Source organism: Perissodus microlepis, chromosome 12 (assembly GCF_051167445.1).
Source record: "Perissodus microlepis isolate ML-2025 ecotype Zambia chromosome 12, ASM5116744v1, whole genome shotgun sequence".
Classification (NCBI taxonomy): Eukaryota; Metazoa; Chordata; class Actinopteri; order Cichliformes; family Cichlidae; genus Perissodus; species Perissodus microlepis.
Window position 1 is genome coordinate 14,394,385 of NC_140472.1, and position 576,716 is coordinate 14,971,100.

Below are 576,716 nucleotides of genomic sequence, written 5' to 3' on the forward strand. Positions count from 1 at the left end.
TGGTCTGGAGCATTCAGGTGTGTGTTAATGTCTAAGCCAATTCACCCCAAGTAAGAGAGGCGAAACCACGTGTGCAATGAGAGAAAGAGAAACTGCAACAAACCCAGGAGCTGCATCTCCAAATCAAGTATGATGTATTTGGAAAAGTTACCAGGAGACAGTGTCTTGTCTCTAAAAAGAGAAGGACAGGATGGCTTTGGTTTGCAAAGCTGCATCCAGACAAACCACAAGACTTCTTTGTGGCAGAAGGCTGCCCCTCCCTGAGCCTGGTTCTGCTGAAGGTTTCTTCCTGTTGAAAGGGAGTTTTTCCTTCACACTGTTGCCAAGTACTTGCTCATATGCGGGTCGTTTGATTTTTGAGGTTATTCTAGGGTCTTTACCTTATAATGCAAAGCACTTTAAGGGGACTATTGTTGTGATTTGGCACTAAATAAATAAAATTGAATTGAATTGACACAATGTCCTTTGGGCAGATGAGACCAAAGTGGAGCTCTTTGGCCACAGTGCACAGCACTGTGTTTGGCAAAAGTCACAAACACAGCAAATGTCCACAAACACCTCAGATGAACTGTCAAGCACGGTGGTGGAGAGGAGACGACTTGGACAATTTGCAGTCGCTGACTCAACCATGGAGTCCTCTGTATACAAGTATGCTAGTCAAATATGAAGCCATATTTTTTTTCACAGGGCTAGATGTTCAGTACAGCGGAGAAAGTGCCTTCAAGCGTGATTGTGATTATTGTTATTACAGCATTTATAATTTATTTATTCTACAGTATTTTGATCTTTGTGGCCCATTGTACTAGTAAATCCACACTCTGCAGTTTGCCTTGTGTTGCATTTCCTGGTAATTAAAGCTTTGCTATCGTGACTTGATTAAAAAACTTTAAATTAACTGAATTTGGAGCACCTTCATAACACCCGAAACACACATCTCTTATAATGTTCTTATCAACTTTTTTTTAAAAATGTAACGCAATTCTGAAAATATACTGTGAGGATTTAAAAAAGGAACAAAAAACACTTTCCTGTCAGTCTCAAACAAATAGTGAAAAACCTTTGATTTATGACCTCCCTGGACAGAAAACAGACTGAAATCATAATATGTCAATTAAGTTAAAATGTTAGCTTGGTGTAATTAAATACACATACAGCCACAGTGAGTGTGCAGATCTTCATAATGCTTTGAGTGTAAAGAGTGTAGCTCCAAGAGATCTGGTTTCAAAAAAAGAGTAAGGGATTTTTACAAATACAACTATTTGTGTGGCATAAAAAAGAATAAAAAATACAAATGCGAAAGTTCAAACATGATTTTACTTTTTGTTTTTTAGAATCTATTACATTTGCTGTCTCAAAAATACTTTCAAATTATGAGTTCAGTGTCAAATTGTTATTGGACAGAGATGAAGCAGTTTTGTTTCTGACATCTTTGTTTCTGACTCTAAGAACAACAAATAGCTCATTTTGTTCTCTGTTTGTCTTGCTCTGCCTTTTTTTTTTTTACCCAGGGGAAAATGACGAGGAAGTCTCACACCAGAAGAGTTCTGACCCCACTGTGCACGGAAATTAAGGTAGGAACGATACTCCCAGTTTCCCCGAATATTTTAAATACTAAAAAGACAAAAAACAAACAAACATTTCATTTCTAATAGTCATTTCTAATAACTCGTGCCTGCCTTGTTTCTACACATCAATGATCAAAAATCATGACGAAAACAAAGAAATATACAATTAAACTGACTGTTTGGTTGAACTGATTGATAGAATAATGAATGAGAGGTTCGAGCTCAGCAACCCTCACTCCAGTCCTGCAGTGATACATTGTGTTTCCTAATGCAGCTTAATCACGATAAAAGCCTAATTAGTAATGTTAATGCAGTGTTGATTAAAGAAGGAATATAGTTTTCTAGTAAAGAGACTGAAGTGTTTCTGTTTCTCAGGCTACAAATGCTTATTATCCACTTGCTCATCAACAAAAATTAAGACAAGAGTGTAATGCCTCGTTAAGAAAGTCTAACCACCACCAGTAGCTGTTTATAATATTAGGAAATAACAAGTTTTTCTCAGCTAATGGCAACTCCTTTAACCCTCATCTCCCGCTTCTCCTTCTATTCTACTCCGAGCCTGTTTGCAGTGTTAAAAGAATAAAACACAGACAGTCAAAGTCACAATCGCGCAGCATTTTCTGCTGTGCTAATAGGTCAGTTAGACTTTTAACATTGCAAACATACCTTAGATAACACAATGTGCCACTAAAATACAGCGTTTGCTGGTTAATTTATTGTAATTTAAAACATTTCTAATCAATAAATATTATCTTAAATAAATTAAATGATGTTCTTTCAAAAACAGGTTCGCCCCCCCCAAAATATTTAGAGCATTACATTTAATAAAAATGTCTATTGATTAAAAAACAAAACAGATCAGCGTGAGGTCTTAGAATTATTTATTCACATTCTGAAGGAGAAAAAAAGTTTGTTCACTTATTAATATTACTAATTTGTACTACTGAATTTAAATATAAATATGTAATAAAAGTTACGTTATGGTGAACATGACAATTGAATTCTGTAGAAACACATGAATAAATTAATTACAGAATATTAAAGAGTCTCTTCAGGCTTTTGGTCTGAAAGAGTTTCCTGCAACTTTAAATTAACGTCAGTGTGGGTCAGAGATTTGTCTGTATGTTACACATACGTATATTTTATGAGAATTGCCCTTTTCTTTGGGACAAACACCGTGGCGAACATTTTGTGCAAAATCATTTCAAATTTTCTTATTTACGAAACCCCCCAGCACTGAGTGAATGACAGATAATTTGATTGTCAGGAGAAGAGAAATAATTTGTTCTTCAAACATAAGTGTTTCAAAGCCAGATCATTTCCTTTAAAATGCTCATTACTTCAGCAGCTCTGCTACTACTGCTTGGACAATTTTAATAATTGTATTGATGTCTGTAGGAACAGTAATTCTGCCATTAACAGACCGAACACAAGAAAGTAATTTCTTTTTTAAACTCTGACAATTAGTAGTTGTTTAGGAGATCAGACACTAACTGAGCAAAGTGTTCTTTCACACCCTCGGCTAATGGTAGCCCCTCGCGAGGGCATGCTTTGCTCTTTTGTTTATGTAACTGGTTAGAGTCTGAGCCTGACACTTCACGTACAACCCCGTAAAAAAGTATTCTGCCACTTGGAGACTTTAAAAGCCTTTCCAACATGTTGCTTGTTTAATGAGATGACCTCGAACTGATGGGTACATTTTGATAAGACAAACAACTCTGTTAATTACTTGGTTTTGGGAAATTTTCACATCCATCTGACACGAGTTGAACTGAACAAGAAGCACAGGTTGTCCTCTGCATATCTTACTTTCTTTTTTTTTGCGGCACTTAGTACATCACTTATAATTTTTGTTGTTAAATCTTTTTCATGCTGTGTAAGAAGATGTGATCACCTGCCATATATGAAGATTTGTTTCTTAGTAACTCTTATCAGTAAAGTTTCCTGTACAAGAAAAAACACAGAAAACACGGCTCTGTAGGATTGTGTGTATGTGGATGCAACTGTGTAGCCTTTCATGGGAAGAGTGAACATGATCAGAGTTGTTAGGTTAGTAACCTTAGCAACGAGAAGATGTGAAAAGGAATCCTGAGAATGGAGACGTGCCACATATAGCATGTTAACACTTAAGTTACATTAAAAAACCTTTCTCATTCTCTCAGACGCTTTCATTCTTAGGCCATCGTGGTTTAGAAAGCTGCCAGGTTAATGAAAGTCAAATGGTTTGTATGATCTTGGTCTCAGTTCTTGGACGTTAAACCAAATAAACAAAGAGATGCTGAGCTGACTGAGCTGGTAGGCTGTCAGGTTCCTCTGAGATCAGGTTTGTGGCTGTTTGTCCTCTAGACGGTTACATTTCATTCACATTTCTTCGAGTGATTTTCACCTTCTAGTTTTGCTTTTTTGTGAGATAAAACTGTAACTGTTGTTTGGTTTTAGTTGTAGCTTCTAACCAACAGCATGCCTTTTAATCAACTACATACATCAAAGAAGTGCCAAGAACATAGCCGTGAGTCTTTGTGAGTATTTTCTTACTTTTTTTAGGAACACAGTAAACACGAATATCACTTGTTTCTTTTGACTAGAAATTGCAACCAAAAACAGTGCAGTGTGCATTTTTCATACTCCGAATCTTAGCAATAGCAATTTAAACACCTGAGTGCAAACAAATTATGTCTGGATACACAATGCAAATGTTACTCAAAAGACTGAGTGATGTACAAATTACTTCTTACTTTTTAAGAAAGTAATGATACTTATTATTCTCTGAAGAGAACAGTTTGTTCCCTGACAAGGTTTGAAATGCGCTGCCATGCTATTACTGGTTAACAATACAAAGAAGATTAGACTACAGTCCACCTCTTAATGAGGCTGCACAGAGCTTTCTTTTAATGTTTACGTAAGAACAGAAAGCTGACAAAAATTTAAAAACAAGCCCGAAGAGCACTTCACAATGATCAAAAATTGGCAGTTGCGCAGAGATTGCATTGAATTTTTTTTTACTTTTAGCAACTGGTTGCTAGTAGTTGTAACAAGCAGCTAGTTGCCCAGAGGTTGAGTGTTCAACAACCTCAATCTATGGGCCTTTCACAAGGAAATTGCAAAGGTTACCTGATGGGATGCGACCTGTCTTCAAACAATCACAGCTGGATTCAGACTGGCTAAATTAGCCCAGATTTAGCCAAGAAGACACACATCCAATCTCAGACACATTTGGGAAAGCTTGTAAATAATTGTCTAATTGATAAATCGATTCAACTGGTTCCCTTCTGGTTGGATACCTGTTTAAAAACTAGGTTGCTGAGTCCCTTTGGCATTTTACAGTTAAATCGCTTTCCTGCAGCAACTACGTCACTGTTTATCGAGGAATTTGTGTTCCTCTATCCTTCTCTAACCTCTAATCTGCAAGGTTACGGCTGGACTGTGAATGCAAGTAATTAATATGAATTTCTGCTCATGTAGATGACAATAAATTTACAACTGGTAGCAGGCTGTCTCTATCTTATTGTTGTTTAATGGCTGTCTTGAAGAACCAAAGTCGCTTTGAAGATGGAAGCTGACTACAGGTGCTCACAAACCCGATCCTTACCCTCAGAGCAGCCATTTTTCAAGTTCATTACACGTGGTTGCAGTATTATTATTATTTTTTTGAGCCAGAATCTTCAACCACTACTTTCCCGAGTGTGACTGTAGCATTAGCACCAGTTTCTGTCCAGGTCATAACTTTACCGTTATGATCTTTTCCATTCATGCAATAATAATAAATGTAATGTCCATGCCTCTGCCCCATCAAAAGTTATAGACTGCTCCAACATTTTTCTTGCAGGCTGCACAAAAACTGAAATCAGTTGATTTTAAAAAGTATTTTAAAAAGTGTGCAGGAAAAAGGAGACATAATGTTTTTTTTCCCCTTCTTATCGGTCAATAACTGGTGAACCCCTGAAGCACAAGTAAAGCCAACTCTGTGATTACTCTGTATTACATTGCAACACATTACATAGTTTGAATTGAAGGCACTCTGTGCTTTTTAAATTTTGAAATGCTGACTTTTGGAGGAGGGGAAATAGGCTGATGTGAGCTAGGCTAGTAGGCTAGTAGAAGTTGTTAAATCCACTCAACTTCTCTCAATTTCAGATGAATCCAGTGTGTTTATACAAAACATGCCTACCACCCTTTCTTTCTTTAAAGAAAGGGCGTGTGTGTGTGTGTGTGTGTGTGCTTTTACCTCAGCAAAGCAAGGTTCCATTGGTTTTCATTGCACAAAAGACAACATTTATTTTTTTCTTTATAAACTAAAAGTAATATGTTTTTTATTGCTTTAGGAGAAAAAGGTCACCATTTCCAGTCATCTTTTATTCATACATCCCACTAAAACAGACATTTACATATCATATATTTTTGCATAACCTGGAATAACATTTCCATAAATCAATATATGCATATATTATGCAGTATGTTTACATTACCCGTCATATTTATTTTTCCAAAGCTTGCATTCATTTGAAACCAGTAAAAAGCAGACAAATCTCAGCGGCGAGTAGGACTGAAGTAGCTTAGATATTTGCTTTTTCTTGAGTTAGGTTAGATAAAAGCAATGCAATAAATAAATAAATAAATACTAGGCTTTGGGCTTTTCATGGCTGAAACTTTGGTCAGTTTTGGCTCTGGGATAAAATTATGTATACAAACAAAGACAGCAGCTAGCAATGTAGGCTGGCTGCTGTTTAGTTTACACAGTTCAATTAAGATCAAATCAAGAGAAAGACAACCAAGAACTTTTAAAAAATACATTATACTACTTATATTAAGCAGGTTACTCATTCATATTTGTTAGCTTTATCTATACTAACCGCTCCTGTGATGGGATTTCATTTAACTCCTCCTTTCAAAATGATGTGAAAATTAGCTTTAACTGACTCACTGATAGTGAATTTTATGTCTGGTGTAATAGTTTGCTTCAGATAATACTAAACACTATTAAATTAACAAACTGAAGTTAATTTAGTTGACTTTTGAAATGTGAAAGCTTAACTAAATAAAGTTAGTTAAGTGTGCGTAACTTTAGTGCATTTACACAGAATCGTCAAACTGTTAAGAGACGTTTGTGTAGCTGAATTCAGTCTAACACTGAAACAAGCGGCCTGCTGTGTTTTACTGTGAGCTAAATATTATTAAATATTTTCCTTATGCTCTGAAAGAAAGCACATTAGTGTTTTATGCACAGCTTTCAATATAATATACAAATTCTTGGTGAGAGCCTACAGGCCATTTTCTCTAATAGTTTGAATGATCAAAAACAGATTCACAACATAAAATTCTCTATAAAACAGAAAAACCAGTTAGATTTATATGAAAGAGGAGAAGCTGGGACCTGTGAAGGCTTTGACATTTCTGCTTGAATGCCTTTTTGTTTTCTTGCAACTTTCAAATTGATTGACAAATTGTTTAAGCTATAGAAGTGCAACGACTTTTTGTTGTTTGATAAGACTGAATCAATGGTATACTCTAACAATCTAGCACGTACACTCTGACATTTCCTTTTAGCTTTTCTGATCAAACATGTCATAACTGGCAAAATGTACATCACGTGGCTTTGAGTTGTTCACCAATAACATTGAGGGCTGGCTTTAATATCCTTTTGTTGTCATCATTTGTTTGACCTGAACTGGTGATGGTGTGTTTTTTGCTCCAAAAGATGCCGTCTCTCGGTCTTACTCCTTCTTCTGCTCTCCCACTCACTTGCTCCCTGTACCTCCTCTCAACCTTCAGGGGCTCTCTGCCTTGCTGTCTCTTACTTCTCAGTAAGACTCTCTATCTCTCGCTCGCACGCGTAAACGCCGGAGCGTCCTCCCAGGTGGTGAGCGGTTGCTGGGAGCGACTGCAACAATGTCCCCGGTGTTCAGACACTGTCACCTCTTTTTACTGTGCATCCCCCCGTTTCCGTCCCGTTATCTTACTTAATCCCTCTCTGCCCGTCTCTCTCTATATCTCTCATATTATTTTTTGACCCAGAATAATTTTGTGCTTTTCTCCTTTTGCCAAATATAGTTTGTGGCATATTAGACTTGCTGTCATGCTGTTTCTCCACTACTGCACTGGAAAAATGGACTCAAATCTTTACCGTCTCTCAACTCCACTGCGTGGCATGTCTTTTAACACTTCTGAAGCCTTTGAGTGAGAAGTGTGAGAGTGGAGGAGGATGATGATGATGGAGAAGAAGAAGAAGGAGACCATGACTCTTGGTTTTATTTGGCGACACTTTTTGTTCTACAACAAAGAAGCCAAGGCTGTGCCATGAACTGTAAACCATGTGCATAAAGTACCAAAAGAGAAGAAGAAGAGGGGGGGACACACATGCGCCACACACAGAGGAGAGAGTGACAAGCTGAATGAAAGATTGGGGAAGCAAGACAAGCAGGAGAGGGAGGGAATGGAGGTTTTAGTAGCTGTGTGTATTCAAAGCACAGTGTTCACAGTAAGAGAGTGACTTACTGAACAGGGTGTCTGTTTCTGTGCCTCTCAGTCAGCTTTAAGCAGCTCTGCGCAATGCTCAACAGGAACCCTGCACTCCTGAGACTCTTGCTTGTCTCTTCGTTTTTCCTTGTGTGCTAGCCTTTTTTTTAACCTCTCTCCACCTGCCTAGCTGTCATCTCCTCTCCCCACCTCTCCTCCTTGTTGTTATTTCATCTCTTTCACCAGGATCTGAATATTGTACTCCCTGACCCCCTCCTCCTCCCTCTCTCTTTCTCTCTCCCTCTCTCCTTCTATTGCCTTGTTTCCCTATTTTTCACTCTCTCTCTCTCTCTCCCTGCGAGGAGGGAAAACGGCATCAACGGCTGAGCCACAGTAACAGCACATGCAACAGGGTGCAGGCAGCACCTTCTGCTTCACCACCTTCCTCTCTGACTCTCGCTCCCTGCCAGAGGAAAGCCACAGAGAAGAGAAAGAAGAGCACAGGAGTGAAGCCGTGCAGGTGAAGATCTGTTGCGCAACAGATAAGAAGAAGAGAGAGAAAAAAGTGACATTAACAGGGAGACAGGAGTCAGAAATTTACCCAGTCTTAAGACTTAAGGAAAAAGGGAGCAACAGAGGGAGACAGGGGCTGTTCAGTGGGTAGTTGAGAATGAAGTGAAGATGCCACCTGTGGCACTAGTTTGAATCAAGAACAGCCTCCTCTAGTCTGCGTGGCTGCCCTACTTGCCACATCTGTTGACTACATTTTTAACACTAATGGCTTCCAAGAAGAAGTGGGCAGAGCGGAGGGAGTTAAGACGGGAGCGGCCGTTCTCCACCCGGGATGATTCATCTGTTGCATCCGGGACATCTGGGCCAGGACGTCCCACCACCAGGGGGCGTTTCTCAGAGTCGTGGAAGAGGCTCAGCTCCAGAGGGGGGTCCACCAAGAGGGGGGTACTCAACTCTCAGCAGCCACCGGTAAGATGTTTCGAGGCCCCCGCTACTGGTTCCCCCAAAGATTAATCGATGATCTGGGTGCTGGGAGGGGAAATGGGACAGGAAAGGCTGCTGTTAAGCACCTGTGAGAGATCAGGAGGTAATTGGGGTAAAGGAATTTGTAATACTAATTTAACCAATCAAATGTACCAGTTTAGTAGTAGGGACTCAAGTAACAGCAGACCTTTTACACTTCTTGAGTGGTAAAAAAACATTTAGCGTGTAGGTAGGTTGCTGTTTTTGCCACAGAGTAGTTGTTTTTTTAGCTTTATAGTCTGCCATTACCTGTTACCTTGGAAACCACATGCAGCAGTCAGAATAGCTTTATTATATTCATATTGACTTTACATTTATACACATCCTCTAAATCACACAAACATATAAGATCACTTACTGGTTATGGCTTAAAGCTGCCACTTTTTTCTTTAACTTTACTGGCAGTCTTCTGCAGGAGCACCACAGTGCCTGCGTTTCCGGCACATAATTAGCAAAATGTCCAAAGGACCAGTCCGTAAAAACCCAGAATACCCAGTGGATGTGTAATGGGACAAAGGAAAAGAACTGCACATGCAATAGTGATTCAAACAAATGAAATAACTTACCTTGTGTATTGAACCAAACAAGAGACCAGCCTTGAGGACAGTGCCATTTGGAAGTTTTTGCAGGTATCAGCTTTATGACTATAAAAATAGATATTTCAATCTTGGTAACACTTTATAATAACCCTCAGCAACCAAGTTTAGCAAATATTTCTCTCACAGTGAAATCAGTTTTCTTGCTCTACTTGCATATTATGTGTATAAATGTATACACTATATTAGAGGATCTGTTAACATTATGTAGATGAATATTAATGTTTATGTGGCTCACTTGTCAAGGCTGTGAACCTGCAGAAGAGCTTGTGTGATTCTGTGCGAAACCAATGGGTTTGAATGACAGCAGCATTTGGGAATGATAATGGACTCAGTAATTACATTTTTTCTTTTATAGAGTTACAATGACATTTGGAAATCATTATTCTGTATTGTATTATATTACACAAGCTTAGGATCAAGTAACAATACTGATGGTTATTAAACAGCTTTAATATTTCACTGTTTCCTCACAGCAAACTGTTTGCTAAATCTTAATTATCCATTAACAACATATTAACGATGGCAACTACAAAGTGTAACCTCCATCTTAATAGCCTCTTCGGAAATGGCCTACGCATAATACAATATTCCTGTGGATTAGCATTACTTTACAATTTATGAATAATCCAGGAGACAGAATTAAATTATCACTGAAATTCAGACTCTTACTGTTCTCTATTCTTCATTTCTTATTTCCATTTTTCTGCTTGTCTTCTTGTTCCGCTTCAAAGTGCCAGGATGCTTGTGTACTCCGTCTTATGGCAGCACCTGTCAAGCTAGTGGGAAAAATCTTCTCCATAGTCACTGCAGCAGTGATGAAACTTCTGGGTAATATGATTCTTAGGGATGCAGGGTCCGGTTCACACTATTTTCCGAAATACAGATCTTCTTTGATGTCTATGGATTTGGATGAGAGCAGCTAAAGCCATCGGTTAGCCGAACTATCGTGCTTAGCCAATCTGTGGCGTGATTTGGCAGCAGTTCCTGCAGTTGGAGATGTGCACAGATGGAGATACTAGATCTGTTTCCAGTTTCTCAGCTCCAGTAACCAGTACGATTTAATATTGCACACAAAAAAACTCAAAGGAAATGGAGCTTTTATTTATTTATTTTTTGGCCACATGGACTTAAAGGTAGTGAGCGGCTATACAGTTTTGTTCCACGTGGGCTTAGAGATCATCTGAATATATGGAAAAAGCTCATTTCATAACATTAAAGCCATTATATATTCTCCTGATTGTGTCTCATGTGCACAGCATTAGCTTCTCTTGGTCATTTGGGATTTGAGTTGCTTGGATATGAACCACTGTGTCATACTACACTGCAACACCACTGCTAGTGTCACATCATTAGTCATCCATAATGGCTGCTGTAGGTGTGTGTGTTTGTGTGCCTTTTTATAGAGCGAGTGAGCGATCCTGTGTGTGACTAACTAAATGAGTGGGACAGACAGTGAAGAATAGAAATAGTGACAGATGAAGAATTACTCACCTAACATCCAATATTTTGTAATTATTCTGAATGGATGAAAGACAGGAGAATTAGAGGCCAGGGAAGACCAGGAGAATGAGGCATTTAAAAAAAAAAAAATTCACCACAGCATTGTGGATTTAAGTGTATTTCTTGAAATCTCGAGTAAATGTCTGCATACTAAATGGAAAAAAAAACTTACAAAAAAGGCGAATAAGGCAACCAGCTGCAAAGCCTTTATCAAACTAAGAGATGACATCTTCTGCCAACTTAGGTTAAGAAGTTCAGTCAAAGTGCTTTCATGAGCCTGTCAAATGTAATATTCCTGCTCAGGCCTTCCTGTCTGCTTAAGTTAAAATGACTTATGCTATTAAGTTACAGACTTTTTTTTAACACTTCTTATTTCAGCATGTAACCAAGTGTTTGGAGTGTTACTTTTATGCTTATTTTTTAACGTATTACCCGTAGAAGTTAATTTGTTCCAGATATTACATTACTTTTTCATTTCTTTTGTGTTATGTATTTAAGTATAACCTCAAAGCTGACTGCACAAACAGCACAGTGCATTTCGTTATGATACTACAAGTTGATCCTTCCTTTTGTTACTTGTTATAAATCAAACTGTGGCTTCTTGGTTGGGGTCAGCATACACTTAGTTTAACCATCACCCTGTGCCTAGATTATTATTATTTTATTTTTTTGCATAGAAATTGAAATTTAATATATTGCCTTGGCAGATGCAGACGAGACATTAGATGTATTGGTATATGTTTCTAGCATGGGTACAGTTTTCAATTTGTGGTCACATTGTTGTTCTTTTTCACAGCTCTTAGAATCCTCAGACATTTTTCTCCTATTTTCTGCACAAATGATCACTGCCACCTTTTCTTCACATCAATCTATCGAACTCATCCAGTTCATGTGCTGGAGGCTATTTGGGCTGTCATGGTAAAAGGCAGGGTACACCCAAACACAGAAAGACAGACACCCATTCATGCCAAAATTCAAACCTATGGCCAGTTGAGAATCATGAGTTAACCTAAGACGGATATGTTTGCAAGAACTTAGTGAGCCCACTCGTGCAAACTCCACACCAGAAAGACCCCAGGCGATCAGTGGATCTGAATACTTCTTGCTGTGAGCCAACAGTGATAACCACCTCACCACTGTGTTGCTTTTATTTATATAAAACTGTAAGAAATAAAACAAAACAAAAAAACAATAAAGGAACACATTTTGAATCTCATATCTTTCAAAGGTATTTCTAAAAATACTGACGCGAGCCTGTGCTACCCCTCAGCCTCCTAGAAGATGCACCTTTGGTATAAATTTGAAAATCCTACATTGTTTAATTCTCAAGTTATCGGATTCACAAACTTGTCCACACCACCCACCGACCATCTGCCCGCCTGGCTGGCTGACAACAATATCCCGTCAACCTTTTACAGCTGAGGGGTAAAAATGGCTTTAAAAAAAGATTTTTTTTTAGGATTGCTTTAGAGGTCAGACTGTAAATTTGGTAGTTAGGTTGGTGCAAAACTAAATATAACATACTTTTTAAAAATGAGATATTTCTGATTTTTAATTTGCTGGCAACAGTTTCATTTAACAAAGAAGGTACTGACTCTTTAGGTTCAGTTCAGGCCACGCCCACATATGATTTGTGATCTACACCAGCGGTCTCAAACTCATTATGATGCATGCTCTTTATACAGACAAATATATTCTTAAAAAGTTGACATCCATCTAAAAATAGATAGATTATGAGAAACATGTTTAATATAAACATTAATTCTCCACAGTTTCCACATTTGTCAGTCTACTGTTATTACAAAGACTTAATACAAAGGAACATGCGTAACCATCATACTTCAAGCTAAGGCCATACCATACCATACACTTTATTTAAAAATCACTTATTTATAAAGGGCTAACCAAAGTCCTGTACAATATCATATATGTATAAAAGACAAACACAGGCCAAGTAAAAGAAGAAGTTAAAAAATAACAGAGGATATAAAAAGTAAGCTAAGAGCAACATCTCACGATTTTGGCCTTGGGTAATGCTGCTTTCAGTAAGAGGGCTATAAAAGTGATGATAATTCAGCCTCATGCTAGTATGAAAACAACTGTTTGAGCAATCCCTTCATGATGTGATCTCAGTCATTTGCAACACAGTGTCAAGTGAAGCGCAAAATATAGCGAGCCAAAGTCCAAAAATGATGCTAACTTTCTTAACGTCCTTTCTTCTGGATCTGTACGTATTTATGTTAGTGAAACATGCATGCTTATGTTTATGCGTATGGCTATAAAAGTGAGTGCAGCGTGTTATGTTGTCTGGCTGTAGCAGGTTCAAACTACAGCTTCTGCTCAGCTGTATAAATTCTCATTATATAATTGCAGAGAGAGCCAGCAGGCACGCAATCAGAACCCAGAAACTACGTTAATTAAAGTGCAGCTGCTAATTAATATTATTGATCACACCTGCACCAGCACCAAAAACATGTCTGAGCAGTATCCACCGATGCCTTTCTACAAATAAAGCTGCATATTGGGTGTTTATACTCATCGATGCACTTTAAGCCTGCACTTTAAAGATTGCTGCAGCCACTTTTTTAATGTGCATATGTTTGGTGGCTTCATCACCATATGTTAAATTATGCATTCATGCTGGATTTGGTGTAAATGGTTCGGTACAAGCTTCTCTCCTCTTTCACAGAAAAAGACTTGATACAGTTGGAGTTGTTACTTCGTATCTAGCCCAGCTTTTCACAGCCACACAAATTTCACACCAAATTAGGTTTGGAGCTATTGCTTAAATTTCCCTATGCACAAGTCTGTAGAGATTAAGTGTGTGATACACTGTTTCTCTCAATTTGGGTCTTTCTTTATTGCCATGCGAATGCCCTGCAGTTCACGAAGCCATCTGTGGATCATAGAGACAGTCTGCTTGGTAAAGCTAGAGAAGTCCCACATCTCTTTTAAAGGTCCACGGGGATGGTTTTTTTCTCAGGTTTCCAATATCTGTGTGATGTCTGTTTGAGTGTAGCTTCTGTGTATTTTAATATGTGAACCGTGTGAGAATATATGAGGAGTCTCCTTTTGAGGATATGGCAATTTGAGATGGGATGGTAGTGTCAAAGCCTCTCAGCTTGTACCATCACTATCATGCTTTGGTTGTAATGAGCCTCATCTCATGCCACAGTGGGACCATACTGTCTGTAAAACAGATATTACCCCCCTCCCTTGATCACCCTTGCCCCCAGAGCAAGACATCAAAAGCTCCCAGAGCTCATTTGACTCTTTTTCTTATAGGTCTTTAGCTGCTCTGATGGGACACATTGGTGCTTACTATGTGTTTCTGGAGATTTATTTGATGTTAAGAAATAGAAAAAAAGAAAAAGAAAGTTACACCAAACATCAGATAGCTTTTTAAATGGAAACCTGGCAGCTTTGGTCACAGCAGGAAACTGTTTTAGTGCAAAAGACCTACTACATTTTTCCATGAGTCACTCTGTCGTCTGTATATACTCTGTATATATCCCAGCTTCTAGCAAATCATTTTTTCACACAAAACTGGTACATAATGATGTTACTGAGATTGTAAGTTAAGATTTTATTTTCTATTTTTTTCCCATAATTTTAAGCGTTGATGTAAAAGCAAACACAGGTCGATCACGCAGCCTCGGTCGGTGCAACCGAACTTACATCACTGTAAAAATGTCCTGCTTGCATACAACAGTCATGCGAACAAATCAAGTTCTTCTCGTGTTTGTAGGAGAAACAGATGCAGATTTTGATGTTTCCATCTCTATGCTTCATGTTTTAATTTGTCTCGTTCAGCTTCTACCATCCTAACCGTGTAGTTCGAAGTCCTCACTTGAAACCTCGCTGTTTTATTCTTTTCATTTAATGGTTCGTGCTGTGCCATTCTCTCTCTCTGCACTCATACTAGTTGACTGTATTTCACAATGGGTTATAAAAAAAGTTGCATCTGGTAATTCTCTACAGCTATTCCTGCTGCTATTTCCCTCCAGGCTTTTTTTTTATTGTTATTTTGCTGCAGTGTTGGGCACAGGGTCTGCCTGTGCCCAACACTGCTTTTGCATAGAAATCACCCAACAAATAACCTGCATGATAATCTGCCAGATAAGATATGTGATCATGACTGGCTCCAGCATCCAGGCCTCCGGGCCCTCAGTCAGCAGTCTGGTCACTGGGGAGGCGACGTGTGCGAGGAATCTGAATCAAGGCAGGAGGTGTGTGCTAGGCAATTAAAAAAATCCTCTCATGTTATCTCCTGTGGTTGCTTGGCAAGAATTTAAGCAAATTTTGCATTAGCTGTTTCATTCATGGGCCTATGAGTCCTTCAGTGTGATAGCCAAGAGTTTAGAATTAAGAGGCTGCATGAATATGGATAATCGCCTCACAGAACTAAAAAGGTACAGCTAACTGCTTAGCATTGCTAACTGTGGTAGATGCTTTTACAAAAGTTTTTTTATGGAAGCTTGTTTCCACCAAAAAAACAAAACAAACAAACAAAAAGACATTCATAGCTGAAATTTCATGGCAATAAATAAAATTTCAAGAAACTAACTTTAGCTGAGCGACTTGGGACGCTCTGTGAAGCTTACTTACCGGGAAGCATAAGGCATCAGTTGGGGGTGGAGTTTTGTCGCCATCCTGCTAGGTGGGTGGCCACTCTGCTTAACTCGAGAACAGGGCAACATTGGATGTTGAAATTCATACCATAGGTGCATCTACTAAAAACCTCTGACATGTTCCAATCTCAGTGACCTTGAACTCAAAGTCAAGGTCAGAGGTCAGCTTTTCCATAAAACAAATTATTTCCTAAAATTTTGTTGCTTTTTTAGTAAAGTTTTATGATAAAAGTTCCACTTTTAGGTTAAGGTTTAATCACTTGCACTGAAAGTGCCCGATTTCTTTTTATATGTTCACATTTTCCTTTTTTAAATTTCAAAAGTATCTTCATAAGAGGTTATGGAGTTTAATCATACAAATAGTTTTTGAGACCACTGTTACTAACAGCTTCACTGCTTCATTAAATTCTTTTGGAAAAGAGTAAATGTTCACCAAATAGCTCCACATCACAGTTGTGTTAGCCGGGCAGTATTTCAGGCTTATTTTTTTTAATGCTTCATCTTCAGCTTGTGTTGGATTCTCATTAAAATTAAGTCAAGTATAATAATGCTTCTGAGGCAGAGGTCATAAAAGAGGGAAAGCTTTCACAGTTCCTATGGAAACAGTGTGTTTCGATTACTTTTTCCCCTTTTTTTAAGCAGTGCTTTAGAACAAAAGTCTCTGTCTCACAAACTTCTTTGTGTTTTCTGCTCCATTGCACAAACACTCAAAATATTAAAAATAAGATCAGAAGACAGGTTAGTGCTGTTTGCCTCTTCAAGCTATTTTTACAGTTAAAGACAGACACTTAACGATTAAATGCAAATAGCTGTATTTTTGACATTGATTGGAAACACGTTCAGTTTAATACTGGTAGCTGTTTGGATCCAAAACTCAATGAGAGAGTAAAAGCTTTGATTACCTTCTTAAACATTTCAAGTTTTGAGTGATTATGTGATTTTTTTGCAACTTTTTTGCTAAAGGTGGTCAGTCTTTCTTCTGCTTCACATAAAACGTCTCATTTTTACCTACATTTGCATCCTAGGTACAGTTTTCTGGTATTGATTCTAATATCGCTGGGAGGCACTTACTGATCTTTTTAAGGGATGATGTGTTTTTTTATTTTATATTCATAAATAAGATGCACTTTTTATTTTGTCTTGGCTCTCCTGGGCTCACTTTAAGTGTTGCCATGTTTTTGAGAGTCCTAATCTTCTTTGTACTAATGTAGCAAAGAAGATTCAGCCTTCAGGTTATGATGCTGTGTGAGTGTCGCAAAGACATCATGATGAAAAGAAGAGCTACATAGCTCCCTTTGCTGACTGAATACACTGTCTGGTTATATTAAGTTATAAATGATGCAAACCATCTCAGTTGGCTGCTTGTGAATCTGATATGTGCCTTATCTTGCAAATTTGTTTTGTGCTTTCATGGTTTGTGCTTTGAAGTTCTCTCAGTGTAGCTGTTCAATAAGTGCAGGTGATTAACAAAATGTGACACTCATGCAAAATCAATTGAGCAAATATTTTAGTGCTGTGGTGATACTAGTGCCCCCTTGTGGCTCCTACAGTGAAAGAAAGAGATTAAAAGACCATTCAGCAGACAATTATTTGACATTTATTTTCCTAACTACTTTTGTAATTGTGTGAGATATTGGCTTTATTTGATTGGAAGGCTAACAATAGCTGATTCACTGATATGCGTGGGCGATGTGGTGGGTTACCACTGCAAGGTAGCGCTAAGACCAAGTGTGAAGAAGGATGATTTGTGCAGATGTTCTGGTAATGGCAATTGCATTTGCACCCTGTTGTTGTCTCAGCAACACTTTTTGTCGCTTCTGGTCACTTAACAAGCTTCTTGTTTTTCCAAGCTTCTGACCTTTCCATTTTCAATGCTAACCCGAGCTAGCAGCATTCTTAGTTTCATTCCAGAAAACAGGTTTTAATAAATTACTATTCATGTTATGCATAATGTATAGTACCCCTGCTCTATATTGGCAGATACCCAGTATTTTTTTAAATTCTTTTCATAGAAATGTTTCATTCTACAGTAAGGTGAGAACCACAGCTTCTTTGTAAACCACTGGCCTATTGTAGTACAACTCATGTTAATTAAATAGAAATTACACAGCAAGGGGAAGGGGGAAATGAGGCGGCCATCTGGAGAAAGGCTAGTGGGTGGCAGATGGACAGAGACAGATGTGGGAAATGTGAAAACAGCAGTCCCCACACCACTCTCAAACCGGCATAGTCTGGCAACAAGTTGCTGACTGGGAATTAGCTGTCAAGCAGCCCTGGTTTGTACACAAAATGTAAACAGAGGTAAAACATCCTCTTGTTGATCAAGGAATCATTAATTTAAGAAACAATGACAAGAACAACAACCTGTTCTTGTAATGCAATAATAGATTTAAATTTAAGTAGTCCATCACGTTCATAAGCACCTCTTACTGAGTCTGTGCTGTTCTTGCTACCTCTGAAGCTGTCCTTTTCTTTCATAACCACGTTCTCTTGTTTGTTTGTTTGTTTTTTAGATATTATTATTTTTATTTTTTTTTCCAAAACTCACGAGTCTCACATGTTAAGACTTTGAAATGGGAAAACTTCAACTGAAAGATCAGATTCTTTTTTAAGCTAATTTACGCTCTTTAGACCTAGAACATGACATAAACACAATAAAGGACCTACTCACTCCTCTTTGATGTTTTCCGTCTCGTCGTTCCTGTCCTCATCATCACCTGCCTAAATAAATAAATAAATAAATGGACAAGATGAGATGGCACCCTATGGTGAGATTGCACCAGCTGTCACTGCATCATAAGATGACCTTGTGAAGATCTACGTAGCTCATAGGCTATATAATGCCAGAACTGGGGAAAGAAAGGTCATGAGGAGCCCAGCCCACCAAGAAAATGACGTGCTTATCTTTTAAAGTTTTATTTTAGAGTCCATCTAAATTGAAAATCTGAAACAACTGAGTAATTGGTCTATTTTGGTAAGTGTCATAGCATGTTTGAGACCTTCGTTTCACTTTCTGTTAGCGGCAGTCATGAATCAGAAGAATCCTGTGGCTGGGCTGCTGGCATGCCAGCGCAGCTAAGTCCTCAACGTTTTAATCTGCTTAACACACTTTTCAGACCAGTAGTACAAATAAGCTGGTTATTTGATGGCAGGGAAGGTGTGTATGTGTGGAGGGTGTTGACTGACATCCATAGCAACAGTAGCATGGAAACAGCCTAAAGTATCATGTGGAGTTTGTTTAAGAAGTGAACACTGTGGGAGGTGTCAGATAGTGGGAGAACGTGCTGCGGAGACAAAGCATCTTTTGGGAGGATAAAAGCAGTTATTTGTACGTGATTGTGTTCGTGTGTGTACGTGAGACAGAGCAGGAGAGGGAGTTTGTGACACAGATGGAGCTTTAAGTGCCAGAGGATTGAGTAGGCAGGCAGGGTAAATTTGAAACATCTCAAAGTGTTTGGTCTTACAAATAAAAGTTGAACATTTAACGACTTTTTTATTTTGTTTTATTTTTTTAACTGCCTCTGTGCCTCTGACAGCTGTGGCAGTGTTTTCAACTTGTTTACTGTGAGTATGTCTGCTAAATTAATGTGGAAATGACCATAACTCTAATTACAATGTGGAGCGGGATATAAAACCTGATTTAAAAAAAAATAGATAAAAGTTGTTTACTTTTAGCATCATATATGCCTCAATCCTGAGCGTGGAGACTGTGCAAGTCTCATCGCACCACAACACAGTTTATGAAAACAGTGAGCCAGTATCTGCACGTTCACTCAAATAACAAGTCAGGGTTTGCTTATGTTTCCCCGAGGTGGGAGTCTCGCCGTGTTGCACACTTCTTGAAGATGACTTTTTCCATGTATAAGGTGGATGTAGCTTCTGATACAGAAAAAAAACCTTGCACCTGCAGTTTTTCAACTGCCAAAAGGGGTCGACTCTTCTATTTGAAGTCCAGCTGTGGAGAAATGCATTAAAAAAAAACTAATTTCTAGTTTTCCAAGCCAAAACATTGCTCCATGTGGACATTATGACCCTGTTCCAGTCACAAAGACGGTCATGTAGGATGGATTTTAGGGCAGGCTTAGCTTGTGATTGACATGTCACAAACCAGCGTTTATTCTTCGATTTTGCAGTCAGACTCCTCTTCCTTCACTCCTCACCCCTCATGTGCTATTTGAAAAGAGGAACATGGTGATGTCAAAGACTCTCATCTCAAGGCTTCATCACAAAACTAACACATTGTTAACAAACATCATGGCTGCATCCATCGTTAAATGGTGATAGCACAATATTCTGCAGAAATACCTTCACTGCCATTATTGAACTATTGAATTGAATGAGATATTTCTATATACTGCAACGTCAGTCGGAAGAAGCAAGTGCAAGTCTGTAATTTATTTATTTTTAATTGACATTTTGGAATCACTATACAATACCATCAACTTCAGCAATTTGTCACTACATATATTTTTCTTTTTTTTCTATATTTAAACAACTAAAATATCCATACAAAAAGAATGAAAGAAGAAGAAGAAAAAAAAGAAAAGAAAAAGACGCAAAACAGGAATCAATAAATAAATAAATAAATTAATTAAAAAAATGTAGGGAGTGTGTTTTTGTTTCCATTAATATAACTAATATTTCCTCTAGTCTTCTAATAGTTAACAAAGTTAAAATCTAAAGCAAAAGCAAAAACTGGCCTTTAGTCCATCCATTTCTTCCATCGTGATACAAACAGGTCCCTCTGTAATTACAAGTCTATAATTTGGTTGCTGTCACACACATTTTGGAGGTGTGGTAAGACCCTTTTGTTGAAGTGTGTCTCTGGAGATGTTCTCCCTGGAAACCATTCAGAAGGATGATGTGAATGGTGAACTTTTCGTGCCAGGGAATTGAAAGGGCAAAAATGAACTGCTGCCATGGATAGAAAAAGAGAGGGAGAAGAAAAGCAAGATGACAGGGTATGATAAGGTTGCATGGCATACTATTGTTGCTGTGTCAGTGATTCCTCAACTCTCCTTGATGAGGCAATGACCGCGGTGGGCACGACGCGCATTATCTGCATATTTGGAGAGATTATATGTGTGGAAGCTGCCTGATTGAAGGCGTATCCTGACCTCAAAAACTCTCATTTCGATTGCTTCAGTTTGACTCCAGTTGAGTCTTTGTTATGCAGCCCGCCAAGGTCCTCTGAACTATAAGTGAGTTTGCCTGCACTGTCTGCTTTTGTCTAGATAAATTGCTATAAATAGAAAACAGGAGCTGACAGATTTTATTTTTTTTTGTAGATAAAATACCACACCATACACCACGGAGTGCTTCTCATTTATCGCAGTCTTCTAAATGCCATGCAGACAAGAACACATGGGTGACAAGGAAAATATGTGATCAGAAGTCATCAAAATTGTAGCTTTAATAGGGCTTTTATGTATCGCTTCTTCTTTCTCACTGATCCACCCATCAACTCCTCACCGCTCTTTTTTCTCCATTTGATTTTACAGAGACGTGGAGGTGTTATGGCACTTCAGTAATACTTTCTGCAAAGCTTTTGGATCATCGTTGACATTTACTGTGAAAGAGCACTGCGAATTAGATTGGGGAGATCTTTTTCAGGTTACTTTGTCTATACTTTGTGCAGCTTGCCTTTCAGGCTTGTGCAGTAGAGTGGCAGAAATTCAGAAGTGAAATAACTGGCGCATGCACAGCTTCACGCTGAAACAGAAAGAAATGAAGCAAAAGAAAAAGGAAACAAAATGTTAAAAACATTAAAAAGACACGCGACCTCAAAATTACTGAAATAATTAATCAGATACACTTGTGATTGTTATTATTAGTGCAGGATAGAGTAAAGGCATGCTTAAACACAAGGCATTGTGACTTGCCAAAGCAATATATAGCCTCTTAAAAATGAACATGCTTTGAGTCGCTCCCCTTATGGATTTGTCAGATTACTGGCATGGGTCCTGATCAAAGCTTTTTTAAACCCGCCTCTAAGCAGCCTCGCTCTGAATTCCTTCCGCTAATTTATCCTCGCTGAGACAGAGGAGGAGAGGAACAGAAGTGGAGCAAGAGAGGCAGACAGAAGTGTTTCAGAGATGCTCAGTCATGCCTCGGCAAAAACAGCTTCCATTAGTGCCCAGCTCATATTAGATTAGAGTTTTTCTGAATGCTGAAAGAAATTATAAGTCTTAATTTTTCATTTCCCTTCCTCTTTTTAGAGAAATCATTAGTGTTTTTTTAATGTGTTAGGGTGCCATGTATTGATTTGATGAACAGGGCCCGACAGACAGTGAAATCTCTGCTGGCCTCTTGGTCTTAATTTATTTATTTTTTTTGCATATTTGTCACATTTGCATGTTTTAGATCATCAAATTTCAATATCTGATAAATATCATATTAATGTGATTGGCCAGTCATATTATGTGGTCATACTATAAATAGTAGCTGGTATCTGGGTTTGATCAGTTTAATCGGGCAATGCCGTTTCTGAGAAAAACAAAACAAAACAAAAAACAGCCAATCGGAAGCTTCTGCGGCTACAGCCTGTAATCACACCTGTTTACCACCGAGTGAAATAACTGAACTTATAGGTAATATTATAGTGTGACTATACAATCCGATTGGCCATCAACCAGCAATTAGCAATGCAACATTAAATCAAATATTCATTCTGCTACACATGGAAGAGTGGTGAACTTTCCCAGGATTGGCCAGCCTACCAAAATTACTCCAAGAGCGCATTGGTGACTCATCCAGGAGGTCACAAAAGAATCCAGAACAACATGTACAGAACTGCAGGCCTCACTTGCCTCAGTTAAGGTCAAAGTTCATAATTCAATAAACAGAAAAAGAGACTGGGCAAAAAAAAGGTGAAATCCACCGCTGACCAAAAAGAACACAAAGGTTCGCCTCACGTTCCCCCCCAAAATATCAATGATCCTCAAGATCAAATACTGCATTTTGCGTGCACTCGGGTTATTTTTGTCTAATATTAAAATTTTTTGAAGCCTGTAAGTGCGACAAAATATGCAGAAAAATACAAAATCAGGATCAATCAAACACTTTTTCACAGCACTGTACGTTTTAGCCCTGAATGTCAGCATTCAAGCTTTCTCCCAGAATTTGAAGGTAGAAGTGATACCCCTCTGGCAAACACATAAACCCAAACAAATAAAAAGCACTTTGATAAAACTGGTAAAATGCAATCTTTAAACCAACCTCAGCCATTTTTAGGTTAAAATGTGAGTATAGGTGTTGATTATCAGACGAGCTTGAGGCTGGTCTTTGAACAGCATCGCAGCTTTGAGTTTGAGTCTGTTTGGTAGAGCTGGTTTATGTGACTTTGTTCTATTTCTGGACATTTCAAAGAGTTTTTCTGATTAATTACCCAGTAAATGTACAGTGGGATCAATCAGTCATCACTGCCTGCTGTGGGTCACACATCTCATCTTGTTATCAGTGTAGAAAGTAGCTAACTGTTTAAACATTCACCCTATTTAGACTTCGCCATGTGATGTTTGCCTCTGCTGATTATCCCTGATGCTTAGGATTATATTTAATGGAACTATAATAATTTCTCATGACATTTGCTGGAATATTTCCTCCATAATATGCTCCAGGAAGCATCAGAGTGTAATTGGTATGCTGACATCGATAAAGTTAAATAGCACGTATTCAGGCTACGTAAAGCATCTAATAAAATGGTTGCCAAATCTAGAATTAGGAAAACATATAATAGGGAGCTCTGTCTTTTTTTATGTAAATGTGGATGTATTTTTTTTATGTAAATTTTGTCATCTTTGATTTAGGATCTGTTGATCTGAAACCCGTGTTGCACCCTCGCTTTGAACTGTGGCTTTGAAGCTATTCCGTCTGATGCCGTGAGTCTGGGCTTTGAGGCTGAGTGTATCCTCCTATGTGTCTCCTGGTTTAGTGGTGCTTGTGGCAATAATGATTGCGATAAAAGCCATTACCAGGGGCCCCGGGCCCACTGGGCTGCAGGTCTAGCTTTATTACTCTGACCCATAGGATGGTAATTACGCTACGTCTATGTTGCTACGGCAACGTGGAGGTTCTCCACAGCTAATGCAAAATTTATGTCAGGGGAGTGTGGCATTTTGTGTTTATACACATTGTTGCAGGCAAGCGTTGAGTCTTGTATGTGTGCATGTGTGTCACTTCTGAGAGCTCATTTCAAAGACAGAGGCAAAATGCAGGAAGTTGACCCATTATTTGTAGTGTCCATTATTTCACCTCACTGGTTCCAGCCACACAGCTGGGTACTAATGCCTGAAACATTTCAAACAACAAACCACATCAGATGCTCTCAGATTCCTGAACTAAACTGATCCGAGCACCCGGGGTGAATCATTTCATCAAAGTCTGCTTATAGTACAGCGGTTTTTGGATTAGTTTCATAAACTACGGCTTCTGTGATATACTGAATAACATTACAATATCTGTTACATACAGCTCTGAAAATTTTTCAGGCTGTAAAAGTTTTGCTAAAAGTTTCTCAACTTGATCCTGGATTGAATTAATGAATCAAAAGTCTAGTAAAGCCACAGAGAGTGCTGCAGAATGAGGCTTCAGGTTTAAGACAGCAGACTATTCCACGGCACTGGGGTGCAATGAGTGACTGTTCATTATAGTGGCTCCTGACACTGAGCCGTGTCTGCATTGCTCTGTTGACTCAGAAGATTAGATCGGCAAGCACTAAGGCTAATCTGACATTTATAGATTTCTCTGAGCCTGCATTCGTGTGTGTGTGTGTGTGTGTGTATGTGTGTGTGCACTAGCTCTCCTTTGAGCACTGAACTGACGGGGACTTGTGGGCTTCAGGTATTACCAGATGGGCCGATCTGTTGTCTCGAGATTGAGTGTGTCCCTTTAAAGAGAGAGAGGGAACACCAGATCACCTATGATACAAACAGATGTTGCAGATGGATCCTCCTCGCTCAGGTTCTCATGTGCACAAAGCGACCTTCTATTTTCTTACCTGCTGTTTTCTTTTCGTGATCTGACTGCAGCAAAAAGACCGGAGACTTTATGTTTTTGTGTTGCCCGTATGTCCCATTTGTGTGACTGTGATATCTCTCATCACTGTGAAGGAGTTTCTTCAGATTTGGTGCAAATGTTCACTCGGGCTCAAGGAGAAACTGAGTACATGGTGGCTGAGAACAAGATATTTTTGGGGCGTTACTCATGGAGAATTACATTAATTCACATTTATTAGGTGTAATAAAAACAAGAAAACACAAATATTTTATGAAATCTGTTAAGAACTTGTTCAAAAGTAAAAAATTATATTATTATTTTTTAGGTAAATAACAAACAGAATTGACATTTTTATACCCAAATATGATCCGGCACACTGGAAGTCAGAAATTAATCAAACGTTACATTAATAAAATTCATTTTTTTCTGCTCAGTAATGCAAGCGTTTGGCATCTAAATCAATGATTTTCAATTTTTAGTATTAAAAGTATCATTTCGGTTAAAGAGGTTGCACATACATGGTATATTAACCATTCCTGAAACATGAAAAAAATATTTTAGTAATTAACAATAATTTTAATTTAGAGCAGCTGTGGCATAAAACTTCTAGTGTGTGCTGGGCTAATAAATTTGGTAGGACTGAAAATTTCTAACTCTGGTGTTGTCACAGGAATAAATGGCATTAATTTATATTTGAGTTTGTTTTTAGATGATGTAGCCCAGCAGAAGGCCACAGGTTTCCAGTATGATGCAATGTCCTTTAAACTGGCCACATTCACTCCACCATAGCCCAGATAACCTCTGACATACAGCAGGTCCTAATATAACTCTGATGCACATCACATGTTGACGTTGCATGTCTTTCATTGTAAAGCTTCCACCATTTACCACCAATTTCAGCCACTTTTAGTTTAAACACTTTAGCTTTTGCATGAGAAAAAACTGTGATGCACCTGCGGTTTGCAGTTTCTCTACATTCAGCCCTGCCAATTTAAACTAGGAGTGACAGTCTGCTGCACCACTATGAAAAAAAGTCTCAAAAATTCCTTTCACATACACCAAAATAAGTGGTCACACAATATTTCCACCCATTGTATTTAATTATATTATGCCTTTAAATGCTATTTTTTTTATTAGTACCCCTAAAAGAGTTAAAGATAGGGACTATAAAATGAGGTTGTTAAACACCAAATAAAAACACAGGTAATAACCTTCCTAGACTATTTTAACAGATTGAGATGAAAATTTATAATGATAGTTTGAATCCCTTCAGCAGCTTTTATGCATCCATATTCTGCATAAGAGCTCTCTATATATGAAATAAGTGTCTCTCTGCCATGCCCTCTCTGGTTTCTGTCCATTACCCATTTTATTCGCTCTTTGCTTTTATACTTTCCTCTCTAATTCTCCCTCAGAGGGGCTGCAGAGAAGTTCTCTCGCCATGTTCTTTGTCACACTTGTCTGCTTCATTGAACGTTAAAAAAACTCCCCCAGATCTACTTTTTGAGGAACTTGAAGCTTAACGCTAGACATTTTTAGATCTGGGCTAGAATTTGATGTTTTTCATTGATTTATCGTGGAGTTTTTTTTTAACAGGTCTTCACCATATATTCAGTCTTCCTATACTCACTGCCCTCTGTGTAAAACTCTGACAGTGTGAAATCCCTAAAAACCTCAAACCACAAGGGCACAAACAAAAGCACATGATGTACTTTCTATATTGAACTAGTGCTGAAAGGAAGATGTTGTATTGTTCATAGCCCCATGCTAGATTTTGGTCAAATTGAGCTGTGGTGCATGACAAAAGCAGGGAGGATTTCAGATCAGTCAGATGACAATGATGCCTGTGTCCCCGGGTTAATACAACATTTTTGCCAGGCAGATCTTTTTGATATACCAAGCACTTAAAAGAGGGTGAAAGCAACACAGAGGTAATCTGCTCTGCATATGAATGCCTCAAGCATGTGATGCATCAGATATACAGAATAGTCTTAGACAAACCATTCGGTCACATACCAAAACATACCACTGGTGTTAAGAGTGAAATTAATAAAGAGTAGCTGTTTATGTACTTGGGTTTGTAAGTACTTTATGGAGTAAGTACTCTGTCATCAATTGGATGTGCGTTACAGCCAAATAAGAATAATTCATCAGCATCAAAAACCTCTGACTATGTATGCATAATATTCACTTATTAGTTGGCATATTGAGGTACTACAGACCAACTCTTTCCCCAAAACCACAGATTTGAGTGCTGCTCTGTGTCAGTTTGAAATTTATGCTACAGCTGGAATGACACATATGCACAAATACAATTCCTGATGTGCACTTACACATTAATTCTTTCATGCAATTTGCATACACATTCTCACTGAACATGCTGCCTGCTTTAATTTAATTGCCATATGTCTTGTGAACTCCTTTTTTTAACCTTTACACACATGAAGTGACTGCTGTGGAATTAAGAAATCACCTTAGTTGTGTTTTGTTATATCATAGTTTAAAAGGCTTTTGGGAGGATCACCTTGTAGCTTCTAATTAGTGCTTGCGCCGATCATTTAATGAAAGCCAAATTAATGAAGGACATTATGTTGTCTTTTTATGCACTGGAGGTTATAGACAATTTTTCCTCCTCTGTATTTAAAAGTAGTGGAAAGAAATCTGCACTGAGTCTACTGAAAGTGTATGCAGTTTAGCATATATTTGACAATGCTTGTTTGTATACTGAAGCGATTTCAGCAAACTTTCACAACAACAACTAAAAAAAAATATGACTGTCTCATCCAGGGATGCTTTACAGTGAAAACTGTGAAAGTTGGCTGCTATGCAAGAAGAAATTAATCGTGTGCGTTTGGCGTATCGTGCATTTAAAAGCTGCTTTTCTTTTTGGCACACTTGATGTGACACAATGCAGTGCAGCTACGGTGATATAAATTAAAGAATGGATTTAATGTACTGAGTGTAAGATGCAATATCTCACCCATAAACCTAATGATGCTTGTCCCTATTCTGCAAGCATGTAGTCGTGAGAGATTTTGTCTTTTTACTACATTCTATTATGGGTAATGTCAAATGCCACATAAATTATTTCTACTGCAGAGAAAAGAGGATTGACTCTCGCTGTTCCTCTTTTACTAACTCACAGCATGCAGCAATGTGCGCTAAACTAAAAGGCTGAATTTACCTCGAGCAGCGACTGTTTAAGTTCTTTGCACCTCTCAACTCCATCATTAATTGCTTTATTCCATTTTTTCCCATAGTTTTCTCTTCATTCCCATACAGTTTTCAACAATGGATTTTGTATTGCATCCCTGTCATATCTATTTATCCATTAATCCTCACCTTCATATAAATGTTTCTTTTTCTGCTTTCACAGCTGTCCTATCAGTGTCGCTTGTGTATCTTCTACTAGACATTTAGCTCTTAGTCCCAACTCTCCAACTTAGCTGTTACAAGTAACGTAAAGGTTGCTAGTTTGACCACCCACTTCTGTCTTTTTTGCATCCATTTATCCAGTTCAGGGTCACATAATGCAAAAATCACAGCTGCATTTAGGCATGTAGACAACGTCAAGTTTGTTTTAATGTTTGGTATCAAAAGTGGGAAGACTGTCATTTGAATGTGGTATTAGATGGGCTGAAAGCATGGATCCATCCCGTCAGTGTCAATGGTTGTTGATGGTGTAAGGGGGTGGGGGAGATTTTCCTGACACACTTTTCACCCCTTAGTACCAGTATGCCACAGCTTACCTGAATATTATTGCTGACCATTTCCTTCCCTTTATGATCAAAGTATATCCATCTTCTGATGACTGCCTCTAGCAGGGTAACACACCATGTCACAAAGCTCAGATCATCTCAAACTGGTTTCTTGAACTTGACAATGACTGCACTCTACTCAAATGGCCTCCACAGTCAGCAGATCTCAAACCAATAGAGCACCTTTGGGATGTGGTGGAATGGAAGATTCATGTATGTGCAAGAGCTGTGTGATGCTGTCACGTCAATATGGAGTAAAATTGATGAGGAATGTTTCCAGCAGCGTGTCAAATATAAGCCATGAAGAATTAAGGCAGGTCAAAAGGCAAAAGGGGCTCCTAAGTGATACTAGCAAGGTGTAACTAATGAAGTGGCCAGTGAGTGTAAATCCCAGCCAAACATTATGGCGTTATTCCATCCTGGAAGAGTCTATGGTACATGAATTGGACCATAGCTTCTGCAGTAAGTTAAAAAAGAAAAAGAAAAAATAAGCTTGTTTTCAGTAGCCAGAATGAGCATGCTAGCAATCAAGCTAGCATTAGCTGCTAATTTAATTTGTGACTGCACACAATTTATCTAACTTTTTTGAGCAAATTTGACTCGTTGTTGCTGTGATAAAAAGAATTTAAAGTTTGATGAGTCATTTTAAGAACAGAAAGCTGAGCTACTTTTGACATTTACCAGTTTTATTAAACTTCTGAGGACTCTCCTCAGATAAAGATTCATGTTCAGGTAAATTGGTTTTGGCAGGTGCTGTCCATAAGCTGATGAATCTAAATAATAAACGGGATCTTTGTTGACCTGAAATAACATTATGCTAAGCTGTGATAAGGCGGTTGCTACCTGAACAGTCCCTACAGGTCATTATTTTTAATCAGTGCCATCTTCTCACTCTGTTACCTCTGGCTTATCCGATAATGTTTATCAACAGCCGTTTGGACCTGCCAATAATATTTAGCAGCACTGCTCGAGGCCTAAATACCAGAGATGAAATATGCAGCGCTGATTTTAGGGGATGTGAAGACAGATATGCAACACATTTTGAGTCAGCTAATATCAGTTTAAGAGGGCTAGTAACCTTAGAAAACCACCTACAGTAGAGTGTGAATATTTAAGTGACTGGCTCGTGAGTGATGGTGAGTGGAGAATGGAGAATTTCCCCCAAATGTGGAGAAAAGAACACATTTTGAGAGCAGTGGTGTGAATATGTGTGAGCTTGTGTACGTGCGGTTCCATCCCACAGGCTAATAATCATTGCTTCTCTCCAGATGGAGGAGTGTACCCAACTCAGCAGAAGTCTTCCTGCCTCTTCGGGGCAAAGACAGTGGGGGGGGTAGTAGTGTGTGTGTGTGTGTGTGTGTGTGTGTGTGTGTGTGTGTGTGTGTGTGTTTGAGTGCATATAATGTGAAATACTGAACTGTCATTTACTGAAAATCCTCCAGGACATGAGTATCTCACGGAGAAGAAGGATGGGAAGCCAAATTAGAAAGTGGCTTTGTTAACACATACCTTCAGTTAACAGTGCCTTAGTGTGCACATCTTTATTGTGAGTCCAGTACTATATATAATTTGTTGCCATCATTGATCCAGAACTGAACTGCGACCCTCATTTTCTGTCCTCACAGAGAAAGAAAGCTGCTGCAACAAGAAGTGAGATCCTGTTTTGCCTCATCTTTGCATAAATACAATCACAGTTATCGTAGTTAGTTGGTTAATATTAGGAGAGGATGCTTTTTCCCAGTATTGTAGTTTGTAACTGTATTACAGTTTCAGTTCTAAAACCTGGAAGACCAAGTAAAACTGAGACAAACCTTCAGAAGAAAGTAAATTTCCTTAATTTATTCCAGCCTTCATGCTAACCTTTCAGTTTTCTGTTCTGGTTTGGCTCAAGCGGGAACTTTATAGAATAAAGTTCAATGGTAGATTGAACAAGAGGGACACAGTTGTACAATCTACGTTTTGTTTGAACATGATGATGGTGGTATTGTTTATATGCACTCCTCTTCATGCACTCCACCTCGAAGCCTCTTGAGTCTGTGCATCACTGTGCATTGTGATTTCTGAGAGGTTTTTGTTTACTTACTCACCACTGTATGAAAAAGTGGTATGCTTCCCTCTGTTTATTTACTGCACAGATTGTGTGGTTACTTTTTCTCCTTGCTTGAATACAAATACAGAACTAACAACGTACAGCTTTATCTCTTATTCACACTGAACCTGGAAAAGGTGGATTTTAATACTTTTGCTGCATATAAATTGATCAAGCCACAAAAAAATCTTTTACAAGTTGGTAACTGTGTAAATCTGCAACTGCTCTTTGAACATGCCTCGCTTGAACGAGAGATCTCAATGAGCACTTTAAAAGCACTTTAAAGTAATTATATTGATATTAACATGCAGGAGCTGAAGTGCATTGCCATTAATCTCCTGACTTCAGTTACATAATGTTTTATAGAAGAAAGTACCTCTACAAACATTATGCAAAGCTATCTAATCTATCTCATTCACTGAGCAACATTTATTGATATTCACTCCTTTTACAAGCACTTTTTGCACAATACCAGCACAAAGGATTTATTTTTCCAGTGTGTGACGAGCAGCTCTGGGCTTTGGCTGAATGACAGGTGGAAATGGGCTTCTCTCACACTCCTATCACAGTGCTGACTGGTGATGTCAAAAGGGCTACCTGTGGCAGAGATGTCCCTGAGAATAAATGGGTTACAGAACACCCACTCAGTGCTATTACTACCACTGCTTGTGGGTTGTGATGAAATGATTCAATCAGCAGTGCACTCACATTTACCCATGCTTGCTTATACATAATACCACCTAAAATCACATCTACAAGCGCTAAAACGCGATGATTTAGGCTAACACATTAGTCATGCTGTGTCTACAGAGCAGCATCTGATGCCAGTATATTGTGTTATTTCTATATATAAAAAAGAAACCATGCTGACCTCAGTTTCAACTTCTCTGGAGATAAGTTACCTCATAAAACTCCTATATCGAGCTAAATCTAAAAATGTGAGTGATATTTATTGTTTGCCTTCACAATCTGATACAAGCGCTCAGTGCTGAAGGACTTAAGTGATTCACAGTAAATTGCCTTCTTCGTCTTGCCAAGTTAAGTTCCCACTGGGAGAAATGAATCACTGCGAGAGAATTAAGTCTCGTCTTGTCTGGTCCTCTCCTGTGCCAGAGCTATAATACCTTTTTAACGTCATGATAATTAGTGTAGCCATGCAGAATTAGAGGATGAAACAAACAAGACGCTCTCTGTTGTGTGTGTTGAACAGCTGCCCTCTTTTGGTAGCACTGTGCACTCTCCCTTTATCTTCAGAAATATAAGACTCAACTTCCTCCTCCTAGCATCCTTAGATGTTTAGTAATTAAAAAAAAAGAGGCAGATAGTCTTGTTTTGTTGCAGTAAAGTAGCAGAGATTTTCAGCGGTTCAGTTGAGTTAGGGGAGTACAAGTCATGTGTTTGGATGCTGGGTATGAGATGGGTATTGTGCATTAGAAGGTTGCCATCTAGAGGCAGGATACAGACAGTGCATGGGTCTGAACTCAGCTGTGTTGGTTGAATCATTTCATGAGATGAGATGAAGAAGCGTGTGAAGCGAGAGGGCTAGAGGGGAAAAGACACTCTTTGCCTTCCTGTACTACAGCCTCCTTACTGCCTCACAAGCACAACTGCACACACAGGCGTAAACACACACGTGTACGGTTGATAGACAGATACCTCAGAGGTCTCGGCAGTCCTCAGGGCGGCCAGTGGTCGGTGACGTGGACGCGCTTAATGTCAGTGCTTAACTGTCAGGATGAAACACCTACTAACCGGGAGCTGGTGACTCAAGAGAATTGTTAGCCATAACTAAATTTAAAAGAGCAAGGCGTTCTCTACCGTCAGGGATGTATTTAATTCATGCCAGCGACATGCACTTTAAAACAAATTGTGACAGTGTGTCATTTGTGTTTTCTCATATTGTTTGACCTTTAATTTAGGAGAAGAAATGAAAACCTGTGACTTTTTTTTCTCTGTTTTGCTTTCAGGGTACCCTCAACAGTATTTCCTGCTTCACTGAATGCTTTACTTTCATGTGAGCCTCCTTTTACCCCTAGGTTCTCCTTTTCAAAAGCTTGAAAGCAAGGCAGACTGCTCCCTCGCCATATATATATATATATCCTGTGTCCACATTAAAAGATGCCGCTCTTACTTACTTACCCGCACTGTACACATACATTTGAAAAGTCTCGGCTCATCCGTGCTGCACAGTTACTCTCAGGCATTTTGACGTCGATCAGGTATAGTCATTAATTTGAGACATTTTTAAACAATGACAACATGCAGCACATCAAACACGAGGCGTGATGCTATGTCATCAACACCTCTGAAGCCTTTATGCTTTATTTTCCCTCTCACACTTATTCAACAAGTCCAAACCTGTCAATTCGGTCGCAAAGAGAACTGTTAATTTTAGTCATATCTTCTGTTTTGACAAGCTTTTAGGTGTTTGAGCTGCGCGCATCAGCAATTAGCTGGAGACAAGCAGTCCTGATTGTCCAGAAATAGAAGAGATGAGGCAAAAATAGATGTCTCTTTTTATTTATTTATTTATCTATCTTTGTCAGTGTGCTTCAACAAAAGCTGCACTTCACTGATAAGATTTTCTATTGTCAATCTGCTTTAGATTGCTGCAGCTTTATAGATTAGTGATGTGAACCAGTGGCTTTGACACAGTGCAGCTCTCCCTCAGCCCCGAGACAATGAGAATAATCAATTAGCCTTTAATCAAAGCCCATAAGGATTTTGTAGTAATGACAAATATCGTACGTGTGGTGTAAAATATCCACAGACATTTACGCCAAAGATGCTGAACCAATGTAAAATGCAGATTTCATATTGTAAGTTGTAAACTCGTTTGTATATCAGCGGGGACCGTCACTTGAGAAGTCTCTGTTGCACTGATCACAGGGATCAGTCATCAGTAGTTTGTAATGAACTTAACGATCTTGTTGAAGATTTTGTTTTTAAGCTCACATCATCCAAAAAAAGAAAAAAAAATCATACTTTCTTCTCATAGACTGAATGCAATAAACAAATTAGCTTACACTATTAGTATAATTGCAGCATAACATTTATGCCAATACATCAAAATGAAGAAAATGAAATGTATCAAACCCAGAGGGAGGCGTGTTGGGACGCTGCGAGGCGTTAAAAATGAGTTTATGCAATACGACAGTCACATCAGCGTTCCTCTCTTTAACATTGTTTTCAAGCCACTTTAGAGATTTTTGTGCACAAACATGATGCCTGACATGTGAATTCCTAAGTAGGTCGTACTCCCCTCCACAGCCGCAGAGCCAAGTTGCTCAGTGTGCTTCCATCTTCAAGCTCCATCTGAATTCACTCTATAAGGCACAGCTTTGACTTCGCTTCATCCATTTCCCCTTTTACCACCATACAGTTCCCTCTCTTCCCATTTTCTCCATCTTGCTTTCTCTGTGTGTCTTTCCATCCTTCCTCTTTTTTTATTTCTCTTTTCTTTTTTGTTCACCCCCATGCACAGAACCAACCTCCTTCTCCTGCATGGCACCCCCTCCTATCTCCATAGTTTCAATTTCATCTTGTTCATCAGTTTTATTGGATTTTAATTGGTTTTTCCCTTTGTCTCTCTCCCACTCTTCCTCTCCCTCTTTCTCCCTGACACTCTCTCTCTTCCATTCTCTCTGTTTTCATCTTGGAGACAGTGGTGTGCATGCAGCCTCAAATCTAAGTCACTGCCTGTCAGGCTGCTCCGTTTATGCGCTCTGCGACTCTCTTTTCCTCTCCTCTCTCCTCAGTGCTGTGCTGCACTGCATTCCTCGTCTCTCCTCTGCCCACATCTCCATCTCTCCTCATTCTCGTTCTCTTTTCCCTCTTCCTCTACCTGCATCTCTCTCACCCTATGCGCTCTTCTCCCTGTTGTGCATTGCTGCGCTCTGCTCCGCTGTTTGGGAAAATACTCTACCATCTCATTTTTTTCGCGCCAGAGCTGAGTGCACTTCAGCTACTGGTGGAAGAGGAATTAGATGCTCATGGAGCTCCAGGTTTGACTTCCCTTGGATTCCTTGGATCTGTGTGAGCTGGAGAGGAGGAGAGGGCAGGAAGGGAAGGAGAAAGGGGGCAGAAAGCTGCTCAGGTGAGAGCTTCGTGTGCTTGTGGAAGTAAAGGCTTAAAGGTGGTGGTGCTGGTGACGTTGGTTGGGGTTAGTGGCTGATGGTTGTCCGTCAAGGGTCATGCCCTGGGACTTGCGTGCTTTTCGGCAGTTGGAGTTGGAGACCCTCTCCCATTTTTGTCCCCCTTGTGGGGTAACATTGATCCTGGTGCCGGGAAAAACTGCCGGGCACCAGTGGCTGAACCGTGAAGAGTGGACACCATGAACCAGCTGGATGCACCGCGGCCACTGAACTGGACCATCAGAAAACTGTGCCATGCAGCCTTCCTACCATCTGTACGCCTGCTAAAGGTAAAAGAACATGAAATTTAAAAAAATAGATGCCTGGAGAGATTTTGTTAAATATGTCATGCAGTCCTCCTGCTATCCTGATGCTTTTCCAAAAGAACATAAGTAGAAAGAGGTGTGAGGGCACAAAATGAATGCTGAAGAAGCCGCTGTGCTTTTTGGTGCATATATCAGTGGATGCAATGCAGTCATTAAGAAGTAATAGAGGGGATAATGTTGTTAAAAATGAAGAGAAGTGTGGCAAAGCTGCCGGTGTAACACTCTTAGAGGGAAGCTTAAAGGTTTTGGAAGTAGATGGCTGTGCAAAGTGGATGCGCAAAGAGTGGAGGATAAAAATGGAGATGGGAAAAGCGAGAGCATGATGCTACAGAGGCACGGATGAGAGAGTGGGATAGAGAAATTAAAGAAGTGTGATAAAAGAGAAAATGCAAATAATTTAATTATTATTTTGCTGATAGCCAAAAAAAAGAGAGAAAGAAACCGAGAGAGAGCGAGGAGGAGATGGAAAGACATCAGAGAGGGATCCAGTCTTAAAATAGCAAGAGGGTTACACAGAGGGTGAAGGTGGAAGCATGAAATGTCGACATAAAGTGAGCGAGAAAAGGGGATGTGAGAAGGGAAAAGAAAAGGTAGATGACAAACTGAGGAGGCATGTAACGAGTTAAGAGAGGATTTGTGGGAATGGGTGAGCGGGAATGTAAAATTGGAGGTGGCAGACATGACTGAGGAGCTTTAGCAAAGAAGTGACAACAGAAGACAGATTTTAAAATGAATTCTGCCATGTACCTCGATGTAAAGAAGTTAGAATTAAACAGGTTTATTTGTTTTTTGGTGAACAAGTGTAAATTCATCTGTGTGCCTGAGCATGTGTGGCTGCCTTTGTGTAAGTGTGATTTGTAGCCTCTGCAAATCTACAGTGCAGTCTTTATAACGCTTGCTTACCAACATTTGTTACCTAAATCCTATTTTTTATGCACTTCTGTGCTTTCATAAGCCAGTTACAGGCACTCTGTAAGACGGTCTATTGTCAGAGGTCTTGAATGGCTCTTCTTCAATGTCCTTTGATCTAGCTTTATCAAAGTGTCTCACACAACAGTATTGCTGTGATGTTGAACCACACAGCCAGCAAAATCATTGTATGTGCATTAGGATGTTTTGTGTGTGTGTGTGTGTGTGTGTGTGTGTGTGTGTGTGTGTGTGTGTGTGTGTGTGTTTTAGCATGTGTTGTGAAACTTTACATGGGTTTAGGTTTAGGCAATTTTATTTCAAGAGTGAAACATTTGTGTAAGTGAAAACACTCCAAACATCAGTGAATTGATACAAATGTTTTTGGTGGAACATTTCTTCTTATTCGTGGAAACACTTGCCAAATAGATTTTTAGACTCAAGAGTTTCACTTCTGGATTAGAAGAAATAATATTTTACCCACCTAAGCTTTATCTGGCTGTAGCAGAGGATGGAAAGTGAGACTTTTTGAATTTCGTGTAACAAATGATTCCCTGGGTCATCCAATAGCTAATCAGGACATATTTTTATCTTAAAAAGCACAGACTGTATGTGAAAGATCCAAGTAGTCACCAGGTCTAAAAAGAAAACCATTTCTTTCTAATGACCAGCAGGGGTGCTCTTCTGGTTCCAAGAAGAAGTCTGATTGTGAAGAAGTATGATTGTAAAGAAATCTTTGAGGAAGTGATTTTAATTCCTACTGGATTTGTTACCCCAGTTAACATGTTCCAGATGAGTTTATGGTCTCAAGATTGAGTTTCAAATCTTTTTAAATACAGCACGATATTCATTTTTGCACACTCTGGTCACATTTAGTGCAAAATAGATGATAAACTTTAGAGTTGGTGAGTTTTCAGTCATTTTCACCCATAGTATTTAGTTTTAATCCCAAAACGATGACAGCCAAAATGCCGAACTCAAGGCTTCTTATTTGTAGTCTACAAACCAATAGTTGATGTTGTGGTGGCACTGTATGTCTTTCATACAAAGATCCTTCGTATGTACACTTAAGAATTACCTTCTCGATATTTTGTACAAAGTGCCTCACTTTGAGCGGATCTTTGCTTCAGGATGAGTCCTATAAATAGTGCTGCTTTTGAGCAGCTGAGTTTTCATTTTTGAGGTTATGTTTACAGGCATCAACAAACACAGCTGATCCTTTTGCCTCACCTGTACTGGCACCATGGATGAAGCTATACTACAGAGGATTACGGTTCCTGCAACTACTGAAACAGTTTATGTGAATCCTCCCAGGGAGACATCAGGCTGTCAGTATGAAATTAACCTAATAACCTTTTATTATTGTTGGAAATTTCTGCTTGGCAAGCACTTTCCTTGCAGGCCTCTCTAACTGACCTGCCCCCTGCTGCTAAATGCATACTTAAATTCATGTGTGTGTGACTACAATTTTTATAGGCTGCCAGAGATGTCTCCATGTGTGGGCACAGTGGTGTTTATGCATAGGTGTATAAACATATAGTTATCGACACTGCAGCAAACAGGTACTAGTGCTGGGTTGTGTGAACAGCGAGTGGGATTAACCATGGAACATTTTTCCATATGAAGCTTCCCTCTTACCTCTAGCCTTTCCATGCACAGGCGTACTCTTTCAGTGTGTTTCATTGTATAAAACCAGAAGTTGTTTTTTTTTTTTTTTTTTTAAATAAATCTAAAATCTTGTTTTCTTTAGTTAGTTTAGTTTGGTTTTACAAACATGCTTCTACATGCTACAAACTTTCACAATCCGTGTCTTCTCGAAGCTAACCAGTGATGCAATAACATGTAATTTCTGCAAATAGAAACCTAACCTGCTGACATACCTCTAGCTTGGGTATCTTTTATGGTCTGGTGTGGAAATTGAGTCATACAAAACACAGATTGTTGCCCCATGTGAAACTTGCTCTTTTATGTGGACTGATATGAAAGCCCTCTTATGCCGGTTATGGTTTGCGATACAGGTTTAATAATATATTTGTCTCTGTCAGAGCCTTTGTTTCTCTCTCAAAACGATCACATCTTTGCAACATTGAACTTTTTACAAGTGCAAGCCTGGGATTTTGTGTAGACTTTGTTGGATAAAGTGTGAAAAAGGAAAATAATATTAGACAGAAAATTGGAAATCTTGTTTAGTGTTCTGTGCAGCTGTAATCCTCAGCTTGTTTCACACGTGTACCTTTATCTGTTCTTTTCATCATGACAGCCTTTCTTATCTTCCACATGTTTGATTGTGTGCTTTGTACTTTACTTTTGTTCATAATGGGATATATAACAAGCTTTTCCCTCTTAGTTTTTTTGTTGATGTGTTATATTTCCATTATATTCATGCGTCCTCTTGGGTTATAGGATGTAAAAGAGCCGCAACATATATTAAATAATTCTCTTCATGAAGTCGTCAATTTCCAGTGGTCATCCCATCATTGCCTAATTTTGCCTCTTTTCTTTTTCGCTTCCTTTTTTATTCTGTTGCTTCTCATAATCACAAAGCATAGATAACACTCCTATCTTATGCAAAATAAATGGAGGATGGCATGTGCTGCTAAAAAAATTTCTAAAAATAAATCTGTTACATAAAAAGGTACACTGTTGTAGAATGTCTAGTTTGGCTGTGAGGAGTGGCTATGTTTGGGAGTTCTTTTAAACAGTAAAAATAGAATTTAAAAATAAAACGACTGATATGAATGTGACACGTGCAATATTCAGTATACATACACACACACACACACACACACACACACATATATATATATATATATATATATATAAGGACGAAAGTGGCCACTGTCACCCATAGGTGGCACCACCAATTTTTGTATCTACAGTAATTCCAGTAAAGGAGATACAATAAATCTCAATCACAGAGATTAGCCCTTTTTAAATAAATGACATATGAAGTACCCTCTTCCTCACACATACTTTTAGTGTACGTGTGTGTGTGTGTGTGTGTGTGTGTGTGCCTCTCTTAAATGTAAGATGATAGTTGGAGCTGCTGAAGTGTTTAAACTGAATTTTTACTGACTGCTCTGAGTGTTTGCATCAGACTCCCTCAGTATAAAACACGTTGTGCCTCATTTCCATATCCTGATAAATCATACAGATTGGGTCGGCAGGGATTCTTCCAATTACCAAGCTCTGATTATCTGATTAAAATTTTCATGGTTAATGACACCCGTAATACGCGCAATACATCAGGCTCTTTGTGTGCATTTTGTTGTTACCAGGTTTATTTAAACTGGGGAAATGTGCATAACATGGCATTGTAAAAAAAGGACTAATAATTTGCTCTTTATCTTTTTCTTTGTCTGTGCAGGTAAACATAAAAATATTGTTTCTTATAGTTTTTACAAATGTAGTCAAGTTAGTTGACTAAACTAAATACAAAAGCGTTGTTTTCACAAGTACTTCAAGGCGAGGGTGTGCTCAGTCAGTCTTCTTTCTCCCAAAGTAACCAAACCCGTCTTCTCATACTTTCACACATCCTGACAGTTGCTAGTGTGTTGACCAAATGCTACTTGAGTGTTGAATGAAACTGGAGGAAACAGCATGTTGTCACACACGCCTAAGGGGAGGGTCCTCCCCCCCCTTTTTTTTTCTCACTTTCGTTCTCCTGGTCTAAACAGGCCTCAGAGTTGCAGGATGTCTCAAAGCTTGCCCTTGTTTATGTCTCAATTACCCAGCAAATGCTGCAGTTGTAAGATTTCAATTAAAACATTATCATCCTAATGAGCCAAAACGAGAACATAAGCTGCCAATTAACACCTCATTCCTTTTATTCAGGCGCACAAAGGCTATATTTCCTATTTGGCACGCTTCCACGCAGCATCATAGGTAGTTAAAACCGCTGTCGGTAAATTTGTATTTTTAGGCTTTTTCTAAATATTTGGATCTTTAAACAAGAGACCAGCTTGAGGAAACAATGCATTCTTTTTTCAATCGAAAAATGCACTTGTCCTGAATAAATACAACAGATAGTACACGAGTCTACCTACCAGTCAGCTGCTGAATAATGTATGAGATTTGATGCTAAAAGGACCTGCAGTTTCAGAATAAATGTATAATTTCGCAAACCACCTCCAGCTTTTACTGTTGAAAATCCCCACGTGCTAGTGAACAAACATCAGTGACACACGCACAAAATAATGATAATCGCATCCTGCTATTCACCGGTCACACTTTGACACAAGCAGTAGAGTTATGAACTCAAAACATTGACCTTTGGCCCGTAAACTTACATGTGGGAAATATATGCCAGCGGTGATGGAGGGGGGGCCATTTAAGTATGTATGAGGACAATAAGTCATGAATGCTCCTCATGCGCTTCACGAACTTTGCATACACGGTTAGAAAGTCTGACACTGTACTCAGAGAATTTGTATTCTGTAATGTTTATGTGTACATCAGGTTGCTTTATGCATTGAGTTTGCAGCTGCTGAATTTCACGCTCACCTTATACAGCTGCAGGTTTATTTTATGCTGCAACCATTCGACAGTGTGCAGATATGGAGCGAGAGAAAGCAGGGAGAAGGGGAATTGAATTTGCAACTTTACAAACTCAGCAACATTACTGTTGGCATGAATTTGTACTTATTCCTTCTAGTAAATTATTTATTTAGAGGAAAAAGCATCTTTTTTTCTAGGCCTTGCCAAGAGTCACAGAAGAATATCTGCTGTATACCACTACCATATCGACCTAATAAGTAGATGAGATTTACATGAAGATCAGGAATCATGGGGGAAAAACAAAAGCAAGTCTGGCTCTGTGTAAATGAGAAAAACAATTAAATAAATAAAACTACTGACTCCTTTAGAGTTTACTAAATAGCACTTTTGTTTTTTGTATCTCTTTGCAATTAACTGGTTTCATGCAGACCTTGTTTGTGATTTCAGAGAGTGTCTGTCTGAGTGGCAGTCACCCACCCCTCCTGCACATCCATCACCAAGACTGGACCACTTTCCATCACTATTCATCACCCATCCACCCTCCACCTGCTTATACTGAAACAAGAAATTGACATGTTTTGTTACGTACGGATGTACCGAAAATAATATCGATTGAATGTTGCGAGGTTTTGGCAACCGGTCCAAACAGTTGGTTTGGCCCCCTTCAAAGGTGTTACCTGTCAGTATGCAGAACTAGTGCGATAAATCACTTTAACAAGGCGTGTTTGTTTGGATTACTGGATATGTCAGTATGCATGGATGCTTGGGAGGTGGGGGGTGATTTGCAATCAATAGCGGTTGTATCAATAGGTCAACAGTGAATCAATAAATACTCAATGCATTTACATTTTCACATTCGCTCACGTAATTGCCAGGGGTGTTAGGATCATGAAATGCCAATGTGAGGTGTGAGGGCAAGATGGAAAAACGAAACTAAAATTAGAGCCTGTATAATCATCTGAGAGCTTCTCCCTTATTGTTACTCAAGTGTGTGTAATCAATCAAGTGTTGCTCGGGTTGAATTGAAGCCATACAATCAGCTCTACTTTCACAGTGCAAGTGACATTCAGTCAGATTAGTCTCAAGTTTTTAAATCAGCACCACGGACAGCTCAGCAGGTCACACTCTCATCTGAAACTCTGCAGGGACACACAGTCCAAATCATGGCCACATTTTATTTGATTTTTTATTCACTCGAGCCCTGATAGCATCTATTCTATCTTACCAACAGTTTATATGAATTAACAACTATATATATATATATATATATATATATATATATATATATATATATATATATATATATATATAGGATCTCTCCTGTACATGGATGACATCAAGCTGTATGCCAAGAGTGAACGAGACATCGATTCACTGATCCACACTACCAGGCTATACAGCAATGACATTGGAATGTCGTTCGGACTGGAGAAGTGTAGTCGAATGGTAACGAAGAGAGGGAAGGTAGTCAGAACTGAGGGGATTGAACTACCAGAAGGCAACATTGCAGACATAGAGGACAGTTACAAGTACCTGGGGATCCCGCAGGCGAATGGGAACCATGAAGAGGCCGCTAGAAAGGCTGCAACCACCAAGTACCTGCAGAGGGTCAGGCAAGTCCTGAGGAGTCAGCTGAACGGTAAGAACAAGATCCGGGCCATCAACACCTACGCCCTGCCCGTGATCAGGTACCCTGCTGGGGTAATAGGCTGGCCAAAGGAGGAGATAGAAGCCACTGACATAAAGACAAGAAAGCTCCTTACCATGCATGGAGGGTTTCACCCCAAGTCCAGCACCCTGAGGCTGTACGCTAAGCGGAAGGAAGGGGGCCGGGGACTGGTGAGTGTCAGCACCACAGTCCAGGATGAGACAACGAACATCCAAGAATACATTGGGAAGATGGCCCCAACTGACCGAGTGCTCAGTGAATACCTCAGGCAGCAGAAACCCAAGAAAGAGGAGGGAGACGAGGAACCATCATGGAAGGACAGGGCCCTGCACGGTATGTACCACCGGCAGATAGAGGAGGTGGCTGACATCCAGAAATCCTACCAGTGGCTGGACAAAGCTGGACTGAAAGACAGCACAGAGGCACTAATCATGGCAGCACAAGAACAAGCTCTGAGTACAAGATCCATAGAGGCTGGGGTCTATCACACCAGGCAAGACCCCAGGTGCAGGCTGTGTAAAGATGCTCCAGAGACAATCCAGCACATAACAGCAGGGTGCAAGATGCTAGCAGGCAAGGCATACATGGAACGCCATAACCAAGTGGCCGGCATAGTGTACAGGAACATCTGTGCCGAGTATAACCTGGAAGTCCCGAGGTCAAAATGGGAGATGCCCCCAAGGGTGGTGGAGAATGACCGAGCTAAGATCCTGTGGGACTTCCAGATACAGACGGACAAAATGGTGGTGGCTAACCAACCGGACATAGTGGTGGTAGACAAACAGAAGAAGACGGCCGTAGTGATCGATGTAGCGGTTCCGAATGACAGCAATATCAGGAAGAAGGAACACGAGAAGCTGGAGAAATACCAAGGGCTCAGAGAAGAGCTCGAGAGGATGTGGAGGGTGAAGGTGACGGTGGTCCCCGTGGTAATCGGAGCACTAGGTGCGGTGACTCCCAAGCTAGGCGAGTGGCTCCAGCAGATCCCGGGAACAACATCGGAGATCTCTGTCCAGAAGAGTGCAGTCCTAGGAACAGCTAAGATACTGCGCAGGACCCTCAAGCTCCCAGGCCTCTGGTAGAGGACCCGAGCTTGAAGGATAAACCGCCCGCAGGGGCGAGATGGGTGTTTTTTATAACTGCACTGTTCCTTTATTTAGAGTTAAATAATGTGATTGGGTAGAGCAGATGCGCTCAACTAATCTTTCTTTCTTAATCTTTCTTGTATAATACAGACTATAATATAACTAGAATGATGCAGATTTCAGTGTCAATTTCAATGGGTGTGAGTTACAAACATGCAAAAATGGCCTTATTAAAGTCTGCACTGACAGTGTCACCTGTTTAAACCTCTGACAAACTCATGGGAATGGCCGTGTAGGCATTGCTGTCTATGCATGTCTGAGCGTGTGGTAGTCTATGAATAATTGATACGGCCTTGGTAATTGTGGCATGTATCTTTGTGTGTATATGAAAGGCTGAGTCATGTTTGTAAGATTAGAACCTATTACACAGGCTGTGCAAGCCACTTGTTCATTGGGGAACATTAGTGTGAGCTGTTCATTCTTTCAGTTCAACACTCAAAAACTTGATAGAGAATTATTATTTTTCGCAGCCAACCTGCCCGCTTGCTAAAATTGAGGTGCCATTTATCATGCAAAGGCAACAGACTGAGTGGATTGAATGTTATTGTTTTCACACTGTGCATATTGGCTGATTTGATATTTTTCTCAGGTGCATGCGGTGATATCGCTTGCATAAGCAGTTACAGTAATTTAACCTTTATCATTGTAAGAAATCAAATAAAAACAGAAACTGTTTTTCTTGTTATTTTTTACTCCGTTTGTATTAGACTACATATGCACATATGGTGAAACTTGAGCGAACATTCATCATTGTGAAGCTTTTTCTTGAACTTTAACAACATAATCAAAAAAGAGTCTTCACACAGCAACACAGTGTGACCGTTATTGAAAAGACATCTAGCACCTTGATTGTTGTGTTGGAGAGCTGAAGCTGCAGTGCGGCAACCAGATGAAGCATAGGTAATACGGCGTCTTTATTTATGAAAAGTATTTAAAGATAATACAATTGTCTTAATAGGAAGCAAATTTTAACACAAAGCTTTCATCAGTGAGAACAGAGTGCTCTCTGTCTGTCATGCCTTTGCGCTGAGCATCAGCTCTCCCTCTTCTTTCTCTCTGTCCTGCTCTCATTGTTTTCTCCCTACTTCTTCATCTGCCACTCTAATAAGTATCCTCACAGACTCTGTCTCTTCATCTCAACTCAGCTCACCAAAAAGAAAAAAAAAGCCATCTTGTCATGTTACTTGGCTGCTGTTTTTTCATCATTTTGCTTTATTTTTAAAGCTAGAACTTGTCACAAGTGGATACTTGTTCAGGATCCCTTAGCAACACAATTTATTGCACTAGGTGTCCTTGGATGAATTTGTTTCTATGCAGAATTATATGTTAACCCAAAGCACTGTCTTTTCTTTTCCAACTAAACACCTGTTAACGAAAACAAAATTAAACTAACTACAGTCTTGAAATGTCCTCCACACTAACCCCGACCTGCCTCTTTAACCCATCTTTGTCTCTTAAAAAAATGAGTGTTTGCTCTCTGTTTTCAATATTGCTCCAACCTGTGCATGACTCCATCTGTGCCAAAGGATGCCAGTGGCTCTGAGAAGGCATCAACATATGACACCCTGGGAATAATAACATCTTGGATAGATTGACAGGCATATGCTTTGATGGAGCATTCACATTTTCCTGCATGGAAGCAGTTCAATACTTCACAAATCGATGGCTTCTCATGTATGTGCATGAATTATAAACCAAAGGGCAGGCATTTAGCTCACTGTAGGTAAAATAACGAATGTAACCGTGTGCTGTGAGCTTACGATTTGTCAGATTTTCAGTATGTTTTATTCAAACTAGCAGAGCTATGCATTTCCTGTTGTTTCCAGCCTTTATCCCATGTTAAACTGATAGCTATGTTACGCTGGCCACATAAAGTGCTAAACTGTTCTCATTTATATTGGTCAATTTGCAATGGAATACTTTCCACCCAGCATGATTTTCTGCAGTTTAAATGTCTAATTTTGTTTCAGGCACTCAGATTTATTAATACTCCAAAATTGTTGTGTTGTTCAGCTGTCCAGCACCCTGCTGCGCTGCACAGTGACTGGAAGTTTGATAGGTCATTGGTCATGTTTCATACACCTTTCTAGACCTCCCTCTGAATTTAGTAATCCTTTAATCAAGGTTAAATAAGGTGTACTTGTTTAAGATTACTTGCTGGGGAGGAAGTGGGGAATTTTTCTTCTCTCTGTAGGAATTTTTCTCTATTTGTGATGATCATTTTTCAGCACCACTTCCCGCTGCCTGCACAGTATTTCCTCCCTCACTCCCCACCTCCTCTCTGTTTTTAGGTCTTTGTCAGCAGCTGTGTCTCTCCCTGTATCCATCTCCCAGCAGCACTTTTTCTCCAGTTTGTATGTTGTTCAAAGGAGTATTTTTGTGTTGCCAATCTTACTCAGGTCATTAGCTGCGAGTGGTGGCATATTAAGTTGTACTGGGGAAGCTGAATGCTTCCTCCAAAATGATACCCTGTGTTTTCATTCACGGATCATCAGACGAACACAGGAACCCCAGAACATAATACACATGGTGCCAAACATTATGCACACACCGGTACACCCATTCGGTTAACCAAAACAAGCAAACCAGAGAGACAATATTGTTTTATAGCTCATGTGCAATTAGCTTTCTTCTGGCTTAGAGGTTTAAGAGGACTTTTTATAGACGTGAATTTCCTCTCTAGCAAGATGGAGGAAATTGGGAAGAAGACAGTGGAAGAATTAGGCCCTTTTTCCCCTTAGCTACAATGACACACACATGCACTCATGTGCAAGAATACAAAAACCTATGCAGTTTGCACATGACTGCCTGTGGACAAGAAGGGTCTGAAGATCAGCTGTAACACTAAGTTTCTTTTTTTTTTAAATAAACTCGATTCCTGCAGGTCACTGTGAGCCTTGAAGGAACGACAGCTGCACGTTTGCAAACTGTCCTCTCCTTTTCTGTTTCCCACTCTAACTTTCCTTTCCTTCATCTCAGCCTTTATCTCTATGGTGCCGTCTCCTTTCCTTCCCCTCAGCCTCTCGCTGTCCATCTCTCTACCTTTTGTCCCCTTTAAATGGAATGAGCAGCTCTAAATCTCATGGCACTGCTAAGAGGACGGCACCCTGGGGATGTCCACCAGCTGCAGTCTGTGAATGTGCATGTGTGTGTGCCACTGTACTCCTTTTCCCAAGTGCATGGCTAGGTACAACTTCACCATCTGTTGAAAATATTCTGGATGGAGATGTGTATGAATGGGACTGGGAAAAAAAGGGAGTCAATGTGGAGGTGTACAAAAAAAAAGTGGGGAAAGACCCATTTTATCACAGCTGTAAATGGGAGGGTGCGCATGTATGAGGATGTGTGTGTTTTTGTGACATAGAGAGGGAGGATGGTAATTTGGGCTGAAGTTGTGTACGTGAAGGACATCAGAGGGAGATGTGTAAAAATGTGCCTGTGTGTGTATGACTGTAAATTGGATACTGGGACATGGAAAATGAAAGTGAACGGCATGGCCACACAGAGCTATTTTTGTCCTCCCATCTATCTCTCAGTCTCACACTCTCATGTCTGGATTCCTCTCACCCCCTCCTTCTCCCTAAACTTTACTCCCTTTTTTTCCTCTTCTTGTCATCTCTGTCCTCTTGCCCCTTCTCCAATATATCTGATACATCTGTTGCCACATAAGCCTAGTCAAACCACTCCATCCTCAGTATCCCAACTTTTAAGGATCAGTCACACTTTCATCATCTGCTGTTGTCACAGCTCTATCCTGCAGGAATAACTGCCCTTTTAGATAAAACAAAAAATTTGGCTGCTCCACTTTGGGTGCCAAAATATTGTTGTTGTTTTTTTTCAAAAAAAAAGTTTTTTAAAATTATCTGTGCACTCTGTCTTTTACATGCCCTGCAAAATTTAGCATTTCAGTGTATTATTTTCTGTCTAACCCAATTTTACTATTAAGTCATGTAATCAGTTTTTTCTTCGTGTTCACACAGTACTGAAGTAACACTGTTGTAAACCCCCGAGGAGAATTCTTTGGAAAATTCTGCAGTAGTTTATGCAGGATTTCCCTCCACTTCTTTTCATCTTTTTTTTTTTCAATTCCTGCAGCCGACAGCTCAGTTACGGTATATTAATCTGTATCTATAAAAATTCAATTTCTTCCTCTGCTACAGTGAGACATGAGTTTTGTGCAAGGAGAAATGAGGGTCACTCTGCTTGACCAGATAAGTAGCAGATTAGCGGAGAGATAAAGGAGAAAATCGGAATACAGTGATAAAGTCTTTCGCATGAACAGTGACTGCATGAAGCTATTTCAGTTTGTGTTTCACAGAAAGGCTTTTAAGTGTGTGATTGCTTTGAATGATGGTCCCCATGTGCCGATATAACACAAAGCATGGGTTGCCATTTGTGAATGCAGTTCTATGAAGCGCAAAGATCATTGTATACAGTGATCAGCATTGCTCTCTACAGCTGTACAGTTCATCTTTTTGTTCTTAAATACTTTGTGCAGCGCAGACATACAGTATGGATGTTCGAACATTGTGCCTCCCTTTTGAGTGCGCAACAACAGAGGCAGAACATCAAGAGGATTATATACTCTGTGAGGACAACTAGAGACTTAAGACAGCACTGCTCGCTCTGCATGCCTTTCAGTGTGTTCCCAAAAGGCAGGAGGAAAGTAGAATGCATCACTTTCCCAAAGAAAAAGAGAGAGAGGGAGAATGGGTGGTGAAGGGGGACAGGGAGAAATAAGAAAAGACACAATAAGAGATGGAAAATAAGGGGAAATGCTGTGCCAGGATAAAGGAATGAATGAGCAGATGGAAGGAGGAAAAGAAAATAGGATGCAGGAAGTCTGTGTATTGGTGAATGTGTGCCCGGTGTTCTGTGGGATTGCTGGCAGGTGCTGTGGCCGCTGATCGCACGAGCCCCAGTCCTGCCAGCAGCCTTATGTAATGAAGCTTTATCTCTGCCACTCCACAAGGGTGAGAGGCACTGCGGCACAGTGCCATGAAGAAATATCGAGCTGGAGGTCATTAATGAAGAACATTAATGAGAATTGCCTGTTCAGTTTCTCATTTTTTTCCTTAATTAGATTGGTCGCCGAACCCTTAGTAAAGTACTGACCACTGATTGGTTATGAAATCAGACATTTCATGAACTTCAGCCAGTAAACGAGTTTTATTGACTCCTGTATACAGTCCAGTGCCAGTTATTGAAATGATAATAAGCAGTAATGTGACAGCACAGGACCCTGCAGTCAACACGAAGCCAGTAAACCATGAAATTACACAAAAGGAGTCCTCTTTTTCTCCATATTGAACAGTGTTGATATATACTGTGTTTTAGAGCATATAAATATACTGATCATACATTCAGAGGTTTTAATTATGTGTCAGTTAGCTTATAGGTTAGCAGACTTGTTATAGTTGTGTTAATTCTTATTTTGCTTTTACTTGTTGTATTCAATTCATTTTAGTTTTACCTTTTTGAACATTTTTATTGTTAGTTTTATTCTTCTTAATTAATATTGAATGGAAGGCATATGCCAAAGGCAAGATTTAAGAAAATCTGAAGAAATCGAAGAAGAGAATTTATGAACAAAAGATAAACCTTGGTTTACTTGTGGTAGAAAAGTCAGCTAGCGGCAGGTAACACAACCCTTACAAATAAAAGTCAAGACATAAGACCAGAATAAACAGATCGACACAACAAAGAACTGAGTAGAGACACTAAAAGCTATAAATACACAATGTAATTAGGGAAATGGGAAATACCAGAGTACACAACTGCAATCAGTCAGGGAAAACAAACAAGGGAAGCAAAACAGTGCACATAAGAGTCTAACAAAATAAAACAGGAAATAGCTAAATATGGAAACATCTAAGATGCAAACAGAGCCACAGAAAACACACAGGGCATAAAAACTGCAACTTAGGGAATAAACTCTCTTCAAAAAAAAGCAATTCGAATCATCCACAATGCAGGTTATAGGGAACATACAAACTCACTATTTTTGCAGTCTGAAATATTGAAAATTGACGATATAGTGAAATTCCAAACAGCACAAATTCTATTCAAAGCAAAAAATGCCAGGTAATATTCAGAGTATGTTTTTTTTGAAAGAAGGAAGTTATAATTTAAGGGGTTTTTGTTACTTCAAAACAATGAAGGTACGTACTACAAGAAAAGGCTTTTGTGTTTCTGTTCATGGAGTGAAACTATGGAACAGTCTGAATATGGAATTAAAGCAATGTCCAAACATAAAACTGTTCAAAAAGAGTTATAAAAATATGATCTTCTCGAACTATAAAGAAAAGGAAAATATTTAAATTAAGTGAATGTCTCTATTTAAAAAACAAACAAACAAACAAAAAACTCATGATGTGATATTATAGTATATAGTATATCAGAAATCTGTTCACTATTTTTATTACAAATTATATCAGTAAGGAAGCTGACTAAATATTCACTGATAATTTATGGCAAAGGGGTGGGATTAAATAAGTGTATACTTCTTCCCACTCCCTTTCAACATGTAAATTAATCAGAACGTTTTGTTTTTTTTTTGTATGTAATTTGTATAGCATTTTTTTCTTTCTTATTTTCTTTTCTAAATGTACTTGTATATTGTTCACATGTTGAAATAAATTACCAATCAATCAATCAATCAATCAATCAATCAATAAACTGATAATTATAATAATGGAGTACAAAAGAAGGCATAATTAAAACTGAGAAAAGAAAAGAATCATAGAAATTAAAAAGAGATAGAAATGACAATACAAACTTGAAATGATGTCAACAAAGAACAAACCATGTTGAAAATGTAACAATAAACAGAACTAACATAGTAAAATGCAGAAAAACAGCACAATAACACAGGTAATACAATACAAATGCAACAGATTACATTACAGGCATGTCATTCATCATTTCATTCATCTAGTTTAAGTTTTTGGTTTTTAGTTGGTTTTAGTTAACTATGATAATCTTGTAGATTAATAAGGTTTTCAGAATAAAGACAGAGGTTTCTGAGGCATGAAGGTGGATCTATGTTTACCTGAAACAGCCTGTTGCACCTCACCACCATCTCCAGTGGAGGTTTTCTCCAGTGGTGTCAGGTATATATTTACATTGCATAAGCAAACCTGTTGAGCAGTATTAGTAACACCATGGAAAAAAGACACAAAGCTGCTTGGAACAGTATATGAAAGTGAATTTATTGATTTACATCTGTTTCAGCTGCTTAAGTATGCCTTTTTATGCTTGGTACTAATTTCCTGCCAAGTTACTTTCACACTATTAAAACAGTTTCCAGGAGATTTTATTGGTGCCTACCTTCATTTTGGGACCATGCCAAGTGTAAATGCACCTCTTTAAATGAAGCCAATTAAGGTTGAAGTTAAAGCGCATCTGATGGTGGTAGTAACTGTAAAAATACACATGAGTATTGAAAATGCATTGACTTATAATAAAAATATTTTAACTCTGGACTTTACAGGTTTTACTGAAGCATTCATTTAACCAGTTACTTCATGCTATTATAATTTTGGTGTATTCTTCATAGCTCCTCGCCTGCGCCTCCTAAATGAAGTAGGCGGCTCTTTTCATTGGTCAGTTTTTGCAGAAGAATAGCAAAATGACACATAAAACACCCACTTTTAGTGAAGTGCTCACAGAACCTGATGAAGACTGTTTTGGTAAATAAAGAATACTGAGGTTTTAAGGTTTTGTTAAGTCAGTTAATACAAATAATGCACAGTTATGTCAAACTGACTTTGCAGTATAGCACACAGAATAATATGCAGGTGAGACCTTTGAAGGTAAAGCAGGAAAACACACATGGTGCATTACTTCAGGTTTTCTGGTTGTTCTTTTTGGGTTGTGAATTCAAATGCTATATTTTAAGAGCCAACAATTCTCACACACAAATTTCAGCCATCCTCCTTCAGGTCTAGGTAAAGGGACAGGAGGATTTTCAAACATTGCACGGTCGAGTGGAGATGGGTTGAAGCAGAAAAATAAGTCCTTGTTTTTAGTTGTCGATCAGGAGAGGTCATATTCAGTACATACGGTACTGGAGCGTGTAGAACTGCTGCGATTCACATTATTCATCTGTTTCTTTCCATCCCTTTTTGGGATTTAATGTATGCCTTTACCTCGGGGTGGATGTTGCCCCATATTTGAGTTTTAGCCATGATATTGGCCCTTTTCCTGATATAGTTTGCAAGTCCTGCAGAAGCAGCTATCTTTCCCTAAAGTCTGTATGTATTATTCGCCTTGTGACAACCCCCATTAGCTCTGTTGACTCACTTCTTCTGTTATTATGTAATCTCTATTTGTCGTACTCTTTAGTTTCTTCAAGTTTCTGCCCTTTTCTCTATTACACTAAAGTTTAACTAGGTAATAACGTACCTGGATATGTATACCATTAATATGCTGCTACTGGAGTGACATTTTTTGTGCCTTTTTACAGACTACCTGTCAGTATTTCTCAGTGACTACTTGAGTTAAGTGGATAAATAGATCGGCTATAGGTGATTGGTTCAGTCCATCAACTGTAATTATTTTGCAGGGTTTTGCCTCCCATTGAACTGACAGTTGAACATTTTTAACATATCGCTCACCCATACCGCCCACCCGTGCACTAAACCTCACTTTGTGTATTAAATCTGGGCTTTTGAACTGTGTTTCCTGTTGTGATTCCTGCTTTTGAGTCTATTTTTTGGGTCATGAGCTGCTACACTGTTAAAGAGGGTCAGGTGCTTAACAGTAGCAGCTGCCAAGAGTGGCAGACAAAGAAAGCCTAGACCTCAGAGAGGCTGTAAATGAGAGTAGCTATTTGGGGAAACCTCACACTCCACAGCTTTTCACCACAGGTGCAGCGAGAGACATACATGACTCATTTTATGGTCAGACACCAGCTCATAAGTACGCATGAGGATGCAAAGTACACATCCACTGAGAGATGTGCATACATTAATGTCTATGTGTGTAAATTTGGATGTCAAGTGAAAATACTGTGCATGCCCCCACAAGCCCAGACATGCATGGGAGCAGACACACAGTATAGCCCATATTTGCATGTTTGTATGGAGACATTGTTCCCCTATGAATTAAATAGATTGATAGAACGGGGTAGATGGCTGAGATGGGAATAGGGGGAAGAAAAGCAATTAAAGTGGCAGTTGAATGGTTATTGGTGTAGCAGAGCATTGGATGAGACATTCACTGGCTTAATTATGCTAAGACGTTACCACGATGACACACCAGGTATTATGACACACTAGGATAGCCAGGAACATGTGAAGTTTCAGTGTGATCTGCTCATGGGTGTATAAAGAAAAGAGCCGCCATTCAGCCTTGTTGCTTCTCAGTGGTTACATGTGTTACTGCAGTTTTTGCGTCCAGTATCCACCCGCTGTTTTACATCCATGAATCTGACTCTACTGTACATCATATGTAGATTAAAAAACCCAAACCTATTGATTTCTCTTCTGCGCATAACCTTCTCTTTATTCCACACAGTGTACAACACAGACAAAGCTTCCAGGTCAAAAGAAATGAAGCCAAACACGGAAGTACCTTAAACCTGATGGCCACCAGATGGCGATAGATGTGGTCGCAAAAAGACTTTTGCTTCTTTAGAAGTCTATGCTTTCTGTTGTGACCTTTAACCTCTATCAACACTTTCCTGCTGAGTTTATGGGCTCTGTCATTCATTTTGGGTCATATGAAATACAAAATTGGTCACACTATGTTTCAAAATGAAAGATTATTTGTGGTATGAAACCACACGGTCATTGGTCATTACCCAATGAATATGTAATTTCACAGTTACATCCATTTTTTAAAAACTAAATGGTAAATGTACTGGTTCTTTTACAGTGTTATACTACTCTACCTGAGCACTCAAAGTGCTTTATCCAACATGCCTATGTCACCTGTTCACAAAAGGACTTTTTTCTACACTTAAGTGCTGAATGTTAAACAGAAGGAGCAAATATTGGGAAAAAAATCATGTGCTTTTCAAATCATCCTTGTTATCAAGTTCTTATTTAATGATATAATTGATAGTAAGAACAAAACTAGGCTGATTGGTTTGTATGTATGTAAATAATAAAGTATTAGTAAAAAAGTATATAAATGCATCTTAAAGTGTCAAATTCCAGCACTTGAATCTACTTTAAGTTATACTGTGGAATTTCCAGGCTGGATTCAGTATCCCTCTCTCTCAAGTGCTCCTTATTGCGCACATGTCCCTACATCTCAGTTTTTGTGGGCTGACAGCCTGACAGCAAGAGTAAAAAAAAAATGAGCCTAAAGGAAAGGAAAGAAAAAATATGAGTGCTAGAGAAGTGCTTCAACAATGGAAAGTGAGGGTTAAAATCGGCCCATTTTCAGGAAGATGGAGAAGCAGAGAGACTTTAAGGACTGAAGACACTAATGAGTTGCTGAGAGAATGAGGCGATAAGTCAGGAAGGGAGTGAAAAGGTCTGTTGTAAAGCAGCAAAAAAATAGGAAGAGCACACGCAAACAATGTGATTAGTAAGAGAGCCTCCGAACAGAGAGGACACTGAATAAGAGTGGGAACCCCTGATCCTTTGCCAACCGTTTTTGCCTTATCAGGCTGGTCCAGACATGGGAGAAAATCACGTACCCGCAATGCGCTGTGACTGTTGCCCATTCTCCTGGAAAGTGCCCCTAACCCTGTCCTATCAGCTCAGAGGTCGACTGCCAGTGCTAGTGGCTCTTCATCGTTGGCTCTTCATCTTTAGGTGCTGAGCTCAGCAAACATAAAAGCCCACAGATGCATTCACAGTATGGGCAGACACATGTATATCAACTAGAGTCAACAATCAACGATTGAAAGTTGAGTTCAGATCACGATACCGTCTACATCATTGTCTCAGTTGGCAGCTCAGATTAGATGCACATATACATGTAAAAACACAAGAGTGGTTTTCTCCTCTTTGCTTCAGGTCAATAATAATAATATAAATCAGGTTCAAACCATTTGGAAGCATTGCAGAATTTTCAGGAGAAGAATTAGAGGTTTTCAATCACACAAAATGGTGCTATCTTGATACTCACAGGCACAAATGGACACTCAGAGAGATAAGTATGCATGCATATGCACCAGTCAGTCAGATAAAGAACCCAGCTGCACTGACTTACAGCCGCTGGCAAATGTTGAGGCAAGCTGATGAGTGTACTGTCTAAATGCACACATTACTTAGTGCCACTACATTTATCACAGGGCCTGTTTAGTGACTTGTGATTTGCAGTGCCCACTTACTTTGTGTGTTTGTGCGCACACACTACTCTTTGTATGGGACCAAGGAAGGTTTTAGTGAGTGTGACTTTCACTGATGACTGACATTGATGAGGCCGTTGATGAGTTTGATGAGCTTGTGCAGCCATTTCTCCATTCGAAGGGAGAAAGCCAGCAGACTATGTTATGTCATTTCAACTTGACACAGGCGTGAAAAATTAACATAAAAGGCTTTCAAATCATTCTTCTTCCATTTAAAATTAGATATTGTACACGGTATGAGAGCAAGAAATAGACAGAGCGGGGTGTGGATTAACTTCTGTTCAGCGTGTGCAAAACTGTGAATGTGCTGACTCGAAACTCCGTGGAAATTACATTAAGACGAGATGAGATTCTCTGTTTGCAACAAGCCCCCCCCCCAAAAAAAAGTCGAGAAAAAGCAGCATATCTCTAGTGAAAAGACGAAGGAAGATGTATTGTGCTTGTGATCATATACATGCTTTCTTTAAACTTAAATCTTATTACTGCGTAAGTGTTTGCTTCTCAGGATAGATGATTGCATGGCATAGAATCGATTTGGGGCAAGTGAGTTGTTGATGTCCTCGTGTTTCTGCCCATCTGTTGTGGTTTAACCTGTCTTGCTACTGTAGCCCACATGTTCCTGTCTGTTCCTCCTTCTCTCTGAAGCACACCTGTCTGAAGGAGAAACAGCATGTTCGATAATTGTAAAATCTTTCAAAATATGTTGAAGTTACACATTTTTAATATATAATATTCCCTCTTTTTAAGCTGCCAAAGCTACCATTTTGTTTTTGCTTCCTTTAACATTTGATTGACATGAAATGCATGAAAATGACAAATTTGTCATGACACATTTTAGAAGTGCCTACAAGAAAACTGGCAATGGCTATGATCCCAGTATAACATTACGCTTCTTTATAACATGCATATTGAAATAAACAGTCTTAGACATGTTTTTTTCTTCTAAAAAAAGGACCATTCAGACTCATTCTTCCAACCACAATTTATCCCATCAATGGAAAAAAACACCTCTGTGCCCTGTGTAATACTGCTGCATCACCTCGCCTGTTTACCTGTTGCTATGTGTGGAGGAGCTGCCTGAGCCCCACCAATAGTGAATATTGGTGGAGACAAGAGCACAAAAAGCAGCTTAGACAGAAATAACAGCAAAACAAACCTCATTGTTTACAACAAAACAAAAAAGATGTCCAAACAACAGACACAGCTTCTTTCTTGGTCACAAGTTATTTTAGTCTCTCTTTTCTTCGTCCTTTGTCTTTCTTTACTGTTTTTTAATATAACGATGAAGCTTTACACAGCTGTTAACTGATAGAGCTGATCAAGGCGAGCAATTCCACTTCCCAGTAATCCTATTGTACAGAAATTGGCTGCAATGCAACCAGTGTGGGGTGGAGGCTGCATGACGATAGTCCTAAATGAATACAAGTGATTTAGAGAAACATCTAAAACAATAGACAAAGTAGGACACTATTTATATTGGTTTTAAAAGTACAGCAACAATATCCCTGTAATTTCCATTATAAGGATGACTATTTTGCCCATAAACCACTAACATTCGGCTAATGCATGCCATGTCTATTTCTAAACTAGACCTTAAAAGCACAATTAAACTACAGCAGAAGCATGCATACAGTTTGTGTACTGCACTAAAAGCTGATTTTTGTGGTGGCTACTGATTGACTACTGCTAGAAGATATCTGAATGTTATAGAGTGGCTCATGGTGCTGGCAAATCCCTAATACTTAGAGAAACATATTTTATTACAATCAAAACCCTGAAAAATGCAAAAATAGGCTCATATTCAATCCATCCATCTATCCATCCATTTTCTTCTGGTTATTCGGTCGCAGGAGCAGCAGCCTAAGCAGAGAAGCCCAGCTCTCCCTCTACCCAGCCACCTCCTCTAGCCTGTCCGGGGGAGAACATTGGTGTTCCCACGCCAGCCGAGAGATATAATCTTTTCAGTGTGTCGTGGGGCTGCCCGGGGCCTCCTCCTGGTGGAACATGCCTAGGGCACCTCACCCAACATCTAAGACACCTGCCTGAACCACCTCAACTGGCTCCTTTCGATGTGGAAGAGTAGTGGCTCTACTCTGAGCCCCTTCCGAATGGCTGAACTCCTCATCCTATCTCTAATGGAGAGGCCATCTACCCAGGAGAAAGCTCATTTCCGTCACTTGTATCCATGATCTTGTTCTTGGACTCCCTGTGGGGCTTGGTTCCCCTCTGGTGTCCACCATCTGGTTTGTGGGTTACCACCACAACAGGCACCAACCACCTTGTAGCCACAGATCAGTGCAGCTGCTTCAGCAATGGAGGTGCTGAACATGGTCCAGTCAGACTCAATGTTCCCAGTCTCCCTCGGAATGCAGGCCGTTGCTCTCAATAACGCCCCAACTGCTGTTGCCCACACGAGTGTTGAAGTCTCCCAGTGGGACGACAGAGTCCCCAGGTGGAGCACCCACAATCACCCCTCCCAGGGACTCCAAAAAGGCCGGGTACTCTAAACTGTAATTTGGCACATAAGCATAGACATCAGACCCATTCCCCGACCCAGAGGTTTAGGGAACAAACCCTCTTGTCCACCGTGAAAAACTCCAACATAATTATTGTTTCAGTCTCTTAGATCAAGAACACGATGAAAATAGTAAGAAGGAAAACGTTTACCAGCTACAGCTCCATTATCTCATGAGAAACCTGATGAAATCTGAAGTCAACAGAGTGGGGCTGTACATAATACGAATGGTACCAGGCTTGTTAGCAGTGCCCAGCATGCTCATTGGTAGTGTAGTTTTGTAAATGTCCAAAATAATGTACTTAAGTTTCATAAATTATTAAAGAGAGTTAAATGTGTATCATATGTGTTGTTTTGTACAAGTTATATTAGAATTGTGAATAAGAGGTTAAGCAGATAATATAGCTAACGAGTCAATATTCCCCTCAGTGGTTCTGGTGGTTAATTAGAGAGAAATGATAGATTCAAACCAATGAAAAGCCCCAGTGGCTATTTTGTCCATCCATCAGTATTTGAAAAGATTGTATCATGTATGAAATTATAACTGGCTTGCAGGAGTTAAAGTTTGCTTGGCCAAAAGCATCAACAGTTATTAGGTAAAACATATTTTGGGCTTCGTCAAGATTAAATCTTAAGTAACTTCACGGTATCAAATTTGGTTTTGACAGATAAAATCATACGTAGTGGAAACTGACATGGTGCTTTGAAACTGGCACAATCACATGAATTCTAAGGCCAATTCATGGCAATTGTATGCATGGTTCAAAAATGAGGTGTATAAACGCACCACTGCTTTGACTCGCAGGTGGTGCCAGAGTGCTCAAGGCCCAGACATGATGAAAATCACACAATGTTCCCAATCAGTGTGCCAAATTTCCAAACGTTTTACCACAAATTCAAATATTTGAAGGAAAAAGAAGAGGAAATACGCTCACTAAATGAAAAGACTGTGGAGGCCTACGGAGTTTTTTTCTGCTTGGCACCATGTTACACATTTTTCTAACCTAAAATGTCATTTGATGTAGAAAGAGATTTTTTACACAAGCTCGATGAGGTTCAGTAGACAGCAGCAGAGAAAGGGAGTGAAGGAATACAATAGAACATCAAGTCCACTTTGATTGTGGAGCATGTGAGTGTGGGGCCAGTGCTGATTGCCTGATTATTTAGTTAATGGTGCTGTCCTCTGAGACCCAGCTGGCCTGACAGTTCATTTCACTGGACTGGTTCTAAGTTAACAAAAGGAATGTGTCCCCTTTTTGCTGACTTTTAAAAAAGTTATACAGGTAAAAGAAGTTAAATAATGTGCTTCCTTAGAGGCCAAAGTTTTAAACTCATCTGACAGATTATTATTGACCCATTTGTTAGAGTATGAACCGAGCACTGACACTGTAAGTGCATCTACGGCCTGCAGAGTGAACCCTGTTTGTTGCAGCTCTCTCCAACCACACGATCATCCCACCGTTATGCGGTTAGAGATGAGAAATACTTATTTCCCCCATATTAGCAAATTCTTTGGTTACAACAGTTAAAACAACGACTAACTCATTAACCCTTCATTCACTGCTGTTACTGCACCTGTCTCTTCACAACATTAAAACCACTGACCAGGTGTAGTAAATAACATGGAACATCTTGTTACAGTACAGCACCATGTCCTGCAAGGAGACACTGGGTCCTGACACCTAGACACAGATCAAACATGTGTAACATAGTAGCACTTGGGGTGGACCTACAATATATGTTCCAGTGGTTTTAATGCTGTAGCTGATCTCTCTTTATTATCCCTCTCGCTGTTACTACCCCTCTTTCTCCTTGGCTCACTAATTAAAAGGAATTTGTATGCTTTGACTCCGGGAGATTTTTCTTGCTGAGGTAATGATTTGTAAATACAGGCCATTTACTGTACCATCCACTACCTTTTTGTCCAATTAGAGGGCTTGACACAAATCCCTGCTGAGCAGGGACAAATGGCAAACAAAGTGGTAATTATCTTCAAAAGCAGTTAAGACGGTGCTGGCGGTGAAATTGTGATTGTTAAGAAAAGATTCATGTGCAACACATATCAAAACCGTGGACCAGAAATTCCCACGGAAATATACAGCATTCTGTATAGATGTTATTTATAGCATTATTATTCTGGCGTATTTTCATTACTGCGATTTTGCTGAGGGGCATCATTCTCGGGTCTGAGTGAGATAGAAAAGCATAGATGAAGAAAAGGAATAAATAAATAGTCATGTGCTTAATGTTAATGTAAGCATCTGATGTTTGAGTAAGAATCCATATGGTCCCCCACAAGCTGAACCCTGAAGACTGGGCCTGTATTGAGGATGTGAATGTGTTGTGTCTGGTAGATCCTGGAGTACATCGTTGGATAAAGACCCGGAAATCATGATGTTAAAAGAAAATAAAAAATAGCCCTAAGTATACAGCAAACAGAAATCAAATGCATGTTGATGCATGCCTGTCTGTGTGAGTGTGCATCGTTATGTGCATGTATCACAGTGAGCGTGCAAGGTTATTTTGTGCCAGGGTTTTTGTCCTCATTAGCCTGTCATGTCTGTAGTTAAACAAAGCATTGCCCCTGCCCATCCAATTAGACTTAGATTCCCGCAGCACACCGACGACGACACGTGAACAGACACTCCATTAACACTGATAGAGATGGATGGGAAGGGACAAGAGACGGGAGAAAGGGGAGATTTTTAGCCTTCCTCTAGCTTTTTTTTCCCAAAGCCTTCCTTTCAAGGCATCATTAGCTGACACAAAGTCGATCAAGTTGTGCATTCAGTGAGAGATATGAATATCACTAGAAGAATTTGGCCTGCTCGGTAGTTTAACATGTCTCACTTGAGTGATTTTCATGTTTGCTTATAATATGTAGCCTACAGGGAGACACAGACCCAAACAGCCAATGATAGCACACAACATATTTAATAAATTCTACTTGCAGTGCAGTTTTAAATCCTTTATTCGATAAATCTTTGTTCTAGACTGGTGCCAGTGCCCACTGTTATATTTATCTATAGGAGATGCCTATGTTGTGTGGATGATGAGTATTGAGCTTGTGATCTGGGAGTTTTTATAGTTTTTTTTTTCTCAGGGAAATATTGATGTATTTTCAGGACGATGCTGTAAAGGTTTGCTGCTCGAGCGAGATCTTGTGGGAGTGTGAGAGAATTCTGAAATTGTGTTAAAACTGCAAAACAAAATTAGAGGGTTATAGTTTAGATTTTCCTGAGCAAAAATTCTGAAGTCTGGTAATGCTGCTAAACTGCTACTTGTCGAAGTGCATCACTGTCAGTGCCGAATGCTATTTCCTCTAGACAGAATTAGAGAAGAGCAAATACAGATGGATCAAAGGAAACGACACAAAATTATTAAGTGAATCCCATTTAGAGCATGCTGAAATGGCCTTAAAGTGTAGGTGGGGCAAATCATTTTAATGAGCGTTGCTATTCTTCCTCTTCCCACAGCCTCTCTTAAAGGCCAGGGTTCATCTTGATTTAGCTGACAGGCTCTTGTTGTGAGTGTGTTTGGGCAAGGCTGAGCACAGGGCGATCGGTCCACTGATTCCCACAGCAAGAGAAAATCCACCTACAGTTTAGTACTGTGTGCACTGGACTGAACCTGCTAATAGAAGCTCGGAATGCTCTTCGTGATGTCTTAAGAAAGCAGATAAGAAAGAAACAAAAATTACATTGCATGATATTCAAATTCAAAACAGGGCAAGGGTTAGGGGGTGGAGGAGGGAGTACAGTCCTGGCGAGCCCCCACCACCTCCCACCCCACACAAATGGGTAAACAGTTAAGAAAATGGATAAGTGGATGTATGTATGGATGAATGGCTGGAGAGAGAATTGTGTAAATTAGGTGAACAAAGGTAAATGCCAAATGCTGAACATCTGGCTGGCAATTATTTTGTTGTATTGCCGTTGTATTACCGAACATCTCAGTAATAAATAAAGGGATCTCTGTGTGTCTGCTGTCCGTTCAGCCTGCCTACTTCAAATGTAGCAGCTGTAGTGCCCGAGGAAGTGCCGTGTCAAGTATAGATGAACAGCACTTTTTGTTGTCGGATTTCCTCTTTCATTCTTATATTGATACACACCTCCTGGGAGACTTGTACTGCGCCAACACTGAGGAAACTAGGAGACAAGCCCAGCCATAAATTACATCAAAACATAGTAGAGTTTCATATACTGTGCTGAAATACATTGTGAGCACAGGAACTGGGCACACAGTTTCATGCCTGCTCATAGGTTTCTTGGAGCAGTGCCTGGAAAATACTGGACAGATCTGATGTAAATGAAGAGAAGAGGAAAAAACAGACAAAGGCAGAAATTATCTGACACCACAGAAAGGGTGTGTGTTTGTGTGTGAGTATTCTTAAAAGTATTGGAGTGCTTGAGTGTGTTTAGCTAATACAGCCCCAATTCCCAAACAGTTGGGACGATGTGTTAAATGTAAATATTAGCCGAATGCCATGATTTGCAAATTGCTTTGAGGCAACTGAGGTTGTTTTTTGGCACTATATGAATGAAAGTGAATCGAATTGAAATCTCACAATCCCATATCCTATTCACAATAGCATATGCAAAACACATCAAATGTTTAAAATGAGAAAAACGTACCATGTTAAGAAAAATAATGGCTCAGCAACATGCCCCCAAAAAGCTGGGACAGGGACATCTTTACCACTGTGTATCATCCATTGTTCTTTTAACAACAGCCCATAAACCTCTGGAAGTTTAGGAGACCAGCTGTTGCACTTTTGGGAGAGGGATGCTCTCTGATAGAGGATTCTAGCTGCTCAAGAGTCCTGGATCCTCTTTTTGTTTTCAGTTGCTGGAGGGTTTGGACTGCAGGCAGGCCAGTTCTTCATGCTTCTTACTGTAAAGCCATGCTGTTTTAATAGATGCAGTATACAGTTTTAACATTGTCCTGCTGAAATATGTAGCAACTGAAAAAGACATTATCTGAATGGGAGCACATGTTGCTCTACAATCTCTATTTACCTTTTAGCATCGATGGTCTCCAGATGCCTGTTCCATAGACACTAATGCACCCCCATACAATCAGAGATGCAGGCTTTTGAACTGAGTGCTGTCCCTCTCCTCTGTAGTCCAGAGGACATGGCATTCATGTTTCCACAAAAGGAATTTCACATTTTGATTTATCTGAACACAAAACAGTTTTCTGCATTGCTTCAGTTCATTTCATTCAAGTCAGTAGTATTTTTTTGGATCGTGTTCACGTATGACTTCTTCATTGCATGAAAGGGTTTTACCCGATGTGGTTGGCACAGTGAACTGTGTTCACAGATAATGATTAGTGGAAGTGTTCCTGAGCCTATGCAATGACTTCCATGAGAGAATCATGCCTGTTTTTAATGCAGTGCCGTCTGAGAGCCGGACGATCACGGGCATCCAGTATTGATTTTCAGCTTTGCCACTTACGCACAAAGAACAAGTATGAAAGCTAAGACCAAATCTAGATTGGAAATGTTATTACGATATTATATGTATCGTATTGTTACATTATGATACATTATATGTATCATCTATATGTATTATAAATGATGGATATTGAAAGTCTTCCCAATATTACTTTTAAAATTATTCTGAAACATTTCCACAATTTCTAGATGCATTTTTTTCTGGCAGTTTTCATCTTTACTTCTGAGTAACTGTCTCTCTAAGATTGCAATCATGTTACTGACCTGTTTCCAATTAACCTGATTAGCTGCAAAATGTTCCTCCAGCTGTCTCTCTTTAGTACCTCTTACTTTTCCAGCCTTTTGTGGTCCCCATTCCAACATTTTTGTATGTGTTCACCCCGTCAAATTCAAAAGGAGCCTGCTTTTTCCATGAAATAGTAAAATAGCCCAGTTTAAACACCTGATATATTTTCTGTGTTGTACTGTGAATAAATTAGCAAATCACTGCATGCGTACACAGATTTTACACAATGTGCCAACCATTTAGGTGGGGTTGTAATGTAAGATGAACTAAAAATTATTGTTAAAGAGGCTGTTTGGTGCTTTTGTAGCGCAGGATGTGTCAGATCCAAAAAAAACAGATTTATATATTTGTCAGTGATCTACAACATGTTGTTTAAATTCTAGGTCTAGTCAAGTAACACAAAGTTGGCGGCTGAATTCAGAAATCTGACAATCAGATGAAAATAGGACATGAATCTCTGATATGAATTAAATGTTATGCTTTCAGTGACCTAGTGCAAGTAGTTGTTAGACCGACTGCAGTCTCTCTCTTAGACAGTTTGCAAAGGTTTGCAGATAACCATCAACTAATTCATAAATGCACAAAGATCACTTACACGTTCCAATCAATCAGAATTAGTCTGTCCTGAGAGCAACTCAACTGGTTGCCAGCTGCCGAGCACCTGTGTCATTTTACTGTCATCCTGCATCAACTACGTCTGAATTTGGGGAGGAAATTTTGCATTTCTGTTTCAAATTTATCAGGTTCTGGCTTGACTCTAAATATAAGTCGTTGATGTCTGTTCAGTATGAATTTCTGTGTATGTGGACGGCAACAGATTTGCACCAGCGGATCACAGGTGATTGTGGTATTATCAGAAACAGATTGCATGTAATTGCAAACCTGATCCCATTCAATCATATTGCAGATTCATATTGCGTCTTATTGCAGTCTTGACGCTACAAAGTCACTTTGAGGACAACAACTGACTGTGAAGGGTATAAGATCCGGTCCCAGTCGGCAAAGAAACCATTTCTAAAGCAACAGGATCAGAAGTTCATTGCTTCCTGTTGAAATAATTTTGTTCTGTTTTCCCTAGTGTGACCTTAACTGCTCTCCTGTCTTAGCAAATGCAGTCTTGACCCAAAGAAATCTGTCTGCTTCACAATTGTTGCTAGAGTTCTGCCAAAGGGTTTAGTGTCACCTGGATATGTAACAGGCATAAAGCTCCCAAGTCATTAATTATCAACATTCTTCCCCTGGATGACAGCTAGGAGAACAGACATTTCTACTTAGACACTCTAGCCTCAGTCGCATAAGATCTACCCACCACATCCTAGAGACTCACCTCTCTGAGCTGCAGTATGCCCTTGCTAATCTAAGCCCAGCTCAGTTGCACTGAGCCTCCTCCTCATTAGACACAGCGGTGTAACACAGTTTTAAGTTTAGTCTGAAACTCAGCAGCCTGAGAGGCTGCAAACAGCACCACCCCAACACACATTATGTCAGTAGGAGACAATCTTATGCAACATTTGAAGAAATTATGTAAAAGTCATGACTGAACAGTTTTCAGGCATTTTCCGCAAGCTGCCCCCTGTCAGCCTCACCAGCCTCCTCTCATCCCCTTTCCTGTGCCTGTTGCTCTGGCCCATCTGCTTTACAGTCACCACTCCTCAGGGTGCTTCTTGTTTTGGCCTCCTACATTTGCGAACAAGGAAAACATTTAATTTTATAATTTTTTCCCTCTAAAAATAGTTTGACTTGTTTGTGGTGGCATAAAATACATCCAAGCCTTTCGACAGCATTTGATCAGCTCTTGTCTGGACAAAAAACAAGTCTTTGTCTTTGAGGAGTGGTGTTAGGAAGCAGGCGAGCGCTAGCATTGATAAAACTGTCAGATTTAATTGATTGTGTCACATGTGGCACTGTGGTCACTCCCAGCTAAAAGGTGGCCTCAGTGTCATAACTAGAGACATCCTCACAGCTTTAATTCATCTTGAAAGCTTAGCCACAGCTTCCATAACATGACGGTTGCTTAAATATCAAAACATTTTTTGCCTCAGCACAGCTGGGCAGCACTTAGCTGCTTCTGTGACAACTTATCCAGTCTCTCTGAATACTACATGGGGTCATTCTGACCTTCTATCTCACTCCCAGACAACAATGAACACTCTGCTAATGAAAGGCACACAGAGAAATTAATTCATTTTAAAGAGGTTGTTATCAGCTTTCCTTTTGGCATATCCCGCCATCGCTATGATTGGGGAAAAAAGGCTTTGTTAAGTTTTGAAACAAAGTTCCTAGAAAGTCAAAGATGCCTGTGTCTCAGAAGCACAGTAAAACTCTTTTCTGCAGAACTCTGCTGGCTCTCTGGAAATGTGGAAAAAAGACGTGCACACAGAGAGAGGCAGGTAATCATAAAGGTTGGAAGAGTTTGTCTGTGCCGTATGTGCAACCCAGTGAAGTGTGTCCTAAGATATGCACAGGTTCCATATAAATTGGACAAGTGCAGCTTGTGGAGCAATGAACAACTGTGTGGAGAGATTAAAAGCAAGTAACAAAAGTTGCATTGTTTGTTATCATCTTAGTCTAATGCAGACCGTCCCAAAGTGTGTGTGTGTGGCGCAGAGCCATTGCAGGGGGGGCGCGGTATGAAAAGGGGGGGAAGAAAAGACAAAACGCTTGGACACTGCTAGCACGGGGCGCCCACAGAAATGCAAAGCAGGAGATGAAGCATCGCTGAATATGTTTCCAAACCAACTTCATTCTAAGCCAAAGACTAGAAAATATGGTGAAGCATATCTTCCCTTTGGTTTCACCTGCACAAGTGCCAATTTAGGTCTCCCCTGCAAAATTGGTTTTCCCTGCGTCGGGAGCAGCGCTGGGCTCTCCAAATCAGGGACAAACAGTATCCTACAGCTGTTTATGTTTTTAAACCCATTTTGCACAGAGAGGCATTTTTTGAAAAATGCATTGATAGCAATGTTGAATATTATTACACATACAGTAAAATAATCACACCGTGACTCCTCAGCCTTTCTAAATAGAGGGACAGTAACTGCGTTTGTATATGTTAGCGTGTAAAACCTGAAGACAGTAAGATTAACAGTATTTCGTCTCTATCTGCCATTCTGCAATTTATCTCATGTAAACAATAACGTGGCGCACAGCGTGACGTGAAAAAAGGCACATACCTTTGACGTTGCGTGACGAACTCTGTATTCCTCGTCCACACGTAAACGGGAAAAAAGGAGTTTTAAAAAATCTCAGTTTTCAGTGATTCGAAACGCTGTTTACGTGTGGACGAAACAGCTGCGTTTTCAAAAATACCCGTGTAGGTGCGGACGTAGCGTAATAGAGTTAGTAGTTTACTTTCTTACTACCTGTAATTTATTGCAGGTTACTTGTATTTGCTTAATTGTTTACTAAATGTTTGAGGTGTGAAAGAAACCGCAATGGATGCACGCGCGAGAAAGGGGGGGGGGGGGGCAACATTTTTCTTGTAAAACAAAGGGGGGCCTAGCAAAAAAGTTTGGGAACCACTGGTCTAATGATTGTAGCATATACTCAAACTCCTCATAAACATGTTAATCAATCTGAGTGAAATTTGCTATGTAAACTGCTCAGGGTACCTGGATTAATGGCACTCTTCAATCCTTACAGATTACATGCATTATGTGTAGTAGCTGATCTCAAAACAAACAGCGACATTACATGTAGATTGTTCTTTGTAAATACATTTGGTAAACAATTTTTAGTATAGAAAAGAATAAATGTTTTGCACACTGCAGAACTCCAATTTCATTATTTATTGCATGTAGTATTATATGATGTTTCGAGTACGCCTACTATTTATCAGACATAGAAACAACTTTTAGTTCAGCGTGACTGGAATGTGTTGTCAGGCATATCTGTTAATAAGTGTTCATCAAACCGAGACCCTATTAGTCCCTTTAAATAGTTGCTTTGTCTTATTCAATGACTATGTAGCTTGCAAAGAAGAAGAAGAAAAATATGTATTTAATCATATTAGGAACAGACATTTTGCCTTCTGACTGTACACAGTGATATAATGAAGATAAAAAGAATAACAGGATAAAATTAATTTACATATCTGTGTTTTAATATGTGAGTGAGTTGAACAAGCTCCGTAGGCCTGACAGGGAATTTATAATTAATTCTGTCCCTTAATGCCTCACTTCACTTGTAAGTCCATCAGATTTCTACGTCCGTCTGTCTGTGTCGCTGTCTCTATCTGTATGTTACCACAAACAGTCCCATACATTAAAAGGAGGAGACCCTGGGTGAAACAAGGGGTAATGCACACTTATAAAGACACAGAGAGGGTCAATAGGATTAGCATTGTAGCTCTGACCAAAGATTCAATACCAAGTCTCCTTGCAAACACAAACAAAGTAGCTCTTACCCACACGTGATTTATTGTCTACAGCTCCCATACAGAAAACCTTTTTATTTTTCAGTTTTATGGCCTGTCAATCCTTAAAACAACATGTATTACTGAAAATATAATGCATCTAAAAAGGAACAGGAGGTCTATAAGTCATGTGTGAACTACATCTTCATTCAGTTCACCTGGATTTTAGTTTTTTGTATGTGCGCGTCTGTGTGGTTTTTTTTTTTGCTCTTTAGTACATTCGCAAAAAATAATAAAATCTACCGTCGATTGTTAAACACATTTGCATTTATTTTGTTTCGACAAAGCTGATGTGTGACAGGCTGTTCACCAAACACTGATAGAGCTGTGTGCACCCAGATCTGTCAGCACCATTACTCGTCTGACAGCTAATCCTCAGGCTGATAACAAATCACCATAGTATGCGCCTTCCATGGAAAAGAGCATGTCACAGAAATGTCAACATGGAATAATTTGTTAAACTTTGAAGCTTATGTAATGGTAATACTCAACTTAGGGCCTGAGAGCCGCCGGCCAATGTCAAATTTACTAAATAAAATTGTCTGAGGAAGTACCAGTTATGCTTAATGTTGTATAAAAATTTTAATATGTAAGCAAAGACTATGCAACTAAGATGTAGTTGCATCTGTGGTGAATGCAATACAGTATATCAGTTAATACTGATAAAAGAGCTCGCTACGACTTTTTTTGTTGTTTCGAATGATAAATATTATTGTTTCTCTATTAACTGTCCGTCTTCCTCTTGTCATTTTCCAAAAGTATCCCTTGGGCAAAAGAGGTAAGCACAAAACAAGTTATCCCTGAAATATCAGCTTCCTCTGTAATTACAAAAAAATTGCATAACACAAAAAAGTTTTTAGTGTGACAGTGAAGCAACAATGAGATAATAAGAAGCCCGCAGGATTTTTATTTATGATTTTTCTTCAGTTTTGTGCACAAATGTCTTACCAACTGATCTGGCATCAGTGATTTAGTTTAGAAATAAAGAAAAATGAATGAAAGCACAAAAAAGTTCCAACCTTTCTTTTAAAGCTTTTACTCTTTTTTTTTTCAAAAATGTTATCACATTTTAATTCCAGTTCTTTGGTCACAGTCTGTGTTGTTTTAATAGATTACGGGGCCATTTATGATGGGAAGGTCTATCAGATACCACCGGACGTATAGAATCACAGTGGATAAATGAGCCGCTGGCCTCTTCATTTGCTTTTTATCAGTATTAAAGTTCCTTCTTTTTATAAGTCATTTCCATTTGCCTGTCAGAAAGAAAACAAAAATGTTTGTAGGCAAATGTGTAAATATCCTTTGGTACCTTTTTCTCTGTATGCGTGTGCTGCTGTATCCAGACATCACCACTCCGGTTCCTAAGCTATGCCTGAGGGGGCTATGGGAGGGGGGGGAGCACCGGAAGAATGACGGGGATCTTCCTAGTTTTCAGTAACCATGGTAACAACATCCTGCCCTACCAGGATCTATGTCAGTGGCGCTGAGATGGGCTACAGAGACATGGAAGAACTGGAAGATGGAGGGAATAAGAAGGACCAAAAGAATCAACAGGAATTGTTTGGTTTACCTCTTTGAGCCTGACTTTACTGTACAACGTATTGTGCTTTGACGTAACTGTTGTTTAGACTTATTTAGAGCTTTATTAATAATTAAACAGAATTTCAACATGAATTTCATGGAGATGAAATTGTGACTTCCTTCCTCTTTTCATGTGTAAGTTGACTCCGTTTCAATTATGGGAGTCTGATCAAGTTTACCAAACAGCTTATCGATCCAAAGCACTGATGGAAGCTGTAATCTATGATTCAGATTGGGTGCAGGGATTCAAATCTTATGCAGGACACTGTTTTTATGGTGTAGTGGCAAGGTCTAGTTTTACTAGTTTTGGTAGAGGCACTGTGTGTTATTTCCTTGTGTCTACGTGTGTGTGTTTGTGTGTTGTGAAATAATGCTGAAGGCACGCCAGAAGAGGAAACTTGTCAGCTGTTCCTGCTGCGCTGAAAACAACGGGGAGACAGACAGATGGGGGGGGGGGGAGATGGATATTGGTGTGTCTTAATGTTTGTGTGTGTGTGTGTGTGTGTGTGCGTCTTCTGTATTTGTGCAACGTTGCGAGTGTGAGAAATGGATAGAGCTTCTCATTTCTCCATCAGCTCAGTAACCAAAAATACACGTTCGAGTGTGCTGAAAGGAATCCGTACGACGCTGCTCGTGTTTCCAACAATGAGATGTTGTGTCGAGGAAATAATTTGTCTTTTGTTCGATGCTTAGACACAGGCACGCTCTTAAAAAGAAGTCATTTCTTTTCCATTTATTCCGTAACAAAACATTTTCCTTCTCAATAGTTCCCTCGCTTATTATAGCTTCAATGTTTCATTAAACCTATTGATCACACGACTATGTCAAATTAGAGCTCAGACAGTTATGCATGATTAATTTATTTTGTAACGAGTCTAGCAATTTTAGAAAAAATTATTTATTTATTAATTTTAAAGCCTTTTAAAATACTTAACAATGAGATTCCCAACAAGCAGATTTTGAGTTTCAGTAGGGAAGCCGCGTCACCGTTTGATCGCTGCACTGGCTCACAGCATTAAAAATGAATCAATGGATATGTACACTTGACCTCAGAAATACATGCATTATATTAGTGGGATAGTGAGAAACTGAAAGGACAATGTAAGGAGAACAGATAGGTTCACAGGGAAATACTATGAGCCTTTATGGCATTTTCCTTTTATCTGCCACCTCTTTCTCTCTGTCTTGTGTTCCAATCCACAGACACACATATTTTAACCTCTCTGTTGGCTGGAATGTTTTGGTCACATGAGAAGCAATTTCACAGCTGACGGTCTGAACCACCTCAGCACCTGAAACTTCATTAGGCACACTGGAGCTGGTCTGCTGTGCGCACATAGACACACGCACATAACTTGGCATGGCGAGGCGCTGCAGCTCATGTTCTGGTCTCAAATGTGGCACTTCATAATAATGGCGGTGACATGTTGAGTGCCCAGCTCATATTGCCAGTGGTGTGGTAAACAACATATCACTTTGTGCAACAGCAAAAGCCACAAAGCAATGACGGGTACAGCACTGTTGGACAGGTGGAGATACAGATAAGATAAAGCACGTGCAGAGAAAGAGAACTAGTGTAGTCGCTGGGTGACGATATCTGATTGTCACCCACAACTCGAAATTTCTTCAGTGATTTAAAACAGGTCTTGTTCAAAGGGCCCTGGAGCCATGTACAACAAGCAACTATTCAGAGCACCACAGTCAGATTTAAAGAGAGCATATAAAAGATGGACGCACCATCTTATAGACTTAAGTTGAGCAATTGCTTTCTTGGTGTTTTGGAACCAGATGTAACAAGCAAGAGGTGATGTGAAATTCGGAAACTTGAATATAATAATAAGTACCGATAAAAGAATAAAGGTGATAGAACAGAGAAAATAAACAAGACAACTAAACTAAACTACATAAAAGCACTACAAAAATGCGTATACCAAAGTGATTCTGCGAACCTTTTCTTCTCAGGCAACTCATTCAAGGGGGCCTAATGGCGTAAGCACAATCAACCTAGGTCCCACCTGAGGATCAAAAACTGATCATATCCTCATTTTTGCTATGTTGGTTGGGACCACATCTAGACATCCTCTGGACTACACTGTGAGTAGGCCACTCTCACACAATTGAAGATTATGTATCAGAATTTCAGGAGCGGGAACACGCCTCCAAACACTCTCCTTCCGGCCCTCATCTATATAGGTTCTCCCAGTTCTGCAAGCTGTCATTCTCGTTTACATGCCCCACGCTCCTTCCCCTTTTCAATTCTTTAACTTCTTCACTTCTGTTTAGTACATGGGGATCTGCCAGGCCCGGGAGCCGTCGCCAGTCCCCTTCGAGGCCTTCCCCAAACCACAGCTGAATTCATGTCCAAGCATTCACCTTTACCTACTAAAACGCTGTCAAACATAAAATGAGGACGTGGGCCCAGCTAGTGAATAGTAAGTTGCTAATCACAACGTGGGTCTACCACAACCATACCCTACTTCATCCTCCTTTTTGACTTTAATAGAGAATATATTTTACAAAATGAATCTCTCCACATGTCCTCACCCAGGGGGCATCCTTATCAGATAACCAAACCTCCTCAACTGGCTCCTTTCGATGTGGAGGAGCAGCGGCTCTACTCTGAGCCTCTCCCGGATGGCTAAACTTCTCACCCTATCTCTAAGGGAGAGGCCAGCCACCCTTCGGAGGAAACCCATTTCCGCCGCTTTTATCCGCAATCGTGTTGCTCATGACCATAGGTGAGGGTAGGGACGTAGATTGACCGGTAAATCGAGAGCTTTGCTTTTACACTCAACTCTGTCTTCAACACAATGGAATCGGTACAGCGTCCGCATCACTGCAGCCACAGCACAAATCCGTCTGTCAATCTCCGACTCCCTTCTCCCATCACTCGTGAACAAGACCCCGAGATACTTAATCTCCTGCACTTGGGGCAAGAACTCATCCAATGTTTATACAATCTGACTTATTTATGCAATCACTGCTGGCCATTAGAACGAATGCAGGTTTGCTTCACATCATGAGTAATAATACTCGTCGACCATTTAGGGTTAGAGAGAAAATCCAGATGGTTCCTGATTTTGCTCCTGGTGTTAAAGTTTTAAGACATGGACACGATGGGTTCATGTTTCAGACCCAGAAGCTATGACTACCTTTTAGTCTTTAGTCTACTGACAGAAAGTCATGTTGATATTAACTTTCTAACCAGCTATATGTCAAAGTTCTGATAAACAGTGACTGCCAGTAAACTTGCCATAAAATTACAGATACGTTTAGATAACATTGATATTGTATGTGAATATATGCAAATATAAATTAACATTTGTTAAACATTGAAAATAATTTGCTTAACTGCTCTTAGCATCTGCTTAACATCCTCTGTGTTACCTTCAATTGATGTTGGTGGGACAAATGCATCACTCAGTAGTTGGTTAGTTGGCTTGAAAAACAAAACCGCTAAGAAATCTGAAAAATGCCAACAGAACACAGAAATGTGCGACACCCAGTGCGGTACGGTATCAGTGAAATCTAAAACTACAGATCAAACCTGAATGAAAGCCCATCTGAAAAAGTACAAACTTGGTCTTTTTCCTCTTTCCTTCTTTCATTCGTTCTATGGGCTGCCATCGTTTCCTTCAGCCTACACTCTCGACGCATGTCAGTCAGTCCCCAGTTAAATAAAATGACAAGTCATCATTAGACCGACTGCATCTAACCGGCTGCTTGCTGCGCTTGTCATTCACTCTGACTTGTTGCCTTTCACTCTCTCCCTCATCACTCTGCGTCTCTGCTGGCTTCCCGTTTCTTATTGGGTGAAGATTCTCACTTTTCTGCCCTCATCTGGACGCACATAAACCAGATGAACTCATGTTTCCTTTCATCTGTCTGTCAGTTTATTACCCCTCCCTCCACCCGCTTCTCTTTTGCTCATTTTTCACCTTCATTTTAGCAGCCATGAGGAGGCATTAGTGCACTTTTCATAAATCTAAACCTGAATTCCCCCAACCAATATCTGCAAATTAAATTAAAAAAACAAGAAGCTACAAACATGACTAAAATCCAGCTTTTTTCATATAGTATGAACATAAACACACACAGCTGTGATAACTGTGCTCGAAATTGCTGTCTCTTGCCTGTACAATCTCTCACCATTCCTTGGCTTTACTCACTGAGGGTCTCATGCGACATTTTGACCCTCATAACTCACACACATGCTCCCTGACACAATTCAATTTACAGCACATCCTCTCTCTCTCTCTTCTGTCTTACTGTACACCCTTTATCTTTAACCACCACTGCCTCACCCACGCTCACCCGATATCTCCCGCATCGCCTACATCTGCTTCCATCTTCCCCGCTCCCTACCTCTTCATCGACTCTGATGCTGAAATCAGCCCCCTGTCTCCACCCCCCCCCCCTCTGTCGCAGACAGAATGACCATGCCAGTGTTGATTAGAGCCCGCATGGCCAGATGCTCAACTAGGCTTAGCACAGGCCTGTGGGAACGAGTACTGCTTATTCTAGCCTCAGGAGATGGATTGAAAATGACGGGACCTAAAACAAGCAAGCATTGTCTTGTTACCCTCACATATTCAACACACACGCACAGGCACACAAGTCATCGCATGTAATATATAGCAGACGAGTTTTATTCCTAACGAATGTGATAATTACTAATGTTACAGACTTATTGTTGTTTAAGTGTACAAGTACACATGTTCAGTTCCCTGTGATTAATTTAAATATCTAGTTTATCCTTTAAAAAAATGAGGACAAGCATTAATGCATTTGAACTGTTTTCACAGTTCTTTTATCCATGAAAAAAGAAGCAAATTATTCTACAAGCAAAGTTTAAAAATTGCTTTAAAGAATATATGCAGACTATAGTGAGGGATAGTTGTGATATAATGTTCTCTTTTTGTGAAAACGCCCCACTCCTTGAGTCCGATTCAGGTGATTTTTGGAGCACATATTGCTACAGCACTAAACACTGCCATCTCACCAAGACAGTAATTTATTGTAGATCAGATATGGTTAATACCACTGAGCTTATAATTACAGTATCTCTAGCTGTACCCATATCAGTGATGTGGATATTCCCTATTTTTAAAAATCACAACATGATTTCTTGATGTCATATGAACATGGACCACAGTGGGAATGTGCACTCAGGCCAATATCACAGAAACCCATTAGTACATGAAATGTTGTGGAGGGTTATTTATGTATTTTTTGAGGGTTATTTAGAATTTTTATTCAATTTTATATAAATCAGACCCGGGACAAACTTAAATAAATAAAATATGTGCTCCTGTAAGAGTTTTACTGTCTGCACTCTTGTAGGACGTCACATAGCTGCAGTAGAATCAATATATTTGATTCAGGTCATTACATAAATCGTAACCTGTCGTAAGTCTTTCATCGGGATGGCAGAAATCCCATTCCAGTTCATTTCAGTGAAGGTCTCCTCAAGGCCATTGAGTTTAAAAATCAGTGACAGATGAGGCTGATCTGGTATTAGCTACCCAGAAAGATTATAGATAATCGACTTACATTATGTAAACCGACACTGGAGCTGGAAATCAGTGTATTAAGCAGTCTGCCTAATTTATAGTGCCTTCTACTGAAGAGTGCTATTATAATTAAAAGTGCTGAAATGTGCATAAGCATTAGGATAAGATTTTTAAGGCTTTTGAATAATTTCTTTGAAAGCAGCCAGTGTAGAGGAAAAACAAGCCAGATTTCAAAGAGTAAAGTGCTTTGTTTGCCCTTTTTTGTCAGGTGGATAATAAATACAATATGCGCTGTTAGGCAATCCAGAAAGCACTGATAGTCTTGTTATACAGTACCTCAAGTTTGGATGCATTGTGTGTAATTAAAACAATTCCCAGTGGCACCTAAGGAATTACAGGATTTAAACAAGTGTTCTGTGTTTACCTTTGGTGCTTATTAATGTTTGGAGTTTTCCTAAGATATGTTTTAAACTTGTTTCATGGTTCTAATTGGACAGCATAGGGAGCATGATGAAACTGTTGGCAATTGCCTGAAGGGGCGGAAATCCTCTGTCTTGTATTCACAAGCTAATTATACTTTCTGTCAGATACTATGAGAAGTCAGAGTACTGTCTATATTTCCCACAAAATTCCTGCATACAGGGACTATGACAGTGCACAGTGAGCAGACGGGCGACAGAGAGAGAAAGTTCAGTTTGAGCTGCTCTGAATTTGCCTGTGTGTTGTGCAATTTTCTATAATAGTGGAAGGAGAGCAGTGGAACAAATCTGGAAATGTCTTTTTGGGATTCAGGTTCTTCTGTTATAGGACACACCAGTGCAAAAAAACAAAACACTTTGGTTATCTTGTGTGTTTTACATAAGATAGTGGAAGCGACTACGAGATGTTGATCAGAGATGTACATGTGCAGTGTTGGTTTATTTTCTCTAACTTTAGTATAGTTAAAAGTACACATAGAGGCAGCTGATGGTAGCCGCTCATACCTGAACTAATGAATAACTAAGTCAAAATAATCAAACCTACTGGAGCACTGGGAATGCATGAATGCACAAATTATTACTGACGTTCCTGTAACTCAGCTCGGTTACTCTGTTGCCATTTTTCAGTTTTCATCTTTTGCATCTCTCTTTAGCTGGAAAATGCTGAAACACGTGGAAAACTCACTTGGTATGTAAATGTGTGGCAGACCGAAACCATGCATGCGTACATGCTGCCTGCGCTCTTGGCTACTCTGATGCAGACACCGGAAGATATAACTGGTGTCTGCATCAGGTTAGTGAGTGCTGCCTCACTTCACTTCCTCTCCTTGACAAGACCTGCCTTTGGAGGCACTGACCTCATCTTTATTACAAGTACAAGGAGCTGGCATTGGTTTTTGGGGGGCTGGGTCAGTTGTTAAGTTACAGTCAAGTGTTGTTTACCAGTGAAATAACTCTTGATCTTTCAGAGATCACTGTGCCTGTGGGATTAGTTATAGTGTTAATGGTGTTCAGCTTATCCTTGTTGTATAGGTTAAAGATACCTCAGAGACAGGCAGAGAAGTACAGATACCTGTGTTAAAAAATACTCCAGTACTGAAGCAACTTTTTTACTCAAGTAAAAGTGAAAATCTACTGGACAAAACTACCCAGTATATTCATGCGACATTTGAATAACCCACAGTTAGTATAGCTTAATTTGTTTTGCAGGACGTTTCACAAAATGAAAACAATGAATTTGAACGTTGATAAAGTGTTGAATTTGAAATTACCTGACTCTTTAAAAAACACTCCCTTAATTCTTTCTCCTCTTCTGTAGTGCTAGCTAGATTCTGAACTTACGGAAACCTGCACTGCTTCCGGTCCACTTTAACTCCTAAGTATAAATGCTATTAATGATGCTATTGATGTAAATGTAAGGAGTGGAAATGACAGACCTTTTTTTTAATGTAGGGAGTGAAAATAGAAAGGTTTCAGAAAAAGTATAGATACCTGAAAATTATTGTCAAGTACAGTATTTGTAAGTATTTGTACTTCGTTACTTCCCACCTCTGGAGACCGGGATCTAACATATGCTATTAGGTGATCAGCATGCTCAATCTACATTACTAGATTTTGTTTGAATTTGTTTCAACCTCACTCTGTACTATACTGATAGTCTGTACTATATCTTAATTAGCTTTTGCATCCTACACGCTTTCATTTGAATTTCATCGGTGTGTAAAAGCATCCCACTCACACCCAGTGTGCTCAATGGATTTGAGGGGACAAGCCAAATGACCTCTGCTGCTCATTTCATTCATCAGATGGAGAATCTGAAAGGAAGGTACCCGTCTAGTCCATTAGAGGCTCGTTATTTGGCAGGACCTTCAAATGTCTGTGTGAACCACTATTTACAGTCAACAAAACCAGCAGGCATCGATTTTCTGATTTCTTCACATAGAAGCATGAAATCTTACAGGAAAAAAATGGCAAATGTGATGTTATTGTCAACAAGTATCTCGGAAAGGTTTTTCACTTTGCTTTGTTAGATGTGAAAAATCCCCAGATTTATTCCAGCAGACAATATTACATATATCAAAATAGTGTTGCCTACATATAAAAAAACGAAAAATCAATTTATGCACTGTGTTAAGGAGACGTTTTGACACTGAAAATGCAGAATAGAACTTTCAGCAGGATAGGTTTGTTTAATTGGACCCAACCTGCGATAGATGTGCTGGATCAGAATGAATTGGATTAAATGTAATTGAAATCACACATTAGTTTTGTAAAGGAAGATCATTTTTTTCAGTGTTTAATTAAATGTGCCTCTCAATATCTGGATATATAATAGCATATAACTGAGTTGTATACTCTCATCCAAATATCAAATAGCATTAGTAACCAACATTGCTCTATATGCAGTACAAGAAGCTCAGGTACATGGCCAGTTGTCATTGCCAGTTTGCAGGGGCAGCAGTCTAAGCAGAGATACCTGGCCACTTCCTTCAGTTTGTCTGGGGAATACCAGCCAAGAGATATAATCTCTCCAGTACATCTTGTATCTGCCCCAGGGCCTCCTCCTGCCAGGTCATGCCTGAAACATCTCGTTTAGGAAGCGCCCACGAGGAAGCCCAGTCAGATGCGTGAACCACCTCAACTGGCTCCTTTCCATGTGGAGGACTCGTGGCTCTACTCTGAGTCCCTCTCAGATGACCAAGCTGCTCACCTTATTGCTAAGTGACAGCCCGGCTACCCTTCAAAGGATGTTCATGTATCAGCAATCGTACTCCTTTGGTCACTACTATTAACTCAGATTCTTTTGTCCCCGTGATAGAACAGAGAAAACCGACTCATAGTGTGTTAAAACATTTATATTTCTTTTTATTCAATCATCTTCCGGAAGAGAGAGACCCCTGCACAGCTCAAACGCCAGTTGCAAGAGCTCTAACATTTTTAGCTCAACATGTGTCTTATATGGTGTGATTTCTGTACGTCAGACGTCACACACGTCACACACAGTTTCAAACATTGCTTATATGGAAAGTTCCTCCTTTCTGTGTCTTTATCTATTAATATGCCTGTGCACTAAAACTTCCTGTTTTTCAGTCTGGCTGAGCTGGCTGGCATGTGAGTCAAAAGTGGCCTTGCTCTACAAGCCTTCATTATTAAAGTACATAAAACAATCTAATAGGAAAATAAGGATACTAAGGATATTGATTTCATGACACTACCCACACACAACTCGTGACCATAGGTGAGTGGGGGAATGTGTGATACGTAAAAATAGATACAAAGGAAAACGACATGCAGGGATTCAGAGTAGATGTTTTAATCAGGCTGAACTTCTGAATGTTGTAAATGTTGTAAAATTGTTGGGACTACACCTCAGTGAAACTTCAGAACAGCCTTGTTTCTGATTATTTTGCTTAGATCCACATTTTGTTGTTGTCTTTAAAATAAGCAACATGACCATTTTTTGGAAAGTACATTCTCATTCCCAACTGTGTTTTGTCCTGCTTGTGCATTGATAACTTAATTTACTTGAGATTACAGTCTTATGTGCCCAGTTTCCCCTGCCGCTCAAGGTAATTAAACCTGGTGTGTATTATCTACACTTCCCTTAATCCTCTTTATGAAAACTGGTTGGAAAATGCCCTCGCACTCCAAAAAAGCACCAGGAAAACTGCAGGTGGAAGGGAAAAACTCATGTACAACTCTGTGTGTGTCTGGGTGTTTGTCACTGAGGACAAAATAAGGATGGTGAGCAGGCCTAGACGAATGTCATATTTCTCCACCTAATAGGCTGTCCTGCCATTCAGACACTCCACTGGGTCTTGATCTCTGACAGAAATGTAGCTAAGGGACACACGCACACATACACATAAAAACCGTATCTCCAACCTAAATTTGAAGCTTAAACAGGTGAGGTACTGAAGAGGAGTGGATGTGCTCACTGTTTCTGAGAAAGGACACGGACTTTTGAATATTTGACAGAGGTCAGACACTCGTGGTATTTCTTGTAACTAGTTAGCTAGCTGGTTTCTGATGTAGGATTGTTTTAAAATTATTTTATTCCAGTCCTCAGTTTGTTAACTTAGCAGAGACTGTGGATACACACTATTGCACACACTCAAGTGACTAAGCCAAAATAATAAATATTACTAATCATACACTTTACGATTAAAAACAGGCTTAAAACACACTTACACTTTCAAATTTGATGGGTTTTCTTTGAAAGACATTTCTTGTCACAGTGAAAAAGGAAAATAAAATAATATGAATGTGAAAACAGAGCCATGTCCCCATAACACGAGTGAAATACCCGCCCACACATCCACACGCCTGCATGCAAACACACACTAACACACACGCACACACATTCCAGCAATGATATCAGTCCCTGAGTAGATCAGTTGCCCGTGGACAGAGAGGTTGCCTCATCAGGTGTGCTCTGGTCAAGTTATTTTAGTTGCTTCTAGTTTTTTGGGCAGGATCATGTCTCTAACACCAACATCAACACTGACTATGAAGGAAAGGCCACAACAGTGCAGCACATCAAACAATACAGGTGAGTTAACAAATCCAGACACATGTGCGTCACACTCTTGTTCTTAAAAACCCCTAAATAGCAGCCTGACCTTTATTTTTTTATTTTTATCATTGATGCACTTTTTTTTGATGTTTATTTGCATCAACTTCTCTCTTTTTTTAAACTCTATTTGTGGAGATTCTATTTAGATCCTATTCTGGCTGAAAAACTGAAAACGGTGCCATGTGTCAAAGATAACTGAGCACATTAAAACTCACACAATATCCTATTTAAATCTTTACATTGGTATTCTCTAGTTGTCTAATTTTAAATTAAATGTGGGAACGATACGAACGAGAACTCAATTAATTATGTAATTAAGCTGTTATTTCTACCTTAAATTGTTTTGCTTTCAACTTAAGATATGAAGCCTTAATCTTTCGTTATAATCAAAAATGTGGCCTGATTGTAACTCATCTTGATTGCATCATATATTTGATCAGCATCTACTGACATTTTTTTTTTCCAAAATGCAATATCTTTTTGAGTTATGTCATTTCTGTAAAATCAAAGTAAACCAAAAGTAGAGATCAGCTTTTCCACTTTCTTTCTTTCATCTCTGAACTGGCAGTATAAATAAATTCATTGTGAGGCACCGAAGAGGTCCACAAAGAGTCGAAGATAAAGATTTAAAGCAGTCTAGGAAGAAAAGCAATGGCGATATATTTAATGTTAAAACATTCTCTGTATACAGTCCACTAGCTCACCTGTATGCTCAAATAAGAGCTGAGTCATTTGTGTGCGTTAAGAGGAAAAGATAAAGAAAAGGGAGCGAGCGGACAGATTAGGTGGCTGATTGGATATGGTTCTCAATTCAGCTCCCTGCCAGTGCCAATAACAAAGAAGAGACACAATAGTAAGGGAGCTGGATGAGAGGACAGAGAGAAGAGGGTGTAGGTGGTGGAAGTGTATTGGAGTCAAGGACCCTCACAGACTGTCAAATGCTGCACACTTGCTGCATGTCAGGCCCGAGACACACATGCATGCATAAGAATCAGTCCAATATTTTGCTAGACATGTCTGTGTGTGCGTGTGTACAAGTGTTCCTTGGCGATAAATCTTAATTACACAATGGAGTGCAGGCCATGTGCCATCTCATCACACCATGTCAAATCTCATAAGCAACACAAAAGAATAGAAGAGGAAGAGCAAGAGCAAGAAAAACAGATGCAAGCAAATGTGTAGCTGGTATGTGAAGAAAGAAGGAAATTCAGACCTGCACAGGGGGGATCCAGGGGGAAGACAATCTTTGTATTGGATCCTCTTGGGTAGACCCACTCTGGTCATTACTTCTAAAACCAGAAACTCACCAGCAGCCAATTTTGTGTTGCTGCTGGTGATTTTGCAATCAGTTCAGTCAATATTAACAATTCTAAAAACAAAACATGTAACCGATCTATTTTGTGCCAAGGGTAGCTGGCGGATGAATACACAGGTTTAGAATGTGAGAAAGAATGGGGCTGGGGGTGTTGTTGTGGCCCGCTGAGTCATCGTGGCTGGGTGATCTGTAAAAAGCAGCCCCATCAGCCCCCCAGAGTAATGGTTAATCGTGGGAAGTCTGGTGTTAGGGTAAGTGTGGCTGTGTGCAGGCCCGGCCTGATTGTGGACAGTTGCGGTGGGTTTTGCCGTACCTTGGTGTGACAGGGCCAGTCAGGCGGATGGGGCGTGTGTTGTTGTGGGGAAAGCCCTGTACAAGCAGCTCTTTGCTCTGCTGGCTGGGAGAAAAGCTGGGGCAGCTCTCCCAGAGTAGAAAAAAAAAAAGCTCTGTTCTTTTGTTTTCATGGCCGTTCTGCTCCCTCTGCTCTGTGAGTTTGGGTATCTCATCTGCTTGGCTGAATGACATTCGGTCCTGTTCTGGACCTCTGGTGTCTCCACAAAACTTCCCGTAGTCTCTTCCTAGAAACTTTTACTTCCAAAGTTAAAATACAATTACAATAAAAGGGAAAGCAAAGACATTGATCTCTTTTGGCGTGGCATTAAAATGTATCTAGCTTGTAACGAATCAATGAAGGGACACTTAAGCTGACATGCCGATAATCATCTTGTAGTAGCAACGTGATAGAAAGCAGACACACACACACAGGAAAATACCACCAGAAAACAGCAGTGTTTTCCCTTATAGTGCTGAGGGGGATTTTCAAAGCAAATGTCAAAAAAGATTTAGTTATTTCGCCTTGTGACATTTCACGGTACCTGTTAGCCGTCTTACTTTTTATATATTGTGAAAATACAACATTATTATTTACAGGTCACTGTAACCTCTGCCAGAAATTGTTCAGTGCTATCACAACTCTGAGGTTGCTATGGGTCGGTATTTAATCATGCTTCAATGTGTGGAAGTATCTACTGTATATAGATGTGTGGCAGATTAGGAGGCAGAGCGGTTCATATGCTAATCACAAGGTCAGGGATTCGATCATCAGCTCCTCCTCAATGTACATGTGGAAATGCCCTTGGACAACATGATGAACCCAAAAAACTACCTTTGATACATCCATCAATGTGTGTATGTGTGTGTGTGTATGTGATCTTAATATTTTTTTTAAAAAAGCAATAATTATGCCTTGTAGTGTAAAGTGATTTGAGTGTTCGCTAAGACCAGAAAAAGCACTTTAATAATTTCTCTTCCTGTGCTGCACATGTGGTTCCACTGTGTGTCTGTCATGTCTTTAGCGAGGTAATTAACTCCAGTCAGACACTCTGTCACTCAGACACGGAGCACATGTGTCTCACAAAAGCCTCATTTCACAGGCTGCTTCAAATCAGACGTAGAAACATCTACCCACACTTTTTCAAACAAATGTGCACCCATACATGAAGCTGGAATATACTCACACTAAGCTGGCTACACATATGCACGTCTAAGGACTAGACCTCTGACATAGTTTACCGCTTCAGTGCATTTATCATCCCTTTTCGACATCCAAGCACTTCATCTCATCTGGTTTGAGATCTAGCCACTGAGTAACATAAAACATTTCTCTATCCGAGTGTCAGTGTTTGAATAATGGGTCAGGGACTACATCTGTCTTTGTGTGTGTGCTGCGTCTGCATATGTGTGTCATTCCACTGTGCTGTGATTTCCGTTCTTGAACAAGGTTGAGATGTTTTTTAAGTATTTTTAAGGCATTTGTTCCAAGGTCCTATTTTGTATGCTCTGTTTGCCATGCAACAAAGCAGGACTCTGAGCTCTTGATGGACTAATGTAAGGCTGTTTTTGCTGTGTGTCACTTCTCCATGTTCAATCCTTGGCTCCTTTATTTGACACTGACTTCTTTTGTCTTGTTTTTGTTGCAGGCACAGAAATCGTGGATAGAAAGAGCATTCAGCAAGAGAGAATGTGTTCATATCATAGTGAGCGCCAAAGACCCCCATAGGTGAGTACAGAAAAGGGATATTAGAAAGTGTTAACCAAAAATCTTTACATCTTTAATCTTTACAATCCTTTGCATCATTGTAGAATTTGTTGTTTTGCTGTTGACCTTTTAAAACATGGAGAGTAACTCTGACACTGCAGGCAAGAGCTTCGCATTAATGAACCAAAACACTGACATTATGCATTTTAAAACACAAATAGGGAATTTAAAGGTACAGTTGTTTTCTGCGGATAATAATAATAGTAATGATAATCATTATTATTATTATAAAGAATGTTATATTTATAGTCACAGTTCTGCCTAATCTCACTTTATGTATGTGACTAGAGACTAGCCACATGTATAGTACATCAAAGAAGAAGGGAACACGCTCAGACTCCAGTTATGAAAGATCATACCTATGTTTTATCTTCTGAAAAGGAGTCCCCTTCACCAAAGAAGTGAAAAAGCAAAGGAAAGAGACAACATGACCAGCATCTGAATAAAATATCATCCTCTCCCTACTCACCTCCAGCCTCATCTCCTGAACTGAAATCGGGGCTCTTACACACAAAAACGTGCATAGACATGCTTATTTGTTCCTGATATTGTTACAGTTACTCATTGTCAGCAGGTTAAACATGTGACCCTCCGGTCTCTGGACAGATGACAACAAGATAGCTAAACAACAGCAACAACAGCTATAAGCTAACATTATGTGAGCTAACATTAAACTCAAGTGTTCTAAAAAAAATCATACTTTGCCTTTGATAATCTGATTACATTATCACCTAGAATTAAAGTTTATTCTATTATTAAGTGTCGGAGTCCAAAAATGACAGATTTATTGTTTCCCTGGCTTGCGGCAACAAACAAATGCCAACAGCAGCTAACAGAACAGATGCTAACAGCAGCTAACAGAACAGATGCTAACAGCAGCTAACAGAACCGAGGCTAACAGCAGCAAAAACATCAATGCTTACTGACAAAAAAGTTTTAAAGCCTTGTTGAAATTCAACATTAACCACAGTAGATAGACATGTTACTTAGATAAACATCAGACTTACAGCCTACACTCACTGCAGATGAGCAGCAGCCAGAGTTGTTTGTCCTGTAGTGGACACCATAGACAGGATTACACACTTGAATTGATAGAGGTAAGAAACAGAACTCAGCTGACTGCCATCTGCAATATTCTGACATCTAGTGAGACTAGACAATGTAAAATTAAGGTCTAGACCAATTCATGAAGACAGTAACATATTCTACATTGATGTAAAAGAATATTTAGGAAGAGCTCCTTATCACTCTGGCATAGTCTATGTCAAAGTACATTTATGAGGGCTTTGTTTACATAATACAGCGCTATAACAGCACTGTAATGATAACAGCACTTTAGAACAATTTGACTCAGTGTGATAAATTCACAATTACCATCACATTCATTTTTCATTTTGTTTTACAATCTCACTGTCACCTTGAGATTATCAAAATCATTAGAAAACCTGATGTTATTTTTGCTGGAAGACAAACTCCCTCAATTCTCCTGCATGTACTATCAGGTGCCACACACACGTACACACACACACACACACACACACACACACACAGGAAATGCCACAGTTTGTTTGGTACGGAAATTTTGCATTACTAGAGGAAAACGAGTGAAAGCCAGAAGCAAGACGAAGGAAAAAAGATGTTCCTCAAGATCAAATCAGCTCATTCTTTTTAGTCAGAGACACTTGTGCTCATGCGTGAGGAAGAGGAAGGCAAAGTACCTTTGGTAAGACATGATGGAAACATGAAGTGATAATCGCAGTCTCCTGCCTCCGTTCCTCCCTGGGCTCCCTCTTCATCCTGTAAGATTTAAACACAGAATATAAAAGCGGCATTCAGCACTTGTGAATAAGAATGTACGCAAGCATCATAACTGGCATTTTGCTAACTCTTGTAGTTGCTGAGAGGGAAAAGGAAGTAAAAGCGACAGGTACAGAAAACAGAAAGGGATGGAGCTGAGAAAATTTAGCAAAAGCCCACAAATTCTTCCACTCATCTGCAACATAGCCACAGAGCCTAGCCTGATTCACACCTTCCCAGAAATATAACTAAATGCAACAGTTGGGTTTGCTTCCTTTAATTTTAATAAGCTGTGTAAACATGGTGCAGGCTATAGTTGTACTTGGCTTGCTTACAAGGCTAATACAATTGCACAGATTCTATCAGTGTAGACATGCACCTCTTTCTTGGTTTGATAGTTTTTGATGATCTGTGTGTAGACTTAATTACCACTAAAGCTTTTCCCGTGTTTCAGCAAGAGAACTGTTGTTCAGTATGGATCAGCTACAAGATCACCTCAGTTCCATCCATGGAGGCAGAGCAATGCAGGCTCAAACATAACGGCAAACAGCCACTTGCACAAAATTTAATATTTGCTCCTCTGTTATTCTATGCAGGACTATAAATCAAGCTTAATAAAGAGATGAAAGTTGGACGGCATGCTATCCCTTCAGCCATGCCCACCTTTTATTGCTAGATACATACTATGGCAGCTCTCACGCTCTTTTCTCCCCCCGCTCTCAGTCACACACAATCTGTCTCTTACTCTCCTTTTTCTTCTTCCTGCTCGGGGCTTGCACTTCTCAAGATTTCAATTATTCTCTGCAAAGGACTGTGTAATATACCGGTCTTATACTCACTCTTACTTTCTCCTCTTTTTCAGGTGCTGTTGTGGTCGTCTAATAGGTCAGCATGTGGGCTTGCCACCGGGCATCTCATCTAGTCAGAATGATAAGGCAGAGCGTTTGGCCAAGAATGACAGCCTGTCGGAGAAGTGGTCAATCAGCAAACACACGCAGCTCAGCCCCACTGATGCCTTCGGCACCATTGAGTTCCAGGGAGGAGGACACTCCAACAAAGCCATGGTGACTCTCTTTACACAGTGTTGCATTTTATTAGTCTTCTTCTTCAGCATGCTGCCCACACAAAGCTTGAGCTTTATGGTACTGGTCAACGTGATTGTTTTGAGCATTAGGGCACCTAAATAAAAGGAGTCACTATTCTGTTGTTATTTCATGCAGCACTGACCTCAGCCGTTGCAACTCATGTTTCCGTTAAGACTCGAGAACCTTTGGTGACACATATCTGAGTGCACCAGCGCAGGAAATCTACTTTGTGTAGCTTTAAGAGTGCATTTGTATGCTTTACTGAGCTATTTTAAAGGCTATAGTTAACCTCCTAAGACAAGAAAGAAGAGAGTAGAGGATTTAGATATCCTAAAATATACCTCCAAACAGTACAAAGGAACCTAACCTCTGATGAAAGTGCTCTCTTCTGGAAATAAGAAAATAAATGTAATACAGTAATGATGTTGAGCACATGCTTTTTTATGAAAAATGGCCACATAAATTGATTATAGAGATAGTAAAGACTGAGTAATTCAAGAAGAGGATTTCAAAAATATTCAGAAAGTGATGAAAGCTGAAAGTGCATAATGTGATCTAAAGATATTCTTCAAAGCTTCAGTAAATATGTTGTGTGACAGCACGCAGGTACAGAGGAGGAAACTGTTTGATTCCTAGATAACTGAAATACTTTTTTTCTGAATGGAAGATGTAACACAGCTGAAAATAGATGAATAGTTGCGGGTTGCTGAATAAAAAATGACATTGACAAGAGGACTCATCAGGGCTCATTGTATGCATTATGGAGAATGACAAATGTGTCCAATCAGAAGACCTGGAGATAACTGAGGAATCAATCAAATTACTGGAATTATTGTGGAAATATGTGTAATTATTGCTTTAAAAGACTTAAGTGTTATGAGTGTTAGCAGACTGCATTTTGCCTGATTAATTGATCCATCCCTAATGTGATCTGATGGTACGTTTTATTCACAAAGTCACAAACTATGATAACTACACTAAGAAAGTCATATCACACTTTACTGCAGCAATCTGGGAATTCAGATGATTAAACCCAAATTATGTCTGATTTTTTTTCCCAGTGTTAAATTATTCATCCAGACACATGTCAGGTTGGCTTTCTGAGGGTGCATTAGAGGGATAAACAGATGCTCCATAATGCATGTGGTTCTTCAATCATAGCAAACATCTGCTCAATACGTCTTCTAACTTGAGAAATGAAATTCATACGCATAGACACACATGAAACACCAATGCTTTTTATGTTATCACACACACAAGTCGTCACAGCGGTGAAATACTTCGTCCCCAAGACACCATATACCTGAATGTAATGCAGAAAGTCGTGGTAAAAACAAAGTACACCGTATGTCAATTCTAAGGTTTTACATATCCAGACAAAATAAAATTATCTCGACTGTAGCTGGTTTTAAAATGAGCGAAATACAACCTCTGATGAACTATAATGTATTTATTTAACAACTAAGCCAAAAACCGAAATTATACTGCCATGTTGTTTTTATACAGAAGAGGCTTTCTCCTGGAAAACTGTCGAAATAAGTCATACTTGTTTCATCTTCTTCTTATTACTTGTCATGAACTTTAATATTTAACATGCTAAGTGAAGCCTGTAGAGTCTGAGATGTAGCTGTTTCAGTATCTAGTATTGCACAATTATCTATATAAATATTGATTTATGCACAGCAATAAATCTGCCAGTTAACCTAGCTTAGCTTATTTGATGATTCTAAATTGGTCATAGGTGTGAATGTGAGTGCGAATGATTGTCTGTCGCTCTGTGTTAGCCCTGCAACAGACTGGTGACTGGTTCAGGGTTTAACCTGCCCCCTGCCCTATGGTGGCTCGGATAGGCTCCAACCCCATGTAATCCTGAATGAGATAAGCGGAAGAGGATGAATAGATGGATAGAAATAATAACACAGTGCAATATGTCATGTTTTACTTTTCATCTGAGGTTGTATTTTACCTCATTTTACCTCATTCGCCTCTGTCAGTGCGCCCCAGGGTGGCTGTGGCTACAATGTAGCTTGCCATCACCAGTGTGTGAATGTATGTGTGAATGGGTGGATGACTGGATGTGTAAAGCGCTATACAAATACAGGCCATTTACCATTTTAAGACACATAACCTTTTTTTTCTTTTTACCACATTTGTATGTATTGCTTTATTTCACTGACACGCTTCATGCTGTTTGCAGTACGTACGAGTGTCTTATGACACTAAGCCTGACCTGCTGCTCCACCTGATGACCAAGGAGTGGCAGCTGGAACTGCCCAAGCTGCTCATCTCAGTCCACGGGGGCCTGCAGAACTTTGAATTGCAGCCCAAACTCAAGCAGGTCTTTGGCAAAGGGCTCATCAAGGCTGCCATGACAACAGGGGCCTGGATATTCACTGGAGGAGTCAACACGGGTAAACCACGGGTTTTGATTTATGAAGACAAACTTAAAAACTTTCATGTTTGCAAAACAGAGAGATTGCATACAGCCTTGCACAGCCGTCTTCCTTTTTATAAAAATTAAGTGGGCACTTCTATTTGGGGTATGATGAGTGTGTTCAAGTCTTTATCGTAAGTTATCAGCTATTAAATAACCATTTGTCAAGTGTGTCTAGGCTCTAAAGCTGTTCAGCCACTGGATCACTGTAAAATGGCTGTGAGCACACAGTGAAAGTATGTCAAGTAGTCTAGACTGCTTTTTAATGACTTAAACCTGATGACAGGGTGGCTCGTTCAGATTAAGAGTTATTATTCCAGTATTAGTTGCATGAGAGAAGGCCTGAAATTTAGGACGATCAAAATCTTAAACTTGTCAAGCATTCTTACTTTTTGAACAAAGTAATAAAACGTTCTAGCTTAGTAATAGTCCATATGGACCCAAGAGAATAGAAACAAAATATAGAGTGCTAACTAATTAATACAGAAATTTTTGCTGTTACAGTGTAGAGGAATCAGTTACAGTGTAGAGAAATCACAGAGATGTCTGCTTTAAGGAAGCAGTCTTCTAAGGCTAAGGAAGTCTCCTAGTCTTGGTGCTGAGTTTTTTTTTGTTTGTTTTTTGTTTTGGATGATTTTGGCTCAGAGCAGAGTAAGTGAGGAGCTCAGAGGACTGGATGTTGAATGCTGAGGTTGGAAGGGTGAAACTGTGAAAAAGTCCAAGTTTCAAAGCTTGAAGAAATAAGACTGTGCAACAGTGTAAGCGGTGAAACAAGATTGGTTGGATGGATACAGGAAGCCAGAGTGTTAGCTGGCAGACTGGAAGCACATGAATTATTCATAAATATGCTGTTGCCATGTATATAGAAAGAGGCCTCAGCGAGTAAACTGGAGCTCCACTAACGCTCTGAACAAGCGCACATTACACATTCATATAGTACTTTTGTCTATGGGGGGAAATGTGTCTTATCTTATCAGCTTCACTTTGCCTTCAGTAAGGAAGTTAACTGTTATTTTTACCTTGTATTGTTTCCAGGGCACAAAAAGAGATGCTATTTAAGTATCTTAGATTGTATTTAGCGCACTTAAAATAAGATAAAAAGGCAGCAGAATAATGTTTAAATAGGAGAGATCAGGACAGACAAAAAGAAATACACGCTGGATGACGTAGAGTGCGCGCACTTGAATACAGAAAGGAGTAGAAAGTAAGATTTAGTGACAGAATGGGTGCAGGAGGAGAAAAGAGGAAGAGAGGCCTGAATAATGGATAGCTGGATTGGAGGGACAGTGTGTGGAGGTGGAGAAAAGAATGAATGTCAGCTGGAGAGATGAGATAAGATGGCCCCCAGGTCTGACTGCTGCTCCCCTGAGGACAACTACTACAAGCCGAGAGCTACAACCTGGCTGTGTTTAAGTGTGTATGTGTGCGTTTGTGTTTGTGTGTGTTAACACTGGCTCCACACAGTTGTCTTGTGTGCTTAACAGATTCTTTTTATCTATCTCAGCAGTGTACGTAATTATCTGACTGGCTGTGTATTGATTGTGACAAAACATCTTTCTCTCTGTCTGTCTCTTAAAAGCCCTGAATATTCATGCACACATGCCTATGTCCACACACAGGTGTGATTCGCCACGTGGGTGATGCACTGAAAGACCACGCCTCCAAGTCAAGGGGAAAGATATGCACCATTGGTATTGCTCCATGGGGCATCGTAGAAAATCAAGAGGACCTTGTTGGCAAAGATGTAAGTCTGTGAAGATAGATAGATAGACAGACAGACAGACAGACAGATAGACAGATAGACAGACAGACAGACAGACAGATAGGTCTTTAGGGTAGATAGAGTAGATAGGGCTGAGGCTATAAAGTGCTATTGACAGCTTATTCACTGAGATGCTGAGTAAGCCAATAAACACTCCTTCACAGTGAGCTGGACAGCTGGGGAAACCAAATGAGACCCATGCTGACTCAGTGAAATCTCTGGGAATCAGTGTTACGCTACTGTTAAAATTTCATCATCAAAATGTCCCGCTCTCTGTCCCTCTGAATAAGTCAGGCAGAACCAATTAATGTTGGTGACTGAAATGAGCTGATTAAGTGCCGAGGTTCTTTCTTCATGCGTGATTGGTTTTAGCTGTCTATATACGACCAGATGAGTTTACCTCAAAGTGTCAGACAGTGTTGTGGTATTATATATATCTGAGAAACTTTGGAGAAACTGAAAGTTTAATTTCAGCAGCAGTACAATGAAAGTTATGTTAATAATTATTGGATACATGGCAACTCCAAATCCAAAAAATGATTAGAGCTGATGGTCCCTGTCACAGCTGTCACAGGGCAAAAGGGGAGGTATACTAATGAGGGGTCACCGTCCACACAACCATAAATGTGTCTTTGGGACAACCCCCCCCGCTGACTAGGACCTTCTTGCTTTAGGCAACAGTTACAACCACTGCACTGTCACCACCAGTATACCAGAGTGATGCTAATTTTTGTAATTACTAAATAAATTATCTACCATTGACTTGACAATATGCTCAGCATCCAGGTGCTTGAGTAATCTATTACTCTTGAAAGACTCACATGAGACAGGTTTTTTACCTGTCTCTGTTCATCCTACTCGTGATTTCACTGCGAGCATTTTCTCTGTGATAGTCTCCCTCTGCTGTAACACTTCTTTCAGTTGCTCCCTCATTCGCAAGGGGTCACAACAGCAGATGGTTCCACATAGTTGATTTGGTAGTTTTTCATGTCAGATGCTCTTCCTGACCCAACCTTCCTAGTGATGTCTGTCTTAAACTGGGGATCTTTTTTGCATCTGCACCATGGAGCCATTATAGTATCACACTGCTTGAGAAATGCTAATGTCTTTAAAAATCTATGGCCCAGCTTGTAGCATAGGATATCCATCAAGTCTCAAATCACAACCCAAGCTCACCCCACATGAAATGCTTACGGTTATTTTACTCATATTTCTTAAAGCTTTGGGCAGCAATGCTCTCTTGAGGCATACATTCAACTTTAGATGCAAAAGCAAAAGTAGTGAAAACCTCTTGAGAACAGGAGCAGGCCGTAATTTTATATTTGTATTCTAAGAAAGGTGCAGTGTTTGCATAGTTGTTAAATATTGACTTCTTTTGGCCAGGTGGTGCGTCCATACCAGACCATGTCCAACCCGATGAGCAAGTTGACGGTTCTTAACAGTCTCCACTCCCACTTCATCCTGGCGGACAACGGCACCACAGGAAAGTATGGTGCTGAGGTCAAATTGCGACGTCAGCTAGAGAAACATATCTCCCTGCAGAAGATCAACACACGTGAGTGAAATTTATCGCATCTTTCAGTCTGAGCCAAGCTGACCTATTTACCCGACATTAGTGTTGGTGTTTTTAAATATTGCGGCGAGTGATAACGGCATCATGAAACTGTAATCCCCGCTTTATCAGCGACACCTCTGTGGGTTACTTGGGTTCACTCTAGTTTGTAGACTAAAATTATCGTTACCTGCTTTATAGTGAGCACATGCTGTCAGAAGGTGTATTTTTAGCCAGGTAGATATAACTTCGTAAGCCTTTTAAAGTGTCCTTCCCTTCAGGTTATTTTTTTTCTTTCAAAGCTTCTTGACAGCTCCGATTAACTCTTTCCTCAAATAAATCTGCTTGATAATCTGTGGGGTTTTTTTTTCTTTTGCTCTTTGGTGCCTACAGCTATCAAGCCAGCTGGCAAACACAGGCACAGTGGCAAGCACAGAACTACAACATATGTAGACATACAGTATACATGACTGTAAATACATGTACATACAGTAATGTATCCTTACACTACCACTGGGGGAAGGAAAAAGCTTGATCACACTGTTTTTGGTTGTTTACTTACCTTTCTTTGTACTGAATAGTGCATGATACACATGTTAAGCTGCTGGCTTTGCTGTACAGACAACAGTTTCTTTTTATAATTTTTTTCACATAAATCAAATTGCATTAGCACAAAAATCCTAATTTCACTGTATTCTTTATTTTTGTGAAGCTCGAATTAGTTGCACCAAAAGCGTCCTGTGCTCACAAAGGGTAGCAAGTACAAATACTTGTTCATGTGCCCAAAAACACAAGCTTTAATTTTTTTTTCAGTGTATTTTTGAGTCGGCATATTTGCCTTTGTGCAGCGTGTTCATCCGGCACTGAGTCCTTGTCGCATTGCATTTCTCTGTTTTCAATTTTCACATTATACCTTAGCTAGAAACTGAATGGATTTACATGAATACAAAACGCATTTCTCTGTCTTTTTCTATCTCACCCTCCTCTTCTCGCGCTCTGTCATACACAGACACAAGCAAAGCAAAATCACACATAAACCTCTGTGATATCCTTTAAATATATTTCTCAATAGCCTAATGCAGTATTGTTTTGATTGAGCCAGGAGCAAACCTAAGTCAGATAAATGTTGTTTGCAACCGGGATTTATTTGCTATTACCTTCTTTTGCTGTCAGGGTAAAACCATTTTGAAATTATTTCCTCGGGGTTCGGTTGACATGAATGCACGCACTTTTACACTAGTGCTTTTTGTAAAACTCAGGAAGTGGGTGCGTTGCCACAGAGTCGAGTGCCGTGATTCAGATCTTCTCTTTGTCAGCACCAGTTTTATCCGCTGTCAGATGCCTCATTGATGTTTGCTGATAGCGAGCTTGCAAGGAGATGTTAAATGTCATTTTCATTCTTAGAAGAAGTGTTAACACTACCACATCCCTCCTAATCCTCTAACTTCAAGGTTATTAGAAATATTCCTGGTGTTAAAGGGACAAAGCGGTGTACGTTCATCATCCAGCCATGTGACCTATGGACTTCCCTTTGTCATCCTATGCCTGGATTAATACAAAAGGGGCTGGGAAGGCAAAGGGACGGCCAGTTGTCATGCAAGCATCTAATGTACCACCGCTGATTTAAATCCTTTCTGCAGCTGTTAGCTGTATTTCCAAGATGAGTACTAATGTTTATTAGTTATTACCAGTTGTTAGTTATAGGTAACCAGTGACCTGCTGACTACCCACAGAGCCATAACCCACAGACTATCGCTGAAAATAATCCGTACTGCCTGAGGTTGCACTGATAGCCACCTTCAGCTTTAGCTGAAGTTAAACCTGCCACTCATCCTGGCAACTTGCCTGTTGAGGTGAAGTCCTCTATCAAAGGGAATCCACCGCCTTAATCAAAATCACATGAAAACCTATACTTCTATAGTGACTTGGTACTTTTATCTTTGACTGTCAAAGTGAGCTCTTATTAAGTCTTATGCATACACACACAGAGACACACATATGCATATATACATATACAAGATAATAACTGTATAGTGCTGTGAATAGTATTTACCCCCTTCTTCATTTCTTAGTTCTTTGCAGTAAATTATTTCATTTATTGTGGGGAAAAAAGCTATCCAAACCAATCTGACCCAATTTGAAAAAGTAATTGTCCCTGGGCAAAAATGGCATCCCTGAGAGAGTTGCAAGGAGAAAACCCAAAATTCCTCACAGTGATGTGAAAGGCTCATTGCCAGTTATCACAAACACTTGATTGCAGTTCTTCCTGCCGATGGTGGCACAACCAGTTAGCAGGTTTAGCCAGGTACATTTGGATTGCTTTCTCACTTAATAGATGAAATCATCTTTTAAAAACTGAATTTTGAATTTACTCTAATATTAATAGTATGTCTATTTTTTTTGCTGATCTGAAACATTTAAATGTGCCAAATATGTGAAAAACAAAGAAAGGAGGCAAATAGTTTTTCATGGCACGGAAGCTTTTCAATGTCCAGTTTGGGAAATTCAGGAAGTCCAAGCAATTACCCTTCTGGTAATAGCAAGTTGTTTAATGTTTCAGAATTGCTAAAAAAACAAAACAAAAAAAACAATGATTGAAAAAAGAAATTAAGGAAAGTGAAAAATGAATACTGAATATATTCAATCCTCTTAACATGAGAAAGTCCAGAAACAAATCCACTCAGTTATAGAGTGAAGAGTTATATTATACTGAATCGTGTTGTTACCTCTTTATTCACCAGTGTCAGGCTTGCGGACAAAGGCCATTTCTTGACTTGATCACCTGTCCATAGTCACTGGATGACTGCATCAATTTTCCTCACAGCAGGTACCCCTGTGGGATCCACGTGTGCCCTGAGGTGTTGTCAAAGAAAGAAAGATAAAAAAAAAAAGTGAAGGGGAGAAAACAGCAGTTAAGTTTAAATGGCCATGCTTGTGGGTTTTAGACCACGTGTAACCACCAGATCTCTCTTTTTCCCCCACATAGTCCCAAACATTGCACACAACACAAGATGAAAGAAGTGTGGTGGATAGATATGCGTAATCTTCCCCTGTGGTATTTTTGTGATGTCTGGGCAATCCTGTAGCTAATCCTACTGCGCCTGTGTGTGAATATCCATGAAACAGCTATAACCATGTGACTGCCAGAAATGCTGTAGCAATCAAATTGGCTCCACAATATTCTAACATTTTGTTTAAATTATGGGAATCAGTGCTTTACAACAAATCTATGGGTGTTTTTGTCTGGTTACCCTCTTACAAAAAGGTTATAATCTAAAACAGGTCAATTCCTGTTGCCGTAAGAGCACATTTGAGTCAAAAACTGCAGGACCAGTAACACATGTCAAAAATCGTTGTGCAGGTGCTCCTCCTCTTAACAACCACTTTTGGTAACACAACTAGTGTTTTTCCTTTGCTTAATTTATCCTCCATTTTTTGCTGAATATTTGATGTTGTAAAGGTTGGAATGCAGACAAAAATCTAAAAGCAGTATCTCTGGCTGTGTGTAAACAAAATAAAAGTCCTAAGACATGAAACATGGCTTCAAAGGCTGTAAATATGGTGGTTGGAGCCAGAACGCTAGAGCACTAGAGTGACACTAGAGTGTCAAACTCGTGTTATGTCATGGATGATGTAGCTCAATTTGATCTCAAGCGGGCTAGGGTAGAAAAACCATTGTACTGTAAGGACGCACAAGTACAATCAGAGAGCACTAGAGTCAATGCTGAGTACTACTGTATCAATGGGCTTCTCATTAGTTGGCTAGCTAGACGAGGATGGAGCTCAGGCAACATAGGATATTTCCCATGTGAACAGAGGTACAGATTACCCAGTGAACGTTGATAAATGAAAGTAAACAAATGTTGTTTTTGGAAAAAAAAGAACTTTATATATATACTCTCTCAGTTACTCTTACACTGGAGCATTTCTTTCTCCTGCTTTTCATTCCCAAGTAGACAATGTCAAACTGTAAGATGAGGAAATCAATAAAATGATTGGCACCATTCAACACTGTTGATTCACCGCTGCACAGCTCTTTTGATGTGTCTGTGGCCTTGGCTGTAATGCTTTTTAATCACTGCCTCACAGACAGAAGTGCAGAACGAGCCCGAGAGGAGAGTGGGAAAATTAATACAGAGAAAAAGGATTAAGGGCAGGGAGAGAAGGAAGAAAACTAAATAAAGTGCAAAGGAGGTAAGAAACAGCTGAGGATGCAGGCAGTGAGGCAAGGTGTTATCTGTGTTTGCTTTGATGAAAAATTGGGATGTAAAAGGAGGAAAAACGTGGTGTGATAAAATATCAAAACAGGCCTCATCCATTAATATAGAGAAAAATAAGAGAGCCCTTCATCTTATTTGCTGCATTCGTTACGTGACAATTTAAAACTGAATCCACACACCAGGAAAAAAGTTATTAATTTGTGCAAGTTCAGATGCGGTCAGTGACAATGAACGACTGGCCTTGAACGTGCCCTCTTGCTTTTCACCTAAATTACTTGGTGTATTGAAATAGATGCATTCATGTAGATACTGTGTTAACCTTCACCTGCCCTCCTATTACAGTGATTTAATTAATCACAGCACACGTAAAAGAAATAGTTGGGGGTAATTGAATTCAGAAGCCATAAGGCTTTGCATTGCAGATTAGCCTTGACACTGTGACCTCCATCAGCAAATATTGAAGGAATTGTAGTTACACTGTGGCACATGGGAAGTCAATGAGTTTGTACTGTTCTGTGTTCACTGTAAATGCCTGGACAAACTCTTTCAGAATATGATCCTTTTTAATGCCAAGTGTGCATATGGGCATCTAGAATATGAATTAGAAATGATACCATTTACAGATTGTAATAGATCAAATAAAGCACTAATAGAAGATTGAATTATATGGAAATGTGCATAATTATAATGATCAAATATAAATGTTTAAATTTCTTTTAAATGTTTAGAATTGAATCATTAATTCTCTTTCACAGCCTCTCTGGCCGGTGGTCAGTGAATTGGCACGGTGTGTGTGGATCAATAGATAATCTATTTTCAGGCAATATGAGTAAAAACTGACGAGAGACATTGTGTAGGGACAATTGAAGTCACTGCGGGTAAGGTGTGTTCATGCATGAATGCGTACACAAAACATGTCAAAAATGATAACCAAGAACTGCCAGAGTGTTCAACCCTGTGGTGGAGAGATAACAGAGTCAGTAGTGGGTAGGATACAAAACTTGCTCCAGGTATGGTTCCAAGTTGAGGATGTACATGGATGACGACATGTTATGTGGTGTGGAAAGAATTTGACTGCACAATCAATAGTGTGAAATGTAGTAAATGTCTTTTGGAACAGTAGGTGGGTTAAAAACAATGGTGGCACAGTCAGAAATGTCACAGTGGACGGGTTACGAACCTACGGAGTCCCTCTGATGACATGGTCCAAAAAATAAATAAATTGTGGCCTAGGGCTGCCACAAACGATTATTTTGATAGTCGACTAGTCACCGATTAATTTTGCGATTAGTCGACTAATCAGATCATCATCCATTGGACGTAAAACTACAGCTTATTGCACCAGCAGCATCTGCTCTTATATAACTATCATTAGCTTACAGCTTTAAGTGTTTAAGTTGCTAACTAAAAATAAAGACAAGATGATAGTTTATTAAATTTTAATGAAATTTGCAGATTGTTTAGGTGAAGTTTAATAAACTCAGCCGTCTGCTCCTTGATATCTAACATATAACGGGACACCGGAGTAAATTCTGGAGCATCTCACACTTCTGATAATCAGCTGTCTGCCTGACGTTTATTCAGCTGTGTAAAAACTATAACTTTGATCTCAGCCAAACCGATTTACTCAGGAACAAATAAAATACTAAAAAAAGCCAAACAATAAAATATTTAAGTTATCTAAGTGACTTATATATGTTTAACCTGAGTAGCGAAAGACGGAGGTGGGTTTGAAGCCGGGAGTCCGGTGTTCTCACGACTCTAGTGAGCCTTGCCCCGGCTAGCTATCGAGCTAGTGGGTAACAGACGTCTCTGAAAACGTCGGAGCGCTTTTGAAAATATGTGGTGTCTTAATAAACTGAGCAGATATTTGAGGTTTACACAGCTACATTCTCGCCTGAAAATATGTTAAACGTTTATTTTGTGACCCAGAAAGAATAATAAGAGTAACATTAAAACTAACTAGCTGCCGCCATTGTTGGAAACTGAGCTGGGCTGCGCTATGAATTCTGGGACAGAGCTACTTCTTCTTCTTCGGGGTTTAACGGCAGCTGGCATCCTTGTACATGCAGTGCTGCCATCTTCTGTTTCAGTCCGTTATTACACTCTTAAATCCTACTACTTATTCCTGCGTCTTTTGTGATCTTACAAAGCTTCAAACGATGCGTCGACTATTAAATTAGTCGTCGACGATTTTGATAGTCGACGTAATCGTGACTAGTCGACTAATCGTGGCAGCCCTATTGTGGCCACAAAATAGTACTTCGTGGGCACAAAATGGGTATAATGTGCCCACGAAATACTTATTTGTGGCCACGAAATACTATTTTGAGGGCACGAAATAGGTATAACGTGCGCACGAAATGCTAATTTGTGGGCACGAAACACTTGACCGATAACCGTGATCCTTCCCAGACCCTTGCAGTTGGTTGACAATAAAATCTGTCCCGGCGTCCAGGTCGTACTTACGTCTGTAAAGCAACTGGGCTCTCAATTATAATAATTGCTATATAGCTTTTGCACTGTCCACTTCTGCTGTGACAAAACAAATTTCCCACGTGTGGGACTAATAAAGGTTATCTTATCTAATTTTATCTTATCTTATCTTATCTTAATATGCTGTTTAAATGTCTCTCCGTAATAATGGTTCCTTGCATTGCCAGGCTTTTCAAAATGCATTTGTAGCTCATTCCCAGCCTAAAATAAAAGTCAGTCATACTGTCTCTGTCCATGGTGTATAGGTTTAGCCTACTCTTATGCTTATGTCTCTACGCAGCTGTCCAGGAATTGTATCAATATGGTGTGCGCACGTTATCTATTTCATTGCCACAAATGCGTAATTCGTTTGCCACGTTATACTCAATTCGTGCCCACAAATTAGCATTTCGTGCGCACGTTATACCTATTTCGTGCCCTCGAAATAGTATTTCGTGGGCACAAATAAGTATTTCGTGGGCATGTTATACTATTTCGAGGGCACGAAGTAGTATTTTGTGGCCACAATTTATTTATTTTTTGGACCATGTCATCAGAGGGGCTCCGTACGAACCAGACTAATTCAGACAAAAAGCAAATTTTATTTTATTAGTAAAAAAAAACCAAGTTGAATAAAGGTTGGTGAAACAGAATCAATCAACTCTTTTTTATTTTTCTCAAAAAATAAATACGTTTTCTTAACGGCCGACTGAATTTGTCATATAGTGTGAAGTGGAATATATCCTGGACTGTTCAGCTAAAACAGTTATTTAAACCTAAACAGTCAATTTAGAGTACTCAATTAAAGCTACAGTAAGTCAGGTATTATTTTTTAGGTTATTTATCAGAAAAAAAACCCAATGTTGGACTCATAAAATGATTGGTTGAGCAACACTTGCTAATATTAGCTAGTAAGCTAATAATATATTACATTTTCACTCTGATAAACAGTTTCATTACATGTTCACATCATATGAGCATGTCCGAGTCCTGCATTCATGTGCTACCTGCAAAGTGTCCTACAACGTTAGACCGACTTCAAAAAAAGTTTCACTAACGTTGACTAACAGCTACAAAAGCAGCAGCTAACGGAGCAGATGCTAACAGCAGACAAAACAGCAGTGCATACCAGCAAAAAAGTTCAACATATCATCAACAACTCACCTCAGTATCACTGTCATCTGACAGAAAGGAGATTCACTGACTCATCTTATCATGTTTCTTTCACAAAGTTTTTTAGCCTCCTTCAAAGTAAAGAGACATGAAAAAGATAAACTGACAGCTGCGCTAAACAGCGGACTCACAGCCTAGACTCACTACAGAAAAATGGTAGCCAGAGTTGTTTGTCTCACAGGGGGCACCATAGTTTTGATCATGCACTTAAATTGGGACAGGTAAAAACAACAGATCTCACATGACTGCAATGCACTGGCTGTTGAGAATTTACACACTGTAACTTTAAGCTACCCAGACAGAACCCACACATGCACAGGGAGAACATGCACACATGCGTGGCAGTGCAGTGGTTAGTACTGTACTACCGCTGGTTAACACTTATTTTTCCAGTGAAAAATCTCATTCAATTAATTTCACTCCATATTTTTCCCCTCGTTGTCCACACCTACAGACGTGGGGCCTGCCTCACAGTTTGGGAACTGTTGCTTCAGTGAAACAGGGAGAACAACATCTAATTTCATTTGAGTCATTTCAGCTGTCATTCTCATAGGGTACAGACCCTGTAAGTGGCTATTTATAAAGAATGCTTCCTGACATAGACACACTCAGAAGGGCGACACATACGTATTCATCTTGAAGAGACAGAAGCATTTACGCCATTTAAGCATCTGTCTTAAATGCCTGAGGTGATTTTATCCAGTTCAAATCAAGTTCCTCGGGGGCAAAATGCAAAATATTGTTCAGGAATATAATCAGCACTTAAAGAAATGAGGCTTGAATTTATAATTGACCGAGCTGTAGATGTTTAGGTACAAATCAACACACAGATCAACCCCAATTACTGTGTTTTCTGGTCAGTGAAAACACATTTTTAGCTGAGTGCTGGTGTAAAACTCACTCTGGCTCATTAATTCTAATATTTCTAATAAAAATAAAAAGATATGTGATTACATCTGAGCTGCTTCAAGAAGGTTAAAGACTAAATATTTGAGATTTTGAGAGAAGCTTTGACCTTTTAAGCATACCATCTGACATTTTGTGCTATAGCTTGTCAAGTTAGGTTCTCATATCTGTTTCTGATGTTTAAGTGTGTCAGTGTGTGTTGAAGGAATTTACTTTTTTTATTTTTGGTTTCTTTTATTGGTGTAGGGTGGTGGTGTGAGGTGAGAAGACAAGGGCCCACATACTGTAGCACACCTCCTCCAGTCATGCTGATGCTAATTTGACACATACAAGGACAAACTCGCAAACGCCAACGCACACGCAGACACTCACGCGGCGGATGAGTCATTGCTGGATCCTTAATTAGGACCATTTAAGCATGTTATGTGTATCTTGCTTACACGTTGCTCTTTACCTCGCTAATTCCTTCAGTTCCTCATTACTTCCTCGTCTTCCAGACTGGATATATATTTAGAAAATTACAGCGTTGGACTCCCTCCCCCCTTTCTTTGGCTACTTCTACTTTTTTCACACTCTTTCAGAGTAGTCTCGCTCTTGAAAAGTAAGGTGTGGGCAGTGGATTAAAATTATATTTGATATATGAGAGACATGGCAGCCAAAGAGAGACTGGGGATTTTTACACTTTGTTATCTGATATTAGCGTGTGTGAAGTGTGCATGGATACAGTCAGTACTTTGAAACAGACAGTACAAAGGGGGAATATATTATGTGTATATCTATATTATATGATATATATAAATAGGATTGAATAACTTCACTGTTTAACTATCGTCAACATCAAAGTCCAATTAAAAAAAACAAAAGCTTGTAATATTGTTGATATAAAACTTGCTACAGTTACAGAACTGAACAACAGACGGCTAAAAAGACATGAGCCTCAGTTTCTGCTGCAACATCTGGGTGGATCCATCTGGATCCATCAACAGTTCAGGCTGAGTATTCAGACACTGCAGATCTACTGGGATTTTCCCACACATCCATCTCTGGCGTTCAAAATCTCCAGCTCTCTGTATATAGCAACAATAACCCAGATAACAATTTGTTACAATCAAGGTATGCATAAAAGTCGAACCTCAGTTGGCACACAGTAGCAGAAAACCACACAGTCAGCTAAGAACAGGAAACTGAGGTTACAATTGATACAGGCTTACCAAAACTGAGCAATAGACGATTAGAAAAACATTGCTTGGTCTGAATAGATAATAGATATGATTAGTAGGGTCAGAATTTGCCATTAACAACACAAAAACAGGGATTTATCCTGCTTTGTTTTATTAGTGGTTCATGCTCGTGGTGGTGTAATGATGTAGGGGATATTTTCTTGCCCATTTCTTGACCCTTATCATTTAAACACCACATCTTACCTGGATATTGTTCCTTTATGAGGCTTTATGTGTACCCATCTTCAGATAGCTGCTTTCAGCAGGATAATGCAGCATGTCATAAAACTCAAATCATGTCGATCTGGTTTTGTGAACATGACAGCAAGTTCACTCTACTCAAATGGCATCCACAATCACCAGATCTCAATCTGATAGAGAACCTTTGGGATGTGGTAAAACGGGAGAGTCACGTCATGGATGTGCAGCTGACAAGTCTGCAGCATGTCAGTATGGACCAAAATGTCAGATGTGTGTCTCCTGCTCCTTGTCAGATCTATGCCACAAAGAGTTAAAGCAGTTCTGAAGGAAACAAACAGTAGTTTCTGTCAAGACGTTATGTGGTTTTTTAGGGTCCCACTTCAATTTTAGGATAGTTTACTGCATTTAAGGATTCAGGGAATTCCCATCATTTAAACATAGACACAAAAACCTAAGCCTAGATATAAGTCACTTTCTAAAATTCAGCAACAGTGCTACATGTTGCCAACACCTGCACATTTGTCTCTGTACCTGGATCGTGCACGCAGCATCTGAGGACTCCACAATCTACGTTTGTCTCACCCTAGCAGCACTTGTCCCTCTCCTCCTCCTTCAGTTCACCCCATCATAAACTCATCATCATATTCTGTTTGTGGCCTTTTCACATGTGTCACATGCCGTGTCTTGGCTTTTTGCGGAGCTGAAATAACTCCACACATGACTCCGCTGATGATCATCAACTGAGTGAGAGAGCACACATGATGCATTTATACAGCCGTATTTAACAATCAAAGGATTGCATTTAAAAAGTACAATCACTGTATCTCAGCAGAGCATTAGCATTTCTAAATTTAAGGATTCAGTTTCAACCACATTAATATAGATGATATCCACAGACAGAGAAATATTATAGAAAAATAACGAGGTAATGTCAATACTGCTTTTCACTGACATTAGAAACAGCCTCTCTGGCAACATGCTTTAAAGCAGGGGTGGGGAACTCCAGGCCTCAAGGGCCGGTGTCCTGCAGGTTTTAGATATCATTCTGGGTCAACACACCTGACTCAAATGACTAGTTCATTACCCGGCCTCTGGAGAACTTCATGACAGATTGAGGAGGTAATTTAGCCATTTAAATCAGCTGTGTTGGCTCATGGGCACATCTAAAACCTGCAGGACACTGGCTCTTGAGGCCTGGAGTTCCCTCACCCCAGCTTTAAAGAATCTTCTCAGATGCCTGATTCATACCTCCCAATCCTGTGTATTAATGCATCGAAAACCATTTTTTCTACGTAAGATAACAGATCTTGCAGGGAACAAAGTTACTCTGTAAGGCATAGCAATTGGAGGTATAATAGCAGGAATGGTGGCTCCATGCCCGGATGGGTTGTAAGCTACTTTAGGACTGGAAGAAAAAGGTACACTCTGAATAGATGTGTTTTACAAACCAATTTTGTTTTTTTTCACAAGCTAATAGATGGTTGTCAGACTATGTTATCACTGACTTTTTATGCCTTTATTCAAAGTCCATGTCAAACATTAGGTGAAATCTGTGTTTTAAAAACTACTTAGAACACTTGTAAAAATGCAGCGCATAATATGTTCAATTTTAATGCATTTTCTGCATAAACTCAGGGACAAAAGATTGGATACATGTGAAAATTTCAAATTACATTTGTAACTTTTTTCTTTTTGATTTTTCACAAGTTGTGTTCAAATTCACAGAAAATGTGTGACACATGAACCAACACATTTTTTAAACACATCATTTCTAAGAGTATAGTCTTAGAGGAAACACGTGCTGTTTTGTTCCATTTGATAACCTGGAGACTGTAGTAAGCAATTTTTTTTTAAAATTAAACAATATCTATCTATATAAATATCTATATAAATATCATGGAAGGTCCCACCCAGAACTGACACAGATGAGCTTAAGAGGAAGATGGATTTGGCCATCAGAGCCAATCAAAACCAAGCCGCTGAACAGAAAATGGGATTAAATCTCAGCAACTGTTCCAGGTACTTAAACGAGATTTCCTTCCTACTGACTCTATTTGAAAGGTGCTGCTATGATATCAGTCATGGGTTACTGACAAGCAGGGGATTGATGTCACTGAGAAAATGAGAGACACATGCTCATATGGTTGTCAGTCATAAGGTAGGGTCACTCCAGACCGTGTCCTGCTTTATCATTCTTTTTTACTTTAACCAGGACCACAATTTACAGAAAGCACATCATGCATCATCAGCACATCACAATTTACCCTCTTCATTTTAACAATATGTGAAAAATACAGTTTTCCACAATGACTTATTTTGAGAGGACAAACCCAGTACTAAAAGACTGTTAATTTAAAAAAACAAAAACAAAAACAAACCAATGCCAAAGCAATAAATACTCTAAAGTTTGATCCTATTTTTTTTTTAAAGAAAGTAGGAGAAAAAAAAAGAAAAGAAATACTGTAAATCAGAGGCCAAAAGTCATCCTAAAATGTTCCATCGACTTTAGGCTAGTTAGCCAAAAGAGAATTTGTGGTTTGTCTGTCTTTGTGACTCTATTTGTGTGAGTGGTTGTGTGTGGTTGTGTGCACACAGGCAGAATTTCCTCCTACCAATTAGCCATGACACAGCTGTGCTTTTCCCTCCTCATCTGCTCCTTGGTGGGTTTCAGTTGAACAATAATGTACTTTAGATGGTGCAGCGTTGCCTCCAAAGCTCAGCAGTCATCAATATCAATGCATGATCTGACACTTGCGTGCACACCACACACACACACACACACACACACACACACACACACACACACACACACACACACACACACACACACACACACACACACAGATAACAACAGAAATTGGCATTAAAAAAAATGGAAGAATCAAATGTAACAAGGAAGCCATTAGTCTGCTCCTCTCTCTGCTCTATTGATGTATGGTCATGAGATGTGTTGTGGCACAGTGACGTTGTACCTCTTTGAAGTAGGCAAGGACCCGAAAATATTCTCTTTATGTAACTGTCCCTGTTGTAAGGCCATACAAGGCTGTGTGAGGCAAAGCGTGATGGTGGGTCGACTTCTGACTATGCACTTGCTCTTGTGTTTGCGAGAGTGTGTGCATGCCCCATGTGCGCATGCATTTGTATGTGCCTGTCTGCCTGCTTGTTTGAGAGACAGACCATGCTCTTTCCTCCGTGAATTATGCAGAGCAGGGTGAGGATGCTGGGCGGGTAGGATCAGGCAGTTACACAGCTTTTGAATTAGAAGGGTCTAAACAGCCGCCATAAAACACAACCGCATGGAGCAGAACGGGAGGGAGAGGATGAGACCGGAGTGGCAACTGAAAGAACTTTAGGAAGAGAGGATGTGAGACACAGAGGAGAGGAAGGGGGCTTGGGACGTGGATTGGACTTAGACCACTAAAAGGGGAAAGAATATAAGGGAGTAAGAGAGAATGAGACTCTGGGGTTTATAGGGTTTTATAGTGGTTTAAGGGGGGATGTTCTGTGGTCGACTATGAAATGGGGAGGAAACCATAAGCATTAAAGAGAGGAACAGACAAAAGTAGTAAATTTCTCTGAGACTTTTGTGATATAACTTTGAAATTTACAAATTTAACTGCAGTTTTTACAGTGTTCTCCCATATGTCTCACTGCATATAGAAAACACACCTGAAAATTATGAAATATTACCCTGAAAAGCCATGATTAAGAGACAAAGATCTCTGTTGTGAGAACAGGGATCACTGAAACACTTCCTCTGTTTCTCTCTCTCTCTCTCACACTCACACTCACACACACACACACACACACACACACACACACACACACTGTGCCTGTCTCTCTCGCTCTCTCTCTATATGTGTGGCAAGGAACACAAAGCACTAAGTGGGATGGATATTTTTGGTTCAGCTGCTTTTTTGACAACTTCTCTCCCATGATTAGAAAGTGACACAAAAATAGTCATGTGGCATCACAAGTATTAAATTTAGAACACTTTTTCCAATTATAGATCCAGGTTTACACAAGTAGTGAAGCCTATTTATTTTTATATTTTTCCTCTGTTCAATACCCATCTTCTTTCCCTCTTTACTTTTTTGTCCTTTTTGAGGGCCAGGCAGTGCATCAGAGGCAACCATTTCTACCTTTTCTCATCTTCTTCTTCCTCTTTGTTCTTCTGCCAGAGTATCTGTATTGTAGAGAAGTTTAGAAAATAGATTTTTAGATAGTTCCCCGATTCCTTTCAATAACTTTCATTTCTGGACCGTGAGTGCTCGAGTATCAGGTCAAACATGGAGGTGTGTTACTGCACAGAGCTGAGACTGTGAAAATGAGGAACTGTCGGGGGCTTTTCATCCAGCTAAAGCTCAAAGCATAATATGGTGTGAATGTCGGCCATATTGGTTTTCATAAAGAATTTAATTGAATTCAGTCTTATCAAACTGGGAACACATGATCTTCATACCAAATCACATAAAAGTTATAATATGGATTTTTGTTTTTTTAAAAGCTTTTCCCAGCCAAGCTGTCTAAGAAGCAAGGTTATATCCCAAAAAGACTTTTGTCCTCTGCCAGTGCCAAACTTGGTAGATCTATCTAACAGACTCCAAGTGGTTCTTTCAAATGGAGAATCCTCTTCACACACTAAGGTTAATTATGGAGTTCCACAGGGTTCCATGCTGGGACCAGTTCTGATTACAGTTTACATGTTTTCTTTTTCCTCTAGGCATTATCATTAGAAGGCATAGCATACATCCACACTGGTATTCAAATGATACCCAGCTTTATCTATCCATGAAGCCAGATAATACACACCGATAGTTAAACTACAGGAATGGTTTAAAGACAAAAAGACCCTATTTGAGGAAGCACAAAGAAATTGCAGCATGTGTTGGTATTAGCCTTAAAAATAGTTCTGGTACCTGGCAATACTACCAGAGGTTCCAGGGCTGAGTCTTCATTGATATACGAGTCTTTTTTTCCTTTAAGCTTGACTCAGTGCAGTCCTTCACACGCTTTGGTTTCTGTCACTTCCACAGTCACATTAACATTACCCTAAAAATTATTTTTTCCGTTGTATTTTGTGACATTTTGTTTTATTCAACTTCCATTGTGTTTTATGTGCTTTTGCAGCTTTTTTTCTATTTCTGGGTGTTTTCTGAAGTTGCAGTGCTTTTGACCTCTCAGGGTCACCGTACAGATTATCGTCAGAAAGCATATCACATGGTTATTAGATTTTGAAACCGTCGAAAAAGGAAACCAAACCGGAAGTGTGATCATATATCAAACATTGTTTTTATGTGCTGACACTAAACTGAATATATATATTGTTGCCTGAAGTTTTTTTTTTCATGAAAGCCTCATTTGACTACCAAATCAGTGCTTACAGCGCTTTAACTATAATTATACTGTACATATTTAGATGGAGTTTATAGCTAAGCTGAACTGCTTGGCTGCCTATGGCTGCTTGTAGCTATATTTCTGTTTTGTTCTTCTATTCTTTCACTCTTTACCCTCCTGTTTCTCCTGCTGCCACTTGTTTTCACGTGTAGGTATCGGTCAGGGTGTGCCAGTGGTGGCACTGATCGTAGAAGGGGGTCCTAATGTGATCTCTATAGTGCTGGAGTACCTCAGGGACACTCCTCCAGTTCCTGTGGTGGTGTGCGACGGCAGCGGCAGAGCCTCTGACATCTTGGCCTTCGGACATAAATACTCAGAGGAGGGAGGGTATGCACTCACATGTACACATTTTACAGGAGTGGAACGGCAAGCATGAATAGCGTATGAAAAAATTGGATGCACTGTAGATGTCAAGGGATTGTTTTAGATCAAAATATCTTTGAATATTTATGTGAGTTTGTATGCAGAAACTTGGGGAAAAAATGAAACTTGCTTTAATAAAACACAAATGTGAGAATTTACATTTCAACAAAGACTCAAGAGATTTGGTAGCTAAGAGTTCCAGTCAGCCTTGGTTTAACCTTCTGATATAATTTGCCTGTTTTCCTATCACTCTGGCCCTGTTCTTGATACTCTCTTTTCTTTTTCCACACCTTTCTGCCTCTGCAGCATAATTAATGAGTCTCTAAGAGACCAGTTGCTGGTGACCATTCAGAAGACTTTCACCTACAGCCGCTCACAGGCTCAACATCTGTTCATCATTCTCATGGAGTGCATGAAGAAGAAGGAACTGGTGAGTCACTCCTTCTCAAACACTCCTTATGCATTTGCACATATACATTGTGGTAAACACATTGATGCAGAGCTGCAAATGCATATGTGCTGATGGAGGAAATGCAAGCTGATGAGCAAAATATACACGATACATTAAAGCACAGGCAACCTGACACAGAAACACACAACATTCAGATACACTATTAAACAACTTATAACATAGTTATCACTATTCACCTCCATAAAGATGCCCCAAAATGAACAAATATGGATTTGTCTAATGAAATGTTTACATCATGAAACTGAAGCACTTATTTCTCCATCTTTTATGTATGTAAAACATGTCATGTCAAGTAGATGTAAATGTATTCAGATGACGTTCAGGACCAAATGGCCTTCACCTTGAGAATCTGTGCCCCTTTTTAATGCATTCCACGAGAACAAATGTCTTGTGAAGGAATGCAGTCACACACATCCTTTACTCCTGGGAAGGAGTCCCAGTCCCTTTGAGAGCAGTCACATGACGCAAAGGTCTTATTAATGCTGTTAAATACTGTCTGTGGAGTAGGAATGTCTATCTGTGTGTATCTGTATATAATTATGTCTACACATCTACTAATGAAAAGTCATTTGCACTGCTCATTTCTTTAGCAAAAACAGAGAAAATTAGCATAACTTTCTGAAATGTGTTAACAGTGAACATTATTGAATGTTCCTGAAAAACTCAACCTAAATGTTCCTAATTAAAAGAAATGACACCACTGGGCAGCCTATTACATACACTGCTATACCCAAGGACTCTGTAGTGGTCCAACTCAACTGTGCATCCTGTTCCTGAGAACATCAGCTTAACTTTAAAAAGTTATGTTAAGCCAAAACGCACAAATTAACCAGACTGTTTTGTTAATAAATGTGTTCAAAAGACTGGATCATAAATGAGGAGGTCAGTAAAGCAAGGCAGCTGGTATAGTGTAGTGTTGTGTTAGTTGTAGTTATATGTTTATGCTCTGTCTAATGTTTTCTGTTTTTATTTTTTTTTTAGTTATATCCAGTAAAAAAACATTTTAAAAAAATCTGACATTTCATTCCTCAACATTTATTTCTAAAGCTATTTAAATCTTACTGAAGATGGAGAGGTGAGAGTTATTGTTCAGACTAAGTAATTTCACTTCAGTTTTGTATTGAAATCAAATATTATACAGTACAGGGCAAAAGGCTTGAGCCACTGCTTATGTCTTTTTTCTTTTCCAGGAAAATGGGAAAATGGTGCAATGATTTATTGAAACATGTGCAAATTGTACGGTATGCAATATAAAATTCTAATGAGATGGAAAATCGATATTTGGTATGAACACCTTTATGCTTTAACACAGTGTATAATGTTATAAAATTGTATGTTATAGAGAGAAACCCATCAATTTCCTGTAAGTAAGCACTTGGTGACACATGACAAGGCAAACATAAATATCCCTATTTACAGTAATTTTATGGTGAATCATTTTAAGCTAACCTTCTACCCACTCACATATATGCAATTGTGGCAAGGCTTGCAGTTTTGCAGGGTAGATAAGACATGCTGCGAGTAAAAGTGTGCCACAATGTTACACCCAATCTACATGCACTCCTGCACAACCTTACACTCACTTTACAGCATAACACTGCAATATATTCACTCTGATACAAAAACACCCAGAAGCAGTACTAAGTCATTTGCTACTTGGTTGCTTTTGCCCCAATTTGGTTTAAACATAGTTCACTAGATGTTTTGTAAGGAAGGGAGTGTTTGCCAGATCAGTGATTTTTGGGACTGCTGGCTGATCGTGGCATTTTGCCTTTTAATTTGTAATCAGTATCATGCACACACACACACACACTTTTCTTTACTTTAGTAAAATGCTTGAGCTTGAATCCAACACATATTTTGTGATTCAGTCAGTGTAATAATTACATTAAGTCAAAATCTATAGATATAGTACATGCACACACATAGTATACATGTAGCATTTTTGCAGGCAGCTCAGCTTTGGTCATGGCTGTGCAGCGTGTAAGTGGATTGATTACACCCTCAATGGGGTTCCAGTGGCTGACTGATGCTCAAATTAATAGATCCTCTGAACATAGTATACAAAAGCAGAACAATGACATGTGAATCATTCAGCAGGAGCAACTGTAAGGCCCAGATAATCCAACGCAGCCTCTCCCTGAACTCACAAAACTGTTATAAAAAAGGGCATCTTTGCAGTGCTGTCGGTCCACAAGCAGGACAGTCATTGTGATCTCCACACTACTGGATGAGTTAAACATTATTTATATAGCAGCTGTCATTTCACCAGATGCACAGGTTAGTCCAGATCAAAGCACTTCACAGGTTATTGACAAACTAGTAATTAAAGCGTGAAACCAATCTAATAAAAGAATTAAAGAAAATAAGAGCGCAAGAATAATTCATTTTATTTTCATTTAATTTCACAGAACTTTATTAATCCTGAAAGAAATTCATGCTCAGCTGCTCCCACACACAATAAAACAATCCCTCAATAAAAAAAAATCATAAAGTGAATATAAAAATAACTGAAAATGTGAATTAAAGGATTTTAAGGTAAAAAAATAAGAAATATATAACCAGAAATAATTAATAATAACAATAATTCTAATAATTCTAATATATATTCTAATATATATATATATATATATATATATATATATATATATATATATATATATATATGTATATATATATATATATATATATATATATATATATATATACACATATATATATGAGGTAAGTAATTTCTATAAACCACACTAAAAAGCCGGCATAAAGAGGTACTTTTTGTTTTTTAAAGACTTCCAGCTGCTCTCAGATCCTCTGGCACACTGGCTTGGGGCAAAAAAAAATACGCTAAAAGCTGTCTCGCTGAAGGTTTTTCTTCTGCACTTTGGAACAACTGAAGGACTTGTGCCAGAGGACATTGAGAGTCATACTGCTTCAGACTAAGTATATGAGCCATAAATACTGAAGCAATTCCACAAATTTCTTTGAACCAAGTTAAAGAATTTTAAAATAAATACAGAAACTGACAGTCAACCAAAGTAAGGTCTTAAAGTGTTCTGTCTTTAAACACTTGACTGCAGAGTTTCTGAATCACCTGCAGTCAAGTTATAACAGCATTTGGGTTTAGCAGAACATTCCAGTCCTGTTTGATATACACACATCCATAAGTTTCTCTGTGGCACTTAGAAAATATTTATGAGCTAATAAAAGGAAGATTAGGAAAGAGACCCTACATAAGATCTAAGTTATAGATTTTTGTTTCCTGCTTGTTGGCTCGGGGCAAGTCCAGGAGAATGAAATTTTTTGACTTGTTTCACTCTCTGAACTTAAGAACCTATAAATAAACATTTATTTTGGTTCACTTTTATCCAACTTGAGCTTTAATGAGTTTGATGATATCTGGACAAAAATATATAAAACACAATTTGAAATGCAACCAATTGGTCGTCATCAGATGCAGGGGTAATAAACCTTCTGTGTAAACCTGTGCGTGTAACTGATGCATCTTTAGGCTTAATGGAAGAAAAAACTAAACAGAAAGACATAATCATCCTTGGCTTGTAATCTTAACAGTGCAATTCAACATTTATTAAGGACATAAAAGTTTGATTAAAAAAGTTGGCTTTTGTATTTCCCAGCAATTTCTGAATCTCTCATAAAAGTGTAGTTTTTGTAGACCATCTGCCATACAGAGAGTATCAAAGGTGTTTTTTTGAAAGGAGAGAAATGGATATGGTTATCTCTCTGCTGTCTATTACCTTTCTGTTTCTCTTACTGTGATGATTTTACCACCCTCCCAACTTGCCAAACTAATAGGCATCACATGAGCTTCCCTTCCACTCGCGCTCACAGCATGTCTCTGCAGAATGCATTTCAGGCTGCATTTTTCAGCTGCTTTCTTCACGAGTATATGACAGAACAGATGCTTCCCTATTTCTGCCCAGCTGCCTATAAAGACATCGTAATAGTTCACGTTTTACTTGCTCTAAACACTAACCTAAAGTGTACTTTTAGCTCTCCGGGCTTTTCTTCACCATGTGTTTTACAAATACAGTACAATTATTGTGTTGTGTGTTTTGAGCTCTGCCAAACACAACTGATCTGCAGCTCAGTAATATGCCTCCAGCTATACATCCAGCTTTTCCACTAACCTGCTGCTTATGTGATGCGTTGAGTATCGACTGAAAACTCTTAACTTTATTGTACCGTTAATAATGAGTTTTGACACCTCAGTATATATCAATAAAAAGGTGTTTTGACAACCATTAGAAGGGTCCAGGTTTTTCCAAGAGCAGCTACATAAGAAGAAACCACCCTCACTAACTTCTGATGATGCACACCCAGGTATTTGTTCTGTAAGCAGGCTTGAAATGTGATAGAAACCGTTCACTTTTCTAAGGAAATATTTGAAACTCAGATTTTCTTTTCTAGCCATATGCAAACTGCACAAAAACCACTCACTTGATAAAGATAGAAAGATAGAAAGCTGTGGTACATCTCTCCTTAAAGATCTGTCTGTATGCGAACTCTGTAGAACCACAAACTATTACAATTACTATTTACCAAGTGCACTAAGTATAATGTGGTATTACAGTGATTATTCAGCACCCATAGAATTAGGTAGTATCCAACACCCACGGGAGTAGTCAGATCACACAACAAGCTTGTCGTCATATCCGAAGCAGTAGCGAGTTAATCCTGAGTCTTTGCACTGGTCTGAAAGGGGCAAGTGTGGAAGAGAAAGACAAAGAACAATTGTGAGTCTATATGGCTCTCTGCCAGAAGGCCTTTGCTTTGATTTTTGACTCTGTGGCAGAGACACCCAAGTAGAAAAGATCTAGACCGCAGGTGACTGGCTGTGTGTGTGTGTGTAGTGAAGAGGTCTAGTGAAGAGAAACAGGAAGACCAAAGAAAGGCTGTGTCTTATTTTGTTTTACCTTATTTTCAGCATGTTGGTTTATTTATGTGGACAGTTTGTGCTTCAGTCATTTTCTTGTTGGCTCTCCTTTGTTTATTGCACTTAATGTTTTTTATACTGTATGAAGAGGACCTAAAGTACACACTTTTTCAAGACATTTTTGCCACGCTGGAATGAAGACAAGGTAGTTTAGGGGTAAAGTTAATTGGTGACTAATATGCACCTTTTGAGTTAGATGTAAATTGCTCTCACATGAAATTTATTGCATACACTCACCAGCCACTTCCTTTAGTTGCGTCTTGTTTGTACTGGGTTGGATACCCTTTTGCTTTCAGACCTGTTTTAAATCTTCATGACATAGATTCAACAATCTGCTGGGAGGACGCCTTAGCGTGGACTCAACTCAAAAGTGGACTTTCTGGTCCACGTTGAGATGATGGCATCTCACTGTTGCTGCAGATGTGAGATATGTAGAAGCCATTAGAATGCAGTGAACTCATTATCATGTTCAAGAGACCAGTTTAAAGTTTTTTGGGCCTTATAGCATGGCACCTCATAATGCTAGAAGTAGCCATCAGAAAGGTACAGTTTGGCCATAAAGGGATGCATGTGGTCAGCAACAACACTCAGGCTGACTGTGGTGTTTGAACAAAGCTCAGTTGGTACTAAGAAGAAGTATGCTGACAAAATATCCCCCATACCCTCAGGCCACCAGCATCTGTGTGATCTATACAAGGCAGGGTGGATCCCTGGTTTCATGTTTCCTGTTTCCATTTCCTGTTCTTAACTGACAGGAGTGGCACTCGTGTGGTTTTCTGCTACTGTGGGCCCTTCTTCACTTGTGCATTCCGATTCTGCATACCTTGGTTGTTGCAAGTGATCTTTGAGTGATCCTTGACTTCCTATCAGGTCAAAGCAGTCTGGCCATTATCTCTGACCTCTGATCAACATGGCAGTTTTGCTCAGAGAACATCTGCTCACTGGATATTTTTTCTTTCTCACACCCTTGTCTGTAAACCCTAGAGATGGAGGTGTGGGAAAATCCCAGTAGATCAGCAGTTTCTGAAACACTCAGGCCAGCCTATCTTGCACTAACAGCCATACCATGTTCAAAGTCACTTAAATCATCATTCTTGCCATTCCAAACCTGAGTTTGAACTTCAGCAGGTTATTTTGACCATATCTATATGTCTACATGCATTAAAATGCTGGCATTGGCTGATTAGCTATTAGCATTAATGAGCAGTTGAACAGGTGTAGCTAATGAAGGTGTAGCTAATGAAGTTTGCTTATGCACTGTCAATGCACTTAGTGCATTGACAGACGTCAAGCTCTATGTCACTTTTTAACGTGTCTTGGTGAAGAACAAGAGTTAGGTAGGTGGGGGATCCTTAATATATATCACTGCAGCGTAGTTGCATGAAAGGATTCACCTCAGACTTCCCAAATTTATCTTTATTGTAACTCACACTGCTGTTAGTGCTTTACAACCCACAGGCTTTTTAAAATGTCATTATTCTGGACAGAATAACTGGACAGAATTAATCTCTGCCTTTGAAATAAAATGAGGGTCAGGCCTGTCTGCTGGGTGGTTTTCTGGGGGACTTATTTCCTATAAGACTTAGAGACATTTGGGATTGGTCAACATCTGTCCAGCAGATGAATTAGGAAGCCTTTCAGGCTCCCTGTCCTAGTGCATGTAGCACTCTGCAGTAATAGTAGAGCTGGTAAACTCTGAGAGAAACTGTAGCATAACCATAAATAACTGCAAAATGGCTCTCACTCTGTGCTGGGATAAAACAAGGGCACTTAAATAAGGGACATACATAAAATGCTTTGATTTCTTATTTATGCATTTTTTTTCTCTTGTTGATCTTGGTTGATGATAAATATCTCACACCTGTGACTTTAGTGACATGAACACATGACAGGACATAGCGCTGAGCCAGCCATAGAGTGGTGTTTCTTGCTTTCATGGCACCAACCAGAAGAGATTTAAGGCTGAAGCACAAAAAAGAGTTTATATTAAACTGCCAACTACATATTTTTTACTTATTATTGCTGTTCTGTATCATTAATCTTTTTATCATCAGTGTCATTATTTTCTTATATATTATATTAAATTCTCTATCAGATGAACATTAAAACCACCTGCCTTATGAAGTCTAGGTGAACTAACAGTGCTTTGGACAGCACATCCCACAGTAACATCCACATGAATGACAGAACCCTGGGATTCCCAGCAGGTCATTGCATTGTAATGGGAGGATGGGACTAGACACTGACTGTGTCAGTTGGGTTAATGTTGTGTGATTGGTGTGATTACTGCACCCCCCACCCCAGCCCACTTGGCTGTCAGAGTATGTCCAAGCTTTGTATAAATAAAAGTAAAACCATCTCTGTTTCTTTAATTCGGATTAAGTATTGAGGAGGAACCACCAGCTCACAATGTTCCTCCACAGTCCTTACAAGAGATACTAAGAAAGAGTAGGAGGAAAATGAGAGCAAACGAGCGACTTAAATAGACCATGAGAGAGAGGGAGAGGGCAAGTGGGAGGGAACATGGTAGGGACAGATGGAGGGAAAGAGGAGGGGATGTAGAGAGGGATGAGACAGGGGGAAAAATGGTTTGGCTATATAGCAAATGGAAAATGAGGTACGCAGAGAGTTTGAGGCACAAACAGAGGGAGACAATTCCTTGGTTCATTATCAGCAGGGCAGTTTATCAGTTTAAAATTTCATGAGTAGAGAAACTTATTTCCCTCGTTCCTCTGTTTCTCGCTGTACTGAAAGCTATTGGTTTATGGTTTCTCCCAGAAAGAAAGAAATATACATGTAAATAATTTATGCTTAAAATTCATCCAGATGAAACCATTAGCAGAGTTTTGTCAGACTTGAACTTTTACCATTGTTATTGCGTGAGCCGCAGAAGACGATTCGGAAACCCGTGATTGTGTGTTTGGCCAGTGTCAGCAGGGTCTTTGCCTGTTAAATGAAGATGAATGTTTTGCAATCAGCTCGGCTCGCTGGAGTATGAAGAGCTGTTTTCTGATCCTCAGGGTATGCAGCATAGCACCTCTGAAGATGCAAGAATCCTGCCTGTTCCTCTTTAATTTCACATATCAATCTTCAATTTGCCAACACGACATCTCGCTCCTTCTGGCTTCCATTTGCTTCACGCACGCTTCCTCTTTCCTGCCGCCTTTTCTCTCAATCCCTGCCTCCACTTGTCTCCCTCTTCTTGTCATTAATGCATCTTTTCTTAGTTCCTCTATTCTTGTCAAAAGACAGCTGGAATCCACAACAGATGGGTGAATTTATGCCTTGAGTGGAAGAGCAAAAATATTGAAACTGTGTCTACCACTGTGCTAAAGTTGTTTGCTCCCAGTAAGTACTCAAGAGCGTCTTTCAGTGTATGAGGTGAGAAAAAGGAAAAGCTGCCTGTTTACTTTCGCTCACATTTACTGATGACTCTCTGTGGGATTGCTGAGATTAAAGCAGCCTTGCATTGTCTCAGAGGATATGTAGCTCAGCTTCTGAGCAGCAGTTCCCCAGCCATAGCAGGTAGCTCATATGCGCGGGGTCACCTTGGGGATGTAATTGGAGGGAGTGACGAGGGATGAGGCAGTGGGCAAAGGATGAAGGGGCAGCATGCCAGTGAGAGGCTGCTGTAAGATTAGTGATTGACAAAAAGATGCTGGGTGGAAGAGAGAGCAGAAGCTATAATCATCGTTCATCTACCACATTATCTTTCATTGTAGTCCTGAAGGAATTTGACCAAGAGTCATGTGTGTGTGTGTCAGGGAGTGATTGTAGGGGAATTCTTCAACCCACTAATGATAACTACAGGGTATAATGGACAAAAAGCCAGATTGGTTGAAATTAGACACGCACCCAAACACACCCTTAACAGCTGTAGATCTAGCTGCCCTCTCTGCCTTCAGATATTCTTTCCCTTTTGTCAGTATGAGCAGTTATTTCTGTAAATCACGTTGTCAGAAGGTCACACATTTCACATACGCCATTTGACTTTTTCAAGCCTCTACACAGGAGCACAGATGAGACTAATCAGTCTCTTAAACACAAAGTCATGCACGCACACTTGGAAAGACTTTAACATGGGATCTACAGATGGCTCCCTAAATGTGTTGTCAGTGTCTATTAGAGTGCAGGCAATGAGTCTGGCATTGTGGCAAATGATGCTCAAGCCACTGGCCACACTATGAAAATGCACACAGGTGCACTGTAACTCCAGGAAGCTAATGAAATTACGCTCTGCACCAGCGACTCACTGGTATCAAGAAGATCTCAATCGATACCTTCACATCTCATTACACTTCTATTTCACCTCCGGAAAGACCCCATGATTAGATGGGCACATGACCACCACATGCACATGAGCATGCACGCACCTAAAAGCTACCCTTATTAGCAATTAGTTTTTGTTCAAATTAGCAAAGAGCCAATAAAAACAGATAATGTAAAATATCAATGTGGACTTGAATTACTTTCACTTAGCGTGAAAGCGGGAACGAGACATAGAGGGATAAAGAGGAGGGTTAGCCTACAACATTGCAGCATTGCCCAAGGGATGCAGCGGCAACAGCAGCAGCAAAGACTGCGGATTCCCGGAGCCCCACGAAATGAAGGCATTTGGGGTGGGGGTGGGGGTGTAGATGGGAAAGAAGATGTGCTGCGGGGAGGGAGGTGGGAGGAGATGGATGGCTGGTTGTAAGGGATTAGAGGAATAGCTCATCAAGCATTCAGAACACGGATTCTCTCATGCTCCCACAAGGTGCCTTTCACACATGCACACATATGAGCACGTGTGCCCACACGCTAACGCCATTACGTGTGCGCTGTTGCTATTTCTGACTTTAAAAAAAATCAAGAAAACCCACAGCATTTCTCAAATTACCCTCTCAGCTGACTTTAGCTCGCATCCATCGCACCATTTGTTCATTCTCACACATGATGTAAAATATGCAGCAAATAAAGATCTAAACTGGGCAGTGAGTAAAATATTCCCTTTAAGCCTAATCTGAAAAGTGTACGACACAGCGGAAAAAAAGACCAGAATGAACTGTGTTAGGGGAGAAAACCTGCAGTTCTTATTCATTTGAACCTCCTCCCTTTCGTGTTTTTACTCGTTCTCCTCAGTTGCCTCCTCAGCAAATCCCTTCATTCCCTCTTTCCAGTGAACAGGCTGCTTGTGGAGTTCTCTCTATAAGAGCCAAGAGAGAGGGGGACTACCGTACAGTACATGAGAGGATTTCGTCAGCTCTCCCCTTTTCCTCCACCAAGCACCTCAGCAGAAGTGTTTTTAGTGAAGCAGTTTAATCCAGCAAATAAGAGCACACACAATGTAGCTATATTACTTTCTTTATATGCTATGAGCATACATTAAGACATTTGCTCCAACAAGAATCAAATGACTCAAAACTAAAGCTGCTTTGCTTTCACAGGAACAACCTCACCTCACTCCCAGATGCTCTCGCTTTTCTGTCTCCTTGACTTTCTTCTGTGTGTGTGTGTGTCATTGTCTGGTCATTGTCTCACAGATAACAGTTTTCCGGATGGGATCGGAGGGTCATCAAGACATCGACCTTGCCATTCTCACTGCATTACTCAAAGGTGAGTATGTTGGTACGTGTGTGTGTTTGGTGTTTGTTGAAGCATGAGTCCACAGTGAGTGACTTCAATTTCACTCCTCAAATGTTGTTATTTGGCAGTTTCTTTACATGAAAGGAAGATGACTGTTTCAGAAAGCGTTCCTTCCTCATACACTGTTCCAGTTACTTGCTCAAATCACACAGGTTTCTGTGGTTACACCTCGTAGCTCTGGAATAAAACACAGAGAAATCTGTGCGTATTCTTCCATTTAGTATTTTTTGATAATAGCAAATTTTATATTATTTTATCAGTTGCTTTCGATCCAGTACAGAAGTGAGAAATGGGTAGACATTTTGTATTCGCCTTATCGTCAAGTTTGCATCCAGCAGTTATAGATGACCGACTTTTCACCTTGCTAATTTTTTTTTCTTTTTTAGTTTTTGTGATAATTCCACTGAATGCTGGTTCGGCCTACACACTTGTTATACAGAGATGATGAAATATTATTGTTAGGTGATCGTGTTCAGCTGCACGTTAACATAAATGTCTCATCAGCCAGTCACATGGCAGCAACGCAATGCTTTTAGGTGTATAGACAGAGTCAAGACGACCTGCTGAAGTTCAGCCTGAGCATCATAACAGGAAACAAAGGTTTAACATTTAAGTGACTTTGTGTCATGGTTGTTGGAAAAAGACGGGCTGGACTGAGTATTTCAGGTGAGCTGAATTTCTCTGGGTGAAAATTCCCTGTTGATCCCAGAGATCAGAGCAGAATGGACAGACTGCTTCAAGCTGATTGGAAGCCAACAATAAATCACATAATGATTATACAGCCAACGTGTACAGAAGAACACTTTAAAACGTAAGACACATCAAATCTGGTAGCAGATGGTTTTCCAGAAGCAGAAGACCAGGTGCCTGTCAGCTCAGAACATCAACAGTTACCCCAGAATTGTGTCTATAGATATGACAAACTTTGCCTGTTATGTTGAGTCTAGATTTCTGCCAAAACATTCTGATGGTAGAGTCAGAATTTGACGTAAACAGCATGAAAGCATTGAGCCTTCCTGCCTTTTATCAATGGATCAGTCTGCTGGTGCTGGTATAATAGTGTGGCGGTATTTTCTTGGCTTGCTTGGTGCCCCTTAGTACCAGCTGAGCATGGTTTAAATGGCACAAGCCACCTAAGTATTGTTGCCGAAAATGCCCATCCCTTTATGACCACATGCAGTATAAAGCATCTTCTGATGGCTGCTTTCAGCATGATGACACGTCACAAAGCTCAAATCGCCTCAAACTTTTTTCTTGAACATGACAATGAGTTCAGTGTATCCAAATGGTCTCCACAGTCACCAGATCTAAATCCAATAGAGCATCTTTGGGATCTGGTGAAACGGAAGATTCACATCATCGATGTGCAGCCAGCAAATCTGTAGCAACTATGCTATCGTGTCAATATGGACCAAAATCTCTGAGGAGTATTTCCAGCACCTTGTTGAATATATGCAATAATGAATTCAGTCAGTCCTGAAAGCAAAAGGTGGTCAGATCTAATGCTATCAAGGTGTAACTAACAAAGTGAGTGGTGAGTGTATATTTAGGTGTCTAATTGTTTAAGTAATTACTTAAACATAAGGGGGTTGCAGCTCTAGTTTCCCAACAGCTACAGTATTAAAGCCATTACAGGCAGGCTTACAGTGAGCTCAGCTTTCTCATTTTGTATGCTAATTAAAAACCTGAGATAAAAATAACACCTGTAAAATCATCAATTAGCGCAAACACAGCTGCTCATTACCTCTGTGGCCAGAGACAAGTAATTCCAGGATGACACTGCCAGTCCTCGGTAAATGCCCTGTCTTTTGTGGCATTTTCTTTGAAGAATATATTTGCATTTAAGTTGCACTTATGAAATACATTTTCATGAGGTAAAAAAGTTCTTTGTGAAAGCCATATATCATCTAAGCACAGCTCATGTTGTAAAATATCTTATATTTACACATGTACAGAACTTTGTGGCATGGCCATTCAAGGGCTGCTGTCATGGCCAAAAGATTTGGACCACGAGGAGTTTAAACTCTCTTTTAAAGGAGAAACACTGAGTACTCTGGGACTGCACGTCAGATCACCTTATAAAATATCTCATAAATTGCTCCTCAGAGACAAACTAATAGTGATTTAAAGGCTCATATCCTTGTTGTTTCCTCCTCCATTTATCACACTGCAACGCATTCTATTTAATCAGCATGACAACATGAGGACTGACACTGAAATATGCACAAAGAAACACTGAAGAACAAACCATTATGACCAGCCCTGCGTCATGTGCTGTTGGTCTTTGCTGTGACAGTAAAACACTTCACACCCACTGAGTTATGGACTACAAGACTTCTAAAGTAGCTCTGGCACTGAGAAGTTTACATTTTTAGGGTATATCCCACAACAGCCCTTTCCTGTTTAATGGTTTGTTCCTCTCCAAATCACTGTTTGTAAGTATTCATTAATACTGGCCATGAATGATTCACAAGTACTGCCATTTTTGAGATGCTCTGAACAGTTGTCTGGGCACAAAAATTTGGAACTTGGAAAAAAAATGCTCAGTCTTTTACAACTTCCCATTCTCCTAGATCCAATACATTGACTGTGAGTGGACATAATGCTTTGGTTTATGAGCGTACAGTTGTAAAAAGGCTCATATTCAAGCTGTTCTGTAACAAATTCCTGTACATTTGTTAATAATAATGAAAAATTACCAACATAAACCACACACACACACGAGTGGGAGAGAGAGGGGATCCATGGATCCATTTGCTCAATTGGTTGTTCAGCAGGTTGTATTGATTGTGGTTTCTGTTGCTTCTTCTATGCTCACAGGAGATTGCATGCATTTTCTCTTCCTGTCACACACACACACACACACACACACACACACACACATACACACACACACACACACACACACACACACACACATACACACACACACACACACACACACACACACACTAGAGACTAGAAGTACAGACATCATGCCTGCATGCCAAGGATCAGTGATTCCTGTGGGAGTGCTTAGAAATTCAACACATATGATTGGCTGTCTCAGGAATTGTTCCCTAGAGGAACATGCCAGTCCACAGACAAGGAAAAAGTGCAAAAGAGTAGCTTGCAGTGATGATGAATTTCTTTGGCCCATCCATTAATTATCTGCATTCCAAACTCTTTTTCTCCCATTCTGTTACCTTTTCTATATATACATAAGGTTATTGTGTTTAATGAGATCTGCTATTCATGTCTATTCACATTGTTAGAGAAGCTTTTGTGAATAAGTGAAGGAAGAATGTGAAATCAAAGAGCAAAAAGGCAAAATAGCAAAAAGAACATAATTAAAAAGAAATTAGAAAAATTAAGAATGAGTTAGGGGCAAAACTGTCTTATGGTCAACAGCACGGGGGCCATTTCAGATGCAATTCTCATTCTGCAGCTGCATGAATGAGATGTGTTCAAGGCTTTTAGTGTAAAATGAAATCGGTCACATCCTGCCTGAGAGCTTTTTAAAACACTGGATTAGACTCCTTCGCCAAGGAACTAAGCCACTGCCTGGGGCTCAACAAAAAAAACAAAACATCACAGTCAGGAATGCACAGAGTGGAGCGAACTGAGCAAGAATCGAAGAAAGAGAATTTAAGGGGTGAGCGCGAGCCTCTGTAAGAAAGATAGAAAGATTAAAAGAAGTGGAAGGAGACATCGCAGAGAGGAAACAACAACTACACACAGATGGTGCAAGTGTGGTGAGGTGGGAGTAATTGATGGCCTGCTGTCTGGGGTAGTCAATATCCTAAAGATTGGGTACACAAAGTCAGTTGACTTCAGTCCAACCCTGCAGGCAGAGAGAATGAAGTCACAGGCCTTTGATAAAGCAGGACCTCCTTTCCTTTTAATATATACATATATCCCCTAAAACTCCTATTAGTGGGCACTGCTTATTATCAGTAGGACTCAGTCAGAACTCACTCCATTAAGCTCTAGTGATGCAGCACAAGCCTTGAAGTCAGAGAGAGCAGGCTGTAAAGTGATGATATTGGGATTCTTAATACAAATCACACCATCTTGTCAAACCGGGGATATTATTGTGCTTTAACTTACAGTTGATTTGTCAGAAGGCTAAAAAAATCAATTTCTTCCTTTGTGTTTTTCTTGTTTTCTGTTTGCACTACGCTAAAGTATTGTTGGGAACAGCAAGCTGTGATCTTGAATTACATCTCATTAGTCAGCATTTGCTGAAATGTGTTGGTACAAACAGGTACAACGACAAAAAATAATATCTCTCATGGACTGACTGTCTAGTCACTTCAAATGCTGTAAGTGCTTTTTTTTTAATGCAACCTTGAAAAACTGAGTTAATTCCAAAATATTAGACGACAGAAAACAAGAGGGGAGAGAAAAAGGAAATGACAGGAGTCCATGAATACATTCGAACCACAGTGCAATTCCATTATGATATTAATTTCAGTCACAGTCACCATTTAGAGAAAAATAGCTCAACAGATTTACACAAATCTTGTAAACAAGGTATTTTTTTCCACCCAGCATTACACTCAATTTAATCCACTCACACTCTTTTGTTATTATTATTATCATTTTAATCTTGCATTTGTATACAGTGGAGTTCTTTTACTTTGTCCTCTAGTTATGTTACTGATATGTTTTCTGGAGTATCGAAGTGAAGGATCAGAGTACTGTAAATGTTTTTGGACACAGAAATCAAAGGAAAAATGTGTAGTCCACATTTTCTGCAGGGATGAGTTAGAGTGTTAAAGAAATGCTTATATCAGTGAGCATAGACGGGTTCTTCTGTTTTACAGACGACAAGCGCAGCAAAGGCACAATACTATTCAAAAGAGCTTCAAGTAGACCAAACCTTCGTCTTGTCACAATAACATTTTGCAGTTTAGCCAAGCACTTCAGCAAAATAATTCATGAGCGTTAACCTTGGCAGTCCCACTGCAGCACTTTACAAATATACAAATTCTGCAGAGTAATAAATCAACACAATGTCCATTTAGAATAATCATAAAAAATTATTTATTTTGGTTGACTCTGACATATTAATGTTGGTATATTGATCAAAGATATAGATGTGGCAGTGAGGATATACTAGAATATATACATATATTTTTAGCTGTTTTTCTCCTAAAGAAAAACTTGTATGTGTAACAATCCATACCAGGTGCTAATGCTTCAGCCCCAGATCAGCTGAGTTTGGCTTTGGCGTGGAACAGAGTGGACATCGCACGGAGTCAGATCTTCATCTACGGACAGCAGTGGCCTGTAAGAAGCAGATACAGTATAAACCAGAATATATGTGATGTATATGTGATATATACATACTGTGTTATTACTTATATTCACAGGATGTTTGAACCTGATTTATTCGCACTGATGCGATGAAACAGGCTGTTAAAAAAAACTGTGTCTCAACTCTGAGTTTCACAGTAGTTGAATTTGAACTTAATGCTAATACTGCTCTAATAATTATAACAATAATAGCTCATGATGCTCAAAGTTGTTTACATGAGAAGAAATACTTGATACAGTTCTTGTGTATAGGATGTGATATCACTGTATACTGTGTATGTCCTAGGTTGGTTCCCTGGAGCAGGCGATGCTGGATGCCTTAGTTCTGGACAGAGTTGACTTTGTCAAGCTACTGATTGAAAATGGAGTCAGCATGCACCGTTTCCTCACTCTTTCCAGGCTGGAGGAGCTCTATAACACGGTAATGACAAGCATAAAGTGTTGAAAACACGCTTTAAAAAACAAACAAACCTCATTCTGTTACTTTTTTCTTTCTTTCAACAGCGCCATGGACCATCAAACACGCTGTACCACCTCGTCAGAGATGTCAAAAAGGTATGACCATCACTGCCGTCCCAGTAGCTCTGTTGCTGTTCAGTATGGGAATGTGGTATATTAAAGAAGACAAGTTTGACTCCATAGAGTTGCAGTTGCTTTTTTTGTGGTGTGTGTTGTTATGCTGTTTGCATCACTCCGTATATATCTACATTTTGCACTAGTTGCTGTAAACTGCAAATAGATGCCGGCCGGCTTTTCTTTTTCAGCTGGAGTTGCGGGCTGCAGTGGCTGTGTAGTGCTGTGCACGACTCTCATCCCTCTCATGATTCCTCAGTTTACTCCTTTCTTTATCAAAGGCACACACCACCACGGTAAACAAACACTACATGTATTAAATATTGTTTTATCCGCAGAACTCGGAGCAATACTGAGCAAAGTGAGACCACAATGGAAATGCTGCAAGGCTGAAGAGCTTAGTAGTCCCACAGTTTGTTTTAGTTTTAACTTGTATTTTAAATGGCCTGTAACTTGATTTCTTGAATAGTGATAGTTGAGACACAAGGTGATTCAGAGAGCTTACGGGGGGTGATAGAAAAACACATTTATAACATTTAAATAAGGGATATCAAAGTCATTTTACATTGTGGGCCACATGTCCCCACTTACGTGATCTTACGTGGGCCGACCAGTGTGAAGAAGTGTAACTACACATTTAATCTGTGAGATATTTTAATATAGGAAAAAGAAGTGTAATTTCAGCAGCACGTCTCAGTTTTTGTACATGATAAAGAAATGCTGCTTCAGTACATTAAAAAATGTGTCCGCATGACTTTGGGCTTAAATTGTAAGGAAAAAATGTGTAAAATGATAGAAAAAGCTCTGGCATGTCATTGCCTACACAGGGTTTTTTTTTCTTTTCCTCTGAAACCAGTGTAAAATCTGATTTATTTATTTTTTTTAATGTTTACTATATATTAGATAGCAAAAAAACCCCAAAAAAAACCTTCTATGGTGCCTTAAAATTGCTCATGATAAAAGGTGACAGCATATATTTTACATTCAGCACATATTATAGTTTTGAGAGATGATAGAGAGGTCAACAACCATTACCATTAGCATGGAGACATGCTCATTAATTATAGTGTTACTAATTGCAGTGACGCCACATGCGCCTCTGAAAGTATCTGTAATCTCCCCTCCTTTACTTCTTCCCCTATCTTTGCACAAACTTCGATCTCATGCTGGTGTAGAAAGCAGGAACACGCAGCGTACAGTAACTGCCATCTCACTGCACCATTTCACCAATGTGCAAAACATACACTGTAGTGCATGGCATAACGTTACCATCTCCTTTCTGCAGAGCTGTGTGTAATTGCAATAGTGTTGCTGAGTGTTTGTGTGTCACTGTTCTATCATGGTATGGTGCTAATTAGATTTAAATTTAGATCTTCATGTCATAGCTGCTTCCTTTCTTTCTCATTGGTCTTTGAAGACTATTAGGCTTTACCGCTGGCATTTAATGGCTATTAATTAGATTTAAATTGCAGGTATTTTGCTAATATCAGCGCTATGGGTGAATGCAGGCTGTATTCAAGTTCAGTCTGCAGATCAAGAAAAGGGATCGTCATAGAAATGGGTTTCTGTACTACACCTAGTAAATAATCAAATGAATAGCAGAGTAAATGAACATTGTAGCTTTATGTACAGTTTGTGGCTTTAGTGTTGCTTTTCAAACAGAGGTTGGGAAGGCATCCTAATGTAGTAGCAGTGTGCTTTTTACCCTCAGTTTGCTTTGCTATTTACAAACTGAGAGCTCAGGCGATAGCTAAGAAGGGTAAGAAATGTGGATCCAGTACACAGCACAGTATATATTTCACCAATGTCTTTACAATTATCATCAGAGAGGTTCACATAGTTTGACAAAAGGTACCTTTGTCAAAGCACCTGGTTTAAACTATAGCCGTAAATGTTAGAGGCAAATTTCAGTTAATCATTAGTATGTCCGCTATGACTCAAAGCTAACTACACAAGAATATTAAGAACTGTTCTGTAAGAGCTCATAGTGTATTCATAGAAGCTATTAGCTTGACCTTTAACACCAATTACAGGAGGGATCAACAGCTACTTGCTGGTACATGTGTATATACTGCACATTCATTTATTAGTGTAAGAGAGTGGAGAACAATTATTATTGAAGTTATTTTTTTTTAAAAAGTACATGCCATGACTTTTCCAACATCATTGATCCTCTTTGAAAATTTGTCTTCAGGTAAAGGTGATAAAGTCAAACAAACAACATGCTAGTGCATCTCAAAAACTTATCATAGTGTGAAAAAGTTCCCTTTTTGTTTTTATTTTCCTATTATGGCTTATAGCTCGTGAAAATACTAATTAAAATATTTAATTTCAGATTTGAGCAAATCACTATTCAAACAGTATAAATACAGTATAAATATTTGTGAGAGCAACCACAATCACAGAGACGCCTGCTGACTTAGCAGTTGTCCAGATAACTTTCCACAAGGAGGGTAAGCCTCAGAAAAGGCTGCCTGTTTGCAGAGTGCTGTAGCAAAGCACATTAATGAAGAGTTGCCTGGAAAGGAAAAGTTAACAAAAACAGAAATGAGAAGACTGTCAAGAAAAGTCAGTTTAGCAACTTGGGAAAGCTTCACAAGGACTGGACAAAGGCTGGTATCAGTGCATCAAGAGCACCACGCACAGATGTTTTTAGGAAAAGGTTTTCAACTGTTACATTTCTAATATCAACCCACTCCTGAACAAGAGACAATATTAGAAGTCTCTTACCTGGCCCAAGGAGAAAAAAAGAACTGGATGGTTGCTCAGAAGTGCAAAGTTCTTTTTTTTTTTTAGATGAAAGTAAATTTTGTATTAGATTTAGAAATCAAGGTCAAGGAGTCTGAAGAGAGGCACAGAATCCAAGCTGTCTGAAGTCCAGTGTGAAGTTTCTGCAGTCTGTGATGATTTGGGATCATCTGCAGTTGTTGGTTGTCGTCGGTGGATTGTGTTTTATCAAGTCCAAAGTCAACACAGCCATCTACCAGGAGATTTTAGAGCATTTCATGCTTCCATCTTCATGGAAATGCTTATTACTTTTCATTTTCCAGCAGCACTTAGCATCTGACTTGAAATAATTTACTTTACATTTAAATTAAAGTTTACCTGTTTGAATTAAATTACAATGAAAAATACGTTTTTCACAATACTCTCATTTTTTGAGATGCATTAGCAGAGTCCAGTCCAGAGTCCTGTAAATACCTACAAGTCTAACAAGGGACATAAAAAGGTCTCTAAATTGTTTGAATTAAATCGTTCAACTGGGCAGCCTCAGTAAATTTAGGCAGTGAGCAGTCTCAGTTAACTGCCTCCAAATATTTTGTCACATGAACTGTGACAGAAGAAGAATGGGGCTGAATTCTTCCACAGCAATGTGAAAGACTGATGAACTCATTTAGAAAACTATTACTTGAACTTAAGCAGTTCTACAAGATTCAGAATCATGGGGTGCATTTAGTTTTTCACAGGTTTGTATAGGTAAAAGATTTTTGGAGTAATGTTCTCTGGTCTCAGATTTGAATTGCATCAAAAAAAAAAAAATTGTGGGAGAAATTTGAAACGGTGACTGCAAGAAAACGGAAAGATTTATGCCTTTAAATTTACAAATTCCCTTGAGCACACAGAGGTTAATCCTATTTAAGTCTTTTGTGTTGGGTTTTTTGTACTTACTTTTACCACAGAAGAATATCAAGTAATTGTTAGCAATTAAATGTTAGAAAAGATAAAGAAACCACATTTTAGACTCAAATGCTTTCTCATTTACAAGTGCTAAAAAAGTCAACAGTTTCTAGTGGATATACTTATTTTCATCCATGAAACAGTGATGAGTAGCACACAGTGGATTTCTAGGATACCACATCTGATTGAAGAACAGTCACGACAGGTAACTGGTGTCTCAAAGGAGCAGTGGCTGCCAGGGTAATTGCTGCAGGGTTGATGTTGAGGGCATGAGGAGGAGTAGCGAGTGTCGACATGGTTATAGTCCACATGTGAAGGTGCTTCTGTTTCAATAGTGAGTCTCACCTTCCATGTTAATAGCTGTCCGTCTTTCTTTCCACTCTCTTCCAGGCTAATGAGTCATTTATACTTTCCTTCTCCTTTCTTCTCCTCGAGACTGCATTGAACCTCACTGTGAAGATCTCATTATATGCCTAAATGCAAATTATGACAAATCATTCACTTTTTTTTTTTTACATGCTTTGTAATTGTCCTCAGAAATTACACTCTCTAATTCACGCGGCACCTGAGATTTAATTCTCTCCTCATTTTCAGCTCCTTTATTGAATATAAAAGACTTGCACTTTGGGGCTTTATCGTGTCACATGTAGAAAGAGTAATAGGATCCCTGAAACTGTGATCCTTTTTTTAAAAAAAAACAACCATTTTTTCATTTTTTTTGCTTACAGTATTGATAAAACTGTTTCATGTTTCTACATGGAAAACAAGACCCATGTAAATATCAAAAGCCAAACAGAACAACAGTCTGGTTGAGACAACAATTTATTAAAGAGACTGGAAGAGAGATCTTGCCCGAGAGTTTCTGTGTATCTCATTTCTCCTGCTCTTGCTGATCATGCCGTTTATTCACTGACATTATGTGTTCTTTCCAAGCAAGAGTATCCAGGGTTCAGTTGGATCTACTTCAAGGTGAATCAGATAATCAAGTTTTCTTTCATAGCCAAAAACAGTTTGATATGGATTTTGTGCAGTGAGTGTATATGGCTGTGTGATTTTGTTTTGTACTCTTGTTTCCCTTCGTGTTAATCAGTCGGTGTGGGTCGTTGCCTGTTAACCCTGTTTGGTTTTTAGGGAAACCTGCCCCCGGACTACCGGATCAGCCTCATTGACATTGGACTGGTCATTGAATACCTCATGGGCGGGGCATATCGGTGTAACTACACCAGGAAGAGGTTCCGAACTCTATACCATAACCTCTTCGGACCCAAGAGGGTGAGTGAATGAGTCTCACCTGAATTATCCTCTTAGTGTTTAATCAATTTCAGATCTACTGTCATTAATCCAAGGAGCAGCACCAGCTAAATGAGCCTCATTATCAAAGGATGAGAGGATAATAACAGCAAATTGCAGTATATTTCTTATACTAACATAGTTATCAGAGAGTCTAAAGGTCAGCTGCGCTTTGCGGATGGTAATTAATTAACTTTTGGATGCAAGTTTTGATGATTTTAACCTGACAAATGGCAGAAAAGGAGATCTGCAGTGGGACGTCAGTGAGACACGTGACTTTTTTTGGACAAAAAGATGGGAGCGGTTTTTAGTAATTTTGTTTTTTATCAATACCAATTCCAGAAAAACATTAGTCTGAAAGTACAGCAGAAAAATAGGTAGGAATAAAAATGACTGAGTCCAACATTTATGCTGCACTTTTTGAATTTATCACAAAAATCCCCCCACGGTCACAGCAGAGGGACTCTTCTCCCTGAGCCTGGTTCTGCTGGAGACTTCTTTCTGTTAAAAGGGAGTTTTTCCTTCCCAGTGTCACCAAGCCTGTGATTTGGTGCTATCTAAATATATCTAAGTGCATAATTACTTATGTAAGTGTAATTGCCTGAAATTAGAAAAAGGCACCAATATGTTTAAGGGATTGATTTTGGGTTTCAACGGAGAAGAATTTAGTTAATATGCACATACTTACACAAATTTAGCTTTTATTTGTGTGTTAGGGTGCTGTTGATCAGCACAGGTTAAATATATGAGCATTGCTTCCCCTGTTATTCATTTAAACATCAAGTAAAGTAGGAACACAGCATGCCCTATCATAAGCCTAATGCAACAAATCATCTTTGTGTAGCAGTTGCTCTTCATTATGTGCCGTCATCATCATCAAACTGCACACAGTTCATTACAACCCCACCAGCAAGTTATCTTGGTGATTAGTACACACAACCAAAGTGACAAAGTGATCTCTGAAATCGTGCTTTGTTTGATGGTTGTGTTTTATACTGCTGCACATGTTGCACATTATATACATTTCACATTCTGTTTTCTCATTCTGCCTCGAAAACCTGCACACTTGTGAGGAAAATGTAAACATGCATAACTGTATAAAACACAGTACTTAATGATGCACTTTGGTATTTGCACATTCAGTCGTGTGATTGTGAGCGTTGTGTGCAAGTGTGTATGTGAACCTTTGTGCATCTGTTTATCTTACTGTACAAGACTGCATGGTAGCCACAAAGCAGCTGGAAAGGCACAGATAACGTTTGAGGTAAGAAACAGGAGAGACAGAGCAAGAAGGCAAAATGAGAGACAAAGAAAGACAGAGTCACCTCCACTTTAACTGGGATTTTCTAGATCAAGTGAATGCACAGCCACATAGTTATGTGCATGCACACATAAACACATGTTAAGGAAGAACAAAGTCTTGAAATAGATGTAGATATCAGAATCCCCACAAGAGATTTGGGTTATTTTTATCAACTCAGATGATGGCTCATGAATACATAATTCATACATGCTCTGCTTTAATGCAGATACACAGTACTGTACCAGATCTACAAATATAAATTCATTTAATACATGCAAGCAAAAAAGGATTGGATATTATTGCCATATATACAGTCTCTCAAATGAGCACAAAGTGCTATCCCTAAGTATCGGTTCCATTTTGAAGCATGCAAATAAAAGTCAGTGATTTACTCTGTTTAAAGGATCTTCATGGCCTGTAAGTCTTGTGCTTAAAAAGTGAAGTGTGCTATAAAATACATTCAACAAGGTCTCGCTGTGTGTTAATGTTTCTTTTTCATTTCTAGCCCAAGGCTCTGAAACTGCTGGGGATGGAGGTGAGTCTTGATCCAATCATGGTTGTTATTTAGTCATTCCTTCACTGTTCCTATCCCTTATCTCTCAAGCCTCCTCACTTAACTGATCTACAGTTTACTCATCTAAATAAGTGTGCTCATGTGTGCCGTGTGCCTCTCAGTCAATGAAGGGAAGCTCTAGATGTATATTTAATCTATTTTGCTGGTTAATTTTATACATTTCTGAGTCAGCTGAGGGCTTTTCACACAAACAGCCAATAAAACAAAACAAAGTCATTTTGCTTTACAGCTTTTTCTCAGATTTATGGACTTTTTAAAAAGCTGGAGACTCATGCTCCAGACAGTTTAAATGCATATATATCTTGCAGTACATTTCAAAGCAGTCCTGCTGTATTCAGCTGAATAAGCTATGGATGACCTGATCAGATTTATGTGGTGTGTGGTGTAATTTCTTAAAGCTTCACAAAGCTGAGTTCCTCAGAGGTATTTATACACATGGAACAAACATTCCTTTGTTTTTCTGTATGTTGTGAATTTATCCCCCATGTGTCGGTGTGTGTTCTCTGTTGTTTTTGCCACGCTATTACCTTTCTATCTTCACAAAGCCTATTTATCATCTAGCCAGTATGTATGTCAGAAATACTGCTGTTAAAGGGTGACAGCTGTGATCCCTGAAGGGTTTCTTTTTTAATACTTGCAATCATTTCAAGCATTGCGATAATTTCATTTCTGAATATCACTGAAATTTGCTAGCTTATACCAGATATTTGTCACTATCTGTAATTGCTGAATATTTTACTGCTCTGCAATCTTTTATGTCCAGCTGATCTCTTGCACTGAAAGTTATTTTTCAAATGGATTTAGCGGTTTTCAACAGTCTAAATGTGAAATTATGTCATTTAATGACTGACTGGCAGCAGCTATGTCTCCAGAGACAGAGAGCCAACTTGGTGAAAAGCCAATAAATTTACCTCTTGTAAGGTTTTTTGCTATTAATTGAACTGAAACTATATTATAAAGAAGTTAAATTATGTTTAAAATCTTGTGGAGATGTACATGAGCCTATACCCGCTCTGCGTTATCTAGAGTGTTTAGTATTTGGCACATTGTGCTCTAGCTTGTCTCTTCAAAATATGACTTTCCAAGCATTTATAGAAGATCAGTTTAGGCGTCTAGATGCAGTCGAACCAAAGTGTTCTTCAGAGGTTTACATCATGTAAAACTTTCAAATTTCTTGGGTGACACTTGTGATCAGTATTTACAATCCAAACCGCATATATGCATAATGTTTTCCTTCTATACAGAAAAGATCTGAAAAATCCCTGAGAAATACTTTTATACAGATGCTTCTGTTTTCCCTTCAATTTCACATGTTATTGATCCCCACTAGGATGACATGCCAATCCGGAGAGGTCGTCAGAAGACGACACGTAAACGAGAGGAAGAGGTGGACATCGATTTGGACGACCCAGAAATCAACCACTTCCCTTTCCCCTTCCACGAGCTGATGGTGTGGGCTGTGCTCATGAAACGTCAGAAGATGGCGCTGTTCTTTTGGCAGCATGGTGAAGAGGCCATGGCCAAGGCCTTGGTGGCATGTAAGCTTTGTAAGGCCATGGCACACGAAGCATCTGAGAACGACATGGTGGATGACATCTCCCAGGAACTAAACCACAACTCTCGGTGGGTGACATGATATATTTTCATGTTATCCCAATCTCTCTCCGTCTGGCTCACTCTTTATCTTTCCCTCCCTCTGCGAGCTTATGTGGTTTAAACAGGAGATTCAAGTATAGTTTTATATATAAATAATGTATATTGTAGTACTTAGAAGAGCTGGAAAACATGGAAACATGCTGTAAATGATTAATGTAACGCTGAGCTAAGTGTCTAGACAAGCGCGCCTACCTCATACATCAGTATATGTAGGTGGATGCACATACACACATGCCTTCCCTCATACAAACTGACCTGTTTCAGACTAGCTCTCATGGGATGTAAGTGACACACATAAAAAGATCTAATAACATGCATCACCATTAGTTAAGGATGGGCATGTGAGATTGAGGTAATGCCTGAGATTAGCACACACATTTGAAAAGATAACCTTGTAACTGACATATTTGAAGTTAACTTTCCAGACAAAATTTGGATTCCTGAGTGAGTTTGTATCATATTTGGCGTCATATTCAATCATATTCAGGATCATATTCAATTATGAACTAAACATTTTTTATCCATCCTTTGTACGTGAAGCCACTAATGCTGATATATATATGTGTATATATATATATGTGTATATATATATATATAAATATATATATATATATATATATATATATATATATATAATAAAAAAAAATTTAGTTCATAATTGAATGTGATGCTGTAAAAAATGAATGTCCTGAAATGAAGGTATGAAAAAAGTATTGTGTAGGATTTTGGAACCCAATTAAAATTGTGATATAAGCGATGGTACTGGTACAGATGTTCCTTTGAACATCTGAGAAAACTGTTGTGTTTCTGCATGTATTTGTGTTGGCCACATCATATTTCTTTCATTTATCAAAGATATGTTGCATTTAATATTATCCTTGTAAGTCATCTAAACATTCACCTTGTAACCAATTCACACCGCACAGTTTTTATGTTTGTACATGTGTTTTATGCCATAATAATACCCTCAGACTTGGGGCCAGATGGCCAGCAGTGTTATGACCAGTTGAATAACATTTTCACTTTTAGACAAAGTATATTACTGTCTTGGTTCATGACTCAGTGTGCTTGTATACATACTTTATATATTTTCCCAGAGAGTTTGGCCAGCTGGCTGTGGAGCTCCTAGACCAGTCCTATAAACAGGATGAGCAGATGGCCATGAAGCTGCTGACATACGAGCTGAAGAACTGGAGCAATGCCACCTGCCTGCAGCTGGCTGTAGCAGCCAAACATAGAGATTTCATCGCTCACACCTGCAGTCAGATGCTGCTGACCGACATGTGGATGGGACGCCTGCGCATGCGCAAGAACTCAGGGCTGAAGGTAGTACACGTCGGGTAGATGGTTGAGTTGAAGAGTCTGTGCATTTAAAAGCAATGTCCTTCTCTAGTGTAAGAGATTCATGGTTGTATCCCCTCAGACTGCCTGTAAAGTAATGAGAAACCCTGTCACCTCCCTGGGAAACTTTAGAGGTGGCCCAAATTGCTCCAGTGTATCTGCTGAGTAGTTTACATAGAAATGAAGGGTGTGTGGGGATGTAAAGCAGAGATTACCTATCAGTTACTCTGTAGGTGATACACCTGCGTAAGAAGTAAAACCTGCCTGTAGTCAGCATAGCACATAAAATATAAATATACCGTAACTTTCAAGTAATTTAAAAGCAGTATTGCCATGATGTAGCTTGTCTGTCAGAGTGCTGCCATGCATATTTTTCAGCTATAAGATGGATAATCTGTACGTAGCTTGGTCATGCTTCAGAGATTTTTTTAAACTCTTGAATATCTCTTATGAGTTATAGGCTGCAGAAGATGTGTACAAGTGGAAGTGGAGGAAGTCTATAATGAGGACATAATATACAATGATGTAGTTATGTCCTTGTTTCATCTTGTGCACGCTGTGTGCATGTTTATCCTCACTACATACAATTGGCCTGAACCATACGAGTGAAAAATTAACCTAATCCAGAAAGTTCTGTTCACGGGGAATTAAAAAGGTCAAATGAGGAACATGCTGAAGGGGCTATGATGAGTCATTGTTCAGGATTTAGAGTGCGTGCTGGACTGTGAGGAGTAGGCAGGTCACCACTGGCGGTAAAAAGAGTACGCTATCCACACCTGCCTTTCAGTTTAGCAAAGACTTACTATTACTATTACTTATCAGATGGCTAGATACTGGACAAATCTGAACCTACACCTGGATTGGTTAATACCAGAAAATTATGTAATATCAGATGTTTCGTGTTCTCAGTCACTTTGGTTTTCCAGGGTGACCAGCGACACTATTTCATAGCAGATTAACATCTTAGGGTGAGTTTATGTAGGTGAAATGATGTACTGTACTTAAAGATCAACCCAGTCAAGGTTGCTTGTGATGGTGGGAGGAATGGCCATCCAGAGAAACGAGGTTTATTGGACAATAATAAGCTCGACACTGTCAGTGTGATCAGTGCCGGACTGCTGGCTGAACTTCTGCCACAACTTAATTAGTATAAGCCTTCAAAGCCATCTTTTTAGGTCAGAGGGGACGGGAGAACTGAACTTAATTTAGTCACAAAAAAAATGAAATGGAGTGCAATGTATTTTACATTGACGCTCGTGCGGTGAACACCCCTTTTAAGTCAAGGAAAAGCTTTTAGTTAAGACTGGTGGTTAAGATTTGAGCAAAATTTGCTCATGTGGGTCTCCAAGACATCTGGTGGCAGAGTGATAGGCAGGGAGCTGCTCAGTTCAGAGTTTAGACTTATTTATGCTGAAGAGTTGCACTGGGATTTGCTGAAGGCTGAGATCACACTCATTCATACACCAAGCGAGGGGAGTGATGGGTCCGGCTTTCTAGCATCTCAGAGCGAGAGGATACTGCAAGTGCTTTAAGTGTGATTTGGCCTTTGCAGGAGAGCGAGAGAGAGAGCGCGAAAGAGAGATAGAGAGAGCCCTACTAAGGCAAACTCACTGGAGCAGTAAGACAGAAAGAAAAAAAAGTGGAAAAAACAAACAAACCGAGATGCATCAAGGAGTTTGTGAAATACAGAGAGTATCATTGTTAAAAATGTTGTCATAATCATCCGTGTGCACAGCTTTTGAATTTATTTATATCACAACTGGAAACTGGAAAGATTCTATTTTTTATTTTATTTTATTTAGGACAGTGCATGTTAATGAACATAAATGTAAAAAAAAAATTACATGAATGTAAACATACCAGATTATAGCGGACTGTAAGCTGTACACTGCTTTCTTTTTCTTTTTTACTGTGAAGCACTTTGGTTTTAAACATGCTATATAAACAGACTTTACTTATTTACCTTATACATCAGTAAGTAATGGTGCGGTTGCCTTAAACACCCTCATAAAATCGGGGATACTACCTGCTTTACTGTGATCCTTTTCATATTCTATATTTAATCCATGCTACTCATCTAACCATCTAACTTTACTGACAGCTATTTTGGTAAATTATTGTATCCGATTTTAATCTTAGCCCTTAACATATTTATGACGAAACAAACAAAAACTAAAATTTCACTCTTAAGAAAAAGATAACTCATTACCCTGATTTTCATCTTTTTCTCTTATTCATTACTTCCCACTGTGATCGCGTTTGACTTGCTCTTGCTTGCCTATTAGCTGCTGAAGTGTTTACAGCACAGCTGCCCTTTTTTTTATAGCCACTCCAGATGCGTGTGTCCCCGTCATCCATCTTGGCAGCACGGGATTCTTGCTGCATGTCCTTGTCTAATGCCTTTATAATTGACCTCCACCGTTAGACTAGCTGTTGTAAATACCACAGCTTTGTCATTCAGCTAAGTGCAGGTCAGGACACGATTGGGAGGTGTTCGTGAGAGCAAATGCTTTATTATGTGAGGTTCACATGTGTAAAATAGAGCGATTTTGAAGTTTTTTTTGCTCCAGAGTCTTTGTGTCCTAATTTCCATGGTGCCTCTCATGAAACTATAGCATAACACTCTGTGATTTGTCACTTCCAGCTCTTCCCTCCACATCCACTTCCTGTCTCCCTCATTTGATCACACAGGTAATATTAGGGCTGCTGCTGCCACCATCGATCCTGAGTCTGGAATTCAAGAACAAGGACGAGATGTCCTACATGCCCCAGGATCAGGAGGCCTACCTGCAGGAGAAGGAGGAGGAGGAGCCTGAAAAACCAGTGAAGGAGAAGGAGGAGGAAGACATGGAGTTCACAGTAAGATCTTACTGTGAGACGCAGTACAACTCCGTGGTGAGAGAACCCACCTCAGCCCTGCATAGTCAGAATCGATACACATATTCAGACCATGCACACACAAACACACACGCTTTGTTCGATCTTAAAACTGCACCCAACCCTGACACTGTTTCCTTTTGTAAATATCTCTTGTGGGCAAGTTTTTAAACAATGTCGGTGCTGTCCACAATGAGATGACGCTACACACACTCAGACACGGATATATGCACACAGTTCTCCACGCACACATATTTGTTTCCCTATTCTGGCCAGCTGGACACTTCCTGCCAAATTGGCCTTTCTGTTTCTCATCGTCTCAGCAAAGACATGATTGTGGAGTTGTAGCGTCTCAGTCTGTCGCCGCTTGTGGGTTCCCTCGTGTATCTTTCTCTTTCCGTCTATCTTCTCCTCTGTTTCTCTCTCAGCCTCCCCCCCCCCCCCCCCCCCCCCCCTTCCCTTCTCTCTCATTCTCAGCCCAGCTCTCTCTTTGCTTCTTTATTACTTTTGCTTTCTATCTTTTTTCCTGCAAATCTCTCCCTCCCTCTTTCCCCCTCTCTCTTTCTCTCTCTCTCTGGTTCTTTCTCTCTTTTTCCCTTTTTCTTCAAGCTCAGGTCTGATTGAGGTACAGTACTGTATGCTAGCCAATTGCTTCCCCTCACTCTCTACCATCAGTGATGGCTTGCTGCAGCATACCACTCAGCATGGCGGCTGCTGAGCATGGGAGGCCCAGGCTTTTGCATTATATAACCATGTCCGCCTGCTGCTGCAGAGCTTAAATCATGCAAAGTCTGAGCACCTTCTCCCAGCTCACAGCAGAAGAGTTGGTCCATCTGCATAGACACAAAAAGTACCGAAGAATTAGAACTCGCTCCATTTCAGTCCAGGTCAGTTCTAGCGACGATGCCAGGGTCCAGCTTGTGTGTTCGAATGAAGACTGGAATTTGAAAATCAATTTCAATGCACAAACTGAATCCGTGGCCGTCGCGTGAAGCGGCTGAACTGAAGTTGAATGCCTTCCAGCACCACTGTGCATATTTTCCATCTTGCATTGAGCAAGCCAGCAAGCCAGTGCAAACATTCACGAAACGGGTCTTTTTTTTACACTTGCAGTCCTTGAGGCACTCTGGCGTTAAACAAAGATTCCCCGCTGCTAGAGGATGTACTTGTAAAGAGCCCCTTCCTGTTGCCCTGGCTTCTGACTGCACAAATGCAGCGTCACTTACTTATGAATCACACAAAGATTCATACATATATACACGGACTGCTACACCACAGAGGGAGATTGTATTTTCATGATATGATGATCAGATGCTTGGCATAGAACACACTGTAATGGATGTAAAAGCCTGTCTGATAGCTAAAATGCATGTTTAGTGCAGTTAAGGCATGGTGTGATTTACACACTGGCGTCTGAATTTGTTCATCCCGAAGGCCCTGTCTGTGTGTGCCTTGGAGAAAACTTTAGCTCTATATGTTTCACATATTTGGGGCATAAAACAAAATAGAAATCCTCTAGTTCTTACTAAAAGTGCTCCTTTTCTTCTAATTTCATAGAGGTGGTTTTTATGACGAGTCTACCTATTCAAAGCCCTGGGATGTACACCGACTCCTCATTGCATATTTGAACCATTTAGACCAGCTTTAAAACTTTAAACGTTGCCCAGGTCTGTTACGCTTGTCGACTTAGAATACAATTCCTCTCAGAGGTCTGGTGTTGCTTTGACATTAAGACCATGACCCATAAAAAAGTGGGCTCCGAACCCTCTCTCATGGATAAGGAAATGTGTCACAGATTGAAGTGAGATATCTATGTCTTATCTTTCCTTTTTTCTGTCTTCTTCCTGTCAGTACCTTGTCTCTTTTTTGCCTCCTAATTGTTGTCTGAGACACAATCCATGAGTGTCCATGTCTGCGTAATACTCTGTTACCAGCCTTCCAGCCTTCACCCAAACTCCACCTCAAACACACATTTCACATTTTGGAATGATTGCATTGCTTGTGCTTGCTTCTTTAATTATGATATTAAAACAGTGCTGTAGCCCATAATTTAACCCTCTCCCCCCTTCTCCCTTTTCTCTGTTATTCAACTCTTCCTCCTCCATCCCAAATACTCATCCTCCTATCCATCCTTCCTCTGCATCTCTACCGACTCCTCCTCCCCCACCTTTCCCATCCATCACATTTCCCTCTTCCCACACTCTCCATACTTTAAATCCTCACACCTCTCACTCCTTCCTCCCTCGCTCCATGTGGGGTTTGCATTCGCCCAGGCAATGCTGGGCAAAGTAACCACAGAGACATCCAGAAAGAAGGATGTTGAGGAGGTTCAGAACCGCCACCGCCTTATCCCCATGGGACGCAAGATATACGAGTTCTACAATGCACCAATTGTCAAGTTCTGGTTCCATACGGTCAGTGTCGGTTTCAGCAGCACCACCTACATGCTCTGCTTCCTGTTGCTACTGTCACTGCTTACTGTATTTCTGCAACAGCATCAAAAGCCTCTACTTTCATGCTGCCTCCATTGTCATTAACCTCCCGTTCCAACCTGACATTGCCTGGCTTGACGCTGTGGGAAAGTATAGTATGAAGTAGATCTGGAGGCTGATGGAAGCAGCATTGAGAGAAAAGTATAGGAGGATGAGGGTGGGTAAGGAATTGAATCACACAAGAAGGCTTTTTATTGACAGTGTGAATATTGACTAAAGTTTCTGGGCCATTGCCACTAGGTTAACTACTGCAATATATAAATATTAAATTAAGCTTTGGATTTTTCAATTATCTGTTTTAATAGAGCAGCTTACATGTAGAATCTGTAACTGTTTATGTATAGCTTGTGTGGTACAGTATCTGCCTATGAGCGTGTGTGCTTTGTTTGATTCTGGCTCATTTATTATTTTTCCTTACCCTATCTTGGGTTGCCTCAATTTGCTTGCCCAGTGAAAACATCTCTTTTGCACCGGCAGGGATTTCGCTGTTTATTTATGCAGAGAAAATATTTTCACTGCTCTTTGTTTCATCCTGTTTTCCTCTCTCTGGCTATTCGCTCTCCTTCTCTTCTCCACCCCCCACCGTCTTACCCCACTTCTCCTTTCTGCCCTTCAGGTTAAAGAGAAATACTCTGTGGTGCCTTTCAACTATTGCAGATGTGTTCTCTGAGCCAAAATGGAGTTTTTAGTCTTGTTCCCAATTTAGATTTATACCTATGACCTGATGTGTGCTGTCCAGGTTTAATAATTAGCTATTGTGTGAAGCAAATGTGCATGTGTAGAATGAACATTGGTAGAATGCTTGTTTTGCAGATGGAAAAAAATATGCGTATAACCAGAAAGCCAACATGTTTTTTAAAAGATTCAGGAGACACATAATGGAGGTACCTTGACCCCAAATATCTTTTATCAAAGCCTGAAAACTGCATTAATGGGAGTTGCAATGAGGGTCAGGACTTCACTCAATATGTGTTTAATTTAGGCAAAACCCCTTTCACTGAATCTGTTTGCAGTGAGATAATTGATCTTCATTCGTGTAAAGTTTGCTAATGTGTCTGAAGCGCACAAACTCATAACCATGCTGATTTTTCTCTGCTGTTGCATCACTATGCAGATGGCATATGTGGGCTACCTGATGCTGTTCAACTACATTGTCCTGGTCAAGATGGACTTGTGGCCTTCTCCTCAAGAGTGGATTGTTATCGCTTACATCTTCACCAATGGCATAGAGAAGATGAGAGAGGTACAATAGACTATACATGTAGACCTGTAGTGACCTCTCTAAGCAAGTCTTCCCTACCGGCCAGCCAACTGAAGACACAAAGTGTCTCCGGCAGCTTATTTAGTGAGTTCAGTGGTGGAGGGCAAAGGCTAAGCATGATGTCCATATCATCTAAGTCTCATAGCAAATAGGTAAAATGTACATATATCAGAGAAATAGAAGTAAAAGAGTGTTTCAAAGGGGAGGAGAATGGTAGTGGAGATGCAGGCAGGCCACAGAAATGGGAAAACCATGAAAGAAAAACAGTAAAGTGAATAGAATATAAAGGTATGTGGCCATATTATGTTCATCCTCTGTGGCTTTGTTTGTACTGTAAGTATATGAAATGCATTCATCATTGTGTCAGCTCATTCTGAGCTGTTAGATTCTCCGATAGGTGAACTCATGCTGCCCTCTTATGGTGGTTGTGATAGAGTGCATATTTCTGTTGTGCTATTTTTGTCACTATTTAGGGTCACTGTTTATTTTACCCTTTAGCGTCTATATTTAATTAATGCCATTTTCTGTCATCTCTGCATTACAGCATCCACATTTCTGTTCATTTTCCTCTGATCGCTGTTTAGATCCTGATGTCTGAGCCGGGGAAGTTGTTACAGAAGGTGAAGGTGTGGCTTCAGGAGTACTGGAACATCACAGACCTCATGGCCATCCTCATATTCTCTGTTGGCATGGTGCTGCGTCTCCAGGAGCCACCGCTCATGAGTTATGGACGGGTGATTTACTGTGTCAACATCATCTATTGGTACATCCGGCTGCTCGACATCTTCGGAGTCAACAAGTACCTGGGTCCCTATGTGATGATGATCGGCAAGATGGTGAGAAGAGGCAGGGGAAGTCAACTCTGTGTGTTTAGGCATCCCTCTTATAATCTGCAGTGTTTTTCATATTTTCCTTCCATTATCTGGCCTTCATGTCTATCTGTTTACCCTCTGACTTTGCCCAACATGATCTATACTGACTGTAACAGCTTACTGAGTTTGATGATTACAAAGGTTTAATCTGTAAGCGGTAAACAAGCTTCTGTGCCTCTTAACTTTATTGTTTGATCGTAGAGAGCTCAAGATCAGAGCCGATGCAGACATGGAGATAAAACAACGGGGGGAGGGGGATCAAAGAGCCAGTTCTGTATCTTTCTGATCCTCGACCATCCTGGGCATGTCCCTGTTTACCGCTGGACGCAGACTCTTTGATATAAAAATCAGCAGTTAGTTAGAGTTACTTAAATTGACAGTGATTTACTCAAATAATTTGCATATGTGACGAGCAGGTTTGAAGTCAAAGTTTTTCACAGGCATAAACAGGGGTTTTTTTCTGGCTCTGAACAAGCCTCAGGGGACTGACTACACATGCAAGCACTTCCTGTCCACATACAGTAAAGACAAATGAGTGTGTTTCACCTAATTTAATATAAATATTTTTAGATTTATCTTATTATCTGAGTAATTGAGTCATTTTTTTTAATTACACCACCACTGCTTTTACTTGGGCTCAGGTTTAACCATCTGAGGTGCCAAGCACTTATCTATGCAGGCTAATAAAGCTAATAAAGAAATGTAAAAATTGCATTGTAGTTACAGCCAAAAGTAACAACTGTGTTCTTACTAGTTTTGATGCTTTATTCTGCTTATAAGTGTGCCTTGCACTTTTCTTTCTTTTTAGTAATAACAACTTTGGTGACAGCTGTAGCTCCAAATTTGCTTTAACAGGGTATCTGAATGCAAGATGAGTGACAGTCTGAGTGCATCAAAAAAATGCACAAAAGTGTTCGAAGGATAAATAAGCCCAAAGGGAGAGTGTCCCCTTCAGCACTGAAAGTGCTCAGAGATTGCTCTAAATTAAATGCATTTTAAATATTGACTTCAGGCTTCGTTCCAAAACAAGTTAAATTAAATTTCAGTTGACCAACTTAGGCTGGGAAGAATAGTAATCAAAAAATGCAAATGCAGACCAACTGATTTTCCTGCAGTGACAGACACCGCTCATTACCTATTTCCCCATCCAGTGTCATTATTTTCAAAATATCCTGTCCTCGTTTTCTCTTTCCTTTAACCACTCACCTCTTCCCTTCTCCTCTGCCTCTCTCCCTCTGTCAGATGATCGACATGATGTATTTTGTGATCATCATGTTGGTGGTGCTGATGAGTTTTGGGGTGGCACGTCAGGCCATTCTCAACCCTAACGAAGACCCATCCTGGATGTTAGCCAGGAACATCTTCTTCATGCCTTACTGGATGATCTACGGAGAGGTGTTTGCCGACCAGATTGACCGTAAGTTCAGGGGCGAGAGTGTAAGCTGTTAGACAAAATGCGTTTTTGTAAGGAGGAAGGAGGGAGGAATGACGGAAGCAGTATGACTGAAAACACCAGTCTCAGTATGAAATTAGATTTCATTTTTACTCATTTCTTCACAGCTTGAACTATTACTTGAAGATGTTTGTGTGTGCGCGCGCATGTGTGTGAGTGTGTGTGTGTAACACATACATAATAAAACTGTTTTCCTCAGAGACTAATTGCATCTGCAGTCATGTAGAGAGTGTGACATTCTGACTCAATAAATTATAAATAGACTGTGAGAAGTGTGTATGTGGAAATGTCCAGAGAGCGAGAGTGCGTGTTGTGTGCTGCTCCGTTCTTATCTTTTTGTGTGGTAATATTTGGTGGTGTGTACAGAATGTGAGGAGTGGCCCAAAGAGAAGAGATCTGAAATAATGTTTTCATTCTTTGTTTCAGATATGCATAGTAGGAAGGTACAGCAAAGGCTGAATGAAAAACTCTGGCTGGTCGAAAATTACTTACGCACTCATGGAACCTGGCGTAATAATGGTCCATCCCACATTGCCCAATGCAGTCAAAATCCCAGTAAATCTATAGCTATAGAACTTAATTTAACCACATGTACCTCTCCCACCTCTCCTTCATCATCGTCACATTAATGCCATGTCATGCCCACTGCTACCACTAGAGAACCACTTGATACAAAAGTGTGCATGCAGCTCCATGCTCTAAGGCTGAAGTTGCCCTCATGTGTTGGCATCTTGGGTCAGCTACTGAATATCAGCAGTGTTTTCTACAAATAACAGAGCGGATTTTAAAAGAATCCAAAACTCCTGATTCCCTGACACTATCAGTCTTCTCCAGATCTTTTATTGAGACAACTAGTAGCTTGACCTAAGGCCATATCCTGCAAGCAACTTTAGACTCACAAATTTTTGCACTGGCTGGCAAATGGTAATGTTACATGGCAGCAGCACTATTCAAATGTGTCTGGTCTTTGTTTTTGGTAGGCTTTCACATCAGGAGGAAATATCAAAGTTTAAAATTTGATATTCCTTTGATGTTTCTTATCCTCTCGTTGTTATTCGATTTTTAATTCGTCCCATTTGAAGAAGTGACCCTGCCATGACAACTCCATCTGTCACATTAAACCATGTCACCCTCCCCTTACGCCGGCTCAGCTTCTCACTGAAGCAATTGCAACATTGGAGAAATATTTCAGCCGATAAATCCGACATTTAACGTGACTAAGCACTAAGACTCAAACGCTAATACGACATCACGCAGGAATAAAAACAAAAGCATCCACACATCAGCACCACAACATATTTATTAACCACCTCTCATCATCTATAATCTGTTTTTTCAAGTGGTTCAGTTGTCAGAGTTTTTAAATCCAAATTTTTTGGAAGGTTAAAAAAAATTAAATGGAAAAATTACTTCAGTTCTCTGTCTTTGGGCTGCATTGCGTGAAACAATTGAGCACCAAGCAATGATGAGTATGAGTAGAATGAATCTCAAAAGCAAACAAACCAACAACAAATGCTGAATGTTCCCCAGATAAGCCACAGCAACTGAACCATCACAGATGGAAAAAACATTCTAAATACATCTCAAATGATTCAGAACAGTCAACCATTGCTGAATGAAGCTATGGCTCGCATATGTCACAATATATTTTAAACACGGACGACATGTTTAAATATATTGTAAACGCAAACTGTGGTGACACATGACAAATGTGTTTTTTTTCTGTGTATGTGTGTATTTTGTTATCAGATGCACATCTGTGTACATAAACCCCTACCATTATGATTTCCACTCTCTCCTACCGCCACTTTAAGAAAAGAAGCATAATGATGAATTATGCTTCTTGTTTGTTTGCAAAATAAGGAAAAGTGCATTTTTTTAAAAAAGAAAAAAGTATTTTGAGGTCTGCTTGTCTCTTTTAGTTGATCGATTATACATTTGAATGTTTGATAGTTTCTTCAATTTTCTTAGTTTTGCTTTATTTTAATTCTGATTATATACAGCATCATCTGTTTGTTATCTGTTATGTGTCTGCATGTATTTCATTTATTTTTCGTGCAAAACTTTCTTCTGAAATATTATTAATGATGAATGGATGTCTTTATCTAAAGATATAGTTTGCCTTCTACTAACTTGTTCGCTTGTTTGTATTTATTTTGTGGTGATGTGCAGCCCCCTGTGGGCAGAACATCACTACAGAGGACGGTGTGGTGGTGGCTCTGCCTCCGTGCAAGACGGGTGCCTGGATTGTTCCAGCGATCATGGCCTGCTATCTGCTGGTGGCCAACATACTCCTGGTTAACCTGCTCATTGCTGTGTTCAAGTACGTAAAACCCTCCAATAGTTTTAGCTTTTGCACTTTAAGTAGACACCGCAGTGTTTTAGAAATGCAGCGAAGCACAAAACTCAGTTATTTTTGGCTGCATGAAGGCAGAAATTATTTATTCTTGTTTTATTATTTATTTATTTATTGATGGGTTTTTTTCCTCATATTCCAAAAAATGGCATCACATGTAACTTGTATTTGGGCACTTCTAAGAGGCTGGTAGCTAATTATAGTATCACAATGGGATGGTGCTTTTTCCACATGGACATTATCAGACTAATGGTCGGTTGCTGCTCTTTTATATAATCAATGAAGAAAATGCAGTCGTCCTCTTCTCTGCATTAGTGTTATTACAAAAAAAGCAGACAATATAAGACACAACAGTTAAACTGAAGGTTTAGTCAGATTTTCTCCTCAAAACTCTCTTGATTCGGTTTATTTTAGCTTACAGCAGATGTAATCTTTCTCGGCTTGTATGGCGTCTCTGTCTGTGATTGTCTGTAGTAATACATTCTTCGAGGTCAAGTCCATCTCCAACCAGGTGTGGAAATTTCAGCGCTACCAGCTCATTATGACCTTCCATGAACGTCCGGTCCTTCCTCCACCTCTCATCATATTCAGCCACATAACTATGGTCCTCAAGCACCTGTGTTGTCGATGGCGCAAGCATGATGACGATGAAAGGGACTATGGACTGAGTGAGTTGCACATATACAATAACAAGCTTTTTGTAATAGAACTCGTTACATTTTTTCCATTTTAGTGCAATAAAAGTGTCTGCTTACGAAAAAAGAAATCTCTTCAGTATTTCTGAATAGTTAGCGTTAACACACTCAATCCCTTTCATCCACAGAGCTTTTCATCACAGAAGACGAACTGAAGAAAGTCCATGATTTTGAGGAGCAGTGTATAGAGGAGTACTTCAGAGAGAAAGATGACAGATTCCACTCCTCCAATGATGAGAGAATCAGAGTCACTTCTGAAAGGTCAGACATGGCTGCACTTAAAAGCAGTGTCCGTATTAAAACCATCAAACAATAGAAATATGGAACATATTTCAATACTCATTTCCATTTTTCTTTTTCTGTACAATGGCCAAGAGAGCCCAACGCACTCTAGCAAAAGAAACTAAGGGCAAAGAGAGAAAAGAAGCTGATCAATCTGATAACACAAAAGTGCATTTAGAATTTCATTTGGCGTACAGAAATGTGTAGCTAAGAACACACACTGTTTTCGCCTCTCTACTCTACCCCCTCCAGTGCTTTTATGATGTTTTTCTCTCATTTCTGTCTTCTCTGTCAGGGTGGAGAATATGGCGATGCGTTTAGAGGAAGTCAATGAGAGGGAACACTTCATGAAGGCATCACTACAGACTGTTGATATTCGTCTGGCCCAAATGGAAGAGCTAATTGGACGAATTACTGTAGCGCTGGAGCGCATGACTGGTGTCGAGCGCGGGGAGGTCCAAAAAGCACGTTCTCGGACTTCGTCTGACTGCACAGACTCTGCATACATACTCCGCCAGGCTGAGTGCCCTGAAGCCGCATACATTCTCCGTCAAAGCAGCTTTAACAGCACAGAGGGGAACTGCTACCGCCTGCAGGAGGCTCTAGAGGGAACAGCTGAGGGTTCCATGTCTCCTCCTTCGCCCACTGGCATAGCAACACGGACCAGAAGTCATTCATTTTATGTTGGAGCTGGTCGTGCTGCTGAACGGGGAAGTAGAGCTGAGCGAGCTGAAAGCTTCTTCAAAGACCGCTCCCTCAGTCTCCACAGAGCCAACAGCTCACAATCTGTGTCCTCAGCTGCCGGCCCCAAGGAGTCTAAGCCCCTCCCACTGGCGACGTTATCGGTCTCCCAGCAGCACCGTCCGTCATCCTGCATTGATATCTATGTCTCAACGTCTGAAGAGGTGGGGCCTGCGGAGGTCTTTCTAGATCCTCTCCGTATGGTCCCACCTCTCCAGAGAGACTCCTCGCTGCAGTCAGATATAATAGAGACGGTGCTGCCTGGAGGCCGGGAGTTCAGCAGCGCTGCCACCAGCGGTTTGGGCGACAGACACTCGGAGGGCGGTGCAGGCAGCAGCGGAACTGCTGGAGCTATGTTTGATGACAGTGCTGCAGCTGATTTGTCATTATGCTCAGCACATCTCTTACCAGACAGCACTTTACCTCCTTGGGATATGGAACCATCCCCACCTCCCTCAGCAGGGCTGCTCGAACGTTCTAAGAGCAGCCGCTACCTCTCTACCGCAGGCACGGGATTCCTGGATGAGCCTCCTCTGGTCAAGTCACACAGCCTCATGTTCACACCAAGAAGCTGTTATGGTGGGATTGGGGCCGGAGTCCAGGTAAAGGCCGCGGAGTACACCAGCATCACTGACTGCATCGATACACGCTGCGTCTCATCTCCATACACCCCCGCAGAACGCTCGCAGTCACCTGGAGGTTCCACTTCATTCCCCTTTGATAAGCCGTCGGACGTTGGTTCCTCTCATCCAGAGAGAGAGGCAGAGCTTAGTCACACAGAGTCTGATCCTGAGGACCCTGATGACCTGGTTCCACCCCCTGATACCCCTCGGCTAGGGGTCCTAGGTGGGCCCAGTGGGGCCCCTCTCTGCTCCCCCTTCTCCAAGCTGGAGCGAGCAAACAGCTGCTCGTCAGACGACTCCCATCCTTCGCTCACGCTGGCTCCTCCGCACCGGAAGAGCCTGTCGGTGAGTGAGAGGATGGAGAGAGGACCGGGTCTGGGGGCAGACAGGGGGCCTGGGCCTGGGGGGCGGGGTCTGGCAGGAACCAGAAACCCCTTCCTCAGGAGCAAGTCTGGAGCAAGGCCTGACACAGCCAAAACTGACAGCCTCTCAATGAGGAAGCTGGCAGCTCCGTCGGCTTTCCGCAGCTTCGATAGACAAAACTACACGTGACGAGGATGTGTAAGTGCACTTGCACACTGTTAGGACCAGAGAGGAGTATTGTGAGGGCCGAGGGCTAAAGTGATAGCAGGGTGAAGTTGCCCTTAGATGCTAATCTGGATGAGATCTAAGGTTGTTTTTTTCCCCCGCATTATAATCTCAGATTAGAAAAATGTATTCATAGGCAGTATTGAAGGGCAGCTTTACTCTGAATCATGAATCTGCAGAGAAGGATTGGAGTTATAGGGGTCCTACTGTACACCAGTCAAAACAAAGAGCTATGAATCTAGACTAGTTTTTACCTCTTGTAGCTAAGTAACTCTCAGTTTGGTGTTATGGCAATGGAAGGTGTATTCGTACTGTATGTCTTCCACCCACCACCTTTACTTCAAGTAGACATCTTTCACTGTGTTACATCACATATCAGTCACACTAGTCACACACAAAGTATACTGTTACTCCTAGCAGCTTTATATGGTAGACACTGTCAAGTCTGAGAGGCCAAGGGAGAGGAGAAAGAAAGAAAAGACACCCACCTCTTTTGCCAACATAGAGTCATTACTACTGCAAAACCTTACCTTCAAATACATTTTCCCTGCTTCATATAATCCTAACTCGCATAAACTCAACCCAGAAAGACACTAACATTTCTGGCCACTTTGTGAAGAGATCAGAAGTCTTTGGACTTCACTGCACTTCAAATTACCTCTAAGTACTCAATCTTTCACATAATAAATAAATATTTCATTTTTGAAGGATACAGTTCTTTCTCTTCTGTTTGTATATTGTAGCATCAGAGAGGAAACGGCTAAAGCACTCATCTTTGCCAGAAACAAAGCAGCATTTGAACACACTGCAGTCAAAAAGTCGGCATGCCACCGTGTATCTCCTGCGGCCGTGCTTGAGGCACTGTCCTGAGGCATCATGTAAGGGCGTGAAAGAGAAAGGCGCTCTGCGTATGGTGACATCCTCATGTTTATCCGCGCACACACTTGGTCAGTGAAATCCTACATATCACTTGGAGAGATACCTTAGTTTATACCTGACTCCAGAGAGCTTTTACAAGTGCAATTGCAATAGATGGGGACAAGGGGGCGTTATGAGCCTGTGTGAGAAGCAACGCTTGCTGGGCAAACCTGATGTGAACCTTAGTTGCCCGCACCTGACACCAAAAATCTTTTCACTCAAAGAATCGTAGCTCTCTTGTAGCCCAGCCCTCTTCCTTCAGGTTTCGGCAGTGGCATTATTTTTGAAATGGTTTTTACATCCGCCTGCACCTAACAGATCCGTCCTTCATCTATCCAATAACTGTCATCCATTTGTTTTTCTCCTTTCATTCTTTTTTTTAATTGAATTCAAAGCAGGTCACTGCAAAAAGAGGCTTATTTTAAAAAACACACAAAAAAGCAGTTGCCTAATACTAAAACAAATGTTGAAATAAGCATACAGATCATATTGAAGGACCTTGAATTTATTTCTGATTGATTTATATTTGGAAAAGCTTCGGAATGAGTTGCCAAGTATACACATTCTAGCTGAGATTTATTAAGAAAGACATGCATTTTAAAGCGGCATGAAGGAGGAAACATAGGGTCATTAATATTAAAAGATGAAAGCCAGATCAGTGTTTTTAAAAAAGTTCTCATTTTTTTTATTGTAAAGAAAGAAGTCTGAAAAAGAAGATGTCTTTTTCCGATAGCTTTGTAAAGACAAAATAGCTTCAATCAATAGAATTCTTACTGATTTTTAATGTTTGTTTTTATATTTTCTCACTCTTATGATTCAGTTTTAATCATGTTGCTCTTCTTTTGAGATTGATTCTATTTATTGACATTTTCTTGCTCCTTATTGATAATTGCAGTAAATGCCTGTTTGAATTACAAAAATCAATATTTATATCTTCTCAGTGATATTTTTGTCGAGTATTTTCTAATTAAGCTTTTCAATTTAATAAAAGATGACCATCTACATGCACTAAATGACGATGTATTATATTATTTATTAAATATATAGACTTGTCTGATATAATGTACATTTCGATCATATTTAAAGTATTTAAAGTAGTTTTTATTGTATGTTTTATCAACCAGCTTATGAGAATTTTCTAATGTTGACAAGGCAATACATAGTTGCCAGTATACCAAACTTAGGGTGCCTTTTGGGCATGGATGGAGTATGTGGGGACTGAAGTGATTCATAAATCTGTGAATTTCCTCTTTTCATCTTTGTCTTCTGTTGTCAAGAGGCCAAAAAATCAGTGGTTATGTTCTCACAGACATTTGTTGTTCTCTTTGGACACATCTGATGTACAGAGTGGGGGAATTGTTGTTATCTGTAAACTGTATCATTGCTTGTATGGGTATTTATTTGAATTTCTTCACCAGAACACATAAAAGATCTCACTGACAACAATAGCTTTGGAGGATAAGAAAAAAACCAAACCTGCGCAAGAAAACGAGGGTGAGGATGTAATATAAACAGTAGGTGTCATTGCAGTAACTGGTCTGTCTTGCTCAAATTGGATTAAATCATGTGGTACTACCCAAATCTAATGATCCAGGACTGTTAAAAGCCCCCAGGTGATGTCTCTTAATTTGAGAGCTACAAAAGACATTAAACAACTGTGGTCCTGGGCAAAGCGCCACACCACGTGACCAGTTACCTGACTTTTCTAGGTAGAATCTGGAGATTGTCCCTTTAACCTTGTAATCACAACAGAAGTTGCAGTTAACCCCAATTGTGTGCAGTGGCTGGATGGCAAACCTAAAAGATGAGAGTTTTAATTTCCTCAACACATATGTAAGTCATAGCATAGTTTAAAGATGAAGGTCAGTGCTCAGGGACAACATTACCCCAGTGATGCAAGATGGAAAGTTAATCGTTGAAAGAAAGAAAGAAAGAGTCCAGTATAATCACTGTGCTTAATGAGTCTAACCCAGAATCTTTTTGATCATAGAAAAACTATATATTTTTGTGTTTAGGTGTTCAGAAATGGCAATACAATGCATGAATGTCTTCATACCTGATCAACTTGTTCTACCACAAAAGTTGAAAACACCAACAGTACAAACAAAAGTGAGGAATGTTTTTGCAGTCATGCTTAGTTGACTCTTGCATTTTGAACCAAACCGAACTCTGTTAAACCAAATGGAAACACGCTGAGTCACAGCTGTTGCAGACGGGATTAACTAGGCAGAGGTCACCTCAGTCGTTGCAGGGCCAGTCAGAAAACAAGATGGCCGCGTTGGAATGAAAGTTTATGCCCTGCTATTTGACCTTACATTCTCTTTTATTCTTTTCAAAGTTCCTTATCCTCATATACGAGAGAGCATACATGTCCAAGGCATGTAGAAACTCATTAAGGTTTGTACATGATTGTGTTTGCGATATGCTGACGAGACTGTTGTGGAAGGTACTGACAGGAGGCATGCGTGTGTGCGTATGTTTGTACGTGCGTTTAATTAAATGAATCGGAAGTGTAGATGACACTAATAACTGGGAGGCATGCCAACACAACACAACCCAACAGAATCTTAATGTACAGTATTTTTTAAATATTTTACTACACTGTCTCTTAAAGTTTTGGGGAATCATGAGCATATGTGATAATAATAATCAACAGATTTGCTTCCCTCCTATGAAACCTGTGACTCGTAAGCTTTAGAGTATCACGCACATGTTTTTTCTGCAATAACTTCTGATGTTGTTCGACTAAAAGGGACTTATCCCTCTACTGGTCACACTTTCTTTAATGTCCTTTAAATGCATGCAGTTCTTCCACTCAGAGTGTACAGAGATGATGTGTAATGATGACTGAGAGAAAGATAGAGAGAGATTATAATATGAAATTAAAGTAGTGAGTATTTGGATGCAAATACAAATCTGTATTCTTCAATGTGAATAGGATCATGTCTGGCATGCATTGTTAAATAAACAATTAAATAGATTTGTGTCTTGTCTGTTTTTAATTCATGTGGATACTCAAGCAACGAATGACAGCACACTGAGTGTCCTCAACACTACCAGCTGCTTTGGATGGTTTACCACAGGTATTTAAATGCATCCATCTGCACTGCTCCTTGCATCTTCACCATTAACACCCACCTTCCTCTTGCCTACCTGTGTCTTGCTTCTACTGACTTTCTCCCCTCTTCAGAAAAGGAGAATGAAAGTTCCTACACTTGCTACACATTATAACACCCCAATATCTGATTGGGACAATGATTTAAACTCTGAAGTTAAACGGCTACAGGAACATCAGCATCTTTGACTCCCTTATGATGTATCTCACCTCAATTTTATTTATATGGCACTAAATCACAACAGCGGTCACCTCAAGGAGCTTGCCCACTGCGCAAAGTGACATCGGCGTGACAAGTGATGGATCAATATAGACATGATCTGCACGTCTATCCGACATCCAGTGTTTGGTGGGCGATATTGTAAAGACCCTACAGTAGTAGAGTGAGAAAAGCAGCACGGGCTTATTGCTCAGGCTACCCTTAACCCTCTTAAGGGAACCCAGGCTTCAGGATCCAGCCCTAACTAAGCTTTATCAAAAGGAAAGTTTTAAGTGTAACCTTAAAAACAGAGTGTCTGTCTCCTGAATCCAAACTGGGAGTTGGTCCCACAGAAGAATACCTTGAAAGCTTCTAGTTTTAAGCAGAAACGAATCAAAAAACAAACAAACAAAAAGTCTTTGTAGAATACATAAGGCAACAAAGGCTCATAAAGCACTGGAGCACATCAAGCTGTTCTGTAGATATGGCAACACACCCCTGCATTGACTGTCCTTTGTAAAACTTCTTACACTGCCATAAAAACACAGGCTGGAACTGGTCCCAGAGTATAAATGGTTTTCACACACTTTCTTCAGCTGTAATAGAAATTCTTCAGTAAACAGCTGAGTACTGAGTACTTGAATATATTTATGTCATATTGGCCAGGGCCTGCATGACACCTGTGGTTTATACAAACGTGGTTTTACATATTAATTGTGAAGGTTTTACACTCCCTGCCGTGCCCGCGCTGTGCCTGTAGTCCACCGGCTCTCCTCCAGTCTTCCGGGCTGTGAGTGTTTGGAAACCGGGGAGGGGCGGGGTAGCCTATATTAGCACAAGGGAGAGGGCCAGCAGTGGTGCGTCAGCTCATACTCCGCACGTGGAAGGGAACATTTTGTACTGAGATTATGCGCGCGCCCTCCTCCTCCTCCACCACCTCTCGGTTACATGACACGCACGCGCTCACACACTTTAAAAAAAACAACCTTTGCCGCAATCGCCGTACAAGACACCACAACAACATGACCCAGATGCACCGTGCACTATTGAACTCTTAGTACGTTAGTGCGAGGAGGAAGCGGGGAGCAGCAACTGCGGCAGCCGAGGAATCGCCTCCTCTTCCCCAGAAATGTTTACAGCTCTGCTGCAGGAGGAGTGGGAGGGTGGCTGCAGAGACTACACTCGTCTGGCCAAGACCCTAGTTTCAACCAGATTTTTGTTCCTGGAAATCTGGGGGTTCTGCTGGAGCAAAATGGGGCGGAGTTCCAGCATGGGGCGATCGTGGAAAAAGAGCAAGAAGTCCTCGTACAGTTTTATTCTGTGATGCAGAAAATAGAACTTATTGTTATGTTATTTCTGTGCAGTTGGCTTGAATCCTACTCCCTCATAATTCTTGTTTTTCATATTGATTCAACACAGGACATATGAATCTATATGAGCTATATCTATATATATATATCCATGCAGCAGAGGGGCAGTAAGCTTCGTCTGAATTATGTATTTTTGTTGTCATTTACATTGTGACAGCCGCCAGCTTGGTATGGTAGTATGGGGGTCACACCAGCATAAACCATGTTTGTCACCAGGCAAAGTTCAAATCCATATTTTGAGAACACCGAGTCCTGTCCTATAAAAACGAAGGACCATACCTCTCTGTGGGCAAACAGAAAAACAAAACCAAGGAAGAACATGTGTCCAACTATTGACTACAAAGTTCACGTCAGGGAGAACTATCAAGAGCTCACATTGCTCAATCCCTGCACCCCCTAAGCTGAGGATTTTCTAGGAACTTTGACCAGAAGTGAACCACCCCCTGCACTTTTTAACTAAAGGGGTCTTATTTCACTTTTAAGTGGGCTGGCAGTATTATACTCATTCCTTTTCTTCTTTTTTCTTTTTTTTAAGCAAACTTTTAAGAGACAGTGGGAAACATGTAGTCTGAAAATGTTGAGGCGCAAGGGAAAGGTGCTGCCTCATTTAGTTCATAGTGAATAGTAACTTGGCAGGATTAAGAAACACATAGTTCTAGGGTGAGCGTAAACTAAGGAAACTATCAGAATGTAAACATTAAAAATGTTTTTATAAAGTCACGGGAAAAAGTGTGACTGTAAGAAAAACAGTAGCTTTATCTTAGATGTCTTTATCTCACGAAACAAGCTTACATGTCAATATTTCAGCCCTCTAAAGTGGAACTTGTAAATATTCAGCAGCTGTAAAAACACGGGGGCAAACTATAACCACAAGCCATTTTTTCCATACATAACAGAGCATTCATAATTTTACATATATATATATATATATATATATATATATATATATATATATATATATATATATGCTGTATGTTACTGTGTAGGGTAGGAAATTACTGAAGTGTTTTGTACACATTACACAGGTCAAATTAGGTGGGATCACCGAATGATGAAAGAGACAAGTGACTGAAGCATCATCCAGAAAAGAGGAAAGGACACCATTTATTGCACTCAAAACTTAAACTTCAGAGAAATAAATTTGTAATTATTATTAAACTTGTTATTAAAAAGGCATGTAATTATGAATCTGACCAAATACAACCAATGTTCATTATTCATTTTCCATGTATTTATTAGCCAAAATCACAAAGGGTTGGATTTTTGTTTTTAATGACGACACTTTTACGTATCTACATATAGATCTACACCTACATGGACTTATATTTTTTTTAATGATTCTTCAAATCCATTTTTACACTCTAACAACCATATTTACCATTTTCCTTAAGTCCCTGAAGGTAACATGAGTGTGGTCTTGCCCTTTTCACCAATCCCAGTCTTGTGATTAGTCGAGGGTCTTTTCACTCACTCTAGTCAATAGGCAGTCCCCCAAAACCGAGTCACGTTTCTTCTCACCCAATCACAGTCCAGTTTAATTATGACACAGTGGGATTCCGCGAAATTGTTTCTTGGAGTTGAACTAAAGTGCTGCTCTCTGTAAAATAGGACAAGTTGACCCGTGTGTGTCTGCGCACAGGGAGGTGGACACAATAGCGCCGTGGGTAAACGCTGTGATTTTGATTTGTCCGTTAGAATTAAAAGGATCTGGAGGGAGAAAGAGAAAGGAGGTTAGAGAAAGGAGGAACCGGGGAACATTTTCAAAGCGCTATCTTTCCTGAGCGGGGCGTTTATTTATCCGCCGCGCAACCCCGACAAGAAAAGCGCAGTCTGCGCGAAGTGGTCACATTGAAGACGACACGTGTGGATGATTAACCGCATGTTTCCTGGGAGGACTGCGGACTGATTACTGTATCCGCGTTGTCGGATAGTTTTTCCTCGCCTCTCAAGATATATTGTTTTGCTTCTCTCCTCCCGGCTCTGCTTTAGGGATCGTGATGTCGTCGGAAGTCGACGTCTCTGCAGACCGCGTCCCCAGCCGACCACCGCCGGGGCGGATGGAGGACGTACTGAAAGAGAGCCAGGAGAACAGGACTTTACTGATGGTGGCGAGGATTTTGCTGGACTTGAACAAATGCAGCCCCAACGCTGTCAGCGCCGGAGAAAACAGATGTCTCGGGGGAAGCGAAGCCGGCGCGCAAGAGAAAGCGGAGTGGGGGAGTCGGCTGAGCTGCGGGGACATCCGCGGCTCTCCGGCCAGCCAAGCCAAACATCCCCGGAACACGAAGGCGGCGGCGGCGGGGAGACTGCCGTGCTCCGAGAAGAGACACTGCTGCCCTTTTGCTGGCTGCGGGAAGATGTACGGCAAGTCGTCCCACCTTAAAGCCCATCTTCGGGTACATACCGGTAAGTAGAGTGAGAGGGGATGGGGTGCTTGCTGGGTGCTTAGGCGACACACCTACGATACCAACAGCTCTGCGTCACTTCGACCCTTTTTCGTATTTTTCTTATTTATGACGTAAGACTCTTAACCGAGAAAGTAAGAGTAAGTAAGAGTAAAACGTGACGGACTAGAGTCCAGACCTGTGTCCCGTGTTGTGAGACTTTTAGGGGCGTGACCACGTGTTTCTGCAAAATCACATTATAGGAAAGGTGGTCTCATGATCGCCTACTTGTGGGAGGGGGTGTGACTCACCGGGACATATTGGACCAGAGGCTGGCAGAGAGGTGGAGAGGCAAGGGGGAGGAAATCTTTGTTTTAACGTCCTGTGGACACGCGGCCAGAGTGCGATCTTGGGTAAACACCACGTGCGGGACGCCCATATTTGCGAAGCTTTATTGTTGAGATGTAATAAATGACGCCGGAGCATTGGGCATCATGAGACCCAATAACGCCTCTAATGATTTTAGCTTTGTGTTCCTACCACCACTCTTCATCATACAGCACTGGCAGTCGGAGTAACAGTGGAAGAACATCTGCCGACACATTAAATGGGTCGTGATTCACACGCGGGTCACTGCGACACTGTTGTCCCCACGTGTTCTTGTCCGGAGGTAACGCACACTGCGCCACCATTTCCTCATACGTCATCCACCTCCACTCCCCTCGCGTGGGGTTGTAAACAAGAGCTGACATGTGGTTCTGCTCAGCACGTGGAAGCGCTGTTGAGGGGGTAATGTGCCCTGTTTCACCTCAGGGCTATCTTGACTGACTGCTCCGATGTCAACATGTTATTGTTCTTAGCAGCAGTCTTTCAGCAGATCTTAGTTTCGCTCCAGACCGCAGCCTGTGTCTTATTTTCACTCCCCCTTCTCACACGTGATTAATCTCGCAAATGTGTGTCTGTGCTTTAATTTTGATTGTTTCTTCTTATCACAATAAGTTTTTTCATCCGCTCTGATTGTTGCTATGCAGAATACAGCCTCCAAGTCCTCTGGGTCCTCTGTGTTTTTCATATTCTCATACTTGTGTAAATGCAAAGCAGGTGCCACAGGAGACTTTGATCTCTCAGGGATCTTTTTTTTTAATCATTTTGATTTTTTTTTATGTTTTGTAAAATAAGTATTAAAAAAGTATTTGTTCACTCACAGCAAACTCAAAGTAGGTCCTATAATAGATTTCACAAAAAAAAAGTCGACTCTTAGTTTGTTTTCTTTTTAGAAGGAAAGAAAATATGCAAATGTAACATGATGACATGATTGATTTTGTGGCGAGGAAGGAGTGGTTTGGGTTGGTTAATATGAATAGTTGTAAATGTACAAAAACAAAAACTGGGTGTGTTTCCCTCAGGTGAGCGCCCCTTTGAGTGTACCTGGGCAGGCTGCGGCAAGAAGTTCTCCCGATCGGACGAGCTCACCCGTCACTATCGCACGCACACAGGCGAAAAGCGCTTCAACTGTCCGATGTGTGACAAGTGCTTCATGAGGAGCGACCACCTGAAGAAACACGCCCGGCGACATCCAGGCTTTCATCCCAGCATGCTCCAGGGCTCTGGCGCAGCCAAGAGAAGGCGTTGCTCCGTGTCCGTGTCCTCCTCTGATTCTGGAGACCGAAGCCCCACTGGGGTGTGAGACACACCCACATACTGTACATGCGCACACAAAGGTACATACTGCACATACAGAGGCATACACAGACATCCACACCCGCGTGTGGAGCCTGTACCTTTTCTACAAATCCTGTCGAGCCAGACAACCAGCCAGACCACAATTCAGAGTTTACTACACATGTAAACGAAGCAAACATGACAAATCTGACTGTAATCACACTAGAACTTCTCCTCTCATTCCCTGAGGTGATTGTTATTTATTAAGGGTTATTTCAGGGAAGTTCAGTTCTTCTTCAACTTTATTGTGTGTTGTCAAAAAAATAATAATTTTTTCTTGAAAGAATCTGCCGTCCAAGTGGAAACCATGTACCCATAAAGTGTTTGACAAACACTGCATGAGTTCACTTTGCATCGCAGACTTCCCTTGCAAATGAAGAGAATGGGAAGAACGCAAGTCCTTATATTCCTAGCGCTTAAAGAAGTTCTGGAAATAGTCCTTTAATGAATATTGTTATTGCACACATAGACTTATGCACACTTGAACAGTTGCTTTTCAGCCAGGATAATGCAAATGCACAACACAGCAGTATTATCATGTAAATAGATCAAACTAACTTCAGATGGGTGATATACTAAGTCTAGTGTAGTTACATGTTATTAGAGAGTAATAAGAAAACTATACTATAGAAAAATATAGAGCCTGTTTATTTAATTTCACACATTTTGCCATGGACTTCAGGTATAATCAGGTGTGTTATGAGCTTGTAGGGATAAGCAGTGTGTTTCCTGTGTTGAAACACACACATTGCAATTAAATGCACCAATATACCTTTATAGTACCTTGTCGAGGCCATAATACACAAGCAAATCTCAGCATTTGTGTTGTTTCTTAGTAATGCTTGAAAACATAACAGGGTAAAACCTTTTAGACGATAACGTGGTAATATTTTTTTCACTTACTGTTTAAACACTACTCGGTGTTCTGACCACAGTGATTTATGTTTAGTAAAAGTCCGTGCCTTTTGACGGTTTTGTGGCAGAGGGGAATTTCTACGTTTTTCAATACTACCTGAATTAACATCGTCAGATTCTTTGTGTTGCTGTTCAGTAATACTTTAAAGCTCAACGACTGTCTTCAAATGCCAAGAGTGCCAGTTTTGTTTGGACTGCATTTTTTTTTTTAAATCAGGGAATAATGTGATGTGTGGACACATGACTTAAAATTACACCCCCTGGTGTTGACATGGAAGCACAACATTTCTCGTAGGATAGAGTCCTAATTATTATTATTATTATTGTTATTTTTATTCTTATTGTTTGTCCTTCCATTTGAGGAGTGCTTTCTTGATTAGTTCAACAAATTCCATCATGTAGCATGTTTGTATGTATTTTCTTTGGTACAGTGTATGTTTTATTTGTCTGGGGATCTTTTATAATATTACAAATGGAATGAGAGGTCTTATTAAGCCACTACAGGAGCCAGATGAATTATTATTGATGTCATTAGTTTTCTTTTGTACTTGTCACGCGATGCATTCAAATGTCCAAATAGAGTCTGTAGCTTGTAGAATACAAACTACATATATTTGTGAAGTGAAATGCTTATTTTATTTTATTTTTCTTCTTTTCTGGCATTATGATGACTGTGATTGGATGCTGGTGCCTTTCAGGTTGAAGCCCTTACTTCTGATGCTACTGTACTGTAATCAGGGACTGTCAATGCAAATCCATGCTATTGCAATACACATACCTGTGTAATAATTGTTGCTCAAATGTTTTAACATTAAAATTATCCTTTTGGGGGTTTTTTTCTTTTTAAGCATTCGCCTCTTTCTTCTTTTTCGCGTCTCACACCCATAGTCACACTATGCAGCCATTATTATATATTACCATAATAAATTATGAATAATGTTATTATGGATAACCAAGCACATCAGACGCTGTTTCATTTGCATTTTGTTTATTTGTCGTTTTCATACACTGCACATAACATTGTTAAATACTGTAATGGAAGTGTTTACGTTACAAGAAAATCTTTTTTTTTTCTTTTTAAAAAAAGAAAAGAAAAGAAAAACAGTTATCACTTGTGTCTAAATGTAAAAAGAAAAAAAGCAGAACTTCTTAGACAGCAAATGCTCTTCAAATAAACTAATCAAGATGGAACACAGACATCTTTTAAGTTTTTTCTATACTTAAGGCATACTCTAATTGCAAATCAACAGCTAATTTAGAGGAGAGAGAGTCGTAAATGAAGGGCATTAGTGCTCCAAGTCAACGATCCTTGATGTTGCAATAAACGATTTCCATTCTGTTTGAAACAGAAATCGATGCTGTCTCACTTATTATTTTGGCATTGTAGGTCTTTATGCATGCATATGCATGTATGTGTGTTGAGTCATCTTTCTAAGATGTATACCACGAAGCAAATTCAACATAGCCAGGCTATCTTTGTGTTAGTTGGCTTGACAAAACCTAAAATGCCACAACAGTGGCTGTCAGCTGCCTTTGTTAAGTCTGGCTTTTGTTTTTTTGCGATCAGCAGTATTTACCATGGTGATTTAGTCAGGTTAAAAGAAAGCAACCTTTCTAACACTGAAATCTCTGACTTTAAGCTTAAGATAGCTCATTAATCTCACTTCGAAGTACACCTCCTCTGGTGTGTGAACCTGTGTTCACCTAATGATCTGTGGCACTGACACAGAAATGGGAAGGAGGGTGTCCGGTGATCATCAGGTTGCTTTGGCCTTGATAACGTGGGGATCAGAGCAAGAAACAATATGTAATCATCCCTTTCTACACAGTTCATTTTCACTGCTCTGCAGGAAACAGTACAATGATAAGGGCTCCCCAAAAAAGTAAAAAGCAAAATGTGCAAATTGAAAACAATGCAACAACAGTAGCGTGTGATTGCACAAATTAACTGTGGTGCAAAAAAGCTACTTGCTCATTATTTACCATTGGATTATTCAGTCAGATGCTCTTCATGCAGTTTGTTCCTCAGCTATTCGATTTCATACAGTCACTCCTAAACTCTGTGATACCACATCTCTCTTTGCCATTTAGGCAAAGAGAGCAGAAGTACTGAAGGTGGTGTTAATGAGTGCAATGACCTTGTCTGTGCTACATATTAACCCCTTAAGGTACAACAACAATACAGTTTCCTCTGTTTGGAGAATCAGACTTCTACGACACAATCAAATATCTGAGCATCAGCACATTCAATTTTAATTATCCCTCAGGTTAAAAAAGTAAGCGTTTAAATAAAAAAACAACAACTAACAAACAAACTAGAAAATAAAATATATATATATGCAACTCAGAATTCAGGTAAACAGAACAGCTGAGTCAGTTATGATAATGTTTCTTATTCTTCTGGGAAACTGAAATCACTTTAGAGCATCAAACAAACTTTTCTTTTTTGTCAGCTTTTATCAGTGTGTTATGTTAAATCATATTGACTAGGAGAAGAGCTCTCAAACACAAGTGCAAGTCCTACCATAGGAGGAAACCACCACTTTACTAATCTTTTTATTACATATTGATTAATTTCAAATATGTTCATTCTCCTAGATTTTAAACCAAGGTTTCTATAAGGTAATTTGATTATTTGTTGTTGTCAATATCATCATAGCACTTACGATATTCTAACAAGATCTCACTGTCGCCACTGTCATGGCGAAGTAAAGTCACAGCAGATAAAGACGGGAGGGCAGGGGAGCTCATGTTGTGTGGAAAAGAGCAGGGGGGGGCAGAAGGCTGGAAAGGCAGAGTTACTGTATTTGACAGGTGCTAGAGGAGGTTGCCTGGCAGCACATGCAGGTAGGGTTAACTGATTTGGGTGGGATCAGATCCAGGTCCTCATCATCTGGGATTTCGTCAAGGCGGTAGCCATCTTTCAGCAGCTGAATGTTCAAATCTTGATTGATTTGCTGAAAAATGAGAGGACACAGAGAGAGGTCAGTGAGTTACAGCATCATTTACTAACCCTTGGGTTGCAGATCACCGGGCTGCAGAGCTTTTGCAAAAGCTGGAATGTGCCAAAAGTACTGAAGACCAAAGATGTAACTTTATGTGCTGATTCCCTTCCTGTTACACAACGAATTACTAAAATCATGTGACTCTAGTGAAAAAATAGTGGTGGACATGAGTTTACATCCACTCATCATGGGCGTGAAGGTCATGGTAAGAAAGAGTGACCTTTATCCTTTAGATCCAGATGTACAGCTGACTCCTGTCCTGTCGAGGTGGCTCTTCTATGTGGCTGTTTGGTTTGTCTAATGTAGAAGACTGAGAACTCCTCATTACACTGCATAGTATACACTACGTTGTTTAGTTTGTGTTTGGGAGAGTTGTCCTTGGGACAAACCATTATGATGATGATGATCCTAATTCGAGGAGGCCAATGTTCACATTTTGGACAGAGAAGACAGCTGGTTTGAAAGAGGATAAAAGATGGCCTCATCTATGTCCACTGTGAACGATCATCTTTGAACAGAGGGGGTGGCTTACGACACCAGCTGTCTGCCACCTACAATCCAGTTTTGAGATCTGTTCCCAGATGCCTTAACGCCCACTCACATCTTGCATCAGGTGATCTCAATGGTTCAAATGATAGGGTGAAGCAAGATCTCACAATCGTTGCACCCAAAACCTCTTCTGATAATGACCCACACCCTTTTCACATCTTGGTTCATGTGATGAGGCACATGATCAATAGTGGGTCAATGACCCTCTTAAGGGACAACTCCCACTCCCACTTCCACAAGCTCCTTAGAGTTCTTTTGGAGTCATTTACATTTCTGGTTTGCTGGCACAGATCCGGCTTTTAAGCATAGTCAACATATTTTCGAACAGACTGGGATTGGGGCTTTGGGAATACCATTGCAGAAGCTTAATGTTAACCTGCTTTTTCCACTCCAAATTCAGTTTTGATGCGTTTGGGATCATTGTCTTTTTGGAAAACCCAGTGTGTGTTTAATTTTCAACTGCATAGCTTTTGATTTGCGGTGAAGTTTAAGAAAATGGAAGTTGTTTTCCATTATTTCACTTCGTGCAATATACCAGTTCCTCTGACAGCAAAACAGCCCCGGAGCATGATGCTACCACCACCATGTTTGACAGCTGGTACAGTGTTCTTAGGTTTGAAAGCCTGAATCTACAATCTACAGTTCTTCTTAGATTTTCGCTGAGTTCTTTGGAAATCTGAGTATTGATCAGTCCAGTGACTGCTGTTAAACAAAACGTGTTTAGGATGGCAAACAGAAACTACCATTTGTAGTCAATATATGCTGTATAATCATTCCACCCTGGAAACGTTTATAGAAATATATGGGCTCAAATTGTGGTCATAAATATTTTGTACTTGTAAATCAGTTTTGTATGTGTAAAAAGAATTTGTGTGTGCATAAAAAAGATTTGTGTGTGGACATAGCCAAAAAATACTTGTGAAACTCTGCACTCAGGTTTCAACTTACAAGTACAGATTTTGACCCTATTTTTCTTCCTTTCAGCTGATTGGTCAATGTCAGGTCAATCACAAATTTAACTATCGAATCAGAGAACAGATGGGTTTGGTTGTCGGAGGGGCACTTTTTTGAACTGCAGGTCCTTGAAGGGTAATACAGTTTGAATCTTTTTTACGCACACACAAATCCTGATTTACCAGTACAAAATATTTATGACCACAATTTGAGCCCATAGAAATACCATGACATGATGAGTAGACGTAAACATCTGGTAGGCTCGTCTAATCTGTGTTTTTATTTATTTATTTTGTTGAACTAGCTGTTTAATGTTTGACAGTCTCAGACAGCTTATTGAGATAGTGTACTTCTTCGCTTTACTGCAGAAAATTAGGTGAGAGGATTAGTGCCACTCTCGTATGTATAAGAAAAACTTAACTCAAGTTAGCAGGCAGGTATTTTAATTTATCATAAAGGAGAGATATTTGTGAGAGCAGCTACAGGCTCAGCAGAAAGGTAACAAAATCTACACCTCAAAAGTTTAATAATTGGCATGTTTTATCTAGTTTGTATGATGTACTGAATGACCCAACCTTTAAAACCATTCTTATATGTGCTCAGGTTATCTAATTCCTGTGAGTGTCCACTGATTACCAGCAAAAGGTCCATTATTTCCTAAAATGTTGAGAATCCCTTTAAACATTTTAGGAGTTTCTTTGCAAAAAGCAGGAAAAGTGTGTGTTTGGGTTTTAATTTTAATGCTAATTGTTTGGTCCTTAAAACACTGCTCCAGGAAATCATTCGTGCAAACTGCATGGTTGGGAACATACGAGTTGGAGGAAAGTAAAATTCCAAAGCACACAGGAGGACAGGTAGGGAAAAGAAAAGAGAAAAATAGATATGTTTATATAAATCACTGGTAAATCAAAATCTGATTGTACTAATGCAATAAAACATTAACATTAACAACAAACATTAGGACTGTCTATGCTCGTGATTTAGACTGGTTAAAAGTTCGAGTGGTAACCATGGCAAAGTGAGATTGGGCACTTTCACAGATGGCTGGAAGCATCATCACTTGGAGCGTGATAACTGCTGTTCCTGCTGTGATTTTTTTAAATAACCAAAATAATTCCTTTGTTTGCACAAAAAGTGTGCAGTCATTTTATCTATATGCTGTTCTGCACTCTATCAACAATAAGCACAACAGACAACCTCTGTTTGGCCTGCAGTGGAAACAGTAACTGTATATGTACTTGTTACACCCAGGTTAGCTGGAACTAAGAGAGAAAATAAGTGCTTTAAAGTATGTAACGTGTATTAGCTATTCATTTCTGACAGCATGTTGGAATTAGGATCTGAGACTGTAAAACTCACCCTACAAAACCCACAAGCTTAGACTCGTCACAGACAGGTTATAAATATGAGGATGTGTCTGCGATTTGCACTTATAGTGGCAGCAGCGTTACAAACAAGATTTGCAGGAGCAGACATGCAGATATCACATTTCATTTGTATCCAGCTTTGTGTCTAATAGACATTTGTCTGCAGATATATCTGCAGTGTAATCATGCGCTTGCAGGGCGTGTACATGCCCACAGAATTGCCATAGATAGTTTTAACACTGGCTTGTAAAACCCTAACACTTAGCCTCTTAATAATTATGGAAGATGGGGGGAAATATGAGAGTAAATACAAGGGGGTGGGATGCACTGATATTTGCTGAAGCACAAGCTCTTACCTCGGCTGAAGAGTATCCCGACGAGGAGTATCTAGACATGTCAAAGTCATCGTCACTGAAACAGAAAAACACAGGATACTATATTAATATCATTAATGTTTGCTTATGTGCTTCTCAGAAAGAAATATGTTTGTGTGTTCACCTGTCTGTATCTAGGGCCACCAAAGGCTTCTCATCCGGGCTCTGGTCTAAAGACGAATAGCCTTTATTGGGAACTACCAACCTGCATTGAGGGGAAAAGAGAGAGAGTTGAGATCAGGCACAGAGGAGGAAAAAACAGTTTCACAAGCTGTGAGAAGTGAGCAAAAACAGGCCTGGCAGAGATGTTGAAATAAATGAAAAGTAGGCCTGGAGGCAGCGTCACAGCTGAATCACTGGAACAACAGAAGCGTGAAAGCAGTATAATGTCTAACTTCAGACATCTTACAAACCCTACATCAGTACGACTCTTTTTTGTACAGCCTTAAAACATATTTTTGTTTCCACACATGGCACATTTAGAAAGAACAAAATAAGCTTAATTTCTACATTTGAAATACTGTCACACCTAAGGATCTTTATTTGTATTTTTCTGTGGCTTCACTTCAGGTTGGATCATTACAATTGTTACAGTACTCGTATACTTAAAAATACTACAGTTACACAATTACACCACATGAATCTCTTTCAACACGTAAATTGCACTGTATGAGGTTTGCTGTGAGAAACTTCTAAGTACTGAGATTTTGTTTATCAATAACAACCAGCCAACAGAAGTCCTTCTTGTAATTTCTGGACTGACCCCACGATGAGACTGCTCGCTTCTTACCGTGTTCTGGCCATGACATTGTTCTTCTTGGGCTGCTGGTTGACCGGACTACCTACAGCGTTGCCGTTCTTCAGCGAGCCCTTCCTAGCCAGCTCTCTCTGTTTCTCTGTGTAAGGAACACAGAAGCAGGCAAAGGCATAAAGGTTGAGCTTTGAACAATAAATGATCTGTATAAGAGTGACGGAATAAGTTTAGCTAGTAAACTACAGTAAGGTAAAGTAATACTTGAGTTAAATGTTGCAAATATGCACGCATGTTCATGTTTACTTTATTTAGGCACACTTATGAGAATCAGGTGTGATGACCTGATTTAGTTGAATTCTATATTAAGTCAATCTTTACTTTAAGAAGACTGAGATGGCATTTCTTACTTAAGAAGACAAAGTTTTGTTAAGCTGTGCAGCAGAGTAACAGACGTGACTTCAGGGCGGATCAGTTTCTGCTCACTGGGGAGATTTGCTTCAATGATCAGCTGACCAAAGAGTGCTGATTGTTGCTGTGTGAGCTTAGAGGACTGTTAAATTTGTTTAACATATTACAATTCAAAGGCCTAAAAGTAAAACGTATTCAGAAACTTTGCATGTGACATCAAAAACTGGAACATCCCCCTTTCGGCATCAGCTACTGCTGAACTAAAATCTAAAAACATTTGAATGTCAATGTATTTTCTTAACCACTTATAGGCTGGGGTTGTAGGCGAGGCTGATGCCTATCTCAGCTGACAACGAGAACAAGAGTACACCCCGGAGAGTTGCAAGCTCCTCACAGGGCTAATACAAAGAGACAAACAACTCTGCACACTAACACCTTCACCTACTGTCAATTTAGGTTCACCATTTGATCCATGCAGTCACTGGGAGAACCTGCAAACTCCACACAGAGAGGCCTGGCTCACCAGCATTTTTCAAACTTGACCCTTCTTGCTGTGAGGAATCTGCACCAAATACGTTTTTACATGACATATAGATGTAGATTGTATTTTTGTTTTGCTTGTTTTTTTATCTCAAGGTCACAAAAGCAAAGTGATGAATTTAACAAACATGCACACCTAATGAAATCAACATAGTTGCCAAGGTAGTTTTTATAACAATGTTTAATTGGACGAAGGACCAAGAAACGGCGAGAGAGAGAAGATAGCGGTAACGTATACATAACTGTAGCTGTACAGCCTAAAAAAAGAGCTTTGACTAACAGAGTAGCTCACTAATTCTTAGATATTATTGACTCTGAGTAAACATACAGTAGCAAACAGTAAAAAAAAAAAACATTAAAAACTATGTGCTCCTGCTCGCCACTGGACTCTGTCCAAGGTGCTGAAATGAATCTTTAAGAACTGTGGCTTTCTATAAAGACGGCATGAGAGGGGCCAGAGAGGCTGTTATTCCCTGCCTTGAGGTTGGGTTTTGGGAACATGCAATTGGCCTTTTGTTAAAAATAATAAACTAAAAGATTAGTGGACAGATTCTAAACATAATCAGCAGATTCATGAATAAAGACAATAATCTGTAGCTGCGGCCCTATTTCAGTAGTAACCACATTAGTTTTTACTTAGCAAGGCATCAAGAATAATTATAGAGGCCAATGTGCCATTAATTAAAATGCCTCAGCACAGCTATACAGTATCTATGCTGATTCCTTTACGATCTGTGTCTACAGACTACGCACCATTTTGTGTTTGACAGTCAATCAAACAACACTCCAACAACCACAGATGGACAGATAGACATTTAGCCTGCAGTTAAAACTGTATCTCTCACCTATTTTCATCTGCAAAGGTGAAGGTTTGTAGTTTATAGTGACAGGCTCCCCCTCTCTGGTGTCTGAGTCAGCCTCTGAAGCTGTGGACGAGGCAGGGTCCTGGACACAAGGAAGTGCAGAGATGTGTTTTACTGAGGCAGCAATGAATAATGAATGTCGTTTTGTAATGCAGAGTAATACCCACCATAGCTAAGCAACGGGAATAAATGGTAATAAACACAGATCTGTGATTTGTGCCAGCAGTCTTCAAATAAATGTGCATCTTACAACCAGAGAGCAAAGGCAAGAGGGATGAAAGGCTTTATAAACAACAACAAATGAGGAACGGTGGGGACTTGTGGTGTGGGGGCACCTGGAGACAGCAGGTCAGGTTGCTTTAGTCTAGTCTGGTTCCCCAGCGGCCCCGGCGGCGGGCAGCAGAGGCCGCCCTGCAGGCTGCAGTAACCCCGGGCCCCGCTACAGGCCACGGAGCGCTCCGTTAAACCGTTTACACTGAGATTTGTATGTAAAGGCGAACCTTTAATGGCACATACAAACATATACAAGCGATAAGGAGCCCCCCGCTAATCCCGTCAAAGTGACGCAAGTGGCGTCGATACCAGAGTAACTTGCTGCATGGATGCTGAGGATGCAGCAGCAGCAGTGCTGGGATGGGATGCTTGTTTTCGCCAGACATGACGGATGCTGCGCAGCAGACCGGACGCTGTTTGCGTTATGCCGAGCGACAAAAACAAACAAACAAACAACCAAACAAACAAAACACAACAAAGCTTGTTGGTGAACAAAATCCACGTCCCCTCGTGTATTCCGCCGTCGTTTATTCGATTTCACTCCGTGAAAGCAGCCGGGAAACTTGATGGAGAACGTTCTAATGGCAGCCCACATCAAGCAGCATTACACATGGCAGGTGATGCGATTGTCGGGGTCTCAGTCTATGAATGGCAAGGCCTCAAACACTACACAAGTATGCGCGGTTGTAATGTCATTTTTAATTAAACAAGGCAAACAGATCAAGCGCCGCCGGTCATTTCCAGACTGTTCTAGACTTACCAGCGGCTGCATCTCAGCCTGCATCTCCGCCTCCTGTACAGCACTCGGCACTTGAAATCTGTCTATTTCTTCCATCATTTTGGCAACGCGCCTCTTCCCTCCCTTCTCCTCCAAAGTGAACGATGGTAGCGGATCCTTTCGACGAGTTATCGCCGAGATCGTAAGTGATCTCCGATTTCTAATAATATTTGTAGTTTTCCGGTGGAGAACTACATCCCAGCAGGCAGTATGTCGGCGATGGTGTGACCAGTTGGATGACGGTGACTCCACCACCCACTTCCGGGTCTGGCATCCCAAAATAGGGTACGGGGACCCAAGAGGGTCTTCCAAAGAGGGTTAGTATGGTCCCCAACAAAGTGTGCAGTTGGAGGATTATGTGAATGACTCGTTACACAGTATATGAGTATTTCCCCTTTTCTTGTTATTCACTCGATATTTGCCATGTATAGACCTGCTCAGGCACAATCTCTAAAGAATTGTTTAAGTTTAAATATTAGTACATTTGCTCTTTAATAACTTTAATAACTAATAAATTACTTTAATAATTCTTCCGAATCACTATTTCAGTATTAAAATATTCAATTTTTTTATTTAGTAAATTACTGGAGAACCTACATAAATGAACTAAAATATATATTAAGAAATAATAAGCTGTCATTCCTGTTGGACAACATTTCCCACCCCATGCAGGAGACTCACAGCACTGAGCAGCTCCTTCAGTGGCAGGTTGCAGCACCCACGATGTGGGACAGAGAGATTTCACAGGGCTTTCCTTCCAGCTGCTGTCAGACTCTGCAGATGATCACACAGGTGCAGACAGACACACACGCACATCCCATACAGAATTGTAACTGTCTCCCTGATGTGCAGTATTACCAAGTGCAATTTTTTCCTACTATAACAGAGCATTTTATTCTATTTTGTACAGTATTTTATTCTATTGTATATAGTATTTATTAGTATTTAAATAGTATTAGTATTTATTCGTGTTTTATAGTATGTTATTCTATTTTATCTTACCCTATTCTATTGTGTTTTTCTTAACTTTTACTGCTTTTAAACTTGTACTTTGTGCCGTGACCAAAACCAAAAAATTTCCTACGTGTGAGACTAATAAAGTCTTATCTTATCTTATCTTATTTTATCTTATAAAATTATAAAATAATGGAAGCACCAAGTGTCAGCTTGATGGTTTTGTCAATATAGAGAGAAATCAGTGGGAGGTTGTGTCCTATAAAAAACAGTGTCCCAAATGCAGTGATTCAAAACTAGTAGCTGGCTGCTAAGTGTGATTTTTCATATACTAAAAAGCAAACATGTGGCAGAGCACTGCTTCATTTAAATGGAAGTGGAGTTGGATGGCACTATGAACGGTAAAGAGGTTATCATGCAAGAGGAAAACAAAATCAGAAAGTTATAATAGCTGCCTTGTTTTCCTAAATAAGGAGGCATGTGTTCATTAACAGAAAAGCAATGATCAGGAGACAACTAAACAGTGGTCTTTTGGAGTGTTTTGGATATGTTTCCCTTTCAAAGGTAAAGAAATTACTGGAGCTCTAAAAAACAAACAAGCAAACAAACAAACAAAAACTATGAACATATGGGGAAAAGTTCTTTGTCTTCGTAAAATACAAAAACAACTTTGATATAATGATGGAAAGAACTGTTCAGAGTGAACTCATGTCTTGCATGTCATTATTATTTACCCACTCGCTGAGCATGACATGTGCAGATATGAAAGGGAATTCTTTGTACTAAAAATTAGCCAAATGCATCACATTTCACTGGATGATGGATCAGTAATAAACATATCGATACGAGCATAGGCATAAAGAAACAGTCAAAGCTACCAAAGAGCTTTTCATGTTTAAAAAGGTAAAATATGTTTTAAATGACTGCAGCAAACATCTGAGTTCATTCTCACTGAGTTGCATTTCACTTACTGGGCACCAGTCTATAGCCAGAGGGACCACAAAATAAGTAAAAAGAAGCATGTCTGTACAAAGCAGATGGTTATCTCCAGTTACATCTATAAGTGTTTAGACAAAGACTTTTTTCTTTGTGTAATTTTGTCTCTGTACAACACCACAGTGGATTTTAAATCAAATAATCAATGCATGATTAAAGTGCAGATTTTCTCATTTTTAAAAGGTATTCCATTGAGTGTTTAGGAATTACAACAGATTAATACATAGTAAACATGATTGTTTGTGAGTCTCACTGCCTGCATTTATGTCTACAGTAACTGAAAAGAATGTGCTATTGAAATAAGATCAGGTCATTGGGCTGGCTATTGTATCATATTTCTTTGCCTTGAGTAACTCTTGTGTTTGCAGTATGCTTTAGCTCATTATCTATTAACCCAACCCTGGTTTCTAAATCCTTTTTCTATTCATGTGAATGTCTCTTGATTGTAGATCTCACCTCCTTGGGAGTGTTTCTGACTTGGTTAGATGTTGTAAAGGGGTTTTTCTTAACCAAGCAAAGAATTCGCAAGGTCTGTGGTCTTTCAGACCTTTTGGTGTTGCTGAGTATTCCTTCTTTTGAGGACTGTAGCAGATTGTTTTTGCTGTCTCTCTTATAGATTTATTTGGTTTAGTCAGTCACGATGGCCTCTTTCACCTGCACTGACATTTTTTTGGAGTTGTTAAGAGTTCAAGTGAAAAGTTCAGTACTTGGAATCTACTCTGGATTTTTTTATCTACTTACCTGGCCATAAACGTCTTGTCTGTAAATTGTTCCAAGTGCTTCTGAGCCTTTAATGCATAAAAAGGGCTTTTGTTCCTAAACACGTAATGCAATAATTTTGTTGAATCCCTGTACTTAAAGCTAAAAGTCTTCACTTCAATTATATATTGATTTAAAATCCTTGTGGCCATGTATGGAGGCAAAATTACAAAAACTCTACATTGTACATATAATTATGCAAATATCCAAGAAAACCTGACAGTAATATAATTTCACAAAACAAAAAGCAGTGAAATTTAACGAATCAGAATTAATCCAGTACAACTCTGAGGTATTCTGCTACTTCACTTAAGTACTTTCACTCCAGGCTTCTTGAAATACAAATATAATGAAATTTTAAAGTAGTCTGTAGAGGTAATAGACTTAATAAGTTATTACCTTAACACATGATCTTGTTAGTGGCTGATACTTTTGATGCTTTAAATACGTTAATTAAAAAACACATATTAAACAGAATCCAAATGCAGAGCCTTTAGTGGGAAGTCATTTTTATAAGCTGCATATTTAATTTGTGGATTAAGGTCTCGTCTACGTGGAACTAACTACAGCTTGAAAATTTAAAACAGTTATTTTGGGTCTCTAAACTGCCAAACTTCTGTCCTTTACCTGTAAAAATCCCTGGCAACAATTCCTTTGCATAGTGTAAGTTGTTAAATTAATTACAAAAATAAATAAGCCTTGTATTTTTAATTAGCGTTCTTCCTCCATGCCTGGATGACAACAAATTTTGACAAATAGAAAGAGCATCACGCAACTTTAAATAGCCTTCGCTGAATGAAACAATCAAATCGCCTTCGTGGAGCCCATAAATTATACATTCTTAGGAAAATAACCTCTGGATAATGATGGCTTGCCAGCAGACCATGCCACTCGTTCTCAGTAAAAGTCACTGACACGTCTGACTGCATATTGTCCTTACCTGGAAATACCAGCAGAGAGCAGCAATAGTATGCTCTGCTGCACAGTAATAGAGAAGGATCGTTGCAGCAATCATCCACTGTACAGTCAAAAGGGGAAGGAAGCCCACATTAAAGGTTGAGCCAGCAGGTGGCAGTCTATATCTACAGAAGACAGGGCCACAGGCTACATGGAGGATGAATGACAATGAGATGTGTGCAGGGTCAAGTGGGTTGTAGCATTTTATTCTGATAAATCCAAGCGTTTTGAGGTCCTTCCCAGCTAATCTGCTTATCTGTGTGGCTTTCTTAGTTTGAACAGTATAAGGTGCGATTAATTTCTGAGGCACAAAATGAAAAAGGTATAATTGAAAATTAATGAAAGGATAAAAAATGTATATATATGATTCTTATTTATCTTCTTGCTCTTCTGTTCCTCTTGAGTTCACACACACTCACCTCTGTTCCATTGTGTTTGCTGTTTCTTGCATACTGATGCTATGCCCATCAACAGCATTATATGAGGTTGTTTCACTCTATAATTAGACCTCTTTTGACAGAGTAAACATTCCTATTGACTAAATTGAACTAAATTGCTACCATTTCAATGTCAGAGCCGCACAGTTGTCAAAGTCTATTTAATGGTTGTATGTCTCTGTGCATTTAATGGTGTTGAGTGACTTTATCAGGGTCCTGGCATGAAGTTCTAATTAGGTGTGATTCGGAGTTTGTCATGAATTATTCATGCACAAGAACAGTAATACAAAACACACGCATACACATACACACTCGCACTGCTCACTTTATGGCATGGATTCATACTTTCAGCCACCTGAAAGGCTTTATTTGAAGCCGCTAAATTAAATGATAGATTACATAAGATTCTGAGATCTGAAAGAAACCCCACAAAATTTTTGGCCATGCAGCATCCAAATTATAGATTAACATTTGATCCTTTGGCGATTGCTCTGCAGCACACAGAGAGACACACATTTAGACGTAGCCACTAGCAATGACTCAGTGTGCCCTGATGTGGGTTATGCAACCCCTCCAGCAGTGCAGATGGAGTTGCAGATTACTGGTCCCTCATATATTTATTAGTAAGCTCTCCGTCTCTGATATTTGCAGCTATCATTATATAACACCATGTTGAGTTCAGTGACCCTCTTCCATCTCCGCTACAACTGGAAGATGGAGGGAATTTGCTGCTGTGTGATGCAGCATGATGAGAGTGATGCAGAGTTCAGTGGCTATCTTCAATCTCAACTCGATGAACTCACAGTAAGCACCAAATCTGAGATTAATGAATCAGTGTAAGTATGACAGTCAGGAGATGGACGACTGGATGAACGATTAGTGAATGCCTTTGTTTATTGATAATAAGCATTGTCAGTTATGGTAGTGAATGCCTTCAATGGTCTTGAAGAGAAAAATCACATTTAAAAACATCAGTGCAGTAGTTCAGACAATGTGTGAGTCAGACCGTGCTGACCTTCATCATCCAAGCAGCTCACTGTGGGGTAGATCGCTGGATCTTTTCTGGCCAGTTTGCCAAACTTTGGCATTCGTCTCGTTAGATGGGAAACAAATAAGGGAAAGCCTGCCAAAGAGACAGCGATAGAGAGGGAAACTGGCAGGCAGATAAATAGGAGTGAAGCAGATAAACACTGCACAGCTGATGAGCGGCTTCAAGTCATCAGCCCATCTGCCTCACATGTGCTATAAACCAATGTATTTACACATGTGCACACATGTAATCGCAGCTTTTGTCTCTCAAGCACGCACACACTAATCTGACATTTAGTTAATATATAGAGAGATTTTTAATCTCTTCTCAGAAGATCTGACAAATGCATGACTCTTTTTAATCTTGCAAAAATCAGGGTTCTCCTTTCATGTTGCATTTAAGGTATAAAAGCACCATGACTATAATTATTCCAGTAGAAATTCAGTTTTACATATGTAACAAAAAAGTACTCAGTATGGCATATAGGAAGAATGAACTACATTACTGATACAAAGGATCCACAAACGTCTTTAGTGTGTCTGTTTAATGCTGAAAATGGAAAAGGTGGACTGGCTCATGATTATTTTATATATAGTTGGCTTAATGTACAACAATTTAGCCTATTAAATTTTCTTATGCCCGTTTGTTGTTTCTTCAGTTTACGGTGGAGCAGAAGATTCTAAATATTGCACATAGCATGAGTACAGTATTTTGGTAAGGCAACGTAGTTTTTTTTCTACTCGTGCCCTTTAGTGTGCTGAAGCCATACGGAGAAAAATAATGACCAAAATATAAGAAACACCATATAATGATGTTAATTGTCACTCAAAGAAAAATGTAACCATAGTAAGCACTCACAAGTTCCCCAACCCCACGGCCGTTATAATGATGCTGGATTGTGGTTACAAGATAAGAATTACACACTTGTAGTTCACTAACAACAGGATGTGGGTCACTGCTGAGGTCAGTGTGTTCCACATTGATTACTTCAGTGCAGGAGGTTGAAGTCAATTGTTATTTTAATTCAAGCACTAATGTTTAAATAATTTGGAGGGGAAATGACGGTGATACACACTGAAAGGGCAGAGCAACACTGATTGCAGACCACATTAGTTAGAAACAAGAGTAAATGAGTTTATTGTTGATACAAAATAGACTGTCAAGATTGCATGGCACGGAGGACAATGGCATTAATCTGTAAGGCAGCAACAAATGATTAATTTCAAGATCAGCTATTCTTTTGAATGTTGTTTGAGTGATCATTTAGTTCATTACAAAAAAAAGAAAAAGAAAAAAAGAAGCATATTCAGTACCAAAGATAACTTAATCTCATCGTGTGGCAAACATAAAACAAAGCTGCTTAATTCACAATGATGCTGAATGATACTGCGATTGCTTTTTTGTCCATCTCTCATTTTCCTTAAGTACCCATCCAGCAGGGATTGCTGGAGCCTACCTCAGCTGTCATAGGGAATCTGGGTGCACCCTGAACAGGTCACCAGTTTCACTTTCACACCTTTGGAAAATGTAGAATGAACCTAATGTGGGTGTATTTGGAAGCCAAGGGAAGCTGTGACACTCAGTTCAGGGTCAATCACATGAAATATAAAAATCTTCACATATAAGAAGCTGCATTATAATTTGAATTTATATGATTCAGAAATATTCCAGAATTGAGCCACTAATCAATCCAGCAAGTGTAACAGCATCAGCATTATCATTTGTACAAGTATCCTCTTTAAATTAAGTAGAACACAAAAGACAAAATCATATATGTATTATTAAGTTAACCTGAGATCCTAAACTACAAAATAAAAGCATTAAAACACAGAGCCCTCTCAATAGTTGAAACAATATCTATTGTGTGCATACATATATGCATATACGTTTTGTCATTTTGCCAGTCAGTCTGTTGGCTCTTATCTCTCTTCCATCCGCAACATAATCTTTATATCACACAGCTAACAGCTGGAGAACATCCACTACAATAAACACACTGCTCACTCCTGTTCTGTAAGTCGTGTCATTTCCGATGATGGCTGCTTATAAACATTTTGGAGAAACCCACAGAATGAAAGCGAGGCACACCAGGACACGAGTAACGCATTTTACTGTTACATTTAATCCCGTGGGAGTTGGATCAGTGGAAGCAGAGACTTGTGTGTCAAACAGGGAGACTATCAAACAGGGCCCTCGAGCTTTCTTTTCTGTCAACAACACATCAAAGGATCCCCTTTCCTATCCTACCCTTGCACTTCATCAATCCCCACCAAATATAAACCAAACTTTATCTCTGTCTGTCTTGACTGACACACATCCTCCAGCTACACCTTTCTTCTTTCTGCCTCGTTTGGGTTTTCAGTGTCTACCTGTCGTGTTTCTGCTGCTCTGTTGCTGGCATCATTAGTGTGCAGCTATGGGGAAAAAAATATCCCAGCTGCTGTTGCTTTTTCTCTTTACTACTAAAAATGTGATTTTATGTCTTTGTGCCTCTCGACCAACGTTGTCACCTCAGTTCCTCTCTCCCAGTTAACTTTGCTGTTCGTCCTCCACATCTGCTCTGTGGCTTCAGATGGAGGGTTGAAAAGGAACGGAGCAGAGGAGGAGATCATGGTGAATCTGTGCCGAGCAAAACCAAACTGACTGACAGATGGACAGTCCCCGCGACGCACAGCAGAGATAAGAGGATTGGGCCCGCTTGTTGTTGTTGGTCTTGCCACAACTCTTAATGCAGTTAGCTTACTCTGAGCTTCACTCACTGGCACAGTCAAGATGCAGAGATGTAAACAGTGATTTATGTAACACAAAAGGAGATACCGACGGAATGTAACGGCATGCATATATGATATCCAGCTCCATTAGAGTTCATACCTATGGGTCTCGATTAGGCTGCAGTCAGCATATACTTCTGTTCATCCTTCTTCTGCTCCAGCTTTGCTGCAAAAGCAGGCACTTTCTCTTGGTGTGAAGGTACTTTGCAGGCCTTGTAGAGGATGACAAAGAGGATGACGATGAGAAAGCCTACCACAGAGTTGCAAACGATGGCTACGATGCTCCATATAGACAGGCCATTTCTCAGTTCATGCTCCATGGCAGGTGGGACAGTGGTCTCCAAGATCCTGGTGGTCAGCCTGAGGTCTGTTAGATACCCCAGCTCCACAAATTATCCCTGAAAAGAAAGGAAATGCATAACGTGAACACGGTCAATCCATATTTCATGCACTTTTGCCAGTACACACACAAGCTGCGACACACTTGGCTGCAGTTAACCTGCCTATCATATGAGCATGCTGCTTCCATGAACGAGGTCAGCTCAGTAAAGATCATTTCCTCTGACAACTTAGACTGTAGGCCAAGGTGGTTCATTCCTGCAGGTGTTATATATGGAACAACCTACATATGTATCAAACAGGCTTTTTTCTATGTTGAAAGTGTTATTTCAGTGTTAAATAAGGGACCTTACAGAATATTTTCATAAAGATACACAATGGAGTATTATTATTTCTTAGTGCTACTAATGTGAAGGAAAAGTGTCAGACAGATGCAGAGAAAAAGCATTGTAGGACCACTGTTAAATTTGAATAATCAGTGTGTAACAGGAGGGCATTACGGGACAAGAAACTCTCTTTGTGTGTCACAACATCCTTTTTTATCAGTTTCCTTTATACTGGCTGAGAGCAAAGAGGTTATTAAGCTGATAAAGAAGGTGCGGGTAAGCACTTTTTCTTGCTGAATTATTGTGGATGAGTTTTAGCATTGATGTGTTTTCAGGAGGAATATGTGGGAATATAGTTGCCAGTTTTGTGGCTGATATTAAATGGGTCACTGAGGTGTACTGGTGTGTGTGTGAGAGAGAGACTGACAGAGTGAAGGGGGGGAGAGAAGCCAGTTCAAGCATGAGATGGAGGGTGTGAATATTTTCCCTCTCAGAGTTTAACAGATAAAAACTTGAGCTCATCTCCCCACTTCTATACCTCTCTCCCTTCCCTCTAATGCATTTCTAATGAGACCACATATTTCCTCTTCTCCCCAACTGAGGGCAATACCACAACAGTCCAAGCCTACTGTTGAGAACTCATTTCAAAGTTATCCTTCCTTTTATAGGCATTTTATGACCAAGCCAAATAAAGATGGATAGCTACAAGATACAGTAGATGACAGTGATACATTTGATCTTCTTTCCAACACACAAAGCTGGTTTCACTTTGCACCAGATGGGTCCCTCTCAGGATGCTGGTGGGGCTACTGTGGGGAAAATTATCCTCATAATGACTAACTGGGACAACTGTCAATAAAACTGCCCGCACAGTTTTTCAGGATATTTCCAAAACAACCCGAGGAAGTAGGGCTGTGCGATATGACCAAAATCTAAGAATTCTATCGTCCTGATAACGATATAAATCACAAAAATGTAAGATTTTCTGTAAATTCTGTGACTCTCGGGCAGCTCGACTTGCGGGAAGTGTTTCCAGCTGCGCGTCATGTACCTGGAGTCGAGTGTTTTAACAGACGCATGAAACTACACATTTTTAGACATAGGTTGTAACGGCCGCCGTTTTCTTTGTGAGTATTTATTACACGGCGTGCTGCGGGGAAAAGCCTGTTCTAACGTTTGACTCTAAGGTTTATTTTTTAGCACCTGGCGGCTCTTTTTTACTTCTCATCCGTAAATAATCTGCTCTTTCACGTGATTCAGTTTATTTTGAAAAGTCTCAACAGGATCTTGAGCTTTATTGTGAAAGGTTTATGTGGAACATAAACAAGCGGACACGCGATGGTGTTACTGTCGTTGTTGTTAACCACAACACATAAAAACAGGCGCTTGTCCATCCGTAGTGTGGTTATATAAAATATAAGAGAAAGAGAGAACTTTAAGAAATTAATATAGCCACTACAGTGACCATCAAAACGGTGAAAAAATATTGCTGTAAACAGTTTATTTTGCGACAGCAGGAAACAAACAATAGCATAAAATGAAACATAGACGTTTTTATATCATCATCTGATATATATTGTTATATCGAACAGCCCTAGGAGGAAGGGTTTCTTTTTTCCCCACAACACAAAGTGTGACTACTGGCTTTACATTTCCAATCAGAGCCAAAGCGAGGAATTTGTAGGTTATTAGATAGCAGTAGAATGTGATGGGGAAGAGTCTGCATGTGTCTACTAGAGAGGGGGGAAAATCAAATGAGTGTGAGCAATATATTAGATCAGAGCACTGCATGCTTATGTTAATTTCAGACAATCACTGGTGCATATAACAAGAGGAGTCATGTTGTTATTCATTATCACTAATATAACACATTTTCATAACTCATACTTCCCAGAGAAGGTAATTGTGGTCCATGTCTTACTAAATACATGGGTAATTTGTTCTCATTAGAAAGATGAATACATTTTAATAGCAAAGCTGGAAGAAAGCAAAGGCATTCAAAAATAAAAGAAATATATCTGTAAGTATTGACAGGCTGTGACCTTCAGGTCCTTAAATGGCACTGCAATGCAAAGAGCCATCAGTAGGCTTTAGAAACACTTCTAAACAACACAAATTGTTGCTGCATCCTCATGTGAAAGTTCAAACTTTGCCACATGAAAAGAAAAAACAATATAAACTAGGTTAAAATTTAGCTGACTTCTCTAGGTGTGAGCTCATTTTGGATTGACTGAGGCAAAGTGGAAAACTGTCCTCTGGTCGGCCAATCAAAACTTTAGAATTCTTGAAAAAATACACATCGAGCTCCAGGCTGAATCACTCAGCTTACTTTCATCATACAGCTCAAAAGCAAGAGATTGTGAGACGATGAGGCTGCATTAGTGCACATGGTTTGGGTAACTTGGCCATCTGTAAGCCCCATTCACTTTTAAATACACAGCTTTTGGAGCAGCACATTTTGCCATTAAAGCTTTCTTGGGAAAGCATTGCTTATTTCAGCAAGACAGTCCCAAACCACATTCTGCATGTTGTACAGCAGGAGATGAGCTCTACTGCCCAAGAGTCTTGGTGCTAAGCTAGCCTTCCTATTTTTCCCCACCAGTCAACGACTGAAAAAGTCTCAGGTTTTATCAAGGTAAAATAGGTCAAATGAGGCACCTAACTGTTAAGCATTTGGTATCCAATATCAATCAAGAATGGGAAAACATTTGTCTTTCAAAATTGATCTCTTAGGCTCTCCGGTTCTTACAGAAGAGGTGATGCAACACACTGATAAACATGGCAATAAAAACTTTGAAATTCCTTTTGAAAAAAAAAAAAAAAAAAAAAGGACTCTGCGCTCCAGGCTGAAGAGGAAAAAGGACCATGGCCTACTCCGCCAGAGGCATATTTACCAATCCAGTGGGCCAGCTTGTTTAAAACACATATTGCATCATCAAATTCAAAACGACCACATGTTTTTCGGATAGCCTTAATATTTAGAATTTTTAAAATCTAATTTTATTTTCAATATATTAAAAAAATATATATATATAGAACTCGAGAAAACATACGTATTTTAGGTTTAACATAAACGCGCACAATCAATATAAAGATAACTATAGTATGCAATGTCTCTGAGCTCTGTGACTCAGAAAAGAGTTAAGATTTAAGTCTGAAACCAGAGTAATTCAACAGTTCAGTAGAGCCTCCAGGTTGTGTGTACTCTGTGAATGGTGTCACATACAGGCCTTTTGCGGCAAAATGCAAATAATCTGATGCAAATGTATGAAAATACGGCATGCTTACAATATCAAACAAGAGGACAGTGTAGGCACGAACAAAAACAAACAGAGACACCACATGGAAAACAGAAGATTACTTATGCATAATGCATCACCTGGCAGCAGACTAGCCGAATGAGCGACCCCCCACCCTCGTATCCTGTGTCTGAAGTTCCTAAAAAAAAAAACCAACAACAACAAAAAAAAACCAAACAAACAAACAAAAAAACACTTAATACAGCAGCCTACCTGACACTCCAATCGGAAGCCTGGAGTCCACGCATTTGTTGTCTTGGTGCGCACCACAAGAGCAAAACGGATTATAAGGAATGACTTCCAAATCTTCAGCAAGTTCACCGCGACGTTTCTAAAAAAAAAAAAAAAGGGAACTTTTGCCCCGAAGTAGGTCACCAAACTGTGAGCCCGGGGGCGTAGTTCAGCAGCAACCGCCGTGGGCCTGGTCACTAGCGGACTTTCAGACTTGTAATCAAGTCGGTTAGTGACTGACTGCTGACAGGCGCAGGGCGACAGAGCGGAGATGCTTCTGTCATTATGGCTGCTCGTCATCCCCGCCTGCCCCTCCCCTTTCCTCCCCTCCCTCAACCTGTTACTACAGACTATTTATAAAAACGCTCCTGGAACATCCCATCAAGGGCTTTCCCCCCGTCACAACGGTGAAGATCCAGTGGGTGCACAGTGCAAGAGGTTCAGCCTAAACAATCAGTGACAAGACAGTGCAATGCAATAAAAGAGATCTGGTCTGGATGAAAGGACAGAACTTCGGTCTAGCTGCTGGAACTTTGCAAAGAAGTTAGGACAGTTTGAAAGAATCTTTTGACAAAATCTGAGAGTGTTGTTAAAAATATGCTTTACTTATAGAGATACACAATAAAGCTGCAGCTATATTCTAATATTAATGTTTTTACTGTATATGGATTAGGAGTAGTTGGTTAACTGCAGTCAGTCACAACTACCTACTAAAAAGCATGCAACTGAGCAGAAGCCACACAGACCTTAAATTCGTTGACTCCATTTTCCTCATTGGTATTCAGCACAACAGCAGGGTGTCCCTGGGGGATTCTGCTCTATTCTCTCGGTCTCCCTCTCATCCACGGTATGTGTGTAAACACTTGTCCGTCCTTCTTTTTTGGAATGAAGGACATCTTTGAAAAAGTGAGGGCATTTTGGCCCAACAGTGCCGAGTATGTTAGGGTTTGGGTGATCATTTGGTAATTGTGACGGTTAGGGATAAAGGGTAAGGAGCAACAGGGAATGTCACTGTGTGTCTTCACAAAGACTGAAAGCCACGTGTGTGTGTGAAAGATGGGAGGGAGCTATCCTGACCCAGAGTTCAGACAGACACAAAGAAATCTTTTGTGGTCCCACGCTCACTCTCACTGCCGGTTGCACAGAGAAGTTTTTCAGGGGAACAAATCCAGACTGCAGTAGTTTAATCAGTGGCTCATACACTGCTGCACATTTAAGCTATATTTCAAGTACTGAACAGGGGATGGCAGTGTAATAACTGCTACAAGATCTAGTTGATAAATGGAATTAAAATGGAATTAAATACAGCAGCAAATGTGCTAAAGATGTGATTCATCCTGGAGCATCACATGCTACCTGTCATGTTTGAAAGTTTTTATTAATAATAGTCAAGATTTATTGCTTTCATCTAGTTATTACATTTTTAGTCCATTCATGTCATGTCATGTGTAACTATCTATAGCTGATTTGATGTTGTGATATTCCTCCGCTACATTAGCTTGATTATTACAATAATGAATAACAATTATATTTGTGGGTTTTAGTTGTACACTGTATTAAAAAATCGGTATACCCTTAGAGTTGCCTTATCATGTATATTTTTAAGGATCACTAAATTAGTGTAGGCTCAGCCTACATGGGACCTTGGAGGAAATAATTAGAATGGATCACAGGCTGATGCTTCATGTGAAAGCCCCAAAAGATGTGTGATTCATTACATCAGAGATGAGATCAAATACAGCCTGAGAATCATGGATATGCAGCAAAACAGTGCCTTCATGTCTGTGCTTCTGTCTGCTCTTTACACACACACACACACACACACACACACACGAATTCATTATTACTCACTCTTGCAGGACGTGTCATGTCTAATGAATGCGTCACAGGCGTTCACATTACCTCCATTAACCTGCCAAAGCTTATAAGTGTGTGCGTATGTGTGTGTCTCGCCAATGTGACAGAGAGAGGGAGAGAGAGAAAAGAAAGAAAGAGTGAAACAGAAAAGACAGTAGTGAGAAGCAATTAATTTTTTTTTTAATCTTCCCCTCCCAACCCAATCCAACCCCATCTTTCTCTCATTACTGCTTCTATCATCTCATCACAGCATAAACAAAAGACAGAATCTTAACTTTTTTTTTCATTCTGGCCTTCTTCATTTTCAGAGCACTGTTTTTAATGAAGAAATTCCCAGCAGAGTATTGCGGTCCCCTGTGCTTAAAATACAGGATAGAGTATCAAACCAGGACAGGTTCTTGCAGGATTAATAGATTCTTTTTTCTTCTTCTTCACAACAAATATCAGTCACTTACTCTCAATATGAAAGTTGCTATTTAAAATATCACTGCATATTTATTTTTATGAATCACATGCTTGACTACAGTGAGCTATTTGAGGGAAATATCTTGTGTTTGCTGCGTTTGTTCCAGGCATAAACAATACACAGAATCCTGCTTTGGAAAGCTGTCAGAACCAATTTAACCTATCAAGAGTGTACGAGGACACCTGCTGGACGACGGGTGACATTGTTTCCATGCCTGGCAAACTTTTATGAACAGGGTAAAATAATTTGCTGTAGAGATGCCCAGTTTCTTTCTTTTTCTTTCTTTTATTTTTCTCTCTTTTTTTTTTAAATGAAATTTGGATTCGAGTTTGTCAGACCTGAGTGTGCTTTAATGTGATGGGTATTGAAATAAAATAACACACAAAATACATGCAGCTCTCCAGGTCTTTTTTTAAAAATGTATTTATTGCAGTCTTCCTTAGTTGCTCATCATAACCTGCAAGAAGGAATGAGTCATTACTTAAAATAGGAAAAGAGGAAAGAGAATTAGAACAAGAGATGTTCGTTTACAAGCAGCTGTGGTTCTGTGCGTGCATGTCTCCTTTACCTGGTCAATCCAGTCGTTGAAGGCAGAGACTCTGGTGAAGACAGTGGGTTTCTTCTGATAGTTGCAGCCAAGGGCGGACACGAAGCTAGCAATACCGTGCACCTCCCAGACACCTTCAGCGTTCTGACAGTTCAGAGGGCCACCGGAGTCACCCTGGAGAAAGTAGGGAATAGACATAGAAGTAGATAGAGAAGATCTAATGTTTTGTGCATTTTATTAAACTATTGTATGGTATGGCAGAAAATAACTGCAATCAGGACTGTTGTTTTACTAGTTAGGATTGAAATGTTATTTTTTTAAAAAGTCAGTTCTTGTCAGCTAGAACATAGAATCTCTGAAAAATGTGATTACTTGTGTATATTTGTAGTTGAACACATTACATTCAAATTTGCTTTGAGTTTTCAACACACGATAGAAAACAGCTCTTCCCATGTACACAAACACACACAGTGCAAACTTACGTTGCATCCAGCCACAATTCCATCTCCGCCAGCACACACCATGGTGGTCCTTACAGCGATACCCCACCAGTCAGATTGGGAGCAGGTGGCATAGTCTGCCACAGGCATCAAAGCTTGCTGCAGCTTATCAGCTATGGGGCCTCCGGCTAAGACACACAGGCAGAGCCTACATCATTCACATACACCGGCCTGCAGTCAAAGCTGATTTACAGCATTTCTTAAAGCGTCAAATTCACTGTCTGACCCACATTTTTCAATTTAGGAATAATCCTCCTCCCTAAAACTTCCAGCAAAAAATATCATGCATGTGATTTTCATCTGAACTTTGGAGGTTTCCTTGGGTTACCCCAATCAGATATGCTTACTCACAGCTCGTTATAAATCCATGCATCTCACAGATGCACTAAATGCTCTAAAGGACAATAAAATATCCCGTAGATACCAAACTAAGAAAAAAACCAAAAACAAAGTAAATATCTCAACAGACACATAAACATAGCTCAGCCTTCTTTAAACAGCGACTTACTGTACAGTCTTCCCCATCCAGTGATGTAGCAGGGGTAGAGGTTGGACAAGACAGTGCCAGCAGGGGGGATACATGCCAACTGCACCTGGTCGCTCAAAGTCGCAGACTCTGACAGTTTGATCAGGGCGATATCGTTACTGCAAGAGAGACAGAGGGAGAGAGACTGTGTGAGGGGTTCGTACTGACAGGCAATTTAAAATCATCCTCCCTAGCAAAAAGCAAAGAGAGCGAAACACAGGCAGATAAGATAATGGGAAAGAGTACAGTTTGTATTCCTGCGTCCTTTCTGTTTGCTATTACTGTATGTCTAAAAATACTGAATAATTAATGTATTCAATTACAATCTTTACAATCTTTGAACTCTATTGCAGGAAAAAGTCATCTTGTTTTTTTAAAGAAAATTAACCAATATAATAGTATTTTTAAATGGTTCAGTCTTTTTTTCTCATTTACTCAGCAGATTTTTGACATGTATAAAAATGTCGACATTCTTCATGGATATGATTTAGACTGAAGCAAGTAAATGTAATTCGAGCCCTGTTCCCATACGCTATATTGATACACTTTTACAGAGATTATGATGTACTATATGTAGGAGACTGTCTTTGCTCTCAGTATTGTGAGGTGGTGATTGTGTTACCCGAAGGCCACAAAGATAGGGTTCCATTTCTCATGGACAATAATCTTCTCAGGCAGGATAGCCTTGGAGCCAGCCTCTTCCTCCACCAGGTTGTATTTGCCCACATACACCCTGTAGGACAACGCGGTACTGTGGGAGAGAGCAGAATGTCAAGGCTGGAGTCTACCAGACAGAGGAGTTTGTGCAAATAGCTGAATAGTGCGCTGATTGGTTGAATTGAATTCCCACAGGATTTAATGTGGGGTTGGGGACCAGAATTAAATTTGTCCACTGGTGGTTGTGTTTTTGTGTTTTGTGTCTTTGTATTCCTCTGCTGCTCATACTTAATGCAGTGAGCAGCAGTCATGACCCAGTTGGCAGCAATCAGAGTTCCCCCACAAGTGTGCCTCCACTCGCCGTCCTTGTCATACTGCAGGGAGATCTGGAGGTGAAGAAAGGACAGCAAAAAGGACGGAGTATAAGCAGCAGGTTGCTGATGAATAGATGGACTGCATTGTCTGCAGATTAAATTCAAAAGCCACTCTTTTAATTAGAGGATTTCCAATAGCCAGTGGGTATGACAACAAATAAGCCAGATGCTCTACCCATGAGGTTTGCCGGTAAGTATAAAAACACAGACAGATGTGTACATATTAGCCTACCTGCCAGGGCCAGCTGTGAGGCCTGGCATCGACTCCGTTGACCACACGGGAAGTCAGGGGCGTAATGGGTGGTGTACCACACCCAAGGGCTGGACGAAGAGGGGATAGAAGTGAGCTTTAGAGACACGGGAAAAACTTTTAAACTGCATCATTTTTCTTTTTGATAAAGGACCGCAGGGGGGCGAACTCCCTGTGTGGTAATGAGCAGGCACGTATCCGCGCTTACATTACTTGCAAAACGGCAGAAACAATTACACACAGAATTAGAAAATGCCAGATGTTCTTACCGCCAGCAATGAGCACTGAGGCCAGCACAATGGGGATCATGTTGATTGATGCTTCTGCTGAGGGACAAGAGGACACACGTTCTCTTTTAAACTTTCCCCCATAGGCAACGTCTGCTCTGAATGCAGCAACACGTACTACCATTGGTTTGCCTGCACCTCTCCGGGATGAAGATGGACCAATGGCAAAGAGGGTCAGTGTTTGTCTGCGTGGCTGACGGATCACACAGGTGTGTTTTCAGGAACATTTCCCATGGCCTTCCTGTAGGATTACAACAGGTACAATGTACAGAAACCATGTATGCACAAGAGTGCCAAGAGTTTTCTCATTCATAAAAGGAAAGTGTGTTTAAGTTTGTAAATACTGAAGGTACATTCACCTCTGTAGCATTATGATTCTGCATTGAAATTCACCTTTACACTTTCTGTGATTAAAACCTTTTCCCTGAAAGCTGGAATTAAATGCTTGCATAACACCATGGGAAGCCGACATCTGGCACTAGCTTGTTTTCTCAGAATTGAAACACACACACACACACACATGCAAAAAAAAAAATCAAGTTAAGAAGCATGAGTAAGGTAAAGGACAACAAAGTTATGAGAAACAGATGTTGTCATTGATGCAGAAAATATTGATGGCTGCGTTACAGTCTTTTCTTACACCACAAACAGCTCTAATGCAAATTCTGCAGCGTCAGAAACACAAGACACATTGGCCATATGTATGAGCATATATGTCAGCTCAGCATCTTTCAGGTTTGAACAGTCTTGCTGTAGCTATGCTGTATATCAGCTGTTGTGAAGTTAAATGTACTGATGAAAACACCGACCCACCTCGTTACGATAACTTGAATGAATGGATAGAACCTGAATAAATTATGAGACTTGGAGGACACAGACACAACTTCTGTGATATGAAAGTGTCTGGGGTGACTCAGTGGGCAGACACACTAAATCTGTCTAGGTAGGTTTTACGTACTGTTATGTGGCACAATAAAAAGTTTGGCGGTTGCTGCCAGTTTGCAGCAAAAAAAAGTGTCAAGAAATAGAATCGAAATAGAAAATAGAAAAGATGTCGGCGTTCATATGCTTCTGATAAGAGAACCTGAAATAGATTCAGAAATTATTTAGGCTACATGAGTCCTGTCTTACATTTGAGACTTCCTGAAGCAAACACTGTGCTGTAATCAAAATCAATGTCACACTACTTCAGATGGCAGACTGGACTTCTTGCTCGTGAATCATTTAGTTTCCTGGTTCACCACTAGATGGGACAATTTATCTGCTTAGACACCAAACTGATCTACAGTCATTTATTTAAAAAAAAAAAAAAAAAAGGAAAGAAAGAAGAATAACAGAAAATCATGCTGTACTTGATTATGTATGCATTTGTAATGTGAGTCATTCAGAAAATCAACTTCTGTGAAGTGGTTCTGAAAAAGAGGTCAGACAAGACTTGGAGACTGACAGTGATAGTAAGACATATTTGTTCTCCACTGAGAACACCTTTGCCATGAACATGTGCAACTCGTAACAACACTTGAACCTACAGAAACAACTTTTCTTAAAAGTTGGGTTACAGCTGCTCATTTAGAGTTTACAAGAGAAGCAAATTCTCCATGGGAAGAAATAAAAAACACTTGAAAGGCAACTACAGCAAACAAGCTTAGACATCCCCGGCTTATGTGTGCTTGTGTTTGCGTGCATGTCTGAGTGTGTTGGCGCGAGTGTAAGTGCACCTTAGTGTGTGTGTGTGAGAACTCCTCTACAGCTATCATATGTATTTATATATATAATTATTTGAAAATCTAATTAAAATCACCCTTCTAATTAAAAAAAACATTGTTATACTTATTACAAGCCAGTGTCCAAAGCAGATGCCTCCTTTCCCCTTCCATTTTCTGATTAAACCTCTTGTATTCATTAATTTGATAGTGGCAAGATAATGAAGTGAGGTGGATGTTGAAGTGATACAGCTGTACAGAACAGGGGGGGGGGAAGAGATTGTTAAAAAATGTGCATGAATAATAATGTAGTTTCTGTAGGAAAACACATAGACCTGACCTGAACTCTTACCCGCCTTTTTATTTAGCCCAAAACCTCTGATCACCCAAATATACTCCCTACCACTAACGCCTGTTTATACGAAGTAGAAGGTAGCCTGTCGTGTGCTGAGACGAGGCTCACTGCTTTTATGGCTGAGGAAAGCACAACACCTCGTTTACTGGAACCCCACCCACCCACCCCTTTCCTCACCCCAGTCCTGGGGGTTTGTAACAGATACAGTTCAGACCGCTTCCCCCCATCAGAAGTACAGCTGAACTCCGAATGACACCGAGTGCGAGGTTTATGGTTGGTTTGTGTCACACTGGGGCAGTAAACACTGCACTGGCCATTGCCGTTGTCAAGTGGCACAAACAAGAGACATTTTTCAGTAATGTATAAATATTATTGTGTGCTTTTGGCTGCAGCCAGCTGTGTGGTTTTTGAACTAATTTTCTCTTGCATACCTCTGTCACTGGTATGTGGTATGCCTGTATGAGTGTGTCTTTTGGTTTGTAGCAATAGTTCAGCCCAGTCTGAACCCACTAATGTCCCAAATGTTTAGCTTTCTGCATTTAAAAAAATACACAGCTGTACTTTCCAGTGGCTGCCTTAGTTGCCATAGGCAGAGTGCTTTGAGCCAGAGGGCTCAAGTAAATCTGTCGGCTGTCTGCTGCTGATTTGCTTTTATTGCTGATGTTACCAGAAGCCCTTCCCTGCTTTCTCGTTTGGGTTGATTGTTGCATGTTTATTTTATTTCTGTGTCTTTGTTTACTGCGGGTTTAAAATTCATTGCTAACTGTGCTTTAATACTCCCAGGACGGGGAATACTAATTTCATTAATTCTCGTGAGCACATCATGACCCAACTGGTCTTACAGGTCTTGCACATACTTGCCTGCTCTCGCATTTTCAGTGTTAGAATGAAGAGGAGTAGTGGGAATTGGTGCCGTCTATTAAGATCTGTTTACAGCGTTCATATGTTCTTCACCTAATTTTGCATTTGTGTCCAGTATGTTTATGTCATTACAGTTTACACTCACTGCTCATAGCCTCTATCAAACATGGTATTTTAAACATGCTGCATATTCCTGCATAAAACATCTCCCAAAACATCTTTTGCACTCGTATCTGCACGTTAATTCTGAGTAATTTATTTTTTGGGCCACTGAGTCTTTTTAGAGCAAGAATGGAACATCGTACATGCAGCTACCACTGGAATTACACTAAAAATATTCCTCATCACCTTTGTTTATACACATACTTTTGCAGTCGGCACCAGTGTATTGCAATCTCTAGTTTCATCAGTCTACATGAAAGAGATAACAAGCAGTGTAACCTACTGCTACGTATAATAACATTTACAATAATTACAGACATTTTATATAATTTGATTTTAGTACAAATACACAGGGACCTTGACTGCATTGGAAAACACACATTATGTGAAGCTATGCAGAGCAGAACAGGATCAGATGAAAGCAGTAAACATGCTCTCACTATGGGCAGTGGCACAGACATTTACAGTATTAATAAAAAACAGGATCATAACGTTACGTGGCTTTTTCAGTTCATGAGCTTATCCTTTTTGACTGATTTCACACCCAGAGCAGCTCATTTCATTTCATTTCATTTCATTCATTTGATTGTATGTAGGTAAATAGTGAAAATGTTTTTTGTCTGTTTGCTACTCTTATGATATCAAGGCTAAACTATTATGAAGATGACCATGTTTTGCTTTTTTCCTGCTCCACTTGTTAATGATTTACTAGACTTGTATTCTGCTAGTATTGTATTGTTTAGTGCGTGGATTCGGTTATTTAACAAGGGTCCAAAGGTTGAAGGTTTTTCTCCTGCACTGCATAAATCCTGTGTTTTTCTCTGCTCAAACACAGACCAACAAGCCATGTCCAAGACCGCAGAGCCCCAAACACGCAGCTGTGAGTAGAAACCTCTTTCCGATAATGTAGCCTGAAGATGTGCACATATGCGTAAGAAGAATGAAATGGGACTGAACCCGTTCTTTTCCTGATATATTTTATTGCATTATAAAATATGTAATAGCTCTGCGTTTAGTAACTGGTGAATTGAGCTCACTCCAGCCTGTTTTCTACATAAACACTAAAACCTCGAAGCCCTTACAAGAGGCTGCTTTTTGTTACCCGTGACTAAGAACAGAAGTAAATCAAAATCTCAAGTACAATAAAAAAACAAATGTGTCGAGATATGTGGCGCTATTAGACTTTGTTGCCTCCGCCTTTTACAAAAGAGAGGCAGTTTGATAGCATCAAATGTTAAAAAAAAAAAGCCTTTCCATACGGTTCCACACAAAATATAGGTGTGCATTCAGTTAATGCAGTTAGGCCTGCTAGTCATAATGTTGCATTTCGAAATCAGAGCTGCAAGTTACAAAAAGACGTGCTGGCATTTTGTATTGTTCCTGCTCCAAGGACTGCTGAAGCAGAGCTGGTAAAAGAATACGCACAATGTCTCATTAACAGCTTTTAGTCATTCTCAGCTGTTAACTCGAAGAGCGGCTGACAGGCCCCTACACAGTGACAAAAAAAAGAGAAAAGAACATAAATTAAAAAGATGTGCAGGATTATAGCAGCAAATTCTAACGAGGTCATTCATTTGTATCCTGACTGTACTGTTGGTGCTAGAAGGGAAACAATTCATTAAAGAAATAGCTGTTGCAAATAAACTACTGTTGCACTTATCCCCAAAAAAAAAGAAAAGAAAGAAAAAGAAATATATATTTAAATATATATAAAAAGAAAAAAGTAATACCTGAAGCTATTATCAACAACAGTTCTGGGCTTGCCAGTGCTGCTGTTTTGTTTTCAAGAAACTTAATTTTGAATGTAGCAGTAGGAAGCTCAGAAAATAGCCTCCTAAAAATGACAGACACACATTTAGGCGTCATTTGCAATGCTGTTGTAATCACATTCGAAACCCACCCAAATCAACATAGTAAGAGATTGTTAAAGCCTACTGTGGTTATATCTCCCATCACACATTCCCATTTTTATTGCCTGTTGTATTCGTGTGACAGCAATGAGCGAAATTCTCGCTCTGCTGATTTGTCGCAATAACGTGGTCAGGAAAACTGCGATATTGTACGCTAAGCTCAGCATGGCGCCCCGCGCTGAACCCTGAGTGTTTTGCTTTTGCTAATCACGTCACTCTCATATATATTTTACAGTTCCCATTATGAGGAGAGATATGAGGTAGCGAACAGGAATGGGTTATTGAATAACAGATAAGACAGGCAGTGCAGGTGTCATTTGTAGTGCATGACCCCAGAGAGCCGTGTTTTCATACTAGCAGGAGCTGTTAAAGCACAAACCGTCTCCTATCAGAGATAATGAATGTTTCACAAAACCACTTCCCTTCACATGCAGAGTTTAAATGTTTGAATTGAGGATAACCAAACACCGGAAGAGCCAACAAAGGACATGCAAGATGGAGTTGTTTACACAATTATCTCACAATAAATAAAGGTTTGCTAATTAGTCACATCCAAGGCCCCCAGTTAATGTCATCACATGGTTTACGGAAAGGATCTAACCTCACTTTCTCCTTCAGAGTCGTTTAAGAAATGCAAGTCTGCAGCAACATGTTACCCACCAGTGAACCCCTATGTGCATACGACCAGTAATATAGAACACAGTGTATACTATAATGTGCTTTACCAGCCTTTCAGTGCTTCTTCTCTCCTCCCTCACTATCCAGTAGGCAGAGATGTCCACAGGCCAGTGGACTCGAGTGCTTGGCGCCTCTGGTCCGTTCTGCAGAGGAAACCCCCGACCCCATCCCTACAACCATAAAGGGAACAATTCCACCTTGGATCAATGGGAGCTTTCTGAGAAATGGTCCTGGGAAATTTGAATTTGGAACAGACAGGTATTTGAGGAACACTATGAAAAAAAACCCATGTATTATCATGGTAGATTGTAAACACATCCCTGTACTGTAGATAGAAAAGATAGTTTTCCCTCAGTGTTTGTTGAATACGACACCGATTCCTCAAATAATCCTTTTTTTCCACTCTCTTCTGTCTCATAATTCTCACAACATTCCCTCTACTTTGTCTTACATGAATATCCTGCCGGGAAATTAATTCTCTTTTTCGCTCTCAGATACACCCACTGGTTTGATGGCATGGCCATGATGCACAGGTTCCACATCCGTGAGGGCAATGTCACTTACAGCAGCCGCTTTCTTAGGAGTGACTCATTTGTCGAAAACTCAGAGAAGAACCGCATCGTGGTTTCAGAGTTTGGGACATTAGCCATGCCTGATCCCTGCAAGAACATCTTTGCACGCTTCTTGTCACGCTTTCAGACTCCGAGTACGTGCGTCTTCTTTACATATTGCATTTTCCCGTGTGTACTCTGCTTCTGCAGTGTTGTAGCACTAGCGTTGCCAAATACAGTGTTACACCATTTACTATATCAGGTTACCAGCACAAAGTAAAAATCAAACAAAAAAATACGTGAGAAGAAAGGTATATATGGATATTCTTTCTTCAGCGCCCAGGTTCTTGACTCCACAGCAAAAGGCTTTTGCAGACAAATGAAAGCTGGGACGTTACATTGTGTTTTTTATTGAGGTAAAAAGAACACAAGTCAATATTTGCGAGTTTGGATCTTGTCGTGTGTATGCTGTAAGGGAATGGGGATCAAAAGGATGGCATAAAGTGCTCTGCCAAAGAGCTGCATTTGATATGTTTTGTCTCCCAGAGCCAACAGATAATGCCAATGTGAACTTTGTCAAGTACAAGGGGGACTATTACGTGAGTACAGAAACCAAGTACATGAGGAGAGTAAATCCACAAAGCCTGGAGACAAAAGAGAAAGTGAGTCAGTGAGAAATGTGTCTTTTGACTGCATCTTCCAGCTTTTCTATAGCGAGGTCAATGACCAGAATGGTGTGTATGTTATTTTATTTATAAGGTGGACTGGAGTCAGTATATCGCTGTCAACTCAGCTTCAGCCCATCCACACTACGACCGCGATGGTTCCACGTACAACATGGGCAACTCATACAGCAGAAGTGGTAACCTGTCTTTGCTCTTTCCTTCTCAGTAGTTTACTATGTTGAGCTATGATTGGAATTTATATGATGTTCACACCCCAAAAGCCACATTCCTGTAATGCATCTATATCCTCCTACTTGCCACACACACGCACACGTTTATTTCCTTCCAACAGTGGTCCCACAATAATCTCCTGTTTGTAAACTCCCTGTGGGTGTTATATACCAGGTATTAATAGGATAATCTCTGGTGACAACTTTACAAAGCCTTGTAAAGCCCTATTGACAACCATAAAATGCCATATCTGGTCCATTTTCTCTCCAACTTTCATCTTCTGAGTTCTCCAAAGCAATACTTTGCACCATCTGGTTTCAGGGTTCCTGCCATCAAAGTACTCAATCGCTTCAGTCGCCCCCTCCAAAGATTTTCCTCTTACCCCTTCCTGCAGCAAACATCAACCGCTGCCCTTTAGGGAGTCACTTTGATTTCAACACGTGCATAGTTCCTCGGGGCCTCTCATTCATTTTTCACTTGCTTTCACTTGCATCATCCCCCACCCTTGCTTCTTGTTACAATCAACCTTGAAAGCTTGTGTGACTCTGGCAATCCCCCCATGTCAGCATTAAATAGCATTTTCTTTTTGGGATCAACTGTCCCACAAACAGCAACATTCGACTCCACACAGAAGCTGCTGTGTGGTTTTGCTGGGTGTTATGGCAGAAGGTGGTTCTATGCTAAACAGCCTTTTACCTTCAGTCAAAATCAGCCTCAGCTTGACTTTATGCAATCTACTCAATAGTAATGCAGTCCTTCTATGAGGGCATGGGTGGAAAGAAATCTTTGTGGGGCGACCGTGGCTCAGGGGGTTGGGAAGCGCATCTGTAATCGGAAGGTTGCTGGTTTGATCTCCGGGCTCTCTGTCCTGGTCGTTGTGTCCTTGGGCAAGACACTTTACCCTACTGCCTACTGGTGTTGGCCAGAGGGGCCAATGGCGCGATATGGCAGCCTCGCTTCTGTCAGTCTGCCCCAGGGCAGCTGTGGCTACAACCGTAGCTTGCCAGTGTGTGAATGCGAGAGTGAATGAATAGTAGTGTTGTAAAGCGCTTCGGGTGCCTTGAAAAGCGCTATATAAATCCAATCCATTATCATTATTATTATTCTCACTCATTCTGACAACTGTATTTAATATAATGATGACAGGTCAAAGCAGCTCCCACCTTTATGCTTTGTCTAACCACGCTACATTCAGAACATGAACATCTTCTCATTTCCATTTTCAGCCTGCTTTTTCCAGTTTTCGACATGTTTCTTCTTTTTCCATGCCGGTCTGCTCTTGTTAGTTAAAATGAGTACTGTAAAGTTTATCTGAGCTGCATCATCATTATCTGCATCGTTACCTCAGCGTCAAAAGCCTCTTTCAAGCGCTCACTGTCTCCAATTAACTTTTGATGTCCTCTTCATCTTCATCACACTCAGTTCAGAATATCCGCACAACCACCTGACACATGCACGTCAATCCATTCGATCCAGGCCACCGTCTCTGTGCAACAGACCTTCACCACTGTGCTTACTTTCTCAGTTAAGGAGAGTTACACTGTCATAATATTAAGTAAAGGCAGTGGTTTGTTAAAGTTACTGCACTAATTGCTCAGAAGTCTCTCCAGTTTTCTAAATCTCAGCGCGCTTCACCTTTCAGGCTTCGTACTGACCCACAGTTCAGCCTGCCCAATATGTCCATTTTTGTCAAGTCATCACTTTCGCTGGAATTAGTATTTTGGTATTTCTTTGCTGATTGGAACAACCACATCTGCTTCCCCTTCCAGATCACTTAATCAAGGGTCGCTGGTCTTCCGAAGCCTGCCAGTTATACTCTTGCACTCTATGCCATGAACTGCCACTGATCCTCAAAGAGGACTTCAGGCTTGATGACTCCAGTTCATTTGTCATCTTTACTATCAATATTTTTTGTTGCTGGTTTTTGATGATGAAGATGATAGATGAAATAGGGCTGGTGTTTGGGGTGGTCCTTGCTTGTAAATTGTCTGTATGCCGGCTAAAGATAAACCTCAAGATCTTTAAAGTTCTGTCCTCAGGTTTGTCTCTATGGGTTTACGCTTTGAAATAAAGTCAGCCTAATAACACAAGGTGATTTTGGACATTCTTTAGGATTTTTCTACAACATCATCCGTGTGCCTCCTCCTGAGGAGAAGGCAGCAATGGAGGACTCAGCCGACCTGAGTGGAGCCAAAGTGATCTGCTCCATCCCTGCAGCTGATCCCAGGAAGCCTTCCTATTTCCACAGCTTTGGTGAGAAACACACTACAGCATAATAAAGAGTCCCCCACTCCTCGCTTTTTCAAGTTGTCTGCATGCTGGATGTAAACTGAAGTGAAATTAATGAATTCTGGGAGAGTTTTTGCTTTTTTTCCAGCACTGGCTGGGTGAATCTACTTCAGTGAAACTTTTTAATACTCTTATTAATCACTGATTTTAATTCCAGTCTCGCCCTCCTTTTTGTCATTCACAGTTCCTTTGTCTTTCCTTTCAGCTCTCTGTATCTCTCCTCTTTTTAATTCTACCTCCAAGTTTCACACTTTTTTCAGCGAAGTATTTACTGTAGTTCTTTCCACGGCTTAAATCTGACAGGACTGCTAACAAGACAGCTATAATTTGCATGTTAATGTTTCATTGTTTGTTGTCCAAATGTTATTCAGCTTCTGCTTGTCTACACACTCACCGGTGTCTTACTTACAACTAACTAGCGCCAGGCTGGACCCTCTTTGCCACCAGAACTGTCTGAATTCTTCATTGCATAGATTCAACAAGGTGCTGGTGTGGTGACCCACTAGAAGGCTCCACTCAGACCCAAGCCTGGAGGTGGGATTCTGTTGTGTTTGGACGCGATATGCTGAGTTGATGTCTGGAGGTGAATAAAGTTGGAGTGGAAAACTAGACCTCCTGTGTCGTGTGTCCCATGCGATGCTCAGTTGGTACTAAGGGCCCCAACATGTGTGATGAAACTATTCCACAGCACTGACATCAGCCTGAATCATTCATGCGGACAAGCTGGACCTATGCTGTCATGCTGTTGCGCTCAACTCTGACCCTACGGTCCAAATGTTGCAGCAGAAATTGAGACTTTTGTCCAATTTCGGTAACCCTGTGCAAATTGTAGCCTCATCATGCTGTTCTTAGCTGACAGAAGCTTAGCTTATAAGTGGTTATCTTAGTTACTGGTGCTTTCTTATGAGTTGGAAGCAGTCTGGTCATTCTCCACTGACCTCTGACATTTTCCCCAGAAAATCGCCACTATTTGGATGCTTGTGTGGGAAAGACCCAGAAGATGAGAAGTTTCTGATAAAAACAGGCCAGCCCGTCAATGACCATGTCACATTCAAAGTCACTTAAATCACCTTTCTTCCTAATTCTGATTTGAACTATTGAATGTTTTGCTGCCTTATGATTGGCAGATGAGTTAACAAGCAGTTGAACAGGCCAACCTAACTATGGGGCTGTGAGTGTAGATATCTGTAAAAGATCTATAAGAATACTGTTGACCATTTATGGAAAACCATATTTGGTGAAAATTGTGATGAGGGGTAGGATCTGCGGGGAGAACAAATTCCTCTTATAAACAAACACTGGGTGTGAGTAACGTCAATATCATAAAAAGCTTTGCATGCAATATGAAGGTTATTGTTGTGGAGGAAGGTTTAGCAGGCTAATGACTGTGTGAAAACGAGTTGGGTTAATATGACTACACAGACCATGATTAGATGTTAACAATCAGCTGAAGCAAACAGTTTATAAATAAGCTACTGATAATTAAACTTAAGCTGACACTAGCTAATGAAAGCCTCATTCTTTGGTTGCTCTAACCCAGTCTTGCCCCACTTGGCTTGTACATTGCTTCAGTTCCCTGATTATATCTATGTCTATATTACTGGCAGCCCACCCATGTGCTGGCAGACTTTCAGACACCAAGAAGTCCCACAAGTGTGGGAACATTGTTCAGCAATCCAGGTTGCGCGCCACATCTCTTGGTAGAGTTGCTGGATGCTTATGTTTAGTGTTTATGTGCAAAAGCAAATGTCTTGGTGCTAGACTTGAACGTAATGTTTCGGTTACATGCAGGTACATACTGATGGTTGATAAACTAAAGGGAAAACAGGACCCTTTAACACCTATTGGTAGAAATCTGGTGGCTCTGTTATACCGTGGGGGTGTTTCCCGGCATGGTGTGGGTCCACTTGTCTTCTTAGAGTGAAAGTGATAAGAGATTTTTTAGTTTTGTGATTATTGTTTAGTTGTAGCTTTATGTCCCCCCTCTCTCACTCTCCTTTTAAGGAAATGTTTAAGTTTCTATACATACCAAGCTGCCTCCTGTTTCAGCAGATAAGCGAACAGTTTTTCTTCTATTATGGAAATGTTTTTGTATACTGAACCTGAAAGCTCACTTGGAGTATAAATAAAGAATGCGCTGAGAGCCCTGCGCGGTTTTTCTGTCACATCTGTTGTGCGCACTTTGAAAGCAGAGCAGATCGGACCGTGACCGCCCATGTGCATGTAAAAAATTAGATATCTGAGTGTGACTTCATTTGCCTTTCTAATAATTTTCTCTTCACAGAAAGGTAGCTTCAAATCTAAAACAAGTTGTTTTTAGGGCTCTTTACCTTTATTCTGTGAATAAACACTTCCATCTATATGACAATAGTCTCTTCAAGGAACATATTAAAATTATGTGAATGCTATTTTGTCAGTGATTTTTGACAAAATGGTTGTGGTGGTGGTGCTTTTAAAAGAATTGTATCCTGTCACTCCAGTAGAGCACCACAGCAGTGGTAGAACCCATGCCAAGGAGCATTCAAGTTACCAATATGATTTTTGCTAGTTTTTCCTGTAATTTGTCACCAGTCTGTAAATAACTGATGAAATAACGTGAGAGTTTTAGTCTTAGTTTCCCCAAAACAGCACTGATTAGTTACACTACACCTGCAACAAACAGTAGAATTCATTGTTAAACCATGCACACGACACCAAGCTAAATCATTTATGTGTCTTTTAATGCAGCCACTTCTTACTGTGTGTGCCTCCCTCTCTAGTCATGTCGGAGAACTATATTGTGTTTGTCGAGCAGCCAATCAAGATAGACCTGCTGAAGTTCATGCTGTACAAAATACAGGGGAAGAGCTTTAGCAAAGTCATGACCTGGGAGCCTCAGCATGCAACAATCTTCCATCTGGTCAACAGACACACCGGAAAGGTGACATATATTATAACACATATTTACCGTATACAATCTAGGGCAAAACAGGAAACACACAATCACAACCAGCTGCCGAGGAGTCGGAACAGGAAAAAAAAGGAAAGCTGTAAGCTGATCTCTTCATGCACTATTACATTTTTTTCATATTTATTTTGATGAAACTACACTCTGATGGTGTAGCCTTTCCTCGTGTGTTGTTGCTCTCAATTTTTTCATCTCATTACACAGCATACCCATTAAGCATATAATAACAAACTTTCAAAATGATAAGGTGCAACTCAATAACATTCGTGCCAAGCAGGGAGCTTGTCTTCAATTGTGAAAAAACATCACATCACCTCGTTTGTCTTTTATTTTTTTTTAACTTTGTCTTGTTTTCTTGATATTGTACGAATCTGAGTCCTCACTGGTTGATGTTTCTGGTCTGACAGAAGAGTGAAGTGAAGTACTATACAGGACCCATGTTTACGCTCCATCAAATCAACGCTTTTGAGGACAGTGGGTTCTTGGTTATGGACATGTGCTGTGGGGACGATGGCGAGCTCATTGGGGAGTTCACGCTGGAGAACCTCCGAAGAAATTCAGGAGAGGAACTAGACGAGGTAAATGCCTTGAGTTTGTTAGTTTGTTATCAGTGAACAGCTCAGATTGAAATGCTGGCTTTTACCAAAACAACAACATGAGTGACTTCCACATAATGGTGTTTTTGTATCCATCATTGTTCAGCTAGTACTTTGTTTTGCATTCATAACATTACCCTCATCCACCCTGAAACCTAAAATATGAATCAGCGAGGATTTGTGGAGGATTTGTCTGTTTCTTGGGCATAGACTGTTCAATTGCCTCTGATGTTTTCTTCTTTTTTTTTTTCTTCCTCTTCTTCTTATTTGTCAGTTTCCAAAGAAATAGACTTTGGAAATATCTGTGATTTCAAATGTGGTGGAGTGTATTACTTTCATCAAAACATAGGAACATGGTTTTGTGACAGTACTTTGTATCTGTTTGGCTGTGATTGTTCCTGAGGTTGTGTCGCACCTTTTATTCAAACACAGATACTTGGGTTTTTTTTTTTCATATCCCTCTGATTTCTTTTGGCAGTTTTATAACTCATTGTGCAGAAACCTTCCAAGAAGATATGTCCTGCCTCTGACCGTGGATGAACAAACTCCTGCAGATGAAAATCTTATCACTTTGCATAACTGCAAAGCCACGGCGAGGATGACAAAACCTGGAGAGGTAGGAGCCAATAGCATGCATTTCCTGCCTTTAGTAGTAATATTTTTAACAGTACATTACTGGTTGTACTGGGAACAGGTGAAGACGGAGGCCTATAATCATGATGAATACAACCAATTTACTCCCACACATTCTCATCAATTATCCAGCGTGATGAAAGTTACTTTCTGCAAGAGAGTAATTTCATGAGTTACAGCAGATAAAAATGATGTGTCCACTATTCAGGTGAATAATTAGAGTTTAACGGCTTATGTATCCTCACGCATACTCGCTCTCCAACGCTTTCTTACAGCAGAATAAAGCTGAAAGAAAAATGTGATCTTTTAGTTGTCATGACTACCTGTATGACACTGTCCTCCGTTGTTGTTGCGAGAGTGCATGCAGCAACTGAAAAACATCTGTTAAAGTGCTCATGCGACCAGAGTCACAGAAAAAAAAAGATAAAAGAAAACTGAGAAAAATATTGCTTGCTCGTTGCACGTGACGTTACATTTATTTCTAAAGTAAAATGAAGAGAAATTCATTTATTGTTAACTAATGGATGCTCTGGCCCTTTTGCGGGAATCCATTAATTTCCCTGTCAGAGAGAACAATGCTGTACTGATTTGCAGGACCAAGGAAATCATGTCTGTCACTATGTCTCAATTTTTGGCTAAAGTCTTTCACTGATTTGAGCAAAACCCTCATCCTGCAGGTTTACATGACCCACGAGGAGCTTCACAATGATGAGCTGCTGCAGTTCGGTGGCCTTGAGTTCCCTCAGATCAATTATCACCAGTTCAATGGCAGGCCTTACTGCTACTTCTACTCCTGTGGCTTTGGACACGTTTTCAGTGACTCCCTGCTCAAGATGGACGTCCACACCAAGGAGCTTAAGGTTTTCTATCAGTCAAAGGGTACACTTAGAGAAACCTCATTGTTAACTGAGCCAGGTATTACCACATCAAAGCTATTTCTACTTCTGTTTCTTTATCATAGCGAGGGCAGCAGTAGGTTGTGTGAGTTGGTTTTCTAACATGAAAAAGTTGAGAGTAAGGGGTATGTTTATGTGATCTTCCCCTGTCTAGGCGTGGCGTTATCCCGGCTTGTACCCGTCTGAGCCTGTCTTTGTTGCTTCGCCTAAAGCTACTGAGGAAGATGATGGAGTTGTCTTGTCTGTCATCATCACGCCCAGAGAAGTAATTGAAACCATTTATCTGAGAGAGATATTCACCTTTTATGGTATTTGTGCGTCACTGTTACAGACAAAAAAGGCTAAAATTAGTTTGTCAACACAATAAAAATGAGCAGACAACTGTGAAAATGTATGTGGCCCGGATATGGCCATTTGTATTTTCTTCTAGGCTAGCCTGACTGATCCAACCAGGGTGAGTGTGGGGCTAGATGCCATGTGCTTTACAATATTTTAAGAAACGCGTGGCCCATACAACATTTGACTGTGCCATAAACTTATCCAGAAGGGCCAAAAGTAGTCAAAATAATACCAAAATGTGCTACCTGAGTCCACACGGTGACGTCTATATGACTGTGAGTCATTTACCTTCACAGAGTGTTTCTTATATTGTAATGCTTACTCTGAGTTTCTTTAATCTTGCCTGTGGCAATACTACACTAAACACTTTTAAACAATAAAAGCTAAATTGAAAAACCCATTGTGGAAACTAACTGGATCTAAACTGAATTTGAAAAGAAAACACACACATATAAAAAACTAATGAAGAATATAAACAGAAATTGGGTGTATACAATGAAATTTATAGAGGAAAAAATATACATAATAACAAACAAACTTTGTTATACTCTTATTGCAACCTGAGCAGACATATATTTTTACTATGCATGGGAGAAGACAAATGCTTTGGTGCTCTTGGTATCATTATAGCAAGAAGGGAGATCTGTGACCTTTTTTTTCCCCTTCCAATAACATAATCTTCCTCCTCTGTATCTGTTTCCAGGAGAAAAGTACTTTCCTGCTTGTTCTGGATGCCAAGACCTTCTCTGAGCTGGGCAGAGCGGAGGTCCCTGTCAATATCCCATATGGGACCCATGGTGTGTTTAACGAGATGGGCTAGATTTGCCACTCTCTACAACTCTGTGGTAAATTGCTGAAATTGAACCAGCAACCAGCCACTTTATCCACAAAATAGAAAATCTCTGTCGATGTCGTTCCCTGTAAAACTCCTGAACTGTAAAAGACAGAAAGAAATAAGAGCTTGGAAAAACTGCACACTCATGCCATTTGTTTGTGCCTCCTTGATGGGAATAGGTGCATGTCCCCACCGTGTGCTGCCATTACTGTTAGAAAGATGGCAATCTTTAGGAGGCTAACAAGACAGAGAGCCCAGCATGGCATCGGAACACTGATATAGTTTGTCCTCTATGTGTCCTCGTGATCTCTTGTAAGAATTTCAAATTGTGCTTTCCTTTCAGTGCATACATTCAAATAAAATATGTTTCCCTTTTTTTTCGGTTAAAGTGTTTTTGCATCATCATACCACTGGAAACGCTATACTCCCAGGGAGAACAGAACAGCACTTAGGATACATAAAAATGCATCAGAGGAAATTCAATTTCTGTCAAAGTAATGTGATAGAAATGGACAACGTCTGAAATGCCTGGAAAACAAATGGAACTAACTGGTCGATAGCCTCCAGAGAGTCTAGCGGAGGTCACATCAGAAATTTGGTGTTGTCCATCCAAAACAAAACCCCAAACAAAGTTGTCATACGCATAAACACTAACATTTAGGACTTTGCATAGAGTGGCTTGTTATTTCATTCTATTAAGCCACGAGCCGAACAGAACAGTGCAATACACAGACTCTACCCACTGTGTGAAGTGGCCTACTATAGCGGCACTTGTCTCGCCACAATTGACTTTAATGATACTTATTTCATTGGCAATTTTCCCTCTTACATTAATTTGAATGGGCTGATTTGAACTGAATTTAGGCTCTGCAGCTGGAAGCTGTGGCGTTTCAACTATATTATGAACTATACAAATTTTCCCTTTGACTAAAATCGACTTTTAGTCAAGAGTTTTGCAAAGGTAATTTGCAACAGCAGGTCCCAACCTTAAATAATTTATGGCTGTATGGTACACAAGCAGAGGTTTCATCTTCAGTGTCTCTTATTTCACCAAGTGGAATAAGATAGGATGGGATAAAGCTATAGTTTGCTGTTTGAAATAATTTAACACAGGGAATTGAAATCACTTACATTTTTGTCATGTTCCTCTGCTCAGCTGCAGCTGTGTCTTTTAATAAGCATGCTGTACATGTCTCCCAAGATACACATTAATTAGCCTATAATTCCTAATCTAATCAGTCATGCTTAACCTTTTCGAGTGCCTGCCTGTGTACGTGCGTGCAAGTGTGAGCATAAGAGATGCTCAACTTTATTAGTACTCACTCCACCGGCAGCGACCAGCAGAGAGTGATCCAGCGACCTTTGCACTCAAATGAATCTTGGGTTAAATGTTTCATTAACCAAAAACGCAGCTGAAGCAAATCTCCATCCAATTTACCAAATGACAAAGACAAAATCATCATCATGGCTCATTCAAGGTACAATATAGATTACACTTTGGTGGCCAAATGTGCCAGATTCATGTGGGTAGAGCCCAACGGTCATTAGGAGGACACTAAACATGATAAACAAACATGCTAGCATTCAAGTTTGTCTTCCCTGCTGTCAAGGTGACAGCTTTCAACTCTCTGAGCTCTTATTTGACCCACGAGAGTAAGCAGTAACTCACTCTGAACCCCCTTGCTGTCTCACTAAGCACAAGTTATTGCCTTAACTTTGAGTGTTATCTGTATCATTATTTCATATCCCATGAATTCATAATGATATCATCTATATTCACCATATTAGAGTCACTTCTAAAAGATAGGGAGTGATTTCCCTCAGTAGTGAGAACCATGTCTACTATATCCAGATTTGTCATTCTCCATCTTCACGGTCTTGAGCCATGTTGTGGGAGCCCAGTTATTTGACATATAGATTACGCACATCTCTGCACGCATCTGTCTACATGCTCTCTCGCTCTGCACTGCATATAAGTATGAGCCTATATAAAAGATAGCACAATTATAGACGCATGCAATTGTGTAAAAAAAACCACGATAAAATTGCAAATGCCTTATGAAGTCAGAATGGAGCAATTAAATACCCCTAGAGGAGCTGAATCATGCAATGTCAAGAAGAAGAAGAAAAAAAGAAAGCGAGGGGAGGATTTATCCACATTGCACTATTGTGGATAGACATAATATGAAGCCTCAATAAGACTTCACGTTTGTTTTTTTATTCAGTACATCCACTGCTAATGTTTCTTTCTTGATTTCATGCCTTTTTTGTTTTATTATAAATGCCTTCGTCCTCGCGAGCCTGCTACTCAAGAAACTGTAGCCTTCATCCAGTTTATGCATGCGATCTTTGGTGAGAAATCACTGTTTGCTTCTCAGCTAAAATAAAGGGATGAAATTGCTCTGGTATTTGAAATAGATGCACGAAAGGCAAAAGGTTGCCATTTTAAGATGAAATATACACTTCCACTTAAAAAACATTTGAGGAATAGTCTCCAGCAGCCACTGCAGCTCTAATTCAGGACAGTTTCTGGATACTCATGATGGTGGATGATGCCTTACAGTGTCCTCATAATGACAGCGACTTCATACTCGAGAGATGAGAATAAGCCCGGGCCGATATAGGCAGAATGAGGCTGATGTTGCCATTATAACGGCAAGCTGTTTTCCCTCTTGGATGAAAGCCTGGGATGACAGTCAGACATCATTATGAGCCAGTGGCCTTGCAGTTTGTCACTGTCACAACCTCTAAATAGAGACTTTGTTTTCAAGATTTGTAAAGATTTATGACATTATGGGCACTATTTAGGCGATGATGCACAACAAAGTCATTTTATTTAATGTGAAGCCACTTTGTAAAATGGCAGATTCTGCTGCTTGTGCGCTTAGCTATTTCCTCAGAGCATGACTATAATACGAGACATTGTGGTTATTTTCCCTTTCAAATCTTTCTCCGGAAAAAACCCAGATATGGTGTGAAGTGTTGAAATGAATGGCGACATTCTCATCATCATTGCAGCGTCCACCTTTTGATCCCAAATCCTAAAAATCAGACCTCAAATTTCTGTGGTTTGTAGAACCCAAGCCTAGATGTCAGCCAAAAAAATGAATTGACCTGGTGACCTTGCAAAAATTCTTGAATAAAAGATTCCCTGTGTGCTGGCTGCCTTACTGTGATTGAAAAAAGCCAAGGTATTTATTATTCCTTCATAATTCTTTCCTTGATCAGTTGCAGTTGTGGCCTCGCTTCCCTTCAGCTGCACATTGAACAGAACTGTAAAGAATCTCTTATGGAAAAAAGATGGTATTCGTGTAAGAGGGATATTATGAAACGCATTCATTGTTGCATTAAAAGCATACGCTTTTAAACACTGGGGCCTGTAGCACCACGTGGAATCAAAGACATACCACACAGCTCAGGTGAGGTCCCTATAATTTCACATACCGTGGACCAGAGGTTAAAGGAATATTGATAATTGCTCTGTGGGATAACATTAATTATGGTCCTCTATGACCGCGTGCCTTCCAGTGAAATCACTCACCAGCAGCGCCCTCTGCTGGCCCACGGGAGCCCCCGCTTTATAAAGTGCTGCGATGCCTCGACACGCATGCAGTCAGTGGAAAAGAAGCGTTCCCTCCCTTCTTGAGCGCGCAGCTTTTTGAGGGAGCCACCGGTGAGGGGGAAAAAACCAGTCAGCGTTTTGTAGCACTTTCAGATGAGTTCTTCTGCCTCCTTAGAGATACTGACATAGCTATCACAGACCGCTTTGCGCCAGTTTAAGGACTGTTTTAGGGACAATTTGTCTACAAGGGCCAACTGGAGCGGGCAGCTCTTATAATGCGGAGAGATCAAGTCTCAGTAGTTTGTCGGTATGAACGCAGCGCAGACGGACCCTGAGTAACTGCTCTTACGGATTGACTGCTTGTTTGAATGCCATTTGATCTTTTTTTCCCAGTGTCAAGGAATTCTTTCCTTTGTCGTGATTAGTCCATTATTAAGATATAAAATAAAATTGTGGATTACTTTTTTGGGGATTCGAGGATATTTTCGGAGCTGCATGTTTCTTTTAAAATTTTAATGAGGGTTTTTTACTGTTATCCTGCGCCTGGGTCACGGATCCGGAGAGGGGAATTAATCCTTGAAAAGGTGGAAATATTCGTGTAATTCTAGCACAACTCATCCTTCTTGCGGCTGAGTCCAAAATGAAGTCTGTCACTGTGTGGATGTGCGTCTGCACCCTTGTTCTGCTCCCAGGTAAGAAGTTCCATTTGAGAATCACTCTCAGCCGTGCACATTAGGACATTAGTGATGATGTATACAACTGTGGCAGGGATTTTCTGTTATTTTACCACTTTAAAAATAATAATAATACTGGAGTTGTTGTAGAACAGCAGGTAATCCCCTCTTTAAAAATAAAAATAAAGATGAATTATGTATAGCTGGTATCTGATGGCTTTCTTCTTATATTGGGTTTGATTTTGATTAGACTATGTTCGATTTTCACCCAAAGCTACAAACCGAACTTGGTCTATGCGAGTGAGTCGTTTGCAGCCCACATAGCACACTCACAGCTTCCACAGTGGAAGAAGAGCTCATTATTGTAACGAGAAATCACAGCTTTCAGTCAGCCATAAATATTGCACAAGATTAATATATATATATTTTGCTAGTTGGTTGAACATGACGGAATCCACCATCACAAATCGTCATCACCATCATTATGATCACACTAGCATTATCAGTATGTTCCCCCAAACGCATGCATTCGCATTTAAATGACATACCTGACGGGCTGACTGACAGCCCCACAATAATTTAACGTTTAACTTTATGTAAGTCTTTTCTGACCCGCTGCTCTCCGGCTGATGTTGTTCTTCCCCTGATCTAAATGCACAACATCCCCACAAGGGGTCTCTCTTGTCATTTCACCAGAACTCTGTGTACTGCGCTTCGTGTGTGAAGGTGCATTTCAATCTCAAACTCTTGTCAAATGGCAACACTGGAGTCTTGCTCTGTGGATTACTGTTTACTCTGTGTAAGCTCATTTTCTGCTCACCTAGATGCAAATTAAGCGTAGTCCTTGGCATGATTAATTAGATATTATTCAGTGATCGGATATTCCTTTGGTTAGATTTAATAAGAATCTGAGTCTAGTTCTCTTCTGCTGCATTATATGCACCAAAAACCTGTCTCTGTAAGCACGTAAATAATCCACTATAAAGTAAACGAGACATAGCAAAACACTGCATAGAGGAGTGTATGAGCAATGTGCACCGGAGGAATAACTAACTGGCTTGCTAAAAGATGCCTGGGCAGGTATGGGCCTACAATAGGCTGCAAATCTGGTTTGTTCCCACATACAACTTGTTGCATAAATGGAACAGAGGATAAAGCATGAAGATAGATAGACAGATACTAGCACACATAAAACACTAAACCCCCAAACATTAATTTGCAGTTTCCCGGTCACCATTCAGTTTTTACCACCACATATTTTTCTTTCTCTCCACATAGATGAGGCAGCAGGTTCCTGGGGTGTTCCCTCAGCTTTGCCCGTGTCTTTGGCTAATAGTGCTCCAGGATCTTCAAGCATCAAATCTGGGCCTGGAGCTCAGCCAGAATGGGTGAACTGCATCGAGGCAAGTGAAATGTGTAACCAGGACCCTCAGTGCAGCTCTTGGTACCGAGTGATGCGCCAGTGCCTTGTGGGCAAGGAGAAAGATGCCATGCTAGATAACAACAGGGAGTGCCAGGCTGCTCTGGAAGTGCTGCTGGTTAGCCCTCTGTATAACTGCCGTTGCAAGAGGTCCTTGAAGACGGAGCAGCAGTGTCTACAGATCTACTGGTCTATAAACATGGGACGCAATGAAGGTAGGAGGCAGGTGCTTTCAAGGTCTCACAAAATTCATACTACCAAATTTTAACTATACATTTTGTGAGCAATATAATAGAGGTCTACAGTGCCCCTCTTATCCCACCTTCAGTTCTTTTGCGTGAGCTCTGTGGTCATGTACAGCAAGATGCAAGTAAAAGCAGCTGTTTATTATCCTGTGAATGATATGCAGCAGACTTTCATTGATAGCTATATATGTGACTCACAGTCTAGAGGATTCTGACATTTATTTTTTTATGAATCTACTGACGTCGAGTACCAGTTAGTTTGTTTTCCGAGCAAAGACAAGAAGTAACCACACCCACTGTTGATGCCCTATTCCCCAGCGCCCTCTTACAGGGATACCCAGAAGCCCCTGATGAAAAATATATGCTTTCCTACTTTCCACACCCTCTCAGATGTAATGGAGCTATAATGGAATTACATTAGATGGACATGTTATGGTAGACTTATTGGTTTTCACCTAAAGTGTTCCATTTTACCTTGTAATTACTTTACAATCATATAGCACAGTGGTCCTTATGTGTCCACTTTTGTGGGACATAAAATCACACTCAAAGGCTGATTTGTTGAAACCCCTTTTTTAAGACAAGCTTCCTGGATTTTGATTTGAGATATCCTAAACCTAAAGCTTTAAAGTTGTGATACACAGAAATAGAACATAGAAAAACAATCCACACCAGAATATAAAATCAGAGAGCCCTACCTACATCTTTCCCCTCTCAGGCCAACGCCAGTGTGATTGGACAAAATTAAAAAAAACATCACTTACATCACTTGACAGTCAAAGTACCAGAATGTCCTCCAGTTTACCCATTTTACTGCCATGCCTTAGTTCTTGTTTGGTCATTTTCCCTCTATACAATACTTTATATTACCTCAACAGATCTGATTTGAAGATTTCTGCAATTGACCAAAGTTTACATACAGAATTAATTTCTTAAAACATAAGAAAAGAGGCCGGACGTGTGCAGAAGCTTAATACCCTCTCAGATTATATCAGTTACCATATGCTCAAAGTTTTGTATGTGCTTTTCTTGTCCAGTGTCACTAAAAGTGTGTTTCTCATTCCACATCAATGGTAAAAAGCACGCAAGCCTTATATTAGGACAAATCTGTCTGCTGGAGATGCACCACCCTAGAGATCAGCCTAAAGGGGAACCGTAACCCAAGTGTGACATTTGTTAATACATGTGATCAAAGTCTATTTGGCAGATCCCAAGCGTCCATGTAAGCATGCAGCACATAACGTACTCAGCTGTTTTGACACGTGGGGTAATGGTGGAGACATTTCAAAGTCTCCGAGCTTTGAGCATTTTGGGCTTTTGTGTGGTGATCTGTGAAGTGATTCGCCAGGCTGACTACTCATAGCGCCAGTTACACTTCATCAGACTTGTGGCAGCAGAGGGTCCCTGACATGAGTTCAAGGGAAATGTGATGACATGGATGTTCCTCAGGCCCTGTGTCTCGCTTCCTGTCTTCTTCTCTTTTTCTAAATGTAATGATCTTTCTGTTCTCCCACTGCACCTCATTTGTGCCCCCACTTTCTCCTTTCCCCAACAAATAGCCGCACCAGTCAATGGGTTTGAATGCGTCATGTAAGTTGCCTGGGTTGTCAAGAATAGAGACCTCCCATGCCTCCAGTGTGTCCTTCATAGAGCATGTGCATCTGAAGAATACTTTCAGCAGTGACCCATTTTGGTCCTGTCACCCTTAGAGATAAAACCTGCTTTAACGCAAACAAAAAGCTCTTACAGTGCAGCTTTAATCTAATCACGATCCATTGTGCAGTCAAGCAGGCTTTTGTTAACTGGAAACAATCTGTGTACAACATCCATCTCTGGAAACAAACACGAAAAGCTGAATCCCAGCAGACCCTCATGAAGTGGTGCTAAACCACTTAAAAACTGTGTGGATAAAACAGGATGGTTTGATGTCATGTAGCTTATAGTGTTATGTAGCTTTGGAAAATTTCTTTGCTGCATTAATACGGAGAGACAATTGGAGAAGAGAGAAACATCTGAATAGAAATGGACTTGGATTCAAAGAAATGTAGCTAGACAAGGTCAAAGGATATGAATGGCCAACAGGAAGAGAGATGAGATTTTTAAAGTGCTGTGTAATTTCTACTGATGTGATGAGCATGGATACGGCATAGAGAATGTGTTTAATACTTTGTCAATACACAAAGGTCAATATATATATATTTATATCTCAGAAAGTGTAGGAATCGATAAAGAAATCTTATTGTAGCTAGAATTTGCTATGTTTTGCATGAACTGTGTTAGCCAGGGACATGAACCTGGCCTGCAGGCTTGAGAGCTAAACCATTTTATCAGTGAAGAGAAAGCTGATGAGGACCAAGGATGGACTGGGATTGACACAACATCCTGCTCTCCTTTCACAAACCTCCCACAGATACTTCACTGCCTCAGGAAAGGTTAACCCACCATCCCAGCTTTCTGGGAGTAAAGACCTCTTCTCAATATATAATTGTAAATATATAAATATAATTATATGTATATAATTTAAAATTAAATGTGTGGTCTTAAGTCACAAAAGACTGTTTCGTGATCCCAATACCTGACAGTGGTTTGATGCACAGCCTAGGATCTGTGACCCCCTACTTACTTTAGCCCTCCATACGAGTGTCTGTGAAGTAATTCCAGGGATGTATTTAGTTACATCTACAGTAAGTAGCTGCTTTGAAAAGGTTAACGTAGAACAAGGAGTTTTTTCTTCTACTGCTCACCAGAATAAAACATATTTGTAACCAAAAAGCATTTTGTTCACTCTGTTGAGTCAGTTGCATTTTCTAAAGCTTGTAAATGCCTTGAAGGGAAATGTTTTATCTTTGTACTTTATAGATCATAGCAGTATTATTGCTTATCAGCTATATGAGTGAGTTGGTCTACCCTACCAACAGGTTCTCTGATATGGAACTGCTTGGAAAATGGGAAATAGGTGCTGGGATTTATTGAAACATGCAGACATACATGAAATACAGTGACAAAAGCAGAGTTTTTACAATTCTAACAAGCTTGAAAGTCTATATTTGGTAAGACCACCTTTATTTGTCAACACAGCCTGAACTCTCTTAGGCAAGCTTTTTTTTGTCATTTATTTCTTTAAGTAGTCTTCAGAAATAGATATCCAGGCTTCTTGAAGGACATTCACAGCTTTTTTGGATGCAGGTTGCATTTTGTTTCATTCTCTGTCAAGAGGATCCCATACTGCGTCAATAATGTTCAGATCCAGATTTTTGGGGAGGCCAATCCATGACTGATAGTGTTCACTTGTGAGTTTTCTTTTTCTGTCCAAGTATGTTTTTACTGCATTGACAGTATGTTTGGGATCTTTGACTGTCACTGTTGTAACTAACCCTAACCCGCACAACATGTCGATATATATGTCAGGTTTTTGGCTCTTTGGGAATCACTTTGTTGGTGTTAAAATACCAGAGCAATACCTACAAACCTGAGAAAATAGCTCAAAGAAGACATCGTTTGTGCAGAGATCGTGTCCTTGTGCCAGAGAGGCTGACCAGACAGCAACCAACACTCAGGCCCAGCAAAAGCATATTAGCCAGGAAGAGCTTTACTCACTGTCCATGATGGTTTGTTGCTAAAAGACTCCAAATTGGTCATCCCAACGGTCATGCCTGAGAAGCAGTATGGTGGCCAGGCATAGGCAGACAAATAGGTGAATTGGTGAGAAACAACATGTCTCAAAGAACGTGTAACCCTAGTAGAGCTACTGATGCCCAGTGAGCTTCTAGACAGGCCTTGGCAGAAAGTGGCTGGAGATTTGTTCAACTTGAATGGCAGCAACTATCTATTAGTGAGCCCATATACCCACACTTTTGGAGTTTTGGTATTTCCTTGTAGACTATTTGAAATATCAAGCAAACTACCTGGTTTGCATTTGTCTTACATTCTTAAAATCTACTAAAAATTGTTTTTGTTTCACTCTCAGCTGTCAGTTAGTCCTCAGGAAACCATAAACCACCAAATGCAAATTTCAGCATCAAAGTCACAGAACCACTAAACTTATTAAAATTTAGCCTCTACAACACATGAATGTGTGGACAAAATTTAAGCATACACACACAAACACACAAATCGCTGATATGTGAAAAACCTTTTTGATGTGTGTGGAAAATATCTGTGTGTGTGAGAGAAAACAGACCTCAAACCACTGAAAGAAGCATGTCTGCAGACATAAAGATAATGAAGAGATGCTGCTGCTGGGAAAGTGTACGAAATAGATAAAAATCATTTCATCCATGCATATATGTGTTACTGAGATGAAGACACAAACATGTGAACGTCTCTTTCTAGAATGGCAGATTATGCAGTCAAAGAGAAAAAGACTTCAGCATGAAAACAGTGTGCCTGCCCAACATCCACACTTTTGAAACTCTGTAATCTATTAAATGTGTGTGCTGCGACGTTATTTCGCAGGCAAAGACATACTTTTGAAATTGCACTTACATCTTAAAGCATTTTCATGCTTTTCATGTTTTGGTTATTAAATGTGAATGTTTACCTCTTTACTTTTAAAGAAAGATAGGCCATTGTAACGCTTGAGATCAAAGCTGGGCCGTATGCAGCTACCTTGGATCTAAATGGACAGAGATCAGGTTAAAGAAGTCTGAATTCAATAGTCAGAAGATGCTTTGACTGAACTATATGAGGCCCAGTCATGCTTTATAATCTCTTCTTTTTAGAAATCTCTTTAACTAGCAGCATATCTATCCAAGATATGCTAATATGTAAGAATTTGTACCAATGTGAGACGAAATGGAGCTCAAACCACTGAAACCAACGTGTCTTCATACAGATAATGAAGACTAACGAAGAGACAATGAAAACATAACATAAGATAAAATGGTGTGTTTTTATCTGTCCAGATAAATATGGCCTAAACTGTATTTTGTGTGGATGGTTTCCACGTAGGTCTTAGATGGATTAACAATTATGGTAGCTACCTGTTAAGTCAATTGTTGAAAACAATGTAAAAAAGAAAAAGGTGTGTGAGAGTGTGCGCAGTCACTCAGACACACACACACACACACACACACACACACACACACAACAGACAATTATTCTGTTTTTTATTTGAGATTCCTGAGTTTAGACATTTAAAACACATAATTCCACTCTTCAAGTGGTTAAAGAATATGAGCTTTCAATATTCATTCAGACTTTTTGTCATTATTTTTGTCATTAGTCAGGCCTATGTACGTTTAAAAGATATTCAGCTACTTTCCAGCTTTGAAACTTCGTCTTCTGTGTGAATTTTAACTTTCTAACTGTTAAGCACTTTGACTTTCAGGGGACTGATTCTGTGTATTTCAGCTCATTCTCTCATTAGCATTCTCTAATTTATTATGACTTTAGGTTGCCGGTTCGAGCCCCGGCTCAGACAGTCTCGGTCGTTGTGTCCTTGGGCAAGACACTTCACCTACCGCCTACTGGTGATGGCCAGAGGGGCCGATGGCGCAATATGGCAGCCTCGCCTCTGTCAGTCTGCCCCAGGGCAGCTGTGGCTACAACTGTAGCTTGCCTCCACCAGTGTATGAATGTGAGAGTGAATGAATAGTGGCATTGTAAAGCTCTTTGAGGGGTCCTGAAAAGCGCTATATAAATGCAATCCATTATTATTATTATTATGTATTTTATTTTTATGGTGCAGTGGCTGTGGTCCTTATGGCCAGTATTGGGTTACATCAAATGTAGTAGACTAATTTGCATTTAAGCTGATGATGCTTAGATTAATTCACTGAATTACACCCCTATGCCATCTGTATACAGTCTAGTGTAAAGATAATATACACTATACAGTGTAGGGAGTGGAAATCAGCTAAGACAGAATTTCTGTACTTTTGCAACCAAAATATAATTTTATGTCTGTTAAACTGTGTTATCTTCGACATTGATGTAGATTCAGGTAAAGAGATGGGAACAAACTGTGTGTTTTTGTGACAGGCTGCTAGTAAGGAAGTGTCTAAAAACTGGTTCTTTGCTAAGTTATCTGTTGTGCGTAGACACAGCACTGCTTCATCGCATAAGTGAGGTGAGTTTTCTATGCTTCAGTGATTCATAGGTCAATGTCAAGTGGCTTAACAAACAAAAGAAAAAAAATATGCCTCTAAAAGTGTGTGTGTGTTTTCACCTCCCTGAGAAATTAGTATTGGCATCAGCATAAAGAATGTAGACCTCATTAATTACAACAACAGCAAGCATTGATACATTGTGCTTATTTTCAACAAATCTCTTACAGTGCTGACAGTTTGGGGCTTTTACTGCTCTCTACATCTGGTTTCATAACTGCCTATCTCTTGTATTGAAGATTATTTTGTTTGACTACATTGGACTTTTCATTAATCTCAAAAATCTTGTACAGTAAAGCTGCTGCAGATTCAGATATTAGATTTGTGATACATATTTAATAACTTCCAAGATTCATAGTGAAAGCGTGTTCACGATGGTTCCTAAAATTTTAGGAAATTTGAGAAATTTTAGGACTTTATTTTCAGTAATCATATCATATTTAGGGAATAGCATAACTGGTCCTCAAACTTGACACAGTTATGTTGTTTCTTGTGTTACCTAAGTCCTTCAGTTATCTGTAAAATGTGCAGAGGCAAAGCCATCAAAAGACCTTGGTTTGTGTGGGAGAAAACAAGCTTCCCAACGAAGGTCACGTTTTTCATCACTGACAGTTGAAGCCATCAAATGTTGGTGCGGCTCTGGATTATGGCAGAAATCCTGGAAATCCAGATGGTAGCCAGTGATAGTACTTTTTGTCTAATAAATGTTACTGTGGGTGATATTTGATGCTTCTCCTCTGTTGTTCAAACATTCAAAAATATGTATCTGTGTGATGATGTTTTTTCCTGTAATAACGATGTAGACTCACTAACAAAGAAAAAAGAAAGAAAACACCAGCTGCTATGTTTTCACCTTGGATTCATTGAGGACAATAAGGGAATATTGGATGTTTTCGTTTGTTTTTTTAGTTAACCAGTAGCCAAGCAACAACAGTCAGTAAGTGTAATGTCTGGTTTGTGCTGCCACTTATTTCAGACTGATGATGGGGTTCATGCTTTAGCCCTCAGTGTTAAACTGTGCGACATCCACCCTTTCGCACTTCTCTCACATAGCTCTGTCAGCCTTAAAACTGAAAATGTTGACGTATTTGACACTATACCCAGAGACTTTAAAGTTAAACATTGACCAAGTCAAACCCAGACTCACCATGAGATAGCCTGACGGAAAGGCCGTCAAGCTGAAGTATGTTCTGTGTCCATGAGATGTGACTGTAAATTACAATCCAAGTGAGTGTGACCAGTGTTTCAAAGTTGACAATGCGTGAGAAAAAAGTGTGCCGAGGCTGAGAAAACATACAAAGTGCCTCGACAAAGTGACAACAATATGATTCATAACCGTCATCTAGTGCTGCTTGATGTGTCTTCTTGAAATATCCGCAAGCTGACACATCTCAGCGGGTGTTTAACTACACTTCTGAAACATTTTACTTTTCACACCATGTCCTTACCCTTGTGAATGTGGTGGAATAACAAGGCCATGAAGCTAGAATGTGAGGCCAAGTCAAGTCAAGTCATCTTTATTTATATAGCACATTTAAAAGACATCAAGTGTCGGCCAAAGTGCTGAACAGAGGGATAATATAATAAAAGAATTAAAATAGAAAGAAAACATTTTAAAAAAGAATTGTAAGACATGTAAGAGTATATAGCATATAATGTACATGCAAATATGCACATACATATACAAAACTGTACACATTCACACACAAGCACACATATGTGAACATAACGTATATACACATACAACACCATCCAATAAGATAAGAGACCAAATAGACAAAATAAAAAAGATATCAAAGAGATCCAAAAGCCTTGGAAAATAAGTAGGTCTTGAGATTCGATTTAAAGACTTCCAAGGATGAAGAGAATTTTATGAAGGGGGGAAGACTATTCCAGAGTCTCGGGGCGGCAATGGAGAAAGCCCTGTCCCCTCTAGATTTGAGCTGGAAGCGTGGAACTGATAAAACCATCTGACTGGAGGAGCGCAGAGATCGAGTGGGTAAGTGCAGGCTAAGAAGATCTGAAATGTAACCTGGAGCCAAACCATGGAGAACTTTAAAAACAAATAGTAAAACCTTAAAATCGATTCTATGTTTAACTGGTAGCTAATGTAGAGATGCGAGTACTAGGGTAATATTCTCTCTCTTTCTAGTACCCGTCAGGAGCCTTGTGGCTGCATTTTGAACAAGTTGCAGGCGGTTCAGGCTTGAGTGACAAATGCCTAAATAGAGAGAGTTACAATAGTCAAGACGTGACGTTATGAAAGCATGGATAACAGTTTCCAGGTCTTTAGATGACAGGATATTTTTGAGTTTAGAAATGCTCCTGAGTTGGAAAAAACTGCCACATCTCCCATTATTCTAGTCTGCCTCCGTTTGTCTTAAAATCTTGAAAATCTTTTTTAATCATCGGTGGTAGGGTAAATGGTGTCATGTTAATTGTGTTTTCTCACAAAAGATGGCAGCTGAATTCAATGCGTCAGTGCAACTGTCCTTAATGGATAATGGATGGATTCTGCTCTGAATGGGCCCGTGTCAGTGCAAGGCGAGTGAATCTGAGCAGGACTCTTGAATCCATAAAAGAAGTAATTAAGAAAGAATTGTTGGCTGCTACACAGGGGAATATTGCATAGGTGGCTCTCAATTATGCTCCGGGGCTCGTGTGAATATTGCACAATTGAAGATTTAAACAATAAGTTCCATACCTCTAACATACACATTTTTTCCCCAGCCTCAGCTGTGAAATCACGCCCTGGCCCTCAAAGCAGGAGCCTTTGTGAATATCATTCATAGCAATTTAATTAGCTAACTTTCTCTTCAGTGAGAGGAAGGAGTGCTCCATTAGTTTGTTCCAGCTCATTGTGAGACGAGTCTTTACATGAAATGACGAGAATGCCGCAATTTTGCCGAGTGATTTATTTTCTCCATTTTTATGAACGTCAGCATTGCAAAGGTCACTTCCTTAATATGTCGCTACATCATTCTAATGCCACAGGGCGGCCCCTAATGCTGTGGGACGTTACACGAAATGGACAGTGTGAGAATGCCGTGGACATCATGGTAGACTTCGGTGGTGAAGAGGAGTAATGGAGAGAGCAAGAGAAAAGACAGGAGGCGAGGGCAAGAAGCGAGGACGGGATGGTAGATAAATAATGAGGGAGTAAGGAAACTTAAGAGAGAAACGGAAAAGGAGTGAGAAGAAGAGAGAGAGCGTCATGGAGGGTGCTACAGGAGGAAGGGGGGTGGCGGTTGCACAGGTACACAGTATTCCTGGGTGAAACCATCATTACTATGAGCAATGGTGGCAGTCACTGGCCATTACCTTAGCCATCCACTGTCATAAGCAGAACATTTTTCCAGCCTGCCCTGCATGTCAGGGTATACGGCGAGCAGGCTCTTGCATGCTGAATGTGTCCTCTTTGCTTTCTCCCTCCCTGAGCTGGAGACCCGTACGGTACTCACTAGGTAGCCGCTTCATCATCAGAGGAAGGGACCTGTCGATAGATCCTGTGTGTGATCAATACGGTCATTCACAGCTTCCCCTCCTTGTCCTTTTCATCCTTCCTTCTCCCCTAGCATCTTTCATCCCCAAATGTGAAAGGGATCAGTAAAATAGGATGACAAAACAGGCACTGTTTGTCCTGGTAAATCTGTCTAATGATTTTCTATACTGTAAGGTGAACTGGCCGAAAATTACTCCCATTCACTTTGAGCCTAGTATAGAGTGTGACAGTGCAGCTGAAATGAGGGCCGGGTAGTGGGGTTTAGATTAGCCTTTTATAGCGGAGTGAGTTCTCTAGGTTCTCTATCAGAGGCGGGAGTGAGTGGCGGGGCTTTCTGCTCTTTGAATACTGTCATGATGTGGGCATTAAGACTCACTCCTGCAGAAAGGTTCACAGAGGTGCTGAATGAATGCGCATCATAGAAGTCAACTACGAGGCCTCTTTTTCTCTCTATCGCTCGCCTTTAACTCTGCTCATAAAATAGCTACTTGCGTTTTTCCCTCTATCTTCCATATAGAGGAATTTAAAGCAGAAGAAACGAGTCGTATGTTTTATATAGCCATACTTAATAACCAGATTGTCTATACAGCAGCTCTAAATATCTTTCCAGTAAGTATTTATGTTGCTTCATATTGAGTATTTAAGTCTTACTATTGTAAAATTGGAACTTGTATCACCTACAAAGTGTGTGAAAGGATTAGTCACTGTTTTTCCCTATCAATATTCAACATTTAGCACCTGGCGCCAAGCATAGGGATGATTTAGGTAAGTGAGAGTGGAACGCTTTTTTTATCAACATTGCATTCACATAGCCAAAGGGAAGGCTGAAAAAACTCAACATTCATTTTTTTCTCTCTCTTTTTTTAGCTATATTTGCCCAACACGCCACGCTGGATTGAAATTGTGACTTGAAATATTATTCTGAGCTAATACCAATATTCTATTTGTATGGTTCGAAATTGAGTTTAAAATGTCAACATAACTTCAAAAGCTGAGCTGTTAACAGAATATACCCTTCAACTTTTGTTTTGTTAAGTGCAATTTTTAAAAAATGCGTTTGTGGTACAACTTGTCTTTGTCGAGATGAACACATAATAGGAGGAAATATTAATGCATTTTATTATAATGTGATTTAAAAAGGTGTTTTTTCTTATTAATTTATAAAAGTATTCTCTAAGATATGTAAGGAGCCCAGGCTGGCACGCCTAAACTCCACAGACAGCTCATTTACAAACTTTTCAAGCTCTGACAGCAGAGGCTTGGTTACATGCAAGCTGAGCATGTGCAGCAGCCTGCAGAGCTCTGCAGAAGACGTCCAACTGTGCTCCAGGCCGTGCAATGAGTTTGCAATTAGTCTAAGATATAGTTTTGTTGCATATTCTTATTATATGAGTGGGAGATAATATGTGTGCAGTGTAAATGGGTGTTTCCTGCAACACAAACAGAGAACAAGGTGAAATGAATATTAAACTGATGGACAATAACTAAAGGGAAACCATTAAAAACAGATGGTGAACGATTTCTAGCTTCTAGCCATAAACCATTTGCCAAGAATGTCACGAAAAAACCATAGGATAGTTTCCACCTCAAGAGTTCAACTTCATTGATAATGTATATGAAAAGAAAGAGTGATGTACCTAATAGCTTTGTAAGACCCCTTATGGCAGCTAACAGCCCTGTGAACCCACCGGAAGGCATTATTTTTCTCATGCTGTAACTAGGGAAGGGCTGATTGTCTTTCATGCTCCATACTGTCAGAGCAAATGAAGTCAAACGGAGGCTTAATTACAGCGATAACTTGTTGCCCTGCGGCTAAAAAACATCTGATCACTAAACAGCTGGGAGGAATTTTCTATTACTTGATGAATGCGTAATTGGGTCCAGGGTGACTGTCAAAGAGCAGTTTTCTTTAAGTACAACAAGGCCTCCTGCTGTGGGATTTCTCAGTCCTAAGGGTGTGTGTGAGATTATATTGTGTTTTGCAGTTTTATGATTTAGTACGGCTTGTACCATCCATTAGCTGCAGCTACTGTTGTGGGTTCACATTATTCTTCCACCAAGGCAAAAGCTGAGGTGGATGTATGCGATCAGAGCCATCTTTCTGTCTGTTTGTTCCTAGTAAGATTACACAAACCTGTCCAAGTGAATTTAATGAGCCATGAAGGTAAAGCATAAGCCAAAGAGGATCCTACTAAATTTAGTCGTAGATTCAGATCGCTTTTAAAAATGACCTTGGTGGATCTTGATCTTTGTGAGTGCCCTTATAGGATCAGTACAGTACACACTGCACAGACACACTCTGTAAAATTTAACGTGCCTAAAATGGCTTGACTCTCGGCTGCCTGTGAAGCTTTCCTACAATGTAAGAAGCTGCCTGAACAAAATAGTAAGCAACCTAATAACAAGTTGTTTTGCTTGTGGCAAAAGATAGGACATGCCTTTTTCCATTTGGCTCTGTTCAGTGCAAAGCATTCAATTTTTCTGTACATTATTTCCTTCTTTTTTCTTCTTTTTTTTAAATGCACAATAGCGGTAGGTGCTGCTAAAAAAACATGGAAGGGTGGTAAAGGTGGTTGTTTGCTGTGTAGGTGGTAGTCTTGAACTCTTGAAAGGCTTCAGAGCATTATAGCTTTTGAAGGTAATTGTTGTAATTAGACATACTGCGAGATCTCAAGTTCTGGAATCTCCCGAGTCCTTCTGTCTTGATAGAAATGTAAGGACAAGCATGAACAGAGTTGTGAGTGATGCAACTGTGGATAAAAAACACCATACAGTACATCGGAAAGCAGAACTTAGAGTTCTCTATCTCCATGTTATCTATCTATCTATCTATCTATCTATCTATCTATCTATCTATCTATCTATCTATCTATCTATCTATCTATCTATCTATCTATCTATCTATCTATCTATCTATCTATCTATCTATCTTAGAGTGAATATGTGTTTCTGTATGGACACTTTGAGGATTTAGGTAGTTTAGTCTTTCAAAGGGTTTTCTGCCCCCAATTGTGCTGCTTCTTTCTTCCTCTGCAATTTTGTGCATCTTTTCTTTTCTATTCTTTGTGTGTCCCCCCCAGCACTTTTTTCTTTCTCTCAAACAAATGTGAGATCCTGAACTGAGCAACATGTCAATAGCTGTGTGTGCTCAAAAAGTGGCCGGCTGAGCTACTCTTTTTTTCTTATGATTGCCAGTTCTGATGAAGAGGGGTCATGCAGACATATATAGAAAGCAGTGACTGCAGATATGCACTGGTCTGAGTCGGGGTGGTCTTTAATCTGCAGAAAAATGGAGGAAAAATCCCATTAGTAATTCAGCTTTTCCCTGTTATTAAAATTTAGCTAATCTGTGTGCATGTGCACATATTTTTGCTAAGGGGTGAGGGTTTAACAAATTTATCTTTCATGCCAATGGATATGATCACAAAGCCAGTGTTATCATGGTTGTATTGCTGTCTGCTGATTATTATTATCCAACGATTCATACACTTTCTTGACCATCAATCCATTCATTGTCTTCCACTTATCCAAGCGAGGGGTTTGGAGATTATCACAACTGTCACAGGGTTAGAGGTGGGTTTATGCCTTGGACAGGATGCCAGTCCATCACAGTGCTAACACAGAGAGAAAGACAACCGTTCACGCTCACATTTACACCTACGGCCAATTTAAAATGTTGAAAGTTGGACTAAATATCTACTCCAAAGACTCCAGAGTCCAGACAGGTCCAAGGCAGCTGGCAGATTTGAGGAAATGACCTTCTCACTGTGAGGCAACAGTGATAAACACTGTGTCACTTTACCTTCTGGTTATCATCATTTGAATTATTGCTTATTGCTTATTATAATTTGCTGTGCAAAGAAGACATAAATACCTCAGTAATAGCAATAATATGTCATACAGGCATACACGCACACACACAGCTTTCTACAATAGTCTTACCTATTATCACAGCAGTTAGCTGAAAGCATTTTTTCAGATTGTATCACATTTTTCTGAAATGCTCGAAGAGCGTGCTGATAAACAAAATGCACCATATCTATTGATTGGATCTACTGATTGGTTGTCCTAGAAGCGTAGTCTTTTACCAACAGGTTACGGATTTTCTCATTTGTAGCAGCAGGCCCCCAAGCCTTCCTCATAACACCCTCACTGTGTTTCTGTTAGGATCCGAATGCAAAGCTATTACACACTGGAGGGTTTGTCTCAATCACACTGAATGGCTATGAATTTTAAATGTGGGATTAGGGCCTACAGAGAAGCAGGCACATGGGAGAGACTCAGTCAGTTGAGTGCTAATTTTATTTTTTATTTATTTATTTATTTTCATAAAAACAGCTCAGACAACACATTGTTAACAGGAAAGATGCATTGCTTATGCTTTAGTCCTTCAGCTGCTCCCCCAAATCAAACCAAAGCAGGCACAAATGCTCCACAAGCAAAGAATTTGATGATGACAAACATCTCTTTTCCTGTCGTGGAGAATCAGAAAATATATTAAGTAAAAATTAAAACAGCAACAGATGCAATCTTGCAAGAGAAATGTCCTTTATTGCAGAGGAGCTGAGCCACCCCCACAGGGGAATGACCAAAGATAAAGACCTTTTTTCTTTTATACAATATTCAAAACAAGTAAACATTCTTGGAGCTTGGAAGCAATTTGTCATTATCTTATGATATTTACTGCACATCAATTTTCCCTTTTCTTAGAGATTCTCAGAAATGGAATCATGTTCTTGGCAGTTGGACGCAGTAACATTTTCTTTCATTAACTCTCTTTAAGCATAGTCCGTTGAGTTGAAGTGACCGAGGAAGGAATATGCTCGTTTCCTGTTATTCCCCTAACTGCATTCCTTCCCCAAATTATTTTAGCACATCCACAAACAGAATATGAAAATATGACCATACATGGAAAAGATGAGTATTGAGAAACATAATCATTGTTGAGGATGAAAAATGTGTAAAACAGTTGTTGGTCAAAAATATATTGCTCAAGGATAATGCTACATTTAAATCAAAGCCATGCTTTCAAATATCTGTTAAAATCAAATCAAAAGAGTTTATTGTTAGTGGTTCTTTGTGTGAGTCAGTAAAGTTTGAGATATGGATTGAATCTTGCTTTATTTTGTGTATATTCTGTGTTATTGGGGGTAAGATGAATTCCTATGTATTGTATATTTTCTGATGATTCAGTTAATTGTAGAGCTGTGGTCTTTTTGAGCAATAACTAATCTTTTTTTTCATCCTTACTGTTGTTTTAGATGAAGACATGGAAGACTTATCTCCATATGAACCTGTTGCACCCAACTGGCACCCTGACACAAGCCGTTTGGCTTCCATCTCTTCAGGTATCACAGCATTGATCTTAACAAAATGATGAATTTATAATAATGCCCATTTCTTAGGGGATTTTGATTTCTTATTTCTTTTTTTAAGCGTTAACATGCCAGGTTTGTTGATTATGATTTTGATTATGATTATGATGATGGCATATGGCAACAAAAATCTACTTTTCTTTAACCCCAAATATTATTTTTTACATTAAAAGAATTTACTAAACTAAACTTAACAGCTCCCGAAATGCACGATTTTCTCTTACTTAAACAACTGAAAACTGTAATACTGGAGTTTCTGTACACCCATCATTACCTAACAAAAGCAGTGTATATGCAATAGATATGTACAACAAAACTAATGTCAGCTACATCAGTTACATCATTTTCCAGTATGTTTCTAACTTCACCAGGCACACAATTCCTCTGTATTTACTTGTTTCTATAATTTTCCTTTTACTTTTATTTGATCCTTGATCCTTTGCTCATACAGAGGCTGCTAGCTTCTGGCTGACTCTGAGCGCTGGATAGCTTTAGCCACTTTTCCTTTGTTAGCGTCTTTAAAATGTCCATTCTAGATCAGGTTGATTTAAGTCTTTTTAGGTTTGTTGTTACAAATGTTTTACTGGTGGTCTCTTCACAGTTTACTTGGTGAACTTTGTGCTCACAAGTATTTATTAGTGTAGGTGTGCATGTTGCGCATGCAAGAAAGAGACTGACTTATAACTGGACATACGTGAGCCACCTGTCCTGGCTGAGAATGCAGAACACTGAATGATTGTGGTTCCTGATTGGTGTCTAATAATAATAATACTGGAAATGTTACGTTAATAGCTGTTCTGGAGAGAATGCAATATAAGTTTAATAGGGCCTAAAAAATGTGCAGTGGGCTACTCGTTCCTCATTGGCCATCTACCAGTTATCTGTCCTTGCCTTTGGATAAATTGGGTGCTTATTGTTTAAGCTGTCCAGCATACAGTGGTTTTTTTGGCCGTGTGTGCTAAAGTATACACTTTCAGTGCACCACCCCACAGCTATTGATTGTGCGTTCAGTTTGATTTCCTCTTTGGTTTACTAATTAAACAGCATGGCCCTCAACAGAAGAGCTTTAGCTTCTCTAATGCACTAGTTACTATGGCCACTCTATCAGTAATCAGTGCAGATCTTAAAAGACACCGATATAATAATAAATGCATTGCAGAGAAGCATGTATTAGTATAGACGTTACTGGACACAAAAGGATTTCTGTTTAATGCTGGAGCTATAGGCTACACTCACTTGAAAATTCAGTCATTTTCTTTCATTCAGTTCTGACAGAAATTTACAGATTATGTTCCTTTTCGGGGGTTTTTTTCTTTTTAGCCAAAAGCTATCTACGAACACTGAAGACTGCACATTTTCCTTTTCTCTTTGCTGATGTATCTTCCTTTGTTTTATAACTGGGAGGTACAAGAAAGACACGCTTTTTGCATAATCCCCTTAGCTTTAAATCAGTAGTGCCTTACTTGTTTTTGAAAATAGGTTTGTTTGATATATTGAAAAAGGGAGACCAGAATATATAAAAGTGCTGGCTTTGATTAGTTTGGAGTTTTTAGAGATGATAGAAAACTGCCTTCCCTGTTTTAAGTACATCTAAAAAATTCTGAAAATGCATACTTCTGCCAAGGCTGCACAAACCTCAAAATTTGTTACTTGAATAACAGAAAATGTGACTGAAACATGCACATATGTTTATGGTTCTATAAAGTCATCCTGATTTATTATTGGTTTTAGTTTGGCTTTAGATTAAAAAAAAATGAAATCAAGCTCATGACAGTTGAATTATGATATTTTCAGTTTATGTTGTTCTTGCACCTCCTATAGGCAAAATACCATTAAATATTAATTTCATCTATATAGCACACATTCACAACAGCAGTTATTTCAGTGCAGTATATTTTAAGGTTGAGATGTTGCAATATTATACAAAGCTACCCAACAATTCTGTGCGAGTTCGTTGGCTAGGGATAGTGAAAGGCGAAACCAAAAAGAAGAATGTTGCAAAACAAAATAATAACACTTGTCAGAGTGGTGGGATCAATAATGGGAGATCGGAATCAATTAAACATCAAAAAGTATACTAGTAATGCTGCAAGTCTTTGCTCAGGCTTGGCTTCACTTTCTGATGTAAAAAATGTTAGAAAACTAAAGCTAAAAAGGTAGTCATATTTATGATACCATAATGACAATAAAAAACTATGTCGATATGAGAGTCAAGAGTCAATCAATTACATGCAAAGAGTAATGCCATTTTAGTTCAAATTTAGTAATAAGAGTTTAAAAAAGGGGGGGACGTGAATAAGGGGTCTTTGGATGTCTTTAGGTCACAACAGCATTAAATTTCACTAATCGTGGTATGAAGTACAGAATAACTGAGAAGGGGGTATAACTTAAGAGGGAAATGGAATTTAAAAATACAAAGTGCTAGAACAACTCTAAAAAGTATGTCTATCTCTAAAGCAGGAATTAAATTATGGAACAGTCTAACAGAAGAAACCAAAGAAAGTAACAACATAAACCAGTTTAAAATGAAATATAAAAAAACATTTTTAACAAATATAAGAATGAAGAAAACAGGGTTAACCCAGGGCGGTAATGTTGTTCGTAATAGTGTTTTAGTTTGTTTGTCTCATAATTTGTGAATCTGCAAACGTTACCACTTTATTTGTTTTGTTTGTTTGTTTTGTCCTTGCTTCACTTTTGCTTCATATGTTGTTTGTTTAATTGAAGGCTAAAAGAAAATTATATCAATGAGAGGTAAGATTTGAGGAGGTAGGGACTAATAAGTGTATACCTCTGCCTACTCCTTTGCAAACAAAAGAATGGAATGACATTTTGTAATGATTGTGAAGGCACATGTTTGAAATAAAACTGAACTGAACTGAACTTGCAAAAATACCGCAAAGGAAAAAGTAACTGAAGAAAATTGCCATTAAAAAATGAAGTTTTAAATCATTGTAGTGTCTGTGTGTGTGTGTGTGTGTGTGTGTGTGTGTGTGTGTGTGTGTGTGTGTGTGTGTGTGTGTGTGTGTGTGTGTGTATGAAATACTATTCAGTTGAGTGATAATTAATGGAATTGCGTGTCAATTCCATTAATTAGCTTTTTGATTTACTTCCTCACTCATCCCACTGTTTGTCATTTTCCTCTTTATCATTACAAGGTACTTAATTTTGTTTACTTAAACATCATTCATTTAAAAACTGCCGACATGAGGAATCATGAAATTGAGTCTGATTGTTGTGTGAGTCTGTTAAAGCATGTGAATGTTTTTCATAAAAAACATAAATAAGATATAAATAGAATATCAACATCCAGCATCAGCATAAACATGTGCTCTGTTAATTGGGCTCAGCCTACTGGCTGACACTACACATAGCTGTTACATGATGCTTTGCTTGAAGTCAAATGAAACTCAGAGTTTTGTTTGCTGAATAAAATAACTTTGTTTACCAAATGTTTATCATATCTAGTTCATTGTTCAAGCAAGAGGAGCCAAATATAAAAGCACGTAGACTGAAGAAAATGTTCAATTTTAATGAAAAATATAAATATATATAAAAGATTTGGAGGAATTACCTGAAAAGAGACATGCAGGGTGCATGCATACAAATTGGGAGATACACACAGGGAATCATAAGAGAGAAAAGAGAAAAACACAAAGAAAGTGAAAAAAAAAACCAGGCTCATGGCCATCACATTTCTGCCATCTTCCTAGTTGTTTAATATTCACGGTTCTGTTTTAATTAGCTTTATTATTGTAATTTAGAAACCCACAATATTTGTTTGTGTCTATAATAATAACCAAGTACATATAAATCCGCCTCTGTGTTCATGTTTTTTGATTCAAGCTCAAAGAGTACACAGTGTTGTCATTCAAGTCATGTAGACTCATTACTAATTGTGATGTTAACCACAGTTGGAAGTAGAAATAACCAATCTCAGCTCACACCATGAAAACAGTGTGACTTTAATACATATATAAATTATTATTAGCTTGAGAATTTCCCAGTTTAAACAACTTTATTGTCACTTATGGCTAATTAATAATAATAGTGTACAATTAAATATACATTGATTAGTTTTTAATTATGTCTTCTAACTAACTGATGAATTCTCATAAATTTAAAATTATTTCACTAGTGAGGAATGACTGCTGGTCTGTGGAAGCCATGATGTTGCCCTGCGATCTTGAATACAGTGGTGAAGATAGACATTGTTGTTCCACCTAATCGTGATTCATGTATGTAGCTAGAGAAGATGGTACAAATTTCAATTTGATTTAGGATACGAAGGATCATACCTATATTTTTTTAATCTTGGAAGGGGGTCCAAAAATACAAAAAAAGACAACACTACCGCCATCTTAATAAAATCTTATCCTCTTCTTTTTTCCTCACTTAAAGCCTCATTTCCTGAACTGAATTCAGGGTTGTAATACTCAAAAACTTTTATAAACAGACTTATTTATTCCCAATATTATGACAGTTACCTATTTTGAGCAAATTAGACATGCAATCCTCACATCTGCCAGACTGCTGACAACAAGCTAACTAAACAAACAACTGGTTATAAGCTCACATTATTCCAGCTAATGTTAGGCTCAGATATCCTAAAAATCGTATAAATCGTATGATCACATTCTCACATTGTATGAGAAAGTGTCAGAGTCCAACAATGTTAGAGCAACTTCAAAGAAAGTTTTACTAATGTCGGCTAACAGAGGCTAACAGCAGCTAACAGGGGAAAGAACAGCAGCACTTACCTACAGAAAAGTTTTCTTGTTAAGATATCCTTAACAAATCACCTCAGTGTCACTGTTAGTGGACAAAAGTGAGATTCACTGACTCACTGACTCGTATTGGACTACTTCCACAAAGTTTTACAGCCTCGAGAGCAAATTGGCATAGACACATATTGACAGCTGAGGTAAACTGCAGACTGACAGCTTCACTGCAGATGAACAACAGCCAGAGTTATCTGTCCTACAGCAGCTACCGTAGCTGGGATTATGCACCTGAATTGAGGGGTAAAAAAAAACTCTCATTTGACGGGTCTGCAAATCACTGACATCTAGTGGAGAGATTTTCCCGTAATGTACTTTTAAGAGTGATAACTTGTTGTGAGCTAATTCTTTTTTGTCAAAAACATAATAAAACATGCAAGGTTACAAAAAATGAATGAATAAAGAAAGAAAGAAAAGTTAACAGCTTACAAGTCCAACTCCCTTCCTGAAAGAAAATACAGTACAATGCACCTAGACATATTAAGATACAACAGGGACTCATTACTCTATCCATTTTTGCTTCAGCTGTTTCCTCTACTCGCTTCAAGGTGAAATATTGGATTTGCTCTCCAAAATCTGTTTAGCCGCAAGCTTTCCTCATTATTTATCATTTCTGAGGGCAGGGTAATTGATTGTGGCACTGACAGAAAACCACAGGCAAACAGATAAGTAATTACACACTTCTTTTATGGAAATACTTCTCCCTTTGATTGCTAAACCAAACAAAAGTATTCATAATCATGTCTATAAATGTTCAACTATATAGAGACTTGGGGAATATATGATATCTGGTTAGGATTGTTCTCAGATGAGAACAGGGAAATCTACACCCTCCAAGAGGAAAGGTAGAAAATTGAAAAATAATCTCTGCTATTTTAAAAGTTTTTGTGTGGAAGGGAGATAAGGGACATAAGTAGTGCTAGAATAAAAGAAGAATTCTGTACTACTATATGCACTCACACTGAATTAAAATGAAACAGAACATATGGAGACTGTTTCTGCATTGCCCCGAGTGATACCTGGAAAACTATTTCACACAAGCTGCTCCTTTTAATGGGACTGTGTAGATATAGCCTGATTTTGCATATGCACATGCAGGTTGCTTGCATTGTACACACAGAGACAAAAAAGACAAAGAGCAAATAGCAAATTTAATCCTGTGGGATCTGTCCCTTGAAATAAGGTCAGTGACTATACTTTTGCCTGTCCATATTTCTTTTTCAGCAACAGTGATGACAATGTACTCGAGTATGGTTTCATCAGAAACACAGAGATGAATTGTGCTCTTCTTGCCCTGGCTTTGCTGGCACTGTGCACCTGCATCAGCAATGTTTCATCACCTTAGTGCTCAGCACAGTTGCATCTCGGGCTGAATAAAGTGTCCTTGTCAACACCAGTCTCTTTGCTGTGATGGCAGTATGGTGGCATTTACTAAATCCTCCTTTCCTCCGCTGCCATGCACCATTCATCACAAAAGAGGGATGGTGATTATAGGTTAGTACTAATTTGTAACGTGACAGGCTATAAGCATGCCTCATCACAAAAATGCATATTTTGACTTTGACAGTTTTTGCTGATACTTTAAGGTGGACATAATTATTGCGATGTCACATATCATGTACTGAAGCCCCCTCGAACAAAAGATGGTTGTCAGTCACAAGGTAGGGCAGCCAAGATGAAGCTTACCCTGCACGTTGTATTCAGAAAGACAACTGAGACCATAAACTCATCATGAAATCTTATCTTTATCACCAAGGGCGATCGTGGCTCAAAAGTTGGCAGTTCGTCTTGTAATTGGAAGGTTGCTGGTTCGAGCCCCGGCTCCGACAGTCTCGGTCGTTGTGTCCTTGGGCAAGACACTTCACCTGTTGCCTACTGGTGGTGGTCAGAGGGCCCGGTGGTACCAGTGTCCGGCAGCCTCGCCTCTGTCAGTGCGCCCCAGGGCAGCTGTGGCTACAATGTAGCTTGCCATCACCTTTGTGTGAATGGGTGGATGACTGAATATAGTGTAAAGCACTTTGGGGTCCTTAGGGACTAAGTAAAACGTTATACAAATACAGGCCATTTACCATTTGAGGTTATAGAAGAAGTGGGCAGAGGGGTAATTTTCCTGTAGACAGCCATACAACTTGACTTATTTGTAACCAGAGCAGTCTCCTCCTGGTGGCCATTTCTTAGAATGCAGGTTTAAGTCACTTTGATGTTGGCTTTTGGCTGACAGTAAGCTTACTTTGAAAAAAAATTATAGTGGGGGGAAAAAGACAGTATAGTGATCGGATTAATTAAAAATAATGCTTTTTAAATGTGCCAATGAGGAAATTAGGTTAGCAATAAAGTTCTTCCTTGACCTTGTCACTGCTTTAAAGGTACATCTAGTTGTATTTAATGTGACACAGCATAGCTTGGCATAGTTTAACTTTCCTCATCTAGCTGATACAAACATGCTCCCTGTCACATCCATCAAGTTCAGTGTCAGATAGATTTTGCCACATTTTGGCGCAGAGACCAGGTCTGGCTCCTGCAGTCTGGTTTCTGTCACAAGGTATGATACCTCCCCCCTGCACACCTGTCCACATTAAGCTTAAGCAGTCAGGTTATTGGCAGATATTTTTCACTCCTATGACTAATGACACAGGCAATGCTGTCAGTTCAGGGCAGAGGTTATGGTTACCTCATGACGGAGATGATATATTGAAAGGGAGCCAGGTTTGTATAGGGGAGCAGTGGAAGTGTTCCTTTGTAGAGCAGGAAAGCTATGGAAAGTATTTTCCTTTGGGAGTGCTTTTGACAGCTTCAGTGAATGCAGTATGGCCAGCATTCATGCTAAACTTGTATTCTTAACCTGCTTAGTTGGTAGAAACTCATAGTTGTGAAAATGTATGAAAATTTGTAAAAATAAAATAATGATCTAGGCAAAATACTTTAAAGAGAAGTTAAAGAAGGAATATAAGTCCCCTACAGACATGCACTCTTCTGATGATTAATTTTCTATTAATCATCAAAAATTTGAATGTGCTTTTCTGGAAAAGGTTACACCACCTTAGCAACCCAGTATCGTGGGAAACCGTGTAATAGACCGGGTCCATTTCACGCTTTGCATCTCCAAAACGTGAAATGGACATGCTTGCAGAAGTTGCATTACTATATGCCAAATTTGCATTACCAGCAGGGGAAGATAATATATTTAAAGCCGCAAAGTCGGTAGTGAGCAAAAAAACTCGTATTAAGTACATTCCAGTATCCTTAATTGTCAGAATCGATTAAGGTAGGGGGGGTAATATGTATATACATGTAAATGTGTTAATAATTTCTGTTTAAACACTTTAAACACCGTGATTATTTTCATGCTGAAATAAAATATCTCCCTCTGCAGATTACTGTAACTTACTACAAATTCTGCATTTCTGAGGAAGCTGAGTAATCTTGTCTGATACGGGATTTAAGCTGTTCAACAGTTCTGGGTTGTTCTTTGTTGATGTTCTCATTTCATGTTTTCAGCTGGTCAAAGGTCTGGACTGCAGGCACGCAGGTTTAGCACCCAGACCCCACTGCTATGAAACCTCGCTACTGCAGTAGAGACAGTATGTGGTTTAGCATGTTGCTCTACTTACCTTTGTACAAATCTGTACGTAACTTTCAGCACCCATGGTGTCCTTCCAAATGTGCCAGTAACATAGACTCTGATGCACCCCATACAATCAGAGATGCTGGCCTTTGAACTGAATGCTGATAACAACCTGGATTCTTTTACTTTGTAGTCTGGAAGAAAGTGTCCATGTTTTCCAAAAAAGAATTTCACTTTTGGTTTTGTCTGGCCACCAAACCGTTTTACACATCTCCCCAGTTCATTTTAAATGAGCTTTGGCCAAAAGAAGACAGCAGTGTTTCTGGATCATGTTCACATGTGGCCTCTTCTTTGCATGAAAGAGCTTTAACCTGCCTTTGTGGATGGCACAGTGAACTGTGTTCACAGACAGTAATTTCTGGAAGTGTTTCAGAGCCCAGGAAGTGATTTCCATGACAAAATATACTTGTTTTTAATCCACTGCTGTCCGAGGGCTCATGGACATCTAGTACTGATATCTGGCCTTCTCGTATCATTTGATGCTATTATGTCCTGTTAATGGTGAGATATTCAAAGTCCAGCTCAGTGAACCTTGGCTGATCTTTACTTCTGAGAAACTTTGCCTCTCTCAAACTCAATCATGCTACTGACCTGTTTCCAATTAACCTAATTGGCTGAAAAATTTTTGTACAACTTACTTTTACAAGCCTTTTGTTCTGCCCTTCTCAGCTTTTTTTTAAATGTGTCACTATCATTAAATTTAAAATGGCCAAGATTTTTATGGAAATGCAAACATTTCTGAGTTTAAACATTTGATATATTTTCTATGTTAAATTGTGATTAAAAATATGCGTTTATGAGCTTTGTAATTCATTGCATTCTGTTTTTCTTTACATTTTACAGTGACCCTGTGCACAGTGACCCTGTATTAAGGTTATGTTTAGATTTATGTGTCACCTTTAGTATACCAGAAGGATGACTGCATGATGAATGCATTAACAGCTAACTGGGCATGTCTCTCCTGCCATTGTTTTTGAAAATTCCCCCAAACCTAAGTTTCTCAAATTACAGCCCACAGTGGCCCTTTTTATTCACGTTATAACAATACGAGAATTCACTTTCATGTATCCGCGGTTCATGTCAAACTGTGACAGTTCAAAGAAACTAATCAAGCGTTTGTATTAAATTTCATCTCTTTTGTCATTTGACATGTAACACTGAAAAATATGGCCGCTTTTAGGAAATGTTAACAGCCCAGTCAATAATGGTTAAACAGTTCTTTTTTAATTATACTGCTGATAGAAGCTGTCAATTCCTCTGAACAGACACATTTTCTAATTGAAAATCAAAATCTAACTTAAAGTTTGATGTACATTTTTGGCTTCATAAACTGGCACACCTTGCCCTAAATACTAATCTCGCGAGAAGAAAGCATTTGCTATTAGACACCCAAATTTGCTCCTGTGAGATAGAGACTGAAAAAAAAATCATAAGTATTGATATTTTTTTAACAGGAGCTGTAGTTAGTTTTTAGCTTCCAGCTGTTAACAGAAGTCTTTTTCGAGAGTGAGACAGCTGGGTGCATTCACACATTGTGGCACAAGAGCTGTAACACCATTAATTACTTCCTTAGTAATAATAAGAATTTTTTTCTCAGAAACTGCATGGATTGGGATTTAAAAGTAACTGACAATGTGAACATCACTTCAGGCAGGTGAGCTGACATGCAAACCTCCAGTTTATAAGCTACAGTATCATAATTACGGTTTGATCTGTCAGTATGTGTCACACGATTCAGTGTCAGATTTTACGCATTGCGCAGAATATGATGCAAGTGTTGTAGCTCGTTCCTTCACTGTGGTCGGTGTGTCTGAATTAAGCTGTGAAGGACATTGAAGTAAGCATGAACCTCTGAATGACAGAATGTCCTCACTTTCCCAGCAGTGATAGGGCTCTCAAAAGCCCTTTTGAGATATATCATCGTACCATAAGTTATGCAACATAATATATATTTCAGCTAATATATAGAGTGGCCTAACAAGTCATTAGGCATGAGAGAAAGTGATTAATCAGTTGCAGCTCTGTTTTCTATGGCAGCATCTGAGCTGAAAACAATTTCTGTGACAGAAAAAAAAAGCTTGTGCTAGAAAATTAAAGGACGTATAAAGGATGCACTTCACAGATGCTATCAGGTCAACAACAACAAAAAGACTGAGTAAATATGCAAGATGTGTAATAACAATATTGTTTAAGCACAATCATCTGCATAATAAACTAGTCATTATTCATCTTACACCTGCTCTGATTTTTTTGCTCATCTGCTCTAAATCTGACTCGAGACAGATTTAGTTTAGCACATCATGAGCAAATCAGTCAATGCTTTACACTTTTCAAACTTTTAATTTGAAGTCATAAATTGCCTTACTTGTAAAACATATTAACCACATGATCTTCAGTAGAAAGCTTGGACACAAAGGTACATCGGGACTTACATGCACATAAACAGCAGTATGTGCATGTAGTGTTTTTTTTTTTTTTTGTCCCTAGAAGGATCTTCATCATCAAATGATAGGGGAAGCTAAGTGAGTCTTACCCTGAGGAAATCTGTTGATAATCAGTTTTCAATCCAAATCCAATCCTCTTTAGGTCTCTAAGAGTTGAGTCCCAAGTAATAAGAAATGCATACTTTCCCTGTTCTAATCAAATTCTGCTGAGCACCACAGGGAATCTAGCAAATCAAAGAAAGAGGGGGGCAACAGGAAGACACTTTTTTATTTGTTTATCAACCCACACTTACCAGTAACAGACAAACCAATGCTCCAGCGAGTTCTGCTAGTTCAGAGAGGGAATCTGCTTCTGCCGATATAATTGTTTTAAGGACACTTACTGTACCTTTTAACCTGCTGATCACTATGCTGATTAAAGCTGCAACAGATAACGTTTTCTTTTCTATACCAATACCGGCTCTGTACATTGAACCAGAGTTGTGATCCATAACCTCTGTTTTCTCAGTTACAACTCCAAAGACCTGTCCTCAGATCAATAAGACACCAGGTGCGAAGGTGGGAGAGAGAATCCCCTCTCCAAAGCCCAGATGAATGGCGTATCACACACAGGATGCAAAGATATCATTGACCGTAACTGTTAATATGCTCCTTGTGAAATATATTCTGCTCTCAGTGACTCGGTGGTGAGTTAATTAACTTATTAGGAACAGAGGGTAGCAGCGAATCCTGCACTGAGAGGTTCCTGCAGGAATTAAGTTTAACATCCCTTAGTTAGACCTTGTAACTCTCTGCACTAAGCCTCTCACCTCTCGGCTCCGTGGGCCTACCATCCAATTAAATCCAGAAAGCTGTTTCTACAGCTGAGGAAAAGGGAACGGGGCAACAGTCCTGCTCAGCATGCTGTTGAAGTGTTTGACATTTTCACATTGTCCTCATACACCCTATAACAATTACTATTAGATACACAAACACTAAGTAATGGTGGGTGAGGTGGGGGGTGTTAGAATGTATCTTTGCATGTGTTTGTTAGTGAAAGATTCGTTTTGTGCACGCTTGCTGTTGTGCCTCCATGCATATATATTACTTTGTTTATATGCTTCATTATTCTGTGTGGATTTTCTAATCAGTTCACCCTCACTCCAGCCAGAGCTTGTCTCTCTCTGGGTCAGTAATGAGAGTTGTTCCAGGCACACTTATCAGATGCCCTTTTTAATAGTCAGCGTTTTATTAACAAGTCAGAAATAAATAACAGTAAACAGCAATGTTTCAGTTTGTTAGTAAGTTTTGTTATTGCCCCCTTGTGTGCTGGTAATGACGAGACAAGAAGATTCTTGATACAATATTGGCCAGGCTGACCTAAATACACTTTTGTTAGACTTGAACAAATTCTGCATCAGAGCCAGTGAAGACTACAGGTGGTAGACTCAAGGGTCACTGAGCGTTTTCATACTAGGAAACGTCACTTGAAGGCAACAGAAACATCTCAAGTATTTAGAAGTGTGTTTGCCATGATTTAGAAATCCTTTGGATATCACTTTCCCACCTCCACTCACACACATTTATTCTCACATAAAGGTAGGTAGTCCTGCTTCTATGTGATTATACAAGATCTCCTCTTTTTAGCAATTTCTCCATGATACCAGGGGACATTCAGCTGATCCGTAAGAATGATGACATCTACATGTTTAACTTGGCTAAAAGGGCTTTGGGAGATGATGTTGTAGATTTGGTGCACCATCTTCCTCCATATAGAAAACCCCACTGCGACATGGAGAATAGAACTAATGACTGATGAGCCCTTTGACACAGAAATGCTTGACATGCTCCTCGGGGTCCAGACTAAAGACTTCCCTAACAAGCTCTCGCGCGCTCACCCAGGGCTGTATTAAATCCAAACTTTGGCACCTTTCCTAATTACTGAGAACATACCCAGAGCCAAGAGCTTCTTGCTAACCTGGGCTGAACTTCCTTCTGCAGCGTAGTGTCCCTTGAGTATAGGATGATATATGAAATGCAGAATTCAAATTAGGCTGACGGAGAGCAATTACTGGGGAAAGAAGATCGCTTCCTCTTTGGGGAAGAAGTATCAAAATCATGATACTGATTACACGAATGTTTTATCCACTTCCTTGCATTTATACAAGCTCTGTCCACTCCTTGTTCTCTCTCTCGCTTTTTATTATGCCCCTTTTTTCTTTATTTCTCACTGAACCAAAGGTCTTAAGTAATTTTGTTTCTCTCCATCTGTCTTCCTGTAGATGTCTCCTATCGCACATTTTATCCCCCTGCATCCTTCTCTTTAGTCTTTTCCTTATCTTTCCTTCTTTGCCCGCGTGTGCTATACGTGCAGAAAGAATAGATGGTTGTTTGCACCACATTGCCATCAGTGGAGCCTTGTTTATGATGCCCACAGTGTACAGATCCTTATTAAAAGCCCATTAACAGTCAAACAGCAAGATCGCAAAGTGACGACAGCGCTTTGAGAGTTTTTGACAGCGAACCGGAGCACGACGTCTAAGACACACGTTCTTTACGACACAAAACAGTCATTTAAAGATGATTTCAAACGTTTGCATCCCTCAGTTCAATTTAATACATGGCATTTGTCCTGCACTTGCGCGCTTAAAACATCCCCACAGACACGATCGTGCAGCCAGAAGGCAGCACAATATTTACGACTTGTTTTGTCCTTAATGACACTGATTGCATTTCTAGTATCTACAATAATAATCAGCCAGTGCAACCCATCCACTTGTCTGTCATTCAGTTGGCGTCCTCGCTCACTCATTAATGTATGGTACGACAACTAACAAGGTAAGTTAATAGATAGGTGTTGATTATTGTGACGGTGAGAGCTGTTGATTGCACTGCTGATGGGCTGGGTTAATTATTCTGAGCAAATGTCGCGCATCTCTGCTGAATTAGGATGACTTAATTGAAAGCTCTCCAGCCTGTCTCTGTAAGTGGCTGTCCAATCTGTTATTCTCTGTCCTCCCATTTCATCTTTCTATCTGTCATGATCAGCTCCTGTAATCAACTGCTCAAGCATTCTCTTCCCTCTTAAAGCTTTTTCCATTTTTGCACGTCTCGTATCATTAGCTTATCAACATCTTTCGCCTCACATTATAGCAGAATGTGTTTGCTGAAAACTTCCATTGTAATGCACTTGGAAAATCAATTATGACTCTGTAGAACAACACCGAAACATTTCCCCTCCCATCTTCAACTCAATGCTTCCTTCCTCTTCCCCTCCCACTCTTGCTATCATCCTGTTTGTGTGTAAGCACGTCAGAGCCATCAAGTGGGCTTCGTATCTTATGTTCGCCCCAGGACATCTTTTTGGGTTGTGCACTAAATTCAATCTCAGTTCCCCAATCAAAGGTAGTAAAAAAAAAACAGCAACAAAAAAAACCCTTCCATCGCTACAGCCTCCAAAGCGGCTTCGGCCCTGCTTGGTCAGATAAATCTTAGTAGCTCATCCTTCTCCTATTTTCTTTTCATCCCGGACCCCCTCAGTGGCCTACATTAAAGCCTGGAGATGGCCAGGAGAGATTTAGAAGTTGTAAACTCCCAGTGTAATGTAGCCTGAACCACTAGAAAGCCACCCCGCTAAACTCTCCCCCACCCCCGCCCCTCAGGCCCTCTTCAGCCAAGCTTGGCTCAGCTCTTGTTTCATGTCTCAGTATATTCACAGATCAACTAAGTCACATAAGTAAACGATCTGAGCGCAACTCCGTCTGCCTTTCAGTCACTTAGACTAACAAATAGTGAGGGTGCTATGCTGTCTGACATCTGCTGAGGAGTGTTTATCCTCTCCCCTTTAGAGAGTGCAAAGATAAATAAGATGATTCAAGTATATTTTAATATCGGTTTGTCGGGTTAATGCTTTCAATATTTGAACAGAGAAGAAAAGCTTTCCCCCCAGTCTGTGACAAATAAGGACATTTCTCTTAACACCCGGACCGTTTATCAGCGCGCTTGCTACATTAACCTTGATTCATCTAAATGAAAGCCCTGGTTAGCTGAAAGCTAGATTGAACGTGCTTTCTTCTTTCTGTGATGAACCCCTGATATTCTACTTCTGTTATTCTTCAGTGGGTATGAGTTTTGGTTTATCTGATGTGATCTGAAACGACAAAATCATTAATTTGGTGGGCCTGCTTATTTTTCCCCTGTGTCGCGATGTGATTCTATGTATCCCCATTTCTAGGATTGATAATGTGCGATGCACCACTTGGAAACAACACAAGTTCTGTAGCACACACCTCTAAAATAAATGGTCTTCTTCCTGCTCCGGGCTGTCTGATAGACACAGAGTGAGATTGGTTCTGCTGAATAAGAGATGAATCTCTCTGAGTGTCACCAAGCCGCCACGACCTCTGAAATATCATTATCTACAGGGTAGGCAGGTTAACTTCTCTAATATACCCTGAATACAAGAGAGGGGTGCCACACGTGAACATGAACCTGCTTTATTACTGTTATATCTCAGAAAAGCATGTTTTGTTTTTTTTACTGCAGCTGTGGTATATCTGAGGACATCCTCCTAACATAACTAATGATGTAATCTTTTTTCTACGTGTGTGCTGACCAGTGATTGCACTGTCTTAGTTTGTGATGACACTAGAAATAAATGAGGGGACTCGATCTTAGATTAGTGGATTAAGCGTGAAGGGTTTACAGCAGCCATTTCAAGTGCTTGAGCTTACCATGTCTGGAGCAGATGCTACAGTATTTACTGCTATTTCCCACTTGCCAGCATTCACATAAATAAAAGCTCTTGTCAATATTTTCCCAGGGACGCCAGCTTGCTTTACATTTCTCCATTAAACTAATGAGTATGATAGAAGAGTCCTTGTTTGCTACATTTGTTAAATAACTTAAAATTGTAACTATTATTAGTGTTAAATTGAGGTAAATATTGTGATGTACTAAAATGATGGTAATCGTGCCATGCTGTTATCTAGAAACAGATCATTTATCCGTCCATTTGGAATCATATATTAATTTATTCATATTTCACTCAAGGTCTGAAACAGACTAAATCAATAATTCAGTTGGAGTGAATGGAGCTGGCTGCTAGTATCCCTCTGGTGGCTTACTGTTGGTAGGAGAAACAGAGGAACATAGTCAGAGATTCAAGGATTACTGTTTTGTTTGTTCATGGTACTTTGCAGCCAAGCCAAATCTAAACGATATCAGATTAATGATGTTGAGTCAGAGGCTCAGTGGAAAGATTTTTATTCCTCTCAGTTCTCGCACAGATGCTTGGTCAAGACAGGTAGCATACTGGGTAATGCTTTACAGCAACTGTGTCAGAGTACAAGTAAAATCTGAAAATGGGGACGTTTAATAAAGCATTTCTTTAAAACGCAAAGATGATGGGAAGCCCGAGAAGCCTCGAGAAAAATAAGTACATCATCACCAGTGGGTTTCAGCTTTTCCACATCCAGTCAATCTGCTGTTATTATAACGAAATGCTACGGCCATAAAGCAGAGAAACACGTCAGCGTGGCTCCTTGGCTTAATCATCCTCAGTGTGTGGTGTTACGGACAATCGGTAATGTCTTTGTCAGTAAGAGAGCAGTAAAACTGATGATGATTCTGGCTCAGAAGAAATTAACAGTCACACTCACAACGGGATCCGTTCTTGAAGACTTCCAGCTCAAACCTTTCTTGACCCTGTTACAGAAACTCCAACAATTAGGCCCCTCCCACCCTTCAGAAATTTTAACAAATCCCATTGGATACAAAGCCGTCCACTGGGATTGGACGCTTTGGCAGCCCAGTTATGCTTGACAACCTCACTTAAGATCATTTTTTCAGCTGGCACGGTTGAAATCTTTCAATTCTCCACTGCTGTCCTTACTGTTTGCCATTTAACGTGTCATTGTGAGAGAGTGTGCGTTTACTAAAATATTACAATCTAAAGATAAGATGTATGTTTTTTGTTCATTTAGTTTGTAATGCATTTCACAAATGCATTTTTATTAATGTTGTGAGGATACCTTTGTGTAAATGTGGAGCTATAAAAAGGTGACGATTCTTTCAGTGAAAACATGTTTTACTAATAAAAATATTTTTTAAAAGTTTGCAGTGACATGACGTGAAGGCTTTTACTTCTTTTTAATTGAAATGTTTTCTACCCAAAGACAGGACATGTGACACTTTACATCTTTTAAACGTTTTTTCTCTTTGGGCTTAATAAACTGACAGAGTTCTCTTTCTTGTATTTTTATGAACAGCAGCCGTCACAGTGACCCAGAAAGGTTTCCACTGTCCTGATACAGAGAGGGACTGCAACCCCTGCCTTGATGCAGCCAAAGCATGCAACTTAAATGGGAGCTGCAAGAGGCAACGTGCTTCTTACATCAACATATGCAGCAAAGCAGACTTCAAACCGGGAGAAACTTGCAGCAGGAAGCGCTGCCATAAGGCCCTGAGGACTTTCTTAGACCGAGTGCCCAGTGAGTTCACCCACCGGCTGCTCTTCTGCCCCTGCCAGACTACAGGCTGCGCTGAGCGACGCAGGCAAACAATTGTGCCCGACTGCTCCTATAAAGATAAGGAGAAACCCAACTGTCTGGAGCTACGGAAGGTCTGTCACCAGGACCCTCTGTGCAGGTGATGGAAACAGACAGGGTTGGGGTGGCGGGTTTGGGTATATATAATGGCCAGAAGAACATTTTTCTGTGCAGTATGTGGCTAGTGTTAGAAGTGCTGTGAAAAAGTATTTGCCCCTTCCTGATCTTTTTTTCTTTTGTCACACTTAGATGTTTCAGATTATTAAACAAATTTTAATATTAGTCAAAGATAACCAGAGGAAATACAAAATTTTGTTTTTAAATAATGATTTTATTCATTAAAAAAGCTTTCCAATCCTTCTGAGTCCTGTGTAAAAAAGTAATTACCTGTCTGAATCAAGAAATCATTTAAATAGAGCCTGTCTGACAAAGTGAAGCAGGCTAAAAGATCTCAGAAAGAAACACATCATGCCACGTTCTAAAGAAAGTGAGTCACTGACATCTATCAGTCTTGAAAGGGTTACAAAGTAATTTCTAAGCCTTTGGGACTGCAGTGAACCACAGTGAGAGTCATTATTCACAAATGGAGAAAACGGTGAAGCTTCCCAGCAGTGGACGGCCTTCCAAAATTTCTCCAAGACGATGATCGAAGATCAGTGACTCATCCAGGGAGTCACAAAAGAACCCAGACCAACATGTAAAGAACTGCAGGCCTAACTCGCCTCAGTTAAGGTCAGAGTTCATGATTCAAAAATAAGATAGAGACTGGGCAAAAATGGCATCCATGGGAAAGTTTAAGGAGAAAACCACGGCTGACCAAAAACAACACAAAGCTCGTCTCACATATGCCAAAAATATTCTGATGAAAACATTCGGTGGACTGATGACACAAAAGATGAAGGTTTTTGGAAGGTCTGAGTCACATTGCATCTGGTGTAAAACTAACAGCATTTCATAACAAATCATCATAGCAATAGTCAAACATGGTGGTGGTAGTGTGATGGTCTGAGGCTGCTTTGCTTCTCCATCACCAGGAAGATTTGTTCTCATTGAAGGAACCATGAACTCTGCTCTCTACCAGAAAATCCAGGATGTCTGGCCATCATGTTGTGCCCTGAAGCTCAAGCTCACTTAGGTTAGCGCAGCAAAGATACAAAACACAACAGCATGTCCACCTCTGAATAGCTTGGTTTAGGAGTGGCCTACTGCTACTGAGATTCTTTGGCATGAACTCAAACGCATCATTCATGCTTGAAAACCCTTCAGTGTGGCCATGAACAATGTTGTCAAGAAGAGAGCCAGTTATCGCAAATGCTTGATTATAGTTCTTGGTACCAAGGGTGGCACAAACAGTTATATGGTTTAAGGGGCAAATAGTTTGTCACACAGGCCCAAGTAGGATTGGATAGCTTCTTTCCTTTAAAAAATTACATCATCATCATTTGAAAACTGCATTTCATATTTACTCAGTTTATCAAATATTAAGGTTTGTTTAATGATCTGAAACAATACGAAATCAAGTAGCTCTGTATATGGATGAGGATACATGTTTCTGTGTTAGCAAACCGGCTTTGGTTATTTGACTGAAAGATCTGGCTCATCTGGTTCATAATAATCGGGAATTAATGGACAAGTAAAAATGAAGCACTGAATTAGTGCATTGTTTTCGACAGCTTTTTCTGTCTTCCAATGCCATATCTTAAAGGTTTTTTTTTTTGTTCTGCCCTACGTTTGCCAGTAACATTAATGAGACTTTAAGGGAAGCTGTGGCTATTAGATGCAGGATGAAGATGTGAGGCAAAGTTGGAGGAACAGTGCTTAATTAAGCTGAACAAAACATTAGTGAATCACTCTGGCTGCGTGGGGCATCTATTGGATTCAGAGGCCAGATTCAATTCACTTCCACCCAGCCGTGGCATGTTTCTTTGTGTTAGTGCCACTGAAAGCAGGTGAAGCACAACAGTTGTTGCCAAATCAGCTGTCAAGCTCTTTTCATTCTTTTTTTTTAACCTCCGTACCGTGTGCTACATCTGGCCATCAACAAGCTTCATGCCCAGCCAGTTGTAGAAGTACTCTGAATTCATTTGTCTAATAGAATAAAAAATTCCAGTAATTTTAAGCATTTAAAAACTCATTTATGAGCCTAATGGGCTTCAACCAATCATTAGACCCTTGAAAGCTCACTGCTAAAAATAATACTCGTGATATGAAAATTAACAGAAGGGAAAACTTTTGGCTACTTTTTCATTTTCCAGTGTGACAAGTGATTAGGCAGCTGATAGAAGTCTCCTTTCAATTATATTACAAGTGAAAATAACTCGTTTGTTATCTACTCAGGATCCCTGAAACTCAGAAACAGCCTCTTCTTTAAAAAAGTATTTTTTTTTAAATAATTAATGCTTTAATCTTTGTGGTTTTTGTGTCCGAAACAAATACCACAACATTGAAAAAAATCACTTAAAGCATCTTTAAAAACCTCATCCGCTAATCTCCTTATTAAAAAACGTCGTAGGTGTGAAAGTCAAAGTGACACACTGTTTTTCTCACTTTTGGGAAATCTCGACACACGCGCTTATATTCTTAAAAAGAAGAATGATACCATTGCAAACACTGAAATTAGTCGAGCTAATGATGCACAGCATTTTTGGAGAGCAGCATTTCTCTGAATGTTCGCTTCCAACCTTGTTCCTCAGAGGTGAGCAGCCTTCGAGTCGAGTGTTAATGGCAAAAACATAATTTCTCTCCACCAACACTAAATCCAATCGCACTGTTAAAGTAGTGAAAGTCTATCACCTCTCCTCCAATTTATGATTGTCTCGATAATTACCTGCTTGCCTGCTTTGTGTAATCTGTTTTCAGGCTGAGTTGCTTTCTTTGACCTTTAGACCCTGAGGTGTCTGTGCTGTGTGCCTCCTTATTGAGAAAGATGAAATAGAACGTTAAAGCTCATTATCTGTTGCTGCGTAATGCCCCACCGAGGTCAACAGCTCGATGAGCGCGTACGCACTCACACAGCGTGGACGCACCTGTGTATCGACAGAGCAATTCAGGAGCTGCACATGCACACGCAGATCCTCGCGTACAACCAATTTGAGCTTGAACGTAATTCTGATAATCCACTGTTTGTGCATTCCCCTGCAGTGAATAAGTGCTGCCATGCAAGAGAATGTCACTACGATTCAATTACAGCGGGCTGACACTGTTCTCAAATTGGTGCTCTTTTTTTTCCTGCTGTGGGATGTCCGTTATCACGCCGTCCTGCGACGTATTCCTCTGTCTGTTGCGTGATGTCACACGTTACAGGATCGCTATATGTCCTTAAAGACTGTGGAAACATTTAGCTTTTTTATTTGATCTGATAATTCAGTAGAATATTAAGACATCACCCTCTTAATTAACACTTGTTCAGTCGCTCTCTAATTTACTATTATCGAGTATGCTGTATAAGCAGAATGATAAAACTTTGTCATGCTAATGAAGACGAAGTCCCCAGTTTGCGGTATGTTTTGCGAAATCCTGGTGATAATCACAATGAACAGTCTTCGAAGGAGCCCTCTTTTTAAACACAGAATGCAGCAGTGCCTCGGCAGAGGAAACTTTCATTGGCTCCCTTCTTCCCTCTCAGAGATTTGTTGATAAAACCAGCGGAAGATCACTCAAAGACAGGCCTGTGTTCCCCGGGGATGCCTGTCTGACGCCAAACGGGGGATGTGCAGCAAGCCCAAACCTATTTCGTTTTAACACAAGGGACAGTTTGAGTTAGGGAGGAGGGAGAGATAATGAGACGGAGAGAGGAGGAGGAGGAAGAGGAGGGTCTCAGAATCGATTTGGGCCGCACAACTATACTGCAGTAGGTTGGAGGTCAGTGGTTTGGTCACACGGCTGTGGATCTCTGCAGCAGACTCCACAGGCCATTTCAAATTCAAGCATAGCTCCCTGAAATATACTCTGCTAAAGAAGGGTCACAGCTCAAAACACACCCTCATCTATTTTATTATTTATTCTAAACTCTTAAAGACTGCAATTTCCTACTTTACACTAATAAAAAGCCCTCAGCTACTTTATTTTTGGAGTTTTACCTTGAGCGTGTTGGATGCCAAATTGGCGACGATTTTACCTTTGGGGACTATTCAGATCGCTGCAGGTGGAGCCTAGAGCTCAATCAAACAAAGACTAAATATTTGAAAAGATTTCAAATAGCTAATCTTGGCTTGGGCTTAGATGGCATATTGCTCTGGAAGATTTCCTTCTCTTCCTCGTCTCTGAGGAGGCAATTGTTGACATACCCTGGGGCTGTAGATGGACAGAGAACAAGCATTAAATGGAGCAGCTCTTATTTCTTACAGCTTGTTGTACTTCCACCACAGTTATTACATTATTACCTTCCATAATCCTGCGCAGGGAGACAAAAACAGATTTTTTTTCCCTATTTCCCTTGCTTCCTCTCCTCTCTACTTCTCTACCTTGTGGTATCGCAATCCTTCCTGTGGATCCAACAGCTATTCATTTGGGACTGCCGAGTCCTCAGAGTGACAATAGGCTATATTTGGATGCACTGTTTTGGGGTACTGTAGTGTGTGTGTGTGTAAGTGTGTGTGCACATGTATTCATTCAGAGAAATTCCCTGTCCATTTCCATGTCACCTTATGCAACACAAGCTCAATGAAGCCCATCCCAAAGAGCACTGAGCTGTGTATGTGTACTGTATTGATTGTCTAGGCGATCAATGCAACACTTTTATCTTTGATTTATTTCCCCTGGTCTTCAGGCTCACTGGGTGCTCTTTGATTGAGTTCTTTGGCCACTGGGTTTCAAAGTGGGCAGCAGAGAGAGACAATCGATCCCTGTACAGGTAACCTGACCCAGTTTGAGAGAAATAGTGTTATCAGTCTACTTTTGCTTACAGAAAAAAAACAGGGTATTGCATCCTCCCCCCCTCTCACACATACACACAGAGCCCTGAATCAACAGTCTTCTCTGTTGCATCCAACAATTTAAGCCTCCACTGCAGGAGAACAGCGTAGGGGGAATGACTGCCCCACATGGCATTAACCTGAAGTTTCTGAGATGAAGCTGAAAGAAATCGCAATGCTGTTGCCCTTTTATCTGCAGTTTTGCTCTCACACATTCTCTCACATACACCTTTGTTCTCTTGCACTTGTGAGGAACCTCACCATGATCCCTGGTCTCTAATCCTTAGCTTTCCAGTCACACGTAGGTCAGTTCTGCAGTTTTAATAAGCATCCAACACGTATATGCGTGGAAGCTGTTTTCTCTGAAAATGAAGTAATACAACATCTACAGGAACAGCGGCCACAGAGATATAATAACTATTTCTCAGGAACATGACTACTACAGTGTGTATGGGAATATGTATGTATGTATTAATCTGTTAAATGGTCCATTATGTTCACATTTATTTGGTAACTTAGCTTTCTCCTCCAGATGCTTTAAAGCTAAAACAATTAGCTGAAAAACATAAAATCCCTCTGAGGTAAGTGGAGCAAAGTCTGGTGATAATTCTCTGTGGTTTTATCACTACTCCCTACCTATTTACTCCAGCAGTTCTATGTAGTTAAAGCAGTAGCTTTCTAGAACACCAACCGGCATGATGTAGCTTTAATATTATTCTACTTTCTGGTCCACTTGGTGTCTACTTGTTAGACATTCAAACATGGTGGAGATATTGTGATGGTCTGAGGCTGTTATGTCACTTCAGGACCTGGACGACTATAACTGAAGGAATCATGACTTCGGCTCACGACAGAGATTGAAATGCAGTTTCATTCACCTCTGAGTCTCTCAAAGAAAACAAAATGAAGGCTTCTGAGTGGCCTAGTCGGGTTTGTATTTGTGGGAGGGGGTGTTACGGCCCTAGCAGGGCCTCCTCCTGAAGGTGCCAGTGTGGGCGTGTCCCACTACCTCTTCTGCCTGAGGTGCCACCTTTTCCCTTTTGTGCAGCTGACTCTCGTCAGTAATCAAGGAGATTTAAGCCCAGGGAAAGGTGAGCTCTGGGCCAGAGTGCCAGAGTGCGGTTGCAGCTAGTGAAATGTGTGTGGTTGTGGTGTTTGCAGCTAGTGAGCTGTGTGTGTTTGTGAGTGGTTACAGCTAGTGAGCTGTGTTATTGTGGTTTGCAGCTAGTGAGCTACTCTCTTTCTTTTTGGCTTACGTTTTACTTTATTGACCAACGCCTGAGTTTTGTTTGTTTTCTTAAATGGTGATAGCGGCTTGTCCGTCTCTTTTAGTTGGTATTAATAGAAACTTTAATAAAACTCTTTAATTTAACCCTTTTGCCTCCTTGACTCCTTTTTCTGACCCGGTCACTTTTTGTTACTTCCCCCTCACCGCCTAGACCCCTCAGGGGAACGTAACAGTCCCCAACACACGAGCCACAGACCGGTAGTGGTCCGTGAGTCGTTTGGTACCAGGCCACAAGACGCTGCTAATAAAGTTACACAATTACACAGTGAATTAGAATGTATTATTATATTTACAAAATACCACAGTTTGTGTCTTGGTCGTATCATTTTATTTTGTTGTATTTATCCGCGACACCTTAAAGGCCGGTCCGTGAAAATATTGTCTGTGGTGCAAAAAAAGTTGGGGACCACTGGCCTAGTCAAAGTCTGGAGCTGAAGCCAACTCCAGTGTAGCTGAATTAAAATGATTCCCCAAAGAAGAGCAATGTGAAAATTTCACAGCGATGTGAAAGACTCACACTGGTATCTCAAACACTTGAGTGCAGTTCTTGCTCCCAAGGGTGGCCCAACCTTTTATTGGGTTTTTGATTTGAATAGCCATGAATAGATTTATTCCTTTAATAAATGAAATCATTGTTTAAAAACTGCATTTTGTATTTACTTGGATTATCCTTGCCTAATATTAAAATGAGTTTCGTGATCTTAAATATATGCTAAACAATAAGAAATCAAGAAAGCAAATACTTTTTTCACAGCACTGTACCTTGTAGTGTAGGGGCAATAACAAGTTTGTGCAAAACAACAGAGGGTATGCAGATAAAATTGACATTTCTTTGACTGTGCTGGACTGTGGCCTACTTGCCACTATAGAAAGTTTAATACTTAAGTGTATACAGGATTGATTAGCTGTGCAACAACAAACTAAACAAACTAAAATGGAAGAAGAAATACTTAATGAATGAAGCAAGGCAGCTAAAACACCTTCTATGTAAGTTTGTATTCTGTATCATTGTATCCATAAGTCTAATTATGACTTATATTGCAGATTTAAATCTAAATCCATTCTTACAGGTAAAACTAAGGTTAATCTCTTTAACACTACTGAAGAAGAAAGGACTGACTGAGCTGTCCTCGCTTTCCAGAATTTTTCCCACTCTCAACATCTGAGGACAGCGTATAAAAGCATACGCGTAGACAGAAGATCTTCCTTACTTATCCTCAAAAGTCTGGGCTCAAGGCAATACCTGGACTCTGTCTTTTTTCTGGTAACATTACAAGCCATCGAAGTGAATGTCTTTTCTGATAGTGTTAAGCTGGCTTTGCAAGCAAAGCGTGTGTCAATTGGCGACCTTTTCCTTGTGCATAGTACAGTTTGTGGCTTTAATCAGGCATCGGCTTCAGCGGATACGTGCTTAGCTTGCTGGATACACATGAGAGCACCACAAGGAGTGAAAGAGAAGTAAAAGAGAGTATAAGAGAGTAAGAGAGGTAGAGGGAGCGAGATGGGGGACTCAGTGGAACAAAAAGAGTTGTGCATTTCATTCCAATGTATGGATTAGTAAATGCATTTACTTTCCTAATTCTAATCTCGGAGGGAACATGGTATAACGGAAAGCTGTAGTGATTACTAAATGTTCTCGGACCAGAGAAACTTTCCATAGCTATAAGTACAGCCGGGGGAAGTAACCCTTTCTTGTGTATGAGCTGGAGATGATTATATTGCTTGCAACTTTGCTTTAAGGGTCCTTTTTAGTTCCTCTTTCAGCGTAGGTACTCCTTGAGTGTGCTCCCGTGGTACCATATCTATTATTAATGCCAACATTATCAATAGGGCTTCCGATTTATCTACTGTACGATCGCTGTGTGGTTTTGAATGTGTCAATTAAGGCCGACTCGTTCACTTCTTAATCACTGTTACTTTCAGATTCTCTTTATACTTACAGAGACTTGCTAAAAGCTGCTGCATGTAACTATAAACATTTCCACTGAATCATTTTGCATGTGGCTGATCGTTATTTAATTATTGGTAACAACTGCACATCAGCATTTTGCTTTTTTTTTTAGGAAAATGAATCTACTTGTTTGATGTGTTCACTTTGACTGGTTTGTTTGTCTTTTGGAAACTCAAACAAGTACAACTTTAAACAAACTATTCACTTTTTATCAAAACCCACACTGCTGGACAGCGTGTGCCATATATCAAACATCTTTCAAAATTCTATTTTGTTTTATTTATATATTGCTCGTTCACATCTCAAGACATTTTGCAATATGTTGTAAGTTAAATATGGGCCTCTACAATATTAGATAAGGAACCCCAACATTTCAGCTTTGCCCATTGAGGAAGCCCATGACAAATGGAGAGGAATGTCTCATTTTAAACAGAAAGAGATCTTTAGCAGAGCTAGACTCACAGAGGAAAAGCTATCTGTAACAACCATTTTGGGGCTGTGGGGAAAGCGAGCACAGAGCAGAGGAGGACAGAGCGAAGGAAACAACAGGAGAAAACAGAGTGAAGAGAGTAGTTGAGAAGCACTCCTCAGTGCATCATGGGAAGTCTTCCAACATCCTGAGCCTTTAGCAGTTTAACTAAGGGGTGGTTCGGTGTCACCTGATCCAACCCTAAATATAAGCTTCACAAAAAAGGAAAGTTTTAAGCTGATTATTAAAAGTAGAGAGGGCGCCTGTCTCCTCAACCCGAGCTTGGAGCTGGTTCCATGGGAGAGGGGTCTGATAGTTGAAGGCTCTACATCCTATTGTACTTTTAGTCTGAGAGCAAAGTGCTCTGTTGGGATGATATGGTACTACAAGGTCTTTAATATGTAATGGGGCCTTATCAGAGAGGAGAAAGATCTTTTAATTGAATTCTGGATTTAACAGGAAGCCAATGAAGAGTACGTAGCTTTCTTGTCCCTGTCAATACTCTGCAGTGTTTTGGATTAACTGAAGTCTTTTTAGGAAGCTTTTAGGACAATGTGGTGATAATAGGGAATTACAGTATTTCAGGTTAGAAACAGCAAATCCATAGACTAGTTTTTCAGTATAATTCTGAGACAGGATGTTTGTAATTTTGCCAATATTAAGTTTCTTTTATATTCTTCAACTCACAACAACAGTTGTCTCAAGGTGCTTCATACTGTAAGGCAGCAGTCCCCGACCTTTTTTGCGCCATGGACCAGTTTATGTCCGACAATAATTTCACGGACCAGCCTTAAATGTGTTGGATAAATACAACAAAATAGAACCAGTACCGGTACAAAAACAGAAGATTTATTCATAACACACGGGAAAAGACCCAGGGAAACCGAGTTAATGATAAAAACGATTAAAAAATAACACTAAAAACCCTGAAAACCATAAATTTCACACCAGCAAACGACTCACGGGCCAGTACCCGTCCGTGGCCCGGGGGTTGGGGACTGCTGCTGTAAGGTCCACAACGTACAATATTAGAAGAAAAAGCAAGTATTACACAATCCCCTATGTGCAAGCACGTGGCAGCAGTGGAAAGGAAAAAGAGTTTAATAATTACTAATGATTAAATGCAATAGTGGTGTTTAAACACAGGGAGGGCGAAAAGAGAAGTAACGCTCAGTGCATCATGGGAAGCCCCCCCGGCAGCTTAAGTCTATTGCAGCATAACTAAGGGATGGTTCAAGGTTCCTTACAGTGGTGCCAAAGGCCGAGGTAAGAGGCCAGCGAAGTATGTGGTTAGTCACAGTGTGTCTCTGGTTTTTAGAGCTGAATACAATCATTTCAGTTTTGCCAAATTTATAACTTCCCTTAACTGATTGCACTTAACAGAGGCAACAAAACAGAAAACATATTGTCAGACTTCCCTTGATGTATTGTCAGAGTTATTACTCACCATGGAAGAAAGAAAACACACTTGATGGGAACTTGGTATGTGTCTTTAAATGAAGTCATAGTCGTTACTTTTCATAATAACAAAATCAAATCTAACGGTGACAAAGGTATTATTGAATTGAATATTACTCCTGCAGACTTACGCAGTAATTAATCTCTCTGTCACTGGGAGCAGATTGCTTTGTAATGTCACCGGTACAAAATGGGTTCACCAGCAGTGTTTGTACATTCAATCAAAATCCAACTCTTTAAACTGAGCAAATGCAGAAGAAAATCAAATCTATCTTTGAAAATTCTGATATTGATTCTTCTTCATATGTTAAGATCCAATAACTCAGCACTGCTAGTTTACAGTTTTGTGACCTGTACAATGACTTTCAATGCATGAGAAACTGAGGCGGTAAAATAAGCACTGATATTAAAGCCAGTTTCCTTTTCAACAAGCATTAGTATCGTCCATACGCAGCTCTCTTCAGATGGTCTATCAGATTTCAAATGGTTTTGATCTTCTGGTTAATAATGCAGGACAAACTGTGTCACCAGCCAGTTTTTGTTGGTTTCAATTCTCTGCTGAGTAAGGGGTAGAAAGGTTGTTTCATTTGACAGCTAAGCTAAACTGCCTTGCGCTTTGACTCAATGCCATCTGTGCACAGTTGGCCTTTTAAAGCATTGACTAGGAATCCCAGTGAGTACAGTAGATCTAAATGAGGCAGGCCTCTGTCCAGACACATTTTGGAGAAAATAGCAATGGCTGAAACAGACCGTCACCTCTGACTAGCGCCATCTCAGGGTCACCGGCAGAAGCGTAGGGAGAGAAAGCAGGAAAAGGAGACACTGCAAATTGTCTGTTAGTCGTAAGAAAAAATAACTCTGACAGATGTTATTCTATTTTAATCAAAATATATTCATAGCACTCCACTCACAAGGTAAGTGCTTCATTGTTAGGAGTTTCATAATAGTTTTTTGTCATGTATTGAGCGGTGCAGAATAAAAGAGTGTCAAAACGGTTTAATTGTGAAGAAGAAAAAAAACAACAACATTGCCGGGCCGCATTGTTTGCTTTGGCGTTTAACAGCTAGTGACAAAAGAACTGCTGAGTGCTGTCGACCGAACCACGGTCAAATTTACATGCCATGAATTTGCACATGAGCACCTCTAGCTCATGGCAATTGGTTTACACAAAAGTGACAACAGGACATTAATGAAGAAGGAGAAGAGAGGAGAAGCGAGGAGAAGATAAGGTCAGATGAAGAAAAAAAAGAGGCGAGGTAGCAGAGGGGAAACATCTTTTGTTTTTTTCTTATTTGCTTCATGTAAGAGATATTATGTTGGCAGCTATTGTGTCATGGTTATTGTTATGCTTTCTGTAGATGACTGAGCGATATGGTCTCTAAAGACTCTCTAGGCTAAAGACTGTGGGAAGCGATAAGAGTGAAAAGCCATAATTTCACATTTAACAGAAAGTATCATCCGTAGAAAAAAAACTCATAATTGTAGACAGAGCACAGAGGGGACATTCTCCAAACCAGCTAGGACTCTCAATGAACTGTTGTTTTTCAAATGAAGCTATTAGAAGACTTTGGAGTTTGATAACTGTTTTTCCTTGTTCCTCTCCTCCTTCGCAAGGAAATGGTTTCCAAGACTGACACTCATCTGATTTAAGTCACATTGTTTGTCATGGGCATCGAGTGATAGGAATAAGAATCCATATAAAAAGCCATTAGTTTTCTATTACTGCCAAGCTGGATGGACAGGCACTCAGCGCTCAGCCGAATCACTGTGTTTAAAGTGTCAGGTTGGTTGAAAGAAGTCTACCTCTGTGGGGGCTCCCCCTGCCACTTCCCTGGGGGCTGAGTGGCTGAAATGACCATAAAACTCTGTTGAGCTAGACAGCCTGTAATTTCAGCAGTGAGAGGCGCTTTGCCGAGGTATAATGGAAAGCCCGTGGAAGCCATGAAATGCGCTGCATCCTGGTGTTGGAACACCATTGTCTGAACACTCAGGACACCTCTCTAAACTTTAAATTACTGTTTTTAAGCCATCATTGTCTGAAAAAGCTCTGCTTCTAAAAAGAAACACGGTGCTTGTTCAGTTTCTTTAATCTTCCGTGGTCTTTGCCATTCTTACAGAAATCTGACGTTCACATTCTGTATTAGTACAAAAGTAAAAGACCTTTTGCCCATAAGATACAGGAAAATGGCGCTTCGAAAGGTTGCTTTGTGTAGGCACAATAGAGTTGTTCTCTCTCCCCTCTGCCGTATCTTTTTTATCATCTGTACCATGGTTGTGGGTACAAGTGCCTTTTTCACTCTGAATGGAAATGGTTGAGAGGGGCCTTTGAGTGAGGAGGACAAGTGCTGAGAGGGGTTGCTTTGCATTTGTCTGTGTATGTTCTTTTTTTATTATGAAGGCTACTTACGTATTGTGTGTCGCTATTCGATCATGCGCGTTTCTGTGTCTACACTCGTCTCTGTGGTGATGGCGGCGCGAGCATGGCGTGGTCAGTTTACTGAAGCGAGGTTTCACATGTGATGTTAGCAGCATGTCATGTCGAGAGGCTCTCTGGGGTGATTTGTAAGGAGGGTGGATGGAGATGGAGTAATGAAGTGTGTCTGAGTGGGGTTTGCTGCTGGAAGTCCAAGCGCCTTTTATGCCACACTGGCTACATTTCTGCTATGATGACACAGACACACAAACAGACAGACAGACATGGGAAATTGTTATATCATTATCCCACATTTAATCTCAGCCAAATATGCTTCTCTCCTCTTTTGAAGACTAACATGACGGCATATTGGTTTTTAAATCACTGCAATAAAAGAAGCCCTTTCTCTCTGATAGACTATGCTGTGTCCTTCACAGAAGACAATTTTTTCACAGAAGACTATGTTATTCACAAAAAATAAGATATTAAGTATCATTCCATCTTAGTTATTTCAGAAAAAGGTATAAAAATTATAAATATGTGATCAAATACCAATTCCACTCTAGAATATTTAAGTCTAGCAGTGTGTGAAGACAGAGCCATATGTATATTTTGTTTACATTAACATTGGCCCTTTGAAAACTATTGTGGTGAACAGTAGTTTGCACCATCAGCATATTGTTCTTATTTTTTAAATGCGTTGTATTCATGCGTCCCTCGTGCATAAATACAATGCTATAAATGCATAACTCTAATTTTCTTACAGCGTAAGTACAGTATGTGTAACTATTCATAAATAATTTTAGAGTTTTGCTGTACAAAAGTCAAAATTCACATATCTTTTCATGCTTTTCTTTGACGAAAACATGTCTAAGTTTATATTTTTGGAGGATTTTTATCTCAGACATTTTCAGGCAATTCAACAGGAAAAGACTTCATGTATTTTCCCTGAATGTAAATTTGAGGTAGCTTTATGGAGTCAAGAGGCAGTAAGAGGACAATGCTACTGGCACAAGTGGAGGTACATTTTTACATCTTGTCAGCAGTGGTTGGACAGCAAAACAATAGGAGGGGGAAAAAGGAGCCACAGGAATAAACAGTAATGTGTCTGTTATGGAGAGCTGTGTCGGTCATGTATACAGTGGCAAAGCTGTTCTCAGGCAAATGAAAGACACACTGAAACTTGTCTGACTCCAACATAGACATATGCAAATGAAGAAACAAGCAAAAAAAAAAAAAAAGAAAATAATTTTGTCATGCAAAATAGAAAAAAAATCTTCATCTGAACAACCTAAATAAAAAACTTTAACTAATAAACAACTCAACTTCTTTTTTTTTATGACAACTATGAGGAGATCATCGTGCGGTCCTGTTACTTGTTGGATCTTTCTGTGGACTTTAAATCTTCCTGTAGCATCTCTCTCTCTCTCTCCGTGTGTTGCCAAAATTCTTCTTTGGAGTTCTGCCGTGAGTGTCTATGTTTTGCAGGAAAATTGACAAGACACAGCTGGTGGATTTTTGACCTCTGATAGATGGTCTTGTCTCTCCAGATGGTCTCATGTCTTGCTGTTGCGGCTGTGTACTATCCTTTCTAAAATTCCAGGGTTTGAGCCTTCATTTGATATGATGAAACCAACATACTGTTTCCAGACTGCTGATTTTGATTTCAGAGTTGATGTCTTGGGGATTGTTAGGTATGAGCTTGGCCTTTCCTTTTTCTGATATCCATACCAAAAGCTGAGGCTTCTTTACCAAGAGGTTCCACCAAGCTTGGGAGTTTTCTTTCTTTCCCTTCAAAGACATGAATATAAAAATGTGGGCTGGTGATTTTTCTTCCTCCGGTGGTAACTGTGCCTTCATGCTGTTTCAAGGCATCTTTCATAATTCTCCAGGTGTATGTTGGAGAGGGTGGTTGAGAGTAGATCCTTGATGATATTCCGACTGTAGTACCAGCTGCCCATGCTGTCACTCAAGAGAAGGCTTATATGCTTGTCATACAGGTGTTTGGTTGACGTTATACACAAGGCTGCATGCCACATCCCATCAAAGGCCTTCTTGAAAAAGAGCCCGTAGTGGCTGTAGAGCAGAAGGAACAGCAGGTTATATGCTGTTTGGAAGGTTGGTGGTTCAACCCTATGAGGAAGCACTTGGCGACAGTGGGGAGGAAAAAAACCCTTTTAACAGGAAGAAACCTGTGATAGAATCAGGCTTAGGCAGGAGCAGCCAAGTGCCATGATGGGCGACAGGACCAAAGACACACTGTGGAAGAGGGCCAAAGATTAAAAACAACTGATGATTAAATGCTTTGTTGTCTTTAAACTAAGAAATTATTAGCTTAGCTTAGCATTAGAATTGAGATAAAGTTTTTATTTCACCAAAATAATAATGAAACCCTTATCTAGAAATATATGTATGTTGTCTGAAAAAAATGCAAAAAGGGGCACATTCATGTGTGAGTCATCAGACATATAAAGCGTCTAATACATATAAATGTGCATATAAATAAAACATAGTCACTTTTTTCTGTTTCTTTTCTATATGAGGAAAAAGATAAGTTAAGATAAAACCTCCAGGCGTTCTCATTGGTGTCTGAGTCCAAGTTCATTTCTTTATGTAATTCAAAATATGTCACAATTATGACAGTGATGTGCTTAAATATAATAAAACCCATAATATTTGCTTTTGAAAGCCACCATGACATCTGACAATAAAAAAAAAACAGAAGAATGAGCTGCTGACAACCATTAAGTTCCTTAGAAGGGAGTGGTTATCAGGTAGTGCTGGGTCACTAGCTTATCAACCATTCAACAACCCAGATAGCATATTTCATCAATACTAAACCTATTCTTCTGTATATATGTGTGTTTTTGTGTGTTCACTAGGACAACACAGCCCAAGGTAAATTAAGGTACCTTTGAACTTAAGGCCGAAAAAAGTGGTCAGACCAAGTCAGAGGGAATGAGTCATGCACAACTCGGAAAGAAGCAAAGAGGAAAAAGAGAAATGCAGTATGGATTGTGATTCACATTGTGGGCAGCTGTGATGTGAACAGTACAGACAGCGCAACTTTACTCACGCTACTCCCAATAAACCTACTTAAGTGGATTAGCAATGCCACCCTGGGGGCCTCCACAGACTTAAAGCTCTTATCACAAACACACCGAAACAAAACATACTATTTTTATCAGTCTCCTTGGTTTGTGGGGAAAGTGAGTTCGGGAGATGGTTAAGAGATCCAGGATAAGCACAGAAGCTATGGCCAAAAGAGCCGTATCATATCTTTTCTATTCTTTATACAAATGCACTACGACTGGGTCTCTGCTGAATATTACTAATAGGTTGTTGGTTATGAGGCATAAGTGTTTGATATTCATGACACCTGTTGTAGAGGCCTGGGAACAGATGTTGTATATACTTTCCCAGTTTGACGCTGGTCATAATTGGCAGCTGCTCTGTAGAAAAAACGGTGCCAAAAAAATTACGCCCAGCTTTTTGTATTTGTGTGTTTTCATCTTGTGCGTGGACTTTATGACTGAACCTGTGCTTCTCATTCTTTGTCTGTGTTGTGCTTCGTGTTTTTTGTGCAGGTCTAGGCTGGCTGATTACAAAGAGAACTGTGGGATGACTCCACACGCAGCGAGCACCTGTCCTAACCAAGACAATCACCAAGCCTGCTTGGCCTCCTTTGCAAGGCTCGTTGGTCAGTACATGGCTACGTTGTGAGAAGAAAATGACGGCAGTGAAATGTGTGGACACAGAAAGGCAGATTCAGAATGTCACTGTTTTTTTTCTACCTTTCACACACATAATGAAATAAAGAAAAATACTCCAAAAACAAGCAGTCCAGGCTGCTTTCATCATGAGGACCAGACAGCGGAGTTAAAACTGATATCTCCACCAGTACACTGGGCATCAGTTCACTACTAGAAGTAATTAGGGAGCAGAGGCACTGAGAGAGTGTTTACTTAATTAAAACACTTGATGAACATCTGTTTGCTTGCAATAAACGTTAAGTAAACAATATGTACTGACTAATAGATGCATATTTTTCAGTCTCAGCCAGCAGCAGCTAGGTAATGCTGTGGCAGTACCACAGAGCTTGCTAAAATAAATCTGAAGGCAAATTTACACAAAAGGGCTTTTTCTGATGCTTAGTGGTTACTGAAGTGTCCATATTTCAGTATCAGTCAGTGCTTCCCCACCATGTGTCATAAATCATGCAGTATGAAGTGATGACATTCCACGGTGGTTCCTGGATTTCTCTGGAAAATACGACACACAGAATGTACCAAACACTCATGACACCAGCTAAAAGCATTGACACATAGAAACATTTGGAAAGTAAAATGCTTTGGTACTGTAGTGCTTTATTCAAACAGGGCACACACTTCCTAAAGCAACTACTTTGCAAAATATTTATAACATAATGGCCACTTTCCATTTAAAATAAAGCATAACACAATTGTTCACCTCCCTGTAAACTCCAACAATGCAGTGCAAATTCATACCTGTGGCTAACACCTTGTTGTGCATTTTGTATGCAATTTGCTGTAAATGTAATCCATTATTGTCCATTAGTGACACATAACTGTATTTGTGTGTGGATGCCCTCACAGGGACGGACGTGACCCCCAACTATGTGGACAGCAGCTTCTCCAACTGGACCATCTCCCCATGGTGCACCTGCAAGGGCAGCGGAAACCAAGAGGAGGAATGTCAGAACTTCCTGCGGTACTTCACCAATAACGCATGCCTAAGTAAGCCGTCACAACTCATGAGTTCTCTGAAATATGTTTTGTAACTGATAGAGGCCAAACAGGCATGTATTATTGATAAAAGCACAAGCCTGCGATGCGGAACTTTCTCTTTCAGCCACGTAAGAGAAGCGAGAGCTGTGAACTTCAGTCTTATGCAACTTTAATGGTTTCATGTCAGATTCTGGTTTTCAGTGTCATTGAGCTCTTCAGCGAAATAACTGTGGATGTGATGTTTTTAAAGTGTGGATGTTGGCGGAATGACTGAATGTGGAAATAACAAGAGATGTGGTTAGAGGGTGTGGGTAATAGATAGCTTTTAGACATCTGAAAATCAAAACGTCTCCATGAAATGAGGTGCTTGAAAGTTTTTGCAAATCACTTTTATTTCAAAGAAGAAGAAAAAAGTATTTTGTGTATTCAATAATGAAATAAGGCTAGAAGGATTGCATGTAAATATTTGTCAATGAAGGATTAATGCATGGGTGGATGGACTTGAAATCATTATATAAAATTGTCTGTTAGAGAATTGAATACAACCTGCAGATATCCCTTTATCCACAGATTAAGTTGGAATTAAACGTTCTTAGTTTCTCAGATGCAAGTAATTTCTTATCATTTCTCATCCCTCCTTTGGGCAAGATCTGCCCAGACTTTAATACAAAAGAAACCATTTGCATGTCATTTTCACATTCAATCTAAGAGAGTTAAAGGGCTTAGGGGAGAAAAATGTCATGAAAAGGAACAGACTAGCGCAAATGGAATAATAGGGAGAGCTAAAATACATATCATCTGTATATCTAATGCATAACATACAGGGTGCAGCGTGACAGAAGGGTTTCTTCAAATATCTTTATGCTTTTTCACCGAAAAGTAAAATATAGCAAGTTCCATCCTTGCTATGGTGTAGCGAGCAATGTCATCAGTACTACAAGACACCATTGCCTTTACCATGTTCTATTGTGTGGATAATGCTTTCAGACCATTTCAATAGATTGCTGGGTTACCGTTTTAGCTGAGTGTGCAGGATGAGGGATGAGGCTGGGAGCTGAGGAGGCGTCTCGAAAAATAACACAAAATGCAGCATCTCCTCTTTGCAGTCGAGGGGAACAGGCGATAAACTTCAACACACCGGGAGGTAGATATACACAAAGTCACAGTGCAGGAAGATGCATATTCAACCCCCTTAATCTGAAAGACATTTAAATAAAATTTCATTCAAGCAAAACAACATAACCATGGCAACTGTAGCATTAGTAAACAAAAATAAAAGTTAAAATTTTTAAAAAAGTTAAAGAAAAAAATGGGAAGGTGTAATGCAAAATTTGGTAATACATGTAAGGAAAAAAAAGAAGTTAAAAACTATTCAATCACCAAGGTCAGTATTTAACATTAATATGATTGGTCTCTGATGTTTTCTCTCACATTATTTTAACCAGTTCTTATTGTGCAGTAGCTTTAATGCCACCACTTCTTGCAGCATGTAGCATTTGATTAGCAGTGGCAAAAGCAGCTGCTGTGGCCACAAGTGTTAATTACAGATTCTGGTACATTCAATTCTTTTTGCCCCTACTGGCTATCAATAGGTGATTTTACTGTGTACAAAAACAATTTAGTGTTATTGGTGCTGAATAAATACAGCTGTTTGCATACTAATTGCAGCAGGATGGAAACCCCTCCACAGTGTATATAACCCTGAGTTGGATAAGGAGAGGAAAAAATGGATGGGTGGATATTTTTATGGATGTCTTTCCATTAAAATTTCTAGTAGCTAAACATCCTTAAAACTGATGAGTTGACAACTTCAGAAACAGCTGAACATCAAGCAAGTGCAACAAATCCAGAGACAGCAGCTGTGATTTGACCTTAATATACTCCACTTCTGCTGAACAATGGTTTTTAATTAGAGAGAAATACTTGAGTCCAACTTCTCAGATTTTCCCAGACCGGGAGTCTCAGTCTGCTTGGAACATCTGCGCAGAAACGCAAGTTGTTAGTGAGCCAGGTTTTGGTCAGAACAAGGCAGAAAGTCCAAACGTTACTCTTTCTTTTTGTACACTCAGTCTTATCCAGATATCTAATTTAAAGTTGGCCAGAAAAGTGAGGAATCACAGACCCGAATGTGGTAGAGTTTTGGTTAATTAGCAGACTGGCCTGCTCGCTCCTCTTCAACTTCAATGCGCACCACTTCTGTTGAAAGAGCTTGCTCTAGCTAAGCATCTTGGCAACACTCTTTTTCTAGGAAACCACTTACTCTGCTCATATGTTGCCAGGACATGTGTTGGGGTAAAATTAGTGACCAAGACAAATCTGAAGCTGTTATTTAAAGGTAAAAAACTTTAATTATAACAATAATATGTCACTATATAGACTCTTCTTTTATCTTTGCCATGTATGCAAACTAGATTTATATCTGTTTACATCTTGAGCTAATTGTATTGCATCTTCATTACCAATTTAATTATGTAATTAAATTCTTACAGCTTTAACTGTGCTGTAGATCATGAGAAAATATTTAGTGTGAACCTTTAGATCTGCAGCAGAGTTCATTTTGATACCTCATCCATCACAGCATACTTCAAGTGAAATCAGAAAAACATGCTTTAGACGGTTCATTTACTGTCCTTGAACTGTTCCCAATTTTTCCTTACAAGCTCCAGCAAAAACAATGGTCCAACAGAAGACTAGATTAGAATTCCGATTTGTATAAAATATATGGGAGGCCGACAAAGAACATTCCAGCTTAGAGGTATTATGACAGTCAGACCCTGACTCCCCCTTCCCCTGTCTCTGCTTCTCTTGTTCTCTCCTTCCTTCTCATTTCATCTATCCCTGCAGGTGCGACAATACAGGCTGTGCCCAGGGGTTAAAGGAAAGCTTAATATGAGCCGTTAAAAAATGGAATTGCTGTTGGCAATGAGCTTAATCACTCAGTGGAACATTTGGGTGCAGTAAAACATCCTGGGTGGAGGCCCCCCAGCCAACTAGTTTGATCTATGACTTTATTCACCCATTTCACATCTTTGAGGGGGATTGCTAACCATAGCTGACCCTGACAAACAGATGCTGAACATTACAGGTCTTAGCAGCACTCCACTAGCTCTTGACTGCTAGCATTGACATTGTTAGGCCTCGCCAGTGAACTCGATTTTTCTCTGAACCACTCTCCTGCTTTCTAACAGAAGCCCAAATTGTCAGTGTCGACCAGCATAAAAAATATGAAGTGTGCTCTCCTGTGTGTTTTGTGTGCAAGTGAATGTGCATATGTGTACCTCTGTGAGTGTCTTTGCTGTTCAAATACTTGTGTGTGCGTGTGTCTGTGTGTAGGCGGACCGACAAATGTGACAGACAAATTTATGTGGCCAAGCACCGGTAGTACTAGGGACTGTGTAGCCATCTGATTATGCATGTGCATTCCACAACTATCTTATTTGTCCTTTATGTGGTGGTGTGGAAATGCCATTTCTCCTTTGTTTGGGAATGTTTTGAATTTGATCAGTCACATAAATCTATTCAAAGTCATCTCTGCATGCTGACCTTATAATGGAGGTGGTTGCCAAGCAATTACATGCCTTGCCTTCTCTCTGGCTGAACAAAGAGAAACAAGCCTTGTGTTTTAAACGGATGAGCGGTGAAAAGGTACTCAGCGCCTATTTTTACCATATCTAGCTGGAAAGCTGACTGAACAGGGATTTATCACATTTCTACAGAGACACACACATGCACTTAGACACAAAATTAAACACATGTGTACAGCACATCTGCAGGCGCTGATATGCTAGGGCTCGTATTTATTCACATGCTGTCCTCTGTTTGAACTAGTTAATTTCCCTCTTTTAAAAGATTGTATTGCTTTTCATGCTAACAAACAAATTAGGACTCATCTTTGCAAGTGTGGACATTTTAGCGCTATTTAGTCAGCTCGTAGCAGTTTGAGAATGGCTGTTGCATCATAAGAGAGTTTTTTGTAATATGCATGAATCCAACATAAAGCAAAGTTGGTTGTATTTGATAAATATAATCTGTTGTGTTGCCGCAGGATTCGCTTGTAAAAGATCATAGAAAACACTGATTAATTCGTGATACAGTTCTTTCGTGATCGAAATGCTGTCACACTGCAAGACAATCATCTGTGATAGATCACAACATCTATGTAAATGGAAACTTTAAAAAAAATGCTCAAAAAGGCAAAAAGGAAAATGTATTTATTGTCTTCATTTATAATGCATGAAATACAATTAATTAGCTCTCAGATGCTTGGCACAACTGTATCAATAATGTATCGCTAGAGGAAGTGATTCAATTTATTGCCTTATCAATATTTTGTGCCGCCGCTAATAAATAGCATAAATATGCGAGGCAGTCAAAAAGGAAGGCATAACTTACAAAATAAAACATAAGGCAGTGCTTAGTAATGACAGACAAAACTCTGATAGCAATTTGTGATTAGTTTGGCATATTACTCTGAAGCTTACTGACAAAGCAAAAAGACTGGCTCTCTGTGCTCTTTCTGCTCCATCCTTCCTCAGTCTCACTCAGCCTTGCCTCATTCCTTTAGTTGCCAAAGATTGGGCAGGGTACCAAAAAGTTGACTTAGAGCTGTCTGTCTGCTAGCTGGCTTCTTGCTGGGATGGCAGTCAAACCCAAATGACTTTATGTCTCTGTTCCTGCAGGAAATGCCATTCAGGCCTTTGGTTATGGGATAGACAACACACAGAACAAAAGTGGGCCTGTCCCAGGCCCCTCAGCGACACCGAAGCCAGACCCTGTATCGACACAGGAGATCTCAGAAAATCTCCCCGTGACTATCCCAAAGGTAAAAGGTTCTCATTGTTTCATTACATGGGATATTTTACATGTAGATGTTAAATGTGATGGCAAAATGTAATTTAGAGTTGTTATTTACTGCCTGCTTGGCAATCGGGTATGCTCTGCAGTTTGAAAGCTACTAATATGAAGCTTGTGCGTATGTTTAATAAGCAAGATCTGTAATCACTCATCTGCTTGCTTTCCCAGGGGTTCGACTGCTAGTCTATTCTTTACATTGCTCCCACTTTCCCACGCTGCCAGACTCAATACTGATCATTACAATCCATATTACAGTCATTACTGTAGACAAATAATCTTCTTGCCTGCCTTCTTTGAGCCAATCAGCCTCCACTCTGCGTGCATTAAAACTCACTGCAATGTGCCTGATCATGCAACAGCTAACAATCATGTTTTGTTTTGTTTGTTTGTTTTTTTTATTCTGTACCCTGTCACAGTAAGATCGCTCTTTTTGGGGGAGGTTCTGTGCTAAATCTTATCAATGCTGGGGTTCCTTTCTGCCATGATGGCTCATCTTATCAGCAAATAGATCTCAAGAAATCATATTCAATTCTTTCAAATGATCTCTCCTCATTGAACTTGCAGTTGATCGTGACACATTTAGATCAACTCACTGTAAAAGTTAAATAGACGTGGATGTTGCTTTATTTTGTTTTTTGTCACATCAAAAATATACATTTTCATCTCTTTCCTGCAACTTCTCTGCATACATTTGATAAAATGGACCAACTGCAAGGAGAATCACAAAAATACTCCTCCGCTCTCTCTTTTGTACTGTGGCAAAATAATAAGACTCAACGTGCTGCACCGTTCACATTCGCATCACATACAATCTCTATGCTTGTTAAAGCAATTGGCACATCAAAACAGACGCTTTATGATAACACAGTTTATGCTACACACCCAAGATGATGACATGTGGTTGAAATATTATATTTTTCTTACAGACAAAGAAAGAGTGAAAGGAATGGGAGGTGGAGGCTTAATCTGGATTAGATGTTCTAAAATACTGGCCCAGGGCCTGTTCTCTGCTGAATGCTGTCTACTATGAAGACTGCAGTTAACTCAACTATAACTAGGTTCACTGTCTGGAGCAGAAAAACATTACTACTTTTTTTTAATGCTGTGCTGAACAAATGCATAGCTCTTTGTCTTATAACATAACTCTTAATTTTCTCTTCAAATAAGTGTAAAAATGACAGAATTAAGTTATTCACCAAAGAATCCTTCTTTTTACGAGTCTCTCTGCTACAGAAATATTTCACTATACACTATAGGTCGAGAAGAGGCTTTTCTTTTTATCTAGCTGTTGAGTTGGATTAGTTTTCACAGTGAATTACGGCTGTGTTTTACAGATGTATTTTAGATGTTCTGTGCAGCTTTCTAAAGTAAGAGTAATGATGCTTTTCACCTTTGCAGGACACCAATGTGCCCATGTTTGGCAGCGGTATAAAACTGTGCTTTATAAAATATTCTGCTGCTGATGTTGTTGTTCATGTCATTTTTCAGTGACTGTTACATATCCAAATCCAAGTAATGTGCACGGTTTAGGAATGCAAATTTGTGTTCTGAATGAACGACTACCATTAAGACATTTCGCATCAGAGCCGTTAAATGTTAAATGTGCAGTTTTGTGCTTTGCACACAAACCCTCGTTGATTGGAACACAGGAAATTAAAACCTTATGTCGTGATCACTGCGTTTGAGCCTTGTTTTCGGTCTTGAATTTTTAGTTAATATGTTAAAGTTTGAGTTTCTGCTTTGTTTCTCTTGTTATTTCTGTTTAGAAAGTTTGGATGTTTGTTTATTTTATTTTCCAAATCCATTTTTTCCCTATTATTATTCCACTGCTGTGCTTTCTGTTAGATTGTTTTCGTGGCTCCAGAGTTGGGAGTTCGCCTTGTAACCGGAAGGTTGCCGGTTTGAGCCCCGGCTTGGACGGTCTCGGTCGTTGTGTCTTTGGGCAAGACACGTCACCCGTTGCCTACTGGTGGTGGTCAGAGGGCCCGGTGGCGCCAGTGTCCAGCAGCCTTGCCTCTGTCAGTGCGCCCCAGGGTGGCTGTGGCTACAATGTAGCTTGCCATCACCAGTGTGTGAATGGGTGGATGACTGGATATTTAAAGCGCTTTGGGGTCCTTAGGGACTAGAAAAAGCGCTATATAAATACAGGCCATTTACCATTGTTTTGGAGTTTGCATTATTGTATCAGCCTAATAAAACAACTCATTTTTTCTTCATTCGGTCTACCTTGTGCATGCTATGTTTGGGTCCCAGTTCTGCAAACCTTGGACCCAGCAGTAGAGTCTGAACAGCAGCAGGTGGCTTTCTCGTTTTTTGAGAAGGATTTTGGAACTGAATATGAGCCTATCTCCAGAGGGGCTTACCAAGGCAATGGGGGCCTCAACCAGTAGTGCTCCTGAGGGAAGCCATACCTCAAGGCTACCAAGCCCGCAGGTCCAACTTCCACCAGAAGTCAAAGTGGGTTAAGTGTGCAGCTAGATTGCCTGCCACCTGCTGTTGCTCCTGTCAACTGCCCAGACCAGCATTTAAATCTCTGCCATCTTAAAAGAGCGACTGCAGCCCTTGGCAACACTGCCGATTGCAGCCTCAGCAGCCACTTCCTCCGCCTGAGTGTTTACCCAAACTCTGTGCCCTGAGTTCCTTTTTTTTTTTTTTAATTCTGGCTACCCCGTGACCATGTATACTGTGTCCAAACCAGTCTCCCCTGTGAGACTGGGGTCCCTAAAACTCAGCCTGTGTGTCCTAACCTGTCCTAGCTGAGTGTCCTGTGGTGACAAAGCTGGTGCAACCCAAGAGTCCTGTGCCTAAGCAAATAGAGCTTGAGGCAGGCTTATGTGAGGTGATTGGCCAATCTCACCAACACTCAACCACCTGAGGAACTTCATTGCCTCCACTGGACACCTGTCTCGTTACCCTTCAGTTTCCACTTACCTGATTGCCCCCTTGTGCATAAATAGTCCTGCATCTGTTATACTTACAAGTGCCCCTCCATTGTGTTCTCCTGTGATTCCGGAGGATTTCTTTTGGCTCATTTTTGGACTTTGTGTCTCTGCATCTGCAAGAAAACGGCTCACTTTCTGTTCATTTAGTCTTCCTTTTGTGTCTTTGGATTTCAATTCTGTAAAACCTGACACCCTAAAAATGTTGCAAAGAGGAAAATTAATGAATAAGCACAGCTGATAACATTAACAGTGTGTGTATTACCGAAAGGTAGAGAAAGAGAGAGGATAGCAGAGGGGGAATGGGTGGTGAAACCGCTTTCTCCAAAGGTTTTGTGTGTGTGTGTGTGTCAGTATTGATGCACTGCTCAGTGCCTGTCTCACTGCAGCATGGTGTTTAATTTATTGTAAAAATGGTAATTAGGAAACAATAAGACGTGTGATTACTCAAGCAGGAAGTTTATAATTAGAGAGGGAGCTGGTAGCGACATTTTGGGCGGCCCTGAGTTCTCAGACAACTATGCCTGGCAATTAAAACTTGTCAAACTTCCATGGCAGATAAATTGGGGGTGTGTTGTTATGGTATGAGTCCTCTTGGCAGAAGACTGACTGTCCAGAGCTGTAAATCTCACTGTGGCTCATTGAGTAAACATGTGGTCTGAAGCTTGGTCCTTTGAGCACTGTAAAGATGCATCCATATTTAGGTATAACTGAGCAGTGCCATGCTCCCAACTCCAGTGGTGAGGTTACGCACGTGATATTTGTGTACCCAGTTTAAATGTGCATTACAACAAACTGATACAGTTTCTAAAGCAAACTAAGTCTGTTTTGAATGGCAGTTATCACTTGTTTACAGAGTCATGTCACCAGTATGCGAGGTCTTCCACCAACCATTTGGCCCTTAAAACCTCATGTGTTTGGAAGTTTTGTTGGCGTACTGATTATGTTCATTTGTACACACTGTTTGGTTAAGGCGCCAAAATTACTTCTCTGGGAAGGCACTAAATTCATTTGATTACTCTTTGGAAACAAGATTTTAGTTTAGATTAAAACACACCATTTCACATCACTAAACACATATTACAAAGCTCAGCGTTCCAGGTGATGAATAAGCATCAATCCAATATTTGTATCAGTTGTTATTCCTGTACTGCCTTAAAAAAGCTACTTTTTTAAAAAGTGAGTGAGCAGCTCTGTGCAGCCGATCTGTTAAATTCAGCTCTGTGTTTTTAAATATTTATGTACTATGCCAGCAGTGTACTGGTGGCAAACAGTTCTAAGAGTTTATGGAGGGAGCTAACTGCATACAGTTAGCGGTTTCGAGGTATTTCATGTCCGCTACATCAAATTTTCTTTGCAGGAGTTTGTGGATTGATGATGGGTGAAAAGCTCAGATGAGTTTTCCTTGTCAGCTTCTCTCGCTCTCAGTCTCACACTTGTTATGTTCATTATTTATTGGACCTGCTTTAACATACCAGGTTGTCCTCGGCTCCACTCTGTGCGTGAGGAGATGCACACATGTAAAACTGGGAGAAGACAAAGGCAGCAAAGTGCAGTATACTAAGGTGAAATTAAACAAATGGAAAAAGAATCACCATTCATTTGCGTTATGCTGGTGCTGATTAAATTATTTCACTAATAAACACAGTTTCAGTGAATAAGCTTGCATGTATTTATTAGCCATATTGTGCTTTATGAAGTTTGGAAAGTAATGTTTAAGTTCAGCTCAACGTTGCCTTATTCAAGATTATCTTATATCAGTACTGCAAATGAAAAAGTTGAACTGGTGCATCCCTGATCAACTGCAGATTTAACATGTACTTATTCCCACAACTGCAAAAGCATCACTTGATCTGGATTACTTTCTGTTTATCGTGATTACTATTGATGATAACGTACCATCTTGGCTACAAGCAGGTACCAGGAGGGTGTCTACTAGTCATATCTATGGGACAGATTGCAAATTATAACTGGCCATTCAATGGGCTGATAACAGTCAAAGTGGGTACTATCTTTTTGCTTCTATGTAGTAGCTCTAATATGAACTCAAAGGATTTGGCTAAAAATAGACCACTCTGCATAAAGCAGTTTAATACTTTAAGTCATTTATATATGACACAAACAACAATAATATATGTTAAATCACACAAGTCTATGTGTACGGACGCCTGGAATCTCAGTGCAGGTGTACAGAAATCTGATGTTTACTGAATTTCCAAAATATTCGTGTATCTCAATAGGATAAACCCTCATTTGATGCCAAGGACTCGGTTCCAATCTCAGCAGGAGATCTTATATTATTGCTCTCTGCTGTAAGTAGATATGCATTTTTATTTAAATCTATTACTGTGTAAAAGGATATGACTTTAAGAAAGATAAGATATATATATATATATAGTCAGTTATTTGAACATGTAGTGGTTAAAATTCTGTTGAAACATCGGGTAAGTTTGATTTAGACATCAAACAAGTTCACTGTGATTTTAGAGGGCTTTGAACCCAAATCAAGGGAAAAATGTTCAGTGGGAATGACATTTATCATAGATTGGATGGTTTTTGAAACCTTATTCAGCCTGACAATCAGTCAGGGATCTTTAAGTGGTGACCATTATATAAAAGCAACAGATAATTCACCATGACCATCACTGGCCACTTCATTAGGTACACCTGTTGAAATGCTTGTTAAGGAATATGTTCAATCAACTAGTCACATGGCGACAAGTAAATACATTTAAGCATGTTCAAGAACTTCAAACCAAGTATAAGAATGAGGAAGAAAGGTGGCGTTGAACGTGGCTTCGTTTTTGGTGCCAGATGAGTACTTTCTGAGACTCTACAGAGATTTTACTGGCATTTTCCCCAAACAACCATCTCTAGGATTTACAGAGAATGGTCTAAAAAAGAGAAAATATACAGTGAGCAGTCATTGCCTGGATGAAAATGCCTTGTTGATGGAGAAAGTCAGAGGAGAATGGCCATACTGCCTCAGGCTGATAGGAAGGCAACAGTAACTCAGATAACCACTCGTTACAGCCAGTTTATGCAGACGACCTTCTCCAAATACACGTCAAACCTTGAAAGCTGGTGGGCTACAGCCGCAAAACACCACTCCAGTTGCCACTGCTGTCAGTTAACAGGAAACTGAGGCCAAAGCGCACCACATTCACACAGTTTCACCAAAATTGGAAAAGATTGGAAAGATGTTGTGAGTTGTTATGAAATGTTATGAGTATGGACATTCAGATGGTAGGGTCAGAATTTGTCATGAACAATATGAAAACATGGATCTGCCTTCTTTCAATAGTTCAGGCTGTTGGTGGTATAATGCAGTGAGGGATGCTTTCTGGGCATTTTTCCAGCTCTTTAACACAAATTGAGCATTGTTTAAATGCCACAGCTTACTTCGGGTTAGTTACTGACCATGTCCATCCCTGTATGGCCACATTGTATCCTTCTTCTGATGGTTGTGTTGGGATATGGTGGAACAGGAGATTCACATCATGCATGTGCAGCAACTGCTTGATGCTATCAGGTCAATGTGGACCAGAATCTCTGAGGAATCTTTCCAACACTTTGTTGAATTTGTGCCATGAAGAATTAAAACAGCTCTGAAGACATTGTGGAACTGGCAAGGTGTAACTAATGAAGTGGCCGGTGAGTGTATGTTGACAACATATCCTCATTAGCAGATTTTTGTACAGCTTGCTTTTTTCCCCACACCTTGTGCCTTCTTTCAAATGACTGAATGTTACTATGCGATGCCATTTCAAACCAATTACCTTCACATTTACCAAACTTGTGTTCAAATGTACAGGAAGTGCCTACTGTTTCTACAGTTTTTGCAATGTGTTTCTTTGAAATGTTAAATTTTATTAAAAGCAACTCGTGCAAGTGATCAGTCTCCACGCCCACATTACACACACCTAAACACAAACACTCAGCTCGCAGGCAGCGGAAGGCTAGTGTTGTCTGTGCTCTCATGTAACCCTGTCACTGTTGATTTTCAGCTCAATTGAGTGGAACTGACTGGTGGAAAAAGGCTACATAACTCAGGGTTGCTCAATAAGTAGTTGCAGTTTCGCTGCAAATTTGACAGTGAATGAAAACAAGTGCTGTCTAGATGTGTGTTTACCACTTAAATAACAAGTCACGTGCGTTTTTAACAGTTTAAATAAATGCTTTTGTTTCTCTCGCTCTCTCTGCCTGTAAACAAATAAGGACATTTCGACATTGTCTGTATTCTGTCTTGTATATGCATGTGTTTGTGCTTTATCCCTTTGTTCATGTGTGTGCAGCTTATCACAAGCCTGAGTGTATGTGTGGATATTGGCTGCAGCTAGAGATCTGGACTCATGTCAACAGGCTGCTGCCACACATCACTGCCCTTGCTAATTAATTGGCTTTTAGTCGCGGATGTGTTTGGTGCATTGTCAGGCTACCCAGTGCTGCTCCTCCGCGCGTGCACCCCTCTTTTTTTGGCAACTGTCATTTCAATCATTTCTTTGTAAAGTGCGAATTCACAAACATAGGTACTGTGATAACTGCGGCTACTGGAAACACCTCCTTTGTCTCCCTCGTTCTCCCTCTTGCATCCTTCGTCACAGAAGCAAAAATATGGCTGCCTTGTTAAAATAACTCAACAATTTTCTCGTTTCATTATTTATTTTCTCATTTATCTGTTGCCTCGTTCTGGTGGAAGACGAAGTGCTGGTAGATAACATCATAGTAAATCTTTTTTTCTTTTCTTTTTTTTTTTCCTGTGCACAGCGAAATGGGCGAATACATGGTGAAGATGAGGTGAGGGGAAGGTGGAGGAGGGGAAAGAGGAGGAGAAAATGTTTCATGTTCCTTATGATGTGCCTCTGTATTGCTGTGCAGGACTGAAAATGGTACCTTTGCAAATTGAGCAGGACTGCTTTAACTTGAAGGCAAATGGTTATGCTTTGTGTTACAGAAATCCGAGAAAATTGAAAAAGTATTCAAAATGCTAACAATTTTATGGAACGGCACATAATAAAACCCATTGTAGCGCGGGTATAACGGTGGAACTCTGGAGGCCACAGAATTTAATATCTGTGCTGATTCCCACTCGTCTCCGCCATAATGTGAACAGTGTGGGAAAATAAACTTCACAAGTTTATTTTCTCTTGTGCATAAGAATAAACACTGTAGCGTTTTGATTGCGCACACTCAAACAAGGGGTCTTGTTTTCTTGGGCCTCTACTTGCTGTAAGATTTGCCTCATGAAATATTGAAAAGAAATCCATAGCCGCCGCTGGCTTCTGTAGTGTGTGTTTGGCTTCGTGGCATGTTTTTCTTGTAAATAAAGTCTGTAATGATAGCTTTAAAAACTGTTTAGAGACTTGCTGGCACAGCCTAAAAGAGTTTTTGAGAAAAAAAAAAGAAAAAGTGCACACAAGAAGCTTTCCTTTGTTGCCAACTTGTTTAAGAAGCAAGGAGCATACTAAGCAGCACGGGCTTGAAATATACTTCACATATCAAAACGTTTGGTGGATCAAGCACTTAATGTTCATGCTAAAGTGGATGTACTGCAGATGTCATTTCTTGCTTTAAATTTTTGAATGATGTTTTCTCTTCTTCTCTTTAGCAGTGACCCTGTCCTCTCTCATTTCCCTCCTGTCCTGTCTGACCTCTCTCTTATCAAATGCCAGAACAGGAAAGCAGCATGAATTGTGAGTCATGTCTAACCTTTTGCGGATCTCTCTCTCCCTCTGTGTGTCCCTCTCTATCTGCCCAGTATCACCAACCAAGAGGTGGTGTCGAGGACCTGGGAGAGGATCACTCTTCTTGTCTCCATGCCAGTGTCTGGGCTCTGCTTCCCAGCCTGGCTTTGGCTCTGGTCCTGGCCCAGCATGCCTTATAGAAGCGCCAGGAGGAGAAAAAAGAGGTCATCCACCCACAAGCTGATCCCAAATGCAGAAGGTGTTATTCCTGAGACTGATATTAAGAAGGCTGATTCTCTGGACAGTTGACATGGATGGCATTTACGAAAGAGAAAAACAAAAGGCCGAGAGAGGTGGAAATGACTGAAATTTTATAACTGTGAATTTGTTGTTCATTTATCGTATCATTCGGGCAGACCGCAACTGTGATGGAGCACATGGCTTTACAAAAGACCCTTGGTATGAGAGGCCACGAAGGCCGCTCTCTGACTGAGTCACGAAAAAACCCCAGAGGATTGAAGCTGCTCGTGTCAAAGACTTCTGCACTTTTCTCACCAAAGGAGGGCGAGAGGGGGGGGGAATGAACAACACAATTAAAAGAAGGCAAGGCAGGATTGGCAGAAAAGAAATTGTTGCAAAGAGAAAAGGAGTGAGCTTGAAGTAAATGTCATATAGTGAGATGGGGAAAAAAGAAGGAATCTTTTTTATTTGCTTTGGGTCTTGAACTTGTTCTTGACTTAATCTTCTCTTGGATGAACAGACTGCACATTTAGAGGCATGGATGGGGGATGATTACGTTCTGTTTCTTCAAATCTAGTGTAAACTCTAAATTATAAAGCCTACTCAATGTTCTAAGTGTTGGTATAGTATCTGTGACCATAATCAATCTACAGTACCAAGCTTTCATTTGGGTGCTACAGTATACCTTTTAAGCAGGCGGCGAAAAGAGCTAAAGGTGGCCGTGTTAAACAGTTAATGGTCTTATGGTCATTTAAGATGTTGTTGATAATTGTGGGTGTTCGCCATATGTCCACCCGCACACGTGTATATTTCTGTCTCTATGTATATAAACAAAACTTTTTCTTTCATTCAGCCTAATGATATCTAGTACCTTTAAAGGACATTATTGTATGTACAGGTGGCTCTGTACTGGTACTGAAGGAAGGATTTCATTATCTGCATTTATATTTGTCTATTAAGGTTTGATCACAAAGAATGTATACAGGGATAAAATTAAACGAGCTCCAACTGCTTGAAAAAGCCATAATCTGTGTGTGGATATTGTAATATTTGTTTACTGTGTGTGTCTGTCTATGTGTGTACAAACTCATTACAATGTGTGAATGGGTTTACAAGCAGGAGAAAAGTAGCTTGTGAGGAGCATTTTGAATTACCCATGTGGGGGTTCATTTTGCCCCGTCAGACAGCATATGGTTATGGAGGTTATGATGCATATTGTAATTGGAGAGTAAAATCACCTTCCAGTTCTGGTAAGCGTTTTTGGGAACTTCCAGCTCTGTTGTTTCCAATTCTAAGGGTCTCTGAACTTTTTCTTCATTCAGTTTTTGTCCAGAGGAGTGGAGAAGAGTGATAACAGCCTCTCACTAACAGATTGGGCCCGTTTGAGTGTGTGTGACTGCCTCTTATTATTGATGATTATTATTAGTATTATTAACAGACATGTGAAAATGTCAGCCTGTCCTTTAAATGGCTTCCTTTTAATGGGAAATTGTTCCACACAAGCAAATTTGTTTTCACTCTTCAGAAGAGGAGCTGATGTCTTCAGCTGCTTGGTGTCCACTGTTAAAAGGACATGAAAGTCATTCTGTGTAACTTGGGCAAATCAGCAATCAACTTAGCCACAATCTTTTGGACGTAGCTATAAAAGAGCACATTTGCAAACAAGATGAGGCCGAATGCATGATGTTACACCCATAAGAATATTGTTTTGCCCATCCGTGCATTGTGTTTGTTTTTGAAACACACGCTCTGACAGATGCTGAAGGAACAACAAAAAAATCAAGACTTGCGCTGGCATCTTTGCAGATGAGAGACATTTTTTGTGTGTTCATGCTTTCATAATTTTCCACTGCTCTGAATGAATGTTACCAGTAGTTTCACCAAAAACAAGTTTTTATTTTCAAACAGCACATCAAGTGTAGTGTTGTGACACATTAATGCATGCTATAGAACCAAACAGCTTTGTGTTAGCAGGCAGGGTTTAGAAAAGGTTTACTATCTGCCCGGATCATGAATGTTGCATGAAACTCAGCTCAGTGTGCTTTCACCACCACGGGCTGGTTCGGTCTGGCAGAAATTACAGTAATTTCCTAAACTGGTGAGTTTATTGCAGATTACTGCTGCAAAATGGCAAAAATCTCAGCACAATATTTTTCTTTGCCTTCCACATTCAACACATTTTCATAAAGCAACCACGATGTTTTTGACTGTAGATATATAGATATCCATTATATATAGATATAAATATATACAAGTGAATTGTAAGGATTTTTAACCTGTAGCAAATAATCGCACAATAATCACACACTTTCAATATTAAACAAAGAAAAACGCATGTATTTTTAAAAGTAAGTCTATGAACTCATGCATGTGAACAATTTCTCTTTTTTTCCTGATATCACATTATGAATGTTGCAGTCCTTTTCGAATTGTAATGTACCTCTGTCAGTGTTTTCAGACTGCTTTGAAAAACTTTCAAGGTCTCTAAATTGTTGGACAAAGACACAATGTTTGTAGTTTTGCCTCCACCAAAGAGGATTTTAAATCAAACAATCAAGATGTGATTGAAGCACAGACTCTTTAATTCAAGGGTTTTAACAAAAAAATTACATTAACTATTCAGGAATTCCAGCTATTTTACAAATAGTCCCCCATTTCAAGAGGCTCAAAATTAATTAAAATAATTTTAATAGTGTGTTTTATTATTTTGCTGTTTTTAATACTTGGATGAGAATCCTTTTCAAGTTACTGCCTGCAGTGTAGAACCCATGGTGTTTCCTCACTTTCCTTCAACCTTCAGTTGCTGCTTGTTTGTGGTTCTTTCTGCATTCAGTATTTGCATTTAATAACTGGATGCTTTACTGGACTGAGATCAGGGGACTGACTTAGCCATTAAATATTATCCCGTTGCTTTGACTTCAGAAATTGTTGGGTTGCTTTTGTGGTGTGCTTTGGGGCATTGTCTATTTACACTGTTAAGTGCTGCCTGATCGGTTTTGGAGCATTTGGCTGAATCTGAGTAGAGACTATAGCCCTGTATAAATCACAATTCACCCTGCTGCTTCTCTCATCAGTCTATACTAGTGTCAGGGATCCACTGGTAGCCATACATGCCCACGCCATAACACCACTACAATGGCAAGTGGCACAACTTGCCATGTTTGACAGATGATCAGGTGTGCTTTGGATCATAAGCTGTTTCTCTTCTTTCTCTTTTTCACTTCTGGTACAAGTTTATCTTTATGTCATTTGTCTAAAAAGTTTTGGGGGATTTTTTTGCAAAAAAGTGCAGAACCTTTAGATGTTTTCTAGCAAAGTCTTGTGTGTAACCAGTGCTTTGCCCCCTGTTGTAAACGCTCTGTATTTACACTCATGATTGTACACCTTGATAATGATGCACATACCTACTCAAGAGTGTTCTTGACTTAGTAAAATGTTGCAAAGCTGTTATTCTTTACCAAGTAATAACTCTGCAGTTATTGACTTCTGTGGTCTTCTGTGGTCATTTTGGTGTTGCTGAGCTGGTCCGTGCATTCCTTCTTTTGCAGGATGAACCAGATTGTTGATTTGGCCACTCTTAAAGTTTTCGCTATCACTCTGATAGGGTTAGTCACTTACACTGACATCTCTCTTTAAAATTTAAAATTACAGTGAAAAACTACAAAATACAAATTCAACACTCTGAATCAACTTCAGATATTCTGCCTGCTTCACCTCTCATGAAATAATAAGCAAACTATCCACACATGGCCCTGAAACTACTTGTCAGTCAATAGTCTAGTTATTTTCGACTCTAAAAAATGGAGCTTGAGTATAAAAAAGGCATTTATTGCTTAACAAAATTTGTTTTAAAACCCTTGAATTAAAGCTGTAAGTCTGCACTTCAATTGCATATTTATTGTGTGATTTAAAATCTGCTGTGGTGGTGCACAGAAAAAAAAAACTACAAACGTTGCACCTTTACCCATGAGATTAGGAACCTAACTGTGGACAAAGTAGTTAAGTCTAAACAAATCTATCTGATCATCTATTTAAAACATATCTGCAAAATCAAGTGAAAATATCAGGCTCAGTTTGCGAGATTCTAAAAACATTACAAGAGTTTCTCATCCTACATCAATATTACACAATTTTGGAGGGTAAAATCCATCAAAGATGAAGCGGAGCTGCCAATTCTCCAGCAAGAACAGCCTCAGTAGTCCATAATACAATATAGGCATAATATATTTTAGTCCAGACCCACTCATGGACACAACCCAGTGCTCTCCTCAACAAACCTGAGTCCTTTTTATATCAAGATAACCTTATTATTTTTATATGCTTACTTTTTCAGATTGAATTATCTCTAAATATAGCATGCAGCATTCGAGGTCTTTGTGACGAGGCATGTGGGTCTAGTTTGACACTTGGTTCCTCCTTTTGCAGCCACTTACCCCTGTTTCGCTTTGCTCCTGAATAATTCAGAGCTCAGTGGAGTCTAAGGCAGGATTCATACTTGAAGAAGGTAAAATGCAAACAGTTTGTACTTGGATGATAGCAATGTTTAAGCGTTATAGAAATCACTGAGTGGCATTTCATGTTCCACCAATGTGACAACTTACATTTTTTTCTTTCAGTTTTTTCTTCCCTGTGCAGAAGGAAACAAAGCTCTTCATGTCTCTGCAGGATGCCGCAGAAGTAAATGAAAGCATTTACCTGTTCGGAGTATATCCTGTTTCATTAATGCAATTTGCATGTAAACTTCTGCCCTGCTGCGTTTATTTTAGAATGTTCACAATCAAAACATTTACAGCTTAAATCTCTCCACACTTCCCTTTTGGGTAGCTGTCACAAGAACAATATTGTCCATCCCACCCAGTCTATTAATCAAGTGTGCGTTTGGTCAGTTTGTTGCTTACTTTTCAGAAAAATTGATGAGGCACTGTGAGTGATTATACAGTCAGCGTCCCATATAGGCAATCAAAACAGGCAGATAAATTAAAGGTTTTGACATGTCAAAAATGCAAATATAGTCATAAAAATTCAAATCTCCCCACCCTTTATATTGACCCCTTCCCTGTAGAGGGTCTGAGTTTGGGGTGAAAAAGACAGCTGATCAGCAGTTCTTACACAGCTTAAGAGAATGTATATGCAAGAGGTCTACAAATCACACTGCACAATTTTCGGAGATATTACCGGCGTAGAAGTGCAGCAGTGGGACAGTTTGAAAAGAGGCAGAATAAAGTGCTTTTGTAGGGGGGAAAGTGAACTGTGGCAGCTGGGACTGGATGCTGGATGTAAAGGCAAATGATAGAGTTATCTTCTGGATGTGCGTAATTTAAGCTGCTGTGATAGGGTAGAACGAAGTGCTCTTTAAACTAACTTTAAAGTGCTTCTTTTCTCTCGTATCCTTGCATTCCTGTGTTTAAACACTGAATGTGTGGTAACGCTTGTCTGTGTTCAAATACACGTGTAAACAGGGCTTTGTGCATGCGGCTATGACAGGGAACGGGAAAAATCTTGAAGCAGGAAATTTGCTAGAAGAGCAATATTCTCTGTTTTTTTCCCATAGGGGATCCTTGTGGAGTCCAGCTTGTTTCTTCTTTCCACAGAAGACTGGAAGAGGAGAAGCAGAGGAGGCAGGTAGTGGAGAGGTTTTGGGGCCACGGGAATAAGAAAGCGGCAGGTAGCTGAACATTTCACAGTTGATTAATGAGTCACTGGGATGATGTCTCTTATCAACACTCTGCACATGGCAGAGAGAGAAGAAAGGTTTACCGAGGCTAGGAATTCTCCAATCAGAGATGGCTCCCATTGCTGTCCCATCATCCCTTTCTGCGCTCACCCACCTGTTTTTGTGAGGGCCCTCCTTCTCTTCTCTTCTCTTCTCTTCTCTTCTCTTCTCTTCTCTTCTCTTCTCTTCTCTTCTCTTCTCTTCAGCAGTTTGTAGCTGATGAAATTTAGCCCTTTATGCCCTGTGTGAGCAAAGGATCCGGTGAGTTTTGTCTGAGAAATATGTGTGACACCTGCTCCTATGGAGTTCACAGTGCGTCTTATGTTCTTTGTTCCAAAATTACCACAGGCTCTGATGTAAACGTTAGTAAGAAGTTGTTAATGTGGGTTATGTCATCATTGCAGAGGACTGGTTTCCTGCTGACAGCTGGGAGAGAAAAAAAGATATGCCGGTAAAATATTTTGATAATAGATAGAGCTGTTCTTAAAATATATCACTTTCACACTTGACAGAACTGGATGTTTGATATAAACCCCTGTTTATGAAGTTTGCTACGCACGCTGCTTGTGCTGATTTTTGATAAATATGTTTGGCATGCACTAATGACTCTCAAAACCAACGCGATACGAGCTGAGAACGATAGTTCTTTTGATGCCTGAGCAGAAAAATCCCGGCCCCAGCATGTATTCCTAGCACTGTATTGTACTGTGACTATAATAACATAAATCACAGCGAGAAAATGAGAAAAGAAAGAGCAGCAGACAAATAAATTCAGTGTAATGGGGTGCTCTCATTGATGTGTGTGGTATACAGTATATTCTTGTAAGATTAAATATCACTTTAATGCCAGCAAAAAGACAAAAGAACAGAAAAAAAGAAGGGGAAAAATATGTTTTTGTCATAAGCAGGAAGCCAAATTATTTTGCTTTGTGATTTCATTTGTTCTACTGAAGGTGTTAATATTTTACTATAATGTGATAAGTCCATTATGGCTGATCAAATAGCACAGTACAACATTAATGATCGTTGTAAAGCATTAAAGTGGTTAGAGAGAAACAGATGCAGCACCAGTGTGACGCGCCACAGTGCTCACCCACTGTGAAGAAGACTTTTCAACTTAGGTAAACCAGGAAAGGGAAACTTCAAATGATGGACGTGAAAACAATAACAGAAATAACTCAATATCCAAAGTCCATCTAGAAGCAAGCCTTGCCAATCATCAGGCAGTTTTGATATGCCACCACCTGCAGTAATTATATCGTGCTAGCACCACATTGGACCCTTTTCACCTTTAGAGCTGTCTTAATTCTTTGTGGCATGGATTTAACAAATTGCTGGAAACATTCCTCAGAAATTGTGGTCCATATTGACAAGACAACATCACACAGTTGCTACATATCTATGATGAAAATCTCACATCCTGCTCTACTGGATTGAGATTTGGTGACTGTAGAGGCCATCTGAGTACAGTGAACTCACCGTCATGTTCAAGAAACCACTTTGAGATTATTTAAACTTCGGGACATGGCGCATTATCCTGATACCCAGCAGATGGGTACACAGTGCTCATAAAGGGATGGACATGGCTAGTAACATTACTCAGGCAGGGAGTGTGGTGACTAAATGGTACTAAAGCGTGACAAGAAAACATGCTCATCATTGTTATACCGCTGCCATCAGACTGAACTACTTATTTTGGCTCTACCTTCTGGATGTCAGAGTAGAAATAAGAACTCATCTGACCAGGCGACATTACAGCAACCAGTCTATTAGAGGGGCATAGTAAATAACATTATATGTTATTAAATATAATTTATACACAATTTATATATAAATATTAATATAAACAATAGAATTCTGTGATCTAACTTTTTTTACATTACACAACCAGTCTAAAAAGTGAATAAATTCAAAGAAATATTCACATCAAATCTAATAAAATGTGTTGGAGGTCAATAACGATGAAATGACAACATAATGACATTTAGTATCTCTTCAGTTTGTGAAGTGTTTGAAGGTCAAAGTGCTGTCATAGCCATGTTAGCAGTCCAGAAGGCCTGTGAATTCCCTAGCACAAAATGAAGTTTGCTTTAAAAGAAGAAAAGCTGAAATCCTTCAGATTTTTTTTATCGTTAACAAATAATGTCTGATGCCTTTAAAAGAGGACAATGAATTAAAAAATACAAAATGGTTTAAAGAGTTTCAAGAAGGTTTTAGATTCTTCTTGTCTAGCAGACGTACACTGTTAATCCTTGGCAAAACCAATGATCATCTGACAATAACCATGCCACAGTTTCCACAAAACACAGTTCAGACTGTTATGAAAACCACTTGTAGAAAATATCTTGATGGTCAAATATATATTCACAGGCAAAGCGAAGGACTTATCAACTAACAAGTAGTAACAAGCTAATGGTAGTACATGACGTCTGTTCAGTGGAAGAGTATGAACTGCTTATACTGTTTTTAAACTTTTTATCATGCCATTAGTACCCAGTTAGCTTAAAAACAGTTATCCTTCTGCTGTCTTGTCAGCCATACAATCTGCTGGGTTTTGCTATTTTTCAAGGATTCATTAAGAAATTCAAAATTGACTTGCATTTTTTGTGGAGTTGCATGAATGTTTGCAAGTGTGGTGACCATGCGATGGGCAGGCACACAACTGGACCCAAGTATCCAATTCTCAGCAATATCTTGTTATTCATTTATTTTCCATGATTTAAGGGTCACGCAGGTTCTTTACGAGTCTTCGGGGTGGTGCTGCTCCCACAGCAGCCTTCTATGTTCTACAGAGTCTCACATTTTTCTCCGGGTTTCCTCCAACAGTGCAACGAAATGTATGTTAGGAAAATTCATGATTCTAAATTGTGGATGTGAGTGTGAATGGTTGGTTATATGTCTGTTTGAGCCTTTTGGTGGACTGGCCAATCGCTCCTGTAGACTGTGATCCTTCCTCTGAACTTTTTGTATCTTGCGCATCAGAAACTTTCATTGAACCTTTTTACGGACAAAACCTCCACTCCTAGTCTCAGGAGTAGCCTGTTCCACATTTATGGGTGCTCTCTTCTTTGTATCTACTCAGATAATCATTGCTGGTTAACACAAAAGACACTTTTTCTTAAATAAAATTTTCCTATATGTTTACATGGGGTTAGAGACAGCAGGGGTCATCAGCTCATACTCCTAGTGAAGCCTGGAAGCCATGATATGAATGAAGTTTGATCTGCAACTCACAGAACTAGAAGTGGGATGCTGAAAATACTAAAAAACTTAATCATTTGAATGTCTTTTAGATACAACCAAACTCTGAAAAAGGATTAAACAGTGCCCATCTGTCACTGGAAGCATCCAAACTCTTAATAATGCTAAATTTAAGCCTTGGTACACACACACCCATTCCCTCTCACTATACAGACACGCACACACACACACACATTCGTCATGCAAAAGGAAAATAGCTTTAAATACTGAAACTCCTATTTTTCGGTAAAAACATTTGTTATTGCAACATTGTATCTGTGAGGAATGATTTACCATTTGAGCCAATTCAAGTGGTCACTTAAGGAACTGCTATCTTTGAAGGTCAGAGATTTCTTCTTGATTGCTTCTCATGTGCAAATCGAAGATTGTCACTACAGACTCCAGATCTGTTGATACATTTCAGTCAGAATTGTTTAAATGTAACACACCTGCATTTACGTGGAAAGTTCCCACACGCCAACCTTAGTAATTAAACTTCTCACAAGATGCTTGTCAAATGAACATAATTTCAGTTGAAAGGAGTGAAAGTCTAAGACACAGAGAGAGACTGTAATGGAAATCAAAACTAAGGCAACATTTTTTTTAGCTAACATCTTACTTGCTCTGCAACAAGAGTGGACAGCAGTATTGAACCAGACCACTTGAGATGTAATTCCATGCTCCATTGAAGAAAGACTGGACATTTCTATTGTCAAGACACATACACACATACAAAAAAAAAAGTGAAGGTGAAAGGAAGAGAGGCAGCGGGAATGAAAGAGAGGCATCAGCAAGAACAAAGAAGCGCTGGAGAGAACGAAGCGGGGAGAGGACTCGAGCCAGTGGAACTGTGAAACAATCCGATATAGATTCTGCCATGGCTGTGTGACTTTGACTGCGTCATGCTCACCCCTCTGCCTCTCACATGTGGGGTGGTTATTGATGGAACCGTCATATCCTAGCTGAACATCTGTTATGAAATTCTACTCATCTTATTGGATTTGGTGACGGGATCTCTGTCTCTCTCTCTTCCTCTCTCTCACAGCTGTAGTCTGGTCTTTATTGCACAGCCACAGCCATCCTGCATAGGGCACATACACAGACACACACAGTACAGAGTGTTGTTTGGAGTTCAGCACATAGGGATTATATTGCCTTTCACCACTGTTAGCTGTTGTTTGCCCTCCTTGGATTTGTCTGTCAACTCTGCGTTTTAATGTATTTTAATACTGTTTGTCATTCTCAGAAGAATGCTGGCAATTGGATCAGAGGTTAAATTTTGTAATATTTCTGCAAAGAAGAAACAGAGACAGACAGAGGGGGCTGCGGGGGAGCAGGAGTGGAAACTACTGTAGAAGAAGAGTTTGTATCAACACCTGCTACAGGTAGCATCCAACAACATCTGGTGGATGGCACGAGTCCTGCTAGTGGTATTATGGGGAGAGAACAGGAATAGGTGCAACAGAGGAGCACCATATTAAAATAGCTTATTGGGAATAATTCATCTGTAATAAACTATAATGAAATCAGAATATTACGGTGGACTCGTGCCCGTGAAAAGCCGTTGTGGCGTCGGGATGAGCTTTCATCTGAATTTCCAAAGGAAGGGGAAAAAAATGAAAGGCAAGAAAGCGAGAAAGAGGGACTGCACAAACAGAGCGAGGAGACAGAGTATAAAATTCACATGACAGGTCTGGTTATCTTGAATGCAAGAGCTGGCTGTGTGTTTGCTGGAGTGACACATTGGTTCTTTTATTGATAAATTAAGAAGCGCTATGCTATAATGCTACCAATATACTTTGCAGGAGCCTGGGTAAAGGACCCACTCTAAAGGCATAGATGATGACAGACTGTTTAGGGTGCTCCTCATTACTCTTGCACCTCCCAGCCCAATGTGTTTACATGTTTATGATGCAGACAGTGAGAGATTCATTATTCCTGCTGTCTGTGGTGATTTAAAATGGAATGGGTGGATTTTTGGATTACAGGAGCTTTAAAAAAAAGATGTGGTTTTTCCTCACTACTGAATTTGAATTTAAAGAGGATGACCCACCAAGATACATTTTTGCTGATAAAAAAAAAAGGTTTTGTTTTTGTTACAAAAAAAACAAAAAAACAACATGATTATAGCTTTTGCTAACTGCTTACTGGAAAAGATATTGCTAGTCAACAACTCTATTATGAATACATTTTTTATTTTCTATGTGATTTTCATGTGTTTTGGTTCCAGTTGACAATAACTTCATACAAACCATCTGACAGAGGATGCTATTGCAAAAAGAAAAAGGATTATGCAAAAATATTCAATGCATACCTTAGCACTGAGGCGAACATATAGGAGCTGTGCATGTGCACACACTGCATAACCTCACCCAAATGTCTTCCAAACTTGGGACCACTCTTTCATATTTAAACTGCACATTCTTCAGCAGGAAAATGAAAGGAAAACATCTCTGCTGCAAAGCAAAGAATACAGAGCATACAGCCATTCAGTTTTTTATCATTAAACATTGAAAAACTCTGTTCATTCTACATCTTAAACAGAGTCATAATTCACTGCATTCTTCCCTTTTTTCTTTCTCCCTGATGAGCAAACGTTTCCCCTCAGTGATGATGCTGCAGGGCTGCACAACAACCTGCTACCCCTCGGCCAATTAGAAAATTGCTCAGCATATGAAATACTGTACACTGGTGCTTCATCAATTACTGTAAAACCGTGTATTTCGCTGCTCCAGCAAACCTGCTGCAAATGTGGCGGTGGTCTTATTTATTTCTTGGTGTTAACAGTTCTATCATTACCAACTGCAAATAATCTTAATCAATTATAAATATTTACTGTGTTGCACAACCACAGCAAGGGGGGATACTACTGTGGGCACCTGAGGGATTGAAGTAGATATTATGAAAGAGATTGGTCATCATGACTAAATGACCCAACTGCATGTCAGTGGTATTGATAAAAATCACATGGATAATGCAAGAATTAGAAGCTATCAGATTAGACACTCAACCAATTATGTTTTCATCATCTGATAATTCAATTTGAATAAATGGGAGAAAGTAGAAATGATTCTAAAATCTGAAATGTCTTAATGTCTGATTTATAATCCAGATAACAAAATGCATAAGGGAGATCACTTCTGATCAAAAGCTACAGTGAATGTGTGGACAGAGATTTATTAAGTGGAAGCAAAGTCAGAGTAAAGGTGAACGTTATACAGAGCTCAATGCAACTGCAGAGAACAGCTCTGGGAATCTCAGTTTGATATTGCGAGTGCGTGTGTGTGTGTGTGTGTGTGTGTGTGTGTGTGTGTGTGTGTGTGTGTGTGTGTGTGCAGCCTCAAACAAGGCTGAGCTGAAGCTTGTATGTTAGGTTTTCGCCCAGGGCTGTTGTACTACTCGAGTCTGTGTACTGTATGTATGCATCGAGGCATAGAGAGAGGTGGACAGAGAAAGGGGGTTGTGTGAGAGGAAAAAATGAAGTGGGCCGATGCAAATGGAGGGAAGGAGAAGCGGTGTTGATCCACAGCTGTTACCCCTGTCCCTGTCTTCCTTCTTCAGAGGTGAGTTCCAGGTTTGTATTCTGAGTGAGTGTATTGGCTGGAGAACTGCACTACATGAGCAACAAGCCCCGACCGCAGAGGACCCCACAGGGCCTCCAGCAGCAGTGGATGGACGTGCTGAACAAACCCAATGTCAGGTCAAAACAGCTCCTCTTACAACCACACATCAGGCTGGCCCGCGTTGGAGATGGAACACGGGAGAATATAAGAGAGAAGATGAAGAAAGAGATGTGGACACTGAGAAATAATGAGAGAAGCAGAGGAAAAATAAAAGGTATGGTGGGGGAGGAGGTGATGTCCTTGCAATAGTGATGAGACGGTGGATGTGTGTGGTGTAGTTATATGTCTGAGTGGGTGGGTGGGGTGGGGTGGTTGTGTTTGTTTTTTTTTCTTCCTTTTTTTTTCCCATCAAGTCAGTTTTCTTGACTACCTTTCTCCCAATGCAGCAGCTTCTTGGTGAATTCTGATATGGCCCAGTTACGTAAAGAAGTCAACACATTGCAGCTACAACCGAAATTCTGAATATAGAGCTAAAACAGCTGGGCTTCAATTGTGCCTTTAATTTCAAATAAAAAAAAAACATCCACCCACTGATTTTGTTTCTCTTATCCAAGTCAGGGTTCTTGGGAGGAGGTGGATGGAGCCCATCCCAACTGTCTTAGGGCAAGAGACAGGGCACACCCTGGACAGTTCGCCAGTCTGTTACAGGGCTAACACAGAGATCCTGACGACTGGTCGCGCTCACATTCACATCTACAGCCAATTTATAGTCTCCAGTTATCCTAATCCCATGCAAAGTCAGGAGGAAGCCGGAGTACCTCGAGCGTGTGGCTAGAACATGCAAATTCCACACAGAAAAGCCCCAGCTTGGATTTAAACCCAGGGCACGCTGTGAGGCAATGCTGTTAACCAGCAATAACATTAAAAATAAAACATTACATAACAACATTTAAAAAAAATGAATTGTAATTGTTAAAGACAAAATGGGACTGAGATGTGGGAGGAAATGTGTAGCATGGTTCTGGTCTGTGGCTAAAATAAAACTCAGTCTGTCATCACTTTAAAGGTTCACAAACCAACACATGCCATCTAGTATTATCTAGCCACTAGTTTGAATTCTCAAAAAGAAATTGTCAGCTGGTAATTTGCAACTAAATTTCATCTTAGCACAAAGACTGGAAACAGTGGGAAGCCGCTAGTCTGAAGATAATCTAATCTGCTTTCCCAGGAACTTAGTCACTCCCCTCGGCACCCTACCAGAAGGGGCAAGCTGTCTTTTTTTTTTTCTGTAGAAATAATATTTAACTATTGATCAAAGTCAGGCTAATTGCTTGCAGTTTTTCAAAATGAAAGGAAAGATATAGAAGTGGCAAAGATCATTGACATGATGACTGCTTCATCTTTTACAAAGGCACCACTGGAGACTCTTTAAGATGGAAAGGGAATATGCAGCATCACAGAGCTGGACAGAGAGGAAGAGGCTAAACATTTCATGGAAAAAGTAAGAGGAGGGGCGATTAATTGAGGAGGTCAAGTACACTGAAAGAGATGCTTACAGTTAATGGGAAAGACAATAAGACAATAATGGACAAATGCACAGCTGATGATTTATTCTCATAGAAATGGTGCTTCCAAATGCTTCCTGTCAACAGAAGAACTGTAGTGGTTATCTTGTGCTATGATCTCTAAGGGAGATTTCTGGTTAGATGACGGCAAGATTCCTTCTGTCTAACATCCGAGCACTTTCACAGCTCGTATAATGCAGCCAACATCATCCAAGGCCACGACATTTAAAAACCTTCCATACTCACTGTTGGCCTTCTGATCTAAGTGATTCATTTAAGTGACTAAACAGCCATTAGAAGTGCTGGTACATTTTAATATAAAACACAGCAAAGGTAGGGGTATAACTGACTGAAGCATAATAAGAACGCAAAAAGATGTTGGCTGAAATTGTCCTTCTTGCATACCTTTGCTTTAATCTTCAGCCAACTGGGACATGTAATCCACTGACACATGAATAATGATACATCTCTGAGAAAGGGACTGACACTGCAAGGAGGTGAGAGCGTGAAAAATCCAAGCATCTACCTGGTGTATTCAAGCGACAGTGTCTAGGTTTAGCTTTTTAGACAGAGCCTAAGATTTATTATGATGCTTATTCTCGGTCGCTGTCTCTTCTCACATCTCACCCTCACAACACCCACACCTACAGGCTACGATATTAAGAAAAACAGTAACTTTCTTTTAAAGTATGACTGTATTTTTCTTTTAATTAATAGAAATTATACATGTAGATTTCTACGGGTCGACGGTTCCCACCTCCGTCCCTGTGCAGCACTCAGGTCTAATGAGTTGAAACAAGAAAGAAAGCGACTGCTGACGTTAGTGGCTGAGCATTGGCTTGAACCAGACCCCATGCAGACCCACTTATCTGCAAATCACCTGTGTTCTGCAGACCGTATGGCCAATTATATTGAACAGAACCAGTACTCCAGAAACAAATCAGAGCACACTGTTGTCATCCGTTTACTCCAGATCCAGGGAGAATTCCTCTTATTCTATTTAACCTTTATCTGCTTACAAGGCTAACCTTATTAGGATATAATGCATTTTTCAAAATTTTCCTTCTTTCCCCACTTGCCTGCTGGGTGGTCAATCTTGACTGCAACAGGGGAAGGAGAACGCTGTGTAGTATTTGTATCTGGGAGTTTATGAGTGAAGTTGCTCCAAGTCATTAATAATGTTCTTTTAGTCTTGTATGATTGGGTTTATTTGAGCTTAGTGCGCAGAACTGCTGGGCATCAATTAAAGGATTTCTTTCCTCCACGTGATATGAGGTACACGGCAAAAGGAATTTTGTGCAATTTTGTAATGCATATGAAGAAATTAAACTCAGGGAGGGTCAGCGTTACAGACCAAGTACGGGGTCTGTCTAAACTTTTAGCTTTGCCTAGAACTGCTGTAATGAAGTCGCTTCAAATGGGAAGAAATTGACCACAGTATAGATCTGCACATAAAAGGTAGAGATAAGACTGACATGACGTTATGTCAAGTAATTTATCTTTTAACTTGTTAAAATGATTGGCAGTAGAAGGGGATTGTTATCACAGTTGGACAGCCAACCTATTCATCATTTTTTTAAGTCAGTGTATGAATAAAGATAAATGGACTCTTTGGGAAGCGTTTGGTATGGATTTAAATAAAAGAGAGAGACAATTTAAAACAACCCACCCATCACCACCACCACGAAAAAGCTACCTTTGAAACAAAAGAAAGTAATTACTGATGTCGGCTCAACAGTAAGTAAAACACGTCACAGCCTTCACAGTGTATTTGCGTGTATGTTTTATGTGTATGCACCTGTGTTCGCTGGTTTGCTTGCATTTCTGTTTGTGTCCACTCTCCTGTTCTGCCTCAAATTACACACTCTATTATCTGGTCTCTCCAGCCAGCAAGCTCATTTGGACATGAGATTTAAAACAGCAATAAATATAGAATTATATAGGGGGGGTGGGAGGGTGGGGGGATTATTTTTTCAGGGGTTGGTCCAAATCACTACAGGGCTTTTTTTTGGGGGGGGGGTAAAAAGACGTAATGACAGTGACTAAATGCTAGCCAGTGATTTTGAGCATTCAGGCCCCTGTGTTGAAAGCAGTATTTTCTCCACAGTTTGAAATCCTTTTCCCAGAATAATTATCCATTGTAGATGCCCATCCTCAGATAATGACTGCCTCGCCACTGAGCTGGGAAATTAACAGGGACCCAGTGTGCTGCGAGCACAATGGAGGGACTGCCCCCTGTATCAGCACTCCGCTAATTTTAACCAAGAAGAGAAACTGGGAAACTGTTGTTAATACTTCCCTCCTGCTCATGAGGAATAACATAATTTTGTTTCGTGCATGATATCATCTAAAAGGAAAATGAAAACTAATTCTTGAGAAGACCTGGATTCATGAAGTGAATGGCAACATTGCCCCCTTGTGAAACTGATAAGCAACTTCTCTGCATACAGTAACACCAAGGCTGGGGACTTGCACTGGTTCCAACTTTTTTTTTCTTCTCTTTAAGAAGCTTTTTTATTTTTTTTTGCATTTCAGCCTCTTGTTGTCATCACACCTTGGTGACTTTTAGCTATGTTAAAAAGGATAAAGTGATCAGGAAAGATCAGGAGAGGTAAAATGGCTGTGGGAAATGGGTTATGTGAAAGTGGGTTTATTTTAAGGTACCGGGGCTCATGAGCTGCTTGTGGCACAGAATAACAGACTGATGCAAAAAAAAAAAAAAGACTAGAATCACAAGCAGGTATTATGACTGCAGCACAATTTTTAGAGGTGCATTAGTGCAGCCGGGCCCCTGTTTTAATTGGTGTATTAACGCATTTGTTTAGCACTGTGCCAGTATTCACAGCCGCTTGATTATTATTGAAATGTGGGGCCATTTTTCACGAGCTTGGTCTCTTTGCAAAGTAATAACTGCTGGCTTGCAGACCTCTATTTTCATGATTGATGTGAAACACTCATCGAGTGTGTCTCAATTGAATGTCAGCACTATCAAAATAATAAACTAAATAAAACTGTCTCCTCGACCCGGCATCACCTAATTGTTCTCTGAGAGACAAACGGGTTTTAGAGAGGCAAACTGTTTGGTGTATTCTTCTATTCTGTTCACGCTATTTGACTGTGCACCTCTTTGCAATTTATAGCCCAGTTACACTCCATATAATCCCTATTAGTGGATGCTTAAGACTTCTCAAAGCAGTTAACTGTTGTTAGCGTCTGAAGTGTTAACCAGAGGGAGAGATGGATGGCTTTATTTGTGAAATTTATACTATGCACACAACACCTGCAGGGCAAAACAAGTGGAGGATGGTGACTTCAGCGGTGATCCATCTGCACCGCATACGGGAAGAGGCACCGTGGAACTGTCTGTGCCCATGCATCAAAAACTTAAATCATCAGCAACAGTTCTTTTACTAACCCCGTGACTTAATTGGATTATGTGCAAATGTAGTTTGAAAGGTAAAATGAGTGTGAAATAGCAACTGGAAGCTCCAAAGAAAGATTCACTGAGCGCCAGAGGCGTTCCTGTCCTACCGTTAACCTCTCACGTGTGCACATTTCTGAAGGCTCGAGATGTATACTGATGAGGAGATCTGTGCGTGTTTTCGACCCAAACTTTTATTTGAAGTTAGTTAATCCCTTTTTGTCTGTGAAGACAATGCCCCGGCTCGGTGCCCGACACCTTCAACAGAGAGAGTATGTTGATGAATTAAAGTCTCATCAAACCGTGGCTTAGCGGAGTTAAGCAAGGCACATTAAATCAATACTAATAACCCCAGTATTTGCCTGCATGAGTGTCTGAGTGACAACATCAGTATCTCTGTGTACTACTTTCTCAAAATGTGCCACTCATTGGGTGTGCAAGTAGACAACTTTATTGTCCTCATCTAACCTGACAGGCTGTTACTGTGCTCTCCGGCCACATGGTGCCAAGCTTATTTATATGCTACCGGTGCGCAAGATCTTGGGCAGAGCAAATTGCCTTCGCGCAGAGAGAGACAGCTATCGATGCTTTGATGTGCGGCCATCTGTGTGTGTATGTATGCGCACTTACTCTGACTTCATCTCTTGAAATGGGTTAAGTTGTACGTTTCTTTTTTTCACACCAGAGAGAAATACAAAAATATCTGTATGGGTTTTATTTATCGACGACTCGTTCGTGTATTTTTTGCCGGACAGCGGGAGTGGGAGATTAATGAAGTTTAGCTGGAAGCCATGTTCCTTCAGGTCAACGAGCAGGTGGAAGTCTCTTTTGTTTCTTTGGGTCGCGCCACCTCTCAGCGGAGTTGTGATGTACATGGCTCGGCGGGCTGCCCCGGCTCTGCTGTACCAGCAGCGTAAAACAAGGTCCCTGTAGTGGCTGATTCCCTGACTTGTGTCCCTTGCTGCTGCAGCAGCAGAGAATGAAGCAGCCATACATCATAGGCCAAGTGTGTCCCCTGGGCGGTGACAGACAAAGCCAACAGAATCAATAAAGCCTTAGCTCAAGCCCTACTTTTGTGCACCCAGACCTCACCTTGGCCTCTTTACCTCCTTTTCTTGCTCAAATTCCATCACTTTCTTTCTTCAATTCTTACATTTCTTGTCCAATTTTCTCTCCACTCCTTTCTTTCTCGGTGACATCATTTATCTTTGTCGGACTACGACTTCTGTCAATATTATCTCTATCTGCCCTTCGGCTCGGCCCCAGGTGAACATGCTGATGCACAGTGGAGCTGTCAGCCTTGACAGGAGATAAAAAGAGAGAGAAAAGCACTTCAGAAAGGAGAAAAGACCGAGGCCTGAGGATTACCGAAGGCCATTGAGCTTGTTAGTGCAGAGGCACCTAACTCAGACGAATGCATGCCAAATTTTTTTTCACAGGGCTGAGTGATTCAAGTTCTGGAGGGTTGAATGTTCCCCAAATAGACAGTTTAAATGATGGAGGGCCTAGTGTGGTAGCCACAAACTATTTCAGACAGCAGAGGAAATGCTATTAGAGAGATAGAAGGAGCACTGGGGAGTAGTTCGCAGTAATTAAACTGGAGCGTCAATGTTACTGCTACCTGTTTACAACCCAAAAGAGGGGCAGTTTCCTGTGGCGAAGAGGTTTGGGTTTCATTTATTACTGTCGATTACTATTATGACGACCTCTCACGGTGAACACTGATTTTAGTGAAGGAAATGATACCTTAAATATTTCACCAGAAAAGTGATTCCTGATAGAACATAGTTACATAGAAGCTGTAAAGTATAAATAAAAGGGACCTGACCTAATTCTGCACCTTTATTTATTTGATCAGCTTAAATTTAAGACTAATGTTTCAGCAAAAGGCAACGTCAGAGATTATTTTGGAAAGCTAATCTTCACAGTAGCTTTACAACAATACTTACGCATCACGCAGCTACTGTACATGTTTGTTCAGAGTACAAGAGTATCATGACTTGACTACGACCATTTTATCTCCATACGGATTCACGCTGGATACACATTCAACTGCCTACATCCACCAGTCTGCCAAAAAGGTATGTGGCAAGCACTGAGCACACTTACATAAGAAATTGGATTTTAAGCTCAGCTGTGTGTGTGTTTCTGTGTCCTTGTTTTTGCACCCTAACCCAAATCTCAAATGCTAGTGTGGGGTTACACGAACACGCACGAGGATGGTTTTATGTACGAAAGCATAGGTGCAACTTCTGTATGGCCATCTATGTGTTTTCGCTTGGATGTGTCCTTCCTCTGGCCACTGATTAGGGTCACTTGCTTGTGCCAGCTGGGTCAACAACATTATGCAGGGTCTTTAAATTCAGCGAGGTATTGATCTTCATCCATGCGCTTATTTGTGTCTGTGGGGGTGAGTGAAGATAAGCAGGAAGATGGGGCCAGGCCAAGAAAAGGAGGCGCGTTCTGGAAGAGTAAATTTGACATAAAAATCCAATCGATTCCTGCAGCCCATTCACAACCTGACAGCCCGAGCTGCTTGTCAAAGTCCAGAAAACATAAAACTCACATGAGTAATCACGCTGCTTCGTTCACTTTTAGCTGAAAACACAAAACATCTTTTAATAGTTTTCCTGTATAACGCAATCTTTAGAGACTCACTAGAAGATTAATATGACAGTGAGTGTAAATACACAAAGAGCCTTATAGCACGCTAGACACAAACACGCACGAGTGCTGAGGTACACAAATAATAATTTTTTAACAGCACCGCTCCTCATTTTACATCTTTGGACACACATACAAAAACAGACTGAATTTTATCATGGCAGCAGATTTGTCATCATCACACGTACATACACAGCAACCTGGGTATGTTTAGCAGGAGCAACAGGCAACAAACAATACAAAGGGGGAAATGATGCTGTGAAGCACTGAAACGAGATTGGTCACGACTAAAATTATAGGCTTTTAACAATTGCCCCAAACACACTATTAAATATAGGCATGCCTATTTTGCCACCCATTGAGTATAAAGGTGTATCTCTGACTGTGCTCCTGGCTGCTGATTACATATCATCGCCCAGGCTCTAAAGCGCAGTGTCAGTTCAAGAAAATCTGGCACATCAGCAACACCGACAGAAGTCTTTGTATCTCCACCAAATATGCCCAGATGGCAATGAGCACTTATAGAACTTTTTATTCACAGCCAACAAAGGAGTTCAAACTTTATTTTACTGCATTAATCCTGAACGACGGAGAAGTTTAGATACTTCTAATTGTGATGCAGCAGTCTTTGAGGTTTCTGGGGCTGAAGATTAAGAATAACAAATGAGGTTAGACTGTAAAGGAAGAAAGAGAAAGAAAAGGTGAAACGAACACCAAGAAGAAAGATATGCAGACAGGAACAGAGAAACATGACGGACACAGAAAGACGGGAGCTGAGGCACATCAAATGGGTATTCTGCCAAGACTACGCTGTGGGGTTATAACCTGCCATCCTGGTGATTTATTCAACTCATCTGTAACATAAATAAACCAAATCAGAGCTTCCTTTGTGTACGCGATAGAAGACAAAGTCGGCTGATGCAGTGAAGCGGGTTCAATCTACAGCAGCGCAGCAAGGTGGGTAACAGTATGAGTCATCCGCCCCACAGCCACTCACTAACTTACCTGCTGGTGCACACATGCACACATATGGACTGCACAGGTTCAAGTAATTACACTGTCACACATGGTCTCACAAGAAAAGAACACTATGGGATTCATTTTTGACACTGTCCACTTTCAAGCACTGAGGTATTTTTCGAAAACTGAGTGTGCCTTAGAGGTGTGGCGATGGATGATTTACGGTCTGTATGGATACAGAGGCAGTAAGTTATGGCCAGTGAGAGAGCAAAAAGACGGTGAGAATAAAGAAGAAAAGTAGGAAGAGACAGGTGGAGCGATGTTTGCAGGGAACAAGAACGAGCATAAATCCCAAAGAAATAGTGGACAAATACATATATATAAGTATATATATAAGTAATATTTATCTAACATAACTAATAATGCTAAGAAAAATAAAAATTTTTATTGAATGGTCCAAAAGGCTTTGAAAAAACAATAAAATATATATCAAAGCTGGAAGGAGGATGAGACAGAGTGGCAAATGTTAAGATTGAAGGAGAGAGTGGGAGGGAGTTCAGGGGAGAGGCAAGAAGGATACAGAGAGGGGAGGGGAGAGAGAGAGAGAGCGAGAGAGAAGTTTCTGAAGGAATGTGAGAGAGTATGGGAGACGGGACGGACTGAGTGTTCCAGGTATTGAAGAGGTTTGAGGAAAGGAACCTAAGAGACCTCAAACAACAAAAGCAGACATCACTTTTTTCCCCACACCGGCCCTGCCAGTGTTCGGCTAAGGATGGTTTGCTCATAGATCACAAAGCTTGGGGAGACAGGGCAAAAGCAGAAGTGACTGAGACTGTGGAGGCAAGGAATAATGGAGGTAAGTCACCACTACAGGTACTCAAAGACAGCATGGCTTTCTGACTAGATCTGAAATGATGGCAGAGACTTGTGCGAGGCTCAAAGCCTTGCAGTTCATGCAGGATACAAGCAGATTCCTCCTTATTTAAGTGTGCAATTTGCAAAGTTTAAGTAAGGCAAACTAGGATCATTTTATGATCATACCAAATTAAAGCTAACATTAATAATAATTCCAAAGTTTCTATGCATGGAAGCAGTCCAAGGCTTTTGCTTGTTAAATGCAAACTGAATTTTAAAATGAAATCATCTCTGTGCATGAGGAAACACTGGCTATAAATGAAATGTCTGATTTCGACCCAGAAAACTGCCACTCGTGCTCTTTTCATTCAGCTCAGCCATTACTGGGCAAACCATTGTTTTAAAAAAAGCATAAAATAATAGGGACCAGCGTGAGGTTTGATTTGATATAAGCACAACAACTCCTGGGATATAAATACCCCTGAAGGCTAAGCTGGTAGTTATAGGTGTTTTCAACATGATTTTCAAGTGTATTCCCCACCCAGTGATTACCTAAAGTAACCCCCCACCAACCCATGGTTCCTAAATATTGCTCTGTTTCTTTTATACAATTAATTGTAACACATGAAGGAGAGCTGTTTCGCCAACTCCCAGTTTCTGTCACACTCGCGTACAGTGAGATATGTGTTGAGACCTGCTGAGAACATGAATTCTTGTACATTGTGCAGGTGACAAGGTGAGTGGGTAAGTATAGGGCACTTGTACAGGCATGTTCAGCTTTGTTTGTACCAAATTATTGTGTGGAGAAAAACACAGGGGAGGAATTGTACCAAGGAATGTGAGAGTAAAAAAGAAATGGGAATAGACAGTTCCCTGTCATTTCACTGGCTGAGATGTTTGTTTGTTTGTTTTCTATGTGCACAGCAGAGATCATTTTTTATGTAAATATCTTGACTTGACAGATGATTCTGTTTTGGGTTGTTTTTTGCCTTTTTTCAATAACTAATGCTTTGCTCATTACCGTGTGACAATCATTTGAAGCTGTCATGACCTGCTAAAGGAGATGCTTCTTAAAATAACTGTCCTAGATACCTATATAACAGCATCCACTCGTGAATGAAGGCTCTGCCAAAGAAGCACGGCAACCCAACATTCCAACATCCACAGTAGTCAACTTTTCAGGAATAAAACTGTTTCTGTTTAGAAGTAAACAGCAGATGAATGTCAACTTATGGCTCTTCCCAATTATCCCAAGTCAGACTGCTGAAAGAAAGTTTCCCTGTAACGAACAAAGTAGCAAAACAAGGTCAAGGGCCTTTATTTTGGAGCTGAGCACAGGTATCGCCTGCAGCAAATATATCCAGCTGCTTTTGGGATGATATAGACCCCCTTAAAGTGAGCTCATTGTGTCTTCCTCCTTACTTCCTCTTACTCCCACATTACACCATCCACACACACGCGCACAGCCACAGAAGATTAGGAGGATGGGAGGCAGTTATGCTCAAGAATGACAATCTTATCATTGAGTATTCAGCTTTTGGGGGTCATCAGGCTTCAGTGCCAGGAAAGGCCTCATTCTTTTCTACCTACCTATACATGTTATCCTCTCTTAAACTAAGATATATCGTAATAAGTGTGTGTGACAATGTGAGAAATCCAAACATCTATATACTGAAAGTTCTCATGCCCTATCATTGATACAAAATATAGCCTGATGAGGCGTTATAACACCTTTATAACACCAGAACAAAATAACTGATCTGACACTAGTAAAATGTATTAGCCGGTGTGACTTCTATATTTCTGACCATAACCATGAAGTCTTTTTCCGAATCCTCCGTTAATGTGCAAACAGCATCGCAACAAAGCTTTTATGGCAATCGATCAAATTTGAGTTTTATAATAAAAAGGCTGTCATATCACACACAAATGGGACAGGGTGACAAGTAATGGAAAAAGTATATGTGCGAGTAATGGGTGAGCAATAATTCAGAACGTCTAAAAAAACGCTTCCATTTGTTACATTTTCAGTTGCTGTTTTTAGAGAGGAATAAAAGCCAGAGAAGTTAATATTTTATGACAGCTGAGCTGGACTTTGATAAGAGCTATCTAACAGAAGATGCATGCAAGTCTTTAAAACCTTTTTTGGACTGGTTCCATGGCACTGCGCATGTTTGAGGTATTGCAACAAAAAGGTGCAGAAACGCATTGTAAGGTAATAACCAATCGAGTATGGGCGGATGCAGCTCAATAAGGAAATATAAAAGGACATTTGAGATATTTAATTTTAGGACTTCTTGAATTCATGAGCATTAGTTTCCATGCTTGTCGCGGCACTAAAGGTTCCCATTTAGACTCCATTAAAAATACATTTTCCCCTACACTCCAACTGCCAAGGTTATGCAAATGCACACACTACAAGAACAGTAGTTGGCCAGCCATACAGAGCCAATGAATAGTGCAGACGACCTCCTTATCTATTAAAACACATGGAGGTTGATGGTTTGGTTGACCTAATGTCTCATTTGGATGCACATAATAGCATCTGAATGCAATCTAATTTCGGGCTGGGGGGTCTCACTAAAAGCTGAGCTCTAGTCAAAGTTGCCTGGTTGCCAAAAGGAGACACTGAGATCACATTAATGTGCAAAAATTGTTTACTTTTATTATTCATAATTAAACCTCTTTCTGTATCCTGACCCTTATATCTCAAACAGAGGATACATGGGCTGTATGCTGGGCAATACAGTAGTTGTCAATGGATAATGCAATGTTAGCTGCACAGAATAAATACCCTTCTCTCACGCACACACAGTCCTTCCAAGTCAGAGTCTTTCTCTTTCTGCTTGTGCCTCTCTCTGTGCCTGGTATTCCATCTCCCTACTTCGGGGCAGTAATGAGTGTCTGGTATTCTGCACTTCAGCATTGAAGCCCTATTCATGCTCGATCTCCTTTACAATGCACTAAAAGGATTACCCAATTAGCTGCTATTGGATGTCATCGTGTGTGTGTGTGTGTGTGTGTGTGTGTGTGTGTGTGTGTGTGTGTGTGTGTGCGCGCGTATGTGTGTGTGTGTGCCTGTGTGCTTGGTCAGTAGATAGATGTGTTAGCAGTGAAAGTGAAAGATAGATGACCGTCTCTGTTCCACACTTCATTCCCAGTTGATGTTCTGCTGGAGGCCACATTACTCATCCCCACAACTCAGTCTTGTGAGAAAGACACAAGATAGAGAAAGTGCGTGTGTGTGTGTGTGAGTGTGTGTGTGTGTGTGTGAGAGAGAGAGAGAGAGAGAGACTGAGGCCTTGACAGCCTTCAGAGAATGACAGAGAAAGAGTATTACTTTTCAATAATTCAACCTATGCACCGATTAGTCTCTGTGAAATACTCAGCTGTCATATGTAAACTGTGTCTTCTTCTCTTCGCACCGTAATTGGTGATTTTAATTTTCACTGTCATGTTGGGATAATAGGAATGTCCATTTCATTGTCTGTGAACCATTATTTACTTAGTGTGAGCCAAAGATTGATTCCAGTTATCTAATGCGTTACATCACACTGTGAGCAGCGCATTCATCATTTTGCATTCAGAGGATCGAACCGTAGGCTATAAAGATTCATTTAGACTGACGTGGCTGGAAGCAATAAAAGTGCAATCCACATTTTACAGGTAAAAAGTTGGGACACACTAAAGCCTTTAGCATAATTCATTTATCATTTTACTGCTCCTCATGGGGAAACCTACAGTAAGCTCAGTGACATATACTGACTGTAAAATCACAATCTGGTTTAATATACACCGATAAGCCGGCATGCATGCTGTGTAACAAATGAGTTTTTGCTAAAATAGTATGCGTTTGCATGCATCTCCATTTTTTTTAATTAAAAGTTAAGATTAAAAATTACATGCATACAAATTTGAGCATAATAACTTTACTAGAGATGGCACGATACCACTTTTTAATGTCCGATACCGATTCCAATATCATAAATTTGGATATCTGCCGATACCGATATGAATCCGATACAGTGTATTTTGTAATCAATAAAACTTCTTTTTATAAATATCTTGCTGTATTTTGTATAAGTTCATACGCAAGTTTAAAAAAACAAGACACTGAAGCTATTCTGCTATACCTGTATGCAAAAAATACACTCCACCCAAAACATTTTATAGTTCAGCAACACTGATCAATTTAATAAATTTAAACCTACACCATCCTCCCTAATCTGGTATTTTAAAGAGTACTTAGTGGAAATATTAAGCAACCTAACTAATAGGGTTGCCAACTCCCAGCAAAAATTAGGGAACCACCCCCGCCCTTAATTGATGTAATCAACTTTAATTTAATGCAATGTAAAACAAATGCACAGAAATCAATTATTTTTCTACAATATTTAAATAGATTCAACATCTTTCTTCAACAGAATTGCAGACTGCACAGATGGTACCTTCCCAAAGGAAAAAGTACTATAGCTTCCTAGGGTGTATATTAGACTTATTAGTTACTATATACAATAATGGATTTCTATACATTTAATCAGGTGACCACTTTTGTTGTAAGATTCAGATAATTATTTATTCAAAGTTTTTAAATGACATAATAAAGAAAAATATTTCTTTGTGCCCCCCTTTTCCTGTTAATGCCCTACCCTGGCAAAACTTTGCTAGAGCCGCCCCTGCACAGTTACCAGCCGTCAGCTACGTAGAAAAGGATCCTGGTGTTATTTGTCTCATAACTTCCCTTCAACTCATTCATGTCACCTAAAAGGTAAACCTGTTTCTCCATCACCTGCTCAGCTCTGATGATTCAGTAAGGACATCTCCTGGTTTCATCTTCATGTTTCCCTCTCACATATCCAAACGGATATCATGACCAGCAAACATCAGCTGATACTAGAAAGTAATATTAAATAAATTTTAACAACAGCTTTTCACCCTTAAACGCGCTGCTGTTGTTTATCCGCTGGTGTCCTCTTTCTAGCGCAAAGTGGGCGATAAACAAACAAGAAAGACGGGACTTGCGGCAGAAAAGCCGATCAGCTGATCATTGATCAGTTTCATGTTTGAAGTAATAACAGGAGAGGGAGGGGGAGTGAATGAAAGAAGTAGATGCAACTGAGCAGCAAAGACGGAATAACTCCAGCTTTGTGTCTATTTTTTAATTCTAGCTGAAGCATGGGACAAATCGCTTCCTTTTCACCTCAATATGGAACTCCGATGGTCAGTCCAGCTGTGGCTCAACATATCAGTTGTTAAGCTTAATGTGGAAATACTATGCAAACATTCAAGGATGAACTTACACACTTGCTTTACTTATCTGGGATAGTTTTCGCCGAGATGAAATGCTGCGGTTAGGAAGCATGTATCCAGGCTCCAAATGCTCCAACAGACCGCCAACAGCCGCTCTATCACGTGACACATACTGCTCCGATGCGCTGAGCTGGGTTACGCCAAGTTTTGTGAGGTGATTTTGTGATACTTCGGATCGGACTACATATTTCTCTCCGATATCCGATCCAGTAATTTAGGTCAGTATCGGACCGATACCGATACGTAATATCGGATCGGTCCATCTCTAAACTTTACTGGTAGAGAACAACAACTGCAGATTTTGTACATTATTTAGTAATAATTTATATTCTGTGTAAATTGTTGTATAAATCTTCTGTTGTTCTTGATACTCTGTATGGTGTCCTTACATGTCTCCAAAAAAGTAGTGATGTAACATGAATAGAATAGAAATGCTGTATTTCAAACTGTAGCCTTTGTTCAGATGACGGGTTTAAGATATTGTTGAGCATTGCATTCTGGGAAGTATTTTTGAATTGATAGTCATACAAATGACCAAATATCAAAATATCTCACCCTTTGACCACTTCATGTTTAATTCAATCATTTAAAAAAAACACCTGTAAATTAGGTAAAATAATACTTGTTTTGTTCAAATGTTTAAGTTAATTCAAGTTAGCTTAACTTACATTAAAAGCCTCAAACAACAAATACTTAAATGAATTTTAGCCTTACGCAAAGCAAAACAGTAGTTAGAACTAGTAGCTTAAAATTTACTTTAAGTACGCTGGGCTCTGAAATGTAAGGAAAACAAATGAGATTGATGATGTTGAATGCACAAGAGAACAAAGAAAAATAAGCTGCTCAAGAATGACCTAAAAAAACATATAGTGAACCGGAGAGATTAGCCATGCATCTGTTAGAAATTACCATAAAAAGAGTGAGAATTAAAAAGATGCCATCTGGCACAGTGGCAGTGTAGAGGTACAGTGAGAACAGAGGAGAGTTTCATGGTCATTGTGAGACAGGTATAAATCCTGGATGTTTATAACACACTTACTGCTGCCTGCCATTGGCTGGGCTAATGGATTGGCTATGCTCTGTGAGTGTGTGTGTGTGTGTATGTATGTGTGAGTGTGTTTTCGGGTGGGGGAGTGGGGGGTGGGGAATAGGGGTGTGTAGTGTCAGCTGGTCCTGTGCGGGGTAGGGCTTTGTGTCAAGCAGGTCAGCTGGGGTTAGATGACACAGCGCCCACGCTCACACACACACACACATCATCCCCTGCCTGCACACAGAGACACACACAATAAGCGAGTGCACAACACTCTTTTGTGCAGACACTGAAAAACATGCAGGCAGTCAGATATGTGATTAGATATCTGCATGCATCCACACACACTCACACTCCCCAGTCCCAACACACCAGAGGTCTTAAATCACGCTGTCCCCTCAAAGGCTGTGGAATCAACTGTTTATATTGCTTATTAAATTTTTCGAATGAAGGGGCAATGAAAAGATTTTCAAATTGCTATATTTGCGTCAAACAGACGTGAAATTGATCAGTTCTGAGTACCATGTCAGTAGTAACAAAAGTAAAATGTCAGGATCATTGTTCAGAAAGCAGGCTTCAGGGTCTGAACACGACTAACTGAGGAACAATGGCAGCCAGCTGAAAGCATGAGTGAATAGCCTCGCTGAAAAAAATTATGGCACATCAACAGAAATATTGTATATTATTACATAAAGAGCAAAAAGACTGTGAAAACACTTTATGGTGAAAGGTTTCAGACAGTATGATGCAATATGACTCACTTTTCTGCAATTCTGTCTGCACATCCAGAGCCCATAGTATAGAGCTTTGCTTCTTTGCACAGCACGCTATTAGTTCAATTTTAAACAAGTGATTTTTGTCACATTGATTTTTGTTTCACATTATCAGTATCAGTAAATCTGCTGTGTTCTGTCTAGATGCATAGCAAAGCACTCTGCTTCCTCACATTAACACAAAGTATATGTTTACTTGGGTTGTAAGATTTAAACTTGTTTTGTCAGTTGCAGAGAAAGGCCATATCTTCTCCCTTGTTGTTGTTTTTTGCTATGTGGATCACAGTGCCTTGTATATTTTCCTGTTGCCGGGCTTGATTGTATTTCATCCACAAGGGTTTTTGTCAACAGTCTGGGCTCTGTGGGATGCTGAATGCTTTACTGCCTTAGAGAGAGCTGGACTCCAGCAATGACACTGTGAGAGTGTGTGCAATTTGTGTTGACACGCAAAGGTGTGTGTGAAAGAGTGGGTCTGTGGGTGTATGCCTGAACAAACAGCATAAAGGCAGAATGGTGGTAAATCGCTCTAAAACCGATGCTCTCCAGCGCTCTTATTTTGAGGACTAGTCATTTATTTAACAGTCAAATATGGTCCTGGGCTGTTTGGAGAGAATACATCAACTGGCACAGAAGAGTCCACACAAAGAAGGCACACTTCAACAGACAAAGAGCCAAAAGACAGAGGGCGAGCGCCTTTTTTTCTCCTTAAGATGAACTGTTGTTTATTCAGGGTGGGTGCAGGGCACCAAGTGGGACGGATGGATGAGGGAGGGACTGATGGAAAAAAAGGAGAGAGGGAAGGATGAATGGGCATAACACAGTTAGTGGATGCACAAACGGGGTGTCTGCGGGTGATTGTGCAGAGTGGAGGGAGGTGCACTGTGAAGGGGGGGAGTGTAAAAGATCTTTTGTGAAGGCTGAGAGTTAATCACTTGAGCGGCACACGCCAGTTCTATGGAGCACATGTTGTACACTGGATCCCCTGAGAGGAGTGGGAGGTCCAACAACACACATACACACACTTGAATTTACATGTCAGTTATGATGCAAAGCCGGTTACAGGCTGAAAAGAAAAGCAGGAAGATCCACCCCCTTCACAAACAGTTAGCAGACCCTGGCCGTGGTGATAGTGTTTGCATTTGCTGCTTGTTCGTTCATACACACACACACATGCACACACCCGCGCGCACAGAGACGTACACATGTCTGCTTTTTTGTTTTCTTCGGGACTGGATAGATGACTCTGCAGCGGCCTTGCTAGAGATGGATGTTTAGTTTGACTTGGCAGTAAGTAAAATCTATTGTTCATTACATCAGTCCCATGTCAGCGGTAGATGCTAATATCTGAGAGTGATGGTGAAGGCTAGAGTTTAGATTTAGCAGCAGTCACTCAGGGACAATAAAACAGCAGCAGACACAGGCATGTCAGAGACTCTTTACTACAGTGGTGCACAGGACTGCCTCGCTTTAGACTCTTGCGAGTACGAATTTACCATCATTATCCATTATTCAACATTTTCAGTATATGTTTAGTTTGTAGAATATACTTAGAATTTTATCCTGAACAAAACTGAGAATCAAAACTGAAGCAGTGCTGAAGATGTCTCTTATTATTAGTGGTCTTTGTGTATTTCTGGATGTGCTTTCCTTTCTTGTATCCATCTAGACTGATCAAAAAATATTTCTTTTCTGCTATAAGCCCAAATACTTTTGTTCTTCTGTATGCATGCCACTCTGTGTCAGTTGGTGTCTTGTTGATTTTAAAAACATTTTTTTAAATGTCTTAATTCCCTTACTTTTGTTTTAGGGTTGAATAAAAAGTCACAGCCTTGATCAGCACTCCCTATGAGGCATCTCAGAAACAGTACAATGAGAGTTAGTTTCCTTACAAACACTGGAGGGCAACCATAAATTATGAATTAAACTCAAGCCAAATGCAATAGCTTAGATATATATAACTTATAGGAGGTCATTAGTCACAGGCTTTGTTGCTGTGGCCATTATTAAATGCTTAAAAGCTCAGGACCATGTGGTTCTAGGAGCCCTTTATCTGCTGCCGAGGGGACTTTTCCCTTGTGGGTTAGAGAGCATGATAGCAACATCTGGGGTCTGGTTATCTTTGAAAGAAGGCGAGGAAAATGAGGACAACTGCACAGTCACACTCATAACGTAGACTGTAATTAAAAATGTTAACTACATAAATTCACATAGGTTCTGTGCACTTAATCTTTATTTCATAATTGCTGCCGGTCTATCTGTAATATGTTCCAAAACAATAGCAAATAGAAAATGATATTCAGATGGCAGCCCCAGCCAATTGTTGAGAAGGCAATAAGTAGTCTAATTGCCAGTTTGTTTAGAGGAAGGGCACCCAAAGGGTTATTTGTCAAATTTAACGGCTGAGTCATAAATCTAAACATACACAGCCAGGCAGAGTGCCAAGATAGACACTTTTTTTTCACTTTGTTTGCTTTGCAAATTTAAACACCTGCTTCAACACTGCACAATAGACTGAACAGCAATTAAACAACAGTGATACGCATCAAAAGTAAACTATGAGTTGAGTAACTAAAATAAGGCTGTATCCTTTCCATGGAACAAAAATCTTCTGTTTAATGATACTGTGCATCATTTATGTTTATCCTTTTCTCGTTTCACAGATGAAGCCACTGACAGAACCTCCGTGGGGTCACGAGATGTACCTTTCCCTTACTTCAGTGTAACCTCACCATTTAGACTTTAGCTGCATCTCGCCCGTGCGTTTGCCTACAGGACCATGGGTAGCGTCAGCAGTGTCCTCAATGACAACAGCCTCAGCAGCAAACACTGCAAGGCATCTCAGCACAGGTTAAAGGAGGGAACAAGCAGCCACAGAAGGAGTGGAGGTTGCAATCTTGACGGGTTACTGAAGTGCGGCTTCACTCAGGGCTCCTCATCCTCCAGTCATCCCTCCAAAGGCCTCTCCCACTCAAGGTCTGGAAGAAGCGAAGATTTTTTTTATATTAAGGTGAGATGACATGTTTTGGGGTTTTTTGGTGGCATGTGAGAATGAAAAAATTAGAACATGCAACGGTGCTTTGGGGTAACAGATTTATTTTGTTTCACACAAGGTAAGCAATAAACCGAGGTCAACGCACCACAGAGAGAGATCAGCGGAGGGACAGGTAAACAGAAATGGGAAATCTGATGGGCAGATGCAACCAAAACTGCTGCTCATGTCTGGAAATGTGACTGAGAAGGTGAGCCTGGTGTTGTTGTCGTTTTCTTCCTCCATGCTTAATCATGCTATTCTTAGAATATAAGACAAGATTTAAAAGGTTAAGCACAAAAAAATTTACCAATTTATTCCAGCTGTTTCTCATTACAGCTGTTGCTAGGCAATCAGACACCTACAAGTTAGTGCTCAAGGCTACAAAAACAACAAAAAAACTGTAAATAAAGTAGCAGATATAGCCCATGTTTATGAAAGGTGGGGCTAATTTAGGGAAAGATGTCCCTTGGGCTTGCATTTTTCATATGGCCAGCAGGTGGCAAAAAGAACCTGATCTAGAATTTAGCTTATGGTAATTTATTACCTTTTTCTAATAGATGTATGGTTTCCTTGACTAGCTTCATGTTATAGGTCTTGCATTGTTTATTATAAAGAATAAAGCAGAGCTTGGCTAATGTAATGATTGATTTTCAGTCAGATTCGACCATCTTTCCTCTTCGGCTCCATCCTCTAATCCAAGGTGATCAATATATCCAAGACGATGGTGCCCACAGGCTTCACAGCCACTGCCCACAATCCACTTAATTGAAATTACAGCAGCTATCTCATTCTTTTATACAGTTTATACATCAGACACAGTCAGGCTGGCAGCTCCCTCCAGCATGACGCTAACTGGTTGCTAGCTGAGTTCTTTTTCACAGTCAGGTGAAAAAGAAAGTTTTCACAGGACTCTATGCAGTCCATGGAAAAACGGGGTAAACTGTGACTCAGTAGCTTGTAGAAAGACCTTTAACAGCAACAACCTGAAGTAATCATTTTCCACTTGTTGTGGAGGATTTCTGGTCCACTCTGCTTTTCAACATTGCTTCAGCTCATTCGTTTATACACAGTTCTCTTAAGGTCCCGTCACAGCATTTCAATTAGGTTGAGGTCTGGACTTCTTTTCTTTTTCAGCCATTCTGTTGAAAAGTTGCTGCCATGCTTGGGGTCATTTTCCTGTTGCATGCCCTCAATTACTGAAGAAAAAGAACAAAAGAAAGAAGCCCAAATAATGAGCCCTCCACCACTGTGTTTAACAGATCTTATGAGGTGTTTGGGCTGAAATGTTGTGTTCTGTTTTCAACAAACATTATGCTGTGCATTATGGCCAAACATTTTGACCTGGAGGTGTGGAAGATCCTCTCCTGTTCCTCCTCCTCCGCTCCTGTTACGACCAACAGTTGTCCTGAATGTTTTGCACTTGTAAATAATCTTTCTCACTGTATAATGACAGACTTCAGATTGTGGCCTTATAACCCATTCCATAAAGATGGGCAACAAAAATAGTTTTACTGAGATCATTGCTGATACTTGCTGTTCTGGAGCATTTACACTAAAAATTCTGCTTTTATAGAGGCACCCACACTTGAGCTGATGGTAAATTAATAGAGTATATTTCATTAGCATCACCTGACTGCTAATTACTCTCATAATTCCTACAGAAGCAGTAAGGGTTTACGTAGACTGCATAGAGTCCTGTGAAAAACGTAATTTTATACATGACTGTATATGTCATAGGCTCCTGTGTGGAAGATGGATGGAGCCATTGTGATGTCAGTCTATGGTTTATCAAGTCCAAGCAGGCAAAGTCACAAGCAAAGACTGGATTTGACTTTTGCCCAGTCTGCTTTTGTTTCTCAAAAAGAGACCCCCTTGCTGTTGGCCATCATAAAAAAGAATTAAACTCTAACACAGTTTCATATGTCTTTAGTTTCCAATCCTAGATGCTGCTGCGTTCATCTTTGACAACCCACAACATCAAGCAAATAAGTTTAAAGTAATACATTTAGATATTAATTGAGATCATGATGTACTGTATTTTCATGCCCTTATAAAAAATGTAGCTTCACTGTGCTTTCCTTAACTGGAACAGTTGCTATGGTTATCCTGACAACCATTAAGAAGTCATGCTGAGTAGCTGAAATAGACTTTAACAACCTCACAGCGAAGTGGAGGATAAAACATGCACAGCAGGTAGTTTAATAAGTAGCAGCTATTCCTCATAACCTGTGTAGGACCTTCCCAGCTTATTAATCACTCCCTCCCAGATTAATGACCTAAGGGTGCCTTGATCTTTTCAGAAAAGTCTTCTCTGTGCCAAGAATACCAAAGCAAACAGCATCGTCTTCTATAGGTTTTTAGGCCTCATGGACGGGGCTTGGCTACCTTGAGGAGGAGGAAGGGCGGGATTTAAGTAGACAGCACAGACTAAGGAAAAATATAAATAAAGCGAGGGATCAAGGGCCAAAGAGAATTTGAGAGATAGAAAGAAAGAAAACATAAGGAAAGGCATCCCAGCCATGAAGTCAGTGTGAAAGAATGCTGAGTTCACAAGCTTTACCTCTTACACTTCAGCAATAGCTCATATTATTAATATCACTGAAAAGGGCTATTCATCTTCCCTCAGACAGCACATGGAGGAGAGATATGGGATGCAGAAGGAAGGAAAAGAGGACAGAAAGAAGCGAAGGTATGGCACTGCTTGTGACATTCTTGGACAGCCCAGATGGGGCATGTGGAGTATAAGTTCATCTTTGAAATGAGTTTTCCCTTTTTTGACAGTCTGGTGAATTTTACTTGCAACTACTGCTGTGTGTCTTTTAATACCGGCAGCTTGTAGAGAAGCAATTCTGCACGCTTCAGTGGTTCTATTTCTAATATGAAAAGACACACACAAAAAAATCTATCCCTTTCATTTGTACGGACTTCCAGCATGTGACAATATTTATCTATGTAAAGCCAGTCATTATGATTTTTAAGTTTAAGAATGTGACTCATCCTCAGCCCTTTATACTTCTGTGAAAAAGGACTTGCTTTTGGCTGTGATGTTAACTAAGAGGAACCCAGTGAATATAAATACAAAAGTAGGGAAGAAGAGCCCTGACTGTGTGCCATTTCACTCTTCTAGACTTCTGCTGAGAAGTCATCGGTCCGTTCCACTGCCTTCAAGTGCGTAAATCCCACAAGGACTTCATCCACAGAGACAGGCCACAACAGCCTGGACCACATCCTTTGTCCTCTGAAGAAAGCAAGCAATCCAAATATTAGAGACAAGCGGGACACTTCAGGTTTTCGTCTATATTTCACGCATGGATTGATGCTTTAAAATACATTTTGCTTGGGTTGAATGAAAAATTAAACGAACGTACCCGATGTTATCTCTTTCCCCTCAGGCACTCTGTCCGACTCTGGACGCAACTCCATGTCTAGCCTTCCCACCCACAGCACCAGCGGCAGCCTAAGTGCTTCCACAGGCCCTGTCAGTCACAGCGATGGCAGCTCCGCTCCTGCAAATAGCCTCAGCGAGGGAGTACAACCCAATTTCCCTCCATGGGTCAACGGGAATAGCGCTAACCTTGACTGTAGTTACGGTGCTGATTTAAACAGCAGTGGGTTGGTATCTAAGGCTAATGAGGACGCCGGCTCCCCACTCTCTGCAGATGAGCCGAGCGCTCTCTCTGAAACTGCAGGTGGGATTCGGTCTCCCATAACTACAGATGAGTCACTGATTGAACGCTTGGAACAAAAGCTGCTGGAGAGAGAAAGTGAACTACAGGAGCTGCAGGTACAGAACTGTCACGTGAACAAAAAGTAGAGGTTAATAAAAAATAAAAACCAGCATGTGCTCTTAATCACGATGAATATGAACACTCCTTAGTAATTAGGCCTCTTTCACTTTGCAACAGGTGAGTTTTGAGGAGAAGGAAACAGACACCTGCCAGCTGTTTGAGGAAAGACAAAGGTACTGTGCTGAAGAGATGGAAGGGCTGAAGGAGCGATGCTCCACAAAGCTACGCCAAGCGTCCCAAATGGCTGCAAAAACACAGCAAGCACTCCAGCTGCAAGTCAGCCAGCTCCAGGTCAGCCCTCGTCTGCCTTTATTTAAAACCACGTATTCCTGGGTCATCTTTATCCTACCAACCATATTTCATGTAACACTTGACCACTTGAATAATTGAAAGGAAAAATACATTCTCGTGCAGGCAGAGAAGGAAAGGCTTCAGGAAGACTTCTCTAAGCTAACTCGGGAGAAGGAGCTTATTGAGCTCAGACTAAAGGCTTATGAGGCAGAGAGCACACAGCTAGCTCCGACCCTCGAGGAAACTCAGTGGGAGGTAAGTCATGGGTTATATATGTGATATACTGTAAGTTAGACATGAAAGCTTGGAGCATGAAAAACAGTGTAATACGATATGGAGCTGAAGTGGGATACCAGCTATCCTTCCATCACCAGAGAAAACATTTGAATATCTGAAACATTATTTGAATAGTTTTATGCTTTTTCATTATCACTTATAAGAAAGAATTGACTTGAATTGAACTGAAAGCCATTTGCACTGCATTCAGTGTAGTGCATATTGATACGTTTATATTGTGAGTAGCTGCAAACTTAACTCCTAAGAATTTGGGAGAAATGCTGATGGATTTTCTATATATATGATTAACAATCAAAGAGGCTGCCAAGGGAATTATCACCAACTCTGCAGCTCCCTTCAACTCCAACTCCAAGAAGCTTTTCAGCACCTTTCACCTCATTGTTTGGTTGCTGCACTAATCTGATTTAGTCTCGCCAGACCCCTCACTAACATTTATCAGCAGCAAGAATCTGCTCTGATAAACTAAGCTTAGAGAACACAGTTCTTGAACACAAGCCTTTAACAATTTAAGGTGAAGAAAAAAAATAGCTACAAGGAGTCCAGAATTTTATTAGCTTATTTATTAACTATCTATTTTACAGTTAATCTTTGGCACGTGAAAGTGTTGCTTTTCATGCGTACAATCATTCCTGGCAGAGAAATGTATTAATGTTTTTTTTCACGGTTTCTGTGCTAATTTTATAGATTTTTATAAGACTAATTGTAAAACAAAATTTACAGTTGAATCCGTAATACTGTGGGTATATGCTATCTTGAGGCAAATACACCCACAAAAAGACACATTAAGGGGCAATTCAATATTAAAACAGCATGAGGCTAAGCAGGTGTTTACGTTTCCCTAACTGCCTACTTTACAGACGATAATTCACAGTTTCATCTTCATAATCGTCTTTTGTCTGAATGTAGGTGTGCCAAAAGACAGGAGAGATCTCACTGTTGAAACAGCAGCTAAGAGAGTGCCAAGCGGATGTCAGCCACAAGCTGAATGAGATAGTCGGCCTCAGGGCATTGCTGAAGGAAAAAACAGTAAAAATGGAGATTCTGGAGAAACAGAACAAAAACCACGAGGACAGTCTTCACTCCCGCACCATAGACATCGAGGTTAGTCTGCTGATTGCAGTTTACGCCACTGCAGAGATGAGACACGGACATGTGCATAAAATGCTCACACAATGCTCATATGACAATAGCTTGGAAGGATCCCTGCAATCATGTGCTATATTTGACTGGCGCATGTTGAGTTAAGTGTTTTCAATTTCCATGTTTTAGCACACTTAATTACAGTCCTAAAAAGTGAGCTTATTTGGCACTTTGCATAATTAGAGCCTGTTACATCCCTCACAACAGTCTTATAACTGCTGCCTAGGTTCTGACAATTTTCCGTTTTTAATTCAGGTGTGCCAAAATGAACTCCAGCGCAAAAAGAATGAGGCAGATCTTCTGAGGGAGAAAGTGGGCAAACTGGAGAAAGACATTCAAGGAATGAAACAGGATCTAGTCACTGCCAAAGAGCAAAGGCTGCAGCACAGTTTGCAAGTCAGAACCCATTTCCCGTCTCAGACCTCGGAAAGCCAAGGTTCAGAATCCACAGACCGGGGGCGAGAGGGAGAGAACAATGAGCACACCTCCACAGAATCCCTCCAAAGAGAGGTGGACAGACTTAAGCAGCAGCTACGGGAGGAGAAGAATGCTCAAAAGAGGCTAGCCAGCAGCTTTGAACAGGAGAGGCAGACGTGGAACAAGGAGAAAGACAGAGTTATAAGGTATCAGAAACAGCTCCAGATCAACTACCTGCAGATGCACAGGAAGAACCACGACCTGGAAAGGATCCTGAAGGAGCTGACAGCAGAACTGGAGAGCCGGACAGAGCTAAGCATGGATGTCGCCTACAGCTCAGGGTTACAAACTTATGACGATGTTATTGCCACAGAGATTTGAAAACTGACTGCTTTTTTCAGCCGTAGATAATTATCTGTCTCTGTGTCTCTGTGTCTCAGGCAACGTCCCAACTGGAGTTCATTCACTGCTAATTAGTGTGCTTAAAGAGTTATTTGACGGAATAGCTTTTGGTGATGACAGTGTTATCACTTGTTTAAAAGTAAATACTGAATTATTTAATATTCGGGGGGGGGGGGTTGTTTGTTTTTCTGTCTAACAGGATCACTTAATGTTCAGCTGACTTATTTCCTTCATGATTAATGTCTGATGGCAATACACAATAAGCATGGTAGCTGCTTAACATCTGTCTCTCCCAGCATGACCAAATGACAAAGATATCATCTACTGTGAGTCTGGGCTTCTTTGTTTTAATTTGCTTAATTAATCCATCTCACTGTTACGCTCCCACATTTTGTATCCGTAATGGGATTGAGCTTGGAATGTAGTTTAAGCATTTTTTATTAGTCATTTCAAAAACTATACATAATTATAAATCGTGGCTATTTTCTAGAGACAACGGTGTAACAAAAGAAATCCACAAAATACATAATGAAGTCATGTTAAGCTGCCATGCATTGTCAGTCTTCTGCAGTATAATGAGAGGTCTATATACACACAGACAACAGTGGCACTAATACATCTAGCTCTTTAAAGTTCACTTGCGCGATTAGCAAATTTACACTGATAAACTTTGCTGAAAAGAAGTCACATAGAGTCCTGTTATCATGTATACATCAGTCCACTGAACACATATATATTTTTAAATGTAATTGTTCAAATTTGTTTACTACAGCCAATTCTACAAACACAAGCAGGGATTAAAATGTTCACTGTGCATCTCTCTGATAAAAGAAGGACTGTGTATGTGTGTCTGTTCTTCATTATTTTCAGCCGCTGCTTATCTGGTCTTCTCGTTTGCTGAGGGTATTTTTGTGGGCCAAAGGAAGCAGTGATGAGTGCTCCTGCTCCTTTAGTTAAAAGCTGCTTTTTGTTAGGCCTTGGGAGTTTCCTGTTAGGAAACAGGTAAGAGACCTACAACATTACCTCATATGTGGCAACCACATGCACGGCAAATTACTACACCTTAAAGATCCAATGGATGATCTCCAGTGGCATCTCAGCCCACACCCCACCCATATTTTTCCAGAACTTAATGAAGTAACCAGAACTTAATGAAGTACAATATAGACCTCTAACAGACACCAAGTGTAAACGTTGGCATCTATTTTCTGCTCTGTGAGAAGGAGACAGATTGAAGGGAGCTGGATAGTCTACAATAAAAGCAAATATTTTAGAAGTTTAAAAAAGGGCAATTTTCCAGTAATGTCTATCTAAACCGTTCATCTAACTTTGCGAAAGCGTAAGCTGGCGATGCTCCCACTGGAGGCAAACAGTCCTTCCTAGCTACAGTCCCAGCCATTTGGCTCTAATATTCTGGAGCTATTCCACTTCCCACAAGGGCAAAGTAGTTTGTGAAGCAAAAGTTTAACTATTCCACCAAGCTCAACACTAACATAGACAGACAGTGAGGCAGAATATATGATTCTACCTGCAGGTCAGGAAAGATTTGGAGGCAGACAGACTAAGTGGAATCTAAGCTGGGTGGCTGTAACCAGCAGTGTTGGTCAAGTTACTTGAAAAAAGTAATCAGTAACTAATTACTGATTACTTACCCAAAAAAGTAATCCCGTTACTTTACTGATTACTTATTTTCAAAAGTAATTAATTACTTAGTTACTTAGTTACTTTTTAAAAACACGATTTACAACCTGAATAGGTAATAAAGCGATAGATCTGTCAGGCCAATTCTACTTTTTCTGCATAATCCATCACAAAATGTAATCAAATGGAAAAGTCCCTTTTTAAAACTTGTTTTATTAGTTTTAATCTTTTAACTTTATGCATCAAGCAAAAATTTAATTATATGCAACATTCTCTGACTTGAATAAATTAGTTTAACATTTAAACCTATTTTCTGCACATTCCAGCACATAAAATATTTTTTTGTGTGTGTTTACACTCACTCTTTCAAATAGATGCAAGTAAAACACAGCAGAAAATAAATAAAGTCACAGACTAGCGGTCCTGTTTCTCTATTTTCACCTGTAAAACAGGAGCAGAGCAGAGTAGGCGGAGGTTTACCCTGGTGCAGGTGTGCCGCAGCGGTCAGTGGAAGAATCCGCGAGTTTCTCTGTGAATTTCCCATTACGTCATAGCGCACTCGGGGCTTGCTTGGAAGCTTAGGGGTTTTTTTCGCTGTAAAAAGAAGTTTTCTTCCCACGCACAATGGACGCTAATGTTTTTGTCACTTTTTATGGAATCAAACTCAAAATAAGGTCAGTACTTCCACACTTTAAACGCTGCACGCTCATACTCTCTCCCGCACTCGATATATTATCCATTGTTGATCTGCACACAGCTGTTGTCACGAACGTCGCACTCGCTTACGTCACTGTCATGAGACATTCTTGCAAAAAAATCACGGTTTTAGTAACGCAGTAACGCAGCGTTCCTACGGGAAAGTAACGGTAATCTAATTACCGTTTTTGCAATAGTAATCCCTTACTTTACTCGTTACTTGAAAAAAGTAATCGGATTACAGTAACGCGTTACTGCCCATCTCTGGTAACCAGTAGGCACTCAATACAAAGTACCTTACTCTAAGCCTAGGCACAGAAACTGGTGAAACAAGGAAAGTAACAAAAGGATGGTGGACATTGCAGCTATGATAATGGTTTTAAGAAGATGCTCGAAACCCCATTTTCAAAAATAAATCAATAAGCCACAGAGCAACTTGCATATCATGGACAAAAATCTTTACTAACTCATACTGGGTTAGTATGAACATAGCTGATTAGCAAAGCAAATCAAACATGTTGCAAATGGTTGCCTTTTGTGCATCATAACTTGTAATGTTGACAAAATTCTTGTGCTCTATTTTGAAATCAAGATTATTCAAAAGTGACTTTTGCTTCTACAAAGACATTTCAGTGTTTCCAATGCTGTGAAATTGAAATAAAAACAGAAAGGCAATATTTTCAACTGAACTAAACTAAAATGTTGGGAGAATCAGGTCTGATCATTGTTCTGAGTTGCCCTTTTTTCAAATGTAGCAGACATGAAGACACGCCCTTGGTTTAGGCAAGGGTGACAGCTGGATAGAGCACGCAGGAGAAAAAGCGTACTTCATTTGACTTTAACAGACATATACTCCTGCCTGATTCTCACGTAGAAGCATTAGGACCTTGCAGGTAAAAGACTGTTTAATCTTCAGTCTGACTGTGTTTTCTCGTGCTTTTTTGCTGTGTAATGTCTAGAAAAGTTCAGCACTCCAGTGCTTTTGTCTAAGCTGTTTCTATTTGGAAACTGAGGAGGCAAACTGGTGTAGTGTTGAAAGCACAGGGTTTTTCCATTTAGGCTTTAGATCAATGAATTTCCTTGCTCAACAGTTTGGGAGCCTGGTTTATTGGCTTTTATTCTATAATGCACCAAATGTTTTTAGTGGCTGACTGTCTGGTTTGTAGACAGGCTAATTTAGCCCCTGTATTATTTTACTATGGAGCCATGCTGTTGTAATACATGCAGAAAGGTTTAGCGCTGTCTCACAGATGTTGTCTGGCTGGCACCATGGAAGAGTTTAAACTCGCATTTCTGGATGAAGCCACAATTGTGCTCATTGATGATGGTTTCTGGAATTGCTCTTTGTCCTTGTAGTAATTTCCTATTACAGAATTGTGTCCATATTCATGTCTGAAGATCATGGCCAGTAAATAGAGGTTTTCTTCCTGTTCCCGTGCTTACAAGCATTGATCCACCATCTCTGGAACTTTTAATCTGATACATTGATAATGTAGAAGTCTCATAAGGTCACAAAAACCTGTGGGTTTTCTTGGGTTTAAAGGGTTAAATTAACTCTTTAAATATGAAGCAGAAGTCTCGCTGCCCCAATATTTATTATGTAACACATCTATAGTTTAGGCTGAAAATCCATGCTTTAAATATGATTCTGGTTTTTGACAGTAATTTATGAAGCCCTGCTACGTAGCAAAGGCACTGAGGAGCCACTCAATAAGCATGGTTGAGATGTCTGAGGAGTACTATGCTGACAGCTCTTCTTTTTCTCAGCCTGACAGCATGGAGACAGGTGGATCAGCATAGTGTACAAAAGCTTTTTCACACCCCCAGGCTGGTGTAGGGGTAAGGGACAGCCGCTGCAAGGTCAGTAGGAGTTGCAGAGAGGCCCAATACTGCATTCTGGTTTGCATCACGACAGCACATTACATTAGATGTGAGCTGGATTTTTTTTTCTTTCTTTGTTATACACACACTGGCAGCTTCTTTGGAAACCGGTTTAGTGAGACTAATTTTGCCAGAAAACAGATTAAAGAGCTTTCTCCATCTCCCAAAGAAGCAGCACCAATTCCCATTATGCCTGTTTTTAATCATTACTACAACTATCTTTTAATATGTTTCTCAACTGAATTGCATAAGGGTGAATTTGATGAGCAATTGCTAGAATTAAACTCATAAATAAATATGAGTGTCAGTTCTTCACTATCATTCTCCATTCCTGTTGGACTTAAATAATAGGAAGATTGTTTCCCTCTCCCATCTAATCAGCTAATTTCGGCCTTTTGATACCACTTCCTTCCTTTCACAACAGCTCGTTGTGTCTCAGCTTCTGTCATAAATGAGCTGATGAGACCAAATCAGAACTGAAATCAAATTAAGGCCCATTGTCGGGGCGCGTGGCTTCATCACCAACGTGAATGGAGGACCACACTGAAGAGATAACAAGAAACTCAGAGTCGCTGGTTTGTCATGAAAGAAAATAACAGAGCTGGGGTGGGTGGCGGATTTCTTCCTCAAAATAACCACATACAAAACATCAACTATATTTACACAATTGCAATAAAAAAATGCAATGTTTTTCCTGTGATTTTGAAATGTAGCCATTTTAATGTGTTTTAACTGATAATTAACTGAAAAATATATTGCATGCATACATATTTATGGTGGGCTTTTAATAATTTTACAAAAATCGACCTCTGTCAGCTGTATCATCTACTGAACAGGGGTTTTCAGGGAGGATCCAATCTCTTTTTATAGACTCAGCTGAACATACAGTTCTGGTCTAGCAGATGTCTGAGTATGACTGAACAGCAGTTAGACAGCCATCAGTAGACTGGGTGATAATTTAGCCCTACCCTGCAGTGACATGATAATAATGCACTCATATCCTGCTGTGTTTCTTCTGATCGGCTGATAGTCAAGCACAAAAGGGCCTGAATTCATTAATAACACAGAGGAGCTTTTTCAGACCTGTTCAACATGCAAAGCGAGGCTCTTTGGTTACATTTTTAAAGCAAACATATGAATTAAAATTCACACCTGAACTACCGAGGAGGGAAAAATGTACTCCTATGACTCTGAAGCACTGCATTTCACGGTCCAAACCTGACTTTCAAAAATATAATAAATATTCCATACTGGTAAATAATAGAAGAGTCAATAACACCGTATCAGTTTCTGCCTTGGCCTCATTACTCATTACACACTCACATACTCAAATGTGCTCCATCCGAACTATACCCCTAAGCAATTAGTTGCTCTAAACTATCAGGAGGCCAGTTATTCAGGCAACTATTTCATATTTTTATTGGTTTATTCAGGGCCCTGCATGCAGACCAAGCTATAACAAACACAGGCTCTGCAAATCCCCAAGCCTCGTGCAGTCAGAAAAGTAATTGGGGAGGGAGTCCCAAAGGGTCCTCACATTCTGCTGAAGCCTTTGCTACCGACATGTTGAAATGGCAGCTGAGGTAGATAGGTTTATGAGTGTTTATGAGGAAGCGTTACTGTGTGTGTGTAAAGGATATATACAGTAAGTAGAAGAGGTGGCTTGAATATTTTGTGTGAACAGGCCTGGAGTCTTTAGATACTCACTCGTTGGCTGGGAAACCATCTGGTCCCCCAACCCCCCAGCAAGGTTGCCCATGGTTATAAATGTCTGTGGCAATGTCAAATTCTGTTCCTGAGGATGGGGGTGGGTGGTGGGCGGGCTGTATGGATTCCAATTTAAGCCCCTGCTGCTCAAAATTACTTAATTAATTCTATCTCTCACACAGAGAGAGAAACTTCCTTTGTAAGTAATTCTACCATTCATCACCATCCGGCTCTTTTATTCCAAGGCTTTGCCTATTATCAGCTTGTGAAATAGGCAGGAACAGTCAAATGTAGGATTTAAAATAAGGCCCATTAGTGAATCCATAACATTAAATAAGCAAAAATTGTGAAAATGAATTGACACAAATGTCCTAATCATAAGGCAGGCTTAAAAATACATTCAAATGTTTTCTCTATCAAACATATCCCAAGAAGATTCATAGTTCCCCAGCTATGTCAAATAATGCGTGTGTGTGTATGTTTTTTTTTAATTATTGTTTAATTAAAAATGAAATACCACAAAGTCATGCAGTTAGGTCCATATGTATTTGGACACTGACACAAGCGTTGTTTTTTTACCCGTTTACAGAAACGTATTCCAGTTATAGTTCTGTAATGGACACGGACATAATGTGGAGACTCTCCACCTTCATTTGAGGGTATCCACATTATCCAAATGGAGATGTGGCCCACAAACAAACAGCAACTGAAAGCTGCTGCAGTAAAGGACTGGCACAGTATTAAAAAGGAGGAAACCCAGCATCTGCTGATGTCCATGAGTTTAAGACTTCAAGCTGTCATTGTCAGCAAAGTATTAGAAATTAACCTTTTATTTTCAGTTATTTAATTTGACCAACTACTTTTGAGCGTCTGGAACGAAGAGATTGAGTTAAAAAAAAAAACAAAAAAAAAACACTTTAGTTGCTCACATTTTTAAGCAATGAATTAAAGCTGAAAGTCTGCACTTCAACTGCATCTGAGTATTTTCATTTAAAATTCATTGTGGTAATGTACACAATCACAATCAGAATAAAGTCATCTCTGTCCAAATATTTATGGACCTGACTGTATATGTTTATGAAAAAAAGAAATGGTCGTATTATTTTTATACATGTGATGAGCTCACAACGTTGCACAACTCCCATGAAAATAAAAAGTATGCCTGATTTCACTTCAAATTTCAGTATCCATGACTTCAAGGTCATCTTTTTGTGCACTTCTGGATCTGAACCAGAGGTGGGCTAGAATAGGTAAGGTGGAGTTCAACAGGAACAGGAGAAACCATGAAATAAACTTCAAAGATCAAAAACTACAGACAATCAGTGCAGCGGACACTTTTCACTGTTTTTAGAACTTTAGAACTTCGCTCTTTTCCGCAGCTGGCTGACTGACCAACAACAACACAAGCAAGAGGGGCTTACAGACTGTCTGTACTACATACTTGACAACAGAGCTCGCCATCACCAGACCGCAAACGCCCTACCTCTGCTGAAAAATAAATTCTGCTTTATACATTCTGTATCCACGAGTCCGCTAGGGTCCGAGTGACGTAAATTTTGTCATCAGATGGTTAGCGCGAGGGTCTGTGTGGATGTTTTAATGCCTGTCATTTTTTTTATTCTTGTAACCACACAGACTTGTTAAAGAAGTATAACAGGAATAACTACTCAGCTCCTGGGTCTCCAGCTATCCAAGTTCCCAGCTGAGTACATTCTAGGCTAAACCAAATGTGTAACCAAAATGAAATTCAAGTCAGGCCAAATTTAAATAAAGTATGGTTTTTGATTTTTATGGGTTCGCCGCATAACTTTATGATCACACCTCGTAAATGTTATACACACAATAATTTTAATTATGTGTGTTAATTTTTTACACTGACTCTGTGAACTGAGACAAAGTGATCATATCCCGCGGTGATGATGAAACGAAGGTGGGTGGCACTGCATCCATTTAGCTGAAAGAGAAAAATAAAGACAAGTCATGGCTTTATTAATTCTCATTAAACTTATTCATTCTACATTTACTTTACATTTCCATTTGAACCTACTGTTATAGCATTTGACTGAAGATGTCCCTCTGTACTTTCAAACTCTGCAAGGCAAAGAGTTTGTTAATCCCAGTTAAAAACACTGTGAATGGTGCAAACTAATGCTTTGACTGGATGTCCTTATTACCTTTCTCTGCAACAGGCTCAAATTGAGAAGCATTTTGTGAGGTGTTTTTTTCTATTTTCAGGTGCTTCACTGCAAAACAATTAGAAAGAAATCAGCAGAAGATATTAAAAATTGGAAAGAAACCATGAAATAACACAAGATATAGATACAAACTTTAAAGAAAATAGATATGTCTAGAAAACAATATTTAACAATAAGCATTTTAAATATGGAACAATGTTACGCCTCATCCTTGAGACGTTTCTCTTCCTTTAAATGACCCCCCAGTCATTTACTGTCCAGTGTTTGACAGATTAATCAGTTTCCTTTTTCTGAGCCACTTAATTACAGTTTTATTGACATATCGTGACAGGAACTTAAGGGGGGGCTTGTTGAGGCCATGTAAAGCTCAGGAAGCCCAAGAAATTTTTCAAATAAACTGCAGAAACATCATGACTGCAAATGAGCTGCTGGAAGGTTTCATGAAGGGGTGATTATGTCTGCATGGAAGAGTCATCAGAAAGAACCCTAACCCCCAACCAATACCGCTGCCTGGTATTGAATATTAGCAGTGGAGAGATAAAACACATCACCTGAGTGTGCAGTACTGATTAAAACTTTGGGGGCTCCGAAGGAGCGGAAACAACAATGACAAGAATGGATTCATGCGTATATCGGCAAATTATAAATGCAAATATCCTGTAGTTGGCTGAAAAGAAAAGGTCAATTTCTACAATAACACCACGAAGAATTTGTTATCCCACACATTACTTTAAAAAGCATAACCTAAACCTTTGGGAAAGGTGCTCATAATTCCCTTGAAGAGCAGTGTTTTCAAGCCGTGCTATATAAAATCATTTTAATGCCTGTTTACTTCAGCGGGGTGCATACAATCAACACAAAATACAATCCCAATTTTAAACAAAGCTGGGATTGTGGAATGCTGTGTAAAATGTAAATAAAAGATGAATACACTGATTTGCAAATCTCATAAACCCTCATTTTTTCACAAAAGGACACAGAAAACACATCAGATATTTAAACTGAGAAAAAAATAAGGTCATTTTGAATTTGATGGCAGTAACACATCTCAAAAAAAGTGGGGACAGAGCCAACAAAAGCTTGGAAAAGTAAGTGATACTAAAAAGAGACAGCCAGGGGAACATTTTGCAGCCAGTCAGGTTAACTGGCAACAGGTCAATAACATGACTGGGTATAAAAAGAATATCTCTGTTTAAAAGATTCAGGAAATCTGAAGAAATCTCTGTGTGCAAGGGACAAATAAATACAGGCTGAAAATACATGGATACCCTTGATCTTTAGGACCTCAGGCAGCACTGAAAAACAGGCATGATTATGCCATGGAAATCACTGCATGAGTTTAGGAACCCCTCCAGAAATCACTGTCTGTTACCACAATTCACTGTACCATCCATTCAACTTAGGTTAAAGCTCTATCACGCAAAGAAAATGCCATACATGAACACAATCCAGAAATGCCGCCGCCTTCTCTGGGCCAAGGCTCATTTAAAATTGACTGAGATAAGGTGGAAAAGTATTTGGAATTTTTTTTTGGAAGACATAAAAACTGCATAGTCCCAAGACTAGAGGACAGGGATCAACTGCTTTGTTATCAGCACTCAGTTCAAAACCTCTCTGATGGTATGGTAGCGCCTATTTAACTCACATCTTGTACATCTAGAAAGGCAACATCAGTGATCAAAAGTATATAGAGGTTTTAGAGCAACACATGCTCTTGTCTAGATGATGTCTTTTTCAGGGAAGACTGTGCATGTTTCAACAAGACAATGTTATACTGTATACTGCACTTATTACGACAGCTTGACTTTATAATAGACAAGTCTAGGTGCTGAACTGGCCTTCCTGCAGTCCTAAATTTTCACCAGTTCAAAACACTTGGCTCATCATGAACTAAAAAAAAAACAACAACAACAAAGACCCATGACTACTGAACAGCTAGAATGTCAGACAAGAAAAGTCCAGCAACTGGTCACTCAGTTTCCAGACATTTACAGACTGTTCTTAAAAGAAGAGGGGACACTACGCAGTGTAGTCACAGCCCTGACTTTTTTGGGACGTACTGATACGACTGAATTAAAAATGAACCATTATTTTTTCTTAAAGTTCTTTATATTTTCTATGTTATATTGTGAATAAAATATGGGTTTATAAGATTTGCAAATTATTACATTCAGTTCATCAAATTTTACACATGGACCCAACGTTTTAGAACTGGACGTGTATGTTTGACCTAAGGTGCACACAGCCTCCATACCATTGTAGCTGTCCACTGTCACAGTGCCAATGTTTGTAGGTTCAGGGAAGTGAATGATGAACTCTTGAGGAAACATCCCAGTGGACATCCAAAACGTTTTAGTGTTTCTGAGTGATAAGAAAGACAGAAAATCATGACATTTTACTATTGATGAGACCTTTTTACATCACATTTTGATATCAACTTTTGTTGTGTAGATATACAATATTGCGCAAAAAAACCTTCTTCATATTTTGCTGCCATTGTAGCCAGACTTTCTTGAAATATTAAAAATGTTAGCTAAAGCAATAGTCCTACCGCTTTTCCAGTCATTTGCACAATCATGTGACTCATTCAAGCAAAAAATAAAGCACCTAATTCAAGACACCCAAATTTCTCTCGCGCCATCCAACAAGCAAAGCGTGCACATGCACAAAAGATCTAGAGCCACTTCCACAACATAAAGGACTTTCACAGTTTATGGCAGGGCATTCAGGCCGTCACACAGTACAAGCCTGCAACAGGCACCTGTGATGGAGATGCCACACTTCCTAAGGAGCTGAACAAGTTCTACACATGGTTTGATGCCCTGAACAACACACAAGCAAAGAAAGCCACGCCCCCCACCACCGACCAGACCATCTCTCTGCCTGCAGCCGATGTGAGGAGATCTCTCACCAAGGTCAACCCACGGAAAGCTGCTGGACCAGACAACATCCCAGGTTGCGTGCTGAGAGACTGCGCTGATCAGCTGGCCGATGTCTTCACAGACATCTTCTACTCATCACTGAGCCAGATGATCATCCCAGCGTGCTTCAAGTCCACCACCATCATCCCGGTGCCAAAGAAATCCTCTGTAACCTGCCTGAATGACTACCGTCCCATTGCCCTGACCCCCATCATTTTGAAGTGCTTCGAAAGACTTGTCGTGGTGCACGTGAAGAGCAACCTCCCCTGCTCACTGGACCCGCTGCAGTTTGCATACTGGCCAAACAGGTCGACCAAGGATGCTATTTCCACTGCACTTCACCTCTCCCACCTGGGCAAGAAAGACAACTATGTCAGAATGCTGTTCATAGACTTTAGCTCAGCATTATCCCCCAAAAACTGTTCGACAAATTCAGCAAGTTGGGACTGAGCAACTCTCTCAGCAACTGGATACTAGATTTCCTGTCAGAGAGGCCTCAGTCCATCCGAATCGGCGACAAAATCTCCAGCACAATCAGGCTGAGCACAGGAGCTCCTCAGGGCTGTGTTCTCAGCCCTCTGTTGTTCACCCTCCTGACACACGACTGCACCGCCCTACACAGCTCTAACCACATCATCAAGTTCGCTGACGACACAACTGTGGTTGGAACCATCAGCAGCAACGACGAGTCAGCGTACAGAGATGCGGTTCAGCAGCTGGCGTTCTGGTGCAGTGAAAACAACCTGTCACTAAATATGGACAAAACCAAGGATATGATCGTCGACTTCAGGAAGACTCACTCTACTCTAGGGCTGCCACAAACGATTATTTTGATAGTCGACTAGTCGGCGATTATTTTTGCAATTAGTCGACTAATCAGATCATGCATCCATTCAACATAAAACGTACAGCTTATTGCACTAGCATGCATCTGCTCTTATATAACTATCATTAGCTTACAGCTTTAAGTGTTTAAGGTATGTGCTAACCAAAAATAAAGACAAGATGATAGTTTATTAAATTTTAATGAAATTTGCAGATTGTTTCGGTGGAGTTTAATAAACTGCTCCTTGCTATCTAAAATATAACAGGACACCGGAGTAGATTCTCACACTTTTGATAATCAGTTGTCTGCTTGACATTTATTCAGCTGTGTAAAAACTGTAACTTTAATCTCATCCAAACCGATTTACTCAGGAACAAATAAAACACTGAAAAAAGCCAAACAACATTTTTAAGTTATCTAAGTGACTTATATATCATGTTTAACCTGAGTAGCGAAAGACAGCGGTGGGTTTGAAAACGATTTGCCGGGAGTCCGGTGTTTTTACCGGCTCTAGTGAGCCTTGCCCCCGGCTAACTATCGAGCTGGTGGTGGGTAACAGACGCCTCCGAAAACGTCGGAGCGCTTTTGAAAATATGTGGCGTCTTGATAAACTGAGCAGATATTTGAAGTTTACACAGCTACATTGTCGCCTGAAAATATGTAAAACGTTTATTTTGTGACCCAGAAAGAGTAATAAGAGTAATATTAAAACTAACCAGCTGCCGCCATTATTGGAACTGAGCAGGGCCGCGATGGGCCGCGCTATGAATTCTGGGACACAGTTTCTTCGTCTTTGGTGTTTAACGGCAGCTGGCATCCTTGTACATGCAGTGCTGCCATCTTCTGTTTCAGTCCGTTATTACACTCTTAAATCCTACTACTTATTCCTGCGTCTTTTGGGATCTTACAAAGCTTCAAACGACGTGTCGACTATTAAATTAGTCGTTGACGATTTTGATAGTCGACGTAATCGTGACTAGTCGACTAATCGTGGCAGCCCTACTCTACTCACACACCACTCAGCATCCAGGGTTCCACAGTAGAGTCTGTTAACAGCACCAATTTCCTGGGATTTCACATCTCAGACAACCTCACCTGGACCACCAACACCACCTCCATCACCAAAAAGGCCCAGCAGCGCCTCCACTTCCTGAGATGCCTGAAGCGGGCCAACCTCCCTCCTCCCACCCTCACCATGTTCTACAGGGGCACAATAGAGAGTGTTCTGACCAGCTGCATCCCCGTGTGGTTTGTAAACTGCAAAGTCGGTGACCTCAGCCAGCTACATCGGATCGTCAAAGCAGCTGCCAAGATCATTGGAACATCTCCCCCTCTGCTACAGGACATCTTTCACAAACGCTGCATCAGTAAGACCTCCTGCATCGTGCGTGACCCGTCACACCCCTCACATGGACTCTTTTCCCTCCTCCCATCCGGCAGACGCTATCGCAGCATTGGGGCCCGATCCTCCAGACTGAGAGACAGCTTTTTCCCACAAGCTATCAGACTCCTGAACTCACTACCAGCTCCCCCCACCCAATACACCCACACAAACCACTAACTGACTCTACTGGACTCCACATACCACTGCCTTTGTAAATACAGATGCTGCTCTATGGAGAATCCTACTCTCAGGAATCATGGTCATTTTAAACCACTTCAAAGTCACCTTAAATCTCAATTGTAAATTTTAGACTGTTATTAACCCTTTTACCTCAAAGTGTATATTTACTCCCCTTACCTCAGTCTCAAAGTGTATGTACATTTATTCTTTTTATTCTTACTCTTTATATATTTCTTGTTGTTCTTTTGCACTGTATGGAACTGGAGCCTCGTCGTCTCGTCTCTATATAGTGAATTGTATTTAGCAGAGATGACAATAAAGTTTACTTTGACTTTGAATTTGAAGGAACGAACCAGTGTTATGTCAACACAACAGACAGTTTAGCAAAGAAGCAATTTTAAGTTGCATCTTCAGGCGCCTTTTAGTAGCAGCTTGTAGCAAAATCACATAATTTGTTTCGTTTTGTTTAAATGAATATATGAAAATTGACAAAGATAAAACTGCTGAGATAATCACAGCTTAAGAACCAGCACTTACCCGTCGATAATGTTTTCTGGTGGGTGATTTTCATCGCTGGATGCAACGAGGACAACTTTCGCACCTAAAGAAGGTAAAGAGGACTCAATCATCGCACAGAAAAGGTTATAGTCTCCGAGGATTTCTGGTTTTTCTATAACAGGACACAACAAATGCTTTGTTTACAGATTCTTAAGGGGGGAAAGTCGTCAATTGCCGTTGCCAAGCCAACCACTGCGTCGCAAGATATAGACGTCGCAATGTTGTACGTCACAACTTTCGACGCACGCTGCTAGTTAGATGTTTAGGAGTTAGCGGCTAGCACTGGATACAGCAATTGTTCACATGGCGAACGGATGCAAAGAAGTGCTTTTTACGCGCGGAACTGGACAGGCGAGTTATAATGCAGTATTACGCGGAGGAACATGACTTATATGACGCTTCTATGCTGTCTGTACAGTTGTTTGAGGCGGTGAGCTATATAGCTAAAAGCTACAAACCAACGTTGAGTTAGGCTAAGTTAAGATATGAGAAAAGGAATAAAAGAAGTCAAGCCGGAAATACACAATATACCAGATGTGCTTCAATAAACAAAACGTGGCTTTATTGGAATATACCGTTGTGGATATGCGTTACAAAAAAATGCTTTACAAAGTAGTTTTAGGTTGAGTTGCAACAGTTCACAGGAGACAAAGGTGTACTGTACAATAAGCCTAAAATCCTTTGCACCCTGCCTCTGTTTTTGCATGCACTGCTTGTAAGATGCTTCATTATAATTGTGGATTTAAGACTGATTTAAAAATAATAATAATAATTTAGCAACATTTAATGTATTTTAATGTCTTTTTGTATGCTGTTTATCCTGTTTTCCACGAAAGAAATTGATTAATTATTCATCATAAATTGTTTTAAAGTCTTTCTGCTCTTCAGCACACCGTCTTTTACTATTTAGTGAATTATTTTGACACAACAAATAAATATTGGCTGTAAATGTCATCTGGTTTGCAGGTATTATTTATTATTTTTAAATCACTTAATGTTTAGCCATTATTTATTTATACCCATTAAAAATACATGTTTGTATTGTAAAGACTCCAAATTTGTTGTTCTCTTCCAGAGTGATGATTCAGACATCTGGGATGACACCGCACTGATAAAGGCTTATGACAAGGCAGTTGCATCTTTCAAGGTAACTTGGGATTATTGCAGTATGTGTGAATGTTAAATGTTGTTTGCTCCTTTAAAATCTCTTCTTGATTTGCGTGTTAGACTGCCCTTAAGGGTGAAGATGAGCCACAAGTCTCAAAGAAAAACCAACCAGGAAAGAAACGCAAGAACAACAAGAAGAACCAGAGTAGGAAAAGAAACAATGCAGCACCAGAAAAAGAGGTGAGGAACTGGAACTAAAGCTACAGATACATTTGAAGGGGAAAAGGTTTAGAGTTAAATATTTACACATGATGTTTACAAAGTTGTCAGAGGTATCAAACTGGAGAGTACATTTTAACATAAGTCAGTTTAGATTCTGTGTTTCAAATCAGTGGTCAAAATGTGTCTTTCATTTACAGTTTCTACAGTTATGGTCAGAAGTTTAACTACACTTATCACAAGCATGAATGTCATCATAATTTGAGGATTTTAATGATTTCTTTGAACTGTTCTTTTTACTTTGTGGCGTGATTGCACAGCATACATCCTAAATGGGTTTTAAAATCAAGAATGTGGTGGACAACTAATTTTTGGGAGGTGGATTTTCTCTAATCCACACAGAGTGAAAAGTATAAATGCAGGCTTAAATATATACATACATTCACTTAAATATTTTAGTAAGTGGTGCTGAAGGTTCAACAATGACTTAGAACTTGGCATGGCCTATTAACTTGTCATTAGTGATCATGATTGACTAAAACTAATAGTTTCTCTGCGCTGTCCCTAAACAACTTCAGATTTTAAGATAATCAGTTTAAACAATTGTAAGCAAGTAACAGTTACTTGGACACATGACCTCACATCCAAGGTCTCAAAGAAGACCCAATCTGTCACATCCTCAGATTAGATGAAATGTGTTAGGATGTTCAGGAACAACCCAGGAACCGCTGAGGCTTAAGTCTGTCATGAACTGGAAACTGCTGCAACATCAGTGTCACTGTACACAGTGAAGCAAGTTTTGCATCACCGTGACGTGGAAGGGTGCCAACCAAGAAAGAAGCACCTTCACTAAAAGATCTTCAAGCCTGCCTGAAATTTGCAGCAGCCCACATGGACAAGCCAAATGTCTTGTGTAGAAACGTTTTATGATCAAACAAGACAAAGGTTGAGCTATTTATCCACAATGACAAGAGGTCTGTTTGGAGCAGCAAAGTTTACGCTTTGAAATATAATTTCACCTCAAATCAATTGTTGGAAAACTGGGTGTTCCAACAGGACATTGATCCCAAACACACATCAAAACTGGATTTAGAATGGATAAAGCAGGCTAACATTAAGCTTTTGGAATTACCTTCCCAAAGCCCGACCGCACCCCAGTTGAAATTTGTGGACTTTGCTTAAAACCTGGGTTTGTGCAGGAAGCCAACAAATTTAAATGAACTCTAGTAGTTCTGCCGAGAAGAATGATCAAATATTTAACCAGAAATACACCAGAAGCTTGTTGATGGTTACCAAAAGCCATCTGGTGGAGATGCGACTTGCTCAGGGACATTTAACGCGTTATTCAGAGTATATGTATATATACCTTATGTATACTTTTGAGCCCATAGAAATTTAATTTAAACTTGTGCACCTCTTCTGCACCATGTTACCATGACATTCATGCCCATGATGAGTATTTTTTTCTGACCACAACTGTATCCTGTTGGTAATTCAGAGACATTCAAAAACAGTGTTGTTTACACATGTTTACGCTTTCACTTTAATTACAGTGTATGTTGTGTCACAGTGGCAGGTTGGCAACTCATGCAGTGCTTACTGGTCCGAGGATGGCCAGCTCTATGCAGCCACGATCGCCTCCATAGACAAGAAGAGAGGCACTTGTATAGTTGTTTATACAGGCTATGGCAACGAGGAGGAGCAGAATCTCGAAGACCTGCTGTCAGAGTTTTCGGAGGGTGATGAGGAATCAAATACCAAGGTAAACTAGTGCAAATAAATGCATTCACATAACAGCAGCACAATACAAATAACAGTTCAGTTATTAGAAAATGGTAGTATTGTTCCCTGACACAATTTGCACGTAGTTTTTACCTTCATTATTCACATATGCACATCATGAATGTTAAAATAGCAAAACTAATATTGTGACCAAATCAGGCTTAAATAATTTTTTACCATTTTATCAAATGGTGAGTCATGGAAATCACTGCCGATTAACAGATTGCTTTCTTAGTCTATTAAAACTTAGGACTAAGGATGGACAGATGGGTTAGCGCTTTCTGTTTTTGCCTGGATCATTTCTTACTGCTTCCCAAACAAATTCAGATATGTTTATGGATTTCTCTGTATTTGTTCCCAATGGTGTGAAATTGGGGAGAAAGATCAAAGCAGTATGTCTTTGCTATCCATAGGTGCATGAAGTAGAATCTTCAACAGAGGAGAGTGACAGGTCAGCTACTCCAAACCAGCACAAACAGTCACCTGATAAGGGCCACAAGTCCAAGACCCACAAAGAATCACCTCCTATGTGGGCTCCTGGTTTTCCTGGATTTCCTCCAGTACCACCTCCCATGCATGCTTTCAGACAGGTAAGAAGAAAGGCTCTTTAGGGAGCTGATTCATTATTAGTCTGCCAACAAAATTACTTTCATGCATATTACTCCTCTTATTTTTCTTTTTAAATTGTGATTAAATCATTTTCAGGTATTAATTAAATTCCAGATAGGAGGTTGAATGTTTGTTGTAGTCAGAAAGAGGAAACGTGAGCAAAGTGTTTATAATCTGAACACTAAAGATAGAATATGAACATTTATTGCAGGACTGGATTGTAATAGGCCCAATTTCTTTATGTGGACCCAACTGTAAAGAGCAGAAAAGAAATAGTGTGTTTTTAAAAATATTGTACATTATCTTAAGCCTTCTTTGAGCCTCTACATGCTGACTGTTCAGTTTAAAAGCATACATACACTTATTATACACTTTTAGTGCTTTCCTGGAACTGTGGGGACTAATGCTTGTAATAATGATGGATATTAAAAAGAAAAAAAGTTTTAACTAATCTTTGACTTGAAATCAAAAAGCATCAGTTATAAATACAGATCATCAACAAATTTGCTTAAATGTTCCTTTTTGTTTGTTTGTTTGCACCATGATGTACATATTTTATCTATTTTCTTGACAAAAGTTAAATTCTTGAATTTATGGTCTTCTGGCACAGCTCTTACTAAGCACATTTCACTTTTTTTATATGGTTGTATTCAGCTATTGAATTTTATTTCAAATGCCTTATTTTTACACTGAGCTTTGTGTTTTATCCAACTTTAATGAGTGTTTGATCATCGTCCTGCAAAACGACACAACCTTTCCAGGTTTCAAACATCTATCTGATGTTTTGAGCTTATGATGAAGAATTCTGGAAAGTCCTTCTCATTCATTAACTTATATTCAGTGGTGCACATAAGTGGTCCGCAGGTGCACATTCACTGTCAAAATAAAAGACGCGCACCAGATAAGAAGTTGCAACGCGCGTTTGCATACATATAAAAGGCACTGTTTTTGTCCGCTAGAGTGGGATTTTCACAGCATATTCTGCACCACATTTCTGTGCGTTCATCATTTGTTTGAAGCCAGCTCACCTCCTCACCACTTTTCCGGGAATATGCGCTTCTTTTGCGGTTCGGACTCCTTCTGACATTTCTTTGGAGGTGGAGGAACACCAAAGTAATTGCTTAAAGGAGCTTGCTTCTTCGACATCTTTAAGAGTTCTAAAGAAATGTCTGTCCTCCTCCAGAAAATCTTATGTACGCAAACACGTTGCAACTTCTTATCTGGTGTGTGTCTGTTATTTTGACAGCGAATGCGCACCTGCGGACCACTTAGGTGCACCCGTGCTTATATTAATTTAACTGGCAGTAGATCAGCCTCTCAGCATGATGCTGCCACCACCATGCGTAACAAACATGATGAGGTTTAAGTGTCTCAGCTTTTTTTTAAAAATGACTGTGTCAAGATTTTGTGCTTTTTATTCTCATGTGGGAAGCAACAAACTTTATTTGAGCTTGAAAGTTTTGATTTTGGACACCAGCCACTTGGTCCATAACTCTGTAAAACCTCACTAACTTTGGACTGTGACAATGTTGTTTAAGCAGCTTCTGTTTCATGACAAGCCTGCACTTTGTGATCTTTGAATTTGCATTGGTTTAGAAATGCTTACAGTAATCATTCCTGTCTTGTCCGATGTTTCGTTGGTATTGATCAATCCAGTTAGTGTTGTCAAACTAACCTTCCTTGGCACAGAAAAGCTACCACCTAGGCAGACACTAACCAAAGCTAAAAGGCCATGCACCTTGCCCTTTTTTTTTTCTAGACCCCTTGCATTAACAGTTGGAGTGGATTTTTTTTTTTTTTAATAATCCCTACCACCACCACATCACCTCTATCAGGCTGGTCTCAGCTCCCCAGGCTTAACAATGTGCAAGCTGTTGATTTCCACCTTTGTGTCTTTTGTCTTGCACCAGGGGAGCAGCAAGCGATCTGGTAGTCATGGGCCTGTACCTCCTCCATGGCCTCCCATGATGCCTTTTGGTCCACCGGTGAGTTGGGATCAATTTTTACCCTTAGCAAAGCTAAAGGAGTGTGTTTACTCTACAGCAGGTTAAATGTAGATACAGTTTAGGATATAACATGTTAGGGTCTAACAAATGGCAACGTTAAACACCAACAACTGCATCCTGAACATTCGCTGTTGATGCCTCCACCTTAGATGGTTCCTCCACCTCCACCGATGAGCCCTGACATGGTGGATGATGAAGCCTTGGGCAGCATGCTCATCTCCTGGTATATGAGTGGATATCACACAGGATACTATCTGGTACGTGCACAGAGCCCTGCTGGCTTTTTGGGAGGTTATAACATGGATTTGGAGCTTGTACATACCTCACCTTTTGTTATGCTGTAAATAGTAGTCACTTGTTTATGGTAATGTTGATGCTTTTCCTTTGCCTTTTTGGTTAAGTTGCTTTATTTTTCCTTTCAGATTTTTAGGCATATGTAAAAGTCATGGATTCATAAAATGAGTAATATTTTGGGGGTTATTGTGTTTTCGTAGGGGCTGAAACAAGGGCGCAAAGAAGCTTCCAACTGGACAAAACAGCATCACAAATGAAGCCCTGCTTGTTATGTCTGTCTGTTCATATGAAGTAATGGAAGAAAGTTTTGTATTCTTTGTAAATAGATGAAATAAAGACTATGAGAACACAGCGGGTACCTGTTTTTGGATATAGTTTCAATCATGCTAGAAAAGACTGTATACATTACTTTTTTTGTACAGTGCAATTGCTTAATAAGATCCACTTTATCACTTTAAAAAAAATACATATTTTCTAATTGATTTTACAGAATGGCAAAAAAAACCCCAAAGGATTACTGGATATTACTTGTGTGTGTGATGAACTCAGTAGCATATGGTTGTAATGGCAAATATTGTCCAGTAGAAGTCAGACTGGTGTAATGTATTTATAGGAAAATGTGGCATGGATACATCATCAGCTGTTTTTTAAGTCCTGTACAAAACAACAGCCGTACAAAGGAACATTTTATGCAACCATTAGTTTGTATACTCTACACTTGCCATCCTTAGAATTCGATTCCAACCCAGACTTCAGTCCTGTGTTTAGTCCCTCTGGTGATTTCCACACTGTTAATTCAGAGAGTCTTTCCAATATGTTCCTTGGATACGAGCTCCCCATTTTCCCTGAGGTATTCCCTCATCTGCTGCCCGATATAGAATCACATCCATCATAATCTTTTTCAGCTCGCATCACATAGACGCATATTTCAGGCTGATAGAAGGCACAGTTTCGGCTACAGACAGTATTACAGTGAACTAGTCGTGCAGATAAAGATTTATTAGAGAAAAGTACTGAGACATTAGGACCACAGACAGATACAGACAAATGGAGGGAAAAGCCTGTGGAGGCATCACAGTGTGGATAAATATATATTAACATGCTACAGCCTTAACAATCACCCAATTAACGCCTTTGGAATATTTTGGACCTGTGGGCGCTCTCCAACACAATCAACATCAAATGAGGGAATATTTAATAAAAGGCTTATGTTTCGAGGACTGAAGCAGTTCTAATGCAATTTCTCTGCCAATTTTTCTTTTTAATGTCTTTTGTACTTGACAAATTCTTTGGGAGATATTTCCAGTAGGAACACCTAGATTTCAAAACTCCATTTTGCCATAAATTAGGCATATTACTTTCTTGGCTCTAATATTTTGTATAATGACAACTCAGGGTCTGCTCGCAACTTTCTTTCCGATGTCCTGAAAACTATGCTGGAATGTTTGAGATTTAATAGCGTAGGAACAGAGGAGGAAATGGAACGATGGTTGCAGATACTTTGTTCATTTTTATATTTAGAATATAGAAAACCACATGCAATTACAGTGGCAACAGCCACAATCATGCTGCTGAAGCTGTCCCGCATTCATTTCATGAACATATTTCCTATATTTCCTCTACTTTATGCTCATTCTTTCTGAAGTGGTGAGCAATTTGTGTGTGAGAGCGAGAGAAGGTTGAACAGAGTATGGTTTTGTGATAGGTTGTAACAGCATGATTGTCTCCTGGATTTTTTTTGTTTTGTTGTTTTTTTTATACCATGTGATCTTCCTCCAGCTGCTCCATAGCCATTGCTTGACAGAAGAGCAGTCTCTTTGTTTGTGCACTGGCTGTGGTTGGCATTTTATTGCCCACTGTGACTGCCAGTGTTTACTGCTGTATTTGATTCTCACTGCAGCAGTGTTTTTTTTCTTTTTCTTTTTTTTTTTTGCTGTTTTGTGTGCATGTGCGGGGGCAAAAGAGAGAGAACAGGAGAAGAAAGAGGGACGGTAACAGGAGAAAATGTAGTTTGTGGGATTTACAAATAGAATATGCACTATAAATGAGGGGTGATAAACCAGACATATCTTTTCCCCACAGATGGGTCTAAAATCTGCCACGGCGAGGCTTGCACATAAGCCCATTGCTTGCCTGACTCTGCAGCAAACTGAGCTGCCCAAAGGGCTCAGTGGAGCCCAGTGAGGAGTTGAAAGGGGGTCAGACCTTGCTTGGGAAAGCACCGCTCCCCTCTGTGACTGTCTACCCCCTACTGACCAGAACTACATGAGGCATGTAAACATAATCTGCATTTCACATAGATCCTTCTAGGAAACAGACAGACATCCAAGTGAGATCGCATTGCTGCATGAGTTACAGTGCCTTTAGCTATTTACCCAAGCTCCCAACATCAACAAACAACCTGCTTTTAGATAAGAGACTTTGGGGGATTTTTAGAGAAACAGGAGCTGTGCTAACCCCTTTTCCTTTTTCCACAAAGATAGAGCGCCAAACATTCACTGCAGTCAACATTACATCTTGAAAATAGTGGCACAAACACCATTAACACCAAACGCAACAAAATGTTTGTTGACACAGTTAAATATAAATTTGCACTATTAAGCAGAACTGGTAAAACTCAGCTCTATGTGCTAAATCACAGATTTAAAGTGTCGGTGAGGGCTGCGTACCAACCTGAGTAAAGTGGCTGTGACAGAGAATTTGAAAAGCAGCGCTATTTACATATTTACATACAAAGAAGTCCCAGCAAACAATCACAAAATTAATATTTAAATATTGGCAGACAGACAGCTGTTTATGATTCAGACAGAAGTCAACAAAACAAATAATAATTTTAAAAAGCAGCAATATATGATATCAAGGTAATTACATATTATATATGAAAGTAGTTAACCTGCAAATAATAAGATCATTACAGCCAGCATCGACTCACACTGATTCCTGTCTAAGACTTTATTTTGCTGAACTGATTTCCAGCCTAGGCTTTTTAACTTTTGTGTGTCTTTTTTTGCATAGAGAAGTATTTGAAATATGGGATTGCAGTAAATGGATAACTGACAAAGCCCAGACTTCTCTTTTGCCTTGAATAGTTGAAATATCACAAGTGAATTGCTCAATTTATCAAAGAAAGCAGATCTAGAAAAGGGTTTTTTGAATTTGAAGCATTCAGACAAGACGTGCAAAGTATCAGACATTTGTGCTGATGACCTGCAACAAAGGCAACCGTTTCATACAGTAACTCCAAGGGATGCGTATCTGATTTATTTTCTTATTTTCTTATGCTTTTAAACTGGATGAAGGCCTCTGTCTCTTTTCGTGGACGTGACCTCGGTGTCAGCGAGAAAGAGCCTCGATTACCTTCTGACCCAGAAGCTCCAGCACAGTCACAAATTCTGATTCACGTTCTTGCTGGGTCGTCATGCTCTGTTGCAGATGCTCGTAAATAAAACGTCTTACCATGAAAGTAAAGTCCATACCCCTATCTTTACAGCCCCGTAAAGTGGCTGCATTATTGATATTAGGGAAAAGAGAATTCCAGAGGAGCACATAATGACTGTTATAAACATTATGTTTAAAAAGATCCTTATAGCCTCCTTTTATGAGTGGCTACGAAAGCCTTCAGCTGGCAGCTAAAGCTGCCGATAAAACCGATTTTCATTGTCATCCCAGTGATCTGAACACGAGCAATTAATACAACTGAGAAACTTTAGCTTATTAAAATATATATGGAAATGGGGTTAAGAATAGCAATGTGCTACACTTTGACAACAATGCCTAGGAAACACTGGAAAAGCAGACAAGGCTCTCAAAATAAAGGCTAATTGGACTTTTTTCCCTTCTTATTTATTTATTTGCTTATATGTAATTTATTTCATGGTGCATGCTACACCTTAATGCTTGAATAGTTTGTGTTGTGAAAGAGTTTCCAAGTTATCGCTTCAGTGAAAAAGAAAAAAGAAAAGAAAAAGGAAAAAAGTGGGCCTGCAACAGGGTTTTCGAAGTGCAATAGTGAGTCTCTGCCATTCATCACCAGTAGAGGTCTCTGGATGCAGAGCAGGGCAAAGTTAGGTCTCAGTCAGCTGTACCACATGGGGTGTCACTGTGTCACTGCTGGACGCACTCGGGACAGTGCTGTGAAAACTGGGAAACTGCTGACAAGGAAGGCCCTTCAATCGCTCTTTTCCTGCCAGAAGACCTGCTTCAGCCTCTCACATCAGAAGGAGCGCCGGTGTTTTGGGGTGGTTGCTTAAATTTTTGTGGGCTTTTTTGTTTTTTATGCCAACCTGGTTCTTGTGCGCTTTGGTTGTTCGGCAGTTTTCGAAGCGGCTTCTTACGCTTTGCGCTCCATTCAAGTTGAACTAAAACGCTCCACACGGGGCTTGCCCTGACTGAAGTTGCCAGAAAGCAGAAACGATGTTTTGCCGAAATCAAACAGCGAGAGCCACCGTTGCTCGCGGCTCTGCCCTTGAAATGGAGATACGGCGGGGGAAGTTCAGAAAGAGCGTTTTCCTGGACACATCCCAGGTAGACTCTGATTCTCCGATTCTCTTATCGCAGCCGTCTCAAACACACATACACACAGAGAGAGAAGAGAAATGTTCTGTTTACAACTTCGATTGATCTCACTCCCTCTACAAACCAAAATATCTGGTAGACTTTTAATCTTGCTCCGAATGCGAGAGTGTAGCCTGCTTTGCTCGGCACACACACAAAAAAACTTAATTAAATTGCACAGGAGAGCTGCTGCTGCTGCTGCTGCGCTCACGTCTTCGAATTAAACGTCTAATTGCAGCATTTCCAAACCGCTTTACCCGACTCTAAATAAAAACTAATAATGTACCCGCAGAGACTTTAACGTGTCTCTATGGTAACTTCCCCAGTGAGGTTGGCTTTAATATCCCCGAGAGGTTCAGCCTTGTATTGTGTAGTTTTGGTTATGATGCTTGAACCTTCAGATGCTTTTCTTTTTCTTTCATTAAATGTATTACATTATTAAATCATTACACATCTCTCTGACATTTTATCTGCAAACTTTCTCAAAGCAACTCACTTTTAATTCTTTTTAAATGTTTCACTTTTGACTGCTGGGCAATACATCCTCAACAATAAGTTGGGAACTAGGTCAAAGCTGTAGTCCTGTGTTTTCCCCCCTCAGCTGTTTGTCACTGGATTAGAACTGCAATTCTTCCTGCATGTTTTCCCTCTTCCTGCTTACAAATCGCCCATGTCAGCATCTGCTTCATATTAGCCACTGTTTGTCAGTAAAGCAGGCAGGCTTAGAAGTGACTTCCAAACTTACCTCTAATTATTTTTACTCACGATCCACTTTAATAGTGTTTGGGTGGAAGTCTTGCCTCTGTGCACCTCTCTTTGCACTCCCTTCCACACTTGCCTGTGAGCCCTCATTAGATTGCATGTTAATTTTAAACTGCTTTTAGTCAAAAGCACATTCTTGTTGTTTTTGGATCTGTTAAATTAAAAGTACGCTCACATATGAGATGTGTCTGCAGTTCTGGAAGCTGATGATTGGGATTTTGTTTTGCCAGACAGGAGTAAGACAGGGGGATGTGTACGTGTGAAACAGTGTGTGTGAGCAAAGAGACGGGGAGGCCCAGATGTAAGAGGATACATAAGGAATGTTAATGGTGCAATATAGCAAATGATCAAGGCAAGGTATTGATTTGCTCTCTCCTACATCCCTGAATCTCACTTGCTTTATAACCGTGTGCAGGCATAAACATTGTCAGGCAACTGTATGTTCACCTGTTGTTTATAATTCATGTCACAAGAAAACACTCCTAACCCCTGGGAGGTGAGGCACACTCCATCGTATTGATCCGCAGTCAGATTTACTCGGATCCAGCGTCTGAGGAGCCTGTATATATCATATCTGGCACACAGGCCTGCACAGGCCAGTTACACTCACTAGATGTGCAGCGGTGTTAATGTGGTTAAGTCTGTACAGCTTCACAGACAGGAGGGGATGATCTCATGTCTTGTCTGGTTTCTATCAGGTGGTGCGAGCTGAAGATCAGACATTAAATAAAAAAAGGAGCTTACAAATTGCATAAACAAACATTCTCAAAGGCACTGTTATAAGAGAGATGAGGAAATAGCACAGTCTTTTTAGTGTGCAGAGCAGGAGTTATTAACCTTATTACATAGTAATCATTAATTTGGCCAGTGGGCTTTAGTGAAGGTTAGTGTTTACCTATTTTTGTACTGTTTTGTCTATTCTTTTGGGAAATTAAACCAAAAAACAGTTGAAGTACTGATAAGAAATGACTAGCAACACCAGCCTCAAAGCTAGCTTCATAAATATTCCACCTTTAATTCTCATTACTTCCTCCCGGTCTCTGTATTAGTTATTTATCAGGGTAAAGACTTCCTTTCTTTTCACAACGACAACAATGATCACTTCCTTAACTCTGTAATCTGCTTTCCACTGGTTCTCATACAAGAGTAATTTGTGTCTCTGCCTTTGTTGCCAATGCTAATGATCCTCTTTCAGGAACTTGGGACCTTCCTCTGGCTCCCTGTGTTACGGGGCTCTCTCTGTGCCACCGTGGAACCAATCTGCAGCATTTCAATGAAGCGCTGTGAAAGCACCCTGTTTTCGCAGTGCCAAGGAGTATCACGTTTGTGCGAATGTGCCAGCACTTGATTCTCTTATGTAAATGTGTGCGAGCGAAGGTGGCCTGTGTCGAATTTTTCTAAGTCAATGACATGTTATCAACAAATGAAACGCACACACCATTTATCAAATCCAGGCCCTTATATTGCATCAGATATACAGGAGTGCAATTATGAATTTGCATTGCATATTTTTTATCCTTTAAATGGCATTAAAAAAATCCAGTGGCAGACGTTGGCGATTTCCATAAATTGTTTAAGTAGTGCAATCAGTTATGCAAATAAAATATTCAAATGTTTAAAATATCGCCAGGCTCTGCTCGACATTTAGATATATTACATCCACGGCAAGCTTTTTTTTTATGCTGCTTGAATGTAATTCGAGTGTCTCTACATTATCGAAACATAAAGGTCCTGGCTGGCTGTCTTGCAGTGTTCTCTCTCTGTGTCTTCTGCGGCATAGAGCCGAGGCATTCTGCTGTTTTTGTATCACAAATTGACAGGGCGATATGGCCACAAGCTGGAAGAGTGAGAAAGCGAACAAGTGATTTGTACAGATGTCCACACTGCAGCCGTCTCGTCGATCCTTTGACTGCCTGCTCAGTGGGAGCGAAGAGCACATCTGCTTTCTCACTCTGATCCACAAGGCCACCAGTGTATCTGTACACAGTCTATACACACACAAAAACACAAACACACCATCCTCACCAGCTCTGTTCTTTCAGCTGAAGCCACCCAGGCATGCGGTGGGAGATTGGGATAGTGCAGTTATTATGGAGGTGGTGGTGGAATGTCCACTATTTCATTGCTCTGCCATCGTGCCATGTTTAATTCAAGGATGGACCACACTGGTCCACAGCGCTGTGGCTAATACCAGCTATAAAGGGCCAGGAAGTGGTTAGGTATACGCGATGGCGCGCCCATCCACCCACACTCTTTTCCCAGCCTGCAACAGTGTATGGCAAGGTCTGGGAGTGTGCCATTTCTGTTGGGAAAAAGCTTTAACAGTTTTGGGTTGTGGTTGGCTTTGGTGTCATGCTCTCCTCCACCCTGTGTAGCCACAGGCTCTCTAAAGGAAGTATCCAAAGTGAACATAGTTGTGGCTTTAGTGAAATTTTGGATACTAAGTGTCTTTGCTTATCATTTGGCCATAAAAAGAACACGTTAGTCAGCTAGAGAAAGGTTTATTTGTTTTGTTTAGTTTTTTCTCATTTATGACCTTTTATCAGTCGAAACTGTTGCACCTTGGTAATATTTGATCTACTTTGGAGTTACAAACCAGTATGTTTTCTCCAGATGTTTAAACGTGTGTTTTATAGTTCACAGAGGCAGCGGCCTCCAAGTGCCGCTTCTGGTGTTTCATGTGGCCTGGCAGAAAACTGTGACCTCTTTATGTAAGCATATATCTGCCTGAGAGCACACACGAAGGGAGAGAGGTCGTGTAGATGTTGTCGGGAAAAACACTTTTTGCCAACAAAGACAAAGCACCCCAAGCCGTGCACCCGCTGAGTGAAGACTCACTTTGAAGGAATGCTGAAAGTCTCACATTCAAGGCAGGCCTGTGTACCAAAACAAAACAAAAAAACAATTGGCTTATTGCGCTGCACTGTAGCCAAAAACTAAACACTGTTCTGGGGCGTGAAATGCCTGGGAAGGGACTCAGAGGCCTGAGCTTTCTGAAGACTGGATGCACTCCGCTTTCCTGAATTCTTGAATAACTGCTTGAAGACTGCCCTACATAGAGATATGTGCGTGTGTGTGTGTGCGTGCATGCGCGTGTGTGTTTCACGTGTGTACCCTCAGGGCTTTCTCGCATTTTTAACACTGCAGGGGTACAGGAGAGATGCCAGGGAAAAGTTTAGCCATTGTGAAACCTCTCTTCTTAAACAAAGCTTCGCCACTGGAGCTGTCTGCTGGGAGACTTTCTGGGTTTGATGTTTTAACCAGTAAATGTTTAACTTTTCTTTTCTTTTTTTTTAATGGCTACGTCATTGCGGAGGACTTTTCCCACGCAGCGTCTGTGAGCTCGCACAAATTAAAATTGTTTAATCTCGGTTTCGTCGAGCCTTGGGTAAAATTCAACCAATGGCCTGCCATTGTTCCCCGTGGTAGCGGCTGGACTGTTTGCCTAATGTGTTTGGTGATAGTGAGAACAAAGCTTTATTCTTCAAATAAAGTATTAAATAGATTCTAACTTCTTTCACTGTTGAACTCAACCCACGCGCCAATTTCTATTATTTTCATGCAGCAAGGCAAGGTTATGCTGTGGTTTATTATTTAACACAACGATCTGTTGTTTGGCACGAAAACTCACATCAACAATTCTTAATGTCTTAATAGTGATTTGAGTCTAATTTATTCATTTACTCAGTGAGTGAGCTATTCAAAGAAACAGCTGACAGTCACCTCGTAGTCTAGGTGTGCCTACAAAAGCCCTTAAGCCCTTGTATTGACAGTATAATATAAACTAAATTGCCATTGCAACACTGACTCGGTTGTTTGAATTCCATCATTGCTGTGAGTCTTTACATTTGCCAAGGGGAAAAATATTGTGTTACATATAAAACAAAATGTACAGTACACCTGTTTGTTGGGGTTTCTGTGACCCACACATATGCACGCATCATTAGACTCAGAGATACAGAATGTCCTTGTGTGCTGGCAGCACTTTCCTCACAGCCTTATCTTATCTATAAGGCCCATTGGGTGGATAAAACTTTTAATGCTTGGGTTGCAGAGATGGTTAGGCTCATGATGGTAAAAGATAAAACTACATTTCAGGGTTAGCGCACTACTTTCTTACCCTCTATTGTGGCTTTACAGTATTCTAGTTCAGTGATCTACTTCCAGCTTCTTGCTGCTGTGAATGGAAAGTTAGGCTGCCTTTGTGTGAGGACATAAGTGTTCTGGTCTTGCTGTGTGGTTAGTGTCTCTATTTGGCGGCTGGTGTCAGGGTGCAGTTTAACAGCTGAGGGTCTGCTGCTTCTTATGTTGCAAGTAAACCCCACCCAAACACTGATATGCGCTTTTGCACATTAAAGGGTTTTGTTGTGAACAAGGCGACAAGACTGATAGCAGAACAGGCGTGTAAAATATACATATAGGCACATAGAGGAAGTGAGTCACACTTATAGCCAGTATCTAGTTCACACATGTCTGTACATTGTGAAGTCCCTGCCTACCGTACCAACAAGTATTATGAATGAAAGCTTATGTTTTAAACTTGCTGTTAGTCATTCATGTGATCATTCGGTCGTCCCCTGCCTCATACGCATACACAGACACACACATACAGACAGTGACTAAGCACCAGTGTCTCTCTGAGTAAGGTCCATTGCATATTCTCCTTTGTTCACCCAGCATACGCTGTCCTGTGTAAGGCTGTCACTGGCAGTGATTCGGTTAACAGACAGACAGAGAGCTAAGTATTGGAGGCTTAATCACTGGATACTTTCCCACTCTCCCAGATGGGAAACTTCCTCCATGCATCATCAGAGCTGTCTCACTCAGTTACTACCTCAGTTAGTGAGGTGGATAAAGCTTTTGAGTCAGAGTAACCCAGACCTGTTGCCATACAAGTCCCTTCTTGTCTCCATCCTCCTGTAATATTGGGAAAGAGGGTAATGTTACAATGGAAGGATTTGTGTTCATCCGTTGTTGTGAACTAAGCTCACGTATACAGTATGAATGGCTGCGACATGGCATTAAAGAAATATGAAATGAACTAGAATAGGCTCTGAATAAGGTAGTAGAACAGCACTGTGTGATTTCCTCTGGATTGTATGACAGAAATGGTAAATTTAATGGAATGTAGAGCAGGTAAACCCTTTGTTCTGTATCCATTTGCCAGTCCTTGTTCTTCTAATTCTATCATTCCTAACACCTTCTTTCTCCCAAGAGCCATATTATGTGGGCCACTCCACTGCTTTCGGGCTCAGATCCCCTGATGAAACAGGGAAATGGGTCCATTTTGACACATACTTCAGGGCTAACCCACTTTACTGATCCAGATTCTTTACTTCTGGACAGCCACAGACGATTTGGTTTATGTTCCTTTAGTCTCTGTTTTTTTAATTTAAAAAAAAAAAAGTTTTATTATTCACCCAACCTGTTCAGCAAAGCTCAAACACACTGCACAACATCATTTGACTGTCTTATGTTAGAAGTATCTTCTTCCTTCTAACACAAGACCCCCACTGAGTACAGCTTTGTTAAACATTGACAAAAAGGCACACATGCACACCCAAATTCCAACGTGCGGTATCATTTACAGTCCGAGGCACTTGTCGTCAGCCCCTTTTATTACTGAGGGCTTAGAAACATGAGTGGCTTTGTCTCCATGAAGAAAAATGCCATTCTCTGACAAACATGCTGTGCTTGAAATATAAATCTTTGTAGATGTTGGCGTTTGTATGTCGCGCTTGGAATTTGGGTTTATGAAATTATAAAACCCCCGAGGTTTGAGGTTTCCTACATCTTGTATGGCCCTAGAAGCCAAAGAGGGCAACAGTGAGGGGAAAAAAAACTCGCTTTGCACGCTGTGTGGGTTCATTGCAACATTTCATATTCTAACTTTAGCCTGTAACTTCACCAGGGACAAGTCATTAACCTTCAATTCCACACATTCAGTAAGGCTGAAGGATATGGGGCATGTCTATGTCAGCCCACTGTGCTACACCTTTTTCTACAGCTCTTTTTGTTCTGGTCTTGTCTTTCATTTCTTTTTCTGCACAAAGAGGCTTATAACCACCTAACATTAATATGAAATAGACAGAGTCAGGGCCTCTCTTTTATACAGGGGAACGCACAGTGAAAGGAATCAATACTGAGAAATGTTCAGAGGGGCAAGTGGGTGTGTTGTGCATGCCCGTTCCTGCACTGATCCAGGCTATTGTTTTCATTTTGTGTAATCTCACTGAGATACAAAGTGAATACGGTGAACGGCATGTAATAACCGATAAACTGTGGATGTTTCAGAGGTAGGTATTGTGTTGCTCTTTGCACCAAATAATTTAGTGCGGCGTTAGTTCTGAATTCACAGCCGCATCTTAAATTTGTTGCAGCGCAGCCTAATGGGGAGTTCTCTGAATGTTACCATGGAGAGGAGAGGGCAAAGGGGGCACAAGCACCAGCGATGTTCTCTGTTTTGTTGATGCCAAGCAGGTGTTTGACTTTACGAGAGCAGATGGTTCTACTATGCATGTCTGTTTTCCCAGCATGCTGCACAGTGTACAAGTCCCTGCCAGCATGCCTGCGTCTTAATGTGTGTGTTTACTGGGCCCAGTGGCAGACGGTGCACTGTCACATATTGTAGTAAGGTTGGGTTTTTTGCTGATGTCTCAGCACTTATTTTCTGTGGTCTGTCCCTGTGTTTTTTCGTTATTGCCTACCTCAAGGAACGAAAGCAATCATTGTAGGTGTTCACTCATGCGGATTTTTGATGTTTAATTATGCATGCCGTCAGATATGAATGATACTCTGAATACCTTTGTGACTATACCATCAAATGTGAGCTGCATTTCGATATGAAAAAGCACTTGTAGTGTCAATCATATTGCCAAAAAGATATTGGGTAGAGCAGATCGAATGCCAGTTTGCATCGTTTGACAGCAGTAAAATAGGATGGCCAATCAGGGCTTCAAAATGTCATAACAGCACAAAGGAAAAATCAGTCAAAAACTGCCTTAAAGGTATTTCACAGCATGCAGCCATCTGATACACCTTTATAGTAGTGTTCGTGGTTTTGTTGGACTTTTCTTGTACGTCACACTGAAATACACTGCAATCAATCAATCTTGTGATTAATTGTCTAGCCAGAAAATGAACTTTTCTGCTAATTACAGCTTCACAGATGCTATGATGTGCTGTTTTATGTTTCATAGTTAATTTAAGAAAATCAATTGGAGGCATTGTTTGAACAAAAGGGTAATTTGAAGAAGGCACTTAGAGTTTGAAGAATTCTTATGGAAGATTCTGCTACACTGCTCAAAACAGTCAGTTAAACTTCATGGATATTGATCTGGTCAGTTAAGTAGCAGAGGGGGTTGTTAATCAGTTTCAGCTGCTTTGGTGTTATTGCAGTTAGGTGAAGTAGAACAACAATAGGGCAATCCCCAAAGCAGGAACTGTTTTACAGGTCAAGATTACTGGCATTTGTTCCTACCTCATCTTTTCATTTGACTAGTGTCAGTGTCACTACTTGTAGCATAAGGTGATACCTGGACCCTACAGAGGTTGCACACAATCCTCTAGGACAGAACATCAACATTTGTCATTGCCATGCGGTTTGCTGTGTCTCCCAGCACAATCTAAGAGCATGGAGGAGATTCCAGGAGAGACGGCAGTTGTTCTAGGAGAACTGGACAGGGCCGTAGAAGGTCTTTAACCCATCGGCGTGACTGCTGTCTGCTCCTTTGTGCCAGAAGGACCAGCATGAGCACGGCCAGAGCTACAAAATAACCTTCAGCAGGCTACTGGTATGAATGTCTCTGACCAGACAATCAGAAACATACTTCATGAGGGTGGCCTGAGGACTCAATGTCCTTTAGTCTTCCCTGTGCTCAATGCCTGACACCATGGAGCTCGATTGGCATTTGCCATAGAATACCATAATTGGCAGGTCCATCGCCGACCTCCTGTGCTTTTCACAGATGAGAGCAGATTTATCCTGAGCATATGTAGCAAATGTGAAAGGGCGTGGAGAAGCTGTGGAGAAAGCATCATGTCCAGCATATGTTTTTACTTAGATTTCCAGCATGTCTTTAAATTCCGTAAGTTGAATGAACCTTTCCCTCAAATTATGTGACACCCTTTTCTTCTTAAAACATAACCCAGTTCATATCAGTATAGATATCCGGCATGATTGTTTTCCCCATTGACATCTGATGTGCTTCTAAACAGTGTATTTGCTGAAGTTAGATAGGTTAAATGAATACTTCACTAACTGAAGAAAAAACGCAGTACAAAATCACCGATGTGTATAAAAAAAATTAAACCCAACATGTTGTTGGTTTTACACAAAGGGCACATTATGCATTATTATCTTTCTGTGCATGTGTCCAAACTCAGCCCTCACTAAATAATTCCCCCGAGTACAATGAGCCAGCCAGTCAGAAAACCTAAGAAATGCTAGTGGCTGCAAGATAAATAATTTGCACTGTGTCATGTGAATATGAAAGAAACATTTTTATCAAGAAGTTAATTCCAGTGCTGAAGATTATTTTTTGAATATTCTGAATCGAGGGGGGAATTTATAAACAACGAAGACCTTCAGTTCATACAAGGTAATGCTGCCTTTCCAAACCTTTTTGATTAAAATGCCACATTAGGTCCTCTCCCTCCTCGTTCCAAGCTGGCAAAAGTATTAAACCTAGCATAAAGATGCAGTGTTTGTTTGATTTGTAGTTTCCTGAATGTCTCCTCTGCAGGTGTTTAGTCTTGTATTGTTTCTGCAGATGTTTCAATTAGTGGCTCTTGCTTTGGTTTTTACCCACAAACAAACAGTGCCTTGGCATTAATCAGTGATAAAAATAAGTTTTATAGTCCAGCAGGCATGACCTCATGCCTAATAAAACTACAGATTTTCAACCTTTTGTTTTTATAATCTTACTGTTTATATTTGGAAACATTGTCCTCTTTACTTCTTTTTCTTTTTGAACTTCTCGTGTCTGTGAAAGTCATCTTTGTCACGTCTGGTTTTAGTTGGCAACAAACAGGAGCTTTTTTACATCCTTTTCCCTTTTTTTTGGTTGTTCTTGTTTTTTTTTTTTACTTCCCCAGATTAGAGGCTTTTAAGTGCACCACACAGACATCAAAGCTTTTTCACTTCAGGCTGTGTGTAACCATTATTTCTCTGTGAAGTACTCTGTAACTTGCACTGTTAAACGGTGTTTCCCTCGGCGGCACATCTTGCTGTTGCAGCTGCTCAATCTGCAGGGGGAGCCATTGTTCCAGTTCACATTGCAGAGCTGCTGAGCCCTTCACAATTTTAAATGTTCACTTTATATTCATGTTACGGTCATGAATACTAATTTTAGAAAATCATTCACATTTAAAAAATGTGAATGTGAACATCCTCCCTGAGCCACACACATGTCCTTGTATATTGCACAGCCTGCACCCCTGAGGCAAGAAATCAATTGAGATGAATTTCCTAACGAGAGAGTTCCTCTTTCACTGAGATGTCTGGTCCTTCAGCGTGATGAGATGCTGCAGTCTCCTGTGACCAGCTGAGCTAGCGTTCCTGAAAGTCAGCAATGATTCTGGGGAGCAGCCAAACTGCCGCTGAACTGCTGAACTGTCTCTATAGTCGTCTGTATTAGAGTCTGTTTTTCTTTCACAGCTATCAGTAAAATGGGTGATACTGAGAAATAAGATCAGCCCTCCAACTAAGCACTTAAAACACTCCCTGGCCTACTACCCTGACTTAGGCAGCCTCCTCGCCCAGATCTTGTATGCTAACCCATGGGTTCGGGTGAAGGCATCCATTACAGTATGGGCTTTCCAATGAAAGAAGAATATCTGTTGCGTGATTTGCAGCCGGATGTCTGACTTTTCATCGTCAACATCCCCTTTACCTAACCTTAAAGTAGAAGCTCCATCATTTGGACAGATTTCTTATTAAGTGTATCACACTTCAAGCCGATACACCTAATAACAAGCTAGGCTGTTGTTGCGATTTACAATGTCATTACACCGTCTCTGCGCCTGAGTTATGACTCTGTGGCTGTCGCCGCAGGTTTTTCATGCTCTGTAACTGAAAACTGACCTCTGGAGGGGGTTTCCTTATGAAATGTCTGGTTTCACAGCTCATCACGCACGGCTCTCATCATGTTGAGCAGTGTCTGCCTTAACCTACCCTAACACTGCCAAGTAATTGAAGTCTTGTGATATTCCAGTCTGTTGAGTCATTTTCTGTTTCTGTGCGCCTGTTCTTACTTTGATCAGAGCATTTTTTTCTCTCACTGTGTGCAATCACAAAATATTTTAATTGTATCTTAATGTAAAACAAAAAAAAAACTTCACCTTTGTGACTTTTTGTGTTAAACGTTGGTGCACAGCGGCTGATTTGGTGGTCTGGGAGGTCTTTTTTTTTTCTGCGTGACCAAAAATCTACTTGAACGTGTGAAAAACGTTTGTAACAATCCCGTTTCGTTTTAACGACAGTATTTGCGAGCATGATCAAAGGCACTTGTCTAAATTTGGAGACCATTTTTGTTACAACTTGTTTATATCTATTTATGTCTAGATGTGCATTTGTGTATGTAAGCGTGGGTTGCTGTCTGTGTCCCTGTGTGTAATTTAAGCGAGTGGGAGTCGTGGTGGAGTTCAGATTTCAGATTTGGTTTTGATGATAGTCAGACTTCTTTGTTGTGGTTTGGGGCACGGCTGCCTGAGGCCCTCGTGTGGTTCCCTGCCCTGTTTTGCCGCCACGCTGTGCCTCAGACCAAAGACAGCATTTAACTTTTTACACATATCGATTTACACAAAGAAATAATCCAGTTACTCATTAATGCTGATTAGAAGTTTAACATTACATTTGTTTGAAAATCACCAGTATGATTATTTTCTTTACACTCTTTTTTTTTTATCTCCCTAATATTATTTTATATTTATGGATTGCTGGTCTAAACAATAGGAATACTCTGTGTTCAGATTTGTGGGATCTGCCGATGATGTTTTATTACAACATGTTTTTCTGCTTTTTGACATTTGAAAACATTTGATTAAGGATAGTTACTGAATTTTGGAAAATGTGGCATTGTTGCTATTTAACAGACTCTCCCTTTGGACTCCAAGTGAAATTATTTGAGCAATCAGTCTTAACTGGTAAATCTGTTGATTAAAAACCTGTCTGATACACAGAACGCTACGTTTCCTGTGCCTGTAGTTTCCAAATTACTGTTGCAGAGAGGAAAGCATGCTAACATGACATATTTGCTGATAATTTTGACCCAAATGATGCGAAAGCAAAAGTGAAGGGACAGTGAAGGTGATAAAATTGAAAAATTGTTTTGTTTTTTTAAAAAAAAAATGTGCATGAAAGTCTAAAATAAGGGTAAAAGGTCACTCCTGGGTGAAACCTGGGTGTTTTGAATTGTGCCACCAAACCCAGCCCTTTCTGTCATTTATGCATGTGGAAGGTTTTTAAAGATTAAAACAATAATAAATCTGTCTTTAAGCCAAAGTACCTTTTTTTCCAACCTACCGTTTTGCATTGTTATGTTTTTCTAACATAACAAAGTGTCTCCAGTATGTCTGTCCTACACAATAACATCAACCTCTTGTTTCTTTTCTTTCTCGCTAAATTGAAAAGCACCTCTGAATTCAGATTTACAGATGGGTGTCATGTTAGAGTGGAGAAAAAGACTTGTCCAAGTTGCACAGTTAAATTCTAAAAGAACAGCCCCACCATTGTTGTTTCGGCTAGATTCATGTATGCTAACCCAAACTTTAAAATGTGTGAGAAACAAGCAGTTGTGTCCCGAGCAGTTCTAGTGCTGACGGACAGTTTCTGTATATTATACAGCCAAGCGCCCAATAAAACCAGTTTGTGTTACATGTTGATGTCTCTCTGCTGTCAGACAGCCGAACAAGTAAAAAACAGTGGCTGAACCATGCCCATTAAAACGCCTGTTAACTAGCTCTCACCTACTGCCATTTTCCAAGCTGCTGCTCTTTTATTCTAAATCCTGATTTGAATCCTGTTTGCCAAGTCACCACTCACTAAAGTTAAAAACAACAGCTGTGCTGTGGTTTTGACTATATTTACACAATACGTTGGAAGCGACAGAATCTTTCATTCAGGTCTGTTTCCTCTGTGGTCATCTGAACGTGCTGCTGCTGCGCTCTGTCACTCACAGACGTGAAGCTGAACGGACCGTGGGCAGCAGCACTTCTGCTGGAATTAGAACTACAGACAGTGAAACAGCCTGTTTGGAGCAGAGCTAAAATCAGGTTTATTATAGGCCTGGCAGAATGAAGGATCTGTCTGGTATCCTGAGCTGAAACTTGAAGTGCACATTGTGGAGATATGTGGGGCAATCTTATAACTTGTTAAAGCAGGTATAACAGCTTTTCATCCATCCATCTTTCGGAATTGTTTTTCCAACGTGAGGTAAGATGCTGGGCACATTCTGGACAGGCTGCTGGTCCATCACAGGGCACAGGGCAGGTATAATATTTCCTGTTTAATGTTGTTTGGCAGAGCACCACCAGGTCACTCTGTGCTTTGACTCCAGTGTGTTTTCCTCCAGCCGATTAGGTGTACAGACAGGAAGTTTTCCATATTCCTCCACACTTCCTTTCAGGAACAACAGAGGCACCGGGTATTGTCTTTAGAGAGGTTCAACCCTCTCTGATTCTATTATATGCAAGGTTCAGTGTGTGTGTGTGTGTGTGTGTGTGTGTGTGTGTGTGTGTGTGTGTGTGTGTGTGTGTGTGTGTGTGTGTGTGTGTGTGTGTGTGTGTGTGTGTGTGTGTGTGTGTGTGTGTGTGTGTGTGTGTGTCTCTTCTCTGTTTTCATTAAACCTCAGAGTTGGTGAGGGATTAACTGGTTGTGTAATACATTGGCTCCCTCATAGCAGCCAATTAGCACATCTGGCCCTGCTTCAGTCAGAAGAACAGTCACTGCTAATCCAACAGTCAATCAGGTAACTGCCATTTAACATCACAAAATCGGTCAGGCCCAAAGGTGTCAGGCTTCTACACATCCCTCTAATCAGCTGTCTCTGGCTAGCTGAGTTTGCCCTATTCTCAGTGGCTTCGGGCCAAGATGCAGTGTTTGAGCTGGTTAAACCGCCTGTCAGTATGCCCTGTCATCGAGATAATAGCTGTTTTCTGTCTGTTTTTGTTCAGCCTCTAGGCATTTGTCATAATATGTAAGTCTTTGTGGTTTACTGCAGGGAGATTTACCTGCAGCCAGTTCTGCCTCAGGGAACTGCTGCTGTTGTAATGGAGCTTAAGGACAAACTAAATAGATTAAGTGATATTGGAGTAGTTTATATATTTTATATTGATTTTATCTTTTGTTGTTTGTTCATTCTTTAAAAAAAAACATATAAAGATAAGATAAGCTGACTTATTAAGTTTGTTTCAGCACAGGTTAGTACAGTAGTACAGAGTTCAGCATATTTCTGAGGTCTTGTTGGATTAACATTTTTCCATTTCAGCAGCATGCCAGGTCACCTTTCACAGAGGATCGGCTGCATGTGATTTTAGATTCTGAGTGATTTATGTATCCAGTCAGACGCACACACGCTCACACAAAGAGATGCCAAAAAGCACCTCTTTGCATTTTAACTCAACTATTTCTTTTTCCACCCCCGGAACAATAAATCTCCTGTCTTACTGCATATGTTGGTATCTGCAGCAGATTAGCCGGCTGATTTGAACTCTAAGGGTGGAGGCTTTTCTTGGGGAAATGACCTGGCTTACTGCTGGTGCCCCTGGCTCTGCTCTTTTGAGGTGAAAGGGCTTAATCAGCGCTTTTGTTTTCACTGTTTGCATGTGTTCACAAGTTTAGGAGACATGCTCCAGGGTGATGGAGTTCCATATGGACATGTGTGTAGAGAAGAGTCATCCCAAATATCTTGTAAAACTGAGGAATGTGGTGGGAAAACATCCTGTCACTATGTCATGTAACTTTGTTTTAAGGGGTGATCTGACTAATGATGAATCCTTTCTGGTGACCTCTGACTCACCTCAGTGTTAAAGAGCAGAATAATTTGTGTCCTTTTAATTAATGTGTCTGAGTGAGTAAGTAGCCTGCAACATAACGCCGGTTTCCTGTTGAGGGGTCGGCTTGTGGTTTGCTCAGCACAAGGAAGGATACACGCATCACAACAGCGCAGGCATGAGAATAGCGCACTGGAGAGGAGACCGGGGTGACTTTTGTTTTTTCTTCTACGCCGTATTTTGTGTGGAGCAGATTCCGATTGACTGTAAACAGTTTTTCCCAGACATAAACGCAACCAGGAGAATTTGTGGCTGAAAGTCACATGGAGTGAAACTTTGGGATTCTCTCTGTTGAGAACACAGGAAACTGCAGCCAGCTGTGATCTTTGGAAAGGAGACCGACTTCTGGCGTGGAAAGAAGCGCTTTATTTTCAAACTAGGGAATATTCTCGCTTTGATAAGGACCCCCACAAAAAAAAAAATGACTTGAAGAACCAAAAATATTTGTTGGATATTTTAAGAATTTCCTGGAGAGTTAACAGTTTTCCACTGATACATGAAAGGTTTGCGCAGTCTGGTTTCAAAGCAGGTTTTTTTTTAACTGTGCTCACGCATGTGACCCTGATCTATGTATATTGAGTGACTCTTTTGGGATACGTGATATTTTTTTAAAAAGTTAATCGTACAAAATGAGTCAAATATGAGTATTTCCACTGTTTAAATGTTTCCTGAAGCACCTCTTCTTGAATTAAGCCGGTTTTCTGTGATATTTCGGTGTACATTCCCACTCTTACTCCACTCTGACACTGATATAATTCTCCATTTATTATCAGGCTATTAAGATGAACAAAGCTCTCCGCCCCGCTGTGCTTGCGTGCTGGTGCGGTATTTGCTTTATGTTTGTTTAAAAGGGCGTGAGTTCTACTGTGGCAGTCTCTCTCTCTCTCTCTTCTCCGTTTCTTATTTTTTAAGAGTTATTATCAACACCAGAGGCGAGTCGTAGGGGTTAATTTAGCGCCGAGTTGGGCAGCGTGAGGGCGCACACAGTGGAGTAGTTGTGCCTATCATTCCCGCAGAGGCGATGCCCTTTTGTGGAAAGGTCTCTTGTCAAAGAGGACAGACGGCGTTCACAGTCGGGACACAGAGACACAAAGAGAACAACTGCATTTTAAAAGCCTCCATTCTTTTCCAGCTGCCGCTGGGTGTTGACTGTGGGTGTTTGAGAGGATCGTTGTCGCCCGGAGAGAAAAAGTACAGAAGAAGAATACGCGCCGTGAACGAGTTGGGGGGATTTTATGAACAGGGTTGCTACAGTGCAGTCGATGCTGTCATCCACTCCACCTCTTGTCTGCTTTCCCGGTCCTACTAGGCTTGTTTTGGATGCGGAGAGGAACTTTTACGCGTTGTTTTACGCACTGATTTCTTTCTTAATCATTGACGACTGAACAGGACACTGCCATAATGAACTCCGTGTCCCCGGTTCCTGCGGGGTAGGGGTCTGAACTCGACAACTTCAAAAAGAAGTCAATCTTTTCGTTACCTGCCTAAAGGATGCCAGTTGATAAGCACGCAAACATGGAGGAAAAACTGTGGATACTGGAAGATCTCAATATGATGTACATTCGTCAGATTGCGCTCAGTTTGCAGGTAAAAGAGCAGATTTAATTTTGTTATTGGCAATCGCCTCTGTCTGACTTTTGCACGCTTGTTTTATGTTTGTTGCTGGCATTGCTGTGTCTAGTTTACAGCATTTCAAAGTTGGGTATGTTAGCAAAAGTGTTTTGTTTTGGGATTTTTTTTAATTAATTTTTGTGTCCCGATTGATCAACTGTGAGCACAACCAGTTTGGCCGATAAATGAAATCCTACTTTCAAATATGTGCTCCCCAAAGTACAGTGCATCCTCTGTCTGCAGTCTGCAGCTGTTGCAAAGTTTACAGAGGAGTTGTTTGAGGAATCTTTCTATGTGACAAACAAGTTGCACTGACGCTGGTGCGGGCTCTTCTTTTTACAGATGGCAAAGCTCTTACTGACAGCAAACAGAAAACAACACTGCATGCCATCCATCTCTCCCTCAGTGTCTCCCCTCCCAACTGGGGTTCACACACAGTCCACAGCTGCACATGTGGGCCTCACAAGTCCCTGTGGGAGTGTGCATGCATGTCTGTATGTGAGAGAGAGTGTGCTATTGTGCTCCAAGTAAGACACAGAAGGGAATCAATCCATGTGTAATTTGACAAAAGCTTTATTGAGCATGCACTATCTAGCCTCCTTCCTTTTGCAAATCACCAGTGTCTTTGTTCCTCTTTCCTTTTTGGAGGAAATACCTGAAGAATGAGTGCTTCATTCAATAGAGTTAAAAGGCAGAAGAGACATATGGCCATTGGAAATGCTACAGGAATGTCAAAGAGATATTCTAATATACTTTCTTTTCTGTCTGTATAAGCTGAAAAAAATATTGCCTGTCTGTGCTGCAGCTGTGTCAGAGGTTTCAAAAGCAGAGAGTTTGTTTCTCACCATGTCAACAGAACTCTAGTCCAAAAAGTCTTACACAGTGTGACATGGAAGCAATATAAGAGGTGATATTACTCATGCTGTGTTGTACCTGCAAGCATTTGGCATTGTTTTTGAATTTGAAGTGTTTCTTTGTTTGTGTACCCGTGCCAAGTGCCACAGAGCATGCCAGGTGTCTGGCTTTTCATCATATAAGGGGAGAAGCTATGAAGTCATGGAGACTGCTGCCAACTCCAGGTTAAGTGAGGCCTGGTATATTCTTTTTTTCTAGGATGCTTTGGTTTTTCTGACTCTTGAACTGTCTTTGAATGTATCATTCAATTTGCTCAAGAATATCTTTATAGTATGTGTGCCTAAAAATAGCTACACAAGTTCTTAATGACAACGTGATCAAACACTAATCAGGGTGTTAGTTGCTGCTACAGAGGCTCTTTTGATGAAGAATGCTGTTTACTGCTTGGACATAGACCAGAAAATGGTGCATTGTCTGAGTATTAAATCTAAGGCATTACTGTGGAATGTAGATAACGAGGAGTTTCTGTCTCAAGATCTTTGTGCTTGTAAGCATTGAGCTGTCTCGGTTCCAGTTTAATTTTTGTAAATGCAATTACAAGGGTAGACGTGTGCAATAACAAGATGATAGCCTCTAATTCAGTCATGTGGGAAAGTTTTCTTGTTGCTTCCCCTGCTTCACAGGGAGTTCAAAGGTGAAGTGTCAGCTGCAGAGAGGCTTTACTCTGCATTAACCTGTGGGAATTTCAGTGTGGTGGATGGCCTTGCTCCATACTTTTGACTGGTAAACACTCAGTTGTTTGCTCAAATGCTCATTCATTCACCCGCCCCCCTGCCACAATTTCTTCTGTGCCTGGGTGGTTTTATGAGACAAGGATTCTTTGACTGAGCTGCGCTGCATGGCCCACACTGACTGCAATTTCAGCTAGCTATGGATGTTTTTTGCTCCAGGGTCTTTCATAAGTGTCCTTTAGGATCATCGGAGCTTGCAGTTATTACATGTGAGCCCCTTTCTCCTCCATGTGATTTTCTTTTCCCCCTGCGGCAACATAACTTATATGTACAACATATCTGAGGGATGTAGAGGTAGTCCTTCTTTGTTATAGATTTTCTTCACTGATTATTTCAGAAGTGAAGAGAACATTTCAAAAGAAAAAATCAAGGAGATTGCACATAGGTATACTGAGGCGCTGAGGCATTATTCAAGCATTTATAACTGTAGCGTTAGGAGGGAGGAAGGAACATTTATTTTCAAGCTCAGTAGGATGCAACATGTCTCCTCTTCATGTTTTTACAAGTCTGTTAGAGTAGCTGTTGCTACATTCGTGGTTCAGATGTTTTCAATATTCTGTCTCTTTTATGAGGCCGTACCATAGTTGTGGTAGTTTCTTCTTTAGCTCTATATACATGTTAAAAGCATTTGCGTTGCAGGATGCAGGATTTACCCCAAAGGAGACATAGCTGATAGGAAAACAGGAAATGGTCATGAGTAATTATTGTTTCCCACCAGGAGAGACAACATGATGTCATCGAACCCATTGACATTACTGGTCATATATCCCCCATACTAAGCCGGATATAACTTTTTTTTTCTTATTTACTTCATACTGATTGCTAGTTTCTGGTCTACTTCTTCTTCTGAGTTGCAGAGTTAAATGGTGACATTTGCAACTATTCTTCTGAGGTCTTGTTTTTTTGCTCAAGTTGCAAAATGAGGATTTGTGCACAGCGCTTTAGCCTGTAGGTCAGTCATTGTTTGGGAAAATACAATTCTTTCTCTGTGTTTGTTGTCTTCCTGCTGCTTTTCATGCCGGTGCTGTCGTCTGATTAAAGAATAATGAGATTCTCTTTTTCTGGATTCTGCCACAGTTGTTAGATATGTTGATATGATGACCCAGCATCATTTGCTGAACATGTGGAGAGCACAAACTGGAAGCGTAGACAAATAAAGTCAAAAACAGCTGCTGAAGAGCAGCAGTGACTTTAGTCATGCAGTCATGGTCAGTCATCTCTAACCCCGGTTAACTGTGAGCTCATATTGGGGGTGGTGGGGGGTCATGTGGGAGTTTCTCTCTGCCTTACCCGAGAGTCGTATTCGACTGGTCACACGCTCCCAAAACCTAAACTTAGCTGAGGCCGTGCCTCAGATATTTTTACAGATTCTGGACTCTGCCATAAATATCCATCGACTCATATTCACGTCTCTTCGTCTGTTCATCTGTCCCCTTGCGTGCATGTTGTCATGTGCTTGAGAACATGCTTCAGTTATATAACCACACACACAGACACACAAAGTGTTCGCTCCGGTAGCAGAAATTTCTTAGCTCCGAGCCCTTTAGACCCCACCAATGCCATTTCTAAATGGAGGCGGTGTTGGAGGGGCAAAGACTGATAGCAGTTAATCCGTATCTGCCTTGGGACAGTAAACCAGTATCTTGGGCCCTGTAACTGGAGGGTTTGATGCGCCAATGACGAATGCGTAGCAAGAGCAAAGGTTAATCTTTTTTTCTTTTTTTTTAATGGACAGAAATGGTGCCGATTTAGTCATTCCACTGGCGTCCCTAGACTATAGTTTTTGCTATTTAATGTTTTTTTTGTTGTTATTCTCCTTCATCTTGTTCTTGTGTTTCTGATCTATATTCATTTTCACCATAAATTGAATCACTATATGTTTCGTTCATCCTTTAGTCTAATGAATTTCAGCATTCAAGCCCACCATACCCCGCTAATGAAGCACCTAGTCAGTAGATGAAATCTGCATGCGCGTGCATCTGTAGGTGCGCACGTGTGTTGGTTCAGCCGGAAGGCTCTTTAAGTAGCCTGTGTTACAGCAGACACAAGTGGAACGTATGCTAAAGCTAACAGCACTTGTTCACTTTTGATACAGGATACACAAGTCAAGTCTCAGCCAAAACACATTCCTCTGCAACAGACCACTTGATTGCGCTCCACTGCTTGCTGTGTGTGTATCTTTGTGCTTCTAAGAATGTGTGTAAGTAAATATTTGCAAAGAGTAATGATCCACTACTGTGAGCTATTTAATCTTTTATTTAATTAGAGGCCTTTGGTTTAATGCCCTGGATTTCAGTGTCAGTGTAAGTTGTTATTTAGCTGTTTTCATTTGATCTGAATTAAGATGAAAGGTGTTGAAGCGATTTTCTGCTGTTGTGCTACAACCTAAAATGGGTGGAAATAGCCGCACTTATTTACTTATAATAATCATGTATATGTGTTTTAGCCTGATTGCTGCGTGTTTTTGACTTCTGTGCCATGGATTACTACAGTACCTTCCAGTTCTTTCAGTGCTGTATGCCAAAAGCAAGCACAGTGTGTAGGAGCTAGAGGAGAAAGGGGGCTTTGTATCACATCACACACACACCCATTTCTTCCCACCGAGCCCTCTTCTTTCTTGGAACAGCACGTCTAGCTCCTTACTCACGGCCATCCAGCTAACGTCAATCCTGCTGACTGCAGTCCAAATCAGGTGGCTCCCCTCCTCACGCTTGCACCCCAACATTCCCTGTCCCCCATGGTTATTACCACAGTGCTGTGTACCTCAGTCCTCACCCCAGGCATCGCCCATTCAGCGGTTAGTAGGAACAGAACAGGTCTGAATAGTCGCTCTGTGCGAGCAGGAACCAGTTAGATGCTGGAGCCTGAGCCAGCTTCCTTTGAAAAACAGCAGGCGTGAGCCAGGAGAGTGAGAAGCAGAAAACAACATGCCAAAAGGTGTTGTTATTGGAACATCGACCTGCCTCCCTGCATCTTTCAAGCCTGCCTCATTTTGTCATTCACTTTCCTATCCCTGCTATTTGTCTCCGAAGCTATTTGATAGCCTCACTCTGTCTGCGCAACCGCCTCAGCTTTTGTCGCTTTGTTTTCCCCCCACGTTGTGTTTTATCTAACCCTCAAGCGTCACCTTTCTTTAATCCTCCAAAGAAAATTGGAGCTTCTTGAACTTGCCACTACAGGCACGATTCAAGCCTGCAGACTGGATTTGAATCTCTGCTTGACTTTTTGTGCATTCAAGCTCACAAGTCAGTGTCAAGCGTAGGTATTTAAAATGGTGTGTTCCATTTGTAAAATGTGAAATTAAAAACATCTGAGCGTGCCGGGGCTGGTGGCGCAGGCTGGTTATCAGATGGTGGGAGCACACGTTGCGTTAAAAAAGAATATTTGGTTGTGTGTTTAATTAAGCCTGTAGATGTTGCTTTTGTGTTTGCATCCATATGGATACAATTTAAGCTTGCGAGACGAAGTCTGCATGGTGTTCATTATTGTGTGGAAGTTTATGAGTCTTGCAGACCATTTATTTTATGTCTTTGATGAGGTTTATGTACTGTATGTGTGGGATCTTTGCAGTGTGGATGATTGTGTTCAGCTTATTTATCTCCATCGTGTGCATCGCTGTTTTTTGATCTTTGATTGTCTTAAAATTGCTTGCATGCAATAGGAGCTCCATCAAACAGGTGGAAGCTTAAAGTGATGGAGAACAAGTATGAACAGTTACCCCCATTAAACCAATCCATTACCCAGTGTGAATTCCCCTGCAGAAAGCATGAATAGCATCACTAATATACAACCCTTAAAGATGTCTATTCAGGAGCAGCATGAGTTTGTGTCCCTGTGTTTCTACAGCAGTCCAAAGTGCCTAATTGGATCACTACTAACTGCAGGATGCTTTGCCACTGAGTTGCAGCATGCATCTGAAGCGGTGTCACTGGTGGGTGTCTTGTGTTTGGCAGGTGGAACAACTCTGTCAGCATTTGCAGAGCTGCTGTCTGACCATCTGACAGTTCTGTCTTCATCAAGGACAAGAGGGATCTATTTAGCACTCTGATTTTCACATCATCTGTGAGACCTAGTATAATAGATTGTGGCTTGGCTGCTTTATTGTTAATGTTTGACTCATACAAATGTAAAATGACAGAAAGCAACCTGGCCAGCTTGTGTTTTATGCAACTTGTCTCGGTTCTGTGGGTAGACGATGAATGGCTCTGCTGTAAAGGGAAACCTAAAGGCACAGGGGAATTCCAGGGTTTGGAGGCGGGTCACAGCAGAAGCTGGGGCTTAAGACTGAGGTAGATCTGAGGGCCAAGGCTGCTGAATGGGGCCTCTTGTTGTGGTAGAGGGGTGTTGATTGGCATGGCGGAACTGTATGCCTCCCCCAGCCACGTCCCACACAAACTCTACTAGATCCAAAAAAAAAGCACAGTGTCTCATCATGATGAGCTCACTGGAAGAAACTCTCCAGCTAGATGATGTCATGCTACTGTTTTGTAGTTGGGGTCAAAAGCTCAGGGTGACAATAGGAGGGTGTGTGTGTTGGATGGGTGTATATACTCCTGCTGGATGAATTTGACTGGAGCTGTTGTTCTAAAATCTTTGGTTTTAATCTCTTTCTTTCCTGCTTACACGTACACATATGCATACAGTCGTGATCAAAGCTTTACATCCGCTCATCATGGGCATGAATATTATGGTAATTTGGGGCTTTTAATGATTTCTTTCAACCATTCTTGTTCTAGGGTGAATGATTGCACAGCATACATTTTTAATGACTTTAAACCAAAATTGGGTGCACACGGTTGGATTTATTTGGGATTTTCTCTAATCTGCACAGGGTGAAATGTATACATACACTTGCACTAATATTTTGTTAAATGTCACTTAGCACGTCACACCTCGACCAGATGCTTTTGGTAGCCATCAGCAAGCTTCCAGCATGCTACCACCACCATGCTTGACAGGTTGTACCGCGGTACAGTGTTCCTCTTAGTTAACTGCAATGTTAAACTCACTTCACTGTGGACAGTGACACTGATGTCACAGGGACGGCTTTGGTCACCAACTGTGAGGACATCAGCTGTGTGTGTTGTTATAGGCAGGTAATGAGTTTCCATATGTCACAATATCTGTTTCCAATCTTATCTTCTTTAGGAGATGAAAAGGTTAATCTAGCTTATCCTCACCAGGACTAAGAAGGTGGAGAGGGATTCTTATTGGCTCTGTAGAGAAGCATGTCTCAGTATTATTGGCTGAGACAGATAGTTAACTCTGCTGAAGACGCCGCCTAAACCAGTCTTTTCTGAAGCACTGTGTCATGGGTCAGCACGTCCCCATGCACAGACGGCCACTGGGTTATTACACAACTACACGAGTCAGTTCACTGACGCACTATTTTAGGCCCATAACAACACACACAGCTGATGTCCTCACAGTTGGTGACCAAAGCTGTGAAATCCATGAAGATTGACAGCGAGTGTATATATAACTGAATGTGATCACTGTTGATGCAACTTGCATAATATTCCAGGCATTGTGTTTTATCATGCTGGCTGTTAGATTTCTGGTGTTTTAGTGATAATGAATGTCAGGGTCGATATTTTTGTGTCTTTAACAAAATAATAATTTAAATAACATTTTATATAACTCAGATTTACAGGCTGCTGAAGCTCCTAATAATTGTTACAGCTGTATTTAAGATACACAGTCATGAAAGATGAATAAATGCCACCTGTCATTTTATCTGTGTCTTTTGAAATTTCTGACAAATTAAGAAAAGGAAATGAAATATCAATTTGCATATATGCAGCTTTAATTTATATATATTTGGTCTACATCTGGCATTTATGTGAAAGCATATGTCTGACTCTATATATATCTATCAGGTTTTTCAGGAAAGAAAAATATCACACTGAACATGTAAAGTTCTCAAAAAACTTAAGAGTATTATGTTATGTATTCTTTTATCAGAGTCTAGTCTACTCTCAGCGCTATCTAAAGGTTAGACAACTTTCATACAGCCATACAGTGCCTGAGGCAGCCTGACACTGGGAGTAGATCAATGACCCCGTTTGTCTCTAGAGGTTGTCATGTTCTCTTAAGGCCAGCAGGGGTCTTGTAGGCTCACCATCTTGAAAACAGAAGTTGGTTAATTTACAGTTAACCAACTTCTTTCTTTTATTTCAAAGTTGTGTATGCTACAGTTTAATTTAAGCTACACAAACAGTAGTATTTGGGTAAATGATAGACTATAAGGACTGTGACACAGTAAAGCAAACAATCATCTAACTTACTAATAACTTACTTTTTTTTTATTGTGACTACTGGTACCTTGCAATAAAGAAATCAGAGCTTATTCATGGGGTTGGATGCTGTGGGTTAGTCTATGTAAAACTGCCTCAACCATCATTTAATATCCTTTTTTGTTTTTCATATACTATCCCTCCTTTAAGCCATGATTGTAATTAAGATTTCATTCTAGTTCAAGCTGATGAAAAGATTACAAATCAATCCGAGACCGTCCAGAAAAATGCTCTATAATTAGATGCACGATTATAAAAGGCTCTCGGCAGAAAGGAAAGGAGCTTGAGGACATACAGTAGCGGCAGAAAGGAAGGGAAATACTTGTTTGGGGATGAGGGCTGTTGTTATAGAGTCAATAGGAAGTGCTTGAATCACAGAGGGAGAGAGCTGAGGAGGCCAGTCTGGCTCGAGGAATTTCCTCTCATCCTGTGAAATGCAGCGTAATGACACAAATGCTATCATTCATTCGGCTGGTCCGTCTGAGTTATGCAACATTAGAAAGCTGAACCTGACCCTGTGAGCATCCTATCTTTTGCCATACTCAGTGTATGTACTGCCATTTGCTAAACATGCACAGTTTAACCTTTTTCTTAATTGTTTTTTCTTTTATGTGTTAAATCTTTGCATCGTTTTGGTGCTGGTACTCATGCTTGTTGTTCCCTTTCAACTGCGAGTGAAAATTTGCCCCAGACAGCAACTTTTATGGCTGGCTCCTGTCACAGCTAGTTGCTGATTAAATCGTAATCTGATTAACTGTGGGATATTTACAGCTCTGAGTGTTATGCTATCAAGGCTCATCTTGTTTTTGTTGCACAAGACTAAACTCACAGAGAGATGAGAGGACTGGAGGCAAATTTTAAGTACAGTATGGGTATGGTCGCATATTTGTTTGGTACGTGGTGCATTCGGCTTTTGTGGGGGTGTCCTCTGCTCCCACAGCAAATGTCCTCAGCTAGAGCTAAAGAGCTGTAGTCCCCCCCATCCAGATGCACAGATGCATCATTGCCCTGTTGGAATGGACTTTGTTGCTCTATTGCTATTAGCCAAGACTGCCCACAGACTGACTCTCTCTTCCTCCATCCCAATCCTCCTACATGTCATCTGCTGCATCTTCTGACTGCATGCCTCATTCCACTTCTCAGCCCTCCCACAAATAACACATAACAAAACAACTGCGTTTTTTTTTGTCTTCTTTCCCTGAGACTGTATCCAATCCACTGCACTGGCATCTCAGAAAATATTAAAACAAAACTAGGGCCACTTTTGGTGATCTCTGTTTATTTCCTGCAGATATACAGTTTCATAATATCCTCCTTGTGTTTTAACAAATACAAAACATCCTGAACGCTCTATTATTAGTTTAGCAGCGTGGATTTCCTGGAGCCTAACTCAGTAGTTAGCCGATGCACCCTCACCCCTTGCTTTATTCCCACACCTAATTCTGGCTGGACTCATCTGTGTTTTCCATTTCCGTCTGCCCACAAATCACTCTCATATATCATCAGCTGACAAGGTGATGCGCTCTGCTGCTCCACAACTTCCCAGAGTGCCTGCATGGGTTAAGCAATGAGCAAAGGTAGTGGCAGGCATGCAAAGACAAAATGCAGAGGGAGAACCACACATTTTTATTTTTTTTTTGTTTGTCCAAATTAATAAGTTGCTCTGTCAGTGGAGTTACACATGCATGTCTACTTGTGTTGGCTGCCAGCTGATGTTATTTTATCAACATTGTGATGCCTTTATTGAAAAATTCAAGCTACAGTTAAGATTAAGCAGCTCATTAGTGCAATAATTTATAGTATGCTAGTAGTAGAGTGCCTGTAGTACATTATTTTTTAATACTAAATAGTATTGCATAATGTTCTAATAGCATACATAAATGTGACTGTGCCTCTTATCAGAGAGTGACCTGCTGCATATAAATGAAATTCATTCCATTTATATGCTGAACTAAAAAAGCTGCATTTGTCAGTATGTCTCAGCTCTGTGGAGGTTTTGCAGCAGCAGTTTTGTGCCCCCGAAATGTTTGCAAGCAGTTCATATAATAAAACAAACGATTTGTGTGACTTTTTCCTTTATTCTGCTTTCTTGAAAAATCTGTTATTAATGTATCCTGACTCTTATAACCACTCACTATTTGAATTGCTGAAGCAAGGACATGAGAGAAGATGGATGTTTTGTCTGTGGTGTGCAACAGTCTAAAACAGCATATTGACAGTGCCTGTGAAAAAAAAAAAAGTTGAGTCATAACTTAAAAGAGAAAAAATCTATTTGCCACAGTGTAGGCGGTGCAGGCACAAAGCAGCCACGTTAGATTTTACGAACACACTTACAACCCACTTTAACTTTTGGCCAAATTTGGAGATGCCAAAAAATCCTGCTCTTGTCAGTTAGTCCTAAATATTTTGTAAGATTTTGGAAGAGTCCCACTGGAAAAGAAATACGTGTCTGCGTAGAGGCCTCTGTATTTCATGACAACAAACTGCTGAACAGTTTTTTTTAGAGATATGTCTGACAGATTTATTTATATATATATATATATATATATATATATATATTATTATTATTACAAGCCAACAGCTTATAGGCCAACAAGTCATTTATAATAATTGAAATTCCCGCAATCATTTTTTATTTTTATTTTTTTGGTGGGGGCAAATACGGAAGTCGTTTTTTGTCATTACCCCATGGCAGTGTCCTTGTGATGCTGCTCCCAAGGGACCCGCGGAGGTTTAAAATGACAGTTCACTTTTCTCTGCGCGCAGCTACACACACAGACACACACACCCCCGCCTCCTCAGAAGCGGCTCTCGGTTGGTCCATCAGCCGGTCAGTCTTCATCCTTCCCTTGTGCTGGTGATGTTGTGTGTGTGTGTGTGCGCGAGTCCCGACTGGAGCAGCGGAGCTACTCGGACAGCGACAATGAAGACGGTGACGGGAATGAAGACGGCGCAGACGGGCTCAAACATATGACCGCCATTCGTTCTCCCCCCAAAACCAGCGAGCTTTGTGGTTTCTGCGCGGATCCTTAAAACTTCCAAAGCCAATTAGCGGTACCTATTTTCGGCTTTTCAGTGGATATTTCATCTTGCCCATAAATGGAGGTCCCTCAAAGGGAAAAACTGAGTTGAGGTCTTTCACGTTGTGCGTGTGCAAGACGCTGAACGGACCCTGCTGTTGCGTAAAGCCCCCGTGCTTCCAGTTTGGAGAGTTGGAGAAGAGCGGAGTGCTTCTCTTTGGTTATGATGAATAACTCAAAGAATCAAAGGGTAAGGTTCGCTGTTTTGCTTACTGTGGAAAGGCTGACAGCGATTGCGATGGAATTGAAATTGTTGTTTGTATAGCCCAGTTACACTCTGGCTTGACCCACATGATCGTACACGAGCCCTAAAGAAGAAGCCCGTGTTGATAACGTGGTGTTTACTCTGCCAGAATGCCATCAGAATATCGAATGAGCTTGAATCAATAAGCTGTTTTTTTTTTTGTTAAAATCACAACTTTTCCAACATCGCTCTTTCTGGTGCCATGATTTTAAACGTGTTGAAGAATATTGAAATAATAAACACTGTATGTACCAAAGTAAACAGTGATTGGCAGTAAGTAGAAGTTTACAAGTGATCATAAGATTGTGCTACAAGTCCATAACTGGTAGGCGTTCGGCCATGGGAACAGTTATTATTAAAATAACATTTCCCAAGGGCTCAATGACCTGTTCATTAGTAAAAGCAATACATCACTTGTTTTTATTTGGGGTTTTTTTGTATAATGATACTGTGTGTACTATTACTAAGGCTGGCAACTCAATTTATTATTGTGGCAGCACAGTGGCATCACCCAGCTCAGAGTGAGAGAAACGTGACAACTGTGAGACTGACTGCAGTAATGACTTACTTCTCCCAGTCATCAACCTTTCCCTTCACTTGTGAACAAATCTTTCCTGAATGGCTCGAGTTGGCAGGACAGAATTAGCCACACTTACAAACTTAACATGGGCTTTGAGAATGCCCTCACATGTGAATGTTTTCACATCTCTGTAAAAAAAAAGACTGGTGTGGACTCCATGCCATACACAGTATATATATATATTTATATATAATGTATATATAATTTCTGTTTTAGTTCACCATGCTTTCCACACAGACTAAGCCACAGGGAAAATAAAATAACACATGGAGTATAAGTACCAAAAAAGCTTTTCTCAGTATACTATACTTTAAGTACAGAGAGCCTGAGTGTGCCTGACAGGCACACTCAGACTGGTAAGACCACTTGATGTCAATGTATGGATCAACAAAATAGAGGCATTGTTCTCTCTTCATGGCCTCACTTTGGTTACATGAAAAGTTGCTTCCTTTTGTCTCTGTGTGTGTGTGTGTGTGTGTGTGTGTGTGTGTGTGTGTGTGTGTGTGTGTGTGTGTGTGTGTGTGTGTGTGTGTGTGTGTGTGTGTGTGAGAGAGAGAGAGTGTGTTTAGATTTTCATTTCAAAGGTCACCTGCATCACTGATATCTGGATTGAAAGAACAAGACCGATGTGATCTGTCCACTCTTGACATCCTTCTGTGTGTGTCTGTGCACACGCAGTGCATATAAAGCTCAAAGCAGTATGTGTTCATTTTGTCCTGACTACTGTTACAGCCACAGCCATCTCTGATCATTAGCACTGAAAAGGTCACAGATATGTCAGAGTTCTTCCTTAGTGCCCACGTGGCACCGTCAATGCACAGAGTTCATGCTGATTGTTTCATTATTGTTATTAATGTTGTAAATAATGTTGTTAATCTTTTATGGATGTTGCTATTTGATGTACAGTTTTATATGCTGATCTTAAACAGATTCTTCTTGCTTTGAAGTGCATATCGTGTTGTGCTTTTCAGCGCCTTTGCTCTTATACAAGGAGGAAAAAATTCAGCATCCTGTGCGATTTCCCTAGCCGAGGAATCTTTGGGCCCTTGTCTTACGATCAATAACCACTTACTGCAGAGGAGCTCTCTGCAGTCAAATCTCTGCCTGTCCACAGCCTTCTATATCTCCCTCTCTCGCTGTCTCTATCGAGATGTGAATCTCCAGTGTCTCTTCTGGTTGTATCTGCCTGCCTTTCCTTTTCCACTTCCCTCCCCAGTCCTCATTCACCTTTGCAGTCACGTGTTATTTCCTTGCTGGCCTGTCTCTGGATTGCTGTGCGCCTGCAGTAGAGGTCATTCGGTTTCCAGTGCTGATATTGTCCATTGCTTTTTCGCTATAGGAGGTGAGGCTGCAAGAGAGAAACACAGGGGGGAACTGCAGCCCATTACTCTGTGTACTCCATAGTACGACAGCAGTTGTGGAGTAGTGTGTGTGTGTCTGTGTGTGTGTGTGTGTGTGTGTGTGTGTGTGTGTGTGTGTGTGTGAGAGAGAGAGAGTAAACCTCTCTCATTGAGCTTCTTGTCCAAGAAATTGTAAGAAAAATGAGCCACTTATACCGTACTCCACCACAATATTGCCTTGCCGCCCACCCAATTATAGATCTTTTAACTCCAACTCATTCATATACACCCTTTCTCTCTCTCCCGGGGTTTCTTACTTTCCCACAGTCTTCTTGCCAGCTTCAGTCCTCCTCTCTGGCTTTCGCATTCTGGCTTCATTGCCCAAACGAACGCTAAACAAAGCAACTTCTAAAACTGGCTCAACATGCCATGGCAGCACTCTCTTAGTAAGTTTCATTCCAAATTTAATTTCTTCACAAGTGCCCCAGAATGAAAGAAGAAGAGGCAAACGCAAGAAAATAGATCAGACTAGATTGATCCACAGTGACTTACCCGTGTAGTCTAAGCATCACATTGGAAGGCGTGTATTTTTGTTACACAATAGACAGGTGGTTCAGTGTGATCATGCAGATGAAGTAGATGAGGACAAGTGTGATGGACAATCATAAGTAAGGCAGGTAAACAAAGAGACAGACAATTAAGGAAGGGTGATAACCACACGATGCAGAAAGAGATTGTCAGAGGATTGATGGTCATTGGGGAAAGAGCTAAATCCCAGACAGCTCATCAGACAAGCTCATCAGACAAGTGGATCAGCGTCAGGCCCAATCCACGTCCATCTATCACGTCTGTCTAAGGAAACAGATGCTGATCTGTCAGCCGTTTACACATCCCTACCTGACAGGCCATCTTCTTCCTGCTACTAGAGGTAAACCAATGGATTTTCATATGCCAATATAATAACAGCTTGTAGCCAATTAATTGATCTTTTTTCCCCCTTAGAGTATGAGAGAAGCTCAATATTCTGAGCAAATACAGCCTGTCTGTCTTTTATGCAGAGGCAGCATGTTTTCAGTAGAGCAGCAGTTTGCTTTCACCATTATAGCTCACTAATGACATACCATAACCAGGTATAAATTATGTACCTGAAGGTGCAAAATGGCAGCTTACTGTGTACGGAGCCTCATAGCGAAATGGTGATGCTCACAGATACATGTACACAGAGGTCACTTAACTAAGTTGAGAACGAGAGCTTGATGATTCATGAGAGGACGAGCTTGTCTTATCAGGTTTGTTTGTCTTCTTTTTTCTCTGCATCTACGCAGTCAGTCAACTCTTTGGTTATGTTTGCTCAGAGGAATTGCTCTTGTGGTGCTGATGGGACGGCAAAATGAGCACAAGCATACACAATAGATATGTGGAGATCACATGCGATGGATAATCCATCTTTCATCCCGTTCCCATGAGCCTCTGATGAAATGCTAGCACAGCTGTATAGAATCGATAGTAATAATAATATGAAAGATTTAGACTCCCTTGCTCACAAAAAGTAAACACATTCTCCCCATACATCGTGCTGCTCACGATGTATGGGGAGCCTCACACATGTGACAGAGGATAGAAAATATTGGATTTTGCTCAGCAAGTAATATGGAAAAAGGATGGGCACACATGCTTACTAATTTTGAAATGTCCTGCTACTATCAGCTGTGTAATGTATTTAAATGCATGTATTTGTCTCTCTGTACGAGGGTTTCTGTGGACTGGAGTAAAGCCTCCATAAATACTTTAGCCTTGAGCAGTGAGTGACCTGTGACCTCTGTCTTTTTACAGCTTAACCAGTTCTGATATTTTTAGATATACTGGGCCAATAGCCAAGCATGTTCCCTAAGTTTGAATTATCAAGTTAATGTTTACGTTTCAGTGTTTAAAACCATATTTTACTCTAAACAAGACAGGAAACCTTTCTCAGATGGAGATCTGTGAGCAATTTACAGTTGAAACCAATTGCAGTGCTTACTAAGGAACTTCCATCACTTCTTCTTTAACTTGGATGAATACCAGCACAAGTGGCTGTCCGGTATTTTATCAAAGGTCTTTAAGCAGTGAGCGTGGCCACGTCCTCTTTTTCTGGCAGCTGTGGCTCATGATGTAGAGCAGGTTGTCCTCTGAGTAGTGGTCTGATCCCCACCTCATTATGTGTGTATAAGAATGTGTGACTGTACCTTGCAGCATGCACTCTGTGATGTCAATAAGACTGGAAAAGCACCATATAAATATTCATCATTATTATCAGTTTCAAGTGAGCTAAAATGTTTCTGAATTGTCTGTGCACATTGAGAATAGTGCACCTAACCTTTCCAGATAAATGCCTGCTGACAGGATGTGAGGACAAATGGGATTCAACGTGAGCACTAATGTAGGAGCCTGGGAAACACAGTCCAGCCTGACTTGTGTGTGTGCGTTTCAGCGTGCGTTTACTTCCAGTAGATTTACATGTCAGCAGAAAAAGGCCGTACAATGTTCTGTTCAAGCTAAATAAATTGTCGAATTGTCTGTCTCCTTGTGGATTCTCTCTCTGAAGATAAATGCTTGAGTAAATGACTGAGTTTTTCCACTACGTGGATGGATGTAAATACGAACACCTCGCCATCACCACTAGTCTGTTGAAGATGTTCTGTACGGCAGAGATAAGAAGCGCACGCGGACACGCGCGCATTTGCCGCGATTAATTATGCTCCTCGTGCTCTTGTTCTTTTCGCTTTTCAATCTCAGTTGCCCTTATCCGCCTTCTTGCCTTCCCGACTCATTTTCTCACTGTCTGTCACTAAACTGACACACATTTGTGTGCACACATGCACAGGGAGACTCCAAGGGTTAATGTGGACCATTAGAAACCAGAGCAGACTGTAAGTGCTGTAAAGTGGCGCACAGGCAGGCTCGTGGACTGTAAGTGGCTCTCACTTTACATGTGTTTCCCATGACATTGATATGACTTTCATTAATCAAGCCACTGAAACAAATACTGCTTTTACTATCTGTGATACCTCCCTTAGCGTTTGGATCTTGGAGTGTGGCTCTTTCAGAATGCTGTTAATTAAGGATACCTCACAACATAACCTATTTATTTACATATTACAGTAGATAGTAAAGGCAGGTAGATCATAATGCCTATTTTTATCATCTTAAAAGCTAGAGTCAGCCCCTGCACACTGACACATGCACACACAGCTTCCAGCCTCATCTGTCCCCTTTTTTTGGTCATTTCACCCTCAGGGCAAAGAGCCAGGGTCAGTGTAGTGATATCTAGTTCTTCTCTAAGTCAGCTCAGTAATCCAGCAGCTTCATGAATATTATAATGAACTCATTTCAGAGCTCTTGCTCGTCGATAGTGGTTCACGGACACACATACACAAATACGGGAGGACACATTTGTTCTGCCTTCTTTATCTTTCTAGTTTATAAAACCTATGTGGCGAATAAAAAGTATCACCTCCCCTACATCGGATCTCACATGGGCCAGGCGCATGAGATTATATACACATGCAGGCATATAGTCTAAATAAGTGGAGGGCTAGAAGCATTCACTTTTCAGATTTACCCACATTAGTATGGTCTTGGCCCCGCATGCATAAAACTCAACTGAATCACCCCGTGCGTGTCTGCTGTACAGGAAAGAGAGCGCAAGACAACAGGGGGGAGTGTTTATCAGGCTTAAATGCTAGTTAGGCCAGCTGAGCTAATTAGCCCAGATTTCCTCGTCCTGATTCAGAGAAGGAAAGCTCTGGATTACTGAGTGTGTATCTCCAAAAATGTGCAAGGTTGTTGAAACTCGAGGGATTTGCAAAAGGCAGCTAATGAGAGCTTCACAATTCACTTCGAGTGTTTTGATTGGTTTCTAATAGTGAGATAACTAGTCACCCTTCACCCACGCTGAGGATGAAAAGAAGCTTAATGGTATGGGACCCAGCAGGAGGTGCCTCTCTCTTTCAGTAACCTGCTACTGTGACCTCTTGGCCTTCTAAACTCTCCCTTTGTGCCTTTAAGCTGCTCCTCATTTGCCATTTGTCCCAGTGCCCCCCCCACCCCCACCCCCAGATTAATACTCCATCCTGTGACCTCATAAACATTACAGCCACACAATATTTCCATCTCATGACAGACTGAAGGGCGTCGCAGAAAGGTTGAAAAAACGAAACACCCGATCCAAGTAAATCATGTAATACTGTTGACCAGACAAAGCAAACGTGAAAAATGAGGGCAAATATTTTAGCCTGTCAACCTGAAAATGTGAGCATCACATCTACGTCCTGTCCTTGCGTCCTCCTCCTTTTCCCACACCCATCCGGGGTGTGAGGTAATGTGTCATTCTGAGAGCCATCAGTCAGCATAACAAATGTGCACGCACACGCCAAAGTTCTTAGGAGATTCAGATGAATGTTTTTCAAGGGAAAGAGTTGTGTCACCTTCCTCGCTCAGGCCCTTCACAGCCATATATTAGCTTGAGCGCTAAGTGATGGGAAACGAACAGGCTCTGAAAACACATGAAAAATTCCTGCACGGTGCGGATTAAAATGTCACGTCGTTCTTTTTTCTTTTGTCTCATGTGGGTCTGTTAAAGGGATTAAATCCCTTTTCCTGTATCACCCCACTTCGATATGTACTGGCAGAGGCCTCTCGTTGAAAGACATCAGAGTGGTCTTTGATCATTTGCATAAAAAGACCTGCGTCAAACCAATTCCTCTTTCCAACCCCCTTTTTTTCTCGTTCTCTGCCCGGGTCTTTGGTTTACAGGAAAAGCCAGCTCGGTTAATAATAATGTGTCAATTTAATAGTCAGTGGCTGTTTCAACATGCAGTGCACAACACTTGCTGTGTTGATAAGGTGTCCCTGATGCACTTACAATTTTTGCTGAGTGTGTGTGCTTTTTTGTAATTTGTTAACTGCTTCCTGCAGCTGCCAGACAGTTCAGTCAGCCAATTACTATCATTAGGGTTCCTCTGTGACTGTTTGATCGGGAAGAAGGCTGCTTGGTCTGTCCCCTAATTCTCCTAATTCTAAATATGCAGATTGTGTTTTCTTCATTTTATTGAAGCACTACCCAAGAATATGATTATTACCCTAACATTTCTTACAGAAGTTTTTTCGTAATGTTTTTGTAGCACTGCTTTTAGATTTGGGCTTGTGAATCTAAACGGATTTACAATCCGCTCATTTGTGTCGGGACATGGCATTATTTCGTGTTTTGAATGCGCCCCGCTTTGTTCCCTCTGGTCCTGATGAAGTGAAATAGAAGAGAAGCAGGAGGGGGTGCTGCTGTTATTAGTGTTCTTGTGCTGCCGATATTCATAACAAAGTACCCCGCGTGATGAATGTGTATCTGTTTTTCCAGCCCGCGGTTATTTACGAGTCTGGTCTGGAAACTGTGTGAGGTTTTTCATAAATCTATACTGTGCAGGCCTGTTACTTACATGCTGGGAGACCACACACACACGCATGCTGTAGATACACTGTCCGACATGCAGGTGCACATATATATCCAGCTGTTATCACCACCTATATGCTGACTTTTAAATAATGCAAACCCGGGTTTAGTGTGCGCAGCCATGTAAGAGCAGTCGACCTCTAGAGTCTCTATAAATTGCTGAATGATCACTGCTTGGCAGACTCTGAGCTCCCTGCACTCTCTTGAACTTCCAAACAAATTTGTTTTATAGCCCAAAATTCACTCCACCGTTGTTCTCCTTAGGGCAGGTTGCCAAAAAAACAAGTACACTTGCAAGTACAGAATGCACCGATAGAACAAATACACACTGATGCGCCTGCATTTGGTTCTTTGCATACAAAGCAGGCATATCCCTGCACCTTAAAGCGTGATTTAGGACACAGGCGTATGCATATCATTTCTTTCTTTAGCACTTTCTTCTCTGGCTCCACCCAGTCTGCGCAGGGACCCAGCTGCAGTATAACATACTGCCTTTGTGTGAGAACAGCTGGCTGCAAAGTCACTTGGACACGGTCTCACACACAGACGCAGTGCTCACGCAGATACGCATGTAGTTTTCCGTGCGAGCAGAGATGAAACGGTCTCTGCTGTTTGGCAAATAATTGGATGCATAAGCTTTTGGGAAGAGAGGGAGTTCGTGGTGATTAAGCTATAAGAGCAACCTCATAACAAATCACCTCTGTGATGACATCAGCATGTTGGCACCTAGACCTGCATACACTGGCGCATTTTGCCTCAAGTGAGGGCCCAGGGAGTGAGTAAGTGTTAAGTGCGTCCTGCCAATGGAACAGGCTTGGACTGCTTTGTAGCCAGCTTCACTGTCATAAAAGTAGCATACACTCCACCCATTTCTGCTTCTCTATCTTTCACGACCAGTGCGAAACCAGTTCCCTTCAGTGTTGTTGTGCTCTGGCTTCTCTGCACCAGCTGGACTCTGAAAGACTGTAGGGATATTGTCTGATGAATGCAGTCATTGTTTTTCAGTGGTTTAGGTTTGGTTTTGGGATTGTTTTTTGGAGGGTTTTTTTTTCCTGTCTGCTCCTAATCTTACTCCAGTCTACATGTTATGTAAACAGTCATACATACGTGCATGGAATGCATTTTTCATGTGCACTGGTATTTGTCTGTACACAAGTATAACAGTGGAGTCTGCTGTTACTGCCTTCTGGTTCCCTAACATCCCAACACACTTCCTTTTATGCATTTATCCACAGTCTAGCCATTCTGCTTCCTCAATCCTCTCTTACTTTTTTCTTCTTTGTTTTAACCCTGTCAGCTCTCTCCATCCTTAGCATAGCTTACAGCCATGCTCTGGGTGTGGGAGAGGAAGAGGGTAAGCAAGAGGGAAAGTAGCGGAAGAGGGTGGAGAGGAAGGCGAGGCACATAGTTGTGGCTGGCTAATTGAAAGCCAGCAGTTTGGTCAGTAAAGTCCCAACGTATGGGAGTGGTCAGGAATTTGCTACCCTGGGTTTTGTGTGGATGTGTGTGTGTGTAATAAATCCAGAGCACATTTGTGTCAGTCTGAAAGTCTGTGGCCATAAAGATTGACAGATTGTGGGTGTTTTTGTGAGTGCCTGCGCAAGACCATTTCCCTGTTTTTGTGTGTGTTTCAGTCCTGCTGATGCTATTGTTCACAGTTATCATCATCATCATCGCCACCACCACCTCTTTTAAATCTGCCTCTTTCCCTTTTCTGCTAACCTTTTTTTTCTTTGGCCAGTCAGCTGTGGTGTTCGTTCACAAGGAGTTAAGAGTCAGCAAAGAAAGAAAAGGTGGTGTGGTTCAGTGGTCTTAAGTGAAATCATTCTTTGTACTGGTGAAGGATACTCGTTCCATCCCAGTTTACACAATCGCCTTTGTGTACTCTTATCCCCTTACAGGGTGAGGCGAGCAGGAGGACAATATTTACTGCTGGTATCATCATTGATTTCTGTGGTATATACTACATGTTTCAGACACCCCACGCTTCACTGTGAACATGCTAGGGATGCAGTAATCTAACAAGACTACAGGGTCCACACTTACAGCCACGCTGGCAGCTCTGTGAGTCTGCACGTGGGCAGAGCGGTCACTGAATATTAACATTAGCGCTCTAACACGTTCACTGTGAACATGCTAGGGATGCAGTAATCTAACAAGACTACAGGGTCCACACTTACAGCCACGCTGGCAGCTCTGTGAGTCTGCACGTGGGCAGAGCGGTCACTGAATATTAACATTAGCGCTCTAACACGCTTACACTGACGGTTAGATATGCTCAACATATGTGTGTAGCATTTTAGCATAATTAAGCAGAGGGATTCATCCTGTTACCTGTGAACATTCTTCACGACCTAGTATTAACTGACTTTTACCCACAGGTTGTTTGAATTATTATGTAATAACCCTAACCCCTAGGTCTAATCCCACACTTTAACTACGGCCGTCTGGCCTGTGTAGAGATAGAGGTTAGAGGTCAAGGGTCAGCGATCTCAACAGGAAAGGCTATTCACGCAGAACAGCACATCGTAAACAAACCATTACACACCATCTGCAGGGGCGTCAAATCCCGGAGCAGCGTGTGTGTCTGTGCTTGTTTGTGTAGGTGTGCGTGTTGGTGTCTCTGTGATCACACCCACAGACACGCAAGTGAGGATCAACACAGCCAGATGGGGACAGAGAGGTGACAGAAAGTGACCATCTGGTAGCCACTGAGGCATCAAATTACCTTCTGAAAGGTTACATTAGCATTATGCATATACTGTGTGTGCCATAATGACACTTTTAAATAGTTCCATTATCGAACAATTATCTGCAACCCAGCAGAGTTACAATCTGAGGAAAAACAATTTGTGGTTTAAATGAAATATTTAGACAGGAAGGACGGCCATGAAATTTGGCACAGATGATTTGATGAACCCTGTAAACATCACTGATAACCAAATCTATCTACAAAGGGCTAGCAGCAGGTCACACTTTACTCTTGCCTTTATTAAATGTCTTATCATCTGGAGGACAGATTAGCACATTCATGATGAATCCTGTTGTTTTGAACATGGAGAGTGTTTTCCTCTAATACCGCAATCAGATTGATTTCTGTGGTTTTGAGAAAAATGTGTCACCCACTAGAGCCAGCAGCTTTGTGTGGCTGGATACATAATTCTGGTGCGCATATTTATGTCTCCCTTGGGGTAATTTTTAATCACTCTGGTGATTCTCTTGATGTTTTGTCTGGTTTATAACAAGTAAAAATTCCTATTTATGTACTCAGGTTGACTAAATGCTATAACACTAAATGATTTCCCATCTGTTTCAGCTTTGCTTTGCATCAGGCTCTTTGTCTTTTCCTCTCCGCACATCAGCAAATATGAGCGTCTTAAACTGAGATGCATTACACAACAAACTTTATGCTTTCTTAGGGTTGGCATGCTGGTAGCATTTAGCCCTGAGCACCACTAAACCTCACAGAGCTTCTAACATTGTTGCTACACATACCTTTACAACATCTAAATGGCCAACCTCTTAATTATGTGATTTTCTTCCTTTAAGCATTAAGCTTTGAAAAGACTCTCATGTCTTCATTCATGTTTGTTCTTTTTTCCCTCTTCACCCCTGCTCATTCACAGAGCTTTCTGCTTAATTACATCTACAGAAGAGTTGTTATATAAACAAGCACCTTTTTCCTCTTGCCAAATCTTTGTCTCTTTAGCTGCCACTTTTGTTTTCCATCCACCCTTCAGTTTTTCGTCATCTTCCTCACCAGGATCCTTTGTACCTAACCTTTTAAAAATATAATCACATTTTTTGTTACTTTTCTTTTCTCAATTCTTGCAGTTCCCCTTCACAGTTTCCTCTCTTCTCCTCTCGTCCTCCACCCACACCTTTCACCCTGTCAACACATATCTCCTCCTTTTGTCTCTGTTCCTCTTTTCTGCTGTTTTCCTCAAGATTCTCCCTGTTTCCTTTGACGGCTCCGCTTCCCGTCTGTGTCTCTGCTTGATACTCAGCATGCCCTGCATCCCTGTCGCCTAACCACCCTTCCTGCATCTTCGTTCTTTCTTCTGTCCGTGCTGCCATCATCACAGGCAGTCAGAAATGCCCACTGGTCTAGCACCTGCCGCTCTGAACACACAGCGCGTGTGAGCTTACGAGGTTGTGTTTGTCCACGCCTCTGAGTATTTATGAAAGATCATGAAAAGAAAATGTCGATTCGTTATGGCATGTGTGTATGTCTGTGTTGTTAAGTGTTGAACTCAGTCTGTTTTTTTGTACCCTACTAGCCTGACGTAGAGCCAGACTTCTGGATTAGACGTGGATCTAGGCTGCTTGAATTCTATTCTGAGATCCCCAGAAGGAAAAGCCTGTTAAATTAGCAGCTATAAATACAGGACTTCCTCCCAGCAGGTCACTCTAAGACCTACTGCACCGACCTGGACAATTTCTTTGCTCCCTATGCATGTGTGAGTGTGTGTTTTTATGGGAGTGTATGCATTCTTGAGAGCTGTCCAGGCAAGCTTACGTCTAGTGCTGCATGTGTGGTTTGTGGCATTACTGCTAACAAGGACATTGGCCTTTCACTCTTTAAGAGTCACTCCAAATTTCTTTTTTCCTTTTTCTTGCTTTACCCATTTAACATAAAAAAGATCCAGTAATTTTATCACTAACTTACTCATTGCCTGCATTCACATATAACCTGTAACCTGTAGCACATGATAAATAAGTGAAATGTCTACATTAGGCATCTCAAGCATCAAGAACACTTGGTATCATGGAAAGTTTGGCATAAAATTTCACATTTTACTGCAAATTCTTTTGTTTTTCACATGCATTTTAATGCCATGTATAGTATTGTGCAAATGTCTTGAGACACTCCCTTTTTAAAGTGGTCCTGGGCAATAGTTCCTTCAGCTATTTGTTTATGTTCAATCAATTTTCAATGTTAATATTTTGTTATATCTCGTCATAGGACAACACTGAAGATATGTAAAGTAGTCAGTGTACAGCTTGTATAACAGTGTAAATTTGCTGTCCCCTCTAAATAACTCAACACGCAGCCGTTATTGCCTAAACCGCTGCAAAGTAAATGCTCATCAAACAGTGCTTGACCTTGAAAATTAAAATTTCCTCTTGTACCTCATAGTCATCCAGTAGATAACTGTTATGTTTATACCGTTGTTATAATTTGATCACCTTGATTTTTCAAGAGTGCTGTAATTGTTTTTGGGGCAGTAAAAGCGTTTATTTAATGATGGAGGCTATTTGTTTAGCCACGTTGTGTTTAACAGCTGCAGTGTAGATTGTGCATGACTCTAGAGTGATCATTATCTCACTGCTGTGCCTGATAGTTCTTCTGTTAGAGTGTTTCTGTGGAGAAATCTCACATTCATCCCTTTTTAATGTGATATCCTGTTACTGTAGCAAGTAAGGAGCAAGTACTGCTGGAGCGCTTATGACAGACAGTGTTTTTGGTGGTTTCTTCTAGGCAAGGAGTTATTTAATTCATGTATGATTTATAATTTCTAGTATAGCTTTCACCACCATGCAGAAACAATGTGGTCATATCCTAGGAAGCATTTATTTCAGTGCAGCGGTTAATCACACAAAACCTCAGGTTGTAGTGCAGTCCAGCGAGAATCTGCGTCCAAATGTAAACTTTCCCATTGAAATCAAATTCATTCCCCTCCTGCTGGCTCTCTGCTGAACAAAAGTGACTCATTCTTAAAGAAAGAAAGAGAGAGAGAGAGCCAGGTAGAAAGGAGAAAGAGCATGTGGAGGACAAGAAAGAAAAGCCGATTGAGGACGGTGGAGTGGAACGGATGGGGTCTAAGAGGAGGTGAATTATAAAAGCTTAAATGAAAAGAATAAAAAATTCATAGGAATCAGACAGAGAGAGAAGATAAATGAGTAATATTGGAGTAGCAGAGAAAGGACGAGGCATTTATCAGGCAGAGAGCGCTCGGAGCATTAGAGGTTATATTTGAGGACAGCGGATTCTTGTTAATGTATCGCAGGAGATGGCGAGCAGACACGCTCTCACACACGTGCTTCAGCAGTCAGGGAGAGGTTGAACACCATCTGCTGGGGTGCGCCGGTGTGTTTTTTGAAACAGGACCCAAAAGCAGATGTGGACGAGGAGTTGCAGGTTTAAACAGAAAGCGATCCTTTATTTGGATGATAGCAGGAGTTAAACATGGAACCCTAAGCAAACTAAAAAACACTAAGAAATAACTACTACGAAGTTCTATGACTATAACAATGACAATGGTGGCGATAACAGACGACCTGACAACGACATTCAGAAAACAGAGGACTTAAATACACACATGAGGTGATCAGGGGAAGTGGAGACACATGAGAACACAGCTGACTCAAATGAAACATAATGACAATACAGGGGAGAGTAACACTAACTACAATGAACAAAGAACACCAGACTCTTACAAAATAAAACAGGAAACACGGAGACATAGACATGGAGATAAAACATGACATGAACTTAACATAACCACATAGACATGAAACATAGACGCAGGAACCAGGGAGACTGGGTACAAGGGGAGATGACAGAAATAACTAAGAAATAAGGTCTGAACAGCAACCTAGAAATTAACTAGATTGAAAATGAATACAAAAATACATAAAACTCAAACACTGGGTCACACGACCCAGTACCGTGACATGAGTACTGTATATCTACATTGTGTTTTCATTTATGAGCAAAGTTAAAGTTTGGGGGTTTATTTTGTTTTCGTTTTTTTTACTACACCCATGTGACAGGTTTCTTAAAGCACATTGGCTAGATTTAGTTTGATAGCACAGTGCTGTTTTTTCTTTAGGAAATCTGTTTGAAATCAGTTTAAAATTGCAAAGTAAGCATGTGCACATTTGAGTATCTGGGGGTATCTTCGGGACACAGACTTTCAGTGTTTGACGGCTTCATTCTTTATCTCCCAACTTGAGAGTTACAGCTCCGTCTGTGTGAGTGTATGTCAAGTGACTTTGCACTAAATGATTCAACATGGACGTGTCTGCTCAGCAGGGGTGTGGGCTCATTGTTAAGAGGCTAAAGGCCATGCACACACATACACAAACTAATGCAAACAGACTCTTTGCTTGAAGTTGTCATTTCTAACCCTTTTTGTGCCTTTATTTCTCCCAAAACATCATTTTTTAAAAATGTCTATCAGTGAGAAGTGAATCTATTGTGTACCTCACTTTCAAATGGGTCTTCATTACTCATAAATTCCTGTTGTCCCGCTCTCGTCTTTGCAGGACAGCGACATTCAGAAGAAGATTGATCATGAGATCCGAATGCGTGACGGAGCCTGCAAGCTGCTGGCTGCCTGCTCCCAAAAGGACCAGGCTTTGGAAGCGGCAAAGAGTCTACAGACATGCAGCACTCGTATCATGGCCTACATGTCAGAACTGCAGAGGATGAAGGAGGCTCAGGTCATGCAGAAAGTCACACGCAGATCATCAGATGCAGGGCCGATGGACGACAGGCTCCCATGTAAAGGAAAAGTTGCCATCTCAGGTGAGAAATAGACAAAAGCGTTTATTTCTGAGAGAAAAGTGATTGGAGAAGGTTCAGGGCGGAAATTTTCCCAGCATTCTGGAAGATTTTGAGAAAGCTTTTAAAGTTATTTTATCATTTAAATGTGGCACTGTTGTTGCCAAGAGACTGTGACCAGCAGTAAAGGGAGGAAATGGATCAAACTTAAGCTTCCTCTTATTGCTGTAATTTAATGCCGAGCTGCTCTCATCAGCCTTTAATAGCGGATGTTTCATTTTTAAATTACTTTGTACTTTCTGACTTGCTGCTGTCCACCACATTGATGAAAGATCACTCTGGAGATCAAGACAGTCAGATCAAATTTTACTGTCATTTTGTCTACTTGTAGAATGCAATGTAAGTAAACAAAGACATTTTGAAAAGCATTATTGTAATGATTTACACATTCACCCAGCAAGCGAATGATCCGTGGTTCAGTCACGGGATGTGGCACAAATGCCTTTGCAGTTGCATCAGGAAGGGTAAAAATCTGCCAAATCAAGCATGCGGTGCTACCTGCTGTGGTGACCCTTTGTGAATAAGGGAGCAGCCAAAAGAAGCTTATTGAGATTTTTAAGAATAAAAATCCTCCATATTTTTACTCTTAAACTCTGTGACAATAAATCTGCATTATTCCCAGTAAACCAGGGCTTCATGCAGCCCCTCGGTTCATCAGTTCAGTTCTGTCTGGAACAAGTTATTTTAGCTCCTGTCGCTTTAAGGCTCCCTGCCATAAAATTCCACATTATTCCAACTGGCAGTCCCTCATAAATGGAAGATTTGAACAGCAGGCGAACTTTCTGTGCACGTTTGGAGCTGTGAGATGACCGCATTAGCGACATCCTCTTTCTTTTAATTCATTTAGACCCAAAAACTTGTCTGCAGCTGAGCGCTTAGTGCAACCTGAAGTTTGCACTAGTGATTGGTGCCTTGTTTGCGACTTGGTTAATATGAGCATCTGTTGTTATTGCAGGATATTTACAGTCATGTGGCAAAGAAACTCCCATGATTCAGTAGCTTGTGGAATCACTTTTAGCAATCCTATTCTGTGTTATACAGCTATGTGTTTTTCTCCTGACAGCACTTCCAAATGAGCTATACCTGTTCAGTCTTTCTCAAATTTTAAGGTTATGAACTTTGACATTTAAGATGTTAACTGTGGCCTGTAGAGTCTGAGATGCAGCTCTTAGGTATTTTCCAGTTTCTATCATTGTTGCATACTCTGACCTTGGGGTGAATTTGCTGGGACGTGCAGTCCTGGGAAGACAGTGGTTGTGTGTTAGCACACACCCAAAGGCTCCAGACCTGCAAACTGTCTTAACTTCTGTTTTCATAGAGGCATCTAACTTGCTGATGGTTAACTAATCAAGTGCATTTGATTAGCAGCACCTGACTGCTACTTATCCTCCTAATTCCTATGACAGCAGTAAGGCTATACTTTATTTTTCACGGGACTATTGAGGGTCCTGTGAAAGCTTTCTTTTTCACATGACTATAAAGAAAGGGATAATTGGTCCTCTGTTGTCTAATCTTCAGCCTGTTGTCTTTACAGATCTTCGGATCCCTCTCATGTGGAAAGACACTGAGTACTTCAAGAACAAAGGAGGTGAGAAGTCACGTGTGTGTGTGTGTGTGTGTGTGTGTGTGTGTGTGTGTGTGTGTGTGTGTGTGTGTGTGTGTGTGTGTGTGTGTGTGTGTGTGTGTGTGTGTGTGTGTGTGTGTGAAGAAAGTCATTGATGACTTATGAATGATTTATACTTCCAGTATTTATTAATAATAAGCTTCTGTGGAAAGTAGCCCTCGGTTGCTTCCGCGGTTGTATCTGAAATCCTTGAAATAACGGGGCGGGGAGATGTGAGATTCATTGAGACTCTAGAATGAAAATGACCTTTTATTTCTTGCTTCCGGGTGAAAACGCTTACATGGACAGATTGCGGTGTGACATTTTCTCTGCTCTGTACCCATTTTTACACCCCAGACTCCAGACAGTGTGGCAAAAATCCATCTGTACAAAGTTGCCCTTTCTCACATCCAGCACACAACAGGAGGCTCTGTGTCAGATGAATTCTCAGCACTAGAAATATGCTATTTGCTGCTTTACTCAATGGGCTGGGTATGGACCACACACTCACTCATTGTGATTTCTCTAGTCAGTGATCTACCCAGTTCTCACATGGGCTCAATCAGGCATTAATTACTAGACTACTTACTGGGGGAGTTCACACAGTGAAGGCTGTTTAATTTCCAATTCAACTGATTCATTTAATATTGCCTAGAAACATTCAGGGCTGCAATGCATGTGCGAAAACGACTTTAGTCGCAGCTGTTAGAGATGATCTTCACAGTCATTGGGAGCTTTTTTGGTTTTTGGCTTTATCTCTCTATTTTACTCCTGGAAGCACAACTTGACCCACTGTCCTGTCTGGATTGCTTTGCCTCCTGGCTATTACAAAGAATCACGAAGGCAATGAAGCACTTCATTCTTAGTAGTGATGGGAGAACTGTAAGCCAAAAACAAATAAAATCTGTGGTGCGTTTAAGGATCCACTCTAGTTTTCTGTCTTATGGAATATTCCTGTGAACCTGCTCGTATTAAATTGTCTTTGTGATAAAATTCAATAGAGCGCTGAGAATCTAACAATGGAATTTTTTTTTTTATATTGGCCATTTTCTATCCCACCTGCTCTAGATAAATTTAATGTGTGTTAACCTCCATACCGTCATTATAATAGTCTCAGTGCTCAGCCTCTCCCTTGGCAACTCGAATGAATTAATCTGCGTGACCTGTGCATGGAAATGAACTCTTGAGACAGGTAGTAGTCTCTTAACAAAGCTTAATGAGGCTGTAAGTCAAGGTCATTAAGCACACAGAGATATAAACTGAGGCAAGGAGGAGCAAAGTGTGTTCCTTTCTCATTTGTCCAGTCAGATTTTAGTGAGGAGTGTTGATTTCATACTTGGAATAGTAATTGCGCAATGAAGTGTGGGACATTAGGTGTCAATGTGCCGTACACATGGAAGCGCGAGTAGAACATACCAGTGCCAGTTATAAAGTGTTTTATGAGGAAGAAATACAAGATTATCCCCAATATGAGGTTGTGGGGTGAAGGTGCGATCATAGGGTTCTGGGAATCTTGGGAAATTCAAATTTTCCAATCTTTTCTTTAATGTCAAGTCCTTGCTCACCTCTAGACCAATTTCAGTGCTGCTGCTATTTTTAAATTGTTTCGTGTAAGCTCGTTTTGTTCCCAGAGGCACTGGTGCCTCTTCGGTGCACACTGGATCTCCTCTAGTGTGTAAGAGCGGCAACCCATCCACTTTTATTTTATTTTTAAAACGTGGACATCGCTCAGACGCCTCAGTGGACACAGCCCTTAAGAATTTGACAAAAAAAAAACACTCATGTGCTACTCTTGAAATAATTCGGCACTTCTTTTCTTACAGAAAACTACTGTTTGGTCTCGCTGATCTTAGGCGATCATTCAAAACAACAAACTAGTGGCAACTCTGAAATCAGTGTATCAGTGTACAAGAAGGTGACCTTTAAGTGGAGATTGGTCAAATTTTGATTTTTATGGGTAGATTCCTGGAACTTTTTAATCAAACTGCTCGAGAAGAGGAGATTAGGCCTGTCTGCCCCGACTCTGTCTGCTCCATCTGTTGTAGTTTCTTTCATAATTTCTCACTGGTGTTATGGAAATGATGGTTTTCTTAGACACAAAGATTTCAGGGTTTATCTATAATCACAGTGAAACCTGCCCTAAAATATAATCTTCACATACACAAAGACTCCTGTAGTTTAGTTTCAAAATACTGTTCAGTATTTCCCAGGAATTCTTAGCACAGCTGACCATTAAACTGAAACCAGCAGTTTAATGTTTGCTGCATTGCCATTTTGGCTCTGATTTTTAAAGTGATGCAAGTAAATGAAAGCTGCTGAAGTGTTTCCTCTTCTTCTCTTCTGACTTTCTACATTTTCATTCGTAGAGCTTCATCGATGTGCGGTGTTCTGCCTGTTGCAGCTGGGAGAAGAAATCTTTGATACAGACATGGTGATAGTAGACCGGACACTCACCGATATTTGCTTTGACAACACTATTGTATTGTAAGTCACCTGTCAGTCCTAATTAAAATAAATATAGTTGGCAAGTAACTGAAAGTGCAATACAGTACAAACTACAATCGTTTTGCCAGTTCAATTTTATTTATGTAACAGTTGCCTCAAGGTGCTTCATATTGTAGGATTATCCTACAATACCCTAGAGGCCTAAAGACCCTACAATAATACAGAGAAAACCCCAATAATCAGATCTCCCCCTACGAGCAAGCACTTGGCAACGGTGGGAAGGAAAAACTGCCTTTTAACATGAAGAAACCTCCAGCAGAACCAGGCTCATGAATACTGTACAACATTTTTGCCCAAAATATTATACAAGAGAGGTATAAAAGAGCACACATGAAGCACATAGGTATGTGAAAGTAAGCACTGTACTCGAGTGGATGCACTTAGTTACTCTTTTAAAATGACCCTTATAGAGATGGTGATGATGAGCATTTTCTCTTGCAGTAGTGAAGCCAGCCCGGGTTTCGAGCTACGGGTTGAGTTGTATAGCTGCTGCTCAGAGGACGACTATTCTGCAGGCAGCACACCAAGGAAACTGGCCAGCAAGCTGAGCTCTTCACTGGGTCGATCAGCTGGGAAGAAACTCCGGGCAGCCATGGAGCCTGGACCGTGTAGTCCCGTAAGCAACGGAGGGGGAGCCCCTCTCCTGCTGCCAGTTCCCTCTGTACCGTAAGTTTAGCTTCATATAATATCTATAGTTTTTATGCAAAAACAGAAAATGGATTGGAAATAACTTGTAATTTCAGAGAGCAGATATTTATTGAGAGCATCGCTCACTGCAAACATGCATACACAAACACCAAATTAAATTCTTCTCTTCACTCTTGTGTGTTGACAGGGGCCCGAAGTACCACCTCTTAGCCCACACCACACTGTCACTGTCACACGTCCAGGACAGCTTTCGCACGCATGACCTCATCATTTCAGGCAACGGTGAGTGGCAGCCACCATCAATCTGTGTCCTCGCCATCTTTCTGCTTCCTCTGCCAAATTGGCCATCTGTCTATTTTTCGTCTTTCTCTCACTCGTCACCGCCTCACTTCTTCGCCCGGCATTCTGATCATTTCCTTTACACCAGCATATGGCGCAGCTATGCCTCCTCCTCTTTTCCTCCTCTGTCCTCCCACTTTCTCTGACAGGCAGCCATTGTCAAGGTCACAGTAATAAAGGCTGCGCTAGTGAGGTGACTGCTGTGTAAAGCTGTAATGATGCTGGATAACAAGGGTCCAGACCCTAACACAGACAGGCCTCTAGTGTTTTATTCATTGGCCCTGCAGCCTGTTGTAAAGTTTCACTGCCAAACTGCATGACACTCCCTGCAGCTGCCATCCTTTTATACCCCAGTGTATGCTAAAGGGGGGACGGTGTGACGTGAGGATGCAGTGTGTGTCGGTTTGTGTGTGTGGATGCATGTTTCTGTGTGGAATTTTAATGGCATGGGAATATTTTTATTTATTTATAGTGTTTATTTTTTTCCCCATCCATCTATTCCCTCCCTGCAGAAGAGTGTTCGTACTGGCTGCCACTCTATGGTAGTGTGTGTTGCCGCCTCGCAGCTCAGCCTCACTGTATGACCCAACAGATGATGAGCGGGTGCTTGAAAGTTAAGGTAAGCTGGCAAGCCTGCAGATGTGCGTTGCTGCAAACTATTCCTCCAAGGGTTGTGCTAGATTTTTTGGCATATGTCCACACTTTTTTTTCTTTTTCTCCCCTACCACATTCCTGTTCTCTCAATCTCATGTTGTCGTCTCTCTTTGTGTGCGTATTTTTTTTCCTTTATTCCATTTTTTCTTTACCTAGCAGCAGTGTGGAGGTGACCCTCAGAGTTGGACAAAAGTTCACGCCGTTCTCAAAGGAACAAGCCTTTTCTGCTACTACCGGCAAGAAGATGTGGAGGCTAACGTTGAGCCAGCTTTCACTATTGGCATCAACAAGGTCAGCAAAGAAATCTGAAAGGCAGTATATTATCTCTTTGAGCTCGATCCAGCCTTAGAGAAGCAGTAGCTGCATATTTTTGGTAACACCTAAGGCATCAGAATAGATGGTAAGAAAACAAGCTTGTGGATTACCACACATTTAAATAACAAGCTCACTGGTAGACTCTGAGCCTAAAGAGAAAATTTAGCTCTTTTCTTTGCAGCGGTTCTCAAGGTTTATTTTAAAAAGCCGCCCAGAGCTGTCAGAATCGAGCTCCATTGAGTTCATGAGTACCAAACTGCGGTTGTGTTTGTTACCTTTTGAGGTGTGACTATAGAAACGTTCATCAGGCCTGTAAAGGCACATTTCTACTGCTCAAAGCTTTGTATACACAGGGAGACCCCTCTATCCAATTGGAAGTCATAATTCTCTCTTGCCATCATTTTTCCCTGCATCAAATAAAGATCAGTCAGCTGGCCAGTCACGCTCTGAATCATCTCATTTCCTGTGTCTTTAAGAGTCGATTCCTAGACTGCTTCACAATCTTTCTGTAGTGACGCACTCGGTCTTTTGTGTCCTCTGACCTTGAGCATGCTGATAACCTAAAGCCAAGTCAATCAGATCAGGTCTGTATGATCTTTTGTGCGGCTCACATTAGGGGAGACAGAAAGAGGGAGCGCAGCATGGCAAAGGCGTGAACAGGACAACACTGCCATCTAGTGGTCATAGCCATACCTAGCCATATTTAGAGTACAGCAAGTTATGGGAATTGGGAGTCAGCATCCTTTTGTTGGATAATTGCTGGAGGGAAATGGTTTGGAAGAGCACTAATTGGTGACTTTATTAATGAAGGCTTATTTTCAGTGGAGACTTATTCATTGAACCACACTGTACTTCCATTCGTTCCCTGTTGTAGACATTTTTGCGGTAGATGATTGTATTCTTTGCCACTCCTGTGTTTCAGGAGACCAGAATACGTGCATCAGAGAAAGACCCTCTCAGTAAAGTTCAGAATATCTGCATCAGCAACCATTACGGAGGGGAAGAGGTTACGCACACTGTGACCACAGACAGCCGCGAGGAGACACACCGCTGGATGGAAGCCTTTTGGCAACATTTCTACGATATGAGTAGGTCCTTATGTGCCATTTAAACCCACAACATGTGGTCGTTTAACATATGTTTTAAAGGACAGAATGTAGTGCCGTATATTCTCCATCTGCTGCTTGATTTGTTGATGGTGACGTTTGTCTCCAATGTACAGGCCAGTGGAAACAATGCTGTGATGACTTAATGAAAATTGAACTTCCATCGCCGCGAAAACCAGCTCCTATCACACCGAAACAAGGCTCTTTGTATCATGAAATGGGTAAGAATTCTCCTTGTGTCAAGGTGTTTTTTGGTCACTTATAACCTAATGTGAAAAATAAAGCAGGGAATCAAAACACTGTGCCTGCATTGCATGTGGCTGTGTTCAATTTCTGTTTCTTGAGTGCACGTGCATCAAAGATGTTGTCAATTACGTTTTCCTATCCGATTTCTCAAACTCACTCTCTGCTTCACTTCTCTGTGCTCTAAATAGAAGGGTTCTTATCTCTGACGTGCTGACTAACTTGTCTTCTGTTTCTCTATTCCTCTTTTTCCTTTTCACGTTCCTTTGTATGTCATATCTATCCTTCCTCGCCATTTCCTGTTCCCCATTTTCCTTATTTCCGTGAACTTTCACCGTTCATTGTAATGGTTGAATTATCTTGATGCATGAATGAAATCTTTCTTTGTTTTCCCATCACTCCTGTTTGAATGAGCATGCATCCTTTTCCTTTTTTGTCATGTCCATTAAAATTGCCAAACTACCAACTTTTCCCACATCCCCCTCTCTGCTCTATCCCAACTCTCTCACCAACTTCCCTGTTGATTTTCCTAACCCTGGCAGCTCCTCTTGCCACGCCCTCCTGTGAGGGTCTTCTGCTGCAGGATAACGCTGTGTCTGCTGAGATTCGTGCTCTGCTCTCATCCTATTACAACGACAGGTGAAGTAACAGGACTAGGACTCAACATGAATTGGTTTGTGGTAAATGTTGCAATCCCAAGAAGCTGGACTCTGCATTCTGAATAGAATTATGCAGTATTGTAATCTGCATGAATTGGAAAGATGTCATGAATACACTCAAAATGTTAAAAAAATATCCTACAGTAATTGCTATCTTTAGCACTTGTTCTAAAGAAAAAACCCTGCAATTTAGATTTAATCCCAGGAAAAACTGATCAGTCTGTAAAACTGGTCTCAGGTTTACTCCATGGCGGCATACTAATAAGATTTGCTGCTTTTCTCTTGCAGTTATTGAGTCATCTGATGACCTCAGCAGCACCGTGTCAGACATCCTGGCTCGGAGAATGCAGGAGCTGGAGCTCCGTAGCCAGCTAGGCACCTCTCCCACCTGGATGTCTGCGTTTGAGGAGAGCAATGCCAGATGTACTGGCCGCTCTCGTCACTGTACTCGCATGTCTGGCCACAGCCCCTGCACCCCTCATCGACTGCCTCGGAGTCCTGTGAGTCCTCACCGCTGCCCACAGCTCGGCCTGCTGTCTTCAGACGCAAGTCTGACCTCAGATAGCGACAGCCACTGTAGCACCAGTCCCTGCTCTCACCACCACGGCTGGCCTGAACCTACTTCCAGCTACTCTCTTTTGTCATCTTCCCCCTCGCGTCTGAGGCCACGCACTCTTTCTCTGGATGCTAAGCTCAGCACCCTTCGAGGGAGAGGGTACGGAGGTGGAGGGACCTTCCAGTGTTCCTGCCAGCCGCCTCCCTCGTCCCTGCTTGCTCCTCTCCCCATCTCTAGTCGCTCCCCCCGGTCAAAGCACAGCACACAAACCACGCTATCCTGCTCCAGCTCCACCTCAAGCAACAGCTCCAGCAACAGTGAGGGCAGCCACAGCCCAGAGTCATCAGAGGGAGGCCCCTTCTCTAGGCCCTCCCCAGCTCGACGCAGCCTAAGAAACCTCAGGGCCAGACTTGATCCTCGCAACTGGCTCCAGAGTCAGGTGTAAACTTCATTTCTGACAGTGTTTTTTTTTTTTTTTTGCTTGTCTAAAGGCAACAGTGCTTATTAAACCATGGTTTAACTAGTTTAACACACGTGAACCAAACTCAGGCAATCTGCGATGCCACATGCACAGCCCTGAGAAGGATGCCTCCAGCCTGCCTCTTGGTGGAGGACGAGCCATGGAAGACCCTTCTTGGGCGAACTGGAATGTCTTCTAACACAAAAGACAGGTGACAATCACTGCAGGATTCTCTGACATTTGCTCGGTTGCCACAGTGTTTCAAAACAGTCCAAAAGTATTTGGGAGGTACTCTGCTTGCTTTGAGAATTGATGGTAATGCTGCTTGGAAGAAGGTGATGCTAACAGATAAGGGCATGCTCAAATTCATGCCACACTAGGTCTACTTTCTGTCTTTGAAAATCTGATTTTGAAACTGGAAAAAATAAAAACAAAGTAAAAAAAACCCACACATTTTGAGTGGCCTGTGATCCTGGCCACTCAAACATGTCTGTTAATGCACTAGTCGTATTTTGACTGGATGTTTCCTGTTATGTTCAAAAAGTTTGCAGTGTTTGCAGTATAGAAGCCAGTTAGCATGAGGTAATATGAACACACAAGACAAACAGGTAAAACCAGTCAAGATTTTCCCAATATTAGAGACTGCTATGTGTAGAGTTAAGGGTTATTTGTCGCCTGTACTGTGATACTTGTTTCAGTCTACTTATTATTCATGCCATTTGTGGGGTCTCCCAGAACGACTATGCACCATTTTTGTTTTCATGCATGTTTTGACTTGCAGTTAAAATATTTCTTCGTCAGATCATTTCAAATGACTCTGCAAGTGCTCATACTTACTGTACTAGTTATGACTGTGATCTCTTCAGGGTAAAAAATCTGTGCTCTCCTCTTATCTGCACACTATTGACAGGCTGCCATCAGACTAAGTAATAGATTTGTATGCACACAGTGCAACTCCTAAGCAAACTGATTATAACCAAAGCTCAATTATTATTGAAAACCCAAGCCATACTAATCTGCAGCATTGTTTGTTTTCAGTTTCCAATCCTGCCGTCCAGCGATTTATTATCACGCAACAAAGAAAGAAAACTGATTTAATCTTGGCGAAATTCTAAAAAACATTCTAAAAAAAAAAGTGTGCTTACATGAACTCTAGTCAGTCACCTTTTTAATGATTTCTTAACACTGCCGCCGATTTCTTGTTACATTTTTGCTAGTTAGACAGTCAGTGCAGTTACTTCTTCTTACAGAAAACCTTATAGGAGGGTTGGTGTCGTCAGTGCAGTAAAGCTTTGTCTCTTTTTTCCCCCGTTTCCGTGTTTATTGTGGACTCTGGAAGCCGTTGCCCTCTTGGGGACTCAGAACTCGAATCATTTTTACTAAGATCTGTCGTACGCTGAACGACAGCATTTGTTACTGTAAATTAATTTTTATAAGTTAACAAATAAACCTCCTGTATTTGTTTTTTTTTGTTACATTACTGAATTTGTTATAAATGCAGCTGTGTTGATATTTGATGATCATAATATTAGATAACGCGCAGATCTTTTAACTGTCACAGATAACATTGAATGTTATAACCTTGGCGGAGTTTCCCGTGTTGGCAGGCTTCGTGTTCTGCATGTATGCCATCCTCGGAGGTGAACTGAAAACGAGAGATGTGGAAATCTCGTGTTTAAATAATATAACATTAAATAAATGTTTTATGAATTAAAAATTGTCTTCTTTTCTTATGTATCCAAATTAACATGTTCTGTGTATATTTTTATGGTGAAATTCTTTAGTAATGCACTGAACTTAAAAATAAAATCTGATATTTCTGTTAGAAGGTTAAATCACGCTACTTTTCTTAATTTTGTACACTAAAAGCCCCCCAAATTAAACCCTTTCCATGCATTGAAAGAGATTTCCATCAGATCAGAAAATGACTTTAAGTTCTCTATCCTTTGAACATGTGTTGGATCATATTCCAGCCACTTCTGTTCTGCCCCTTTTTCTCTCTCTTGCAACAAATCCCATTTGAGTTCCCCCTGGAGAAGCAAATCCACTTAGAAGCCGCTGCAATCTGTGCTGCAAAAGACTCAAAAAGTAGGTAGAACAGAGACTTTTATTGTCTATGTTTCGATAGCAAAGCCGCAGATTAGTCAATAGTACAAAGCACAATTACAAACATCGGAGGTAGTCGACACTGAGTCTTCACTGAGCATTGTAATATGCATAGAGAACACTATGGCCATAATGACTTTGTTTCAAATGTCTCAGAGGAAAACCCAAAGCGCCCTGTTCTGTTTGTAGTGCAGAGTTGTGCTATTGTTGTGCTATTGTTGTGCTATTGTAACTTCACGTATGCTTAAAGTATAAAAATCAAACACTGAATTATATTAACACCGACATATACATATTCATCAGCATATAAGACCAGTAAATATTTTTTATAATAGGCTTCATATGGTGCTGATTATTGACTTCTGTAACCCAGTAGGGACATTTCACACAAAGTTTGGCAATTACTTGATTTTCAGCTGGATTACATAAGTAAATGGTCAGCGTTACGTTAAGTTGCAGATAAAACAGAGGTAACCCCGCCCCCACTCTTCCATGTCCTCCATACTAAAACATCTCTCTTTGTGCACTTGCTTCCTGCAGCTCAATGACCCACTCTCATTAGCAGGCACACCGTGGGTTGCACACCCGCAGCGCCACCCCAGCCAGACTCCTCCAGGCAAACGTGGAGAACTTTGCAGGGCATGTTTCAGCCCTGCTGATGTACGTGGAGGCAAGCCGATGGAGCCGCTTCGCACCGAATGCGTTGTAGTGCCCTGGGAGGACTTGGTCGACCTGTTAAATCAATTTTAAAGCCAATAAACATGTATTTTATTTAACAAATAATGTTTAGTACATGTTAAAGTATAGTGTTTTAAGTATTAGCACAGAAAACAGCTTGTATATGTAGGCTAATAGATACTGGTATGCCAAATTTCAGACATTTTCATTATAAATCTATGAAATGTTGATATAAGGTGCTTTGGGATAAATACCCCTGGAAAAAAAAAAGTGGAACTGTGTACTGAAATTGTGAGGCTGCTCTCTAGTGGGCTTTAGAGTTACCTGTTCGCTGTCCACCAGCCCAACCAGGCGCTCACAGCTGCTGATGTAGTCACTGACACGGCTGTAGGGCAGCCAGTCAATCATTGCGCCGTCATACACAACGTCGCCACTGAAAAGCAACTTATTGTCCCGGTCATGAAGGCAAATGCTTCCCCGAGAGTGTCCGGGCATGTGAAGCACAGTCAGCTGTCTATCACCAAGATTGATGACATCACCTAAGCAGGAGAAAGAGAGGTTGAGAAGGCATTAGGTTTTGATAATTATTCACACATACAAACATGGCATCAACCGTAACCACCGGCGACTATGCATTTAAAATCTTAGACTTATATATAAACTAAATGATAACTCATATTCTGGCTGACTCACGTCAGAGTTATGTTTGTGCTTTCCACATGTCACTGAGTCACACAGATTCTGTGACATTCAGTATATCATCGATTTGGTCGAGGCCAGTTATGAGTTGCACTGGCAAAAAGGGTGAAGTTGATACATCAGGGAATGAGATATATCAGCTGCACTGCAGTAGTGGCTCTGACACAGCAGAACGAGTTACTCTACAATACTGCATTTTGCATTAAACCCCAGTGGATATAGCGGTTCAGCAAATACATTATTTATGATATAAGCTTTGTGTATTATTATGTGTGCTATTCTGGTGAATGTGTGCTTTACATAAAGACTCCAGTGACCAGTGCTTTCAAACAATGTATCCACTTCCACATTTATCAAGTAGGTCGATTCAGTTCGCCACCTGCTGATCTCTGACCCACTAATAATAATAATAATAATTTTTAATAATAATTTTTTAATTTTTAATTCTACAACTGTTTATAACTTGCATAGTTCACATTTCTGTATAGCTGTATATCTCATATTTCTGTATAGTTTTTCATATTTATATCCTGTTCACAGCCTGTACATACTTATAGTTATAGCATATTCATAACATACCCTCATACCGTGTACATTATAACATATCATAATAGACCCATTTCTGTAATATACTTACATATCTATATTATTGCTAATATATATTTGTAATATATCTATATCATGGCTAAAGCACTTCTGGATGGATGCAAACTGCATTTCGTTGCCTTGTACCTGTAACATGTGCAATGACAATAAAGTTGAATTCTATTCTATTCTATTCTACTATAAAAAATTGTTTAAGAAAAGAGAAGACTGTGGTTGTTACTTCGCGCAGAGGGATGCTTTCATTAAGTGTGACACCAGTCTCTGTATGCTCTTCTTCTTTCTTGGAAGCATGAGAATACATCAAAGCCATCACACTGGCTTAAAATAGAACAGCTCTGCAGATATAGAGAATGAGCATATAGTTGCTACCAATTGAGTTTTTTGTTGTAGTTTTTTTAAAACCATACACTTCTAATAGGGAGAAATTGTCTGTACCTGCATTCCTTGGATAGATTATCCTGTTTTATGTAATGGGATAATTGCACCTGTGTAATCACCAGTCCTGGCCTCATGTTGCTGCATTGAACTGGTTCCTCTAGCCTACTTTGTAACTGTAAAAATTACTGGCAGACCGACCCCTTGTCCCATCCCCACTACCTCCATTACATATGTAATACGTTTCGATGTGTGAGCTAGCAAGTCATTGTTGGTCTTCTGCCAAATCGCTGTGCAGAATCTGAGGCTGGAAACGACTCTGTAGAGCGTACTGTGCTCACACTAGGCCTGGTGCATCCATCAAGCCCATTACTGTATCGATTATGGTCCTTGTCACTAAGTGAATGCTTTTAGACCACGCTGGTATTTGATCACAGATCCATCCCTCTAGCCTAAATCAAATCTGCAAGGGCTGTATCTCCTACCTACCCTCCTGCAGTATGTGTGTGGGCTGCACAGCCTTGACTTTGTAGTGCCTTGCCCTCCATCCCGGGCTGGGAGCCTCGGCTATCTCCCTGTCGCTGAGCCAAGTGACCGTCTCGAAGTTGTCTCCGTTGGCCAGGGCATCGACCTCCGCGCTGTGGACGCCCACCTGTTGGAACTGATGCAGACCACCGGAGTGGTCGAAGTGGGCGTGGGTGGCGATGGCAAGCAGCGGGTTCTTCCTCTGCGGGTCTTTTCCCAGCAGGCCTTTGGCGTCGATGTATTCAGGTAAGCTCCTTAAGCCCAGACCCGTGTCTATCACCACGTCCTGGTGTGTGCCGCGCAGCAACCAGATGTTGGCTCGGTTCTCCGACTGGTAGAATCGCTCCTGGATCCAGAAGATTCCGTCTCCGAGCGATTTGTGAGCGTACCAGTCGACTGCAGACATCCCAGTTCATTCGCTTGTCGAAGTAGGGTTCAGTATGGTGTCGTACTGTCAGGTGATTTATTGGGGGGAGCGGTGTAACTAGCCTACCAGCTACAGATGATATGTTTTCATTGAGGTTAATGCGATGGTGGCCGCAGACACACCCTTGTAGGAGGACACTAAGCTCACTGGGCAAACCGATAAACGACGGCAGCTTAACGTGGGTTGCAATTGGCTATACGCAAACCACGCCTCCTCTGTCGTCACGCAGAGGAGGAGCGAGTTAAAGCCACATTTACGCATGCTGACAGTGGCGTATGGCGTGTGCAGGTTTCCAAAGCCGGTGCTAGCTAAGCAGTATAAAGTCTAAGCAGTATCTTCATTAGGTTCAGCTGAAATGTATGTGATTTTTAAGGAGTTGCCGAGGGACAGATAAAACCGGCCAGAGAGGTACATTAAAAAACTGAAACATGCGGATCCAGTAAGAGCTAAATATCGCTGTCCAGCTCTGAAGTAGACTTTGTGCTTTTTTACATTAGGCGCAGTATACTAACAGGCTTCTAGTAAGTATTTCAACATACTATACACGCAGAGTGCGTCTCTGATGCTGACTAAAGCTTCATCGCTGGCAGAGTCACGCTAAAGGCGATGGAAGCTGTAGTACGTTAACTTTCATCAACACGTGTTGACTGGAGATATGTGGACGTGTGTGTGTGTGTGCAGGAACAGAGGAGACCTGCAGCCATGGCAGGCAAGGGTCGTGGAGTGGGTGCTTTTACCTTCAATATTGACGCTCTGGGCATCGGCAGGGGCAACATGCCAGAAGCCAGGGTGGGGCCCAGTCCTCTGTTTCCAGTAAGTACCGAACACAGTCTTTCACACACACACACACACACACGCACACACACACACAAGCAGCATGTCAGATTGCATTTCAATATAACAAATTCACCTCTAATGCTCAAAAGGGTTGAGGTCAAACTTTACTGGAGTGACTTTAGGAGAGACCTTTTTGAGAGAGGTAGGTGAAATTTGCATGGAATTTGAATAGTAGACTATATACAGTGGACGTTTACTTATAATAAGTTAAGGTTTATTCTTTGTAATAAAATTTACAAAACATTTTACTGCATTTGTATTTAAATGAAGGCAGATGAAAGTATATTCATCGTGCTCATGGTCAACATGTGTTTAAGAGTTATGACCCAATGAGTGTCTCTCACAGGGTTCACAAATAAGCACAAAGGGGGTAAAGGGCAATAATGTATGTGCTTATGTAAAAATTCATGGCCAGGTTTTCATTGGCCATGAATTTGTATTCCCCAAGAATATGGCAGATATTTACATGCCTCTTGGATTCTGCCAGGATGCTTTATGGGGATTTTTTTTTTTCTTTTAAACACAGTTTGGATTATGCTTACAATGTAGTATATTTTGACTATTCATACTGAAAAAGTTGAACACCTTTACATGGCAGTCTGAATTTCAGTTAGATTTGAAATTTATTTGCACTTGAACATCATTAATATCGGCATTACATCATCCGTACTTCTCCAGAGCACTGATTTTAAACCAGTTCCACTGAAAGCTGGCGAGGATGAGGACTACATGCTGGCCTTAAAACAAGAGATGAGGGGAACAATGCAACGGCTGCCACACAACATCAAACCTCAGTCCAATAAAGCAGGTGAGGAGAGCGGTGCATTAGAAACCTGACATCAGCTGAAATGACGCTGTAAGTTGTCTGCTGTTGGGGAAGATAGTGCAGCTTTTAGGAACAAAGACTTTCAGTTAAGGTCATATCTGGGAAAGGGAGAGATGCAGATTAATGACAGAATATTGAGTTACAGATGTCTCATCTTGCGAAACCACAGATTTCTTTTGTATGGATTACTGACTTTTTAGAACTCTCCTGTTCCACAGTTAGCTAAATGTAACCATGTAAAGAAGTCAGTGTATTTTATAGGGGGAAGGGGGGGATTGCTTATTCAGCAGGGGGTCTGTGGTGAACATGACTATAGGGAAATTATCTATGGAAAGGAGGTGCACCCAGTTCTTCTGTGCAGAAGCAAATATACACACATCATGACCGATAAACAGAGAAGCAGCAGCTGCTGCTTCATATCTACAGCCTCTTCAGCAAGACTCTCATCCCACGGTTGGGCACCACTTCCACTGTCTTAGATAGCTGTTAGACATTGTACTCCATCCCAAACCTGCAGTAAAAAGAGAGCTGGTTGATGGGCCGTAGAGCAGAACAAATATTAAATGTCTTTTAGCTCGATGAGGCCAAGGCCTATTAACTTCTCATCAGTGATCATCATTGAAAACAACTAGTCTGTCTTTGACAGGAAAAAAAGAAGGATTTGTTTGACAGGGCTCATTGGATTGACGCACAATGGGAGAGTTGAAGGAACTCTGTGAAGATCCAAGAAGGAGAATTGATAATTTACATAATTTGAGAAAGTCTATTTGAGCTATTTTTTTAAACAATATCAGATTCCAAGTTTTCCATTTTCTGGAAGAAGATCTGAACTGTTACCCTCAGATGAGAGAAAATTGGTTAGGATGTTCACAACAACCCAAGAACAACTGGGTCTCAAGTCTACCGTGAAATTGAAATTACTCAAAGACCAGCCGCTGAAGCGAGTTTTAATTCTTTTGCCGACCACAAAAGAATACCCTGCTCCAAAATCAACAACTTCGATTTCAACTGAAATTTGCAGCTGCCTACATGGCCAAATTCTCGTCTGTAAAAAATCAACAACTTCAAATTCACCTTAAATCCACAGCTAGACGGTTGAAATTTTGGACACAACTGGGTGTTCAAACAGGACAGTTTTCCCAAATGCACATCAACATTGGTTTTGGATTGGATAAAGCAAGACCAACATTAAGATTCTGGCTTTCCCAAAACCACAGCCTCAATGTTTTTGAAAATTTGTGGACTATGCTTAAAAGTCGGGTCCGTCTGGGTGGGCGCCATTTAGTGTTATCAATCCTTTCATCCTTCAAGGACTGCCAAAATTAAGCCAAGCTTGTGTAACAAATTCTTTGGGTTTTTTTTGTTTTGTTGTTAGAGGCATTAATGGTGCATGCTGTACAGTCCTTCCACTCTATAAAAATAACAGTTCAAAGAAATCATTAAAGCCCCAAATTACCATCACATTCATGCCATTGACTGTATGTAAACTACTGGCCATGACAATGTGGGGTGAGGATCAAGAGTAACACTGCAGTTTGTGTTGATGCACGATAGAGTCTAAGTGTTTTTAAGAGTATGACCTTTCTTTTGTTTACATGAAAACAGAAGTGGAGAGATACACCGAGAGATACCTGAAGCAAAGCCAGATTGATGACAATGAATGGACTCCAGGTACGTATGTAACACATCATCGTGGGATTAGGTGGAACACAAAAAAAGAGGACGATGATAACATTTTACTTGATATTTTTTTAGACTGGAACCTTTTTCCAAAAGAACTGATGCCCAGAAGAAAACGACCTCGAGCTAAAACGGGTACATTAAACACAATATGTATGAAATGACATTTCTTTTTACTTTCTTTGTTACTATAAGAATAAAGACCCAATGTTTAACTCCAACAGGCACAAAGAAAAGTGCGAAGATATCACGCAAGGACGCAGAGAACATTCTGACCAAATTAGATGTAAGCTTCATTTAAATTTACTGTCAATTCTCTCTCCACATCTTTGGTGTTTCTCGTGAGTAATTTGATATTAATGTCAGGAACTGGCAAACAAAGATGACCCTGAAAAATCAGATGAGGAGACTGAAAAGAAGCCGGGAAATAAGGATGAAGAAGAGGAAATTGAAGAGGAAGAATATGAAGAGGAGGATATTGAAGAGGTGCAAATTTCAAGATGTACTGCAAAATGTGTTACACATAATGATCAATATGTACAAACTAGATCTAACATTGCTTCTTATTTGTCCCGTGTAGGAAAACGACTACATAGAAAGCTACTTCGACAACGGTGAAGATTTCGCCGCAGACAGTGACGATAATATGGATGGCGAAGCAACATACTGAGCATCTCTCAAGCAAGGAAGTGCTGAATTTAAACATAATGTGACTGCTTCTTTTGGTTAAATATTGCACATGAGTTGGGAAAGCTGTTCAGTAGAGTGGAGCGATTTCTTTTCTGATCAAGCTTTCGTTAAAGACTAATGTAAATAAGAAATGCTGAAATATTTGCACATGGCAATAATTTATTCAAAATAGATTGATTTATTTTTCATCCTGTAGTCAGGTTTCACAGGTTGAAAGGCACATACTGTTAAGAACACACAATGCTCTGTCATAGAATATCAACTGAACACAGTGATAAAATAAAAGGGCTACATAACAAGTCTAAAAATTGTACATAATTACAAATGCGTTATTGTGGGAATATTGTGCATTTTCCTCACCATGCTCTTATTTATATTTTTGTTTCTTAATTGGGGAAAAAAAAAACCCCACAGTTCTTTCAAGCAGGATGGAGATTCAAGAAAATTTCATTTTAACTCCAACTGATGATCAATACTGGTAGTGTACATAAAGACTGATGTTCAGTCTTCAAATAAATTAATTTTAATTACACACAGTGGCAGCAATCCTAACTTTTCCAACAAGTACCATTGGAAAGTACAATGTAACTAACATGGCAAAAGTTACAGCTCAAACATCTTTTATACAAATCCACAAACTCCCTGGGCAGCATTTGTGTGTAACCGGCTAAAAATTCTCCAGCACAGCTGACTGCAAAGACACCATCTCGAGTTTACAGGAGACACTCAGACCAACTATAAAATGCAGTCACTTTTAAAAAGGTTGAAGCAGCACAGCATTGGTCTATCAAACCAGACGTAAATCTTGCAAAGAGTTGGACCCACATTCAGTCTGTCAACTGTATGCAAATGGAGAGACACAAGTTATGATTGTGGCCACAACTTAATCTTTCAATCCTCCAAAGTTATTGTCTCCTGTATAGTTCAGCTAGATGGATTAGAGTGATGTTTTAAAAGTTATCTGTAAATGGGAACATCAGCATAGTTCTATTAGTTCTCTGAGTTAGCGACACATTTTAGGTGCTATGCTATGTTTTCTCATTTTCTCTATCTCCACCGTCTCCTGCTTTGTCCGCAACCCGTCCCTGCTGAGCTCCATTAACTGCAAGCCTAGGTTGAGCATCTCCAGGAATGTCTTTACTCCTGATCAAACCGTTGCCTTGTTGAGACTCATGAGACAAGCCTTTCTGAGTTTGTGTAGGCATACCATGATGGCTAACATCAGCTTTCACAAGAACTTCATAGTACAACAGATAAAAGATGGGTGTGACAATGCCGACAAAAAGCATGATTGCCACAGCAGTCCACCATCCCATGCCCCAGTCTGCCCCATAATAAGGATCCTTCCTCTGTACTGGTTTATACCCAGCTTCTCCTAGTAATGGCTGCTGCTGCGTTAAAGAGGACACAACCTCACTGAGGCCGCTCCGAGATGGTCCTGTGGATTTCACCAGCCGCTCAATGTCCTTGTCCTTCTCCATCAGGAATCCTTCCACGCTGTCAGTGGAAGAACAGGAGTCCATGGAGGATTCAGAAGGGAGAGAAGTAATGTGCGAGACCTGAGGCGGGTGTCTAGTGCCTGTGGGCGAGGCAGATTTGAGAGTAGCAGCGTTATGAGTCTCAGTGAGGACACTAAAGCGCCTCACAGGAATCTTAACTGAACGCAGGGCAAAAAAGTCCTGCTCTGTCAAAAGGTTGTTGGCACGCTTGATGTCCGCCACCTGGGATTCACAGGGGGGAAAAAAATAAAAAATTATAAGAAGTAATTAATAAGCCACTTACAATTTGCTGTCTGTTAAACCTTTAGAGCCAAACACTGATTTGTACCTGAACTCTTTACATGCATATATAAAAAACACTGATTATAATAAACTTTCCACAGATGTTTGTCAATCTCACATATCTTTTCTAAAAAAGTGCTGCTTTACATATAATAAGAAATCATTTTGAAACATTGTAGTGAAAACTACAATGTTTCAATCTGAGGGTGTTAGGTTGCTTCCAATTCTTTGTTTAGCAAGCAGTTTCAATTTCAGAAATTAATAACCACTATCATCATAAAATAAAGTGAGCAACAGCAGCTTACCTACCTACAACTCACCTGCTTTCCTAGACATATAAAGCAACAAAGCATGTTTCTGTACGTTTCCCACATAAAGAGAAAAGTGCAGGTATACAAAAACATACAAATGAGGATTTCAGTCCATGCTGCAAAGGAGAGGTAAGACAAACACACAAATCTAAGTAAACACATACTGAGCAATGGTACTGTAGGGCGATGCTGTTCAGAGTGTCTCCCTCCTGGATATCTCTGGTCAAATAGATAATGTCATCCATTCTCTCTTTAGAGGTGCTCCTCCGGAGTCTCTCTCTGCCACGAGGCCGAAGCTCATAGCTTTCCCCATCCTCTTCTGACATATCATTTTCTGAGCTGTTGTTTCCGAACAGATAGGCATGCCCGCCATTGGCAGGCTGCACCATGGTGGCTGACTGGAATCCATAGTGCTGGCTTCTGCTGGACATTTTTCTTCACTGTTTTAGGCAGAAGGAAACAATGGCTCAGAGCACAGGCTGATAGACTGAATCAAGAAAAAAAACTTATTAGAGTGTGCATCTTAAAATCTATGGGCTATCCAACTTACTTAACATGTGCTACTGTAGTTCAACAGAATAGGCATTAACATTTTGGCTGTATATACAGAAAACACATCAATCCTGCTATGATCTGAAAGATAAGACTGATTACACTGAATGTTTTAGTCTCAACCTATACCACTATGATCATGCTATATGATCAGGCTAGTCAGCTCTCAAAAAGGCTCAGTCAGATCAGATAAAGGTCCACCATATCACAATTGTGAAATAACCGCAAGGCAATACTATGTTGTCAGTTTAAACAAGAAGCCGTCTATTTTTGGACCAATGTAAGGCCAGACAACGAGTGCTATGTAAGCAGCATCTAGTGCTGAATGGTTTAAACAACGGGCACACCAGCAATCATCTTCTTATTCAAGTACGCAAGCATGCGATTAACTAACCAAGCTCGTAAAGTGATATGGTGGCTAAAATTTAAGGTTAGCAACTATTTAGCTACGTCGTTGTCTACGAACAGCACAATGCTGCTACACTCTCGCTTTTCTCGTAAAACAACAGTGAGGTGTGGGACGATTATATTTCAGAAATAACTGCGTAAGTTAAGAAACACTTTATTTAAGCCATTAAACAACTGTCTTAAACAGACTTTCCAGATCCTCTCCAACAAGAAGCGACATGTACACCCAAACAGCAACCCATCTCTACGGGCTAGGCTAGTGCTAACTGGAGTCCACATTTATTATATCGCCACCGCTAATGAGCTTTGTGTCCCGTTGATCAGCAGTTGATTAAAATGTCTTTAGGAAATCGTTTACAACTACCTTTGCCTGATAAAGTGAATCCCGATCCCTCAATTGTTCTTTCTACTGTCCATACTTCCACTGGATTCTCCTTGGTCTCTCCCTGTAGTCTGTTTGTTACGTACCTGCTAACAGCTATTGAACTGCTACCGCTCACGCCACGTCAACACAATGTTAACGTAATGACGCTACCACACGCGACCGCAGCGCAACCTTTATTTTTTGCCGCGAGGTGGCGCCCAACGTCAAGTAAAACTGCGTGTACGTGTCGGGAGTGAGAACGGGGCTGTATCCCAATTCAGGGTCTGCAGCCTTAAAGTACGCAGCCTCAACGATCCTCAAGGGCTGCGTACTTAAAGACCGCTAAGGCCGGAAATGCGAGGCTTGTGAAATGGGACGGTCTAGCCTCCGTTGCGCTGCCCAGATTGCCTAGCAACCATGATACTAACAGTTGGAAACGTTTCATACAGCTTTGTTTGACAGAAATGAAGGAGATAATCTTTTGTTCATTTGTTTGTTTGTTTCTACATGAGCTTTGATCATTCTCTGTAAGATTAAGCCTTGGTGTTCATATTCATATTAATATTCTTATTCTTCTATGACAAAAAAGTACAAGTGTTCATTTAAAGAAATAAACAGAGCAGTACGAGATGTTTTTTTTTCTTTATTTTCCTTAGCCGAAGGCCGTATCGTTTGTTTTCTGACCTGGGAGTTGGATAGTCCTGGATCAGGGACTTTTTTGGACGCCCTGTGTCACTACTGCTTCTGGCCTCTTGTTGTCTTTTGGTGTGTTTTCAGAGGTTTCACTCAAGGTCATATTGTTCATTTTCTTAACTAGGAGTCGGATAGTGCTTGGCGAACAACTTTTTTGGCTGCTCTGTGTCCCTGCTGCTTGTTCTGGCCTCTTGTTGTCTTTTGGTGCGTTTGGTGTGTTTTTATGCGACGCTGTGGGTTGTCAGTTCATTCCAATATGAACCCGCTCGCGGCGATCAGAGACGCTTCGAGCAGAGGCTCCAGCCATCCATTTACTCCAATAATAACCCCGTCACAGCGAAACATGACGCTGTGAAGCACAATCTAACTGGAGAACCGGGGACCCTCTCCGCGAACGGGTCTTCCCCCCTAATTTAATGCTTTCTTTTAATGACATCGTTAACATTTCTCAACAAAAACACATGAAAGTATCACTGATAATTCAACAATAAAATCGCTTCATGTTGTGGCCATCACACAGTGTTTTCCAAAGTGTTTTCACGAGCTGAAAGTGCGCAGATTTAACGTACATAATCCTTTGTTAGGTTTATTATTTTCATTTCACACGTAAAACACATTTATAGATTCATCCACCACTCCTGTTAGTTTTGGATGCGCTAGGCTCCAACCAATCAGACCAATTTATGCAGACGGCGCACTAATCCCGTAACTGCACACTACCCATAATCTTCAACCGCCGTTGCTATGGAAATGAAGATAACAACAGCTTGGTGCTACCCGTTATTCCTTTATTTACTCTAAAATAATAACCAGCGATAATACGAAAATAAACTCGCCCAGTGTTTAATTATGTAATTACAAATTTTATTTTTTTATTTTATTTTTTACAAATTGCAATATTTATCTACAGCGCGCCTTTAGCGACATGTCAACAGATCTTAAGCAAGGCGATTGGATGGTTTTTACTGCAATGCATCTTGGGAGTCGTAGTAAATGTATCTTTCAACTCAGGTCCTGCAGCGAATTTTTCTACTCGACACGAGGCAGATCCTAGCTAAGTAAATTGTGATAAACTGTGGGTAATTTGCATGTTAAACTGATATTAAACTTGAAATGTTTTCACAGAGCAGTCTGTGTACCAAGAGAACTACTTCTGCAAAAGTTTATTTAATTATTTTTTTGGTGATGTATTCTCATGTGTAAGACACTTGCTTGGCCACCCAGCTAATGTTAGTACTGCTCTATTTTAGCAATGTATCTTTTCTGTAATCAATTCAGGTTTTTTTTACCCTATTCACGTAATTAACTCAATATTAACGACTTTAATCTCGTAATTGATTTTTTTTTCTAAATATGGTGTAATACTGCCTCGTAATATAAGTTATTTCTTTGGTCATAAATTATTTTTGTAATCATTTAACCAAAACAGACCTGAAATAATCCCTACATGTTCCATTTTCATTTGCAGAAATGACAAAGCCAAAAACCAAACCATGCCCTTCCTGTCAGGCTCCAAACACCTGCAACAGGAAGACATGCAGTGGATGCCTGGGCAGCCTGAACGTAAAGGAGGGATTGAAAAAAAACAAGAACAGTTTAAAAACAGTAACTGGGCTGCCTCTGTTAAAAACAACAGAAATGCGAGCAGGGTGGTTAATTCAGCCCAGTTGTCAGTAAGTTTAAAAGTTCTGATCTAATAAGTGGTTGGTCTGCTAGACAATTCTTTATTAATCACAGTTGTCAATGTTTTCTTGTATATCATGAAGTAAGAAACTAACAAGACATGTATATACACATAAAATATTAATTTATAAAAGAGCATAAATAAAAAAGTTATTCACATCAGAATAACATCATCACACTAAAGACATCAAACTAGAAAAAACTTGTTAAAAACTATTTTTATTTAAGCTACTTCTGATTTTTAATTTAATCGGCTATTAACTGAGAGACAAAACATTTCAAGATGGATTTTATCATACATTTACAGGTTTGGTCACCATAAATACTTTTTAACTATCTACAACAATAAAACAACAAAGATGTGAAACTTAAAGGTTTGTTATACATCAATTTGCTTACATGAAAGACTGGCTGCATGTTTTTCTTTGTTGTTCTTGCAGGTTTCAAAACTACATGCCCTGGGCTACCAGCCAATTCTGTTTCTTGGACAGTTTGACCGTAGGGGACGTGATCACTCAGATCGAACCAGCGGAAGGTGCTGCACGTGACATCTTCATGAAGATGAGGAAGCTTTATGAACACCTTCTGAGAAGTAAGATATGCTTTGTCCATTATCTGTAACCAGGTGTCCTTATCAGGTAGCCTATCCTAGCTGTCTTTGGGTGATACTCATGGTACACCCTAGATAAGAAGGCAGATCACCACGGGGTACACAGAGACAAACAAGATGGTGAGGATGAGGATAGTTAACAGTCACCAGCTATTCTATTCTATTCTACTCTACTCTATTATTCAGCCAAGGTTCAGACCAGTAACCTTCTTGCTGTGAGGTGACAGCTGCCCTACATGTCCTGTTGCTAACATAAAATAGTGTTATATATGCCTTATTACCTCTCCATGTGGCGTTCACATCACCAAAGCTAGCCATACTGAACCTCTGGTGTTACCCACCTGAACAATTTTGTATGTGTGTGTGTGTATAGTATGGTCTTTCACACTCATGTATATACAAATGTAATTTTAAAAATCTTCACGAAAACCAGACCTGATAATTCTCTTCGAGACTTTCTAGTATAACAAATGTTATAATGTTACCAATATGAACACCAAGATTCTTAAATAACTTATATACTTCTTAAGAGGTTACCTGATTACTCCCTGAGGTAGTTAGCATCACCATTGTACAAAACTCCTAAGTCACAGTACTAGCTTGAAGTGTCAAATGTTATGCACTACAAAGTCAGGAAAGTAGTGTCATCAGAGGAAAAAAGTCATTAGCTATCTGGATTTATAGTCACACTCATTAATTTATTAATGTACAATGTAGAAAAGCACTACAGATGTCACACTACCCTAGAGGGCACTTGTACTGAATGATTTGGGTCAGTGAGTGTGTGAGATGACATATTTGATGCCAATATTTACAAGTTGTAACTTTAGTAAAAACTTAACTGAAAACATGCAAATCACTACTTATTATGTGTTTATGTGTACTGTACATTTTTTCAACCCATTTTAATGAATATTTAATATTTAAAATTTTGCAGAATTACAAGTTTCACCTCCTGCTAAAAGTTCTACACCAGCAGCTGGACCATCCTCTGCTGACAGTGTCGATGCTGGACCAGTCCCAGAGGCTCTAAACGAGGAATTTATTCTTCATTTAGAGCCTGTACCAACATCTTCCCTCTGTCAGCCTCCTGCATCCTCCTCTCCGTCTCTGCTTCCTCCTGCATCCTCCTTTCCGTCTCTGCTTTCTCCTGCATCCTCCTCTTCGTCTCTGCTTCCTCTTGCATCCTCCTCTCCATCTCTGCTTCCTCCTGCATCCTCCTCTCCATCTCTGCTTCCTCCTGCATCCTCCTCTTCATCTCTGCTTCCTCCTGCATCCTCCTCTCCATCTCTGCTTCCTCCTGCATCCTCCTCTTCATCTCTGCTTCCTCCTGCATCCTCCTCTCCATCTCTGCTTCCTCCTGCATCCTCCTCTTCATTTCTGCTTCCTCCTGCATCCTCCTCTCCGTCTCTGCTTCCTCCTGCATCCTCCTCTTCATCTCTGCTTCCTCCTGCATCCTCCTCTTCATCTCTGCTTTCTCCTGCATCCTCCTCTTCATCTCTGCTTCCTCCTGCATCCTCCTCTCCATCTCCACATCCTGCATCTCCCTAAATTTCTACGGTGTACACCTCGGATGTCCCAAACAAAAAAAGGACAAGGAAAGGTTAGACGTTATGGTATTGTAAATGTACGAAACACATGACAGGTTCGTTAAGTTTGTTAAGATTTCTTTTTCTTAATTTTTGCATTTTCTCCAGTTTTACAGACCTCATGTAAATATTTCATTTGTTATTTTTCAGAATGCCGAAAACACCGTACACAGAAGATTTTCAAATATGAAGAGATAGTAGACAGGAGAGTTGTAAATGTAAGTAATTTAGCCTGCTGTTGTGCAGATTTGTTTGCGTCTTTGGACTTCCCGGATTTGAACTGTGCCTGACTGACTATCCATAAGCTTTTGTATTTGATGAATCTACACTAATTCAGCCACTGAGTCTGTATTTCGCTCCAAATAGGACATTAAATAGGAACATACCACCTGATACGACCTGGTCGTGCTGCCTTCCTGATGTTTACGTTCTTTAAAGTCCTCCTGACATCATGCTCAGAAGGAGTGATTGATGTGGAGGTGCTCCTTCCCATTCAGTAACATCTGCTTCAGTTAGTTTTTCTTGTGAGCCACAATGTAAGCAGTGTTGCTTTGCTGACATGCACTCGATGCTGGCAGTACAAGCATTGTAGTGGTTCTTATGTTTTTGTAAACTAATTGTATAATATATTGAGCCATTCAATAGTACACAAATGTTTATAAGCTCCTTTTTGTATGCAACTTGCATGTCTTTCTTAATTAATTGTTTGTTTATATCATGTTTTTTAGGAAAAAGAAGAAGTTAAAGTCAAGTGGAAGCCTTGCTCAACATGGTATGTAGTAACAACTTTGTTGGACGGGAACAGACATTCATATTGTTGATAAATAGTTATCACCTCAATTTGAATTCATGTATTTGGACTAAAGTAAATTGGGAGCTTTTAGCTATCAAGCTCCTCTTCTGTGAGGAGCTTGATAGCTGTCCACCTCCAAAGTCCATTATGAGTTTTGGAGGTGGACATGGTCAACACTTTTAAGAGTAGGCATAAGACTTTACTTCTTTATAGAGCTTATAGTTAGGGCTGGTTCAGCTCAGCCCTTAGTTATGCTGTAATAGGACCAGACTGCTGGGGGTTGGTGCCCCCCCCCCTCTCTCTGTCTCTTTCAGGGTTATGCAGGCTCAGTATTGGTTGAAGATGCAGTCACGTCTCCTTTTACTGAAAACTCTCCCCCTCTCCCTCACCATCTGTAAACATACATGTCTCAGTAATGCAGTTCATGCATGTTACTAACTAAACTTCTTCCCTGGAGTTTCTGTGCTCTCTCATCCAGCAGGTTCCGATGGATCGTGGCTGCTGCTGTGGTCCTGCTTGACATCTACTACATATATTATTACTCTCTGACTTGATTTATATTACAATGAAGGTGTATAAAGCATGACATGAATATAGAAGATATTTCATCCTAAAAAATTGTCATATGTCACAACCTAAATTATCCTATTTTGTGTGTGGTTGTCGTTGTTGTTTGTTATGTTTTTCTCCTGACAGTGGCAAAGTGTGGGATGACACATGGGAACCTGCGCAGTTTTACACACAGTAAACCAGGCACCACAGGTCGCAGAGATCGCACAGTTCACAGTTTGTAGTTCAGCATAAAAGTTCAAAATAAAATATTTACTATACATTTCAACCAGTGTCAGTCTCTGTTTCACTCTCTAATTGTGGCTTAAGTACCTAACACATTCATGAATCTGATCGATCAATAATATCTTCCCTGCACTCGATATCTCATAGTTTTACATATCAGCCAACATTATTGTCTACATCCTCATAAATATAGAAGTGACTTGCTTATTATAACATATTACAAGTTAAAGTAATACTGCACTGCACGTATAGTAAGTAACACCTACTGTGTATGGGAGCCTAAAGCAAAGTTAACTGCACCAGTACCAGCTTCAGAACATATTGTATATTATATGTTTCTACCTTTTTGTAATATGTCATGTTTAGATGCAGTGACAATTGCACATTTGGAGTTGTGGTCATATGTGGTTTATATATATATATATATATATATATATATATATAAACCACATATGACCACAACTATATATATATATATATATATACACACACACACACACACAGGGTATTAGAAAAAAATTGACATTTTTTGCTATTTTTCTTGTTTGTTTGCACATTATTATTGTGTACATATTACATATGTAACATTATTGTTAATATTATTATTAGATATCAAAGATACAATTTGATTAAGGGTTTTCCTGTCATAATTTCAATACAAATGCAATTACACACATAAACAATAGGATCAAAATAAACTTTTAAAAAGTCTGTTGATCAAATGCTGATTTTCAAAACATTCTAGAGGAAAATAGAGATAAAATAATCTGAACAGTAACAGTGATCTTGGATGATGATGGAGGCTTCAATGGATTATTCTGTTTCAATCAATAGGTTCGTATCTATGACAATAATTTGATAAGTTTAACAGGTTGGTTTAGGCATGGCAATACTGGAAATATTCACAAACTTTTGTTTTTGAAGAATGTTTATCTTTTTTGGGATGAAGCTATCTGGCAAAATGATACAACCCTTTTAACCTCATCTGTATGTCTATCATGTGGCTATGATACTGGATTTTGGTTTGATGCATATGCAGGTTACAGCTGGGGAATGGCAGTATGTTGTGGATTGATTTGGCATGTTCAACCACTGTTACACCAAACTCTCTCACTTATAACATGATAAAGGCCTCTTACTCAGTGTCATGGATTTTCTGTAGTTTTGGGGACACAGGGCCAAAGTCTGAGGCAATAAGTCAGATCAAAGAAGGCAATGTTTCTAAAATGGGAGTTTACTTATGTCATTATATATATCCAGGAATATGTGCCTGAGGATAGTTGTCATGAATTCAATATTAAATCAAAGTATTCCTTAATTACCACAGCTGACATGAGTTCTCCATAGTTGCCTGCTGTCTCAGGATCTGTCTCCAAAAAGGACCAGGGAGCGCTAACATGTTATGTTCTAAACTGATGAAGAAAATGCACATTAAACATAACATAAACTTACTGAGTGAAGTAATGTCAAGAGGATTCCTTTAGCTCCTATTGGGTTGGTTCCTTGATCAATGCAATACAGAATCATTCATCTGGTTTTATGTAATGTCCTTAAAACATGTCAAAATGAGGCTCACTAGTCTGTGTGGCCTCCATATGCCTGTATGACCTCCCTACAACACCTGGGCATGCTCCTGATGAAGTGGCAGATGCTCTCCTGATGGATCTCCTCCCAGACTCCAGGACTAAAGCATCTGCCCACTCCTGGACATTTTGTGGTGCAGTTGGTGGATGGAGCGAGACATGATGTCCCAGATGTCCTCAATTGGATTCAGGTCTGGGGAATGGGCGGGCCAGTCCACAGCATCAATGCCTTCGTCTTGCAGGAACTGCTGACACACTCCAGCCACATGAGGTCTAGGATTGTCGTGCATTAGGAGGAACCCGGGGCCAACCGCACCAGCATATGGTCTCACAAGGGGTCTGAGGATCTCATCTCAGTACCTAATGGCAGTCAGGCTACCTCTGCCGAACACATGGAGGGCTGTGCAGCTCCCCAAAGAAATGCCACCCCACACCAAAACTGACCCACTGCCAAACTCATGCTGGAGGATGTTGCAGGCAGCAGAAGGTTCTCCACGGCGTCTCCAGACTCTGTCACAAGTGCTCAGTGTGAACCTGCCTTCATCCGTGAGGAGCAAAGTTGCCAATCTTTGTGTTCTCTGGCAAATGCCAAACATTTGGCATGGTGTTGGGCTGTAAGCACAACCCCCACCTGTGGACGTCGGGCCCTCATAACACCCTCATGGAGTCCGTTTCTGACCGTTTGAGCAGACGTGCACATTTGTGGCCTGCTGGAGGTCATTTTGCACAGCTCTGGCCTTTCTTTCCTACCCCACAGTACCTTCCCTTACCATTCGTTTCCTACTCTTTTACTTCTTCTTTGATGACGGTTGTCTTTCTAGATAAGCAATTTCATTTGCTCTGGGGCGAGTCACTGGCTCGGGTGCATTCTGGGACTGTCAGTTCACCAGTGTGCTGGCATGCTTCTTAACAAACACACCACTACAGCAAACATCTCAATTGTACTTGTTGATTTCTTCGACAAAACACTGAACAAAAAATTTACTTGTGAGTGTGCTGCCTGGTGCTTTTAAATTTTGTGATAATTTGAGCAGCCCAGAAAGCATCCCATAAATTAAATTATGTTATCGTATCTGAACATGTACACTAGTTAAATTAAATTAGATGGGAAAGAATGATTCAGGGTAAACAACTGCACCAAGGAAATTCCATTTTTCTTCTCAAAATGTAAAATGTCTGTTGAAAAATCACATTAAACAGAGATGTGATTAACTTTTTATTTTACCAAACATAACATCAATGATGACACAATCAGTCTTCATCAGAAGTGCTCAAATCACTCTCAGTGGCATCGTCTGGAATGCCCTCCTCCTCCTCCGAGTCTGTAACCGAGCGTATCTGTAACCGGAAGGTCGTCGGTTCGATCCCCGGGCTCTCTGTCCTGGTTGTTGTGTCCTTGGGCAAGACACTTTACCCTACCGCCTACTGGTGTTGGCCAGAGGGGCCGATGGCGCGATATGGCAGCCTCGCCTCTGTCAGTCTGCCCCAGGGCAGCTGTGGCTACAACCGTAGCTTGCCTCCACCAGTGTGTGAATGCGAGAGTGAATGAATAGTGGCATTGTAAAGCGCTTTGGGTGCCTTGAAAAGCGCTATATAAATCCAATCCATTATTATTATTATAACAAGTATGTTGGTGTTCAGGTTTATAAAACCAACTAGTACGACATCATTTCAACCCAGGTTCTATCCAATTTGATGAAACGCAACAACTCTGCCATAAATTCTGCTTTTACAAGGCTTCTTTTTCATTGTTTGTTGACACTGTCAGAAAGATCTTAATTCTACCTTAAGTTCTTTAATGAGGCCATGGTGGGTCCTATTGTTATACACGAGTGCATTATATTGAGACTCACCTTCAGCCCATTTCTACACATCGGCCACCCATTGCTGCAGTGTGTCGTCATCCACACCCAGCTCATTTTTGGTCGCATTCAGGCTCTCCACTTGTTCTCCAAGGATCCTTATGATCCAAGAATACATTAATAAATGTCATTCATATTGATATTAAAAGAGTACTGGTGTTTTTCCCCAATTACCACACACATTAAAATGGTTTTTGAAAAAAAAAAAAAAAAAAAAAATCACCTTTAGATATCTCTGGCTCAAAGTGCGGCCCAGTTGTTCCACTTTCCTTTTGTTCCAGCCCAAAGCCAGGAGGGTCAGCATGTCTGTTCGCCCTGCATTTCAGTTAGTATACAAATAAGAATTAATGAGCAGGAGACTGAGTGGAATCTCAGACACGGACACATACCTGCTTTAGACATGTACTTCATTGTGATGGCCGCCCTAGACAGGAAACTGTTTACTTGTTCCACCTCTTCTCCAACTGTTGAACCGGCCCCATCCTGAAACGCACCTCCCCATTTGATCTATAGAAAGGAGGTCACAATACATGACTGCTGAATTCATTCAACCTTATAACAAAATGTCTCAAACTAATCCAAAACTACAAGCTGCAGTATACCTCGCATTTCCAAGTGTGAGCCTTTGCATGCATGACGGAGAGAAAAGGAAGCATTGACAAGAGGTTCCTCAGCTCAGGGCACTGCTGAGCCACCTTGGTTAAATAGGGGAAATATTTACAGGCCACATCGGAGCAAAGGAACGTAATATGTCCTGGGACGTTAGCTGCCAACTTCCTCTGGAGAAAAAGGGGGTAAGCAAAGATCTCCCCTCGAAACATGTTCAATGCAGCTAAGAGAACTCCGTGGCGACAAACAGCTATTTCCATGCCCTCTTCATCCAACTTCCCAGTGGACTTTTTGGACGACTCCTTTGCTGCAGTCCAAGATGAAGATCCGCACAACCCTTTCCCTGGGACCTATACACTCAAAGATTTTAACATAAAAGACATGGCATGATTAAGCCCTATCAGGGACAAACTTTTTAAAACAAATGCATAACAATTAGCTGAATTAGCCTTAAGTCACACGAGACCTCATATCTCCCCACGACAGCACTGATAACACAAAATAAAAATCATGTTGTTGTTTTTTTTAAATACACATGGTGACAAAATTAAGTACACATTAAGATAAAGTAAAGTAAATAGTATTACGACAACACCAAGAGAAAAATAAAATAAATATCCACCCATCCATATATGTATACACATACACACACGTACGTACGTATGTGTATATGGTTATGGCATTAACGTCATTTTAACAAGATTAACGCTAACAGCACTAATATATATGTGCATCTTACATGATTTGTGTGTCTCTGGATGTATCTCACAAACTCAGCAACTTCCTCATCTTTTTCAATGAAGACACCTTCAAAGTTCCCCTGCTCTGAAGTGCTGAACGAACACAGTGACAGTTGTTTGAAAAGAAACATTAAAATACATTTTTCTACAAATCCATATTTGATTTATGTACACAATGCATAACGTACCTTGCATTAGACTGAAAGCGATAAAGCTTGCGGTTTCCATCAACTGAGACGGCAAGCATGTCTGGAGTGCAGGCAGGGCAGCTAAAGCATGGCTCCTTGCACATCCTGTCCACCTCAAACTTTACAGCACTCCACTCCAAGAAACTTTTACTGAAGGCATCAGCTGATATTCGGCCAGTCTTTTACATAGAGGACATACAACAGAATATTCAAGGACAGTCATCATAAACATTGATTTGCACAATTTCCTTAAACTTGGCAAATTTAGAAACTCACCCTTCCAAAATGGGCTGTTCGTTCATCCAGCACTTTGACAAATGCCTTAAGTGACATCCCTGGTGCAGCCTTCTTAATGTCATAGAAAGACTGAAAGACATCCATTGAAAACAGGGTGCAGAAATTTAAGGTGCCAGGCCAATATCCACTACCCAGGATGTCCTTAACTGAGGGGGACCACATTAGGCCACAGCTGGTGCAGCTCACCACTGGCAGTGCAAGGTTATAACGGCCTTTAGAAAGGATAAGGATAAATTCAGTCATGGCTCAAAGCATTCATTTTTTTCATGTTGTGAAGATTTCATGTTGTTTTCAAATCGGTCTGGTAAATCCAAATGACCTTTGACAGGTGCCCACATATACTGCGGGCCGAGGGTAATTCAAACCAAGATAGCAATGCACAATTTGCAATAAAACCTCCAAACACATCTATTGTGTATGTAGTGTGTGACAAAAGGGCAACTTACCATTTATGGTTACAAGAGCCACAATTGCGCCGGGTGAAACCTCAACGTTACCTGCTGGGCAGTCACACACATGGTCTGGCCTTTGCACAGGCAACAGCCGAACTAACATTAAAACACACAATATATATAAAAAGAATTAGAAATTAACTGATACACAATAAATATACAATAGCAGCACCCACTCATAGTACATAGCAAGAAATGCATAAGACTTAAAAACCGTACCTATTGGCTTGTGAAACTCTGATAAAGGCTGCAAAAACCCTCCTGTTACTGCCTCTCTGTTGTGCAGGACAAAGCGTGTGTGAACTGCAATATCACAGTCAGCACAAAGGAATGGAAGAGGCAGGCAGTCCAGACACCTCACAACTACTTGTTTGTCACACTGACACACACGGTGTGACTGTGGATCCAGAGTAGCTAACATATTGTCTATAAGACAAGGCCTGGCCTCTTTCCACTTTTGCGAGGACACCATATTTCTGATCGCCCAGTGAGTAGCAGCTGACTCACACGACGTCTCACAAATCATGGCTGCGTCCTCTTCTCCATCCTCCAACAACTGAAGGAGCTCCTGACGAAGCACCTCAGTTCCATACACTAACAGAAAAAAAATAAAGAAAGGAAGAAACTCTTCCACAAAGTGAAAAACACTCTAGGCAGTATGTTTCTTAGGACTGCACAAAAGCCCTGCATAACTTAACTATAACAACAAATATAAAAGTAAACAGAAATCACAATATATACAAGAAGGTAAAGTACCTTTTGTTGGGTTGACACTGGCAACATAACTAGGTTCTTCACGTGGACATTGATGCTGATCTCTGGACACTGGGAGGAAAAAAAGCGATTGAAGAATATTTACTTACTTAAATTCTTTGGTGAAAACAAGTTGTGAGATAAAATCAATGGTTGTGTGAACACTGACCACGTGGCATGCAACTAGTACTTCGACTGGTTGATGGTCTTTGAGGAATAAAATCTCCCTGTCTGTCACGTGTTTTCCAGCGCACTGGTCTTGGCTGAGGTTCACTCTGTGCATCATTCTACGCAATTAACAAGGAAAAAAGGGAACACCTAAAATACAGTCCATGATTAAAGCAAAGATTATCAAACATCTTAAGTTAACCAACTTAATTTGACATAAACTTATATATACACACATATATAAAAATTTATAAAAAAAAAATTCAAATAATATAACGTTTACTCCGTACAAAATATTAGACAAGCGTGTTCCCTCTTTAACAACTGTTTCCACTAAAAATGTTACCTGCATATCTTGAAGGAGTTCGTCAGCAGCCTGAAGCTCTTCCTCCAGCTCGGGATCCTCTGAATCACTCATTTTCAAGCTAAAGAGGAAAGAGATTTTTGCAGAACTCAGTGACATAAACACATAACTAACGCAATTCAAATGATTTTCAGTCTTGGCGCTCCAGTTAACGTTAGCAATTAACGTTAGCATCATCAGTTTATAAAGAGCTAGCAGAACTCTTAGCGCAAAAACTGCTTTACGCACCATGTGAGGGTATTTTGCAACACACAAGTCCTTTAACGTTTGTAATAGATTTAATCCATCATCGTTGGATTAAATGGCTAATGCTGCAGTAGCCACGTGTAGTCGTTACCTAGCAAGCATGCTGACGGTAGCTGTAGCCATTTTTAAATGCATTAAACCGTTTCCGAGATCAGTCACCTCTGTTTGTTTGAAGCTTTTATGAAGTGACGACAGCTGCTCTCCACCAAGGAAAAAAAGACGAATCTGTGAAGAAAAAACTGTGTTGAAAAGACAATACAGTCAGATTTCCAAAGGCAGCGAAAACAACTCTGAGAGCTACTCTCCAGAGAGAAAGAGGATGAGAGTAGACACTGAGAAAAAAGAAACAGCAGTGACTCGGAGCATCCAAAAAAGTTCTTCTTCAAGGACTATCCAACTCCAAGTTCAGAAAAAGAACAATATGAACTTGAGTGATACCAAAACCTCTGATAACGTTCCAAAATACAACAAGAGGCCAGGACAAGCACCAGTGACACAGAGCAGCCAAAAAAGTTCTCTGTCAAGGTCTATCCAAGACCAAGTTGAGAAAATGGATGTTACGACCTCGAGCGATACCAAAAGCTCTGAAATCACACTGAAATACAACAAGAGGCCAGGACAAGCACCAGTGACACAGAGCAGCCAAAAAAGTTATGCGCCAAGGACTATTCAACATCTAGTTGAGAAAATGGACTTTACGACCTCGAGTGATACCAAAACCTTCGAAAACACTCCAAAATACAACAAGAGGCCAGGACAAGCACCAGTGACACAGAGCAGCCAAAAAAGTTGTGCGCCAAGCACTATCCGACTCCTAGTTAAGAAAATGAACAATATGACCTTGAGTGAAACCTCTGAAAACACACCAAATGCACCAAAAGACAACAAGAGGCCAGAACAAGCAGCAGGGACACAGAGCAGCCAAAAAAGTTGTTCGCCAAGCACTATCCGACTCCTAGTTAAGAAAATGAACAATATGACCTTGAGTGAAACCTCTGAAAACACACCAAAAGACAACAAGAGGCCAGAAGCAGTAGTGACACAGGGCGTCCAAAAAAGTCCCTGATCCAGGACTAAACTCCCAGGTCAGAAAACAAACGATACGGCCTTCGGCTAAGGAAAATAAAGAAAAAAAAACAAAAAAAAAAACATCTCTTACTGCTCTGTTTATTTCTTTAAATGAACACTTGTACTTTTTTGTCATAGAAGAATAAGAATATTAATATGAATATGAACACCAAGGCGTTTCCAGGCCAGCCAAGAGAAACCCGTTTTGAATAGAAATGATAGAGTTGTTTTATTTTCTCAGTTTACACCCATGTTCATATTCACGGTAGCTGCGAGGTTAAACTAATGGCTTTGTTTATAAAAGTACAACAGTGTACTGTTGGCTGTGAACACTGAGCCTTTATGGGGGCTAAACCCTGCCAAACGTGTCTGTAAACAGCTAGATTAACCTTAAGCCAGATAGATTCCGTTTTGTCTTAACCTCTGTCACTATGAACAGGATATAGTTAATATAGTTTACTCTACTTAAATACAGAGTAAACTGTATTATTTATATTCTGAATTACGTGTCCGTTGGTTACCACTGCTGACCCTGGGATATACAGTACAGCTAAAAAAAAAGTCTAAGAGACTACGCATAAAGAAAAAGAAAAAAATTGCACAATTCTAATAAGTCTGAAAGTCAATATTTGGTATGACCACATTTCTTCAACATAGCCTGGACTCTCTTAGACAAGCTTTCTTGTAATTTCTTAAAGTAGGCTCCAGGAATAGTTCTCTAAGATTCTTGAAAGACATTCAAAGCTCTTCTTTGGATGTTTTCTGTGTTTTTTCTGTTCCGGGTGTGAGTTTACTGCATGGGAAGTGTGTTTGGTATCATCGTCACACTAAAAAAATAAAGCCGGTGCCAGAAACACTCTTTCCGCACTCTTTCTGTGTTTCATGGTGCCTCAAATTCTGACAGCAGTTCATAACTCCATAAATTTTGCCAAGTTCCCCAACACCATGTGGCTTAAATGCAGCTCAAAAATAATGACAGAGCCTCCACTGTGTTTTACAGATGGCTGGACTCTGTACATACTGAAAATGATTTGAACCAAAAATCCGAACCAAAATGTTTGGAGTAATCACTCCGCAAGACCTGTTGCCACTGATTTTCAGTCTCGTTCTTGTGTAATTTGGCATACCTCAGCTTTTTCTCCTTGTTTTCCTTCCTCATGACTTCTTGACAGCCACCTTTTCCACAGACCATTTCTGATGAGGCTTTAGTAAACAGAAGATGGCTCAATCTACGGGCCAGATCCATCTCGAATGTCCTATGTGACGTCTTTGCTGGATTTATTTGTCTATTTCTAAAGGATATGATTTTCAGATACTGTTCATCTGCTGTAGATAATTTTTTTAGCCTTGCCACTTGTTCATTTTCCTCAAATATTGGCTAAAGATAGAATTTGATGTATTTATTTTTATCCGTTACGTGTAAAGACAACACTGCTTCCTCATTTGAGTTAGTTGCCTGTTTTAACCTTGAATGATTCATAAATCAGTATTAAATGGCTTATCAAATATAATTCATAGAACATGGACAATGTACAAGGACTGGGCTGAAAATGGGTGGAAAAGCAGCCAATGCCCAGAGAAAAACTTTAGAAAAGCTGAAGAACTATTGCTCAAGAGTACTTAAAATAATTAGTAATGTATAGCAATGAATGAATGGTTTCTATTGTCATTACACATAGCGCAATGAAATTTGGTTTGGTTTGCTACTGAGAAAATAAATAAATGAACTAAATAAAAATACCTAAGTTAACCAGAATAAAGCGCATAAAATTTAAAAAACAAGGTGTAGCTCAAGACTTTTGCACAGTACTGTATATATTATTGTATGAAATTGTGTGAACTGGGACCAGCTGTAAATGAAATTCCTCAGGTGCTAATTTGCAAAGTTTGTGGAGAGTATAAGTGGCAGACGACAGCGAAGAGGAGAACGGCTCTCCATGCCTGCTCAGCTCACAAGGTGGAGCTGTCGGCCAGCACAGCGTGTGCACGGTAGTGTGCGCCCTTCAGAGACAAATGGGATTAAAACATCTTGTCTCATTAGCAGCGACCGGGAGACGAGCTCGAGTCTCGGAGTAGCTGTAAAGTAAGCTTTCTGCTCGGACAGCAGGCCGTGTTTGTACAGTAACAACAGCTACAGCTGCCACATGGCCGCAGGAGCCCGGAGTTGTGTGTAGAGAGGAGCAGGTCTCAGAGAGCCGCGTCCGTCTCGGCTATTTCAGCCAGCTCCAGTCCCGTTACATGACAGACGCGCTTCTACCCACGTTGTTCACGGAGAGCTAAAAGCTGCCGAGGGGAAGGTTCGGTGTCAGACAACACGAAACGATGCAGTTACCGGCTGCTGTTTGAGAAGACGTGGAGCCGAAGATCTTCGGAGCGCACTCTGATGTTATCCACAGAAATAAACATTATAGAGCACAATATTTTGGACTGAGAGGTCAAGCACGGTGTCAGGTAAGTTAACACGATTCGTGTTGTGTGCTTTTACTAAGATTTTTCTGTCTGTCAGTGTGATTTGTGAGTTAAGAACGAGGATGAGTGGCGACCTGCAAAACTTTACAAGATTAATTTCACAAAGAGCTGAAGATGCGTCCGATGTGGTTTCGTGACACTCTTGTATTACATCCTGTCAGGACAATGCAGCCGATTTATTTCTCAGTAAGCCAGTGAGAAATGACTGGTTCCTCCAGCCGCTAGAGTCAGCGGTGGATTAATAGTGGGAAGGATAAAGGAAACAAATGAGTAGCGATACCCCTCATCAATTATGCCAGACAGCTCAAGCAGACGCATTGTGTAAGACTATAAGAAAACGATTAAAAGTGGTTGGCCGCTGCTAATTTCTTTTTGCCCTGTGCCAAAAATACCCCTCGGTGCAGCTAATAAAATTGAAAAGCTTAAATATTGATTCAGCGCAATCAGTAGATGAATGGCCGAGTAGCCCATTGAGGACGGAGACAAACGCTTCCATGGTTACATCCAGGATCTCCAGTGTGATTACTCCGCTTTGTGTGGGTTTTCGCTCTCCCACTGAAATAAAACAACAACTGCCACACATGGTGAGCCGGAGGACCTTCTCATAGACTGACTAATCTATAGGCTTACTCGGGCCATAAGTAATCTTGGCATACTTTGAGTTGCGCACATGTGCTGCTACTGTTAAAGAAACGAGCGGCGCCTTTAGCCCCATTGTGATGCTGCTTCTTTTTTGGGGGTTATTTTACGCAGATGGCTCCATAATTTACACCATTTCGTGGGGTGGGGTTTGCAGACCTTAAATAATTGAACATCTCCTCCTGATCTCTAATTGATTTGACATGATGTCATCTTCGTGCGTCCTTTGCAAATCTCTTTTGTTGCCTCCTCTGTGGTGTGGCCAGCAGAGTTAAATCCTTTTTTCTCACTGGGGAGGAAGGGTGGGGAGCTGTTTCTGTATCCATTCAGCGTCTACACCTGCTCTCCAATCAGCTGTTTCTTCTGTGAATCTTTGTAGAAATTAGTAAAATGATTTAATCAATTTGTTTCCTCTTTTTTTACAAAGAAGCAGAAGTTGACAGGGGGTTCACAGTTTTATTGTTTTTAACCTCCTCTCTCCATTCTCATCATTAGAAAGTCATATGTCAGAGTGAGTTTGTTTTTGCAGATTGGGGTTCTCTAAGATCCTCACTTGCTCAGAGGTCAGGTCCTTTGTTTGTCGGTGTTTATGTCATTGCCTGGCAGGGGTCATCCCCCATTCGCCTGTGCAAGAGGCTGAATGTGATTCACTGGGCGGCAACTGTTTTACTGCTCGCCTCTCTTTCCTTCTGTCTCACCTCCCTAATGGCTGCACGGTACAAAGGGGGGCAGTGCCATAAACAGACTATTCATTGATGAAAGGTGTTGGACTGTCGCACGATGCAGAAAGGATGAGACCGATATTTTGTGGGGATGAGAGGTACTCTCGTTTTAGTGTGTGGGGATAGAGCGAAAGAGTGGATGAAGGCACCATGCAACAGGCTACCCCCACCCCCACACACACCCCATTGAATCACTTGCTTCACAAGATATGTGAAGCACATCTTTTATCTATCTGTCTTTGATTGAATGAAATTTGTGAAGTTTAATTAGAACAATGCATGACGTGAAGGCTACTATCTGTGAACAGATGCCTGTGATCTTTTTGTTTGCTTTTATAAGCAGACGGTATAAAAAAAGTTATTTTGTTTTCATCCACAGTTTTGTGCTTAGTAAACCATCTTTTTACATGGTAAAAACACAGGATAGTAAAGAAATCTGTAAAGAAAAAGAGTGGATTCAGTCAGTATAAGTTAAAACTATAGTTTTATGATCAGGTTGTCATTTCATCACCTTGAAAGGGCACTGACTTTGAAATGATCACGTCTTTGAGGCAGATTCTTATTCTTCACATTGAACTTGGCGTTATGCAAGGATCTGGTGTGAAACATGAAAACAAATTCCTAAAACAGTTGTTAGAATAAATGTTTTTGGGTAAATTTAAAGCTAAAATGCGAACGGTTTCTCCATACCTTTAGTATGGAAAATATCCAAAAGACATGCAGCTCGATTTAACAATGTTTCCACTAACAATCAAAGACATGACTTTTTGGATTTAAGCTTTTTCTGTTTTGTGTATAGTGACTGGATTACAGTAATGAATAGGGACAATTTCTGACCCTTTGGGGTGAATGTCCTCAAGCAGGAGTTATTTCAAATTGAACTCTTTCAGTTTTTGATATTATTCCAGTGTGTTTCATATCGATTACACAACAGCTGACACTGGGGAAACAAGGCTGCTTTGGGAAGATCGTTTTAATAGGATTTTCATCTCCCTTAGGAGACATTGAAAAGGTACAGAGAACATAAAATGCAGGACGGTATTTGATTTAAAAAAAGTAAATAAAGTAATCTGTACCGTTCATATTTCTGAGTGGAGAATAATTCATTTTTGATGTTGAGATCTTGTTGTATGTCCTGTTGTCTAATTAACATTCAGCATGCTCCTTCTGGCTCCTCAGCAACAAGTGAGACTGGAGCTATGCTAACTTCAAATGTCACCCTGCTTTTTATCTGAACTTTGATCATTATGTCTAATACTTCATTGCCTGGTCTGGTGAAGCAAGCTTAAGATTTTCTAAACTGACGAATTCGAGCCATGAATAATTCTCTTGAAATGTTCTCTCTCTGTTTTACTGTTTTGTACTTTGTTTTTAAAAAGTAATTTGACAGTTGGTGCTTACACACAGGAAACAGGATCATGGTTTAGTAGCTGTTGTCTTTGGAGCAAAGACACAGGAAAGCGGTGGCCTTTCAGTGATGTCCAGCAATCCTGAGGTCTCTTTAGCGGGCCTAACCAACCACATATTGTTCCCAGTGAGAGGATTCTAGTACGGTCACTGCCGTGAGCTCTCAGCTGTGACCTCTACGTCACATTTCACAACCACAAGCTCATTACATACACACAGACACATACACATACACACACACACTTGTACTTTTACAGTTATTGTTATAGTGTCTTCTCTAGGAGCGAAAAGGAGACCTTGTACTTGTTCATCTGTTGACCATCTCCATTCCAGGACTAAACTTGAACCTGACCTTTTTGGTGGTAAATCAGATAGATTTCAGAGCCTTTACTACCTGCTGTTCTAACTCTGATGCGTGACCAGTTCTTCTAAAATGTTACAGAATTATCAATACAAAATATCAGTTTCGTTTTGTAGTATTTACACTACATTCAATTTTATCTACATTTCTGTCCTTGCAAGTTCAAGCTGGTCTGTTTCTTTTTATCTAGCAAACAGCATGGAAAATCTGTGCACAGCAAAATTTCCTCAGATATCAAAACATAGGGAAAAGTACAAGAACATTCTGGAAGGCTGTGTCCTTTGTTTCACATTAGCTTGGCTAGACTTTGTACAAGTTAAATGGCGTTTTAAAGAGTACTGAAAACATTGAATAATGTGTTATTCCAAAGCTCCACAGATTTATTTGATGATTACATCTTTGGTTGTTCATTATTGATTCCATTCTTTTAAACATGAAGACCCCACCTGGATCCCTTTGTCTGGCAATAAATCCACACATGTTAAAATCCACGTGGAGCCATGTGGAAAGCATCCTGTGGTGCCCTCCGCCCGTGGTGCAGGTTGAGTTGCTCACAGCCTCACATTTGGCTGGAAGGACATCATGGGTATCTAACCTTATACTGTTTCTTTTTTGTAACCATCATTTCCCCTTTCTAATGACTTTACTTGTGTTATGTGTGTCTGAGTCTGAAAGAGCGTGAAAAATAATGAGCTTCAGAAAAGCAGTGTCCTGTCCATATAAAACAAACCTATCAAAGTAGGTCACCAACATTTTACATCTACAACTCCTGGAAAAACGTTTGGCATCACCGCTCTTAAGTTTTTTACTTTGAAGCACATACACAGACCACAGATATGATATAAAAACTACTTTTGTTTGATTGCTGAAGATTCTGGCTTCGTGAAATTCATGTAAAACAGGTCAGTTGTTTTTAAGATTAATGACATTTTTTCCAGATCAATCTGACAAAGAAATTATGCAAAATAATGTTGGCTGTTCCCAGTCACCTGTGTCTAAAATGTCTAAAAAGTATGGGAACATTATAAAAGGAAAATATACTAGTAGATGGAAGATGTCACAGCATCAGGAGAGAAAACTCAAAGCAATACTGTGTGTCTTGAAAATGCACAAGTAAACTGATGAAAAGCAAATGGGGAGAAACATGTTTGTTTGTCATATACCTGAAATGGGCTGAATGAAATGGGATTTACATACAGAAAAGTGAAACTAAAACCAGCATTACCACCTAAACAGAAGAAAACAAGGTTACAGCGGGCTACAGGGAAGTGATCAAAGACTGCGTTTGATTGGTTTGGTTGAAGGCGATGTTTAGTTATGAATTACAGGTCTGCACTGGCCAAGGAGATTATGCTGGGACTTTAGTCTGGTGTCATTCCAGTGAAACATAACAATGACTGCCTAAGGAAAATAAGCAGACTTGTATGTGAAATAAAAGACTAAGAGAGATACACATGCACACATTTTGGACACTTGTCTCATTCTGTCAATAGAAAACAGATTTGGTACATGGCACGCTTTAATCTGTCAAACAGTATCCGTGCTAGCTTGATACACAGTGTTGCTTTTCATTAATGAAGTCCCTTTTTTTTTTTTTTTGAATGAAAATCCTCCAAGTGTGGTGATTCCATAGAGTTTTTTTTTCTTTATTTATCCACTAACCCCCTAGTTTCTGTGTAAGACCCATCATTTTCCATTTCATTTGCACAAACTTTCCTTCTTTGTTTATCTCTCACTGCTCTCATTGCGCCGCTGTTCATCAAGTCAGAGGAATTCCTCGTATGTTTGTGTGGTTGATCCAAGCGTGCCCGAGAATGTGGTGGGTGTGTTTCTTTATGTAAAAAGATGTGCACATCCACTTTCTCTCATTGTCTGGGTATATGTTTAAAAAAATGTTTTAAAAAAAAGCCAGAAAATTGTCATGTTTTGTTGTATGGACACTGGACAGGACCCACAAACATGAACACGTGCACCGTCTCAAATTCACTATTACATAATACGTTGGTTGTTTTGAATCACAACAAAGTTGATTAACAGCTTCATTTGAGCCATGATCACCATTTATTTTTACTGGTTTTGGTATTTTTCTCTAATAAATGAAATTTCTTGACCCGAGTCGTTCAGGAATTTGCTTCAGCCTCACCGTCTGGCCCTTAGTTTTCAAGAGGCTACAACAGCCTGAAAAAGGGGCTGTCCCACACCTACTGTAGTAAGGACGTGTATAGTGTGTGTGTCCTTATTTAAAAGTGATAGAGGAGAGCTGGGAGAATAGAAGGGAGTCTGAATGGGAAGATTTGGATTCTGCAGGAGAGGAGGCTAGCATGCCAAAAAGTGGGAGAAACAAAAAAAATAGAGAACTGTGGCAATGTCAGAAATGCACATAGAACACAAAAAGGAGCATGAGTGAACAAAAGCCTTGCTCCTTAAAATTGTGTGCTGGTCAGTGAATCGTAAAGTCCCGCTTCTTCTCCAATGAAAATACACCCCCGTTCTGGGTTGCCTCTCTGTTTTGTGAACTCTTTTGAAATGCAATTAGCATTTCATCCAGGCCCAACCGGTTACATGCAAGGAAGTAATACCCTTTCTAATTTGGCCCTTTGGTCTGTGAAGCTATGGAGAGCGCAACCTTGTTTAATCCTCTGAAAGTGTTTTTCTGTCTGCCTCCAGCACTGTCTGTCATACAGGCTAATCAGTCAGCCAATGCTCAAACTGGAAAGCCCACTAAACTGCTTGCGCACTGGTCCCTACTCAATTGGAACCACTTTCTTTTTTTCTATATCCTTTCCTTCACACTAAGAAGAAGAAAAATCTCTTGTTTTTGGTTGGGGACGCAAGATGCCATTGGCTCCACTTAAGAGCAGCCGACCACGGCCATATGGACAATACCTCAGGAGATTTCTCCCTCTCTGTGTTTCCTTTTTCACAGCAAAACGCACTTGATTGGCAGTCTCTTGCCCCTGAAGGAGAAATGCCTGGTTTGAAAAGTATCGTCTGACAATAGCTGGAGGGCTGACCTCATGCATTTTTGTTCTTTAGAAAAGTATTCATTGAACAGTTTTCTAAGTCCTCTAATGTGGAATGGCATAATTTTGTTGCAAATCAGCCCATCCTGACTTCACAAAAAACACTTTCTCCATTCTTGTTGGACTAATTTTAAGTTTTCTGTTTTTCCCCCTTCAAATAAATAGGATTCTTTTTTTCTTTTGCGTAGAGCCCTCCAAAATAAGCCCAGTGAGTAATGCCGAGTTTTTGTTAGATTTAATGATGTATGTTTTAACTCTACTCGCTTATTAAGTTTCTTAATTTCCTCACCCCAACCTCTCCGTATGGCGAGAACATTCACTGATCTAAAAATACACGTAGAAAGTACATGTGAAGTGCAATTATGGGCTTGTGAGTTGACCGGGAATGACAGCCGCGGCTACGCTGGGCTGAGAATGGACGGTGGGTGGTTTCTGACATTCGGCCCGACACACACTGGCCTGGTGGCATCACTTAGTGTGGAGAACAACTCCAACAGAGACCAAACCAATAAACAGATCAGAGGAGACTCTATGGTTTGGGGCTAAATACATAACAAATGCAAACTAGCATTTTACAGCAGCTACTCTGTTAAAAGGAATATCCTGCTTATGTATATGAATTAAATTAAATGGTGATATTATTAATAGGTTTTTCATTCTGTTTTTGGTTTGTTTAATTTTGTGTTAAATGTGGTAGCCTTATATGAATTTTGGCAGCTCATTTTTAACCCAACTCTGCTTATTAAAGCTTAAATTATGAGTTGCTCGTATTTTGCATAACCTCTGAATAATAAATTGCTCAATCTGTCCACAGGGCACTTCCACTTTCCAGTGTTTACAACACTGAATGGTTGGTTTAGCAGGCTATAAATAAAGAGCAGTACACATAAAGGCTTAATATCAGCTCTTTTTGTATGCCTCTTTTTCTGCCAAACCATCTGTCTGTTTGTTGCTGTTTACTTTATCTGTTTATCTTGATTAGTATCATTTATTCGGTCTATTTGCGTGGTCTGTCTTTAGTGTGAATTTTTACTGAGCAGACACACAAGCATTCCAGGAACACTGTTATATTAGTTGATGTTAATGACAGAGCAGTTTCTTTTTGTGGCCAGACTGACTCCAGATCACCAACCCGAACTGTAAGATTGATGAATGAGATCCTACCACAGGCCTCCTTGTGTCAGAAATCTCTAGACGGCTTTGTGTTAGCATATGTGTGTGTATCCATGTGTGCGTTTAGTGAGCAGGCATATATATATATATATATACAACCACATAGCCTTCACCATGTCACCATGGGCGTCTCAGGCTCAGGGAAGCCTCGGGGCAGGGATGCTGCATGGGAAAGCCCTTGATTAAAACTCTACAGACTGTTATCCCACAATATCCTCAACCAAAAAGGAAGTAAGGGTATTGCTTTCCACTTTTACAACTTGCAGTACTAAGTAGTCTCCTCTAAATGATGAGAGGAAAAGCAGAGCGCTTGATTGTGGTTTCAGAGGCTAGGATTTTTTCTTTACTAAGCTTCCAGTAGCGAAAAGGGTTGACAGATGCTGTCTTTGATAAGTCGAAAAAGACAAATTTAACAAAATTTAACTCAGTCACTGTCGAACATTAGAGTCTGTAAGAACACTGAAAAACTACTTGAGTTGAAGCCTGCAAGCTTCATGTACCTTGTGTCAGATATCAAACACACCCTCCAAATTTGGCTGTTTGTTTCAGCTCCAGAATGTCCCATCTGACCCTCACTGCTGCCTGCTGGTTCAACCCCTCCACCTCCTGAACGCGTGCCTGTAGGGTCCAAGGGAAGGAATATTTTGGAGCCCAACTAATCTGCACTGCCCTAATAAACCATTGCAAACAGAAGTCATTTGACATAACATTTGACAGCATTTATTTCTTTAGCTCAGTCACCTGACTTACTGCAGCTGACACACGGTGAATCTTGCACTGTCACGCTTACTACCGCTGTAAAGTCTTAGGCTTATAATGAATAATTGATGTTAAAGATTACAACGCTGAGGCCACTGTCAGGAGAAACTCTAGAGATATCAGCAACAAGCTCTGACCCCAGGAGCAGCCCTGCAACCAGACACCTCCTCAGCACCTCTGATAGGGATATCCAATAGATCACTCAGTGTGTGTGTGTATGTGTGTGTGTGTGTGACTGCAAATGATCCGATGTAACAGGTTTTTACGAACTGGGCTCCTAACACCAGGTTGCCACCAGTTTTTCTTTTGGTTTTTTTGCAAGAAGGGCTGAGAGGTGTTGGGGCCAGAATACCACTTCCTATCACAGATATTGTAGCTGTGATTCATCATGGTGCTGTTTGTGTTTGAGCGTGTTTATTTGGGTATCAGGTGGTGTTGTATGCATTACTGAGATAACTAAAACAAAGTTTGTCTCCATGAAAAATGAACTTATGAGATGACTGAATACTGAGTGACTGGATAGTGAACTCATGCCCCGTATACAGTAGAGCATATGTGTGTTGTTCCATTTGCCTTTGATCTGAGCTTAACTTTTGAGTGCTAAGCAATGTTGTAGCTCAATGTCCACATACTGAGATACTTTCCTGGCAAAGCCTGCTTATGTAAAAGTAATCTGGAAGTATTATGCACTGCTCAGAAATGATTACAGTGAACAACAGGTTTAGGAATTTTTATTTTTTTTAAAGAATTATTCTGCATTGTTCCAGGCCAAAGGTTAATTTTTTACTTTAGCTTATTAGTGCAAAATTGTGCTTTACTATTTAGAAAACACTACATACTGCAGCGCTACCTATTTACTAGGTGCAGTTTGTGTTCCAGGAAGTAATGTAATGCAATAGGAAGGAAAGTAAGTGAGTAGACCGTAGTCAGGATCATGGGGTAAGTCAATAAAAGCAAATTTGGATGTTCACATTGTACGGCCTCTTTAGTTGTGGGGCTTTCTGTGGCTTTATCTGTCAGATTTAAGAGCCCTCAGCTCAGCTGTCATCTTTTCAGATTTGGGTCCAAGATATTTGTGATGGACAGTGTGTTTTCTCTCCCGTGTCCTGGACTGTCACCCAGTTAGCTATCTGAGCTTTCAGACCGAGCTTTATGGATGCATGCTGACTTAGGCTGCTCTGCCAAATACATCAATATATGAAAACTGGTTTGTGTGTGTGTGTGTGTGTGTGTGTGTGTGTGTGTGTGTGTGTGTGTGTGTGTGTGTTTGCAAGAAAGAAACTGTGTCTCTGCGCACCTCTCTACATGAACTGTGACTCCCAGTCTTATCAATGTCAAAGGTCTGCGCCAGGCACTCCATGCCGCCTTTAGCTGTGACAGACAGATCCTAGGGGCCCCTTAAACCCCTGGGGTCAGAATTGGCACAATGCGTGATGCCAGCACAAAAACTGCCCTGCTGCTTATAGAACAGACCTGTGCCATCCACACAGCATCTGCTTTGTATTAGGCCCTTTGAAGGAAGTGCGGCATCTGGGTCAGTGGATGTGAAAGGGCTGCCCTCTGTTTTGACGTGGGGTTGCTAGGAGGGTAGAAGGTTGGATGCTTGCTAACATCCATCAAAAATGATGGTTTAAATAATGTGAGGCAATCATTGGGAAGGTTGGGAATGAGGTTTTGGTGCATAACGATTGAGCAAAGATGTGGGATCTCAGACTATTTGAGAACTGAAAGCAATATAACATTGGAAGACTGAGACTGACTACGGTATGTTGCATTCTCTACAATAACACTTTGAAGATTTTCTACAAAGTTTACAACCTGTGGCCAGACCAAACTAGACATTTGGTGACTTTACTGTCTCATATAACTTAATTAGGCAGGCAAGTGGATACAATTGCACACACACAGACACACACACAGACACACACACACACGCACTTACAAGTCAATTTCAGTGAGATGATACAACCAATAAGGTTTATGGTGTTTTACTCAAACTTTCGGTCAGTAATTCAACCCGGGCCCCTCTTTGTCCAGCAACACACTCACCTCTGTTCCCCCTTAGCCTTACTCTCTGTTCCCCACTGTCCAGCTTTGTGACCCACCAGCTTTAAATCCCTTTTTGATGGATTTTCCAGCCATCTCTCCCTTCCTGGCATGTGTGTGATATATGCAACACCCCCCCCCCCCCCCCCCCCCGCACACAGACACAGACACAAAACACAAACTCTTAAAACGTGCAGTATTTGTTGTATTTGTCACAACATAAAATTTGCACCAGTTTATTCTGAGTGTATTCATCAGCCGATAACTTTTAATGCTGTTACAGTGATTTCTGCCATTGAAGTTGACATAATGACTGATCGATGGTCTCCATTTAAACATCCTCCCGTACTGAGAATTACTCAGATTGATTTAACAGTAATGGAAAAAACGAAAAGTGGGGTATTTGCAATGCCCAACTTTCCTAAATGATTTCCGTGTATGAAAAAAAAAGAACCCAAACAGCATGACTTCATCCACTCTAGTTGCTGATGTTCTTTTTCAACCTTGTAATTAAGAGCAAATATTTTTTTAAAAGACCTTACGTGTTCATACTGTTAGCCAGGCTGTGTGGTGCAGATTATGAATGGGATGGGTAAAAGGCAACAAGGAGGACACAATCTGGCTTTAGGCTGGCTCCGCCCCACGCGTCATGCTGTGTTGTTTTGTTTTGTGAACCATGACAACTGTCTCAGCAGCTCCATCCAGCTTCTGGATTATTCTGCGTGAGAGAGCTAAGCAGGGGGTGATAGAGAAGAGAGATGAGAAAACATGATAAGATGAGAGAAGTGGAGAGCAGAGGGGTGTGGAGGACACAAACTAAGATGTGAGGATTGCTGGAGGAAGCAGGGGAGTTGCAAAATAATTAGAGAGAGAAGACAGAGGTGGTAATGCAGAATTGCACGGATTGCAGGGCATGACTTTTGATTCATGTGGTGAAGAACTGTAAACTCAAATGCAACTGCTTTAGCAGTTATGACAACATGAGGACAACAGGCATTGGACTTATGGGATACTGTTGTGAATCATTCAGACCACAATGACCAAAAAGCCTGCCAGGCTCCACATTATAAAAGGCAGCAGGCCTTCTGAACATCTGGCTATTCAGTATTGCCTATAGCACATAACAGTTGTAATGAGTGTGTATGTTTACATTTTAACATCAGTAATGTTTAATGTAAAAAATAGGTTTATTTTTGTAAACTCTGTATTTGTTTTTAGAGTTGTTTTTGTATATGAATAAGGATTTTTCATCTAAAGAAACTTATTTGTGTATTCTAAATAATTGTTTCCCCGATATGTGAATCACTTTCTCAGTAATGACAAATTTTGATGTGATGATTGTTTATTCAGAATTGGTCCTGTAGAGAACATACCAGCATTATGTACTAAATCTGAAGTATGTTTGTGTGTTATTAAGTATTATATTATTATTATTAATAACTTCTTTACATGTAAAACTCTTGTTTCTTTCACTGCACATATTTTATCTGATTTGCTGCATTTTTCTCAATATTTTCTTCCATGTGCTGGCAGGAATGCTCCCTGCCTTCCTGCTAGCTGGGTTGATTCTGGCTCTGTCCATCCCTGGCACTACGTCAGAGTCGGCCACGCTGCGGTTCCTGGGGCAGACTGACTTTGTTGTCAACGAGAGCAGCGCAGCTGTGGTCCGCCTGGTCATAGAGAGAGTGGGAGACCCAGTCAATGTGACAGCTTTGGTTCTGGTAGGATATGAAGCTATCATCTAGTGATATGTTTCTAATATGTGCATAGGTTAGCAACTGTTGGTGCTGTGAACTTACAAATAATATAGAAATTCACAACAGTTCACAGCAGTGCGTGAAAATTACTGAACAATTCTGCAGCCTGTTGAATCATTTAGCCTGTTCTGTCTGTACAGTTAAACATATAAGTGTCCTTATTCTGGGAAAGTTGACCTTCACATCAGGTGAACTTCAGAATCAGTAACTGTTGTTACTTAATTGTCTATAACAAACAACGTTGATTATATAAAAGTCCCACTGTGTCAGCAGAAACTCAGTTGGAAATGAATGGATTTTGGCTTTACGTCGTCTACATGTAGCCCAGTGTCAGCTGCTCACAGTTGGTGTCTGGAAATACGAACTGGCGGTGCGATGAAGAGTAGTTTTAGGGGTTTTTTTGTGATTCTTGATATCTTTACCATATTTCTTGTGCTGCATTGCTGGTTAAAATACTGTATAATGTCAGACTTCCATCCAGTAACTAACAGAAATAGATGCTCAAGAAACTCATGCTCAAGCAAGTCCAAGTATAAATGAATTTTCTGAACTGAGCCTGCAAGTTCAGGCCTGGAGTATGCTATTGGCACACTTTGACATGAGAATATATATATATCTCAAATGTGTTGTCATGTTTCATTCAGCTAGAGGGAGTTGACACCGGGGACTTTGAAGCCATTAATGCTGCAGCCTTCCTGCTGTCCAGTGAGTCCAGTAAGACCATCTTTATTGCCGTGAAAGATGACGACTTGCCTGAAGCCGATGAGACGTTTACGTTCAACCTCATGTTACAGGTGAGAGCCCATTGCTTCTCTGCGAGTTGGTGTGTGTCCCTTTCTTCTCGTCCCTCAGTACTACGCTTCAGTGTGCTACTTAATTAATCTAAGATGAAAAATAAGGCGAACACATGGCTTAAAAAGCACGGCTACGTCAGTGTCAGATTTTGTGAAAGATGTGAAAATGATCTTAAATGGTACAAATTACAAATCTTTTTCAAACCAATTGCCATCACAGTTCTGGATGACTTAAGCCTAGAGACTATCTCCATGGTGTCATGTATCCTTTAGTTGTCAAGTTTGATTGATGGGCTGGCTTTGGCTGGTCTTGTTGTCTGCCCATCTTGTCCCTCACTTAGAGATAAAGGTCATTTTGAATCCCCTGCGTTTGGCTGGTTGTGGGGGTGACTATCCCGCTTTTCCCTGTCGGTTCAGCTTTCTTTAAAAAAAAAAAAAGACAAATCCTAAAATAATTTTTATACCCTTTCATTTTAGATGGATTTATTATTGTTGGGTTACTCTTATTGCACTTAACACAACAAGTTGTCTCATAAAGTTACCTTCCTTTTCTTTTCTCTGTGTATGGGAGTGAAACTAGCACACACACACACACACACACACACACACACACACACACACACACACACACACACACACTAAAGCTGAGGGTAGAGACGCAACAATGGAAGCAAAGCACAGTAGAGATTCCTACATTGTTGTGAAATGCAATGAGTGTACACAAATAAGCTGAAATAAGTTAATTAATTAATTCATTAATTGATAATTTATTCCATGTGGGTTTTTTTTCCTTTTGGCTCCCTCTCCTAAGGCAATTGTAGGGGAAACACCCCAGATTGTGAGACTGTAGTCTAAATTAAGAGAACAGCAACAATTCTAAACATCTGTCAGCAAGAGTGGCTTTCTTCACATCAGTCGTTCTCGATTTGACGCTTTTGTGACATCTGGTTAACATTCGGTAGCAAAACTCCATTTTTAGCCTGCTACTAGAATGAAAGACCAAATGAGGCGACCACTTTTAGCCCTTCTATTTACACTACAATGAGACAAAGCTTTGGCCAAATACAAGCCTATCAGCTTACTGGAGTTATGTCTGGAGTACAAGTATGCGCCACAAAAGGTGTCATGGATTAAACACAAGAAAATAAAGGGAAAATCAGGGCCATAGTTATTATCACACTTCAGTGTATAAAATCTGTTACATTGCTGGTTGACTATGACAGGAAAAGATTTGTTTTTACAGAAACAGTGTTGAGTCGTTGCAGATCAGAGCAGGTGCAGCCTAGCAGCACAGCACAAAATTACAGAAACACATAGCGGATCATGGCATAAAAGACTTGGCATGGTTGATTTACAGCGCCATACTTTCAACAGTGTTGTTTTTCTAAGTTTCTAAAGTGATTTTTTTCTTTACATGAGTGTGTCCACATAAGTGTGTGTGGGTATGTCTTTGTGAGCAGTTTCCTAGCATGCTCAGTGGCTTGGATTGGGAAAAGCGTGTGGATTTGTTGTCTGTGAGCTGACGTGCTACAAGGGCTCAGCATCAGAAAGAATGTCAGAGTCTAAAAAAGCCCCATTTGAATAAAGAGACGAATGCAAGAGGCTTAAGTAGTTTTTTTTATTGTTTTTTGGGGGGGGGTTTTGCCTTGGCTTGTGCTCACCTTTACATGTGGAGACCGAAACATGTAGTGGTTTTGATAAGAAGTTTCAAATGCACTTTGTTTGGCTGAGAAAACTTTAAGGTATATAACACATGCTTTAGTGGAGAAATGTGTGTTTCTGTTTATAATACTATGACAAGAATGTAATATAGTTGGTCATTTTCCAAAATACCTGCAGTGAGTGCATATCCAGATGTTTGAAAGTTGTAAAGGGAATTTTGAAGTTTTGGTGGATGTCAGAACTGTTGGGTCTTGTAAAAACATATTTAAGCTCACTAATGGAAACCCTGGAAACACCATGTAAAAGTGTGTTGTTGTTTTCTTTTGAATTCTGTCTTGGAAAAAAATAAAACCTTGCAGATCATCAGTAAACACTTAGGCGTAAGCCCTGTTAACTCATGGTGTGATTTTAGGCCTGCTGGGATGTTAAGTCTTTCTGGTCTAGCACTGAATCAGAGAGAAGGGTACAAATCCTAAAAAGGTTTCCTGCAGAGAGCTAACCTGACAAATCAACTGGTCTGAAACCAGTACTTCCTGTCTTTGTGCCCTCTCACCAGTGCTTCTCGGTGGGAACACAGGAATGTAGTGTAGCCCATAGATAAGGCAGTCGGTCTGGCTGTCCACATGAGGATCAGGATTAACTTTGGTAGGGGGGGGGAGATAAAGGAGTGTTAATGTAAATACACTATAATCTTTGCTTTATCTAATCATTTCTATTCTCCTGACTTTTCAGAGTTCCTCAAATGGTGTTACAGTGGGGACACCAAAAAAGGCAACCATCACCATACTGTCCAATGATAACGCCTTTGGAATAATTGCCTTCAACTCAGTAAGAAACTTTCCATCCACCTTCATCCTGTCTTTGCTGGTTCACCAATTTACAAACTTAAAAAAACTAAAAAAAAAAACTGGAAACCAAAGGATTTAAGCACTTCAAATACAGTGACTTAATAAATTACTTGTTTGCTAATAAAAATAACGACAAGTATCTTAAAAAAAAAGTAAAACAAAATAAATAAATATATATATATAATACAGAAAAAAAGAGTATGGATATCTCAAAATCAAATACAATAATTTAAATTAAATGTAAATGTTCTCTTGGTTATCTTGTGTAAAGAGGCATTTTGCTCACTTCCACTGCCAGATTGGGGTTCAGTTCAAATGAAATGTATTACCTGTTTTTGTTTGCTGCTGCAAATGTTACATTTCCATTTATTCTTAATTTGGATGGTTCTAATTGTCAATGAATGAAGTAGAATGTAAGCTGATTAAAGTTCTGTTTTCATGTTTTCTTTCTTTTTATCTCAGACTGAGGAGATCATAGTTGATGAACCCAGAGGAGGGAACCGTTACGTGCCTTTAACTCTAATTAGAGAAAAGGGAACATACGGTACTGTGACTGTAAATTTTGAGGTGAGATCATGTGCATAATATTAGCATACCTAAGGGACTTTTGTGTTTCAAGAACTAACAGTGTCTAACAAATCAGTGTTGCATGTAGCTTGTTAGATGCTTTTATAAATGAATCCCACTGCCTTAAAGACACTTGTGGATTCAAGAGTTCAGATTATTTAGATACAAATAGCAACATCTATGTTTAATAAATAATGCAACTGCTTTGTGTTTCATAGTAAGGATAAATTGAGCTCATGGGTTGTCAAAGTAGGAATATCACTGGGGTTATTCTCCTTCCTGTCTTCATAGATCGCTGATGGTCCCAACCCTGCCAGTGAGGATCTCAGTCCCGACAGTGGAAACATCACTATTCCTGTAGGCCAGGCTGTAGTGCACTTCACTGTACTTGTTCGGGATGACCAGGTATTGAACTGATTGATTACACTGGACCAATTAAGTTTCTTAAAAATCTGTCTCTATAAATTTTTTTACTGCACTGGCAAAAGTTTGAAGTTTTGAAATTCTTTTAACTGTAAAATAAAGTGTACAGCATTTTTCTCATCTTTTTTGCTACATACATGTTTAGAGTTTTGAATGGTATGTGTTTTGCTTTCTCTGTGTACCAGGTCCCAGAGGATGATGAAGTGTTTTCAGTAAGACTAACTGGTGTAGCAGGGGGAGCTCTCCTCAAGCCCAACGCCAGCAGTGTTCGGCTGAGAATCCTGCGTAATGACAGCCCTCTGCGGTTCTCCCACACTGTCATGGCAGTACCAGAGTCTGCGGCAGTCATTGCCCTCAATGTGACCAGAGGTCGATTGACTGAGGATGGGCCACTCATTGGCTCTGTTGACACTGAGGTTGTGTTCTTTAAACCTAGTTTTCATGTTTACATAGTCTTTTACTGCAAAAGCACTCATATACACACAATCAACAACTTATATGTAGAGAAAACAAAAAGCATTTGTCTAATTTGTATGAAACATCTGGACTCTACTGTCTTTAGGTTTCTGTAGATTACATGGTGGTGAGTGGTGAAGGCCTGGGCAGTGCCACACCAGCTGTGGATTTCTTCGATCTACAGCCAGTCAGAAGAGTTACATTCCCTCCATTTGTCTATAAAACTAGCCTGCTGTTCAACATCAGTGATGATAATGTGCCAGAACTTGCAGAGTCCTTCCATCTGGTCCTGCTGGAGGACACGATCAGAGGAGATGCTGTGCTGGTATCGCCTAACTCTGTGCAGGTGACCATCGAGCCCAATGATAAACCTCATGGTGTCCTCTCAATCAGCAGCAGTGCACTGGTTCAGCCAATCAGCATCAATGAAGATCTGACACAGAGGTAGCATTGTTTTCTCTATAAATGGGTACTATAAAATTTGTTGTATAATCTAAATCAGAGATGTCAAACTCATCTTATATCGAGGGCCAAAAACAGCCCACTTTGACCTTAAGTGGGCTGGACCATTGAAGTGTAAAGAAGTTAAACTACGAATTTAATCCCTAAGATAGCTTAATATAAGAAAAGAACTGCGGTTTCAACAGTATGTCTTAGATTTTCCATGATACATATATGAATAGTGCTGTAAGAAAATCTTTTTAAGAAATGCATGTGTAAAATTACAGAAAAAAAATCTGGTAGCTTCTGTTAATTCACAGAAAATATCCAGTTTTTCTGGTCCCATTGTAGAAAAAACAAAATAAATCTCTATAGTAAATTTTGAAAAAACACCTTTTTGTTATTAAATTGTTTATTAATCACTTAGTTAATCTTGTGTAGCATGAATGGCAATGAAGTAGATCTTTATCAGTAGGAAAAGCTGTAAAATGTTGTAAAATACATTAAAAAGTCTGAACGTCTATGCCCTCCTTTAGAATTTCCAAATCTATCCAGTGGGGCAGATTGTGCTGATTCTGGTCCCCGGGCCTTATGTTTGACATCCGTGATCTAAATCCTCCTGTGTTACATGCTAGCTAAATCTAAACGCTAATGTAAAAATAAAATCAACCATTTACATCCAAGATTATCACTCCTCCAGATATGATGGCATCGTTATTGTAAGAATCGGAGGCAGCTATGGTGAAGTGTCTGCCAACTGGTCCATCAGCAGAAACTCCAGTGATCGTTCACCAGTGTCAGATGATTTGAGGCCTGAGGTGGGGCAAGTAAGATTTGCTGCCGGTGACAAGACTGCTATTATTCCAATAAACATTGTAGCTGATGATCAACCTGAAGAAGCAGAGGCCTTCGTTTTCAAATTGCTGCCTAGTACAGTAACTGGAAATGCTGAGGTTGATGAACCCATGGAGGTGAGTTTAAAAGACGTATTTTTTTTTATTAATTAATTAATTTAATTTTTTAGGATTATGGATTATTTATATTATTATTTTTTAGGATTATGTTGGGGTATGTAAGAAAAAATTAGCTGTACTTGTTAGGGAACACATGTTGCATGTGTTTTGCATGTGTGTGACCTACTGTAAGGCACAGTGGCAAACTTGGCACATGCTGCAAAAGTCGACCCCTTAGTGTGTAACTTTGCTCTGTGGGTGTTCCCTTAATGTGGCTGAATCAAAACAAAGTCGAAACAGGCGGCACACTCTGAGTGGGGTGTTTCTGTGGGGTTTTTTTAAGCACGGATGAAATGGTGACAAGTTTTTATTGCTTCCTTCTTTGTCCAAGCCTCTTGGCTACATGTGAAAGCAGTGGGCAGATCCAAGACTTGTTTATGTTCAAGGCATTAGATGGGACTATAGGGCCTGTTTGCCATGTGTGCAGAACAAGTTTGCTCAGAAGAATTTTCTCGATGCATAAACAAACAACTATAAAAGAAAGTTCATGACTGCTGTCAGTGAAGTTGCAGATCCTGTATCACACTCCAAAAACGGAAATATGCACATCACACTGTGCTTTAAATCAGCGAGCGTGCCAAACAGTGCGTCTGACAAGTGTAGGTTCCATGACTGAACCACAGTTTAATGCTCGTGGAAACTACTCTTAACAGTCTTAGCACACTTAATTAAAGAGGATGCCCCTGCTAAAGTTAGCTCAGGGCTCTGTTTTACTACTCTCAGTCTTGCTTATTTTCTTCACTCTCTCTGTTCCTCACCTCTCTTTTTTATGATCAAGATACAATCTTAGTAACATAAAAACAGGATACTCCACAAAATCCCTCACTGTAATTGATGGTACACCCAGGCTTCATTGCTATTATTTGAGACCTGTTAGCTCGCTCCATACGGGGACTGTATAACCCTTGTTAGCAGTGAAACTATGAATAGAGGGGCAATTTGTGTTTTCTAAAAGACATCATTCCTTCATCATTCAAAATGTTCCATATGTCTCCTTCTTCTTGGTAATTTTTTTTCTCCCACAATTTCCTCAGATGGTTTTCTACATTCAGGACAGTGACGATGTCTACGGCCTTTTTCGGTTTGACCCAGCCAAAGAGCAGAACATCCAGAGCCAACCTGAGGGCCGTTTCCTGTCTCTGAATTTTCTGCGGAGTGGTGGTACACTGGGTAACGTGTCTATGGCCTTCAGTGCCCTCTACATTCCTGCGGGTCCCATAGACCCAGCACGGGCCCGTGACCATGTCCTGAATGTTAGCGGGACCATTAATGTGGTTTTTGCCCGTGAGCGGATGGTCCACATCATACTGCCGATCAGGAATGATGCCTTTCTGCAGAATGGAGCTCATTTCTTAATACAGGTAATACCACTGGAAACAAGGTAATTTAAGTTGTAATTCAGCTGCGACATTTCACATTCACATCACCAAATGCATTCCTTCTGTTTCTGTCTGTACCTCTGGCCAAATTGGTACTATTCAAGGTTTAAGTGCCTCATTTGGATGTGTGAATGGTTTTACATTGGCACTCAAATCTGGCATGTTGCTATGGGATTTACCCAGCTGTCCAAACTAACAACATCACCTAACCCTTAAAGCTGGCAAAAAAGTACTAGAAAAGCCTTCTTCACATTCTGTAGATGCTTAATTACTTCACACACTTTCAGCTTCAATACAAACACATATGTGTACAAATATACATAGACTGAGGGGAGCATCAACAGGTCTTTCAATGCAACCTACAAACTGACAATACAGTCGTATTTGAGTGTAATTTGTTGTTTTCTGTCTGATGAATATGTATCTAGCCTTCTATTTTTCTGTTCTATTTTTTGTAGTTGAATACACTGGAGCTGATTGACATAAGTCCCTCAATTCCGTCAAACAGCCCAAGGTTTGGAGGATCGCTAAACCTGACCTTGACTGTCAACCCTGACATTGCAAATGGGGAAATTGGCTTTACAAGCAACACCACAGTGGTGGTTTATGAACCAGAGGACAGCAATACCAGCACAGTAAGATATACAAAGACTATCAGTTTTGTGAAGCTTGCCTTTGTTCACTTTCATAGTTCAGTGCTTCATAAACATTCAGTGAAAAAAGAAACGACAATGTTCGGAGTGTGAATAATTTATACAGACTGTGTCTAAGTGTAAGAGGCTGATTCTGATAATCGTCGTAGGTCAGCCTCCCTCTGCGGCGTGATGGGACGGACGGTTGGGCTGAAGTGTTCTGGAGTCTTAAGCCAACTGGAGCCAATCGTGGGGATGTTACTGCTAATGACCTGAAACCTTTTGGTGGTTCTGTCATCTTCCTCTCTGGGCAGAGTGATGCCTCCATCAATTTCACTATCCTGGCTGACAACATCCCAGAAGTCAACGAGACCTTACTACTCACTCTCGATAGGTAGGGCCATTAAAGTTAATTGACATTCATTGTTATATTTATTTTACGTTTTTATTTTAGTCATTATCAAATCAGTCTTGGCATGCAATAACTATAATACATTCACTTTTTGAGGTTATCTGTAATGGTTTAAAGTCAGCTTATGGACCACTTGAGTCCAATAGGAAAGGAGGGGCTGACTAGGTCCTGATTCTTCCCGTTCTTCCTTAGCTTGTTTTGAGATGCATGTGTATTGGGGGTTAATCTGTTAGTCTACATTTGGATGAGAATGACAGCTTTCTCTCCCTCCCACTCGTCCCCTGCAGGGTGGAGACTGCACGCTTTATAGTGTACTTTGGGTAAGTGGAGAGTGGAGTGAACCTGGGGCTTTTGTGTGGCGTGAATCACGTCTTTGTTTTTCACAGAAGGACCTACTTCAGGCTTTCTGGAGGTCTTTGGTCAATGTGGGGATGAGGGGGTCTGGGACACAGTGGGGGATTTTGTGATGGTGTGAAAAAACGTAATTCCAAAAGAAAAGGATTGTTGGAAGAAAATTGAGAATCTTCTTTATATGTTCTTGCACTAATTTAACCAGACTTGATTATGTACCATTTAAAGATGCAAGTGTTTGTATGCATGCAGTGCCTTGACTGTGACTGTTTTGAGTGCTTCATCCTGTCGTGTCTTTGTTATTCCCATTATGTTATGCTATGCTTGGGTTCAATTTTCCCAGCACATACACATATACTTACTCCCCTGCTGAGCAATAAAGAGGCAGGCAGGCAGTTGATTGACATTGTTATTAAAAGTGGGCTAAACAGCGGGGCTTCAGCATATAGAGTCAATAATGAATGAGCATCACACAATACAAAGAATGCTTTGAGAAGTTTAAGTTAAGCTACTTAGTCATTGTTATTATTGTTGCACGTTTTACATAAACACACAACATAGCAAAAGTACAATAAGCAGACATTTCAGAGCTATACTCAGCATGAAACTGACACATACCTGCCCTAAAGGAGCTCCATGTTAATGCAGCTCCACAATTCCTCATTAAAGAGGATGTAATGGCATGTCTTTTTTTCTTGTTCTTTTGTGTTTAGTTATAATAATAATAGTGTATGTGCTTATATATGCATTTCTGTGTGCACGTCTCAGGAGTAACGTTGAAAATCAGATCCTGAAAGCCGGCTTCACCAGCCGAGAGATTATCATCATGGAGAATGACGATCCGGGGGGAGTCTTTGAGTTCTCCCCGTTATCCAGAGGTCCATGGGTTATCAATGTAAGCCACAGTTTTAAAGCTGCTCCAAAAAGAAATAGGGTTTATTCCCATTAGTATGTGTAGTATTTGACCTTGGATGTGGCCCAAACTGTTGCACATTCAGTCAAAGACCTCTTACTGCTTATAAATTTCAAATCTGTATGTTATTGTTTTGCTTTTTTGAGTCAAAATTGGTATAACTACACTTGACAATTTACTGGTCAGTTTAGATGTTTTTTGACTCACAACTGACTCACAATAACTGACAATTACTGTAACCTAGTGATAGGACTTTGAAATAATTCCCTAATGTGTGTTACACATGTAGAGTCCAAGTTTTGCCTTCATAATTTAGCTTTTTTCTGTGCATTGTGACGTTAGAAATAGCTAATATTTTGTAGCAGCTTTATTACCATGAAATAGTAGTCAAATGCAGGTGTTGCTGATTTCATTAAGTAAAGGTCTCTACCTGAATACAACCTTTATAATAATAATAACAGTAATAACAGTAATAATAATAATAATTTCAGAATGGTTGCTGTGAAAATGTATTTTTGAAAAATGAGTTAAAATTGACTTAAAGGTTCAACTGAATATATTCTTAGCTTCTTTGCTCTGAAGCTTGTCTCTTCTAACCTAGGAGGGTGAGGCGGTTGAACTGCATGTGGTCAGAGCCCAGGGACAGCTTCTGAAACAGCTGATACGATATGCTGTTATGCCCTCGGGCAACAATGAATTCTACGGTGCTACGGGCATTCTGGAGTTTAAACCCGGAGAGAGAGAGGTGGTGGTGGCGCTGGTGGCACGGCCTGATGGGGTGCCAGAGGTAAGATATGGGAAGATATTAATTTTTACTTATTTATTTTCTGCATTTTACACAGTGCTGCAGTGTAATTCAAATGCATTATCCTTCCTACTTTCCCATTTAATAAGCTATGAAGTTAATGTTTTAAAACTTTTTCAGTGTGATTACTGTATTTGTTTATTTTGTTATGTGTGTGCGTACAGCTGGACGAGACTTTTTCTGTGGTACTTAGCAGCCACAGCACTCCACCTAGTCGTCTTGGCAACCACCGGGAGGTCAACATCACCGTTCGGAAAAATGATGACCCCTATGGAGTCATTGAGTTCAGCCAGTCGGGACTGACAGTGGCCATCAATGAGAGCAAAGGAGACGAGACGCACCAGGGTAACTTGAAGTAGCAGTCCTTTAGATAATAGTAATACTTTTCCAGGTCAAGTGGTACCTCATTGACACTTAAAATGGATCTAAGAGGAGTGAATCACAGAAAATTAGAGTGTCCAACTTTCATGTGATTGTTAAGGAAAACAAAGGCTGTCTGTGTTTTTGTGTAAAACATGAGGACATGTTAAAGTAGTTCCTCTAGTGAATGGTCTGTATCACCTGTATTTGCTATAAATAAACATGTGTACAGCTAAAATCAAATGTAGTTTATCTATGAGAAAAAAACCATTCAATTTCTAAATTGATCATGTCTGTTTGCCCCGTTTCTCCTTCAGCTTTGTACCCTGTGATGAGGAACAGGGGTCACTTTGGCAAAGTGTCAGTTTTGTGGGTCTTGGAGCCAGCACTGTCTGGAGACGTCCGCCCCGTTCGAGGAAGCATCACCTTCGAAGAGGGGGAGTACCTGAAAAATCTCACTCTCTTCTCTGTACCTGATGAGGTAAAATGTAAACTAAACCTTAAAGAGCACATCAACTACAGCTGAGTTAGTTTTCTTTGTTTAAATTTCTTTCTTTTTTTTAAGATTCCAGAAGAAATGGAGAATTTCACCATCACGCTGTTAAATGCGACAGGTGGAGCAAGACTGGGAAACATAGTCAGTTCCAACTTATGGATTAATAAGAATGATGACCCCATTTATTTCTCAGGTAAAGATTTTAATTATATAATAATACACGTGTTTTCTAGCTTGTCCTCCCTCTCTGACATCCTTCCCTTTCCTTCATTTTCGCATGCTCATCTTAGAACCCGTCGCTGTGCGGCTTCAAGAAGGCGGTGTGGCCAACTTTACAGTTGTGAGGGCAGGACGGGCAGACTTCGTGGCCACAGTGATGTACCGAGTAGAGTACAATGATGCATCTCCAGATGACCTCTTCTTGCTAAGTAATGACACAGTGCTGGTATATGCTGTGGGTGAATGGACGAAGAACATCTCTGTGGCTGTAAAAGATGACGACGTACCGGAGACCGATGAGCCTTTTTACATCGTTCTCTACAATGCCACTGGTGAGTATGTGCTTGTTTTCTTAAAAAAGTGATGAGAACAAAAATGTAGCAATATGCATTACAATGATATATGTGTTTATGGCAGGTAATATATGCTTATATAGCATTTCTTTATAATGTAAATGTCATTCTCTTGTAATAAAGAGGGTTTTTTTGCTATTGGTTAAGAGTAAACCATATTTTTCATGTATTTTCTTTTGGTTACCTGCCTTTGGACAAGAGGAAGGTATATCCTCTCCAGTACACGCTGGACAGGTCATTAGTCTGTTGCAAATTGATCAGTGACCGATTCTATCTATAACTTAAAATACAATTAACTCTGAACCAATAAAGAAACACACTTTTTTTACACTTCAGATAATAAAAATATCTGCATTTTTACTCAAAGTCAGTTGTCTTTATCATTTTCTTTCAATGTGGCTCAAATGAAACAAGCAATTCATCTGAAATTAACATCTTCTGCTCTGTTTATTATTTCTGTCTGTATCCTGTACGTACTAAGAGATGCAGCAGAGGTATTTAGCAGTGTCTGTGATAAGACTAAAGGCTCTCGTGGTCCTATATTGTTTTTCATGGACGGGAACGGTAGGCCAGTGGGACAAAACAGGAACTTAATAACCAAACTCCAGACGGTCTGAGAGACAAAGGCAAACATTCCTTTGGCGTCTTTCTGTTTACTGATTGACATGGAGTAGAATCAAGAAAGGGTTAGCCTCTTCTTTATATCGGAGGGCTGTGCTGGCACGGATTGTGCTAAAAGTCAATAATCCCAATGTTAGAAGTAAGCTAAACTCATACTGGCGTCTTCACACTCTTTACCTTGTCTGCTTAATCACAAACAGATTTGCATGCTTGTTTCAGGGTACTCGTTGTCCGGCAACTTGAAGTATGTGCTTGTGAGAAGATATTGCACTTCTGGTGCTGCTATAGCTGCACTTTTTCCATATTTTTAAACTTTCAAATACAATAGTTCTGGTTTAGTTCTCGGTGATATTCACTTTAAGTCATCTGCAGATAGAATACTTTGTTTGGAATTTAGCTTATTCACAAATCATCCACCTTATCCTCCTAGGCTTGGTTACCATAGTAATAGTGCGCTATGTTAATGAGACAGCCTCCTCCTATTGCGTGAAATTTAACATGGCAGTAACAATATGGCCAGCACTCTATGTGTCTGCCTTTCCTTAATTATCTGATTCCAGCGTCAATAATGTGCATGGGTCCACAGGTGATGCAGTTGTGTATGGAGCAGCCACGGCTACTGTGGTGATTGAGGCCAATGATGATGCCAATGGGATTTTCTCCTTGGAACCTGTAGAAAAACCAGTTGAAGAGGGAAAAACCAATAATTTTTAGTGAGTAACATTTGGTTAATATTACTTCACTTGAAATATCTTGTGTTTTTTTATTTGTATTTAATTTATGATTCTGTCAAAAACAGTAGTTTATAATTTCCAAGTACTATCAAAACGCTAGAGTTGATATTTTAGACAATTACCTATGTTCTGTTACTGAAATATTTTCTCTTTTTTTTCCTCAGTGTACTACGTGCGAGAGGCCGTTTTGGGAATATTACAGTGTTCTGGCAGCTGTTTGCCAACGATTCTTTAACTCCTCTGGAAGAAAACCAGGAATTTACAAACACAAGTGGATCAGTCACCTTCACTACAGGGGAAAAGACCAAGCCTATTGTCCTGGAAGCCATCTCTGATAAACTTCCAGAGTTCAATGAGTTCTACATCCTCAGGCTGGTAAATATCTCAGGTGAGTTTAAAAGAAAAGCATAAAATAAAACTGATATAAGACGCATAAGACAGATATGAGAAGAAATTTCACAAAGCAGAGAGAAAATGAGATGAAATTATTTTTTCTTGAATCATCAGTAACTGCAGATTTAATTTTCGTTTGGAAAACTCTGACACCATTATTTCTCTAAGGCGGTTACCCCGGCGAGGGCGGACGACTGGCTAAGAGTGCTCTAAATACCTCTGTTTTCATCCCGTTCAATGATGACCCATTTGGTGTCTTTGCCATTGCTGAGGACAACATGGACCAAGAAGTAGCTGAAGATGTTCTCTCTGAAGATGATATGGCTGATGTGACTTCTTTCACCATCCTCCGTAAGCAGGGCACTTTTGGTGATGTAAGGGTGTCCTGGGAAATTGTTTCTGGTCACTTCCCACAGGGCCTTCCTCGGATGGATGATCTGCTCCTGGTAGCTTCCTTTCCAGACGAGGTAGAGCTCAGGCCTCATGCAAGGAGACACCACTCAGCCACAGACACTTGGTTTTTCTCCGGGCTTCCTGGAGCTTATGGTACCATCTCACCTGACGATGGGCCTGCAGCCATTAGCAACTTCACCTTTTCTGCTTGGCTTTTACCCAGACTAGATACTGACGGCTTCATAGCGTCCAAAGGAACAAATGGAAGCTTGTACTATGGAGTGAAGGTCCACACCAATGAGTCTCATGTCACTGTGATGCTATATTATACAGTAATAGGTTCAAACAGTACCCAAGTGGCCCGGGCCTCTGCAGAAAAGTTTTCTGCAGATACATGGCTACATGTCATCATAACAGTTGATGATGGGATTATTGAATTCTTCTTGGATGGCAGACCTATTCCTGGGGGACTGAAAAGCATCAAAGGAGAGGGCATCAGTGACGGTAAGCTTCATTGTTCATTCCATTTATTTTCAGTTTACTTTGACACATTTCTTGCAAAGGTAAAATCACTCTTTATAAATAGCTCATACAATCACTGTAGGTAAATTACAAAAAGCTCTAACTCACCAAAAAAATATTTGATTCATGTGTCAAAATGAAAGTCAGCGAATCAGTAAGAAGTTGTTTAGCATTGTGAAACCAGGATACCCAACTGTATTGCCTATCATGGTTAATATTCTTCAGATGGTGATTTAAAGAATACAAGATTTGACATTGTGCTTTTCAAAGCAAACCAGCAGTTAGTATCTGCATTACTATATTGCAGTAACAAACTAGCAAACAGTACTGGGACCACCTGTTGCTCCACATATTTTCATCATCCTCACATCTACTGTTGTCTTGTGAGGTGTAACAGTGGAAGGAACTGCATGCATGCCATAACCATCCTCTGCATTCTTCTGCATCTTTTCATCCTTACTCCTCTCCTTTTCCATGCCTGTTGCTTCTAAGAGTAAAGCTATTCAATTGATAAAAAGATAAGATATTTACAAGTGTGGAATAAGAAATCGAATTGAATCTTGAAGAGAAAGGCTCTTTCCGATCTGGACAAGTAACAGACTGTTCAATTGTCATTTAAGAGTTGTAAAAAAGTTTTAGTTTTCAGTGTCAAAATGTTGTCCAAGGTCCAAACTGTGTAGGAAACAGTTTTCAAATTGTTCAGAGTCTTAAGTTCTTACATAAAGATAAAAGGCATGTGCACCTTCACATGCTCTGCTGCTTCCGCATTGTTCAGGAGTACTGTACTGGGACTTCCCAGTGCTTGAGTGACCACTTACCCTCAGCAGTGCTGCACATTGTTACTGCTGAAGGGAATCGGTTGGCATCTTCTTTTCTTCCTATTCTCTCTAATTAATGGGCACAATAGCCGGTATTTGACCAAAAGCTCCCATAGGGGAAATATTCTGACGCCTCTGTGGCTTACTCCAGTCACAGTGGATTTATCCATAATCATCAGTCATGTTGTGCCATTGTTTTCTTCTGGTAACTCAACCTATACATGGAGTGCTTTGTGTCAGGGCTTTGTACTTGGTCACTGTAGCAGATTTCCTGCATTTGTCTCACTTTGTGCAAGTTCACAAAGTGATAGGCGCATGAGGTGTAAGTGTATAAATGAGTAATGAGAAAGAGCTAGACCTAGGCATTTGTATACCTTAATCAAGATTCTGTTTCTGGTCCCTGGAGTAATGACCCTTATTACGTTACTGGTACACAACACCGCAAAGGAGGCTCAATAATTAGTGTGAAAATGATGCAATTAGTATTCAATTGCTTTGATCTCACCAAGTCTTGAGTTAAATATGTTTGTGTTAAATAACACACAATTGCACTGGAGTAAAAAAAAAAAAAGTATGTGGCTATGGCTGTGACTGTTAATCAGACAAACAATATGACAGCATGACAAACACTGTAAATGAGAGATTCTAGGAAATATTACTAGAATCTACAGTACTGTGTATTTTCCCCCTTCCTGGTGATTTTTGTTTTTGAATTTGTCACATTTACATGTATCATCAAACAAGATTTTAAATCAGACAAGGACCTACAAAGATAACCAGAGAAGCTTTTAAGTGATGATTTAATTGCTAAAGGGATTAAAGCTATCCTTCCTATTTGGCCAAATGTGAAATAGTAATTTTCTCTCCTCTTATTAAATTATGAATTAACTTCAAAGGCTGAGTTCAATTTCACTAGCCACATATCATGCTACAAGGTAAAAAAAAAAAAAAAGCTGAGAAACAGAAAAGTCATTGATCTCTATAAGTCTCAAAAGGGTTACAAAGCCAGTTTTAAGACTTCTTAGGATTCCAGTGATTCCACAAATGGAGAAAACTCAGAACAGTTTTGACCGAGAGGTCACAAAATAACCCTGAACAACATCTAAAGAACTGCAGGCCTCACTTGTCTCAGTTAAAGTAAGAGTTCATGATTCAACAATCAAAAATGGGCAAAAATGGCATCCATGTAAGAGTCCCAGGGCTTAACCACTGCTGACCAAAATGAAAGAAAATGCTCATCTCGCACTTTCCAAAAAAGCATCTTGGTGATCCAAGATTTCAGGGAAAATATTCTGTAGACTGATGAGTCAAAAGTTGAACTTTTGTGAGGTTTGAGTCCTGTTACATATGTGTAAAACTATCACAGCATTTCATAAAAACTACAATTAGGTTATACAAGCAGGACAATAATTTGGATAATCTGAAACACACTTGCAAGTCTGTCTTTGAATGGCTAAAAATAAAAAAAGCCAAAAAAACAAAGCAAAAAGAAGGTTTTGTAGTGGCCTAGTAAAAGTCTCAACTTGAACCCAATTGAGATGCTTTAGCATGAACACGCTCATAAACCCTCCAATGTGCCTGACCTAAAAGAATTCTGTAAAGAAGAATGGGACAGTCATTGGTAATCCATATTTTACAGGAATGTAAAAGACTCATTACTCAGCCTGGTTTTCTTCGTCTAATATAAAAAATCTGTTCTGCTCCGAAACATGTAAATGAGACAAAGATGCAAAAAAAGAAAGAAATCATGAAGGGAAGTAATTTCACAAAACCTGTTCAATGTATATGATCATGTCACATCATTATGACATTATGCATTAAACATTAAAAAATATTGTTCAGTGTTTTTTGGGTTTTTTCTACCCCAGGGCCTGCTTCAATGTTCATTGGGTCAGATCTTGAGGGTAAACAGCGTTACACTGGCCTTCTCCAGGATGTCCGCTTGTACCACACTAAGCTGAACCGCAGCCATATCCACGAGCTCCACACTCAGCCCCCTAAAGCAGACCTGCGTACCATCTCTGGTTACCTACGATACCAGCAGGACGAGAGGCAGAAGTCATTTGTGGTGGAGGCGAGAGATGACACTGAGGAGGAAGGAGAGGAGGTATTCTACCTACAGTTGGTTGCAGTGCGCGGTGGAGCACGCCTCCCCCTCCCCAGACCCACTGCAATTTTGCGAGTCTTGAAGAGTGACAATGCCAATGGGCTTTTTGGATTCACTGGGTCCTGCATACCTGATGTAAGTGTCTGTTGTTATCAATAGTCAAGCTGCTTCATGAAAGTCTTTCAAGCAATTAAACAAGAAAGTAAATCAGACTACTAAATAAATTATGTGGTTTGCATGACCACAGTGTCATTAATATTGTGCTTAATGTCATCACTCACTTGTCTCTACACAGTAAACATATGCATAGAAGCAGATGTAATGTAAACCCATTTGATTGTCAGCCCCTGTCCTGCTGCATTTTTTATTAGTCTCCATGCTCGGCTGCAGAGAGAGCATGCTTTCTCTTAGTAGCTGGATTGGATGAGTGGGCTCTCGTCTTGGGTCATATCAGGTAGAGTGACAGCTGGTGAGGCAACAGCAGGTCTGTCGGTGAGGGCATTCCTATAGTAGAGGATCAGGAGTTCCTTTGCTAGAAATGAGAGATCTTGTTCCCCATTTCAATCAATATAACAGGTGGCAGAGCTGCTGATGGCATTCCATCAGAACCAGTGCGTCTCCATTACTGTATCTCCTACCGCTAGAAAATTAAAGGCAAAGGAACATGTGGACTATCAAATGATCGCACTCTAAATCACATTATTAGTATGCTGGAATTATATTGGGCTGTAGTTAGTAAGGCTAGCGCATTTGAATCTAACAAATTGTAATAAGTGACGAAGATGCATTTAGTATTGATCAAGTCCTCCTTTGGTTCTGAATTCATTCATGTTTTTATTTCTTTGTCCCCAAAGACCACCGCAGAGGGCTCCACTATATCTTGTGTGATTGAGCGTATGCGGGGATTGCTGGACCATGTTTATGTCAACTACACTGTAACCCAACTGGACAGCGACACACCGGCCAATCAAGATTTTCTTAATGCAACTGGAGCTGTGCTTTTCACGCCTGGAGAGCCTTCTCAGGTTTGTGTGAGAGCTGGGGAAAGCCCTTCGGAATTTATGCAGGATGACAAAGACTGTAGTCACTCACTGCGTACAATCAAATGTTAAAGCAGCTACCGATTGCTGTCTTTCAGATTCACCCAATTGTAGTGTTTATTGATAACCAGCCCCGCCTAGTGGTTGGTTGGTTGGTTGCAGATTTTTGGATTAAAATAACAGGTGTTTGCTGAAACTGACCACTTGGAAGTGGCATAAACATAGATTATTTTCAAAAGTGTAATGCAATCTAAAAATACCATATCATACCACTTAATTTATAAAGCACTTTAAAAAAAAAATAACAGGACTGACCAGTACCACCAGTGCTGTACAATAACACCAAACATAAAAGAAATGCAAAAGACCTGTGGAAGTTAAACCATAAAAGAATACATAAAAAAGAACTTAAAATCACAGTTAGCATCACAGACTGGGTCGAAAGCCAGGGCGTCTTGGAATAACTAAAAGAACTAAAAGCAGCAGTTCAGACAAAATGGGCCACATCCATTAAGAGACTTAAAAACAATTAAAAGGATTTTAAATTAATTTGTAAATGAACTGGAAGCTGGTGAAGCGAGCAATGGAGGCCTACTAATTCCAATAAAAAGTGCATTGCTTTAATTGAGATGACGTTATAAAATGATGTATTAATATTTGAAGATTGCATTTGGAGAGAAGAGGGTTGATTTTTTTAACAGCAGTCTCAACTGGAAACATGCGGGATTTTACCGCTGTGTTCAAATGAGAGTCGAACTTTAGAGCAGAATCCAATTTCAAACCTGGATTTGTAATAATCAATTTCTCATATGGGGCTGGAGAGGAAAGGTGGACAAAGGTGCCACTGGGTCTAAACAACATGACTTTTGTCAAAATTAGCTTTTGTTCATCTTTCTGTTAGGTGCTGAACCTGCTGGTGTTGGATGATAACCTCCCAGAGCTTGCAGAGTCCTTTCGGGTTGTGCTGGTGTCTGCAGAGTCCGGTGATGGGAAGCCAGGCTCGACCCCCACAAGTGGAGCAAGCATTGACCCCAATAACTCTGTTAACACCATCACTGTCACAGCTAGTGACCATCCCTATGGTATTTACTACCATTACCCAAAAACAACACTATTTTTCTCTCAGTGTTGCTTAGTGTATAAGCACAAGTATGTTTATTTTGCTGCAAGTGGTTTATTAGGGAGCTAAAATATCAGTACAATTTTCCCTCTTCTTGTCTCTGTCTTACTACTTTCATCATGCCTTTTGCCTCCTGCTTATTACATCCTCCTTACTGCTGTCACTAAACACATGAACATCCTTATGCAGGGCTGCTGCAGTTTCAGCCCACTCCTCCAGGAGACGGTTTGATCTCTCCAGCGTTGGAACCTGCTCACATCACTGTAAACGAAGAAGATGGAGAGATTAGTTTGCTGGTGGCCAGAGCTCAAGGCATTTTGGGTAGGATCATGGTGGGATATAGAACAACCCCCTTCACAGCATCCAGCCCTGAAGACTATGAGGTTGGTTTCACTGATGATGTATTGATGAACAAGCAAATAGGTGAAGGGAAAATATGTTTTGGCTGCTCACTGGTTTCCTATTTTTCCATATGCTCCCGGCAGGACTCAGAGGGCATGTTGGACTTTCTTCCAGGGGAAAGGTTAAAGTTCATAAATGTCACCATCATAGACAATCCTGTCCCTGAACTGGAAAAGATATTTAGAGTGGAGCTCTACAATGCAGATGGAGAAGGTGGGAATTCTTAGCTGTATGATCAGCATGGTTTTTTTCTCAGTTTTTATCTTAAGTAGCTCTTTATTGCACATCTTTCTTAGCTGTCTTTACCTTTTTTATTTAGAACTGAACTGACCCTGTATTCTGCGCTGCTGTTTTTCTGTATTCTATGTGTGGTCCCCTCCTGTGTGTTTCCCAATACCTTCACATGTGGCTGCCAACCTACGCTCCTTCCCATTCGCCCTTCAATCTTTACTCTTCTGATGTGACACTTCCCTGATCCTCATGTTTGATCCATCAGTGGGTCATTTTCTGCATAGTGAAGGGAGTGGTAGTGGGGAGAGTGACTATCAATTGCTCCTTCCGTCCTATCGCCACCATGGTAAGTAGCCCCCTCCTTTCCCCCTTCAAACTGCTTCTAGTCTCTGCTCCTTCTTCCCCACAATGGTCTGCGATGCATATACACACTCAGACATTTGCAAGCGCGTGTGTGTGTGTGCATATACATGTTTGCTATAATGTGTGTGGTATTTACATTAAGCTGTGAGCCTCTGTGAGAAGGAGCTCAGGGAGATTTACGTGGGAAAAGCAAACACCCTTTCATGGAGCAAGAAAATTAAAGTAGTTAATGTGAGCTGTTACATACCACTACCACATACTGTGAAGTAATCTCCACATAATGTATATAGCTTGTATTTTAATCTGATGCTCTTCGGGATACTAGTAATATTAATATTACTTTATTAACTGGTAAGGAGACTTGTATTATCATTAGTCTGTTTTAACTGCTTGATTGATACTTTTTTCATTTCATTCGCTTTAGGATCAAACTCCTAAAATGCAACCAGAATGAATTAATTGTTAGTAAAATACATTTGATATTTTCTGTGCAGCCAGCTTGGGAGTTGCATCTCGCATTACAGTCACCATTGCTGCATCTGATGATGCCCATGGAGTGTTTCAGTTTAGTCCTGAGTCGCTGTCTGTTAATGGGACAGAGCCAGAGGATGGGCATAGTTCTGTGCTTCTGAAGGTCAGTGTACAACACTATTGAAAAATTAGGACCTTCCCAGTGATTGTTTATCTTATGTTCTTTGTTCTCATTTTTTCTTTCCCAGGTGGATAGGTCCTTTGGTGACCTTTCCAATGTAACTGTGTACTGGGAAGCTGATCCCAGTTCTGAGGGGGAGCTTCTTAGCAGGTTTGGAAACATCACCTTTGGTGTAGGCCAGACTTCACAGAACATCATCATCACCGTGGTCGAGGATGAGATGCCCGAGTTGGACGAGAGCTTCACTGTGTCCTTGGTTAAAGTGTCACATGGTCGTCTGGGTGTCAGGACATCTGCTAATCTGACTGTGCTCGCCAGCGATGATCCATATGGTGTTTTTGTATTCGCTAATGCATCAAAGTCGGTTCGACTTCCTGAAGCTGACTCAACTGTCTCCCTCGCCATCCAGCGACAGAGAGGCCTGATGGGTCAGGTGTGATCTGCAGAAGATTTAGAAACTTAATAGAAACCATAGAAAATAAATCCAGTTAAGCTTCTGTTTTTTGACTTTTAAATATATAAATAGCTTGGATTGACAGATTTCAACTTGTGATATCATGTATCAAATTATATATTGTTTTCCGTTTTTATTTCATCTAGGTGCGAGTCACATATGGGACACTAAATGAGAAAGACCCAGAACCCTACAGGACCCCTGGGGTTGGCCGAGCCACTGAGGGGCGGGATTTTATTCCTCTGCTCGATTCTGTTGTATTCTTGGCCAATCAGAGTGAAGCAAACATCACCCTCAGAGTTTTGGATGATGAAGATCCAGAAAGGGATGAGTCGGTGTTTGTGAAGTTAATCAGTGCTCATCTCATCAGAGGAGAACAGGGGAGGCTTGGTAAGATGAAGACATGGAAAAAATACTTAACATATGATATGATATGATATGATATGATATGATATGATATGATATGATATGATATGATTCTTTCAGTTTCCAATTCCCCTTCTCTGGGTGCCAGGAGTAATATTGTAGCTCAGGTGATAGTGGAGGCCAGTGATGATGCTTTTGGAATCCTCCAGCTGTCAGCATCTGCTGTCAGTGTGGCTGAACACTACGTTGGGCCCATAATCAACGTCACCCGTGTTGGGGGCATTTTTGCTGATGTATCTGTCAAGTTCAGAGCAGTGCCTTTGACCGCTAGAGTCAGTAAGTATGACTATAGAGGTGACTCTTTCTCTCTACAGTATGTGTGTGAGCAACAAGGCTTGTCATTGTGTTTTCAACATGTTTAACTTTGTAGGTGAAGACTACAGCGTAGCCTCAACTGATGTTGTCCTCCTAGAAGGGGAGTCCAGTAAATCAGTACCAATCTATGTTATTAATGATGTGATCCCTGAGTTGGAGGAGACGTTCCTCATTGAGCTCATCAACCAGACGACAGGAGGAGCTCTTCTGGGAGAGGTTACACGTGCCATCATCACCATACTGCCTTCTGATGACCCTTTTGGTGCCTTTGGTTAGTAGCCCATATACAGGATCATTTTAACCCTTCTTTCTATTCACAGTTTGTCATTGTTTACCAACTTCTTCTCCCCCTTTTTTTTTTAATCTATCTAGTCTTCAAGGCTATTCCAGTTACAATAGAGGAGCCAGACACTGACTCTACTGTTGTCACATTACCTATTGTGCGTAATGCTGGCACTATTGGCACAGTGACAGTTAAATGGCAGGCCACTGTCAATGGTAAACTGGCAGTAGGGGACATTAGGCCCACATCAGGAGAGGTAACGTTTGCTCCTGGAGACACCATGAAGACACTCAGTGTGGAGATTCTAGCTGACGATGTACCTGAAATTACTGAGGTAAGAAGCTGTGGGTGGAAATGTCATTGTGAATTATGTCAAATCATACATTATTAGAAGTATTTTTATTACTTATTATTTGTTATCTTTGTCACTTTCTTTCTGTTTTTTCTAGACAATTAAGGTAGAGCTAATTGATGCCAGTAATGGAGGAAACTTGGGAGCTGATACATCTGTTAATATAATCGTGCCTGCCAATGATAACCCGTATGGAACAGTGTACTTTGAACACTCTACGTACCGCGTCCAGGAGCCACTTGAGGGAGTTTATAGAGCCAATATCACTGTTCGCAGGAGGTATTTTTTTCATTTTATGATTTCTGTGTCACTACATTGTGTGTGTGAATGTGTGTGTGAATGGGTGGATGATTGTGTATAGTGTAAAGCGCTTTGGGGTCCTTAGGACCAAGTAAAGCGCTATACAAATACAGAACATTTACCATTTTACATTCACATTGAATAAGCTATTCCTTTCTGCTGTCGTTCTGTTGTCATCACCGTTGTCTTTATTACAGGGGTGGTCACTTTGGTCGCTTGGAGATCATGTACAGCACCTCTGAGATTGACATTGTTGGCATGGCTCAGGATAAAGGCCAGAATCTGTCTATGTACTACAACGTTCCAAAACCAGGCGTTCCAGCTGCTGCACTCCTTAAGACATTTAACCTCACCGGTCAGAGAGACCTCCTGGCTGCATGTGCTGCTGCTTGTCTGAGAGAGCGTGCATGCCAGGCCTTCTCTCTGTCATCAAGTGGGACCCCATCTTGCACTTGGGTGCCATCAGGGGCTGACCAATTGACCTCTCAGTCCCAAGTTATGACTTATGTAAAAAACATGACTGCAGCTGCTGTCTTGTTCAGTTCCCAGGCTGTGGCAGGAAGTGATTACACCCCTGTGACGGCTCAAAGAGCCTTCATGGATGATGGATCAGTGGTTGCAAACCTCACAGTCCTGATTTTGACCGATTCTTTCCCTGAAATGGATGAGAGCTTCTCCATTCAGATATTAAAGGTAAAAATCAATCATACGCTGTATGTTTATTCTACATTAATGATGGTTTAACTTCTTTGGAATAAATTCTGTATTTGCTGTCATTAGACTTTTATGGGAAACTGTAAAAATTTAAACTCTTTATCATGTGTTGTCTGAAGGTCGAGCTAATAAATTTGACCGTACCACAGAAGAACTTGCCCTCAGTTGGTCAACCGGACAAAGCAGTAGTCACTATAGGGGTGAATGGAGATGCATTTGGGGTATTTTTGATCTACAGCCTCAGTCCCAACACCACTAATCAGGGGCTCTATCTAGAGGTTCGAGAGGAGCCTATGGTTGTGCCTCTGGTTATAGAGAGGAGAGGAGGGAATCTGGGCACAGTCACTGTAGAATGGAGCTTTGTTGGAGGAGAGGCTTCACCAGATGCCGACTTCACGGGGACTGGAGGAACTCTGGTCTTTGATGGTATGTGCATTACTCAACAATGAGTAATAGTTTTAGGACAGCTTTCTATTAAATGGGTATTCAGTGGTCCAGTGTCAGGTCCTGATCAGACCTAATAATCTGGTGGATTAGAAGAACATCTAACACTTAGGCTATGTGGCTTGTCTTTTTTCCTGTCTGTCTGCAGGTTCTTTAAAGAAGACGGTAGAGATTGTAATCAGAGATGATGCTGTACCCGAGGACAATGAGAGCCTAATGATTGGACTTGTAAATACGGCTGGAGGAAGTCGAATCCTGCCCAGCTCTGACACTGTAACCATTGTGATACTGGCCAATGACAACGTGGCTGGGATAGTAGGATTCCATTCAGGCTCCCGCTCTGTCATCGCCAGAGAAGGTGGGTGGCTATGTTTTGTAATTTGCAAATGTGCTTCAATATTTTCTTTATGGTGTGTGTACCATGTCCACCTCATATTATTATTTACATTTATTTAGGAATCGGAGAGTACACAGCATGCTGCTGGTTTTCTGTTTATATATTGACTTTGTTAGAAACGGGATCAACTGAGATTTCCATACAACTAAAACAAGTATAATAATATTCAATTCAGAAGTCCATAAATCTAACCATGTTCAAAAACTGCAAAAAATACATCTATAAGATAAATGCATGTTTCAGACTGATTTGAAATTTAAAGTTTCTCATTTGTGGCTTGCATCGAATTTACTAAACATTGGAAATAAGGGCATATAATTTAAAAAAAAGGTTACACTCAGGTTACACTTGATTGCAAACGTTAGAGACATTATGTTTTACCTTACAGGCGAAAAGCTGTCCCTCTTAGTGTTGAGAACGGCTCCAGGTCTGGGTAATGTTACTGTGGATTGGACTATACAAGGGCCGCTTGTACACCGAACCTTCACCCAAACCTCAGGAACCCTGTTCTTTACCAAGGTAAATAGTTTTGTGGCAGAATCATAGTCAACCATGTTTATTTCACAGTTAAAGCACAAATGTGTAATTACCATCTGTAATTTGGCACCTCGAGGAGTAATTGTATGTTCTGGGAATGTGTTTTATAGGGAGAATTGAATGATACCATAGTCCTTCAGCTTCTTGATGATGCCACACCAGAGAACAAAGATGAATACAGAGTTTCATTGTCCAACATACAAACCTTTGGTAACAAACTCCACTTAGTATCTATTTGATTGATAATTGTGTGGCGTATCTTTGTGTGCAAACTATAAATACCAAAAATAACTCTTCCCTGCAGACTTAATCAAACTGACTTCTACACAGGTGTTGTGGTGACGGGCCATGCTGCCCTTGATGCTCAAGGCAGTGAGGCAGTGATTACTGTGGACACCAGCGATAAGCCCTATGGCCTGCTGACTATTGCGCCAACATCCCTTAGAGTGACCACAGAGGAACGAGAACAGATTATAAAGATCTACATCAACAGAGAGTTTGGAGCCTCTGGTCAGTGGTTCAACTATGAATTTTTTAAAAAAGGAGAAAAATTCTAACAAATTAATTCGTGTATACCTCTTAAAGTTTTGTATCCACTTTTACAGATAAACCTTATTTTTGTGTGTACAGGGGCAGTGAATATCACCTATGAGGTTATAAGAGGTTCTGTGCAAAACCTATCCCAGGTAGAAGGGGCTCTAGCTGAGCCGGGACAAGACTTCATCTCTGGTACCAGTTACGTAATTCTTCAGGAGGGACAGACTTCTGTTGCCATCCCTGTTACCATCCTGGAGGTAAAACCTGTGACTGCCTTCCATAATGCGATATTTCTATTCATCAAACTTGACAGCACTGTTTTATAACTCACCACCGTGAAATCTTCCCACTGTGCCTCAGTAATTATATACCCTTTGAACTTTCTTCTCATTGTTATTAGGTGTATGTGCATAATGTTTGCAATGCTGAACTGGCTCGACAAGATGATAAAATAAGATCTTGTTCACTTTTTTTGGAGCAGACTAGTTTTGATTTGTAAGTTCACATTTTTTTGTTTTATTAGGATGACATTCCAGAGTTGCAGGAATTCTTCCTGGTCAACATAACATCAGCAGTGCTCATCACGACCCTCGCAACTGTTCCCCAGCTAGGTATGGAAAACTGTGAGAGTGCTCCAGTTACTGCTGAGTTTTAGTTATGTTAACTTATCCTTAACTTTGACCATAAAACACAATGTTATAACTTCTTTGTCAAATTACGTTAAAAAAAGTTTTGCTGTTTTGTTTCTTTTAGATTTTACCGCTCTTGTCCAAAATATCATTTGCGTAATTTCACAAAATCCCTCTTTTCTTTTCCATAATTTCTCTTGCTCTGTCTGATGAGTAGAGGTTGTGTATTGCACATTGTCAGGTAAAAATAAAATGCTCACAATGCCCAAAATCTAATAGTAACTGATGCACAATAATAGTGTATGGTACATTGAATCTCAACATTATAGTTATTTTTAAAATGCACCATGAAAGAGCTTGGTAGTTATTGCTACTGCTTCTGCATAATCTAAACCTGAGGCCAATTTATGAATGAGTAAGTTTAGAAAGTGATGACTTGACAGAATACTACAGGCAGAATAGCACTTGGAGGTTCTCAGAATACTATCAGCCTTCTGCCTGGAGACGCACTGTAAACACACGGCAGCTCTTTTGGCAGCAATCATTATGTGGGTTGGATGGTGAGATTGATGCTTTCCATGATTGAGGAAGCCTGGGGATTTGGAGGGAGCCGAGTAGCCCTGTGTGGTGAGGAAAGAGAAAGCCAAACTAAACCCGTAGCTGGCCTCCCAGTGTCTTGGCCACAGAGTCAATGGGAAATGACTCTTCAAGAGGTCATAAATCAGTCCACCCAAAAGACTTAGCTCCTCAGACTAACAAGGCACTTACAAGAGGTGCTTCTTAGCTATAATCCTTCTCTTAAATGTAGCATGACAGAAGATAGATCTTCTACTGCTTTCTCAATACACTCTTTTGCTCTTGGTGCTTGCGCTGTAGTTACAGGCGAAAGAAATCACTGCTATTTACCACGGTAAACACGACAACCTTAAGGTCGTCATTCATTCCGTCTGTGATGTGGTGTCTTTCCCAGACACACAGGGTTTGGTGGCAGAAGTCAGCATTGCTGCTAATGATGGAATCAGAGGAGTCATTGAATGGACAAACACTGTGTAAGACAAGCATCCAGAAATAACTCAGATGTTTTGTAGATGATTTGTAGATGCTCTAATAAAAAATGTGTTTTGGTTTTCAGGTTTGAAGTGAATGAAACAATAGGGTCTCTGACTCTAGTTGCCTACAGGAATAAGGGAACACATGGAAATGTTTCTCTTTCCTTCTTCGCTCAGAACCTGGAAGCTCAAAAGGAGCTGGACTACAATACAAGTGAAACGGTAAGCACAGCATCAGCGACCTGGAGAAATATTTGAGTATTAACAAGGACAAAATTTATTGAAATTGTAATATCTTTAATTGCCTTTCATCTAAAAGTGATTCTCAGTTCTGAACCAGATGAACAAGTTTTTAAACTAAGGTGCCCTCTCTCCACCAAGGTGATCCATTTTGCTGATGGTGAAAGGTATAAGTTTGTAGAAGTGCAGATTATTGATGATGCTATTCCAGAGGGTGCTGAGAGATTCCAGCTCATCCTGTCCAAGCCTTCTCCCGGGCTGCAGCTGGGCACCAATACCACGGGTATGTAAAATAAAATGCTGTGATTTTTTTTTTTTTTTTTTACTCAGCAGCCTAAGGCAGCTTATAGGCCATATTCAATTAAAAAGTCAAGACTTTCAGTTTAAAATTTGATATAAAAGTTTAAACCATGACAATAGCTAATACTTGTTACTGATTTGATGGCAGGATTTACAGAAATTGTACAATTTTAAAAATGTGTATCAGGCCATCTCAAGTCAGTGAATAGTTTTATATTGAAAATGGTGACTATACCAACATCTTCAAGCATTTAATATTGCAGTTAACTGGTAAGTATTTGTTAAAGTCACTACAAATAAGCTTCAAATAAGCTTATTAAGCTTAAAGTTATTTACAGTGCATTAGATATAGAAATATATACTAAAGACACCTGGTTTGGTATTATTATTATTATTTTTAATATCTATTAAATCAATACATGTCCATGCTACAGTATTGTTTGGTCTGTTTGTGTTGCTGGTAAACTGATGTACTTAGTGCACTCATATGTAGAAAAAATATTGTGCCTGTTGCTAGGCTTTTGCTAGGCGATGTTATGGCGTCATAGTAAATCAACGTTTGTGAATATAAATGAGATGTTCTTGTTGTTAACCTGAAATGATTTTCATAACATGTTATAGGTGCGTAAATGCTAAAAACAGGTCATTTTAGTCAATTGGTAGTAGGTGGCTTGGTAACATGATGACATCATCATGTCCGATAGATAAGAATCTTTGAGGCTCTAAGATGTGCCTGTGTGCCAGATTTGATCAATATAATACTACTTATTTCTTTTCTTATAGCAACTGTAACTATACTGGCCAGTGATGATGGACATGGTGTCATTTCTTTTAACACCACCAAGCATTTCCTGTTGAGAGAGCCCACCTCTCTGTCAGGGCTGAGTGAGAGTGTGGCCAACCTATATGTGGTTCGAAACCCAGAGGAAGGCACATTTGGCACCGTATCTGTTCAGTTTACCATCACTGATGCCAACGGCACCCAAGCGGAGGGCGATTTGATACCTACACACGGGTTTGTGATCCTGGAGGATGGAGTCAGATTTAAGGTGAACAAAATGAGATTTTTACAGCATACAAACTGATGCGTTAGAAAACATCCATACACGTGTGTCAGTTTTCCTTTTATTTTCCATTCCAAGCCTTAAAATTGCACCTTATAGTAGTCATCTGTAATCACAATAATTATCAATTTATCATTTCAGAATTGTGTGGTGTGCGTTTTCTGATTAATGATGACTCACATTTGTGCTGTTTCAGATGCTGGAGATTAGCGTAATGCTTGATGCTGAACCTGAAGGGAATGAAACCTTCAGAGTGACCCTGTCAAGCCCAACAGGAGGTGCACGGCTCGGTGACCAGCTCCAAACTCTCATCACCGTCCTGGAGAACTTAGCTCCTTCTGGCCTGTTTCGAATTGGACCTTCTCTCAACAGGTCTGAGCACAGATGCATTAAAACCATCATAAACTTTGAAAAGATGTTTCTGAGTGTGCTCAGACACTCTTTTATATACTTAGTCCTATTCATTTTGTGTTATCTGTACAGAACTAGCACTGAAATTGTTGCAGAGGAAGGTGGCAGAGCGGTCTTCCTCACTGTGTCTCGCAGTAATGGTTTGGAGTCAGCAGTCAGTGTGGAATGGGAGATTCAGTCTGGCACAGCTGTTGCCTCAGGTCAGACCAATAAAAGTTTAAATTTTAAGCCACCCCAATCTACCAAAGTCTCTTAAATTCTTCTCTTTTCTATTCTGGCTCCTTTATTTTGTTCCATTGTTTGTTATTTTTTTATGATTCCTTCTTTCTCTTTTCTTTAAGGGGGTTACATGCCAGTCATAGGCGTGTATCAGACCTTTGAAGACAGTCCAACCTCTGCTTGGTGCTCACTTCCTGAGGGACCTTCCTTGCTGGCTGTGAGGCTAGATATGAGGCCCACTGTTGGATCCTCTCACACCTTGGCCACTTTGTATCGATGGCAGGGTGTTTTCGTGCCAGTAGAGGTATGTTAGCAACACTGTATCTAAAACAGCGTGGTGGTCCTGGTACAATTAAGCAGCACCTCCATTGTTAGCTTAAAAATCTCTTTGTCTTTTTGTTGTTACAGTCTGTTACGATTCAGGACCCAGGCAGATGTGTTGGGTTTGCAATAAATGGTTCTACCTACATAGGCATTACACATAGTGGCCTTCCTTTCTCCCCTGCTGCCAACCTCAGCATCTTTAAATTGCAGAAGGATCTCAATATCACATTGGTAATTCTGAACCCAATAATAATACAACATTTCTATCAAGTTTTCTTACATTACTATAACACTTCTTGCATTATGTCTGCATAATTTGATTTCTTTAGGAACAAGTCTTGGGTGTTGAAGCCCTGGATGTGAAACACTTCTCCACTGAAGGCAGAGATTATCTGATAGCGTCAAGCCAGGTGACGATGACCACTGAAACAGACTTAATTATTTACTTTAATGTCAAAATTATTACAAATATGCAGATGCTCCTCGTGTAAGGTATTCAGAACCTTTTATGACTGAAATTACTTTCATCTCCTTGATGCTGCAGATTTTCATTTGGACTGGAGGCTCTTTTACGCTTCACCAGACTCTTGACTTCAAACAGGACATCCTCAGTCTAACTACATTAACTCGTGCAGACACTCCCTACTTGCTGGTGTGCATAGACAGACAGAATGCGAGCTGCTTCCTGCTTCGGTGGACCAGTGGAAGATTTCAGAATCCACAGCCTCTCCCGCTTTCTGGCAGAGCAAGTCAGGTGGAGAAAATCAACAGAAGAACTGAGGAAATTCTTCTGTTGGTTGCTGTTGAAGGTGATCTTTCTTGCTTTGGCATGAAATGTGTGAATGGTGCAAGTTTTATTTTGAATTTAAATTCAGGTGTATCCATATTTGAAGATAGGTGACCAGAAGAATTAAGCAGAATTGGAATGAAATACACATAAATTCCTAAAACACTGGCGCAGAGATTGCATATTTACCACATTTAATCAAGTGCGTGTAATCTGCAGTATGCCAAAATGATGGTTTGGTTTTTGAAGCAATGAGATGCCATTTTTTCTGGTTGTAGTGTTTGTGTGTATTGGGCAGCGGTTAGATCTTGGTTAGCTTAGTACAAACAAACTGCTGATACTCCAGAAGGAAAACAGAAATATTTGTATCTATTACATTGTTCTGTTGTCTCAGTTAAGTTTGCAAAATTTACCATGTCGACTAGGCCATGTATTTATACTATGGTCTGTATATTTTGACGAGACATAATCCTTCAGAGTCTAAAAAAAGCGGCGAGTGTTTTTGGTTCAGACCCCTTGTGGGTTTATGGGAAATGCCTTAGTGTGGAGCGGAGCAGAGCCACACATTGGCCCAGAGTTTGTAATTTGTCAGTCCTGGGTGTGTCAGCGAGGCCAGTGGTTTCTTTTTACACAAACATGCTATTCTAGTGTGAAAGAACTTAAGTCTGTATTTGTTTTCATGTGCCTGTATTTTTTCAGGTCTGTTTCCATCCTGTGAGGTGTTACAATGGAGCTCAGAGCAGGCTTCGCCACAACTCCATCAGTCTATTCCTCACCCTGGCCTCACATCTATTCATTCCTTCACTGATCCTTCTGGAATCGGTAAGCACAACTGTCACAAACTGCCGTGTGATGATACAGTGTTGTCTGTAAATATCTGGAGACAGTACTCATAGGATGACAGTTCCTCATTCACTAGGATAATGATACCAAAAATACAGCAACACACAAAGAAACAATTAACCCTTTTTAAGGTGAAGATGCCTGACTTAGCCTTGACGGACTGGGTCAAAGTCTCATCTTAGTTAATTATGCATTTAAATTTTTGAAACTCAGACTCTGAAGAGAGACCACACAATGAGCAAAAACTAAAGGTGTGCTGCAGCACAGGGAGAGAAGGCATCCATATACCAGCAAAAGATGCAAATCATCAGCTGACTGTCAATGTAAATCTATAAACTTTGACACTAAGTTATTTTATGTATGAAGTCTTTTGAAATAATAACTACACACTTACTGCTTCCATAGGAGTTAAGAGCGTAGATACTGACTGCTATCTACCCTCTAAATTCATATGGAAGCAGTAAGTGTGATGCTAATCACATGCAAATAATCAACTGACCATTAGCTAGCATGAAAGCGCAGGTTTTGTCTTTAGCATTTTAGCATTCAGATGCATGTTAACACAATGCCAAAATCTTCCCAGGAGTGGATGTCTCAGCAAAAAGACCTTAGAGAAATTGCAAAAAAACTAAGAGCTACATGTCAGACTCTAAGGGCCTCAGTTAGCTTGTTAAATGTTAACGTTCATGACAGTCCAATTAGCTTGCCTGGAGGGGTTGCCAGGAGAAAGCCTCCTCTCTTTGAAAAGAATATGGCACCATTGTGGTTTGTTCAGTTGCCTCTGAGCAAACCACAAGACTTCTAGAACAATGTCCTTTGGATAAACAAGACCAAATTGGCCATAATGCACAGTGCCATGTTTGAGATACTGTCCATAAATAAATGCCCACAAACCTCAATGAACTGAAGCAATGTTGTAAAGAATAGTAAGCCAAGATTCCTCTGCAAGGATACAAGACTGATAAAGTCATGCAGAAAATGATTACTTCAAGTTTTTGCTGCTAAAGGTAGCTCCACAAACTACTGAATCATGGTGTGTACTTCTCCACAGTACTGTGAAAGTTTCATTTTTCATGTGACTGTATACTGTACTGTACAGTTTTTTCAATAATGATGTAAACTCACTTAAAGTCTGAGGTTTGAAAAACTGTGTTCTATGTGGCATTCAAACACCTTAAATACTTTTCTCTTTTTCACAGCTTATGCTCTGCTAGCTGGTAGAAATGGTTCAACGCTGTACTCCTGGAGGCCTGATGTAAAGCTGTTCACCATCATCCTCAGGGCCCCTCCAGCCATTAGCTTCTCCTCTCTCATGGTTCCATACTTCAATATCACAAAGATCCTCTTGGCTTCTTCCGAGGACAATAGCTCCACTGTTTATGAATTTACTTCGGTCTCCAATCAATCTGATTTCATACCCAGGTATTCAGATTGTGTGAAGTTGTACATTTTATTATACAAGGTGAAGACACAGTAGTTTTTGTTCAGAAAAAAAGAAACATATCATCAAAGAGAGTTCTGAAATGCTTGTTGTGTTTCCTTTACTTTCTCACATTCAGTTTTGGGGAGTTGCACTTTGCGCCAGGTGATAGTGAGCTGGAGATAGCCGTGAACATCATAGATGATGACATCCCTGAGGTGCAGGAGCAGTTCCTGGTCAGGCTGAAGAATCCAAAAGGTGGAGCTGAGATTGGATTTGGTGGTCAGGTGAAAGTAATTGTCCCAACCAACGATGATGCCTACGGAGTCATCGGCTTTGCTCAGGTAAGAGGATAAACCTTTTGATATTAGACGGCTTGTGCATTTGCCCAACATGTCTATCGTGTTATTGTCTCAAATTATTTATTTGCAATATACTGAATACATAAAATGTGTTTTATTGCAATCTAGAAGTATTTGTTATTGCATCTCTACAGAACTCTCTGTCTATGGAGTTGGAGGAGTTGGAGCAAGATAATCAAATTTCTCTAAGTGTGGAGAGAAGAAGAGGGAGTTTTGGCAGACTCACTGTTCACTGGGCTGCCAATGGCAGTTTGGCAGACATTTATCCAACTTCAGGAGTGGTGAGCAACACTTCCTCTGTTATACATAAGACACATGATGTACTGACAACATGTTATGAATTTAATGTCATTTAATGTAAAACGTTATTTTCTATCACAGGTTACTTTTTCAGAGGGCCAAACAGTAGCTATCATATCACTGGCTGTTAGAGCAGATGGTGTCCCAGAGTTACAGGAGTATGTCACAATCACCCTCCGTGATGTCACCACTGTGGGACTTCAAGACCTACGACAGGCTGCAGTCATTGACCAGCGACGGGCTCAAGCTCAACTCACCATCTTACCAAATGGTTCTCCCTATGGAGTGATTGGATGGCATCTCGACTCCCAGTTTACACTAACACAAGAACCACAGAGTAAGAATTTCTGTGAAAATAAATGGATGGGTGGATTATTGAACGAGGCTCAGTCAGTAAATGTGGGTTTTTATTGGATCTCAGTGAAAGAGGTTTGATGTAGTGTAATTAATTTTAGATAAATTATTGTTAACTTATTTAAATACATTCCTCAGTCGCAGCTTCTGTTAATTTAGCTTGCTGTGTTTGAGACTTTCTTGAAAAATCACAGAATACCAAATTTTTACTTTTGTGGTCAGTTTACAGTAATCACACTGAGATTTACCGTAAAAGAGATTTGCTGCGATTTCCAGCAATGCCAGGGAAGCCTGAATCGTAGAGTAAAAGTCTTTGAAATATTCTTAACCTACAGGTCTTCTATACATTTATACAGAATATAGAATGGATTTGTAATTATTTCTGTTGTGTTTTATTACTGACTTATTTACCACAACGCAATTTCTTTTCAACCTGCAGGGGTTCCAACCAATGTGACTCTCTCCATTGTGAGGGAGCAGGGCTCCTCAGGTGAGGTGGCAATCTATTACACAACCAGGCCAGCTCTATACAACCCCCCCTCCAACCAAGCCACCGCAGGACAAGACTACGTTTCCAAAGATGACACCATCATCATGATAAATGGTGCTACCGTGGCCCTTGTTACTGTTACAATCCTACCGGTAAGGATGTGCTGTTGAGCAACACCTGTTTCTTCTAGTTTAGCTTCTGTCCACATTTGGTAGCAAATAGGACCAAAATATTGTTATTATACGGGAAAAAAACTGTGAGAATGCTTACTTAAATAGGTGAAAATATTAAATCAGATTCTTTATCTTACTAATTCTGCAATAACAACCATTCACACGGAGGATCAACAGAGAACAGACCTGGTTCTATTTAAACACTAGACTTTAAATTGTTTTGCTTGTTGTGACCTGTTCAATCAGGGAATAAACAACCAATAATCCTCATTAAACTATCGCTTCTCTTAGCCTTCCTTATTTAAATTTGTATTAAATTTGCACAGTTTGAGGTTACTGTTGTTTTCAAATCTTAAGATTTATAAAAATCATTGTGAATTTGAATAACGGTTTTCTATTATTTCGTGTTTTCATGTATGCATTTTTTTTTCTAAGGATGATATCCCAGAGCTGGCAGAGAGTTTCCTGGTAAATATCACTAAGGTGGAGCTCGTTAGTGGGTCAGTTGGAGCAGGGCAGCCCAGTGTGAAGAGACCTGGTATGGAGGTAGCAGAGATCACGATCCCGGAGAATGATGATCCCCGAGGGATTCTCCAGTTCAATGTTTCTGAGGTGAGGTGAGCATAGGACATTACAGAGAGGTGAGCTTGACACTGAATTATTGAGGTTGTTGGGAAACCTCCAATTTGATACATAGAGGGCTTTTTTAAAAAGCTTGTGATAAAGAAATAAGTAAGTAATACAACTGTGAAACATCAAAAAAATCTAAATTAATAATAAACAGTAACATCCTTAAAGATGTTTATTTCAAAATTTCTTAGTCATTGAAAATTTCTTCTGAATTTCTTGTCTAGGATATTACTGGAAGTGTCATCCTGGCCTATGAGATACCACCACCAGACAATGTTCTCCTACTATCAGTGTTGCGACTCGCCGGTACAGTTGGAAGACTTCTTGTCTACTGGGAAGCTCAACCAGTCACTGCTGATCTTAATGACTTCAACCCCCTTTCTGGAAACATCACCTTTCAGGATGGGCAAGTGAGTTAATATTGGTCCCGTGTTGAAATTAATTCACAATAAATATCACATGAAGTCACTATATGAGGCTGCTCAACTATTTCTAGAGCGAAGCCACAATTGCTGTCACCATCATAGACGATGAACAGGTGGAGCCTTTGGAGACCTTCACAGTGAATTTGCTGCGTGTGATTGGTGGTGCTCGACTCGGAAAAGTGACCTCAGCGACTGTAAATATTCCATCAAATGACTCGCCACTCGGACGATTTGGATTTCAGAAACGAGAGGTGAAAGTAAAACATCTCTGTTGGCATCAATTTCAAACTTAAAACTGACGGTTATTGTTCTATTCAGTGTAGAGTAAACAACATGAATAATCATCTTGCCTAATCCTCTCCAAGGTTGCCGTCAGTGAACCAGAGTTTGTGGATGATCCATCTGCTGTGGCAACACTAACAGTGCTGCGCAGTATGGCAGGTGTGGGTGCAGTGACACTGGTGTGGCGGCTGGAAGTCCGCGCTGCAGGGGACCTCTCACCTTTAAATGGAACTCTCGTCTTCAATGAGGTACAGTAGAAAAAAAGGCGACTTCATGTATCCACCAGTTTGTAGTCTCAATCTGTAAGTAGTAGTAAGTTTCTTCTTTAATTCTCCTTTACGTTTCAGACTGAATCTATGAAGTCATTTGTGATCAGAGCCCTTGCTGACACTGTAGTGGAAGGAGAAGAGCGTTTCACTGTACAGCTGTTTCCTGCAGATAGTGGTGCTGTCATAGACCCCTTAAATGGTTAGTATGTGAAAATAAAATGTCAAAATGCAGGTGCACATTTTGAATTCAGTAATCATTGATCTAGTCCTCTATAGGTATGGCCACCATCACTATCAGGGGTGACAAAGCTGCCCTGGGGATTATTGGGATAGCAGAGTCCTCTAGGAGCATCCTCATTGGAGAACCTCAGGGGAATTACAATGGGAGTGCCAGAGTCAGGTGAGATAATTGTCCTGATTCAACCTGTGAAGACAAACAAGAGCTCTCAATTGGAAAACTTGTCATGCAATGTGTTTCCTTCTTCCAGCCTTGTGCGAGGGCCAGGTGTGTTTGGAGAAGTACAGGTGTACTGGAATATCACTCCAGCTGCAGTTTCTGAGTTTGAAGCAATCTTTGGCACTGTGACTATGAGAGATGGACAGTCTACTGCTACCATTACTATTAAGGTATTGAGCAGTGTTCATTGGAAAATTGTGGCATTGTCTCTATCTGTTTATTTGAGGACAAAAAGCAGCATAATAACGTGATGACAAGGGATTTCCATAAAATTATCACAGTCACATCTTTTCTGATGTTAGGTCTTGGATGATGAACTTCCTGAGACGCGCCGTGAGTATCAGCTTACACTGACCTCTGCTACTGCAGGACTGGACATAAGTCCCACGGCCGGGCATGCCAGAATTATTATGGCAGCAAGCGACAACCCATATGGCCTTTTCTCTTTCACCCAGAACCAGATCAATACAACTGAGAAGGAAGGAATGGTAAAGTCATAAAAAAATACCCTGGTACATAATATATCATCTGGTGTAGTTTCATAACCCACAGCAATATAATTTAAGTTCTTTTCTTCAGGTTAATGTGAGTATCATTCGCTCCTTTGGCAATGAGGGCAGTGTGTTGGTGACCTATGAGTCATCAAGTAGCACAGCACTCAGTGGATTGGACTTTGCTCCAGCTTCAGGGCAGCTGCTACTCACCCCTGGCCAGAAGTTGCAACAAGTGGCCTTGCATATCCTGGATGACAGTCTTCCAGAGGGGCCTGAGGTGTTTTTTGTTAACATCACTACAGTGGCACTAGTCAATATCAGGTAAGAAAGGTTAAGAAGGTGCATTAGATTTATAATCTTGTTGAGACGGTGCTGTTATTCCATAGATATTGCTGATTGCAAGGATGCAAATAGAAAAAAATCCATGCATACCAGTGACCTAAAATATCTGCTGATATGAAAGAGTTCATAGGCAACTAGTTGTTCTGTGTCTCCCTCTTGTGGCCAGCAATGTTGACTACACTGTGAGAGAGTCAGGTCTACAACTGGACCAGCCTCCAGCCGTAGGCAGCATCTCTTCTCTGGCTGTCATCATACTACAGAATGATAATGTTGAAGGTATCCTGGAGTTCAGGCAGGACTATGTTAACATTACAGGTAACAAAAGCAAGCAGTTTTTTGTCTTGTAAAATGCTGAAGTTGCACAATTTGCTACAAACTGTTTGACTTAATTATAAGTTTATTCCTGTATAAATAATCCTTTTTTATCATGCCTTTCTTGCTTCCAGTTGAAGAGGATGTTGGCACCCTGTTGATCCCAGTGGTGAGAAGACTGGGCACATACGGGCGAGTCTCTGCTCAGTTTTTTTCTAGAAGCTTGACCGCAGCACCTGATCTCGACTATATCCTGTATAATGGCTCAGTGACATTTGTGCATGGACAGAATACCAGCTACATTAATGTCACTATCATAGATGATCTGGACAGGTGAGAAGAATAACTAAAAAAATATCTACAAGTTTACCTTAAAGTATACAGTATATTTATTCCACACACAGATACACACCTATATGAAAACACACAGTTAACAAAAAAGACATTATTTCATTCTACAACTACTGTAAATCTCCTCCCCCAGTGAATATGCAGAGGTATTTGAGGTTGTGCTGGTTGGAGCTACAGAGGGTGCCGTTCTAGGCTCCCAAAATATTGTGAGGGTAACCATCGGTAAGAGCGACTCTCCAAGCGGGGTTGTCCGTTTCCTCAATGAAAGCCTAATCACCGTTTCCAATCCTAACTCCACTCTGAAACTCAGTCTGGTTTTGGAGAGATCAGGCGGCCTTGTGGGCAATGCAACGGTATGAGGAACAATGCTATAAAAATAAATCACATCATTGCAGCTTACTGCTAGAGCAGGTTGGTTTCCATGGTGACATCATACAGTTCAAACTAGCCCTCTCTTTTCACAGGTTGCTTGGATAATCCTTGGCCCTAACAGTAGAGAGGCTCTTCCCCTCATCAATACTGACATTAGAGGACCTGTGAACGGGTCCCTGTTCCTCAAGGATGGAGAGAAAAGCACGCACACCATAGAGCTGCGGATTCTCCCTCATGGGGAAGTAGAGGTGGAAGAGACATTTGTTATAGAGCTCAGTATTCTGTCTGGAGAGATGGATGTTGATCCTCAGGCTAGTTCCATAACACTGAAGGTATTTCACCATGTAATGACTGCAAACTTGATTTCACCATCATTAATCGGTTTGCTCATATTGTTGTGCACAGTTTCTCTTTCAGAGCACTTTTTTCGCTGAAGGCAAGTTGTACTGGAATTAAGCCCGGCACCGCAATCATTCCTTTTCTCCTAATGTTTTTGTCTGTCAGATAGAGAAGTTTGGTGATCCCAATGGTATCGTCCAGTTTACTGAGGATGCGCTTCGAGAGCGTGTCTACAATGAATCCACAGAAGCAGAGGGCCCATTGAACATTTCCTATCTGATTATGCGCAGAGAGGGTGTCATGGGTAACATCACGGTATGGTCATATCTTAAATATACATTTACTGTTTACTAATAATATCCTGCTTAAACTAAAAATATAATACTTTTACTTTTGTAAACACAACCATATCGTATCCTCAGGTGCACTGGCGAATACAGAGTGACTCAGATACTGCAGGTGACTTTCTAGCCTTAACTGGCTCAGTGATGATTCGGGAAGGCCAAAGAGAAGCAGAAATCGTCCTTAAGCTGATGCCTGATACAGTGCCAGAGCTAGAGGAGCTCTACATTCTTCAGCTCACATTTGTGGAGGGTGGGGGTACTCTGGATGCCAACCCGAATCTGATCAGAGCTCGCATCAGGTTTGTTATTTGATCAGTTAGAAATGGTTGTAGAAAAATCAAAGACTGAATGACCTTAAAATGACTATTCCTCTCTCTCTCACAGGGTGCCTGCTAATGATGAGCCTCATGGGGTTTTTTCTTTGAACTCCAAGCAGCAGTTTATAGTAGTCACAGGCTCGGGGTCAGAGGTCAGCAGAGCTATGGTTATAAATGTGACACGGCTTGCTGGGCTATTTGGCAATGCTAGTGTAGGCTACAGGATCACAGGTGGGATAGATGAAGTGATGGACATAACAGAGATACTGGGTGGGAAAGCTGAAGGACGACTGCTCTTAAAAGAGGGACAGAGCTTCAGTGCTATTTCTCTACCCATCAGCAGCCAGGTGAGAAAAAGCATGTTTAGTGACTGGTGTATAGAGAATTACCCGTACACAAAGTGAACACACCTTCTACAATAGAATAGTTTATAATATCTTGAATCCCTTATTTATTTCACCTGTTTCTTCCCACCGTAGGCATTTTTGTCAGTGGGTGCAAGCATCACTGCAGAGCTCACTGATGTTAGACTTGTCAGTGTCGTCCTTGGCTCTTTGCCACGCCTTCTTCACGAGGCCAGAGTTGCTACAGTGATTGTATCTGAAGAAGCTGCTAACTCAGAGGTGAATTGTAATTTTTTTTCTATATTTAAATGGCAGTTAGACAGAAACTGTTGCCAGTTATCAGAGAAAGACACTCCTGGAGATATGCTCACTGTGTGCGTTTGCAGGTATTTCTTTCCATTATAAATATGGAATTATGTGTCAGTTTTTTCTGAGTCAGGGTAGAGTAATTTACACAGATATTGACAAAAAATTGATTAATAAATATCATTTTACTAGTCATTTGATGACAAACCTTGATATTTAGCACTGTATTCATCTGACTCCTCTCCACATAGGTTTTCAGATCATTTAAAATTTGAAGAAAAACTTTCAAAGTGAGGCATTGATGAGTCATTGATTACTTTGTGTACATTTATCTGTTTTTAATACAAGAATCTGAACCTTGTGTCGTTAGATATTAAATTTACATGACATCTTACACATAACCATTAAATATAACCCTTCTACTTTATGTGAGGGCACCAAAGTAACACCATTATTAACTGTCCTCTATCATTTATGTTCTGTAGGTTGGCTTTGCTTCACTGGCTCTGCAGGTTTCAAGCGTGGAAACAGGGATTTGTGTGGCAAACGTGACACGAAAAGGGCTGTTTGGAGACATCAGGGTGCAATGGAAGGCTGGGTATCCTTTAGGAGAGAAGCTGCCTGGCTTTAAAGCCGGAGCTATCATCCCAAACTCAGGTAAAACAGTGAGAAAAAGACAAGGATTGAGCTCTGAAAGACTTAAGTTGTGTAGTATTTTTTTCACTGAAATTTTCAAGGTGTAATAGTTGAACATATTCATATAGAATATTTTTGCCTCTATTTGATCAGCCATGAATATAAATTATTTGTCCTTTGTTGGCAGTATACCACTCTGAGCTTCATCTCCCATCTTAGTGTTTCTGCGCACTAAACGCTGCACGTCCTCTTCTAACAGTTGATAGTGAGCTCCTTCTTTATATTTAGGTTCACTAACCCTGGCCCATGGAGAAAGGAGTAAAGCCATATCGCTAACAGCAGTTGCCGATTCATTGGATCCAGCTTCTTATGCTATACACCTCACCGCTGCTGCCTCCAGCTCTGCTGGAGCTGGTGCTGTCAAGTTCAGGTAGTTGGTAAACTGAATATTGGACTGCTACTTACTCATTGAATTTCACATGTGACCTCACTCTGATTCCTCTCCCTGCACAGGTCAGGTTTTACAGTGGCAGAGGTGGAGCCACTGGGGGTCTACCAGTTTTCCCCTGATTCCCGCCAGATTGTTATTGCAGAAGACATTCAGACTATTACACTTTATATTCAGAAACTTTACGGTTCTCGTAGCAATACCACCTACCTGTCATTTAGAACAACAGCAGGGAGCGCAACAGCAGGAGAGGACTTTTTGGCTGTACCAGATGGCCGTTTAGTCTTCAACTCACCTCACCAAACCAACGCTTCATTAAGCCTTTCAGTGCTTGATGATTCCCTTTCCGAACCTGATGAGTACTTCCATGTAAACCTGACAGATGTTCAAGTTCTTAATCAGGACTTAGCGTGGGCACATACCTCTCCTCGCCTTAACCCTCAACACAGTGCCGCCACCGTCACCATCCTGGCTAGTGATGCAACTGGTGGAATACTGAGTATTGGACCTGATCTGATCCAGGTACAAGAGGACATGGATGAGGAAACCCAGCAGGCGCGCAGCGTGGTTCTGAGGGTGCGCAGGTCTGCTGGTTTTGATGGGGCTGTGCGGGTTCGAGTCCAAACCTATGGAGGTGTGTGTGTGTTTTGCTGCATGTCTTTTACATCGATATTGTGGGACAGTGTATTGTGTTATTTAGTGTAATGTGTAAAAAATTTCTCTAACTTTTGTTGTTTTTTTTTTCTTTTAGATGGAAGTACAACTCAGCTACCCATCAATCTAAAACCTGTTGGGAACCTTGCAAAGGAAGAGCTGGACTTCCGCTTGGTGTCCCCTATAGTGTCCCTGCAGGCTGGTGAGAATGAGACAGAGGTTATCCTCTTCATCCTGGATGACTCAGAGCCTGAGGGACAGGAAGTATTCTATGTTTACCTCAGTGATCCAGAGGGAGGAGCACAGATCACAAACACTTCACTCCAGGGATTTGGAGCTTTTGCCAAAATCACTATTCTTGGTAAATGCATGAAAGAGGCTTTATGGTATACGTTGTAATAACTATGTAATGTGTATTCCTCTATTTTAATTGTGTTGTTTTCTCTGTTTCTTTCCTTTCACACCAGGGAGTGACTTCCATAACGGCATTGTAGGATTTAGCCTTAATTCTCTGATGGGAAAGGTTTTGGATGAAGATTCAGAGAATAGAACTGCTCTGCTCTCTCTGCAGAGACAGGAAAACAGGTAATGAAACACACCTTTTTTCTCATTTCTGCTTAACAAGTGGCGTTGATAAAAACATATCTCCTTTTAATGGTTCCATTATCAATGTGTTTTTTCCTTATGCCATTTTCCCCTCTGCTCAGAGCTTTTGAGGATCTGCAGGTCTTCTGGAGAGCGACCTTCGACAAGACATCGCTAACTCTTGTTAATAATGGAGTCAACCTAACTACACAGCTTGTTCGGACCTCAGGAACAGCGACCTGTAGGAGAGGCGAGATAATTTGCACTCTCACTCTGGAGGTTGTGAATGATGATGTAAGGCAGGCAGTGGATGTAGACACTTGTAGATGTTATAGCACTTTTCCTTTATTTCTAGTCTTGAAATGTGCTAATCTGTTCTACTGTAGGAACCAGAATACCAGGCATGGTTCCTAGTGGAGATTTATCAAGTGGGTGCTGGAGCTACCATTAATGAGACCACCCGTTTTGCCAACATCACCTTAGCAGAGAGCGACAACCCAAATGGCGTTGTGTACTTTGCTGTGGGCCACAGACTCCCCATCGCCACCCTGACAACAACAAGCCTCATCCTCCAAGTTTACAGACAAGCAAGCACAGCTTCTGCCATGTCTGTACGGTATCGGACACTGGTAAGAGACAACGACTTGCTTTATGTAGAAATTAAGCACAGGTAGAACTGGGGTACACTGCATAAACAGTTATACTTGAAACAAGCCAAATATTCTTAAATCTGACAAAAGTTTCTTGTTTTGAGAAGAAAAAAAATCTGCCAGTGGGCTGAGCAAAAGTTGCTTGACTAGAATTGTTAAAACTAGCAAATGAATCTATGCCTTTTAACTAGACAAAACTGTCTAAAATTTATGCTTAAATGAAGAAAATTTGACTTATTACAAGGAAAGAGACTAAATTGTTTCTTTCTTGATTGAGTTAAATATGAGAATTAAATCTCAACTCTGAGAACAATAATTAGAAAAAAGTGCTGAGAATAAGACACCATCTGTTCAAAAAGCTACAAAAAAATATGGGACTTTATCTTAAAGCAAGACACCAGAAGCACTCTTATTTTTTGCACTTTTATTGACAAGCAACGGGTCAGTAACTCAACTTTAACAGTACTGAGGTCTAATTCCAGGACACTCATGTCTAACATTACCTACATTTGAGCAGGGCACTGTGTAACATGGCCACTGTAAGAAGTGCATATTCCAGATGCTCTTAACAGGAATAATAACAGTATAAAATACTCATGACTGAATGTATCAAACATACATTTTGCTGCAGCTTGAAGCAATCAGCATTCAAAATCCTAGATTGCATAACTTTTTAGAAGAACAGCTTTAAAGATCACAAACGTGTCTTACATGAAGATGCAGCGACTGAGCATAACAGAGTGGAAAAGGTTACAGCACCTGGTATTGCATAAACAGATTATTTTGATTTTCTGCAAAAATTATGACGACAGGGTGGCTGTGGCTACGATGTAGCTTGCCATCACCAGTGTGTGAATGTGTGGATGACTGGATGTGTAAAGCGCTTTGGGGTCCTTAGGGACTAGTAAAGCGCTATATAAATACAGGCCATTTACCATTTACTTCACATTTTAATATTTTTAATGATAACATTATTAGGTTTTTAATGTCCCTTACTGCAGAATAAAGATTTCTTATGAAAGTTTTGTTTTGTTTTGTTTTGTTTTTATCTTTAGCTCCATTCTAAGAAAATGACCAGTTTCAAGTGTCCTCAGTGTAGGACACATACAGGATGTCATGCTGAAATGTAAAGCACTTACAATAGAAGACAAACAACAAATTATTCCAGCCTAATTGATGACATTTATGGCATTTGTTTTCTGTGCTGACTGATATGCTGCTCAGTGCTTTGCTGCCTGCTTTTAAATCAGATGTCACTCTGAACATAAACACAGGCTACATGTGATGTCTCTGATGTGTATCTGTTTCTACCCGTGCTGATGCTAGCATGACTAAAGCTAGCCAAGCAGCAGTAAATATGTGAAGTAAGGCAGAAGGATATACTCATCAAACAAACAGGATCATAAGAATATAAAACCACGAGCACTACAAATGTAACAGAAATATGTTGACATAAAATGGCATGTTATTTGAAATCTACACGAAACAATGACACAACTACTTTTTTTCAATTTTTTCAATTTATTTATTTTTTACCAATTGTCCAAATTAGTCTGTGATTGGCCTTAGTGTGACAGAAATCATATTTATATACAACTAAATATGACTCAGCAAACATGTTTTAAATGGATGATTCCTCACTTGATGACGAATGATCCATTTCCATATTTGCTGAGTCTTAAATTTGATGTCAGTGAACTTATCAGTGGTTGGTGTTAAAAAAAAAAAGCCCCCAAATCCCCTATGAGCAAGCACTTGGCGACAGTGGAGAGGAAAAACTCCCTCTTAATGGGGAGAAACCTCTGACAGAACCGGGCTCAGGAAGGGGTGGCCTTCTGTCTCGACCGAGAGGGGTTCAAATGTTCACTGACAATTTAGTTGTATATAAATATGATTTTTAGGACTTGATGTTGAGACCAATTATGTGAAATTGGGGACGCGCACAGTTCCGCTTCTTCTTGTTCTTCTTCTTACTTGGCGGAATCTCTGGCAGCCTCTTAACTTCATTCTCGAGTTCAGCCACCTTGACATTGAGCATTTTCTGTTTGTCTCGCAGATTTTGCAAAGATTCCTGTACAGAAAATGCAGCTGACTCTTCTTTTTCTATCTTCTGTTGTTCTGTGGTGTCTTTTTCTTTCTGAGGCTCCTGCAGAGACATTGCAGTGGATGGCAGTGAGTCCTCTTTTTCCATCTTCTCCTGTTCTCCAGTCTCGTTTTCTTTCAGAGGCTCACATTTATGCATTTCATTTGCAGCAGTGGAATTTTGTTCTTTGTGCTGCTGTGGGATTTTAAGTGAGGAAACTTTGGCCTCTTTCAGCTCTCGCTCAAGAGACTCTACCTTCAAATCATGAAGGGCCTTGTTGGGGCAGAGCTGGGATTTCAGGTCACTGATTTCCAGGTTGAGTGTCTCCTGCTCCTGCCTATGTTTAACGGCCTGCTCTTCAAGCTGATTTTGAGCTGCTAGGAGCTGTTTCTGGAGCATCTCAATCTGCTCTTGCTGAATCCTACATTTGAGCTCAAATTCAGCCTCCTTAGAGGACTTTAGTCCTACAGAGTCAGTGTGTGAAGCCTCTGTGGTTGGAGTGGCAGACTCCACACACTGCTCTGTGGTAGGGTGGCTGATTTGGTCCTGCAGGGTAGCTATCACCTCATCCAATATGACAATAGCTTCATTGTCATCTGCGAGAGTGTCTGTCTCGCTGATGTCATTGGGCTTATTACTAGAAGCCTCTTCCAGCTGCTCTATGAGGTTGTTAATCGTTTCCTCATGATTTTGCTTGCTCTCGTGAATTTCTTCATGAAGTTTGTTCACCTGAGACTGGTGATAAGAGGCCCTCTTGTTTGCACCTACCATTTTACAGTAAAGGTTGTTCTGATGGTATTGGGAGGCTTCCAGTTGGTGTCTGAGAGCAGCAATCTCGTGCCAGGGATTAAACGGGGGTCTAAATATGGGATAGGGTTGATATTGCCAAGTCCCTCCATTAGGCACAGGGTTTGGTCTGCTGGGGTTCTTCCCATTTCCCTCTCTCTCCATGTCCTCCTTTGCATTTGAAATGGGGAGGGATTCAGCCTTTTCTTTTTCAGGAGTGGCTTCAGTGTTTTTTTGCATTTCTTCATTTTTCGGGTTTGCTCCATCACCCGTGCTGTTTTGAACTTCAAGAAGAGCCCGGGCATATGCCCGAGTAGTTGGTCTTCTTGGTTCTTCAGCCACTCTTTTCTGTTTTTGCTTTTTTTGTTTCTTTGGTTTCACAACCGTTTCCTTTGGTGGTTGTGCCACAGCAGACTTTTCAGTATTTGGTTGTGCGGCTTTATCAACCTCAGGTTTTGGTCTTTCTAAGATTTTTGGTGTGATGACCATTTCTATTTTTGCTTCTGCCATTGTAGATGCGTCAGCGTTTGCGTCTGCGTTTCTCTGCGTCTGCCTTGTCTTTGTTTTAACAACCAGGTTGTTTTGTGTTTCTGCCATCCGAGATCCACTAAAGTTGGTTGACTGTCTCCCCTATTTATAGGATTTTCCAGTAGAATGTGAACACCGCATCACAGGCTGTTCCTGTGATGTCGCTGTTCCTTTGAAGTGCCATGATTGGAACAATTCAAAATAAAATGTCCACAAACCTAATGTAAAGGAAAGGCTTTTATTTTGTAGCACATACTGAATTAACACCATAAAAGCTACTCTACAGGAATTGCAGTAAAAAATAAAACAAAAGCAAAATATGTTTTTTAAATGGTTGTTAAAAAAACTAACCAAAGTAGAAGACAACTGTTTAGTGGAAAGTATTCGACATTCTAGAGATTCTCAGGCATAATAACTTCTTTCATAATTTAAACAAGGACAGGTAGAAAACGTTCATATTTAGTGAAAGATATTTATTAACATTATCCAATGAGAGTTACTGAATGTCTGTAGGCAGTGAGATCTTGGTGGTTGCCGAGGCGACAGAATGTCATCTATGTTTTGTTTTAAATTCAGTTTCAATGCTGAATCTAAGAAACAACAGACTGCAGAGGGAGACTTTAATAGAGGTTTACTAACTCTTACTATCATATACATTGTGGAAAAATCTGTCTTTATTTAGCATAATATTTTTGTTATAAGCACTAAATATTTTTTATGATTAACTGATGAACACTAACGTACCAAGCTGAAAATTCTGCTCACCAGTCAGCAGCTTATATTCACAAAAAACGGATAAATCTGCGATCCATGCAACTCTAACCAGCCAACAAAAACATGTGTTCATAATACAAAACAAGTTTACTTTGTGAAATGTTAAAAGGTACAAAAAATAAAACAATAAAATAAAACAATATGTTTTCAAGACTTTTTCACAAGTTCCTATATCTCACTGAAATGTTACTCTGTAGCTGATTTCTCGTATTTTAAGTGTGATGAGAAATTTTGACTAGAAACAAGACAAATATACTTGATAAGATTTTGAGTTTTTGCAGTGTATATGCAGCTGATTGATTTGGTCTTTAACCAACATGGAATCATTTATGTTGGGCAGCTGTGGCTATGTGTACTAATCAGTGCTTCAGTCCCCAATGCTATCAGTCCACACATCAAAGGGCAAGATACTGAACCTTCGATTGTCCCCAATGCATTTGGGTGTGAATGAAATGTATGACTATGACTTCTAGTTCAAAAAGGGCTATTTATGTATTTAAGTCCAGTTGTTGCTCATTCACTGTTACCTTGAACGTGTCATGCTATCACCACTCTGTGTAACAGATATTTCCTATATAAGCAAATATGTTTTACACTATTTACCTACTGAAATGAAATCGTAACACCAGAAAAATGTTTAACTGTTTATTTCTGGAATAATAATAATGCATTTCTTGCATTTCTCGTGGGTTCTAATGGGGGCCTTTCTTAAAATTACTGGTCCCAGTAACAAAGGCGCTTGTCGACTCAGAAATCGAGGGAAAACCAACAACACACCCGGCAGAACATTATGTTATTTACACGGGTGCACATAAGTGGTCCGCAGGTGCGCATTCGCTGTCAAAATAAAAGACGCGCACCAGATAAGAAGTTGCAACACGCGTTTGCGTCCATATAAAAGGCACTGTTTTTGTCCGCTAGAGTGGGATTTTCACGGCACATTCTGCACCACATCTCTGTGCGTTCATCATTTGTTTGAAGCCAGCTCACCTCCTGCAACCACTTTTCCGAGAACACGCGCTTCTTTTGTGGTTCGGACTCCTTCTGACATTTCTTTGGAGGTGGAGGAAAACCAAAGTGATTGCTTAAAGGAGCTTGCTTCTTCGACATCTTTAAGAGTTCTAAAGAAATGTCTGTCCTCCTCCAGAAAATCTTATGTACGCAAACACGCGTTGCAACTTCTTATCTTGTGCGCGTTTTTTATTTTGACAGCGAATGCGCACCTGCGGACCACTTATGTGCAGCCCTGGTTATTTAGCTTGTCATATTGCAGCCACAGAAATTCTTTTGTCCATGAAACCATAAAGCTGCACTTTCTTTTTGTTCTTTTCCGTTTTGTGGTAAGCTTTTCTTTGGCTGTCACTTCTTCACCCTGACCTGTCTTATTTGGCTGAACTAAAATATATATCCTGCTGCTTTTACACACGCACTCACGTTGTCAGCGATTCTCTGCGCGATCAACCTCTCACATGTTTAAGCTTGCTGTGGGAGATTTCACTTGTCATGTTTGCATAGTAAGCTAACGATTGATAAGACGATGTCAGAGGAATTGGTGCGCAAATTATCGTCACTCACCAATCAGTACTGTCGCTCTCTATACACAGTTCGCGCGATTGCAAAGTGAAGCAAAAAACAAGCGCAAATTCAAACGCGATTTCAATATGTCACATATTGACAGTGGCTCACCGATGCCAATGACATAATTACCCAACTACATTTCCGAAAGAATGCAAAAGCATTGACATATATTTTTCCTTCCTATGATAGCCCGACGGGCAGGGCTGAGATAGATTTTGGTAGCCCGACTGGAAAAATCGCTAGCCCCGGGACGTCGGGCTAGCGATTTTGCGAGCCCTGGAACAACAAGTAGGCCTGCAGAGCGAGAGCAAAGTGCTCTAATAGGGTGATATGGTACTACAAGGTCATTAAGATAAGATGGGGCCTGATTATTTAAGACCTTGTATGTGAGGAGCAGGATTTTGAATTCAATTCTGGATTTAACAGGAAGCCAATGAAGGGAAGCCAAAACAGGAGAAATCTGCTCTCTCTTTCTAGTCCCTGTCAGTACTCTTGCTGCAGCATTTTGGATTAGCTGAAGGCTTTTCAGCGAGTTTTTTGGACATCCTGATAATAATGAATTACAGTAGTCCAGCCTGGAAGTAATAAATGCATGAACTAGTTTTTCAACGTCACTCTGAGACAGGATATTTCTAATTTTAGAGATGTTGCGCAAATGGAAGAACGTAGTCTTATATATTTGTTTAATATGTGCGTTGAAGGACATGTCCTGGTCAAAAATGACTCCAAGGTTCCTCACAGCGTTACTGGAGGCCAAGGTAATGCCATCCAGAGTATGAATCTGGTTAGATACCATATTTCTAAGATTTTCAGGGCCGAGTACAATAACCTCAGTTTTATCTGAATTAAGAATCAGAAAGTTAGCGGCCGTCCAGGTCTTTATGTCTTTAAGACATTCCTGCAGTTTAACTAATTGGTGTGTGTTATCTGGCTTCATGGACAGATAGAGCTGGGTGTCATCTGCATAGCAGTGTAAATGTATGCTATGTCTTCTAACGATACTGCCTAGGGGAAGCATGTATAATGTAAACAGAACTGGTCCTAGCACTGAACCCTGTGGAACTCCATAATTAACCTCAGTGTGTGAAGAGGACTCTCCATTTACATGTACAAATTGGAGTCTATTAGATAGATATGATTCAAACCACTGCAGCACAGTACCTGTAATACCTACAGCATGTTCTAATCGCTCTAATAGGATATTATGGTCGACAGTATCGAATGCTGCACTGAGGTCTAGCAGGACAAGCACAGAGATGAGTCCACTGTCAGAGGCCATAAGAAGATCATTTGTAACCTTCACTAAAGCTGTTTCTGTGCTGTGATGAGCTCTGAAACCTGACTGAAACTCTTCAAATAAGCCTTTCCTCTGCAGATGATCTGTTAGCTGTGTGACAACTTCTCTTTCAAGGATTTTAGATATGAAAGGAAGGTTGGAGATTGGCCTATAATTAGCTAAGACTGCTGGGTCATAAACAGATTATTTTGATTTTGTGCAAAAATTATGATTACTTCTCTGTCAGTGCGCCCCAGGGTGGCTGTGGCTACAATGTAGCTTGCCATCACCAGTGTGTGAATGTGTGGATGACTGGATGTGTAAAGCGCTTTGGGGTCCTTAGGGACTAGTAAAGCGCTATATAAATACAGGCCATTTACCATTTACTTCACATTTTAATATTTTTAATGATAACATTATTAGGTTTTTAATGTCCCTTACTGCAGAATAAAGATTTCTTATGAAAGTTTTGTTTTGTTTTGTTTTGTTTTTATCTTTAGCTCCATTCTAAGAAAATGACCAGTTTCAAGTGTCCTCAGTGTAGGACACATACAGGATGTCATGCTGAAATGTAAAGCACTTACAATAGAAGACAAACAACAAATTATTCCAGCCTAATTGATGACATTTATGGCATTTGTTTTCTGTGCTGACTGATATGCTGCTCAGTGCTTTGCTGCCTGCTTTTAAATCAGATGTCACTCTGAACATAAACACAGGCTACATGTGATGTCTCTGATGTGTATCTGTTTCTACCCGTGCTGATGCTAGCATGACTAAAGCTAGCCAAGCAGCAGTAAATATGTGAAGTAAGGCAGAAGGATATACTCATCAAACAAACAGGATCATAAGAATATAAAACCACGAGCACTACAAATGTAACAGAAATATGTTGACATAAAATGGCATGTTATTTGAAATCTACACGAAACAATGACACAACTACTTTTTTTCAATTTTTTCAATTTATTTATTTTTTACCAATTGTCCAAATTAGTCTGTGATTGGCCTTAGTGTGACAGAAATCATATTTATATACAACTAAATATGACTCAGCAAACATGTTTTAAATGGATGATTCCTCACTTGATGACGAATGATCCATTTCCATATTTGCTGAGTCTTAAATTTGATGTCAGTGAACTTATCAGTGGTTGGTGTTAAAAAAAAAAAGCCCCCAAATCCCCTATGAGCAAGCACTTGGCGACAGTGGAGAGGAAAAACTCCCTCTTAATGGGGAGAAACCTCTGACAGAACCGGGCTCAGGAAGGGGTGGCCTTCTGTCTCGACCGAGAGGGGTTCAAATGTTCACTGACAATTTAGTTGTATATAAATATGATTTTTAGGACTTGATGTTGAGACCAATTATGTGAAATTGGGGACGCGCACAGTTCCGCTTCTTCTTGTTCTTCTTCTTACTTGGCGGAATCTCTGGCAGCCTCTTAACTTCATTCTCGAGTTCAGCCACCTTGACATTGAGCATTTTCTGTTTGTCTCGTAGACTTTGCAAAGATTCCTGTACAGAAAATGCAGCTGACTCTTCTTTTTCTATCTTCTGTTGTTCTGTGGTGTCTTTTTCTTTCTGAGGCTCCTGCAGAGACATTGCAGTGGATGGCAGTGAGTCCTCTTTTTCCATCTTCTCCTGTTCTCCAGTCTCGTTTTCTTTCAGAGGCTCACATTTATGCATTTCATTTGCAGCAGTGGAATTTTGTTCTTTGTGCTGCTGTGGGATTTTAAGTGAGGAAACTTTGGCCTCTTTCAGCTCTCGCTCAAGAGACTCTACCTTCAAATCACGAAGGGCCTTGTTGGGGCAGAGCTGGGATTTCAGGTCACTGATTTCCAGGTTGAGTGTCTCCTGCTCCTGCCTATGTTTAACGGCCTGCTCTTCAAGCTGATTTTGAGCTGCTAGGAGCTGTTTCTGGAGCATCTCAATCTGCTCTTGCTGAATCCTACATTTGAGCTCAAATTCAGCCTCCTTAGAGGACTTTAGTCCTACAGAGTCAGTGTGTGAAGCCTCTGTGGTTGGAGTGGCAGACTCCACACACTGCTCTGTGGTAGGGTGGCTGATTTGGTCCTGCAGGGTAGCTATCACCTCATCCAATATGACAATAGCTTCATTGTCATCTGCGAGAGTGTCTGTCTCGCTGATGTCATTGGGCTTATTACTAGAAGCCTCTTCCAGCTGCTCTATGAGGTTGTTAATCGTTTCCTCATGATTTTGCTTGCTCTCGTGAATTTCTTCATGAAGTTTGTTCACCTGAGACTGGTGATAAGAGGCCCTCTTGTTTGCACCTACCATTTTACAGTAAAGGTTGTTCTGATGGTATTGGGAGGCTTCCAGTTGGTGTCTGAGAGCAGCAATCTCGTGCCAGGGATTAAACGGGGGTCTAAATATGGGATAGGGTTGATATTGCCAAGTCCCTCCATTAGGCACAGGGTTTGGTCTGCTGGGGTTCTTCCCATTTCCCTCTCTCTCCATGTCCTCCTTTGCATTTGAAATGGGGAGGGATTCAGCCTTTTCTTTTTCAGGAGTGGCTTCAGTGTTTTTTTGCATTTCTTCATTTTTCGGGTTTGCTCCATCACCCGTGCTGTTTTGAGCTTCAAGAAGAGCCCGGGCATATGCCCGAGTAGTTGGTCTTCTTGGTTCTTCAGCCACTCTTTTCTGTTTTTGCTTTTTTTGTTTCTTTGGTTTCACAACCGTTTCCTTTGGTGGTTGTGCCACAGCAGACTTTTCAGTATTTGGTTGTGCGGCTTTATCAACCTCAGGTTTTGGTCTTTCTAAGATTTTTGGTGTGATGACCATTTCTATTTTTGCTTCTGCCATTGTAGATGCGTCAGCGTTTGCGTCTGCGTTTCTCTGCGTCTGCCTTGTCTTTGTTTTAACAACCAGGTTGTTTTGTGTTTCTGCCATCCGAGATCCACTAAAGTTGGTTGACTGTCTCCCCTATTTATAGGATTTTCCAGTAGAATGTGAACACCGCATCACAGGCTGTTCCTGTGATGTCGCTGTTCCTTTGAAGTGCCATGATTGGAACAATTCAAAATAAAATGTCCACAAACCTAATGTAAAGGAAAGGCTTTTATTTTGTAGCACATACTGAATTAACACTATAAAAGCTACTCTACAGGAATTGCAGTAAAAAATAAAACAAAAGCAAAATATGTTTTTTAAATGGTTGTTAAAAAAACTAACCAAAGTAGAAGACAACTGTTTAGTGGAAAGTATTCGACATTCTAGAGATTCTCAGGCATAATAACTTCTTTCATAATTTAAACAAGGACAGGTAGAAAACGTTCATATTTAGTGAAAGATATTTATTAACATTATCCAATGAGAGTTACTGAATGTCTGTAGGCAGTGAGATCTTGGTGGTTGCCGAGGCGACAGAATGTCATCTATGTTTTGTTTTAAATTCAGTTTCAATGCTGAATCTAAGAAACAACAGACTGCAGAGGGAGACTTTAATAGAGGTTTACTAACTCTTACTATCATATACATTGTGGAAAAATCTGTCTTTATTTAGCATAATATTTTTGTTATAAGCACTAAATATTTTTTATGATTAACTGATGAACACTAACGTACCAAGCTGAAAATTCTGCTCACCAGTCAGCAGCTTATATTCACAAAAAACGGATAAATCTGCGATCCATGCAACTCTAACCAGCCAACAAAAACATGTGTTCATAATACAAAACAAGTTTACTTTGTGAAATGTTAAAAGGTACAAAAAATAAAACAATAAAATAAAACAATATGTTTTCAAGACTTTTTCACAAGTTCCTATATCTCACTGAAATGTTACTCTGTAGCTGATTTCTCGTATTTTAAGTGTGATGAGAAATTTTGACTAGAAACAAGACAAATATACTTGATAAGATTTTGAGTTTTTGCAGTGTATATGCAGCTGATTGATTTGGTCTTTAACCAACATGGAATCATTTATGTTGGGCAGCTGTGGCTATGTGTACTAATCAGTGCTTCAGTCCCCAATGCTATCAGTCCACACATCAAAGGGCAAGATACTGAACCTTCGATTGTCCCCAATGCATTTGGGTGTGAATGAAATGTATGACTATGACTTCTAGTTCAAAAAGGGCTATTTATGTATTTAAGTCCAGTTGTTGCTCATTCACTGTTACCTTGAACGTGTCATGCTATCACCACTCTGTGTAACAGATATTTCCTATATAAGCAAATATGTTTTACACTATTTACCTACTGAAATGAAATCGTAACACCAGAAAAATGTTTAACTGTTTATTTCTGGAATAATAATAATGCATTTCTTGCATTTCTCGTGGGTTCTAATGGGGGCCTTTCTTAAAATTACTGGTCCCAGTAACAAAGGCGCTTGTCGACTCAGAAATCGAGGGAAAACCAACAACACACCCGGCAGAACATTATGTTATTTACACGGGTGCACATAAGTGGTCCGCAGGTGCGCATTCGCTGTCAAAATAAAAGACGCGCACCAGATAAGAAGTTGCAACACCCGTTTGCGTCCATATAAAAGGCACTGTTTTTGTCCGCTAGAGTGGGATTTTCACGGCACATTCTGCACCACATCTCTGTGCGTTCATCATTTGTTTGAAGCCAGCTCACCTCCTGCAACCACTTTTCCGAGAACACGCGCTTCTTTTGTGGTTCGGACTCCTTCTGACATTTCTTTGGAGGTGGAGGAACACCAAAGTGATTGCTTAAAGGAGCTTGCTTCTTCGACATCTTTAAGAGTTCTAAAGAAATGTCTGTCCTCCTCCAGAAAATCTTATGTACGCAAACACGCGTTGCAACTTCTTATCTTGTGCGCGTTTTTTATTTTGACAGCGAATGCGCACCTGCGGACCACTTATGTGCAGCCCTGGTTATTTAGCTTGTCATATTGCAGCCACAGAAATTCTTTTGTCCATGAAACCATAAAGCTGCACTTTCTTTTTGTTCTTTTCCGTTTTGTGGTAAGCTTTTCTTTGGCTGTCACTTCTTCACCCTGACCTGTCTTATTTGGCTGAACTAAAATATATATCCTGCTGCTTTTACACACGCACTCACGTTGTCAGCGATTCTCTGCGCGATCAACCTCTCACATGTTTAAGCTTGCTGTGGGAGATTTCACTTGTCATGTTTGCATAGTAAGCTAACGATTGATAAGACGATGTCAGAGGAATTGGTGCGCAAATTATCGTCACTCACCAATCAGTACTGTCGCTCTCTATACACAGTTCGCGCGATTGCAAAGTGAAGCAAAAAACAAGCGCAAATTCAAACGCGATTTCAATATGTCACATATTGACAGTGGCTCACCGATGCCAATGACATAATTACCCAACTACATTTCCGAAAGAATGCAAAAGCATTGACATATATTTTTCCTTCCTATGATAGCCCGACGGGCAGGGCTGAGATAGATTTTGGTAGCCCGACTGGAAAAATCGCTGATATGGTACTACAAGGTCATTAAGATAAGATGGGGCCTGATTATTTAAGACCTTGTATGTGAGGAGCAGGATTTTGAATTCAATTCTGGATTTAACAGGAAGCCAATGAAGGGAAGCCAAAACAGGAGAAATCTGCTCTCTCTTTCTAGTCCCTGTCAGTACTCTTGCTGCAGCATTTTGGATTAGCTGAAGGCTTTTCAGTGAGTTTTTTGGACATCCTGATAATAATGAATTACAGTAGTCCAGCCTGGAAGTAATAAATGCATGAACTAGTTTTTCAACGTCACTCTGAGACAGGATATTTCTAATTTTAGAGATGTTGCGCAAATGGAAGAACGTAGTCTTACATATTTGTTTAATATGTGCGTTGAAGGACATATCCTGGTCAAAAATGACTCCAAGGTTCCTCACAGCGTTACTGGAGGCCAAGGTAATGCCATCCAGAGTATGAATCTGGTTAGATACCATATTTCTAAGATTTTCAGGGCCGAGTACAATAACCTCAGTTTTATCTGAATTAAGAATCAGAAAGTTAGCGGCCATCCAGGTCTTTATGTCTTTAAGACATTCCTGCAGTTTAACTAATTGGTGTGTGTTATCTGGCTTCATGGACAGATAGAGCTGGGTGTCATCTGCATAGCAGTGTAAATGTATGCTATGTCTTCTAACGATACTGCCTAGGGGAAGCATGTATAATGTAAACAGAACTGGTCCTAGCACTGAACCCTGTGGAACTCCATAATTAACCTCAGTGTGTGAAGAGGACTCTCCATTTACATGTACAAATTGGAGTCTATTAGATAGATATGATTCAAACCACTGCAGCACAGTACCTGTAATACCTACAGCATGTTCTAATCGCTCTAATAGGATATTATGGTCGACAGTATCGAATGCTGCACTGAGGTCTAGCAGGACAAGCACAGAGATGAGTCCACTGTCAGAGGCCATAAGAAGATCATTTGTAACCTTCACTAAAGCTGTTTCTGTGCTGTGATGAGCTCTGAAACCTGACTGAAACTCTTCAAATAAGCCTTTCCTCTGCAGATGATCTGTTAGCTGTGTGACAACTACTCTTTCAAGGATTTTAGATATGAAAGGAAGGTTGGAGATTGGCCTATAATTAGCTAAGACTGCTGGGTCATAAACAGATTATTTTGATTTTGTGCAAAAATTATGATTACCTCTCTGTCAGTGCGCCCCAGGGTGGCTGTGGCTACGATGTAGCTTGCCATCACCAGTGTGTGAATGTGTGGATGACTGGATGTGTAAAGCGCTTTGGGGTCCTTAGGGACTAGTAAAGCGCTATATAAATACAGGCCATTTACCATTTACTTCACATTTTAATATTTTTAATGATAACATTATTAGGTTTTTAATGTCCCTTACTGCAGAATAAAGATTTCTTATGAAAGTTTTGTTTTGTTTTGGTTTTATCTTTAGCTCCATTCTAAGAAAATGACCAGTTTCAAGTGTCCTCAGTGTAGGACACATACAGGATGTCATGCTGAAATGTAAAGCTCTTACAATAGAAGACAAACAACAAATTATTCCAGCCTAATTGATGACATTTATGGCATTTGTTTTCTGTGCTGACTGATATGCTGCTCAGTGCTTTGCTGCCTGCTTTTAAATCAGATGTCACTCTGAACATAAACACAGGCTACATGTGATGTCTCTGATGTGTATCTGTTTCTACCCGTGCTGATGCTAGCATGACTAAAGCTAGCCAAGCAGCAGTAAATATGTGAAGTAAGGCAGAAGGATATACTCATCAAACAAACAGGATCATAAGAATATAAAACCACGAGCACTACAAATGTAACAGAAATATGTTGACATAAAATGGCATGTTATTTGAAATCTACACGAAACAATGACACAACTACTTTTTTTCAATTTTTTCAATTTATTTATTTTTTACCAATTGTCCAAATTAGTCTGTGATTGGCCTTAGTGTGACAGAAATCATATTTATATACAACTAAATATGACTCAGCAAACATGTTTTAAATGGATGATTCCTCACTTGATGACGAATGATCCATTTCCATATTTGCTGAGTCTTAAATTTGATGTCAGTGAACTTATCAGTGGTTGGTGTTAAAAAAAAGCCCCCAAATCCCCTATGAGCAAGCACTTGGCGACAGTGGAGAGGAAAAACTCCCTCTTAATGGGGAGAAACCTCTGACAGAACCGGGCTCAGGAAGGGGTGGCCTTCTGTCTCGACCGAGAGGGGTTCAAATGTTCACTGACAATTTAGTTGTATATAAATATGATTTTTAGGACTTGATGTTGAGACCAATTATGTGAAATTGGGGACGCGCACAGTTCCGCTTCTTCTTGTTCTTCTTCTTACTTGGCGGAATCTCTGGCAGCCTCTTAACTTCATTCTCGAGTTCAGCCACCTTGACATTGAGCATTTTCTGTTTGTCTCGCAGATTTTGCAAAGATTCCTGTACAGAAAATGCAGCTGACTCTTCTTTTTCTATCTTCTGTTGTTCTGTGGTGTCTTTTTCTTTCTGAGGCTCCTGCAGAGACAATGCAGTGGATGGCAGTGAGTCCTCTTTTTCCATCTTCTCCTGTTCTCCAGTCTCGTTTTCTTTCAGAGGCTCACATTTATGCATTTCATTTGCAGCAGTGGAATTTTGTTCTTTGTGCTGCTGTGGGATTTTAAGTGAGGAAACTTTGGCCTCTTTCAGCTCTCGCTCAAGAGACTCTACCTTCAAATCATGAAGGGCCTTGTTGGGGCAGAGCTGGGATTTCAGGTCACTGATTTCCAGGTTGAGTGTCTCCTGCTCCTGCCTATGTTTAACGGCCTGCTCTTCAAGCTGATTTTGAGCTGCTAGGAGCTGTTTCTGGAGCATCTCAATCTGCTCTTGCTGAATCCTACATTTGAGCTCAAATTCAGCCTCCTTAGAGGACTTTAGTCCTACAGAGTCAGTGTGTGAAGCCTCTGTGGTTGGAGTGGCAGACTCCACACACTGCTCTGTGGTAGGGTGGCTGATTTGGTCCTGCAGGGTAGCTATCACCTCATCCAATATGACAATAGCTTCATTGTCATTTGCGAGAGTGTCTGTCTCGCTGATGTCATTGGGCTTATTACTAGAAGCCTCTTCCAGCTGCTCTATGAGGTTGTTAATCGTTTCCTCATGATTTTGCTTGCTCTCGTGAATTTCTTCATGAAGTTTGTTCACCTGAGACTGGTGATAAGAGGCCCTCTTGTTTGCACCTACCATTTTACAGTAAAGGTTGTTCTGATGGTATTGGGAGGCTTCCAGTTGGTGTCTGAGAGCAGCAATCTCGTGCCAGGGATTAAACGGGGGTCTAAATATGGGATAGGGTTGATATTGCCAAGTCCCTCCATTAGGCACAGGGTTTGGTCTGCTGGGGTTCTTCCCATTTCCCTCTCTCTCCATGTCCTCCTTTGCATTTGAAATGGGGAGGGATTCAGCCTTTTCTTTTTCAGGAGTGGCTTCAGTGTTTTTTTGCATTTCTTCATTTTTCGGGTTTGCTCCATCACCCGTGCTGTTTTGAGCTTCAAGAAGAGCCCGGGCATATGCCCGAGTAGTTGGTCTTCTTGGTTCTTCAGCCACTCTTTTCTGTTTTTGCTTTTTTTGTTTCTTTGGTTTCACAACCGTTTCCTTTGGTGGTTGTGCCACAGCAGACTTTTCAGTATTTGGTTGTGCGGCTTTATCAACCTCAGGTTTTGGTCTTTCTAAGATTTTTGGTGTGATGACCATTTCTATTTTTGCTTCTGCCATTGTAGATGCGTCAGCGTTTGCGTCTGCGTTTCTCTGCGTCTGCCTTGTCTTTGTTTTAACAACCAGGTTGTTTTGTGTTTCTGCCATCCGAGATCCACTAAAGTTGGTTGACTGTCTCCCCTATTTATAGGATTTTCCAGTAGAATGTGAACACCGCATCACAGGCTGTTCCTGTGATGTCGCTGTTCCTTTGAAGTGCCATGATTGGAACAATTCAAAATAAAATGTCCACAAACCTAATGTAAAGGAAAGGCTTTTATTTTGTAGCACATACTGAATTAACACTATAAAAGCTACTCTACAGGAATTGCAGTAAAAAATAAAACAAAAGCAAAATATGTTTTTTAAATGGTTGTTAAAAAAACTAACCAAAGTAGAAGACAACTGTTTAGTGGAAAGTATTCGACATTCTAGAGATTCTCAGGCATAATAACTTCTTTCATAATTTAAACAAGGACAGGTAGAAAACGTTCATATTTAGTGAAAGATATTTATTAACATTATCCAATGAGAGTTACTGAATGTCTGTAGGCAGTGAGATCTTGGTGGTTGCCGAGGCGACAGAATGTCATCTATGTTTTGTTTTAAATTCAGTTTCAATGCTGAATCTAAGAAACAACAGACTGCAGAGGGAGACTTTAATAGAGGTTTACTAACTCTTACTATCATATACATTGTGGAAAAATCTGTCTTTATTTAGCATAATATTTTTGTTATAAGCACTAAATATTTTTTATGATTAACTGATGAACACTAACGTACCAAGCTGAAAATTCTGCTCACCAGTCAGCAGCTTATATTCACAAAAAACGGATAAATCTGCGATCCATGCAACTCTAACCAGCCAACAAAAACATGTGTTCATAATACAAAACAAGTTTACTTTGTGAAATGTTAAAAGGTACAAAAAATAAAACAATAAAATAAAACAATATGTTTTCAAGACTTTTTCACAAGTTCCTATATCTCACTGAAATGTTACTCTGTAGCTGATTTCTCGTATTTTAAGTGTGATGAGAAATTTTGACTAGAAACAAGACAAATATACTTGATAAGATTTTGAGTTTTTGCAGTGTATATGCAGCTGATTGATTTGGTCTTTAACCAACATGGAATCATTTATGTTGGGCAGCTGTGGCTATGTGTACTAATCAGTGCTTCAGTCCCCAATGCTATCAGTCCACACATCAAAGGGCAAGATACTGAACCTTCGATTGTCCCCAATGCATTTGGGTGTGAATGAAATGTATGACTATGACTTCTAGTTCAAAAAGGGCTATTTATGTATTTAAGTCCAGTTGTTGCTCATTCACTGTTACCTTGAACGTGTCATGCTATCACCACTCTGTGTAACAGATATTTCCTATATAAGCAAATATGTTTTACACTATTTACCTACTGAAATGAAATCGTAACACCAGAAAAATGTTTAACTGTTTATTTCTGGAATAATAATAATGCATTTCTTGCATTTCTCGTGGGTTCTAATGGGGGCCTTTCTTAAAATTACTGGTCCCAGTAACAAAGGCGCTTGTCGACTCAGAAATCGAGGGAAAACCAACAACACACCCGGCAGAACATTATGTTATTTACACGGGTGCACATAAGTGGTCCGCAGGTGCGCATTCGCTGTCAAAATAAAAGACGCGCACCAGATAAGAAGTTGCAACACGCGTTTGCGTCCATATAAAAGGCACTGTTTTTGTCCGCTAGAGTGGGATTTTCACGGCACATTCTGCACCACATCTCTGTGCGTTCATCATTTGTTTGAAGCCAGCTCACCTCCTGCAACCACTTTTCCGAGAACACGCGCTTCTTTTGTGGTTCGGACTCCTTCTGACATTTCTTTGGAGGTGGAGGAACACCAAAGTGATTGCTTAAAGGAGCTTGCTTCTTCGACATCTTTAAGAGTTCTAAAGAAATGTCTGTCCTCCTCCAGAAAATCTTATGTACGCAAACACGCGTTGCAACTTCTTATCTTGGGCGCGTTTTTTATTTTGACAGCGAATGCGCACCTGCGGACCACTTATGTGCAGCCCTGGTTATTTAGCTTGTCATATTGCAGCCACAGAAATTCTTTTGTCCATGAAACCATAAAGCTGCACTTTCTTTTTGTTCTTTTCTGTTTTGTGGTAAGCTTTTCTTTGGCTGTCACTTCTTCACCCTGACCTGTCTTATTTGGCTGAACTAAAATATATATCCTGCTGCTTTTACACACGCACTCACGTTGTCAGCGATTCTCTGCGCGATCAACCTCTCACATGTTTAAGCTTGCTGTGGGAGATTTCACTTGTCATGTTTGCATAGTAAGCTAACGATTGATAAGACGATGTCAGAGGAATTGGTGCGCAAATTATCGTCACTCACCAATCAGTACTGTCGCTCTCTATACACAGTTCGCGCGATTGCAAAGTGAAGCAAAAAACAAGCGCAAATTCAAACGCGATTTCAATATGTCACATATTGACAGTGGCTCACCGATGCCAATGACATAATTACCCAACTACATTTCCGAAAGAATGCAAAAGCATTGACATATATTTTTCCTTCCTATGATAGCCCGACGGGCAGGGCTGAGATAGATTTTGGTAGCCCGACTGGAAAAATCGCTGATATGGTACTACAAGGTCATTAAGATAAGATGGGGCCTGATTATTTAAGACCTTGTATGTGAGGAGCAGGATTTTGAATTCAATTCTGGATTTAACAGGAAGCCAATGAAGGGAAGCCAAAACAGGAGAAATCTGCTCTCTCTTTCTAGTCCCTGTCAGTACTCTTGCTGCAGCATTTTGGATTAGCTGAAGGCTTTTCAGTGAGTTTTTTGGACATCCTGATAATAATGAATTACAGTAGTCCAGCCTGGAAGTAATAAATGCATGAACTAGTTTTTCAACGTCACTCTGAGACAGGATATTTCTAATTTTAGAGATGTTGCGCAAATGGAAGAACGTAGTCTTACATATTTGTTTAATATGTGCGTTGAAGGACATATCCTGGTCAAAAATGACTCCAAGGTTCCTCACAGCGTTACTGGAGGCCAAGGTAATGCCATCCAGAGTATGAATCTGGTTAGATACCATATTTCTAAGATTTTCAGGGCCGAGTACAATAACCTCAGTTTTATCTGAATTAAGAATCAGAAAGTTAGCGGCCATCCAGGTCTTTATGTCTTTAAGACATTCCTGCAGTTTAACTAATTGGTGTGTGTTATCTGGCTTCATGGACAGATAGAGCTGGGTGTCATCTGCATAGCAGTGTAAATGTATGCTATGTCTTCTAACGATACTGCCTAGGGGAAGCATGTATAATGTAAACAGAACTGGTCCTAGCACTGAACCCTGTGGAACTCCATAATTAACCTCAGTGTGTGAAGAGGACTCTCCATTTACATGTACAAATTGGAGTCTATTAGATAGATATGATTCAAACCACTGCAGCACAGTACCTGTAATACCTACAGCATGTTCTAATCGCTCTAATAGGATATTATGGTCGACAGTATCGAATGCTGCACTGAGGTCTAGCAGGACAAGCACAGAGATGAGTCCACTGTCAGAGGCCATAAGAAGATCATTTGTAACCTTCACTAAAGCTGTTTCTGTGCTGTGATGAGCTCTGAAACCTGACTGAAACTCTTCAAATAAGCCTTTCCTCTGCAGATGATCTGTTAGCTGTGTGACAACTACTCTTTCAAGGATTTTAGATATGAAAGGAAGGTTGGAGATTGGCCTATAATTAGCTAAGACTGCTGGGTCATAAACAGATTATTTTGATTTTGTGCAAAAATTATGATTACTTCTCTGTCAGTGCGCCCCAGGGTGGCTGTGGCTACAATGTAGCTTGCCATCACCAGTGTGTGAATGTGTGGATGACTGGATGTGTAAAGCGCTTTGGGGTCCTTAGGGACTAGTAAAGCGCTATATAAATACAGGCCATTTACCATTTACTTCACATTTTAATATTTTTAATGATAACATTATTAGGTTTTTAATGTCCCTTACTGCAGAATAAAGATTTCTTATGAAAGTTTTGTTTTGTTTTGGTTTTATCTTTAGCTCCATTCTAAGAAAATGACCAGTTTCAAGTGTCCTCAGTGTAGGACACATACAGGATGTCATGCTGAAATGTAAAGCACTTACAATAGAAGACAAACAACAAATTATTCCAGCCTAATTGATGACATTTATGGCATTTGTTTTCTGTGCTGACTGATATGCTGCTCAGTGCTTTGCTGCCTGCTTTTAAATCAGATGTCACTCTGAACATAAACACAGGCTACATGTGATGTCTCTGATGTGTATCTGTTTCTACCCGTGCTGATGCTAGCATGACTAAAGCTAGCCAAGCAGCAGTAAATATGTGAAGTAAGGCAGAAGGATATACTCATCAAACAAACAGGATCATAAGAATATAAAACCACGAGCACTACAAATGTAACAGAAATATGTTGACATAAAATGGCATGTTATTTGAAATCTACACGAAACAATGACACAACTACTTTTTTTCAATTTTTTCAATTTATTTATTTTTTACCAATTGTCCAAATTAGTCTGTGATTGGCCTTAGTGTGACAGAAATCATATTTATATACAACTAAATATGACTCAGCAAACATGTTTTAAATGGATGATTCCTCACTTGATGACGAATGATCCATTTCCATATTTGCTGAGTCTTAAATTTGATGTCAGTGAACTTATCAGTGGTTGGTGTTAAAAAAAAGCCCCCAAATCCCCTATGAGCAAGCACTTGGCGACAGTGGAGAGGAAAAACTCCCTCTTAATGGGGAGAAACCTCTGACAGAACCGGGCTCAGGAAGGGGTGGCCTTCTGTCTCGACCGAGAGGGGTTCAAATGTTCACTGACAATTTAGTTGTATATAAATATGATTTTTAGGACTTGATGTTGAGACCAATTATGTGAAATTGGGGACGCGCACAGTTCCGCTTCTTCTTGTTCTTCTTCTTACTTGGCGGAATCTCTGGCAGCCTCTTAACTTCATTCTCGAGTTCAGCCACCTTGACATTGAGCATTTTCTGTTTGTCTCGCAGATTTTGCAAAGATTCCTGTACAGAAAATGCAGCTGACTCTTCTTTTTCTATCTTCTGTTGTTCTGTGGTGTCTTTTTCTTTCTGAGGCTCCTGCAGAGACAATGCAGTGGATGGCAGTGAGTCCTCTTTTTCCATCTTCTCCTGTTCTCCAGTCTCGTTTTCTTTCAGAGGCTCACATTTATGCATTTCATTTGCAGCAGTGGAATTTTGTTCTTTGTGCTGCTGTGGGATTTTAAGTGAGGAAACTTTGGCCTCTTTCAGCTCTCGCTCAAGAGACTCTACCTTCAAATCATGAAGGGCCTTGTTGGGGCAGAGCTGGGATTTCAGGTCACTGATTTCCAGGTTGAGTGTCTCCTGCTCCTGCCTATGTTTAACGGCCTGCTCTTCAAGCTGATTTTGAGCTGCTAGGAGCTGTTTCTGGAGCATCTCAATCTGCTCTTGCTGAATCCTACATTTGAGCTCAAATTCAGCCTCCTTAGAGGACTTTAGTCCTACAGAGTCAGTGTGTGAAGCCTCTGTGGTTGGAGTGGCAGACTCCACACACTGCTCTGTGGTAGGGTGGCTGATTTGGTCCTGCAGGGTAGCTATCACCTCATCCAATATGACAATAGCTTCATTGTCATTTGCGAGAGTGTCTGTCTCGCTGATGTCATTGGGCTTATTACTAGAAGCCTCTTCCAGCTGCTCTATGAGGTTGTTAATCGTTTCCTCATGATTTTGCTTGCTCTCGTGAATTTCTTCATGAAGTTTGTTCACCTGAGACTGGTGATAAGAGGCCCTCTTGTTTGCACCTACCATTTTACAGTAAAGGTTGTTCTGATGGTATTGGGAGGCTTCCAGTTGGTGTCTGAGAGCAGCAATCTCGTGCCAGGGATTAAACGGGGGTCTAAATATGGGATAGGGTTGATATTGCCAAGTCCCTCCATTAGGCACAGGGTTTGGTCTGCTGGGGTTCTTCCCATTTCCCTCTCTCTCCATGTCCTCCTTTGCATTTGAAATGGGGAGGGATTCAGCCTTTTCTTTTTCAGGAGTGGCTTCAGTGTTTTTTTGCATTTCTTCATTTTTCGGGTTTGCTCCATCACCCGTGCTGTTTTGAGCTTCAAGAAGAGCCCGGGCATATGCCCGAGTAGTTGGTCTTCTTGGTTCTTCAGCCACTCTTTTCTGTTTTTGCTTTTTTTGTTTCTTTGGTTTCACAACCGTTTCCTTTGGTGGTTGTGCCACAGCAGACTTTTCAGTATTTGGTTGTGCGGCTTTATCAACCTCAGGTTTTGGTCTTTCTAAGATTTTTGGTGTGATGACCATTTCTATTTTTGCTTCTGCCATTGTAGATGCGTCAGCGTTTGCGTCTGCGTTTCTCTGCGTCTGCCTTGTCTTTGTTTTAACAACCAGGTTGTTTTGTGTTTCTGCCATCCGAGATCCACTAAAGTTGGTTGACTGTCTCCCCTATTTATAGGATTTTCCAGTAGAATGTGAACACCGCATCACAGGCTGTTCCTGTGATGTCGCTGTTCCTTTGAAGTGCCATGATTGGAACAATTCAAAATAAAATGTCCACAAACCTAATGTAAAGGAAAGGCTTTTATTTTGTAGCACATACTGAATTAACACTATAAAAGCTACTCTACAGGAATTGCAGTAAAAAATAAAACAAAAGCAAAATATGTTTTTTAAATGGTTGTTAAAAAAACTAACCAAAGTAGAAGACAACTGTTTAGTGGAAAGTATTCGACATTCTAGAGATTCTCAGGCATAATAACTTCTTTCATAATTTAAACAAGGACAGGTAGAAAACGTTCATATTTAGTGAAAGATATTTATTAACATTATCCAATGAGAGTTACTGAATGTCTGTAGGCAGTGAGATCTTGGTGGTTGCCGAGGCGACAGAATGTCATCTATGTTTTGTTTTAAATTCAGTTTCAATGCTGAATCTAAGAAACAACAGACTGCAGAGGGAGACTTTAATAGAGGTTTACTAACTCTTACTATCATATACATTGTGGAAAAATCTGTCTTTATTTAGCATAATATTTTTGTTATAAGCACTAAATATTTTTTATGATTAACTGATGAACACTAACGTACCAAGCTGAAAATTCTGCTCACCAGTCAGCAGCTTATATTCACAAAAAACGGATAAATCTGCGATCCATGCAACTCTAACCAGCCAACAAAAACATGTGTTCATAATACAAAACAAGTTTACTTTGTGAAATGTTAAAAGGTACAAAAAATAAAACAATAAAATAAAACAATATGTTTTCAAGACTTTTTCACAAGTTCCTATATCTCACTGAAATGTTACTCTGTAGCTGATTTCTCGTATTTTAAGTGTGATGAGAAATTTTGACTAGAAACAAGACAAATATACTTGATAAGATTTTGAGTTTTTGCAGTGTATATGCAGCTGATTGATTTGGTCTTTAACCAACATGGAATCATTTATGTTGGGCAGCTGTGGCTATGTGTACTAATCAGTGCTTCAGTCCCCAATGCTATCAGTCCACACATCAAAGGGCAAGATACTGAACCTTCGATTGTCCCCAATGCATTTGGGTGTGAATGAAATGTATGACTATGACTTCTAGTTCAAAAAGGGCTATTTATGTATTTAAGTCCAGTTGTTGCTCATTCACTGTTACCTTGAACGTGTCATGCTATCACCACTCTGTGTAACAGATATTTCCTATATAAGCAAATATGTTTTACACTATTTACCTACTGAAATGAAATCGTAACACCAGAAAAATGTTTAACTGTTTATTTCTGGAATAATAATAATGCATTTCTTGCATTTCTCGTGGGTTCTAATGGGGGCCTTTCTTAAAATTACTGGTCCCAGTAACAAAGGCGCTTGTCGACTCAGAAATCGAGGGAAAACCAACAACACACCCGGCAGAACATTATGTTATTTACACGGGTGCACATAAGTGGTCCGCAGGTGCGCATTCGCTGTCAAAATAAAAGACGCGCACCAGATAAGAAGTTGCAACACGCGTTTGCGTCCATATAAAAGGCACTGTTTTTGTCCGCTAGAGTGGGATTTTCACGGCACATTCTGCACCACATCTCTGTGCGTTCATCATTTGTTTGAAGCCAGCTCACCTCCTGCAACCACTTTTCCGAGAACACGCGCTTCTTTTGTGGTTCGGACTCCTTCTGACATTTCTTTGGAGGTGGAGGAACACCAAAGTGATTGCTTAAAGGAGCTTGCTTCTTCGACATCTTTAAGAGTTCTAAAGAAATGTCTGTCCTCCTCCAGAAAATCTTATGTACGCAAACACGCGTTGCAACTTCTTATCTTGTGCGCGTTTTTTATTTTGACAGCGAATGCGCACCTGCGGACCACTTATGTGCAGCCCTGGTTATTTAGCTTGTCATATTGCAGCCACAGAAATTCTTTTGTCCATGAAACCATAAAGCTGCACTTTCTTTTTGTTCTTTTCCGTTTTGTGGTAAGCTTTTCTTTGGCTGTCACTTCTTCACCCTGACCTGTCTTATTTGGCTGAACTAAAATATATATCCTGCTGCTTTTACACACGCACTCACGTTGTCAGCGATTCTCTGCGCGATCAACCTCTCACATGTTTAAGCTTGCTGTGGGAGATTTCACTTGTCATGTTTGCATAGTAAGCTAACGATTGATAAGACGATGTCAGAGGAATTGGTGCGCAAATTATCGTCACTCACCAATCAGTACTGTCGCTCTCTATACACAGTTCGCGCGATTGCAAAGTGAAGCAAAAAACAAGCGCAAATTCAAACGCGATTTCAATATGTCACATATTGACAGTGGCTCACCGATGCCAATGACATAATTACCCAACTACATTTCCGAAAGAATGCAAAAGCATTGACATATATTTTTCCTTCCTATGATAGCCCGACGGGCAGGGCTGAGATAGATTTTGGTAGCCCGACTGGAAAAATCGCTGATATGGTACTACAAGGTCATTAAGATAAGATGGGGCCTGATTATTTAAGACCTTGTATGTGAGGAGCAGGATTTTGAATTCAATTCTGGATTTAACAGGAAGCCAATGAAGGGAAGCCAAAACAGGAGAAATCTGCTCTCTCTTTCTAGTCCCTGTCAGTACTCTTGCTGCAGCATTTTGGATTAGCTGAAGGCTTTTCAGTGAGTTTTTTGGACATCCTGATAATAATGAATTACAGTAGTCCAGCCTGGAAGTAATAAATGCATGAACTAGTTTTTCAACGTCACTCTGAGACAGGATATTTCTAATTTTAGAGATGTTGCGCAAATGGAAGAACGTAGTCTTACATATTTGTTTAATATGTGCGTTGAAGGACATATCCTGGTCAAAAATGACTCCAAGGTTCCTCACAGCGTTACTGGAGGCCAAGGTAATGCCATCCAGAGTATGAATCTGGTTAGATACCATATTTCTAAGATTTTCAGGGCCGAGTACAATAACCTCAGTTTTATCTGAATTAAGAATCAGAAAGTTAGCGGCCATCCAGGTCTTTATGTCTTTAAGACATTCCTGCAGTTTAACTAATTGGTGTGTGTTATCTGGCTTCATGGACAGATAGAGCTGGGTGTCATCTGCATAGCAGTGTAAATGTATGCTATGTCTTCTAACGATACTGCCTAGGGGAAGCATGTATAATGTAAACAGAACTGGTCCTAGCACTGAACCCTGTGGAACTCCATAATTAACCTCAGTGTGTGAAGAGGACTCTCCATTTACATGTACAAATTGGAGTCTATTAGATAGATATGATTCAAACCACTGCAGCACAGTACCTGTAATACCTACAGCATGTTCTAATCGCTCTAATAGGATATTATGGTCGACAGTATCGAATGCTGCACTGAGGTCTAGCAGGACAAGCACAGAGATGAGTCCACTGTCAGAGGCCATAAGAAGATCATTTGTAACCTTCACTAAAGCTGTTTCTGTGCTGTGATGAGCTCTGAAACCTGACTGAAACTCTTCAAATAAGCCTTTCCTCTGCAGATGATCTGTTAGCTGTGTGACAACTACTCTTTCAAGGATTTTAGATATGAAAGGAAGGTTGGAGATTGGCCTATAATTAGCTAAGACTGCTGGGTCATAAACAGATTATTTTGATTTTGTGCAAAAATTATGATTACTTCTCTGTCAGTGCGCCCCAGGGTGGCTGTGGCTACGATGTAGCTTGCCATCACCAGTGTGTGAATGTGTGGATGACTGGATGTGTAAAGCGCTTTGGGGTCCTTAGGGACTAGTAAAGCGCTATATAAATACAGGCCATTTACCATTTACTTCACATTTTAATATTTTTAATGATAACATTATTAGGTTTTTAATGTCCCTTACTGCAGAATAAAGATTTCTTATGAAAGTTTTGTTTTGTTTTGGTTTTATCTTTAGCTCCATTCTAAGAAAATGACCAGTTTCAAGTGTCCTCAGTGTAGGACACATACAGGATGTCATGCTGAAATGTAAAGCTCTTACAATAGAAGACAAACAACAAATTATTCCAGCCTAATTGATGACATTTATGGCATTTGTTTTCTGTGCTGACTGATATGCTGCTCAGTGCTTTGCTGCCTGCTTTTAAATCAGATGTCACTCTGAACATAAACACAGGCTACATGTGATGTCTCTGATATGTATCTGTTTCTACCCGTGCTGATGCTAGCATGACTAAAGCTAGCCAAGCAGCAGTAAATATGTGAAGTAAGGCAGAAGGATATACTCATCAAACAAACAGGATCATAAGAATATAAAACCACGAGCACTACAAATGTAACAGAAATATGTTGACATAAAATGGCATGTTATTTGAAATCTACACGAAACAATGACACAACTACTTTTTTTCAATTTTTTCAATTTATTTATTTTTTACCAATTGTCCAAATTAGTCTGCGATTGGCCTTAGTGTGACAGAAATCATATTTATATACAACTAAATATGACTCAGCAACCATGTTTTAAATGGATGATTCCTCACTTGATGACGAATGATCCATTTCCATATTTGCTGAGTCTTAAATTTGATGTCAGTGAACTTATCAGTGGTTGGTGTTAAAAAAAAGCCCCCAAATCCCCTATGAGCAAGCACTTGGCGACAGTGGAGAGGAAAAACTCCCTCTTAATGGGGAGAAACCTCTGACAGAACCGGGCTCAGGAAGGGGTGGCCTTCTGTCTCGACCGAGAGGGGTTCAAATGTTCACTGACAATTTAGTTGTATATAAATATGATTTTTAGGACTTGATGTTGAGACCAATTATATGAAATTGGGGACGCGCACAGTTCCGCTTCTTCTTGTTCTTCTTCTTACTTGGCGGAATCTCTGGCAGCCTCTTAACTTCATTCTCGAGTTCAGCCACCTTGACATTGAGCATTTTCTGTTTGTCTCGCAGATTTTGCAAAGATTCCTGTACAGAAAATGCAGCTGACTCTTCTTTTTCTATCTTCTGTTGTTCTGTGGTGTCTTTTTCTTTCTGAGGCTCCTGCAGAGACAATGCAGTGGATGGCAGTGAGTCCTCTTTTTCCATCTTCTCCTGTTCTCCAGTCTCGTTTTCTTTCAGAGGCTCACATTTATGCATTTCATTTGCAGCAGTGGAATTTTGTTCTTTGTGCTGCTGTGGGATTTTAAGTGAGGAAACTTTGGCCTCTTTCAGCTCTCGCTCAAGAGACTCTACCTTCAAATCATGAAGGGCCTTGTTGGGGCAGAGCTGGGATTTCAGGTCACTGATTTCCAGGTTGAGTGTCTCCTGCTCCTGCCTATGTTTAACGGCCTGCTCTTCAAGCTGATTTTGAGCTGCTAGGAGCTGTTTCTGGAGCATCTCAATCTGCTCTTGCTGAATCCTACATTTGAGCTCAAATTCAGCCTCCTTAGAGGACTTTAGTCCTACAGAGTCAGTGTGTGAAGCCTCTGTGGTTGGAGTGGCAGACTCCACACACTGCTCTGTGGTAGGGTGGCTGATTTGGTCCTGCAGGGTAGCTATCACCTCATCCAATATGACAATAGCTTCATTGTCATTTGCGAGAGTGTCTGTCTCGCTGATGTCATTGGGCTTATTACTAGAAGCCTCTTCCAGCTGCTCTATGAGGTTGTTAATCGTTTCCTCATGATTTTGCTTGCTCTCGTGAATTTCTTCATGAAGTTTGTTCACCTGAGACTGGTGATAAGAGGCCCTCTTGTTTGCACCTACCATTTTACAGTAAAGGTTGTTCTGATGGTATTGGGAGGCTTCCAGTTGGTGTCTGAGAGCAGCAATCTCGTGCCAGGGATTAAACGGGGGTCTAAATATGGGATAGGGTTGATATTGCCAAGTCCCTCCATTAGGCACAGGGTTTGGTCTGCTGGGGTTCTTCCCATTTCCCTCTCTCTCCATGTCCTCCTTTGCATTTGAAATGGGGAGGGATTCAGCCTTTTCTTTTTCAGGAGTGGCTTCAGTGTTTTTTTGCATTTCTTCATTTTTCGGGTTTGCTCCATCACCCGTGCTGTTTTGAGCTTCAAGAAGAGCCCGGGCATATGCCCGAGTAGTTGGTCTTCTTGGTTCTTCAGCCACTCTTTTCTGTTTTTGCTTTTTTTGTTTCTTTGGTTTCACAACCGTTTCCTTTGGTGGTTGTGCCACAGCAGACTTTTCAGTATTTGGTTGTGCGGCTTTATCAACCTCAGGTTTTGGTCTTTCTAAGATTTTTGGTGTGATGACCATTTCTATTTTTGCTTCTGCCATTGTAGATGCGTCAGCGTTTGCGTCTGCGTTTCTCTGCGTCTGCCTTGTCTTTGTTTTAACAACCAGGTTGTTTTGTGTTTCTGCCATCCGAGATCCACTAAAGTTGGTTGACTGTCTCCCCTATTTATAGGATTTTCCAGTAGAATGTGAACACCGCATCACAGGCTGTTCCTGTGATGTCGCTGTTCCTTTGAAGTGCCATGATTGGAACAATTCAAAATAAAATGTCCACAAACCTAATGTAAAGGAAAGGCTTTTATTTTGTAGCACATACTGAATTAACACTATAAAAGCTACTCTACAGGAATTGCAGTAAAAAATAAAACAAAAGCAAAATATGTTTTTTAAATGGTTGTTAAAAAAACTAACCAAAGTAGAAGACAACTGTTTAGTGGAAAGTATTCGACATTCTAGAGATTCTCAGGCATAATAACTTCTTTCATAATTTAAACAAGGACAGGTAGAAAACGTTCATATTTAGTGAAAGATATTTATTAACATTATCCAATGAGAGTTACTGAATGTCTGTAGGCAGTGAGATCTTGGTGGTTGCCGAGGCGACAGAATGTCATCTATGTTTTGTTTTAAATTCAGTTTCAATGCTGAATCTAAGAAACAACAGACTGCAGAGGGAGACTTTAATAGAGGTTTACTAACTCTTACTATCATATACATTGTGGAAAAATCTGTCTTTATTTAGCATAATATTTTTGTTATAAGCACTAAATATTTTTTATGATTAACTGATGAACACTAACGTACCAAGCTGAAAATTCTGCTCACCAGTCAGCAGCTTATATTCACAAAAAACGGATAAATCTGCGATCCATGCAACTCTAACCAGCCAACAAAAACATGTGTTCATAATACAAAACAAGTTTACTTTGTGAAATGTTAAAAGGTACAAAAAATAAAACAATAAAATAAAACAATATGTTTTCAAGACTTTTTCACAAGTTCCTATATCTCACTGAAATGTTACTCTGTAGCTGATTTCTCGTATTTTAAGTGTGATGAGAAATTTTGACTAGAAACAAGACAAATATACTTGATAAGATTTTGAGTTTTTGCAGTGTATATGCAGCTGATTGATTTGGTCTTTAACCAACATGGAATCATTTATGTTGGGCAGCTGTGGCTATGTGTACTAATCAGTGCTTCAGTCCCCAATGCTATCAGTCCACACATCAAAGGGCAAGATACTGAACCTTCGATTGTCCCCAATGCATTTGGGTGTGAATGAAATGTATGACTATGACTTCTAGTTCAAAAAGGGCTATTTATGTATTTAAGTCCAGTTGTTGCTCATTCACTGTTACCTTGAACGTGTCATGCTATCACCACTCTGTGTAACAGATATTTCCTATATAAGCAAATATGTTTTACACTATTTACCTACTGAAATGAAATCGTAACACCAGAAAAATGTTTAACTGTTTATTTCTGGAATAATAATAATGCATTTCTTGCATTTCTCGTGGGTTCTAATGGGGGCCTTTCTTAAAATTACTGGTCCCAGTAACAAAGGCGCTTGTCGACTCAGAAATCGAGGGAAAACCAACAACACACCCGGCAGAACATTATGTTATTTACACGGGTGCACATAAGTGGTCCGCAGGTGCGCATTCGCTGTCAAAATAAAAGACGCGCACCAGATAAGAAGTTGCAACACGCGTTTGCGTCCATATAAAAGGCACTGTTTTTGTCCGCTAGAGTGGGATTTTCACGGCACATTCTGCACCACATCTCTGTGCGTTCATCATTTGTTTGAAGCCAGCTCACCTCCTGCAACCACTTTTCCGAGAACACGCGCTTCTTTTGTGGTTCGGACTCCTTCTGACATTTCTTTGGAGGTGGAGGAACACCAAAGTGATTGCTTAAAGGAGCTTGCTTCTTCGACATCTTTAAGAGTTCTAAAGAAATGTCTGTCCTCCTCCAGAAAATCTTATGTACGCAAACACGCGTTGCAACTTCTTATCTTGTGCGCGTTTTTTATTTTGACAGCGAATGCGCACCTGCGGACCACTTATGTGCAGCCCTGGTTATTTAGCTTGTCATATTGCAGCCACAGAAATTCTTTTGTCCATGAAACCATAAAGCTGCACTTTCTTTTTGTTCTTTTCCGTTTTGTGGTAAGCTTTTCTTTGGCTGTCACTTCTTCACCCTGACCTGTCTTATTTGGCTGAACTAAAATATATATCCTGCTGCTTTTACACACGCACTCACGTTGTCAGCGATTCTCTGCGCGATCAACCTCTCACATGTTTAAGCTTGCTGTGGGAGATTTCACTTGTCATGTTTGCATAGTAAGCTAACGATTGATAAGACGATGTCAGAGGAATTGGTGCGCAAATTATCGTCACTCACCAATCAGTACTGTCGCTCTCTATACACAGTTCGCGCGATTGCAAAGTGAAGCAAAAAACAAGCGCAAATTCAAACGCGATTTCAATATGTCACATATTGACAGTGGCTCACCAATGCCAATGACATAATTACCCAACTACATTTCCGAAAGAATGCAAAAGCATTGACATATATTTTTCCTTCCTATGATAGCCCGACGGGCAGGGCTGAGATAGATTTTGGTAGCCCGACTGGAAAAATCGCTGATATGGTACTACAAGGTCATTAAGATAAGATGGGGCCTGATTATTTAAGACCTTGTATGTGAGGAGCAGGATTTTGAATTCAATTCTGGATTTAACAGGAAGCCAATGAAGGGAAGCCAAAACAGGAGAAATCTGCTCTCTCTTTCTAGTCCCTGTCAGTACTCTTGCTGCAGCATTTTGGATTAGCTGAAGGCTTTTCAGTGAGTTTTTTGGACATCCTGATAATAATGAATTACAGTAGTCCAGCCTGGAAGTAATAAATGCATGAACTAGTTTTTCAACGTCACTCTGAGACAGGATATTTCTAATTTTAGAGATGTTGCGCAAATGGAAGAACGTAGTCTTACATATTTGTTTAATATGTGCGTTGAAGGACATATCCTGGTCAAAAATGACTCCAAGGTTCCTCACAGCGTTACTGGAGGCCAAGGTAATGCCATCCAGAGTATGAATCTGGTTAGATACCATATTTCTAAGATTTTCAGGGCCGAGTACAATAACCTCAGTTTTATCTGAATTAAGAATCAGAAAGTTAGCGGCCATCCAGGTCTTTATGTCTTTAAGACATTCCTGCAGTTTAACTAATTGGTGTGTGTTATCTGGCTTCATGGACAGATAGAGCTGGGTGTCATCTGCATAGCAGTGTAAATGTATGCTATGTCTTCTAACGATACTGCCTAGGGGAAGCATGTATAATGTAAACAGAACTGGTCCTAGCACTGAACCCTGTGGAACTCCATAATTAACCTCAGTGTGTGAAGAGGACTCTCCATTTACATGTACAAATTGGAGTCTATTAGATAGATATGATTCAAACCACTGCAGCACAGTACCTGTAATACCTACAGCATGTTCTAATCGCTCTAATAGGATATTATGGTCGACAGTATCGAATGCTGCACTGAGGTCTAGCAGGACAAGCACAGAGATGAGTCCACTGTCAGAGGCCATAAGAAGATCATTTGTAACCTTCACTAAAGCTGTTTCTGTGCTGTGATGAGCTCTGAAACCTGACTGAAACTCTTCAAATAAGCCTTTCCTCTGCAGATGATCTGTTAGCTGTGTGACAACTACTCTTTCAAGGATTTTAGATATGAAAGGAAGGTTGGAGATTGGCCTATAATTAGCTAAGACTGCTGGGTCATAAACAGATTATTTTGATTTTGTGCAAAAATTATGATTACTTCTCTGTCAGTGCGCCCCAGGGTGGCTGTGGCTACGATGTAGCTTGCCATCACCAGTGTGTGAATGTGTGGATGACTGGATGTGTAAAGCGCTTTGGGGTCCTTAGGGACTAGTAAAGCGCTATATAAATACAGGCCATTTACCATTTACTTCACATTTTAATATTTTTAATGATAACATTATTAGGTTTTTAATGTCCCTTACTGCAGAATAAAGATTTCTTATGAAAGTTTTGTTTTGTTTTGGTTTTATCTTTAGCTCCATTCTAAGAAAATGACCAGTTTCAAGTGTCCTCAGTGTAGGACACATACAGGATGTCATGCTGAAATGTAAAGCTCTTACAATAGAAGACAAACAACAAATTATTCCAGCCTAATTGATGACATTTATGGCATTTGTTTTCTGTGCTGACTGATATGCTGCTCAGTGCTTTGCTGCCTGCTTTTAAATCAGATGTCACTCTGAACATAAACACAGGCTACATGTGATGTCTCTGATGTGTATCTGTTTCTACCCGTGCTGATGCTAGCATGACTAAAGCTAGCCAAGCAGCAGTAAATATGTGAAGTAAGGCAGAAGGATATACTCATCAAACAAACAGGATCATAAGAATATAAAACCACGAGCACTACAAATGTAACAGAAATATGTTGACATAAAATGGCATGTTATTTGAAATCTACACAAAACAATGACACAACTACTTTTTTTCAATTTTTTCAATTTATTTATTTTTTACCAATTGTCCAAATTAGTCTGTGATTGGCCTTAGTGTGACAGAAATCATATTTATATACAACTAAATATGACTCAGCAAACATGTTTTAAATGGATGATTCCTCACTTGATGACGAATGATCCATTTCCATATTTGCTGAGTCTTAAATTTGATGTCAGTGAACTTATCAGTGGTTGGTGTTAAAAAAAAAAAAAGCCCCCAAATCCCCTATGAGCAAGCACTTGGCGACAGTGGAGAGGAAAAACTCCCTCTTAATGGGGAGAAACCTCTGACAGAACCGGGCTCAGGAAGGGGTGGCCTTCTGTCTCGACCGAGAGGGGTTCAAATGTTCACTGACAATTTAGTTGTATATAAATATGATTTTTAGGACTTGATGTTGAGACCAATTATGTGAAATTGGGGACGCGCACAGTTCCGCTTCTTCTTGTTCTTCTTCTTACTTGGCGGACTCTCTGGCAGCCTCTTAACTTCATTCTCGAGTTCAGCCACCTTGACATTGAGCATTTTCTGTTTGTCTCGCAGATTTTGCAAAGATTCCTGTACAGAAAATGCAGCTGACTCTTCTTTTTCTATCTTCTGTTGTTCTGTGGTGTCTTTTTCTTTCTGAGGCTCCTGCAGAGACAATGCAGTGGATGGCAGTGAGTCCTCTTTTTCCATCTTCTCCTGTTCTCCAGTCTCGTTTTCTTTCAGAGGCTCACATTTATGCATTTCATTTGCAGCAGTGGAATTTTGTTCTTTGTGCTGCTGTGGGATTTTAAGTGAGGAAACTTTGGCCTCTTTCAGCTCTCGCTCAAGAGACTCTACCTTCAGATCATGAAGGGCCTTGTTGGGGCAGAGCTGGGATTTCAGGTCACTGATTTCCAGGTTGAGTGTCTCCTGCTCCTGCCTATGTTTAACGGCCTGCTCTTCAAGCTGATTTTGAGCTGCTAGGAGCTGTTTCTGGAGCATCTCAATCTGCTCTTGCTGAATCCTACATTTGAGCTCAAATTCAGCCTCCTTAGAGGACTTTAGTCCTACAGAGTCAGTGTGTGAAGCCTCTGTGGTTGGAGTGGCAGACTCCACACACTGCTCTGTGGTAGGGTGGCTGATTTGGTCCTGCAGGGTAGCTATCACCTCATCCAATATGACAATAGCTTCATTGTCATCTGCGAGAGTGTCTGTCTCGCTGATGTCATTGGGCTTATTACTAGAAGCCTCTTCCAGCTGCTCTATGAGGTTGTTAATTGTTTCCTCATGATTTTGCTTGCTCTCGTGAATTTCTTCATGAAGTTTGTTCACCTGAGACTGGTGATAAGAGGCCCTCTTGTTTGCACCTACCATTTTACAGTAAAGGTTGTTCTGATGGTATTGGGAGGCTTCCAGTTGGTGTCTGAGAGCAGCAATCTCGTGCCAGGGATTAAACGGGGGTCTAAATATGGGATAGGGTTGATATTGCCAAGTCCCTCCATTAGGCACAGGGTTTGGTCTGCTGGGGTTCTTCCCATTTCCCTCTCTCTCCATGTCCTCCTTTGCATTTGAAATGGGGAGGGATTCAGCCTTTTCTTTTTCAGGAGTGGCTTCAGTGTTTTTTTGCATTTCTTCATTTTTCGGGTTTGCTCCATCACCCGTGCTGTTTTGAGCTTCAAGAAGAGCCCGGGCATATGCCCGAGTAGTTGGTCTTCTTGGTTCTTCAGCCACTCTTTTCTGTTTTTGCTTTTTTTGTTTCTTTGGTTTCACAACCGTTTCCTTTGGTGGTTGTGCCACAGCAGACTTTTCAGTATTTGGTTGTGCGGCTTTATCAACCTCAGGTTTTGGTCTTTCTAAGATTTTTGGTGTGATGACCATTTCTATTTTTGCTTCTGCCATTGTAGATGCGTCAGCGTTTGCGTCTGCGTTTCTCTGCGTCTGCCTTGTCTTTGTTTTAACAACCAGGTTGTTTTGTGTTTCTGCCATCCGAGATCCACTAAAGTTGGTTGACTGTCTCCCCTATTTATAGGATTTTCCAGTAGAATGTGAACACCGCATCACAGGCTGTTCCTGTGATGTCGCTGTTCCTTTGAAGTGCCATGATTGGAACAATTCAAAATAAAATGTCCACAAACCTAATGTAAAGGAAAGGCTTTTATTTTGTAGCACATACTGAATTAACACTATAAAAGCTACTCTACAGGAATTGCAGTAAAAAATAAAACAAAAGCAAAATATGTTTTTTAAATGGTTGTTAAAAAAACTAACCAAAGTAGAAGACAACTGTTTAGTGGAAAGTATTCGACATTCTAGAGATTCTCAGGCATAATAACTTCTTTCATAATTTAAACAAGGACAGGTAGAAAACGTTCATATTTAGTGAAAGATATTTATTAACATTATCCAATGAGAGTTACTGAATGTCTGTAGGCAGTGAGATCTTGGTGGTTGCCGAGGCGACAGAATGTCATCTATGTTTTGTTTTAAATTCAGTTTCAATGCTGAATCTAAGAAACAACAGACTGCAGAGGGAGACTTTAATAGAGGTTTACTAACTCTTACTATCATATACATTGTGGAAAAATCTGTCTTTATTTAGCATAATATTTTTGTTATAAGCACTAAATATTTTTTATGATTAACTGATGAACACTAACGTACCAAGCTGAAAATTCTGCTCACCAGTCAGCAGCTTATATTCACAAAAAACGGATAAATCTGCGATCCATGCAACTCTAACCAGCCAACAAAAACATGTGTTCATAATACAAAACAAGTTTACTTTGTGAAATGTTAAAAGGTACAAAAAATAAAACAATAAAATAAAACAATATGTTTTCAAGACTTTTTCACAAGTTCCTATATCTCACTGAAATGTTACTCTGTAGCTGATTTCTCGTATTTTAAGTGTGATGAGAAATTTTGACTAGAAACAAGACAAATATACTTGATAAGATTTTGAGTTTTTGCAGTGTATATGCAGCTGATTGATTTGGTCTTTAACCAACATGGAATCATTTATGTTGGGCAGCTGTGGCTATGTGTACTAATCAGTGCTTCAGTCCCCAATGCTATCAGTCCACACATCAAAGGGCAAGATACTGAACCTTCGATTGTCCCCAATGCATTTGGGTGTGAATGAAATGTATGACTATGACTTCTAGTTCAAAAAGGGCTATTTATGTATTTAAGTCCAGTTGTTGCTCATTCACTGTTACCTTGAACGTGTCATGCTATCACCACTCTGTGTAACAGATATTTCCTATATAAGCAAATATGTTTTACACTATTTACCTACTGAAATGAAATCGTAACACCAGAAAAATGTTTAACTGTTTATTTCTGGACCAGTTAAGCTGACTTTAAGACCTTGGCTTTAATAGACATCTCATAGTGTACAGATCTATTTTTTATTATTTAAGCCATTTTGAGCAATTAAGCACCAAGACTTATTATATTAATTTTTTTCAGTCTTCTGCATGGGTTTGTTATTATGAGCTTTTATCTAAGCTTTTTTTTTCCAACTACAAAAATACATTTTGTTTTGCTGCCTCTTGTTTTGTCTGTCATGAATGCTTTTTTATATATTTTAATACACGTAATGGTTTATTGATGAAGTACACAGACAGAGACCAAAGTTTTCCCCCTCTCCTCACCTCTTTAATCTCATCATCGCCCTCCTTCTGTATGAGGGATTATGATTAAAGATGTCTGCACATAGCCCCAAGGCATAAAGTATCTACTGGTGCTTGTACTTTTTGAAAGTGGAGATGAAAGATTGTTGAGTGCACTCTAAAAAAATCAAATACCTCACACGGCTGGGTCATCCGCTTTCATCTCTCAAAGCATTTTGTGAGACACCAGGTTTGCTGAATAATAAAAGCCCAGTCCCCATTTGGTTCACATTTTGGTTGCTTTCAGCCTAATTATCATGACATGGGCAACTTCACTGGGCTTTATTTGCATTTAGACCATTGTATACCAAATGGAAGTTGTGCCGTTACAAGTTTAATGTATGATTTGTTCATTCTTTTCAGCTGAAAACTTTATATGTTGTGTCACCTTTCATACATTTCTTTAAATATGATGGTGGTTATATAACTCCATTCTTCACTTGCTCCTTTAATTAAGTCCAGCAGAGTTTAGCATGTTTTTTTTTTTTCTTTTTCTTCTTCTAGGAGCTTTCCAGAGAAGAGGTGGTGGGTCCATTTATAATCTGGCCTGCTGAAGCAGGGATGGACTTCCCTAAGCAGGAGGGCCAGCTGACTTTTGATGTGGGCAAACGTAACACATCACTGGAGATTTACCTAACACCTGACCGTGCCTCATCCTTACCCACACCTAAGCGCTTCCAAGTGGAGCTATACAATCCAACAGGAGGTGCCACAGTACACTCCCAGTTTGGCCTGGCTAATGTGACTCTGGTGTCAAATGCAGCAAGTGAAGCTGTCTGGGTCTTACTGGACCAGTTGCATCAACCCCTTGAAACTCCTACATTGGACCTGGTGCTGCAGGGACTAATAGATAAAGTCAGTCCACCTCTCAATAATGAGCAGATGATCGCTGTGTTTGAAGGTCTGGGGAAGGTAAGCCCAATCATCTGGTTTTTACACCAAGCAAATAATTTTTTTTTTAATTACTGCATAAGTGTATAAAATATTGGATAATCAATGTGATTGCATGTGACTGTGAGTCAGTGTAGTTGTTTGTGTCTGTCAGCTTAGTTAAAGGGCATACATCACCTCCCATGAGCTACTTTGATAGCTCTGTGGACCAGTCTGTCATTCATTAGTTCTCACTTAATAAGATTGCTGCTATCATGAAGTTGAAATTAGAATCTATTTATTGCATCTTCTTAACCAGCTGCACAAAAGAATAAACAGAATATACAGGGCCATGTTTAGAAAGAGTAAATAAGAAGTAGGGACTACAGAGAAAAATGCATTCTGAGCACACGCAATGCGCATGACCCTGAAGGTCAAACTAAAGAAAGTAACTCAGATGAGTGCTTTGGATGTGTGAATAACAGCACTAAAGTTTACTCAGAGCTCCTCAGTCTTTCTCATCCTTTCTGTCTTCTGAGCCAGGTGCTTGCAGAGGCAGAAAGAGCTCCTTTACAGAACAACAGCCGGAATTTGACCTATAACCTGTTGTGTGCCTTGGCCAATCCCAGTCGAGACGACACTCGAGGTCTCAGCCACCTTGCTGAGGTGGCGGAGCGATTTGCATTCTCCCTCCTTAAACATAGTCAGTGTGAGATGTGAGTGTCCTAAATGTTCTAAATGAGTGAAGAGTTGCATGGTACACCTTATTGTAATACAGATGAATATTACCTTACAAATTAATGTTAAATCGTGCTTGGATTTACAATTTCTTCTTTGTAAAATTTTTCTCCAGAAAGGTTACAGTCCTGGAAACTTGTCCGTATATGAACATCTCTGCCTTCCAGTGGTACCCCACAGAAATTAATGGATACAAGTTCAGGGGCCGTAATGCAGACTTCTTCCAGCTCCCAAATACTCTGCTGCCAGTACCAGCAGTTTTAACTGCGGACTGCGGCAACCTCAACAGGATGCAGCTGACCGAGTTTAGAAATGAACATTGGTTTCGCACCAGTGATGCAGCTACTGCTCTCAATGGGAAAGTAGGTGCTGGGACACTGACTTCATTTAAAAATCATGAGCAATTGTTAAAATGTCAAAATCTCCTTTTCTTTTTTTAAACAGCAGGTGGCAGTATGGCTCTGATATAAAGCAGCCATTACTCTGGTGGCTGCTCTGCAACTGAACCGTCTTCTGTTGTATCTGGTTATACGTAGGTATTCTCAGCCAGTCTCCAGGGCAGAGGGTCACGACCTCTGGAAGATGGCAACGAGGTGGTGTATCGTATCCACAGCCCCGGTCAGCAGGTTAAACCAGGCCAGTCTCAGTGCCTTCTCTGGAACCAGACCACTGGAAGGTAACAAAAACACATTAAATGAGATTCAAGCTTAACTGTTCCTCAGATAGACTAAAAATAGAACGTGCACATTATATACAAAAATATAAGATGTATATTTTTATTTATATACAAATATTACCATTTATTTTTGTTACCTGATAATATCAGTTGCTGAGGTTTTTTCCAGTTCTAGAGTCTGCCTACTAATTTATTTTTTACTCGACGTAATTTAGCTTAACCAGTGTACTGCTTTCCTTATTTAAGACTACACATGGCTTGATTAGCATCAAAAGAAGGCCTCTGTTTGTCTTCCTTATACTTATTTTGGGTAATACTTTGCTAAATAAAGGGCAGAGTTCCAAGTTTGTCCTCTCAATAAGGCCTCTCTGTGGCTGATGCCGTATCTTTCTACTTTATATCTACACATTCAGTCTCCTGCACGCTGAATCATCCCACATTGAGTTACTTTGTTGAGGACATTCCTGGTGATTGAAATTGGACTTGGCAGGAACACAGTGTTTTTGGCAGGTTTGGTTTGGACAGAGCAGCTACTTGGAGGACGTACCCCAGGAAGCAAAATTTATTATGCAAGTGATACCAAGAGAGAGCAAAATATGGAGAGAGAGAGAGTCAGAATCACAGTAACAGTGAATCTAACACAAACACGGTTATGCTCTGGTTTGTCTCACACATTCTTTGCAAAGTAAAGGTTACTGTAGATAATAATAAAACAAACTCAAAGAAGCCAAAATGTCAGAGAACAAATAGCACACAATCATGGGCATGGTTAGACTCATTGCCCTTTGTATTTACTTTGCTCATATTTTGTTATATTCTGTTGTAGTGTCTCGTCTCTTATTGTCTCTTTTTGTCTTCCCTTTAGCTGGTCAACAAATGGTCAATACTGCAGGGTTGTGGAAGAAAGTGGGAATTATGTTGAGTGTGCATGCACGCACTTGTCTATCTACGCAGCCCACGCTGAGTTTGCAAAGCTTGCATCCTACAATGAAGCCTTCTTTGCCTCAGGATTTATCTGTATCTCAGGTATAACACACTCTCCCCTTGAGTTCTCATCTTCTTACCCTCCTTGTGGAGTTTCCATATGTACATCCCCACTTGTATAAATGGATTCAAATAAATCACTTAATTAAGTATCATTAATGCTGACTTCTCTGTCTACAGGCTTTGCATTGGCCATAATATCCCATGTGCTGTGCTCCCGTTTCCCCATGTTTGCTGCCAAACTGCTCACTCACATGATGGTGAGCTGCCTTGGAACTCAGGTAAAGCATTAGTTTGGATCTTGTTCTGCTTTTAAACTCTGAATGCAGCATTAGTTTCTTTGGTATTTTCATCTCTTTGCATCAGGTGCAAATGTACATGACAGGGCACCTCTGGGAATCATTGTTGAGGCATCCATTTCTCTGTGCTCCAGTAGACCAGCATATTAGATATATGTGGGTTGCAAACATTAACACAGCACTCATACGTGGATTCATTCGCTTAGAGCATTTTAAAGCTGCTCACTGTGCACTCACACACACACCCACAGTCACACGTCGCACGCTAGACATGTCGCAGATATTTTCTTGGAAATGTGCATGGATGCGAACATCATCCAGTGTCATCGTTTGCGTAGTTTGCGGGTTGGTGCGTCCTGACAACGCAACCATGCCCCCCGCACCCTCACCCATTAAAAACGCAAGCTGTCACATAACCATTGAGAGAGATAGATATGTGGCTACAGGTGGTCCTGATCAAGTGTGTGTGTTTGTGTGTGTGCATGTGTGCTTGCGTGACTGAGTGCGGGACTGGTAATTTTCCACTGGTCCCCCTCTCTTTGGTTGACAAACACAAGTCATTTCTAAAGAGGTCCCTGGGGGCTAGCCACCTCGGAGTAGACCCGTTTATGGCCCAGGCAGAGCCCCTGAACCTAAAAGGGTTTTGGATGGAAAATTCCACCCTGTTCTCTTTCCTAGTTTGTATGTTACTGTATAATAATGCCTTCTTCCTTGATAGTGCGTGTGTCTAACTTTGGTCTAGGGATTCGAAATGTTTGCACTTTTAGTCAAAGCCAGCTGTGAAAAGCTTGCTGAAGGCCTATCTGATTGTAGGTTCTGATGTTAAAATGTAGCCTTTAAGCGGTCTTTTGTTAGTGCTGGAAGTATTTCGGAGATAATGATGGGTGGGATGTGCTGAATTGAAATAGATCAAGTGACATCTTGTCTTCACTTCTTCAGTTTATCTTGTATGTCAAGTGGCTTGCTGAAAAAACTCTTTTTCTTATATAAATCACTTGGAGCAGATTTCTTTAGACAGTCTGATTTCTTTCTTTCTTTCTTTTATTTTTAAATAATTATCCACAAACTGGATGACACATGTATTTGGACATAATTCAATTACCTCAACAATTTGCCAGGAGGGTCCTTTTTTATAATTGTTCTGTCAGAATATTTACCACTTAATGTCTTGAAAATGTTGCATATTCACAAAGAGGACTCTGTTTTTCTGTTTGTTTTTGTTAAAAATGCTACCTGTCAATCAAGAATGTTAATTGCATTCATCTAATCCTTCTGCAAACTTGTCATTTAAAGAATGAGAGAGATGCTTTGTTCTTGCAAGCTCATATTCAGCTTTTCTTGGTCAAGCTGTGGCTATAAGTGATACAGTGACAGTGCTGTTTTTCTTCTTTTTATATATATCAGAATAGATGCCAAATGTTATTAGTAACACAAATGTCTCCCATATTTGTGGGTTGTAGCTCACACCTCACCACTGATTTGAAGGATCATATCCAACTCCAACCACCTCTGGCAGGCAGGGTATGCCATCTGTGTTGGCTGTAATCATTCACTGAGTTTGCACTCTCTGTGGAGAAAATTAGAGCTGCCAGTTTGATGAATTTCTCTCTGCAACTGCTACCGTACACTGAAGAGAACTTACATAATACTTCACCTCTCTTAAACAGTCTGTAAGTTGAGTGACGAAGCAGGATTTGGGGTTAGCGAGGCAACCCTGGCTTTTCAAGGTAGCAGTTAGCAGCAGACCAGTGCTTATAAAACTACCATCTGCTGACCAATCAGTTGCACTGGGTGGATCTAGCTTTCCTTATCACAAGCAATTTTGAAGCCATTCCACTGTTCTCTAATCCTCTGCTCATCAAAAGAATCTTGTGCTGATCTTTTAAGATTTGCAAGTAATCATTTTCATTGTTTAAAATCATGATTTTAAATGTGTTCTTTACTTGTTTGGCAAAGGTTTTAGCATACTTCTGAAATTTTCCTGTACGCATTGAGAATGAATCTAAGAAACACATTCATTAAATGAAATACTCTGTTGTAATTAGAGTCAGATTTACTCGTGTTTCTCAGTGCTTCTCTGACAAGTCAGTATAAACTGGACAGATAGCTAACATGAGCGACCAAATAAAGACTTGATACTTGACTTAAATATACAGTTTAAGCCCAGAATAGAAATAAAAACCTGTTTGGTATCTACCTCTTTTAATATTACAGGTACACTTCAGTAAGTATGTATTAATTTAAAAGATAAATTGTACATTCTCCGTGAAAATTCTATCAACTTTATTGCGTAATAAACTGTAACAACTAAACCGTGTGTTTCCAAGTAGAAGATTTCAAATGCAACTGATCACATGAATAAATAAGCAGCCACAGTAGAAGAAAGCAGCTGCAGAAGAAAAGTCTGACTACTTTGAGATATTCTGTATATCTACATAAATATCAGTTAAAATATCAACTGACCTTTTTTATTATTTTATGATACAAGATGCAAAATAAGATAAAGAAAGCTAAGTAAACCAAATGTGTCAAAAATATTAGACTTTGGAAATCTTTGGAATGTTCTGGACAGTCTGATATTCATAACACAATCAAGAAAATGAATCATGGGTTTGATTTGAACGCACTTCAGAAAAAATGTTAATTGATTATCTTGAGACTAAAAAGATTTGCAGAACCATTTCTGAAGATTTCGACCTCCTACAACATACCGTCAGAAAGACTGTGTACTAATCAAGTAAATATAAAACTATTGCTACCCTCCCAAGAGTTGAAACAACAAAGATCACAATAAGAATGATGCGTGTAATAGTCTGGGAGGCCATAAAGGAGCTCCTAATTACTTCTAAACAATTGAAGGGCTGTAAGAAGAAAGTCTGTTTTGCTGCATCTGGGCCACGGTGGCTTGTAATCATTAAGTGAGTAAGGTATCATACCAAAGAATGGCCAGAGAAGAAGAATAAAGATAGTATGTTGCAAACGTGAGATCAAAGTTGTAACCCTTCTCCAAAATAAATGTTTTGGAGGGATTTGAAGCACACAGTAGGGAGGAAAGCCACCTCATGTACATTCCTCATTCCTGAGTTTAGGGGGATATGAGCATATGAGCAATATTGGCAAAGCTTACTCCAACTTAACGTGCAGGAATGATCGGCCCTTATCTGAACCAGTTAGTGGTTAGTTTCGTTTAAGTGTCCCATTCTTTTCTCCCTCACAAATATTTAATACTGGATCGGTTTCCTTTATGAATGCTAGCAGCAATCATTTTTAATTGGGTTTAATTTTTCTACTTTACAGATTTTTGGGGGCTGAAAATCTGTTGGTTGTTTAGATGTGCTTGTCTAGACATGTAAAATATACTCTTTATTCCTTTTACTGTAACTATACAAACAACCTAGCATGAGCACGCAGGATAGTTTCTTAAACACATTTAAATCTTTTAAATCAAGAAAACAATTTACAAAAGAACCATCCATCCATCCATCATCCATTCTCTCCGCTTAACCTTATCCTTCTCAGGGGGGCGCTAGAGAATATCTGAGCTTTCATAGGGTGAGAGGCAGGTACACCCTGGACAGGTTGCCAATCTGACGCAGGGCTAACACATATAACGATACACATTCACATCTATGGACAATTTAGAATTACCAGTTAACCTAACCCCACTACTTTGATGTCTTTGGACTGTGGGAGAACATGCAAACCCCACACAGAAAGGCCACGGATGGTGGCCAGATGGTGGAGTGGAACTCTGGACCTTCTTGATGTGTGAGGCAACAGTGCTAGCCACCATTAACAGTCAATGCATTAATTTATTTTACAGTCACAACGATATATTTTTTAGACTTTACTGAGAGAAAAATGCTTAATTGCACACTCGCTGCATTTCACCAGCATCTAAGACTGAATTTGAACTTATGTCACCCAACAGTGACCACTAGAGGGAGCGTAACACTATCAAATAAAGCCAGAATTTAGACAAATTATAATAATTAGCTGCTTGCGTGTTAATAATATGACAATGATATACTATATAAAATTGTATTTGCATTGTATTTATAAGACTTCTGGACCTGTCTGTGTGAGCATATAGCTAGATTCAGGAAGTACTGGGTTGTCTTACCTGAGGGGCACTGCCTTGCACAACTGTGGTTATTAGGTTTAATGACGCCAAATAACAAAAATACATTTCTAAATGAGAAAGTGGAGCCTTCTGGTTCAGTTTGTGTAGTTTAATTGCATTACTGTCTCAGTATTTTTGCTGTCGTGCTTTTTACCTCTTTAGTATTTAGTTAGAAAATGCCAAAGACCCAAGGGCACCAGAGGTAGGACATTTAATTGCTAAATCACCATGAAAACTAAGACAGCAGTGCTGGTACAAGCAAGAGAGGCAGATGATGAAGCAAACAGGACTGAGATGAAAGAGAAGATTGCACAAACTTTTAACTTTACTATGATATTATATCCAGATTGTGTGATGTGATGTTTACCATCTCAAAGGAGAAGAAAATGTCAATCAGATTTCTACAAACTATTGCAGCACATCTTGAGTAATGTGTGTTCTAATATGTGTTTCTTAATCTTCTGGGATTTTTTTTTTCAAATGTATAAAGCTCAGACTGTATACGTTTATATATACAGGTTTAGTAAGAGGACTCATCCATCAGTACTGCAGACACAAAATCTTGCTGAAGGTGTTTTATAGTCAGACAGGTTGGAACTGATCTGGGTCAGTAATAAGACACCTACAGGCAGTGGCCACTGTCAAGGCCACTGCGTCAGGACTACTACTGAGAAGAAAATAAAAATTTGTCACATCCGCTGTAGGTGTGTCGGCCTGTCTATCTGTTTTTGTCTGAGTGTAAATTTAACAGTGTCCTACATAAGTACTGGTCGTATATGCACAATTATGTTGTTTTACATTGACAGATATTGCTTAGATGCTTAGAGATGGAAAAATGAAAAAAGAAAACTAAATGGCATTAAATAGGAAAATTGAAATTTTCAGGGTTTTGTTTGCTTTGGAATATGCTCCTTTATTTTATTTTGAAAAGATTATCATAGGGTTGGGGAAGAAATGGAGAAAGACCTGTTACCGTATGGTTAGACTTGTTTAGGAGTTTGTCTTATCCTGATAGTATGATAGATAATGACTTTCAAAAATAAAATTAAATGAATATAATATAATATAATTATGAAGTACATTCTGTGCAATAGAATGTGAAAATATATGTATGTTTCCATGGTTATTCCTGATCAATTGTATATTCTTTCTAAGCAGATCTTAGAATCGACAGTGTCAGCAATAAAACAAGAACCTATTGTCCAGTTAAATACATAAATATAAATACATAACTGAAGATCCAAAAACAAACAGCAACTGAAGGTGGCTGAACATCTCAAGAGAGGAAACACAATAGGTGATGATATCCATGGGTTCTAGACTTGAGGCAGTGATTGACTGCAAAGGTTTTAATCCAAATATTAAAAATAATTCTTATACTCACTGTTATGAAAGCATAATGATTGTTTGGTGTTGTCCACTTATTTATGAGCATCTGAACACGGGGACCAATGCTGTACTTCTTAAATAGTTAGTTAAAATGAAAAATTAGAGTTTTGTTTAATCTGCATTTCAGTCAGACTTTTATTGTTTAATTTAAAATCCACTGTGGTTTTATACTGTAGTAAAACTACAGAAATGTGTATTTGTTAAAAAAAAATCTTGCTGTCAGTAGTTTGCTGAAATACAAGTCAGTAGCTGTAGAAACAGAAAGTTTGGGTGGAAACTGTGCAATGCACAACCAGATTGGAGTTGATTGTTTCACATTTCACTCTTTTTCTCATCTTTCAGCTTCTCATTTTCTCTTTCCTGTTGCCAAAAAAGTATTTTTTAAAACTATGATTATTTCCAAACAGGACATGATATGATACTGAAAGCATCAGTTTTCACATGCACTGTATGTCACTGAAATGGACAACTTTGGCCATCTGAGTTAAAGACTAAGATGGTTAAGAATTACTTTCAATACATTGTAGTTAAAGTAACTAAATACTGGTATTTCACATTCCCAAGTTTTTTTTAGATTTATAATATTAACCCATAATTTTTTTAATTATATTTTATTTATATATTATTGACAAAAAATATAAATTCTTATATTGGATGTATATATTTACTTGTCAAAAACACAATGGAATGGAAATGTGTGCATACTTGAACACGTCCAGTTTTTGTATGCGGGAAAAAAAAGAATTTTATATATATATATATGTATATATATATATATATATATATATATATATATATATATATATATATATATATATATATATATATATATATATATATACAGGGAGTGCAGAATTATTAGGCAAATGAGTATTTTGTCCACATCATCCTCTTCATGCATGTTGTCTTACTCCAAGCTGTATAGGCTCGAAAGCCTACTACCAATTAAGCATATTAGGTGATGTGCATCTCTGTAATGAGAAGGGGTGTGGTCTAATGACATCAACACCCTATATCAGGTGTGCATAATTATTAGGCAACGTCCTTTCCTTTGGCAAAATGGGTCAAAAGAAGGACTTGACAGGCTCAGAAAAGTCAAAAATAGTGAGATATCTTGCAGAGGGATGCAGCAGTCTCAAAATTGCAAAGCTTCTGAAGCGTGATCATCGAACAATCAAGCGTTTCATTCAAAATAGTCAACAGGGTCGCAAGAAGCGTGTGGAAAAACCAAGGCGCAAAATAACTGCCCATGAACTGAGAAAAGTCAAGCGTGCAGCTGCCAACATGCCACTTGCCACCAGTTTGGCCATATTTCAGAGCTGCAACATCACTGGAGTGCCCAAAAGCACAAGGTGTGCAATACTCAGAGACATGGCCAAGGTAAGAAAGGCTGAAAGACGACCACCACTGAACAAGACACACAAGCTGAAACGTCAAGACTGGGCCAAGAAATATCTCAAGACTGATTTTTCTAAGGTTTTATGGACTGATGAAATGAGAGTGAGTCTTGATGGGCCAGATGGATGGGCCCGTGGCTGGATTGGTAAAGGGCAGAGAGCTCCAGTCCGACTCAGACGCCAGCAAGGTGGAGGTGGAGTACTGGTTTGGGCTGGTATCATCAAAGATGAGCTTGTGGGGCCTTTTCGGGTTGAGGATGGAGTCAAGCTCAACTCCCAGTCCTACTGCCAGTTTCTGGAAGACACCTTCTTCAAGCAGTGGTACAGGAAGAAGTCTGCATCCTTCAAGAAAAACATGATTTTCATGCAGGACAATGCTCCATCACACACGTCCAAGTACTCCACAGCGTGGCTGGCAAGAAAGGGTATAAAAGAAGAAAAACTAATGACATGGCCTCCTTGTTCACCTGATCTGAACCCCATTGAGAACCTGTGGTCCATCATCAAATGTGAGATTTACAAGGAGGGAAAACAGTACACCTCTCTGAACAGTGTCTGGGAGGCTGTGGCTGCTGCTGCACGCAATGTTGATGGTGAACAGATCAAAACACTGACAGAATCCATGGATGGCAGGCTTTTGAGTGTCCTTGCAAAGAAAGGTGGCTATATTGGTCGCTGATTTGTTTTTGTTTTGTTTTTGAATGTCAGAAATGTATATTTGTGAATGTGGAGATGTTATATTGGTTTCACTGGTAAAAATAAATAATTGAAATGGGTATATATTTGTTTTTTGTTAAGTTGCCTAATAATTATGCACAGTAATAGTCACCTGCACACACAGATATCCCCCTAAAATAGCTAAAACTAAAAACAAACTAAAAACTACTTCCAAAAACATTCAGCTTTGATATTAATGAGTTTTTTGGGTTCATTGAGAACATGGTTGTTGCTCAATAATAAAATTATTCCTTAAAAATACAACTTGCCTAATAATTCTGCACTCCCTGTATATATATATATATATATATAATTACTCTTCCTTTGGGATTAAACAGCCCACCGCCACGTCTCAGACAGACATTCCCACACACATTCATTTAAGTTTTTACCCCTGTGTTGCCATTGCTTTATTCCAGTACATGGGAGGTGTTTAGGTGACTCTTACTTCTGGTTATAAAGGATTTCCTGTTGCTCTGGGACCAAATCCAGCATTCAGAAGTCTGCCCTTGTATCCACATGCACAAAGTCACACACACACATAAACACTACGCTAACTCTTTTTCCTCTTGCACAACAACCACTGCTGTCATTTCCCATCTCTGTGGAGAATACAGAAGTTGTGTGCTTGCTGACAAGATTCCTAAAAGTTCCCGTCTGTCGTCACTGTGTATGTGCATGTGGTGAAGGAGAGGGGTAGGGTTTGAACGAATGCATGCAGTTTCTCAGGTGTTCAGGGAGGGGAGACGTATGAAATGTGCGGTTAAAGATGTCGTTTTGTACAGAAGATAAGATCAGCATGAGTCTTTCTGAGACTCTGTTTTTCCTGAGGAAATGTATCTGTTCCCGTCATGAACAACTAAGCATTAAATCAGTAAACATTGGGGGGGTTTGAATGTCTTTTCGGGTCTGATTCTCTGGTTGACGTCAGAGTACATGCCTAGCTTGTCCTATTGTGTGTTTAAACCCACAAGAGTTTATAAATCAGAACACAAAAGAAGGAAAATAGCAAGAAAACATAATGGTTACCAGCCTGTCCCTCTCAGACAAATGTTTCAAATTTTGAACAGTTTATATCTAAATCTTAGGGTGTTATTGTTTCGTGCAGTTATTAAAAAGTCAATAGCAGGCTAAAACACAGCATGTCCCTATTAAATGCATTACTGTCTCAGAGTTGAGCAAATGGCACACAAGGTATTTAAGGGTATACGTGTCAGTAGCTGAGGCCTGTGTCACCGTTTGTGTATGGGTTCCAGGAAATGCTCATGTTGCAGGAGCCACGGTGTGTATGTGTGTACCTGTGTGTGTGTGTGTGACAGAACAGTGGAGGGGTAAGGAAGGCCTTTTGGGAGATACTCTACTCGAACACCTCGTGCCTTTGTTTCCCTAGCTCCTCTTATCTTAATTTGTTCCATCTATTGTTAAAGTCAGCAGCATTTTTCTTCTACACGCTCACTATTCATTGTGTCCATGTCTCTTACCTGTTACTGAAAAATGAGCCAACACTGTACAGTAATAGCCAACTGCCTGACTTTCTCTTACCTTCATTTCCTTATGTTCATCTGTTTTTTCTGTTTCTCTGATTTTTCCCCTTCTTTCACCGCTTTTACATGACAAAATACTGAGTAGTGTCCCTTCTTCTATTCTTTGTCCCCTTTATCATTCTGGCAGCAGGTAGCCTTTGCTGGGAGCTGTGACATTACCAGCAAAAGGCTGTTTCACTCTGTCTCCGTCTCTTCTTTCTAACCCTCTAAAGGTGGCTGGGTGTAACTGGTGTGACTGATTAGTTTAAACAGTGACAGTATATGTAGATGTAGCAAAACAGTCTGCAGGCTGTGGATTACCCTGAAGAAAGAGTACAGAGTACACACAGGAGACAACATTTATTTTTACCACAATAGCAAATTAAACACAAGGTAATGAGAATGCACACAGGCTCAGCTCACCTGTACAATAACCCACAGGTTAAGCAGATATGCAACACTTCTGCTGACATGTTGTTCCTTAGGGTTTGTGTTCGAGCACACTACTGCAGATAAAGAAGAGTGAGTGATTCTCAGACATAAACCACTTGTGATAATTGGACTCTCTATCCCTGGCTCAGTTCGCTGAAACTCTCAGGCTAAATCTCCCTTCTGCCACCACAGTATGAAAATCAGCCCTGTTTAAATGAATGACGTCAGTCTATTTTCTTTCCTGCATTTTCTTTGCAAAATTTTTGAGCATCAACCGGCTTTTTAAGGTCATGCCACAGCATCTCAATTGGATTCAGGTCAGAAGTTTGAGTAAGGCACTCTGAACTCTTCTTTTTTTTGTCTTAAGCCTTTCAGAGGTGGACTTGCAAGTGTGTTTTGGATCATTGTCCTGCTGCAGAACCCAAGTGTTCAGCTTGAGCTCATGAACAGATAGTCGGAAATTCTCCTTCAGGATGTTTTGGTAGACAGCAGAATTCATGGTTAGATTTACCACAACAAGTCTTCCAGGTCCCGAGGCAGCAAAACATTCCCACTCTACCACCTACCATATTTTACTGTTAGTAGGATGTGTTATATAAATGCTATGTTATTCTTATGCTAGATGCAACGTGACTCAAACCTTCCAAAAAGTTCAGCTTTTGTCTCGACAGTTCACAGAATATTTTCCCCCAAAAATGTGGATGATCAAGATGTTTTTGGCAAATGTAAGACGAGCCTTTGTATCAGCAGTGTTTTTTGTCTTGAACTCTCCCATGGCTGCAATTGTTGCCCAGTCTCTTTCTCATTGATGAATCATGAACTCTGACTTTAAGCGAGACATGTAGAAGCTTGATGTTGTTCTGGGTTCTTTTTTGACCTCCTGGATAAGTTGTCGATGTGCTCTTGGAGTCATTTTGGTCGGCCGGTCATTCCTCGGAAGCTTCATCACTGTTCCAAGTTTTTTCCATTTATGTATAATCAGGGCTGGACTGGGACAAAAAATCGGCCCGGGCATTTTGACTAGAGACCGGCCCACCAGGTATTATAGGAAAAACCATAAATCCTTTGAATGAAAACAAACTGTGATGTACACTGTCTTGTTGGTATATATGTATCAGTCTAATAAACTTAAACCTACACCATCCTCCCTATTCTGGTATTCTAAACAGTACCCGAAAGTAGACTGCTTGGTCGAGTTAACCTCCTGAACTATCTACAACACATGGTGAAAACCTGAAATTAAGATAGAGAAGACTAGAGGTGAGACATGACCATTTCTGATTACTGATGACAGATTTAGATATATTTTCATAAACCATTCATTTGCCACATCAATAAACAGCATGGCAGGGCAAAATATTTTTTCTAACATGGCAACCTTTAAAAAGTGAAAGGAGACAGAAAGACAGGTGAGAAAGAATAAAACTTAATTGACTTTTTGATGGCATTTTACACACAGTACTGGTACAGTATCTAGAAAATGTGGGAAAATACTGGCATCCTATACAGTACTTAGCTACTTCTGAAGAAATTATGATGAGACCCTAAAAAAAATTACTATGTACAATAATGGATTTCTATACCTTTTACATCAGATGAAAACGTTTGTTGTAAGATTCAGATAATTATTTATTCAAAGTTTTTAAATGACATAAGAAAGAAAAGTATTTCTTTGTGCCCCCTCTCCCTGTTAATGCCCTACCTGGCCCCCTGGCAAAACTTTGCTAGACCCGCCCCTGCACAGTTACCAGCTGTCAGCTACTTAGAAAAGGATCCTGGTGTTATTTGTCTCTCAGAAACAGTTCATAGCTTTCCTTCAACTCATTCATGTCACCTAAAAGGTAAACCTGTTTCTCCATCACCTGTTCAGCTCTGATGATTCAGTAAGGACATCTCCTGGTTTCATCTTCATGTTTCCCTCTCACCAGATAACCAAACCGACATCATGACCAGCAGCTTTTTTACAGCTGTGGCTCCAGCAAACATCAGCTGATACTATAAATTAATATTAAATAAATTCTAACCACAGCTGATCAAGTTTAAACGTGCTGCTGTTGTTTAAGCGCGACATCTGCTGGTTATCGCAAAGTGGGCGATAAACAAACAAGAGAGAAAAGCCGATTAGCTGATCATTGATCAGTTTCATGATTGAAGTAGAAACAGGAGAGAGAGGGGAGAGAATGACAGGAGAAGAGGCAGCTGTGCAGCAAAGACACAGAATAAATCCAGCTTTGTGTCTTTTTCAAACTGTGTTCCTTTTCACCTCAAAACGAAACGCGCAAGGTAGAGGCTTTCCTCGGAGAAGGGGGCTTTGGTATTGTAGCCAAATGCCGTGATACCAAAACCAACCAAGCTGTGGCTATTAAGGTGAACAAGAGCCGCCCTGATATTCTGCAACTGGCAAAAAAGGAAATTTTCATCCTGGAGCAGCTGCGAAGGTTGGATCCAGATGCCGCCAACATTGTTCAATGGAACGGCTTTTTCCTTGACAGAAAGCGGGTTTGCCTGAAATTTGAACTCCTTGATCAATGCCTGTGGGACTACATACGGGACCCGAATAACCGGCGTCTCCCCATAAGCGAAGTCAGCCAATTTTAGGTCAACTCACAAATGCTCTGTCCCACCTGGGTTCTTTGGGAATAGTGCACGCTGACCTCAAACCTGGAAACATCATGGTTGTAAATCGCTATGAGTCTCCAGTCAAAGTCAGACTTATAGACTTTGGCCTCGCATGTCCTGCATCTGCAGTGATGCCTGGTGACTGTGTGGGGACAGTTGGTTATAGTGCACCTGAGGTTATGCTTGATCTTCCTTATAACGAAGCATGTGACATGTGGTCTCTGGGGCTGGTGGCTGTTGAGCTTGTTACAGGTGTGCCACTCTACCCTGGAAAAAAATATTATGATGTTTTGAAATTCATCATAGAGACTCAGGGTCAGCCACCAGATCATGTTCTCGATCCTGGCGTGTACACTGAAGACTATTTCACAAAAGACAACTATAACTACAACCAACAACGCTGGACATTTAAGACCGCCCAACAATTTCAATACGAAACAGGATATGAATCTTTGGAGACAAGATACATAAAACTTAAACGTCTGGATGACCTCGAACAAATAATGATGTTTAGACGAGGACCAGAAGATGGCCAACGCTTATTTGTCAGCCTAATTAAAGAGATGTTGGCCTTGGATGCACACCAGCGGATAACACCCTCTCAGGTTCTATGGCATCCCTTTTTCAACCCTAGCCTCTCCAACAGGTTCCCAAGTATCAACACTGAAAAACCATACAGAGTCAATCTCCAGCATGGCATCTTCCACCCTGGACAAAAGTGATAAAAACACAAACTGGGGTTGGAAAAGGATATTAACAGCAAATTACAATATTAATTAAGCTGCTCCAATAATTATCACTTTGGCTTTTTTTTTTTTTTAAATTTTCACTCCCCCCACCCCAACCAGTCGCGGCAGATGACTGTCCCTTCCTGAGCCTAGTTCTGTCGAAGGTTTCTTCCTTTTTAAAGGGAGTTTTTCCTTCCCACTGTCGCTAAATGCTTGCTCATAGGGAATCTTCTGATTGCTGGGGTGGCCAAAACTCTAGGGGAACTAGCAATTCTTGTGAAAATTTAAAAAAAAAAAGCCTACCAATATTCAAAGCAGAGCAGCGGACACCTTACCATCACATCAGTCCTTTAATCCGACCTAAAACACCATGTTTACAGAAATAAATTCCATACAAATTGGAAATAAATTGTTGTTTTTGATTGTTTATAAATATATAGTGCTACCCTTCAGCCTCCTAGTAGACATACCTGTGTTATAAATGTGAAACTCCTTCGATTTTCAGAAAAGTTGACCTCTGACCTTGAAGTCAAGGTCACTGAGATTTAAGCTTCACAGAGATTTTCAGTAGATGCAACCATGGTATTGATTTGAAAAATCTACACAATCACAAACTTGGATGTCCACAGCGCCTCGCCATATACCAAAGATTAAGAGGTGGTTTTTTCTAGGTTTTTATAAAGATTACAAAACACAAATAACAAAAATGCCAACGCTATTGTCATTTTTGACAACGCTATTTTGATGTTGTCTAATGTAGTGCAAAAAAACAAAACAAACCCAAAATTTAATAAATAAAGTAAATAAGGTATATACTACATAGTATACAAAATTTTAGTGGTCCACAATGGGGTCAATGAACAGAATGAAGGAAGTAAGTCTTTTATATGACAATGGTGTGAAAAAGCATTTTCCTATTTATTTGTATGTTTGTCACACTTAAACATTTCAGATCATCAAACTTTTTTTTTTCTTTTTTATGTAAAAAGAAAAATCCTTTAACTGTCCAGTTTTCTTGATGTTATGATGCTTCTACCACTGGTTTGTCATTAATAAATCAGACTTTGGCTGCTGCAGCAGAAAAAGACAAAGAGAAAATGTAATAACACAAATCAGAGGTGCAGATTTACACTTTACCTGAAACAGAGCAAAAGTGCTTTTTAAATAGGTTAATGAATATTAAGTAATATAGGCTAGATGTCTGGACATTACTAGTTTCATTTGGGCCTTCTGGGCCATTAGTCCTCTGGCTTATTGCCAGTTACCAGCCAAATAGCTTGTGTATTTTATTATCTTAGTGTGTTAAAGATTCTAGTTCTTATTCTGGTCAAACTGTGCTTCATTATTTGTTTACAGCACAGCTACAGTTCCAGGTGACTTCAAGTCAAAAGGATACTACATGTCAATGGCCAGCAGCCTGTATTCAGTTTGAATATTGCAGTAAATGTACCTGGACCTGTTTCTATTGGGTTGTGAATTTGGTCTCACTGTTACATCCAACTGTTAGAGTGGGATAAAGACAAAAAGAAACAAGAGAGAATGGATTTGTAGTTAGAAATCCAAAGTTGCTTCTGTTTTGCCCACACACATTGATGATGATTTCATATCACTAAGCAGGTTATCAAATGTGGACAGAATGTTAGCAGAATCTTATAATTCTCATAAGATTCTGTTTTTGTGTCATTCAATACAATGTGTTTATGTGTGACATACTGATATGAATCATAGTATATTATGGAATTCCAAAAATGGCTGCCAGGACAGCTGCCACCACACTGATGTGACACACTACAAATCAACGCTTTGATGCTCTGTGCTGAGTCTGCACAATAACCTGCACTTAAACATTCATTTAATATCACGTACACATATACACATACTGTCCCTCAAGAAGACACTGAGAAAAAATAAAGAATAACATTGAGACTGTAACTTTGCCATAAGTCATAGGTGTCAAACTCTGGCCCGCGGGCCAAATTTGGCCTAATTACATTTGGCCCGCGAAGCCATACCAAATTACTATTAGAGCTGGCCTACTGGTATTATACAGCTAATATATATATTATTTAGTATTAAGCTTTGCTTTTTCCATATTCAGCTTTCCAGCAAAACTTATTTGAGTCCATAAGAAAAGATTCATTCTTATATCTGGAGGAAGATTTTTTTTCCAATAAATATTAATGTTAGCCCACGACTTTGTTCCAGTTTTGAATTTTGGCCCACTGTGTATTTGAGTTTGACACCCCTGATTTAAGGGATTTGGGACTTGATTCAACAGGTCTGCCAGTAATCAGGCCAGAGTGTTTTTACTGAAGCTGAACTTAGTCACAGTTAATTCATGATTTAATTATTTAAACTTAACGAGACAGGTTAACTTTTCTCTCTTAATCAATGAATTCATCATTTAAAAACTGCATTTAGTATTTACCCAGGTTATCTTTGTCTAACATTAAAATTAGTTTGATGATCTGAAACATGTAAGTGTGACAAATACGTAAATCAAGAAGGGGCAAGCACTTTTTCACACCACTGTATATTGTAGCCTGATTATCTTCATCACTGATGACTTTTTGTGCAGATAAAGTAAACTGCACTCTAGACAGCTTACTGCTCGTTTGCATTACACTGCAGAAGTACTACTAACTTTGCATTTGCATATGTTTAAAAGACATTACATGTCTGTGTTTTTGATCTTCTAGCTGCATGTGTGCCTGTTTATTTGTTAATATGTAGCAATGCAAATGGATTAATTCTAGTGGTTGTTTAACCATATGTTGTGTTCAGAGAGTCTAACCTTTGTAGCCTCTGAAAGTTACATATAATTCTTTTCTGAAAGTGGGCTATGGTGACCTTAGAAGCATCTGAACTTCTATTTTTACACATAAAGCTAAAAGTCACAGTAGATCATTTTCTACAGTTGCCTACCTGGTAGCTGTGAAAAAGAGGATGCATCCAAGAGCAAGTCCCAAAAGCAGTTAATTCTGAGTGGTTTTTTTTGAAAAACTGTGATAAATAATTGTGATAAGTCCTGAAAGCATATTCTTATGGACAACTGTAAAACTGAGTTCTAAAAACTTTCTTGCCTAAAACTTACATTCATTACCTGCTTTAACAGTTAAAGGTATTATATAAACCGTCTGTGCATAGACTCTCCTGTGGCAAGTTAAGTCAAGGGCCTGTTTTATTCTGCAGTTACTGTCATTTCTGTAAATATGTTTTTCTGTCACGCAAGCTCCTTTTAAATTTAAGGCCAAAGTGTTGTGAATGCAAGCTGATTTAAAATGCAATGATTAGAAATGTACTTGCTAAACTCTCCAGTCACCTTTAACCTGATTATGTGGAGTCATTCAGTTTGCCATCAGGACCGTTGACACTGTGAATGATAAACAAAGTGGGAGCCTACAGTTGTCAAAGTCCCCAATATCCTGTTCTATTTTTGGAATTTAACAGCTTGTCTTGGCCGAGCTTTGTATGTTGAGTTGAGTGAACATTGGAAGTTTCGAAAAGTGTTTACACCGAAACTGTTGAGGCCATTCCACCATGATGTTTGCACATGTTTTCTAGGTTGAGTTGAGCAGGATGTCTCCCTGTTGTTGTCACGTATAGCACATAAGACTCGCAGTAATGGTTCTGCTACTGCCACGTTGTACAGTGCACGTTTTTGTGAGTCCTTTAAAGCTGTCGTAGATTTTACAAACTGCAATGAAACAGACACAGAGATAGTGATAGATAGTCTAAGCTCTGTTTTGCTAACTCAATGGACTGAAATAGAAAATGTGAGCCACCCAACTTCCTCAGTGAGTCATAAAATAATGAACTGAGGAAGGAAACTGCATATTTCCTGAAAAGACTGAGACATATCTATATAAAGGCCTTTTGTTCTTGGGTTACCAGGAGATTGTAATCAGTATGCCTTGGCAGTTTGTTTGTAATGTGTGTCTAATTGCAGTATTTTCCTGAACATTTAATAACTTGAGCTTTAAATGATGAAAACTCATATTATTTAAAAAAAAAAAAAAAAAAAAAAAAAGGGTTCCATGGTCCATGGATCATGGAAATGGTCAGACAGGCGTACGTGATGTAAACACAAATGTTTGCAATCTTGTTAAGAAGTGACCCACTCATTTAACCCACTCCCCCCAATATACACACATAACCCCTGCCTTACAAACTTTGGCTGAGCAACCAAACCCTCATCGCAATAACCTGTAGGGGTCACTATAGCTCCATGACGAGAGCCAAGTTCAACAGCAGCGGTGAATGAAGTTTCTGATCAATGACTTCCCTGAGCTCTGCTCATTTTTATGACTAGAGCTTTTTGAAGCCCACAGAAAATCCTTCACAGGCACAGGAGGGAACATGTTTGACTCACATTTCCATCTCAGTTTTCTTTGAATGAATTCACCTGTTGTGGAATGTAAGTTGTAAACAAGTTTCCTCATTAGGCAGAATTTTAACTGCTAGTTAAAAAGTGTGCAGTCAAGATATTGTTTATATCCAAGCAATCTGCAAGTACCTTGCAAAAATTACAAGAGTCCCCAGTTAAATTACAACTAGAAGATTAAGTTGAAGGTCCAAGCAACCTGTTTAGTCATAATTTATTGAGTTAGATAGAAAGGGCCAATTGAGACTTTATTAAATGCATGATGTCACAGCAGTTGGTCTTAGTCTAAATTACAAAGGGAGACACCAAAGCAGAGTATATGATAGATATGCTGGCAGGAGTAGCATGAATGGAGCAAGCAATATCTTATCCAGAGTTTTTCACAAATTGATTGGCTTTACAGCCAGCCATTGCCACACACTGAGGACTGCTCCAGATCAATCAGTTTTCTTAATCAATGGCTTGTTAGACAGAAATGAATGAAACAGCTTAAGAAGGTCAGCGTAGGTTTCTGCATGCTTTGTGATCACTGTAGTTAGACTTGCAATTATCCCGAACCATAGAAATATTGCTAATCTGGAAGAAGCAGGTAAGCGTGGAAAGACTGTTCATGGTGGGGTTGTCATAATCAGATGTGAATGATTGTAGTAGAGAATTTCTCAACATTTGTGAATAGAACACAACTTGACCTATATTTTAGCCTCCTTGATGTTTTGCTGTATGACATTTCATCTGTTTATGCAGAATAACATAAAGCAAATGTCTTTACTGGTCAAACCATGGCAGTAAACTGAAGAAGTCATTTTGGGGGCTGAATCACACCCACATCATGAATGCACTGTGGGACACACAGAGGTTTGTGGTAGGGCAAAGTAGACCCATTGAGTGTGTGAGCTTAGGGAGCTGACCTTGAACAGCTGGTTACAATGTTTTTATAGCTGTGTATGAATATGCGTGTGTGTGTGTGTGTGTGTGTGTGTGTGTGTGTGTGTGTGTGTCCCATTGCTTGCAGAGAGTTTTCTGTCTGGTCTCCAGATTTCCTCTCACCAGATGTTGAAGAAACAAATTCAAGAGACTTCTTTAAAGTAGCCATGTTGAGATCAAAAGCAGCTTCAGTTTCCAGCAGTACTGAGACTCTTTGACTGAAGACTAAATAGGAGAAAGAGGAGGCCTGTTAGGAATGCAGCTAAAACTGCTTCATGTGGGTGGTACTATTGAGTCCTCTGTATGGAGGAGTTAGCATTATTGCTGGTAGCTGTGTGAGTATAGAATAAGCAGTGACAAAAAGATCCAGCAATAACAAAAACAACAATGTGGTTAGTTTCAACAGAGTATCAATAGATTGTTTATGTATTGATATCTATTGATATTTTTCATTCACTTTTTGTGTGACTATAAGGACGGGGGGTCTTCACAAAGTCAAAGAGACAGCACAAACAAGCCTGGATTTCCACATTCCCCAGACTTTAAATAATGACCCTAATGACACTGTGAATTTGTTGACCGCTTTTGAGTTTGTCCCCTATTGCTGAATCACCTCTGCCTCTGAAAGCCTGAGACCTGCAGGCTCTCAGACTATTGTTTATTCTGGAAATACAGTTTATCAGTTGATCCCAAAATACACAGTGGACGCTCCTGATATCATCTTCCTGTTTCGTGCAAGCACATACACCCAATTACAGCACTGCAGTGTGTCCTCACGTAAGCAAAAGTAGCTGCAGCGTTGTGGCTGTTTGGATGTGAAACAGAACAAAGAGGGTGGGTGTTTATTTGCTAACAGCTGGCTCAGCAAGTATGTCCCAACCAAAGATTCAACCCAAAACACCTGTGAACTTTACTTTTCCCTCAGACCTTAAGCAACTGGACATGCCTCGAACACACTTGGAATAGCCGATCATTATCAGATATGTTGGGAGCCTATGTGATTTTGTGAGTTGCATACAGAGGCTTTAAGTTGCAAAAATACTTCATTTTCAGTATTTTGATAAAGCTGCGTCATGTCAGCAAATGCTCAATCGCTTCTTCTTCTTTGCAACACACACTGGCCCACTAACCCACCTCTCAGCCACTTTTGTGTCACCTGTTTCTTGCAACTGGCTGCACTATATGTATCAGCACATTAAAAAAAATTGAGGGGCTGCAGCATGCAAAGACTCTGATGCAATTCTGCATATTCTAGAAAGGTGTTTCTGAGGTGTTTGTGAGATGAGGTATGAATGATTGCGATTAGAGAAATAAAACTGGTCCATGGTAAGTGAGAAAATTATGATGGAAATGAGAGTGAAGTGGTAACGTTATATATTTCTTTTCCCCTTTTGTTTTCTTAAGCTCTTTCTGAACAAAGGCATAAGAGGAAACACCCAGGGTGCAGGCTGATGCTGGAGCCAGCTAGATCAGACCGGTAGCTGTTAGAGAGTAGGGGGTGGTGAAGGAGAAGGGAGGCAAGAGAAGAGGAGGGGGAGATGAGATGAAGGGTGGAGCAGCGGATGGGGTGGGAGAAGGGGGAAGAAGGAAAAAAAAGATGTGATGAGGAAAGCTGGAGGTGGAGGAGCAGGGGAACGCAGAGGTTAAGTGTTTCGGGACACAATATGAGATGGATACTCTGGCAGACAGCTTAGACCCCACTCCATCAGTGATGTAATGCATATGGCAGATTCTATTTTTAGCCATCCTAGTACACTTAGCTCAGCATACAGGGCGATCGATCAGCTGCACACTCACTGCGAGTATTAGAGCTGCAGCCAACAGCACCTAAATATTTTGCCTCTGTGCAGTTTGATGTTGTAGGATTTCTCCTTTGTCGTGTTAACAAGTAAATATGTGTTTTTGGTGGCATTTTGCACTGTGTATTATGTGTTCTTTTGTCTTTATCTTGACGATGTTGCTGTCGGTATCATTTAGACTGCCAGGAAAAGTTAATGAAAAAGGGCATTTAGTTATTTTTATGCCAGTTTGTTACAATATGGTAAATGGCCTGTATTTGTATAGCGTTTTACTTAGTCCCAAAGGACCCCAAGGCGCTTTACACTACATTCAGTCATCCACCCATTCACACACTGGTGATGGCAAGCTACATTGTAGCCACAGCTGCCCTGGGGCGCACTGACAGAGGCGAGGCTTCCGGACACTGGCGCCACCGGGCCCTCTGAACACCACCAGTAGGCAACGGGTGAAGTGTCTTGCCCAAGGACACAACGACCGAGACTGTGGGAGCCGGGGCTCGAACCTTCTGATTACAAGATGAACTGTCAACTCATGAGCCACGATCTCCCCCTATACAATACAAAAATTTGGTTACACCTTGTCCAGTGAAAGTAAAATTATTCCCAAGGCAGTAGGAACAAAACAAAGCACAATAACAGCAGTGAATGGAGTGCTTCCAGGACACAAAACCTTTACTTTCTAACATTTCTTGGAAATTTAGCCAAAGCGATGAATGCATAGTCATTGAAGCTCAACGTCATTGGTCTGATGACAAAGTCTGTGGATGAAGAGATGCTTCTGTATTATTTTCTGTCTAATCTTTTTTGTTATTTACTTGTTTTAAGTTATGTTGTGGAAAAAAACTGCATGCCTGAATTGTATCTTTGTATACTGGGGCAACCGATTACCAGGACAGCTGGATGTGTGTGAGCTTTGGTGATTCCTGTTTTATCAGACACAAGAACATGCAAGCACACACATAACACAGACTTCACTGACAGGACTTGTATTTAGAGTCCTGTATCACCTCTCAGTGTCGGCTGTGAATAAGTCTATAGCCTGAGGGTCTAGACAGGTTGACTCCTAGTGTGTTACACAATAGGGAAAAAAGAGCCTGGAGACAAAAAGCAGATCAGTAGCTTATAAACTACCTGATAAACTTCATGTCCACACCTGTCACTTCCCCTTACTCTACCAACCTATTCCATATTGGTAGGTCACACTGCGAGTGGACTGAACAATGACATTCATACCTTCTTTGCTAACTTCTGTTAGCTAATTAGTTATAGCTATCCATGACAAACTGAGCCCTGTAACAGAGGCATCCTATTAAAAAATATAAATATAGTTTGTGTTTAATGTAACCAGTGATTCATTACCATTCTGGCAGTTGGCTATAATCCCATTATAAGATTTCCATCTGAACAGTGACTACTACCCAAATGATCACTCCTCTCATCAAGTTTAATAAAATTTCTTTGGCCACATAATAAGGGGAGTAATCATAATGATTAAAACACTGTAGGCGTCAGGGTGCGGCTGTGTGGCAGGCAAGATGTGGATTCAAATGCAGGACTTGGGAGAAAGAACATGAACTCAAAAAGCAGCTTTAATGCTGAACTCTTCACCTAAAATACAAAATAGACAGCGACTAAGCAGGCGCAGACAATTCAAACGCGAAGAATCTCCTGGGAAACATGGAACTAGAAAACACACAAGCACTAGGGATTATGAAACAAAGGACAAGGGGAGACTCAGACAAGATATGCATACACAGGTAACGAGGGGAGATGAAACAGGTGTAAGGACAGTTACAGATACTAATCGGGAAAATGAGCCGAAGGAAGTGAAACCTAACACAAAAACAGGGAGAACAATACCACAGAAAGTCGTGACAGATTTAACTAACTTTGATTCAGTGCCCTACATAAGAGTTAGTTGTCAACCACATGATATGAAGTGTGATGTATTAATATGTCCCTGTTGAGTGGTAACAATAGAGTGAGAACAAAAGCAAAAAAAGGGAGCCTGCTCTTCATGTGCTTGTGTGTATCTGTCCGTACTACTACCTACTGAATGCCAAGGCAGATAAAAAACAGACGAGTTCTAATCAAATCAAATCTTTAACTTATTCAGAGTGGTTGCTTTTACCTCGCTTCTGTTGTTGAGAACAAGAACAGAACAAACACAGAGCCTCGTGCATTTCTAAGAGGCAGTTACATGTTCAAAGCACTGCATATGTTCATTTCAGTCCTTTGCCTTTCCCCCATACATAGCTGTTTCTCTGTACCTGTCATTTTGTCACCGCCTGCCATTAGGTTCACTTCCTGCGACTATTAAGCTATTTCACAAAAGGCTATGGTAAACTTGTGTGGATTCATTGGTCAAAGCTGTATTATTGCATGAAACGGACACAGGATCTGACCTAAAAAATCATGAAACTCTTACAATGAACATAGCCAAGATGCCAGTGAGGCCTTGGACCTCACGTTATTACACGAGGTAATTATACTTTCTAGTCACTCTTGCCCTTCTTGCTCTGGCACTTTTTGCTTAGTACCTATGGTCAGGCCACACCCATCTCCCAGCAGGCTGTTTATTTCGATTCCAGCTACGTACTTGTGAATTTTTGCGACTTTATCTTGCACGTTTGCAGTTTTCTCCCAGATATTCGAATCACCTCTGTGGTGTCTCTTGAACCATCATTTGTCCACACAAATGGCGAAAGCAACATTTTAGCTACACAACATGTTACTGTCTCAACATGTAAACACCTGCTAAATTATTTACAAAAAAAAAGTTATCTATTCCAATTTTGCCATGATGATGCATACAAACTCACACACTCAAGGTGAAAACAATATTACCTGTGCTATCACAGCTGCTGATCAACTGAAGTACACATTAAAGAGAATGTTTAGTATTTATTGTCACTCTGCTTGGTTTTTCAAAGTTATAATCTTGGTGCGTATATCTACATCACGTTGGCTCATGATTTTATATCTTGCAGATTTTAAGCATTTGGTAATTTCCCCCCATCATTTTGCTTTTAGGCGACATAAGCATAACTCTGCTAAAAATACCTAACCCTGTTTTTTCCCATAAGCTACCCAAACAGCTTGTTGATTCAGGCATCATTCCAGGTAGCTCATGCACGAATTTCCTTCCTATGCCATCCTATCCACATACACACCCTCCAGGGCTTGGAGTACCAATGAGAAAGTGACTTATGATTCTTAGTTTCCTTAAAATAGGGACTGACTTTTCCTCTCGCTCAGCAAGAGGATGCAGACAGGGTTGGGAAGTGCTGGAAAATCCAGAAATGGACATTTTGGGATTTCCTAGGTTAACAAAAAGTTAGAAAATATGACTGACCAAAATTTCAGTGGAAAACCTATAAAGAATAGACATTCGAGAAGTGACTGCATGACATCAGCCTATTTAAACATGCAGTATTTGTGGTGTCATCTAAAAGGCAACAAGTATAAGCTGTGGGTCGATGAGTTTGGAAAACAGGTTTCACCATGCTTATGCGGTAACTGTACAGACTGACGTGATGAAATCAATGAAACCACAGAGTGCTACTGGCTTACTAAAGCGCACGGTCTATATATAATGTATATTGTAGTATCAGTATACACTGAGGTGTTTCAGAGAGGTAGATATCTGTATCTGGTATCTGATCTGTAAAAACTGTGACTGTTAAAGTCAGACCTAATTACTCAAAGATTAGATGCTAGTTAAAATTGAAATTTATTCAGCAGACACCTTTCTTATTACCTAAAGCCGTTTTTGCTACTTGTTTGTTGACAATAATGAAAATGTAGGCAACACTTGAGACCAAGTTATTATTCTTCCCACAACTCTCAACTCCTGCTGTCGTCCATTCACCCCCTATCTGGTCCGTGGCACTGGCAGTGATCCGACAGGCTGCAGGCTATGTAACAATCACCCGGCTGCTTTGGCACTAGAGGTTAATAAAACTTTCTGATGGACAACAGAGCAGCAGTATTTTGTGCTGTCCTCATGGGTCTTCGACACAATCCTGCCTCTAATCATATAGATTGTGTTTTTGCCCCAATGCATTCATGCTTATGAAACTCGCTCTCCCTTGCTGCTGTCTCTTTTGCCTTCTCTTGCTCTCTCTCTCTCTCACGCACACATATGCACACTTTCCACAAGCTGTTTTTGTAACGTGCATCACCCACACATTTTTGCATTCTTTGTGTGCGTGTGGGATGAAAGGACGATATGACAAAACATATTTATCAGTGTTGTAGATGCTTTTACTTTTCCTTCCGCCTTCAGAGCTTGCTGCAAGGTGATGTAACAGGTCTGCAAGATGGGATATCTCTCTTTGGGAGGTGTGCGTATCAGAGTCCTGCAGTCTTCTTTAAAAATGTATACACTATATAACAGGCAATAAATGGCCTCATGCACAATGTGGACTGCTGACACTGCACTCAACCTGTGTGGGTGTCAGTTTGGCAGGCATGCAAAATCTGACTGTGTTGTGCAAAATCTGCATATGCAGTAGCTGAAATGAAAACTTGTTGCTTTGTCTTTATAGTCACAAGGATGAAAAGTTGAGTTAAAGACAATACTAAACTATTTCAAATGTGTGTTTCTCTTTTTTTCATGTTTGTCTGCAGATTTGTTTCCTGGTGTCAGCTTTCCGTGGCCAAGTGTTTTTAGAGGACAGCTGTGCTACTCTGGCGCTCTTCTCTCATTATTTCCATCTCAGTCAGTTCTTTTGGATGCTCATACAGGTAATGATAGGTTCACAGTGAACACTAGATACATGTGAGGAGGAAAAAAAAAATATAACACTTTTGATTTCTGACAAGTGGAAAAAAACGTATCTTTCTGTAACTGCCTTTTGCATTTGTGTAAACAACATTTGGAAGAAGCGACTGCTATCACAACTGAAGATCGATGAGATACAACACATGTGCTACGGCAAGGGGGAGAAAGGACGTCAGGTCACCCAAGACTGGGTACCAAGTATGACTGAAGGAGCGTTAGGTGCGAGAGCAGCTGACCTCACTTGAAGAGGTATACCAGAGAGACAGAAGCCAGGGGAATAAACCGCTCCAAAGAACCAAGGCATACTCTGCTAATTGACGAGAGACACCCAGAATAGCTAACCGAAGGCCAAACAGTCCTAATCCTCAAGGATCTCCAGAAAGGACCAGTCCCATCCAATTACCTGCCTCAGTACCACGTGGAAGCTCCTGTCAGACATCATAGTGGCACATGGCTCAATACATAAACAGGGCACAAAAAGGAATTGGCAAGGAATACCAGATTGGCAAAACAATTTGGAGCCTTCATCAGGAACTCAATGGGGATGTGGTGAACAACACTAGAGGCCAACTTCAAGCCTATAGCACATGTCACCATCAAGTGTCATTGACAAGATTGGCTACAGATACCCACTACGGAATAGAACAATCATCAGGCGCCATGGATGACATCAAGCTGTATGCCAATAGTGAACGACACATCGATTCACTGATCCACAACACTAGGATCTATAGTAATAACATGTGAATGTGAATGTCATTTGGACTGGAGTGTAGGCAGATGGTAACAAAGAGATGGAACATACTCAGAACTGAGGGGATCTCACTACCAGAAGGCAACATTGCAGACACTGAGGACAGCTACAAGTACCTGGGAATCCCACAGGCAAATGGGAAACACGAAGAGGCGCCTAAGAAAGCTGCAACCACCAAGTACCTGCAGAGGGTAAGGCGACTCCTGAGGAGTCCGCTGAATGGGAAGAACAACACATATGCCCTGCCCATGATCAGATACCCTGCTGGGATAATAAACTGGCCAAAGGAGGCAATAGAAGCCACTGACATGAAGACAAGGAGGCTCCTGACCACATATGGTGGGTTTCACCCCAAATCCTGCACTGTGACACTTTACGGAAAATAGCCACAACAGACCATGTGCTTAGTGAATACCTCAGGCAGTAGAAACCCAAGAAAGAAGTGGAGAAGGAGAACAACCATCACGGAAAGACAGGCCCCTGCACAGTATGTACCAGCAGATAGAAGAAGAAGAAGTGGCTGGATCCAGAGATCCCACCAGTGGCTGGACAAAGCTGGACTGAAAGACAGCACAGAAGCACTAATCATAATCAACACCAAAGCCACCCAGGATTTTTAGGAACATGAAGACTGTAAACATACATCTGTGCATTGTAATTGTAATTGTAATCCTGGAAAGAGTTTATTGATGACTTATGACCTGCTGCAATAGCAAAGGAATGCAGGGAGAGGTTTCATCAGCAGCTTTAGTGCTGCTGCTGCAGTGATAAACCCTTTTCCTAAGTAATCCGCCTCCTAACGAGTCCTGAACTGCAAAGAAACAAAGGTAGTTGCATAATACAGGAAATCCTTGTAATTTTTGAAATATAACCTGATAAAATAGATTTGACAGACATTAGACAATAACTTTATCTATATTATTTGTCTGTGCCATACATATGTATTTGTTGTGTAATTCTTCCAAACAATCTTAAATCCACTTGATGACAATCAAGCTGAAGGCTCAAGCTCAGTTGTTGTCATTTTTTGTTTTTTTAAGAAGGGAAATGAGATTTATCACCATCATGAATCACAATTTATGCTATTATGAGTCAAACTGAATTCACAGTAACAAAAATACCGTCACATAAGACACATGTTACCAATAGGAATGGTATCCCTAAATGAACTTCCCCATCTACCCATCTTTTCCCACCTGTTGTCCTTCTCTTGCATAACATTTGCCTTGTTCTCATCAATCTTCAACCTTTTGTAACATGTGACATGCGTACGTGAACATAACCAGTGTTTACATAGGGAACATAATATGTAATAATGTTATTGGTAAAGTATTATAAGATTAGCTGTGGAATAAGCTGACCACAGCAGGGTAATACTGGAACCATGCAGCGGCGTACGTGTTGGACGCAGTGGGCTTTTTCTCATATCTGATTGTTTACTATGACTTCTGGGAGATTTTAAGGGATAAAGTCTCAGGCCGAAGGCTTTCATGTGGCTTAAGCGGTGTTAGAATTTGGATGGGCAGATCTGGAGCTCAAATAAAATTGGTTGTGACGTGCAAGCTGGTTTTAGACACACATGGTAGTAGTTAGTAGGGTAACAGCTGACTGGATCGAGTGAAGGACACAAACAGTGATTCACCCTGTAAAGAATTCAAATAGGAGGATTAATGAAGCATGAAGAAAAAACACTTAGGCTTTTGTTGGTTTATTTATATACTCACTCACAGATTTGTTTTTTTCATAACATGCCCTGTTCGTTAAGGTTGAATTTAAATAGAGAGCCAGAATGTGTGATAGAAAAGGCAGGTATGTTACAAAGGTAAGGAAGTGTTATTCATTAGAAGCACAATTTCAAAAAAGACGGGCAAACAAAGCAGGACAAAAGGAAGAGAGGAAGAAAAAGTAATACAACGTAAAGGCCAGGACCATGGCATTGTTCTTTAACACCCCTTCAAAAAATATCTTGTTATTTCATAAATGTCAACTCTAACTGTGAATGTAGCTGACAAGAAAAATATTACCGCCACCTTGGCTTTCACTGATGCGGGGAACTGAGACCCTTCCATCCTCACCAACATCTCTGCATTGACCCCAGTGACGTCTCACCACTCAAGTTTCCCTCATATCAGGTAGCTGCTTTCAGATAAGTGGCTTATATGAGTGGGCGCCAGCAGCCCATCTCAGGGCATGACAAAGACCTGAATCAATAACAGCAGTGTGAGTGTGTGTAATTGAGAGTAGTGAGAACGGGCACGTCCAAAACCTGATCAGGGGAATATGCACTGGCATAAAGCTTGAAAACACACAATAATGTGGTCACTGTCCAGAGCAGCTATGTGTTGAATGCAGAGGTTTGCAGTTAACATCAGCTTACTAAAAATCTGCACATTATTAAATAAGTGTACAAAGTCTTAAAGGCATCAGGATTAGGATTTCTGGGATTTTTCCTGAGCTAGCTAGTGAAGCCGACAGCCAGCCAGGATGACACATTTCTAGCTTGCTAAATAATATCTTTATGTGATAATGCCTGTCCTGTTTCCTCGCCAATTAGTCATCCAGTCATTTGGGACTTTTAATACAACACCAATGGTTCATGTGACCAATTTACAACTGGTATTTACCTTCAGTGGTAACTTGCGGTTTTGGCTTTATTTGCACTGCGGAAACTAAATATAGCTCATATCTAAAAACTTGGTGAAGTAGTCCCAACATGATCTGCACAATCAAACATAACTGGAAGTAAATATTTAAAAAATACTGCATTTTTTTCTGCGGTGAGATTGAGCCAACCTATTATTGTGGCTCCATGAGTGATATAGCCACTGCAAAACAACAGCTCAGCACAAAGTTGCCCATAATCCCTTTACTGTACCACAATGACTGCAGTTTTCTCACAGCCAGTGAATAACACTTCTTGAATCTGACTGACATCATTGTATTATCTCAGGGGAGTCGAGCTGTTACATAACGGGAACCGTACAGTCTTGTTTGCTGCATCTGCTGCATCTGTGTTTGTGGGTTTGTGTTCATGTTGGTGTGGTTATGAGCAAGGTCTTTTTGGGTCAGTGGTTATACAATATTGTTACGGTAGAGGTTGAGCAGAGTAATCATAGGGAGAGGTCAACATCATTTGACCTTGTGTCATTAGTTGCATCACATCTTCCTCTTTGCAAATGTCCTGCTCAAGTGCTTGCAAACATATAGACATTATCAGCTGTTATTCATTACAGCTGTTGACCTGTTGCATAAATTTTAATAGCATTTCCTTTTTTTCATGTTCAAATGTAATACTTTATAGACTTTTGTTTTTTATGTATGTTAGATGGCAAAAAGCTTGCAAAACAGCTCGTAACGCACCATATATGAGCGAAATGTGAAAGAGAAAATGAAGTGTTAGTGTGCTTCACATGAGGATAAGACATTGTCTGCTTGCTGTCAACAGGTGTTCACATAAGCCAGTTATGCAACAGTGGATGGCTTAGTAAAGCAGATAGATGAGACTATAAAAGCCTTCTAGATAACTAAGCAAACATAGATATTTTTGGGTGTGATATGCGGATGGATATACTTGTGTGTTTTTGTGTTTTACTGACTATAAAGACCAAATGTGCACACAACCGAGGAAGGTTTAAAAATCATCAAAGGGGAAGATGTCGAGCCTTTTCTCCCCCTTTTATTTATTGTGCTGCGATAAGTTTAAGATACATTTCATAGTCTGTAAAAGTTACTTTTTTATTTTTATATCCCCGTGAATAAGTTGTTTTCTCAAACTGTTTTCTCAGGCGGTGAACTTCTGGCAAGTGCTCGTGATGAATGACGAGCACACAGAACGCCGATACCTGCTCTACTTTCTCCTGGGGTGGGGACTTCCTGCTTTGGTCATCATCGTCCTGGTCATCGTGTTACTTGGTGGCTTTGGATGGAAAATACATGAAGTATATGGAGTGGTGCAAGGCGATGTGTGAGTTAGCAACACATGTAAATACACACACAAGTGGTCTTTTTGAACTGATGGCATGTATCCAGTGAATCGTAAGTACACTTAGGAGAGTATTTGTTAAACTGGTATGAGTCATTTACAGTGATTTCAGTTTCTTTTTTAAGCTTAGGGAAATTCCACTTCAGACTAGGTAGAGCAAACAGAGTCAGTGAGCCTGCCCAATCAAATGACTGAGTAAATGAACGTCTCATGTTTGTTTGCATGCCTCTCCCCACACTGAAAAACTTCAGTCTCGGAGGTGGAGTCTTTGAGAAATCACGCCATACAGAGCCTTATATAGCTGTTTCCCTTAAATTACCTAAAGCACAGAAACAATAGAAGAAATCACTGTGTACAAAAAACACGTACAAAGGTCCCAACACAGGTGAGTTGCCCGTGTCTTTATGTGCATCCGTCTTCCATGTCTTTCATTTGTGAACAAATGTTCAATAATAGTCAAAGAAGTATGAAGCTGAAACTCCTAAACCACATCTATAATAAGTCAATGGTCTAAGGTGTGCCTGTTATCCTTGGGATCAAGTATCTGTGGGTGTTTCCTGTGGATGGGAGTGTGAAACAGTGAGCGCATACAGGAGAGATTTAAGAACATAGAGGAGTATTCAGTTTCCCAGGAGCACACCTTCCTCTTTGAGGAAATAAGGCAGCTTTTCACTTCTTTTCCTTCTCTCGCTCTGTTTCTCTCCTTCGCTCTCTCCTCTTCGGTGTTAACAGCTAGTCTCTTGTTTTCTCACCACTCGTTTCAGTTTCGCCTTGCTTGCATACAAAAGTGTTAAGCTCACACCTTGTGTCAATAGACTTTGTATCTTTTAGACGTAATTGCTTATGGGAGCACATTTTTTTACTCTGTCTTTTTGCTTTCCACTACTATACTCACGCTGTAGTGGAGAGATATGAAGATTTATGGATAAATAAGTGCAGAACGGTGTAAAGTTACCATTTCCATGCCTCTACCATCACTGTTGTGCTGGGACATTGTCTTTCATATAGACCAGTTTGTAGTTAACCCCAGCTATGTGCATTGAGCATATTAAGGATTTCTCTCTTCTGATGGTTATCACATTATGAGGCAGTGAGTGACTGTAATGTCCCTGTGGTTTCTGCCTTTTTTAATCTTTATTGTGGATCATATGTTGTACATCTTTAAAAGGAAGAAAACAAAAAGCCAACTTTAACATTGAATCCTCTCTCACCACCCATGGACAACTGCTCAGCAAAAGTGGTTATAAACATTTCAGCAGCATTAAATTTTGTTTTGAATGAGTCTAGTTTGAGACTGATTACACTCATGAATATTTTGACCCTTTTGTAGTCTCAAGTTTCATCTTCCAAACATGGGGTCTTGTGATCACATGATTTAAGTAAAAATGTTATCATAGTGTGGTAACATAGGATCTTACTGTGGTATACATTTAAAAGAAAATCCCAGCAGCCTTTGGATGGAAACCCTCCATAAAAGGCATGATTAACTTTCTTTCTCTCAAGCTAAGAAATGGGTGCGTTAGACCCCTGGGTAATGTTTTTTTTTCATTCAATTCAGGAATCCCTGGGATTTCCCATCCTTGTGAGACTTTCACTATAGTTAGAGGTCATCCCCCTAGCAAGGCCCCAACAGTACAGCTGTCCATTTTCCACTGTATTTAGACTAGGGGCCCGGCTGTCTTTTAGTGACAGGGTGATCCAGCGCTTTATTTGGCATAGCTCATCTTATGTTGTGACTACGACAGATCCAATTATTTTTCTGTAATCACTCAAACATGCGGAAGTCCTGTCTGATTTGATGCTCCCACCGAACCAGAGCGTGAATGTGTTTTGTGAAAAGGTTGAGGTCACATCAGTGTTTTTCTAGTTGTTTGGCAACAAATATCAAGGATGTTGATTTTCCCAGAGGAAAATCGCAGTTTTCTTTAATAAAGGTAAACATGCCTGGAAGATCCTGAGACGGTAGTTCAAGAGGTTCACCGGGAAAACAGATAGACTGTATAATACCAACTTCTTATTGACATTTTTAAAAAAAATTGTATTAATAATTCTCCAAAGAAAGTTCTTCTTTACCTGTTAAACAGGATGAACAGTGGAAATCACCCCTATGGATATATATTCTTATAATTGCAGATGGATTTATCGGTGGTTGTGTCCGATGTGTCACAAAGCAACAAAGTATAAAGAAGAGTTGCGTTATGATTAAATTAAATTAAATATAGAGCAGTTTAATATTTTCAGTTTTTCCAGACGTTATCTGTGAGACAGATGTGTTCTTTATGCTATGGTGACACAAAGGATCACTGTTTGGAAATAGCAGCCAAAATTATTGCAGCCGTGTGCAATGAACTTGCAATCTCACTCAGTCTTATCTTTGAAGTAGTTGCTTTAAAGATGCGGACCAGGTCAGTAACCACTTGAAGTCAGTTTTTGTATTCAAAGCAACTTTGGTGAGTCGAAATGGGAATAAAATGGCAAGAAGACTGAGGGACAGAGTCAGTGTGCCAGCAATTTGCCACTGAATGGGGTCAAGCTGGCTATTATATGCAGTCTTTTTCATAATACAGCACTGAACTGTTTTATATATATAAGAAACAAAAAAGCAAACAAATGTGCATCTGTTGCCACCTATGAACACAGAATTTCAGATTAAACAGAAATATTTATTAACTGCTTATATTCAGAGTCTAGTCAAAACCTCACGACAGAAACAGAAATAACAAATAGTGACATAGTTGCTGCAAAATGATGATTTAACTGCTAAACGACAAACATTTTGCTCTTATACAGGACTATAACTACAATACAACCAGATGGTAACCAGCTATGTCAAGTGCCCCACTCCAAAGAGATGTGTTGCAGAGAAGTTGTAACTTAGAAGAGACTGACTCAGGTTAATTGCAACATGTCGCCAATCTGTCTGCTTTTAGAAATTAGACAGCAGTTATTTGCAAGCCTTCTCTAATCTGTCTGAGAGTAATTGCAGTTGGTGTGATTTGGACCCTGACTGTTTGGAGATAAGTTGCCTCCCACCAGATAACCCGTGCAGTCACCTTGCAGTCAAAAGAAGCAGCTCATAGGTTGAGAATGTTGCATGTTCAACCTCTGGGGAACCCGCTTGTTGCTGCAACTACTTGAAGTTGTTTGCAGAATATAAAAATAATTCAGTGCAATCATCAGACAACTAGAGATTTTTTCCTAGTTGCAAGATGGCTTATTAAGTTTTGTAAGTGTGTCTTTCATCTTATTTTTCTTATCTTCTAGGTGCTTTATCCCAAACATCTATGTAGCTCTGTGCACGGCAGTGCTGGTGCCTCTCATCTGTCTTGTTGCTGTGGTGGTTGTATTCATCCACATCTACCAAGTTACTGAGCAGTGGAAGGCCTACGATGACATTTACCGTGGACGGACTAACAGCACAGGTAAAAACCAAATATGTGACTACACACACAAATACACACAAATATATTAATGTATGCATAAGCAGAGATTTTATTATTTTACCACTTGCTGTTAGAGAGAAAGAGATCATGAGAGTTACATCTGCATTTACACTCAGTCACACCCAATTTCTTTCTTTCGTGGACATGTACAAACACCACTAGGATGTCCCTCTGGAACGAAGCTACAAACAACATACCCTTATTTTGGGCAGAAGCTTTCATCCCCTATTTTCCAGTTTGCTGTTTGCTGGAGACAAAAACAGATTTAGGGTTTTTGCAGAAAGTGAAAACTTTCAGTTATCTAACACACACAAAAACACCCATCAGTACAATGTAGTAATAGGTGTGCAAACTTGTACATTTCCAACTTGTAGATTATTCAGAATTCTTGTGTGCACACGCACATCCATCATGGATTTATGACCCGCATGAATCAGCTCTGTTTATACAGTGCAGTTAGTCCCTTTGGCCACACATGAAGATCCAGCCAAACCTCTTTACTTGCTGATCATCGGGGCTGCAATCAATGGCCATCAGTGGGAATCAGCAGGCTTTAGCTTGTTTTGCTCAGTCAAGGCTCTCCGGTGACAAAGCCAAGCCTGAATTAGTGCCAGTTCTTTTGTTGGCAAGCAGCTTGCCCGCAAACTGTGCAGGAGTGTTGAGGCAGTGTAGATGCTTTACTGAGTTGCAGGTATGTGTGCATTATTCAAAAAGGCACAGCACTTTCTCATTCACAAACCAGGCTGAGGCAAAAGGCCAGCCTGTAGGATTTGTACTTCACATGAGCAGTTTTTTGTGAGGAAAGCGAAAGAAAATAGAGTAAATTGGACAAACATTTATGTTTGAAATATGATACTGTAATATGTGATGATTCACAATAGCCTAAACTTTTGACCTATACTGTACATACATACACAATTGTACATATCTACATGCACATATAAACATAACATGCACACAAACACACTTTAGTGCACATTGTATACTCCAGTGTTTGCAGTGTACTCCACTGTTGTCAGTGTCTCAATATGTCTAAAGTCCAAAGAAGAATAAAACAATTATGGGAGAATATATTTATTGCTGTAAACACAGGCTACCCTTCTGCTCATTTCCCGGAATTACTTAAAGGTTGTGAGTTGACTTAAAACAACAGGAACTGAACCCTGCACTATGCAGCAGCACGACAATCATGACAATCAATAATTATCCCTATTATTTGTCCACTGCTTGCAGGCTCTGTGTGTGCTTCTGCAGTAATCCAAATAATAACTATTCATATTAAGCACTTAGAGTAAACTCAACCTTGACTTTCCCAGCCAGCTGAGATTCGTGCAGAATCTGCTGGACCGCTGATGCTATTTTGACAATGAACGCCATGTGCATGTTTTCAAATTCCTTAGTGAAGCAACAACTGATGAGATAAGCTAACAGCTAATCTGTGTCTGTCTGTGTGTTTGTGTGTGCGTGCCTGCGCGCGTGCACGCAAGATTATGAGAACCGCACATGTAAAATTCACAGGACTGTGTGAAATATAGCAGAACTTCTGACGTCAGTGAAATCAAGGAAGTGCGTCGGTGGGCTTTCGTTTATGTTCCTCCCCATCAACAGATTTGAGAAAGTCTGGAGTTCTGCCAATGCAGGGCAGCGAATAATAATAAACAAACAAAAGGTACAACAGTACATATCAGAAGCACAACAGTGAACCCTTATCTTGTGTTAGAAAGACTTTATGTTCTTGTGTTGCGCAAGTGACCAGACTTTAAGTTGAATGAATAGCTATTATTGTTCCAGTTTTATGGCACTTAATGTTCCCTGGCTCCACTTTTAGCATTGATTGGTCAGCAGTATGGAAACACAAATAAATGATGGATAATGTTTAATTACTTAATATTGTTTTATTTACTTTGTGTGTTTGAGTCTGTGTTGCTGCTTTATTTGTATGCTAAGCACATGCTTATATTTGTCATATCTTTATTAGTAATGGCCTTGAAATGCACATCCTTATTTAGACATTGTACTTTAACAGCTGATTGTTTTCATCTTGTTTTTAGTATTATTTTTTTTCCTTTGGTCATTACTCCTAGCTGTAAGTAGATGCACTCAACACACGCTTACTCCTGCTTGTTGTTATTACAGCTGGTGACTTCTCTGTGACCTTAATGTTAGCACGATCTCGAGTTTCTTTCTGGTTGTTTTCCTTCTGTGCATGCTCACTTCTCAGTTTGTCTTCTCACACCAAGAACGCTGCTCTGGTCAAATTTGAACTTGAGCCTGTCTGCTTGCCTGTGGAGGAAAGCAGCGTGTGTTTGTTGTACAGAAAGAAAGATAGCCATGACATCATCGAGCTTCTCTGAAACACAAAGCTTTTGCAGAGGATTGCATATGAATTCATGTCTGCTTATACATAATATGAACACACACACACACACATGCACAGCCACACAGGCTCTTTGCTTCTACTTAGTGGTACAAAGCCAAACAGTCAGTCAGCATTTTGCAGTTAGTCTCAACTCGGCTCTGGGAACCTGTTCTTACTGTGGGAGCTCTGGCCTGTCCACAGACAGGAATGTGCTTACATGGTTGGAAAAAGTCTAACCAGGGAGGGAGGAGATGGAGACAGATGTGCAAGACACACTAAAGCCAGAGAGAGAGAGAAAGAAAGAAATGGGAAAGATAGACGATAGAAACTGATAGATGGAAGATAGAAAAAAGTTATGTAACCTACACGTGTTTGTAGACAGTTTGTCCACATAAGGCAACCCGAGATGAAGTGTGAAATAATAATGCATCAGAGGCCGCAGGGCTCGCAAAATCGCTAGCCCGACGTCCCGGGGCTAGCGATTTTTCCAGTCGGGCTACCAAAATCTGTCTCTGCCCTGCCCGTCGGGCTATCATAGGAAAATATATTTCAATGCTTTTGCATTCTTTCGGAAATGTAGCTGGGTAATTATGTCATTGGCATCGGTGAGCCACTGTCAATATGTGACATATTGAAATCGTGTTTGAATTTGCGCTTGTTTTTTGCTTTCACTTTGCAATCGCGCGAACTGTGTATAGAGAGCGACAGTACTGATTGGTGAGTGATGATAATTTGCGCACCAATTCCTCTGACATCGTCTTATCAATCGTTAGCTTACTATGCAAACATGACAAGTGAAATCTCCCGCAGCAAGCTTAAACATGTGAGAGGTTGATCGCGCAGAGAATCGCTGAGCGTTATGTGAGTGCGTGTGTAAAAGCAGCAGGATATATATTTTAGTTCTGCTGAGCCAAATAAGACAGGTCAGCGTGAAGAAGTGACAGCCAAAGAAAAGCTTACCACAAAACGGAAAAGTTATGACAAATCAGACTATAAGGCAAAAAGAAAGTGCAGCTTTATGGTTTCATGGACAAAAGAATTTCTGTGGCTGCGATATGATGAGCTATATAACCAGGGCTGCACATAAGTGGTCCGCAGGTGCGCATTCGCTGTCAAAATAAAAAACGCGCACAAGATAAGAAGTTGCACCGCGTGTTTGCGTACATAAGATTTTCTGGAGGAGGACAGACATTTGTTTAGAACTCTTAAAGATGTCGAAGAAGCTCCTTTAAGCAATTACTTTGGTGTTCCTCCACATCCAAAGAAATGTCAGAAGGAGTCCGAACCACAAAAGAAGCACGTATTCTCGGAAAAGTGTTTGTAGGAGGTGAGCTGGCTTCAAACAAATGATGAACGCACAGAGATGTGGTGCAGAATGTGCCGTGAAAATCCCACTCTAGCGGACAAAAACAGTGCCTTTTTATATGGACGCAAACGCGCGTTGCAACTTCTTATCTGGTGCGCGTCTTTTATTTTGACAGCGAATGCGCACATGCGGACCACTTATGTGCACCCGTGTAAATAACATAATGTTCTGCCGGGTGTGTTGTTGCTTTTCCCTCGATTTCTGAGTCGACAAGCGCCTTTGTTACTGGGACCAGTAATTTTAAGAAAGGCCCCCATTAGAACCCACGAGAAATGCAAGAAATGCATTATTGCTCAGTCTGCAATATCTTTCCCAGAACAAACACCAATTGCAAATAACATACTAAAAATAAACCTGAAAATCAGTTTAGAATAGCGTACTATGTTGCAAAGAGTGAACTACCACTGGCACAATTTAGCAGTCTTTGCAAACTTCAAAAAGCAAATGGCCTCGATCTTGGTTCCACTTGCCTCTTTCCCGTGACTTCAGTGGAAATTTCAAATTCAGGATCTGACACAGACTGATTCATGTCCTACACAGTTCTTACAAGTTCATAGAAATTTCTGTTCAATTAGAACCAAGTATTTGAGTTGATGATTGTAATTTTTATACAATGTTGTAATTTGTGTTTAAACAATTTTTTGATTAATGTTTTGTTTCCATTACAATATTATACTTTAATGTATAATATTGTAACGGAAACAAAACATCAATCAAAAAATTGCTCTCTTTTTTATTCGGGCTACTTAAATTTATTTTGGGCTACCAAAAACTGAAGAGTCCCTGCCCGAAGGGCTACCAGGGATTTTGAAATTTTGCGAGCCCTGGGCCGTGACCAAGGCCAACAGCGAAGAAAGCACTAAAAAAGTATGATAGGGCTAAATAAATAAAAATACTGTGTGATAAGGAGCAGAAGTTAGAGCAGGGTGGAAATGACAGTGTGGTGGATGTGGCACCTAAGTGAGGGGTTTTTGTGCAAACCTGGGCCCGTGTCCTGTGTTTCCATCCTACTTGTGAAGAGAACTGTACACTCTGTCCTACATAACACCTTTCATGCAGACTGTAAGGAGAGTGACTCAACAGTGTAATTTTGAATCTGATGTTCCCTTCAGATCATCGTAAAAACAGCTTTTACGCCTCATGTAGCTGTAAAATTTATTATGTTTATCTTCTGTGACCCTGCACTTTTCACTTCAAGACACACACACACACACACACATACACAGCATCACAGGTATTGTGAGTCTAATAAAAATGTCTTTTACATTCTTTGATAATGCAATGTGGAGTTATTAATCTAATGTTTCATAAACAGATCAGTACTGTAATCAAAACCAGCTTCTTTCATCTCCGGCTACTTGCAAAAGTGAAGCCATTCTTCTGTTTCAGAGACTTTGAGAGAGCTAGCCGTGCCTTCATTTCATCTCGCCTCGATTTTTGTTGACACCTGAGTGTTTACTCAGGCGTCCGTCTGTCATCAGTTAGCCGACTGCAGCACGGTTACTAACTGGCAGAGCAAGCGAGACCACATGTCTCCCATACTAGCATCCTTACACTGGCTTCCAGTCAGTTTTCAAATTGATTTTAAGATTTCATTATTCGTTTTTAAGGCATTGTGCAGGTTAGCACCCTCATACCTTTCTGTTCTTTTGAACTAGTACACTCCTGCAAGATCATTGAGGTCTGCGGATCAAATGCTCCTAGCTGTCCCAAAGTCCAGATTGAAGCACAGAGGAGATCGGGCCTTTGCTGTGACTGCTCCTAAACTGTGGAACAAACTGCCCCCTCACATCAGGACCTCCCCAACATTAGACAGTTTAAAAACCCATTTTTTCTTGTTAACCCACTTTTATTCATTTGCTTTTAAATCAGAATGAGTTTGTACTGCTTTTATTTGTCTTTTTTCTGACTCAAATCTTCTCATTTTATGGTTCTTTTCTTAAATTTTGTCATGTCTTCCTATGTTTTTATCTCCTTTGATTATTTTAAATGTAAATTACTTTGGTCAACAGTTGTTTTTTTTTAATGTGCTATATGAATAAATCTGACTTTGACTTTACTGAATAACCCTGCACTTTATGTGTTATAGCCATATTTTAGCTAAAAATCTGTATATATCTGTATATCTGTAAATCGGTATTGGTTGCCAACTGCAAGCAGCTGATGATTTGACTACAGGCTTAAGTTTCTCAGTACTCACTTGTCACACCCTGCTTTAATCCCTCCACTGTTTTAGCTTTTTTACTTTTCTATTCTTCTCCCTACAATTATTTCAAGACGTTTATCTTAGCATATTAGCTAAGTATTAATAGGAGTCAGGCTAGTATTTGTCTGAACAAAGCAAAACTCATCACTATGGTGCAGTACTCTTAATTTCATGGTGGTAGCACTCCTAGTGTTTTTATTTGAGATCCCACATTTGCAACATACTTAGCAGCCAGGATGGGTGTGGTGCTGGTAATGTGGATATGTTTTGAATATTCTTTTGACAGTGTCCAAATTTGACTAGTGCATTGCACTTGTGTTGGTTAGCAGGCTAACAGATATCCTCCCATTTTTGTCACATCCTGAAGTCTGAGGTGACAGGATGTATTCCTGTTAGTGGGCTGCAGGTTGACTAGCTGCTATGGTCTAAAAGCAGTAAATGCAAAGAAGACCTTTAAAAATATGCACTTTTTAGTCGTATTGGTGAGATCAGTACACTTTGTGTCAATGTACAGTTGTTACAGGGTTTGTCAAAGTGTTACTCTCAGAACTTGGGGGTTGTTTTTTTGTTTGGTTCAGTTTAAAATAAAATAAATAAAAAGCCATAGTTCCCCCTTTGGTAAATGTGTAAATGTAAATGTGTGATGTTCGACCTCTGTATGAGGACGAGTATTCGTATGTTTCTCCATTTTGACAATCTATTTTGCACCCTTAAAATATAAAGTACATCTGATGTGAAGATGTTGACACACCAGCTGCCTGTTTGCACAAAGAAAAGAATTGTGCACACTGTCTCTTAGATCATTTTCAGCCCATCTTAGGAACCTAAATGCATTAGTGGCATCACAAATGCTGAATGGATGAAGCCCTGGATAGAGAGTACAGCTCTGATAGCATGTGCTTATTGGCATACTCAAGTATGAGTGTGTGGCTTTTTACCCTCCCTTATATGTCTCCTCGCTGTTGCTTGAGTCTCTAATCTGAGTCCACGTAAATCCACATGCAAACCACAGGAAGTCAGAGCTGTTGGAGCAGAAACGCTGCATCAGTGTTGTATTAGGGTTGTAAAATGTGGTTCATTAGACAGCTCCTGAATTAGATCCCCTTCCTCCTCTTTTACCAGACCTTGCTTTGGAAGAATGAGTATTACACCACAGCATATATAGTTTAATATCAAGAAACTAGAGAATCTAAATAGAAATGATAACACAACAGCAGCTATATTAATTCTCCATCAATTACTATGTAATGTACGGTAGTTATTCTGCAATATGCATTTGTTCAAATATGTTCAAATTAATAAGTGCATGAATGTCATATAGATAAAATATTATCTAGAATCTCAGTTCAGCTGTAATGTATAATGTATTGTATTGGCTTATATATGTTTGAACAACAGTGCTGATATTGTTTTCATTCTGTTCCTGTTGTTATCTTGTGCTCCAGAGGTGCCGCTGGTCCTCTACCTGTTTCTGCTCGTCTCCCTAGTTTGGTTGTGGGCAGGACTCCATATGGGCTACAGGTACCTGTGGATGCTCATCCTCTACGTCATCTTTAACTGCCTGCTGGTGAGATCATTTAATTTTCTGTTTGTTTGTTTGTTTCCTGTTTGTGCATATGTTTTCTTCTTGTTGTAATTGGAGTACAGTTAAAAGTTATACAGTTAAAGCACTTCTTTTTATATCTTCAAGCGCGATGTGTGTACTCTTTCTCCAGGTTTGATTTTTCTTATGAAAGATATTGTTTTTACCTATCTAATCTCTAATCTCAGCTAGTCTCTGAGCTAAATGTTGCTGTAGCTGAAAATTTGAGAATGCTGCAGAGTCGGTAAGAGTATATGAATGTCATGAGTGTGTGTGTGTGTGTGGGTTGGGGGGTGGAGAGGTATGATGAAGGGAAGTCCATTCACTTTGAAGGCCAGCTTTGATGTATCTGACAGGCAGAGTAAGAAGTGCCTCAGCTGTGGAGAGAGAGAGGCAGGGTTATCACTGTGTCATATCTCACCAACGCCTCTCACTGCTATGTTTGTCCATCTCTCCACTTTATTTTTGTCTTTTCTTGGTCCCTCTGTTTGCATCTTTTTATAGTTTATTTACTCCCTCTGTTTCTCTCAGTTCTGTATTTCAGATGTCAGTGTAGCTAAGTAAAGATATTTCAAATGCAAGATAGATTACTCTACCACTAAATGCAGTCGAGTACATATTTAAATATTTGCACAGTGAGATCATTTTCACAAGCATGCCTCTGCATCACACCACTACGGATTCCAAAAAAAGAAATAAGGATGGGAAGTGTAGATGCTGAGCTTCAATATAGAGGCTTAATAAAAATATAGTCCCTATAACCAATTTCCACCTGTTCAAAAGAAACTGGACAAAATGAGGACTGTCATTAATGATCAAATATAAAACCTGTGCAACAATATCATCGTGAACTCTGGAACACATTGTGCAAGTTTTTTTTGATTTTTCTGCCTTCAGTTATGTCCTTAGTGAGGGAAACGCATGCTTACTCATGTAACTGAGACATTTTCTTAAAAACTTTTGTCTTCTGGTTACTAAGGATTTAGCTGTGGCTCCATCATATCAGTAGTTTTATTACTTGTCTTTAAATTGTCTTCTGTCAATTTTACTTAACCTACTAAATCATACATTTTCTGGCGCAAAGATTTCGTTTTGTAGAAGTGTTTAATGCATAATGTGTTTTTTTAAGAAGATGCCCACGAAGCTTTCTGAATCAGTTGTGCTTAGTTTTGCACAATTGATTGTTTTCTGTCTTGTCTAGTCCCTAAATGTTTGCAGTGATCGGGTAGATGCCATGTGCCTGTAACATGTGCCACAAGAGGTCTGTGACGACCAATGTTGATATGTAGCATCTACATGCTAAAGACAACAACGCTTAACAAAAGTAAACATCTCCTGTTAGTCCAGTGACTGAAGTGAAGTGATGTCAGCAGCAGTGGTCATTGTCGCACTCGACACTTCTTCATGAGCAGCAATAGTTTGTCCATCCCTGTGACATCACATAGCTAGTTTGATTTTATTTCAAATTAACTTGTGATTGTTAAATTACATGCAAAGTTTTTAAATACATTTCCTCAGTTCTGCTTGTGTTTCTTTTAACCTGGGTAAAAATCCTCTCACTTAGAAACATTTCAGACTAATAGCCTGTGTTTCCTCTCTAAATACTTTGATTTGTTCTTCCGCCCACACAATAGTACAAAAAAATCTCCTCTTTACGCTAATTGGCAGATGACTAGTAGTTTGATAACACTTTTGCTCTCTAAATGAGGACTTTTGGGCTTTTTGGTGGGGACGTACAGTAACAGCTAAAAAGAGCTTCTTGCTACCCTATTTGTATTTCAGCAACTTACATGTAGCTTAACTTTGACTTCAGATAGGACAAGTTCTATCAAACTTTGTATCATCTGGAAAAAAAGAACTGCTGCAATTGATTTTCAGCCGTGCCTCATATAAAGTTCCAGCTAAAACAGCAGCCTCTGGGGTCTGCACCAAAAGTACCAGAAGTAGGGATTTATCAAAGTGGAACGGGTAAGGGTCCCAAAGGTACATTGTGTCCAAGGATATTGATTAGCCATAAACAAACTCATCTGACCCACTTTCTACAAAGCACCACTAAAGAAAGGTCAGGATGCTGTAACCATGTACAAAGCATTGCTGTAATCATATTTATTTGTATGCAAGATTTGGGTTATGTGTTTTTCTAGAGCACATTTAATTTGTTTAGCGGTGATGGAAGAAAAGCGTTGCTGTGAGAGGACTCATTGATCATTTTGTGTCACTGAGGAACTTCCATTAGGGACTAAATCGAAAAAAGAAAGTAAAGTTTAAAGAAAGCAACTGTGATACTTACTCTCTGTCATAAACACTCGAACAGCAAGATTTAACAAAATATGATGATTGTCACATGACTTGGTAACTAGAGTAATCTTACTTTTGTTTCATGATTTTGTGAAATCAAACCCATATGGAATATTTTTAGGTTAACTAAAGAAATTAAACTGAGATATTTTTCAGGACACGGTGCTACAGGACTGCCTTATTCTCCCAGTATTATTATTCCAGTGCATTTTTGAACATCTTATCCTTCCCATAGGTTTCATTGCCGTGAGCTTGGAATTTGTTAGGCTGTGCATCTCTGCTGCAAAGTCAAGTACACTTGTTTTTTTGTTTTTTTGTTTCCTTCATGTCGCGAATTTTCCATTAGGAGAATTTTCCATATTTACCTCATTGGTGTTGTTGATGTTAACTGCTGATTACTGAACACCATTAAACAGCTGCAGATGTTACAGCTGTGCACAAGTGTGTGTTGCAGAGCCCACATTGCTCTTTGGTTAGGTGCTGTAAAAACAACCTGTTGTTGCCAGCCGGGTATCTGTTAAAATCAAGCTGTGAAACACATCACATGTTTGCAGTTATACTGTGGAAAATCTGACTTTTTAGCCAACAGGCCACAGGGTTTTCTTTTCTCTCTACAAGTCTTTGATCCATCCTTTTACATAATACAGCTGTCAGTCACATCATGCTGAAATAGAAGACAATAATCAAATCACAACAGCACAACCCCTCATTATCTCCTCCTGCACGTTCGATGTACCGATAAACACTACGTCACTGTATCCGTGCTGTCAGAAGCCTCACAGCTGTGAAGCAGGACCATGCTTCATTACAATTCAATTCAACCCCCACTTGCACATTCAACCTTGGCACTGGCTAAAAATAGGACACAGGATATGTGTATATTTTTATGGAAAAGAAGGCGGTAGGCAATTAGCTGTGTGAAGCCTGGAAGTATTTAGGGTTTCGGTCAAACAGCTCTTTTTCTTTTAGAACAGAAAGCACAGAAAAATCTGCAGACACAGCACCTTTTGTAGTTGATGCAGTTTAGTATATTTAATCACTTTGAAAGAAGTCAGAAAACTCGAGAGCTATTTTTTAATTATCTCAGTTTTCTAATTTTATCATCTTTCCCTTTGTCTTATCCCTGACAAGCAGTACATTTCTTTAGCTAGTTGCTGTTGTCACTTAAAAACCCACAAAACAGAATGCTGTGTAAAATTGTACTCAAAACTTTGCAAATTATTTAAACACCATAATTAATTTAAAGTAGCACAAAGGCAACATGTCAAACTATGAGATTTTATTGTTTTTGATTTGATTCATTTTAAGGTTGATGCCGGCGACATGTTTTGAAAATGTTAGGAAACAGACCATAAAAGAGAAACAGCTTAAATAAACCCTGCAAATAATTTGAAAAATTGAGAATAAACTTTCTAAATATAAAATTAAAAAGAATTTGAGGATTTTGTCATCTCTGAAATGTAAGATCCTTTGTGTATCTCTGTACACAAAGGAGAAGGCCAAAAATGGCACAAATGGCAGTGATGTGAGATTCTTTTTGTGAATGCCTGCACTTCCTCCAGGATGAACACAAAGGGACCATCAACTTTGTTATCAGCACACATTTCAAAAGCCAGCATGAGGGTGTTAGTGCACCTAGCATGAATAAGTTACCAGTATCTGAAGGAACTCTTAGTGTCCGCTACCATCCAGCAACTGTTTTCTTTCAACAAGACACCACCAAACTACATTTGTATTACAACAGCGTGGCCCTTTTGTAAAATAGCCTGCCTGCAGTCCAGGTCTGTTACCTATTGAAAAAAAAGCTGGCACATTATGAAACAACACTGCAGTGAAGAGAGCACCAAACTGTTGAGCAGCTTAAATCCTCCACCTAAGAATGGGAAAATATTTCAATTTAAAGAGTTGTTGTTGTCCATGTTGTCTTTGTCTTCTTTTAAATGTCAGGATCATTATGATTTCAATCATGAAAATCATTGCTTTCATATGTACATTTTGCTCAGCACCCCAAATGATTTTAAACAGGTTTGTATCCAACACAATCAAATGCTCCTTCTCACGGTCCGTTTCACATCCCTCAACACCTTCCCGTCCTTAGTGTCCTCTTTTGGACTTTGCCTTCGATCTCCAAAGACATGGACTCAGCGATCAGGGAACACTTACATAACTTGCCTATGGCTGTTAAGCCTGTTCCTCAGGCCACAGAGCTTGCTAATGATCTGTGCTAATCACCCACAGTGCTGTTGTAATGGAGAAATGCTCATGGATAGAGACATACACACCCATATATGAATACACACCTGGCTGCTTTCTGTTCCATGTTACATGTGAACACACAAAGGAAGACTAATTACCTTCTTCAAGCTATATGCAGAAAATCCAAATATATATATGCAAATATAAGGTCATAACATCATTATGACTTTACATATCCCTGAACATAGCTCCTAGCCATGAAGTGTCCCATTTACTAAAGGACGTGGTTTAAAGCTCTCATTTTGCAATTCATGCACAATTACCTACAAGGCACACTAATTTATGGGAACACAGTGTACGATTCACCAATCTGTTTAAGTCACTGTGTCAGAAAACAGCGGAGTATACTGCACTGTTTTTAACCTGCAAGGTCTCCAGTGAGCTTATAAGCAGGCTTTCTTTCCTTCTCATAATCTGGATATTCCAGTTTTATAGTGCCCCCATAAACACACAGTTCTGATTTACTGTTCCTTCTCTCTTCCTATTAATGTTTACTGTGGCCATCCAGGCTGCTTATAATCCCGTTCTGTCAATAAACTCGAGATGAGTAACGTTGATTGCTCTGCCAGGAAAGTTGAAGCTTAATTACAGACACAAACCTCATGTCACAAAGTTTGATTTAAGGATTTGAATACACACACACATACACACTGACAGATTGATATTTATTTTCACAAAAAAGCAAAGTGTTTACATTTGGTTTTATCAATGAAACAATCAGTCCGTCAGGTTTTGCCTAAACATATTTTATTACTGTATTCATTATTTTCTTCCATGTTGTCCAAAAACTTACTTTCTCTCCCCATGTGTAAACGTCTTTAATAGATCTGTGTTGGCCTGTATTCACACACGCTTGTGGTTTGCGCTCTTGTGCGTTGCGTCTCTGTCTGTGGCTGCCATCATCACCCGATGATGGGTGTTGTGAAATATGGGCTGGATTCGTGGTATTTGACGGCCTGGTGTTTTGGGGTAATTCGCATCCTGGTGCTGTTGACCAAGCAGATTTGGTAATGATGAAGAAGTGGAGGAGGCAGAAATACCAGTATGCCAATGATGTCACTGCCCCAGTGGTGAAGTGATGCTTCAGTAATCATGCTGAAAGAAGTGAAAGAAGTTTAGTTCGGAATGCAACAGCAACACGCTGCACAAAAATAATAATGAGTATAGTATTATTTAATATCACATATGTTTATGTAATATGTACAGTGCTTAGTAAATCTATTAGACTACCACTGAGTGTGAGGTTTAAGCCACAGCTGATCTAAATCAACAGTTCTGGTAATTACTGAAATCATTTTTTATGTCTCTGTAATGGTTAATCCACCAGTTATGTGCAAGCTCTTTAATCCAAAAACAGTTGGAAAAAAATAGTAAAGCACATTATTATTTTTAATTAAGCTCCAAAAGTACAGTTATTTACTTGCATTCTTGAATAGAAAAATTAGGTTTGTTTGATGAGTATGTTGTGAGTGTTCTTGGAAAATGGGTTTAAGGAATAGCTATATAATTTTTTATCTTTTGACAGATTTCTAAAATATTTATGTCTTTTTGCTTTTATGGTGGTCTAATGAATTTGTGACGCACTTTTTTGGTTCGTTTGGTTCTTTTACCCTTAGCCGGCCCCCAAGCCTGCCACTGCAGATTGATTGAGCCAGCAGTATTACAGATTAATCATACTGAAGAGCAGAGCCATAACTTATTCCTAATGTTGAAATTTTTTTCCCACTGCTTTCTCTACAGGGCTTGTATGTGTTTGCTGTGTACTTCATCATGCACAACCAGCTGTGTTGGCCAACTAAAGCAAGTTACACAGTTGAGATGAGTGGACAGGATGGGCCTGATTCTATGTACCAGGGAATGGGACCCACCCCTGTGGGAGGCGACATCAGCAAATCAACTCAAAATCTCATCAGTGCCATGGAAGAGGTACACATACAGAGCTTACATTGTCATCACATTGACACACTTTTCACATTTTTATTTGACTTACTGATTAAGAAATCCCCATTTCAGGCATCTCTTTTGAAAATATTTTGCTCCCCATCCTGACTGTTGAGGTCTGATGATGACTTTAACTCCCATTCTGACCACACATCCATTACAGTTTGTGGTTGAGTTTGTCAGAAATGTGTAGAAATCTTGCATTTGAATGGCAGATGTGGTGATGACGAGAAGAAACCATAGTGACAACCACGGATTACATGATAGAGTAATCATTTGTTTTGAGGAACTTCTGTGTCAAACTACTGTGAAATGTAGTTTTTAAGACTAAACTTATTTCTGCTTATTCTTCTTTAACTTTGTTTCCCACGGCTCTTTTGCCCGTTCTCCGTTGTCTAGTTTACATTTCTAGCACATTCATACTTATTCACTTAGATTTTTCAGACTGATTCTCCTACTAACAGCCACATCAACTCGTTTTGTGACCCTTCTGTTAGACTTGCGCATTTCTTGCAAGCACAGAAAACATGCTTTACGCAAACACACTGCTACACTAATTCTGCCAGTCGTACTCTGGAGAATACCCTATAAGGACTGAGCTGGTGTGAGGGAAGGACAGAGAAAAAAAAAAACAAGGGTGGCGGGTCAGTGTTGTGGGGGGGGGGCTTCTTTTCCCCTGGGAAATCCACCCTCCCTTTCTCTCTCTCGATCTCTCTCTCCACACGTAGGAATCCAGTAATCTTGTTTTATTCATGAGAGCACACTCTCGCCTCTTAAAGATTTGGTTACAGCCCAAGAAAGAAAGGTGCAGTTAGAGACCCCTGAGAAAAGCAGCACTAGGGGTAGATTCTGGATTTTGTGTGTGTGTGTGAGAGAAATGGACCGCTTGAAAGGAAATTAGAAAAGGAAAAAAAGTAGGTAACAAGTATAAGAACACATATTGCAGGTGCTGACTAGCATATTGGCCACATCTAATCACTACAGCCCTCCAAAGTGGATGTGACAGATTTGAAGTGCCTGGTGGTGCTTAATTCACCTCACCGGTACACTCTGTACTGGTAACAGCAAGCCTGAGAAGCTTGTACAACACATACCCACGTTTATGCACGTCCATGGACAGATGAGACATTCATAATGAATTAATACAACGGAAAACACGATGAGATAATGGAATAATCTGGTTCTTGAGGTCAAAATAAAAGAGAGATCTTCTGGTTCCTCTCTTTTGCATTTCTTTTGTTCTTTCTAGTAACTTCTGTGATTTGTTGTGTTAATGCACGGACATTCATCTTGAAAAAACCCTCTATATATACAGACAAGATGCCATTTGTATAGCCGTTAGTATGATTCAGTAAGAAACTCAACACTGACCTCACTTTCACCCCTTGCACCCACTCTGACCCTGTGGGATGACTTTAATTCTTTGGGGTGCTTTGACACCATGTACTCTACATAACCCAAATTCATCACAGTCATGATTACTGTTTGCATATGCGAGTATATGTTTGACCTCAGTTTATCCTGTTTTTTTTTTTGTGTGTTTGTTACGTTAAAGATTCATGTTTTTTTACAGCTCATAAACTTTCATAAACCCATATTTTATTCACAAAACACTACGGAAACCATATCAAACTTTTTTTTTTTTTCACAGCATCCCAACTTATTTGGACTCTATGTTATATTTGGTGATTTTTGGGCTTGTCTGTTTAAATACACATTTATCTATCAGGTTTCAGCAGACTGGGAGCGAACGTCACTGCGGCCTAGCATTCAGCCCAGCAGTGTGTTTAAGCCCAGTCCTGTGATGGAGACGTACACCACCGAGGGAGGCTTCATCAACACCAACCTGGTCACTGCAGATGAGGATTCACAGGAGTTTGACGACCTCATATTTGCCTTAAAAACAGGTGAGGAGAACTATACTACATACCTTTCAACAGATTACACAGGAAGCAAGTGTCAGAAACGCGATTTGATACTGAATATTCCTTTGGGTATCAGCTGTTTTCAGACCTCACCTTAAGCATGCTGGGTTTGTCAGAAACTTTTGCTCCAGCTCAGTGTGTAAAACACTGTCAACAAATTTGTGGAGGGACTTTCTATAAAAACAAAAAATGCATAACTGTGCCAAAGGTGACCACTGTGCAGGGCGTATTTTTGCTGCACTAAATATTTTGATATAAAAGGACAAACACAGTATGCTTGAGAAATAAATCCAATTTCACCAGTTGTGGTAGGTCTCAGTCAGACTACAGTAAAAACAGGACAACAGCCTCTGTGTGACCAGGATAAAATTAACGGCTGGGGAGTGATTGGATCCAGTTTTTTGATGTCCGGGAGTGCTTGCAGGTAGCTCTAGCAACTGGTTTGCCAGAGGCCAAGCATGCAGCACCCCCAACCTGCAGTTGCTTACATCTATGTGTTTATAAGTTTATAAATTATAAATTACCATCCGTTTACATTTGGTCCAGTCTGTGGCTGACAGAGTCACACCTGATGCGTAGATTCTGCCTAAGTCCATCCCTGGGCCCGGTTCAGCATTGCATTTCTGATGTAGACAGCAGCAGATTTAAGAATGATCACAGTTAAAATTGTTTTGTTTTGTTTTTTTCAAAAACAGATTGACCCAGTTTAGTCTAAAACTGATAGCAGTCTGACTCCACCTTATTGCCATTATATCCCTGTTTTATCACCATCTTGATGCATCAAAGTCAGTTTGGAGATGGCGTCTGACTGCAAGCATACTCAGACCTGGTCCACATCTTTGAAACAACCATTTCAAAAGCATAGAGATCAGAAGTTGATTGCACACAGTCGCTGTAATTTTGGTTGTGCAACAGTAGCCAACCATTTCTTTCCCATTTCTTTCCCCGTAGCCTAAAAGCAGAAAAAGATGTTATGACTTCCTAAAATTTAGATTGAACGATAACAGAGAACAAGAGATGATAAAAATCAGCCTGTGATTAAATGCCACAGTGTGTGTGGTGTGTTTGAGTGTCTGTGTGTATATGTGTGTGCATGTGTTTGTGATTATTATACCCTGTACATACATAAAGCATCTAACAGTGCCTAATGCATCCATTAATCCAGCAGTATCACTTCTGCTTTGTCATTCATTTGTTGACCTTAAGTCTCTCAGCTGTCATTTTTCCTCTATTGCCATCCATTTTTAATGAACCGAGGGCCTAGCCTGCTCATCAATACACAACCAGCTCATGTAAACACACAGACACTATTCAAATCATTGAGACTTTGCTTCACAGTGTCCGAATGAGCCGTTTCCACACGTCTGAAATCAAGGTCATCCACTGCAGACAGTCTGAAAGTCGTGCCTGAAACATACAAAAGTGTATTTGTATAGTTAATATTGTATTAGATGCTTTTGTAAGTCTTACCTGAGAAATAATTTAGTTTGTGGTACATCATGCAGTCAGCTGCTAGTGTTAAATCTCAGTAATATAAAAGACATTACAAAATGGGATGCCAATATGTCAGCAAACTAGGTTAATGTTACCCATTTAACGGGTAAAAAACCTACTGTTTCAGTGTCGTAGCAGTTTCAGCTCATCGTCAGTCATTGTTATTCCCAACCTATAACGAGGACTCTTGATGAGCAGCTAACTATTGCAGCAGCAAGAATATCTCTCACAGCTTTGGTGTCACGTCATGGAAAGAATAAGTGGCTGGTCCTCTAAATCGCGATTACTCTGGAAGGGATAAGAAATACATAGTCGAGATAGACCAACCTGATAAGACTCCAAAGTTAATGGAACTGTGGCAGGTCACACTGAATTTCACAGGTAATCTCTTGGGGTTCAGGGAAAGAGAAATAGTTTTCAGAGGAAGTACAGTAATCATTAACAGTTCTTCAACAAGCCAGGCTTTTGGCAGCTTTCACGGCATTGCAAGCTACAGTCCTGCAGTTTTATCTGACTTTGTGAGAAAGGTTGTTCCGTTTGGGTCCCACAATACCTGACTTTTCAGTCTCGAAAACCACACCAGGCTCCACTATACTGAAGAAACCCCTTAAAAGCAAAACTTGTAGCTGTGGAGAGTCAAATTAACTGCAGGCATGTTGATAAATGCATTTATGTGAAAGTTAAAAACTTAGACAGAGAGAGAGGTTCTTATCATCTTGTTGTTTGTGGTGACAGGGTGAAGCAGAGCCACTGTGTCTGTGTCACTCCATTTCACTCTCTCTGTTTCTCGAAGAGTACCTGCTGTCCTGATTTGTTGTGATGTTTGACTTTGAATAACCTCCGGGATGCAAGAGACATGCCAGGGAATTTATTGGTCCCCACAGCAAACTCAGCGCTATGAAGTAATCTGTCATATTATTCAGTGTGGTAAGGAGGGAAGTTTGCAAGGTTTAATTAAGTCAAAGTGTTTGGCTCTATCCAGATCTTTGGCATGGCCTCAAGAAAATAAAGGTAAATAAAAGTTCCTGTAGTTGATCTTTGCTGTGTGCAAAATGAAGCGTAAATCTGAAACTTCTGTTAAAAGATGTTTTCGTGAAACTCGATACTGCGCTGATGTTATCTGTTTACATCTCAACTCTGTCATTAAATTATCATTTTTTGCTCCACCAGTCACAAAGGACACTCTTTCATTTCATACTTTCCCTGACCTTCTCTTTGCTCGTACCAGCCGTGCTGAACTTATAACCTGGGCTAATCTCAAGCACTCAGTCAGCAGTAAAGATAATTTTCTTATTATAATTACATAATAGGGTACCAGCTGACAGGGGTCAGCAAGTATTGCAGTAATCTGGGTCTTCGCACTTTGTTTGATCGTGAACCATTAAGCACGTATCGAGGTGCACGCTCTTATCTCGGCACCTGCGCCCGGTGCTGTTTTGCACAACTTAGAGCTGATCATTAACACGGCATAGGATGGAGGTTTGAAGGATCTTATTTTGCAATCATCGCTGGGTGAGTTTCAGTGCAAATCCAGCAACATTGGCGCTCATTATCCAACTCTTCTCAAGTATGTCAAGCTGAAAGCATCCAGAAGTCACCAAAGCACAAAAGAACAAGTCTGATGACGTTTTTTATTCAGATAAAATCTGTAGCAGCCCAAGCGTTTATAAAAAAACAAGTCCAGTTTTGCATTTTTAAAAAGCATGTGTTTAACATATTTTTGATTATGTTTTACCAACATGCAGTTACGTGGTTTAGCCATTAACATATAATGAATTATTTTGTTTCTCTACCTGCTTCCAGTCCAAGCCTGTTAGCCTGTTCCCTTCACGTCTCATTACCGTGACTGATCAGACTTGATATCCCAGAGTTCATGACATGCAGGGATGATTTCATAATAGAGCAAAATAGATCATTTGCGCTATAAGGACCGATTACAGTGGGTATTAGGTGGTCCAACTTACTAAGCGCTATAAGAAGAAAAATGCACGTGAATATACTGCAGAATAGAATGCATAAAAAAATACAACGTATCATATTTTTGATAAAAATGCAATGTTTTTGTTTCTTTTTAGGGACTGGCCTTAATGTCAGCGATAACGAGTCCATACCAGGAAGCCACGACGGAGGGAGCGTAACCAACTCCCAGATAGTTGAGCTTCGGCGTATCCCCATCGCCGACACACACCTCTAACCTTCACACCTCACACAGATCCCACGTCCCTCTGTTTTTCATATCACAAATAAAGATTACAAGACAGTATTTTTATATTGTAAAATCCTTTGCACTAAAACAGTTTTTGAATAGATGGTTTTCATATAGATGTTTGATACTGTATGGGATTTTTACTGTACATGTGTTCACAAATACGAATAAAGGTTTTACTAAATTTATTTTTTAAACGCTCTTGGTTTCTGAATGTATATTTTGTTTTGTTTTGTTTTTCTGTAGAGACCTAGGCAACGATAGAGAATGTAGATTGTGTAACTTTGTTAATAAATAATGTACCACATGAATTGTATTTGCATGTTCTGATTTCATTTTTACGTCTCATAACTTAACACTAAGAGACAGCTTGCTACCAGTGAGCAGGTCTTTCACTATGGGGTCCCAGGGGTCACATTCTCACAAGGAAGGATTTGTGTCATTATGTAACTCCCTGCAGGAATTTCACAAACTCATCCCACACCTTCGGGAGATCTGCTTGTATCTGCACTGAGTGAAGAATGAGTGTGTGAAAATATGAAGCAGCAAATATCCACAGTACCGTAACGGTTGAGCTATGCAAGCTGTTCAGTCACATTTGAATCTAATGTGCGAACTATACTCCCTAAAGAGTCAGTGAGTGTAAATCTACAAAGACATACTCCACATTCAGGCAACTTCTTGGAAACCGTCATCTACCTGACCTTCGCTCTGCCTTTTAATCTTTTTTTGTCCTTCATCAGCCCAACGTTTAAATTCTTGGAAGTTGGCAGCACAAGAGACTGTTACTGTTACTGCAAAATAGGAGTGCACAAGTGTGAGATTCGCAAGAGGAAACAAAGAAGAGACAGCAGACACGCTTGGATTTTGAACAATGTGACAATCATCAATCCACCTTCTTCATTACAACTTCCAGGATGGGTGGAGCTTGATTGTGGCCATGATCCCAGCTGATAAGAGGAGAGCTTCAGCAATAAGAAGTCTGCATCTTTTGACCTTAATGAGCTTCCCAGATAAAGTCCCACCCTGACAGTAACCGATAGCTTGGTGTTGATGAAATAGTTTACCTTATTCAGGAAGCGACTGTGGTATCTATAAAGGATATCTGCTGGTACAGCTTTCCTTGTTGGAGCGAGATGGCATGGCTGGAAACCCCGTGGCATTTTGACCCAGAGGGAGAAGAATTGAACAAATGTTTCCAATAATGATGGGTGGAAAAGTTTTCTCAGACGTTTTCACTTGAAAGACAATATTTTTATTATTGATTGCTTTTTCAGTTTTTTGCTTTTCTTCCCATGGCGTGTGCTTTAGATTGATCCTCTCACATTAGTGAGAGGCTTTACTCGTGGGATTTGAAGGAACACGTTGTAATGAGCAAAAAAGTCATTGCTTCATTTAACAAGATGGTACTCTGCAGTTTAATGGCAACGGCTCTGGGGGATCGCTTTCTCCCGCAGCAGCTGAGTCTGTAATAGTGCCGTTAACTTTTAATTGTCATCTACATTTCCTTCAGCCTGTTTTATTGTTTCCCCCCCTTCTAAGGGAAGCGTCTAACATGCAACTCATTCATGCATTATTGCTGCCTGGCTTACATTTGACATGACATATTTCCATTATGTAAGCTGCATTGTTTGCCTGTTAGCAACATCAAGAGAGATGCAAAGATTACCACATTTCGTGATACTTGGAGAGGTGGAGTGTGAGCAAAACATGAAAGAGCATGTTAGGGCTATGGAGGCTACAACAAATACTAATTGATGTAACTCCAGTCCCAGTGCACATAGCATATTTTGTAGTATTTTTAAATATATGATTACATGTGCTGATTTTAGACATAAAACCGTAGCTCAGGCTCAGGCTGATTAAATGTGTTAGTGTGGAGTTGCTTGTTCCTGAGCACAGGATGTCTCAAGACATTTTCAGATTCGTAAGGCGCTGATTTGGTGCCCCATAAAAAGTAATAAGTTTGCTGCCAGAAGCCTGCTTCACAGAGTCTGAGATTAGATGAGCAGAGCTTAACTGGGGGGTGGGAAGTAATTAAACAGCCACAGCAGACAGCATGATGTCCCAACCCACCAGCCAGACTGCAGACAAACATGTTTATGTTGGAGTCCTTGGTCTCTTCTCACCCCTGAGCCTCTGGTCTTTAGATAGCAGATAACTAGGCAACAGCTGATTCACAGATCGCTTGCAGGCTGTCTCTATGTATGCCCCAGTGGTGAATCGGGACTTTAGCTCTCAGTGAGTCACTGCATCCTCAAAGGAAGGTCTGTCACAACTGGAGAAAACTGCCTTTCATGGTACCAATCGGTAATTTCCTGCACTGGAAAAAGAAGCCACTGGCAGCAGAAAATTGCAATTCCACACATGGCCACATGAGGCTTCCTCTGAAAGCGAGTCTGTTGGCAAATTCCCATGTTAATATAACATATAGATGCAATAAACATGTTTACAGCATAGCAGAGGGAAAAATGGTTTATAAATCTTCAGCAGAACTGTACAGGGGTATGCAACTGTATAACTCACCCAGGGCTTAAAGTTTAAACAGTGTGACCACTTAAAGTGACAGGTGGAAGAAGCAGGCAGCTAATGTGTCACTGAACTGGACCTATTGGCAATGTTTTTGGTGTTGGCACCTATTGGTTCCTATTGTATTTTTAATACAGTTAATGCAGATTCAAATTAAGTTTTGTGTATTTAATGCTAAATCACAACAACATTCACTTCAAGGTGCTTTATATTGCAAGGTAAAGACCCTACAATAATGCACAAAATTAAAAAGAAGACCCCAACAATCAGACAACGCCCTATAAGCAAACACTTGGCGACAGTGGGAAGGAGAAACTCCCTGTTAACTGGCAGAAACCTCTGGCACAACCAGCCTCAGGGAAAGGCGCCATTTCATTGGGCCTGATGGGAGGGAGACAGGGCTAAAGACACACTGTGGAAGAAAGCCAGAGTTGCAGAGAGGTGTATAAACACATAGAGTAAAAAGGAAAGTTTTAAGCCTAATCTTAAGAGTAGAGAAGGTGTCTGTCTCCTGAATCCAAACTGGGAGCTGGTTCCACTGAAGCAGGACCTGAAACCTGAAGGCTCTGCCTCCCATTCTACTTTTAAATACTGTAGGAACCACAGGCAAGCCAGCACTCTGACAGCAAAGAGCTCTATTGGGCTGATATGGTACTATGAGAGCTTTGAGATAAGATGTTGTCTCATTATTCGAGACCTTGTACGTGAGGAATTGAGGAAGTTTTGGATGATGCTTTGTAATCAACTTTATTAAATGGTAAATTGATAGTTAATTCAACTTTAGTATGAATTACAATGTTTTATATGCTTCTCAATTTCTGATACAGCATTCAGGTACGATCAGAATTTGGTACACACAACGTGAAAACAAGGATCCCTCCTGCCAACAGTGTCGGGGAGATATTCTTGGCACACTTATCTGTAACCCAGTAATAGTGAGTGAAATTCTTGAATTTGTTAGTGCTAATCAGCAGGCATACGTGTCTATGTGATGCAGTGTATGGATCCACCTCGCTAAACAGGCTTGTGAGCTTTACCTGCTAACCACCCCATCCTCTAAATATGGTCAATTCTGTGTGTAAAAAAAAAAAAATTGATGGTGACTTCATGAAGCTGCGTAAATGCAACTCCACAAACCAGTGAGTGACATCAGAGTGAGTGTGTTCATCCTTTGTCTACAGTCTATATCACAATATCCTTCTGAAGAAAAGACAGTTATATCACCAGACAATAGGACATGGCGTGGTGTGTATTTATATGCTCTGAATGACGAACATTTGTTATGGCAACGGTCCTTAGGGATAACAGAAACATGATCTTTCAGTTTTTAACCTCTTTTCTTTGTTCTTTTCTCTACACGATAAACGTCAACATCATCACGTGTTTCCTCACTTTTGTGGTCTCTGAACAAGTATGGTGTTCAGGTGAGAATAATCGAGTCTGACATTTTACTGTTACATGCAATACCTGAGATCAGACTTCAATAGGATAATGACCCAGTCCCACCCATACAGTAAAGCCTCACAGTAGATTCTCAGTTGCTTAAATCAGTGCAGCCAGACAATACAGTGTGGGGAGAGTGAAAGGAGAAGTCAGCGGAGGAGTAAAAAACACACAAAGTTGACCTGTGCCACCGGTTTTACCCTTAAAATGACCTGCTGTGTCATTATTTAAGGTTCCTGCAGGGAAAACTCATATTCCACAGGGTAATTAAAGTGTCTACTACAACTGTGCACTGAAAGTCTTAAAGTGTCAGATTACATCTAATCGCTGTAAGCATCCCTAAGATATTATGTCTTAGGTGTGATTCGATCAACAGTGATGTCTGTTGGATAATCAATAACTCGCTTAGAGGTAATTTGAAAGTTGTGGAAGTTGATTATAGAGGTGAGGCAGTCAACATGGGATCAAGTTAAGAAGCAGATGGGTTAACATAAGTTTTCTCTTCATAATAAGAGGATCTAAAAGATTCAACTCAGACCCTTTTTTCAGTTTTCGGCAGAAAAGACGCAGAGCCAGCACAACTGCCTGCATCGCTAACCTCAAAATCCAGACGAGTTCAGCTGCAGATGATTTATGCTGTTAGTAATGATGTGTGAATCTGTGTATTACGCACATGGGGCTTGTTCTCCCACCACATTCCCCATGCTCCCGTCAGCCTTCCCTGAAACACACCACAGAGGATAAACAGGGAGAGAACAGAGTCAGCGGAAGTTTCTCATCGACAGAAAGTTGCATTTAAGGAGAGAAGACACACGGTTAGTCACACAAGGCTGAACGTAAACATGTCTCTCGAGGACACGCTGATCTTGTAGCACTCGTGTTTGCATATGTTTAAACTATCTATCCATCTCAGCACGTGTCCGTGGGAGGAAACGGACAATGAGCTCAATGAGGATAGGAGTCAAACAAGCACTTGCTTCAATTCGCATGGATGCGTGCACGCGTGCAGGATGGAAAATAATGACCTTTTCCTTAATGAGATCAGAACATGATTCTCTTTCTGTTCATCAACAAGCCGAAGTGACTTAAACCATCTTGTCATGTACTGTCAATTACATGGCACTCAACACCATGGCGCTGGTGTTTCTGACATCATCAACCGCTCCTGGAGGATATCCGGTGGCCTCATCCGTGCCAGCAGTGTCACAGAGATTGAAAACTTTGAGTATGTGTTTATTCTTGGCCGCCTGGATGAAGACTTTGACCTTCTCCAGCCGAGTCTTGAAGTAAATAGATTGCCTTTATATAAGATTTGCAGTACATTATAATAAAAGGATTCAGTGGCAATGTTTTGTAGGTTAGTTTCGAAGGATTTTTTTTAAAAAAAACTTAGAGTATTCAATCATTTCAAATATTAGCAAGCCACGGAGCACAGCCCACATCAACATCAGAAGATATGGCAACAAAATCACTATCAATCTTTATCTTCTAGACACAACATTAAGATCTTGGATACATGAAACTTGTAATGAAACATTATGAAATGCTTTACTCGGTTTGCTGACATAATAGTGATGGATGGATAACTCTAACTGTACCTAAAAGTTGTGTAATTGCTTCACCAAAATTCTGCAGTGAGTATCTTAAAAGCCAGCAGGGAGAAGGAATCAGGAGTAAAATCAATGAGCTAACAAGCTAAAAGGCTGACAAGAACTGTATTTGACTGATAATAAATTAATCTAGCACGTCTCGACCATACCAAGCAGTCTGTTTGTGATTCTTTAAAGTTTTGGCTCCAATTTGGCATGTATGGGAAGCGCCCAGGGAACTGGTGTCAGGTAAGTCAAATTGTACATACAGATAAGTACAAGCTTACTGATATATCTCAACCCACAAGAAAACATCTGAAGTAATTTTTTTACATTATTGACACAGTATGCTTCCTGTTATATGGCTGGCAGTTTTGTAACAATCCAAACCAAGAAAGAAAAAAAAACCCTTCAAAAATAGAAGAAGCAAAGGTACGATCATTCTTTTTGGAAAATTCTTCAACCATCCTTAGTTTGGTGAGCAGCTCAATGCAAGTGGTATTTTAAGGGAGTCCGAAAAATAACGGCCAAAAGAGGAGACGTGGCTCGACACCTCCCGTCCGCAAACTCCCACAGCAGGCGGATTGAAAGAAGCTGTGCGGCTCAGAGCGAGGGAGACTTCACAGCTTCTGTTTCTGATCACTTTTTATTGTATAGCTATTATTAACAGTGTCCATGGTATCGTGTCCATCAAGGGGTTGTAAAGGCAGAGCCTTTATACAGCCAACTGGACTCTCATATCATGTCACTCTTGTTCTCACTGTGCTGTTTGGCTGCCACGATATCTGGGATCTGGGTGCGTAGGCATGTTTTTATCCATGTTGACATCCATATAAAAGTCAGCACATTGACTCTCGTAACTCCTCTCATACTCACAGTATATCAGGGCCACTGTGCTCACATTTTCACAAACCGAGTGCTCATTAAAGTCCTCCATTTGATCCAGACTAGCACAAACCTTCCACATGAGGCTCTCTGATTGGCTGTAGTTTTGGCCTAGAAACATGATAAGGTTGGCAACTTTTCTCGTTTCAGAAGCAAAGGAGTGAAAAAGTACACATGATGCCACCTACGTTTTTAATTTCATCCCAGGGCAGTCGAGACGTAATCAGGATAAACGGCCTTTCCACCGAAACGAGCAATTCTAGTTTGCCTAGGGTGGAAGAGCATTTTCTGACCTCAGCGGTGAGCGTGTGAGCGCTCTATAAATATCACATTCTAGATACAATAAGGGGAAATTTGGGCTTCCAGGTTGGCACGCCTGACTGATATTAGACTGTAAGAGGATGGAGACTGCGTGAAAAGCAGAGAAGAAGCACAGAGAAAGCTGCTGGAATGAAGGGACATCAAGGGAAACTAGTGGTGACCCGAGTGTGAGACAAATGACCTTTAGAAACCAACGGAAGTCACACATCAGAGAGACAGGCACAGTGTAACTCTGTGTGTGTCCAGCCAGACTCAGCTGGTTTGATCCGGCTGTTCTGTATCATGCCATGTTGCTGCTCCAGCCCAGTTACGCTCTGACTGCACACAAGAACAATATTGTTTGTTGTTGCCCGTCAGTGGTGAAATGTCAGATTCACGGCGGCCGGGGCAAGACGCGAGGGTTTATTGAGGTGGAAGCCGACTGACCGAGTTACACAACGGAGTTAGTGTTATAAAAGGGAATTGCATAATCAGAACAGAAGTTAAATTTTTTAATATTCCCATTCAGCCCGTATGTCCCTCTGTTTCTGTCACTCGCGCTCAGCGACACACTCTCAGTTCAAGATCTGTCCTCTAGCTCAACCAGCACAAACTCTGTCACGTGGGTGTTACATATTTGACTGGTACCACGAACATCTTTACCAGGAAGTTTTGCTCCGTGTTAAGACGATCTTTTTATATGCCGCATGCTTTGGGGGTCACCATTTTTGCAGTCACCCACCTGTTGTTTCATGCTGGCAGGCACTGAGAACAACAGAGAGAACTTCATGCAAAGTGTCATTTTGGTAGGATGCCAGTTTGTTGTGCAGACAATTAATCAGAAATGTGTTTTTCTTCTTTCTATCTTGTTCTTCTTTTTTTGCGTGTAAATTTTTCTTATTATATAAACTGTAGAAAAACGATGAAATGAGAAAATAACAGGTGCTGGTGCCGCTGGTTAGACTGTTGCCACCGGAACTATTCTGATTCGCATCCCCCCGACTCATTCGCTTCCTGTTTGTGTAAGCAGTAAGCTAAATATTGTCATATCGTCATGGTTACAAGATGAAGGTGCTGGTCTCTTAATAATCATTTACTACCTCAGCAGCTCAGTCCCTTTATCAGCTTATGTATGTCTCATTAATCTTTTGCTCAGTTGCTGCAGGCGTTTATATGCAGTCCCAGTTAGTTTCACCCAGTCTGCTTACAGCGGCCATCCATCAAGCAATTTTCTTCCACTTAGGATAACAGTGGGGTTGCAGCCTACCCCTCCTGTCACAGGGCAAGAGATCCGGTCCACCATGGACAGGTCAACAGTCTACCCCAGATTTAACCCAAAGAGACAGACAACCATTCACACTCACACCTACGGCCAGTTTACACCTAACATGCAAATGTACAAGGGAGGAGGCCAGAGCGCCCAGAGAAAACTTCAAGAACAATCAAACCCGACACAGAAAGGCCCCGGCCAGCCTGTGGATCCAAGCCCAGAGCCTTCTTTCTGTGAGGTGACAGCGCTAACAACCATCCACTTACACACCTCACTGATTTTCACTGACCGTAGCTGAGAACAGAAGCAACTTTCAAGTCATTCCTATGATAAGACAAGTCAGCAAACGAACTGTGCAAGCGAAGTGAGTGTTTAGTTCACCTGACGCTTAACTCTTGAACTAGTAGACTGTTGCATAACCTTTTCTCATGTTGCACTGGCCCAGTTGCACTCCCACAACATATACAGAAATAGGTTTGTGAAGATTGTGGCTACAGTGTCGGGGCGTTTTAAAAGTTGGACAGCAACACAATACGACTCGCCTCATAAATGATCCGTATCAGATATTCTCATCGCTCAGGCGCGGGTACCAGGACGGGCCAAGCAGAGAGGGACCTGATCAGAGGTCAGACTTATGTGCTACACATTCCTGCCTGTCTGCTCAGTTCACAGTCATGATAAACGAAGCTCTCTGCAGCAATGACTACTGCAGCTCCGCTCATTCAGTTGCCAAAAACTGACTCAGATGAAATGAGAGAGACCTTTTAGTTTTCCCTGTTTTTTTTTTTCTTCACTGGGCAGTCGCTCCAAAGGATTAAATGAGTCATGGAACTGGTGCAGACCAGACCAGGCTGCTCTTGTCCTAAAGTGACTCTTGTGTGAGTGTGTGTGTAGTGTGTGTGTGTGTCTCTCTCTTATAGGAAGAAAAAGTTAGAGCACAGAGAAGCAATTTTTTTTTCTTTAAGAAATCTAATATCTAACTTCACACTTCTGAGGCAACCCTACAAAACAAAACAAGAAAAAAAGAGTTAGCGATGCTGACTTATCACACCATCCACAGGGGTTAATTTGTGCCGTGAAAGAACAACAGTGTGTGTGTGTGTGTGTGTGTGTGTGTGTGTGTGTGTGTGTGTGTGTGTGTGTGTGTGTGTGTGTGTGTGTGCAACCACATGTTTAAGAAGGAGGCAGCCTGGCTAAAAAAAAAAAAAGTAAGTGCTGTTTGTTCCCTTTATGCTATTGGCTGAGGTCTGTCAGCTGAACCATGGAGCCATAGCCCAGCTCTGGACCCTCATGCCTTAGCGGTGGTTTCTGGTTCAGAGATTTATCTTTATTTTAACAGGAGCACCCACTGAGATCATGGGATTTTGCCGGGATACAATACGCCGCCTTAATAAATCACAACAAGAAAAGTAGCTTCCATAAGTTTGACAGATCTCAGAAAGTTATAGGAATTAGTTTAGCCGCATCCTCCCTCATCTCCTCATGGTTCTGTCTGGAGATTTAGCTTAGCTCTCAATCATTTCACATCATCTCAAATGATAACTAGAATGAGAGCCTTACTTGTTGTTTTCTGCCTGCTGCTGCTGCTGAATCTCTGAAGGACAGGTATGCAACGCTTTTCTTTCTCTGTAAGGGAGAAAGGGCACTGCATAAATATGTATGTGCAACAGCAGCAACAGGGAGGGGAAAAGTTTAATAATCATGACTTCTTGTAGGTCATTTATCTGTTCTGTGACACCGATCTGTTCCTTGTTATTATAGAGCCAGCTCAAACCCCATTAACATTTCATCAACTCACACTTTGTTATGATTGATATCCTTTGTGGCTTTCATCAAATTGTAATTTGGACACAGCCAAAAGTGTTGCTAGAGGACAATTTGGATGCACTCATTCTTATGATGACGCACGTGTTTTGCTTGCATTTGTGTAAGGCTGTGTGTGTCAGTGTGGCTGTCTGAGCCACCTGGCCATTCCTATCCGTTCTCCTGGATTTAGCTTTACAGACACCAGCTGGGCTGACAGGCAATGTTGTGTACATGTCTGTCCGTCTGACCCGAGTTTCAAAATATGGGTTGAGAAAATGCCAACTGTCCAGTCCAGTTCAGACCAGACAGATGGAAACTTCTGGAACACGAGCTGGAGTCCCGGGATACCTGGCAACAAATATAAGGACAAGAAATTTAAGTCCTGCGATTTTTGATGTTATGCACCATTAATAGCGTCTTGATCCCTGCAAGGTGTCAGGAAGCAGCTCTGTTAAGCCTCAGCAGAGAATACAACAAATAAGCAGCTCCTCTAAAGAACTAGTTTATTCTCTACAACAAGACAGGCGGAGGGATTTATAAAACTGTTGAACTGTTGAAGTATTGGCCAGCTCTTTATGAAAAAAGCCTCTGTTTTATAATTGTATTTTTCTGCTAATATGTTGAATATTCATCCTGAGGGTTGTTAAGAGTGTCTTGTTTTGTTCTAGAAGTACAGCTCCATGATGATCTTTTGAGTGCAGCAGGATGTCTTAAGTGTGTGTATGAGTATAGAATCAAAACATCAAGGCAACTTTGCACTTCAAGCTTATCAGCATCCTTGGAAACTCCGGACATAGAAATGCTGGCCCAAGAAACAATAGTCTGTGTTAGAAGTAAACAGATTTTTCAATGCCCAGCTGACATACTTTTATACAATATTAGATCTTTTTCGCTAGAGCTCCTCAGTTGATACATTTTGTGTATATCTGCAAGCCACAAACTCACTCGAAAGCCCCTTGCAGACTTATAAACATCTGTAGTTTCCCCTGTGGAGATGTATTGTAAGACTCGCCCTGTTTACAGCCTTGATAAGGACTTTTATGGACATCACTGAGCTATCACCTGGTGGGTCCTAAATGGATGGATACACTATATGTTAGAGGGAAAAAAAAGGCCACAAGATGTTTGGATACTACTGTGTTCCCAATGTTTTGATCCACAAACACATGCTTTATCACCACGTTGGAGAGCACTTGAGTGTGACATTTTATAAAGCACACAGCAACACAACTAACGCCGTGCAGTGTGCAAATATCACAATAAAAGTGTTATAGTATGCAGTAGTGGACAAAAGGGGGTAGAAAGAAAAAGAGAATTGGGGAGGTGACTGCATCATTTAAGCTATTTTTAAATAAAAGGTCATCACCATGGCAAGCACGTTTGCTTTGCAGGCAGAATTTTAAAGGACAGCTTATAATTTGCCTGGAAAGAATGTGAATCCAGTGAAGAGGAGGGCAGCAGAAGTTGGAGATTAGAGGAGGAGGGGCAGGCAGCGCAGGGACAGAAGTGCTGGGATGGACAGACGGGGTGAGGGAGGCAAAGGGTAGGGAAGAGGTGACAGATTGGATGTTTGGAGGCAGAGGGGTGGAATAACATGGAGAAGTGACTGGAAGGCTCGGACAGGCTGCCCACCAGACAGCCCCGCCTTCTCTGTGCCCTGATGTACCTGTTGTTTTTTAGGAGCAAGACACACAGGAGGGTGGGGAGAGGAGAGAGAGAGAGAGCTGTAGCTGAGCAGGGACTTTGCACAAGAGCAGAGAAGGGGGATGGGAGCTGTGCTATGAGTCAGCCGTGGCTAAAAAAGGAAGCTGAGCAACTTCCACCGGGGGACCAGCTGGGTAAAATAAGACAAGTGGTGAAACAGCACTCCTCAGCCTGACCTCTCATCCCCCTTGAAACAGAACATAAGGGGG

The 576,716-nt window shown here is 40.2% G+C and overlaps 17 protein-coding genes and 2 long non-coding RNA genes across 46 annotated transcripts; 11 read left to right on the forward strand and 8 right to left on the reverse strand.

Moving 5' to 3' along the window:
- Nucleotides 1-8,155: 8,155 nt before the first annotated feature.
- On the forward strand, nt 8,156-152,336 carry trpm3 (transient receptor potential cation channel, subfamily M, member 3). Of its 18 annotated transcripts, none has more exons than XM_084947337.1 (27): nt 8,156-8,999; nt 82,728-82,807; nt 85,506-85,707; nt 87,926-88,139; nt 89,782-89,906; nt 91,308-91,479; nt 107,221-107,395; nt 107,738-107,861; nt 118,380-118,452; nt 123,656-123,756; nt 124,070-124,204; nt 124,288-124,338; nt 128,968-129,003; nt 129,166-129,306; nt 131,133-131,162; nt 132,532-132,824; nt 133,955-134,183; nt 136,890-137,057; nt 139,349-139,489; nt 140,682-140,810; nt 141,413-141,664; nt 142,943-143,117; nt 143,580-143,708; nt 145,326-145,476; nt 145,984-146,177; nt 146,333-146,465; nt 146,782-152,336. In XM_084947337.1, the coding sequence occupies exons 1-27, from the start codon at nt 8,796-8,798 to the stop codon at nt 148,400-148,402; spliced, it is 5,478 nt and encodes a 1,825-aa protein (XP_084803463.1). In that variant the 5' UTR covers nt 8,156-8,795; the 3' UTR covers nt 148,403-152,336. The 18 variants fall into 18 exon arrangements, with proteins under 18 accessions (XP_084803463.1, XP_084803461.1, XP_084803460.1 ...); XM_084947334.1 differs by having other exon boundaries at nt 8,157-8,999; nt 136,890-137,093; XM_084947340.1 differs by lacking the exon at nt 8,156-8,999 and adding an exon at nt 33,930-35,050 and having other exon boundaries at nt 136,890-137,093.
- A 2,819-nt stretch (nt 152,337-155,155) lies between these two features.
- On the forward strand, nt 155,156-159,908 carry klf9 (Kruppel like factor 9). Its single transcript, XM_084946267.1, has 2 exons — nt 155,156-156,446; nt 157,831-159,908. The coding sequence occupies exons 1-2, from the start codon at nt 156,038-156,040 to the stop codon at nt 158,109-158,111; spliced, it is 690 nt and encodes a 229-aa protein (XP_084802393.1). The 5' UTR covers nt 155,156-156,037; the 3' UTR covers nt 158,112-159,908.
- A 124-nt stretch (nt 159,909-160,032) lies between these two features.
- Nucleotides 160,033-169,183, reverse strand: fam219ab (family with sequence similarity 219 member Ab). Its single transcript, XM_084946269.1, has 6 exons — nt 168,909-169,183; nt 167,858-167,957; nt 166,101-166,206; nt 165,435-165,515; nt 165,293-165,347; nt 160,033-162,018 (listed from the first exon to the last, which is right to left on the reverse strand). The coding sequence occupies exons 1-6, from the start codon at nt 168,984-168,986 to the stop codon at nt 161,860-161,862; spliced, it is 579 nt and encodes a 192-aa protein (XP_084802395.1). The 5' UTR covers nt 168,987-169,183; the 3' UTR covers nt 160,033-161,859.
- A 14,445-nt stretch (nt 169,184-183,628) lies between these two features.
- On the reverse strand, nt 183,629-186,598 carry ela3l (elastase 3 like). The gene is made up of 8 exons (XM_084946463.1): nt 186,472-186,598; nt 186,185-186,273; nt 185,867-185,964; nt 185,544-185,672; nt 184,904-185,040; nt 184,378-184,523; nt 183,917-184,069; nt 183,629-183,805 (listed from the first exon to the last, which is right to left on the reverse strand). The coding sequence occupies exons 1-8, from the start codon at nt 186,509-186,511 to the stop codon at nt 183,788-183,790; spliced, it is 810 nt and encodes a 269-aa protein (XP_084802589.1). The 5' UTR covers nt 186,512-186,598; the 3' UTR covers nt 183,629-183,787.
- A 3,818-nt stretch (nt 186,599-190,416) lies between these two features.
- bco2l (beta-carotene 15, 15-dioxygenase 2, like) lies at nt 190,417-202,505 on the forward strand. Its single transcript, XM_084946754.1, has 12 exons — nt 190,417-190,450; nt 192,209-192,416; nt 192,653-192,864; nt 193,256-193,371; nt 193,469-193,571; nt 195,718-195,858; nt 198,654-198,814; nt 199,249-199,419; nt 199,916-200,053; nt 200,748-200,930; nt 201,121-201,231; nt 202,009-202,505. The coding sequence occupies exons 1-12, from the start codon at nt 190,417-190,419 to the stop codon at nt 202,123-202,125; spliced, it is 1,695 nt and encodes a 564-aa protein (XP_084802880.1). The 3' UTR covers nt 202,126-202,505.
- Nucleotides 202,506-205,741: 3,236 nt separating this feature from the next.
- On the forward strand, nt 205,742-272,386 carry LOC146375972 (GDNF family receptor alpha-2-like). 3 transcript variants are annotated; one of them, XM_084946009.1, is made up of 9 exons: nt 205,742-206,394; nt 207,655-208,011; nt 222,912-222,998; nt 240,124-240,502; nt 256,482-256,594; nt 257,511-257,651; nt 262,322-262,464; nt 270,203-270,232; nt 271,194-272,386. In XM_084946009.1, the coding sequence occupies exons 1-9, from the start codon at nt 206,343-206,345 to the stop codon at nt 271,317-271,319; spliced, it is 1,428 nt and encodes a 475-aa protein (XP_084802135.1). In that variant the 5' UTR covers nt 205,742-206,342; the 3' UTR covers nt 271,320-272,386. The 3 variants fall into 3 exon arrangements, with proteins under 3 accessions (XP_084802135.1, XP_084802137.1, XP_084802138.1); XM_084946011.1 differs by having other exon boundaries at nt 240,127-240,502; XM_084946012.1 differs by lacking the exon at nt 270,203-270,232.
- A 20,736-nt stretch (nt 272,387-293,122) lies between these two features.
- On the forward strand, nt 293,123-309,798 carry lzts1 (leucine zipper, putative tumor suppressor 1). 2 transcript variants are annotated; one of them, XM_084946768.1, is made up of 10 exons: nt 293,123-293,341; nt 303,114-303,460; nt 303,564-303,692; nt 306,111-306,173; nt 306,612-306,771; nt 306,877-307,268; nt 307,390-307,563; nt 307,687-307,818; nt 308,767-308,961; nt 309,256-309,798. In XM_084946768.1, the coding sequence occupies exons 2-10, from the start codon at nt 303,230-303,232 to the stop codon at nt 309,796-309,798; spliced, it is 2,019 nt and encodes a 672-aa protein (XP_084802894.1). In that variant the 5' UTR covers nt 293,123-293,341; nt 303,114-303,229. The 2 variants fall into 2 exon arrangements, with proteins under 2 accessions (XP_084802894.1, XP_084802893.1); XM_084946767.1 differs by lacking the exon at nt 293,123-293,341 and adding an exon at nt 301,378-301,740.
- Nucleotides 303,530-323,994, reverse strand: hspb11 (heat shock protein, alpha-crystallin-related, b11). Of its 3 annotated transcripts, none has more exons than XR_014801833.1 (6): nt 323,788-323,993; nt 320,194-320,300; nt 317,919-317,987; nt 317,792-317,835; nt 306,853-317,698; nt 303,530-306,722 (listed from the first exon to the last, which is right to left on the reverse strand). XR_014801833.1 is itself a non-coding variant. In XM_084946775.1 (6 exons), the coding sequence occupies exons 1-6, from the start codon at nt 323,877-323,879 to the stop codon at nt 304,678-304,680; spliced, it is 390 nt and encodes a 129-aa protein (XP_084802901.1). In that variant the 5' UTR covers nt 323,880-323,994; the 3' UTR covers nt 303,530-304,677. The 3 variants fall into 3 exon arrangements, 2 of the variants coding, with proteins under 2 accessions (XP_084802901.1, XP_084802900.1); XM_084946775.1 differs by having other exon boundaries at nt 303,530-304,680; nt 317,624-317,698; nt 323,788-323,994; XM_084946774.1 differs by having other exon boundaries at nt 303,530-317,698.
- Nucleotides 323,995-324,006: 12 nt separating this feature from the next.
- On the forward strand, nt 324,007-330,181 carry smn1 (survival of motor neuron 1, telomeric). The gene is made up of 8 exons (XM_084946770.1): nt 324,007-324,159; nt 324,884-324,955; nt 325,036-325,155; nt 326,705-326,896; nt 327,330-327,506; nt 329,436-329,510; nt 329,681-329,788; nt 330,026-330,181. Exons 1-8 carry the CDS (start codon nt 324,112-324,114, stop codon nt 330,080-330,082), a joined length of 849 nt encoding a protein of 282 aa, XP_084802896.1. The 5' UTR covers nt 324,007-324,111; the 3' UTR covers nt 330,083-330,181.
- A 3,731-nt stretch (nt 330,182-333,912) lies between these two features.
- rtkna (rhotekin a) lies at nt 333,913-387,850 on the forward strand. Of its 4 annotated transcripts, none has more exons than XM_084946762.1 (11): nt 333,913-334,349; nt 376,748-377,009; nt 378,580-378,633; nt 381,015-381,132; nt 381,595-381,819; nt 381,989-382,083; nt 382,653-382,759; nt 382,951-383,085; nt 384,032-384,197; nt 384,332-384,436; nt 385,406-387,850. In XM_084946762.1, the coding sequence occupies exons 1-11, from the start codon at nt 334,239-334,241 to the stop codon at nt 386,116-386,118; spliced, it is 2,091 nt and encodes a 696-aa protein (XP_084802888.1). In that variant the 5' UTR covers nt 333,913-334,238; the 3' UTR covers nt 386,119-387,850. The 4 variants fall into 4 exon arrangements, with proteins under 4 accessions (XP_084802888.1, XP_084802889.1, XP_084802891.1 ...); XM_084946763.1 differs by having other exon boundaries at nt 333,914-334,349; nt 382,954-383,085; XM_084946765.1 differs by lacking the exon at nt 333,913-334,349 and adding an exon at nt 349,810-350,780.
- A 372-nt stretch (nt 387,851-388,222) lies between these two features.
- mblac2 (metallo-beta-lactamase domain containing 2) lies at nt 388,223-391,658 on the reverse strand. Its single transcript, XM_084946771.1, has 3 exons — nt 391,087-391,658; nt 389,242-389,456; nt 388,223-388,971 (listed from the first exon to the last, which is right to left on the reverse strand). The coding sequence occupies exons 1-3, from the start codon at nt 391,526-391,528 to the stop codon at nt 388,798-388,800; spliced, it is 831 nt and encodes a 276-aa protein (XP_084802897.1). The 5' UTR covers nt 391,529-391,658; the 3' UTR covers nt 388,223-388,797.
- A 67-nt stretch (nt 391,659-391,725) lies between these two features.
- On the forward strand, nt 391,726-395,642 carry polr3g (polymerase (RNA) III (DNA directed) polypeptide G). Its single transcript, XM_084946772.1, has 9 exons — nt 391,726-391,957; nt 392,047-392,070; nt 392,231-392,362; nt 393,065-393,194; nt 394,818-394,883; nt 394,968-395,027; nt 395,117-395,178; nt 395,259-395,378; nt 395,473-395,642. The coding sequence occupies exons 3-9, from the start codon at nt 392,252-392,254 to the stop codon at nt 395,560-395,562; spliced, it is 639 nt and encodes a 212-aa protein (XP_084802898.1). The 5' UTR covers nt 391,726-391,957; nt 392,047-392,070; nt 392,231-392,251; the 3' UTR covers nt 395,563-395,642.
- Nucleotides 395,643-395,740: 98 nt separating this feature from the next.
- lysmd3 (LysM, putative peptidoglycan-binding, domain containing 3) lies at nt 395,741-399,152 on the reverse strand. The gene is made up of 3 exons (XM_084946769.1): nt 398,999-399,152; nt 397,839-398,114; nt 395,741-397,303 (listed from the first exon to the last, which is right to left on the reverse strand). Exons 2-3 carry the CDS (start codon nt 398,103-398,105, stop codon nt 396,611-396,613), a joined length of 960 nt encoding a protein of 319 aa, XP_084802895.1. The 5' UTR covers nt 398,106-398,114; nt 398,999-399,152; the 3' UTR covers nt 395,741-396,610.
- A 1,539-nt stretch (nt 399,153-400,691) lies between these two features.
- Nucleotides 400,692-401,923, forward strand: LOC146375980 (uncharacterized). The gene is made up of 3 exons (XR_014801880.1): nt 400,692-400,749; nt 401,160-401,364; nt 401,815-401,923. It is a non-coding gene; the product is annotated as an uncharacterized LOC146375980 (long non-coding RNA).
- Nucleotides 401,924-403,387: 1,464 nt separating this feature from the next.
- On the forward strand, nt 403,388-405,204 carry LOC146375981 (uncharacterized). Its single transcript, XR_014801840.1, has 2 exons — nt 403,388-403,791; nt 404,302-405,204. It is a non-coding gene; the product is annotated as an uncharacterized LOC146375981 (long non-coding RNA).
- Nucleotides 405,205-407,947: 2,743 nt separating this feature from the next.
- On the reverse strand, nt 407,948-412,548 carry LOC146375982 (uncharacterized). Its single transcript, XM_084947447.1, has 13 exons — nt 412,406-412,548; nt 412,160-412,238; nt 411,815-411,932; nt 411,649-411,717; nt 411,112-411,486; nt 410,887-410,988; nt 410,420-410,652; nt 410,144-410,322; nt 409,955-410,048; nt 409,209-409,565; nt 408,996-409,113; nt 408,831-408,921; nt 407,948-408,713 (listed from the first exon to the last, which is right to left on the reverse strand). The coding sequence occupies exons 2-13, from the start codon at nt 412,229-412,231 to the stop codon at nt 408,611-408,613; spliced, it is 1,911 nt and encodes a 636-aa protein (XP_084803573.1). The 5' UTR covers nt 412,232-412,238; nt 412,406-412,548; the 3' UTR covers nt 407,948-408,610.
- A 2,972-nt stretch (nt 412,549-415,520) lies between these two features.
- On the forward strand, nt 415,521-565,292 carry adgrv1 (adhesion G protein-coupled receptor V1). Of its 3 annotated transcripts, XM_084947172.1 has the most exons (96): nt 415,521-415,942; nt 427,624-427,811; nt 428,492-428,641; nt 431,036-431,131; nt 431,614-431,718; nt 432,010-432,123; nt 432,327-432,557; nt 432,704-433,041; nt 433,739-434,009; nt 435,086-435,412; nt 435,889-436,065; nt 436,233-436,456; nt 437,594-437,720; nt 438,340-438,525; nt 438,708-438,888; nt 439,221-439,384; nt 439,469-439,592; nt 439,690-439,950; nt 441,179-441,305; nt 441,491-441,714; nt 441,888-442,616; nt 445,321-445,694; nt 446,414-446,584; nt 447,501-447,681; nt 447,909-448,102; nt 448,205-448,334; nt 448,618-448,698; nt 449,210-449,349; nt 449,435-449,800; nt 449,968-450,211; nt 450,308-450,523; nt 450,618-450,833; nt 450,935-451,179; nt 451,295-451,476; nt 451,695-452,190; nt 452,331-452,637; nt 452,804-453,013; nt 453,441-453,571; nt 453,700-453,799; nt 453,920-454,099; nt 454,220-454,383; nt 454,650-454,737; nt 454,973-454,996; nt 455,726-455,804; nt 455,888-456,026; nt 456,186-456,327; nt 457,128-457,393; nt 457,605-457,780; nt 457,892-458,019; nt 458,161-458,342; nt 458,447-458,593; nt 458,692-458,772; nt 458,907-459,171; nt 459,849-459,971; nt 461,192-461,414; nt 461,552-461,756; nt 461,909-462,055; nt 462,156-462,411; nt 462,868-463,070; nt 463,527-463,703; nt 463,946-464,131; nt 464,218-464,397; nt 464,512-464,676; nt 464,776-464,896; nt 464,974-465,097; nt 465,186-465,324; nt 465,457-465,642; nt 465,734-465,969; nt 466,157-466,305; nt 466,437-466,635; nt 466,787-467,006; nt 467,118-467,357; nt 467,530-467,679; nt 467,787-468,007; nt 468,093-468,372; nt 468,505-468,648; nt 469,161-469,332; nt 469,600-469,741; nt 469,825-470,393; nt 470,511-470,774; nt 470,881-470,998; nt 471,121-471,292; nt 471,385-471,627; nt 509,286-509,693; nt 510,195-510,367; nt 510,505-510,751; nt 510,926-511,065; nt 511,931-512,091; nt 512,230-512,330; nt 537,016-537,132; nt 541,709-541,887; nt 545,170-545,327; nt 552,725-552,846; nt 559,156-559,341; nt 561,086-561,263; nt 564,851-565,292. In XM_084947172.1, exons 2-96 carry the CDS (start codon nt 427,626-427,628, stop codon nt 564,967-564,969), a joined length of 18,630 nt encoding a protein of 6,209 aa, XP_084803298.1. In that variant the 5' UTR covers nt 415,521-415,942; nt 427,624-427,625; the 3' UTR covers nt 564,970-565,292. The 3 variants fall into 3 exon arrangements, with proteins under 3 accessions (XP_084803298.1, XP_084803299.1, XP_084803300.1); XM_084947173.1 differs by lacking the exon at nt 454,973-454,996; XM_084947174.1 differs by lacking the exon at nt 448,618-448,698.
- On the reverse strand, nt 485,498-488,574 carry LOC146375984 (uncharacterized). The gene has a single exon (XM_084947175.1). It carries the CDS (start codon nt 487,958-487,960, stop codon nt 486,392-486,394), a length of 1,569 nt encoding a protein of 522 aa, XP_084803301.1. The 5' UTR covers nt 487,961-488,574; the 3' UTR covers nt 485,498-486,391.
- Nucleotides 505,525-506,661, reverse strand: LOC146375985 (uncharacterized). The gene has a single exon (XM_084946671.1). The coding sequence runs from the start codon at nt 506,659-506,661 to the stop codon at nt 505,525-505,527; it is 1,137 nt and encodes a 378-aa protein (XP_084802797.1).
- Nucleotides 565,293-576,716: the final 11,424 nt, after the last annotated feature.

Excerpts from the sequence above, each read along its gene's own strand:
- trpm3 (XM_084947334.1), top strand. The coding sequence starts at position 8,796 with ATGGCTTCCAAGAAGAAGTGGGCAGAGCGGAGGGAGTTAAGACGGGAG. Across the intron at positions 85,708-87,925 it reads GACACTCCAACAAAGCCATG|TACGTACGAGTGTCTTATGA; the intron begins GTGACTCTCTTT and ends TGCTGTTTGCAG. Across the intron at positions 132,825-133,954 it reads GAACTAAACCACAACTCTCG|AGAGTTTGGCCAGCTGGCTG; the intron begins GTGGGTGACATG and ends ATATTTTCCCAG.
- klf9 (XM_084946267.1), top strand. The coding sequence starts at position 156,038 with ATGTCGTCGGAAGTCGACGTCTCTGCAGACCGCGTCCCCAGCCGACCA. Across the intron at positions 156,447-157,830 it reads CCATCTTCGGGTACATACCG|GTGAGCGCCCCTTTGAGTGT; the intron begins GTAAGTAGAGTG and ends TGTTTCCCTCAG.
- fam219ab (XM_084946269.1), bottom strand. The coding sequence starts at position 168,986 with ATGATGGAAGAAATAGACAGATTTCAAGTGCCGAGTGCTGTACAGGAG. Across the intron at positions 166,207-167,857 it reads ACCTTTGCAGATGAAAATAG|AGAAACAGAGAGAGCTGGCT; the intron begins GTGAGAGATACA and ends TTCCTTACACAG. Across the intron at positions 162,019-165,292 it reads CGGGATACTCTTCAGCCGAG|CAAATCAATCAAGATTTGAA; the intron begins GTAAGAGCTTGT and ends CTCATTTTTCAG.
- ela3l (XM_084946463.1), bottom strand. The coding sequence starts at position 186,511 with ATGATCCCCATTGTGCTGGCCTCAGTGCTCATTGCTGGCG. Across the intron at positions 185,041-185,543 it reads CCTATCTTTGTGGCCTTCGG|TAACGATATCGCCCTGATCA; the intron begins GTAACACAATCA and ends TCTCTCTTGCAG. Across the intron at positions 184,070-184,377 it reads GAATTGTGGCTGGATGCAAC|GGTGACTCCGGTGGCCCTCT; the intron begins GTAAGTTTGCAC and ends TACTTTCTCCAG.
- bco2l (XM_084946754.1), top strand. The coding sequence starts at position 190,417 with ATGTCCAAGACCGCAGAGCCCCAAACACGCAGCT. Across the intron at positions 195,859-198,653 it reads TTCCTATTTCCACAGCTTTG|TCATGTCGGAGAACTATATT; the intron begins GTGAGAAACACA and ends CTCCCTCTCTAG. Across the intron at positions 200,054-200,747 it reads GGATGACAAAACCTGGAGAG|GTTTACATGACCCACGAGGA; the intron begins GTAGGAGCCAAT and ends CTCATCCTGCAG.
- LOC146375972 (XM_084946009.1), top strand. The coding sequence starts at position 206,343 with ATGAAGTCTGTCACTGTGTGGATGTGCGTCTGCACCCTTGTTCTGCTC. Across the intron at positions 208,012-222,911 it reads AAACATGGGACGCAATGAAG|ATGAAGACATGGAAGACTTA; the intron begins GTAGGAGGCAGG and ends CTGTTGTTTTAG. Across the intron at positions 257,652-262,321 it reads CACCAATAACGCATGCCTAA|GAAATGCCATTCAGGCCTTT; the intron begins GTAAGCCGTCAC and ends CTGTTCCTGCAG.
- lzts1 (XM_084946768.1), top strand. The coding sequence starts at position 303,230 with ATGGGTAGCGTCAGCAGTGTCCTCAATGACAACAGCCTCAGCAGCAAA. Across the intron at positions 306,772-306,876 it reads AGACAAGCGGGACACTTCAG|GCACTCTGTCCGACTCTGGA; the intron begins GTTTTCGTCTAT and ends CTTTCCCCTCAG. Across the intron at positions 307,269-307,389 it reads GTGAACTACAGGAGCTGCAG|GTGAGTTTTGAGGAGAAGGA; the intron begins GTACAGAACTGT and ends ACTTTGCAACAG.
- hspb11 (XM_084946774.1), bottom strand. The coding sequence starts at position 323,879 with ATGATTGAGTCCTCTTTACCTTCTTTAGGTGCGAAAGTTGTCCTCGTT. Across the intron at positions 317,988-320,193 it reads GACAGTGGACAGCTACAATG|TGAAGCACCTGAAAATAGAA; the intron begins GTATGGAGGCTG and ends ATTGTTTTGCAG. Across the intron at positions 317,699-317,791 it reads TTCAGTCAAATGCTATAACA|CTAAATGGATGCAGTGCCAC; the intron begins GTAGGTTCAAAT and ends TTTCTCTTTCAG.
- smn1 (XM_084946770.1), top strand. The coding sequence starts at position 324,112 with ATGGCGAACGGATGCAAAGAAGTGCTTTTTACGCGCGGAACTGGACAG. Across the intron at positions 325,156-326,704 it reads ATGCAGCACCAGAAAAAGAG|TGGCAGGTTGGCAACTCATG; the intron begins GTGAGGAACTGG and ends GTTGTGTCACAG. Across the intron at positions 326,897-327,329 it reads ATGAGGAATCAAATACCAAG|GTGCATGAAGTAGAATCTTC; the intron begins GTAAACTAGTGC and ends TGCTATCCATAG.
- rtkna (XM_084946762.1), top strand. The coding sequence starts at position 334,239 with ATGTTTTGCCGAAATCAAACAGCGAGAGCCACCGTTGCTCGCGGCTCT. Across the intron at positions 381,133-381,594 it reads TTTGACAACACTATTGTATT|TAGTGAAGCCAGCCCGGGTT; the intron begins GTAAGTCACCTG and ends TTTCTCTTGCAG. Across the intron at positions 384,437-385,405 it reads CTCTTTGTATCATGAAATGG|TTATTGAGTCATCTGATGAC; the intron begins GTAAGAATTCTC and ends TTTCTCTTGCAG.
- mblac2 (XM_084946771.1), bottom strand. The coding sequence starts at position 391,528 with ATGTCTGCAGTCGACTGGTACGCTCACAAATCGCTCGGAGACGGAATC. Across the intron at positions 389,457-391,086 it reads CACACACATACTGCAGGAGG|GTGATGTCATCAATCTTGGT; the intron begins GTAGGTAGGAGA and ends TCTCCTGCTTAG. Across the intron at positions 388,972-389,241 it reads GGCTGGTGGACAGCGAACAG|GTCGACCAAGTCCTCCCAGG; the intron begins GTAACTCTAAAG and ends TTGATTTAACAG.
- polr3g (XM_084946772.1), top strand. The coding sequence starts at position 392,252 with ATGGCAGGCAAGGGTCGTGGAGTGGGTGCTTTTACCTTCAATATTGAC. Across the intron at positions 392,363-393,064 it reads GGCCCAGTCCTCTGTTTCCA|AGCACTGATTTTAAACCAGT; the intron begins GTAAGTACCGAA and ends GTACTTCTCCAG. Across the intron at positions 395,379-395,472 it reads AAGAGGAGGATATTGAAGAG|GAAAACGACTACATAGAAAG; the intron begins GTGCAAATTTCA and ends TGTCCCGTGTAG.
- lysmd3 (XM_084946769.1), bottom strand. The coding sequence starts at position 398,105 with ATGTCCAGCAGAAGCCAGCACTATGGATTCCAGTCAGCCACCATGGTG. Across the intron at positions 397,304-397,838 it reads CCCTACAGTACCATTGCTCA|GTGGCGGACATCAAGCGTGC; the intron begins GTATGTGTTTAC and ends TGTGAATCCCAG.
- LOC146375982 (XM_084947447.1), bottom strand. The coding sequence starts at position 412,231 with ATGAGTGATTCAGAGGATCCCGAGCTGGAGGAAGAGCTTCAGGCTGCT. Across the intron at positions 410,653-410,886 it reads GGCTCTTGTAACCATAAATG|GCCGTTATAACCTTGCACTG; the intron begins GTAAGTTGCCCT and ends TCCTTTCTAAAG. Across the intron at positions 409,114-409,208 it reads CTCACACTTGGAAATGCGAG|ATCAAATGGGGAGGTGCGTT; the intron begins GTATACTGCAGC and ends TCCTTTCTATAG.
- adgrv1 (XM_084947172.1), top strand. The coding sequence starts at position 427,626 with ATGCTCCCTGCCTTCCTGCTAGCTGGGTTGATTCTGGCTCTGTCCATC. Across the intron at positions 451,180-451,294 it reads ATGTACCTGAAATTACTGAG|ACAATTAAGGTAGAGCTAAT; the intron begins GTAAGAAGCTGT and ends TGTTTTTTCTAG. Across the intron at positions 462,412-462,867 it reads ACTAACACAAGAACCACAGA|GGGTTCCAACCAATGTGACT; the intron begins GTAAGAATTTCT and ends TTCAACCTGCAG.
- LOC146375984 (XM_084947175.1), bottom strand. The coding sequence starts at position 487,960 with ATGGCAGAAACACAAAACAACCTGGTTGTTAAAACAAAGACAAGGCAG.
- LOC146375985 (XM_084946671.1), bottom strand. The coding sequence starts at position 506,661 with ATGGAGAGAGAGGGAAATGGGAAGAACCCCAGCAGACCAAACCCTGTG.